We start from the raw sequence: 576,716 nt of genomic DNA, 5'->3' as shown, positions 1-576,716 counted from the left end.
AAACCATGAGAATCAATGTATGACTTGTTTCTGCTGAGCAATCACTGCCAACATTTGAAGTCTGATCAAACATACAAGGCAGTTATTGCTGGCTCTTGGTGCTGTATAGTTTGCTGAATTCCAGCACGGTTTGAGAAATCACGAGACAAACAGCTGGACTGAAGTGAACAGCTAGGAGAAAGCAGACTTTGCCTCTAACTTTAGCCTGCAAAATAGATTTCTTCTGATAGGGGTGGCTCCTGGTGGCTAGCATTAACAAGTATATTTTTCGGGGGGTCAAAGTTGCCAAGGCTGAGAAACAATGTAAAGTAGTCCTTGCTTAGCAACCACAATAGAAATCAGCAACTCACTCAGTTTTACAGTCACTTAACAAAAACAACAACAACAACATGTGACCATGATTGGTTTATGACTTTACCTGGTCTTCAGTCATTAAGTGAATTGCTGTGGTCATTAAGCAAAACATATGACTGCAACTTGCAATTTTATTTCCACCTTCCTTATTAACGCTGTCATAAACCAACTGCAAAACACACACGTGATGATCACGTGGCTATGGGACACAGCAATGAATTTTGCCAGTTGCAAAAGGCCCGAATAACAATCATGGACATTTATAAAATGCAAACATTGGTTGCAAGTCTATTTTTTGTACACCATAACTTTGAATGATCATTGGACAAGGTAACTAAGCTATTTTGTTTAATGAATATGCCTTATCCAGCACCCCCCACACACACAAAATTTCAACACACCAAACTACAAAAAGCTTGCTTTTGTTTCTGTTTTGCCAGACAGAGCACTTCCCTTTTGGACAACTAGAGTGGGGTTGATCTTGAATCATGTTGGAGTGGAAATTAAGTTTCTTCCCTGCTATCTGCTAATGACTAATGGATGTGCAAAGTCCTCATGGCAAACTTTAACTTCAGAGTTCAGCAGAAAAGAATAAGATAGTAGGTCAAGCATAAATCACGCCACTTGGGTCCACTGAAGGAAAGGGAAGAATGCCAGAGTATTTTGGGAACCAGTTTTATTGCAAAGCTGTTAAGGTAATTGCAGAGATCATTAATATTTTGTAAACGCTCTGAAGCACACCTAGGGGGAAAAAAACTTAATCTGCTCTCGATCAGGGTTGTTAACTCCTGGTTTGGGCCCAAAGCAATGCTGCAATGCACTGTTGTCATCAGCCATTCAGTCATGTCTGACCCTTGGTCACTCCATGGATCAGCACTCTCCATGCCCCTCTGTCTCTCACCGCCTCCTTCAGATCTGATGCAATGCATTCAATTATAATCTTGATTCTAGAAGAATAGAGCTACAGATCAGTTCAAATTTTACTTATCATTTGGACTCTAGACAGTGGGCTGAGAATGCCATCTTTTTTGAAGACAATATAAGGAAAAATTCATATTCCTAAAGCTGCATGTGCTCTTTAATTTTTTATAGACAGCCTTCTTACTATTTCTGAAATTCTTTTTTGTTCTCTTTTTTTTGTCCTTTTGCCTGTTTTTAATTAAGCAATGTACTCCACTGGATCTTGAATAAGTGACATATAAATGATAAATTATGATAAAAAAGAATAGATAGATAGGTAGATAGGAAGGTAGATAGGTAGGTAGATGATAGAGATAAAGATAATTTCCCTTAGGATTATAAAGGCTACTTAATAGGCAATTTTTCCTCACAGTATAGGTAGTCCTTGAAAGTTACAATGGTGCTGACAAAAGTGAATTATGACTAGTTTTCATATTTACTACTGTTGCAGCATTCCCATGGTCACATGATCCAAATTTGGGCATTTGGCAACTGGGATGCATTTATGACTGTTCTGTGGTCCTGTGATTATCATTTATATTAACTTTCCCAGCCAGCTTCCAACAAGCAAAGTCAAAAGAGGAAGCCCGATTCACTTAACAACAGCATGTGATTAACTTACCAACTGTGGCAAAAAGGGCTGTAAAATGGGGCAAAACTTACTTAACAACTGTCTTGCTTAACAACATAAATTTTGGGGCTCAATTTTGGTTATAAGTCGAGGACTACCTGAACTCAAGTTTTTAAAAAGCCCCAAGAAAGGAATTCCATTATAAAATTCCAATGGTAAAATTTGGGCAGAGGTGGAGAAGTGTAGAAAGAAAAACAAACCCTACCCAGCTCTCAGATATTGACTTGTTTTCTTTGCTGTACACAAACACACATATTTTACCACTTACATGGGGTTTTTTCCCTTTCAGTTTCACTTGAAAGATCCACTGATAGTCTAGTGTATATTTACTCAAAGCCTGGAAAATGCCCTGCTGTTACTCAGCATACACGCCTCTTCCACTGAATACAGGTAATACCTTGGACATTCTTTTCTTAGATATTTTTTGTGTATGTAAACAATTGTCTCCATATCCATTCACATCAATGATCATAGAAATGATCCCCAAATCCCCCAAGCAGCATCCCCAAATTCTTGAATTTCAAGTCAGGGCTAGCCCAGGTATGTTGCTTTCAGTAACCAAATTATGCTTCCATTTTAGTTCCATGAACTGAAGTTCACCAGATGGGAAATCAAGTATGACTTCAGAGCTGGCAACCAGACAAGGTTCTTTACAGCACCTGTGGATAATGGCTTGTTTAGGGAGGGAACACTGTCTACACTCAGCTGTCTTCCAATACTTCCTTGCTGCCAGGCATATATTTGCTACCAAGTCAAATAAATATTGCAATCTTGTGATGGTGGTGCCAGTGAACGTTACCTGAACCAAACAACACGATGAAAATGCAGCTTCTGTTGGATAGTATGGCTGGCTTGATTGCTTCTCTTCCTATTTACTCTGCCAGTGATGCAGTGGAAGAAAAAATATATATACTCTATAGTCTCTACTCAAAACCCCAAAATCTTCAACCAAAAACTGTCTACTATTGACCTCACCCCATTCCTAAGAGGACTATAAGGGGCGTGCATAAGAGCACAAAAGTGCCTACCGTTCCTGTCCTATTGTTCTCTTCATTATAGTATTATATGCATACTTTTACTTATACTTTTACTTATATATACTTTTTTCTCTCATGATAGGTTATTGTTTGTGTTGATGATTGTATATACTGTTGTGACAAAAAAAAAAAGGGATGAACTGATGCATGTATATCTGGGCTACAAAACATCCAGTCAGCCACAACAGGGCAGCATGTTTTCAGTAACACTTTGCTGTCATCTAGTGGCAGTCCAGAGTTTTGAAACCCAAAGATGGTGCTTAAAGCAGTCAGCAGGTTCAGGCCTAAAATATACCAGTGAACCATAGCTACAGAAGAGACAAGGTTGCTTGGCAGCCATTTTCCCCTTCTTTATAAGTTCAGGCATTAAGATTCCAATTTCTAGCTTGTATAGGACTACGTACCAGAGACGATTCAATGGCTCCGTCAATCATGTCTTTTGAATTTCTCATTAGCTAATAATTATAGAATGAAGAGATTGTTGTATTCCAATATGTGTTATCCATAATGTCTTCAAATGACGCAGATAATTGATGCACTAGCATGGGAACCAAAGCCAGCATCCAAGTTTAGGTCAGTGAGCTTCATGTAGTCACACACCAGATGTGTAACGTTATAGATTAAGTTATTCCCCAGGAGGACTGTTGGAAAGGATGTGAGCACATTGTACAACCTATTCCATTGGGGGTGACATAATACATTGAAATGCAGATAGTACTGATGTTTTGATCCAGTGCTCTGTCCAGCAACGCGGTGCCAAAATAATCAGTTAATTTTCAACAGCAATACTGAGATATGATCTCAGAAAATGAATCTTGTAAACTGAGCCGGTTTGCATTCCCCAAATCTGCTGCTCATTGAACTGAAAAGATGGGAGTGACATCATTAAAAGGGGCTGGGGGGAAAAGCATAGGACTTAGTAGAGGACTTTCTCAAAAATAAGTTTTACAGAGATTCTCCTCATTGCAAAGAAGAAGGGAGAATGCCAGTACATTATCTAACTTGCTCTCTTCCCTCCCACTTTCTGGGTTTCAGAAAGAGGTTGCTTTTCATCTGTGTGGTGCTCTCCTCATCCCTGGTTACATTGGTGGAGAAACTAGAAAAGTCCCAAATTTGCTGGGATTGCATTCTTTACATTCCATTCAGGCCCTACTGCACTGCCAGCAGCTGCCAGACCACAATTATGCTGACATAAGATACGCACTATAGTCTGCAACTCTAAATCCCTCTAAAACAAAGAGCGGTATGAGCCCCAGAGACATTACAGTGTCGCCCACTCTACAAGCATCCCTGTGCAAGAGACATAAGATTAACAAAGGTCCATTTACATGAACTTTTGTTGTTAGCTGTATTTATTTCTTCAAATAGGAATTTCAAATAATTTCTTCTTCTCTGTGAAACTGCTTTTCAGCAGTGTCTCTATCAATATGGCCCCATATTGCACACTTTGACTTGCTAGACTCCTAGTGAGTGCTGAGGAGGTTGTGACTGGCTGGAGAATTAATCCTACTCTGCAATTTTTCCTTCCTTGGTTATTCAATTTAGTGATTTCTCAGCCGTGGCCATTTTAAGACCTGTGGACTTCAACTCCCAGAATTCCCCAGCCAGCTTTTGAAGTCAACAGATCTTAAAGTGACCAAGGTTGAGAAATACTGTTTTAGATGTTTCGATACACATTTCTTCCATTGACTCAATGTGCCTTCAACCTTGCCTTAGAATTACTCCAAAGGCAGTCCTCCTGAACAAACAGAATTACTCCCTGTCTTATCCTTACATTGAACTTGTCGATCAAAAGGTCGGCAGCTCAGCGGTTCAAATCCATAGTGCTGCTGTGTAACGGGGTGAGCTCCCATTACTTGTCCCAGCTTCTGCCAACCTAGCAGTTTCGAAAGCACGTAAAAATGCAAGTAAAAAAATAGGGACCACCTTTGGTGGGAAGGTAACAGAGCTCCGTGCGCCTTTGGCATTGAGTCATGCTGGCCACATGACCACGGAGACATCTTTGGACAGTGCTGATTCTTTGGCTTTGAAACGGAGATGAGCACCGCCCCCCTAGAGTCAGCAACGACTAGCACATATGTGCGAGGGGAACCTTTACCTTTACCTTAATACTAGCAGCGCTTTATATTTATTGATGGTAAAATGGAAGATAATGGGCATCACTACCTCTGTGTATTAAAAGGGGCAAAGGAAATACATTCACATGAGGTTTGAAGCACTTTTTCGAAATCATTTATTCATTCTTTTCAACTTTACAAAATTATTTGTTTGCTTGTTATATTTATTTGCATTTAGCCTTTGTTATTTTTACAAATAATTCAAAGCGGTGAACATATCTAACACAACTTCTTCCTCTTCTTTCCCCACAACAACCCTGTGAAATGGAATGGATTGCGAGAGAGTGATTGGGTCAAGGACTCCAAACTGGCTTTCAAGGCTAAGACAGGTCTAAAACTTACTGTCTCCTTCTTTCTAGCCTGGTGCCTTAACCAATAATGCTGAAAAGACCAACTTTCCTGTATGTGCATTCATTGACTTTCCTTCCTTCCTTCCAACATAGAAGCAGACATGAAATTTGTTCCCAATCTTTTTTTTTTGCCAGATTCTGTTTCTTATGTATGGTTTAATTTAACTTTTTTTCCTCCTCTCCATATGGAGCAAAGTGAAATTAAGAAAAACACATACTTGAAAGAAAAAAGGCTTGGAAAGAGCGCATGTTTTCCAAGGCTCTGGTACAGCTGTTAATTTGTGGCCAACCTCAGTGGAAAGTAAGCAAGATGGCAGCAACATTTGACATGAGAATTCGGAAATAGCCTCATTCCAGAACTTGGCTGGCTTCAGAATTGGGCTGCATTGCCAATGCTTCAAATTGTATCATGTCAAAAATAAATTTTTTTTACAGAAAATGATGGGGAAGATTTTGCTATTCTTTCAGACTGAAGTTTCATGGAATAGTGATAGCTGTCTTTGCTCAATAGATGATAATAAAAGGGTTTGATAAAAACTGAAAATAAGATCTATTGTGGTTTTTTGTGGAAAATAATTCTATCCAAACCATAAGAGTCATGAACTTTAACAGAGTTTTAAGCTGAATTTGAACTTTGTGACTTGGGGTCATTTTTCAGCACCAATCTAGCATATTTTCCTGCACCCAGTATATCGCTCTTCCTGATTTTCAGAGACTAAGGAATTTTTTCAGAGATATTTTCAACGAAATAGAAGTACAAGAATATTTTTTCAAAAGAGCTATGTAACTTGAAAACATCTTTATTTAATTATTTCAATTAATTAATTTTATTTATATGGCTGCCCATTGCATATACTTGACGTTGGGTGGCTCACAGTTAAAATAGAATACAAACAGAAGAATATAAACCAATTTGAACAAGAAAAAAATAACATAAAATAGCAGCTGAGAACATTTCTGACATCACTCCTTCAGTACTATGATGACAAAGAAATGGGCACACCCATATATCAGGCCCAAATGTAATGGTAAAACCTGGATTTTAATCCTTTAAGAAAGTCAAGCAGAATCAAGGCAAATCTGCTTTCTGGGACAATGATATTCTAAAGAGGAGGCTTTTAAATATCTATTTCCTTATAAGGGTGCCGGGAACTTTTGAAAGGCTTTCCAAGGGTGCCTCAAACAAGAAAAGGTTGTGCCTCAAACAAGAAAAGGTTGGGAACCACTGCTTTATAAGGTAGGTAAAATGAGGACCCAGATTGTTGTGGGGGGCAATAAGTTGACTTTGTATATAAATATACAAATAGAATGAGACTATTGCCTTACACAATGTAAGCCGCCCTGAGTCTTCGGAGAAGGGCGGGATATAAATATAATTTTTTTAAAAAAAGGTACTCTTTCTGCCTGCCACCAGATAGTGCTGTCTTGTATGCAGGACCTCTTCTGCCAGATCTCACAGGACAGGCAGGCGCCACTGGAAAAAGATGGTCGTGTAACCCCCAAACTTTTGGGTACCAGGGACCGGTTCCGTGGAAGGAGTTTTTTTCCATAGACCGGAGGAAGGAGTAGTTTTGCATGTTTTCTGCATCCCACGGATGAGGCTTCGTTTGTTTGCCCGGCCCGGTTTCTGGCATGCCATGGATAGACCAGGGATTGGGGCAGGGGTGAAATCCAGCAGGTTCTGACAGGTTCTAGAGAACCAGTAGTGGAAATTTTGAGCAGTTCAGAGAAACGCCAAATACCACCTCTGGCTGGCCCCAGAGTGCGGTGGGAATGGAGATTTTGCAATATCCTTCCCCTGGAGTGGGGTGGGAATGGAGATTTTGCAGTATCCTTCTCCTGCCACGCCCACCAAGCCATACCCACCAAGCCACACCACGCCCACCAAGCCACGCCCACAGAACCAGTAGTAAAAAAAAATTGGATTTCACCACTGGGTTGGGGCCTTCTGCTGTAGCTAATCGGCCTCAAGCCACGAAGGGCTTTAAAGATAAATATCAGCACCCTGAAATGCGCCCAGAAGCACACCCTTAGCCAATGCAGCTCACAGAACAGTGGTGTCACATGTTCCAAGTCAGTGGCATCCATAACTGCTCATGCATTCCAAATACTCTTCAAGTACAGACAGTAATTAACATATTACATTCATCTTTAAAAACTTGCCAGTGGACTACAGTGATTAAGGTGTTGAACTGGCATAGTGGAGACCTGGGTTTAAGTCTTTGTCTTTCATGGAAGCTCATGGAGTAACTTTGAGCCATTTCCTCTCTTGCAGCCGACCTGTCTGCCCAGGAAGAGAGACTGTTATTTCCATCACCTTGGAGCTTCTGACGGAAACTTGGGAAAGAAACTTAAATCAATCAGTAAATGAACATGTATACAGCAAAGGAAGAATTCTTTTTTCCCCCCAGATTGTTTGTACCTAAAGATTAATAGATTTAATTGACCAATTGATTAAACTCAGATGCCCATCTTCTGTAACGTGGGAGTCACACTGGCTGAGGCATTTGTAGTAAGGAATCTTTTGTAATTATCATACTTACTGCAGAAGGCATGAAACCCTGGCTAGGACAATGATCTGCAAGATTTATAATTTGTCAGGGATTGGCAATATGTCATGCTATTGAAGATAAACCTGGAAAATATAGATTATTTTGGTGCTGACTGCGTCTACAATTCTTTTCTTTATAACTTTTTTTTTTAAATTTAATTTGGTCATAGAGTGGAGGAGAACATACAATATAGGTTTCCTTTTATTTTATTTTATTTTAAAAGCACAGAATAAATTCCAGAATTCAAGATGCAGTAAACTAGAAGTTTAATGGTTATACATTATGTACATAATTATGAGGTCATGATCAGAAAGAGGAAAGCAGTTTAATTGCTTTCAGATAACTTCTTACTGAGTCACCCAGGTTACTTTTTAAGCCTCATAGCACTCACCAGGATTTTTTCCTCTTATGTCATTAATCATTTCCTTAAATTTCATTATTTCCTTAATGTAGATTCAGTTATCAGTGATAACTGCATATACATTGGGAGGAATATAGGTGGATATACCTCTGAGTGATTTGGATGAAATATCTGACATGGCTAAAACAAACAAGGACTGTTCTTTTAATTTTTATTTGTTTGTATCCCACCTGTACTATTTTTACAAATAACTCAAGGCAGTGAACATATCCAAAACACTTTTCTCCTATTTGTCCCACAACCACCACCCTGTGAAGTGGGCCCTCAGATATAAATTTTGGAATAAACCGGGGTGAAATACAGCAGGTTCTGAAAGGTTCTGGAGAACCGGTAGCGGAAATTTTGAGTAGTTTGGAGAACCAGCAAATACCACCTCTGGCTGGCCCCAGAGTGGGGTGGGAATGGAGATTTTGCAATATCCTTCCCTCAGGAGTGGGGAGAGACTGGGGATTTTGCAGTATCCTTCCCCTAGAGTGGGGTGGGAATGGAGATTTTGCAATATCCTTCCCCTGCCATGCCCACCAAGCCACACCACACCCACCAAGCCACAGAACCAGTAATAAAAAAATTTGGATTTCACCACTGGAATAAACTGCAATTCAATAGTATAAATATACATTCATAATGGGAATATGACTTTCTGTATTAGAACAGCTAACAAACTCACATGACTATCTAAAGGAATACGATAACAAATGGTTGTGTATTGATTATTACAGACAATTGTTTGTTTCCTTTAAACAGACCTCTCAGAAGTCTACAAAGACCTTGGCAATTCCCAAATTTGAGGACACCCTAGTTAAAATGTCACCTGAAAACAAAACAAGTCACCCCTCCCCCCCAAAAGCGTAAACCACGATTTGAACAGCCTTTAAAAAATCCAAAAGGCAAGGATCAAAGTCAAAGGTTGCTTTGAATATGAGGCTAGGTCAAGAGACTTTTCTGCCCACTCTGATTAGTTCTGACCCTTTGAAGAAAATAACTCATTGGCAACTTCCACAACTTAATATAAACAAGTGCATTAGCCAGTCAGTGCCTCACTGATTTTATCTAATAAAGGAGAATATTTGTAGCTCAGGGTTGAAATGAGGGGTCCTTGGTGCTCTCTTGGGTTTGGTTGTTTTCTTGTAGACATTTCATTACCCAAACTAGATAACATCATCAGCACTGATGATGCTATCTAGTTAGGTAATGATCTCACCCAACTTGGGAGCTAACCAAGGTTGGATTTAGTTGGTACCTGAGTGGGAGTTTATGTGTGAAAACCTGATATATTAAATAGGTGATTGATAGATGAGGGAGAGAGAGAGAGAGAGAGAGAGAGAGAGATTCTGTGAAGAGCAAAGAAGAAATTCTCTCCTGCCCTCTCAACAGATGTACCTTTGAGAAGGGAGGACCAGGAAAATAATTCAGTCAAGAGACATGGGCAAACTCATATGGCAGAATTTAGCTTTCAGACTGCCTGGCCCAACGGCATTTATGGAGCAATATAGAGGCATGGTTTTAACAAGGAAACCCCATGATCTCTGTAATCAACTTTGGCCAATGATCTGGCCTTCAAACTACAGCATCCTAAGGGCCCTTGTCGCAATAGAGGTGTGTAGCTAAATAGTAAACAGTGTGTTCCATTAACACTGTGTAGCTAATGGATAACCAGTGTGTCCCTTTAAAAATGTGTAGCTAGTACTTTCCCAGATGCCCTTCCCTGATAGTGTAAGCTTGCAAAGTCATTCCAGAAATAGGTTCCTCTCCCAACTGATATATGTTAACATATGCAAAGAAAAGCCCGACACACAGCTGATATAGCTGGCAGATGAAGAAAGACAAATCTGTCAACAACAAGCAAATGCAGCGACAAGCTCAGTCAAGAGCCCAAAAGGTCAAGTGACCATCCTCTTATTTTACATGTATCTTCACAGAGCTAGATAAGGTCTTGCAAAATGCCACAACTGCTGCTATCATAAAAGCCAGCTTAAAGCTTAACAGAAATCCACTATTAGCATAAGCAGTCTGGTGGGTTTTTTGTTTTTGTTTTAAAGCATAAATACATTTAATATCTTAAAATAGAAGAAAACTGTGGTTTTCCTCTCCAGGCTTCTTTGGATTAAAGAATTTTGCTTACTGAATGTTTTTTTTTAAATAAATAAATAAATAAAAATCAATCACAATCTTACGTATAAATGCACAAGATTATTTCACCTGTAACTGCTTTTTTAATGCATGCTTCAGAATCCAGTTTCACTAGGAAACATGAAGTGTCAAAACTATTCACAAAATCTAACATGGCTATTTCCGGCATCTGGTTGTCATAAAGTGATACTTATTTTGTCAACCAATCTTGAGCAAAATTGTTGCTCTGCCACTTATGAGGCCTGTCAGCGGGATATGGACAATTTATTTAATGTTTTTGAAAGGCAGTCTCTTGAGTCTGGAGCTGACCCTGTTCTAGCACATTGCACACAAGCAAGTGTCCTTCCTGCCTGTTTGGAAATTTGTGACAAGATGATGAAATTCTCAGACATGAGCAATTTAATGACAGACTGGAGTTATTTTTAGGAAGAACCAAATTTTATATCTTAACTACTATGAGCAGTCAGGTTTTCCCTATCAGATATGTCTTTCTTTCTTTCTTTCTTTCTTTCTTTCTTTCTTTCTTTCTTTCTTTCTTTCTTTCTTTCTTCTTTCTTTCTTTCTTTTCCTTCCTTCCTTTCTTCCTTCCTCAATTTCTATAGCTGTCCTTCTCAAATATATGAATGTTTACGTCAAAACGAGCCTCACTAAGTTCAATAGAGTTTATTCCTACATGGATGTAGAACAATGGAATAAAATGGTAATTAAGAACATTTTACAAAATAAAAACAATTATCCATTCTTAAATGATAAATATATACGATTAACTCAAAGTAAATAACTTTTTTGGTCATTTTCTTTGTTCTGAATTTTGAAAGGTGGTTGTCAAGCACATAGTATTTTTTAATTATTATTATTATTAAATTGCTACTTTACCTTTCTACAATAGAAAACAAACCTGAAAAGGAAAAAAGGCCTGGATGAAGAGCCAGAGTCTTCAGGGATCTTTGAAATACCAGGATGAGGGCCATCTGAATCTCAGGAAAAACCTCATTCCAGAAGGCATTTACTCAACATCAAATTACTTCTAGAGTGGTGTAAAGAGATTGTATGGATTTGAAAACAGCAGGAATAGTGGGAACAAAATAGTACAATGTAGAACCAATCCAGCGGTGAAATCCAGCCGGATCTATCCAACTCGCGCGCCGGTGGTGGGAGGTTTCGCCCACCCGCCTGGATATCATTATGTCCCATTTTTGACCCTCTACACATGTGCAGAGGAGGTGCATGCATGCGCGCATGGCGCGCTTCCATTCCCAAATCAATAGCAAAGTTAAGTGGATTTCATTGCTGAAGCACCTTGGGGTTTATTGGTTTTTTGGGGGTGCTACACAATTCACTACTGTTTCAGATATCTTCTTTTGGGGATAAAATAAAGCTTACTTCAAACTGAAAAAGATTGTTGTTGTTAGTTGCGAAGTCATGTCTGACCCATCGTGACCCCATGGACAACATTCCTCCAGGCCTTCCTGTCCTCTTCCATCCTCTGGAATCCATTTAAGCTCATGCCTACTGCTTAAGTTACTCTATCCAGCCACCTCGTTCTCTGTCGTCCCCTTCTTCTTTTGTCCTCAATCTTTCCCAGCATTAGGCTCTTCTCCAGTGAGTCCTTCCTTCTCATTAGGTGGCCAAAGTATTTCAGTTTCATCTTCAGGTTCTGGTCTTCTAAAGAGCAGTCAGGGTTGATCTCCTCTAGGACTGACCTGTTTATTCGCCTTGGAATCAAAGGGACTTGCAGGAATCTTCTCCAGCACCAGAGTTCAAAGGCCTCAATTCTTTGGCGTTCAGCCTTTCTTATGGTCCAACCTTCACAGCCATACCTCTGCAACTGGGAAAACCATAGCTTTGACTATACGCACCTTTGTTGGCAGGGTGATGTCTCTGCTTTTTAGTACGCTGTCTAGATTTGCCATAGCTTTCCTCCCCAGGAGCAAGCGTCTTTTAATTTCTTGGCTGCATTCACCATCTGTGGTGATCTTGGAGCCCAGGAAAATAAAATCTGTCACTACCTCCATTTCTTCACCATCTATCTGCCAGGAATTGAGAGGGACGGATGCCATGATTTTGGTTTTCTTAATGTTGAGTTTCAAGCCAACTTTTGCACTCTCCTCCTTCACCCGCATCAAGAGACTCTTTAGTTCCTCTTCGCTTTCTGCCATTTCTGAAAAAGATAGCAAGGTTTTAAAAGGTGTTTCCGCTAAACCTTTGATTTGAAATAGCTGTACTCCTCAATTAGGAGGTTACAAACCACAGGCTTTGCAGAACAAAATACTACAAAAATTAACACAGCATAAATTGGGGGAAAATCAGGTTTTTGGATTTGGCAGTCAAGTTAGAATACCTAATCATATCTTCACTGAACAGGATATGATGAGAATCATAATCATACTTAGCTCAGTTGACTGAAGTTTATGTTAAAAACTATCAATTATTAGCATTGACAAACTTCTGGAGCTACCTTAATCTGCATCGTCAAGAAAACTTAATTAGTTAATAAAACAATGCAGGTAGAAAACTTCATTCTTCCTTGAGCACCACCATCTTTCACTTTTGATATTTCTGTCAATCATTCATATTTTCTCCCGTTTCTTCTTTTACTCAGAATACATCTAAATCAGATTCCTTTTCTTAATGTAACTTCCTATTATAAGCTTATTTTCTTTTTTAAAAGGTAAGCACTAATTTACATAAAGGTGATTTACTCCAAGGGTCCCCAACCCCCGGTCTGTGGACTGGCATCGGTTTGCAAAATGCCAGAAAGCGGCCCACACAAACAAGTGAAGTCCCATCCATGGGATGCAGGCAGCACATGAAACCACACCTGCTTCTTGTCCACGGAAAACCGTCCCTCCACAGAACCCGTCCCTGGTGCCCAATAGATTGGAGGTTGCTGTCTTCCTCTATTGTTTTTGTTTCTCAATGCACCCATATATCCCCCTACATAAATCTATTCCTGCAATGATGTGGCCCTGCTTACTTTTCATGGGCAAGTTCTCATGTTGATCTGTCGTTAGGAAAAATCCCAGGAAACTATTTCAAGAGTGAGATGTTAAGAAGCCCAAAGGGTACATAGAATGCTGCATATCTAAAACAATTTGAATTGTTTAATCATCAAACCATCAGGCTAAAGAACTCTGGAAGGCATAATGTAAAAGCTCTAACAACATTTTCTCAGCATACTTGCACTATGTACAGCTACCTTGGAAGTAACCAAATAAGAAGTTGGTTTAACTTTGTATGAGAGATACGTTTCTGAGAAGATAAATTTTCCAGCAAAAATTGGATTGCAGTCAAGGTAAGTGTGAACATTTAACATATTTTCTTCAACCATAATTTGATGTTTACCCATTAAGAGAAATTGCCATCACTATAGTATACTTTCTATTTGCACAAATTACAACTTTCATACATAAAAAAATGAAGACGAGACATGAAAGAGCAGATGGCACTTCGTAGAATCACAAATAAGAAGTCTGTTTCGTCAACATTCCTTCTTTTTTATGCAAATATTTATATTTCTCACTGTTTTCATTTTACGGTATTTCACAAAGGATATTTGCATAGACAAACTTCTAAGATCTGAAATCCAATATATCAACGGGGGATTGCAAAGCAGAAGATAACTATCAGAATCACTTGTGAACCAGAGACAGATAAAACCTATTTATCTATTCTCTTCCATCCTATGGTTATCAGTTGGAGATGGCCTGGACGGGAAGAGAAAAACCACTACAACATAGTTCATGGCATTCTTGATCTCCACAGAATAATACCATAATGAATGGTATAGCTGCCAAAGCTACAAAAAGATCAAGAAGGGTCAGGAAAATTCTGTCCTACTAATAATTATTTTAAAAAATCCTAATCAATCAATATCATTTTATCTTCTGTTTGTTGTTTGGTCTTGTTTCCGTTATTGGAGTAACAGATAAGACAACATTTTTAATACACGTAAACTGTATGTTTTCCAGAAAATGTAAGAGAGGGGACCTAGTTAATAACATTTTATCCTCACCTATGCAGACGTACATATTTGCTATAGCATTATTCAATTAATTCTCTACCATTTGGATTATCCAGTTAAAAAACAACAATTTTTTGCAGAGTATTTCACATCAAAAGGAAAAGAAAAGAGAAGAGTGTGGTACATAACTATATTGCACTTTTAAAAAATTGTCTTTTAAAAATTCTTCTTCCTTCTGTTAACCCACACATTTTTAAATAGCCTACAATGTAATTGGATAAATTCAATTATTTTATTTTCTTGCAGGTGTCTGAAAGATTCGCACAGACTCCTGTAGAAGAGTATCAGAGCTCCTATATTCCACTGAATTAAAAAAAAAAATACAGCTGACAGAAGGTTATGTATAGCAGATGGCCATACATTTTCAGGGGTGTAGCATCAGTATACTGTGTCAGTATAAAATTTGGCACAAAATACATACATTGATTTTAACAGCCCACCTCTGGCTGACTTCTGCCTGCTGAGTTTCCAAGAACTTCTGTTTCATTTATGACATGTTTGGCAGCCATATTTGTTGATATATTTAAAATATTATCAATATCTGCCCAAGTCTTTTCTCAAAGGAAGGCCTCCTGCTAATTTAAAGACACAGTATGCAATTTAATCACAGAAAAAGCAAAAAAAGATGTCCAGCCCAATTTCAACAGATGTAGATCTCTTTAATGTCTATCCTTCTTCCTTTTAGCTTCATTTATTTATTTATATTTCATATCTCTTAACCACCCATCTCCCTCAGAGAAGGACTCTGGGCATCGTACAATATATTGGGTGGGGTTTTATGTAAGTGTTCGTGTATCAGGACACTACACTTACTCCAGCTCAGAACATACTCATTATAGCCTTTCATGAAGGGATAGGTGTCATGGCTCCACTTTTTAAAATGGAATTTTTAGTTATAGCTAAAATACATTGTGACTAGTTCTTATTTTAAATTAAATAAATCAAACATCATCACAGCATAATGTTAATCTATGCCAGTATACAACACCTTCCAGTGCGGAATGGATTCACACAATTCCTCTGTATTGTGTGGGTAGCCAGATTACTGGTTCAGTAGCATTTGGAAGCAGCCAGCTTTTGCCCTGGCATGGGCAAGGTTTTGCACACAAATAATTCTTGGTGCTATAAAGAAACACGCTAGCTAGTTGATTCTTCAAACCACCCTCATCACACAATTCTTCTACCATGGGATTCAGTTGCAGGAGACTGTTCCTATTTTACATGAACCTAACACAAGGTTTATAAATTCTTCTGGAATGCAATCTAAGGCTTTGTCATTCAGAGTATGCACATTTTTCATTTCCTTTGGTCTTGTTCGTTTTTGGCAGTAAAACAACGGTTATTGTTTTCCTTGGATTTTCTTTGCAATCCAAACATCACACTGTACTTCCTCTATAATGAGTATTATTCTGAGTATTACTTTATGGGATATTTTTGATTATCTTGGAGAAGGGTGCTGGGTTTTGGTTTTTGGTTTTCAAAAAACAGTATTACACATATATATTAAAAAGGATTGCGTTGGTTGCTATTTTTTGTTTTCTCTGGATGTTATTTTATATTTGCCTCAAGCTCTGAATTTAAAAAATCTCTTACAAAACTTAGCAAAAAATATGACTTATATACTTGAATGATGAATCTGGGTTACTAGTATGAAAGGTAATCTACATTGTGATTCTGTGATACTTATTTAATCATCTTTGCCTAGTACAAGGAACTAAAGTATTACTCTCATACTCTCATTTCTTTCTTTCCTTTTTCTTCTGTGGAATGAGATAATTAGCAAAGTATGAGCGAAAGAGAGCAACGACAGAGTCATTCCACTGCTTTCGTTGTTGCGTGATTATTTTATTTCCTCTTTTCCTCAAGGAAAACCCACTCAGCGCTTTTGTGGTAAATCCCTCTCCCGCCCAGCTTAAAGGAATGTCTAAACTCCAGGGCTGTAGGAGTATCAATTGTTTGCTTTATAGGGGAAATACAAATCTCCCATTTGCTTTCTATTAAGCACTGTTTGTGCTATTGTTTTAAGTTATAATGTATAAAATGTCAAGGCCCTTTCCCCCCTGGGATCTCAAGGCACTGTTTAAACATAACTGGAGAGAAACTTGTGAAGTCCCTGGGGAAGGAGGTGATTTTGAGCAAAAACTTGCTTTCGGGAAAAGCAACCTTTCTTTCCATCCTCTTTTCACCTAAGATTGCTTTTCATTTAAAATGACAAAAATTTCTCCTACATACTTCATTACATGCATTCATCACAACCCTTCCCCTACCAATTCAAACCTATCTGTCTCCTTTTATCAAACTTTCCCATTCCAGAATCAGTCAAATCTTGCATGGAAATGGATTGCCTTTACATTTTTGCCACCTTGGGGTAAATATTTTCTTTCCAACTATTTTTTCTTTAAAAAAGAGAAATAGTAATAAAGAGCCAACTGAACTCATACTGCAGTTTTCAGTAAACTCCCCTTATTCTCTCTTTTCTGTTCAGATGAGCATTCCACAGCTTCAGATTAGAGTAGTTTTTTCATCCTTGGAAGTCTTAGGGCTAAAGACCCTATGTTTGAAGACTGTGCTTAATGAAGTCATCTGTGAGCATTAAGTTAGTAAAGGCTCCACCAAAGAAGCATTTCTCAACCATGGCAACTTTAAGATAAGTGAACTTTCAATTCCCAGAATTCTATGCTGTCTGGGGAATTCTGGGAGTTGAAGTCCACCTATCTTAAAGTTGTCAAGGTTCAGAAACACGGTAATAGAAAACTCTTGCTTTCAGTTGTTGATTACATTCCGTTTCAGAATCTAATCTTATTTTGCTCAAACATTTCAAAATGGCAAATAGCTTTTGAAAGAAGATGTAAACTATTAGGGGACCTCAGCAAAGCATGCAGCTTCCTGACAGGCTGTGTACTCACATGATTCTACTTTAGTGACTCAATGTGGTAGCTACGGAATTTAGAGGCAGGCTGTTTTCCTATTAGCAAGGGCTTCCTATGTTGCCTCCCCCTGCTACAACTTCACATTCTCATGCCTCTGTGGTTTTCATAAATCACACAAAGAAATAGCACCTTGGTGGTTTACAGGCTCCCTGATTGCAAAGGCCCAGATGTTTTAAATGCCAAGCTAAACAGACCATGTATGGGACAGAGCAAGGCACGGCAAGCTCCTACTGGTCAGCCAAAGGGTGTGCTGATTTGAGGTCACCCTTATTTGGTGCTCTTTGCATTTCAAGGTCAGTCTGAAAATGGTTCTGCAATTTGCAAAGCAAGATAGCCATGGTGTGAAAAGGCCCTTAGAGGAATTGCTATTTTGGCTTAAACACTTACAAAAAATTACTGTGTCGTAGTAATGAGCAATATGTCATTATACTTAAACTGTCACAGCTGCTTTTTCAAGAAAATAACAAATCTTTGAGAGTGATGCGGCCATTAAAGCACAAGTAGGCAATCTATTCTTCCTTGTGGGTTTCAAATTCCCGGAACAACCAAGAGTACCAAAATTGTACATGTTTTCCAGCCTTTTGAATCTGAAAATACATAAGAAATCTAGTGTGAGTCTTAAAATAGGCTTAAGTTGTGTGAGTTCCCCAGTAGGAAAAAAGGATCTCACAAAATGTCAATCTATAAGTGTAATGCTCCCTGCCTATTTTGCATCTGTACCCCACTCACAAAGATTTTCACCCCTCACCCTTTCCAGGAACCAAAAGGTTGTGTATCCCTGTATTAAATGTCATTTACCATCTTTTTTTTTAACTCACGGCCAGAGTAACGTCAGAGCAGGAAAAAATAAACTTTAAGCCACTGCATTTCAAGAGAAGCTCTCTTGGTGGAATTCTATACTTAACTGGAAACCAGCCCAGCCAGAGCTACTTCTGAGCGAATAGGGAAGGTTACACCACAGTTACTACTGATAGGTTGCAATCTTCATTTCATCCCCTCACCCCCAAATATCACCCCTCAATGTTGTAGGAAGTTGGCACCCACCCCTCTCCTAGAAGAACGAAATATTTTATATTTCAGGAAATATTAAGGAAATATTAAAAAGGCAGAATATTATATTTCCCTGGATGAGAAATAGAGAAACATGTTTTAAAGACAAAGCAGCTCCCTGCAGCTTCCTGCCACCTTTGTCAATGCGCCAGAGGCAGAAACTCATTTCCCCCACCTTCATCAATGGGGCATCATCTGCAACACAATGGGACCCATCTAGCAACAGAAACTCACTGCATGTTAAGATTCAAGCAAGCTTGAGAGGCAACCTACAAAGTTAGCTAAGATCCCTAGACCACCTGGGAGTTTGACAACCAATCAGGATACATTTCTTTTACAGGAACAGGAAACACTAAGGTGGGGCCCCACAGTGCATATAAACTCAGGCACTCTCAGCATCTTGGTCTCTTCTTTCTCTGTTTTTGGTTCTTCACCCAACACCTTAAAGCATATGATCGCCTTTTCTGTTCAGGAACTCAAGCCATGTGATTCCTGTCCACCATTAAACCATCTTTCCAAGCAGTCTCCATGTTTCCAGTGTCTTTTTTCCCACTTGGAACTGAACCCAGAAGGATATTTCTTCCAACAATGTAATGCAGCAATTTGCTGTTTTGGTGGTGGTGGGACTTCTCTGATAGTTTTCAGCAAGGCGCTTCCTACCTTTCTTGCAGTTTTTTACAGATCCAGTTTTGCTTCCCTCACTGTGAAGTTCTTTCCATTGGTTTTTTTCCCCTCTCAGCTTCATTTCCTGAAAGTCCTAAGATCCTTCAGTGCAACAGGATGTTAGATCACTTTAATAGCACTAACCTTTTTTTTAAGACAAGAAAAAGAAAACAAAATCCTTTTTTAATTCATAACCATGCATAAATTTCACTACTATTCATACCTCAAGATGTCTGGAGTCTATCCTTTAAATAAGATACACTTATTTTGTAGACACAAGGGGGAAATGGCTGTAGCAAATCTAATTCTGTTTCCCCATTATCCTCTGCTATGGTGCTTAATGGAGACAAGGGAGAGTGTACTCAAAAATCACATCCAGGATCTAAAAATCTCTTCTTTTCCAGCCTCTCATTTCTTGCTTCCCATCACTTTATAACAATATTTTAGTTTTAGGGAGTATTTGGAGAGGGAGAACTGAATCAACCTAAAATCTTGTTCACCTATGGTTCTTACTCTTTGGGAGTGGTTTTATTTTTATATTCAGCATGCTATTTTTCTACAAGTTCTAAATCACTCGCTTTTTTACATTCTTGTTGGTTTTCTATCTGTGTTTTCTTATTTAATTAGGCACCTTGAATGCTAGTTCTAATTGAAAAACAGATTGTTGGTATCTGAAAATGAACAAACTCATAAAAATGTTATTACAAGAGTTTTCTCCCTCTTTCGACAGGAATTCAGATTCAGAGATTTCAGAGTTCAGATGTCAAGAAAATGTGCACACAGCATTCATTCTCTCCTTCTCTCATGCGTACACACACTTGTGCACATTTTTCATAGTAGCTATTTATACGGGGGGAAGAATGTTTTCTTCTCATGGAATGAAATATACTTGTAATACTAAAAATACCTTGAAGACTCTTGCTACGTTGTGACATGTATGAATGCGAAGAGCTATTTCTAAAATGGAATGTGCCCGACCAAGCAAGTTTTACATTCATACGGCAATCTATTTAATCCTCCTGTGTGAGAATGCCCCTTCTGTTTGAGATGTCCATAAATAACACAGCAGCAAAGCTGACAGCATGTACTTCTGCTTTGTCTAGGTTTGTCCTCACCCTGTCATGACCCAGATAGGCAGGCTTAGTTGCTGTCTCTGCAGTGTCTGCCACATCAATGTATTCACAAAAACTGGGTGTTCGGTAAAGTTAGCTGTTTTGACCTGAAGCTGTTTCCAGAGAAGTTATAGAATCAGGACAGAAAAGTGCTCCAAAGAACAAGAAACTTCAGGAGGAAAAAATCATTGCCTTGGAGAATTAAAGCAAGGTCTGCATAATCCACTTTTCTCTATTCAGTGTTCGCAAGCAGGGCTTAAAAGATGAGTAATCTTGTTTTCTTTATCTCCAGCAACAAGTAATCTTAGATAATCACATGTCTACCACTTCTGAACATATCAATGCCATCAAGTTCATCTTGATATTGTTAGGCGTCTCCTCCCTGTATTTGTCTGATCTTCTTTGAAGCCTCCTAATCAAACCCTGCTTCAATTAGTGTCGGTGATATGTAGGGTTGAGTTTGTCCATCTATCCTAATGTTCTTGCCATCTATTACTGATCTTGAATGGGAAGCATGAAGAAGGCTTGACTTCTTGATGAAATAATTAGGATATTTTCCTACAGTCTGGCAGAAATCATGGGGGAACTGTAAAATATTCACTATAATGATCAGCCTCATTGGACCTTCCAGTAATACACAGTAGAATCAAAGGGTGTTAAGAGATTAGGGACATTAGGAGTGACTGTAAGATTCCTTACATGAGGAGCAAGCAGAACAGCTAAGAAGAGCTTTTCATGGTTCATGCATAGGATTTTCATATGTCAGTTATGTGTTGTTCAAAGAATGTGCTTATATCCAGAATCTACTGCACAATAAGGGACATTTCACTTAAGGCAAAATAATATTCTTTAGTACCAAACTCTTTCACAGATAATATCAGAGACCTGTTCTACTGAAAAACAAACAGAAGGCAGTAAGGTCAACTGACAAATTAAAAGGTACAGCTTGTCCTGGTGTAATTAATTCACAGCAGCCGAATATTGTATGGACTGTCTTTCTCTTTGCATTGATCTCTTTTTGCTCACAGAAGATGATAGCCAAGTAACCTTTGTAGGAACTTGTCAATTCACTAGATACTCAAATAACTTGGCATACATTGAAATATGAGGCAGTAACATTCAGATTACTCCCATACAGTGACATTAACTACGCACCCTTGAATATGAGGGTCATTTGTACATCTCAGTTACAACCTGGTCAGACTGACATATACTCCAACCAGACATGAAAGGGCATAGAACTGTTGGAATACTTATCCCAGGACATATTTGTTGTATTAATGTCAAAGGATTCATTTAACTGAGACCTACTTTTGTTGACACTACTATAATGACCTCTAACTTGAATGGAAAAGCCCTGGATTAAATTCCTAATTGCTAGGTCATAATCCAAAGATTGGCTCTGTCTCTTTAAGTCTACCAATTTAAGGAGCGGAAAGTTGATACCTGTATGTTTCCTTCCCTTATCCACCATGTTTGCTAGAGGAAGTAAAGATTCAAATTGCCATTTGATGGCAATTTTAATAAGCCATCCATAACCAATTGTCCTCCAAGTATGCTGAGCTACAGCTCTGACAATTTCTATTGACTTTGTTCACTGGTATTCTGGGAGTAATATCCCTAATATATAAAGAATATTGTCTTAAGAAAACCAACTTTTGTGACAGAGTATTTTTCAGACTGACAATTCTAGGTGAGCATATTAATACATTCAAATGTATGTCAATATTCATTTTTAAATACCTGAGTGATTCCACAGTTATAAGAGCAAGAATTCTTTAGGGATAAATGTTTTGTTCACAGTTATTAAATTTTGGGGGGGGGGAGTTACTTTCATGTACTGCAACCTTACCTTTCCTTCTAATAGATACTGCTAAAATCCTACCCTAGATTTATCTCAGATAAAAATAGGTAACAGCATGAACATGCCAAAGTTAAAATAAACACATTTCAGCTTGTTTTCACCAGTACCACTTGGTGGAAATTATGACCTGTTCAAGCATAAACTGCAGAGATTAATGAAATAGTACTTAGACATTGTATTCCCACTTGCTCTATAAAGCCAGAATAATATTTGAACAGCAGTTAGAAGTAAGATAGTAAAACCCAGGATAGTGAAAAACAACCATACCTGAAGAATAAAAATAAAAAATATAAGGTGCAAAAAAGAAAAAAAAGGAAAATAGAAAAAAGAAAATATTAAACACATCATAAAGAAAAAAATAAATGTATAGAGAAGTGACCTCCACATTCATCACAAATATCAATTTTAGTATCACATTCTTTAAAATATAACAGTCTTTCAGTTCACCATTTCTTTCTTGGTAGTCAAAAATAAACCTATTTGCTGAAATTGTTGTGCTATAACTTTAACTTTCCCTTCTAGTTAATACTGTTAATCAAAGATACTTTTTCCTTTGGATTAATTTGTTCTGGTTTAAATAAAGGGCAGAAATCTGACAGTTTCAATCTCAGGCTCCATCCAGAAGGAGTGGTTGATATTCTTCCCCATATATTTCTGACAGAGATTTCAAAAGCAGTTCTTCCTAGCTCTACAAGCCTCTTATCTGGAGGTAGCTTGGATCAACCCTTCAATCTTCAACAAGTAAAGTCTGTACTCTATTCTGAATAGCATTTCCCATTACTATTCTGTTGGCATGCTTTATGCTGTATCTTCAAAATTGAAGAAACAGTTGACTTATGTGCTTTCCCAAATCCAACGCACTTTAGAGAATAAGAGTTTCATTCATTTATTTATCTGATCCATTTGTATATCTCTTTGCATATGAGAGAGGCAGGCAGAAGCTAGGTCACAGTCTCTCCAGTGGTCCTGCTAAACCATGATGTATGAGGGACAACTGCTACTGAATTACATCTTCTAGCCTTCTTCACCATTGGTCATGTTAATGGGGGTCTATTGTATAGTGACCAGACATCCCGCTTTTGGCGGGACAGTCCCGCTTTTTAATAATTTGTCCCGCGTCCCGCGGCAATTCCAAAAAGTCCCGATTTTTTTTTTGTTTCACTCCCATTCTGAAAATGGGAGGCAGCAACGCAAGAGGAGGAGGCAGAGAAGGGGGAGTGGCAGAGAAGGGGGCACAAGAGGGAGGAGAGACGCCGCTTGACTTCACCCGAGAGGAAGAGAAGAGCCGAGAGGAGAGCCGAGCCTGCCTGGAAGAGCGGAGAAGCAGCAGCCGCTCCTCCTCCTTCAGGCAGATGGCAAGACTCAGCACGCATGCGCAGCCCCCCCTTCCCCCCCCCCGGTCAATGATGTCCCGCTTTGCCATCGCTGAAATCTGGTCACTTTAGTCTATTGGGAATAATGGGTCAACAAACTCTGGAGAACCATAGGCTGTTTGATCTCGGGCTGACTACATACTGGAACATTTCAGTACATTGTTGCTATGCAGCAGAAGTAATCACTGCAAAAGCACTGCTGAGGATATGAACTGTGATCTCTTAGTAACCCACATGTTCCTCTTATCTAGTTGTGAGACCAAGGATAGGCGAAAAACATGGTGAAACAGAGGCCCATCCGTCTGGCAGAGTTGGCATATGTAACTGTAACCCCTGAAGCGTTTGAGATGAAGAACAGTTGTCAATTGTCAAGAGGATGGCCTCTGCATTTGTTTCCTTTACTTACAAGGCAAGTTCTGCTGCTTAGTCAGCTGTTATGATGGCACACAAACGTTTTTGGAAGAGCTGTGGTAGAAAATAACTAAGTCAAAAATGTCAAAGCTGTCTGGGTAGGTGGAGGCACTAACAGGAAAGCAGGAAACCTTGTCTGCAAGTTTAGAGCTTGTGGAAAGAAAATAGTTTCCATCTAACACAGAGTCAGTAGACTAACTTGACAGGAGAGCTCAGACAAAGCCAAAAGGGCTTTTTTTTCCCCCTATTCCACTTTAATCATTTCAGCTTGTTGCAGTTTAGCACTCAAGGGAGGAAATGAGGCTTAGACTACATTTAGTGTTTTGGATTATTCTTACTATCAGCATTGCAGACACAGAGGGAAAAAGCACATGTGAGTATGTGCTTATAATATCCATTAATAGGCACGGATAAAACAAAGATTATTTCCCAGCCATACCAGAATTCGAACTAAAGCGTGATTGCTCCATTTAAAAAAATTTGCTCTTTTATAAACTGCAGAAACACCCTGACTGTATCTAAAACACTACCACCTTGACTGGATTTTAATTGTGCATCTAAGATTGCACATACATACATACATACATACATACATACATACATACATACATGGATTAAAATTCTGTAGCAGTATCAACATGCTTTGCAAAAAAAACCTCGATTTCTGTCCAATCTTCAGAGCAGGAAGAAGTACCATCATTCCAAAGCTATTTTGGCAAAACAGTTTCTCTCCCTTCAGATCTGAGCATTACACTGGAAATGAAGGCTTCCTTCAAAAATATGGGTGTGTTGTTTTTTTTTTTACTCCTTGTACAATGTATTCAGGGGTGAATTTCAAAAATTTTCCCTACCGGTTCTGTGGGCGTGGCTTGGTAGGCATGGCTTGGTGGGTATGTGACTGGGTGGGTGGGCATGGCCAAGTCGACATCACTTCTTTGCCCTAATGACCTACAAAAACCTACACAATTTTCCCCAAAAGACTGCAGATAAAATTAGTTTTTTCTCCAACCCTAACCCCAAGAACAGGAAAGACAAAGCCACTGGAATAATCTCACAAAGCTGCACAACTTGTCTCATACAATGTAAAAGCAGCTGGACTCCATGTAAAATGTCCCTCGTTGCTGCTTGCAGCACCCTCACAAAATCACACAATTTAAAAAGCAATCATCACACAGTGATCAAAAGAATAAAAACACCATGATCAAAACACCAAAAGTATAAAAACAGCTTTTCCCTATATTTTTATATTTGTGCAGCTCTGTGAGATTTTGTGTGTTTATGTAGTGAGTGTGAAACACTACATAAACACACAAAATCTCACAAAGCTGCACAAATATAAAAATATAAAAGCAGCTAAAATATCCTAAACTTTATATGGCTATTTCCTTAAAAAAAAAATTACATTTCCTTAAAAAAAACCCAATTAACTATTTTTTTAAAGCAAAAAAAAAAAAGCCCTTACTTACCCAATTGAAGACACAAGGCAGGCAGGCAAATTCAGTTGCTCACTGATAAGATGGATTCAGGTTGCAGCCATGGGATTGCAGGCAAAGCAAGACAGACAAGTCTGTGATCAGAGGCTCAGGATTTGGTTTGGGAGTGAAGCAAAGTGAGAGTAAGCAAGCTGGAGGCGGGGGGGAAGGTGGGTTAGTTAGCCAGGCGAGCCTGGGGATGGGGGGGGCAGCACACTAGGCCACACCCGGCATTGCTTACCTTTGAGTGGGTGTTGGCGAGGCACTGAGCAGGGGTTGGCGAGCCAACTGTGTGAGGTGCTGAGCTAAGTGGGTGTTGGCGAGGCGAGGCAATTAGCTTGGCCGCATAGCGAAGGGAACATATACAGGGTGAGGTAGGTGGGTGGGTTGAATGGCCAGAAGGGGCGAGCAAGCGGCCAGAAGAGATGAGCGGTGAGCGGGTGAGCATGTGTGGGGCCAACCAGGAGTGGTTTTACCGGTTCAGCGAACCGATTCAAATCGTCCCTACTGGTTCACGTGAACCGGTCCAAACCAGTCGAATTCCACCTCTGAATGTATTGCTTCTTATAAGAAATGCACTATCCAACATAGCACGTTCACATTATGTTCTGGAAGTTGTAGTACCACATATGGGAAGGTCACCACATTTAGGAGGACTATCATAAAACACGTTGGATGTGGAATCTTCAGTGCTCTCTAAGCTTGGTTGTTTAAGAAATTCCATTAGGTAACATCATCAGTGCCAATGCACTGTTACTTAGTTGGATAATGAAACATCTACAAGAAAGCAACCAAACTCAGAGAGGACAAAGGATTCCACAGTTCAACCCTAAGCTACAAATATTCTCTTCGGTTGATGACATGTTGGCTTTTCACCACCCTTATCAAGGCTTTGCGTAAGACTGGCTAATCATACCAGTCTGTTCTCCTAAGTAATCCCCACCCAAGCAGATCCAACTTACAACATATTTAAATTACTTGGCAGTATCTGGTCAACTTTGCCTGGTTGAGAAGGTTAAACAGGTTCAAATCTGGAGAGTACTTGGAGACCCGGAAAGATCTGCAGAAAATATCAGGGCTGAAGAAGACAGTGGTAGACTATCTTCACTTCCTGATAAACAAAGTACATAAAGAAAACCAGTGTGGTGTAGTGTTGGCTCTACCAAGACCCAAGTTCTAGTCTCCCTTCAGCCACAGCAGCTCATCTGCTAACTTCAGGTCAGAGGTGGGTTTTAGCAGGTTCTGGAGAACTGGTAACGGAAATTTTGAGTAGGTCAGAGAACCTGTAGTAAAAATTCTGACTGACCCCACCCACATCTATTCTCTGCCTCCTGAGTCCCAGCTGATCAGGAGGAAATGGGGATTTTGCAGTAACCTTCCCCTGAATTGGGGCGGGAATGACAATTTTACAGTATCCTTCCACTAGAGTGGGGTGGAAATGGAGATTTTATAGTATCCTTCCTATGCCATGTCCACCAAGCTACGCCCACCAAACCACATCACGCCCACCAAGCCACACCCACAGAACCAGTAGTAAAAAATTTTGAAACCCACCACTGCTATAAGTCAGTTGCTCTCTCTCAATTCAACCTACCTCACTGAATTATTGAGAGAAAAAACAGGAGGAATGATACAGTATTTACGCTGCCTTGACCTCATAAAGAAAAGGTGTAATATAAATGCAAGAAAGGAGGGAAGATGATACATTTTGAAAAAAAGAAATCATTTTATATGGCAATATCATGACTTAACTATAAATTCTTCAACTACTTCCCATGCACATGCTCTTTATAGGCCAAATGAAGTGACATGGCTCATATTTTTAGCCCTTGCAAAAGCAATTTATAAAAAGAAGAAAGAGGCCAATAAGCAGATCTCGAAATGAAGGGGAAACACTGCTGTGGTCCCAAAGAATCAAGGCAGCCTCCAACTGCTTTACACAAAAGGAAGGAATCTTTTAATGGTACTAAATAGGAGCTTTCTATCCACCACAAAGAGCAAGCATATGGAAGGAAGGGGGCTATTTCAGTTGCATGTAGCAGGAGCCAAGGTTAATTCCAATTACGCCATGAAAGGCAGGTCGAAGAGTTATTTATTCATGCCGTATTTGCAATCTGGCTACATTCCCCCTATCAAGGCTCAAGATGAGTGTTATATTGTGCCTTGAATATTTTCCTAATAATGAATCCAGATAATTATCAATCACTTTTCATGCTTCTTATAGAGCTGGGATGGGGATCTTCTTGGTCATAGCCTAAATCTAGCCCACAAGGATAGCACATCTTTTCTTGGGGAATGCTCTTCTTTTTCCATGTAACCCACCCACTCCCCAAACACATCTACCAGCTACTGGCTCCACACCTAGAATGAGCATTTTCTAATACTTTATCACAAATGCTTCCTCTGCTTTAGGTCTCACCGTAGAAAAACAAATACTCATAAACAACAGCAGTTGCTAACTGGCTATTGTTGTGGTCCGCCAGCAGCCTGTGGACAGCGATGTGGCTGAGGAAGAGCATGGGCCAGCCCTGGAGGCTGGGGAAGACCCAGATGAGGGCTCTGCATCGGAGGCTGAGGTGGGGCCAGGGCCATCAAGAAGGGAGGTGCGGACTCCAGAGCCTCCAGAGACTTATAGTAGTGAGGCAGAAGAACAGGAGGAGCCTGTTCCTAATGCATGGATGAGAAGAGCTGCCAGAAGGCAAGAGCAGCTCAAGCAAAAGGGACGACTTGGGAGTAGGGCCAAGAGATGATTGGCCCCTCCTATAAGGCTTAAAAAAGATCAGCAATGACTTTTGGGCTTTGCCGAAAAACGAAGTTGGTAGCTTCGTCTTCTTGCATTTATTTTTGTATTTGTGTCTTCTGAACATTTGCCAAGAAAGGACTTTGGCAGTTTGCCTAATTGGACCAAGGTTAGTGATAGGACTGAGGAATTTGTGTTGGGAGGAATTTGCTTTAATTTAGTTGAACTACACTGAGAATGAAGTAATTCTCAGCTGTTCGAATAAAGTTTGTTTCTTTTTTCACTGACTGAGTTTCCTACTACCTACTGGGGCCTGGGTCACAACAGCTATTTGTCAAAAAGGGGACATAGGATAGGTGAGGTGAAGTTCAGGCACTAGTGCAATTGGTAGGATAACTTTAGGTCTCTGATTATTTAGGACTAGATCAGCTCTACGGTAGGTAGTGGGGTAAAAGTATCCCAAATAGCTGAACTTTGAGGGGTAAATAGGATAGATTCTCTCTGCACATAAACATGTCCAAAATCAGCTCAGAACACATTTTGGAAATAAACCTCCGAGTTGTGGAAATGATTCCAGTTGCCCTTTTTGATTAATCCAGATTTCTTGACAAGTTTAGATCTTAAACAAATGCTGAGATAAAGAAGTCCAGGACCATGTAAGATGTGAGAAAACAGCAGCTAGGGTCAGGAAACCATGGATGAGATGTGAAATTGTGAAACAGCACATCTCTTTGCCAATAGAAAGCTCTCCTTTTGCTGTTAATCTTCAAAGAGATGCTGCTCACAAGTCTTTTCCGTTAGGATTAAAAAAAAAAAACTTTTTCTACATAAAAGTGTAATCAACCAAAGATTTTCAAAAGCTGTCTTAAGTTCACTTTCAGAACTTCCAACGCTCGTTCCCCGTGACATAAAAAGGAAGCACCCTAGCAGTTACGAAACAGTTGGACATTTCAAACTTCATTCTCCATTCAGATTAAATAATGTGCTGTGCATTTTTCTCATTGTCATTCCAATTACCCAATCCTGAACAAGTCATTTCCTTATTGGGTCCCTTATGACCACACAAGAGTTATTTCATTTGTCACAGGATACTTATCGACATCTGAAAATGTTTGTAATAACTCGCTGAAGCATTTTTTAAATAAGTAATCAAATCCCATATAAACAATAGCATTTGGGAATGAGTCCCTGATCAACATGTGTCCAAGTGTTTAGAAACCCTACCCCCTCTATTCATAGGCAAGGTATGTAAGCATTTATTAAACATTGTTTGTTGGTAAGCAGGCAACATCTGGTGAGGTGAGCTGACCTTTGCAGTGGGAGGGGGCATTTCAAAAAATGATGATGAAAAGTAAATGGGTTCAGGATTGTCTGGAGTTGGGAGAGAAATTTTAGTGTGTTTATTTTTTAAAAACATAATAAGTTATGCTAAGCAGATTTTAGGGGTTTTAATGCAATCCTTATGCATCCTATCTCAAAATATCAAGATTATTTTTTTTTTGGCCATGGGAGTGACATAAGAATGCAGCTCTGAGCATTAGCTTCCTCATTTCCCATAATTAAAAGGTAGCAGTCCTCCAAAGTATTATTTTCAAGGTTACCCAAACTGTCAAAATAGATATAAGTATGTAGATGAATGAAAACTGAAGTGCTGTTAAGTTTGTTTTAGAAAACACTCTAAAAATATTTTTGGAAGCGATTATTACATAGGGATTCTTCTCTCTTTCTTTGACTGTATTTTGCTTTATTTGAACGTGTGTTTGTTTTTTGAGATAAAGGCACATAAAAGGGGGGGGGAAAGCCCAACTATATGCTGCAGGCAAAAAATAACCTATTACTAATTATCGTTCAGAAAGCTGGTAGAAAGATGGGCTTATTCTGTCTGGATTATTGTCTGAAATGGGATATTAGGTCTGGAATTTTGTGTGTTTGATGTTTCAAAGAACATCACTGAAACATAATGGTGGCTCAGATTATTTTGACCCCTTGACTACTTACAGTGGTGGATCCTGAGTTTCTTTTGCCATATTTTAACCTTATTTTTAGACACACACACCCATCACCAGTGAGGCAGCTTCCATCTCCTCAGTTATACTCTTCAGTCATACTCATCCATTCCTCAGGCATTTTCTTCAATATATATCGATCCACCTTACTCAATCTGGTACCCTTCAGATGTGGAGGATTGTGTAGTTGAAAGATATTTGCTAAAATGCATTTCAGATGACTTTTAGGATAGTTTAGCTTAGGTATCAAACTTAATTTCATTGAGGGACGCATCAGGGTTGTGTTTGACCTCGGGAGGGCTGGGGTGGGTGTGGCCAGCTTGATGTCACTGGTGTCAGGGTGCTTGTGGTGCCCCGAGTGCTCTGCCAATGAAAACAGGCTCCCAAGCTCCGTTTTCAGTGTGACGGCCTCCTGCAGCCCTCTGCCAATGAAAATGGAACTCTGGGGATGCGCACTGCCCGCCCGAGCTCTGTTTTTTTTTGGCAGAGACACCAAGGGGCGATCCTTCACTGTTTCCAGGGTGGCCCCTCAGGACAGATCTAAGCATCCTGCAGGCCAGATCCGGCCTGTGGGCCTTGAATTTGACACCTCTGGTTTAACACATTGCTCAAGTATGCCCTGAAGGCATTCATTGCAGAATTGTATTACAGTTCTTAGTTTTCACTACCTGCAGTCCTCGACATACATCCACAACTGAGCCCATAATTTCCATTGCTAAGCAAGGCAGTTTTCAATCATGTGCCATTTTACCACATTTTTGTCATGGTTGTCAAGTGAATCATGTGGTCGTTAAGCAAATCTGGCTTATGAGAATCTCAGGACTGCCACAACCATCGTAAATACATGCTGGTTGCCAAGAGCCCAAACTTTGATCACGTGACACTTTTTTTCAGTGCCATTGTAACTTTGAACAGTCATTAAGCGAATGGTAGTAAGTCAAGTCAGTCCTAGAGGAGATCAACCCTGACTGCTCCTTAGAAGGCCAGATCCTGAAGATGAAACTCAAATACTTTGGCCACCTAATGAGAAGGAAGGACTCGCAGGAGAAGAACCTAATGCTGGGAAAGATTGAGGGCAAAAGAAGAAGGGGACGGCAGAGAACGAGGTGGCTGGATGGAGTCACTTGTGTCTTGCCCGCCCTCAGAGCAGCCGGGGCCTTCTTACCTGCTCCCGAACACGGAGGAATGTATGCCTCCCGGCCCAAGTCCTGGCTCCATGCCCACACAAACTGCAGAAGAAGGAGCATCTCCCTGCCCCAGCCCTGACTCCATGCCCAGGCAAACGGAGCAGCTAGACCCCTCCCCCTCCTCCACAGCAGGTGAGCCTGAGGAGGGTTTACTCCCAACAACAGCTGATTGGAGTAATCCTCGCATCAGAAGATTGGAGAGGCGGAGGCAACAGAAGGAAGGGAGGGGCAGGCCTTAATGAGTGCTGAGTCATGGAGCCACACCCCATGGCCTATATAAAGGATCTACTTTCTGGCAGTCTCTGAGTCAGGCAAAAGTCGAACTTATCTTGCTGAAGTCACTTACTGGTCTCCTGCCTGCTCTGCGGACTTTGCTAGGACTTTGGGCAGAGCTGCAGAGGCAAGCCTGATTCGGATTTCCCTGACCCAGCCGTCAGCGGAGGAGTGGGACACGACATCACTGAAGCAGTAGGCGTGAGCTTAAATGGACTCCAGAGGATGGAAGAGGACAGGAAGGCCTGGAGGAACGTTGTCCATGGGGTCGCGATAGGTCGGACACAACTTCACAACTAACAACAACAGCAAAGTAAGTCGAGGACTACCTATGTTGAAATTGGTTTCTGTTGTTTTTATCTTAGTTTTGTAACTGCTGCGAATAAAAGAAGACAATATGGTAGTCACAACTTCACATTTTTTTTAAATTTATACACTTTTTTTAATTTACACACATTAAAAAAGGAAGGGCTTCAATCACATGGTCATGGTTGTCCTCTTGACTTTTGTAATCTCCCCTGCATTGACACCTATAGAATGATGTTAATTAAAAAATATTTTCTTATAAATCTATCTAGTAGTTTGAAAATACTGTTAATTATGCCTCTATAAGAGAACAGAAATGTATTGAGGATGAAAAGGAAAGCAATCAAACACTGACAGGTGTTAATTTAACTCAAGTTGTCTGAGAATGTGTTTTTTTTAGTAAGGATGCATAAGCTTTGGTGTTTTTATTTGTGGTTAGTAGTAAGATGTGGTTTATAAACTGTGTTTTTATGAACAGTGTGGTCATGATGATGGCAGATCTGTAATAAACAAAAGCTATATTTGTAAAGCATTTAAAAAAAAAACCAACACGGTTAGATTATAGTAACTTTCACCATCCAAGTGCTCTTTAGATGTAATCAACACTGATGGCATTGGGAAGAATCCCCAGAAGTTGTAGTAAAATTCATTTGGAGAAAGTCAGTAAGGTAGCCTGGGTTATCATTGTCAAAAGTATATGTCAAAATTGTATGTACATTATGTTCAGATGTATTATGTTTTGTTTATCTAGGTCAAGGGTGTCAAATTCGATTTCACTGAGGGACACATCAGGGTTGTGTTTGACCTCGGGAGGCATGATCAGGGTGGCTGTGACCAGCTCAACATCACTCATGTTGAGGATATCTGTGGTGGCCCAAGCGCTCTGCCAGCAAAAACGGGCTCCTGAGCTCCGTTTTCACTGGCAGAACCACCGCAGGCTGGTCCTTCGCTGTTTCCAGGGCAGTCCTGCAGGCCAGATCTAAATACCCCATGGGCCGAATCCAGCCCCAGGGCCTTGAGTTTGGCACCCTTGATTTAGGTGACAACAAATGCATACTTTTTCATCCATGTTCCTTCAAATATTCTTCATGATAAAATAATGTGATTTCAAAATCTATACATGCATTTTAATAACTTTTTAAAATATATATATTTATATTTCTTTTTATGTTATGAGCTATATGATCAGTCTCTGGATAGAAAATTGGGTTGTAAATGTACTAAACAAGTAACAGATTATGAAACTTTTATTTTATTTTCAAGAGATAAACTTTTTTAAGCAGATGTTTTAAACTATTGTAGCGCAAGTCAAGATTTGAACATGTGTCACCACTTTTGTGGCAGTTTCATTGATTATTGATCTGCTTCTGAATTCATTTTAAGGTTTTGGTTATCACCTTTAAAGCAGTGACGAAATGCAGCCGGTTCTATCTGGCTCGGGCGAACCGGTAGCGGCGGCGGGAGGCTCTGCCCACCCACCTGGACATCATCATGTCCATTTTTGATGCTCTGGGCATGCGCAGAAGGCTCTGCACATGTATGGAGGAGGCGCGTGCGCTCACATTTGCAAACCTGTAGCGAAGGTAAGTGGATTTCACCCCTGCCTTAAAGCCCTACATGGCTTGGGGTCAAGTTATTTGAAGGATCGCCTCTCCCCAGTTACATCTACCAGTTCCACCAGAGCAGGGAAGGCAAGGTATGTTGTGTGTCCCATATATTAGGACTGTGATGGCGAACCTATGGCACGCATGCTGGGGGAATGCGAGCTGCTGCCCCAGTTCCGCTCTGCTGGGCAGCTGATCGTTGGATCTCTGCCGTGCATGCGCAGGGGGCGGGTGCATGCAGGGGGAGACCGTGCATGCTCGGGGGTGGGACACATATGGAACTCCATGCATGCATGCACTGGGGCAGGAAACATGCAGGGCAAGAGCATATGCATTGGGACCAAGACCCGTGCAGGGGGCGAACATGCACAGAGGGTCTGGAAAAGGTTAGTGTTAAGTTCGGGAAGTAACGAGGCTGGAGACCAGGGTAGTGACAACAGCTCTTTAATATATGGTGAACCCAGCAACCAGGCTGGGGAAAAACCTCTCCTTATATACAGTTCTACCGGCGGCTTTAACCAATCAGCAACGTGCTTGTCTCCCGCCAAAACCATTTAAAGATACATTACACTCCTTCCCCCCAGAAAACACTTTACCCCTATTTACATGATATTTACATATTAGGTTTCAACGTAATCACGCAAATAGACTGGGCGTCTCCTGACTCTTTCGGACCTGCGCAGTACATTCCCTGGGAGTGGGTCGAGCTGACCGGAGGGGCTGTTTGCTCCTCTCAGCTCTTTCTCTAGGCCATCCGGCCCTGGATTATTAGCAGAGTCGTCTGTTTTCTACTGGAACCTGAGGGCGTCGCTGGACCTCCGGAATTTCAGCTAAGTCCTGCGAGTTCTCCGGGTTTGAGTCAGCTGTGGAATCAAACATTGTGTAGTCAGGGCCCGTTTCTATTGATTCAGATTGTTCAGCTATGCGTTTTCGTATTTGGTCTATGTGGCGCCTCCATACTCGGCCGTCCCTTAATTCTACTAAGTATGATTTGGGACCTGTTCTGTTTAGGATTTGTCCTGCTATCCAGGTTGGTCGCCTATGTCCATTCCTCTTGTTTTTCCTATTTCCCCCTTGTAACCCTCCGGCGTATAGTTGGGATGTAGCCGGTCTAGGGGGCACCTGAGCTTTCGGCCCATTAACAATTCGGCTGGGCTTCTGCCAGTTGTGACACAGGGGGTTCTGTGTTGGACTGCCAGGAACATATCTATTTTTGTTTGCCAGTCGCCTGGCTTAAGTCTGGACAATGCCTCTTTAGCGCTCCGGATGGAACGCTCTGCAAGGCCATTCGTCGCAGGGTGGAAAGGCGCCGAGAGGGCATGTCGGATGCCCTCCTCTGCCAAGTATTCTTCAAATTGGGTTGCCGTGAATTGTGGACCGTTATCGGACACTAGCATGTCGGGCAACCCATGGGTTACAAATAGGTGCCTTAGGACTGAGATCACGGCCTCGGCTGTCATGGATCTCATGAGAATGATTTCCAGCCATTTGGAATAGGCGTCTACTACGACCAGGAAGGTTTGGCCGTGGAAGGGGCCGGCAAAATCAATGTGTATTCTAGACCAGGGGCCCTGGGGTTTCTCCCATTCCCGAACCGGGGCCGTTGGGGTAGCGGTCTGGACTCCTGGCAGGCCTGGCATTTCCTACCCTTTCAGCAATTTCTGAGTCCATTAAGGGCCACCACACATAGCTTCTCGCTAAACCCTTCATCCTAACGATCCCTGGGTGACCCTCGTGGAGGAGGTCCAACACCCTTTTCCTCAATTTTTCTGGGATCACCACTCTATCCCCCCATAGCAGGCACCCCTTGAGCCGACAGTTCCCACGTTTTTACAAATTCCTTAAACGCCGCCCGCAGCGGGCCACCCTCTTTGTACCCAACCCAGTACAGTTCTCAAAGTAATGTCCCGGTATGATGCCCGAGCCACCTCCTTAGATGTGACTGGGCCAGAGTCCAGAGAGTCAATTAACAGTATGGGTGTCCCCGGAGTGGGGTCTTCGATCGCACCTGGTAGTGGGCATCTACTTAATGCGTCCGCATGCCCCACCTCTTTTCCCGGCCGATGCTGCAGTTTGTAGGAATATGCGGCTAAAAAGATAGTCCATCGGGTCAGTCGTGGCGACAGTGCCACAGGCGTTGGGCGGTCGCCAGCCAGTATCCCTAACAGTGGTCTATGGTCTGTCACAATTTCAAAGTCTCTGCCAAAAACGTACTCGTGAAACTTTTTTACCCCTGACACAATAGCTAGCGCTTCCTTATCCAACTGGCTATAGTTCCTCTCTGTCGAGGACATCGTTCTGGAGTAGAAGGCTATTGGGGCTTCTGTGCCATTTGGAAACCTGTGGCTGAGCACAGCCCCCACCCCGTAAGGGGAAGCATCGCAGACTAATACCAATGGCAATGAGCTATGATACTGAACCAGTAAGCTATCGCTCGAGAGTAGGTTTTTTACTGCTTCGAAAGCCCTAGCTTCCGACTTTCCCCACGACCAAACAGTGTTCTTTCCCAGTAACTTATGTAGCGGCTCGGCAACGGTTGCCTTATTTTTTAAAAAGACCGCGTAAAAATTCACTAGACCCAGGAATGCCTGTAGCTCTGTTTTGTTTTTGGGCGCTGGAGCCTTTCGTATTGCCCTGACCTTGCTTTCAGTGGGGTGAATTCCCTCCTTGTCTATTCTGTAGCCCAAGAAATCTACGGATTCTACCCCTATCTGGCATTTGTTCACTTTAACCTTTAGACCGGCTGACCGGAAAATGCCCAGAACTTTTCTCAAACGCTCCCCCAATTCTTCTAAATTTTCGGCTGATACCAATACATCATTGAAATAGGGGACTACCCCCGGGAGCCCTTGCAGAAGTCGCTCCATTAAATTTTGGAATAGACCAGGTGCCACACTCACCCCAAACTGTAACCGGGTACACTTGAAAGCACCTCTGTGAGTCACAATCGTCTGGGCTTCGGCTGTGTTGGCGTCTAGTTGTTGATAGGCTTGAGCCAAATCTAACTTGGCAAAGACGTGTCCTTGCCCCAGCGAGTGCAGCAAATGTTGCACCACGGGGACCGGGTAAGCGCTTTTCTGCAAGGCTTTGTTTAACGTCGCCTTGTAGTCAGCACAGATTCTAACTGACCCATCTGGTTTTACTGGGGTGACGATTGGCGTCTCCCACTTTGCGTGATCGACTGGCACCAGAATCCCCTGACTGATGAGCTTGTCTATCTCCTTGTCAATCTTAGGTTTAAGGGCAAAAGGGACTCTCCTTGCCTTTAACCTAATGGGGGCTACCTGGGGGTCTAAATTGAAGGAAATAGGGGTCCCCTTGTACTTGCCCAGGCAGTCCTTGAAGACATCTTCGAACTCGTTCATGAGTGTGTCTTTTAGGTTAAAGTCACTTCTGTAGATGCCAGTCACTCCCATGCCCAATGCACGGAACCAGTCTAGTCCCAACAGACTTGGCAGTGTCCCTTCGACTATCGTGATGGGCAGGGTCTTCTTGTGTGGTCCGTACTCGACGCGGACGGAGGTGGTCCCTCGAACAGGGATGCGATTCCCTTGGTAGTCGTGCACTCGTAGCCATTGTGTTTGCAGTTTGCGTTTGGCGATTCTCGGCAAAGCTTTTGCAAAAGTGTCCCAGGTCATGATTGTGATCGCTGACCCGGTGTCCACTTCTAGTCGGCACGGCACTCCTTCGATTTTTGGTTTAGTGAAGATTTTCTTCTCGACGCGGGTTGCTGCACGGCCTATGATCACGGTCGTTCGATTTGAGTTCGCGCCCTTTTTGTTTTGACCAATCGCGGGTCGCCTTGCCGATCCCGCGCTCTGATTGGTTGGTTTGAATTTTCGGCGGGAAGGTTGGGGTGCTCGACAGACTTGAGCCAGGTGCCCCTTCTTCTCGCACCGACATGTAGCGCCCTTGAACTTGCATCGTTGACGCTGGTGTTGCCCTCCGCAACTTCCGCATTCATCCCGGTCTTCTTTCCCTTCTCTCGGTGAGGCAAACTCCTTCCTCATCCTCGCCGGCTGACTCGGGCTGGATTTCTTCACTATGGACCGGGTTGATTTCGCTTGTGCGCCGTTGGCAGAGTGGCTTTTGCAGGCTTTCCGCCGCTTGGGTGGACATCTCATGAGCTCTGGCTTCGTCCAGAGCGTTTGCCAGCGTTAGATTGCTTTTTGATAGCAGCCGCCTCCGCAAACGCATGTCTCTGACCCCACGGATGAGTTGCTCTAACAGCTCCTCATCCAAGTCTCGGTACCCACAGTCCTTGGAGGCTTTTCGCAGGGCGGCCATGTAATCGCTGATGGATTCGCCCTCTTGCTGTCTGCGCTCCCCAAATTCAAAACGCCGTACGTATTTGGACGGTGTTGGCGCGAAATGGTTCTTCAATAGATTTTGCAGAGTTTGCCACGGTACCGATTGTACCGGCGTTGGCTCTGCCAGGGCTTCCGCAATGTCGATGACCTCAGGACCGCAGTGGCTCAGGAAATATGCCCTTTTGCGGTTGTCTGGAACTCCTTGTAGTTCGTTTGCTTCTAGGAAGCTTTCGAAATGGGTCATGTACGTTCCCCATTTCTCCCTGGCTGGGTCAAACAGTGCGGGCGGAGTGTAGCTGGCCATCTCCGCGTTTCTGCCCTGAGTTTGCTGGGTTCGGTTCTCCGTGCGTTCAGCTCGTTCCTGGTGCTCTTAGCCTCGAAATCCCACCTTCGTCGCCAGTGTTAAGTTCGGGAAGTAACGAGGCTGGAGACCAGGGTAGTGACAACAGCTCTTTAATATATGGTGAACCCAGCAACCAGGCTGGGGAAAAACCTCTCCTTATATACAGTTCTACCGGCGGCTTTAACCAATCAGCAATGTGCTTGTTTCCCGCCAAAACCATTTAAAGATACATTACAGTTAGCCATCACTGTATCAGGAAGATGCTTCTTGTGGGACCAAGCAAAAAAGCCTCCTTTGTGATGGCTTCCTCCCTTTGCAATATCATTACTCCAGAGATAAGATTGACCCCCAGCTTGCTACATTTCAAGAAAGCCCTGAAGACAAGGTTTTGTCAGAGCAACTGGAGGACACTGGCTGGCCAATTGAGTGGCTGGTGTGAGTGTGTGGTTGCTGCCAATGGGGCAGTCGAAAGGGGGGGTTATGGCAGTGGTGAAATCCTACCGGTTTGCACCGGTTCAGGAGAACTGGTAGTGATAAAAGCTACTGGTTTGGCGAACTGGTAGTAAAAAAAAGCTACCCGGTTGGTCCGAACCAGTGGTGAAATCTGAACTGGTTTACTACCGGTTCACGGGCTGCGCATGCCTGCTATGTGCGCGTGCGCAGTGCACACCACGTACCAAATACAAGGTGTGCGCATGCAATGCACGCCAAAAGGAGGCATGCGGTAAGTAGAACAATGTGTGGGGGGGATGATCAGCTGTGGCACGCAATCTTTTTTTTTTACTTTTAAAAGCATTGCTTTTAAAAGTAAAAAAAAGGCTATGACAATCGTGCGGTTCAGCTGCGATCGTCAGAGCCTTTTTTTACCTTTTAAAAGTATTTTTTACAACCTATTCGGTTGAATAGGTTGCAAAAAAAAATGCTTTTAAAAGTAAAAAAAGGCTCTGATGATCGCGTGGCTGAGCTAGGCATGGGGAGGGGGAGGGTGGGCAGGGATTTTTGCTACTGGTTCTCCCAACCACACACCGCCATTGCTACCGGATCCACCGATCTGGTCCAAACTGGGAGCATTTTACCTCTGGTCCGGTATTTCCGACAATCAGCTGTGCCGTGTGATTTATATTCACTAGAAAGCAGGAAATCCTGCTTTCTAGCGAATCTAAATAGTGCGGCACAGCTATTTCTCCCCCTTTGCTGTTCTACTTACCTTGTTAAATGTCCTTTTTCCATGTGAAGCATGTGTTTCGTGTACATTGTGCATGCACACGCAGTGTGAGTTTGGTGCGCACTGTGCATGCATGGGCAGCGAACCGGGGGCAAACCGCAGAGGATTTCACCACTGGGTTATGGGATTTTACACTGTGACATTTCAATATTGTAAGCCACTCAACGAGTTGGGCGATCATATAAATTTAATAAATAAATCAATAAACGATTATGGCAGAGTTTTTTTTTCCTCAGTGGTTTTCCTTCTACTAATTTTCTTAGATTCTCCAGGTCCATGCAAATGTAACACTGCCAAATATGGCAATACATAAATATTAAAATGCCTGTACAAAAACTCAACACACAGCCATGTTTTCTAAGTAAGAAAAATTCGGCTCCCAGAAAACGCACTCAATTTGTTGATGGAAATCATCCACATGCTTTAATATTTTAATCTCGTGGGAAATTCTACGCGTATCCCATTGCATTCAATGGTGTTTGCTTCTCAGTAATTCTGCATAAGTTTGCACAAATGATGCCAAGAGTTTCCAAGAGTAACCTAACCCAGAAGTCTTTTCTCTGGTCTCCAGGGTCTCATCGGATGGTGCTGCCAAATTTTGATGATGTGGTTATTAAAAAACAGCACTGCTTTTATTGCAGAAACATTTGGATGTAAATTATAGAATAGCCTTAAATCACTGAAAAATCCTGCCCAGAAAACAGAATCATAATCCTACCTATAGCCAGGTCATTACCTAATAGCCCTCATACTCTGGAATACAACTCTAAACTACTAAAACACTGTCTATCCTGCTTATCTTGATTGACAACTAAATCCATAACAATGTGCATAACAAAGCATTTTCATTCATGTAAAATTTCTTATGAAAGCCAGCTGAGAATTGTTCAGTCTTTGAGCTAAGAAAGTACCTATCAGGCTGTCTAAAGCACTAATGAACTGATCATAACCCGTATCAACCATCCACAATCAGAATTACCATCAATCATGGCTAAAAACCAATACTAGCTGGGGAATACTGGGATAAAGAAAGTTAATCTACAAATATAAGATCTAACATTTTGAGAATAAAGCTTTCCCGATATTGATTTTTTTCCCTTCCTCCTGACTGAACATGGTCTTACCATTGTGCAACGTTTCCTGCAAGCCAAGATTTAAATTTTATATATTTCTGTAACCTTCTCCTGCTCACCATTCTCAGAAAAGCCATTTGATTTTCTCTCTCTTGATTTCTTATGTCTACAAATCTATCTTTCTCCATTGCTTACCATACCCCTGCCAGCTAATTCAAAGCTAGCATTTTGTTCATCCAGTTTGATAACAATTTTGATGGCATGTTCCTTTTATAAGTTTTGCTGCCCTGCAAGATTCCCAGAATTTACTTCTGGGGTAGTATACTTGACAAGATTCACTAGGATATGGCTTCCCAGGATTTGCTCTGCAATTCAACATGGAGCCATGTTGAATAGATGGCTTTTGAAGCTTCCCAAAACAATCATTAGTAGTTTCAAAAACTAATGTTTGCTTCCAACCCCCTCTAGAGCAATCTTTTGAAAGAATATTGTGCCACATCATAGAAATTTATTTATTTTTCTTTGGGGGAAGGGCTGTTTGCAATTTAGGGAGAACAGGAATCTGTGAGGTGTGGACTTTTCATTTGGCTAATTTGAAACAGAAAATGAGCACAGATTGACAGGTATTCTTTACTCTCTACTACTGGACACCTTGCTCTGAGCAATGATTTATGATTTCTGCAATCTCCAAACTCACAGGCTAATAAACAGCTCTTCTGAAAACATTTGAGTTCTACAAACAGTAAGATCATTGAGAAATAGCATATTGGTTTTAAAATGTATTAACAAATAAAAAGAGTTATAGATATCTAGAACAGCAACGACCCCCCCCCCACAATCTTTTGGGGATCAGGGACAGTTCTGTAGAGAGAGGTTTTTCTGTGGATTGGAGGGGGCGTGGTTTCGCGTACTGCTTGCATGCCATGGATGGGGCTTTGCACAGCCCGGTCTCTGGTATGCCACGGCCCAACGTTGGTCCAGGGACCAGGGGTTGGGGACCCAAATCTAGAAGTTGTATTCCATGAAGGCAATTGGGCACCATGTTAGAGAAAGATGATTTAGTGCTAACTATGAACTGTAAAAGGTAAAGGGACATGAGGGCTCAGTGGCTAAGATGCTGAGCTTGGCAATCAAAAGGTTGGCTGTTCAGTGGTTCGAACCCCTAGTGCCATGTAATGGGGTGAGCTCCCATTACTTGTCCAAGTTTCTGCCAACCTAACAGTTCGAAAGCATGTAAAAAATGCAAATAGAAAAATAGGGACCACCTTTGGTGGGAAGGTAACAGCATTCCGTGTGCCTTTGGCATTTAGTCATGCTGCCCACATTACCATGGAGACGTCTTCGGACAGTGCTAGCTCTTCAGCTTTGAAACAGAGATGAGCACCACCTCCTAGAGTCAGGAACGACTAGCACATACTGTACTTTTTAGGGTATAAGAGGGTGGAAATGCTGTTCTGTCTTATACACTGAATACAGCCATTTTTGGCCTCCCGAAGCCCTGAAGCCCCATCCTGCGTGTCCCATTTTTGTGAAAAACAAGCCCGCTTTGGGAGGCCTGCAAAGTATTCCTGTTGGCTGGGGAGGGCAAAAATGTCTTCGTTTTTGCAAAAACAGGCGAAAAACGGGTTCGTTTTTCACAAAAACAGGGTGTGCAGAGGCTTTGGGAGGCCTGCAGAGTGCTCCTGGGGCGGGGAGGGCAAAAACTTTTTTTTCTTGCTTACCTATTTGAAATCTTGGTGCATCTTATACACTGGTGCGTCTTATAGTCTGAAAAATACAGTATGTGAGAGGGGAACCTTTATCTATGAACTGTAAGTCCACTTACTTAGAAGAGAAAGGGGTTGGAATTGTTTTTAAAAAGGAACTTTTTTTAAAGGAGTTATTTATTCTCTCCTTACCAAAGGAATACAATACAATAGAGAAACCATAGAGAGTGGAAATCAGCAGGGGTGTATTTTCTGTTGTGATTCAAGAGTCTTGACTTAATTGTTGTTCTAAATAGATAGCAGCAGCCTGATTTTCTGAGGAACAAGATGAAGAAATTTCAGCAGGGAGGAATTAATTTCCTAATCCATACAAAAACTCTGCTCCAAATCAGGCACAGTTCACATAGAAGAGATATTTCCACTTCTTCCCTGACTCATTGATGGATTCTTTGGCAAAAGCTGTTTAGCTCTAGAGGCTATTTGAACTGTTTTCTTTGTCTAGGGATGAGTGGAGGGGGCGGGAAGGCTGGCAGCTTCAGCTGAACCTAGCCTGGTGTTCATTTTCTCTGTCTCAATACATGTTTCCACCCCTTAATTCTATTTCATCATTTCCTGCCCTGGCCTGTGCAGTTAGCGGGAACAATAATGGCCCTTATTTTTTATTGTTATTACCAGAATCCAACATCTGGATTTGGAACGGCACTTTGTGTCAAGACCCCACCTCTCCATGCCTAGGAATGTATTATTTACAATCCATCTTCTTTTATTTCCACCCGCCCTTCCAAATGATTTCTGAAAGTTGGTATAGTACTGCATCATTATAATAATGTACGCTTTAGTTCGAGGAAATGTCTCTCTGGTTAGCATAAGCAGCTCTGATCTGACTGACCTCATTCTTCCTTTGTTACTTTTATTTTATTAAGGGTGATATCATACAGTGAAATGAATAAAAGGTCAATTTCAGTTTGCTGGAAGTAGGAATGTGGGAAATAAAAGCATGAGTTTGTTGAGCATCCCTATCCTTTGCCCTGATACAGCCTTTAGAGCGTTTGCCTAGCAAACCCTTCTTCAACTTGGTGGCCTCCAGGAATTATGAGCTAGTGTAGCCAATAAGGTGGAATTCTGGATCTTACAGTGACAGTACACAATACACTTTTCACAATTGGGGAAAGCGGAGTATACCAGTTCAGCAGTAAAAGGCAGGGATCAAGAAACATTCTCAGCAGTAGACAGATGTACCAGATTGGGCAAGGCTGTTACTAAATTAGGCAATCACAAGGTAGATTTGTGCCTTCTTCATGAAACTCAAATACTTTGGCCACCTAATAAGAAGGAAGGACTCACTGGAGAAGAGCCTAATGCTGGGAAAGACTTAGGGCAAAAGAAGAATTCAACATGACCTGAGTTTAACTCATAGAATCATCTGTTACAATGTCCTTCCTGTCGAAGATTACTTCAGCTTCAATTGCAACAATACCCAAGCACACAATAGATTTAATGTTAACCGCTCCAATCTTGATTGCAGGAAATATGACTTCAGTAACAGAGTTGTTAATACTTGGAATACACTACCTGACTCTGTGGTCTCTTCCCAAAATCTCCAAAGCTTCAACCAAAAACTGTCTACTATAGACCTCACCCCATTCCTAAGAGGGGCATGCATAAGAGGGGCATGCATAAGAGCACAAGCGTGCCTACCGTTCCTGTTCTATTGTTTTCTTTCATTATATCCAATTAATATAGTTATTACATACTTATGCTGTAATGTATTTGAATTTTAGGAGGGAAATTTGGGCAGGAAAATGCACGTTGCTGATTGGCTGATGCCTCAGCCAAATTACTATTTAAAGAGGGGTTTTGCCTGTTGGTTTTTGCTGGGGATCACAATAAACCAAAGAGCTGTTGTCACTTGTATCGTCTCCTGCCTCTTCATTGCCCAAACTTAACATTGGCGACAAGGATGGGATATTGAAGGCAGTGAGACTAGGAAAGAGTTGAAGGAGCAACTTAGTTTCAAACCCAGCCAGTCATCCAGAGCGGATACATAGCGATGTCGAGCTATACGCCGCCAGCGCCATTCGACCCAGCCAAAGAGAAATGGGGGTCGTACATGGCTCGCTTCGAGTGTTTCTTCGAAGCTAACGAACTGCAAGGAGTATCGGATAATTGGAAGCGCGCTTACTTCCTGAGCCACTGTGGGCCAGAAGTCTTCGATACCACCGAATCGCTGTCGGAACCAACAGTCGGTGTCATGGCAAACGCTACAGACAACGCTACAAGCACACTACACGCCGGTGCCGTCGAAGTTTGTACAATGGTTCAAGTTAAGGCAAAGAGTTCAGTGAGAGGGCGAATCGATAAGCGTGTACATGGCCGCATTAAGGAAAGCTGCATCCCACTGTGAGTATAGAGACTTGGAGGACACTTTATTAGAATAACTCATTTGTGGGGTCAGGGACATCCGACTACAGAGGTGGCTGCTGTCGAAAAGCAACCTAACCCTGGCGATAGCCCTGGATGAGGCCGGGGCACACGAGATGTCCACCAAAGTGGCAGAAACCTTACAAAAGCCGAACACGCCAAATGCCGCAGCGAAAGCAACGCCAGTCCACAGCGAAGAAATCCAGGCCGAATCGGACGGTGAAGAAGAGGAAGAGGTTTTCCACACCGGGAGGCTGGAGAGAGGTGACCGGGACGAGTGCGTGAGTTGCGGAGGCCAATACCAACAACAGAATTGCAGGTTCAAAGACACAATTTGTCGGCGGTGTGAAAAGAAAGGACACATAGCTCAGGCCTGCCGAGCCTCTCAACCTTCCCGCCAAAAATTCAAACCGGCCAATCAACAGGGCGCTGGATCCGCGAAGCGGCCAGGGATTGGTCAGTTCAAAAAAGGCACGAAGTTGAATCAGACCACTGTGCGAGTGGGCCACGCATCGACACAGCTAGAAAAGAAAATATTCACCAAGACATACATCGAAGGAGTGCAGTGTAAAATGGAGGTGGATACCGGCTCATCAATCACGATTATGTCTGTGGACACAATCGCAAGGGACCTGCCAGACGTCGCGAAACGCCAGCTGCAACCCCAAAAGCTGAGAGTGCAAGACTACCAGGGGAACCGAATCCCTGTTCTAGGAGTCACGTCCATCAGAGTGAAATATGGACAATTCAAGAAAACCCTGCCAATCACCATCGTAGATGGAAACCTGCCCAGCTTGCTAGGTCTGGACTGATTCAGAGCCTTGGGCATGGGAATAACCGGGGTTCACAAAAGCGGAGTCAACCTGAAGGACAAATTGTTGAGAGAATTCGAGGACGTTTTCCAAGACAGTCTGGGCAAGTACGTGGGGACGCCCATTTCATTCAATTTGGACCCCCAGGTGGCTCCCATCATATTAAAAGCTAGGAGGGTCCCGTTCGCCCTCAAACCCAAGATTGACAGGGAACTAGACAAATTAGTAAGCCAGGGAATACTAGTCCCCATCGACCATGCAAAATGGGAGACACCAATAGTGACCCCAGTCAAACCGGATGGATCAGTCCGTATTTGTGCTGACTATAAGGCAATGCTTAACAAAGCATTGCAAAAGAGTGCTTACCCCGTTCCCGTAGTGCAACATTTGTTGCACTCGTTATGACAGGGACAGGTTTTTGCCAAACTAGACCTGGCTCAAGCCTACCAACAATTACCAGTTGACAATGAAACGGCTGAAGCACAGACGATTGTCACATACCGGGGTGCTTTTAAATGCACTTGACTTCAGTTCGGAGTTAGTGTAGCCCCCGGATTATTCCAAAACCTAATGGAACGGCTCCTACAAGGTCTACCGGGAGTAGTTCCATATTTTGAAGATGTACTGGTATCAGCAGAAAACTTGGAAGAATTAGGGGTCAAATTGCGGAAGTTTTTGGGCATTTTCAGGTCTGCGGGGTTTAAGGTGAAACTCAACAAATGCCAAATAGGAGTTGAATCTGTAGAATTCTTGGGTTACCGGATAGATAAGGAAGGCATCCACCCAACTGAGAGCAAAGTGTGAGCCATTAGAAAGGCTCCAACCCCAAAAAACAAAACAGAATTACAAGCATTTTTGGGGCTTGTAAACTTCTATGCGGTATTTTTAAAAAATAAGGCAACAGTAGCCGAACCGCTACATAAACTGCTAGCGAAAAAATCTGTTTGGACTTGGGGCAGGGTTGAGGCTAAGGCATTTGAAGGCGTTAAGAAGCTTTTGTCCAGCGATAGCCTTTTAATTCAGTACAATGGGACGTTGCCACTAGTACTAGTTGGGATGCATCACCCTACGGGGTAGGGGCTGTCCTCAGCCACAGGTTACCGAACGGTTCAGAAGCCCCTATCGCATATTTTTCCCGCACGATGTCCGCAGCCGAAAGGAACTATAGCCAACTAGACCGGGAAGCCCTGGGGTTAAAAAATTCCACAAGTACCTGTTTGGGTGGCAATTTGAAATAGTCGCAGACCACAGACCCTTATTGGGACTCTTGGCGGGGGACCATCCAACACCGGTTGCCTTATCACCTAGGCTGACCCGTTGGACTATTTTCCTGGCAGCATATTCGTACCAACTGTCTCACCGACCGGGCAAGGATTTGGGACATGCGGACGCTTTAAGTAGATGCCCATTGCCAGAGACTATTGAAGACCCGACCCCAGGGATACCTGTCTTGTTAATTGACTCTTTGGACTCTTGCCCAATCACATCCACAGAAGTGACTAGGGCATCTTACAAAGATGTTATTGTGAGAACTGTGATCGGTTGGGTGCAGAGGGGATGGCCCGCTGCACCAGGGGATCATTTCAAAGAGTTTACAACGAAGCGTTCGGAACTGTCGGTACAAGGGGCTTGTCTGTTATGGGGGGATAGAGTGGTTATTCCAGAGAAATTACAAGGGCATGTGTTGGAGCTATTGCATGTGGGCCACCCAGGGATTGTGAGGATGAAAAGCCTAGCAAGAAGTTATGTGTGGTGGCCACAAATGGATAAAGACATTAGCGACCGGGTAGGGAAATGCCAAGCATGTCAGGAATCAAGGCCACTACCCCCAACAGCCCCCATCAGGGAATGGGAGAAACCCCAGGGTCCTTGGTCCAGGATCCACATAGATTTTGCCGGGCCGTTCCATGGGCAGACCTTCTTAATTGTGGTAGATGCCTACTCGAAGGGTTAGAAATTCTACTCATGAAAACCACAACAGCGGAAGCCATAATCACGGTCTTGAGGCATCTTTTTGTGACACATGGGTTGCCCGACACTCTAGTGTCCGATAACGGCCCACAATTCACGGCTACCCAGTTTGAGGGATACTTGGCAGGAGAGGGCATCCGACATGTCCTCTCGGCACCTTTCCACACGGCGACGAACGGACTTGCAGAACGTTTCGTACGCAGTGCCAAGGAAGCGCTATCTAGAATTAGCCCAGGAGATTGGCAATCCAAAATTGATACCTTCCTGGCAGTCCAACATAGAACTCCCTGTGTGACCACCGGCCGCAGCCCATCGGAGTTATTAATGGGTAGAAGACTCCAGTGCCCCCTAGATCGGTTAAACCCAACATACTCCCCTGATGGGTACCAAAGCACGAAGGGAAAAACCAGAACAATGACAACAGGTGACCCGGTATGGGCACATAACTATAGTGAGGGCCCAGCGTGGCTAAGGGGAACAATTGTAGGAGTGACGGGCCCAAAGTCATACTTAGTGGATATGGGGGATGGCAGAGTGTGGAGACGCCACATAGATCAATTACGAAAAAGAATACAAAACGATTCAGAAACCAAACAACCATACCCTGACTACCAAATACTTGAACCAACAGCTAGCTCAACCTCGAGGTGATCGGAGGACTTAGCTGAGTCTGAAGAAGTCCAGCGACGCCAACCGGTTCCTCCAGAGGACAGCAGGGATGACTCTGCAAATAATCCAGGACCGGAGGGCCCAGAGGAGGAGCTGGGAGGAACAAACAGTCCCTCCGACCAGCTCGACTCACTCCCAGGGAATGAATTGCGCAGGTCAGAAAGAGTTATGAGACGCCCTGTCTACCTGCGTGACTACGTGGAGAAATAATATGCAAATGTTATGCAAATATTATGTAAATATGGTAAAATGTTTTCTGGGAGGGGAGGAGTGTAATGTATTTGAATTTTAGGAGGGAAATTTGGATGGGAAAATGCACGTTGCTGATTGGCTGATGCCTCAGCCAAATTACTATTTAAAGAGGGGTTTTGCCTGTTGGTTTTTGCTGGGGATCACAATAAACCAAAGAGCTGTTGTCACTTGTATCGTCTCCTGCCTCTTCATTGCCCGAACTTAACATATGCTTATATATATATGCTTATATATTGTATAGTTATTTCATGCTTATGCTTATATACACTGTGTGACCAAAAAAAAAAGAAGGGGACGACAGAGAACGAGGTGACTGAATGGAGTCACTGAAGCAGTAGGCGTGAGCTTAAATGGACTCCAGAGGATGGTAGAGGACAGGAAGACCTGGTGGAACATTGTCCATGGGGTTACGATGGGTCGGACACGACTTCACAACTAACAACAAAAACATGATTTGAAGAACAAAAGAAACAAGGCACCTGGAGCCTGTGTAGGCGTAGTCCCCTGTCCTGGGTTGTCCTGCTAGTATATTGAAATATTTCTAAATACAGTAAAGTGGAATCTGTCAATTAAAGATTTCATTTATCTATGTTGTCTTTGTTATTCAAATTGATCTAGGTCAGGGATGTCAAACTCGCGGCCTGTGGGCCAGATGTGTCATGTGTTGGCCACGCCCATGCCCGGTTTAGCAAAGGAAGGGAAAGTCACAATATGTCACATGATGGTGCCATGATGATGTGAGTTTGACACCCCTGATCTAGGTGGGGAAGTGGCTGCTACTTTTCAGCTTTCTTAGTACAGTCTTTCAATTAGTCCAAGATAATGGTGAAATTATCCCATATCCATTGGTGAGGGTTCTTCTAAAAGTAGGTGGATAGAATGGAGTAACAGAGATGGCTTCTCCAGAGGAAGAATAAGTTTCTTCATTATTATGTGACTCTTCTAGGATAACATGGTCTTTTTTTCCTATGTTATCATTTTGTCTATAACCCAGTTACCATCTCAGCCATATAAGGTTGCTAACTTCTGGGAAGAAGAAGTGATTTATGCAAACAATATTTACAAGTGCTTTCCAGCAATCTGCAAAACAGATTTTTTTCCCCTGCTTTCCTACCAAACAGACACAAAGTTGGAAGAAAAACGAAACTATTATAACTGCCTCTGAAAGTTATGTGGGATGCTGATGAAAGAATGTTGGAATGGCTACAAAACATTTGAATGTTCACAAGCCTGGACTGAGTCATGATCTCATCTGGGTCCTTCTGCAGAGCCATGCAGAAGACACACAATTGGCACACAAGATGATGATGTAAACTTCATTTCTCTTCTGGAAATGACTACTTGGTTTTCTAAACTATAATATATGTTAATTTGGGTTTTAACTCTCTTAAGATTGGAAGATGTACAACTATATTCCAATCTTCCCCAACTCTCCAGATGGCTATGTCAGTTGGGAATCTTGGAACTTGTAATCCAACCCATCTAGAGATCACCAGACCATAGAAGGCTGTATTTATTACCATGAACAAGTGAAAGCATATTTTAATCATAGCCTAGTTGGACCTTGTCAATGATATTCAAGAGTTTTGATTCACCAGAAGATTTTTTTTTTTTTTTAGTATTTGGGCAGGAGGTTAGTACTAGAGAACAAAAGTTAGGCTAGTATCCATTCTTGGATGAAATAAGTTCAGTAAGCAATGGCCTAATTCACAGAAAACAGAATTTGCAGTATTATTATTATTTATAGAGGTGTTTAAACCTGGAAATAGCCATTACTACTAAGAGATGAGTCTGGCTTGTGTTATAGCTTTTTATTGTCACGCAATGGATTGCCTAGCTATGTTAAGCATCAGTGCAAGGAAACATTCTTAGCCTAAAAGGAACTTAACTCTGACCAAATAAGATTTTTCAGGTTTAGTTTTAAAAAATTGGTACTGTACATTCCACTTACCGTATATACTCGAGTATAAGCCGAGTTTTTCAGCACGTTTTTTGTGCTGAAAAACGTCCCCTCGGCTTATACTCGGGTCTATACGGCTTATACTCGAGTTTTTTTTTTTTAAAGCCCCTCGGCTTATACTCGAGTATATACGGCTTATACTCGAGTTTTTTTTTTGTTTTTTTTTTTCACATTTTACCGGACGGCGCGGGGAAGCCCTGCCGGTGCAGTGAGAGGGCGGGGCGGGGGAGCCGCCAGCCTTCTCAGCTGAGGGAGGGAGGGTTTCCCCAACCGGTAGGTGCCTCATTTCCCACCCTCGGCTTATACTCGAGTCCCCAGTTTACCCCAGTTTTTGGGGTAAAATTGGGGACCTCGGCTTATACTCGGATCGGCTTATATTCGAGTATATACGGTAATTCACATTTAAGAGTATTATAATAATATACTCTTTAAAAGTGTAATACTCTTATATTAAGAATATAATATAATATAACGTAGATCCAAACAGGAGGTCACAGCACCATTTCAGATCGTATGAAACAGACAGTAGCAGGTCAATATCCAGCAACATTACATTATACTCACTCAAATGTAGTATTTAAGCAAATCATTTGAGAGGACAACTTTCTTTGTTTCAGTGTGTCTATAACTAATAACTATACAGTAAAACAGGGATGCAGTGGCTCAGTGGAATGATCGAAAGATCGGCAGTTCAGTGGTTCGAATCCCGAGTGCCGCATAACGGGGTGAGCTCCCGTTCCTTGTCCCAGCTTCTGCCAAACTAGCAGTTCGAAAGCATGTAAAAATTGCAAGTAGAAAAATAGGGACCACCTTTGGTGGGAAGGTAACAGCATTCTTTGCGCCTTTGGTGTTGAGTCATGCCGGCCACATGACCATGAAGACGTCTTTGGACAGCACTGGCTCTTTGGCTTTGAAACAGAGATGAGCACCGCACCGACCCCTAGAGTCGGGAACGACTAGCACATAAGTGCAAGGGGAACCTTTATCTTTACCTATAACTACAGCAAACTAGCCATCAGCAAAGAAACAATATGAAGCAGAGTGATGTGTACATACCTACCAGATTTCATCTTTTCTCTAGCAATGATGTACCAGATCAGTGTAATGGGTAGCCATAAACATCCCACATAAACTAAGCCCTTTTCCCTCCCTTAAGAGATAACATTAGTTACTTTTTCCATCTTCTTCATTGTCAGGGGAGGAAGAACAGCCTTGGAAATAGAACATAGCCTCATCTCCACCCCAGCCAAGGTGGGATGACTGCTGTAAGACAAATTTCTTTGTTTTAATTTGGGCCAGCAAATTTCTAAAAGGCCACTATTTCCTTGTAATTGGCCAGCCAGGCATCAGGTCAGTAATAATGGCAAATTTGTTTACATACAGAAGACAAGCTCCTTAAAGCTACAGTGCAAAAAAAAAAAACCTTCAAAAAACCTGATCAGGTTTAAAAATAGGGTTTCACTGAGTGCTAAGTTTTAACAAGTCTGTTTCATCACCATCTTTTCTTAGAAATGTGCTTACAGTAATTGTCCTGCACCTCTCAAATAATACATTGTAGAAGAATTATCTATTAATTCTAAAAGCAAAAAGAAAGTACTGGTTTTTTAAAAGCAATTGAGGTCACCCTAAGGATGATCTCTAGAGAAAAGAAATATCAGTCTTTTCGATGGTGTAACCATTCTGAATATCCCAAAATTCTGAAAGCATCTCAGAGCCATATGCCAAATTACAATCCCAATTTGTTTTACAACAGCCCCCCCCCCACACACACACCTCAGTCCCACCTCATTTCCAATTAGCAGCTGGAAAAAAACAGATGATTTAGAGATGATTGAATTGATTGGCCAATTGTTTTTGACAATTTGGTGAGTCCTTATTAAATATATATTGGAAGACAATGAATAAATGTGTCCAGAATTTTCAGCCCATGAACAAATGGCACAATTTTGACATTATTGAAACTATGGCAGCAGTAATAGGGCGTGATAGAGCCTCCATGTCATCTGGATTTCAATTACTTAATAATCACTGAAGTTATTGATAGTGGGAATGTATCACATTGATGTAATCAAATCTATGTCACTTGTGAAAGAGAATTAACATATAAGTTTTATTTCAATGTCTAATTAGGTAATCATAGGTCTGGGTTTAGAAGCTAAGCAAGCTTAGATGTGATTAATTCTTGGGTGTGAAACTACTAGGAAAGCCAAGATATGTGGGGTAGACCAGGAACTAAAACAAAAAATAATTTGAAGAGGTTGGAAAAACACTTCGGTTTTGTTTCCAATAACATTATAAGGACAAGTGCATAAAAGCTGATGATTGAGCTTGATTTGAAAGAGACTTTACTTTTTAAATTCATGACTAAAAGAAAAAAAATCTCTGTTCAATAAACACCCCAAGAAGATGCATGTCAGATCTTTCTCAAGTCATTTAAATATTGTTCATATTTTTGAACTGAATACATATTACTCTCAGTTCCTGTTTATGCAATCAGGAAGTATTGTATGGGCTCTCTGGGAACAGTATAAAATATGCTTTTTCTATCTGCAAAAATTTGTTTCTCAACCCTCTGAACCTAAGCAGGCTGTTATGCCAAGTCAACTTTCTCACTCCTGTGTCAATATCAAGTGGCCTCTAAGGTAGCTACTTCCAATTACCTCTTCCACTTCTTCTTCCTCCTTCTCCTCCTCCTCCTTCCTCTTTGTATTGCTTACAAAGAGCCATTAGACCAGGAATGAAATCCAGCAGGTTTTGACAGGTTCTGGAGAACCAGTAGGGGAAATTTTGAGTAGTTTGGAAATACTACTCTGGCTGGCCCCAGAGTGGGGTTGGAATGGAGATTTTACAGTATCGTTCCCCTGAAGTGGGGTAGGAATGAGGATTTTGTAGTATCCTTCCCCTGCCACGCCCACCAAGCCACACCACGCCCACCAAGCCACGCCCACAGAACCAGTAGTAAAAAAAATTGGATTTCACCACTTCATTAGACCACCACCAAAAGAGAAGCTATGCATTTGCGTTGAAGGCAATCGTGTGAATTTATACCTACATGATTACTATAATTGAAACAGAAATGTCATACCTTAAATGGGGGGGGACTCTGTCAAGCTAACCTAAATTTTAGACATGTTCCGTCTGCAGCATATTGTCCTTAGGCAGCTCCATACCAAAACTCTTATCGCTAAACTATTCCTTCAAATGGGATTGCACTGGACTTTCATAACTTTCTGTATTTTTCACTGGCAGGAGCACCCTCCTTCTCTCCTCCCCTTCTAGTTCCTGAAGCCAAGGGGCCATATTGGCCTGCCACCTTCTCACATTTTATTCTGGACAGGACAGGGCTTTCACTCCAATACAGGTAGTCCTCAACTTACAACTTGCAGTTCATTTAGTGACTGTTCAATGTTACAACGGCACTGAAAAAAATGAGTTATGACCATTTTGCACACTTACGACCGTTGCAACCTCCCCATGGTCATGTGATTCCGATACTTGGCAACTGTCTCATATTTATGACTGTTGAGTGTCCACGGGTCATGTGATCAACATTTGCGACCTTCTGACAAGCAGTCAATGGGGAAGTCACATTCACTTAACAATCATGTTATTAACTTAACAATTGCAGTGATTCACTTAACAACTGTGGTAAAAAAGGTTGTAAAATGGGACAAAGTTCACTTTACAACTGTCTCATTTATCAGCAGAAATTTTGGGCTCAATTTTGATTGTAGATTGAGGACTATTGTGACTGCCAGTTTTATTTTATTTTTTTAAATTACTTCCTGGACAAACACTGTTTTAAAAAAAAGAAACTTTTCAAAAGCCCAAGAAGGGTGCACTGTAGCATAAAAATTCTCTTGTCTTTTGAGAGTCAGCAGTCATGTGGAAGGGCCTCTGTTAAGAGTAGCACATGAAACCCTGAGACTAGTTTTAGCAGCTGTGCATTCCAGAAAAAGAATCCCCAACAAAATAGTCAAGGGAAGTTTTCAAACATTTTTCATCCTAAGGATTGGCTCAAAAATGGATTATCTCCAAGAAAACTTGAAAAACTTCGGCAGCTTGTAGTTACTGACAAAGATTTTAAAAATTCCTGATCAAAACAAGAAAAATCAAACAACACTTAAAAAAAAAAGCTATTAGAGAATAAATAACCAGAAGTTAAAAAAAAAACCAATATTATCTAGATAGCTTCATTTCTCAAGAGGAAAAAAATTATCCTTTAAAGTGCAAGAACTTCTCTTAGCCATTTTATGTAGATCTTAAGGTAACTGCTAGAAGTTTAAGATGTCCTGAAAACTTGGGGGAACAAATGGTTTTTGAAATCTTTTAAAGTTCAAATTTCCAAGAACTGGCCTTCTGCACTGAATCACTAAACTACACACATAAACACACACATCGAAGCCCAGAGGGTGGGGGATTTCTCATCTCTTCCGTGGTTTGTTTCAGAACGTTTTCATCATAACTGTTGAAGTTTGTGGTTATCAACGCAGCTGTCCCATCGTGCTTTGCAACATTTCAATCATTATACAAGCAAGGAAGTAAACTCACTTAACCACAAAGTCAGTTTCTCTTTCCAAGTGCTTACTGTTGCCTCAGAAGTTGGCTTTAAAAAAACAACAACACACACACACACACACACACACACACACACACACACAGAGGGTGAGTGAGGCTCTTTCCTGTTTTTGAAACCAGACCATCTGCACGGTTGACTAGTTACTCAAATCTTATCGCTTAAAATAACAAGGGCATGAATTTCAGAACTGCCTACTTGAGTTGCCTTTTTTCCTTTCCATACGTATCTCTATTTACTCACGAGAACCCATATTTACAGTACTCTCTTGTCAACTGCTGACATAGCCAAAAACATAAGACCTGGTTACACATTAAGTTCTATTGCTAAAGCATGCCACGGCAGCCAGACCCTTTCTAAACACGCTTTTCTGATTAACTTAAGCCAAGAAAAGCTGAAAAGGACAGTATTTCTCCTTGTTAGCCTAAATGGTTGCTTCTGGATGCTTCTTCTCATCTTTCTTAGAGAGCTATAGCTACATTCTTCACAGGAGGCAGAGTTTTATTTTCAGAAGTATACAGCTCCATCTAAGGCAGTGCTTCTCAAATAGTGGGGCGCGCCCCCCCAGGGGGGGCGCGAGGCTCCATAAAGGGGGGCGCGTTTGACCTCGGCAAACACTATTTACATACTATTATGATACTATTTACAGTCGCACGGGGGGCGCGAAAAATGTTTTCTTCTTCCTAGGGGGGCATGACAGAAAATAATTGAGAAGCACTGATCTAAGGTCACCAGGTAAGGCTTGAGTAAGGAGATGGGAGTTAAGATGGCTTCTGGTAAACCCCTCTAAAATACAAAATTCTATAGGGTTCAAATTTTGACCTTACAAACCATATACGGTACTGTCCACTCAGCAAATACTCAGGCCGTATTTTTTAGCACCTCAGGTCGTATTTTCCCTTTAGAAAAGGGAAAAGGGCAGTGGTGGGATTCAAGTAATTTAACAACCGGTTCTCTGCCCTAACGATTTCTTCCAACAACCAGTTCACCAAACTGCTCAGAAAGTTAACAAACGGTTCTCCCGAAGTGGTGCGAACTGGCTGAATCCCACCACTGGAAAAAGGGAGGAAGGAGGGGGGGGGGAATCCCAAGAATAAAAGTATGTGCTTAGTAAAATCCAAAAATTAGTTTCAATGTGTCTGTTTTGCACAGCAGCTTTGGAAAAAGCTGCCAAATATAACAGCTTTGTTTGATAGTCATCTCCTGGCTTAACTCCTGAGCTGGCTACTATCCATTTTACATTGCACAATAAATGCCTGCAAAATTAATCATAAACTCTCTGTTTGGGATTCAGACTGCAGTTTTCCTGGAGGGTTCATCAATCCATAGTTTTCTGCCAGCGCTATTTTTTTTTCTAGAGGCTGTTTTCCTCAGTGACCCTGGCTATAAGGGCAAAGCACATCTAAGTAAATGCAGTTTATTCTTGTTCTCCTGCTTTGCTTTGAAAAAGAAAAGAAAAAGAAAATAACCTTGGCAAGAGTTAACAGCAGATAGCGAAATTTCACACTTTTACAGCCTTTTTTTGGCAAAATTAACACTTAGCTCAGAAAGGAAAGAACATGTGTTCTTTAAAAAGAATTGTTATTAAAAAGTGTTTTTCCTCTTTCTTTGCCCACCAGCCAGACTTAAAGTTGTCATTGCTCTTGTGTTTTAACATTATTTTTATGACGTTTGGGTAACGCCAACTGAAACCAGTCTGTTCTGCTTGATGAACTTGCTATTTTATAAATACACTGAAGTGCAGAATAAAAAGAAAGGGAAAGATCTCTATTTCATTCCAAACAAATATGCTTAAAATGTGTGTGTGTCTATTTCTCTGTCTGTTTCTGTGTTTGTGCATCTCTGTGTTGATCACATTAGCAACTGTACAATAGGGCACAGTAGAGACATAAACAAATTCTTCATATATTGTTCAAACAAAAGCAGCCTCTTGCATTTCAGCTACTACTTCTTGATGCCCTATATGAAGTTGATACTACTTGATGCCCTATATGAAGTTCTGCCAATGGCTTTTAGGAAAACTTTTGACCTAACTTTTTTCTACAGTTCCTAGTAGTGAAGGGGTGAGGGGGAATAGCCTTACAAATTTAATTCTTAAAGTCCCAATTTGTAGATTTTTAAAAAAATGGAGGGAGAGTTGTATAGAGGAAATTACATATAAATGTACAATCAATATCTATTTAACTCAGTCTTCAACCCACATCCATCCTTTACATCTGGAGAGAGTTTGTTCTGCTGTATCCACCTGAAGTTCTAATAAAGTTTTATTTATTTTATTTTATTTATTGGATTTTTATACCGCCCTTCTCCCGAAGGACTCAGGGTGGTTCACAGCCAAGATAAAACAGCAATAATATACAAATAAAACAATAGTTAAAAAACTTATTAGATATAAGGCCAGATTAAAACATTTAAAACCTTAAAAAAACCCATAAAATTTATATCAAAATATTAAAAACTATTTAAAATTCCTATGCCAGTCCTGCGCGAATAAACAGATAAGTCTTCAGCTCGCGGCGGAAGGTCCGAAGGTCAGGTAGTTGACGAAGCCCAGGGGGAAGTTCATTCCAGAGGGTGGGAGCTCCCACAGAGAAGAAGAAGCCCCTTCCCCTGGGGCCCGCCAGCCAACATTGCTTGGCGGACAGCACCCTGAGAAGTCCCTCTCTGTGCGAGCGTACGGGTCGGTGGGAGGCATTCGGTAGCAGTAGGCAGTCCCGTAAGTATCCTGGCCCTAAGCCATGGAGCACCTTAAAGGTAGTAACCAAAACCTTGAAGTGCACCCGAAAGACCACAGGTAGCCAGTACAGCCTGCGCAGGAGTGGTGTTACATGGGAGTCACGTGCGGCTCCCTCTATCACCCGCGCAGCTGCATTCTGAACCAACTGGAGCCTCCGGGTGCTCTTCAAGGGGAGCCCCATGTAGAGAGCATTGCAGTAATCCAAGCGAGAGGTAACAAGAGCATGAGTGACCGTGCATAGGGCATCCCGGTCAAGGAAGGGGCGCAACTGGCGAATCAGGCGGACCTGATAAAAAGCTCTCCTGGAGACGGTCGTCAAGTGATCTTCAAAAGACAACCGCCCATTCAGGAGAATGCCCAAGTTGCGCACCCTCTCCACCAGGGCCAATGATTTGCCCCCAACAGTCAGCCGCAGCTGCAGCTGACTGTACCGGGGTGCCGGCATCCACAGCCACTCCATCTTGGAGGCATTGAGCTTGAGCCTGTTTCTCCCCATCCAGACCCGTATGGCTTCCAGACACCGGGACAGTACTTCGACAGCTTCGTTGGGGTGGCCTGGGGTAGAGAAGTACAGCTGCGTGTCGTCAGAGTACAGTTGGTACCTCACCCCAAAGCCATTGATGATCTCACCCAGTGGCTTCATATAGATGTTGAACAGGAGAGGCAAGAGAATCAACCCCTGCGGCACCCCACACGTGAGGCGTCTCGCAGTCGATCTCTGCCCCCCTGCCAACACCATCTGTGACCGGTCAGAGAGATAGGAGGAGAACCACTGATAAACGGTGCCTCCCACTCCCAAACTCCCCAGCCGGTGCAGTAGGATACCATGGTCGATGGTATCAAAAACCGCTGAGAGGTCTAATAGGACTAGGGCAGAGGAACAACCCCAGTCCCTGGCCCTCCAGAGATCATCAACCAACGCGACCAAAGCCGTCTCCGTACTGTATCCGGGCCAAAAGCCGGACTGGAACGGGTCTAGATAGACAGTTTCATCCAGGTATTGGGGTAATTGACGTGCCACCACACTCTCTACAACCTTCCCCACAAAGCGAAGGTTGGAGACCGGACGATAATTTCCCAAAACAGCTGGGTCCAGGGAAGGCTTCTTGAGGAGGGGTCTCACCACCGCCTCTTTCAAGGCGGCAGGGAAAACCCCTTCCAACAAAGAAGCATTAATAATCCCCCGGAGCCAGCCTCGTGTCACCTGCTGCGTGGCCAGCACCAACCAGGAGGGGCACAGGTCCAGTAAAGATGTGGTGGCATTCAACCTCCCCAACAACCTGTCCATGTCCTCGGGAGTCACAGGGTCAAATCCATCCCAAACAGTCTCAACAAGACGAGTCTCCGACCTCTCACCTGGATCTACCCAATTTTGATCCAATCCATCCCGAAGCTGAACGATTTTATCGTATAGATAACCACTAAACTCCTTGGCACGGCCCTGTAAGGGGTCCTCCCGCACCTCCTGTTGAAGGAGAGAGCGGGTCACCCGAAACAGGGCAGCCGGGCGGTTATCTGCCGACGCAATGAGGGAGGAAACGTAAAAACGCTTCGCTTCCCTCAATGCCACTAGGTAGGTCCTACGATAAGACCTAACTAGTGTCCGGTCAGCTTCGGAACGGCTGGATCTCCAGGTACTCTCTAGGCGTCTTCTCTGGCGTTTCATCTCCCTCAGCTCCTCGGAGAACTAAGGAGCTGGTTGAGATCTACGCTGGGTTAGTCAGATCCAGTGTGCCTCCCCCAATGTGAGTAGGGCCATCAACTATTTGTGTCAGGTCCAAGGCCGTCATGGAGGCCATGAACTCCCGGGCCGCCGTCGATGACAGGCCGGTCGATGGCAAGTTGAAGTCCCCCATCACCATAAGTCTGGGGGTCTCAACCACCACCCCGGCAAGCACCTCCAACAGTTCGGGCAGGGCTGTTGTCACGCAGCAAGGAGCCAGGTACGTGATCAACAAGCCCATCTGAACCCTATGACCCCACTTCACAAAGAGGGATTCACAACCGGCTATCTGAGGTACAGTGGTCTCCCTCCCTTTGATTGTATGTTGTACCTACATACAATCGAATCAAATCAAACCTTTATTGTCAATGCACAAGAATATGTATATAACATTATATTATATTACACCGGTATGAACATGTTGCATGTTGCTCTGGCCCTGCAAGTCTATCATATTAAACCTAATTATGGTGTTATATTGTGTTCAGAAGTCTGATGGCCCAAGGATAAAAGCTATTTTCCAGCCTATTCGTTTGGCTGGCTATACTTCTATGTCTCCTGCCCGATGGTAGGAGTGCTGACCTGGTGACAAAAGTGCTGATTTCCCGCAAGACCCTAAGGAAGTTGAGTCTCTGTTGAGCTTTCCTGACCACCTGGAGCATGTTATTTTTCCATGCTAAGGTTGGCTAAGGTGGATTCCCAGGAATTTGAAAGAGGAGACTCACTCCACATGCCCCCCCCCTTGATGTAAAGTGGGGCAGGTCCCTCTCTCTGCTTTGGAAGTCTAGCACCATCTCCTTTGTCTTGCTGGTGTTTAGGTGCAAGTGGTTTATTGAGCACTATGTGGATAACTTCTGGACTTCCTCCCAGTATGCTAATTTGTCTCCTCTTGTAATAAGACCCAGTACGATGGGTCTATATACCGCCCTATCTCCTTTGGGAGATAGGGCGGTATATAAATTCGAATAATAAATAAATAAATAAATAAAATAAAATCATCTGCAAACTTTATTATCATATTAGATGGATCAGAAGATATGCAGTCATATGTGTACAATGAGTACAGGTAGGGACTGAGCACACAGCCCTGAGGAGAGCAAGTGCTGAGCTTCAGCGAGGAGGATGTGAAAGACCCAGCCCTCACTGTTTCTGGCCGGTCGGTCACAAAGTCACAAAATCTTGGGTAGAGATTACAGGTTTCATGAACATTGAGCAAAACTCCAGACTACCATTAGGTATCAATAGGTTTTTCTGAAGATGTTTGTTGCCATCAGACAGTTCTACTGTTGCCTGAGCTGCATAAATAATGGTAGTCTGGAGTTTTGCTATATGTTCATGAAACCTGTAATCTCTAGCCAGAATTTCCCTGTGATTGTGCGCCGATCAGACCCTGCCTAAATTCTAGAACATTTTTTTTTTATCTCAAGTAGTTGCATTCCAGTTTTCAAAAAGTATTTATGAACTTATAGGACTTATGAAGCATTTTTCTGACTACACAACAAGCCATGTCACATTGCTTTTGACATTTTGATTCCTTCTCTTTCTAATTTCACAGGTATTGCCAGAAGAAAGGTCTGAGTTCGAGTCCAAGCTGGGAGTCGGACACGAAATGAATACATAGAACAACTGCATGAAGAAGGTTTTATTTAACAGCATAACAGACCGTATAGCTCTCAAAGGTGGCCAAAGGTGAACAGGTTAGGGGGCAGTAATATTTATAGTGTGGTTGATTTGATGTTCTTGAGTGTTGTCCTGACTGGTTTGTCTTGGGGAATGTGTGAAGTCTTGGAAGGAGGAAATGTGGTTTCTCCCCTGTGGGTGTGATAGTTTCTATTTTCCTTGCCTGGTTGTTGGGTGAGAGGTGTTAAGGAGGGGAAACTGTGTTATGTGTCTAAGGGATTTTCATATCTCAATGGAATTTGTATTCTTATGATTAAGTTGCCGGTATTTACCCATTTCTTAAGAGAAATGTCATGTGCAAAGAATCAGGACCATTTGTTAAGTTGAGGCACAGAAGATTTTTTTCAAGCCTATACACAAGAATCTAGTCAACTAAAGTTTAATACTAAATTGGCACCAGGTAAGAGTCAAAAGAATTCAAGAGGGGTTGGACTTGAATTCTTTGTGGCAGCTTAAGGACTCTAAGATGGTGGTAGGTTTAATTTCACCTCCCAGCTCTGCCTGCTCTTCTCCTACTGAAGACATGTTTTGTTAGTTTCAGCCAGTGGTGAAATTCAATTTTTCTTTTTACTACCGGTTCTGTGGGTGTGGCTTGGTGGGCGTGGTGTGGCTTGGTGGGCATGGCAGGGTATGGGTACTGCAAAATCCCCATTCCTTCCCCACTCTTGGGGGAAGGGTATTGCAAAATCTCCATTCCCACTCCACTCTGGGGCCAGACAGAAGTGGTATTTGCCGGTTCCCCAAACTACTCAAAATTTCCGCTACCGGTTCTCCAGAACCTGCTGGATTTCACCCCTGGTTTCAGGCTACATGACAATGTCGGATGAAAGGCTTAAGCAGTGGTCTCTTGCATCACTGTTTCTTTGATAATATCCCTGGTGGATTCAGTGGGGGTGGGGTAGAGTCAGGGAAAAACTATGGTCTTGTATGGAGTGGATGTGACACAGGTGACAAATGGGCATTTTCGGACGACAGTATCGAGTGTGGGTTTTTCTCTCCGTTCAATGTGACGTTCATAAAGCAAATAACTACTTTATCTACACCTCAAATTCACAGGGCAAAACATTCAACACGGCACAATTGTTACATTATATTGTTTGGTGCAATGCTTAGTTTGGTTGCTGGTGTGTATTTATTATTTATCTGAAACATTTTAAAGTCTTCAACTGGGAAACACTTCTAGAACATCTTAGAGATGATATATGATGCATGATATAGTACAGATGTTTAGATTGGATGTAGGATTTTTATCTAAGTACCTGGGATACGGGTATATTGTTATTTGATGGTGTTAAAGTTGTTTTGGGTTGTTGTTGTTTTTTGCAAGATATAAGCTGTTCCAAGTAAAGCTTCCTTTTTGCCATTGACTGATGGTGATTTTGTTAATTTCAGTGATGTTCAAATGATGTTTTGAGATTGCACCCAAGGCACCTCTTACTATTGGTACTATCTTTGCTTTCTTTTGCCACAGTCATTCTACACCTATTGGCAGATTTTGTATTTTATGACTTTCACCAGTTCTTTCTCTTCGTTTTTGCTATCTCCAAGTACTGCAATGTCATTATATTATTATTATTAGTAGTAGTAGTAGTAGTAGTACTACTACTACTAGTAGTAGTAGTAGTAGTAGTAGTAGTAAATCATATAAAATGCAACCTCCAAAAATAGGAAGGGAAAGGAAGGACTACTACATTTTGAGAGGTTTCATTATTCTAATCACAACCAACTGGAATGCAAGGAATCAATTCAAGAAAAGCCTGATACAATCAAACTCTGTAATGCTTATAGTAATGGACTTCCTTTTATCTTTGTGTTACAACCAAATTGAAAGATGGATATAAAGGGCAGGGAAAATAGAACCAACGAGGCTAATGATATATCTCCGTACTGAAAATATAAAGGCAGGTTTGCACCAGCAATGAAAAGGCATGAAATAAACAAAATCACATTTTCTAACTTTCTCCTGCTTCTGTGACAACTAGAATTTGGTTTTTAAAAATAACAAGTCCCAGAATGAAAATGTGTAGCTCTAGGATGCAGAATATATCCTAATTTATCAAAAAAAATTTGAAGGTCAGATATGAACTCACATTCATCTTAAAAGAGGAAGGGTTATGAAATGAAAAACATGTCTGTAATAATATGCTTAAATTTTGATATTCAAAGCAACATGGATAATAGGAATATAAATTTGACTAGTAATAGGAACATAATGCAACAAATCCTGCATTACTACCGTTACCCTCATTTTAGCTGGAAAAGCAATTAATTAAGCACATGCAGTTAGGAAGTCACTGGGACTTTGAACTTTGCCATCTGGAGAGGGGATTCAGTGTTTTCATAGCCTTGGGTTACAAGTTAACCTTCTAAATCAGGTTATTTGCGTAGATAGCCTGGGCTCTCTCAGACTTTGTCACTGGGAGCATTTTGGGAAGTCTAATTCAGCTAAGTAGGTTATTGTTGCCAGGATGTTTGGGGAAGGAGCAGAGGTAAAGGGAAGGGGGTTGGGGAGAAACATCAAGACAGTTTCAACTAATCTAAACTTATCCGTTTTATGTTATGAGAAGAGGTTGCAACATTACTGGTAATTTTGCCTCATCCTGCAAGTCAGCACAGGCAGGGAAGCTAAAAGCTCCTAACTGACTGGGGAAGATCAAGCTGGAGCACGCTCAGCTCACCAGGGTGAGCACGTGATGACAACACAATCCTCTTCCATCTGTTGATGTATTCCTGGATCCCCTTGGGCATTTTTCCATTCAGCCTTGCAAGCAGCTGGATCAATTTACTCTTTCCTATAGTGTCCTGCACGGGCAAGGAACTCATGGAAATCCCCCTTCTGTTTCAACTTTTGAAGAAGGAATCTGGTAGCTTTTAAGCTGCTATTGATTTAAAGTTTCTGTGGTGGAAGAGAACTGAAATCTCCTGCAATCGCTCGCAAAATGGAGGAGCTAGAAGGCAGAGCCAGTGCAAAGTAGCTTTTTACTGATATCACCAAGGATGTCTCATTCTTCCAGTCTTTTTAAAGTTTCGTTTAGTTTCAGCCACATACACTGGAAAGAGCCTCTGTTTTAAAAGAGCCTATAGGTTATCATAATGTGATTTACATCTTTCAAGAAATGTTTTTTCCAACAGTCATTCAAGGCAGAGGTGGGTGGGAATCAGCTGGAAACTTTTGGAATTAACAGTACATATATTTTTGCCAGTGAAGTGATTAATGTTATGACTAAGAAAACACTTTTTTCCTGTGGCCAAGATAACCTCATGCAGTACTCAGATGTAGCTCCATTTTTAGTTTATAAGAGACTCCTCCCTTGCACATAACTCTTTTGGCAAAAAGATTTGGAGCAAGTTTGTCTTGGCTTACTGGTTGAGAATGTTGGTTCCCTTTAGGTCTAGCCACCCTTTTAAAGAACCTTAGCTATTGGGCAGCAAACGTTTGGACCAGCTACCAGCTTTGGACTGCAGAAATCTGGATGAACACTAGACAGCTGCAAAGGGTTAAAGTTTTTACAGTCCAGATCTAGTAAACCTATGAAATATAGAATAAGATCCAATGTGTAATGTATCTTTAAATGGTTTCGGCGGGAAACAAGCACGTTGCTGATTGGTTAAGGCCGCCGGTTGAACTGTATATAAGGAGAGGTTTTTCCCCAGCCTGGTTGCTGGGTTCACCCTATATTAAAGAGCTGTTGTCACTACCCTGGTCTCCAGCCTCGTTACTTCCCGAACTTAACACTGGCGACGAGGATGGGATTTCGAGGCTAAGGAGCACCAGAATCGAGCTGAAGCACGGAAGAACCGAACCCAGCAAGCTCAGGGCAGAAACGCGGAGATGGCCAGCTACACTCCGCCCGCACCGTTTGACCCAGCCAGGGAGAAATGGGGAACGTACATGACCCGTTTCGAAAGCTTCCTAGAGGCAAACGAACTGCAAGGAGTTCCAGACAACCGCAAAAGGGCATATTTCCTGAGCCACTGCGGTCCCGAGGTCATCGACATCGCGGAAGCCCTGGCAGAGCCAACGCCGGTACAATCGGTATCGTGGCAAACTCTGCAAAATCTATTGAAGAACCATTTCGCGCCAACACTGTCCAAATACGTATGGCGTTTTGAATTTGGGGAGCACAGACAGCAAGAGGGCGAATCCATCAGCGATTACATGGCCGCCCTGCGAAAAGCCTCCAAGGACTGTGGGTACCGAGACTTGGATGAGGAGCTGTTAGAGCAACTCATCCGTGGGGTCAGAGACATTCGTTTGCGGAGGCGGCTGCTATCAAAGAGCAATCTAACGCTGGCAAACGCTCTGGACAAAGCCAGAGCTCATGAAATGTCGACCCAAGCGGCGGAAACCCTACAAAAGCCACTCACGCCAACAGCGAGCGCGAGCGCGAAAGCAACACCGGTCCACAAGGAACTTAACACAATGGACCATTGAAAAAGTTACAAGGTATCTAAGTGGTTTGCAGGCTCAGTTTTAAATTGAAAGGCATTACATAACCTGCATAGGCCCTTTCAATTCCAGGATTCTATAATATAGCATAGAGATCAGTGGTGGGTTGCTACCAGTTCACTCCGGATTGGGAGAACTGGTAGCACCAGTGGGAGGCTCCACCCACTCACCCAGATGCTTCTGCGCATGCAAACCGGTAGCATACTAAATTGAAACAAACTACTGATAGAGATATGCAATTTCATATGAAACTTTCTTTTAAAATCCACTGGTCTGGAACAAGCCTTTGGTTGTCCATCAGCTCAAGTCTTCCTGGAGGAACAGGGATCCAGCAAACCTATTGCTTCTAAAGTATGGCATCAATAAGAAATGAGAATGTGGCCTTAAGCTTAGAAAATACAAATCTAGACTCTGGATTCAGAGCTCCTGCAAGTGGCTGGACAACATAAAGAGTTGTGTTTTCTACCTAGAAGATTCATTTTGCTTAGTTTTTCTTTTGTCCATCTCATATGCAGTTTTAGCAGCATGAACAGCCTTTAATGGTCACAATGAGGAAGATGGTAGTATAGTAACCACAGTGGTTAACAGAAAAGAAAAAAGAAAAATTGAGTAACAACTACAAGAGATGAGCAAACCTCTTCGAAGAAGCAACATGCTGATCTTTTCTAAGAAAAAGTTGCATTTGTATCAAAGGGCATCACTAAAGAGATGATATGAGAGATTTAAGTTCTTCTGAGTATATCTTTAGAGGTGTGAAGACAACAAAGATTGCATCTTGAACATTCTTGGTTAAATCTTAATGGATTCCATTCCAGAAGTAGGGGGAGCCCTTGATGAGTCTATATTGGGATTAGAGATTATAGCCTGTCTGAGGAATTCTGGGAATTGAAATCTGCACATCTTAAAAGTTGTCAAGAATTGAAAAATACTGGATTACATTTTAGGCACTGCTTTGCTGAAATGACCTTGATTAATCTGGAAGAGCAAAGCATGGTCTGACCTGGTAGGATATCATCAGAGAATACCAAGGTTGTAAGCTAGGAATTCCAGAAAAAAAAATCACAAATTGCTTCAGCCCTGTTGCCAAGAAATTCCGTAGATGTATCCATGCAAACCCTAGGCATCCAGTCACTTGAAAGAAGCATGACTTTATTTTGCTGAAATGATGGCTTCTATCAACAAACATGCTTGCTCTTTTTTCACCAAAGTACAGTTGGGAAGACAGAATGAATTGAGCTGAGTCAATTCAGTGTGAAAAGAAACATTTACCCAGAAGTATACATATTCCCCTCTGCTCAAGAATTAGTATGTATATAAAAGACTATAATATTTTTATGTAATAGTTAAATACAAATATTACTGAATTAAATTTCAATGTCTGTATAACAGGATGAGTGGTTGAATGGTTGCTTTCATGTTGTATATAAATTTCCTATCATTTAAAAAAAATATAAACATGTATAATTTGATGCTCTGTGAGCTCTTCCCACACATTATAAAGTGCCATACATCAACAATGTCAACAATAATGCAAAGAGAGGCTACAATGGTCTGTACCCTCTTTTTGCATTATCATTTTCTTATGCGGATTCTATTCAACATTGAGAAAAGCGTGAAGTCATCTTATACTCAGGCTGCACAACTTGTTCTTAAAAGTCCACATGGAGTTCTTTAAAGCCTTGGAACAGCCTCTAGAACTTTCTGCCAGGAGATACACTAAGTAAAAGCCTTTCCCCGCCTTCAGCACAGTGTTTGTGCCATGGTGGGTGGACAGTCTTCTACTTCCTGTTGACGGATGACATTGAGTGTCTTAGGGATGACTCTTCCATTTTGCATGGGGCTTTGGCTTCTGTAAACTTTCTGTTTTTGAACATGAAAGTATGCTACATGGGTCATGATGATACGCCCCTATTCTTTCCCCAGCCCCCTTTTTTTGATGCTGCATGCTTGGAATCTAAAATGAGATCAGACCATACATAGTTCAGCTGCCTATGTTTCATTTCTGGAAATCTTCTGATGATCTACAACCACCACCATGTCTTCTCTACTTTGTGAATTATTGTCACCATCGCTGTCAGCTTTTTTTTTTTTTTGAAAAAGGTTCCTAAGATGGAATCTTTTGCGACCAAACAAAGGTCAGAGTTTTGCCTGTTATAAATCATACAGAGCCAGTGAGGGGGAAAATTCAGCTGACACTGTCATCTGATCTCTGCAGCTGTGCACCAAATCTAAACTAGTTCCTTCTCTTGTATCTCTTTCAAGTTAAGCATGAAGCCCGGACATCTGTTAGTTCCTGAGTTACAGTGCAGTTCCATCAGTGGACCTTCTCTGCCTTGCAAGCTTAGAGTTTTCCAAAATTTGCCTTAATCTTCAAATAGACAAACTCTCAAATTAATTACCATGGGCAGTTGGAAGGTTTATTGCAGAAACTTCAGTGGGGATTTCAACAACTTTCTCCTGTGTATGTTGTATGTTGAATAAATACTGTAACTAACCCTGTATCAGCATAGTCCACAGTTTGTTCCAAATATTTGAATCAGAAACATTCTGTATATTGGTTATTGTTTATGGTCCTGTGTATATGTCATCCTTTAAATTTAAAGCTCCTTTAAAGGGAGCTTTCTTTTTAGTTTTAAGGTCTGGCAGAGTAGCACTCAGCTGCCTACATTTTTTTGCATATTCCAAAATACTACCAGAAATCAATCAACCAATCAATCAATCAATAGGTATGTTTCCTAACAATCATACTGAGAAAGAACTGGGGTGGGCGAACGTTCTCATCGTTGTCACACTATTTATCCTTCATTATTTTTGTGTAAAAGGGTAAAAGAACTTACACAGTTCCAACATTAAATTAATAATTCCGTCATTAAATATCTTTATGCATCCTGTCAATCAGTTTAAGCAGAGATTCAATCCGGATACTACATTATGCACAATATAACGTATCTAATTTATTAGGTACATATGTGCATGTGTGCAGTGACACAACATCGGGATTTCTATAATATCTCTACTTGTTTCAAGTGAAAGCATTATTGTGGCTCAACTGCTGTGTCTGATTCAATATCGCTTTATCACCTTGCTTCATTTATTCAGGTGTAACCACAGTATGTTCTAAGGGGCTGCATTTACATAGATAAATATAGCATTGCAACTCAAATGTTTATCATCAATAAACACATGCACCCTTGCTTTGTTCTTTTATCCCTGCCCAAATTATTGGGACTTTTCACCATGAATGAGTCACACTTCCTCTTTTTACAGATCTAATTTAATGCACAAAAAGGGAACTTGTGCAACTTCTGCAACCAACATTTGCAAAAGTTGCCATATTGGTAATGCCCAAATTGCATCTTTAAACATTGCAGTAGGATAACAAAAGGAAAGAGATCTAGGAATTATCTTTGGGTAATCATGTAACACAATACAGTCTGTACTGCTTGATAAGGGATTACAATGCAGATATGTGCTCAGCCACTGTAGCAATTGCCCACCTTCCCGTTTTCATCTTCCCTTTCACCTTTGTTTAGTGCCACATTTAGTTATTCCTCAGTATTTAATTTATAAGATTGGGCCAAGCACAAAACTACACAATCCAGTGAGCTCCATTCTTTTGCTTGGGGGATCTATGTGTCAGCAGTGACTCATTTACTGAAAACTACATTACTGAACGCACTAGGACCACTTCCTGCAGTATTTCCTTGGACGCCTTACATTTAACATATAGCTAACCAGCAATTATGTCTAGCTGAATGTTTTTCTACCTCTCAGACATGTAATCTCTTCCGTCTTCCTTTTGTTTCTGCTGGCTTTCTTTGAATTTCTCTGTAAAGGGACTAATGCCATTTTCAAAGCCCGTTGAATCATTTTCTCTGTACCTAAATGACCACCAAATGAATCAAAACATGACAAATATAAAAATGGCTGTAGTCTCAAGACTGTGCAGACAAGGATTCCGTGTGAGAATCTTCAGGGTAGGTTAAGATAGCCGTAGCAAAAGGGACCAAGAATGTATAACTAAATGGTACAAAATCTCAACTAAACACTTTTATCAGCCATAGATAATTATTTTATACTACCAGAAAAATTATATGGAAAACATGAAATCCCCTTTCTTCCCCAAATTCCTCTTTTTCATTCAATTTACTACTAGATATATTTTACAAGAAAAGGCCACAGTCATAAATCATAATCTGGATATCTGTATCTAATTAATATCAGGGTTCCCCAATTGTCAGCATATTCAATCAAAAATATATTTCACCCTGCAAAAAAGGCACCCTGTTTTTGTTTTCCTGTATATAAACACACACACATACACACAGCTTTTTCAAATACCGTATATACATTTTTGTAAGCTGTTTCCATGGTTATATATATTTTTGTATAGCTTTTATGGCAAGAAAAAGTCTTTGAATGATGTGCCCATTTGTGCTTCAGGCAATCATTTTACTTGAAAAAAATGGGAATATTTTTTCCAACTTCCTATCCTGTCTCAAGAATTATTACACTGTGAGGATAACAGAATAAGAGAATAACAGAGTCAGAAGGGACCTTGGAGGTCTTCTAGATCAGCCCCCTGCTCAAGCAGGAAACCTTATGCTGCTTCAGACAAATGGTTTTCCAATCTCTTCTTAAAAACTTCCTGTGTTCACAACTTCTGGAGGCAAGTTGTTCCACTGATTAATTGTTCTAACTGTCAGGAAATTTCTCCTTAGTTTTAAGTTGCTTCTCTCCTTGATTAGTTTCCATCCAGGTGGTTCTTGTCCTGCTTTCAGGTGCTTTGGAGAATAGCTTGGCTCCCTCTTCTTTGTGGCAGCCCCTGAGATATCTGAACATTGCTATTGTGTCACCCCTAGTCCTTCTTTTCATTAAACCAAACACCCAATTCCAGCAACCGCTCTTTATATGTTTTAGCTTCCAGTGCCCTAATCATCTTTATTGCTCTTTGCACTCTTTCTAGAGTCTCAACATCTTTTTTTACATTGTAGCGACCAAAACTGGATGCAGTATTCCAAATGTGGCATTATGAAGTGGTATTAACACTTCACGTGATCTTGATTCTGTCCCTCTGTTAATGCATCCTAGAACTGTGTTGGCTTTTTTGGCAGCTGCAGTACACTGCTGGCTCGTATTTAAAAGGTTGTCCACTAGGACTCCGAGATCCCTCTCACAGTTACTATTGTTGAGCAAGGTACCACATATACTGTACCTGTGCATTTTGTTTTTCTTGCCTAAATGTAGAACTTTACTTTTTTCACCATTGAATTTTATTTTGTTAGATAGCGCCCAATGTTCAAATCTCTCAAGATCCTTCTGTATCTTGAACCTATCTTCTGAAGTGTTGGCTATTCCTGCCAGTTTGTTGTTGTCTGCAAATTTGATGAGTTCCCCATCTACCCCCTCATCCAAATCATTGATGAAGACGTTGAAGAGTGCTGGGCCTAAAACAGAGCCTTGGGAGTACCGCATACTTCCCTCCATGTAGATGCAGTTCCTTTGAGGAATACATGTTGAGTGCGGTTGGTCACTCAGTTACAAACTCCTATATACATGAAAGAATGGGGCCAGAGAGTAAATATCAGGATGGTTTATTCTGCTTTTGCTACTGTTTCTAATTTTCAAACCAGATATTCAGTAGCATAGCATTACAGTTCTTTAAACTCTCCCTTAACCCACTCCCCAAATTCTACTGTCTAATTGCCTTTCCATGTTTCTTTTCCATTTCCTCCTGTTGCAGATAAGCAAAACACAATCTATTTTAAAAGGTTAAAAGGCAGTCAAGATACCAGGAGATACATCCATGCTTGATGATATTGCTGCCAACAGTACAAGATAGGCAGAAATTAAAAGTCTCAACTCTACAGAATGAACCAAAACTCCTTTGAGCAGCCTCGAATATCATTCCAATAATGATATTGGAACAGGTACAAAAGATAGTATATCTAGCATTCTTCTATTCCTGGCAAACTCTCAAAGTCCTTTTGGAACAATAACATCTATGAGTTACAAAGGCAGAAAAATGCAAACTACCAACTAGACACATATTCACACATAATGTACCGTAAGCTAAATTCAAGTGGCTGATAAGAAACCATTGCCCTGCAATTACTGATACATTTTTTTACATCTCCATATAACCCTCAAGATATTCCCTTGCTGGGTGCTAATGGGTACTACTGGGAGGGTTGGTTTTTGATTCTGTTGTTGTTGTTGTTGTTTTTAGTTCAGCCCCATCCCTGTGGCGCAATGGTTAGAATCAGTGGTGGGATTCAGCGAGTTCTCTCCAGCTCCCGCAAACCAATAGCGGCGACTGCGGGAGGCTCTGCCCACCCGCACTGATGTAACGCGCAACTACTGGGCAGGCGCAGAACACGTGCTCACATTTGCAAACCGGTGGGGAAGGTAAGTGAATCCCACCTCTGGTTAGAATACTGTCCGCAGGCTACTTCTGCTGATCACCAGCTGCCAGCAGTTTGGCAGGTCTCACCAGACTTAAGGTTGATTCAGCCTTCCGTCTTTCTGAGGTTGGTAAAATGTGGACCCAGATTATTGGGGGCAATAGGCTGACTCTTAGAGAGGGCTGTAAAGCGCCACTGTGAAGCGGTATATAAATCTAAGTGCTATTGCTACTCTAAAAATCTTACAGCTCCAGTCGGCAGATCTGTTCAAAAGCTTTAGCAACTCATGGGTTAAGCAAAAGCTTTAAATCATACAGCACAGGGAAATGGAAAGCCCAAGGGGAGGCTGGGTAAAATTTCTGCTGTGATCAGGTGAGTGTGAACGCCTTCCATCACTCTGCAGTGCTTACTTCCCTTAAGGCCTTATATCTTAACATAATCAAATCAACTCTTGCAACCCAGCCTATTTTTCTTTCCCAGATGGTTAAGGTGAGACATGTGTTGGCTATCAACCTGTGTACGCGTAAAAGGGGGTTGCTGATGTATGTTTTGCCATACATACGGGAACTCAGCTTAAAAAGAATAACATCCAATTCTATACGGCTGTGATGAAATCCCAAAAGAAGAGGGGATTTTCAGCAGTTGGAAAAAGTCCAGCTTTCGTGGTCCAAGGAGTTCCTTCTTTCAGTTCTTGACTCAGTTGGTTAGAACTGATGACTCAACATGAGTTAAAGCTTCATTTTTTTTGTGGTAATTTGAGGCATTTAGTTTGACCCTCAAATAGTTCTTTTTTTCTTGAATGTGAGATTTGGTGTAAGGTGAAACATGCACGCCCAAACCTAAGGTAATATCACCTTCAAGATGGTGGACCTCACTGACACACTGATGTAATTCTTGTCAGTGATAGATAAGAGGTTTACCACTGTTAATGTCGTGGTCCGCCGGCAGCCTAGGTCAGAACAGTTACTTTCTGGGGTGTTTTGTTTTGTTTTTTCAATTTCTCAGTTCAGCCTACAATCTTAGTACTTCCTGGTGGCCCTCTCCATTTTCAAATCGTAACCAGGCCCAACTTTGCTCAGCTTTTCAAGATCAGATAAACCTGGTCACGTAGCTGAGCACATACAATCTTAACTATAGGCTTATTGAATGTAAATGTGTGATACAGGTTATTTAGCAAGTCCTTTTTTTCTCTCTCCTTATCTATATACGTACACACGTATGTTTTGAACTGTTGATCCAAGAAGGAGCAAACAAACACCGGCATCACACAAAAGCAGCTTGGTGAGAAACAACAGAAGGAAAAGAAAAACAGAAGAATAATCAGGCCAGAAGGGAAGTTTTTACAGTCTCTTGACTTCTTTGTGAATGACATTGGTTTGGGTGGGTATCTCATCTGTGCCAGACCACATTCAAAGACTGCACTTGGGACCTTAGCTCTGCTAATTCTGAGCTGTTTTACAACCTACAACAGAAATAGGTCTGTGTATTTATTGCTATTCCATAGGTAACAGCTCACAGAATGATATACAATACAGTTTGCAAATAACATTCAACGTTGTAATCTAACAATCAATTAAAAGCAGCAGAATCTAACTATAGAGATTTGGCGGGAGAACTCAATATATCACATAAAAAGTCTTCAAAGCACAGGAATTTTGTTTTATCTACTTTGGTGGTTCCCTCCCATTATTTATCTGGCTATGCTTTGAGGATAGGGAAATTTTATTTTTATTTTATTTATCTTATACCTTATCTTTCTTTTTTATTGCAGCTAGACTGATTTATGCTCTGATGGCTGTTTGCTTTGTAATTTCTTTTCCCCTGCTTCTAAAGCTGCAAGGAATGAACTGGGAAGGGCAAAACTTCCACGTCTGCTCTTTAGATTTTGGGGGCATCAGTGGAAATTTAAAAGAATAGAATGGTTGCTTTAAGCCTTGTAGAGGCCACTTTGAAGCTTCAGTTTCACCCAAAGGGACATATCAGCTGAACTGGAAGAATAAATTACGTGCTGCCAATGTTCTGGGTCACATGCAGCCTGCAGTCTGAGAAGAATCCTCGAGTTTATGAATGGATGGGTTCTTCTATTACCTTCTGTCCCTGCTGAATGGAGGCCTCTCCCGGAGTCTCTGGCTCTGCAATTGCCATGCAGAGAGGATGTATTTCTGGGTGTGGTGATTGATTTAACCGAGCATGGGATTGTAGCAATGTTGATGTGCAGCACAGTAAATGATGGGTCATAGCCAAATTGTAATGCGCTCAGTGGAAATGTTGGTACTGAAACGTTATTTCATGTTTCTACTGGCTTTGTGGGGGGGGTTTTTGTGTTTTTTTTTTTTGCTGTTTTATTTCACTGCCAGGAATGCATTAGACAGTTCTCCATTAGGCTGAATTAATGCCAGTATGAGCATTTGAATAGCCAGACCGTAGGAATTTGTATCACTGAAGAGAGAAATGTTTGGACTTTATTTGCTGTTGCAAAACATGTTTGTCGTTGAGATGGAGCTGTTTTATTTTTGGCTAGATTTTATATTATGCCTTTCTTCTAGGAATTCAAGATGGATCATGTGGGTGAGGGAAGGGTTTACGCAGTAACCCTATGAAGTAGGTTGGCTGGAAAGTGAGCGGATGACCTCAAATCACCCAGATAATAAGTTTCGATGGCTGAGGGTGGGCGTCTGTCTCCCATTTTACCATTTTAAAACACTGGCCACTAAACATCATTAAATATCGGTAGGAATAGGATAGAATGGTTCTTCATCTGGAAACCTGCAGATACGTAGTTGTATGTTTGAAGGCTTCCACCAGGCAAACATTTTACATGCCTTGACCTGTCTTTTAAGTCAGGGATCTCCAATCTTGGTCCCTTTAAGACTTGTGGACTTCAACTCCCAGAGTTCCTCAGCCAGCTTTGCTGGCTGAGGGACTCTGGGAGTTGAAGTCCACAAGTCTTAAAGGAACCAAGGTTGGAGACCCCTGTTTTAAGTGACATGCCCAAAGCACCATGCTAAGGGGGAAAGTAGCCCACAGCCACTTGCGCTCACAACTCTTTTTGTTTAAAATTTCAAAATTATATATCAAATTTCTTTTTTTTAAGTAAAAAAGAGATTGCAGTAACAACCTCTCTCTAATTTTGCTTCTTTTTTCATATTCAGTAATGCACATATACATCAATTTCTTTGCTTCCTAAAAACAGGCTCACTCAGAGCAAAAAACGAAGGTACTGGGAAGAAAGCAAATACCTGTTAATTTTAACTTTGTCTTGCAATGTGAAGTGGGGACTACAGAACATTAGCAGCCGAGAAACATCAAGCAAGAGGTTCTTTATCCTTTCCTTGCTTGCTTTTTGTACTCAGCTCTTAGCCCAATAAAGCAGTATTTTTCCCTACTCGGGTGTTGAATCCAATAAAGAAGAATTGAATTTTTCAGGATACAATATGAGGGTTTAGGAGGGATTAGATTCTCTCTTGCCCATTGGTCCTCCCCTGGAAAAACATCACTTCTGGTGGGGGGGGGGGGAAATGGGCTGAAGATCACAAATTTGTCAGTTCAACATAATACATCTCTTCTACCCATCATTCCATGCACCTGTTCAGTCACATTGCTTCAGCACCACCATGTGGACATTTTTTCACTGTCTCAACAGGGTGGGCTCTGTAAAGGTTTTTTGTTGTTGTTGTTGTTTGTTTAATTGAGCAAGAGGTTGGAGTTGAGCAAGAAGAAAAACTTGGACAGCCTTTTCTGGTTAGCCTAAAACAGGCCAATTTGCAAATTGTTTATTGTGTTTGACTCCAGAACTGACTTGAATCATTATATTTGTATTGTTGTTAGTTGCGAAGTCGTGTCCGACCCATCAAGACCCCATGGACAATGTTGGATAACCATCTGACTGAGATGGTGTAGGGTTTCCTGCCTGGGCAGGAGGTTGGACTAGAAGGCCTCCAAGGTCCCTTCCAACTCTGCTGTTATGTTATGTTATGTTCCTCCAGGCCTTCCTATCCTCTACCATCCTCTGGAGTCCATTTAAGCTCATGTCTACTGCTTCAGTGACTCTATCCAGCCACCTCATTCTCTGTCATCCCCTTCTTCTTTTGCCCTCAATCTTTTGCCCTAAATCTTTCCCAGCGTTAGGCTATAACTGTCCTGCAAAAATCCATGTGAAGCCTAGATGGCAGCAAAGAATCAAAATTTATTTATCTTTTAGTAGCTGTGGTTCATGTTTTTGCAGTGTAGATACAGTAGCCCTTCCTTTTAAAAACATATCACCAATTTCCACGGAAATTCTGGAATTTCCTTGAAAACCTTCTGCTCCTGTGCTAAGAATTAACCCAGTTCTTTATCATGGGGAGAAATGGTTTGGCTTGCTTTTAGGTTCCCCAGACCCCTTTTGCTCTTCAGCAGGCATATCCTATTCCGGTTACAAGCACGATCAGTGAGGTAATGGCCTGTAGTGCAGACATGTGCAACTCATTGAGACAATGCTAAAAGAAATTTAAAATAGTCATCTGTAGCTATTATGAGGAGAGAATCAGCTGCATGTAAATGAGCTGTTTGGTTTTTTCCCTGTACTGTGTGATAAAACCACCTACTTCCAAAACAAGCTGAGCTGATTTATAACATCAGCCAGTTGAAATGCTTAACTCAAAAGGCAAGCCTGGTGGTGGTGTGTTTGTGTTTGTATGTATGAATGAATGTGTTTTTCAGTTTTGTTTTGTTTTTTAAGGCTACACCATATATGGTGTAGCAGTGACATTGTGCAGAATAAAAACGTTTAATACCCCCTTTATGGATAGGAACGTTAAAATGCAGGATACGGACACCAATTATTTTGAATGGTACCCTAAGCCTGACAGCAGTGATTACAGAGTCTTGAGAATGAGGCTTGTACCCCAAATATTGTGAGTGGAGCATCCTTCCAAATCACAGTATGTTCTGTGATGTTCTGGTGTTCCTTCTCAACAACGCTGTTACATCCCTTTCTCTCTCTCCTCATATTTCTCAGTAGAGAAGAGTCTCCTTCTTTTTAATAACTTTCTAAATAAAAGAAGTATGGTAGATGGACTTGCGTACATGGACTCATGGACATTACCTTACAAATGACCCCCACCCCGTTAAAGACCTTGGAGTTTTCATGTCAAATGATCTAAGTGCCAAAGCCACTGTAACTACATAGCAAAAAAGGCTCTAAGAGTTGTAAATCTAATCTTGCGTAGCTTCTTTTCCAAAAACACGACACTACTAACCAGAGCATATAAAACATTTGCTAGACCAATTCTAGAATACAGCTCGCCTGTTTGGAACCCTCACCACATCTCTGACATCAATATAATTGAACGTGTCTAGAAATATTTTACAAGAAGAGTTCTCCATTCCTCTGTAAACAACAAAATACCTTATCCCACCAGACTTGAAATCCTAGGCTTAGAAAACTTGGAACTCCGTCGCCTTCGACAAGACCTAAGTTTAACTCATAGAATCATCTATTGTAATGTCCTTCCTGTTAAAGACTACTTCAGCTTTAATTGCAATAATACAAGAGCAACCAATAGATTTAAATTTAATGTTAACTGCTTTAATCTAGATTGCAGAAAATACGACTTCTGTAACAGAATCATCAGTGCTTGGAATACTTAAGCGCACAAACGTGCCTACCGTTCCTGTCCTATTGTTTTTCTTTTCTTCTTCCTATATATATATATGCTTATACCTCCTAATATTTACTCATATATATGTTTATATACTATATAATCTTTTTGTATGATGTTGTGACAAAATAAATAAATAAATAAATAAATAAATAAATAAATAAATAAATAAATAAATAAATAAATATTCTATTCTATTCTATTCTATTCATGGCATCCTTAGAATTGAGAGGTCATCTCTCCAGGTTTTAGCATAACATGTCCATGAATTGTAGGGGGGAAAATGGTCCAGCTAGTGAAAAAAACAGAAAAAAATTGTTTGGAACCTGCTTTAAATTTTATTTATTACCATTTAGGTGTTTGAACATCAAGAATTATGCCATCTATCAACAATAGCAAATAATAGTTATCTTTAGGATATCAGAATTTTTTAGATGGGTTTACTACAGAGAACTGCATGGTGAAGTTACTAGAAACTGCAGAGGAATGTCCTGGGTTCATAACTTACTGAGGGAATGTATTTTTTTAAAAAAAAAACTATATTCAACCCTATAAAACAACCATATCATGTGCGACTTGGATTTTCTGTGTTGTACTGAGGTGACTGAAACACAACATAAATTCTTGAAAAATTGCCAGGGGTCTTAAAGTGAAGCCAGAAGTCAAAGGTGGAAGGAATTTTGTGGCTGAAATCCAAACTCTACCATCAGTCTGGGGGGGTAAGGTTCATATTTCATAATACTTTATACTGCTTTATATTGCCCGGTTTAAAGTATTTTTCTTTCAGGATGTCTTTCAATTCTAATATTACTTATTAAAAAAAGAGTATTACTCTTTTTTAAAAAACAATCCAATGTTTCAGGGATGAAAGCTTTATTAATTTGGTAGTCTGAACTCAGGCCTTGGACAAGTACATGCAAAAATACAATTTTTTTTTGTCAGACTGATGTTGTATTGCAGAAATAGCAAAGCTAGAGAGTTGCCAAAACAGCTGAGCATTAAATATTTGGCTCTAGAGGTATCTAGACAAGGTTATAAGTGCAAAAGAAGGGGTCTTATAAAAAGGCCAGACTAACCTAATCTTGAGTAGTTTCTTCTCCGGTAATATTGAACTGCAAATTAGGACATACAAAACTTTTGCCAGACCAATTCTCGAATACAGCTCATCTTTCTGGAACCCACATTGCATATCGGACATTAATACAATTGAATGAATCCAGAGATATTTCACAAGAAGAGTCCTCCACTCCTCCGCTCGCAGCAAAATACTTTATGCCACCAGGCTTGAAATTTTGGGCTTAGACAACTTAGAACTTCGCCATCTTCGGTCTGACCTAAGCATAGTACATAAAATCATCTGCTACAATGTCCTACCAGCCAATGAATACTTCAGCTTCAACCAAAACAATACAAGAGCACACAATAGATACAAACTTATGGTAAACCGATCCAAACTAGACTGCAGAAAATACAACGTCAGTAATAGAGTTGTCAATGCCTGGAATGCACTATCTGACTCTGTGGCTTTTTTTCCCCAATTCCCCAAAACTTTAACCTTAGACTGTCTTTTTCCCGAAGGCCATCACTCTGCTAAACAAATAATTCCCTCAACACTGTCAGACTATTTACTGAATCTGCACTACTATTAATCGTTTCATAGTTCCCATCGCCAATCTCTTTCCACTTATGACTGTGTGACTATAACTTGTTGCTGGCAATCCTTATGATTTATATTGATATATTGATCATCAATTGTGTTGTAAATGTTGTACCTTGATGAACGTATCTTTCCTTTTATGTACACTGAGAGCATATGCACCAAGACAAATTCCTTGTGTGTCCAATCACACTTGGCCAATAAAATTCTATTCTATTCTATTCTACTGTAGACCTCACCCCATTCCTAAGAGCTCTGTAAGGGGCGTGCATAAGCACGCCAGCATGCCTACCATCCCTTTCCTAATGTTTTCTTTTATTCATACCCTTTACATGTGTTTATAACTATGTTTACACTTGTATCTGTCATAAAATACACGCTTGACAAAAATAAATAAAAATAAAAAATCTGGGTGGGCACTGCAGGGCTCCTGCTTTGATATCCAGCACTTCTGCAGAGGCAATTTTTTTTCCGGAAAACCGCTGGTGGGAAAGACAGATGCTCCATTTAAGATCACTGTGTTATAGAATAACTATTATTATGCTTTAAAAGCCTGGTCTAAATTATGGGCCTGCAATTCCAGCTTTGGCTTTGGACAATGATGTTTTTCAGTTTCTGGTTTTACAATGCCAGCAGTACAATCGTACAGAACAGTAAGGTCTTCAGAGCTGGAACCTGTCCATGATTTAACTACCTCAACCCCAGCTGCAAAGCAAAAGTAATAAAGAAAAATTGAAACTTTAAGCTTCCCTGACAGAGAACTATATTTGCAAAAAGGCAGACTGATGCTACAGGCTAAAAAAAGATAGGTTCACTATTATCTGAGCCGATGTGGAGTGTCCAAACTTCCCTTGTCAGAACTGGAAGTTAAAAGAATTCAGAATCAAAAGAGCAGCAGAGAAATAAGGACAACCAGATTAGTGCAAAAGTTAGTGGGGAATTCCATCATGTGTCGCATGTAGGAAAGAGGAAGTCAGAAATACCACAACCGTGCAGCATCTATAGCAAGATGAACTGATACAAAATCTAGTGAGGTGGAAAGCAATTGCCCTGGAAAAACATTGTGCAAACCATAGAGTTGTCATTAAAAATCCCAGATGAATCCAGATGTGAGTTCTAAAGATAAACCTATATGGCATAGTTATTAAAGTGTTAGTCTGGGATTGTGTTGGCTGCATTGAAACTGAGAGGATATTTACTACCTCATAACAGCTGATACCTCAGAAATGGGGCTCAGATTGGAGCTCATTCTTTTCACTGTCTTGTTAGATACCTGGAGGAAAAGCTGGCAAACACTGGTTCATGATGTTGCCTGTGTGTTGTTTGCATTTTGATGACTGTGAGGAAATTCCAGGTCAATTTTAAACCGTCTTTGTAGGACTGAAGAGGTAGAAACACTATTAGCTTGGAAATTTATTTAGATGACTCATGTATCCGTTTCTGAGACAGGAGTTCATATAGAGTGAATCACATTTTGTGATTTCTCTTCTAGACTACAATATTTAGGTTTTCTAATAATAAAATCAGGAAAGCTCAAACTATATTTAAAAAAAAATAAAATTGTGATAACTGTAGCCTAGTGCTTTTATCATCCGGAGCGATTCCACAATATTCCTCTGAATATGTAATCTTAGAATTTCTACAGCCCTCACTAAAATTCTGTGCCTCAAAAAAGAAGGGCATCTGCCAGTTCCTTGCATAAATAGCATTTATCAAATGATCCAAAGCTGGTTTTGCCAAAATCAATAAATAATTTGAAAAATGTTTGGGCCAAACCGACTAGTGTTTACAGAGTTAGTCAAATGTTTTATGCAAATACATAACTGAACCCTGACATTATTTTTCAAATGAAAGCAGCTTTAAAAGAGGGAAATCAGAATTGTTTTCTCTATCCCAAATGCTTTTCAATGGCTCTCCACCTCCCTGGTTTTCATAGGCATGTTTCTCTTGTACAATACTTCTTCAAACAGTTCTCCTTACCCCCTCAAATGATTTTCATTGGACTGGATCCAAAATAACCTTATCAGAACAAGTACAAGAGAAGGTATTGTTCCACTAGGAGCTATGAAAATGCTAAAGGAACAATTAGTACAAGCCACACTTAGTGTACTGACATAATGAAAGTGCTTGTATCAGCAGAGTCAAAATAATGGAACTGACACTTGCAATAGGGTGAAAAAGGGATTTTTGAAGAATGATGCCATGAATTGCAATCAATTTTCTTTAAAACGGTGTCAAGGTGCAATTATATAAAAAGGTGAAATCTCCTTCAAGTCAAACGTGACTCCTGATGACTTCATGAACACAATATGTAGTTTTCTTGGCAATAGTGCATAAGTGATTTTCCAAGAATTTTTTTTTTTAATTCCCACTCTAGTTTACAGTCCTGGAATTTTTTATGGTGTCCCATCCAAATACTAGCCAAGTTTGTTCCTTTCAAGCTCACTTAACCAAGAGTTAAATATGTATTAACAAGTCATTAGATCATAAACAGTATTTCTCTCTCTCAGAAAAATATCTATTTTATATGTTACAGGTAGTTCTCCTTTAGTGATTGCCTCATTTAGTGACTGCCTCATTTAGCTGCTGTTCACAGTTACAACATGATGGAAAAGTAATTTTGCAACCAGTTCTCACATTATTTTCTTTCATAAAATTTATGTGACTCCCCTATCTCATAAAAAGTGACACTGGATGGCATACAACAACTAATTAAAATAATACATGCATAAAAACTAAAAATTAATATGGATGGAGCTAACTTCATTTGGAAGGAGGAGGGGACAGCATGTTCCATGAGGCAGGCACCACAGCAGAAAAGGCGTGCCAGAAAAGGGAGGCCTGAGAGTTGCCAAGTGTAGATTCGTGGCAGATGGGATCTGCAGCATGCCTTCTACACCAGTTCTGATGGAATGAGTAGCCATAATCAGGAAGAGGATGTCCCTCAGGTAATCTACTCCCATGCCCTGAAGGGCTTTAAAGGTTAAAACCAGCACCTTGAATTGGGCCCAGAAGCAAAACTGGCAGCCAATGTAGCTTGTGGAGTAGAGATACGATATGTGCTGTTCTGGAAGCAACATAGCTGCCCACATCACTGAATTCTGCAACAATTGAAGCTTCTGGATATTCTTCAAGGGCAGCTCCATCTAGAGCACATTAATCCAATCAGACAAAACTGGGCAAAGCCCCTCCTTACTGTTATGTTCGGGAAGTAACGAGGCTGGAGACCAGGGTAGTGACAACAGCTCTTTAATATAGGGTGAACCCAGCAGCAGGCTGGGGGAAAAACCTCTCCTTTTATACAGTTCTGCTGGAGGCTTCGTCCAATCAGCAACGTGCTGATTTCCCGCTCAAATATTTAAAGGCACAACTGTTAATACATAACACTCCTCCCCTCCCAGAAAACACTTGGTCTTATTTACATATTTATTTACATGTTATTTTTCGACGTAGTCACGCAAATAACCTGGGCGTCTCCTAGTTCTTTCTGACCTGCGCGGTTCAGTTCTGGGTGGTGTTTTGAGCTGGTCGGAGGGGCTGTTTTCTCCTCCCAGCTCTTTCTCTGGGCCATCGGGCTCTGGATTATTGGCCGACTCTTTTTCTTGGCCATCCGGCCTTGGATTAATTTTGGAATTTTCCTTGCTGTTTCCCTCGGGGACCTGATGGCGTCGCTGGAACTCTGGGACCTCAGCTAAGTCTTGCGCCTCCCGGGTCATTGTCAGCTGTGGATTCAAAGTGGTATTGGTCATTACCTGTCTCTGTTGGTTGGTTTGGTCAGTTATTCGTTTCCTTAACTGATCTATGTGGCGCCGCCACATTCGGTTGTCTGGTAGCTCTACCACATACGATTTTGGCCCTGTTACTTTTGTTACTTGTCCTGCGACCAACTAGGGCCGTCCCCATAGTTTCGGGCCCACACCCGGTCGCCTATGCTCATTTCCTTGTTTTTCTAGCTCCCCTTGTAACCCTCGGGTGTGTAATGGGGTTCAAGCAGTCAAGTGGGCACGGAGTTTCCGTCCCATTAGCAATTCGGCTGGGCTTTTCCCAGTGGCTGTGCTTGGGGTTCTGTGCTGGACGGCTAGGAAAAGTCTATTTTGTTTGCCAGTCACCTGGCTTGAGCCTGGACAATGCCTCCTTAGCGCTCGGACGGAACGCTCTGCAAAACCATTCGGCGCAGGGTGGAAAGGTGCAGAGAGGGCATGTCGGATGCCTTCCTCTGCCAGGTACTCTTCAAACTGGGCTGCCGTGGAATTGGGGCCCATTGTCGGACACCAGAGTGTCCGGCAACCCGTGAGTTGCGAATAGGTGGCGCAGGGTTGCGATTACTGCTTCGGCTGTGGTGGACTTCATAAGTATGATCTCTAACCATTTGGAAAATGCGTCCACCACCACTAGGAAGCGTTTGGCCGTGAAAGGGCCAGCAAAGTCAATGTGGATTCTTGACCAAGGCCCTTGGGGCTTTTCCCATTCTCTGACTGGGGCTGTTGGGGTAGCGGTCTGGACTCTTGGCAAGCTTGGCATTTCCCTACCCTCTCAGCAATCTCTCGTCCATGAGTGGCCACCATACATAGCTTCTAGCTAACCCCTTCATCCTTACGATGCCTGGGTGACCCTCGTGGAGGTCCAATACCTTGCCCTTAACTTAACAGGAATTATTACACGATCACCCCATAACAGGCACCCCTTGAGCCGAGAGCTCATCACGTTTCTTAACAAATTCTTTGAACCGTTAAGCCCGGCGCAGCGGCCACCTCTCTGTACCCAACCGAGTACAGTCCTTAACACAATGTCGGTATGATGCCGAGCCACTTCCTTTGATGTGACTGGGCCAGAGTCAACGAGTCAATAAGGAGGATGGGTGTCCCGGAGTGGGGTCTTGATCGCCCTGGCAGTGGGCATCGGCTCAAAGCGTCTGCATGCCCACTTCTTTTCCGGTCGATGCTGCAGCTTGTATGAGTAAGCGGCTAAAAATATAGTCCATCGAGTCAAGCGTGGCGAAAGTGCCACAGGCGTTGGCGATCGCCAGCCAGTAGTCCCAATAACGGTCTGTGGTCAGTCACGATTTCAAAATTCCGCCCAAAGACATACTCATGGAATTTTTTGACCCCTGATACAATGGCTAATGCTTCTTTGTCTAATTGGCTGTAGTTCCTCTCTGGGGAGGACATCGTTCTAGAGTAGAACGCTATAGGGGCTTCTGTGCCGTTTGGGAGTCTATGGCTGAGTACCGGCCCCACCCCATAAGGTGACGCATCGCAAACCAGCACTAGGGGTAGTGAGTCGTGATATTGGATGAGCAGGCTATCACTTGAGAGCAGGTTCTTTACTGCTTCAAAAGCCCTATTTTCTGACTTTCCCCAAGACCAAACAGTATTTTTCCCTAAGAGCCTATGCAGCGGTTCCATAGCAGTTGCTTTGTTCTTTAAAAAGACCGCATAAAAATTAACCAATCCCAGGAATGCCTGCAGCTCTGCTTTGTTTTGGGCGCTGGAGCCTTCCTAATTGCCTTAACCTTGCTCTCAGTAGGGTGAATTCCTTTCTTGTCTATCCGGTAGCCCAAGAAATCGACCGATTCGACCCCTATCTGACATTTATTGTCTTGACTTTTAATCCGGCTGTCCGGAAAATGCTCAAGACCTTTCTTAACGCTCCCCAATTCCTCCATGTTTTCCCTGAAATTAGGACATCATCAGTAGGGAACTACCCCTGGGAGCCCTTGCAGTAGTCGTTCCATCAGGTTTTGGAACAGCCCTGGTGCCACACTAACCCCAAATTGCAATCGGGTGCACTTGAATGCCCCCCTGTGCGTCACAATCGTTTGGGCTTCGGCTGTGGTGGACTTCATAAGTATGATCTCTAACCATTTGGAAAATGCGTCCACCACCACTAGGAATGTTTGGCCGTGAAAGGGCCAGCAAAGTCAATGTGGATTCTTGACCAAGGCCCTTGGGGCTTTTCCCATTCTCTGACTGGGGCTGTTGGGGTAGCGGTCTGGACTCTTGGCAAGCTTGGCATTTCCCTACCCTCTCAGCAATCTCTGCGTCCATGAGTGGCCACCATACATAGCTTCTAGCTAACCCCTTCATCCTTACGATGCCCGGGTGACCCTCGTGGAGGTCCAATACCTTTCCCTTAACTTATCAGGAATTATTACGATCACCCCATAACAGGCACCCCTTGAGCCGAGAGCTCATCACGTTTCTTAACAAATTCTTTGAACCGTTAAGCCCGGCGCAGCGGCCACCCTCTCTGTACCCAACCGAGTACAGTCCTTAACACAATGTCGGTATGATGCCGAGCCACTTCCTTTGATGTGACTGGGCCAGAGTCAACGAGTCAATAAGGAGGATGGGTGTCCCGGAGTGGGGTCTTGATCGCCCTGGCAGTGGGCATCGGCTCAAGCGTCTGCATGCCCACTTCTTTTCCGGTCGATGCTGCAGCTTGTATGAGTAAGCGGCTAAAAATATAGTCCATCGAGTCAAGCGTGGCGAAAGTGCCACAGGCGTTGGCGATCGCCAGCCAGTAGTCCCAATAACGGTCTGTGGTCAGTCACGATTTCAAAATTCCGCCCAAAGACATACTCATGGAATTTTTTGACCCCTGATACAATGGCTAATGCTTCTTTGTCTAATTGGCTGTAGTTCCTCTCTGGGGAGGACATCGTTCTAGAGTAGAACGGTATAGGGGCTTCTGTGCCGTTTGGAAGTCTATGGCTGAGTACAGCGCCCACCCCATAAGGGGCATATGAAACCAGCACTAGGGGTAGTGAGTCGTGATATTGGATGAGCAGGCTATCACTTGAGAGCAGGTTCTTTACTGCTTCAAAAGCCCTATTTTCTGACTTTCCCCAAGACCAAACAGTATTTTTCCCTAAGAGCCTATGCAGCGGTTCCATAGCAGTTGCTTTGTTCTTTAAAAGACCGCGTAAAATTAACCAATCCCAGGAATGCCTGCAGCTCTGCTTTGTTTTTGGGCGCTGGAGCCTTCCTAATTGCCTTAACCTTGCTCTCAGTAGGGTGAATTCCTTTCTTGTCTATCCGGTAGCCCAAGAAATCGACCGATTCGACCCCTATCTGACATTTATTTGTCTTGACTTTTAATCCGGCTGTCCGGAAAATGCTCAAGACCTTTCTTAACGCTCCCCAATTCCTCCATGTTTTCCCCTGAAATTAGGACATCATCGAAGTAGGGAACTACCCCTGGGAGCCCTTGCAGTAGTCGTTCCATCAGGTTTTGGAACAGCCCTGGTGCCACACTAACCCCAAATTGCAATCGGGTGCACTTGAATGCCCCCTGTGCGTTACAATCGTTTGGGCTTGGCTGTGCGGGCGTCTACTGGCAGTTGTTGGTAGGCTTGGGCCAAGTCTAACTTTGCAAAGACTTGCCCTTGCCCCAAAGAGTGCAATAAGTGTTGCACCACGGAACCGGTAAGCGCTTGTAAGGCTTTGTTAAGCGTCGCCTTGTAGTCAGCGCAAATTCTAATTGACCCGTCCGGTTTATTGGGGTGACGATTGGCGTCTCCCACTTTGCGTGATCGACTGGCACCAAAATCCCTGATTTATGAGCTTGTCCAGCTCCTTATCAATTTTTGGTTTTAGGGCAAAGGACTCTCCTCGCCTTAAGCCTAATGGGGGCTACCTGGGGTCTAAGTTGAAGGAAATAGGGGTCCCTTGTACTTGCCCAGGCAGTCCTTGAAGACATCTTGAACTCGTTAAAGAGAATGTCTTTCAAATTGCAGTCACTTCTGTAGATGCCAGTCACTCCCATGCCCAGGGCACGAAACCAGTCTAGTCCCAACAGACTGGGCAGAGTTCCTTCGACGATCGTGATGGGCAGGGTCTTTTGTGAGGGCCGACTCGACTCGGACGGAGGTGGTCCCTCGAACAGGGATGCGATTCCCTGGTAGTCGTGGCACTCGAGCCGCTTGTGCTTGCAGATGGCGCCGCGACGGACGGCAGCGACTTTGCCAGAGTGTCCCAGGACATGATGGTGATCGCTGATCCCGTGTCTACTTCAAGCCTGCACCGTACTCCCTCGATCTTGGGCTTTGTGAAAATCTTCTTTTCCACTTTGGTTGAGGCGGCCTATAATGACAGTCGCTTGGTTAGACTTCGCGCCTTTCTTGTTTGAACCAATCGCGGGCCGCCTTTCCGGTTCCGCTTTGATTGGCCGATTTGAATTTTCGGCGGAAGGTTGGGCCGCTCTGCAAACCTGAGCTAAGTGTCCTTTCTTCCCACACCGCCGGCATGTTGCATCTTTAAACCTGCAGCGTTGGCGCTGATGCTGCCCTCCGCAGCTACCGCACTCGTCACGGTCCTCAGTGTCGCGTTTCTCGGTCCGGCAGACCCCTTCCTCATCCTCGCCCTCACCTTCGGATTCGGACTGAATCTCCTCCTGGTGTACTGGCGTTGGCTTTGCGCTCGCCTTGGATTGAAGAGGCTTTTGCAGGGTCTCTGCTGCTTTAGTAGACATTTCGTGTGCTCTGGCTTCGTCCAGAGCGGTGGCTAGAGTCAGGTTGCTCCTGGCTAGCAGTCGCCGTCAGAGGCGGATGTCCTTGACCTCGGATGAGTTGCTCGAGTAGCACCTCGCCTAAGTCTCGGTATCCGCAGTCCTTGGACGCCTTCTTAAAGCGCCATGTAGTCTCCGATGGACTCGCCCATCTGTCTACGTTCTCAATTCAAACCGCTGCACGATTTGGACGGCGCGGTGCGAAATGGTTCTTCAGCAAAGTTTGCAGAGTCGGCCACGATACCGATTGTATCGGCGTTGGCTCTGCCAGGGCTTCCGCAATCTCGATTACCTCCGGCCCGCAATGGCTTAGGAAGTAAGCCCGTTTGCGGTTATCAGGGATCCCCTGTAGCTCGTTGGCTTCTAGAAAGCTTTCGAAACGGGTCATATATGTTCCCCATTTCTCCTTGCCCGGGTTGTACGGTGCGGGCGGCGTGTTTGCCATTTCCGCGTTTCTGCCCTGAGTTTGCTGGGTTCGGAACTAGCGTGCTTCAGCTCGGTTCTGGTTCCCCTTAGCCTCGAGATCCCACCTTCGTCGCCAATGTTATGTTCGGGAAGTAACGAGGCTGGAGACCAGGGTAGTGACAACAGCTCTTTAATATAGGGTGAACCCAGCAGCAGGCTGGGGGAAAAACCTCTCCTTTTATACAGTTCTGCTGGAGGCTTCGTCCAATCAGCAACGTGCTGATTTCCCGCTCAAATATTTAAAGGCACAACTGTTAATACATAACACTTACCATGACTGTCACTTGTTCTTTGAGCAGGAGTCGAGAAAGAGGTCCAGATTGCATACCAAGTGTGTCTGTGATAGTGAAACCCCATCTAGCACCAGAGAAGGCATAGAACTAGAACTGGCAGGCCTCAAAACCAAAAACCACTCAATTTTGTCAGGGTTCAATCCAAGTTGTTACATCTTGCCAGGGTTCAGCGGAAGCATTTATTACCTTCACAGCTGTGTAAAGTAAAGGAAAGCTGAAGTAAAATCATAAGTGTAGTCACAGTTTCACTTAGCAATCACTTCACTTGAAACCTGAGTTTACAGGTCCCAATTTCCCTAAATGAAAACTACCCGTATATCAGGGTTGAAATTCAGCAGGTTCTGACAGGTTCTGGAGAACCAGTAGTGGAAATTTTGAGTAGTTTGGAGAACCTGCAAATACCACCTGATTGGCCCCAGAGTGGGGTGGGAATGGAGATTTTGCAATATCCTTCGCCCAGGAGTGGGGAGGAAATGGGGAGTTGCAGTATCCTCCTCCTGGAGTGGGGTTGGAATGGAGATTTTGCAGTATCCTTCCCCTGCCATGCCCACCAAGCCACGCCCGCCACGCCACGTCCACCAAGCCACGCCTACAGAACCGGTAGTAAAAAAAATTGAGTTTCATCCCTGCCGTATATGATGTTTCCTTTATGTTTCTGAAAAATGATTTTATATGCCTATGGAAAGAAGTATCAATAGGCTAAATCTACAGTAGATTTACTGGCTAAACATCAATGGGCATGGATTTCTCATTCCATGCATCTCTCCATTTCTCCCCCATGTAAAAATGCTTCCTGATGGGAGATGTCTAGATAGATCAGTCCTAAAGGATGTTGAGAGATATAGCTCAGCAATCAGATATTTCTCATGAAGTGTTAATACCACTTTATAATGCCTTGGTAAGGCCACACTTGGAATACTGCATCCAGTTTTGGTGGCCACATTGTAAAAAAGATGTGGAGACTCTAGAAAGAGTGCAGAGAAGAGCCGCAAAAATGATTAGTGGACTGGAGGCTAAACCATATGAAGAACGACTGCAGGAACTGGATATGTCTAGTCTTATGAAAAGAAGGAATAGGGGAGACATAATAGCAGTGTTCCAATATCTCAGCGGCTGCCACAAGAAGGAGTCAAGCTATTCTCCAAAGCTCCTAAGGGCAGGACAAGAAGCAATGGGTGGAAAATAATCAAGGTGAGAAGCAACCTAGAACTAAGGAGAAATTTCCTGACAGAACAATCAGTGCAACAACTTGCCTCCAAGTTGTGAATTCTCCAACACTGAAAGCTTTTAAGAAGATGTTGGATAACCATTTGTCTGAAGTAGTGTAGGGTTTCCTGCCTAAGAAGCGGGTTGGACTAGAAGACCTCCAAGGTCCCTTCCAACTCTGTTATTCTATTCTATTCTCCAGACAGTTTTTTTTTCCTATGCCTCATGCCCTAAGAATGATTTTGTAGAGGATTCAGTTTAGGAAGAGAAGGGTTAACTCTTCCCTTTTAGGACATACAGTGACAGCTCCTCATTAACTTCCTTGCTTAGTAACAGAAATTCTGATCCCAGTTGTTATCGTAAGTCATGAATTACCCATATTGTAACATACAGGTTACAGGCAATCTGATAAATTCATGCATGGAAGAGGAAGTGTAGGTTTAATCATGAATAAAAAGTTAAAGTATACATAAAGAAATATAAATTTGTGTCATCTAAACTGCTGTGGGTGCATGTGAATTAGAATCAATAGTCATTCACTTTATATCTAGTGAATGGTGATAATAGAATAATATAGATATATATTTTGGAAAATATGTAATATTCTCAATAAATATTATCCTAGGTAAATATAAAAATTGTTTTCTTATGTACATGAATGGCCAAGTAGGAACAACAACAACAACAAAAGATAATGTAGAAAAAATTCTACATTAGTAGAATTTTTGTAGTATTTGGCTATTCAGAGGCTCCCAACTTCATAAGAATGATGGCTGAAGAATATATGCTTAAAATATTATCTGTTTTGAATATTTTGTGTAAATATGTATATTCTTATGTAAATATTACAAAATAGCAAATACAAATTTAAAATACGAATGGTTTTGAGTGTTTATGATAGAGGATTGAAAGAATTAGTGAAAAATACAAGGTTGATAGGTGTTCTAAATTTGGGACACACCAGTTTTGTCTGTGGGAAAAGTAATGAACATAGAAGAAAAGGAATGACAGAAAGAAAGGAGAATGAAAGTAGATTGATTATTGAAAGAGAAACAGAGTCCTGTATGAAAATGTATATTAAGATATATTAATCTCTAAGAGAAAGAATGGAAAGTTGATATATTTACCATATGTCAAAGATGTGTAGGAGTTATGCTAATGGGAAATATCAAAAAGGATATTTTGTAGAATGAAGAAGTGAAAGAGGTTGTGGAGGAGAAAAAGGTAATGCAAGAAAAGAGTGGTGAGGAGTTCAAAATAAAAAAGGTAATCTACGAAACAGTGTATACGTGGTAGAAGCAAGGATGGTTTGCAAAGATGAAAGCTAGAGTAACTCTGAATGGTTTTGATATAAACTCAGTTTAACTTTATTTCCTTTATTGTCTTATAACTTTTGTTAAGGGTAATCTGGGTTCACAACTAAGATTGTGGACTGTTGAGCAGAGTACCCTACGCATGAAAATGACTGAGACTGGTTGTATACAATAACAGTCACTTGCAGACAAACTGGGGTTTGATATTCCTTTACTTTTAGGGAAAAGGCAAAGTCATAGTCCAAAAAACAATTCCAGGTCATACACATATAAAGTCAGTCAGTCAGTCTTCTTACCAATGTAGACTTGTACAACACAAGGTCTTCTTTCAGTTTGGCAAAACACAGTTCAATACACAACAGTCAGTATCTTGAGGAATCAGTAACTAGCCATGATCAAGCAACAATCATAAAGTTCACATATACAGTTGCAGCATGTCATTAGGTTACAATCCTGTAGCGTCCCTGTAGATTCAAAGAAGCTATAATTTAATAGTCCTTTTATACATTGGCTACAGAGCTCAACCGATCAGGATGCTTGCTTGATGCAGCACAGTCTTAAAACAATATCATGCCTTTCTATAAACATACATAGTTAGTTTATATATTGCCTGGCCAACTAGTTAGGCAACTAACAATTTCCTGACACCTTTAATTATTTTGCTCTAAAAGACAAGTTGATAGTTCTAGGAACTAACCACCAAGTATGAATTACAATGGCATACTTGTGTGTGCAAATGTATATTCATATGTGATGCAACTGTAAAAGATATTATTGTCCCAATGCAACCTATTGGCCATCTCTTCCTTAATCTGTCAAATTTATTTAAATAATTCTATTAACAGTTTACAAAGAACACAAGAGGCTATTGATATTTTTTTGTTTGTTTGTTTACATTTATACCCCGCCCTTCTCCGAAGACTCAGGGCGGCTTACAATGTTGTCTTAGTTACCTCGTTGCAGTGAACTACTGCAATGTGTCCTACATGGGGCTGGTTTTGAAGACCACTGAAACAACAATACAACAGAAGAAAGGCCTATCTTGGTATATCCATATAACAGCTTCACTAGGCACATTGCATTGGTCACCAATTAGAATCCAGTGCAAATTGAAGTATTGCTTATCACCTACAAAGCTGTTGTGACACAGGGCCTGGTTATCTGAGGAACCACCTTTGTGCCATCATTTCTGCCCTTCCATGGTATCTGAAAGAATAGGCTCCCTTTGTGTGCTATCTGTCAATCAGTGGCATCTGATGAGTCCTACACAGCCTGCCTTTGCTGTGTGGCATCTTTCTTTTGGAATAGTATCTCCCTTACTAATTACCCTAGCCTTTAACTAAGACCTGAAAGCATGTTTTCCCCCTTCAGGCTTGTTTATGGTTTATTGCTGTTCTCCATGTTGCAGTCATCATTCACTCTTTCTGGTTTAAGATATGGTGTTTTGTTTTTTTAATTTGTACAGCCAGAATTACTGTTGCCTTAGAAATTAAAATTATATATAAATACATATTTCTAATAATTGGAGGTTTTTCAATTATCTCAGTATTGGAATGGTGGTTTAAAAATCCACACAATTAGAATGATTTAACTATTACATTATTAAATTCTGTTGGATCGTGTGATTATGTTGTACAAGTTGTACAAAGTTTAATGTGTTTAAGCAACAATAATCTCCATTCAAATTAGAGTTTCGTGCAAGAAGAAAGTAAGGCTGAACAAAATGCAAAATGGGTATTTTAGACCATTTGGACAGCTGAAAAGAAAGCATACCCCAAAAACAATTCCAGGTTATACACATATAAAGTCAGTCAGTCAGTCTTCTTACCAATGTAGACTCGTACAACACAAGGTCTTCTTTCAGTTTGGCAAAACACAGTTCAATAAACAACAGTCAGTATCTTGAGGAATCAGTAACTAGCCATGATCAAGCAACAATCATAAAGTTCACATATACAGTTGCAGCATGTCATCAGGTTACAATGCTGTAGCGTCCCTGTAGATTCCCCAAACAAGCTATAATTTAATAGTCCTTTTATACATTGGCTACAGAGCTCAACTGATCAGGATGCTTGCTTGATGCAGCACAGTCTTAAAACAATATCATGCCTTTCTATAAACATACATAGTTAGTTTATATATTGCCTGGCCAACTAGTTAGGCAAATAACAATTTCCTGACACCTTTAATTATTTTGCTCTAAAAGACAAGTTGATAGTTCTAGGAACTAACCACCAAGTATGAATTACAATGGCATACTTGTGTGTGCAAATGTATATTCATATGTGATGCAACTGTAAAAGATATTATTGTCCCAATGCAACCTATTGGCCATCTCTTCCTTAATCTGTCAAATTTATTTAAATAATTCTATTAACAGTTTACAAAGAACACAAGAGGCTATTGATATTTTTTTGTTTGTTTGTTTACATTTATACCCCGCCCTTCTCCGAAGACTCAGGGCGGCTTACAATGTTGTCTTAGTTACCTCGTTGCAGTGAACTACTGCAATGTGTCCTACATGGGGCTGGTTTTGAAGACCACTGAAACAACAATACAACAGAAGAAAGGCCTATCTTGGTATATCCATATAACAGCTTCACTAGGCACATTGCATTGGTCACCAATTAGAATCCAGTGCAAATTGAAGTATTGCTTATCACCTACAAAGCTGTTGTGACACAGGGCCTGGTTATCTGAGGAACCACCTTTGTGCCATCATTTCTGCCCTTCCATGGTATCTGAAAGAATAGGCTCCCTTTGTGTGCTATCTGTCAATCAGTGGCATCTGATGAGTCCTACACAGCCTGCCTTTGCTGTGTGGCATCTTTCTTTTGGAATAGTATCTCCCTTACTAATTACCCTAGCCTTTAACTAAGACCTGAAAGCATGTTTTCCCCCTACAGGCTTGTTTATGGTTTATTGCTGTTCTCCATGTTGCAGTCATCATTCACTCTTTCTGGTTTAAGATATGGTGTTTTGTTTTTTAATTTGTACAGCCAGAATTATTGTTGCCTTAGAAATTAAAATTATATATAAATACATATTTCTAATAATTGGAGGTTTTTCAATTATCTCAGTATTGGAATGGTGGTTTAAAAATCCACACAATTAGAATGATTTAACTATTACATTATTAAATTCTGTTGGATCGTGTGATTATGTTGTACAAGTTGTACAAAGTTTAATGTGTTTAAGCAACAATAATCTCCATTCAAATTAGAGTTTCGTGCAAGAAGAAAGTAAGGCTGAACAAAATGCAAAATGGGTATTTTAGACCATTTGGACAGCTGAAAAGAAAGCATACCCCAAAAAAAGTATACAAAAGAACAGCTTGTTGATTTGTCCTTTTAGGAAATCCCCCTATGATATCACTCAGGGCAATCGGTTCCTCAGGAGCATGGAACAGTACTAAGTCAGTTAAAATCAAATATACTGTAATGTGAACCAACTTCCGTAAGCAGAAGTGAGCTTTCCTGCTTCCCCATTCTTAGTTTACCCAACTCTGTTAACAAAACATCATGCTTAGAAAGTGGAAGTGGGTTAAAACAAAAGAGTGATGGATCCTTGAATTCCTTCAAATCAGCTACCACCTTTCTTTTAAAAATTCTATGCATTCTAAGCATTCATCCTCCAGTATTTGGGATCCTGCCTGTAATGTGATCCTATACATTTTTACTTGCGTCATTAAACCAATGCCAGGTTAAGTTCAATTTGACAAGGATTGTCACCTTAATCAATGGATTCAGATGATGCAGTTGTGTCAATATTTACAAAGATGTACCTGCATCAAAGATAAATACTTACATGGCAGAAACTACTGCTGATACCTGTTATTTTTTTGTTGATGAAAGAAAGAGTGAATAAAGAGACTGTGTTAAGCTTATTTCAGGGGTACAAGCTTTTGATCAATAATAAATGAAACATAAGAACCTTTCAGCAATGCTGGGTCTGGCACTTAGGCACACAGTGAGTGACTTGAGGGAAATGATAAGTGCTGAATCACAATGCAGTTTGTTTAATTTGCCAAAGTACTTACATAATCCCAAAATAAGACTGGAAGGAACAGCAGTTTGTTGGCAAGGTACACAGGAGCAATTATTGTATATAGAAACACACAGCACAATATTAGCAGAATAGGAAATAGGTTGGGATTGTCAATGAACATGACAAAAAGAAGCCACTGTGAACCATAAAATGCTATGAAGCTGGAAGGTCTCTGCTGCCCAACTATTTATCGAAAGGGTTATTTTGTCTAACTGTCCAGGCAAAAGTTCTTTAGCTGACCAGCCTGACTAGCTTGAGATGACCTGCGACATCAATACATGAATCTAGCAGTAATTTGATAAATACAGTTTAACTTCTGCGTATCTGCCAATGAAACAGATACTCTTAAGCAGGGGTATCAAACTCGCATCATCAAAGCAGTGTCACATGATGTATCGTGGCTTATATAAAAGATAAATTCCTTGTGTGTCCAATCACACTTGGCCAATAAAATTCTATTCTATTCTATTCTATTCTATTCTATTCTATTCTATTCTATTCTATTCTATTCTATTCTTTTTCCCCCTTCACTAAACCAGGCATGGGCATGGCCAGCATGTGATGCATCCAGGTCATGGGCTATAAGTTTGACACAGGGGTGAAATCTAAAAATTTTCCCTACTGGTTCTGTGGGCGTGGCTTAATTGGTGGGCGTGGCTTGGTGGTCAGGTTACTGAATGGGCATGGCCAATAATAATAAATAATAAAAATAATAAAGTATACAAAACTTGGGAGGCCCCGGTCTACCTTCTTTAAAAATAGAGGCCCGGGTCTACCAATTGCCTTTTACTGAGAGGCCCCAGTCTACCAAGTGCCTTTTTTTGGCAGGCACTGGTCTACCTTCTTTTAAAAAAGAGGCACTGGTCTACTAGCTGCCTACAGCGCTGATCAGCTGTAGTGCGGCCCTTTGAAGTGCCGCGGCAGTCATTTAAGGCCGTTTGCAGCTATATCACCACCGAGTGCTTTAGGGACAGAGAAGAGGAACAGCGAGGCGTGGGCAGTGCGGGGGAGCAGGGATTTTTGCTACCGGTTCTCCAAACTACCTGCCCCCATCGCTACCGGATCATGTGATCCGGCCCGAACCGGGAGCATTTCACCCCTGGTTTGACAGTCATGCTGCTAAGAATACTAATTTGGAACCCAGGTCTATCCAGCTCTCTGTTTCCATTCCAAATGACCCTAAATTGTTATTGCTAAATAGCTATTGATAGACAGTTAGGTGTAGTGGTTAAGGCATCAGGAGGTCTTTAGTTCCAATCCCAGATGTGAAGGCAGCTGGGTGATTGTAGGCCAGTCACTCTTTCTCTGCTTTAGGCAATAGTAAACCACTTCCAAAAATCTGGCCAAGAAAACTTCAGGCAGAGTCTTGTGCAGGCATTTGCCTGGAGTCAGCACTGATTCAAAAGCATACACATAAGAGAAGAGCAACAAAGATGATTAAGGGACTGGAGGCTAGAACATATGAAGAACGCTTGCAGGAACTGGGTATGTCTAGTTTAATAAAAAGAAGAACTAGGGGAGACATGATAGCAGTGTTCCAGTATCTCACGGGTTGCCACAAAGAAGAGGAAGTCAGGCTGTTCTCCAAAGCACCTGAGGGTAGAACAAGAAGCAATGGGTGGAAACTAATCAAGGAAAGAAGCAACTTAGAACTAAGGAGAAATTTCCTGACAGTTAGAACAATTAATAAGTGGAACAACTTGCCTGCAGAAGTTGTAAATGCTCCAACACTGGAAAATTTTAAGAAAATGTTGGATAACCATCTGTCTGAGATGGTGTAGGGCTTCCTGCCTGGGTAGGGAGTTGGACTAGAAGGCCTCCAAGGCAGGGATAAAATGCTCCCGGTTCGGACCGGAACACACGATCCGGTAGCGATGGGGGCAGGTAGTTCGGAGAACCGGTAGCAAAAATCCCTGCTCCCCCCCACTGCCCAGGCCTCGCTGTTCCTCTTCTCTGTCCCTGAAGCTGTTGGTGGTGCTATAGCTGCAAACGGCCTTAAATGACTGCCGCGGCACTTCAAAGGGCCGCACTACAGCTGATCAGCGCTGTAGGAAGCTAGTAGACCAGTGCCTCTATTTTTAAAGAAGGTAGACTGGTGCCTGCCAAAAAAAGGCACTTGGTAGACTGGGGTCTCTCAGTAAAACGCAATTGGTAGACCGGGGCCTCTTAGTAAAAAGCACTTGGTAGACTGGGGCCTCTATTTTTAAAGAACGTAGACCAGGGCCTCTCAGTAAAAAGCACTTGGTAGACCAGGGCCTCTATTTTTAAAGAACGTAGACCAGGGCCTCTCAGTAAAAAGCACTTGGTAGACCGGGGCCTCTATTTTTAAAGAACGTAGACCAGGGCCTCTCAGTAAAAAGCACTTGGTAGACCAGGGCCTCTATTTTTAAAGAAGGTAGACCGGTGCCTGCCAAAAAAAGGCACTTGGTAGACCGGGGCTTCTATTTTTAAAGAAGGTAGACCGGGGCCTCTCAGTAAAAGGCAATTGGTAGACCGGGGCCTCTATTTTTAAAGAAGGTAGACCGGGGCCTCCCAAGTTTTGTATACTTTATTATTTTTATTATTTATTATTATTGACCATGCCCATTCAGTCACCTGACCACCAAGCCACGCCCACCAATTAAGCCACGCCCACAGAACCGGTAGGGAAAATTTTTAGATTTCACCCCTGCTCCAAGGTCCCTTCCAACTCTGTTGTTATTATTATACACAAATACAATGACTTCCTTCAGTGTCACCTCAAGAATAAGTGGGATACTCATGAATCCTGCTGTTTCATAGCAATTAGACCATATTTGCCCCACCAGACCAAGTTCAATTGCCAGCCAAGCTAAAGATGAAGGTGGCTGAAATATATTACCTATATGTTTAGCAGTTTTGCATTCCACTGCAATCATTTCCTAGACTCCCAAACAACAGTCATGCGACAAAAGAATAGGAAACAAAATGTATAAAAAGAAATGGAAAAAGAATGAAGAAAACAAGGACTCCAATGTAACACAAAGAAACTGGAAATGATGGGAAGGCTGATGCTCCAGACTAGGACAATAGGGATTACCTTTTACAAGAACTAAAAAGAAATAAGGATGAAGATATTGAAATGGCAATGATCAGCGATCAGATCAAATGAAAGGAATCTGTTTGCACAATAGGAAAGATAGAGTATAGACCTAAATAAGAACTCTGCTTCTGTGTTGCCTAGCAACCAGATAAAACCAAATACATTTTGTTATTGACTTGAGCTTTTTGCTATGTATAGTATAGTATATCTGTGCATGGCTGTCAGCTTGTTTTAATCTGGGAAAGGCAAGTTTCCCATGATCCTTTTTAGTAGGTCATATTATCAATAAAAATATTTTTTTCACGTAGGATGAAATCAGCAGGAGGAACTCTTTCTTCACTCTCTATATCTTCTGTAGGAAAGCTACCATGTGACAGCTTTAATATGAGGCAGTCATTAAGAATGAATCAACACATGATGACAGACAGCAATCGCAACCCATTTGGTTATTAATTATCACACAATTACAAAATGTGTGATCTGAATCAGATTTCTGGTGGTAGAAAATAGCAATTGCAGGGTAGATCACATGTATGATGGTTGTTGTTTTTTAACAAAGTCAACACACTGCAGTATTGCTGTATTGGAAATCATGGAGAATTGTCTGTACAGTTAAGAAATGTACAGTGCAGGAAGCAGTGAATTCAGATTTTTACTGCTGTCCTCACACATTCAGGATGTCTCTTCTGTAAGATATAAACACAGATGTTCTGTTTGTCATTTACCATTCATAATGGGAGGAGAGGTTAAATAAATGTGGAGTTCCCAAACAAAGTTGAGTTTTGACATATTGCAGAAGTTTAATCTTCCACCAAGCATTATACAAGTGGAACTTCCCTTCCTCAAACTTCTGTGCCTCAAAAGTGTAAGGTCAAAACTGAAATCAGTTTGATTTGAAAGTAAATGATTATTTCATTTCTCAAAACCTGACAAAATCATTACCTTTTCATTTATACAAGTGTAGGAAAGGAACTCAAAAGTGTAACAAGTGAAAATAAGAACAGACATGAGAAATCTTTCTATTTATTGTAATATTGAAAAAGGAAAGAAACCCTCATGTAAAATGTGAATGGCACCTGTGATTAAAAAATATATCACAATTTTTAGTTCTTAAAAGTTCTCAGCCACAGCGAAAAACAGGGACCACTCAACCTGTTTTACAACCAGATCTTCAGTTTGGAAAATATTCTCCTTGTGTTGGATTTAAAAGGTAGCTCATGATTTATTATATACAATTATTTAAACGGAAGGAAGCTAATATTAAGCAATGAATGTTTTGTGGGAGAGATAAATGGGTGATAGGAGATTAACAGGAAAAAATGGAAAAATATTTATTTTAAAGAAAATGTTAAAAATGGAATATATAATGAAAGAATTGAGAGGGAAAGGAAATGAATGGAAAATTGAATAAATAAACCAACTAGCTGAATAATATGCAAGTGAGATAAATGGGATAAGGGTAATTTTAAAAATTAATCAATTGATTGATCTGCAAGAAAGAATATAACCATCCAAAATATAACAACACAAAAAGAAACAGCAACAAGTGGTGTGAGTACATAACATTGAAAACTTATATACAAATACAGAGACAAACAGATACATATACCAATCTTGCCACTCATCCAAATGTTTGGGTTGAGATGACCAATTTCAAAAATCATTCTCATTTGATAATAAACTTACCCATCTTCATATCTGGCAGTTCCACTTCCCACCAGGTTATTACTTGAGCAAGACTCCAAAGCACTTTTTAAAGAAATTTTCACCATTTTAATCTTTGCCTATTCCAGTGCCAGGAGTTCAAAATTAGATAGCAGAGATGGAATGTTACCTGAATGTTGTATTTTATAAGACTTGAATAGTTTCTTTTAAATATTTCAAAAATAAAAGAAGCAAAAATTAAGAGTAGATTCTGCTTTAGCTACATTTTATGGAACTGTTTATGGAACTGTTTACATATTCAACACCTTTTGGAGAGTAATTGGGAAGACATTCTGGTCTCTCATACAGAAATTCTGATTCACTAAGACCATGTCAACTCAGAAATGTCAACCTGTTTTTATTCAGAAGATTAGTCTGATTCTTTCATGCTTTGCCCTTCATTAGCTGTATACACACCACAAACACAGAGGAAGCATCACCAGCTGTTAATGCACTAGTAGTCATATGTAAAGATTATAAATATATGCTGACATAAGTGTATGTGACCTTTTCAGGCAGGCAGGAAAATTCTTAAATGGAAAAGCCTTTGATCAACATGGCCCCTAAACATGTAACCATGGGAAAAGGAATAACCAGCCTCTCTCTCTCTCTCTCTCTCTCCCTCCCTCCCTCCGTCTCCCTCTCCCTCCCTCTCCCTCTCTCTCCCCCTCTCACACACAAACACACACACCTATATTCATATATACACATACATACTATGTATATTTATATGTTTTTTCATGTTTTCTGTGTACAAAATGCAGTAGACTAGAGAATTTAGAAAGCAGTAATACAATGGCTTTGGGGTCAGTCCCACCCATTTTGCAAGATGCCTTAAGAAAAGAAGCTTTTTTTCCCCGTTTCCAGTCTTTCCTGCATTTGTTGTGTAGTTCAGCTACATTCTAGTCAGCAAGGAAGTAAGCAGGTTGGTCCTTGTTCGTTCCATATTTCTCAGCTGCTAAGCTACACAGAATGGTTTCCTGCCAGGAATCATTTGCATATTATTCATTATGTGTCCTGGATACACCTCTCATACATTCCAAAGAAAGCACAGGACTTTTCTGCTTCTGTGCAGTGGATGAACATTTCCATATTATTACCCAGAAGAATAAGGTCTTCCTATTTGCATCCAACAAGACAGACACAGACTTCAGAGGATAATTAGAACTGCAGAAAAAACAATTACTATCAACATATAACATACATACAACGCATCCTGGACAACTCCTACCCTCAAAAGGATGCTATAGAGCACTGAACATCAGAACAACTACACACAAGAACAGTTTCTTCCTGAACACCATCACTCTGCTAAACAAATAATTCCCTCAACACTGTCAAACTATTCACTAAGTCTGCATTATTACTATTAATCTTCTCATCTTTCCTATCACCCATCTCCTCCCACTTATGACTGTATGACTGTAACCTTCTTACTGGTATCCTTACGATTTATATTGACTGTTCCCTAATATGATTTGATTGCTTATTTGTACCCTATGACTATCATTAAGTATTGTAAGTGTTGTACCTTGATGAAGGTATCTTTTCTTTTATGTACACTGAGAGCGGTATGCACCAAGACAAATTCCTTCTGTGTCCAATCACATTTGGCCAATAAAAAATTCTATTCTATTCTATTCTATTCTATTCTGTTCTGTTCTGTTCTGTTCTGTTCTGTTCTGTTCTGTTCTGTTCTGTTCTATTTTCATAGGATTATCCTATTTTTCTATCCAGATACAGCATTATTTTGGGCTGGCTTCTTACTGAACGCTACTAGGGCTATTAACACACTAATAATATGATGTACCATTAAAAGTACTATTTAATGTTGGGAATATATTAAATGCAATGTAATAGGCTGTTAATAGTGCAGCACGGTTGGGGCACGTCATGGTTAGAGTTCATAAAAGAGAATCGGTGGCCTTCATTTTAGTCTAACCTACTTAGCTGAACTATTTTCTCTTTGCACTTGCTAATTCATCCTCAACCAGTTGCCATGGCAACACTGCAGTGTGCCACACACAGCTGCAGTTCACCAATGAGAAACACGCTCACGTTCTCATGAACCTGATGAGTCATGAGAGGTGCAGAATAAGGGAAAAACAAAACAGGGCCCAGGCTCATGTAAGCAAAGTCCTTTTCCCAAAGCTGTAAGTTAAGGGGACACCTGTTCTAATTCTCTCAAATAATTAATTTCCTTTTTTTTTTCATTGTCCTTTCCCAAACTACAGAATCATTCTCAGCCGATTACTAAGGCGATATTTATTCATTTATTTATCAGTCATGTTTGCATAGCCATCCCTATCACAAGAAAGTGATTCAGGGTGGGTACAATACTTAATTTTTTTTAAAAAAACAATAAATGCATATAAAACCAACTACAATTTAAAAATAACTATAAAAAGGTCACACAAATACATAGGACACTCAGTTCAATTGGTGTCTTCAGATTAAATCCTTTATGTCAGCAAAGTTGTTGGTAACAGGTAAAGGTAAAGGTTCCCCTCGCACATACATGCTAGTCGTTGCCGACTCTAGGGGACGGTGCTCATCTCTGTTTCAAAGCCGAAGAGCCAGCGCTGTCCGAAGACATCTCCGTGGTCATGTGGCCAGCATGACTAAATGCCAAAGGTGCACGAAACATTGTTACCTTCCCACCAAAGGTGGTCCCTATTTTTTCTACTTGCATTTTTACGTGCTTTCAAAACTGCTAGGTTGGCAGAAGCTGGGACAAGTAACAGGAGCTCACCCCGTTACACGGCAACACTAGGGATTCGAACCGCCGAGCTGCCAACCTTTCAATCGACAAGCTCAGCGTCCTAGCCCCTGAGCCACCGCATCCCTATATGGTATATATGGTAACAGGGGAACAATAATAGACTTCCTCGGCTTTTCCACACATGTGCCTACATATATAGATCCAACCTTTTGTAGCCATCTCTCCATTAGTATTACCTCTGATGCAGGGGTGTTATTCAGCAGGTTCTGACAGGTTCTGGAGAACTGGTAGTGGAAATTTTGAGTAGTTTGGAGAACCGGCAAATACCACCTCTGGCTGGCCCCAGAGTGGGGAGAGAATGGAGATTTTGCAGTATCCTTCCCCCAGGAGTGGGGAGGGGAATGAGGATTTTGCAATATCCTTCCCCCAGGGGTGGGGAGGGAATGAGGATTTTGCAGTATCCTTCCCCCAGGAGTGGGGAGGGAATGGGGATTTTGCAGTATCCTTCCCCCAGGAGTGGGGAGGGAATGGGGATTTTGCAGTATCCTTCCCCCAGGAGTGGGGAGGGAATGAGGATTTTGCAGTATCCTTCCCCCAGGAGTGGGGAGGGGAATGAGGATTTTGCAGTATCCTTCCCCCAGGAGTGGGGAGGGGAATGAGGATTTTGCAGTATCCTTCCCCCAGGAGTGGGGAGGGGAATGAGGATTTTGCAATATCCTTCCCCCAGGGGTGGGGAGGGAATGGGGATTTTGCAGTATCCTTCCCCCAGGGGTGGGGAGGGAATGGGGATTTTGCAATATCCTTCCCCTGGAATGGGGAGGGAATGGGGATTGTGAAGTATCCTTCCCCCAGGAGTGGGGAGGGAATGGGGATTTTGCAGTATCCTTCCCCCAGGAGTGGGGAGGGAATGGGGATTTTGCAGTATCCTTCCCCTGGAGTGGGGAGGGAATGGGGATTTTGCAGTATCCTTCCCCAGGAGTGGGGAGGGAATGGGGATTTTGCAGTATCCTTCCCCCAGGAGTGGGGAGGGAATGGGGATTTTGCAGTATCCTTCCCCCAGGAGTGGGGAGGGAATGGGGATTTTGCAGTATCCTTCCCCCAGGAGTGGGGAGGGAATGGGGATTTTGCAGTATCCTTCCCCCAGGAGTGGGGAGGGAATGGGGATTTTGCAATATCCTTCCCCAGGAGTGGGGAGGGAATGAGGATTTTGCAGTATCCTTCCCCCAGGGGTGGGGAGGGGAATGAGGATTTTGCAGTATCCTTCCCCCAGGAGTGGGGAGGGGAATGAGGATTTTGCAGTATCCTTCCCCCAGGAGTGGGGAGGGGAATGAGGATTTTGCAGTATCCTTCCCCCAGGAGTGGGGAGGGAATGGGGATTTTGCAGTATCCTTCCCCTGGAGTGGGGAGGGAATGGGGATTTTGCAGTATCCTTCCCCCAGGAGTGGGGAGGGAATGGGGATTTTGCAGTATCCTTCCCCTGGAGTGGGGAGGAAATGGGGATTTTGCAGTATCCTTCCCCTGGAGTGGGGAGGGAATGGGGATTTTGCAGTATCCTTCCCCTGGAGTGGGGAGGGAATGGGGATTTTGCAGTATCCTTCCCCTGGAGTGGGGAGGGAATGGGGATTTTGCAGTATCCTTCCCCTGGAGTGGGGAGGGAATGGGGATTTTGCAGTATCCTTCCCTGGAGTGGGGAGGGAATGGGGATTTTGCAGTATCCTTCCCCAGGAGTGGGGAGGGAATGAGGATTTTGCAGTATCCTTCCCCTGGAGTGGGGAGGGAATGGGGATTTTGCAGTATCCTTCCCCTGGAGTGGGGAGGGAATGGGGATTTTGCAGTATCCTTCCCCTGGAGTGGGGAGGGAATGGGGATTTTGCAGTATCCTTCCCCTGGAGTGGGGAGGGAATGGGGATTTTGCAATATCCTTCCCCAGGAGTGGGGAGGGAATGAGGATTTTGCAATATCCTTCCCCCAGGGGTGGGGAGGGATTGGGGATTTTGCAATATCCTTCCCCCAGGAGTGGGGAGGGAATGGGGATTTGCAGTATATGTCCCCTGGAGTGGGATGGGAATGGAGATTTTGCAGTATCCTTCCCTTGCCACGCCCACCAAGCCACACCACGTCCACCAAGCCATGCCCACAGAACCGGTAATAAAAAAATTGAATTCCACCACTACTCTGACGTCAGTCATTGCAGAGGCTGGCAGACATTTCATCTGCCCAAAGTATTTCATCTGGTGTCCTCCAAATGTAAATTGGGTTATGTCTAACTCCATCCCAATAGAACATTATAGATCCTTTGTTTTTCATTGTTTGTTACCTACTATTTCTTGACTTAAAGCTAAAACTAAGCTGGTGAAATTGACAAAATTGCATTATTTCTTCCCCATTTACCTGGTCTTGCCTTCCTTTCCTCTCCTTGAGGTTTCCCCTGTTCAACTTTTAGACTGAACATGGTTACTGTTCTCTGTGGGATTATCCTTTTATCCGTATATGGATGCAAACCTGAACAAAGAACTTAGTTTTAATGAAATGAGAGGTCAAAAATTCACAAGGCAAAACATGATCAATTTCTTTGCTTTCAGGGATATTTTGAATGATTTAGCTGTTCCTTTTTTGCCCACCTGTAGGTTTTGCTCACCAATTGATTACATATACTTATTTCATCAGTCTCCTAATTTTTTCTTCACAAAATGTGTTAAGGTTGAAGTTATCAATCAATGGTTGACAGTTCACTCTGCAAATGCATGCACCTATATTGTAATCACAACGTGGATATTGCACTATTGATTACATCCACAGCAGGCAAAAATCTGTTGGACATGAGATTTTAACAATAGATGAGTATGGAGGAACAAAGTTTTTTCCATATTGATAGGATGTATTACATCTATCTATCTATCTATCTATCTATCTATCTATCTATCTATCTATCCATCCATCCATCCATCCATCCATCCATCCATCCATCCATCCATCCAGTGGTGGGATTCAGCCAGTTCGCACCACTTTGGGAGAACTGGTTGTTAACTTTCTGAGCAGTTTGGCAAACTGGTTGTTGGAAGAAATCATTAGGGCAGAGAACCAGTTGTTAAATCACTTGAATCCCACCACTGTATCTATCGAACATCTATCTACCCACATCTACTGTAATCGGTCAGATCACCACCAATTCCTAAACGGAACACAAAAGCAACACTTCCTAGCACATGAATTTCATTGATTATTTTCCCATTGCAGACAGTAAATTGTCAGAAAGTGGCATCACAAGCAAGCATAAAACTGATGTGAGAATTTTACCAAAATATCTAGCAATTCACTCCTCATAAACTGAACTACTATCATCGGCTTTTAGATCACTTAAGGACAAAACATGTATACTAGTTCAGGGGTGTCAAACTCAGTTTCATTGAGGGCTGCATCAGGGTTGTGTTTGACTTCAGGGGGCTGGGATGGATATGGCGAGGGTGGGCGTGGCCAGCTCAACATCACTCGTGTCGGAGGCGCCTGTGGTGTGGTGGCTGAGCGCTCTGCCAGCGAAAATGTGCTCCTGAGCTCCATTTCCAGCTGCGACAGCCTCCTACAATCCTCTGCCAGCAAAAATGGAGCTCATGAGCGCTGCGTGCAGCCTTCTCAAGCTCCATTTTTAGCTGCAATGGCCTTCTGCAACCCCCTGCCAGTGAAAATGGAGCTTGTGAGGGACACATGCCAGTCCTTCGCTGCTTCCGGGGCAGCCCCGTGGGCTGATCTAAGCAACCTGCAGGCCAGATTTGACCCTCAGGCCTTGAGTTTGATACCCCTGGTATAGTTGTTGGTTAAGCCATAAAATAAAATTATTATTATTATTAAAATAAATTATAATTAAATATAATTAAATATAATTATTATTATGACTTTACTCTTTGGAAGACTTAAGGCTGGAGAACCTGTGGTTCTGCAAATATTCTGAAATTCGACTTCCCACTTCAGTTATAATGTTTAATAGCAAAGGGTAGCAGAGGGCATAATTCAACAACATTTGGAAGAGCACATTCTTCATTCTTGCTTTGAATACTTCTACAAATATCTCTTTTCCTTTGACTTCCAAGTTTTGAAAAGGTCCGAACAGTCACCAAACCAATTAATCATATTTTTTAAAAATCTAAGAAAACAGAACTCACACTGATTGCCCTTTAGGTAGCTAGCATAAGTTTTGATGAAACATATGAAGGTATGTCACTGATTTTTGCTTCCCTACGCAAATACAGATAGCATTTCTAATGCAATGTTGCCTACAGTTTTCTGAGACCTAGCACCATGCAGTTACAATAAGTCTGCAATTTCCACAGTTCTGCTCCACCATATAAATTTTAAGAGTTGCATTTTATGAATATATATCAGGTGGGAGAATAATTAAGAATGTAGATTAAATCTTTAGCTTTCCTTTTAAATTACAGTTATTCAAAATTGTTATGTCTGTTTTGTGGTAAAGCCTGTCAATGTGTAATACATTACACTCACATTTTTATAAACAGTAGATTCCTAACCTGATGGGCAAGCAATTTGAAACGACAGCGTAGAAGCCAAGTTTATGAAAAGTGCAATAGCAGGATAGACACAGGCGGATAAGGAAATGAGGCTTGCCAAAATAATTGTAGGCAAAGAGAAGACAGTTCCTGCAATTGGAAATCTGGCTGTTTAAATGTTGGCAATGTCTTCATGGATTACACTAAGATTTATGAGCTTCAAATAAGGAATAATTTGCAACCCAACTTGTTACACAAGGTAGCTGCAGGGAAACCAAAATTTGAATAATATTCATCATCTATCCAGAAATGGGTGTGTTAAATTTTCCATGCCCCAGATTTTACTATTGCTTCCAGCAAAATTAATTAATTACTCAGGCCTGGCCCCTAGAAACTATATGGATAAATGCTTGCCATATTGATCTATTTGTGATGATGATTCACAGCTATTCCAAGGACATTCCACTTATGTATCATATCCATTCACTTTATCCTTTGTCTTCTATTTTTTTAACTTTGCCAAACACTGCCTTTTTCCCCTCTAATCCATCATCTACTCACATCCAGTGCCCAAATTATATGAGTTTCTGCTAGTTGATCCTTGCTTCAATCAGCCAGTTTGTTTGGTGCAGAACTGATTCACTGATTCTTTTTGCAGTCCTTGATACTCTTAATAATATATCCAGATCTGTATTTCAAAGTCATCGTCTTTTTTTTTCTCTGACTCTTTCTCAGTGTCCTACTCTTCTTTACTACTGGGAGGAAAAGCTCACTGCTTTAAACTGTTCTGACTGTTGTTATATTAGAAATATCCTTTCTTGTCCTGCGTGGTCTTTCTAAATTTATCAGTGTCTTCCTCTCAAAGATTAATGTCCTTTTTCTCAGAGGGCACATTGTTCATCTTTATTCTTAAGCTTGAGAAAACTTTTACTTTCTTACTTCAGCTCTGAGTTACAGATAGAAAAATGATTTAAACTCTACTTTAACTTTCTCTGGGCAAAATAGAAGGCTACATTGAAATAACAACAACAACCACAATAATGGCAGCATGGGCAGGCCAAAAAATAATGGGTCTCAATTGCAACAGAAAGAACCACATTCAAATGTCATCACAAATGCTAACAAAAATGGCTTTGTCTTGTGTGTCAAAGAAGCCCTTTGTCCATATAAAGCTCTTTGTTCAGTAGATTACAAACTAAATGTAAGGCAGTAATCTGATGTTGCAGCTGAAAGGGCTATGCAACTCTACACTGCATCAACATAAGTACAGTGTCCAGATCATACTAATAGTACCATTCTATTTTGCTTTAGAGGGTGAACAGATTCGAATTACAAGGGGATTCTGATTAATTTATTAGGAAGATCTTCCTGATGGTATGAGCTACTTGACAATGGGCTTCTTCATTAGAAGTTTTTAAGCAAAGGTTGGGAGATTACCTGTCAGAGATGCCAAAGCACTTGATTTCCTGTATCAGCAGAAGTTTCAATTGAACCTTTGAGGTCCTTTCCAACTGATTTTGACTGCTTGTCACCCTTCTGAAATGATGACCGGGTGGCTACAGCAGTAAGAAAATAAAGAGTTACAAACCAGTGCTCACCTCCCATTATTGGAACAAAAGTTTCTCTGTTGTTTCTAATCTAATATTTATTATTAAGATTCTTCATGGTTGGAGAGAAGCAGAGGAGAATGCATTATTACACAGTGCTATTAAGCAAAAGCAGAATAGCTGTGCCCTTCTGTTAGCAGCATTTCTGTTCCAAAGTGGCAACAGCCTTCTTTATTAATAGAATAGAATAGAATAGAATTTTTATTGGCCAAGTGTGATTGGACACACAAGAAATTTGTCTTGGTGCATATGCTCTCAGTGTACATAAAAGAAAAGATACGTTCATCAAGGTACAACATTTACAACACAATTGATGGTCAATATATCAATATAAATCTATAAGGATTGCCAGCAACAAGTTATAGTCATACAGTCATAAATGAAAAGAGATTGGTGATGGGAACTATGAGAAGATTAATAGTAGTGCAGATTCAGTAAATAGTTTGACAGTGTTGATGGAATTATTTGTTTGGCAGAGTGATGGCCTTCGGGAAAAAACTGTTCTTGTGTCTAGTTGTTCTGGTGTGCAGTGTTCTATAGCGTCGTTTTGAGGGTAGGAGTTGAAACAGTTTATGTCCAGGATGCGAGGGATCTGCAAATATTTTCACGGCCCTCTTCTTGATTCGTGCAGTATACAGGTCCTCAATGGAAGGCAAGTTGGTAGCAATTATTTTTTCTGCAGTTCTAATTATCCTCTGAAGTCTGTGTTTTTCTTGTTGGGTTGCATGGACTGAGTCACACCTGAGCCCAACATATTGCAAATGAAATGCATTGTTCTGTAAATGTACTACCCCCCCAATGAAATACAATTCAAATATTTGGCCTGAATTTGTGACACATTTTTATAATACAGGACCATAATTGAGCCCAAAATTTTCGTTGCTAAGTGAAACATTTGTAAGGGAGTTTTGCCCCATTTTATGACCTTTCTTGCCAGAGTTGTTAAGTGAATCACCATAGCTGTTTAGTTAGTATCACGGTTGTTGTTAAGTGAATCTGGCTTCCCCATTAACTTTGCTTGTCAGAAAGTCGCAAAAGGTGATCACATGACCCCGGGACACTGAAACAGTCATAAATATGAGTCAGTTGCCACAGGTCTGAATTTTGATTATGTGACCATGGGGATGCTACAACAGGCATAAGTGTGAAAAATGGACATAAGTCATTTTTTTCAGTGCAGTTGTAACTTTGAACAGTCACTAAACAAACTGTTGTAAGTCAAGGACTACCTGTAGTGTCAATTGGGCCATTGTCTAAACTGCCCATGAGAAATTTAACTTCATAAATGACAGTAGCAGATAAGATTTAACCATGTGTCTAAGCTGGCCTTTGACAAATTGGTCCATACATTTATTGCTCCCTAGATACATTAGCTCATCATCTGGTCTTTTATATATATATATCTTTATTTTTCTGAGTATTTTACATTCTGTCGTAACTCCCGTAACAATCTCTCTGCTGGATTCAGCTAGATTTTGCTAGTAAACTTCAGCAAGCAAATGTGCATGATTGTATAATACCATAGGCATGGTTACTAAAAATTACCCCAATCCAAAAACCCTATTAGAAGACATTTCTCTATAACCACACCCAGTTTTTTCATCTAGCGATGAAATAATGAAATCTTCTAAACAACAACAGGGGAAAACATTTGGTTCTATTTCTTTTCCTAATGCTACTTTAGCGTGACTGTGCAATCTTCATTTTATATGAACTGGTTTCCCATTTTTCAAAGGAGTAGCTGTACTTGTAAAGTTCATTCACACTTTAATGAGAAGATTTTCTGCCAAAACAACTCTGGGAGAATTTCACTATTCCCACTAAAAATCCTCCCTCATTACACACATTCAAACTGGATGCTTATCTAGGAAAAAAAATATTTTCCCCTTAATTCAAGGGGAACTCACAGCCTGCAGGTAACCCACAGACAACACCCAAGCAAAACTGGATACACTTGGAATACTGCCTCCAGTTTTGGTCACCATGATCTAAAAAAGATGTTGAGACTCTAGATAGAGTGCAGAGAAAAGCAACAAAGATGTTTAAAGAACTGGAGGGTAGAACATATGAAGAATGGTTGCTAGAATTGGGTATGTCTAGTTTGATGAAAAGAAGGACTGGGGGTGACATGATAGCAGTGTTCCGATATCTCAGGAGTTGCCACAAAGAGGGAGTCAAGCTATTCTCCAAAGCACAGGAGCAAGACAAGAAGCAATGAGTGCAAACTTATCAAGGAGAGAAGCAACCTAGAACTAACGAGAAATTTACAGACAGTTAGAACAATTAATCAGTGGAACAACTTGCTTCTAGAAGTTGTAAATGCTCCAACACTGGAAGTTTTAAAGAAGAAATTGGATAACCATTTGTCTGAAATGGGATAGGGTTTCCTGCTTAAGCAAGGGGTTGAACTAGAACACCTCCAAGGTCACTTCCAACTCTGTTATTCTATTATATTCTAACGTCAATGATAGACTTCTGGAAAATGGAAGGATGGTTTCCCTGCATTTCCAGTGAGAAACAAAGAGGGATAAAAGGCAAACGAAAGGTAAGACTCTATTGGCTTCAGTTCCTAATGATAACTTAGGTGCATTCACCTAGTTTCCTCGGGAAGCACACTCAAGTGTTTTTCTAATCTATTCCACAATTGTACGCTTTTCTGGGGTTCTTCCATTTATTTACAGACCCCTCGCATCCTGGACATAAACTGTTTCAACTCCTACCCTCAAAACGACACTATAGAGCACTGCACACCAGAACAACTAGACACAAGAACAGTTTTTTCCCGAAGGCCATCACTCTGCTAAACAAATAATTCCATCACACTGTCAAACTATTTATTGAATCTGCACTACTATTAATCTTCTCATCGTTCCCATCACCAATCTCTTTCCACTTATGACTGTATGACTATAACTTGTTGCTGGCAATCCTTATGATTTATATTGATATATTGACCATCAATTGTGTTGTAAATGTTGTACCTTGATGAAGGTATCTTTTCTTTTATGTACACTGAGAGCATATGCACCAAGACAAATTCCTTGTGTGTCCAATCACACTTGGCCAATAAAATTCTATTCTATTCTATTCTATTAAGTACTAAGCAGGACTGACCCTCCCTTAGCTTTCTTGAGAGATAAGATTAGCTAAGTGCTGCTTCCTGAGCTGGAAGAAAAGGCTTCATGGGCCCAAGAAAGGAGAGAGGTGGGTAGGGAGGGAGACCGAGAGAGCATAATTCTCATGTGAATACAGTGGCTCTCATTTGCCAACCCTCAGAGGTTTGCCTCCCCCTTTTTTTTGTTTATAATATAAAATACAAAAAAATACAAAAGAAAATGGTGGGAAAGAAAGGAAGGCAAACAAGAAGGGAAAAGTGTAGGACAAAAGGAAAAGAAAAAAGAAAAGGTGTTACCCTTTGGTGCAATAGAATAAGATAATTGCATCAAACCTCAGCTTTTTACTTTTAGATAATATAAACTAGCCATTTCTATAACAATAAACCTATCTAATCGGTAAAATCCAAAATCAAAGTTTCATTTTTTCCCCCATCTCAAGCACAAAACCCAGAAGTGGTTTCCAAGTAGAAACAAAAGTAATTGTGTTTTTTTCTTTAATACTGTAGGTTTGGCTCTCTTCCTTGTGTGAATTACTGTCACTGCTATAGAAGAAATTTCATTTTCCCATTCTTCCCTTATAGAAGTTCCTTTGTTATTGCTGCAACTGCTTTGGGACAAGAGAATTTATAAGTTATAATAATAAGGGATGCATGAACTATATCTCAAGGTTGGAATAGAATAGAATAGAATAGAATAGAATAGAATAGAATAGAATAGAATAGAATAGAATAGAATCTTTATTTTCACTTTAAATGTACATTAATTAGCATACATTAAAATTTCATTGCATTCAGCTCTCAAAAATACCATTATACATATAAATTGGATGCAAAGATAAAAGAAAGGAAGTTTCGTATTTTCAAGATGGGGGAATGGAATAAAGGCTCTGTGCTCAATATATTTCAAGTATTTGATAGTGAAATTTATCAAAATTTGTTATTATGTCTGCTATGAACATTCTGCCATCAATAAGATACTTGACAGTTTCCTTTTATCACCCAGATATGTTGGTCTTCATCTCTCAGAATTCATGAGCATTGCATCAATAACCTGGGATAGAACATGAATTTTAAAAAAGCATCTAGCTCATCAAGAAAAATACTAGAAGGCCAAACATTATATTGTTGGAAGAAATATCCATCTGGGTTCAGTTCCAAGTGGGGACAAAGACACTGGAAACATGGAGGCTGCTTGGAAAGATGGTTTAATGGTGGCCAGGATCACATGGCTTGAGATCTTGAACAGAAAAGGGGCTGAGATCCTGTGTGCTCCCTGGTTTTATGCTTTTTCTGAGCTTTGAACTTTCTGGGGCAAAGGAAGAGTATCCTGATTGGTTGTCAGACTCCCAGGTGGTCTAGGGGTCTTAGTTAACAATGTAGGTTGTCCCTCAAGCTTGCCTGAGCCTTGCTGGCTGATGTAATCTTCCCAGGTGCCATGTGGTAAAATGGGTAGAGGCTAATCCTATCATGTCCTGAGGACCATGTCTTAATCCCATCACCCTGGAGCTGAAGGTCTTCTGTGTTGTAGATAAGATGTCTTTTGTCTTTCTGGGGCTATTAACAAAGGTGGGGGCCGCTTTCCAAGAGCATGTTTCTCCTTTTCTCCTTTTCTCATCCAGGAAGGTATAATATTCTTCTTTTTAAAATATTTCCTAGAATATTTCATTCTTCTAGGAGGGGGGTGGGTGCTAAATTCCTACAATATACCAGACAAAAACAATATAGAATGAAAGCCACCTTTGTTCATTTCAGTGATCAGTGCCTTTGGATAGGACTCATTATATACAATCAAGGATTTCCTTTAAAACACAGGGCATTGGTGAACAACAAATAAGGTTCAATTATTGGCAGATATTATACTTCCCTTGAAATCATACTGAAATCCAGCATTAATCCTACTTAGTGTAGACACCATGATTTTAATAGACTAGCACAGAGGTCAGCAATCCTGGAGCCGCATGTGGCTCTTTCGTCCCTCTGCTACGGTTCCCTGTTGCTGGTCGGCGCCACAATTTTGAAAGGAGCTTTCGGTTGGGGAGGGCAAGCATAGCATGCCAGGAGGAGACTCTATGGCAAGGGGCAGGTTTTCCGGTCAGCTCCACAATTGATAGGGCTTTCGGTTAGGACTGGTAGAGGAAAAAGGACACCGTGCTAGGAGGAGACTCTATGGTGGGGGAACCAGACTTCCAGTCAGCTCCAGAATTGAATGGGGGGCTTCCGGTTAGGACCTTTGTGGCTCTTTGAGGGTTTAAGGTTGCTGACCCCGGGACTAGCATAATAAAAAGCAGCCTAATAATCTATTATAAAGAGCAGAAACTGAAATTTTTGTAAAATATTCTTTTGTCTATCTTGGGATCACATTGACTCAAAAGAAATCACAGGTTCAGGGAGGTGTGATTTTTATCTTAGAAACAAATAAAACTCACCAACCTTTGCTTAAGATGGCTGATAAGTATTTCATTAAAGTGACTCTTGGAGCCTCTCTATATTTGAAGATGTTGGTAGGAAAATAGGGCTTAGCTCTAATGTGCTTGAGAGGGATGGTTAAAGTATGTGGTTTTAGCTGAAGGAAATGGAAAGGGATACAAGTCTGTCTTTTGGTAAGCTAGGCTTTATGCTTCAAGAATTTGCAGTCTTCTCACAGCAGGAAAGCCAGGAGACCTGGGGAGTGAAAATGGAGGGACTAAGGCTGCCGTCCTGGAGGACTGAAGTAATTGATGGTACAATGAGAAATCTGAAATCCATGATAAACTCAAAGTCTGCAGAGAACACATTACAGAGAGAAAGATTATCCCACAATGTACTGTTTGCCTGAACAAAGTACAGTTTCTTCTCTCTACCTACCATCATTTGCCCTTCATGAAAGACCTTTTAAATATTCTAATAAAATGGAAACTCAGGCTTTTCTGGTAAGTTAAAAGATTTATTAAAGTTGCTTTTTTTTTGCATTAGCTGGAAATGTTCTAAGAGTGGAAATGTTAGTTGGGGGGAAAAAATAACTGATCTCTGAAACATGCAACATTTCCTCAAGTTTCCAGGCGAACCTTTCCACTACCAAGAGCAAAGGAATTTTCTATTTTAGTGTGATATCAAAGGAAATACATGTTATTCTGTGGGTTTAATGTACAAAAATGACTAGTTACCTCATCGTGTTCAGAAGTCATTGATGAGAATGAGTTGTGTTGTTTTACCATCATCTTATCTTCCCATAGTTTTAACTCAGGGAGAAATCTTAAGGACTAAGCAATGTTATTATCACTTGAGCTATAGTGGTCATATATCTACTTCATCAGGCAAATGGAATAATTTCCTATGAGAGAAATTTCTACCTATATTTAGTTGTAGGAGAGTTGGGGAAAGAACATAAGAGAAGATGATGAGAAGAGGCAGGATTGATGGGGACCAAGAGACATAGAAACAAAATTGTTTAGATAGTGATTATAAGACAAGTAGGGCTATGAGTCAGTTCTCTGCAGCAAAATTGTCTGATCTCTAAAGACCAGCAACTCGCTTATGCCATGAGATTTATGGTCTTGAGAAAATTTATATGCACAGTTGTTTGTGTTTAGAGGGCAAGGAAATATGATGTGTGGAAATCGTAAAAACAAAGGTGAATTACAGGGTTAGGGTTTTGAAAATAACCAAATGTGAATTAATTATACTTTATTTGACATGGACCATTTAGCATTGATTAACTGTTGTTCAGTCACTAAGTCATGTCCAACTCTTTGGATCCCATGGACTGTAGCATGCCTGGCCTCCACGTCCTCCACTGTCTCTCAGAATTGGCCCAAATTCATGTTCATTGCGTTAATGCCAGTGTTGTGTCTGTGCCCCCTGAGCCAGGCCCCCTGCCAGAAAGTGACTTGGAAAGTGAGGGGGAAGGGCCATTAGGACTTACCTCGGGAGCACCGGCTTCCCTGGCTCAGCTCCAGGAGCCAGAGGCAGGCCAGGTGGAGGAGATAATGAGGCCTCCGTCCCCTGACCCAGGTCATGCCTCCAGACCCAGCTGATGGCAATCAGGCCTGTCTGGACCCTAGGTTTCGTAGGCAGGAGAAGCGGGAACAACAGAAGCAGGGGTGGGGCATGCCTAGGAAGTACTGAATCATGGAGCCACACCCCACAGGATATAAAACCAGTGAAGGCTGCTATGCCTCTTTGTAGCAGGCAAATCAACTGCTTAACTAGAGCTGAAGTACTGTTTGTTCCTGGGTGACTCATCGGCATCAAGGGAGATAACAGAGACTGTAATGTATTACTGTAAGTTTTGGCGGGAGTTTTAGGCGGGAAGTATCTCGCTTCTGATTGGATGCAGCCTCTGGCTGAAGTGTATATAAGGAGAGGTTTTTCTCCAGAGTTTTGCTGGGTCACACTATATTAAAGAGCTGTTGTCACTAACCTGGTCTCCTGCCTCGTCAATACCCAAACTTAACATTGGCGACGAGGATGGGATCTTGAGGCAGAGCACCAGAACAGAGCTGAACTCACTACGAGAATCAAACCCAGCAAGGTGATAGCGAATGCAGCGATGACCGGCTACACGCCACCCACTCCGTTTGACCCTGCCCAGGAGACATGGGGAATATATTTGACCCGTTTCGAAAGTTTCCTGGAGGCAAACGAGCTACAGGGAGTCTCCGACAACCGCAAACGGGCTTACTTCATAAGCCACTGTGGGTCCGCAGTCATCGCCGTCGCAGAAGCCCTAGCGGAGCCAACACCGCTACACTCCGTATCGTGGCAGACCCTTCAGACCCTCCTGAAGAATCACTACGCACCAGCCCCGTCCAAATACGTTCGACGGTACGAGTTTGGGGAGCGCAGGCAACAAGAAGGCGAGTCTATCAGCGACTACATGGCAGCCCTGAGACAAGCCTCCAAGCATTGCGAGTACCGCGATCTGGACGAAGAGCTGCTGGAACAACTTATACGGGGGGTCAGAGACATCCGTTTGAGGAGACGGTTGCTAGCCAAGAGCAACCTGACATTGGCAAACGCTCTGGACGAAGCCAGAGCCCATGAGATGTCCAACCATGCAGCAGACACCTTACAAAAGCGACTCACGCCGATGGCGGGCGCAAAGCCGAGCACAGTCCACCACGAAGAAACCTATCGTGAGTCAACCAGCGAAGAGGAGGAAGAAGTCCACTACACCGGAAAATCGACAAGGAAGACCCGGAGGAATGCGGAAGTTGCGGGCGACATCAGCGCCAAAGATGTAAGTTCAGGGCGCCATTTGCGGCGGTGTGAAAGGAAGGGCACCTGGCTCAAGTCTGCCGAGCACCCCAACCTTCCCGAAAATTCAAATCGGCCAATCAGAGCGGCTCTGAGTCAGAGATGCAAACCCCACATTCCCGAAATTTCAAACCAGCCAATCAGAGCGAGATCGGCGAGGCGACCGCGATTGGCCAGGAAAGAAAGAGCGCCAAGTCAAACCGAATGACTGTTACCATAGACCACGCAGCTACCCGCATCGAAGAAAAGATCTTCACAAACCCGACAATTGAAGGCGTACCGTGCCGACTGGAAGTAGACACAGGATCAGCTATCACAATCATGTCCTGGGACACTTTTGTGAAAGCCTTGCCGCACATCGCAAAGCGCAAGCTACAGAAACAACGGCTCCGGGTGCAGGATTACCAGGGCAACCGCATCCCTGTTCGAGGACAACGACCGTCGAGGTCAAGTACGGGACATACGAAAAGACCCTGCCCATCACGTTAGTCGAGGGAACCTTGCCAAGCTTGCTGGGGCTAGACTGGTTCCGGGCGTTGGGAATGGGGTGACTGGCGCCCACCGAGCGGATGCAACCTGCAAAACGCCTAATGGAGGAATTCGCAGACGATTCGAGGACCGTTTAGGCAAGTACAAGGGACCCCTATCTCCTTCAATTTAGACCCCAAATAGCTCCCATTAGGTTAAAGGCAAGGAGGGTTCCTTTGCACTCAAACCTAAAATCGACAAAGAGTTAGATAAATTAGTCAGCCAGGGATACTAGTGCCAGTTGACCATGCCAAATGGGAGACGCCAATCGTCACCCTATAAAACCAGACGGGTCCATAAGAATTTGCGCTGATTACAAGGCTACCTTGAACAAAGCATTGCAAAAGAGCGCCTACCCAGTTCCAGTAGTGCAACACTTATTGCACTCACTAGGGCACGGACAAGTTTTCGCCAAATTAGACTTGGCACAAGCGTACCAACAGCTACCCGTAGATGCTAGCACAGCTGAAGCCCAGACCATTGTAACGCACCGGGGTGCCTTTAAGTGCACCCGTTACAGTTCGGGTGAGTGTGGCCCCGGGGCTATTCCAAAATTTGATGGAGCGGCTCCTACAAGGGTTACCGGGAGTCGTACCCTATTTCGATGATGTGTTGGTATCAGGGGAAGATTTAAGAGAACTGGGGAAGCGGTTAAGGAAAGTTTTGGCAATTTTTAGGGCGGCAGGATTAAAAGTCAAAGCAAGCAAGTGTCAGATAGGGGTCGAATCTGTTGAATTTTTGGGCTATAGAATAGACAAAAGGATTCACCCCACTGAGAGCAAAGTCAAGGCGATAAAGAGAGCCCCAGCACCCAAAAACAAGACAGAACTCCAGGCTTTCCTGGGTCTGGTAAACTTTTACGCCGTGTTTTTAAAAGACAAGGCAACCGTTGCTGAACCGCTGCATAAGTTGCTTGGAAAAAACACTGCTTGGTCGTGGGGGAAGTCAGAGAATAGGGCATTTGAGGCAGTAAAAAGTTTGCTATCAAGCGATAGCCTGTTAATACAATACAACAACAGACTGCCGTTAGTATTGGTTTGTGATGCGTCCCCCTATGGAGTAGGAGCTGTACTTAGCCACAGACTCCCAAACGGCACTGAAGCCCCTATAGCGTTCTATTCACGAACGATGTCCCCGGCTGAGAGGAATTACAGCCAGCTAGATAGGAGGCTCTCGCAATAGTGTCAGGGTGAAAAATTTCACGAATACGTTTTTGGGAGAGACTTTGAAATTATCACTGACCACAGACCGCTATTGGGATTACTGGCTGGCGATCGCCCAACGCCAGTGGCACTATCACCCGGCTGACCAGATGGACTATTTTCTGGCCGCCTACTCTACAAACTGCAGCATCGACCTGGAAAGAGCTGGGGCATGCGGACGCATTGAGCAGATGCCCATTGCCCGGGGAAATCGAGGACCCTACTCCGGGCACCCCCGTTCTACTAATTGACTCTTGGGACTCTGGCCCAGTCACATCGCAGGAAGTGGCTCGGGCCTCCTACCGGGACATTGTTTTAAGAACTGTAATCGGTTGGGTTCAAAGGGATGGCCGCTGCGCGGGCGACCGTTTTAGAGAGTTTGCAAAGAAAAGGGGGGAATTGTCTGGGCAAGGGGGGTGCCTGCTCTGGGGGGATAGGGTGGTAGTTCCAGAGAAGCTGAGAAAAAAAGTCCTGGAACTACTGCATGAGGGTCACCCAGGAATTGTAAGGATGAAGGGGCTAGCCAGGAGCTATGTTTGGTGGCCCCTAATGGACAGGAAATCGGTGACAGGGTTGGCGATGCCAGGTATGTCAGGAATCAGACCACTACCACCACGGCCCCAGTGTTGGAGTGGGAGAAACCCCAAGGCCCTTGGTCCCGCATACACATTGATTTTGCCGGCCCCTTCCACGGCCAAACATTTCTAATTGTGGTGGATGCATTCTCCAAATGGCTGGAGATCATCTTAATGAAATCCACAACCGCGGGAGCTGTCATTGCAGCACTAAAACACCTTTTCGCCACGCACGGGCTACCGGACACCCTCGTGTCCGATAACGGCCCACAGTTCACCGCAGCATTATTTGAAGGGTACCTGGCTGAAGAGGGCATCCGACATGCCCTCTCAGCGCCGTTCCACCCTGCGTCGAACGGCCTTGCTGAACGTTTTGTTCGGAGTGCGAAAGAAGCGCTATCACGAAGCGGCCCCGGCGATTGGCAGGCACACATCGACGCATTCCTAACCGTCCAACACAGGACCCCCTGTGTGGCCACCGGCCGCAGCCCAGCCGAGCTATTAATGGGGCGGAAGCTACGGTGCCCACTAGACCGGCTACACCCGAACTACGTACAGGACGGGTTCAAAACAAAACCAGATAGAATCCGGGAATTAAACATAGGAGACTCAGTGTGGGCACATAATTACAGCGACGGCCCAAGCTGGAAGAGGGGGATAGTCATAGACAAAACGGGCCCCAAATCTTACCTAGTGGAAATAGACGATGGCAGAGTTTGGGGGCGCCACATAGATCAATTAAGAAACAGATTGAGGGATAAGGCAGAATTAGGCGAGACCAGCCCTGACTATGATTTAATTAACCCCACAGCTGACTGGAGCCGAGAACAAACAGAAAGCGAGAACCAAACAGAGACTTATCTGAGTCAGGCGAAGTCCAGCGACACCCTCCGGTCCCTCTAGAGGACAGCAGGTCCGAGCCGGCAAATAATCCAGGGCCGGATGGCCGGGAGGAGGAGCTCAGAGGAACGAAAGGCCCCTCCGGCAAGCTCGACTCAACTCCAGAAAGTGAATTGCGCAGGTCCGGGAGAGTCAGGAGACGCCCCACGTACCTGCGGGACTACGTAGAGAAGTAACATGTAAATATTGGCAAAGTGCCTTCTGGGAGGGAAGGAGTGTAATGTATTACTGTAAGTTTTGGCGGGAGTTTTAGGCGGGAAGTATCTCGCTTCTGATTGGATGCAGCCTCTGGCTAAAGTGTATATAAGGAGAGGTTTTTCTCCAGAGTTTTGCTGGGTCACACTATATTAAAGAGCTGTTGTCACTAACCTGGTCTCCTGCCTCGTCAATACCCAAACTTAACAGAGACACTTAGCAGACGCTCGCTAGTTTTCTGCCAGAGCTGATAGTGCCGGTTAATTAAGCCATCGCTCAGACGGAAGCGAAGGGGGACAGAACAGCCATTGTCTAACAATCTCATCGTCTTCCATCTCCTTCTCCTTTTGCCTTCAATCTTTCTCAACACCAGGGCCTTTTCCAACAACTCCTCTCTTCTCATTTGGTGGCCAAAGTATTTGAGCTTCAGCTTTTGTATCTGTCCTTACCAAGAACAGTTAGGATTGTTTTCAAAATTAAAGAATAAGTTAGAAGGGACCTTCAAGGTCTCCTAGTCCAATGCCCTGCTCAAGGTAGGGGGTTGGACTAGGTAACCCGGTACCATTTCAGCCAAATGGCTGTCCAATCTCTTCATAAAAACCTCTAGTGTTGAAGCACCCACAATTTTGGAGGCAAGCTGTTTTACTGATTAATTGTTCTGTCTGGAAATTCCTCCTTAGTTCTAAGTTGCTGCTCTCCTTGGTTAGTTTCCATCCATTGCTTCTTGTTCTGCCTTCAGGTGTTTTGGAAAATAAGCTGACCCTCTCTTCTTTGTGGCAGCCCCTCAAATATTGGAAGACTGCTATCCTGTCACCTCCAGTCCTTCTCTTAGAATACATACCCAATCCCTGCAACTATTTATATGTTTTATCCTCCAGTCCCCTAATCATTGCTGATTTGATCTCCTTGCCTTCATTAACTAGTTAGCCAAAAATTATAATGTGTCCATAATTCATGAGAAATTGTGTGGAATCTTATAGTGACTGGGATGGGATCTGCATAAGGAATAAATAGGAATTGATATTACTTGGGGTAGGGTAGTTAATTATTGGTAATTGATACCTGTTTAAAGGTCAGTGGGCTATCATGCAAGCCTGTCTCAACCTGATCTCCTCCGGATGCCACTGATCCCCCCATATTAAGATAAGATACTTTTTCCCATATTAACATAACCATGGTATATATCGGGGTGAAATGCTACAGGTTCAGATCGGTTCGGATGAACCAGTAGTAAAAAAACGAGTTTGGGCAAACCGGTATTTCCGACAATCAGCTGGGTGACGATCAGCTGTAACACATGATTTGTATTAGCTAGAATCATCAGATTTCCTGCTTTCTAGCTAATCTAAATCGCATGGCACAGCGGATTCCCTCCCCTCACTGTTCTAGTTACCTTTGCAGACTAGGAAGGCTTCAAAATGTTCCTTTTTAGCGCTGCTCAGGCGTGCCTCAGGCGCACATGCACGCGCACTCAGTAGCAGACTACATACATACCCTGGCAATTGGTTGTTGTTGTTTTTTATGTGTACAGGGTCACATTAAAATTGTGTGCCAGGAATCGTTTGACATAGCCTGTTGCCAGCCTGTGAGTGAGACAAGCTAAAGTGGTCCTTTCTTGAATCTTGGAAAAATTATACATGGTTCCAATATGGACAATTACAAGCTAGATGGAAACTAGATCAAAAAATAGGTGTTAAGCAAACTGAGGATAATTTGTTAAAACAAATGAGAGATCAAGGCCAACAGCATATTAAGAGGTTGTATAATGTATTAGTAGAAATAGACTCAGAGACTGAATTGGTTAAGGATTGTATGATTAAGTGGGCACAAAATTTTCAGCAACCAATAATGTTGGAAACTTGGGAAAGAATTTGGGTGAGGAATGTTAAATTTACACAAGCGCAAAATATGAGAGAAAATTTTTATAAGATGTTTTATAGATGGCATTTAGACCCCAAAAAGTTGTCATGTATGTATCCTAATGTACAGGCTAAATGTTGGAGATGCGATTGTGAAGATGCCACTTATTACCATATATGGTGGACTTGTAAAAAAGTTAAAGCATTTTGGATTAAAGTATGGTGGATCATGCAGAATATTTTGAAAAAGATTAAGTTTACTCTGCAGTTCTTTCTACTAGGAATAATTATGGATTGTACAGCTATAGAGACTAAATTGATTTTGAACTTAATAACAGCCGCAAGACTTTTGATTGCTCAATATTGGAAGAAAGAAGAATTACCTACAATTGAAGAATGGACACTCAAAGTATCAAATCTGGCAGAAATGGCAAAATCTCTGCTTACTTGAAAGACTATACACAAGAAAAATATATTTTAGAATGGAAAATGTGGATTGATTATATTCAAAATAAGTATCAGATAAAAAAATATCGAATAGCATATGAGTAAATTTAGGAAATATTTTGTATTAGATATATTTCTGAAGGAGAGGGGAATTGAGAGTGTGATTAAGTGTGAAGTGACTAGAGATTATAATTTAGGAATTATTTTGGATTATGATTGTTAGTTTTGATACCCTGCATTTTGTTCTGGGAAGTCGGGGTGGGGGGGTGGGGGGTAAGGGGGAGGGGAACTGGGGGGGGTTGAGGGTAGAGATGGAATGATGGTTAATGTACAGGGATTATTGAAGATGTATAAATATAATTAATGTAGGGTCGGGTCTGCCCAGTTACCATTTTAGAACGGTGGGGAGGGAGAAAAGAGAGAGTAGGAGGTAGGAAAGAGAAGAAGAGGAAGGAAGAGGGGTAGAAGAGGGAGAAGGAAGGTGTAGGGTGGAGGGAGGAGCGGATGTAGATAAGAGAAGGAGAGGAAGGTTTGGAAAGTAAAAGAAGGTAGAAGAGGGAAGAGTGTTAAAAAGGGGGGTGGTGACTGGGCAAGCCCGACTAATTGTATATAACTGTACATTGGATGAATTATTTGATATGATTGTAAAAATAAAACTTAAAAAAAAAAGATTGAAGTGTCATTTCTTCACTTATCACAATGCCATCCAAGGGGAACTTCAAAGAATAGGAACCTTGTTAGGGTTTTCACCCATTAAGGGAAAGAGAGGCCTGCAGTGACTGGGGAAAGAAACAGCGAGGTCAGGATAGAAATGGGCAAAGGAGGAGAACCCATGCTGGTGTCATTTTTTTGCTAGCTCAGCAATGGTGGAGAGTACTCCAACTCAGGAGATGAGAAAGGACAGCAGACATCCTAAAGGCCACTGCTGTCCTTGACCAAGCCAGCCATTTTAATAACAGATGATTGCCTAAGTAATTTGAACCACTGTGTTGTTGTTTTTAATGTGTGAAAATCAGATAATGAGTAGAAAGTAAAGGCTAAAGTAAGCAGTGGGGAGAACAAAACTTGCTGAACCAAATCCTCTTGACAGGACAGCTTCAAGATTAATTATGGTAGTTCTGAGATCCCCTGAGAAAGTGGAGAAGATTCTTTGGGTAGGGGAGAGCAGATCCAATTACTACAGAACGTTGGGAAGTCGAGAGAGAGAGAGAGAGAGAGAGAGAAAATATTGCTCCTGGCATTAAAATATATTGATCTGGTTTTTAAAATGTGTCCAAAGTCTATTCATTTCCCTACTTGGCAACTTCTCTTCTTCTAAAAGTCTTCCTATTTGTCAAAGGGTTTGCAGCTGGATCCTTTCCTTCTCACATATAAATTGGTGGTGTCTGAAATGGCAACAGGCAGCATTTAACCTTACAGTATTGAGTGTGCTGCAAGAGAGAAAAAGAACACACCAGCCTTTTTGCTCCCTGGGAACTGTTTACCTGGAGAGGCGATTGGCACATATGCTCCCTCCCCGGCTGGAGCCCACTCCGCTCTGCAAAGCTGCCAGCACATTGGAGACTTTCCCAAACCGGAGCCTCTAAATAGATGATTACTTGGCTCGAAGGGATCAGATTACTTTGTTCTTCGAGTTACATTTTAACCGGGAAAAGTTTAACAACTTTGACTTATGGACTCCTACAACTGGCAGGAGAAAAATGAGCAGAGGAAGTCATGGAAAATAACCACAAGTGAGGCCAGCCCATGCTCTACATAATTCCTATGCTCTTTGTCCAATTGTTTTTGGGGGCAAGGGGGGAGGGAGAGGGCTGGGGAAAATATTTTCCAGATACACAGGCCTGGCCTCACGAAGTGCTGATTTATGCCAAGTTTATAAAAAGCAGCTGCAGACAGAGCTGAATGAATGGATTACACTGCTGTCTGCTTTCCAGAATGTGCTTTAGTTCACACCCTGTCCCAGAGAGCAAGGCTGATCTCTTAGCACTCCATAAATTTACTTTTACACACGTGTGTGCATCGAGCAAAGGAGGAAAATCTTCCTGGCCAGTATCCTCCCTCTTTGTGTCTGCATCAGAGTAAAAACTCTTCGTGAGTCAGAAAATATTTTTTTAAAAAAAATAAAAATAAAAACTTGTTCCAGTGCCATTAACACTAGCATGATGCAAAAAAGACGAAACCAAAGAAGCATGTCCCCACTGCTGTTCTACCACTCCTAGTAGAAAATAAAAAATACAGCCATTTAATTACCAAAATGATTTGAACTGCTTAATTAATTAGGGCAGCTCTGCTGCCTTATGCATTGAGGACAATCACGAGATCCAGAAACAGGTGTGGTGGCAACAGATCCAAAATTCTGTGTACTATAGCAGTTGCACAAGATATGAACATTTGTACTGAGTCCAGAGGACTGGGCTGACCCATGAAAAGTCTGGGAATATTTAAACCATTGGGAAGCAAATATCGACATTGCTAAGTGCTGAATAAAGTAAAAATAAAAATATCATAAGTGACCATCCAATTGAATGTGCTTCTAATAAAATTTAGATTACTAAAAGGATGCATTTAAAGTCACAGATGGGTGGAATCCATTCATTGTAATTCCCTCAGTTTGCTGCAGGAATTGGAAAATAGCAGGATGATGGTTGGGAGAAAAAGAGATGGGAATAGATCAGTGGTGGGTTTCAAATTTTTTTACTACCGGTTGTGTGGGTGTGGTTTGGTGGGCGTGGCATGGCATGGCATGGTTTGGTGGGCGTGGCAGGGGATCAATACTGTAAAATCTCCATTCCCTCCCCACTCCAGGGAAGGTTACTGCAAAATCCCCATTTCCTCCCGATCAGCTGGGACTTGGGAGGCAGAGAATAGATGGGGGTGGGGCCAGTCAGAATTTTTACTACCAGTTCTCTGAACTACTCAAAATTTCCACTACCGGTTCTCCAGAACTGGTCAGAACCAGCTGAAACCCACCTCTGGAATAGATGATGTTTCCAACATCCTTATTCTAGTTATTATTGCTCAAGGCTTTAATGTATCAGGATTTGTTGGTGTGCCCAAGCTCTTCAGGTCTGGTTTTACTCTTCCCCAACACAATCTCCATCCTGTGTCCAGCACTACATCTTCTGTTGTTCTGTTGTTGCCTGTTCACAGTCAGCAACCAGGCTGCCTGGAACAGAGGGGAAAGTCTGAGGGAGGAGGCTGTCCTGCACGGCTGGAAGGTTCCCAAAGAGGACAGAAACATAAGTACAGCTCTTCATAGTTCTGTGCCAGAGACCGATCAAGCTGACTGACCTTGCAAATACCACAGCCTCAAGCTTTTCCATTAAAGGCCATCGCCAACTTGGAACCAGCCCCAGCGCAAGCATGCCTCAGTGGCATCTTCTTTCTGCTGGTGTCCCAGCAACATTGCTCTCTTCATCTCACTCCCCCATCCACCCATGCTTGAAGTTGTCCTTTACTAGATTACCATCATAGTGTAGCCCTCACTTATTCTGACATCATCCAAGAACAGCTTCAAGGTGTGTAAAATCTATTAGGTTTTGTCACCCATTAAAGGGGGACATAGGCAAATGTAGTGTCTTCAAAAAACAGGTGTGTGTGTGTGTGTGATTCCAGCAGGATTCCAGCAATAAGAACAGTACATTTCATGTTGGTACTGCTTTCTGTTGACAGAATGATGGGTGGGTAGCATTTCAGCTCAGCAATGGAGAGGCTTGAAAGATGGCTAGGCTGAGGGTGGCATACACAATTGCAGTTTGAAGGATTTTGAAAGCCTCCTGCTTTTCAATCGCCTGGAATAACATTGCTGAGAAACTCAGCCCTGCATTACAAATATCGTTCAAAAGAATGTTTCCTGGCAATTGTTTTGAGAACAGTTTTTCTCAGAAGTAATTGCTCCTGAGAGGCTTGCATTTACCTAGCGGTTGTTTTTTTTTTTTTTTTTTTTTTTTGGAGAAAGGAGGAATTTTTGCACCACTGTTTCCTACAATAGGGAGTTTAGGAGTGGATCCAAAATACAGTATTCCTAATGGCTCATCAAGCCATTTCTTTTTTTTTTTCCAGGGTGGACTTCTGGGTGAAATTACCAGTTCATGGAAAATCAAACCGGGGGAGGAGGCAACATTTTTACAGGAAAAGAGGAATTAATTTCCCACACTACAAGAGTGCCACATTGCCCCCTAGTGGCAGCCTTTTAGAAGTCGCCATATTTCTCCTACTAAGATTGTGGCTTCTTTTTACAGTTTTCCATTGAAAAAAAAAACAATATCCAATACCAGACAGTGGCACTATGAAAATTAACTTATTCCTGATGTCACTCCCCTATCTGCCCCCTTTTCTGGGGCTAGATGTCTGTAGAGGTGTGGAGGCAGCAGTCTTGAATGGTTTATGGAAGATCAAGATCTTCCATAAACAAGTAGCTTAATCATAAAGCTTTAAGAAGACATCCAGTTCAATCCTTTGTTCTGGCACTAGCTTTGGGTTGGATTAGAGGACGTCAAAGTTCCCTCATAACTATAAGATTTTAAGTTTCCGGAGAGCGTCTATCACTCTGTATAATGTGGGGTGGTTAATACAAGCTAGTATTTGGAAATACTGAAAAAAATTGAGCCAATACATTGACTCTGTACGTAAAAGGACCTAAACAGTAATGTTCCAGCCTTACCTTACCTGATTTTCAGAAGTTCTGAAGAGTAACAAGCCAGTATTTGCAGCTGTCGTGGCCAATTGCTAGAAATGCACAGCTTCTGGAAAGTTGCATATTAATTCCCCATCCCTTTTAAGAGTAGGTACCATCAGCTCCTATTTCTCAGTAACTCTCCCTCCCCCCATGCCTGCGTCAAACTAGTATTATTTGGGCTAAACTGGGGGCATCTATTTTGGATCTAATTTGAATGCATTCAGATGTAGCCATTTTAACAGCTGGGCAGTTGAATGCTAGGCTTGCCACATATGATGTTTCATTTGCTTTGACAGTACCGCTCCAGGCAATCGTTTGCTCTCACTCCTTCTTCAGCTTTCTAAAGACATGTGGATTAGCCATAGGCAGTGCAGGCTGTTGCAATGGCCACCAGATTCAACTTGCGTATTCTCAGTGTATCATTGCTGGGAATCCTGAAAGGGGCTTAACAGGGTTTCTGTACTGTCATTGAATTCACTATTTTTATATAATGCTACTTTTTAAAAAAAAATCGTTGTCCAAGCTGACTGTGATTACCTCCCATTCACTGGCAAATTAGCAAGGAATGCTTCTGTTCACCCAATAAATCCCTCCAGGAAAAAGGCCTTGGGAACCAGATGGACTAAGAATGAAGACTATCATCTTGTACTTTTCACATTCAGTCACTCTTCTTACACTTTGGCTTTCTATCCACGCTGATCAGTATTAGGTGTTTTGTGTTACTTTCAAATGCTAATTATATCCAGGAGGCTTTGCAAACTGAAACCCACCTAAAATATAAGCATCTCTCAAAGACTTGGTTTGATCAAGAATACCTTGCTGATAGGGCTAGACCAATTTTTGCTGTCATGTGCCAAAAGCGTGGAGAGTGGGGGGGCGGTCTCACATGCGTGTGCCCACACCCATAATTCAATGCGCCCCACCCCCCAGGCATGCAGGTAAGACCTCCCCACGCTCCCCACGCTTTTGGCATGTGATGGCATGGTGGGCCAGGTAGGCCCGTTTTTCGCCCTCCCCATGCTCCAGAGCCTTTCTAGGAGCCTGGGGAGGCCAAAAATGGCCTCCCCACTCCGGAGGCCAGAAACGGCGCGTGCATGCATGCCGGAGCTGAGCTAGGGAAATGCTCAAGTGCCGACAGATATGGCTCCTTGTGCCACCTGTGGCATGTGTGCCATAAGTTTGCCATCACGGGGCTAGACCAATCTTTGATTTTAGAGTATACAAAGACAGCAGACTAAAATATTTGCAAGAATTTGTCTTCAAAATGGGGGGGAAAAAGCTTACAAAACGCTATTGGAAAGAAAAAAGCAAGAGGCTCAAGGTAACTGGTAGACGATTGTTCAGTTTATAAAACAAAATAATTCCACTTTTTTGGCACTTTATTGCTCCCTGCTTTCCAAAAGTCTCTGTTTAAACATGCTTGATTGCTTCTGAGGTGCTGGATTAAATATTTTTACACCTTGTGTACAGATGCAATTAAGAGTCCGCCCTTGTCGGATCTCTGCAGCAGTGACCTCCTTTCGAAATGATGAAACACATTTTGCAATTCAACAACATCGAAGCAACCAGAGGGGATACTAGCGGGCCTCATTGGGAGATTCTTCTCCCATGCAAAGTATTCAGCAAATCTTTCTTGCCTGTCCAATTTTACCCACTCCCGCTATAGGGTTTGGCCATCTTTATTATCAGAAAGGAGATGCAATGGCATCATCACAGCACAAGAGCGACTTAGCCCCACCTGCTGGTTGAAATAGAAACAGATTTCCCCCTGTTCTTTTATGGTCCTTTCTGTTTGGTGTGACAAACTGATCCAATCACTTTCATCTCCCCTCTTTCTGGCATCAGCCGCTCTCTTTCCGTCCACTTCACCTGTGGAAAAATAGGAGTGGGGAGCATTACCTTTTTCCTTGGGAGTTTACAAAATGAAAGGCAGGATATCAATTTAATAAATTCTCACACAAGCCGAGAGGAATACCCTTCCTTCTTCTTAGCTGATAGAAGAGTTGTTTAATTTGCTGCAATCACCCCCTCCCCCCATCAAACCGTTTAGCAAGATTGAATACTTTTATACAAGGTTTTCACTGCAAGCTCTTGGTTATCATCTGTGGGTTTATCTCTTCTTCCCCCACCCTACCCCAGCATGAAAGTTTTAGTCTGTAGTTGCAAAATAGTAAAGTATACATAAAATAAGAATACAAGGGCACATCCATATTGCTTTCTTGGCAAACAGATTGCTATAGTCCATCACTACAATTTTATGGAACATGTTTTTAACTTCCCAAGGAAAGCTCTAGGATTGGGGTTTTCTAATGATATGCTAATACTAAGTCCCATCTTGCTTCACTTTTTCAAGGTCAGCTAAACCCAGCTAGATGCTAGGTGTTGCCATCTACTGCAACATAATGCCTGATACACAAAATATTACTTCTACTTTCTAGGGGAAAGGAGGATTTTGTTTGATGTTGCATGGGGTTAATTACACTTGTATCGTGACCTGTGGAGCTCAGGTTACTACCGGTATATATTCATTCATTATTTGTGTCCTAGGCTACATATTCCGGTAGTTTGCAATTATGGAAGGTGAAAGTTTAGAAGGAAAATATTTAGGAGACTGCAGTCTTGCACAATACTTGAGATGCTTGTACAGTAACTTATGACATTTTGTGATTGTGTAAATTTTTTAAGGGGGGGGCATTAAAACCACAGCACTATCTGAAAAGGCTGCCTAGACCTAAATTAGTGGGGAGGGGTGATTTGTCTGTGAGGTACTTCTTAGTACCTTGCATTCTTGGTAGAAAGGCCTCCTTCAGCTTTTGTGAGGGTCAGAGAAGACAGCCGCAGCAGGCCAAGTGAAGCAAAATGGCCTCTTCGCTTTTCCCTTAGAATAGAGATGGCAACGTTGCTTTGCAAAGTCTCTTTGGGTGGACGCTTAATTGAACCCTCCTTGGATAGCTGCACAATTATGGTAGCCATTGATGCATTTCTAATTTTATTGTAAGCAATTTAAGTTAGTGATAATCTCCACACCTAGAGTTATAAAGAAGTGGTGCCTTTCGTCTGTCCTCAATTTCCCACCACTCAGCTTGACTCAAATGATCTTGATTCTTGTATTGTTGAAAAATCAATCTTCTCCTAGCCATCATTATACACATTAATTTTTTTTTGGTCCTTTTTTTCCCCCCTTGCCCTTGGAAGAAAGGCACAAATGGTGCCCCGGGCCACAAAAGGTCGCTGCTGCTGTTGCTCCTGCTGGATGGGATAAGAAGGAACATTCTTTCCTGTGCATGCCTGAAATGCCTCCCAGGAGACTGGAGACTATGGTCAGGTCCCAGCTGGCCTCTAAGTATGGTACAAGCATGTCTTGGCAACCTTTTTATTAATTCCACAGTTGAGACAGGTTTCAATTGTCCTTAACTATTTCAGCGCTAAAGTATTTCCTCACTGCTGCCAGAAATTCTAAGGCACGTCAAATCTCATGTGCTGTGCTGAATGTGGAAACAGCCCAAGGACTATTTATTACTGGTATTAATTCAATTTATGTAGCCATGCTTTTTACCAAGGTGAAGCTAAATGGCGTAGAGAGATTAAAACTATCATGCAGAGGAAAACCCACAACTCTTACAAGGAACAGCCAATACTCATGCCAGAGCCAAAGCATCAGTGCCTACTTCAAATCTGAATGCTGCCACTGCTACACATGATACAATCAAAAGGTCTAATTTGCGAGTATTGATTTTTGTTGTTGTATGAAATACTTTTTATTTGTAAAGTCCCAATTAAAAATGATGCCAGTTATTTCATTGAAATTCCCATAAATCAAAATATTCACTTTTTACTCTAAAGGTATCTAGCTGCAAGAACAACAATGGTAGTCCCATGGCATCTACCTTAATAGACGATGTTGTGTTGTTGTTATATTGTTATCTGCCTATTTTGCAATCCTCAACTGATACGTATATATGGCAAGTCTAATAAAACCAGTCACTCTTCATTACACTTCAGCAATAACGAACTATTTCAGCAAAGAATCTACTTTTATTCAAGAGTTTACTATCTGACCTACAGTGTATTTGCATTGCTATCTGTAGGTCAATTAAAGGTTCCATTCAGGCAATAGTTAAGAATATTATTTCCATCCTGTGACCTCGAACCTCATTTATATTTAAAATGGTTGCTTCCCAATGATACCCCAATGAAACTCCAAACATTTTGCTCTCCACTACAGCTGCATCACCTGCACTTTTCAAGGGCTCCAATCCTCCAAAAAAAGTCTTGGGGAAGATGGCGCAGAAGGCTACAATGAGAAGGGATGGAAAATTCCCACTGTAAAATGTTTTGGGTGACGTTGGTAGCAATGGATATTATTTATTTTTAATTTTATATAGTTATTTGGCTTATAATAATTAAAACTATAATGCATTTTGAAACTTATGCAACCTACTGTGTCAAACAAAACACATACCATGAACACCGTTCATCTTAGAGCCGTTATTAGGAATTATTGTATTTTTCAGAGTATAAGACGCAGCTTTTTCCCAAGAAGGTGAAAATTTGGGTGCGTCTTATACAACAAATGTAGCCCCGCCCACCCGCTGGCTCCCACCCTTTGGCCTCTGCCTCCCAGCAATTTACCTCCTTGCAGCAAACAGCCAGTTTCAGCTTCAGCACAGCCTGATTAGCACAAGCAGTTGATTGTGGTTGGATCGGCCTCCCGACCCTCAGCTGTTTCAGGCTGCAGGGATTGTCATTGCCTATTGCCGCAGGTGCCTATGCTGTTTGCTGCAAGGAGACAAATTGCTGGGAGGCAGATTTTTTTTCTTGTGCTAATCAGGCTGTGCTGAAATGAAAATGAAACTAAACCAGGCTGTTTGCTGCAACGAAGGGCCTCTGTGGCTCAGACTGGTAAGACAGTCTGTTATTAACACAGCTGCTTGCAATTACTGCAGGTTCTAGTCCCACCAGGCCCAAGGTTGACTCAGCTTTCCATCCTTTATAAGGTAGGTAAAATGAGGACCCAGATTGTTGGGGGCAATAAGTTGACTTTGTATATAAATATACAAATAGGATGAAGACTATTGCTACATAGTGTAAGCCGCCCTGAGTCTTCGGAGAAGGGCGGGATATAAATGCAAAAAAATTTTTTTAAAAAAAGAGGCAATGCAAGGCAGAGGCAACTTTTTTTTTTCTTGTGCTAATCAGGCTGCACTGAAAATAAAATTAAAGCAGCAGGGGTGGGTTTCAAAACCCATCGCTACCGATTCACTCATGGGTGTGCGTTCGAGCATGTCACAATGCTTCTGCACATAAGTGTCTGGGCAGGTGGGTGGAGCCTCCTGCCACTGGTACCGATTCGCCTGACCTGGGGCGAACCGGTAGCAACCCACCAGTGTAAGGCAGGCTGTTTGCTGCAAGAAGGCAAATTGCTGGGAGGCAGAGGCAGATATTTTTTTCTTGTTTTTCTTCCCAAAAAAGGTAGGTGTGTCTTATAGTCTGGAGTGTCTTATAGTCCAAAAAAATATGGTAAATTGAAATTAGGAATTCCATTTCAGGAGCTTCATGACAGACATTCAAGGTGCTGGTTATCACCTTTAAAGCGCTCCATGGCTTAGGACCGGGCTATTTACGAGACTGCCTTCTGCCACCGATAGCCTCCCAACAACCTGTGCGCTCCCAGAGTGGGCCTCCTCAGGGTGCCGTCGACCAAACAATGTCAGTTGGCGGCCCCCAGGGGGAGAGCCTTCTCTGTGGCGGCACCGGCCCTTTGGAATGAGTTGCCTTCAGGGTTGCGCCAACTCTCCGACCTCTGGACCTTCAAACGTGAACTTAAGACCTTATTATTCCATCGTGCGGGACTGGCCTAAGTGAAATTTTAATTGTAATTTTAAATGGGTTTTATGTCAGTCTATGATCGTTTTAGTTGACTTGGCCTACTAGATATTTCGTTTTAATTCTGTTTTTAAATGTGTTGTTTGTATTCTATGTTTTTAATATGGCTGTAAACCGCCCTGAGTCCTTCGGGAGAAGGGCGGTATAGAAATTAAATTATAAATAAATAAAAATAAATAAATGACATTGAAAAAGATAAAAGAAAAAAAGACCCACCTGTCAAGCGAGATTATTAGCCAAAAAAATTAAAGCCCAGGAAAATCAACCTTTAGTAGCTAATTCAGAGAATGGGTTCCCCTTCTCAGGGGGAGGGCAACCTCTGTGGGCCCAGAGGGGCCAAAAGCAGAAACGCTGGAGCTTGGACTTGAACAGTAAGCTATGATTTGCAATATAGAGTGTTACATTTTACAGACTGTGTACATTTGTATTGGGGTGTTTTTTGTATAAGATCTTGGACTGGAGGGAGCAACCATTTGTCTCTTTGGAAAGTGACTGTCCATTGTTTGTCTCTTCAATATTCTTCTAGGCCTGTAACATTATTATTTGTAAATCACAAATACCTTTAAAAAATGTTTGTTCTGGGAAAGGGATCTAGCCTCCAGTATACATCTTACTTCTTGTCAAGAAGCGGAGAGTAAAATGGCTGGTGGCTGCATACTTAGCACAGGAAGGCCTCGTGTGGGAATCAGCACAGGACCAAGCCACCACATAGAATAGAATAGAATAGAATAGAATAGAATAGAATAGAATAGAATAGAATAGAATAGAATAGAATAGAATAGAATAGAATTTTTATTGGCCAAGTACTACATTCTATGTAGTCTGCCTTAAGCGCTGAAATTTAATCTGCTAGAAAATTAATTCAACCAGTATCTGTTATTTTAGCACTTTTTAAAGGAAGAACAACTAAATCGACCCTGCAAGATCTGGGAACAGTGATCCAATGAGAAAAATTAGCAATGACTGAAATGCAAAAGCTTATTGCTTATAGTGGATAATCATTAACACTGATTATAACATAATCAGTTTATAACACAAACATTGCTAGCAACCTGATAACCAAGCTGCACAGATCAAGTTAATAAACTGTGAGATCTTAAACCTCTCTCTGACATTGAGACGCTAAATGAGACTGTAATTCTTATTCAACATCAATATATCACAAGCAATGAACTTATACAGTAGTACATATGGGAATACTTTGATTCAAGAAATCTAATTGAGAGCCAAAGAGCCAACAACAACTTTTCTGTTTTAAGGATTTAAATAGTATAAACTAGGTAGCAGTGATTAAATCTTTATTTAATAAACAAGGAAGTAATAGATGATAAAAATTAAAGGATGCCTAGATTAAAAAATGGCAAAATAGACTGGGCATAAACATAATATCCAGGAAGAATTAGGTACAGACTTAAGAGACCATAAAAGTCAGATTATGTTATGATGCACAGTGTTATGCAAGAAAGAAAATCCGATTTCTAAATTTTGTGGTAAATCTCTGGACAAGTTGCAGCAGTTGCTAAATAATTAAAACTCAAATTCCTGCAAACAGCAAAAAACTAATAGTAAAATAGCAATTTTTAGCAATTTACATTTTTTCTATCATAGAACTCAAAATGATTGTGATAAAAATGGAGTAAATAAATAAGCCTGAAATAGGTTTGCATGCAGAAGGTCAGAAATTTTACTCAGTTCTGCTTCACAAAACGGAGTTCTGGGCTTAGTATTCTTTACTTCTAAGTGCCTGTCTTTTGCACTGCCCTTTGGTAGGTAGTGAGTATCAGTTCTGTTTGTGCTCTTGCAACAGAGTGCAGGCAAAATATTACAGTTGCCACTATGAAAAACTGGTGGTAAATTCAATGTATAATTCAGAAATGGTTTTCATTTAGACGTAAGTCACATATTCCTTCAGCCAGATTTTTGACTCTCAATGAGCCAAATCTCAAATCTACATTTATTACAGGAAAGCATCCAGAATCTAATATGATTATTTTATAGTATATGGCTGGAAGACTCTCAATTAATTTACATCTAAAATCAGAATGTCATCTTATGTGTGTCGATAACATGATAATAGAGATAGACAAGTTCTATCTATCAAATCCAGGAGGCAGCTATCTTAATTCAAGATGATGTTACTTTCAGGTATCTTGATTTAAAAGACGCTAGGCAGCTTTCAGAGAATGAAGGGAAAATGTATGGCATTCTAATAAAAATACCATCAAATGTCAAGTCTATTGATTTCCCTTTCTTAGTAACAAACGTAAGAAATTTCCAGGAGATGCTGAAATCTGCTGATATTGTCCCCCACCCCCACCCCTTTGACTGCTGAAAAAGCAGGCTTACACATGAACATACCAGGTACATCTTTAATGCCTTAGCTTTGTGTTTTTCAAAAATGAGCAAGGGGTGTGCATGTTTTAACTTTGCAGTCTGTGTATATACAACTTTATTTGCATTGACGTTAATGATATTTTTATAACTCAATATGGTGCGTTTATAAAATGAGTTTATCAAAATACACTAGTTTAATAAATAAGTCCAGCCAAACCACCCTACTCAGAGTTAAAATTAACTTTGGCAGGCTTAAATGTGGTACACAGTCCATCATGACTATTATGCTTATTCTTTTATTCTCCCCTACCCCCGGATGCTCATCTTTTGTCTAAGGAAGTGGCATTCCTGACAGATTTCTCATTCCACATCATCTTCAGCCAAGCATTGTGCACTGACAATTCTCTGCAAAATAAAATATAGGAACGTTAAAATAAAACTGTTAATGGTGTATTTCTCCAGTTAAGCACATTACTGAAATCAGTTACAATCTCTAGATTTTGAAAATCAACCTCCCTCTGTCTCAAAAATCAACATCAGTATGTAGCAGTATTTAATAAGCAGTTAAAAGTATTTAGAGAAATAACGAACCAAGGCAAGCAAAAAATTATAGATCGTTATGGTTTACTGTAGCTTATTTGTAGAGGAAGTCAAATTAGTTATACCCAAAATATCTTTCTGATATTAAACTTTAAATAACTCTGCACATTGATGTTTCTTAGCCACATGGCTCACGATATGGATCTCGTGGGCACATTTTAACCAGTAAAATCATGATATGACCACTGGAAACAAAAATTATTCAACTTATTCAGAAGCCTTTCTAACTTATAATAAGCTGTGGTAGCTATTTCATGAATTTTATCTCAACCTTCCTCAAATGCTTTTGGACGTGCCCAATTTTTCTTCATTTTTATTTGAGTTATATTATTATAATAAATATATCTATATAATTTTATTCACAGTTTCTTTAGTAAACTTAGTTCAAAATTAGTGCATGGGACCATCAGGTTTGGACTGCATCAAACCAGATCAAAGAACAAACTGATGTAAAATCTAAATTTAGTTAATTTTTTCTCACAGTCATTTGTAAAATTTCTTATTTAGATGGAAATGATAAAAGTTTCAAATAGAGAAAACTAAATTATGACATGTCAAAATATTTTTAAAAATTGTTTTATCAGTCAAATTACAGACCAATGTGAATTATGACAGAATTCTTACAAACGGTTCCACAATTATATCCTCTTTATAGGAATAATTTATAAACAGCATAGTTAGTTAAATTTCAGTTCCGAGATGTGACTGGACTGTTTGAAAGAAATAAGCTGTGTTTACTACATATATCCTCAGTTGCTTCAGTTCTGGATCTGATCTTAATGTTAATGTTGTTAAGATCTTAATCTTAACAAACAATACTGATGAGATCAGGTGAAATAATATTGATAGTTAGTAATTCTATTTCAAAAACCAAATGATAAAGATTTTCATACCTGACTAATTGTAGGGAGTTTAGTAAGAAGCATTTGGAAAACTGGTGGTGGAAGAGTCTGTTGGAGAACTTGTAGTAATTGCTGAGGTTGTCCACAAACAGCTATGGCATTTGTCAAGTGATCAACACCTTTTTCATATTCTCCTGAATAAAAAACAACCATATTATAGCGACTAAAGATCAGGCATAATGACATTTAATGAAGATTTGAAACTATTCTGTTAGTTAACAATATTTAAAAATTCATCAAATTATTTCAACAAATGAAGTAAAATATTTGCATGCCACATCTATAAATTTGTTAACAAAAAAATACCCAAAGTTCAAATTTCTACCCTAGAATTTTCAGACTTTATTCTGTTAGTGGTCTTCTTGATTTATGAGCTATTTTAGACAAATTTAGATAGAAAAATAATATACAGTATATTAAAATAACAGTGATAACATTTCAAAGTTGCAGTTATAAATTTAGAGTTCGATTATTTTTACTTTTTTTTTTTGGTAACTCTCAAAAAGTAATTTGTCCTGCAATCCCTGTGCCCTGGAATTTAGTGCCCTGAATTTAGCTGAATTTATCTCCAAGTGGGTTAAGATTAAGGGTTAAACTTTGCTAATCAACATTTAGAATAATTTGATACATATAGGAAAAAAAGTCATCAAACTCAATAGAGCTGGATAACATATTTGTAGATATATATAGGCTTGCCCTTTAAAAAACATGCAATTATTTTACCTTTCAAAGCACTGGTTTCAGTAATAAGCATTTTTCTACTGATTTTATATCTCTAATATGTCACATACAAGTTACCAAAAAGAAAGATTAAAAAAAATGCAACAACCTTGTGCTAAAAGTTCCTCTCCCAACTGTATCTCTTCAAGAAAGAATTTTTGAACTGCTTCAGCATCTTTTAGATCAGGCAACTACAAGAACAACGTTTATCAAATCAGCCATTTAAATATCATAGCAAAATCTCCCACCCTTGCCATTATGATTTTAAATATAATAAACTTCAATTTCCAAAAAGTTAATAATACTAACAACTTTTCAAGAATAAAGAGAAGTTTACAGGGAATACTACATTCCATTTTTTTACTCATTGTTATAAAAGTAAAAATAAAACCACACTTGGAAATCCCCTTATCAGTTTCACAATCCTCACAATTGCTATAGAAATTATCATTTGTGAAGTTCATCATCCCACAATATGCCATGCTTATATATGGATCAAGATAAATTTTACTTTTATGGATAAGTAAAGTAGCAGAAGCTTATTTGCCCCTTCCCAGCAGCTCCTGAATGGGCTAAGATTGGTTGGGAGCTCAAAAGAAAGGATGCTTGCTGAAAAACTAGTTGAGGGATCTTCAATGGAAATGGGGAAAAATGAAAGTTCTTGCTTCTCCAAAATTAGGGCTATTGGATGTATGCTACAAAAGGATGATGGTACAATAATTTCAAGCCAGAGACCACTTTGGAAAAAATACTTTATTGTATTCATTCAAATATTTTATATTACCCTACTCCAGAAATGTTTGATGATTATCAGGATATAAAGTGAAGAAATAAACCTCAGCTCCAACAAAACAAAGAAAAGTAATCCAAACAAATCAGTAAGAATAAATAAATATAAGATCAAGCTAGTATATTCACATTAAAGCCCCAAAGCCTGCCAGTAGAGTATATATGCAACATAAAAAACATATTACTACCTTAGAAAATCCTGCTCTTTCTTTGGCAAGCTTCTGTTTCTTTCTTCCTATAGATTAAATAAGGATATATTGATTTTCAAACCATCATGCTATCGTATTTGCACTTCAGAGTAATTTCCAGAAGAGGTCCCTACTTCATAGATTCCATATGTACCACAGCAAAGAACATAAGGGAGATATTCATATGCAACATATTACCTTTCACATGTAGAATAATTATTCTTAAATTATGCAAAGTTATATCCACATGTCACTCAAGAGTCAATGATAGATGTTATTAAAATATTCCCATACAGGTAATCTTTCAATCATGATCATAATGGAGCTGCCCATTACAATCAGAATTTGTGATGACCATTAAGATAAATGCCCATGTGATCACTTCACTTATGGCCCCACTATCCCTGCTCTCCCCGATGCAGTTGTTAAACACATGGGTCATTAAACAGAAATAGATGGAAGGATGCTGCAGCACTCTTGCAATCAGTCATAGGAGTGAGTGATCAGGGGGATGCTGAGCAGTTGTAATTTCAGAACCAGTATTCATAAGTAGCTTTTTTTGGCGGGGTGGGGAGGTCTGCCACAATTTGCTAAACAACTTCTTGTTAGTCAAGGACTATCCTATCATATCTATATTTCTCTTATTTTTTTCTAGCACCAAGAGACTTGTGTGTTGCTTCTTGTGTGTTACAAAACGCCAAGAGTCCTTAGAAATTTGGTGGTAATACATAGAAATATGTCAGGCGCCCAATTTTAATCAAATGCTGTACTTAAGCTCAGCCATAAGGTGAGATATAGGTATAGGGAGACCATCAGCGATAGGAATATCAAATGTGAAGGATGTGTGTTTTTGTTTTATTTTTATAGTTTTCTTAGTATGATGTACAGGGAAGATGGCATTTAATTTCGTTGTATGCGGTGCAATGACAATAAAATAAAATAAACATAATCGGGGAGTTTTCAGCATTGTGATCCTTGCATCAATTGCAAGCTAATTGTTTCTTCTTACTAACATTTATTGCAATTTGCTTTCTTAGGTAAACAGAAGAATACTTTCACAATCTGGAAGGAAAGTTTTTACAAGCACACTTTTTTATTAAGGGAAAACATAACAAAGGTCATTGAGTACTTGTTGAAGAGCTGAAATAATGCAGAATTACAAAATAATGCTGCATTTTGGATAACTCTACATTTTTCTTTTGCATTTCTCCTTATCCTGGAAGTTATATGTGAAACAGTACCAGGAGGGTTTTGAGAATGCATTATGTAGCATGACTCTACAAGCAGGATTTGTAGATGCTGCAACCTGTCAAATATTACAGGGTGAAGGTAACTATAATATTTGTGTAGTACTTTATCGAAAGCAAGCATCTTCCCCCTCAAATTTCTTTTTCCAAGACACACAACTTTCTCCGGAACCTGGATGGCCAAATATGTGGAGGGGAAGTGACCATTGTGTAGTTTAACTATGTTTCATTTGCATGAAGAATGGAGACATAAAATTAGGTTGTTTCCCAGTGACCAGCTTTTGACTTTAATTAGCATTCAGCCGTTAGGGTTAGGAGCAACGATAGGCTATGCCATTCCAATGTTTTTAATTTTTAGTGAATGGTTAAATATTTTAGAGGATTTTCTACCGTGTTTCTCCAAAAAGACAACCCACCTTGAAAAGAAGCCCTATCATGTTTTTGAGCGCATGGAATCAAGCCCCACCCACAAAATTAGCCCTAATTACGACCCCACCCACCCCAGGTGTAGGGGGTGGTGTGAGGCACACAGGTAAAAAATAAGCTAGGGTGGGGATGTGGGTGTGGAGCTCTCCTATTCACCAGGCCTCACACACCCCATATCTGCCTCGTCTTCTGCGGCTGCTTGCTGTCACTTACACGCATCACCCTGGCCTCTATTCCGCCTTCAGATGCTTGAAGGCATCTGCAACCAATAACATCTATTATCGGCTGCAGAGGGCTTTCTGGAAGGCATATGAAGGTGAAATGGAGGCCGGGGCGATGTGTGCAATTGGCAGCAAGTGACTGAAGAAGTGGGCCAGCAGCAGGTTCCTGCTGGACAGGGCTGTTGGTGCCACCGCCAAAAGTGAGTCAATAAATAGAACCCTCCAAAAAGAAGGCCTAGCCATTTTTTCGGAGGTCAAAAGAAAATAAGACCCAGCCTTCTTTTGAGAAACACGGTATGAATACAATTTTTATGAATACAGAAAGTATTTGCAAAGCAAATCTCTAAACATAAAGCAGGCTTCTGAAATTTAATTGGAATATATTACATATTTTACAGTAATAAAAATTTATGTTCATTATTTAATTTTACAACTGGACACACCTCTTTTCCTGGGGCAATATATATGACTAAAACAACTTTGGACACAGAATTCTTGCATATACATTCTGTCTCTATATATTAAGAACATATATATTATGTGTTTACAAATGTCAGGAAATGTGTTCATAGCGGTATTCACTTCTGAATCTCCCAACTCTCAAACTTGTGACTAGCTAAACTAAAGGTGAAGGAAATTTTGATGATGAATGAAACTTCTAATTAAGCAAGCAAGTACACAGAGAAAACAGAATTTTGACAAAGAAGTTTAGATGGGCACAGTCATTATTGGTAGGAACTAACAAAATGTTATCAATCCAACCAGATGAGTGACCAGTTTAGGTGATAATGGGAATATAATAGACATAATGTACTTTAACTTCAGTAAAGCATTTAGCAAAGCTTTCTGTAACATCCTCAAAGAGAAGATGGCAAAACATGGATTAGAATACGCTCCCATTAGAAAGAGAGTTGGCTGAACATCATACCCAGTAAAGGTATGTCAATGGCTGTCAGAGGAGTGGAATGAAGTATTTGAGTTGTATTACAGGGCTCCATTCTGCACCCAATGTTGTTAAATATATTTATAAATACCTTGATGGAAAGGTAAGAAAATAATACATTATTTGTCAACAACATAAATTTGGGGAAGGTAAATAGCAAATCCCTTGGGGGACAATAACAAAATTCCAGAAATTTTATGTCAGGAGAGAAACATGCAAAAACACCTATTTTGCATAGGAAAAATCAAGTGCATGAATATAGGACAGGGAAATCATACTGGGTGACACCACCTACAAAAGGGGTCTGGAACTGTTGATGGATCACAAGCCAAACATGAAGGTAATACAATTGCTAAAAAAAAAAAAGGAAATGCAAAAAATTGCTAAAAAAAAAAAGGAAATGCAATGTCGGGTTGTAGCTAAGTTGTATAAGATCGAGATCAAGTACAGGTAGTCCTTGACTTGTGACCATAATTAGGACAAGAATTTCCCATGCTAGGTGATGTGGTCAAAAAGCCCAATTTCAAATAACCGCATGGCTTGTTAATCAAACACTGGTGTTAATCAAATTCCATCAGCCATTAACCAAGGACTCACCCCAATCCAAGTCATTCTGGGCTTGGTCCCTGGCAGCCCAAGCCTTGATTCTTCCAAGGTGAGAGACTGTCTCCCTTTCAACTCCCTATTTCTCCCAGTCTTGTCTCTTTTGGCCTCACAGACACTGTCTTGCAAATGGCAAGCAACCCTAGAACCTCACAGCTCTGGGGCTGCTTGTTACACTGTGGCACAAGAGTGTCTTGGCAGGCCATGCCACTGGGGCTGGAAGAAGCCCATGAGCACAAAGCTGCAGCCATCTCAGGAAGCCCCAGCCCCAGTTAGAGTTGTCCTCACCACTTTGCACTCCAAAGCCGCTGCTGCTGCCCTGCCCTGTCACTCCAGTTGACCTTCGCCATCTTCTTGCTCCACTGATAATGGGCATATCCAGCCTGGTCCTTCCTGAGACAGCTGGTGGTCACATAAGGCCATCTTTCTCAGGTCTTGTGAGGAAACCACCATGCGTGATCTGGGAAATACAGTCTTGTGTGGCCAGCTAGCTGCCTCACAACTGGCCAAGCAGAGCATGCTTGGTCAGTAGCAGGAGCAAGATGGTGGATGTCAGTTGGGTGGGCTGAGCACAGGGGCCATGGAGGCCAAAAGACCATAGATGGGGAGAAAAAGGAAGGTGGGGTGAGTTGAAATGCCCCTGTGCTTGTAAGAGAAAGTAGGCTGCCAAACACCCAAATTTTTACCATAGGACAGTGGTGGTATTACAAAGACCATAATTTTGGAGACCCGTGTTAAGTTCCTTTGTTCAGCACTGTTGTAACTTTAAATGGTCACTGAATGAATGGTCCTAAGTTGAGGACTATTTGTAACAATTCATTTTTATATGAGTTGGTTAGACCACACCCAGACTAATATATTTCCTTCTGGGCATGCAATTTTAAGAGCAACATTTACAACTGGAGTATGCCAAGAGGAAAGCAACCAAGACTGAATAAAGGGCCCCAAATCAAATCAAATCAAATCAAATCAAATCCGTGGTTATAGGCACTGGGTATGTTTAGAAGAGAAGAGAAGATTGGGAGCGAAGCATAAGGGGATGGGGAAAAGGAGCCATTTGCTGGGATGTGTGACTGTCAATTTGTGAAGTTAGGGCTGGATTAGATGATCTCCAAAGCCCCCTTTAACTTTTACTACCCTATGAGGCTAAACCTCTTCTCCTGCCCAAACACATTAAAGGTGACTAAAGCCAGGCAGTGGAAAACCCTATTTGCAGCGAGTTCGCATTTGTGGGGCTCCGGTTCCTCCTCCATCCAAGGTCCCCTCTCTGGCAGGGGCCTCTTCACTCTGGAAGAGACTAGCGGCCGTTAGCCGAGGACTTCCTGGACCTTGGAAGCCACAAACCAGGGCAAGGGAACCGATTCTTCAAGGCATGACCCTCACCCGCCAAGGGAAAGGGAAAGGGGGGGTCGGGTCGCGAAAAAAGGCGTCTGGCGGGGAAGGAAGCGCGGAGTCCGCTCTCGGCGGCGGCGGCGGCGGGGCGCACGAGGGGAAAAGAGGCCGTAAGACTCACGTTCCCGCAACCGGTTCTTGAAGTTGGGGTCGCTCCTCCTCTTGCGGTCGAAATAGATGCAGTAGCCGATGAAAAGGGCGCCGCAGACGCCAGCGGCGATAGCGCTGCTCTTGCCCCCCATCATTTTCTGCCTTTCGCGGCCGCCTCCTCGCGCTTCTCCAGGCACCTTGGCCAGGCACGCAAGGAAAAGGAAGGCCCGCCTCGCGCAGGCGCCTCCGTCATCAGCCCGCGACGGCAGGAGGCTCGCTTTGCCTAGGCCCTTAGCCCTAGGGCGAGCGCTCGAGAAACGGAGGCGCGGCAAAACGACCTGCCTCTAAACGCGCCTGCGCGCGAGGTTCCTCGGTCACCCGCCTCAGGCTTTTGTGTTGCGCACGCGCGAAAAATTCGCACGGGGTTTCCCTGTTTACTGTAGGAAAATTGGTTGCATCGAGGGGCCGGTTTAGAAGTTAATTGTCTTTATGGAATTGGTCTGGATAGAAAGCGTGCAAATCAACCCATTGCCGCCTATCAGGATTAAGTCGAAATTAATGCTAAATGTTTTTTTTCTCCCAGAATCTATCATCAGTGATAAACTGGAGCCTACTACCTTATGCCACCAGACTTGAAATCCTGGATTTAGAAAACTTAGAACTCCTCCACCTTCGACAGGACCTGTGTTTAACTCATAGAACCATCTATTGCAATGTCCTTCCTGTTGAAGACTACTTCAGCTTCAATCACGACAATACAAGAGCAAACAATAGATTTAAACTTAATGTTAACCGCTTCAATCTTGATTGCAGAAAATATGACTTCTGTAACAGATTTATTAATACTTGGAACACACTACCTGACTCTGTGGTCTCTTCTCAAAATCCCCAGAGCTTTAACCAAAAACTGTCTACTATTGACCTCACCCCATTCCTAAGAGGTCTCTAAGGGGCGTGCGTAAGAGCACAAACGTGCCTACCGTTCCTGTCCTATTGTTTCCTTTCATTATATCCAATTAATATAGTTATTATATATTTATGCTTATATATTATATAGTTATTTTCATGCTTATGCTTATATATACTGTTGTGACAAAATAAATAAATAATAAAAAAATAAATACTAACGTGGGCGAACAGAGAAACCTACTTTTGTCAGAACCGGGCCGTAATTTTACGTTTTCTTAGAAACCCAGAGACATAACGTTTTGTTAAAATACCCTGATCCCGCATAGCAAGTACAATAAAAAACCCTGCTACAAGATGCATGCTTTCTTCATGTTAGGAATAAAAAGCGTCAACTAGATACTAAAATACAGGCTTTGAAAAAGGCAAAAAAAAACCTCTACTGAAACAAAATTAATATAGGTATAATCTGCTTTTTTCCATGCAGAGAAAGTCTCTAGTCTTAGAATTCTGACACCATTAAATAACAAACAGAATAAACTGTAATGAAATAGTGTTAATAGAATTCATGTAAGAGCAATTAAATAATATTGTCTGAAAGAAAAAAATATTGATGGCTGTTGAGCAGTGGTGGGTTTCAATTTTTTTTACTACCAGTTCTGTGGGTGTGGCTTGGTGGGCGTGGCATGGCTTGGTAGGCGTGGCAGGGAAAGATTACTGCAAAATCCCCATTTCCTCTCAATCAGCTGGGACTTGGGAGCAGAGAATAGATGGGGGTGGGGCCAGTCAGAATTTTTACTATCGGTTCTCAGAACTACTCAAAATTTCCACTACCAGTTCTTCAGAACTGGTCAGAATCTGCTGAAACCAACCTCTGCTGATGAGGATTCACAAAAATTTCCATATCTGATGGGAAGTTGAATAAATGGACTCTTAAGAATAAACCTCGAAAGAAATACTTGTTGATATTGTACAACAATGCTTAAAGCTGCAGTATTAGATACTAAATGAAGGCTGAGTTAAATAGCATTTATTCCCTTCACAATCCCTTCAAAAGAATATATAATTATATAACATCACAGCCAGCAATGTGAAAGTTGGGGATGATCAGATTAGATTAACAAATGGCCAGGTTATCATAAAAAAGCTCTATTACTGAATACACAAAGACTTGACCTCTTAATTACCAATAGCAATGAGCACATAAACAGATACTTCAGGTATTTTTGTACTAAAAGGTAAAGGTTCCCCTCGCACATACGTGCTAGTCGTTGCCAACTCTAGGGGGCGGTGCTCATCTCCGTTTCAAAGCCGAAGAGCCAGCGCTGTCTAAAGACGTCTCCGTGGTCATGTGGCCGGCATGACTCAACGCCAAGGCGCACGGAACGCTGTTACCTTCCCACCAGAGGTGGTCCCTATTTTTTCTACTTGCATTTTTTACGTGCTTTCGAAACTGCTAGGTTGGCAGAAGCTGGGACCAGTAACGGGAGCTTACCCCATTACACAGCAGCACTATGGATTCGAACCGCTGAGCTGCCGACCTTTCGATCGACAAGCTCAACGCCCTAGCCCCTGAGCCACCGTGTCCCTTGTATTTTTGTACTACTGTATTCCAAAAAACAGGGCCAATATGAAATAATTTAAAATTTTCCAGTGTAAGCTTTAAACTATTTTCCAACTTATTCATAATGTTAATGTACACATATTTAACAGAAAGGACAAATAAACATTACAAAGAACATGTAAATAATTAATTGCCTGTTATTAGAACCCTTTAAGAAAGGCTTTCTGGTATTTATTTACATTATAAGGATAATAGATGAAAGATATTAAAATAGTCATAAATTTCTAGTGTGACATTTTAAATTTATCTTCCAATGTTACCTTTGCAAATTAATTTAGATGAGCCTTTAAAATGTGAAAGTGGAGATAAAATATGTAAGAATTCCAAAAGATTGTCTGTGCTAAATTTTATTTAAAAGTTTTTTAACATTACAAAAGTATCTTAACACTATATCATTTGGGTTTCCTCATTTTCATGGGTTTTTTTGATTTTGCTTTTTTCATCTTTTTCATTGGGTCTGCCTTTTCACCAACAAAAGAATTAGAAGATCCTTCTGATTTTTTAAGAGAAGTAGTCTTTGTGTATTTCAATCGAACAGAGCTCTTTGCATTTTTGTTTGATTTCTTCTGTTCTTCTTTCTCTCTTTTTACACAACGTTGTATTCTTAGCTTTCTTCCTTGTAATTCAGATTGGTTTAGTTTCAGAGCAAGGTGTACAGCATCTGTGGTCTTTAAGGAGAAAAAAAAAATAAGAAAGCAACTCATAAAATTCCTGTTACATGAACTGGGAAGGAGAGGGCTATTTCCTTATCACAATACAACCCCATGTATTCTTAACAAATGATTTGGAACACGGGTGTCAAACTAGTGGCCCACGGGCTGGGTGCATCACATGGAGGCCACACCCACCCCAGCTCCGTGAATGGGAAAAATCCTGCAAGACATCATGTAACACCGAGTTTGACACCCGTGATTTGGAGGGTAAGGGACACTTCAGAACAGATCTGCACAGTACACAGTAAGAAAACAAAAAGTAATTCCTTCAAGGAAGCAGACTTCCAATCACTTAATGCCACATTCTACTCTAATAACTGCCCTTTAATTTCAAGCATGGCATATCCATTGGGAAATCCAACTATGTACAAGAAGGATTTGTATCATGACCTCATGAATCAGTTTTGCTCTCACAGTCCCACTAGCTACAGTTGTCACAAGAAACAACACAGGAGAACTCTCTTCTAATGCTATTTTTGAGCCGTGGTGGCGCAGTGGTTAGAGTGCAGTACTGCAGGCTACTTCTGCTGATCACCGGCTGCCAGCGGTTTGGCAGATTGAATTTCACCAGGCTCAAGGTTGACTCAGCCTTCCATCCTTCCGAGGTTGGTAAAATGAGGACCCAGATTGTTGGGGGCAATATGCTGACACTGTAAACCACTTAGAGAGGGCTGTAAAGCACGGTGAAGCGGTATATGAGTAAGTGCTATTGCTATTGCTATTTCTATTTTAGATTACTGCAAATGAAAGGATGATTATTTTGTTCCCCTATTTTCCCCAAATGATCGATCAATAACTATGCAAGGTATTCATGCTTTAGGTTACACTGGAGGTTAAGTGTAAATGTGTAAAAAGTGAGAAAGAATGAAATAAGCTGCTAACAGAATGATTTGAAAATTAGTGTTCTATTATAGCATTTCCTGTTGTTTTCAAAACTTTGCTGATTTGTGCCATCCAAGGCATAGTGGCATACCCCTCTCATAATTTTTAATGACCAGATTTTTAATTACTGCTGTTTTTTCAACAGACAGTAAAATAATGGCTAGCTTATTGTGCATTCAACCCCCAGATCATCCTGTATTTCTGAAAGAACATTACTGATGACTGATTTATACCGACAAATGTACCCCTTTTGCTAAATGAGTTTTTCTCCAGTAGAGTTCACCAGTCTAATCCTCTTAATAACTATTACTGAATGATAAAAGATTACCATCTTTTAGAATGGAGTAAGCATGCAAGATTCATGTAAATACTTGATGATTAGCGCTCTCTTTGTGAAGTTACAAGGGAGATGTCTAGATACGGGTATTAGTGGAGTTCTGTGCAGTTTCAATGAATTATTTAGGAGATGCTTAATTATTCCTAATTGTTTACCATGAGCTTTTACTGTATTGCTATCCCCTGAGTGCAATACTGAATGCTAGATTAAATAACCAATATAGTTATGATTTAAAGCCATGCTAAATTTGTTGCTGCAGCCATTGAATAACTGACATACCTCAAACAGAACATAACCAAATCCTTTGCCGATGCCTGTGCTTCGATCTCTCACAATTCGTACACCTGTCACATTTCCACATTCCAAAAAGTGATTTCTTACAGTCTCATCATCAATCTCTGTAAATATAACATCTTTTAGAAATGTGCAGCTATTAAAACACAACCATTTTAGTGACATGACCAAATTTCCATTACTATCTAAAGTTTCTATTCTTTTTTAAACAAATAATACAAATATGATTGCTGTCTCTCAAAGTTATCTGCTTAAAAGAAAGATTAAGACTATTGGGACCGTATTGGCAAGGAAATAGCTCTATATATCCCTTACTTATGTTTTAGTTATCTTATTTTGGCATACTTCATGAACTAGGTTACAATTTTACCAATTCAAAGCAACTTTTTTTTTTGCTTTATCTGCATTTTTAGATACATTATGTTTATACATAACTATAAATCAAGAACTTATAAAAACAAAATTCAGCGCGGGGCTAAAAGAAACAAGTGAGCTGAGACATTCTAGCTTGAAGAGGTGTTGCTTAGTGTTAACTGTAAACCAGTCTTGTAGTTTAAGTTTATTAACATCTTTACAGATATACTCATTCCATTAATCTGCAAAAGTATAATTTTCTACCAAAATAATGTACATTTGTTTGAATTGATTAACATTAAATTATAATACATACCATAAGGCAGATTTCCTACAAATATTGATCTTTTGTTATCATGCTGTAAAACAACAAAAAGAACTGACTCAGGGACTTAAAGAAAAAGCTAGAAAAAGATATATACATTTGAATTATATCTAATGGAGATTCTAAGTCATGTCATGCTTGTCCCAAAGGTGCTTTTCAAAAGGCAACTGGACTTTGATGTTTCGCTCCTCATCCAAGAAGCTTCTTTAGCTCTTGAAGTTGCCTTTTGAAAAAGCACCTTTGGGACAGCATTTGAATTACTTACACAAGTAGATTTTGAAGCAAGGTCAACTCTGATATGGAATCCACTGGTAATTTCTGTTCCATTACTATGAAACCATAAAAAAATGAAGTAACAATATAAATTACAACTAAATTTGATTTGAACACTGTTTATTTTAGAAATAGTATTTTATAATTAAGACTGATATATCATAAACAATGTGGTAATTAAATTTGATCAAACTAAATTTGATTTGAACACTGTTTATTTTAGAAATAGTATTTAATAATTAAGACTGATATATCATAAACAATGTGGTAATTAAAAAAATAGACATACCATTTTAAAGCATTATTTGCTGCAGATTCCTCCTTGAAAACAACATAAGCATTAACGTATTTCATATTAGGATGTAGTTTTTGCCTAAAGAAAAAAAGAAACCATAATATTTGTTATATTTTATACTGCCAGACTCAAAAATAACTCTAGATATTTTACATCATAAAAACATAAAGATGTGTCAGAATAAACAATCCAATAAAAATACAGCAACAATCTCCATTCATTCCAACAATGCCCTCTACAACAGAGGTAGTCAACCTTTTTATACCTATCGCCCACTTTTGTATCTCTGTTAGTAGTAAAATTTTCTAACCGCCCACCGATTCCACAGTAATGCGCCATGTATCGTCATCTGCGCATGCCCCTTGCACATTGTGGATTGGGTTTGGGGGGGCGCTGGCCACCAGCTCTGCTCGTCTGTTACACTGGGTGGTGCGGGGGGAGATGCGCGAGCTATTCTGGGACAAGGCTCTTTTGTTTGCGGTCGCACTATAGCGCCATTTGGTTTCACTTATGTAACATGAACTAAACTTATGCATGGGCGATACAAATAGTATATTTTCAGAAATTTAAATTGTCACGGGGAATTTTATGAAAACCTAATGAAAATGTTTTTAAATAATGCTATGAAAATTTTTTAAAAAGTTAATTAAATTAAAAAAAAGGAAAGTGCTTCAGTATCGGACAAAACCCCTACCGCCCACCATGAAAGCTGGAACGCCTACTAGTGGGCAGTAGGGACCAGGTTGACTACCATTGCTGTACAACAATTTAGTCCAAAATAATTTCCAGAAGGCCAGCATTACAAATGCAGCCTAACTTCCAGAGTATGGATATTCTATATTCTATAATTGAAAATTACATTATCACATAAAGATGGACTTTTATGCATTGGGACACTAGTCATAACAGAACTTGGGTTTTGCTACACAACATTTAAATTTAAATTCTGTTTAAATTCAGAATTAAGAGGAAGATATATTTTCTAAGGGAAACATTATAATTTCTTGAATCGAGATTACAGCTCAACCATGGAGAGCCTACAGATTCTACTGAACTACTACTATGTTTCCCCAGCAAATTGAAAAGCCACAGATCACCTTTTACAACCCACATAGTCAACTTCTTTTACTCTTTTAGTTACAATTTCTCACAATGTTATAAATAAGGCAATTCTGCTATGTTGAAAGAACAGGATCATCTCTTAATTCAATAGTTAGCATTTGAAGAGGCCGTTATTTGCACCAGGTCTGTTCCAGTTTTACTATTAACACTTTACTATAATTTGCAAAAGTAGATTACATGTTGCAAAGCTAATTTCAATTTTTACTTTGGCCTAGAATAACTGAAAGATGCCCTGATATAAGCAAAATGCATTGGTATGTTACATCAATAATTTCAGTTATAAACATTCTGTTTTAAATTAGGGCTAACAGATCCAGGCTGCAAAAAATATTACCAAATGCATAATTAATTGGCAGTAAAGAACTAGATGTTTTAAAAAATATTTCTTTGCAGCTATCTAGTGGTCATCCAGATTTCTAAAGCCGAGATGTGATAGCCCCAATATAAGAATCAACAAAGTATAACATGTAAATCTATTCTCATGCACAAATTATAGCACATACTTTATAGCAGCCATTTTTTTGGATATTGCATCTTCTGCTGGAATCTTCAAGAACAAAAAATAGTATATTGTTAAGTAGGTGTTATTTAGCAATATTATGAACATATACAATTTAAATCATAGACAACCCAATTCTACAGGACAGATCAACTGGATAAGCTTTTATAGCCATGCAAGCATTCAGCTTATAGCACTAAAATAACACTCACTCTCCCTCCCTCCCTCCCTCCCTTCTGTTCTTCCTTATCTGCTTCTCCATTTATCTAATAAATACAGTATGGTCCTACTAGCGGCAGTCATTTAATGTAAGTATTAAGCAGACAGAAAATCAACAAACAGAAGACCTATCAGTAATCTGTTCATAAGGTTCAGTAAAAAGAGAATTAAAATATTAGAATACAAGCAAGGAATCTGCATCTTCCAAACATGTTAGTTTGGAACCAATTCATGAAAAATTAAGCTGAGAAAAATGTTAATGAAAAGAACCGAGTTGCTTAAAACAATGAAGTATTTGTGTTATCCAGTAATCTGTCATTCTACATGTAACTCTATGCATATTTTTCATACCATTAGAAAACTTGAGGCAATTTTTTAGAAACAATTGTCTTACGTACTCCTACATAAAACATTCAGCAGTTGACCAGATTACATTAATTTGCTAGTTTTACACCCAACCAAAATCAATAGACTCATCAGCTTATAACAAATTCAATGAAATGATATTTAAACATCTATGTAACACATCAACAGAAATGCCTATCAATAAAGAAGAATGAAATAAAAAACATGGCACCATAAATTAATAAATTCATGACAATTTTCTCCCCATTAATTTGTATTTTAATAGCTTCCAAAGGCCAGTAGGGAGAGGGCAAGCTTGATTTTCAATGAGAGGCTATTCCTCAGCAGTGGTGCTCCTACAGAGAAAGAAACTCCATCTAGCCTACTTAAATATTCAACATTATTTGGTTTCCAACAAAAACCAACTATTTAAATGATTGGCTTTGCTTAACAACCCATGACATTCACTTAACAACCGCAACATATGCTTAACAATTGTGACATTTGCTTAATGACTGTTGCAAAAAAAAAGCCTGGAAAATTACTCCAGTTGCATGGGTGCCTCAATTTATGACTGTAATGACTTATGATTGGATTTCTGGTCTAATTATAGTCATAAGTCAAGGACTATCCATATATTGTGACGCTTCTGGTGCAAGCCAGAAACTGAGATTGTTTATTAGTAAAGAATTACAAAATGAAGTAAATAACATACCAAAGAACGGAAACGAATTGATTCAATTTGTCCATAGTCTTTGAAAAACGCCTTCAGCATCTAAATTCAAAGAGGTATAATTTTATTAGGTCAAGACATATACCAGTGTTAGAGAAACAGCAGCAAACACTTAATCCATATACAATGAATGGCACACCAGGAACCCTAAATAATAACTATTTGACCAATGATTAAAGGATATAATAAAAAGAAAGTAGTTGGGTTTTTTTTCCTAGCAGAATTATTAAAGATTAAATCAAACCGAAAACATTACCCAAAAGTAATTGGGGTTTTTTTTTAAGTTGAAAGAGTAACACAAAAAATTCTACATAAAATACTTTACCCTTTTACCCTATGCATATTTACTCACAAAAAAATCAGTAGGCCAGCACAATATAATGGTTATAGATTAACGGAGGGGTCCCTAACCTCTGGGCTGTGGACTGCTACCAGGCTGCGGCATGCCAGAAATGCACAAACAAGCAAAGCACACAAAGCCACACACACCGTGGAAAAATCTCTCTCCCCAGAACTGGTCCCCAGTGCCCAAAAGGTGGGGGCCACTGTATTAACAGATTCAGACTGCAAAAAATGTGGAGCTCTTTGTTCAGTATATGCAAGCCACATCTACCGCACTTATGGTCATAGGATTGGAACAGAAACAGAGACCTAAATGCAACTTTCCAAACATTCATAAAATCACATGATCCAGAGCAACATGTTGCAGAGATGAAGAGGAGGGTGAGATAGAATCATACTGAACAAATTCACCCTGTGGCAGAAGACAATCAGAAATGAAATTAATGAATTAAGTATTCAGAGCAAAGGTAGTCCTTGATTTAAAATCATTTGTTTAGCTACTGTTCAAAGTCATGATGGCTCTGAAAAAAGTGACTTATGATCTGCCCTCTCACTCATGACCGTCATGCATTCTCCCCCATGGTCACATGACCAAAATTCAAGAGCTTAGCAACCGGCATGTATTTATGATGATTACAGCATTCCAGGGTCACATGATCACCATTTGCAACTTTCCCTGTCAATGGGCGAAGCCAGATTTGCTTAACGACAGTGTTTTAAATTTTTGGATACACCACATTTTACTTCTTTTTTGTATTTTGCTTAAAGTTGCTTATACTAGAACAGAACAGTGATAGGTACATATTTATTAATGGAACTTTTAAAAAAATGCTTATTATAATCTGTTGCTTTAAAGAAAGTACAAGTAGCCTGCTACCCTGTTTCCCTGAAAATAAGACATCCCCTGATAATAAGCCCAATCGGGCTTTTAAGCGCATGCGCTAAAATAAGCCTCCCCCCGAAAATAAGCCCTCCCTGAAAATATTTAAACGCAGAGCTGGAAATCAGGTAAGACGGCAAGAGAAGCCCCATCTTGCTCCAGGTACCCCAAAATAATAAGACCTCCCCAAAAATGAGGCCAAGCACTTATTTCGGGTTTCAAAAAAATATAAGACAGGATCTTATTTTTGGGGAAACACGGTATCAAAGTTACTTACTTGTGCTGTATAAGAAACAGGTAAATTCCCCACAAAAAGAGTCCTCTTGTTCTTTAACTTTTCTTTAGCCAGGTTAACTTGGATTTTCTTTTTTTTAATTTGAGCAGCTTCCTCTGAGGTTGGAAAAAGTTTGGTAGCCCTATTTTTCCTTTGTATTACTTCTTCTTCTGCTTCAGTTACACCAGCCAAAGCGCACTCCCTTGATGAGAAATTTATAACCAAGTTATTAAACTGAGCGTATGTAAATAATTGTATGTGTTCACATAGTCACAAAAAAACCCAGCATTTTGAAACTAACTTTTCACTGACAAATATCAGTTCTAGAGAGATTGTAATTACCTACATTAAAAGCATATTACTATCATTTAACTACATATAACCAACAAGCTTTGAGGAAAAAGGAAACACAGAAAGACCATTGCTACAATTTTAGCACGACACATACTTACTGGTAAATAAGTCCTTCTTACCAGAATCAGATTTATTTCTAAATAATCATACAAAGTACTGCATCTTAAGAGACAGTCCAGGTTACAAACAGAATTGTCATGAGACTTTATCATTGTAATAGTATATGGGAATGACCTTGAGAAACTGGGTAAAGAGATGCTGCCTAAGGCAGCAGTCGCCAACCTTTGCAGCTTGGCAGCCCGGATGGGTCAGGGAAGAGAGGAATCAGGCTGCTCAAGCAGCAAGCCGGCATGCACACTCATGCACACACAGCTGTAATGCAAGTGTAGCTGCATTCACTGGCCCGCCACTTCGAGTCAAGCTGCATGCATGTGTGCCAGCTCGTCGCTCACACAAGTCGCTCACAACAGCATGTGTGTACCAGCTCATGGCCCAGTTGTGAATAGGCCACGGGCCGGTAGTTGGGGACCCCTGGCTTAGGGAATGGTCATATAAGAGGAAACATAGTCCGCAGTTGCACAGTGGGCAAAGCCAGAGGTTCATGAGAGATCCTCCCTAAGTTATCAATGTGAAAAGGAGATGGTGAGACAATTCTATTTTCAGATTTGTAAGATTCTGTTAATGTAGCTTTACGATGAAGTCAAATTAGTCTGGTATCTGGTAAGGCTGACAATCATTTTCAACTAGAAGAAAGTACACATGCGGGTGCTCAACTTACAACAGTTGATTTAGTGACCGTTCAAAGTTACAACAGCACTGAAAAGTGACTTATGACTGTTTTTCACACTTATGACCATTTTTCAGCATCCCAATGGTCACAGGATCAAAATTCAGACACTTGGCAACTGACTCATATTTATGACAGTTGTAGTGACCTGGGATCATGTGATTCTTTTTGCAAGCAAAGTCAACAGGGAACCCACTTAGCAACTGTTACTAACTTAACAACTGCAGTGATTCACTTAACAACTGTGACAAGAAATGTCATAAATGGGGCAAAACTCACTTAACAAATGTCTCATTTAGCCACAGATTTGGGGCTCAATTATGGTCGTAAGTGGACTACCTGTACTTATTTTAATAGCAATAGGGTCTTTTAACAGGCATGTTATATTTTTAACCTGCTAATCTGCCCTTTCCTTAGGACCCAGAGACAGTAACTAACCAATGTGTGAAATTAAGCATAATGCATTCAAATACTCTGTATAGTTTTTTATTTACCTGTTTGTTACTGTTTCATTTGTTAGAGAGGTATCTTTCTTAGATTTCTTCATTTTTTTAAAAGACTGTCTTTTAGTTGATGAATCTTGAATTTCTGTGACAATTTCCTCTTCTTTATAGTTGCGTTTTTTACTTTCCTTTTAAAATTAATACACAGTCAAACATGAAAAATTAAAGTGTTACACAACCCAGGAAGGTGAGAATACCCACATATAGTTTTGCTAAATTTGGAAATTTGCTGGTTACCAATGCCTCATAGCGTTCCAGATTGTATACCATATAAATAAAAACTGGACAATTGCTCATATTAATTAGTGCACCTACGAATAGTAGCCAAGATCTTCTATCAGATGAAAGTAAAATGGAATCTTGGCCCATCTTTTATTAAAGTCCAATGATCACAATGGTCCAAAAGCCACCAATGGGACAGAGAGAAACACATACGGAAAGCAATTCAAGTCATAAAAACGAGGACTGTATCTGTGGTCCTTCTATTCCAGGTCTCTTTTTAGTACATACATGTTTGTTTCTTGGTTGTTTTTTGTTTGTTTGTTTGTTTTAGAAAAAGGAGGATATGATATTAAGTTGCCTAGCTAAATTTTCCTTTATATGACAGAGCCTAAGAAAATGTTGGAGCACTACTTTTAATTAATTTAAATTTAGTAAGAAGCCTAATAGGCAGAAAGCCAAGTTTAGTCTAGTTTCTTGTCTCATTACTAAAGCTACTAAATGAAGAGGTGAGAGAGCCCAATCATTTAAACAGAGATGTTACAATCTCCAATTCATTTATATTGATCAAATTTGGGATAAGGATTTAGTTACATGACTTTTGAAATCATTATTACAATTTCAATCATAAATCATAATCTTGGAATTAAACTGTGAAGAAGAGCTTCAAGAACATAACTTTCAATTTAGGTTAAAAAGTCTTTTTAAATTGAATTTTAAAGCAGCAATTATAAAAATTATTGAACAAGGTTTAGAGTGAATGAAAAAGACTTAATGGTACTGTAAAGAACCAGTTCAAATTCCTATATTTTATATTTTAACATGTTTCCAAGTGTAATTATGGAATTCTTGCCCTATATTGTAGCAGAGATTGGAACTGGATCAAGGATTTTTTAAAATTTGTTTATACATAATTTGGACTAGGGAGTGAATACTGCAGCAACCAAATTTGCTGATAAAAATTATTTATGAATGGTAAAATGAGAAAGAAAAAAAGAATGTGAACAGCACAAATTTTTCCAAAATGGGCAAATAGGCATCAAAATGGGAAACACAAAATGGGCAAAGTGATGCATATTAGCACACAAAATCCAAACACCATTATATGTCCATGGTATCTCAGCTGACAGTGACTTATCAGGAAAGGGATTTGGGGATCAGGGTGCACAAAAAAGTTAACACAGTGTGCAGCTATTCTAAGACAGTCTCCTTCAAAACAAGCTTGAATCCTGAGGCCTCATGAATACATTTGTAGTTTGCTTAGCAACAATACAGGAGAAACTTGCTATTCTTTTCTTCTGGGATGTTTTTTCAATTTCCCAATGTAGCTTACAGCCTATAGCCATGTGATCTTCCACTCATAACAAGGTCCAATTCTGCTTAATTTTTCAAGCTGAGTCACAGTCATATAGGGCAACTATAGTGCTCTAAAAAGAGTATATGTCATTCTCGGCATCATTAAGGGAAACAAATGTACAACAGCCAATATAATAATGACTTTATATGACCTCTCAAAAGATGAGACCACATTTGGAAGTGCTATGATTAGATGCTACACCTAAAAAAGAGCATTATAAAGTTAGAAGGCAGATAAAGAATACATGGTGAAAGTATATAAATGACAGAAAACATCTGATTGGGGTATTTATACCTCTAAGTGGTTGCTGGACTAAGAGAAAAAGTCCCACCTCCATACTGTACTAATTAAGTAGCATGTGTACTTAATCCCATCATTTCTACTGGTTTTTTTGTTTTTTATATTTTAACATTTTTGCTTTAATTCTTCTGTTAGTTGCCCAGAGTTGCTTGGATAGTGAAACAGGCAACATATAAAATTAATAAATAATATAAAATCATTCATGGCATGGAAAATATGCACAATAAGAAGTTCTTTGTACAATACACAAATTGTGCAATTTACTATCAACAGGTGTCACTAAGCTAATTTTTAAAAGGAATGGAAAATTTAATGCAGTTTGGGCTATTAGCAGCCACTAATTTTGATTCTTTACTAGCTAACTTTCAAATTAGAGCAGGGGTGTCAAACTGGTGGATGTGTCACCCGCAGGGCACCCACACCCCAGCTCCGTAAAGGGAAAACATGTCGCGATACATCATGTGATGGCAACGTGATGCAGCAAGTTTGACACCCGTGAATTAGAGGAAAAAGTCTTTGAATACCAGCTTTTATAGTGGTCAGTGATACAAAAACAAAGGTATATTCCCTTCCTATCTATGATGGTGAGCTTAATGACTGTATCTAGATGGCTATGATGTGATAAACTATGGATTACATAAAATTGGGGCCCTGATGCAACAGGGCTTTATGAAGACTGGAAATCAACTGTGATTATGATATGTTCTTTTGTTCAGATATGTCTGAAACTGGTTCACAGGTCAACAGCATTTTCATAATGCTGTTGTCGCACCCATTTTAGAACATAAATTAGTTAACTTACTTTTGCCACAGCAACATACATTGGCTGTTTTTCAGCCCCAGGAGCACTGAAGAGTTGTAGGAGGACCTCTGAATCACATGCTGCAGATTTGTTTTGAAAGAGGCTGCCGGCCACTTGCCCCACAACATAATCTTCACTTGATTCAGCAACAGCATTCCTGCCACATATTTTCCTATTTAAGAAAGAACAAATCAGTCAGGTTCACTACAGGAAACAACTGCATCCAAAAACATTAACTGTTGATAATTTTCCCTAAGGTTTTTGAAAGGTATAAAAAGAGGGGATAATGTTATCCACTGTGGAATCCTGTATGAGGAGAAACTTGTAAGAAGTTTGCCAGTTTATAAGGCAGTGGTACTTAAGAATGCAGTATTTATTACTGTAAACATAAATTGTCCATGTTTTATTACTAGCATGCCATCCCAGTTTCTGTGTGTATGTCTTTGAGTCAATGCTGACTACTGCCCTGACTACTACTACTACTGTACTACTAGTCCTTGCAGTTTTCTTGGCAATATTTCAGAAGTGGTTTGCCATTGCCTCCTTGCTCCTTTCCCAGGAGTAAAAAGAATGTCTGGCCACAAGGAGTTTTTGTGTCAAATGCAGAACTAAGAATTCCCGGCTTCTAGCCTGGTGCCTTTAACCACTGCATCAAACTGGCCCTGAATCGTTTAAATTGCCCCCAAATCAGCTTTCAAGCTACCGGCGCTTTTTCAGCAGATCAGCAGAATTTACAATTGTGTTGTAAATGTTGTACCTTGATGAACGTATCTTTTCTTTTATGTACACTGAGAGCATATGCACCAAGACAAATTCCTTGTGTGTCCAATCACACTTGGCCAATAAAAAATTCTATTCTATTCTATTCTATTGATTCTATTGAATGGAAAAAAACGGGGAAGCGGGCTTTGAGGGCGAAACACGTGGTAGCCCAGGCGCAGCTGGAGCTCCAGCAACTCTCACTTCTTGGAGGGGCCCTCAAGGCACGATCGTAGGTAAAGCGATCCGGCTCCGGGGCCAAAGGAACAAAACAACTGCTAAAAGCCCTCCAGACCCCTTTAGGAGAAGACGGGCAAACAACGAACATCCCCACAACCGTTGTGTCCTCACCCTGCGGCTGGAGAACCTTTGACCGTCCGGCCGCGCTTCATCTTTGCTCGGAAAGCTCCCGCTGCAGCCACTTCCGCCTTCGCCTTCAAGCATAGATCTAAACTAGGAAAGTAAAGGAGACTTCGTAGCCTTTCAAACTTCTCGGAGGGTGCACGAAGTACTTTCGCTTTAGTGTCGTCCGAATTTTTCCTAGGCTATATTTGAGCGCGCTGGCATCGTTGCCGACTGGCTGGAAAAGAAATTTCGTTAGGGTTTTACGCCTTCTGATTGAAACTCGGAGAAACTATTGAGATCTCCTTACAAAAATTGGTGTGGCTCCCATCCTCACATCGTTCTTCAGGTGATCTGGTTATTTTGCCAGGCGGGGTGTAATCCCGGAGCCCCCTTTTCTTAAAAGTATTTGATTTTGCTTTGACTTGCTTTTTATATTTTGCTTTTGCAGTTTTGGTGGTGGTGTTTTTCTTTAATAAGTTGGGTTTTTACTTGTTAGCTGCTCAGAATGGTTTTGGAGTCAAGCAGTCTCTTAATAAAATTTTAAATGTTTAAGCAAACCAGTAATGAGCTGGAGGGTCGAATCATGTTTATTTAACTATGGTTTATTGAATAAACTGGCTGTAGGCTGGCAGCTATAAGCACCGAAGCACTATCCAATGTAGTTGTAATTGAAGTTCTGTATCTAATATAGGAGGGTCAGTTTGGTGTAAGCATCAGGTTATAGTTTGGGAGGGCATGAGTTCTAGTTCTGCCTTGGGCACAAAGCCAACTGGAAGATCTTGGGCCAGTCACTTCCTCTCAGCCCTAGGAAGAGGCAATGGCAACTATTTCTGAAAAACCTTGCCAAGAAAACTGCAGGGACTTTTCTGGACAGTCTCTGAGAACTGGAAATGGCAGAAGAAAAAACACAGTTTACAAAGTAAAAACAGTTTACTTTCTGATTTACAAGGTTCCTAGACCTAGGTGTACTTAACAGGTGGATTGAGCTGCCTAGGGAACGTAGTGTGCTGAGTTTAATGATGTTCAGAATGACTGCTGTTTTACAAGGAGATTGAAGTGGACTCCAACCCAGCCTATCTCTAGAATAGATCATAGCATTAGGAGTGAATTACTTTATGGTAGTATTTCTCAATCTTGGTAAATTTAAGATGCATGGTTTTTATCTCCCAGAATTCCCCAGCCATCTGTTTGTAGGAGAAGTCTGGAAGCTTAAATCTACATGTCTTAAAATTGCCAAGATCGGGAAACCTTGTGTCAAGGGTTTGCCTTTAGATGACTACTTCTTTCTAATTATAAAATAAAGCCATGCATTTAAACCAGAATATTAAAAAAAACTTTTTTAAAAAAATGTAAATTAGAGTGACATATCATATTTTGCTCCTGGATAAATGCAAGGGTCTGCTATCACTGTCTATTAAGATTTGATTTCTCCATATATTTCAGTCGACTGTTTTCATTTCCTCTTGTAGAGACAGAAATTACAGATTTCTGTCCCGGAAGTCTGAGTTCGAAAAACGAGATAAGAGCACTCTAACGTTTATGTCTTCTATGTAGTATGCAAGCGTTTAATTGCGGTAGTATTTCGACCGCAAGGCTGAAGCATTCCGTTTTTGTCTCCCCGTCGCCGGCGTTGTACGTCATATCGAGCTAATAGACTCGATTGAAAAAGAACTTGCGCGCTCTCTGCTGGGTGTCCTATTCAGAAATGCTAGATGGTAGCAAAGAGACTCTTAAGAACAAAAAGCAGGAAACGAGAGATACATTTACTTAGTCCAGTATTTTAAGTACGTCAGTAAAGCCGTGACCCGCTATCCCTCACTCCCAAATGCTTAACTGGTCTTTTTGTTATACCAATTGTGACCTTGTTACTCATTTAATGATCTATTCCATTTTTTACACTGATTAAGTGTCATCAAATAATTGTCGGTTATTTTTTTCATTTATAATTCAAAAATACATCTGTATCTTTCAAACTTAGGGAGCTTTATAAACCCCATATTAACAAACGTACGGATATTAAAGGGAAAGATAGCATGTTGTATGTTCTCATTATCAATTTTACATTTTACAGCATAAGGTTGACCAAGTCTTTTTAAGTATTTTCTCAAGGACCAATAAACACACAAAAAAATGATAGTTTGAATTAATCTCATACTTAAATCATGCTTTGTGTTCTTTTAAACCCAACCATTTTTATTGACTTGTTTTTGTAAATATTACTCCACTTTTTGTAAATATTAATATCTACTGGAATGGTTTTTTTAAACATTTATAAATATTGTAGATTTAAAAGCATCCATTCCCCATAACAATCGTGAGAGTTTTAGATGATGCATCTTTGCTTACTTACAAATTTAAAATATACTTGATTGAATATATTGCTATATTTCAGGCAATCAAATTATCTCTTACAAAATGCAAATAAGTTTAAATCTTGATTGGTTATAAGATGATTCAAGTGTTAATACCTCTGCTTCCACAGGATTTAAAAATTTCTAATTTTCAAACTAGGATTGTTCCATATAAGAACAATAGTAACAAATATGCTTTCATTTCTACATTTTTACGGTAAGTATGTTTTGCATCACCTAATGCAGTAAAGCTATGTATTGCTAATTACAGATTCAGACTCCAAGATTTGGAGTGCAAGGGGCTACCTGGAATACAACCTTTAGGAATATAGTTTGGACTCTTTCAAGAGAAGGAAGTGCAAGGTCCTGGGCTGGGCATCACCAAGTAGTTATACGCAAGCCTTACTGAAGTACAGCTTCAGTGCTGCTGGGATATGCTGGCTTCTCTGGTGAGGTAAAAAGATTAAATTGCAACCAGTTCTTTTAAATAAATATACCATGTAATTTAATTCTTGTACTTGGAAAGTATTGCAAGTATTGAGTCTGGTGGCTCAACGGACTAAGCAGTCTGTTATTAACACAGCTGCTTGCAATTACTGCAAGTTCAACTCCCACCAGGCCCAAGGTTGACTCAGCCTTCCATCCTTTATAAGGTAGGTAAAATGAGGACCCAGATTGTTGGGGGCAATAAGTTGACTTTGTATATAAATATACAAATGGATGAGATTATTGCTTAACACAATGTAAGCCGCCCTGAGTCTTCGGAGAAGGGTGGGATATAAATTCAAATAAAATAAAATTTTAAAAAAAGCTTACAAATGGGATTTTAATGTGGTGGTTATATGGCAACTTTTAAACTCTTCATAAGTGAGTTTTTTTACATTTGTAAAGCTCCTTTTTTGCATTTGCAACCAGAAAGCTCAACTGACCAGTTTATCAAAATTAGATTTATTGTGAGTCCCAAAGACCAAAACCCCACTTAAAGCACACTAATATTTTATGAGAGGATAGTGCCAAATTGCTTTCCACAATATCTTTATTGTTAAATCTATAAACTATTATGTAGAAACGAATTCTGCTTATTTCCCTGTTGTTTTTTTATTGGAAACAATATTTTAAGAAGCTAACACAGCTTTCCAAAGATTGGTTGTAAGAGCACTTCGTAGCAAGTATCCTTTTCAAGCAGAATACAACATTTCATGTGTAAAACACCCAGATGCTGAATTGTTTGTGAATGCACCAGAATTGAAATTAGTTTTGCTAATAACTGGGACATTGAATACAACCTAATTATTTTTGGTAAACTGCAATCTCAGCTCATGTGAACAAGTTTGAAAAAGTAACAGATCTCTTCCAAATTGTTTGGAAAAGAAGCAGTCAGACAGCCCCATTATGATTTATTTATGAACAACAATGTCCTGGTGCACGCTACTTAAAATATGTTTGCTTCATCTGTAAATAGACAACATTAATAATAAATTATAGATAGCTCTATCAGTGGATTGTTTAGCATATCCAAATCATGTTCTCTGCTTTGTTCCTCTCAGAGGGAAAGCCAAAGAAAAAAAAATGGAAATATACTGCATTTTATTTGAGGCATTTGTTCCACAAGAATTCTAAACCTTTCTTTGGATAAAAGAGCTTACAAAATACCACAAAACACAACCGTCTGCTCTTTTTTCTTATTTTGTATATCATGAGGACCAGTACAATGTCTGCAAAATTTGGAGCAATATTAGTGATACTAATTTCTAATTAGATCAATTATGGATTATTGGGGATTTTTTTCTTTTTATATAGTTGCAACTTCCTCTCTTAGAATGGGAGGGAATATTTAAAGATGCTTACCCAAATCAAGATGACAGAAATCTCTGCAGGTATGAGGGAGTTTGAAAGGTTTACAGCAGGGGTAGTCAACCTTTTTATACCTACCGCCCACTTTTGTATCTGTTAGTAGTAAAATTTTCTAACAGCCCACCGGTTCCACAGTAATATGTCGTGTATCGTCGTCTGCGCATGCCCCTTGTGCATTGTGGATTGGGTTTTTTGGGGGGGCGCTGGCTACCAGCTCTGCTTGTCTGTTACAGCTGGGTGGTGTGGGGGGAGATGCACGAGCTATTCTGGGACGAGGCTCTTTTGTTTACAGTCACACTATAGTGCCATTTAGTTTCGCTTATGTAACGTGAACTAAACTTATGTGTGGGTGATACAAATAGTATATTTTCAGAAAATTAAATTGTCATGGGGAATTTTATGAAAACCTAATGAAAATGTTTTTAAATAATGCTATGAATTTTTTTTAAAAAGTCGATTAAATTAAAAAAAAGGAAAGTGCTTCAGTATTGGACAAAACCCCTACCGTCCACCATGAAAGCTGGAACGCCCACTGGTGGGCGGTAGGGACCAGGTTGACCACCACTGGTTTATAGCCTACCTAAGAGCTTGGCTTTGGTTACCTTGTTCACTGACCAATGTTTACACATTCCCCTTTGGGCCCTTTTGATATTAAGGTAAAGGTAAAGGTTCCCCTCGCACGTACGTGCTAGTCGTTGCCGACTCTTTGATATTAGGAACTCCTAATAATTTATGGAGGTAGGAAAGATAATTTAAGCCTGAAAACTAATTGAATTTTAAGCTTGATCAAAAAGAACATTTATGTTTCCCCAGTAAAAACCGTTATTATTACCAACAAATGAACAACACTGGATTTATAGCTGAAACTGCTGAATATGCTGAAATCTCTTAATTAAACTGTTAGAAACAGAATCCAGTATTCACAAACTATGGCATTTTATTTCAGAGGCCTTTGCTTACATTTGTACAATATATTACATAATTCCATTGTCTGCAGAACCTAATATATATTTTATAGCTTTTCTTTATATGCCTTTCCTTCAATGTTTGTCAACAATTTTTACAGTCCTGTACATATCTGAAGAGTTTGAAACCATTTTCAATAAAATCAGTTACCTTTAAACACACACTACTAAGACTGAAAATGCTTTTCTTAGAAAAGTCAAATGTAAAGATTCGGACACTCTAGCATCTACAAACAGAATGTTTGAAATTCTTACATGTTGTATTGCCAGAAAAAGAAAAAAAAAACATGCCAGCCCTCATAAGCCCAGCCAAAAGAAGTACACAGAACTACAATTAAAACAGTAAAACAATCTGTACAGTAAAGTACTGTGTATTAACAGTGCCAGGTATTAAATAGCTCGAATGAACACTCCCGCAATATACAAATGTCTTACAAAGTTGTGTAATTAAATACAAGTGCCAAACGAGAGGGCATGGGTTCCATACAACATAAAGTCAATAGAAGTGAAAACAGCTGAGTTGATTTTGGATTTTATACAAGGCAATTAAAAAAAAATCATTTCAACCACTCAGTTAGCTATTTATATTATAAACAACTATCCCTTTGTGGCAATGTTCTTCTCAACAATGACTTAATATTAACACCCTTTACTCCTTCTTGAAGACCTCTCAATTGCAGCTCATAATAAAATAAGCATTACTAAAGAAATATTTGTTGCTTTAACTGAAAAGAAACCTTTACAAGAAAACACAAAAATATAAGTGTTATAATTCATTATGAATAAATATACACTTTAAACTGGCTAAATACAATCTTTGTACATTAAGATTTAATACAGTTTGTTAGCCGTTTTCTTCCTTTTTCACAATGTATTTTTATCAAAATTAAAAAAAATACTGATTCATAGAAAAATGGCAAAGTACAGTAGTTTCATTCCAATTCATGGGCTATCAAAAACCCACGATAACCTATTTTGCCTAATTCAAACCTGTAAACATTAGTCAGCCTTTTAAGCAGAATCCTTATATTTGGTTGTCAATCTGATGAAAAACATCCTGTTAACGGCAGGTTTGGAACTGAATTACCTGTGCTTGACTTGTACAGTTATAGTCACCATTAAGGCAACAGTTAAAAAACAATTATCTTGTAAAAATGAAAATAGGTTCATTTTTCCTAAAGAATGGAAAAATATCAAATGTTCCAGCTTTAACAAAATACCAGGGAATATGTGAACAGTAAGCCACTTTAATGTTTTAATTTGGCCTACCCAACAACTGCACGCTTACCACATTGATTCTACTGGCAGTGAACAACTTCCATTTGCCACAGTGGAAGGCCTTCAATTCATTCAACATACAATTCCCAGACAAGTTGGAAACAATTATTGCTTGAGGAAAAGCAGTCTGTTGTACTTTTTCTTCATAAAAGTGCACTTAAGTGCAAAGTTAGCTTGTCAAGATTTTTTTTTAAATACAAAATAGTGCTTGTCTGAATTTTGTGCCACTGTGCAGTATAAAAAGTGGCTCTCGGCAGCCATTAAGTGCAAAGTGCTTCGGCAAGTCTTGCTGTCACCTGCACTCAACTGACATTCCATTCTGTGATGAATTGGACACGGGTGGGTCTGCTAAACTTAACATAACTGCTGCCGTAATGGTACTGGAGGAAGGCGAGGAAGAAGAGGAGGATGTGGTAGCAGCACCTGCAATGATAGTAGTAAACAAATAAATTGTCCCATCTGAATGTTTGCTACTAAAACTGAAATAAAGTATGATTCATATTCATATTGATACTGATTGGTTCCCGACTGTTTATTTGTACCCTATGACTATCATTAAGTGTTGTACCTTAGAATTCTTGATAATCTTTTCTTTTATGTACACTGAGAGCATATGCACCAAGACAAATTCCTTGTGTGTCCAATTATTGGCCAATAAAAAACTCTATTCTATTCTATTCGTATGTATATTTTAGAAAAGTCTAGTAGCTCAACCCTTGTAGTCTACAAAGTAACTGTAAGGACTTTTTGGCCTTGTAATTGTAAACTGTAATTTACGGCCACAATTGAGCCCAAAATTTATGTTGTTAAGGGAGGCATTTATTAAATGGGTTTTGCCTCATTTTATGACATTTCTTGCCACAGTGGTTAAGTAAATCATTGCCGTTGATAAGTTAGTAACATGGTTGTTAAGTGAATCTGGCTTCCCCATTGACTTTGCTGATCAGAAGGTTGCAAAAGGGGATCATGTGACCTTGGGACACAGCAACGATCGTAAGTATGACTCAGTTACCAAGCATCTGAATTTTGATCACATGATCATGGGCATGCTACAAAGGTCATAAGTATGATAAACTGTCATAAGTCACTTTTTTCAGTGCTGTTGTAACTTTGAATGGTCACTAAATGAACTGTTGTAAGTCAAGGACTAGCTGTAGTTATGCACAATTATGGACACTTTTATTCTGAATTAAGTTAAGAAAAGGGAAGACTGCTCCCTTAATAAGGCTAACTATCCCTATTTTTTATAATGGATCTCTGAGAATTCACTAAAATCTTGTAGTGTTATATTCTGTTAAAATAAGAAAAAACGTGGGATGACCAAGTTGCTTATTTTATATTTTTGAAGAAACCCAGATAATTTAGTGCTCCTTTATAAGTGCATTTCCAACTTATAAACAGTAAATCTTTTAACTTCTATAAAAAGCAGTTATCAGAGTACTTTTTCTGAATTTAAAACTGCAGCATCAGGCAGATCCTTTGTTCAAATTATGCCCAAATACATACAAATTATGCCCCCAAGGCCTATGTATGTTTTCACTTGCTTTCAGAATTGAATATTGCTCAAATGCATGTGTTCATTGTCATCAGTCAATATGTAAAATAATGTTAAGGCCCTGCCATATTGAATACAGAGTTGGGATACACAAAAAGAAATTGGCACCGTTCTAAACAAATGGCACTTAAGGTGGTCTGTGTTATTACAATGGAAAGTGTAACTTTTTCTTACACATGCCAAAAGTAATTATCAGAAATATAAGGATAAATACTAGAAGTGACAGTTTGTGGATAGTATGAAAATTAGTTGCTGGCATTTAAATAGTTAAAATATTAGTCTGAACTCTGCCTGTAGTAGCTCTATTTTTAAAAAATCTATGCATGAGGCAAAAAGTTGGCTAGTTTTTCCCACTCACCCCTCCAGAAATGGATGTTGTTGACTAAATAATTGTAATGAAATAACTCTCTCGTTCTTCCAAAGTTGCTTGCATCCCCCCTGCCCACCAATACTAACAAGGTTAAGAATTTTTAAAAATCCATTTGTATTTGCAGATTTTAAGCTTGAAAATAATAGGTGAGATAAAACAGAGGGGTTGATCCTTATTCTAGACTCTAGAAAACGCTAAAATTCTATAGATTCTATAGATCTAAAAACCCATATGGAACAACCAAGCCTGTTATGAATACTTTTCTTACAAAAACATTTTCTTTTTTCAAGCAAGAAATTTCAGTTCAAACTCATTAAATATAACCCTAACAGTTGCAGAGTAAGACCCTAATATTTTAAGACAATTAAGGGTGAAATTCTAAGTTTAGGAACTCTATTTAGTCCCAGAAAAAAAAAGGGGGGGCACTAATCACTTACTTTCCCGCTCTTTTTTCTTCAAACGCTTTCTTCTTCTATCAATGGAAGCCACTTCAGATTTTAAAGACATGTAGTGTTTCCTGATTTCCTGAAGTTTTTCTTGAAGGATTGAAATGCGTTCTGCACTGGTCATATTTTCTAAGTCAGCTGGAAAATAAAGCAACTTTTATTAGCCCAAATCAAAATCCCAGTTCATTTTTATTTAGTGAGAGCAATGCATATAAAGCATTTCATTCACCATCTCTCAACAATGGAATCCAATCCAATGGAAAAAGCAATTCTTGACAAAATGAATAGATAACTGTTGCTCAGGCTTATAATATTATTCTTATTAGTCAGTGGAGACCAATTTTCATAAATTACATTTGTTCAATCCCTCAGAGCTAGTTACTTATGCATTAGAGTAATTATGATATTTATACCAGTATGTCAGTTAATTAACAATTACACATTTTGTTTCTGTGAGCCAAAATTGGAAAAAAACAGTAGGAAAGGCTATGTGATAAAGTTAAAACTTTTTCCCATAAATATGTAGTAGGTAAACATGATGGAAATAAAGCCAGTGTAATAATGGAATATTTAGTAAAAGATTCAATATGGACCGGAGAATAAGATAAGAATATTAAAAATCCTTTTGGTTGTTTAATTACTTATGGATAAAGGTTTAATGAATCCTTGGTGTTAGGATTAGGTTTGGGACTAGGAATGTTATGTGAGAATTCTGTTGTTTGTATGAAACTTAAGAAGGCTATAATGATGTAATGAAGAGTGTATAATGCAATGTACAGGTACTTTTTCCTTAACCTGTCAAGAGTGAAACTTTGGGAGCTACGTGCCTTGTCATTTCAACTTGTCATTAGAGGAAGGGAGTGTTGGTTACAAACAGGTTAACTGGAGCAACCAAACTTCTACAGCTCCATTGAAGTGAAAAGTGAAGTGAAAAGTAACATAGGAAGCCATGTATGGATATGATAGAAATAATAATGGTTTTCAGTAATACAAACTGATGGAGAGGTATAGTGAACAGTGTAGATATAAATTAGGTGTAATTAGATTTCTTTTAATCTCCTCCCCCTTTTAATTGATTTTTACTACTACTTATACTTTTTAGAGCCTTGCATAGTTATGCTTTTTCATATAGTCTACTGATTGTATTTTATTGCATCATATGGAAATGAAAGGTTATGTTCATTCTTGAGAATTCAGCAGATTTGAATTCAAAACACTTGGTATACACTTCCAGAATTCATGAGAGGCAAACTCAGCCATAGGAAATCTTTACTTACATAATTGAAAACTCCATTTGTAAAGTTTTGGCAAACGACTGTTCTGTTCTTTGAGATCGGAATCTTTTTCTCCATTTTTCCCACATTTCCCAGGAGACTGTATTCTAGCTGGAGCTTTTGTATGCTGAGATTTCACCCCTGTAGAAACCGATTTTGCTGGCTGGGATTTGGTAATACTTTCTCCAGCGGAAAGTTCTTCACTATCACTACTGTTCGCTGAAAGACGAGACAACAAATGAACTTTATAGGCTTAGATTGATAAACATTCCAGCACTTCAAATACTTATATACAGTCACAAAAAGCATTATCTTCTTGTCCTCCAATAAAATATATAATGGAATATTTTCATAGACAAATTAAAAACTTGCATTGTTTTTAGAGATAATTAAGAATATGACTCACTTGGGGGGCACTGCACAGTTTCCTAAGGGTGGAAGCAATCTTTAAGCGGGGTTCAATTTAGAATGTTTTGGCAGGCTGAAAGAGGAAGGGGAAGTACTTTTAAAGGATCTTTGGGGGAGATCAGAGAGGGCTGCAGAGAGAAGGAACCACCAAAAATTGCTTCCTCTCTAGTCTGTCAATATAAGTATACGGTATGAAACTTTTCTTTCTTCCTGATTTCAGAAGGATACTTTTGGATTCAGCTCATGATCTATTCATGTTTTAAGACGAAGTTTTACACTCCATCAATTTGCCATACTTACTACTTTTGTTCTTCTTTTTGTTGTTCACCACAGATGTTTTATGACTTCTTTTCTGCTTTTTCGAAGGACCACCACCCTGGTTATCTTTATGTCTTTTCTGGCCTGTACAAGCTTTATTAACATAAAAACAAGATATTTTTACATGAATATATCAGAAACACATTTCAATTTTTATCATTATATCATTTTACCATAATCTACTATTTTACAGTGATAACCTTCTTACAACCTAGTTGAAAACAGTGCAACTGGCTTCAAAATGGCTGTAGCTTAACATAAAAACATTTTAAAATGCATTAATTTAATTTTTTAAAATAATAATCAGACAGCTTCATTAAGCTATCAGGAAACAATGTAGTAACATTTTAAAAAGAAAAGAGAGAACAGAATTTTCAAAAATTCAGTAATCAGTAATTGGTTTCTACCAGTTTGCCCTGGTCTGGGGTGAACCGGTAGTGGCAGCGGCGGAAGGCTCCACCCACGTGCCAGGACACCACCACGGACGCTCTGTGCATGTGCAGAAGGTTCTGCGCACGTGCAGAAGTGCCCCCACGCGGTCCCAGTTCCGAACCGGTAGCGAAGGTAAGTGGAACCCTTACTGGTTAAAATCTTATTCATACTAAATAGGAAAGGATTATGAACCTGACATAACTTCTCTCAACTGAAGATTCTGGACTAGACATAAAGGCAGTCTCGTGTAGAAACCAATACACTAATCAGACTTGAATGTAAACAGCATATGAACTAATTACATGGTCATTTTATTCTGGGAAGATATGTAACTGACATGTCAGCTGAAGTGAATTAAGGCACTCCTGGCCATTGCCTCCTCCAGAGAACGATTGGGACACACACACACACACACACACACACACACACACACACACACACACAGAAACTCTTTATTTTCTCTATCTGGGACAATATGACTTCATACAGTACAGGAAGATCTACCAACTTTTTGGAACTGTGATATCCTCCTCCCCTCCCTCAATGAGCACCTCCACCTTGCCTGGATTCAATTTCAATTTATTATCCTTCACTGAATCTACTATTGACTGCAGTAGACTTTCAGGAGAACCAAACCATTATTTGATAATGTTACAGGGATCATTTGGGGATTATTAGTATATTAACAGTACCCAGCTCCATATTTTACAGGAGAGAGCTATAAGGAGCTCCTTATATTTCCCCTTTCAAACAGCAACTATCCCCAAATTACATAATTTGAAAGCTGTCTTAAGAGAGAGGAACAGAGCCACTTCAAAGCAATTCTTCATACAGTCATGGCCGAAATTGTTGGCACCCCAGAAATTTTTCTAGAAAAACAAGTATTTCTCACAGAAAAGTATTGCAGTAATACGTTTTGCTATACACATGTTTATTCCCTTTGTGTGTATTGTGTGTGTTTTGTGTGTAAAACAAAAAAAGGCAGGAAAAAAAGCAAATTGGACATAATGTCACACAAAACTCCAAAAATGGGCTGGACAAAATTATTGGCACCCTTTCAAAATTGTGGATAAATAAGATTGTTTCAAGCATGTGATGCGCCTTTAAACTCACCTGGGGCAAGTAACAGGTGTGGGCAATATAAAAATCACACCTGAAAACAGATAAAAAGGAGAGAAGTTCACTTAGTCTTTGCATTGTGTGCCACACTAAGCATGGACAACAGAAAGAGGAGAAGAGAACTGTCTGAGGACTTAAGAACCAAAATTGTGGGAAAATATCAACAATCTCAAGGTTACAAGTCCATCTCCAGAGATCTAGATTTGCCTTTGTCCACAGTGCGCAACATTATCAAAAAGTTTGCAACCCATGGCACTGTAGCTAATCTCCCTGGGAGTGGACGGAAGAGAAAAATTGATGAAAGGTTGCAACGCAGGATAGTCCAGATGGTGGTTAAGCAGCCCCAAACAAGTTCCAAAGAAATTCAAGCTGTCCTGCAGGCTTAGGGAACATCAATGTCAGCACAAACTATCTGTCGACATGTAAATGAAATCAAACGCTATGGCAGGAGAAGCCAAAATCCTTCTGGGAAAACATCTTGTGGACAGATGAGACCAAGATAGAGCTTTTTGGTAAAGCACATCATTCTACTGTTTACCAAAAACGGAATGAGGACTACAAAGAAAAGAACACAGTACCTACAGTGAAATATGGTGGAGGTTCAATGATGTTTTGGGGTTGTTTTGCTGCCTCTGGCACTGGGTGTCTTGACTGTGTGCAAGGCATCATGAAATCTCAGGATTACCAAAGGATTTTAACGACCCGTACGCTCCCATAGAGAGGGACTTCTCAGGGTGCCGTCCGCCAAACAATGTCGGCTGGCGGCCCCCAGGGAAAGGGCCTTCTCTGTGGGGGCTCCCACACTCTGGAACGAGCTTCCCCCGGGTTTACGCCAAATACCTGACCTTCGGACATTTCGTCACGAACTCAAGACTCATCTTTTTATCCGCGCGGGGCTGGCTTAAATTGGGATTTTAATGTTAAATTTATTAATTTTAAACGGGGTTTTTTAGTATGGTAAATTTTAATCACTGGGCTAATTTAAATAAGTTTTTTAAATCGTATTTTAAACTTGTATATTGTATTGTCGGTTTTATTATGCCTGTACACCGCCCTGAGTCCTTCGGGAGAAGGGCGGTATAAAAATCAAATAAAATAAATAAATAAATAATTTTGGGTCGCATTGTACAGCCTAGTGTCAGAAAGCTGGGTTTGCGTCCGAGATCTTGGGTCTTCCAGCAGGACAATGATCCCAAACATATGTCAAAAAGCACCCAGAAATGGATGGCAACAAAGCGCTGGAGAGTTCTGAAGTGGCCAGCAATGAGTCCAGATCTAAATCCCATTGAACACCTGTGGAGAGATCTTAAAATTGCTGTTGGGAAAAGGCGCCTTTCCAATAAGAGAGACCTGGAGCAGTTTGCAAAGGAAGAGTGGTCCAAAATTCTGGGTGAGAGGTGTAAGAAGCTTATTGATGGTTATAGGAAGTGACTGATTTCAGTTATTTTTTCCACAGGGTGTGCAACCAAATATTAAGGGTGCCAATAATTTTGTCCAGCCCATTTTTGGAGTTTTGTGTGACATTATGTCAAATTTGCTTTTTTTCCTGCCTTTTTTTGTTTTGTTCCAATACACACAAAGGGAATAAACATGTGTATAGCAAAACATGTGTTACTGCAATACTTTTCTGTGAGAAATACTTGATTTTCTGGAAAAATTTCTGGGGTGCCAACAATTTTGGCCATGACTGTATTTTAGGAAGATAATTCTGGACAACGGATGCAAATTACAGAAGCAGTAGAAGAGTTCTCCGTTTCACTTTCTAGCTCACTCTCATTTCTACTTCTATCTTTTCCATTATCTCACCTTCACCAAAGGGTACTCTATGAACTGCTGTGGAACGTCTGAGAATATCAGACCTTGTTAGGATAGGGGCTTTCACTAGATTTTAAGATTCCCCCAGACACATCTCTGAAATCACCTCCCTCCAGGCAAGCTGAACAATATTTATCTAGCTCACGCTAGATAAATAACCTAGAACATTATAGGCTGGAAAGTCAGAAGAAAATATCCTAGGTTGTATCTCCAATTATGATGTAGTTTTGTCACAAGAAACAAGGCATGTGGGAGCATTGTGCTTGGAGGAATAGAAGTACTGTTGTGGAAGCAGAGTTTGGAGGTGGTGGAGGTGGATGGGGAGCTTTACATTTGTCTTGTTTGTTAGTTTCTACTTCTTTACAGGTCCAAATCACTAGTTTGCAATCCCTACAATGTGTCATAGCAATATGAAAAACTGAAATGCCCTGTAATTTTAAATTCTTCAGGAGTCATTTATTGTTAATATATTCATTCCTCCCTTACTTATTTGAGTTCAAATCAAAACTGTGGGAAGAAAAATAAAATTAGGTTTATTAAGTAGGTTTCCATCAATGTATTTTATACCGGCTAGAAACTTCAGTGCAAAAACTGGGATTGATGAAGAGTTTGTGATCAAATTGCATAGTCAATCCCCAGATCAGATAATAATATTGCCACTCTTATTGCAACAATCAATAATAAGATTGAAAATTTTAGAGGGTTCTGCTTTATAAAATTTACTTTATATAAAAGTGCTTTTTAAACTGAATCTGGCAGTATTAAACAGATCTATTACCAGTGATATTGGCAAATATATTACTAGACTGGTAGTAACCCATCTTTGGTTGGTAATAAAGTAGTGTTGTTGAACGCTACTCATTTAAGTTTACAGTTGCCAACCAATTTGATCATTGTCCAAATATATTTAATAACATTTGATAGAATTCTTTTACCATCCTGCTATTTTTGTAACAAAGCTTGCCCAGGTGTTTTAGATAAGTCTTCTTAGACTGATGGTAAGACTGATATAGTCCTTGACTTACTACCAGTCACATAACAACCATTTAAAATTATGATGACCCATAAAGCGCTTCCTGGCATTGTAAAATATCCCCCGGGCAGATGATCGCATTTTGAGCGCTTGGCAACCTGCTTGCCTTTACAACTAGTTGCAGCATCCCACCATCACATGATTATGATTTGTGACATTTTTTGCCAGCAAAAACTGCCTTTTCGGAAGTATGGATTAGCATTGACGACCATGGTATTTGCTTAACGGCTGCCAAATCAGTAAAATGCAAACTAAGCACCTGCAAATTAAATTCCAAGATAGATTGGATATGAATTGATCATGTAAGACAAACAGGCAAAGATTCAGGGCAGGCAGATTTACATTAGTTTATGCTATAGTGCTAAGCATCTGGGGGGTAAAGTATTTTTTGAAATGTGGTTCATCCCTATTTGTGGCTTTAAGTGACTTAAACTTGTATTCAATTCAATATTCAGGAGCAAACTGTGATGCAAATTTAATGATTCCCTAATTGATAAGTATCTATTCCTATAAATATTTAAAACATTTTAGAATATAAGTAACAGTCAGATGTAATGCACAAGGACATCTAACCAAAGTAATAGCAGTGAAAGAAACAGAGAAGGTAGGGCTGCTTTGTTACCTCCCACTACTTAAAACATTTTAAGCAACCAGGTTTTTTATTCTAAGATGGCCCAATAATATGTCAACTCACTTTTATATGCTGACTATGTTGTAGTTTTGCCTTTGACTTCTGTTAAGACTTGTAAGTTGATGTGCTATAAACTATTCTAAGTCTAAGAGTTGAGCATCCGAGTTACACAATTGGCAAACAGGAGAACACATCATCAAACAAGTCAAAAATTTTAAATATGTCAATAAGACCTTCAGACAGAATTATCCTCAGGTCAATAAATGCAGTCAAAACCGTAAAGCTTGATCTGAAGATGCTTGAAATGAACTAAGCTATTTGGGGGAGAATTAGTTTTACTAAAGCAAAGATTTATCACTGATTGTCAATGGGCATTTGCAGCGCAGGTAATCCTTGACTCACAGCCATTCAAAGTTCCCACAGCACTGAAAAAGGTGACTAACGACTGTCCTTGAACTTACGACCATCATAGCATTCCCATGGGCATGTGATCAACAACAGCTGCAATGTCCTCAAACCATGTGATCATCATTTGTGACTTTCCTCACCAGATTCTGACAAGCAAAATCAATGAGGGAAGATGGATTCCCTTAACAACAATAGGATTCACTTAAGAATTGCAATGATTCACTTAACTACGCTGGCCAAAAAGGCTGAAAACTGGGTGTGGCTCACTTTTAACAACTGCCTTGCTTAGCAATGGAAAGTCTGGTCCTAACTGTGGTCATAAATTGAGGATTACCTATATTTTAGTTTTTTGAGGTGAGACTAGAATGCAAGAATGTGCAGATTAAAAAGAAAAAGAAAACAAACAAAAAAAAAACCCTAGAAAAATATTTTGGTTCTATTGATGTGGTTTAACTAGCAAAATAAATAAAATTAAAATTTCAAAACAGTAGTTTATTAAAGAGTATTGCTAGGAATAAAAATATTTTATTACCAACTTCAGAGTACTCAATTTTTTAAAAAGATTACTGACCTAATACTGAGACCATATTACCCTAGCTTCTAAGCATCTCATTTTCAACTAGGATATAAAAAAACCTATCTTGAATAGGTGGTAATATAAAAAAACTCAAAAGAGCAAACCTGAAAGGGAAAAAAAATAATAATACAGGATCTACCAGAGTTTGTTAGCAATGGCAAATAGATACTGTATGATTAAAATTACCTTCGCAACCAGCTGCATCATCGTTTAGCAAACTCTCCACCCAACCACCTCCATCCGGGCAAATACTATAAATAATGCCACTCTGAAATCTGAAACTATCTTACTCAATTCCATGGTTGGCTATAATGAAGCAGATTAACCTTTCTGAACTCAGCACTGTCTGAATGTATTGGACTATAATTTCCATAATCCCCAGCCAGCCAGACATATACTAAATGGAACTGCATTTATTATACCTTTCTCAGTGTGTTCTGGTTGATTACTGCTGCTGGAGCTGACACTGGCATCAAAGCCTGTAGGAGATACATTTCCTTCAGACTGAAGGTCCTGCAGTTCTCCTACAATACTGTCCACCTCAATTGTGCTATCTGTTTCACTCTTGATGCTTCGTACTTCTTCTTGACTCGGTGCCAGGGTTTCAGAAACAGATATGCCTGACTGATGCCTGCTGGAATCTGCTACTGTTACAGATGGGGGTGACTCAGGTGTGGTGGGTGGGGTGTTTAGAACTGAATTACTGCCACTACTTGGGAACTCAACTTTCTTGTCGTTCGTTTCAGCTGGCTTTTCTTCAACAGGTTTTGCATCTGTGCTTAGTGGCAAAGATCTTTCAACTTTAGAATCAGGCAAAGAGGTATCCTCTTCCTCAAGTGTTTGCAGATGCTCCTCTGGTGGTGCCTGCTCAGGAGAAGTGTGGGGTGGAGAAGCTGCTGCTTCTGTGTCAGAATCTGAAAAAAGTTCTTTGAGAGTCTTTTTAGGCCATTGTCCCTGAATACTTGACCACACATCTTTCCGGTCTTTTGCTCTGGTATTCTGAAGCCTTTCATCAGAGTTACTTAGAAGCTTTATTCTCTTCTCTGACACTTCAGAGAACCCAGGATAAAAAGCATTTGTCCGTAAAGATTTTCTTTTATCATCTAATCCATTATACTTCTTATTAGGTGTTAATTTTAACTTATTTTTTACTTCATCTTCATCTGAAGAACTATTACTGCTGTTTTCCAAGCTAAGTATATCTTTTCCATTTGATTTTTCATCTTTACTATTAGGTGACCCAGTTTTTAAACATTCTTCAGGTACACAGTACCTTCGTTTACCGCGTTTTATTTTATCTGTTGCCTCCTTTTTTATCTCTTTCCTTTTCTTGGCACTTGCATGGTCACCATCATAGTCAGTATCATCAGATAATTCTGTCAATTCTTTCTGGGGTCTTTCTGGGGATTTTGATACTGGCTTGGATGCTGTAGCATCTCCAAGGGTTACAGCCTCTTCTGGCATGGATAAGCTGATTTGCTCTTTCAGACAAACTTCATTATTGTCTTGGGTCAAAGCTTCATCTTGAGGATCCTCCTTCCCATTGCTATAGACATTTGGAGCACTTTGGTCATCATCTTGTTCACTATCGTCTGAGCTTTCAGATGCTATGGGAGGGAAAAAAGGTAAGAAAATCAACTCCTCTAGCATCCAAATTCTATATCTAGATATAGTTCACACAAATCTGAATTAGCCTTTAACTTCCCTGTGAGTAGTATCCCTATTTGGATTTATTTTTTAAGAAATATACATATATATTTAAATCTACTTGAAAGTATGACAATAGATTGAATCCAAAGTTTCTATTCCATAAACAAACTAGCACTTAAGGACAAAGTTTTCTGTAATAATCAGAAGACATGTACATCTTTCAAATGAGCCCACTTTTTGGCATCATTTCTTGGAATCAATAACAAAATGTCATCCCTCCCCAACTTTTGGTATCCTAAACAATATTTGTTATATTCAATATTAATTGGATAAGATAAAGGTAAAGGTTCCCCTTGCACATATGTGCTAGTCGTTCCCGACTCTAGGGGCTGGTGCACATCTCCGGTTCAAAGCTGAAGAGCCAGCGCTATTTGATAACATCTCCGTGGTCATGTGGCCGGCATGACTAAACGCCGAAGCTGCATGGAATGCTGTAACCTTCCCACCAAAGGTGGTTGCTATATTTCTACTTGCATTTTTTACGTGCTTTCGAACTGCTAGGTTGGCAGTAGCTGGGACAAGTAACTGGAGCTCAGCCCATTAGCACGGCACTAGAGATTCAAACTGCTGAACTGCTGACCTTTTGATCGACAAGTTCAGTGTCTTAGCCACTGAGCCACCACATCCCTTATTAATTGGATATGTGAATACAAATAATAAAGCAATTACAAATATGGCAGGAAGAAACATACTTTCATTAAACAAACAAAGTCAAATGATGAAACGTGCTGTTGAAATGACAATCAGGCAATAGAAATGAGAATTATTCTGAAATCACTTTATGCTTTGAAATATAAAGGCAGATATATGCTGCATACAGAAAGAAACAATGAATGAGAAAAGGAGAAAGAGCCCCCTTCCCCACCAAAAGAAAGCATTCTTGACTCCAGTAGTTTTATCTCTGTTTTTTCAGCATTCGAAAATTCTACAAGGCTTAAGGCATCCACTATACCTTCTAGCCATTCCCCCAACTTCAAAAACCAATTAATAATTTAGGGCATGCTCATTTATTAGCCACATTTTCTGCATCCCTCAGAGAAGGCATAAAGACAAGATGTACCATCCAGGCCAAAAAAAAAAAAGGTTGTGTAGCCTTACAAAGAATTAAGTAAAATTATATATGTCCAACAATGACTTATCATCTTACTCAGCAACCTGCTGCTTCAAATAATTTTTCAACTGAAATGGATTTCATGGAGATCACTTCAATCAGCCAAAAGTCTGACAGACAAACACAAACCCCTGACCTCATCTAAAGTTCTGATTAAAAATTGGAAAGAGGTGAACACTAAAAGGATACAAAATTAAACAAAAAAAATTGGGTTAAATAAATTAAAATTGGAATTATAATTTTAATTATAGAACAAATGAATCCAGAATGGTAGGAAGCTAACGAAATAAAAATAAAAAGGGGATAACAACAATACACTGGCATAGAACACTATACATTTATTCTTAAACAAGGAGATAAAAACCCCTAACCAAACTCTATCAACATGATAGAAACCTTCAATCTAATTTAAAAAAAACAAAAAAGGCCTGAGTAAGTAGCTCAGAATGTTCCCATGTCATGGGAAGCCAAATATACTGGAATTTGGGTATGCCAAACCACAAGCTATGGGATGATGCATCCTGCTCAAATTATGGCTGCTCATAGGAGCAGCTTAAAAACCACAAATGGGTCTGCCTTTGGATTGTCATGAAGATCAAGGACTTGGAATTGTTCCTCTCAGAAAGAAATACATTTTTGTGCTCATTACCTTGCAGTCCATTAAGGATAGAAATAATCTCTAAAGATTTATTTGGAATTAGTTCAGAAGTTTTGGCTTCAGCGCTGTCTGGTTTGGATGCCATCTCAGGTGATATACCAACATGAAATGGTGGTTTTGATGAACGACGTAATTTAAATGCTTTTGGGGAATATTTCTCATCTTTATCAGCTTTATTCTAGTTTAAAAGAAAGAAATATTCTATTAATATACCCATATAATTTATCTTATATCAGAGTTAACAGAATGTTGAGAATAAAACAAAATCAAATGGCAAGACTTCATATAAAGTAAATTTAATTGAGATGCTAAACATGTGTTTAGAAGAAACGTATCTAAAATATATACTTGTAAATCTTGTATAGATCTTAATATAGTGCAGAACCATTTCACTTCTTATCTGATATATATCTACATCTTATAGAATTTTAAGTATCCATTTTTCAAACTGGTAATTAAGACATTATTATTATTCACAGGTGAGTTCTATTCAATGACTTGGAAAGTACTGAAAAGATTTGAACAGCTCGAGGGCAATTATTTAGAGGTTGGGAAGAATTCAAGTTTTCAGTGGCAAAACAATTATGCAAATAGGCAGGTAGGATTTTTAAATTTCTTCATTTTGAGGAACAAATTGAAGGGTTTTTAAAAATTGATTCAAGTCTATTCATAATGTTTATTTCTGTAGCTATGATAGATTATGATCACCATGTGGTCTTAAATAAGTTCTAGCTCTTTGTATGGTTATTTAACTGCCTTGTTTTGCATCACTGACTTCTGCTATGTATGGAATAAGCAAACTACAAAGTTTGCTTATTAAGACAAATAATGTAGTTCATCAAATGATTATCAATGTAGTACTTCTTGTTTCTGAATAAACATGGTAACATAATTTGAAATACAATAATCAGATTTGTTAATTATCAGCTTTATCGACAAATCAGCAGAAGACACTAATATGTTACTTCTTAATGAGTGGCATAATGGCAAGCAAATATGAAAATGAAGTCCCTGTGTAACTTTTTCCTCCAGCTAGAACAGCTGCTATCAATAGTGAATCGTTATGACAGTCTTTCTATTTCAATGTAATAGTCAGCATCAGCAGTCTAAAATAATCTACCTTTATTTTCTTTCGATGCTTTATTTTGGGTACATTTTTGTCTGCTGGTCTCACTATCTTGTCCGCTTTTATCCATTCATCATACCTAGAAAGAATTGAAATACATGCACTTACATTTTGGAGATAATAAAATATAAGCTACAGAAAAACATTTTATAAAATATACATTTTATAAAATCATATCTTCTCTAACAACTTGATATATTTTCATGTTCATTATATAACAACAATAATTATTATTCTGGACATATTTCAGGATGACTTATTATTAAGCAGAGACATGAAGCATGTTATTAGCATTAGCAGTATTAAAATTGTACAACTAAATCCAATGTCAAATTAGCAAACATTTGACCAGGCAAAAGGAAGTTCCCTTTCTCAACCCATTATCTGAAATCTGCTTTACAGATTCCAGTCAACCAGCATTCTAGAGCAGACTTGGAGAGAAAACACTGAGGAATGCAAGACAAAGGCAAAATCCAATCTATCTACAATATCTGTTCCAGAATATGAACTCTAGCTATTATTTTGATTATCAAAAAAATTGTTGTGCTTCCATATTCCTATTAAGACTTATAATAGTTCTGATGTAGAAATTAAGGAAATTGTCACTAGATTCTTTCTCCCATCAACAACATATATTTAGAATTTAGTTCAAATTACACAATCCAAATAAGCATTGATATAATAAGAATTAACATATTCTCTTAGCTACCCTCCCCCATTCTCCCAGACTAAAAAAGACTAATGAAGTAAGAATGTTATATTACTGCTAAGTAATCTTTTTAATCAGAATAATTCATACTATTCTATCTAAGTCATCTGGCACATGCAGTCATGTGAGCTATCTATATAGCGATCTTAAAATATTCTGGTAGAACGCAGAATACAGTGAATTACAGTAGCATATTTTTAACACAAAGGAAGAACATAAAGGTAATATCCAAGCAGTTAGAAATACAATCACCAAAGCAATCTCATTCATGTAAACACACATACAAACACACACGCTTACTATATGATTTATGTCAAAATAAAGCACTATTCTATCCTTGTAATCTAAGGTAAGAAGTCCAGGGTATATGTCTAAGGTTTGTGGTACAAATAGAAGTCTTTCTGGGTAGAAACACAACCTCAATAGGAAATCTGAATTACAACCAAATGCTCCAGCAGTAGTCCGAAAGCTTGGAAGACTAAATCTCTGGTCCCTATGAACAAATCAGATTGGATCCTGCTACAAACACATTGCTTTGCCTTTAAAGTATACATCTCCTACTGTATACAACATCTCAGCATCATACTCAAGAGAAGCTAGAATAAGAGCCCTTGTAAACATTAGTATCTAAACAACATCCGTTAAAATTAAAATCATTCTGAAAATATATACTCAAGTGTGAAGGCTTCCATTCACACCTGAATCATGAAAGTACATATTCTATGACATAAAATCCATTCCTTTACTTTTCTGAAATACATATCCCATGAAGTTAAAAAGGAACATAAGTGAGGCACAAGTTAAGAAAGCAAAAGAAAATAAGAATCCTAACATTCAGGATCTTCAATATCAGCTTTTTGATTAGTGGTGATGTCACTGAGCACAATTCAGTTATAAAAATTAAGATGTAAGCATGATAAGGTTTTTCAGTTATGACTCATGTTTGGCCAACACCCAAAGAGTTTAGCATGGCCTTTCTTAAGTCTTCCTAGACAAAATTACTGATAAAAGTAATGCAGATGGTAAGCAAAGATGATAAGATGATTTAGTAATATCCAGAAATAAAAGGCCAGTTACAAAGTCTTTGCAAAGAATATTTCAATAAAGAAAATGTCTGAAAGATATGAAGAATTGAGCAATACAGGAACTACATAGATTGGAATACTAGTTAATGGCATAAAAGATGACAAGAATGTTTTGGCAAAAATATCAAATTTACTGTTTCCCCAAAAGCACTAAAGTTATGGCAATAAGCCAGAATAAAGAGAAGATGCTCAGACATAGAAATACAAGATTATGTGAAGATGGATCTTCTTAAGAAATATATGGCAACAAGAAATTAAGTTTGACCAAATGAAAGTATAGATCAAGATTCTAGGTACTCAGAGAGAATGGTTATTCGATTTAATCCAGATGTTCCAAATGAAATTTCATCTCACTTCTACCACAAGTTAAAATGTTTGACTTTAGGTTTGAAAAATGTAAAGAACTAATTATATTTTGTTCAACATAACATGACAGCAGAATAAGAAATGTATATGCTATTTTATTTCACTGCTCAATATTAAGATAAAACTGAGGCAGGAGATTGACTCAATGAGATTTTTTTTAATTTACAGGTAACTTACTAAGCTATTTTGCTCTTAGAATAAAAATAATTTTAAGTAGTATGATCTTCACAGATCAGTAATATTCTATTTGTTTTAGAACATACAAGTGTATTTTAGAGTATTTTAAAGGAAGTATCACTAGCTAAATCTCAATTACCTCACATTCCATCCGCAGTAGTGCACCAAGTAAAGGACTTCTCCACCTTCAATATCAGAATCTTTAATACTAGCTTCATACATTTTTTGATTTTTCCCTCGTCCATACCGCACTTGGACTTTCATGCCTGGTGGATAACACTCAAACTCTTCCTCTTCATTTTTGTCATCTTCCTCCTCCTCCTCCTCATCTTCCTCCTCCTCCTCCTCTTCTCCTTCTTCATCTTCATCTTCTTCCTTAATGGTGACATCGCTTGAAAGGTTTAAAAAATGTCAGTTAATAAAAATATTGAAAAAATGTTCAGTGCCAAATGGTGCATACTGATTAATATTGGGGATGCATAGAAAGTGAGGAATAGTAGGTTCCATATATATTTATATGTATAGCTAGAAAGATATAGTTATATACACACATTTGTATATGTGTGTGTATATGTATACATACATGTATATATGAAATCCTTTAAAGATGAGTGATTTTTAATTAGAGTTGGCAACTGACAAGAAAACAGCAAACAATCAGAGTAGTGACAAAAAGAGGCATTTTACGGAAGATTTTAAAAGATGACTTGGTTTAATGAAAATGTTTCATTACTATCTCTGGAAGTTAAAGATGTATGTTACAGTGCTACGGGGATAAATTATTCTTAGCTGAAGAGTATTTCCCTCTCTCTTGAAATTGTATCAGTTTAGTGTGTTTACATATGACTAGCATTTAGAGTGTAATATATATATACATATACATATATATACACACACACACATATATATACATACATATACGTATTTGTTTTCCAAGACACTTCCAATTTTACGCGGGAGAAAACCCGAATAACCAAAGACCTACATACATATATATACATACGTGTGTGTGTGTGTGTGTGTGTATACATACATACACACACACACACACACATACATATAAACATATACATACATGTGTGTGTGTGTGATTTCACTTTGTTATGTTTTGTTGTGATTGCTCAACTGGTAATAGATTGTTTAGAAAGCTCATCTGATTATTTTATTCTATTTTATTTATTTGTGGTTATTATTTTAGTTTAAAATCAGAATATTCAGAAATGCTTTGAACTAGTGTTTTTCAAAGTTGGAGCAATAACCTAAGCTTCAAGAGAGTGTTTCAGAGTATTATGAGGCTCAAAGAAAAAATATTTCTAAGCAATAAGAATATTATTGGGAGTTTCAAAATAATATAAACTTTAAAACTCAGTACTGCATTTATTGTGTTTTCAGACTTCATAAGAAATATTTCATTATCCCTATTAAATGCTGGACAGGGGCTTTATTTTCTCTACTGAATTTCAGTTTGGGAAAGGAAAGAACTCAAAATTAAGGTCTGCATTTGATTGGGTAGACCAGAAATGAATACACTAGATGGCAGTGAACTTTGCCTGATTCTGCTGAAGTCAAATTATTTTACTCAGTAGAGATAGTCCTTGCTTACAACCCATTCATTTCATGACCAAAGTGACAACAGTGTGGAAAAAAGTTACTTATAACTGGTCCTCACATTGACCATTACAGCATCCCCAGAGTCACATGATCAGAATTTGGACACTTGACAACTGGCATGTTTTCACAATGGTTGCAATGTCCCAAGGTCATGTGGTCACCATTTGCAACCTTCCCAGCCAGCTTCTGACAACCAAAGCCAAGAGGAGAAGCCGGATTTGCTTAATGTCTGCGTGATTCACTTAATTGCAGTGATCTGCTTAACAACGTGGCAAAAAAGATCATGAAATTGGGTGTGACTCACTTAACACCTTGCTTAGCAGCAGAAATTCTGGTACCAATAGTACATCAAGGACTACCTGTATAAAAAATTAGCCTGATTTTTAATCTGGGTAATAGTTATGACAAATAGAGAACAAAGCTCTAGTTACTTCTGCAGTTCACCCCTGCTTTATATTCTTTCTCTATATTTTTCTCTAGTAATGTATTAACTCATGGCACTAAAAACAATTATTTTTAATAACTGATCATTAAGTTAAAGAGAATCTCAACCCACAATAAGCATGGTTGAACAGATTATAATTACTAATAGAAATATTGCAGTAGAAATGACAAATCTAAACTGTAATTTTTGATTTGTCCAAAAAAACTCCCAACTTTTAATTTAACACAATTTAATAGCTCTCTCCCACCAGTTATGTTATGAAAGTTCATTTTAGTACATATTTCTTTCTTAGTAATATAACCAATCTCCCAAAAGAGATCAAACTGTATCTTAATATTTTTAGTACTATTGACAATTAAAAGTTAACACTTTTAACAAGTGTAACTGAAAGTATTGGGGGATCACTTAAATATCTTTTCTTATTTAAAATACTTTTAAACAGAAAACCCTGTATTGTAGTATTTTCTCATATGACAAAATAAAAAAGTACAGCATTGCAAAATTGGTTTGCTGATGCAGGCAAAGGAGGAAGCATAAAAAGTTCAACTATTTTTAAAAATTAAGCAGAAAATTGCCATTGAGTGAGCAGAACTGTTTAAGTGATTCTCAGTACTGGACACTGGAAATCATAAATACTTTTCTTAAAGAATATGAAAGAGATCTAAAAACAACATGTAGAATTTATTTTCCATTCCCTTCTTCTCCTTTATACTAATTTATATCACCAGTATAATTGATAATTCTATCCTTTTAGCATGACAATAGTTTAGTATTATGGTAGTATGAAATGAGAATGGCCAGTGGAAGCTACTTCCTGTTAGATACCTAGCTGATTTGCAATAAATTGAAAACAATGGATCAGATTTAGGTTACTACTAAATTTTACATTTTTAAACATTGCTTCTTGTTTATCCATCAGCTCTTAGAAAAATTAGGAATATAACATAAACCTTAGCAACTGATGGAGCTATTGTACTTAAAAGGCCACTCCCACATTCTCTCAAAATGCAGCTTGTATTTACGCCACTATTTATCCTCACACCTTCCTTTGTTTTGTTCACCATGTTGCCCTAGTGATGGACTAATAAAAAATACTGACCCAAAAAAGAATTTTATTTTTATTTTATTCTGGCCAACTTGAGTACTTTTCTTTTGCTTGTGTTATGCCCAATTATTTAAAACAACAAATGATTAAAATGTTTCTAACAGTGAAAATAGACAAATGGATGGAAAAGGAAACTAAGAATGAGTTGTTTTGTTATTAAGAGCTCAGTTCTGTTAATGAAAGCAAATTCCCAGGTTGCAGTATATATTCAGTAGTAATCTTTAGCTTATGTGTGCCACATTAAGTTATAATGAAAATTTGGTTCCAAATTCTGGATCCAGAAAAAAAGCCAAACTAGAATCTGCAAGATATGTTTCCAGCCCACTGTAGGTAGATAAAAAATAATAAAAGATTATATTATATTATATACATTACATTAGTCTCATCTTTTTCTTGTTAAAGTTAATTTCTAAGATTCCTTGTTGCAAATAAAAGCTTGCAAAATCATGGATTGTAAAAGTAATCCCAACAGCCCCATCAGGCAATATTATCTCGTGAGAATATATATCAATTTCTAATAAAGTTAAAAGCACAATTTTTTTTTTTTTACTATTGAGTGATAAAGAGTGATTAGCAATTATAGATGGAAGATATATTTAACTAAAATCAAGAATGCTCATTTCAAGGAAAAGCTGAATGGTTAAGAATACATACATATTGCAAGTTTTTAAATAGATTGCTGTAATATGAGGACCAAAGCAACCGATCCCCAAATTGAAAATCTTGAATTATAGATAAGAAGCATTGAACACCTTGAGATAGAAGTCCTTAGAAAAAAAGTCCAGTATGGTTTTGAGGAAATTTACTTTGCCATGTCTGCATCCAAGTAAAAGCTCATGTTCTTGTATTTCAACTTTGATAAACCTAATACAAGAAGGATTTGTATAGCAGCTGATGTCCACAACTCTTAAACATATTTCTTAAAACTGATGTGTAATTTTTTTTAATATAAGTAAACAATGCAAAAGTCGTAGCCTTGGAGAGCAGTAAACCAAAGGCTTAGAGCTTTACAGCAGGAGAATCAGAGTTCAGTGTAGCAATAAGATTGCAAAGAAAGATGAGAATGTAAGCAGGTCCCATATATAAATCATTTGAAGCAAATAAGGTAAATATTAAGGAAAATAAGAGATTTAACCTACAGTATAGGAAAATGAAAGAATCCAGTAAGCAGTAACAAAAGGAATTATATTAGAAAGTCCTTTGGAAATGAAGCCACATATTTCTTGAACATCACTGTATAAGTCTGGTATTAATGAAGTGTGCAAAGAAATTCTCCATCAATTCTAGAAGGATTCCTATAACAATAAGTGTCTATAATTTTTATCTGCCATGCACTGGTACCTTAAAATAGTACAAGACCCACTTTTCTCTGTAATGGTCACCTTTTCTCTTGGTCTGAGAAAGAGTCGCTAGCTACACATAAACTTCAATGGCTGCGAGTGGATAAGAATTTGGGTCTTGCACCTATCATGCCAACATGTTAACACTACAGTATTTGGAAAAGGAAAAATATCAATTGCCACCAAATTCCTCCTAAGCATATGTCTGTCAGCAAAGTTCAACAGAAGCTCAATAAGTCAACATTCCAACATTATAAAAAAATTAACTATTTAGCTTGTCTCTCGTATATGCAAGAATACACAGAAAGAAGCATTTTACTGTTCTGCAAATTAATGAGGTTAAATCCAGTGATATATTTGAATCTTTGATATTCTAATAGATGATTACCCTTCTTGGGCATTTTAAAATGTATCCCATAAAGTTTCATCAGTTCATACAAAGCATAATCAACAATATCTGGTAGAAGTCAATATGATCCTACCGGTATTAGCATAACTCATCAGAAGGTTGACTGTATGTTATGCTGCTCAGATACTTTTGTCACCAAATATAAAAAGTAAATTGAACATTTTTGCAAATAAAAACAAGTTTACATTATAAAAATAAAAATTCTGGTTTTAGTAATCTATTATTCATTATAGATATGCTGACTTCAAATTATACACTTGCAAAGGAAGATGGTATTTTAATACATTTAAATCTCCCACTTAACAAAAGGTACAATAATCTCTAACCCTTTGCTTCCTTTAAAAAAAACTGTCTTTGTCTTTAGTTTAAATTCTGTCATGACACAATTCTCAAACCATAATTTTTTTTAAGAAATTATCAAATAAACCTATCTTCCAAAATGTATTTTAAAAAATACAGCCTTATAATTTTATAAACTAAACAGCTAGCTAGACAGAAAATACTGTTGTTAGCTCTCTTTTCTTCTTCTGACTCCAAATATTATTTTAACTAAAAATCTATCATGAAAACCCTTTATAAAAATTTAAACAAAACAGTGACATACTTCAAGACTTGACTCCATACAAACATGAAGAACGTTTTTCTAAGTGCAAAGAGACTTTGCTTTCTCCAAAGCTACACGCAAACAGAAAATTGTCAGTAAAGCTCACAGCACAATCCTAAATCTCTTACTGCATTTCAGAGACTATATAAAATTACATAGACATTATATAAAAGGCAAAGTGTTATTAATTTCATTATTAAGGCCAAAACCACAACTGTACTACAATGCATTTCAGAAGCATATATGAAATAACAACAACAACAACAACAACAATAATAATAATGAATGCAGACTTTAGGAAAATATGATGCCATGGTAAGGGAAGAATGGAGCGCCCAATATGCCAGTTCGGAAGGCAATGCTATATCCTTACATTAATTAGGATATAAATTTTCCTCCTAGGAGGAGAAGAGAGGGAGAGGGAGAAAGGGAGAAGAAGATATTATAACTTATAAAAGGAGAAGACATTATAATTATAACATTATAAAACACCTTGCACATTGTGTTTTATTGCACTTAAAGCGAAATCCAACAAAGACATCACTCTGGCATCTTGCCACGCATGCTTTAGAATGGGAAGCCACATAACCTCTGCTTACTAAACTCAGATTATGTTCACACAAGTGTAATCAATTAAACAAACTGAACAACTTGGCCATGCTGATTTTGGGAATGTGTTCTCGCGTTTGTTTGTTTGTCTGTCTATCTGTTTGTTTAAAAGATTTATATGGTTGCCCATCTTAAACAACTCTGGGTGGCTCATAATTTATATAGTACTAAATTCTGGTGTCAGTCAAATATATTAGGCACCCCATTTCATTTTTCAGCTGCTTTCTACTCTGAAACTGAATGTAGACCAGATCCTCCTCTGGCCACCGGAAATCAGGTAGACCGGTCCCAGTCTGTTGTAACCCCTTAGGAGATCACATGATCTTATATTTAAATTGTCTCTGACAACTTCCTACAACTCCGTGGAAAAGCCAGCAGGGATTCTACATTGTTCTGAGGTCAGAAAGGCAACATACAACATTTTGGTTAAAACAATTAAATTATTTACAGCATAATTATGCCATGTGGAAAGACATGGGGAACATCATGGTCAAGAAATGAAGAAACAGAAGGGCTGCATGTCTCCAGAATCACAAAGAAAGGTACAGAATGAGGAGACAAGGGAAGATCAAATGAAGAATATGTGGCAAACACTAATTACTGTGAGAGTTACTCAACGCACCAATACCCTTCAGTAGGTATTGAAGGTCCAATAACAGGACCTCAATAAAAAGAGAATGAAGCAAAATGCCTGGCTTGTACAATATAGTATTTCTGCTGATGTTGGTGCACGGCCAAAGTCTGCCATCACTGCCTTCTTATTCTTGGGAGAGAGGAAGAAAGGAAGGATTTTCAGGTGCTCCCTGCCAACTTCTCACAAAGAAACTCAAAGGGAACCTAGCAGGAAATCTGAAGTTGTTCCAGCTCCCTCAGGTTTTTTGCCCACCCTTGCTCATTCTGTTTCTCTGTTCTTAGGTAAGGAAATATCTCTTAAATAATGACCCAACGGGATGTGGGCTGTCTAATAGCAATTACAATTCATTATAAAACTTATAATGAAGTTAACAGCCACAGCAGAAGCAATGCCCTAGCATAGGCCTCCGTGTTTCCTTGGAAAAAAACAGTTCCTCCCCACTTCATTGGAAGGGCAGGAGAAAGAGGCAAAAATGTAACAATTGCCAGTGTATAAGATTCACATTTGAAAACAAGAGTATTTATTGAAATTCGTGTGCACTTACTTAAAATACATATTTTATTTCGTCTAATCAAAAGTCAGAAAAACTTGTTCCTTGGCTGTTCATTTTCCCTCCTGGTTATTGCTGAGAGGTTTGGTACTAATCTCTGTGTGTTGGAGAGGGGAGGAGGTTAATTTATTAATCGTTAAGAATGAATGTAACCTTATTTTGTTGACTTTGAACTATGATAAATCATCATAATTTGTAAGTTCTAGTCTTAACTATACTTAGCATTGGTACAAACATGAGGATTAAAATCTCAGCTAAAATGGGGAGTGTGTGATTATTTTCTAGAAATGAGAGAAGAAATAGGGAGGGATATTCCCAAGCGTATCATTGTAGGAACCTAGTATTATATAACCAATCCTTAAAACAGACTTAAATAAATACTGGTCACACAACATTAAAAGTTCCTGTCCTTTAAAATGCAGCCCATGCAGAGTAAAAAAATAAAATAAGTCAATCTCCATATGCTGGCATCCAAAAACTAGTAGTAAAGAACATTTTGCAATTTCAACTATTTAAATTGTAACAGAGTGACACAAACTTCACTTTAATAAGTCCCTTCAATGCAAACATGCTATTATTAATTTCCAGAATGAAGCAGTTACTAAAAGATTATTGAGATAGCAAATTTTATACTGTTTTTATGAATTTCCAGCAAATTTTCTACAGGTATCTGAAATTAGAGATATATTTCAATGTTAGTTTTAGTACACTATCATATCTTCTAAGAGATGTTAGATTAAATCACTAAACCCCTCTTTCCCATAAGAAAATAATGCACCTTTGTCTAAACTTCCTAATTTATAAGTCTAAAGGTAACCCTTCCAGACAGTGCATTAAAAAATTTGTTGATGAACAGACAAGGGATTAATGAACCAGAGTTGCAGAATGTTAGAAATGAACACAGATTAGTAAACTGATTTAAAAAGTCTAAATCTGCAAATATAAGATAGATAGATGATAGATAGATAGATAGATAGATAGATAGATAGATAGATAGATAGATAGATAGATAGATAGATAGACAGACAGACAGACAGACAGACAGACAGACAGACAGACAGACAGATGTATATATAACCTTGAAACATTCTGTTCTATGATGATCATATAGTAACTTTAAAATAGATCCTTTTATATCCCATCAGATTAAATATAATCACAAAAATTGAACAGCTGTAGTTATATGCTGTAATCTAATATGATATATCAAGCAGAATTCTGCAAAATTCATTAATGAATGCCTATGGAGATTCTTGGTCATCCAGGTCATTGTTGCCCCAAAGGTGCTTTTTAAGGGGTAACTGGACCAGAAAGCCCAGCTGCCTCTTGAAAAAGCACCTTTGGATCGATAATGAATATTCATAGCTGTGTAGTTTCAAAAGCTTGCTTTTATTGTATTATAGCCTAAGCCTAATTTTGAATTCCCCTATATGTTTTCATAAAGCTGCAACAAAGATATAAAAGATCAAACTCCGAAAGCATTGAGTAAAAACATCTGAAAGGCCAGAAACCTAATGGCAATAATTTTACAATTGTATTTTACGTGTAACAGGTTAGCAAGAGGTTCTCAACTTTTTCTTGTTTTTTTAATTACCAAACACTATACCTAAATACATTTTGATGATGAAATACTTTATTGTGATCATTAACCAGCATAAGAATGAAGTTTTGATGAAAAAACATCCACACAGGAAACCGTGACTATGTTCCATGACTATAACCTGTGTTTGCAGTGTTCCATCCACAGATACAAAAATAGTTTGTTAAGTTTAATGGCATCAGTAAATTTTGTTACCTAGCCAAACCAATATATTCAATCTATGGAACTGAAGCAGAACAAAAGAACAGTGAAAACTGCACACGGAAAGCAAATCACTAATGCTTTCTGTGTTAACATGAGGTGTAAACATGATCTATGAGGCAGTATCTTCTCATGTAAAACATCATATAAACACTACATTGACAATGTAAATTACTCTACTGTACCTCTCTCTCACACACACACACACCCCTACACATACGTACACACATGCACACAAACATATAAACATTCTGGAGCAGTTCTATTGCCCAATATCCTAAAACAAAAGAATGACACTGCATATTTCAGTCACATGACTAACATATTTTAGATGCATAGATATATTCTTTGTATGATAATGAAACTCAACCCAGAATCAACATTTCTACATGTAATGCCCAGAATTTTCTAAAATCTTGAGGGCTGTAAAATAACTTTTTTTAAAAGCTGAAATTCAATATATTATTTTTATTAGTAAAAAATATAAGGGAGTCACATCACGTTTTGGGTTAGTAAGAGACATTACCATTTGTATAGTACCAATATACAGTGAAACTTCATTTTAATGGGGGAAGAAATATTCATTATTCAAAAATATCCATTAAATAAATCATATAATTGGATTATGTCATTTTCACACTGACATTACATAGATTATACAAAGTATATCATTTGCATCTATTGTATATTTATTCACATCTATGTGAGAACATTATATGAAATGACACAAATTATTTAATTTGTGTGGTGTTAATGATGCAAATTATGTCATGTACAGTTTGTCATTTAAACAATGTCATTTTGTTAATGACATAAACTGCCTTGTAAAGTCTATCAAACTTCAGTAAGTTGAGGTTTCACTGTATTTAACATTACTGTGGGTTACAGATACATTGTTAAAACATTTACATTTAAAGGTGGCATATGCTAATGAATTCTAAAGTATGCAAGGCAACTTAAGTTTTTCCAAAATGATTCTCAAGTTTATTCCATACCTACAGTCCTTCCCTACATTTTCTAAAAGGCTCCTTTTACTTAACTCCCTACTTTTTTAGCAGGTTTTTGTCACAATCTAATTTCAAAACTCCACCAACAAAATCACTGGAAACATGTAATTATGAAAAGGTAATAGCAATTCTCAATAAACAGCTATTGCAGTTAACTGAGAAATTAACTCACTTGTCTTATTAATAATACAATATAAAATTTGAACAGAAAAACTCCTACACATTAGTTCTGGGAGTCCTTTCCTCCTCAAAATCTAAATGTCTTAAAGATAAGAGTCCCTACTCTAGTAAATGACAGCAAAATCACAGATACTACTATGTTCATTTCCAAGTGATTTTACATGAATCATTCATTCTGTCCAATACTGACCAGCCAAACACAATGAGTGGAGTGGAAGAATGAGCAGAACTACTTCAGCAAATGCTTCAACAGTCTCCTTAATACCTACAGAATTTCTGGTTAATCAAAAACCAGAATAAAAATTCATTTACAACACTGATGCAAATACACTGGATATCCAGACAAATTATATACAACAAAAATTTCTGAGTAAGGCAGAATGGTGATAAGAAATGTGATATCTATCCTTCCACAGTTTTTAAAAATATTGCTAAAGTCTGCTTTAAAAAAAACCTTGCTCCACTCATAAAATTTAAGGAAAATAAAAGAATCTTACTTTGATATCTCTCTCTCTTCAGTTTCTGGAATGGTATTCTGATTTTCCAGATTTTTACATTCTGTGTCTTCTTTACATTCCATGTTGGTTTCATCATTTGTTATGGTTATTGTTAACTCTTTCTCCTGGTCATTTGGAGGCTCCTGAAAACATTTTTTAATCCCCTATATGAAAGAACCACATTGTTATCATTCACAATTAAAGAAACCAAAACCGAACAATTAAGTTACATTACATCCTTACTATTCATCCACAATAGGAGTCCATTTTCATGTTTTGTTGTTAAGAAAGGTGTGGTGTGGATATGCTTATGAATCAGCTTCGTTGTTAGGTATGAAAAACTGCACATGTTTAGAAATAAATTTGCTTGCAAATTAATGCCCTGCCCAGCATCTTTAAAAGAGGATGATGTACATGACTTCAAGCAAGAAATAGGATGGAAGTCTATTATCAAAAGAGTTACGCAATTGGAATAGACTGCTTGGTCATTGAGCTAGCAATCGCTAAGAGAAAATCACATGACTGTGATTGTGCTTCTGATTTTGTGACCCAAATGGCAGAAAGTGCTTCCAGACCTTGATTCACAAGGAAACCAGATAAATGGGCAAATGTTATATAATCCTTTCCTTTCACTCTGTTCCTCTTTGGAATGCTTATCCCAGCACTGGGATAATTAGCAAGAAGAGAATTGATGTTTGTATTTACATTCATTGGGATTACAAGTGACTAAACAGGCACGTATTGGGAAGTACACATTGAAAGGAATGTGCTAGTTCCAGCTGTTTGCCTACTGCACTCATTGCTCTTAGCAGGGAACCCACAGGGCAAAAAAGTCTTCAAGGAGAAACTGATTAGGGTTTTGTCAATGTCAGACAGCAAGGGAGGAGTCTAACTCTAATTAAGGTCAAAGACCTGAGCTTGTTAACTTGCGATTAGCACTTTTCAGGGAATGTGCTGTGCTATGAACAAAAGCAGCTCAGGAAGAGATAGCTTGTTTAAGCAATCCCTAGGCTTGTGGGGGGGGGGGGGAACACAACATAGGTCAAGCGTAGGACAATACTACCAGATTGTAATGGTGAACATGTGACTAAGAGACAGACACAGTAAAGGTTATAAATATGAGAATTGGTTGCAAAGTTATTTTTTCATGGGTGTTGTAACTACACTCGTGTATGTCTGCATATATTTGCCAGTAACCTTTACCCCAAGATAAGCTTGACATAATTAAAATTTTGCCTGAAAAATAAAAAAGTTCTTTTATATGGAATAGAGGAAATTCCGAATCTTCAGTTAATTATAGCAATTCTTTGGAATAGAAAATAATATATATCTCAGTATTAAATACTAACTTCTCCCCTTATTTTTGATTAAAAGATTGTTTTAAAGAAAGCATTCCTATACAGATAGTTTTTGTTTATTGACACTAATTAAGATAGAAAATTCCATTGTTAGCTGAAGTGGCCATAAATAGAAAAAACATTTTCTAAGTGCACCACTTAGCAACAGCAGTTCCAAAAGTAACAGTTGCTGTTGTTAAACAATGAATTTGTAGGTTGTTAAGTAAAGACCTCAAATAACTGCAACTTCATACTGGCTTTATTGATTTTGGTTGTGGAAAACCAGCAGAGTAGGTTGCAAATGACAATCATATGACTGTGGGACACAGCTGTACGGTCTGCTTGTGACTACAATTCATTCAAACACCATTTTAAGTTCAAATGTGTGCTGAATGAGTGATCATTAAACAAGGACCACCTGTAAGATAAATCAGATTAATGTATGTCAACATTCAGTTTTATTATTTACCCTGCCTTTTTAAATATATAACTGAAGATGACAAACATACTTAATATTCCCATTTTTCTCCTGTAACATTGGTTGAACTGAGAAAGAGTGACTGGCCCAAAGTTCCCCAGCTGGCTTTCATGCTAAGGGAGGTCCAGAACTCGTAGTCTGTCTGTCTCTCTCTCTCAGAACTTGTAGGCCCAGAACTCGTAGTTTCTAATCTGGTGCTTTAATACCGTACCAAACTAGATCTCAAAATATCATCTGGGCCTTTGGAAATAATGTTATTTTTATTTTTCCTGCTTTTCCCCCGTCTCCATCACCACACAACTAGGCCTTTATATAGTAATTGAAACTTCACTTTCCACCAATAGAATTACTTGTATGGTAACTCTATTAATAGTAGTTTTAAACTTCTCCCTAAAACTTATATAAGGATTTAATATTTTTTTCTGGAATGATTCCTGCACTTCTCTTCCAGTGTGAGGAATGCAAAAGAGGAACATGTTCTTGTTCTAGAAAATAACTAGCTAATATGGATATATTTATCCTTCACTTGTACTGCAAGTATCATTAGTATGATACATTAGTTGTTGATTACAGAGTTAACACCATGCTGTGATTAATATTTCTCTTGTTAAACATAAATAACAACTGCAAGATTAGATTAATGAAGTAATTCCAAGTCTCAAATCGTTTCTAATTTAAAAGCTGCATGTTTACTTTCCCCTTTTTAAAACTTTGAACAGAAAAAAATGTTACAATCTGTGATACTACACTATCTAAAAAGTACAACATTAATCAATTATAAATCATGCAAATCTATCCATATTTAAATATAGCACATGCATATAATTTGTGCAGGTAATATGGAATCCAAAAGGTTCTAAGTAACATTTTAAAAGAATTGTTAAGCTGATGAAGGCACAAATAACCTGTGATTTGGCCTTATAAAAGTGTTTCTCGTAAAAGCTAATATTTATTCAGAAGTGTAAATATTTTGATTAATAAATCCTCCAAAGATCTATTTTGTCCAAAATAAGTTGAAGCTCTTAACTCTGCGAATGTCATTCATTCCCTGAAATGTTTAATAAAAATAATTTATGCACTAAAACCAAACTGGGGGAGGGGAGAGGCATTCCTTACCAAAGAAGAGGTTTTATCGTTTTCTTTTTTTTCATTCTCATTCTCAGTAAGTATGACTTGTTTGTTCATTGTTGTTATTTCATCATCTTTTTCTTCATTTTTCACCTTTGTTTCTTTTATATTTAGCTCAACTTCTTCCTGTTTTTTCACCTCTTGTTCATGCTCCTTACAAGGTTTGCTTGGTGTTTTCTCTGGCAGTGCCATTTTAAATTCAACATTAGCTGAAGTGCAGTATTCTTCAAAGCCATAGAGATATCTAAAAGATGACAGCAACAAGCAAAATCAGTTTGCAATGGTTTGCTTTACAATTACACTTTGATGATATGAATTCATTAGTTAAATTACAGTAGTTTAGGAATGGGTCACAAAAGGTTAAATGGCTTAAGGATGGAAGATTGAGATTAGTAAAAGCTTAAAAACATGTGAAAATGTCTAGGACAGCTTTAGAACCAAAAATGGGCAGTCCTCAACTTACGATCACAATTAAGCTCAAAATTTTTGTTTGCTAAGCAACAGTTGCTAAGTGAGTTTTGCTCCTTTCTTGCCATAGTTGTCAAGTGAATCACTGCAGTTGTTAATTTAGTATCACAGTTGTTAAGAGAATCTGGCTTCTTCATTGACTTTGCTTGTCAGAAATTTGCAAAAGATGATCCCATGAGCCTGGCATACAGCAACAGTCATAAATACATGTTAGTTGCCAAAACTCTGAATTTTGATCACGTGACCGTGGAGATATTGCAATGGTCATAAGTGTGCAAAATGGGCATGTCACTTTTTTTTTGGCACCATTGTAATTTCAAATAGTCACTATATGAATGACTGTAAGTTGAAGTCTACCTGTACAACTGAATGCACTTTTGGATGAGGTAATTCATTTTGAGTGCCAAACTAAAGCATTCAATGTTATATTAATTACTTACTTTTTGTAAGCACATTTAACATTATATCCAGCAGCAGAATTCAAGACGGGGATACCAAGGTCCTGATATACTTGCTTCCAGACTGCTCCACTTTCAATCTGTAAAATATAATAAGAATAGCCTTTTGTTTAAGCTTAAATAAATAACACCCTGATGATTAAAATAACTCATTCTACAAGGTCTGAAATTTCAAGTAAAAATTTAATGTAAACAGATTTCTTCTTATTGCTTTGATGTAGTTTTTTTTTTCATCCTCCCAAGTCTGTTCACTAGAGATGCACTTGAGAGGTATAATAGATGTACAAGTGTAAGGACATATGATGGAATTGTTCCTTTCCCTTCACTTCTTGAATAGCTACCGTGTTTCCCCAAAAATAAGACATACCCGGATAATAAGACCAATCGGGCTTTTCAGCGCATGCGATAATATAAGCCACCCCCGCAAAATAAGCCCCCACCAACTATCTACTTACATGCATGCGCAGCTGGTCCCGCCATTTCCTCTGGTTGCTTGCCGCGCAACCAAAATGAGTTAAGGAGGTAAGGCTGGGGAGGGAAGGGGGGACACATGCCCTCCCTTCCCTGTTCTTTGCACCAGCCGAGCAGCCCAACACATCCCACCGACCCCAATGGTAACAGCAGCCTAGCTGCTTCCCTTCCCTGCCATCCCTTTATCGAGAGGGGTGGCAGGTCAGGCTGGGAAGAAGTAAGACACATGGAGCGAGATGTGGTTCCCTTTGCCGTCTCTTCACCCCCCCTTGCTTAGCCACCCGGGCCCTTTAGGGATGCAATTTGGGGGTAGCAGGTGGGCGGGCGAGAAGCAGGACACAGGTCTTACCTTTCAAGCTCAGTTGCTTTCCTCGCTGTTGTGTCCGGTGAAACACACTATAAAAGAAAGCCTTCTCGCGAGTTCAATCAAACGTCTCAAACTCACAATAAGGTTTTCTTTTACAGCATGTTTCCCTTGACACAATGGCAAGGAAAGTGATGGAGCTTGAAAGATAAGATAAGATAAAGAGATGGCAGGGAAGGGAAGCAGCTGTTGCCATTGGGGTGGGGAGGGATGTGATGGGCTGCTCGGCCAGCACAAAGAACAGCGAGGGGAGGCGATGGCAGCTATGAGGCATCCAGTCCCACACTTGCTGCCTCCTGCACCCCCAAAATAATAAGACCCCCAATAATAAGGCCAAGCCCTTATTTGGGGGGTCAAAAGAAAATAAGACCCTGTCTTATTTTCGGAGAAAATTGGTATGAACTGCCCTATTCTAGAAATGCTCTAGAATAGAGGGAAAAGGGGATGAAACAAGTTTATAAGTGAAAGGATTTAATTGGACTACCTATGAGTCATGCTGGCCACATGACCACGGAGACATCTTCGGACAGCGCTGGCTCTTCGGCTTTGAAACGGAGATGAGCACTGCCCCCTAGAGTCGGGAACGACTAGCACGTATGTGTGAGGGGAACCTTTACCTTTACTATGTTGTCTACTATATCAAACCAGCAGGCCTCTGTATTTTTGACTTTCTAAAATTCACTTAAATCTTTTCCTCCAAGTGCTGGAATAGAGTGAAACTGGCATGGGACAAATTTGTTGGGCTGCAAGGGAAAGTTTAGCTATAGTGACAGGTCTTTATTGTTGTTCTTTGTTTTGTTGTGTTTTATTTTATTGCTGATACATACTGCTTTTATTTTGGCATTGTGAACCACGCAGAGTTTGGTTTAAGATGGGCAGCAATATAAATGTTTTAAATTAATTAGGAAACTAGGATTATCAATTTTTTGATGCTTCAGCTTTCCTGTGGCAGATGACACATTACCCAAATAAATGTTAAAGTGGCTTGGAATAAAAGAAAGGTAGCCTAAGCTATACAGTTTAGTGAGACAAATCACTAGAATCCATTGATATCTATGTTATACAGGAACAACGTGTCAGTAGATAGCAGAACAGACTTATGAGACTGACCAAAAACAAACTTTATAAAAAAAAAAATTAGCCAGTTAGGTTGATGTGAATTCATTTACATAATCTTGCTTGTTCCTCAAATATTACATGACAGTTAAATAATTTTAGCTTTTTTAGCTTTGTTATTAATGATTCAACAGCTTTAATTATAGTAACATAACAAAGGCCAATTTAAGCAATTATATTAAATGATTAACTACTTCCCTTTTATATATCATTCCTCTGTTGTTTGAAAGCTGGATTTACAAATTATTTGGAGAAGCTATGACTAACCTTTCCTTCTCCAAAACAAACAAAAACCAGAATGAAAGTTTAGACATTTTTGCTTATAGGTGTGCCGAATGCTTCAAAAAGACATATCCAATTCTACTGGCTGTTATCTCCATTCATTACAATTTAAACTAAGACTTTTCTTCCTATCAATGAACAATATTCTTACCTTATCAAAGAATATATGTTATATCTAAGTGATTACTAGATTCCATTTTAAATTGCAAAAAAATTAATCAATGAATTGGTAACCCTGAATTAAGATTTATTTCAAGCATCTACGTTACAGATAATTAAAATAAATTTGTAGGGTGTAAAATAGGTTTTCATTGCTATAGGTAAGAATATGTAACTCTCAATTTCAGATTCTTTTCAAATTAATGAATTCATTAATACTGAATACATTATAGCTGTGAATTACTATTGGAGCTGCCGTTTTAAATCCCACTTAGTAGTCATTTCACTGCTTTAAATTAATCCATGCAAGCCCTATTTCACAAATTGTGATGTTAGCATTATATCCAATAAACCACTTATATGTTATCCATTTTAATCACACTCTTAAGAATCTTAACTTTAATCTACTCTGTATTTGCAGGTTATTATTTTTAGATACATGAGCAAGTCTTAACTCATCAACAGAATCATTAAGCTATCAAAAGTGAAATCTAAACTATAATACAACTTAAATTTTGAAATTTCTTGATCTTCTCACTTTCAATAAAATTTATTAATGGACTGCCATAAGCACAGTAACTATTTTTCCAGTAAATGATATACAAGTAGTCCTTGACTTACAACAATTTGTTTAGTGACCGTTCAAAGTTACAAAGATACTGAAAAAGTTGACTTTTAACTGGTTTTCACACTTATGACTCTTGCATCACCCCTAAAGTCACATAATTAAAATATGGATGCTTGGCAACCAGCATGAATTTATAACGTTTGCCGGGTGGTGAGGTTATGTGATCATCATATGTAAACTTCGCAGACAGCTTTCAATAGGCAAAGCCAGATTTGCTTAATGACTGCAAAATTCACTTAAGAACTGCAGTGATTTTTTAACAATTGTGGCAAAAAAAGGTAAAATGGGGCAAAACTCACTTAACAACTGCCTTGCTCATCCAAGGAAATGTTGGACTCAATTGTGGTCATAAGTCAAGGACTACCTGTATATTAGATTGCAATTCTATCATTTATTTACTTAACATTTTAAGGAAGTATCAATTAACTGCCATTATCATAAATTAATTTATACATAATTCACTACTGTACAGTGTCAATTTTGGATAACGGTAACCAAAATAATGTTTGCTGTTGGGATATTTGTAATAATAACAACAACAATAATAGCAGCCTCTTCAAACAAGCTGAAGAATTGCCTTCAATAGCTGACTACCTTGCATCCAATTATATCTAAACATCTTAATGAAGTATTGCAAAAAGGTGAGATCAGCATTAATAATTGACAAAACCTAGCTGATTCTAAAAAAAAACAGCGAAAGAGACAACATAGGAATCTATAGGCAAACAACATGTTTGCCTACAATATTTATATTACTCGCAGGCATTCAAGATTTAGAAAAAAATAATCTATCCTCACTAGAATAGAAAGGAAATAAAAGGAAAAACAAAAGATCACCCTCTGATTGGTCCTGGAGAATTGCAAAAGTCAAAAAACAATTTACATATGATTTCAATTGATTATAAAAAGGTCTTCAATTCATTACCACATAGTTGGATCATCAAATGTTTAGAAACAACTAATGGCAATAAAAGCATTACTGTAGAATATATGTAGAAAAAGCATGAAGAAGTCCCAGTTATTATCAGCATTTAGCAAATATGCACATTGACAAAATTTCCACATGTCAATTGCAATTCCAATATATTACAACATCCTAGGTTCTTGGGAAGAACTCAATGCATATGAAGGCCAACACCAGTTAAAGAATTGGCTGGAATTTTACATTTTTGTATATGTAATATGAAACAGAAACAGGAAAGATAGTACCAATAGTTCTATCAATGAATAGACACCTTGTAAACAATTCCAAACAAATGGAGCACCACTTGAACGCTATTGGCATTGACAGACTCGCCATCAGTCAATTGCAAAAGGCAGTTTTACTTGAAACAGCTTTCATCCTGCAATGATACCTTTAATACCATTAAACAATATCTGCCTATCCCTGATCTTTGGGAAGGACTTGATAGGTAGATAAAAATGCCAAATCCAGTATAAACATCTGACTGTGCGACAAAACACAAAAGCAACCATATTCTAAGCAATTGCTATGTTTGCAAAAAGCACAAAATACAATCAACCCATATTCCATAAGCCACAACTTTACTATATAAATATATTTTTACTTTAATGCTCTTTTAAATGTTATTCTTCTAGTGCTAGGACTTCTTTCATATATAAAAGGATTGCATCTTGTAGTATTTGTTTAATGACATTTTTGTGGTATATACAGTTATCTCTATAAATGTATCTAGCACAAGTGGGAAAATGTTTTTCAAATACTATGTTATATTCTTTCCATAAGAAAAACAAATATACACAACTACACCTAAAAGTTGTGTTCTCACCTTCTATACAACTCTTTTTATAGCTTTATAAAGTGACACTATTATTGTTATTTTAGATCATTATTTTCTTTTTACCATAGTTTATAGTACTTACATTATCAAATCCTCCAAGTTTATGAACAAGTCTGAATAATTTGAAGAGATTCAAATTTCTATATCCAAGGACAGGTCGTTTATTAATAGGAGTCCCTATGAAAGAAAGTATTTTGAATTAAATGCTTGATCATGGTGAGAATTCTTCATATTAACGTTACTGAAATTAAATCAATTTAGAACTTTTGTTCTATCAATTTTGTCTCACACAAAAATTATGTAACATATATTCTATGCATATTTAGCCAAAAATAATCACAATCATGTTCGGTGCTACTTATTCCAAATAAATGTGTAGAGAATTCAACTCATTTGAATGAAGCAATCTTCTATTATTAATTATCCATAAAATGTGGCTCTCCTACTTTGTCTTCCCAAATAAGCTACATAATAATATTTATAATAAAATAATTATCCAAATAATTACAGAAACTTGTACCTATGAGGTCCAGAGGTAGTCAGAACAAAATAGAATTTAGCAGCACTTAATAGAAACCTTATGATAAAAAAACATTTGCAAAACTAACACAAAGTCATGTTACTGGAAATTTTGGCTAACATCCTGTGTTTGCTAATGTGCTTTTGGCAAATAACTAGAGAATTCATATTTGTCCTACATATTCTTGCAAACATCCCATCTGATCTGGACCACGGGAAAACCTCAGAGAAGGAAGAAATTGGAATTCCATGGATGATTTTCCTTCCTGCCCCCATAATTCTTTATTTGCCAAATATAGGAGCTAGCAAGGATAATCTATTTTAGTTCCCTGCTTAGGTCTGCAACAATTGGGAAAAAGTCACTTGATAGGTGATAGTACTGCTTGGTGGGCCATGCTTGATTTTGATAACCTAGAAGTTGTGCAGACATTATATAAATACATTTGAGAAGATTTTTTAAAAAACGTAGCCTTTTAAATCAATGTTTTAAAATGTAACTTTAAGAGTAAGCTGCCTTGTAACACTACATATTAAAATATTTGTAATTACCTTTGATTCCTATGTATACACTTTATTAACTAAGAATGCAAATCTTAAAAAGGAACACACTCAACTACCAGGAATGAAAAGCAATGTGATTCATAACTATATTAAATTCTCATACAATTAAACAAGCTGTACAGTAAACCTAATGAAATGCTCACCTCTATCTTCCATGAATTTATAGAGTTGCTGCAGAAAGTTCTCTCTTTCTTCAGGAAAGGGTTCTGTTTCTTCCTAATGAAATAAATAAAGAAAACAAATTAATATAGCCTGCTATCTCAAAAACCAACAAGGAAATAAAGTATCATCATCATACTATTATGTTTTATTCTAAAGTTCAATATTGTTTTTTATTGTTTCTTTAAACTAATATTTTTTTCAAATCTATTTTATTTCAAAACATTTAGAGAGTTCCACTGTGGGAAAATATAGAAAATTTAATACATACAAAAATTACAATCTTATGAAGTTCTACTGAGAAATTAGTATTGCTTTCTTGGAATTACTCCTAGGAAAGTTTCTACAGGACTGAAGCTTTAGAGTGCCAAAATAAACACTCTGGTACAATTACATCTGACTAAATGCAATTTAATCTGTTGAATGTTATTTGATTAAAGCTGTGAATTGGGAATAAAATTTTCTCCTTTAAAAAACAAATGGTTTATTGTGGATTTCAATCTGATAAACATTTGCTGATGCTTCAAAACCTCAACCCATAACTATGATTGCAATGATGACTTCATTAGCTCTATATTTACATATTCCTTCTATTATTCAAGCTATTATTCTTGAATAAAGCATCCAGGTATATTCTCCAAATGACAGAGAATTTCCCTGAATTTCCCTTTGATCAAATACTGATTTTCACTACTGCTTGTATGAAGTTTGATTTACAAATAGCAAGATTTACAAATACAAATTTTGACGCATGCAGTGTGATACAAACTTATTACACTATAAGATTATACTTGCCTCTTCTTCACTGCTATTATCTTCTTTGTCCTTTTCATCTTCATCCTCTTCTTCTGCTTCACTACTGGAACTTTCTTCTTTCAACTCAGTCTTCCAATTACTAGGAACAGTTCTATTTTTACAGAACTCTAAGGCCTGATCAAAAGCTGTAAATACATTAATTTTATTAGAATAGAATGACTTCCCTTAAAGATTTAATATTGGTTTTTTTCTTCTATTTAACTGTATGAATGTGTCAAATGCACAAAGTGTGAATGAACAAATTAAAAAATGTTTAACAATAGCTTATATCTGAATTTTAAAAAGTTAAAGGATTTCTAAACAAGGCAGATATAATATCTTGGTTTGACTTGTTTTCCATTTCTTAGTTTGCTTGCAAGTTCTTACCCATAGTTAATTTAAGTCAGAGTTTCCTCTATTCAAAGACAATGTCCTCATTATGCTGAATAAAATTCTAAATGGGTATAGGACTCAAGTACCTGAAGAAATACTTCATTCCATGAAAAGATCCCTTATTACAAAGATCAAAGTTACTAATTAAAACTCTTCAGTTTCCTAAAGTATAATTGACAGCAATAAGGAATATGGCTTTTTCAGTTGTAGTTACTAACCTTGTCATGTCTGATTATCTTTTAAGGTACCAATTAAAGACACTGCTTTTGGCATAAATATAATTGCTAGGCATAGAGTTTCTCAAATTGATTTTAAGCATTAAAATGTTTTAATTCTTTAATTACTATAGCTTCATTTCTACTATTGATTCTCTCTGTTTTTAATTATGCAGTAAACTTAGATATAGTATCAAGGTATGATAGACTACTCCTTTATTTAATGGTGAAAGTAGGCAGCACAACCGCTGAGAACTGCTGGCATAATTTTCTGTCATTTTGGGACAGGAAGCACATAAAAGTTATAGTATAAAATCTAAAATAGGTATGATGCAGTTTTAAAAACAAAGAAAATCCAATCCACTCAATCCAGGAAAAGGTTAATATTTAGATTTTGGCATCTGATTTTTTTCTCCATGTCTCAGATCAATGCTACCTATTTTCTCTCATAAAGCACTCTCTGTAGCCCTTGCCTCCAATGCTAATGTAGAAGGCAGACCAACGTCCACACTTGTAAAAGTAAAGAAATTCTGATTGAAAGTTAGAGAAAATAAAATAAAATATATAAAATAATAAAATAAAATATAAAATAATAAAATAAAATATTGACTTATGGTATTTTTGACATTGCTGGAAACATTTTTCAGAATTCTCAGTTTTGTCTAACCCTAACTCATTTTTTTTCTAGCTAATTATAACTGAAACATAGTCCCTCTTTTCTAATTTTGAAGTTAATTTTTACCTTGTTTTAATGCAGCATCAGGTTTTGGTGAAGACTCACTAATTTCCCGTACATCTTTCCTTGGTACTGAAGAGCTAAACAAATTATGATAACAGTATTTTAAAAAATAAATATTTTAAGTATTTTGACAATAAAGCAATCTTCATTTGAATGAAGCAATCTTCTATTATTAATTATCCATAAAATGTGGCTCTCCTACTAGTACAAAGCAAACAGGAAATTTTTAAAAAGTTGAAAACTTTTTGGAAAAAATCCTTACGTCTTAAACTACTTTAGTAGATCTGGTCAATTATTGCTAGAATTGGAAATTTAAGATTTATGATCTGCAATTTTAAACAGTGCTAAAATGTTTTCTTAAACAAGAAGAATAAAAATATAAGAGCTATAAATCCAAACTCAGAATGAAAAAACAGGAAGGGGAACACCCAGTTTTCCTAATGATGAAACACAGATAACTGCCTAATAGAACAATTATATTTATATTTACTTCAAAATAGGTTTCTTTACAACAAACTACACTAAAGTCAATTCAATTCAATGGACTTTACCGAAAGATTACATGGCTGGACCGTTGTGTCCTAGACTGGGTAACCCACATGCTAATGAGAATGAGAAATAGAATCAGCTGTCTTTTCCTGAAATTATATAGTGACTGCAGAGCTCCATGATTTTAAATCAAAAGGGGGAGCCAGATTTGTTTAAACCATATGATTCACTTAACAACAAAGCGAAACCTGGCAAAAAGGTCATAAAATTGGGCGCAACCTACTTAGCAACCACCTTGCTCAGCAATGGAAATTCTGGCCTCAATTATTATTATAAATAGATAACTACCTGTATGGCAGTTTTCAAACTAATTAAAATAATACCACATTGTTATTATCATAATTATTTACAAGCAAGTGAATAGCAACATTTTGTTTAGAAATCCTACAGCAGAAAAAATATTTAAATTGTAGAAATATTCTATCCATGCACTTCAATATTACCACAAAATGGCACACTGTTTTCTGTATTCGTATATCCACATACTCTGTGAAGTAGAACGCAAGATGCAGAATTATTTTGTTCATTCTATCCCCTTCCTTCATTCTCATGAATAAAACAAATCTGTGTCCATCTGCCATCTCTGCTAGTTACATCATACTATTTAGACAAATAGTAATTAAATCAAACATTTTCACTCACAACTTGCCATCCTTGAAAGAACGAACAAGAACATTATCTTTCTTTACTGCAACTTCATCACTACAATCTGGACAGACCACCTGTAAAGAAATAAAAAGACTTATTTAATTATTACAGAAACTTCATTTAATATTATGTAAGAGATCACAAAAATGTATTTGTATGCATATTGTAAGGTCTACACATCTGGTTGTTATTGACATGGATGTTCAGCATACAAAGAATCCCTTTTCCAACTACTCTACATATTTCAAGTAATTGGGGGCGGGTCTTAAATTGTTTCCTGCATGAAAAACAAAACCCTTGGCCTCCATCATCCTCTGCCATCTGACAGTAACATAGCAGAGGGGAAAAAGTAATTTTATCTGAGAAGTGAAAAAAGAAGAAAATTGAGGCACTGCAGCTTCTATTTTCCTAAAAGCCCTGTGTTGATTGAGAGAAAAGAGGTTGTCTGCCTCTGGATGCAGCATGAGTTTGAGCAGAGGAGTATTTTCTTTTACTTTTGCCTGCTTTTCAGGGAAGAAAACAAACTGCATTCCTTTAACTGGAATTCCCTCTCACCAAACCCTGATATAAAGTGAAGCAGAAAAAAGCCTCTTGCAATCTCTACTTCAAAACTCAGCACAAAATAATAATAATTTAAAAAATTCCCTACTTTTCTGGATGGTGCAGAAGTGGAAGTTAGACACAAATAAAGGTATGTTAGTAAGCTATCTCAACATATGCCAACTCTCAGATGCATATGATATTTCTGCCAGCAACTAATACATTTCTGGGCACTATGGACAATTTGCTGTAATCTCAAGTTTACTGAGCTATATTTTAATTTTACTTACTATTTCATAGCAGCATATATATAACTGTAAGATCCTGGTTAACCTAAATTAAATTTCCAGCCATACAACCCGACTATTACTTGATGGTTATAAAGTCAAGTTACCAAACTTAGAGGTCTGATTCATAAGGGACCTAGTCTATATGATAATGCTTCAAATTTGTGTCCTAAGGCTAAAGTGAAATGACTTGTAAAAATGTACTCCAGGATTTTTCTTTCAGTCTGCAAATCTATGGTCTAAATTAGCAGAAAAGAAATTTTATTTATCTGCCACCTCCCAGTGGATATGGCAATGGCATAATAGCTTTTAAGATCATCTCAAAAAACAGAAAGAAGTTCTACTTATTCCTTACTACTGTTGCTATCTTCTTACCGATCAACTTATCCAACTCTCAGTAGCACAAAATAGACTTATTTGGCCTACTTCTTTATTTCTACTAATGACACCCTCTTATTATTTACATAATAACCTAAAAGGTAAGAAAAGTCCTTTGCCTAATTCAGCACCCATTTTTAACCATGAGAAAATCACAAGCAAGATATAAAGCCGGTAATTAATAAAGCTGTGTAAAATGATTAAAGTATCTCTCTGAATTCATCTCAAGGCTTGGTGCAGCTGTTTCAAGCGCCTCCTCACATCATCTATGTGTATAGTATGTGCATGAAGTCATTTCTGTTGGGACTGCATCTGCAATACAATCCTAAAAGCTCATCCTTCTATTTGCATCCCAGCATCCCAGGTTACACCATCTCTGAATATAAGCATTCCACCAAAATATAAGTTTTGCATCACAATACAGCAGATTTTGCCTTTTCAAATCGCCAATTTGGCTTGATGGACCAACAACAAAAATGTTAGTAGAGTGTATTTAGTATTTTAAAAAGAAAATGAATCAAAATAGGATTTCATTTTTTCATAAACATACACTCTCTATTGAGTACATACAAACATCAATTTACACATTTACAATTTAAGCATCAAAAGGTTAAAATAAGGCCTTTATCAATGTAGTCTCCTGTATATATAATAATTTGTGTGCTATTCTGCATTTTTTGTTTCGTATCAAAGCACTGATTTATTAAAGATTGCAACTAAAATTGCAATCTTATTTTTATGACTATATTATCCTTTCAAAAAAAATTAAACAATACAGAAAGTAAGTACTTACCAAAGCTGGAAACCAAATATTTTTCTTTTTATCCGTACTAACAGTTTCTACACATACAACTTTCCCTAATAATTCATCAGTTTGTTTTCTGTCATCTTCATCCTCATCACTTGAGGATGAGGAAGACTCTTCTTCTGGGCTGTAAGGGAAAAGATGTCACCATTTAAATGTTTATTATACAATTCATAGTATTAGTATGAAAAGTGAACTTTTGTTTAGATATAGGCTTATAGTTTATGACTTTACAGCAAACTGGAGGAGAGAACTATAGAATGAGTGAATGGAATAAATAAATGAATTAATTTGGTGACTGATCCCGGAAGAATAGTTACCATCAAAAACTTTCCATTAACAATCTCACATAGTAATATAGCATCAAAGGGCATGTTGATTCAGCCTTAATTATGATGTAATACTGTAAATTATGTTATCCTGGTTCAATGCCATCATAATGCAAGGATTATCTGTAGAAATTCTTGTAAGTAGGAATTATCTTTTAAGTTATCCTGATGCTGTCATTTCTATTGTACAGGATTTCATAGACTCCTTAGATGCCTTCTATCTTTTTTTGATCTTCTGGGAATTAATTACTGTCTGTTCAGTTGTATCCTTAGCATACCAATTCAAGTTTGGAACCTTCTTCTGAGTTCTAAAATTCTTTGGAAATTCTGAGATCTTTTCTTGTTATTCAATGTCTATTTCAAACTTTAATGTCTTTACAATACTGTTCTTCTAACAGCACCTAGAAATTCTTTGTCAAGTTCTCTTCTGATATCTTTTGTCTTTCTTGGTTTTGGCTTCAATTTTTTTTAGTAATTTCCACCATTTGTTCTGACATCCAGCTTTCTTTCTTTTGCTTATTGGTCTCTGGTAATCTCTTTTCACATTCATCCTTAGGAACTTCTCTGACTTCAGCACCAGTTTCCCTGTTAATTAGATGTAGGACTTCAAAGCGATTCTGGAAATTCTGTTTGAAAATGGATTATATCTAGTCAAGATAAGATCATGGAAGATGATTGGCTTTCTTCTGCTGCTGTTTTAGCTTAAATTGGTATTTGCACATGTGAAGTTTATGATCCACTCCACCATCAATCATTGATTATGTCTTTAGTGTTGTAGCTGACTTTCTCCACCTCTTTGTATCAGTAACATAGTCAACTTGATATCTGTATACTCCATATGGTAATGATACAAGGAGTGGTATGGTAATGTCTTGTAATGTCAGTATTTGTGTGTGCATGTGTGTGGTTTAAAAAAAAAATCATTGATTCACAGAAGCTGGTACATCATTTTTAGAAACTGGTAAGTCATTCTGCTACATTATTTCATTTTTTGGACCACACTTTATTTTCTTCCTTAATATTTCGAACTTTGGCGTTCCAGTCATCAGCCACAAATGGCATATATCTTGCTTGCATATTTTTGTCAATTTATGTTGAACTTATCAGCCTCCTCTTCTTTTGCATCAGTGTTAGAGCATAAGCTTGAATAATCACTATAGTAACATTTAATAAGGAAGGCTGAGCGTCAAAGAATTGAGGCCTTTGAACTATGGTGCTGGAGAAGACTCCTGTGAGTCCCTTGGACTGCAAGGCGGTCAAACTGGTCAGTCCCAGAGGAGATCAACCCTGACTGTTCTTTAGAAGGCCAGATCTTGAAGATAAAACTGAAATACTTTGACCACTTAATGAGAAAGAAGGACTCACTGGAGAAGAGCCTAATGCTGGGAATGATTGAGGGCAAAAGAAGAACAGGACAGCAGAAAATGAGGTGGCTGGGTGGAGTCACTGAAGCAGTTGGTGTGAGCTTAAATGGTCTCCGTGGGATGGTAGAGGACAGGAAGGCCTGGAGCAAAGTTGTCCATGGGGTCGCAATGGGTCAGACACGACTTCGCAACAAACAACAAGTTTAATTGCATTGTTAGGTCATCGACTGCATTGCAGTTAAGTCTTATTCTTGCTATATCTCTCCTGGTTATAAAAGCAATGCTACTCCTTCTTTGTTTGTTTGGGGGTTTTTGTGCTCAGAGTAATAATGTGATTTTCTATGTCCAATTTTACTCCATTTTAATTCTCTGATGCCTCAGATGTCAACGTGTGGCTGGTTTATTTTCTCTTTTACTGTGTTGAGTTTTCCTGTGTTCATGCTGCTTATGTTCCATGTTTCCACATAATTCTTCACTGTAGCTTCTGATATCAGCAGCTATATAATGCTAAAAGATGGGCCCAAGTCAGATGGCATTCAATATCCTACTGAGGTAGATTTGAGGATCTTTTAGAGTGTTCATCATGAGGTTAGATTAAAGCCTTCAGGACGTATTTTTCACCAACATCCTATGCATAATAGTGAAGCTAATAACTTTGTGTACTAAATACAAATAAAAGCCTATGCTTTCATATTTAATGCTCCTCCAACTGCCAGCCTCCAAAAGGAGAGTATTCATTTGGATGAATGAGCAGTATATTCAGGAGCAATCGAAAGCATTTTCAGCAGTTTATGGAACACACCTTCATAACACCATCCAGTTTCTTCCTTTCTGCCTGGTTCTCAGAAATAACGGGTTGCCCTTTGTATAAAGCAACTAAGTGAATTACATAGTTCTTCCACTAAACTTATGCCAATCTAAATTGTAACTAAAAGAGATTAATAACAGCCTTTTTCTTAAACCATTTTAAACCTTGCCTGTATTTAAAACAAACCCTAAGAGTTGTTCATGTTTCCCCAGGTAACTTTCCAGTTTCATTTCTACTTTGAATTATATGTTGCTTTTTTACTCAATTCAAATAATTCTAAAATTAAGATAATCATGAACCAGATAAATGTAAAACTTACATGTGATTAGATCTTCTTCCTCTATTAGTTTTCTTTCCGATGACAGGAGTCCCAAAATGTTCAGGGTTGGTGAGAGGGAGCTGATCTAATGTCTGTTGACAAAAACATTATTTTTTCAATTATTGCAGAGAATTTCACAACACAGATTTATCAGGATATGAACTAACACATTTGTTTGAAAAAAACCAAACAAAGAATCATTCAGACAATGGGCCCTATTATGAACTCAACCTGCAAGGAGCATGAAAATATGGTGTGAGCTTAAATGGTCTCCGGGGGATGGTAGAGGACAGGAAGGCACAATACAGAGTGTCTACAAAGAGACACTGTTTTATAAAGATCATAAATCTATCCCGAATGCCATCTTCTCCTTTCCTACCTTCAGTAAGGTAAATAACATAAAAGGGCAAGATTTTTGGAGAGGAAATCTCTATTCAGAAGATAGAGCCAAAGCCCCACTTTCTTGTAGTCATCTCTCCCAAAGAAAAGGGTCTAGGGCAACTCGCCATGGCCAACCTGCCATAGCCATCTTTCTGCAGCCAACTCGCTTCAGGATAACCCATGTGTGATAACTCTACGTGATAAATGTTAGCTGCCACTGTTTTTTCTGTATTATTTCCACTTTTGTCATTTAACACAAGAAAAAAAGAGGATCATTCTCACTTCATCCCACATAAAATACTTTTTTATATGCAGGAGAGAAGATGTAGTATAGGAGCAATCAAAATTAGGAAACCGTACATTTTAAAAATTAAAACTACAATACCTTATATTTTTTGTATTTGAATTAAGTTAAAGGCTCCTGTTATTGGAAATTATTAAACTGTAGGTAATTATTTGTTCTTAGTATGAGTTATACAACACTGTTCTATATTTTAGCTCCTCTTACCACAATTGAAATCTGATTATATTGTCCATTAAACACACATTTTATTGTACAAATAAATGTCTTTGCCTAATGTTCCAGTCACAGAAAACTAAATTAGAAGAAAAAAGTATGCTACTCAAGCCACTGACACATGAACATGTGACAGTAACAGAGATTCTCTTTAAAATAATTACATTTTTTTTTTAGATTTCACAACTATACCCTACTACTGACAGTGAAGCACAACTTATACATTCTATTCCATTAATCAGTGGGCAAATATTAGCAGAGCATGCTTAATTTCTACAGCACAGCTAAATTAAAAAGAAATGTTTACCTCACTTTCAGCAAAATGTCTTTCTCCTTTCAAGCAAAGTGAAGAGCGTCTAAGGGTTTTCTCATCTCCATCATCAAATACTGTTACCAATTGTAAAATGAAACACAATATAAAATTTTGTACAGGTTTTTTTTAAATTTCCTTAAGTTTAATTAAATTTCAATTAAACATACAGCTGAGCCTACTTGTTCCATAAATTTCATACTTATCAATTTTATCATGACTTCTAGCTAAAAATAAATGTACATTTCTAAGCCAAATTGACAGAGTTTCACTTAATCAGAAACATCAGAAATACTATAAAATACTATAGGCTCTAACCTAACCTAAGCAAACTTGTGCAGTGTAAGAGTCTAGCCTTTAAGGATTCTTTGTAGAAACAACTGTTCTTTTTATAGAGTGTTTTAGACAAAAAATAAAAATAAGTTAAGTACAAACTATACATCAATTCCACATGCTGTAGTTGTGTCAGGAAACAGTATCATAGCCACTGCTTTAATATTGTGATTTCTACAAAAAAAAAATGTATAGCCAGAAAGCCAGAGAAAGGAAGAAGGGAGACAGAGCACAAGAGACAAAAGAATCTTAAAATTTTGATAGATAATACTTTATATTAAGTGTGTGTGAGAGAGAGAGGGAGGGAGGGAGAGAGAGAGAACAAATGAGAGAGAGAGAGAGAGAATGAATGAGAGAGAGGGGGGGAGAATGTATAATAGTACTGAACTATAATGATAGGATACATCACAATTTATTAATGGGACTTCCAAGCTCAATCCAGATCTCATGGCTGTTTTGTCCCCTTTTTAGGTAACTTCAAATGGTTACTAAGTGACCTGTCATAAGTCAAGAACTACCTGTATAGGAGAGCTAGTTTCATTTACTTAAGCATCAGGATAGAAACCAGGAGATAGTCCTAGTGCTGCCTCACACACAAAGCTATTTGGATGACCTTGAGCCAGCCTCAGCTCTAGGAAGGAGGCAATGGCAAACCACTTCTGAAAAACCTTACTAAGGAAACTGCAGGAACTAGGCCAAGCAGTCTCTGAGAATTGGATGGGACTGAAAAAATGCATACACAACAGCAGTTTGTTCTAGAATTTCTAGAAGCAGCTGGAAAGATGAGATGCCCCAATAGCATAGAATTAGGACAATATTCAGAACAGTCAAAACCAATCAGAAAAATTAGGACCAAAAAGGGCCTTTTAAGGCAACATATAACTTGAAATTTTAAAATGTTAAGAGTCAGATTCTAAATTCTATGAATTGGCAAGAAATTATTATTTAAAGCTGTTGCACAATTCTTGTTTCCTATTTCTATTTGTCTTTTTATCATTATCAAGCAGATCTGTCACAAAACATTCATAAGTGATTGCATTTCAATTTCAATGTAGATGCTATATTGAAACTCAAACTACTCACTGAATACAAAGACCAACTCTTGGTGAATATTACAGGAGAAAGTACATTTTTTACAAACTTAATTTTTCAATTGTGTAAAAAGAAGTTTTCCTTACCTACAGTATACCAACTAGCATCTGTTAATTTATTGATGACAGCTTCCTGATAAATTCCATCTGGATTCCTGACTTCCACCACAGTTCCTACCTACAACAAAAGCAACTTTAAAGGTTTTTAAAGAGGCACTTGGTTATGAAGCACTGAACCACTTCACTTCTTATTTTATTGAATTTAATTTTTATACTCATGTACAGTAGCATATGAAAGCCAGTTTGGTTAGCGGTTATACCACCAGACTAGAAATCTGAGGAGACCATGAATTCCATTCCCACCTTAAGTACAAAGTCTCCTGGGTGACCTTGAGCCAGCCACTCTTTCTCAGTCTTAGGTAGAAAGCAAAGGAAAAACTGAAAATCCTGCCAATGAAACTGCAGTGATTTCTCCTTTGAATGCCAGCTTGAACAAGTGTAGTTTTACAATATGGATACTAAATTTATTTTGGACATGAAAATACTTTTATTGTAATTATCTAAATTCTACTGCTAAAATGTTCTGAATAGTTAAGAGTCTTACACTGACAATTCTTCAAACAGAATAGAAGTTATAGCAGTAACATTCTTGTGAAATATACTACTGACGTGTACCAATGCAAAGTATCTTATAAAGTATCTTATTCACACATGACTGAAACATCCAAGATACATATCTGCTTAATTTTGTCATACAAAGAACTGTATGGATGGCATTACAAGGAATACTATAAATAAATCCCAATGTTCAATTAAGTCATAAAGCAAAAGTTAATTTATTAAGATTTGAAAATCATTTTACCCTTGTTTATAGCAGTGTGAATTAAAATTCCAATTAGAATAAGGCCAGAATTTGTAAAACAATCATTGATCAGCCTGTTCAAATTATTTGTAAAAGTGGTATTGTTCTAAAAATCTATTTTCATGTACAGTGATGTGCTTTATATTACTTCTTTACTGCCAGCAGATGGTGAAAAAGAGTTGATGACAAAATGGTTCACCAAAGTAGTATGTAAAACAAAAGGCAGACAAGCTTCTTAGTACTGAAGGTTAAGTCTGAAAGAGTGTGCAATATAGTTTCAATTTCTCTGCATATCAAAAAAGATTGAAGACAATATCTCCAAAGACTTATTTTGGACAAGAAAGAAAGGAAAGCATCAATTATTTTTAAATTATTTTTAAAATGTTCAATTTAATATTCATACTGTATATTCATTTTTATTAATCATCACCTTTCTTTTCTTTCCACTTTTATATTTTCTATGAGTACAAAGGTAAAGATCAATTAATATTATAGCCAGCAAAAGGAAACTATTTTCTCTTCATCACAGGAGACTAGTTATTTCTATTTTAAAGGTAATGCCTAAAATACTACTATAATGTGCAGTTTGAATATTATAATACAAGAACTGAATTTCTCTCACCATTATAAAGGGAAACATACCATTTCAGTTGAATAAAGGACTGTATTTTGATTAGAAACAACTTCTGTGATACTACTTAGCATAGTGCACACAGTCCATACATTCCTTGCAAAAAGAGAGAGGATGAGGAGGCAGAGTACAAACTACATAAAGGTAAAGGTAAAGGTTCCCCTCGCACATATGTGCTAGTCGTTGCCGACTCATAGTATCTAGCAATTACTCTTTATGACAAATCTTTGTCAATTACTTACTATTATATAAAAGAATAGTAAGAGCTTTGCTGGATCAGATCAAAGCCCATCTTAGTACTTATGCCTTTCCTGCCACTGTTACATTTGGAAGCATGTGGTCCCCAAAGCAGAGATGAGACAGAATTTTCAAGACTGATAGGCTTGTCCATGATAAGTTTATCAAAAAACTTTGTTCTAAATTTCTTTCCTATCAGCTTCATTGGATGACTTTTGGTTCCAGAGAGGGGAAAAAATCCTTACTATATCTACTTTTGCTAAACTGGCTGTACAGTAGTTTTACAACCATGATTATATTGTCCCATAGTTATTTGTTCCTAGATTAAAGGCTCCCAAATGTTTGAGATCTAAAGTTTTGGTTGTCTTGTTCTACATGTTTTACAAATGCTGCCTTCTAATTGTGGGTTTTCCATAGATCTGAACAAAAGCATTGCACTATTGGCAGCCTTATTTTCAGTCAATTTCCTAATTAACTCTAGCATGGAATATGCTTATTCATAGCCATTACATTTTGGATTGATAAAGACAAATTCTCTTATTCTATGACCATCAGGTTTACTTAAGAGCTTTTGATGAGTGTCAAAGCTTTGTGAAAATCCTGGTATATTATGGCAATAGTGTTATATGCTATTGACACCAGTCATCTGACTGATGATTCTGTCAAAAAATTCTAGAAAAAAACTTGTGCAGATTTTCTTTTACTAGGAATTTTCCTTTATGTGCTTAGTTGTTTTTTTCTGTGAAACTGATGAGCTCAGTGGTTGGCACCTGTGAAAAAGAGATGAGCATTTCTTTCATACAAAAATAGCACTTCTTCCAGCCATGTTTTATGTCAAGCCTGTAAGAGAAATGTATTCCAGAGATGGGGACCTGTGGCAGATTGAAGCCAAAGACTCTGAGAGCTACATATAGCCTGAAGTTCACAGGCTGCACACTGGTAATCTCTATATATCTTTAACAAATATATACAGGCTGCTAAGTGAATTCCAAGGAGCCTTATATGTAGATAATGACACTTCTACAAATATTTAGTAGATGTTGCCTGATTCCCCCCACAAAAAATGTATTTATTTTATGCTGCCAAATTTATTATTGAATGTATATAACTGCCCAGAGTCACTTATTTGAGATGGGCAACTATATAAATTGAATAAATAAATATACATTACATATTGTTCTGTACTATTCACTATACAGAAAACAATAAAATCTTACCAAAGAATAAGCTCTTAAATTCTACAACACACAGCATTACTCTGCAAATTACAGTTCAGTGTTTTTAAATAAATGTTTCTATCCAGAGGATAATGCCAATGCTATATTGTTGAACTATTCAATTATAATATATTTCAAATATACTCTAAATTTTCCAAAAATTATTCATTTTTTTCACCTACTCAAATATATTACCTTTAAAGGGCCTTTTATGTGATCATCTTGAACTTCTAAAGTTGATGAATCATGCCTAAATGTTACCTAGAAAATGAAATTGCAAACATATTTAAAGCAATGTAAGAATGGCTATCGTATTTCTGAACCCGAGTTTAACCTATTTGCAGTAGATGATGCTATTGAGGTTCAAATGAAACTCAAATTTTGCATTTGTTTTCATTTGTTACTTCTTTTCTCTTGTAGTGGAACAACCAGATTGTAACAGAATTAGAGTTAATACACATTTATAAAGATCAACTGATTTAATATCCTTTTCCTTTATGTGCTTAGTTGTTTTTTTCTGTGAAACTGATGAGCTCAGTGGTTGGCACCTGTGAAAAAGAGATGAGCATTTCTTTCATACAAAAATAGCACTTCTTCCAGCCATGTTTTATGTCAAGCCTGTAAGAGAAATGTATTCCAGAGATGGGGACCTGTGGCAGATTGAAGCCAAAGACTCTGAGAGCTACATATAGCCTGGTGTTCACAGGCTGCACACTGGTAATCTCTATATATCTTTAACAAATATATACAGGCTGGTAAGTGTATTCCAAGGAGCCTGATATGGAGATAATGGCACTTCTACAAAAATTTAGTAGATGTTGCCTGATTCCCCCCACAAAAAATGTATTTATTTTATGCTGCCAAATTTATTATTGAATGTATATAACTGCCCAGAGTCACTTATTTGAGATGGGCAACTATATAAATTGAATAAATAAATATACATTACATTTTGTTCTGTACTATTCACTATACAGAAAACAATAAAATCTTACCAAAGAATAAGCTCTTAAATTCTACAACACACAGCATTACTCTGCAAATTACAGTTCAGTGTTTTTAAATAAATGTTTCTATCCAGAGGATAATGCCAATGCTATATTGTTGAACTATTCAATTATAATATATTTCAAATATACTCTAAATTTTCCAAAAATTATTCATTTTTTTCACCTACTCAAATATATTACCTTTAAAGGGCCTTTTATGTGATCATCTTGAACTTCTAAAGTTGATGAATCATGCCTAAATGTTACCTAGAAAATGAAATTGCAAACATATTTAAAGCAATGTAAGAATGGCTATCGTATTTCTGAACCCGAGTTTAACCTATTTGCAGTAGATGATGCTATTGAGGTTCAAATGAAACTCAAATTTTGCATTTTGTTTTCATTTGTTACTTCTTTTCTCTTGTAGTGGAACAACCAGATTGTAACAGAATTAGAGTTAATACACATTTATAAAGATCAACTGATTTAATATCCTTTTCCCCTTTATAAAAGAACACAAGGCTATAGATGCAGACACAGGAAACATTTTTTTAAATCTCTGCATCTCTTTTCCAACAGTAACAGTTAGGTTAGGTAATTAGATGATTTTGAACAAATAACTCTCAGCGCAATCTAACCATTACTGTTGGAAGACAAATGCTTCTCTGAGACTTTAAAAGAAAACACATAAATCCAATCAATAACAATATCATTAAGTTACAATTGTACAAGTAGTTCATAACATCAACTATTCTTTCATCTTCCTTCTCTACAATTTTCTTTTGCCTTGCCTACAAAATATTTGAAATGTAGATTTCAGCAAAATTTTATGGTTCCAACTTAACTACATAGCCACAGCAAGGTGAAATGAAATCAAACTGTTCACATCAATTTATCATTCTCTAAACCATATGGACAGAACACAATTAGGATGTAGATGCAAAGAGATACAAGTACCAGTATTCTCCTATCAATAAGCATTTCTAATTGTTACTCTAAAAATATAGTGTCTGGAGAATACTCTGCCCTTAAAAACTCCACTTTTTTTAAATAAAAAAACCCTGGAAGCCAATGAACTAAGAAGCGAAGTAGTCTGATTTCACTATCTCTGGTAAAAGGTACCAAAAATTGCTATAAGAGAAAGATTAAATACTATCCCATTGATACATGTAGTGTCAATGGGAGGTCAGTACATGGAGTGAAGTCTAATTTGACCATCAATAAAATGAACTTGTTTTCTCTCCTAAAGCCTTCAGGTTTGCTTGGGGAAACTTCTGGATCAGATTTTGAGATATGTTAAAAGGAGTTTCATGAGGTGGAGCCAAAAATTCCTGAAACAGCAATCTAAATATAGCCCTAAGGATCTAATCTTAAAGATTAAGATCACAAAGGCTAATATTCTTACTAAGAATATGTACAAATTGGCTAGTGACAAGTGTGCACATTTATTTTTTGTGGGTGATAGCTTCAAATTAACTTCCCATAATTTGGAAAAAGCAAGAAGAAAAAAGTTTGCTTTAACACAACTGATAAGAATATTTGAAAACGAGAGAGCTTACTTCAAAGTATGCAAAATCTGAGATTTTTTGAAGGTAAGATTGATTTTTGTTTTGGCCAAAAGGTCTAATTAGATTATAGATATTTAATTAAGAAATTGATCAAGTTAAGCAATTCATGCTTTCAATCTTGCAAACAGGATTAGAATCCATATGTTACTTATTCAAGAGTAAATGGAAATAGGTCCTAGCTAGATAGCAAACACAATATTTGAAACAATAAATATTTGGATTTATGGAAACAATTGACTCAACTTCTCTTGAGCAAGCTTGTGTAAAATAAATGGATTTTCTGCAACTGCATGCAGACTATAGATTAGAAAGCCAGTATCATAATTAGAAGCATTCAGAAAGTTGCTGTTAAATGGGAATATATGCACACACAATCATACATTGTTGTTCTTTTTATCCAGATTCATTATACTAATGCTATAGGCAAATTTAGCAGAAATAATTACTACATTTCTATTCAAACTCTAATGCTCTTTATTTCTTATATGTCTTCAATTGCTATGAGCCTATTTAATCAAATGAAAGAGAAAGTATAGCCTGACAATTACTCAAAAATTATTACTCAAAAATTCATCAGTTATGTATTTTACAGATACCTAAAATGAATTTTAAAATGCATGTATATACATACCTTGACTTTAACCAGTCTTTTTGCTGTTTTTATCTTGGCTTCACAAAAGGCACCTCTATATTTTGCACTCACATCAGTGCCGACTGTCAAATAGGGTGGTTCATCAAGGGCCTAGGAAAGAAGTGGAAGTGGTCTTTTAATCTTTTCTGGAATTTCTGACTTATTCGAACTGGAGTCTTATGTCACTGTCAGTCAGGTTTTGTTTTAACAATTATTCATTAAATCACAGTAACTGAATTCATAAAGCATGCTAAAACCACAGTAGCTTGATTTATGTAACACATTAAGACAAAACAAAATAAACCACAAGTGTTGTGTGAACCCTGTTTAGGTAAGTCCTTTAAACAGCACAAAAATATGTGTAAAAATAACCAATCTAACATAAAATTTAGGCCCAGGCTTCTACCAAAACTTTTATTTGTGGGAACAATTAAATTCTTTGTAATTTCATAAACATTAAAATGTGAATCATTTTTTTTTTAGAAACAAGACCTTACCACTTTATTGTAATAAATACAATCAATGTTTATTCTATTAAATTGAATGATAATACCCTTTTGGAAAAGATTTTTCATTTTCTATCTGTATTTCAAGAACAGATATGGATTACATATATGGAGAGAAGAAAGCAAAAGGGAGAGATGTCCTGCATTTACCAAAGTGAATTGTTCAAAATGAGACACTAGTTTAAGCTAATCTGCAGTGCAAAAGTTATCACAGACTGGGCTGGAAGGTCCAAATGCAGGAGTGAAAAATAACTGTCTTTGATTATTATGTGTTTTCACCCAGGAACAGGAAATCTAGAATAGTTGTAGAACTTCAATCTGGGGACAAACAGTCTGCTGCAATAAATTTCTGAAGTTTCTTTCTCACCTCTGCAAATTCAGTAGGTCCTTGAGAAGCCAGTTTTCAATCTTAATATCATGGATCGATGACAGGGCTGTCAAACTCACGGCCCATGGGCTGGATGCATCACGCACTGGCCACACCCATGCCCAGTTTAGTGAAGTGGGGGGGAGTCCCAATACATTCACGTGACGACGCTGTGATGACGTGAGTTTGACATTCCTAGTCTAGAATATGGTTTTCCTGATATCAATAAATTACAATTCTCAATGTCCCTCACTATTTCTGGAGCAAAGGACCTATAATTGGGATCACACACTAATATCTCAATCCTGTGCCCCTATGCAAACCTCAAACTGTACTTTTCAGCAAGTCATAGCTTCAAGTGTTGTATCAACATAGCCCTTAAATATTGAAAATTATGAAACTTTAAGATGAACGTATTACCGTACTGTATGATTTCACAAAGGCATAGCAAAAATCTTTATTCTCCTCTGAAAGATCCCTGCATTCAGTGACCAATAACAGCAGAACTTGAATTGATTTATTATTGTGAAATCAGTTTTACTTCCGACAAGAATTTGTGTGCGCAAGCGCACACACGCACAGATATCCACACTGCTGAATACAGAAATATCTGTAGGCATGTCATCTTTTTTTTTAATCATTAAAACAGCTGCATCCTTTCCCAGGCTTGTTTCTGCAGGCATGGCTGCTCAGCTGGGGAAAGGATGCTTGCTTTAATGATTTAAAAAGAGATGCTTTGTATGCACAACTGCAGGTTGCAAAGTACTTATTTCAAAGGATATTCATAGCTCTAAAAATCACCATTTACTCATATATGGACAGGTAGCTAACAGAAGATTGACTTTTGAGTTCAGATATAATGCTGGGTAAGTGTTTTTAATTATTTCCACCTTGAATCATTTCCCCCACTATAAATCTATTCATTATTCCCCAGAGGAGGGGTGCATGAAATTTTGCCAAGTACCAGAGCTTGTCTCAGAATCAAAACCTGAACCCCTGCTGATTGATATATTTTAAATAAGTTGAAATCCACTTTTATTTTAGCTCTCAGCCATGTTTTTTTTAACCAAATTTCTTGTTCATATTTAAAACATATTTTTAAAATAACATTCATTGGAGCAGCTTTCATTTTAGACCAACGTTATGTCATAAAAAAAGAAACATCTGAAAATAAAAATACTATTAAACACAAAACCAAACTAGCAGTTTCCAGCTGTTTTGGATTACAGCTCTCCTAATCAACTATATTTCATGTTGGGTGGAGTTTATAGAATGCAAATTAAACACTGGTAGGCACTAGGTTACTCAGTCTTAGGCTCCTGCATTCAGTACACTTTTCCATAATTGTTATTTGGTCTAACAATGTAACTAGATGAGATGGATATGAATGCATTTTTTAGCTCTTAAAATTTTAGTGAAATTGTAATGAGATCTTAACAACAAATATATATGGAAAATGCTAAATACACTATTGAAGTATTATTTCTTCAATAGTTTTGCATGCATTTCAATAACTGAAATATGCAAGATATATCATATATTATCAAAACATAAGAATTAAATGGGTTTTTAAATGTTTCTATCATCATGATTGGACAAAAAGGAATAACAATAGGAAACGTTCATAAATAAACAGGGCAATTAAACTAAAGAATTGTTGAGTAAAAATAATTTTTTCATAGTCTTAACTAAACAACATGATTTATGGGATTTATTATTATCAAGATACTTGGCAACCTCAGCTGGCTGAAAGACAGTTTAAAATATGTGGCTTTCAGAAAGAACCATGTTGCTAGAGACACAATAAATAGAACCTATACAATTGTATTTGAATTCATTTAACCACTCTTCATTTGGTACTCGCTATGTTTATACAATGTCCTTTCTGATACAAACAAACTGAAGACAATAGAATGAAAAAGTACTGTCATTTTTAAATCATTCAAAGAATTCACAGCAGATAATATTGACAGTCACAAAAGGATACCTATTTTTCTGTCATAGCTTAGAAATATGACACACTGATAGAATGTTGCTCACAAGGAAAAGCATGGATAATAACTAACAAATTAACACTCTTTTCTATTTATATTGCATAAAAATAAGAAAGAAATACCAGTATTGATCTACCCTTTTCCCAAATACAGATTTTCATAGCAAATTCCATTATTTTTTGGAAGGACTATGCAGCAGGGAAAAAAAAGAATAGAAAACAAAAAGGCAAGTTAAAAGGATGAAATGTGTTTATTTTGTTCTACACATGTAGGATTTGCTGGTCTATTTTCATGTGTAATACATGCAAATTAAAAGGTTTTTGGTTGCAAAAAACAGATGACTAGGAAATATTTCAAAGACCCTACTTTCAAGTCAAATTTGATAATTCAGAACTAAATACAACAATACTATAAATCTATACAGGGCAGTATAATAAATCCATACATAATTTAAATATGAATCCATATGAAGATAATGTCCATCACATTTACTTACATTTTTTTCTGTAACTAAATATTTATTAATTAAATTGTATGTTGCCCATCTCAGTGTCAAGTGACTACAGGCAGCTTACAAACATCCGAAAACATTAAATATTAAAATTAACAGATTAAATAAATTAAAAACCAGAATACTAAGGGATGGAGGTAGGATCTTCTTCCTAATCCATTAACCACCTCCAACATGGAAACGCTCTACTGAGGTCAGATCAGCAGAGTCAGGTTTTGAGGCTCTTGCAGAAGGTCAAGCAGGGTGGAGGCAAATCTCACCTCAAGGTGCATCATGTTCCAAAGAGCAGGAGTTATGACAGAAAAAGGTCCTTCTTCTGGATCACATCAGCCAGAATTCCTTAACTGATGGAGTCCACGGCATGTCCTTTCTGACAGAACGAGTGGGCCCAATCCCATTCGGGTGAGACTTTCTCTCAGATAGGCTGGCTCCATGCCATAAAGTGCTTTAAAATTCATAACCAATACCTTGAATAGGACTCAGAAACACATCAGCAATCAGTGCAGTTCATTCAATAGTAGTTTCCTGGGCCACTCTAGAGGTCTCAGAATTGTCTACATTGCTGCATTCTGCACCAGTTGTAGCCTTTGAATACTCTTCATGGGTAATCCCAAATAGAGTATATTGCAGTAATCAAAATGTGAGCTGGGGCACAAGTGACTAGGTTGTATCAAAAGTCACTCCCACACCCCCGGCTGATCTTTATTTATTTTATTTTATTTTTCAAAGAAAATGTTACTGTGCTTAGGAATGCTCAAAGATCAGGTGTTAAATGAGCAAAGTTTAAAGGAAACTTTTGAATGTTAATGTAATTTATATACAGTAATTAATTGTCTATGAAGTCTGACTTTTGGTATACCTTGTATATCCAGATTAATTTGCATATGGACTCCTGATTTCCTGTGGAAAACACATTCCTTAACAGTGGAATACATTGAATAGGGAAAATAGTCCAAACAATGCTCTCTAAAACAAAGTACTTGACCATCAGCTTTACACTAAATAAACATGTCTGACATTTATTAGGAAAAACTATCAAAATGATTATAAAACCCCTGCAAAGTAAGGACTCAGGAGACCAAGTTCCACTGAAATGAACCTATTTCCAAATAAGTACACTTCCATATACTTTGCATTAAAAAACATTCATCTGGAGGAAGAATAAAGTATGTGGTAAATACAGCCAAAATTGGAATTTTTCTGCTCCCCCCTCAAACAGAATTACCTCACTTAGATTAGATTAGATTAGATTAGATTAGAATAGAATAGAATAGAATAGAACAGAACAGAACAGAACAGAACAGAACAGAACAGAACAGAACAGAACAGAATAGAATTCTTTATTGGCCAAGTGTGATTGGACACACAAGGAATTTATCTTTGGTGCATATGCTCTCAGTATACCTAAAATGATACTTCTAAATACTATAAACATCATGGGAAGTGTCTATTTAACTGATTTTTAGAAGTAGCAAACTTCCACCAGAGTCACTTGATCTTTAGTAGGGGCATTTTAAGGGAAGAAGTCATCTTCTGCCAAATATTTTATTATAGATTATATCACTTGGGAGGAAAAATGCAAAACATGAGTGTGCGTGCGTGCGTGTGTGTGTGTGTGTGCGTGTGTGTGTGTATTAGTTATAAAATAACCCATCTGGTTCAAAATGAAGATTTATTTATTTATTTATTTATTTAATTTTTATACCGCCCTTCTCCCGAAGGACTCAGGTACAGGCAAAAATAAAACAATACAATATACAGATTAAAATACCATTTAAAAAACTTATTTAAATTAGCCTGAGATTAAAAATTTCCATACTAAAAACCCCATTTAAAATTAATAAAATTTCCCCTTAAAACTAATTTAAGCCAGCCCCGCTGGATAAAAGATGTGTTTTAGTTCGCGACAAAATGTCCGAAGGTCAGGTATTTGACGAAACCCAGGGGAAGCTCATTCCAGAGTGTCGCCGCCCCCCCAGAGAAGGCCCTTCCCCTGAGGGCCGCCAGCCGGCATTGTTTGGCGGACGGCACCCTGAGAAGTCCCTCTCTATGGGAGCGTACGGGTCGGTAGGAGGCGTGTGGTAGCAGCAGGCGGTCCCGTAAGTACCCAGGTCCTAAGCCATGGAGCGCTTTAAAGGTCATAACCAACACCTTAAAGTGCACTCGGAAAGCCACAGGCAGCCAGTGCAGCCTGCGCAGGATCGGTGTTACATGGGAGCTACGTGTAGCTCCCTCTATAACCCGCGCAGCTGCATTCTGGACTAACTGAAGCCTCCGAGCACACTTCAAGGGGAGCCCCATGTAGAGAGCATTACAGTAATCCAAGCGAGAGGTAACGAGCGCATGAGTGACCGTGCATAAGGCATCCCGATCAAGGAAGGGGCGCAACTGCCGGACCAGGCGGACCTGGTGGAAGGCCCCCCTGGAGACAGCCGTCAAATGATCTTCAAACGACAGCCGATCGTCCAGGAGGACACCTAAGTTGCGCACCCTATCCTTTGGGGCCAATAACTCGCCTCCAACAGCCAGCTGCAGCTGCAGCTGACTGAATCGGGGTGCCGGCATCCACAGCCACTCCGTCTTGGAGGGATTAAGCTTGAGCCTGTTTCTCCCCATCCAGACCCATACGGCTTCCAAGCACCAGGACAGCACTTCAACAACTTCATTGGGGTGGTCCGGGGTGGAAAAGTACAGCTGGGTGTCATCAGCGTACTGCTGGTATCTCACCCCGAAACCACTGATGATCTCACCCAACGGCTTCATGTAGATGTTGAACAGAAGGGGCGAGAGAATCGACCCCTGAGGGACCCCACAAGTGAGGCCCCTCGCGGTCGACCTCTGCCCCCCTGTCAACACCGTCTGCGACCGGTCGGAGAGATAGGAGAGATTTGATTTGATATTTCTTTTAAAATGTCATAGCAGAATTTCAGGTGTATGTTAAAACAGTCAATTTACCCCTTTATTGCTTGCATTCTTTCTGGATACTTGTGACTCTGTGAAAAATTAAAAAAAAATATTTAGAATTTTGAAAAAAACCTGAATTTAAGAATGCCTTGTATGTGGGTAATGTATAACTGATAGTGTCAAATAAAGGACCCCCTTTTTATCATAGCTCAGTGTAACTTATTTAAACAACTGATTGCCAAATATAATAGAATGAAAATATGTTGGACAAAAATGCAGCATATGCTTCAATTCACAAACAACACAACACTGTAATCTTTGAAATCTACCAAAACAATTTATCAACAATTAGTATGCAAGCATCATGTTGCATCGCCCGATCCGGTAGTGATGGCGGTGGGTGGTTTGGAGAACCAGTAGCAAAAATCCCTCCCCCCCCCACCCCAGCTGAGCCGCGCAATCATCAGAGGTTTTTTAAAATTATTTTTAAAAGCATTTTTTTTTCTACCAAAAAAAAGCTTTTAAAAGTAAAAAAAGAAAACCTCTGATGATCGCACGGCTCAGCTGGGTGCTAGCCAAAAAACGGGGGGGGAGGGAGTCTGTTTTTCCTCTCAGCAAGCTACCTGAAGCCTGAAGTCTGCTGGGAGGAAAAATGGACTTTTTCCCTCCCCCCCCCCGTTTTTTGGTGTGATAGCAGGCTTCAGGTAGACTAGGAGGAAAAACGGGATGTGTGTGGGGGATCATTTTCGAGAGAGAGAGAGAAAAAAAAAGGAGGGAGGGAGGGAGGGAAGGAAGGAAGGAAGGAAGGAGGAGACGAAGGAAGGAGTACAAACCTGGCACTAGATGCAGTACAGTGGATAATCCAGGGCTGGAAGGGACCTGAAGGTCATCTAGTCGAACCCTGCTCCAGCAGGCCATTGTTAGTGAGTTTCTGTCTTTTGATCCCCCAGTCACATAGCCACGCGCACCCAGTCACATGTCCCCACCACCACTAAACCACGCCCACCAAGCCACGCCCACAGAACCGGTAGCAAAAAAATTTAGATTTCACCTCTGGCTAGTGTGCATATATGAATGACAGTCCTCCAGGTTCAATATGTTCAAACCTGTGATATAAACTAATAATTAAATCTGAATATTTGGAAAAATAATAAATACAAAATATATATTTCTATAATTAAAAATATGAAAGAACATAATTTTTAATAATGAGTTATACTCAGAATAGCATATTGAAAAAAGAAGAGAGTAAATATTTGAACAAATATTTTCCCCGGTATTGATTCCCCGGAATCTTCCCCAGTATTGAGGATCTTTGAAAGATATAGTTCAGACGTGATCTCAGAACCACTGAACTATATCTTTCAAAGATCCTGGAGCACAGGGGAGCTGCCAGAGAACTGGAAAAGAGCTGATGTAGTTCCCATCTTCAAAAAAGGAAAAAAAACAGATCCAGGAAACTACAGACCTATCAGCCTGACCTCAATACCGGGGAAATATTCTGGAAAAGATAATCAAGCAACGAATCACCGAACACCTAGAAGCAAACAAAGTAATAACCAAAAGCCAACATGGGTTTCTCAAAAACAGATCATGCCAGACTAATCTTATTGCATTCTTTGACAAAATGACAAAATTAGTAGACCAGAGGAATGCTGTCAATATAATTTACTTGGACTTCAGTAAAGCATTTGATAAAGTAGATCATAACTTACTACTAGATAAGGTAGAAAAATGTGGGTTAGACAGCACCACCACCAGATGGATTCGTAACTGGCTGACCAACCGCACTCAACGTGTAGTCCTCAACAGAACTACATCCACATGGAGGGAAGTATGCAGTGGAGTACCCCAAGGCTCTGTTTTAGGCCCAGTACTCTTCAACATCTTCATCAATGACTTGGACGAGGGGATAGATGGGGAACTCATCAAATTTGCAGATGACACCAAGCTGGCAGGAATAGCCAACACTCCAGAAGATAGGCTCAAGTTACAGAAAGATCTTGACAGACTTGAACATTGGCCGCTATCTAACAAAATGAATTTCAACAGTGAAAAAAGTAAGGTTCTACATTTAGGCAAAAAAAAACACAAAATGCACAGGTACCGTATATGTGGTACCTTGCTCAATAGTAGTACCTGTGAGAGGGATCTTGGAGTCCTAGTGGATAACCATTTAGATATGAGCTAGAAGTGCAGCAGCTGCTAAAAAAGCCAACACAGTTCTGGGCTGCATAAACAGAGGATAGAATCAAGATCATGTGAAGTGTTAGTGCCACTTTATAATGCCTTGGTAAGGCCACACTTGGAATATTGCATCCAGTTTTGGTCGCCACGATGTAAAAAAGATGTTGAGACTCTAGAAAGAGTGCAGAGAAGAGCAACAAAGATGATTAGGGGACTGGAGGCTAAAACATATGAAGAACGGTTGCAGGAACTGGGTATGTCTAGTTTAATAAAAAGAAGGACTAGGGGAGACATGATAGCAGTGTTCCAATATCTCAGGGGTTGCCACAAAGAAGAGGGAGTCGGGCTGTTCTCCAAAGCACCTGAGGGTAGAACAAGAAGCAATGGGTGGAAACTGATCAAAGAAAGAAGCAACTTAGAACTAAGGAGAAATTTCCTGACAGTTAGAACAATTAATAAGTGGAACGACTTGCCTGCAGAAGTTGTGAATGCTCCAACACTGGAAAATTTTAAGAAAATGTTGGATAACCATCTGACTGAGATGGTGTAGGGTTTCCTGCCTGGGCAGGGGGTTGGACTAGAAGGCCTCCAAGGTCCCTTCCAATTCTGTTGTTATATTATATTATAAATAAGAAAAAACAGACTTGGAACTTTGTTCTAGTTTATCATTTAGCTAAATTCAAAAGAAATGTACTTAAAATAATTTAACGACCAGTGCTACATAAGCTAATCAAAATATCCCAAGAAATCAGGATTATTTTGGAGATACCAACCTTTTATATATTTTATGGTTTTCTTTACAATATTAAATTTCTGAGATGTGCTATATAACATTTAATAGTGAATTCTGATTAGCTACATGCTCTACTGTTCATGATAAATTGTGAAATCTGAAGATTTACCATTATGTTAATTTTACTAATACAGACAACAATAGCCTTTCAATCATATATTTTCCTTTATCCTGAAGTTTTGATTTAATATTATTCTGAATTTGCATGATAATATTTTGTGGTTAGCACAATTATGGCCAAGACATTCATCCAGGGCAGCAAAGAGACCTCACAAATTGTTCTAATAGCAATTTGTGCCAGGTCTTTTTCTTTTACTTGAGGAATATATCTCTATATTTCCTACAAAGATGACTATGGTTACTTAGGATTTGATCATTTTAATTTTTTTCATTGTGGTGTTGGCTAAATCTTTTTCCAGCCCATTAATTTTAAAAGCAATACCCTTCACATGTCTACAGGAGATAAAAGAAATGTCAGGGCAACAGCTACTCATATCGTCCACCTTACGTTTCAAGTAAATTAATAGCTGTCTACTAAAGCCTAGCCCTAGTCACTAATTTAGGTTTTCACAAAACAGAGAACTATGGCTGTATGAGGTAAGCCAAGAATAAACCACTATTTGAGACTGTGGTTAAGATGCAGCAAAAGCTTTTCTTTCAAACAGAATTCTGGAAAGAAATTATGTAAAGGAACTCAAGAATCTGTCTAGATGTTTCCTTCTATAACAGCAAGATAGTTGTCTGAAAACAGAATTGGATGGAACCAAATACAGTATGGGAGACTAACTCAACCAATGAAAATTGGGCAAATCAGGTCTGGGCCCCTATTTAGAATATTACTGACTGAAGCTGGAGGGGATCTATGACTCCCTTAACTACAGATATAACTGCATTATTTCTACCTTTAAATAAATATGCAAGAAAGGTCAGCAGATGGACAAGTTCGACTGTAGATTTTCCAGCTAAATTATTCAAATTGAAAATATTCTTTCCCAACTAGTGTCACTTCAAACCCTAATGAAAATCAAAACAGGAAATTTAGCAGCTAATCGTTATTTGCCATCACTTTATCACATCTCACTAGACTTCCAGCAGACAAAAATTCAATATGAACTAAGTCAAGAATGCATCCTATTGTCAATATCACACAGCCCCACTTTCCATCTGGAATTACTGTTGATAACAGGATCCCTAAAGATAATGTTTTTTTTTTAGCAGGAGTCTCCAAACTTGGCATGGCTGCCTGAGGAATTCTGGGAGTTGAAGTCTACAAGTCTTTAAGTTGCCAAATTTGGAGGCCCTTGTTTAACAGAAGTGTATAGTGAAAGCTTGATTTGGGGACCTTGATACAGTAAATGTACATGCAATGGACAAAATCCCTCTTATATTTATAGCATTTTCAATCATTTGCATTATGACATCAATATGGATGACATATTCTCACTTTAAAGTAGAACGCCCCTCTTTGACACATTAATCATGATCCTATTGTATATAATTTTCTGTCTGAATGTCACTCTGTAGAAAACTTAAGATAAAATGCTAAACTATGAATAATAAATCAGAATGGCTGTGATTGCAAACAATGCTAAGCCAAAACAAATAAGCACACATGATGTTTCAAGATAATAGCCCAGCTCATATAACATGCAAAGACATAATTTGATTCATTTAATCTGGGGTTAGCCAATGTGGTTTGTAAAAATATAGCTCAACAAGTTTTTGTGCTTTCACATATATGCTAATGCAAATCTGTTATATGATTTGGAGTTAATTTCTGTCATTCTACTTTATTCTCTGTACAGCTAGTAGAGCCCTAGGTGAACTGGTAGTATCATTGTTTCTCCAACTCTTCTTAACTCCTTATGGCTCATTAATTTTAAAAGCAATACCCTTCACATGTCTACAGGAGATAAAAGAAATGTCAGGGCAACAGCTACTCATATCGTCCACCTTACGTTTCAAGTAAATTAATAGCTGTCTACTAAAGCCTAGCCCTAGTCACTAATGTAGGTTTTCACAAAACAGAGAACTATGGCTGTATGAGGTAAGCCAAGAATAAACCACTATTTGAGCCTGTGGTTAAGATGCAGCAAAAGCTTTTCTTTCAAACAGAATTCTGGAAAGAAATTATGTAAAGGAACTCAAGAATCTGTCTAGATGTTTCCTTCTATAATAGCAAGATAGTTGTCTGAAAACAGAATTGGATGGAACCAAATACAGTATGGGAGACCAATGAAAATTGGGCAAATCAGGTCTGGGCCCCTATTTAGAATATTACTGACTGAAGCTGGAGGGGATCTATGACTCCCTTAACTACAGATATAACTGCATTATTTCTACCTTTAAATAAATATGCAAGAAAGGTCAGCAGATGGACAAGTTCGACTGTAGATTTTCCAGCTAAATTATTCAAATTGAAAATATTCTTTCCCAACTAGTGTCACTTCAAACCCTAATGAAAATCAAAACAGGAAATTTAGCAGCTAATCGTTATTTGCCATCACTTTATCACATCTCACTAGACTTCCAGTAGGCAAAAATTCAATATGAACTAAGTCAAGAATGCCTCCTATTGTCAATATCACACAGCCCCACTTTCCATCTGGAATTACTGTTGATAACAGGATCCCTAAAGATAATGGTTTTTTTTTAGCAGGAGTCTCCAAACTTGGCATGGCTGCCTGAGGAATTCTGGGAGTTGAAGTCTACAAGTCTTTAAGTTGCCAAATTTGGAGGCCCTTGTTTAACAGAAGTGTATAGTGAAAGCTTGATTTGGGGACCTTGATACAGTAAATGTACATGCAATGGACAAAATCCCTCTTATATTTATAGCATTTTCAATCATTTGCATTATGACATCAATATGGATGACATATTCTCACTTTAAAGTAGAACACCCCTCTTTGACACATTAATCATGATCCCATTGTATATAATTTTCTGTCTGAATGTCACTCTGTAGAAAACTTAAGATAAAATGCTAAACTATGAATAATAAATCAGAATGGCTGTGATTGCAAACAATGCTAAGCCAAAACAAATAAGCACACATGATGTTTCAAGATAATAGCCCAGCTCATATAACATGCAAAGACATAATTTGATTCATTTAATCTGGGGTTAGCCAATGTGGTTTGTAAAAATATAGCTCAACAAGTTTTTGTGCTTTCACATATATGCTAATGCAAATCTGTTATATGATTTGGAGTTAATTTCTGTCATTCTACTTTATTCTCTGTACAGCTAGTAGAGCCCTAGGTGAACTGGTAGTATCATTGTTTCTCCAACTCTTCTTAACTCCTTATGGCTCATTAGTTTACAAGTATGTCTACTGCTCAGAAAAAAAGGGAACTATACTAGAATGGTAAGAGAATTTTAAAAGGAACTGTGCCTCACTAGTTTGCCTTCAGGTGAATGGATATTTTAGGACTAGCCATACTCCTCAAAATGTAACAGATACTTGGTCTACAAATCAGCCTCCCACTGGCAACCTTCCTGTGTGATCACCAACAAAATGTGTTCTCAAAATTCAAAATGTGTCACCAGAAGACATAGTGCCTTATTTTCTGAGGGGGAATAATATGACTCAGGGAATTACAAACTTTATTTACAGTATATGACTTTATTCATATTAAGAAATGGGAGAAAGTTATAACATTAATTCAAAAGAGCAACATCCAGCAGTCATCACATCAAAGACACTATGCTTAAAGTTTCATTTATAATAAATATTTCTTAATGTCCATAAAATGTTTTTGGACCTGCACTTACATTACGGTAAGTCTTGACATACAGTCACAGCTGGGACTGGGATTCATATAAATTGGTGCTGTCATAACCCAAGATATCGCAAGACATGGACTTACAATGGCAATCCTGGATCACTAACTGAAAATCATAGATAGGCATAGAATAGAATTCCTTATTGGCCAGGTGTGATTGGACAAACAAGGAATTTGTCTTGGTGCATATGCTCTCAGTGTACATAAAAGAAAAGATACATTCATCAAGAATCATAAAGTACAACACTTAATGATAGTCATAGGGAACAATCACGGGTCATTACTTGACTATCTACCCCAGTTGAAGCTATTCTGACCTTGATCCTTCCCAGCTCTGAGCCTCAAAAAGGTAAGGGATTGCCTCCAACTCCCCTGCCCAACTCCCCCAAAACTCTGCCCTTTGGCTGTCCTGAACCCTGCCGTGTGGGGTGGTAAGCAGCCTCAGAACCATGCAGCCCCAGGAAGCCTCAACCACTCCAGCCTGCCCAACAAGTGCTTATCAAACACTCAACTGCCTTCTCTCTGCCTTTTCAGACAGTGCCACTATGCTACCCCAGGTGCTTCTGCTTCTCTGGCTTTCTGCACATGGCTCACCAGTTAAACGGCACCAAGCCACAAAGTCTATGAAGCTCCAGCAGGTATTCATTTCCTCAGCTGCCTTCTCTCTAACTTCCGTGCATCAACATTTGGCATCCAACTGCCATGGCCAAACTAGAAATGGCTCGCTGCCCTTGTTGTCTCCTTTTTAGATCTGTCTTCTCTGGTGAAAGTTTCCTATATGTGTTGTGGTCCGTCAGCAGCCTACGGTGCTGGTGGCGGAATCGGACAGTGATGAGGCGGAGGCGAGGCCAGGGCCATCGAGAAATGGGGTGTGGACTCCAGAGCCTCCAGAGGCCGAGAGTAGCGAGGAGGAACAGGAACTGGGAGAGCCCGAATGAGAAGAGCTGCCAAGAGGCAGGAGCAGCTCAAGCAGAGAGGTCACCTCGGGGGGTAGGGCCAAGAGATAATTGGCCCCTCCCATAAGGTTTAAAAGGAGATCGGCATCGGTGTCTCAGTTTGCCGGAAAACGTTGGAGCTGCGCTCGTCCCCTTCTATGCTCTGGATGTTTCTCTGAGAAGATTTTGGCAGCTCTCCATTCTCTGCGCGAGACGCTTATCTGTAAAGGACTTTGGCAATTATCTAAATTGGACCAGGTTGGAAATAATGACAGACTGTTTTGTGTGAGAAGCCTTTGCTTTCTTTTGAGTTTCACGACGCTGGGAATGGGTCAATTCCCAGCTGCTTGAATAAAGTTTATTTTCATTTAAGGACTGCGTTTGTTGCTACCTGCTCGAGTCTTGGTCACAACAATATGTGACTTCCTAAGTACCATTTTTGGAAAGCTGTGCTGCCTTCAAAAAGTTTTCCAGCTTCTGAAGGCAGCACAGCTTTACAAAGAGAGCACTCTCAGAGAACTACATGTAGGAAAATGTTCGTTGGGGAAGATGGGTCAAAAAATGAGGCAGCAAAGAAAGCGAGGCACTTCTGCTGCACCTGCTGGGTGTAAAAGGTGAAAGGTTGGTGCAGAAAAGTAGAAAAGAAGAAAACTGGACAAATGAATGCTTGCTGGTGTTTGGTCGGTCAGCTGAAGCTCAGTGGGGTATAGAAAGGCAGCCCCAAAGGCACATGGTTATGGTGCTGCTGCTTACTACCCTGCAAGGCAGAGTGTAGGCAACCAGAAAGAGTATATATGGGGGAGGAGAGACAGACAGATAGCAAAAGTTGAAGTGCCCCTTCAGTTACAAGCACAGGTGAGCTACCAAGTGCCTGAATTTTGTTCATGTAACCATGGAGGTGAAATTTGAATACTATCTATAACAATGAAACTCCACACAACTTTGTTCAGCAGATGTTTACTATTTTCACATAGTAAAATAGTAGTATGTTTAAGAAGACTACTGTACTGACATATATTCACAATACTTCAGACCCACCATAAAATTCTATGACAGAATTTAAATCAGACAACAACTATTGAAACAAGAGGCAAATGGGGAACTGATGTCCCCTTCTTTCTTTTCCCTTCCAAATTTATTTTCTTTGCCACATATTTTGTGTTTTATGGTCCCGCCAGTTTTAGCTTGCAAGCAAGTGATATTTCTTGCAGATATTCCAGTAAACTACTGTTGCTACTTTGTCATAAATACATCACTGTTGCTACTTGTCACGACTGATCTATTTATATGTAATTTTGAAATTTACTATTATGATTGGCAGAAGTTAGCTAAATGCTTAGACTGGAATTGGTATTTTTATTCACCTATTGAAGCAAATGATATTGTTAAGGTGGAAAAGGGGCAAGGCAGTAATCCTAGAACTTTGTAAGGTCTTTATCTGCTCCTTTTCTTCTACATCATCACATTCAGCTTCATTCCCCATTTTCATTCCTCCAATCTCTACTTCTAGAACAACCATAAGAAGACATTGTAGCTTGATAAAATCCAGCATGACCATTAAAATGAAGGCATTAAACTGCTGGGATTCTGCATAATGAGCCACACAGTAGTGATTTGCAATAAAGTTGTGGCCAAGATACAGGCCATGTTTACCACATGACAAGCTATTATTTGCTTTACTACAGTATATACAATAAGCTACAACTGGCAGGATACAAAATATGTTAAGACATTTAAACCATTACATACACCCAAACACAGACAAAAAAAAAAGTATAACCAACTGTTTAAAACTTGTAAAACTCTTAAATGACCTGGGTAAAGAGATTAAATTGTACTGTCACTCCCAAGCTCTATTAACAATGGGCTTACCTCAGTTATAGTACAGGGTTGTCAAACTCACAGCCCGTGGGCCAGATGCTCACTGGCCATGCTCATGCCCATTTTAGTGAAGGGGAAAAAAGTTGTGATACATCATGTGACGCCCCGTAACGACAAAAGTTTGACATCCCTGTTATAATATATCCAACTTATGTAATTACATGCATCAAAGATGGGGGGAAAGGAAACAAAAAATGATACTGTACTGTCACATGCTCATTCCAGAAAGTACTGTAAAGAGGAAAGGAAAAACCTCATCTGTAAACAACTGTAAGCGTGGGGAGAAATAGACAGGTAGACAGACAGAACAGACTTTCCTAATCAGCCTTAAATTATGCTTGGGGCAGTCATTATAACATTGTGCTGTAAATTGTGTTGCGCTTCTGATGTTATTTCTTTTGTATCATGATTAGTACCCAAAAAGCTACTTGTTTTAATTCAATTTTAATTCTGACTACCATTACTGATCTGCTAGCTGACAGAACTAAACGTATCTATTTTTGTTACGTGTCTTAGATATTTCAGCCAGAGCATTATATTCGTAGGCGGCAAGGTAACAAACAATCTGAAGACTGGGTTCATTTCAGAAAAATGTATTCTCACTTGCCCTTTGTTGAGCAAGCTTTTTAAAAGTATTTTAAGATACTTACATTTTTACCTGGGAGCCGTATTTTTGCAATCTGTTCCATGGATTGTCGACTTTCTATCCAATCAATCCATATTCAGCAGCAACAGAATTCAAATGTGTAAACATTCCTTTTAAACTGGTCCTAAAAATTGTACTAACTGTCTTTACTTTGGCTGTAAACCGCCCTGAGTCCTTTGGGAGAAGGGCGGTATAAAAATTGAAACAATAAATAAATAAATAAAATAAACTTGGATAGATGGTCTTTGGTGCGACCTTATCCCACCCTTTTTTGGAATGGGATGAACTGCATCATCCAACCAACTATATACTCTTCCTTTCTTGAAGGAAGAAGTATTGCAGCTCTGCCGTGGTAAAATGGATATTTGAATTATGACCCATCTTCTTTTCTGTGACTTTTCCTGGCCTTCTGTGAGAGCAGCTGTTGATGTTCTTAGTACAGATGTTGCCATGCCAAGCTTCTCACCAAATAGATGTTGCTGGACTGGCCACATGTTCCATCTTTAACTCTGAGGCAATGGAGACAGGCTTGGGGAAGAGGAGGTAAATCTGGTATGACTAATAAGAGGTATCACTATATCTAAAGCTGAGAAGATTTCTAAAATAGGCAAACTCCTAATAAACAAGCTGAAGAGATGGAAACTCTTCCCATTCCTGCAGTTATTATGAGATAAAAAAAGATGGTGAGAAAGGCTATTCAGTCTCTCCTACTAGAAGGAAATGCAGCTGGTATCTCCAGGTGAACATAAAAAGGGGGAAGGAGAAACTAGAGAAGAGATGGTATAAGGACTGAAGCTGACAAAAGAGGAATCAATTATTTTAAGCTTACCCGTAATGGTTATATAAACATGGAACTGATTACAGCTAGGAAAAGAATGGTCAACGGTTCATTGACAAACAAGGGCACCAGAAAAAGGTCTAGAATTTAAAGCCTGTGGGTGACGTACATATATATATATATATATATATATATATTTGTTTTCTGAGGTTTTCACGGGTGTTTGTATATAGGTCTTTGGTTGTTCGGGTTTTCTCCCGTGTAAAATTGGAAGTGTCTTGGCGACGTTTCGACGAAGTCTCATTCGTCATCTTCAGGCTTCAGCTTCGTGCTTCTGGTAGCAATGTGTGATCGCAGCTGTTTCTTCCTTTTAACTGCTAGTGGGGATTTGAACTGATTGGGTGGGAGCTTGGCTGTGCTCTGATTGGATGGGGGTTTTTCTGTGCTCTGATTGGCTGGGGGTGTGTCCTGTGTTGGTGGGGGCTTGGTTGTGCTCAGTCTAATCTGTGCTGCAGGGGGATTTGAGCTGGTGAGCTGCACTGCTGCTGTTTGGCTTCGTGTTCGTGGTCGTGCTACATCTTCGTAGTGGGTGTCAGTCTGCTGCATGTATGGATTGGAGGGGTTTGAAGTGGCTAATGTTGCAGCTGCGGTCTGGCTTCTGGTCCTTGGTCGTGCTTCCTGATCAGTGTGGGTTTGGGTGTGCTTTCTGGGTGGATGTGTGGTGGTGACATCCTGTGTGGACCTCGTGAGTGTGGGTCTGGTGTCATTCCTCGTGTTAGGGACACGTTTGTCAATAAGGGCAGGTTTCCAAATGGCTGGTAGAAAAAGAAAAACCCCCATCCAATCAGAGCACAGCCAAGCTCCCACCCAATCAGTTCAAATCCCCACTAGCAGTTAAAAGGAAGAAACAGCTGCGATCACACATTGCTACCAGAAGCACGAAGCTGAAGCCTGAAGATGACGAATGAGACTTCGTCGAAACGTCGCCAAGACACTTCCAATTTTACACGGGAGAAAACCCGAACAACCAAAGACCTATATATATATATATATATATATATATATATATATATATATATATATATATATATATATAGGGTCTAATTTATATGCAACATAGGCAGATTTTCTCTCCCCCCCCCTTTCTAAACACACACACACACAAAGTTCTTTCTTCCCTTTAATAAAGAAGATATGTCAAATCTGTGAAAGCTGTACTGGCTACTTAGTGAGGCACATTGAGTTTCTAGAGCAGTGTTTCCCAAGTTTGGTAATTTTCAGGTATATAGACTTCAAATCCCAGAATTCCACAGCTAGTATAGCTATTGTCAAGTATTATACACTGAGAGTTGAAATTCCCGAACCTGGAATTTGCCAATGCTGGAAAACACTGCTCCATAGAATTAATATTCATTTATGTGCCTTTTGTGAAGTCAACTATGCTATTTAGTATCTGGATCTTTCTAACTTTGTATAACCTCACCAGCAGTAGGGTGATGGCACTACTAATATGAGTGATCTTGCTGATAGATGAAATTTAGTTATAACTTGTAAAGATCCTTTTATAAAGAAAGAAATGTGCAATACAAAAGTTAGATATCAACTATACAATGTATATAGGCTATATTAAATTTAAAACTACATAGAATAAAGCATACTACTATATCAATTGAAATACTATTTCGGTATTAATAGCATTTTCCCTACAAATGATAATATTTTTCTTATATTTGGCCAAAGATTGCTTCAAATGTTACTTCTGTCATTACAGGGATTTTTCATTAGAAAAATTCATTCATTTCATTAGAAAAATTCACTTTGAAACAGGTTAAAACCAGCTTACTAATATATTCACTTTTTATAATATTTGCATTTTCCCTTAGAGACTGGAACTATTTGAATTTTGAAAAATTATAAATAGTAATTTTTATAAAGAGTAATTTTAATTTATAAATTAAGACAGCATCTTAATTTATATAAATAATTGAATGGATAGTTGCAATCTCAAAAAATTTTTTACTTTAAAAACACATTCATAGGAAAGGCAGTGTTTCTTATTTATTGGGGAGAAATGTTTATAAATGAGTAGGTAGTGCAGATTCATCTTACACACTGGTGCTGGATCTCAAGAATAGCATCCCTTAGCTTGGGGTTCTTTCTTTCTAATCAGCACAACCAAAGTCAAAAATAGCCATTGACATTAATAAGATTATAAAAATCCTTAATAGTAATTTCTGTAAGCATTCTAATGAGATTAAAGAGATATGTGAAAAGAACTTATTTTTTTAAAAAAAATTACAAAATTATTTACTGCCTAATTTTCTGACTAAAAAAATTATGCAAAGGTATTAACCAACAAGAAATAATTTTTAAAAAGTTTAATAAAAAAGATCAAGATTGAGAGCTATTTCCAGCAAACATGCAAACATTCATATCAGAAAATGGGTAAATATATATATATATATTCAACCAGCAATAATCACCATATTGTTGAAATCAGTATGAAAATACTGATAAACGAGTACTTTCTCTCAAACTGTATGCAGAATGACTACATATGATTCATGTATTATCTTTTTAAGGAACACATTTCTACATAATGAAGATAAGTAAATCCCTACTAACATGTTAAAAAGACAGAGAAAAATATAATATAAAGAGAAAAGTGCTTGGAATGACAAAACTTTGGGTCTGTTAAACAAATTTAGTAAGAACAAAAAAGCAACAAAATAACAACAAAAGCTATGCAATAAAAAAATCATATATAAAATGTAATTAGAATTTGAGGGGAGAAAACATGAACTTTTAAAAGGAGGAGCACTATACAAGGTATGTCAAACATGGGAGAGAATTCCATATCATAGTCACAGAAAGGAAAGATTAAAGATAAGAGATTATATCATTATAACTTCAGTCAATGCCACAGAGAAGACACACAAATATAAAAATTTAAGAATGCTTGATATTATCAGCATATGAAACAGAATCAGTATAATTCACATTCCTGAATTACCCAGATTTCCTGGAATGCCATTATGCCCTGATTTCTCATCTTTCTCAACTTTGACATTTTCTTTTCAGATTTAAGAATATGCCAACATGTGTATACTTGTGTATTTATTTTAAAAGCCAACCCAGATTAATATGAAAATGCAGTTCAAAGAAGTATGAACACAATGTTAGCACATAGCAAAACCTGACTGATTTCTCCTGCTTTTTGATGCAGTTACTTGAGAGAAACAACAGAGGAAAAATAGTTGCTATTTGTTTTTGTTCTTAAAGAAATCAATGGAAAAACCAATTCTTCCTTTTAGTTAAAATAGTTATACACTGAAAACTTTTAGAGTTCAAACATATTCTTACAAGATATATATAATTACATGCATCAAGACCCAGCCTTGTAATACTTTCTGACCCCAGTAAGATTTTGGGTAAGAAATGGAAGATCCAAGATGGCAACACATGTTAGCACATAGCAAAACCTGACTGATTTCTCCTGCTTTTTGATGCAGTTACTTGAGAGAAACAACAGAGGAAAAATAGTTGCTATTTGTTTTTGTTCTTAAAGAAATCAATGGAAAAACCAATTCTTCCTTTTAGTTAAAATAGTTATACACTGAAAACTTTTATAGAGTTCAAACATATTCTTACAAGATATATATAATTACATGCATCAAGACCCAGCCTTGTAATACTTTCTGACCCCAGAAGATGTTGGGTAAGAAATGGAAGATCCAAGATGGCAACACATTAGCTGTTTCTGAAATAAGCTCCTGGCTTGCAATAAACTTACCAACTGTAGCTTAACCCAACTCCCCCAAAATGCCACCCAAGGGCAAGAAGCAACCTAGATAAGCCCCAGCAATGTTATTAGGTAGAAATCGACTTTGAGCCACCACTGAGCATTGGTCAAAGGAGGAAATTGCAGAGTAACATCTCTGATCTACAAAACAACTTTTATACAACCAATACTACAAAGCCATTTGTCACATTCATTAAATCACAAGTTTTCATTCATTCTCAGTTCTCTGACTCAACCCAATCCTTTATCTCTTCTGCTCCAGAAAGTATGCCTGATTTCATACATCTAGATATGACATGCTATGTAACTAAACATAGTGGCTGTTCTATGCAACAGATCCTGAGAATGCATTGGGCAAAATCAGCAGTAACTCCAAAAGGTATTCTCATTTGCATCACTCTTGTTTTCTTAATATACAGTTATGAAACTGCTGGAAGAAGATTTGGAATTGTGGAGTGATGTGCTATCAATATGCTAATGATGATAATTAATCCTATCATGCTTTGTTATTTAAGAAATCAATGCATACTGTGAACTCTGCTAGGATACAATATTGGATTACATAAAGGTGAAAGTGAGGCTGAATCTAATATGGGAAGCCTGCCTCACAATTTGCACAAACTCTTGAAAAGTTCACAACTTGGGAGTGCTCCTTAATCAGTAACAAGAAGGTACCATTGTACAACTTTGTTTTAAAAATGTATTGTTTAGTTTTATATTTTATTGTTTATAGATTTTATAACTGAATTATTCTGGCAATTTTGGCATGGTATAGGATTGTATGTTTAAGTACATCTTTATCATTGTGTGAAATTATAGTATCATTCCAGCACAGACAATTTACCAGTTGTTTTCCAAGTTCAGTTCAAAGCAATGGTCTTAATCTTTAAAACATTAAACAGTGTAGGAGTTGGCAATATGAGACAACTCTCCTGTTTTTATGCACATGGCCAATTACTAATCTCTGCAGAAAAATCCTTGAGCGCAACTTAGATTACAGAACCTCACCCTGAGTCCCTGATGTGGGAAAGGGCATTCTTTTGCTTTGTTCCTAAATAATGAAACACTGCTTCTTCAGCTTGTAATTTGGAGTCATTCTCTTTGTATTTTGGAATGAAATAAAAGTATTTTTCTAACTGACTTCTTTAAATTGTTAGCAGATAGGATTTTATGCTGTTTTAGTATGTCTTTCATTATTTTTGTTTTATGTTCATTACATTGCTATTTATTAAAGCAATTTATAAACATTAATAAGTGAAATTGCATAACATAGTATGGTCCTCATCTACAAAAGCTGGACAGAACTATAACAATTCAAGCACCAATCACAATATAGTATAGCACTTTAGAGAAACTTTTTAAGAGAAACTTAAGCAAAAGAAAATTCCTGCTGTGTTAAAAGTTCAGCTGTTACAGATCTTCTTTGATTTCAGAATAGGACAAGAGAAGAATTTGGTGATAGAGATAAATAACCATATCTAAATAAGGATACTGACACAAATGCACACGCAAAGGCAAATCATTTTTGCACTTAAATTCTGTTCAAAATTCTGGGCAACTCAATAAAAAATTAAAATCAAAACCAAAAAACCTGGTACTCTAGCCATCCTCGTCAAAGCCATCCCCAACAAGACTATCCACAGGATCCCAACTTAATTAACCAAGCTGCCTGAGGAAAAAGCCAGCTCTTTATAGCCTTCTGGAAACTTAAAAGGGTGGAAGCTTGCTAGATCCTGATGTATCATAAGATAGAGGCTGCTACAGAAAAGGGACACTTCCTAGGTCTTATTAGCAGGTAGCGTTTAAGGGGGAGGGAGGCCTGGCATGCCTACTCTTAACTAACCTGATGGAGTAGGCAAATACCCTCCGGGAGGAGTGGTCTTGCAAATAACCTGGCCCATGATGGACGCATGCACTATTCAAGTATTGTATGTCAGAAAATGTCATTAACTTCAATAGACAATATAAGAAATTATACATCTCTATATAATAAAGCATATCTACCACTCTGATTCTCTTCTACTATATTAAGTCACATTTGCTTGACTTACAACATAGGTGAAAGGCAAGCATAGATTAAGAAATTTATAATAGTTCTGATTAGAATATAACTAGCTTAGTTTTTAGAGCTAAAACAAACTAAGTCATCTGCTCTGATTTCTATACTGCTTGCAAAAAATAATTCTTCCTTTTTACATCAACTTAATTTTTTAAGCTTATGTGTATAACTGGATGCATTTTTCTGTACAGTATCCACCAATACATTCATTTTTTTCAGCACTTTTCCATAATATATGCCATTCAGCTTCCCCAATGTATTTTTTCATAATTTTATCATAGATTGATAAACAAAACGTATGAATCATGACTATTTTACTATTTGTAGAAGAGTTTAAAAAAGGAATAAAGCTTTCTGACTTCTTATACCAGCAACATTCGATTTAAAAATGCATTTAAATTGCATTTAATGCAAACTAATTCAGGAAATATGAATTAGTTTTCATTAAATACAATTCAAATATATTTTCTACCTTCCCTATTAAGAACCAACTTGAATCCAACAAAATAAAAAATTAGTTTAACTTATAATACTTTTGAGCAAACATTAAAACACACCTGACATTTTTAAGAAGGGATTTTTTTAGAAAGGATCAAAAAATTACTTCAGTGAGTTCATGATTCATTTGAAAACAGTGTGCAATTACTCTCAGCAATAAAAGCAGAACATTTTAGCATTAAAAACAAGTAATGGGGGAAAAAAATTAAAAGGAGATCCACAAAACCTGTCACATTTCAACATTACTTATAGAAAACTACATGATTTTAATAAATTTGTACATCCTTCTAAAAGGTATTTTCAGCGACATACTGCTATACTTAATCTGAATACTACATACACATAAAACCTAAATATGATTCACTGAAGTAAGAAAAAGAAATCAGAAATCTGAACCAAGGGGATAGGGAGAAGAAAGAAATAACTTCATATGCTGAATTTCTTTCATCTCAATACTTTCTCTTCTGGTACGTGTTTGTTGCTCAACTTAGACTAAGAAAAGCTTCTCATCTCATTCAGCCACATATTTATCACATGTTCTTAGCTTTTATTCTTCTAAGAAGGAATGTAAACATGCACTATTTTCAAAAACAAAGATAATCCATAAAGTTGTACCAACAAAAATAAATGTGCATGAGGCTTCAAACTGGAAAGATGCTTCCACTCTTCACCTTCTTCAGTTTGAAGTAGGAGAAAACATACAGTTTTATTTTAGATGAGTCCCGATTTGTAATTGTTATTTATTGTTATTTAAAATGCAACAGTTATGTGTTGTAAGCCATACAATTACATATTGCATGCCACCAAGAGTCACTTGCTTGCGAATCTTCTTTCAATTTCAAATTTCCTTTTTTGCCCTGCCCACTTTTGTATCTGGTTATCCCTATTTCTAAAAAGTTACAAAGTTCAAAATTTGGCAAAATGTGATTCTTCTTTTATTCCTATAATTCAAATGTAACTCTAAACTTACAATTACACCCCTATATCACTGTACTTTATAAACAGTATTATTCCAGTTAACTAATTGGGAATATATTAGAAACTAACTTCCAACTAGACCCATGGGACATTGTTTTTGTCTCTACATTAATTGAAGACTCTTACTGCCAGAAGTGGCTCAGCAGATGATAGGGCCTAACTGACCTCTCAAAAGATAAGCAGTGTTGGTGTTGATTACCTGAATGGTGGACTATCTGGGAATCCGGAAGCTGTTGATAGAATAAGGAAGTAAAAAAAATATCCCAAAAGAAGGCAAGTCACTGCTATCATTGCCAAGAAAACTGCATGGATGGAGTTATGAAGTGAAGGGTTTTTTACCTTTTACTGCCAGAAGTTACAATCATTTGAATGATTGGATAATTCACTAGTAGCTGGGTTATTCACCATTTTCAAAGTTAGAATGCTAGGATGTGACCAAGATCCTGAGACAACTCTTACATTCGATTGACACATAACAGAAACAAAAAGTGATCATATCCAAGAGGAGCAGCGATTTTTATTTATCTGGCAGCCGCTAACCGAACAGGCTTGGCTAAGCAGAACTTATTTAATGATGAAAACAAAAGAACAAGTTGTTCTTTATATATAAGCTTAAAAGATCATAAGCACAGCAGAACAAATTCCAAGAAGAGTACTAGTTTGTAACTTTAATCTGAAGAAAAGCATTCATTTTTTACTTTATATATTCTGAAAACTATATCCATTCCACTCTCTCCTATTCAATATTATTTTTAAGCTGTATTAATTTAGAATAATAGGTCCAATTCACACACTATATAAAATTAGGGACAAAGAAATTCAGATTAAATCCTCACTCATGCACAAGGTTCACTGAATAATCTCCAGCTAGTCATTATGTAAGCATGCTATCCAACAAGCCTATAATTGCCAGGATAAAATAGTAAAAAAGAAACAAGTACATCAACTTTCTATCACTGAAAGAGAAGTCAGACAGTAAGATAAACAGACTGAGAAATCTCCCCCAGCCCTTTAGTTCAGCTGTGGCCAAGTTTAGAGAAATGAGTTCATGTATGCTTCGAAACATAAGGGATACTAGATTCAAACAGGAGTATCAAAGTGCCAAGATTAGCAATAGTACAAATACTATTCTGAATTCTGCTACAGAAATCCACAGTTGTATAAAAAAGTAAGGGTCTGGGGATAATTCATTTGTAAAAGTGCAGCTCATTCCTTAAACAATTACATTTTGTTCAATATTTATAATCTTTTGCTACCTATTTATAATTATGCAGTTTCTAATTTTAAAAAAATATGTTAATGTTTGTATCAGAAAGCCACTTGTTGAAGCATGGATTAAACATCCATGTCATATACCCCACCATCTGAATTATAAAGTAATTTGTAACATCCGTTATATGCATATTCAATAATCTATTAAAAATATAACTACTGTACTTTAACTGTAATCATAATTTCTAAACAAAATAAATTTCATCCTAAAGCAGTCTTAATTTCATAAACAATGAAAACAAATTCTATAGTTAAATGAACAGACATTGCACTAAAAATATTCATTTGTTCTCCCTGTTATTGTAAACAACTTTAATACTAATTTCAGAAAGAATATCATATGGAAAAAAGAATCATTATGAAGCTTAATAGACGAAAACAGCCATACTTGTATGAAATATTTAATATGTTATTCCTAGAGTTTCCGGCACAGCTGATGTGTGATTGCAGCTACCCATCTCTCTCAAGAAAAGCCTTCCTTAACAGATGAAGTAACTTACAATATTTAATAACAAAGATGGTACTTATCAATTGCAGTATACAATGTTTCATTTTCAGGTTTTCAAAAATGTCTTCAGCAGGCTATATGACACTAAACTTTACCACAGTTTTTTTTTAAACTATATTCATGATCACTATTCTACACCAGATTCTGTACTTGTGGTTATTGCAAGTTTAAAAATAAGGAACACATTTTTTTCATCCCATTTACTTTTAAGATTCTGATCACCAACTGTCAGTGCCTTTCGATTAACAGACACATATACAAATACTGTATCCCATGGTTAAAAACTTGTTTTTTAAAAAAAAGAAACACAAAACACACTCTACAGCTTGCAGCAATATCTTTAAATCTTTTTTAAAGATAGTTCCGGGAACTCAAAATAATTACTTCAACCAGACTCCAGAACAAAGAAAATACATTACACCTATCCTTTAATTTCAAGAAAGAAAATAGAACAAGGTAAAGAAGCCTCCCCAGCACCCTAAAAATAAAGGAAACCCTCCCTTTTCCTCCAGCAAGTTATCAGTTCTGGCCTAAGCAGCCATATCCTCATTTCCCTTTGAAAAGGTTTTGCAGAAGAGAAACTCCAGCAGGTTGGATTTACATTTTGTTTTGGGCACACACCAAGCAAGAGTATATAAAAACAAAAAAAAAATTGAAAAAGTATATATATGTGTATATATATATATTACACATCACTGCCTGAAAGCTAAAAGGAGGGAAATAATCCGCAGTCTGGAACTGAAAACGGCTACAATACGCACACCAGGGAGCGGAGCTCGGAGAAACATAACCCTCCGCGACGCCCCATTTCTCCCCCCCCCCACCTTCCCCTCCTATAAGAGGTTTTACCTTCATGATGAACTCGGGCTGCAGCAGAAAAATCCGAAAGCGAATGTGCTACCAAGGCTGGACCTGAAATTTAAAACAAAGCACTGAGCCACCGCACCATCCCTTTTTTTCAACGGGGCGCACTCGGCAAGTGCTGGGAAGGGGCCGTTTTTGTAGGAACCTCTCTTTCTCTCCCCCCCCCCCACTCCACTTGCGGCCATTCCAGCCTACCTCGCCCGATGCCCTCTCTTACAGTTCCCCCCTTTCTCTTACGCGGCCGCTCCAGCCACAAAAAGCCGCTGCTGCTCTCGGAGCCTCACCCCCGCGGCTGGCTTCCCCCTCGCCCGCTGCCTTTGACGCCATTTCTGTCAGAGCAGAAACTTGCCACAACAACAACCGCTTCTTAACAACCCCCCCCCCCCCTTCCTCCGCTTTCCTCCATGCAAGCGACTCTCCGGGCACAGCCACAGAGGACACAAGCTCTTTATCGTCGGCTGACGGGGAGCGGTCTCTGTGGCCCCGAAGAAACGGGGGCTAAGTAAGGGGGAAAGAGAGCCAGGTCAAGAGGTGGCCAGTCCGGACTGAGGTGCTTTCTCGCCCAGGCGCGCGCGCGCGCGCACGGGAACGAACACACACACACACACACACTCTTCCCTGCGGGAGGGGAGGTTTCTCCATTGTACTAGGGACAAGAAGCGGAGATGGGGGGGGGCTCGATAAAGCTTGCCCTCCTCCTTCTCCGCGTCCCCCTCGCTGCATCCCGCGTCCACAGCCGCAGCTCCCAGCTCTTTCCCGCAAACTGGCCCCTCTTCGCTCTCCCCACAGATTCCCTCCCCTCCCCTCCCCCCCCGGGCTGACTCCGCGGTCGGAGTTTCAGCAACAGCCGCAGCTCCGGGCTCCAGCCGAGCTGGTCGGGAAGCCGGAGAAGCGACGCTGGGATGGGAAGCGCCGGCCGCGGGACTCCCCGCTTCCTCCTCCCCCACCAGACTCGGAGGTCCCGCTTCCCGGGAAGCTGAAGCGACGAGCGCCGCCGCCGCCTCAACCAACAGAAAAACAACACTCCCAAAAGCGAGTCGCTCGCTCGCTTCTTCTCCGATCCCCCCGCCGAAGGGCTTCGGCCTTCCTCGGGGAGCTCGGCGAAACGCCCAGGGCCGGGGCCCCGCAGCCTCTTCCCCGGGGCAACGTTACCTTTTGTTCCACGGCTGTCGCCCGCTCGCTGGTCCCCCCAAACCTGCCGCGGGAGGGGGGAGCGAGGAGGACGGAGCCTCCTCTCGACGCCGGGCCCAATCGCCCGGCCCCCACTCCCGCCTCCGTCCCTCCAGCGATCGCCGGCCCGGCTCTGAGCCACGGAGGGCTCGCCAAGAGGAGGCTTCTCTCTCTCTCCCTCCCGTCCGAACCCCGGTGGCGACGGCGACAGCAGCGGCTCAGCTCCAAGCTGTTCCGTCCCCTCCCCCGATCCGATGCCTGATTGACGCATCGACGCCCGCCCTCTGACCGCCTTGCCTGCTTCGCATTGGCGCGCACCCCGAGCGGCCCGCCCACTCCCCATCGCCATTAGCCGCTGCCTCAGAAACGCTGATGTAATTCCCACTCCAGTTCTATGGAAACAGAGACTCGGCTTCGTAGCGCCTTCTGGGTAGCATGGTTTTGTCCCGCCCATTTGCCGCAGTCTATGAGGGAATTTTTCTTCGCCGCTACTACAGCTCCCGAGATGCCTCGCGAGGACCAAGAGGAGAATGAGAAAATGGAGGGGGAGAGAGAGAGAGAGAGAGAGAGAGAGACGAAGAGGGCTTTCTCGAAACGGGAGGAGGGGAGGAGCTCGCGCCTGCGCCAACAGGCCCCGGTGGCGCATTTTCCCTCCATCGGGCGGAGGAGCGATCTAGGGGGGAGGGGAGGGGTTTGCGCTTCTCGCTACTTGAGTGAGGCGGGCCGTGGAGTGACTGAGGCCGGTGAGGAAGCCGAGGAGGCCGCGGTAGGTTGAAGCCGCCGCGCCAGGTTGAATCTCGCTCTACTTCTTTTCTCCGTTCGCTTCCAGAGCCTCTTCTAGCCGAGCGGCGAGAGAAGCGGCGGGTCCTTCCCCCCCCCCTTCTATTTGCTGTCAGGTCTTTCGTCGCTCCAGTAAAAAAGGCCGGTGGTCCTTTACGAGAGAAGTAAACAGCCGGGGAGGGTGTTGGCGCGCTCACTTTCGGTGTTTTCGCTTGAGCTGGCAAGAAAAGCGGGCGGCTCTTCTGTGCAAATATGACTGCCGGCTTCCCGGGCTCGGTCGACGAGAGGCTGTTGTCAATGTAAATGAAGAGCCTTTTTTTGCCTCTTCTTTGCCAATTTGTTTGTTTCATAGATGTTCTGGGAGGTGTAAGCACTTTTATTGTTCAGTTTGAAGTATTGATTAGTGTAAAGAAAAAAACGAGGGTCTTTTTTTGTGGATTTTCTTTTAAGTACAGTCTCCTTATTTCTTAAAGGCAGGAGCAGTGGCAGTTAAAATATTGATGTCTTTTGCGTTTTCATTCAGTTTCTAAAGAGTATTTTGGGCTATATTAATAAGTTTTTAGTTAAATACATTATCGAATTATGTTTTGCTGGACTCTTTCACATTTTAAATTGTAAGATAAAGTTGCCTAAGAAAACAAGTTCAGACTTCATTGTGAAAGGGTTCATTGTGAAAGGTTAGATAAGTCTGTATCTTGTCCAAAGTTTTTGTTAATTATAAAAACAGCAGACAGGAAGCTACTCTAACTAACCATGTACTGTCAAATTCTTAAAGAAGCTTGGCATTTTATTTCAGCAGTCAATGTCAAATTTATTTAAGATTTCAGTATTTTAATAAATTAAACTGATACTGTTTCATTACACAAGCCAATATGGAGTTTGTGGTATAAGTTTTAAAAGAATATTCACAAACCATGGAGCTTTGAAAGTACAGTACTGGTAGTCTTTGCTTTCCACCACAATTGAGCCAAAAATTTATACTGGTAAGCAAAACAGTTAAGTGATTTTGCCCCATTTTACAACCTTTCTTTCCATAGTTGTTAAGTGAATCACTACAGGTAAGTCAGCAACACAATCATTAAATGAATGTAGCTTCCTCGTTGACTTTGCTTGTCAGAAGGTAGCATATTCCTGGGACACTGAACCATCATAAATATGAGTCAGTTGCCAAGCATCCAATTTTGATCATGAGATCATGGGGATGCTGCAATTGTCTTAAGTGTGAAATTAAGTCACTTTTTTAAATGCCATTGTAACTTTGAATGGTTTCTAAATGAACTGTTCTAAGTAAAGTACTACCTGTACTATAGCTTCCATATGACTCCCAATGACTACAGGGAACAGTGCAATATTGTATTATATAAGTATACCTCTTCCTTTTTCTGTTTGATAGTTTCGTTTTGCGTGCGCAATCAAATTTACTATTCCATGAAGAACTATAGTTCAAATCCTGCTGAAATTTCTCAAGTTGCAAATTTGCAATTACTTTATAAAAAGAACATTGGCAAATGCTCAGCCCCACCCTTGTATTGGGCTCATAATGTGTTAATTTATAGTTCACTTAATTTTGGCTTACAAGATTTTTGTGAATTCCATATTAGGTACCTATTATAAGTCCTACTTAATTTAGTGTGCATTTATATATGTTGAGGCTTTATCAGTTCAGGTTTTTATTTCAGTACATGGATTTTGATGTATTCTTTGTGAATTTAGAGGTGATTGTTAATCTGGTCATTTTATTACAGTCAAAAAGCTGCAGTAGTATATGCTATTCTCTTTATTGTATATAAAACTAAAACTATTGGGAAATAGAAATTATATGCTGGGAAACAATTAGTTAGGTGCTAGACAGTCAACAGTGTGATTGGCATAGGTCATATTATGACTGCAGGTTCTGTATTTAAATTGCCTGAGACAAATTGTTTTAGTGCATATCAGCTGCAGTGCAGTAAACAAACCCTTTAGAGGGAAGGAAAAAAGAGATAAAGCTCAAACAAGAACTCTGTTAAATATTTGAGAAGGTTAAGTGACCCATGTTGTAGTCCATTCTGAAGGATGAGGCATTATTAGTAGACTTATTAATATATAAACAGGTACATGCTCAGAAAAATTTCATTGTAATATTTTCTGAGTAATATAGTGATTGGCTGATCTTGAATAGTGTATTTAATGGTTACTTGAAATGACATCATAAATACTTTAAAGAAGTACCTGCCACTTCTACATTGGCACAGTGTTTCGTGACATTTCCTGTTGTTTCTCCTGCCTACATCATGTTATTACTACAGTCGTATATATAGTAAGGTTTCTTTCTTTCTTTTCTTTTCTTTCTCAGACTATAAGACTCTGTTTGGGAAACACATTTTTAAAATGGAAGAACTAGAAGATTCATCCAAGAGAATTCTTTTAGAGCCATACAACTATCTGCTTCAGCTTCCTGGTAATATATTATTGTTTGAATTATAGTGATGTATGAAATATAGAAATTGGGATAGCCATAGCAATATCTTGGGTCTGTGAGCTATGCATTTTTCATTTATTTCCCCAAATCAGCTTTCACTTTGTTCTCATTGGTACCTAATCATCATTTTGTACTCTTCTGTTTTCAATTTACATAGCCTTGTTCAGCAGTAATATAATATATATATTTAACATATAAACTAGGATTTGTTTTAACAATGATTTGAGCAGATCAATCTATCTTGCAGATGAGCAAATTGATAATGGTTGAATTATTAATTTTTTTCAGTCAAATATAAGCAAGTTTCTGAATTAAGTAATAGTAACAAACATGGGATAAAATAGCAGTTTGAAAAAATCCAGTTTCTTTTTTGCAGATTATTTACATATGGTAAGCAAAAATTAAACTGCTTTGTGCATTTTATGAACCTAGCCTAATACGAAATGTTTTTCATTTAAGATGTATTAACTGTGCAAGTTGTATTTTGTTAATAAATTTTGGCTTAGTGGAATATGTGAATCCACCCATTGTGTTTTGCATAAACCTATACTAAAGTCAAGATTATGAATTAAATACTAATCTCAATTATTTAAAATATTATAGGATATATGCTAATCTTTCACTCAAAATCAGTGACATCACTGTGTGTGTATTTGGAGAAAGAAAGAGACGGGCGATTCAAAAAGTGTTTTTAAGGCTGGAATTTTAACTTTTAATTTATGTTTTGTCTATTACGTAGCAAAATAAGAGAAAATTTCATGTTTAGGATAGAGCTAATGTTATATGAATATAATTTTAAGCTTTAATATGGTTATTAGCTAATAGCTTGGTATATACAGCACCATGCAAAGCCATAATATAGTTGCATTTATCATTCAATATAAATATAGACTTTAACTTCATTTTTTGTGATCTACCAAACAAAAGAAATGGATGAAAGGAGCAGCCAGGGATTAAAATTGCTCTTTCAGTGCTTGCTCTTTTTTACCAGGACAAGTCCCAAGGATATAAAGATATGAAAAAAGAAAGAGAGAGCATTTTTTTTTAACTCAAGTGTTAACCAGATCATAATTTTTTTTAGTCAGCAAGATATAAGAATATTTAACTGTTTAAAATCTGTCTTCTATTTTAATTGTAGTTTTACAGATTTATATGTGAAGTCAGATTTTTCTCTATCTGCTTTTTGTAGCATCCTGAAAAGCTCTAGAATTCTTGAAAGCTTATTTTTTGAGTTTGTCCTAACGAAAATTACTTTTTATGAATGTTGAAGTTAAACCTCGTATAGGGAAAAAAATTCCCCTATCCTTCCTTCTGGAAAGTTCCAGATATTAAAGCTCTGTACCAAGCATATTTCCTTAAAAAGTCTTCCTACTGTAAGATTTTCAGGTAAGCCCAGGTACAGGACTCATTTTCAGCTTTCTGGTAGCAGTGTTTTGAAGTTAATAACAAGAAATAGTGTACCAATATTATGCTGATGAAATATGCTAATTACAATTTTTTGGCTAGTATTAAGAATTGCAGCTGTCTTGTGTAAAGTTCTGCTGAGTGAACAAAGGCCTATGGTGATGATTCACAAATGTAATAAGGTGCGGTCTGTAAATAAACTGGTAGCTCATATGCCTAGGCTTTTATTCAAAAAATGTCAAACTAATTCCGTATGACATTATCAATTCTAATTGTCTAAAATTATGTTAAAATTAACTCTAACAGAATGTTTACAGAGGGTGTCATACAATAGTATAAATTATAAAACAATATAATTGAAGTATGAAATATTTCCAAAATATTCCAGTTTTGGGCTCAAGCTTTGATTGAAAACTATTTCTCCCTATTCAGTTAATACATTTCTTAGAGCTTATTACAAATACTTTATGTAGAATGAAAATGTATAGTATTATCTATGCACTTTTTAAAATCATAGGTAAACAGGTCAGAACTAAGCTTTCCCAAGCCTTTAATCACTGGTTGAATGTTCCAGAAGACAAACTACAGGTGAGTTGTCTAAGTTAAATTGATTTAACAGTTAATAGTTTTAAACAGGCAAAGGGAAATATAATTACTTTTTTCTTGTTCTGTTTGTATCTAAATATTTAAAGTTACTGCAGTACTGTAGCATTTTAACCTCTGGTGGCAAGGTATTGTGCTCTGTGCAACTGCTTCAGATTGTGGTATACTGTAACAAAATGCTGTTAGCAAGGAAAAGAACAGTTTGGATTTGCAAACATTTTTATTTTGTGCTCTTATTGTAATACTTAAATGAGTGAGGACTACCTTGATAAATGTTGGGTATATTTGTTCATCGGGGCCAAATATCTCTTGAAACAAATCCCCTACTTTGCACTCTAATTTGTACTATGCAATGAGGAAGGCAGTTTTCCCACACATATCACAGCCTATTTGTCCCTCAAATATATGGGTATGATATATGGGCATGAGAAAACTGCTTATTTGTGTCACATCAAATATATTTCTGCTGCTTCTATAAGCAATATGATGAAAGAAGGTTGATGAAGAGCAAAAATAACTTGGTTAGCATGCCAAGCCAAAGCATTCATTTCTTAATTGCTGTTTTCAAACATTTTAAATATTTTAATTATAAGACTTAACATTATGTCTGTGTTGTAATATAAAAATTCTATAGGTGTATTACGTTTGATATCTATATGTATATACAGTATATCATCTGTTTTCATTTGTGAGTTATTGTGCATATAGAGATCATCATTAATTGCGTAAATTCATTCATACTAAAAAAGTCTCTCTATACAAACAAATATATAGAAATACAGACAATAGGGTGCATGGTCCCAATGGAATGACAGGGTCCGTAAGATGGAATTAAAAGTCTACCATAATTAGCAGAGAGAATTGACATAGTGCAAGAAATGAAAATAGAAATAATCAGGGAATCTAAATATAGAAGAATAGCAATATAAAAGTTTATTTTGTCTTTTTTATTAGATCATAATTGAAGTTACAGAAATGTTGCACAATGCAAGTTTGCTTATAGATGACATAGAAGACAATTCAAAGTTACGACGTGGCTTTCCAGTGGCCCACAGCATTTATGGAATACCGTATGTGATAAACTGTGCAAACTTTGTATATTTCCTTGGTCTACAAAAGGTTTTAACGCTTGATCATCCAGATGCTGTAAAAGTATTCACCAGTCAACTACTTGAACTCCATAAGGGCCAAGGCCTGGATATTTACTGGAGAGATACATATACCTGTCCTACAGAAGAAGAATATAAAGCCATGGTTCTGCAAAAGACAGGTGGCCTTTTTGGACTAGCCGTGGGCCTTATGCAGTTATTTTCAAATTATAAAAATGATCTGAAACCACTCCTTAACACTCTTGGGCTCTTCTTTCAAATTAGAGATGATTATGCAAATTTACACTCCAAAGAATATAGTGAAAACAAAAGCTTTTGTGAAGACCTAACTGAAGGAAAGTTCTCATTCCCAACTATTCATGCAATATGGTCCAGGCCAGAGAGCACACAGGTTCAAAATATTCTGCGACAGAGAACAGAAAATGTGGATATAAAAAAATACTGTGTACATTACCTTGAGAATGTGGGATCCTTTGAATATACCCGGAAAACACTAGAAGAACTTGAGTCTGAAGCTTATAAACAAATTGGATTGCTTGGGGGCAACCCTGAACTTACAGCATTAATTGAATATTTAAGCAAAATGTTCAGGGACAATGAAAACTAACGGTTAATTGAATGTTTCTGCAAATGATTTTTAAAGGATCAAGAAAAATTAAATTTGTTTAACATTATCTAATTGCTCATATGAATACTGCTGAAACTGACCATAAGGGGTAACTGGAAATTTGTGCATACAGTATATTACTTTGAAATTTCAATTTTCAGTTGCTTATGCAAAATCATGGGACAAACGTCAATTAAAATAGCTTCAAAATCTCTTCAATGATTTTGATTTCCAATCCTGTTTCATTATGACTTAATTCTGATTGTATGACATATCAAAAACTAGTACAATATGACCTAATTTTTAAGATGAGAGAATATCATCAAAAGAGGGGTAAAGGATGGTAATACCCAAAAACCACAATGCTACATTGAAGGCTTTTGACAGAGTTCCAACTGCTAAAGCAAAGTCAAGTAGTCCTCATTTAAAGTTATTATGGTGCTGACAAAGGAGTTTTACACCTGTCCTCAAAGAGTAGCTGTCACAGCATCCCCAGTCGTATGATCATGACTTGGGTGCTTGCCAATGTGCATTTATGATGTTTGCAGAATCCTCAATCATGTCACCATTTGTGACCTTCACAGCCAGCTTCTAACAAGCAAATAAATGGGGGCGGGGGGGAAATCAGGGAGTTGCTGGTCATGGTCACTTGATATTAACTTATTGACTGTGGGTAATTCATTTAATGTCTGCAGCTGGAACTGATGTCATAAGTTGGCACAATCACATGACATTTCATTTTACAACCATGCTTTTTAGTGATGGAGTTGCCAATCTCAATTGTAGGAGGACTATCTGTAATACCATTGGCAAATGAAATAAGTGGATACTAATTTTCCCTCTGCACTCTGAAAAACGATGTATATATTATCTTTTAAGGTAGCTATATTCTGATTTCATATACTGTACATATTAGAAAATGCGGAAAACAAGATCTAGTAAGGACTCAAATTGGTACCATCCTTTTATTACCTACCGAAAAAAGGAGTTTATAAATGAGGTACTGCTTTTCTTCAAGAAGTACATTCTCAAACTGCTGGAAATTATCTTACTCTGAGTGAATACACTAATTCACTCCCCAAACTCTATTTCCTCCAACTATATCAATCTGACCTAGAATCTCACTTCTAGGGCAAAAATAATAACCGCAAAGAAAAAAAATGTAGCTGTAATCAATTACACACACACACACACAAAACAAGATAGTTTCACCTGGTAAGTCTGACTTATAAAGGTTCTGTAGGATAGCTTTATAGTATAAATAATGTAGGCAGACAATATGTATTAAAACACATGATTCCATTAGCTGAATGCCAAATGCCAAAATAATATTTTACTACCATCTTTGATGTTAATTTTTGAGGGGTTATCAATACAACATATTACATTTATGCCACCTCTATTTGTAGTCCCATTTGCCTCACTTCAGATTAACTAGGTTTGGATTTTGCTCAGTCTTGATACTACAAATTGGCTGATACTGCCTCACATATGTAAAAAATATACTTGATATAAATGTTTAAATAAACTACATATTTTAAAAAGAAAAGCTAATATAAAAGCCAGCTATTTATACAAATCAACAAAAAATGGTTAAATAGTAGCTACCGGTACTTTTCAAGAATACAACTTTTTCTAATTAACACAGCCGGTAATATAATTACCGATTCAATTCCAAAATTCAGCAGAAACAGCATCACTCTAATACTTTAAAATAGATGTATCTCCTCCCAATATCATACTTTTATTATATGATCCTGGGAAAAGATGTAGCCACAGACAGATGTATGTTCACACTCAAAGGACCTTTTGGAAATTCAAAGCATTGCAGAGCCTTCATAATTAGCATCTGTTTCAGGCTGAAAACCAAATAATTTTAATACCTCTCCCCCTCTCCTCCTTAGGTAAAAATTTTGGTGTGGGCAACTTAGAGCTTTCTTTCCTCTTCAATAACATTGCAGAATGCAATAGTATTACCAAATAAAATGTTATTTAGCAAAAAGCTTGGGAAAATCTCAAACAAAAACATCCAGTATCACTTTGTTGATACTATAGCATTATCAATCTTCCTACCCAAATATTGACAATAATGAAGTGATTCTTGGCTGGAAAAAATGCCCATTGTCAATATCATTCTGTGACATTCCTAAAACGATACCAAGATCAAATAGCTGAACATGCATTACTGTAATCCTAGAATTCAAATGGTCTCTATCCCTAAAGATAGTTCCTACATTTAATGGAGTGTTGCTCCTTTTCAGCTCATCAATTTTCTTAACTCAATTCCAGAAATATAGCTGGCCAATATTCCTGAGAAAGAGACAAAAGACAAGAAATTCCAACCTATTATACTGTGGAAAGAAGAAACAGTATTTCATGAGCTGAGGAGTAACTTGAACTCGTGTGTTATTTCCATAAATAGATGTCCTCCTTTTTCAATTAACAGAAAAAGAAAAAAAAACATTTCAAGTTCAAAAGTTTTGGTTCCTAATTAAGCCAGCTGAGATCTGCAGTAGGGCAGGTGTCAAGTTTTGTTTGTCCCCGTTATTAATTGCATTGAGTTTGGTGATTTGCCAGTATTTAACTTATTATTATTATTTATTAGATAAATAATAACTTAAAATAATTCCTCACTGAATGCCCCTCCCAAATTTGCTCTGAAGGCTTATGGCTTTATGTATCATTTACTAATTCTAGATTTCTTAAAATATCTTCTCTAAACATTTTATTAAGCAGTAAGCACATATAATAATTGTGCAGCATGTCATTGGAAAGCATCCAGAGTATTTAAATGTAAGCCGTAACATTTGTTGGAAGTGAGCTTGAGAGCATGATGATTTTACAAATTGTACTTTCTCAAAATATTTGGTGGGTGAAATAATGCATACTGTGAAAATCATAGACTGGTAACTATTAACATCTGTGTTTTAATTATAAAAATTACAGCTTGTGTTCAATATTTATCAGCTTTTAAAAGTTTTTATGTTTTAGAATATGTGTCCCAGGATAATAAAAACTATCTAGAAAAGCCCTTTTTATTAAGCTCATGCTGATTTTAATTGTTAGCTAAATGAACACTTTCCTAGACAGAAATGCAAAAGCTTGTTTTATGGACCAAGAATTTCCCCATACAGTACCTTATTATTTAAAACTTCTATTAGTTGTTTTTATTCACTACACTGCGTAACATTCTGGTCTTGATAATTATTTTCTCATCTTGAAATTACTTGAAATTGAAACCATCTTGAAATTAGATCAGTAGTCACCAACCAGTAGTCCACGAGAAAATTTTGGTGGTCTGCAGAAAAATTATTTGCATTTTTATATTGCACTAAATACTATTTATCTTTTTTAAAAAATTCATATTAGTGGTCCTGGGGATTTAAAATTATGAATTTAGTGGTCCCTGAGGTCCGAAAGGTTGGTGACCCCTGAATTAGATCCTAAAATCTTAGTAAAGCTATGGTGCAGTAGTTTAGTTCTTGACTTACAACCTCCATTGAACCCAAAATTTCGGCTGTTAAGTTAGCAACATGGCTGTTAAGTGACTCTGGCTTCCCCATTGACTTTGCTTGTCAGAAGGCAGCAAAAGATGCATTACATAACCCCCAGGACACTGCATAATGTGAACCAGTTGCCAAGCATTTGGATTTTAATCACTTGATCATAGAAAGGCTGCAAAGGTGGTAAGTGTGAAAAAAACAGTCATAAACCACTTTTCCAGTGCTGTTATAAGTTCAAATGGTCACTGAATTAATGGTTATAAATCAAGGACTTCCCAAAGTATATTTCAAAGGAAAAGAGTTTACCAAAATGATTTTGACTAAAGATAAATGAATTCTTGGGCATAATTATTTCTTGCATATTATTATGCAGCCAACTTAGGGATCTGTCAGAAATACTGCATAAATTACGTACGTGAATATTCACGTACAGAATATTCATTTGCGTACAGAAGAAACCTAATAGTACGGTCACATCAACAAAATAAAGTACAAAAGGAATCATATTTAGCCGTAGCAGCAAAGATGGGGTTTTCAGCTCTTTTCATCCCCTCAAACTGGCCCCTCTTCGCTCTCCCCACAGATTCCCTCCCCTCCCCCCCGGGCTGACTCCGCGGTCGGAGTTTCAGCAACAGCCGCAGCTCCGGGCTCCAGCCGAGCTGGTCGGGAAGCCGGAGAAGCGACGCTGGGATGGGAAGCGCCTCCCTCCGAAGCCGGCCGCGGGACTCCCCGCTTCCTCCTCCCCCACCAGACTCGGAGGTCCCGCTTCCCGGGAAGCTGAAGCGACGAGCGCCGCCGCCGCCGCCTCAACCAACAGAAAAACAACACTCCCAAAAGCGAGTCGCTCGCTCGCTTCTTCTCCGATCCCCCCGCCGAAGGGCTTCGGCCTTCCCCGGGGAGCTCGGCGAAACGCCCAGGGCCGGGGCCCCGCAGCCTCTTCCCCGGGGCAACGTTACCTTTTGTTCCACGGCTGTCGCCCGCTCGCTGGTCCCCCCAAACCTGCCGCGGGAGGGGGGAGCGAGGAGGACGGAGCCTCCTCTCGACGCCGGGCCCAATCGCCCGGCCCCCACTCCCGCCTCCGTCCCTCCAGCGATCGCCGGCCCGGCTCTGAGCCACGGAGGGCTCGCCAAGAGGAGGCTTCTCTCTCTCTCCCTCCCGTCCGAACCCCGGTGGCGACGGCGACAGCAGCGGCTCAGCTCCAAGCTGTTCCGTCCCCTCCCCCGATCCGATGCCTGATTGACGCATCGACGCCCGCCCTCTGACCGCCTTGCCTGCTTCGCATTGGCGCGCACCCCGAGCGGCCCGCCCACTCCCCATCGCCATTAGCCGCTGCCTCAGAAACGCTGATGTAATTCCCACTCCAGTTCTATGGAAACAGAGACTCGGCTTCGTAGCGCCTTCTGGGTAGCATGGTTTTGTCCCGCCCATTTGCCGCAGTCTATGAGGGAATTTTTCTTCGCCGCTACTACAGCTCCCGAGGTGCCTCGCGAGGACCAAGAGGAGAATGAGAAAATGGAGAGAGAGAGAGAGAGAGAGAGAGACACGAAGAGGGCTTTCTCGAAACGGGAGGAGGGGAGGAGCTCGCGCCTGCGCCAACAGGCCCCGGTGGCGCATTTTCCCTCCATCGGGCGGAGGAGCGATCTAGGGGGGAGGGGAGGGGTTTGCGCTTCTCGCTACTTGAGTGAGGCGGGCCGTGGAGTGACTGAGGCCGGTGAGGAAGCCGAGGAGGCCGCGGTAGGTTGAAGCCGCCGCGCCAGGTTGAATCTCGCTCTACTTCTTTTCTCCGTTCGCTTCCAGAGCCTCTTCTAGCCGAGCGGCGGGTCTTTTCCGTGCCTTCCTTCAACCTCCGCTTTGTTGCTGTGAGTCCCGTAGTCTCCTGCTCCCCATTCTGTTGCCTTACAGTCCGACGTGCCTACAAGCTCTGGAAGTTTGACGCTGTCAGCGGTGTGTAGCTGAGCTCTTCCTCCCGGTGGCCGTAAACTCGGATGGGATACAAGATCCAATCTGGGTCGGTCACCGGGACCGGAAGTTTTGTCTTGCGATCTTTCGGAGTCGTGCTGGAGCCCATTTCATTTAAGTGTATTTTAAGTACAATACACAGGACAGCACTTGCTCTGCTAGAGAGAAATTCCCTGAAAATGGGCCCCCAGCACGTCCCCGATAAAGCTTGGGAGACAAAACCTCTCTGGTCCCGGTAACCGGCTCAGATTGGATTCTGCAACATTATCCTGGGACACCTATATTCGCCTTCAGTCGGATGGGATGCTTGGTTTTTTTCCTCTTTAAAGATGCTCGGATTTCTAGAAACGGGATGTGTGATTTTTATATGAAAAACTTCAGATAATTTCTTTTTTCCACAGAATGCAAGATTCAGAATTGAATTAGTCGTCTGGAGGGAAAAAATGTAGGATTAGATAAGTTCTTTTCGACATTGCACACCAACAAAATCAGAAGTGCTAATACTGAATTTGACAAATTTCTTGCAGTTCAAGACATTGGGGAGTAAACATTCAGCAAAATCAGTGTCAGTCTTGCTGTGGTGTTATTCATAGTAAAATTGCATTTTAGCTTAATTTTAACAGACTCGTCTTGGTCATTATATGGGACAGTAAACTGGCTGGGTTGAATAAGTATCCTATAAAGATCCAAATATTAATAGAGGCATTACTGCATAGTTTCAAAGAATTACTGCATTGTAAATTACTGTACAATTATTTGATAATTGGATTTATTCATTTTGCTGTTAAATTTTTAATATGCTATTTAGCCACCTTCAGTTTTAATTCCTTAAGGTAAATAGTGTAAAGTACCGGTATATGTACTATTGTCTCAGTAGGTGGCAGTACATGGATGACTTTTCTTGGGTTTAGAAAAGAAGCAGGATCTTTTAAATGGAAAACCATAACATCCCAGAATAATGTAATATCACTCCACTTTCATATCGATGCCCTAAAACAGCATGGCTAGTGACTTACATAATCACTAGGTGTCTTGCTCAGTCTGAACCTAGATGTTATGTAGTGTATGTGATTAATTTCATGAATGGCATAATATATCAAAAGTACTGTTAATTCTTTCCCTAGATCCGTAAAGAAATATCCTGAACTCATCTCTTTTTCTTGATGAGTGATACCATTCCTTCTGATGCAGTTGGTCGAAGAATTCTTTGTAATGGAGAATATGGAACAGTACTTTATGTTGGTAAAGTTCCACCTACAACAGGTAGAAAAAATATTTTCATATCATATGTATTTTGTAAAATAAAAGGGTGACATCATTTACTGTTTATTTGTTTTGTAATATTTATCAGTTGCTTCAAGACTCTGAACATTCGCAAGGAGAAAATGACACTAATAATCAAATTTCACAAGACATAATATAATCAATTTTTAAAAATCACATTGATGTTCATTAACAATCACATTAGTAGCCAAAAGCTTGTTGAAATAATATGATTTAGGCTGTCCCAGAATTCAGGGACGTGTAAAGCCAGGTGAATGTGTAGAGACAGCATGTTCTGTAGTTTGGGGGCTACTAATAAAATGGTTACTTTGAATTCCTTTTAGAATGTATTATTTATTAATCAAATTTATATAACTGCCGATCTCACCAACAGCATCTTTGGGCAGCGCACAACAATCAGACAAAAACAACAAATGTTAAAAACAGATATATAAAAATTCATATTAGTACACATCGCAAAAGCCAAAAATAAATGCTAAGGGAGGATAAAAATAGCCACTTTAACAATGGAGTTATCTAAGCAAGTCCTTCTGCCTGGGAATTATGGGCCTAATAACATACGCAGGTCTTGAGGGTTCTTCAGAATATCAAAAGAGTTGGAGTTGATCTAATTTTGGGGGTGGTGGAATGTTTGATAAGGGAGACGTCATGGGAAAGAAGACATGTCTCTTGGGACCCACCAAATACAGATCTCTAGTCAATGAAGTCCTCGGTATGACTACTGTGCCAGATCTAATGGGGTGGACTTACATAAGTGGGAAGAGGTAGTCCCTCAGATAGTCCAGTCCTATGCATGAAGGTCTTTAAAGGTTAAAACCAGCAGCTTGAATTGAACTCACATGCAAACTGGCAATCAATGCAGCTCATGGAGCAGAGGTGTAGCATGCACTGTTCTAGGAGCACACATAACTGCCCACACTACTGTGTTCTGCACTAGCTGAAGCTTCTGGATACTCTTCAAGGGCATCCTCACGTGGAGCACATTGCAGTTGTCCAATCTGAAGGTGATCAGGGCTTGAGTGACTGTAAGCGGGGCCTGTCCATCCAGGAACAGGTATAACTGGTGCATAAGACAAAGGTGTGCACAGACCTTCGTAGTTTTAATTGCCACCTGTTTATCAAGCAAGAGTTATGACTAGAAAGTCTCTCAGACTGCCCACTGGGTCTGTCTGGAGTAGTGTGACTCCATCCAAAGACGATATAGCCTTGGAATCAGTGGACCCTAAAATACAAATCTATTCATCTTGCCAGGGTTCAGCTTTTTGCCCACCCAGACCCTCACTGTCTCCAGATGCCAGGATAAGATATTCACAGCATTGCATAACTCACCAGGGATGGAGATATATAATCAGGTTATATGGGCGACAGATAAGCTCTCCCAGTAACTTCTTGTAGATGTTAAGAGCAGAGAAAGCACCAAACCCTGTAGCATCCCACATAGTACAGTTTGAAGGCAGAACCCCTTATAACCCCATCCTTCCCAGGCCAGAGGTCATCTAAACATGCGATCAATGCCATTTCTATTCCATGCCAGGTCTGACTCCTGATTGAAAAGGAGCAAGATAATCTGCTTCCTCCAAGGTCCCCTAAATCTGTTGCTTGACCACCTTCCCTATCAACTTCACCAAGAAGGGGAGATGAGATACTGGACAAAAAGTGTCTAGTATAGTAGGATTCTGCAATGTCTTTTGGGGGTGGGGGACAAACCACAACCTCTTTAAAAGATAATGGAACAAAGAAAAATTAACTACTGTCAGAACCCATTCACACAACACTCCCCAGGCCACTGTGACAAGCCAGGAGGAACCTAGATCTAAGGAACAGGTGGTTGAGCTCAGTCCTGAGGATTCTATCCATTCCTCAAGTCCCACAAGTCTGAATCATTCCCAAATAACCAGGCAAGACTCCTCCCTAGGAATCTCTAGACCTATGACAAGGCCAGTATTCTATTGGGTACACATTTAAGCAACTTTATCTGACAGGTACTACGTAAATTCCTGTGCCTGCCCCTGTAAGAGCCCCTCTAAGCTCTTGTCCAGGAGAGTCCATGCCACCCAAAACAGAGCTGCAGGTTTGCAATCTCCAGATGCAATAAGGGCAGAAAAATACTGGTGCTTCATCATTCTTGCCACCACAACATAGACTCTAACCCGTGTTCACTTGAATTCTTCTGTTATTGAACACCCGTAATACTCTAGTCATCTCTCACTCATCTGTAAACCAAAGGGAGTGCTGGGATCCCACACTGGGCAGAGATCACATAGGCAGGATCCAATCCAAGGCCTCAGCCATTCCCTTATTCTAATTGGCAGCTGAGACTTCAGATGGTCCGTGTAGCAGACCAATAGGGATAACCTCCATTTTGTTCTGAAACCATTCTGGATCCAATAATCACTAGGACTGGACTAATCTAATGGATCCAACCTCCCTGTGGTACCTGATTGTGCTGGAGAATCACTTAGAAATCAGGGCATGATCCAGCCATGACAAAGGAGAGGCCTCCCAATTTCAGAGCACATTGCCACTGCTTCAACAGGAACACCAAATCCAGAGTGTGACCGCTATCCACTATCCCGGGTCAGGTTCTGGATGACCTGGGATAGACCATTGCTGTCTTGGAAGCCAAAGCCAGTCTGTTCCTATGGAAGGAAGATTAAAGTCCCCCTGAAGCATAAATCTGGGGGATTCCACTGCCAACCCAGAAACAGAGTCAAGGAACTCAGGCAGGGATTTTGCTATGCAGCAGGAGATTAGTACAACAGCAGCATTCCCAGATGATCCCTAGAGCCCAACTTAATGATCAGGGTTCCACAAGTGGGGACGAGTGGAACAATGACCCTGAAAACTGTTAAGAGGTTCCCTGGTGACAATCGCCCCCGCCCCCCCCACACACACCCCTGCTGTAGAGCTTTGGTTGATGTCACATTTGAAACTCAGACAAATTTCAGGAAGGGAAACTCCCTCTTCTGGACCCAGCTAGGTCTTGGTAATAGTGCCCTCTCATCCACAGTCAAATCATGGACAAGTGGGCTTATTATAAAGTGACACGGCATTTAGCGGTAGGAACCAGAGACTAAGGTCATTGAAGGTCCATTGACGGCATTGGGGCTGAGATCAAGAAGCTGGAACTTGGAACTGTTAACAAAACAATGGATCCATGGTTCCTGAGAGTGACCCCCTCGATGTCTCTCACCATCTCTCTCCATGCCCATCACCACCATAGTACTTTGGCCTGCCCCCATCCCCCAAATAGTAACTCCATCCCCTTATCCGAGTCCTTTAGATCCCAGACCTGAGAACCCACCTACTGTCCTTGCCAAGTATCCTTGGGAAGCAAAGCCAGGCAACCCGAGGTACTTAACTTCACCAGGTCTCAGTTTAGGGTATCCAGAAGTCACTTCCCCACAAGCTCACAGCTCACACATCATGCACACACACACACTTTATGCAAGACACCTTTCCTTGCTGCTTCCACCAGTGGTCAGGGACTCACTTCCTCCTTCATCTTTATCAAATCTTCCTTCGGCTCTCAGCTAGAGGAAGGAATCAACACTCTATACCCACTAGAATCCAAGGACACCCCTCTCCTGCTTCCACTACCTGTGAGAGGTTTTCCTCCCATTCACTACCACCAGATCCACCTCTGATTCTCACCCAGAGGAAAGAGAGAAAGGGAGAGTTACTCAGAGAACAGTGGGAAAGCCCAAGTCCAGCTGTTAAACATTTCTCTATTAACTCTCCCCCAATCCTGGGGTCCCTTCAACACCATATTCCATAGAAGCAGCCAGGCAGCCCAACCCCCCCCCCCCAAATGGCCTGCATGATAGACATTTTCCTCCTCTGGGAAATAGCCTGAGCGGTTGTCCAGCCCAAATATGTCTCTGCAGTAGTGGATGCCTCAGGAATAGTCAGGCCAGGCTGAGAATGTGAGAAATGCCACAGCCTAATTTTGAAAAGTCACCCAGTTTCCAAGCATGGCAAATGTAATTGGCCTGGCAGGCATGGTTAGTGTTTCAAGACAGCAGGTACTTCTGACCTCTCCCAGTTCCCGCACTGAGAAAATCTAGATTGGGCCAGGGAGTCTAATCCAGCAGTCTAACCTCCCAGCTGGTGAATATCAATCCAACATCCCACATGCACACAGCATGAGCTTTGAATCCTCAGTGAATCTGGAAGTGTATTTCAATTTGATAAACACTATAGAAATGCAGCAATACCACAGCAGATAATAAAGTAATCTGAAGCAAAATAAATATTAGAGATATTTTCAGTACAGATTACTCAGACGGAAGGACTTGTTAAAATTTCCAACTGCAATTTAAGACAAGTTGTCTCCCCAACATAAAAAACAGTATACTGCATATTAAAGCTTAAGTCTTCAACCTGAGTTTATTCTAGGTGATTTAAACTTGATGTGTAATTTTTGAAAAACTTCTAGGAAAATGCCTTAAGTATGAAAGCCGGCTGGGTGACTTTGGGCCAGTTTCTCTCCCTCTCTCAACTTTTCTTACCTCACAAGGTTGTTATGGAGAAAATAGGAAGAGGAAGAAGTATTAGGTATCTTCACTATCTCGAGTTACTTATAAAAATAATAAAGGTGGCAATAAATAAGTAAATAAACAAGCAAACAAAAATAAATATTGGAATGCTAAAATCAGAGAGTTGAAAAGGTTCATTTTGGCAACTCAAGGGTCAAAAAGAAATTGGTGTTTCTTTAAAATAAAAAACGTTAAAAATGTTAATTCATCAGCCTTATTGTTAATTCATCAGCCTTATTGTTACAACCTAAACATGCTGAAACTTTGTTGCGCTGTATGTACTATTAGGAAACTCAGTTCTTCTGTTAAGTGTGCAGTTGAATTACTAATTTGGGATGGAAGTCCTTGATACAGAGCTTCAGACAAACCCTGCTGCTATACAAGAACTATCTCTGAAACAGTTGCTCTAGAATATTCTTTTTCCAAATCTGGAATATTCTTTTTCCATTGTGAACGTTACGATATATGTTTTATACATTTGTGATAGTGTAGCTTTTTAAAAATTAGAAGTAGCCCTACTGTCAATATAAAAGTAATTTCATAAGGAAGAGGCAGACTAGGCAATTTTGAGCACAGGGAGAACAGATCAGATCACCTGAGTAGCTATTAAGACCTTAAATAGTTTTATTGCTCAACCATTTTGAAAGTTGCATTATAAATCATTGATTTTTATAATATTAGGAATTTGGCTTGGAGTTGAATGGGACAACCATGAAAGAGGAAAACATAATGGTAGCCATGAAGGAATACAGTATTTCAAATGCGGGTGAGTTAATTCTGAAACGCAGTTTCCCTTTTCAACAAATAAATAGCATGTGCAAGTAAATGAATCAGGCAATAAGATTAATATTTCCTTTGATTCTTAATAATATTACCTGGCAATCAATAACTTGAATTTTTGTACCAGTTAGCCTTAGAATGTAGGTGTGTATTACCTTAACTGAATCTTCCTGGAAATTATCAACCAATTGCCTGATTTATTTGAATTATTGGGATCAAAAATGTATTTAAGTAAAGTATTTGTAATTTGTTTTTGATTGCCCCCCCATGCCAAATATTTCAAGCTTAATTTTGCTTTTTCCTCTTTAGATTATGGGGCTATTAGAGCTCTGAAGATTATTTTATAAAATAATGCAGAATATCACCCAAGCACATGCACAGAATACCCAAACACATACTACTGCTAAGCAGTAGATTAATTATACAAATAAGTACATATTTACAAATTCTCCTATTCACAAAAAAATATTTGTAATCTCAAATCAATATTCATGAAGCATTCCTGGTTATTTGTGTACATATGGAGAACAGCAAAAATTTTGAGTTACCATTCTGTGCATGTCTTCTTTTATATTGGTAATCTTGCTGGTTAAAATGACCCCTGAGCCTAATGTTCTCAAATGCAAGGAGACTGTGGTGAGCCTTAAGAGAAAATATGCATGGTAGAAAGGCTTTCTTCAAGTATGACTTACATTGTTATTGGCTGTGAGTTCCGTATGATTTAGCAATACAGTATATCCAGAAAAAGGAGGAGCAAATTTGTCAATCTGTATAGGAAACTACAACAGAAACTGCCAAATTAACTTCTGTAGTGTGAGGAAAGGATGGAAAGGTAGCTAAATCTGTAGATTCGTGAGATGATGATCAATTTAAAAAAAAACAGGGTAGGCCACAAAGTTGTGAAGCTTAAAGCCAAAGATGTTTACAACCCCATTACACACTTCAAGGACAATGTTCTTACCCTTCTTAGCTAGTGCTAGCTGGTTGGCACATTTCAAAAGGTGATACAGGTAGTTCTCAACTTACAACCACAACTGAGTCCAGAATTTTGGTCATATGTCTTTGCTGTCATTAAGAGGGTAACCATATAATGACTCAATTTTACAGTTGCATCATGGCTTTCCAAGATATTGTTGTTAAGTAGTCACGTGGATCATTATGCAGAGAATGGAGTGTCTCAGAGGTGAGGGAATCCCTGGGAGTCCCAGTGCAGGCCAAGTGCAAGAGAAAAGGGAAAGAAGCTATACCTGCCCCAGACTGATCCAGCAGTGCAGTGAAAAGGTGTCACACCCAGGAAACAAACTCTTGGAAAAACATAAAACAAAGTGGGATAAGAAATCAGCTCCCCCAATCGAGGGCTGAAAACCAGGAAGTCTCCAAACAAAGCACAAAGCAGTTGTCCTGCTAGAAGCTCCAAATGCCTGGGAGGCTCCAAGCCACACACCCCCACGAAGTCCCAAATGGTTGGGAAGTTCCAGCTCATCTGCCCTACCCTGCACCATTTTCTTCCTCACATTAAACTGCCCAGCCTGATCCTTTACAAGGAAGAAGATTATTGGTATGCGCTTACTCAGAATTCATGATTTCATAGAACATTACTACTGTAGATAATATGAATTTATTGTACTAGTGTTTTTCTTTTTAACCACTCTGGCCCAGATTGGAAAATGCAAATATGGCAGCTAAAATAGAACTTTAAAAACGTTTGTATTCCTCCCAACTGTTTCAAGACTATATCGGAAACAAAGCAGCCCTGATTCAGAGGTGGGTTTTAGCAGGTTCTGACCAGTTCTGGAGAACCGGTAGCAGAAATTTTGAGTAGTTCGGAGAACCGGTAGTAAAAATTCTGACTGGCCTCGCCCGTATCTATTCTCTGCCTCCCAAGTCCCAGCTGATCAGGAGGAAATGGTGATTTTGCAGTAACGTTCCCCTGGAGTGGGGTTGGAACGGAGATTTTATAGTATCCTTCCCCTGCCACACCCACCAAGCCATGCCATGCCCACCAAGCCACACCACAGAACCGGTAGTAAAAATTCTGACTGGCCTCGCCCGTATCTATTCTCTGCCTCCCAAGTCCCAGCTGATCAGGAGGAAATGGTGATTTTGCAGTAACGTTCCCCTGGAGTGGGGTTGGAACGGAGATTTTATAGTATCCTTCCCCTGCCACACCCACCAAGCCATGCCATGCCCACCAAGCCACACCACAGAACCGGTAGTAAAAAAATTTGAAACCCACCACTGCCCTGATTGGTCTATATCTGGAACATCAACTAAAACACGTGCGTTTTTTTATTCAGGAACAAGTCATCTGGAACCATCAAACTGCTTTTAAACAACTGTTGTCACTTTCCTTCCAGGCATCCTACAGGTGGATCCTTTATCCGCCCAAACAAGGCAAATTTTGGAGTAGATTTCCTTTCCGCCGTTAAGGAGAAGTATGGATTGAATGAAAATGGGCACGATCCGGAGAGTGAAACAGGACCGTCATTAGTAATTGGAAGGAAAACTATAGAAACAGTTGGATTTGATTCCATTAAGGAAAAACAAAAGCAAGTACAGTTCCTCTGAAAATGAGCAGCATCAGAATGTTGAATGTATTTCTATACTATTGGAATGTTATTGATATATTCATGTTTCTATCACATTCCCTATTACAATTCTTGCCCTTGTGCAACTTTTCTACAATTTTACTGTATTATTTCGTAGATTTATCCTGTAGCTGTTTATTTATTATATGCATTGTAGCATGTTCTCTCTTAGAATATACTTTGTTATAGTGGTTCTGAGTCTTTAGTGCTGCAGAACAGTAGCATAAAAGACTCATCTGAGAAGGGCACTTATTGCTCCTGCTGCTTTGGCAGAAGGCAGGATTTCAGCAGGCTTTTGATTAGAAAAAACTCAGTAATTCATCTTTTAATACTAATATCTTTATCTTAAGTAAAGTAAGGCAACGAAGCTTGGAGAGAAAGCATATAATTTTTTCCTTGGGTTTCATTTTCTTTTTGCCTAAATATTTTCTACTTCAACAGCATTTTGCTGTGCTTTGCATCAACTTGCCTAGCTTTCTTTTCTGTCTGTTAAAAAAAATAACCTGATAGTTCACTCCTATTAAGGACAAAAAAGGACAATGTTCTTCTAATGAGACACTTTTTTGTAGGCAATTGAATATCTTAAGTAACATTTCAGTAGATGAATGTGCCGTGAGTCTTGCAGGTCAAGAAGAAGAAATCAGAAAATCATGCCCTAGTATCCTTTTTATATTATCAAACTGCTTATACAGTATGTGATCTGAAGCAGGGGTTTCCAACCTTGGCAACTTTAAGACCTGTGGACTTCAACTCCCAGAGATCCTCAGCCAGCAAAGCTGGCTGAGGAACTCTGGGAGCTGAAGTCCACAAGTCTTAAAGTTGCCAAGGTTGGAGACCCCTGGTCTGAAGCATAGTTTTGATTTCATTAATTAGATAAGGTTATAACTACAGGAAACGTCCTTAAACATTTATTAGTAGTCTAAAATTATTAGTTGTCTGAAATTAAAGCCTTTTGAGAAACACTGTGAAATATAGTAGCATATTCCATGACCACAGTCTGCTGTGCTCTTTAAAACTAGTGAAGAGAATTGGGGCAAATTTTGAAGATAATACAGAGGCAATACCCTAAACAGCATATGGAAATTATGTTCCATTAGTGAGCAAATAGATGAGGATGTTTTGGAAAAATACATCACAAATAAATTGTAAAAGTCGCAAATTTTAAAACAGCTGATTTTAAATAAAATACATTTCTGGGAATGCGGAATAAAATCAAACTATTCGAAAATAATAAGATGGAAAATATTTAATATAAAAAGATTATACAATGAAACCCTATATAAAAATGAATAAAAAGTAATAATCTTATTTTCAATTGGAATAAACATATTAAAATGATTTTCATGTCTGAAATTACAAACAATGACAAAACCATAATATCAAAAAGTACAAGTTCTCCATGGGAATGTTAGAATGAATGTCTAATCTAAATTTTCTCGAGTTCATGGATATATCCTAGAGTCCTTTATACAGTTCCTCTGACCAAAAATGGTTAGTGCAGTTTCCTTGCCATTTTGTACATAAACTGTGCAATAGGAAATTATCTTTCCTCCCTGATTTAAATCAATCTTTTCTCAGGAAAAAATGGGAAGGATATTAGGCACGTCTGGTATTGCCATGTGCCTGAAATGGCCCAACTTATAGCTCTGCTTGCCATGACACCTGTCCCCATATGGTCCCTGGTCAATAAGGTATTGTCTTCTCCCTACTTAAGCTTCAGTATTTCTTGAGTCATGGAGTCCTTAAACTAGCATAGTGCAAGGTTGTATTTCTTAAACTCAATCTTGCAAAAATTTTCTTAAATATATTTGCTCAGATATTCGACAGATAAACTTATCAAGAAATCTTTTGTCGTCTTGGAAAGAAGTGTTAGCGATTGCCTGCCAACTTGAAAAGTTAGAAACACTTAATCTCAGGTAGTCACAGATAATTTCATAATGTGTAAATGGGCTTAGATTTATGTTTTTGGAAATTTTTTTTCTTGGACCAAATGAGCAAGACAATTTTTGCTGATTCCTCTTTTTTCCACTGTGCCCGAAGAAAAGCTGCTCCAGCTTTTCCCTTGATTAGAGTCTCCTTGAACAGTACAAGGTCCTACAAGGGAATTGTGGAAAAATATCATTTTCCTCTTCCATTCTTCCAATGATAGTCTCTACTGGTTTTCTGCCCTTCTGGAAGATGAAAGAGCCTTTTCATTTGTGAAAGAGAACTCTAAACCCAATCCTTTGTCTGTATCAAAAGCATTTTAAATGTTTATGTTAATGGTACCAATACTCACTTTACACTATGGTCTCTGCTAGCTTTTAGTATCCTTCTCAAATAAGTTTTTTTTAATTCCCTTAAGTGCCTATCCTTATATGACAAAGGATGAACTCCTTTTCTGAATATATGTGCACCACAAGTGTGCGGCTTTTTCTATATTTTAGAAACAAGGCTTCTGCCTATAATTTGATTCTGGATTTAGGACCTTATGACTTAAACTAATACCATAGATTTGATATGACTTGAAAGTTACATTACATCTCTGAAATCTCAGTATCTAACTCTGCAGTTGTTTCTGACATGAAATATGGGAGACCAATGTAAAGCAAAAATGATAAATTAACAGAAATGTAAAAGAAGATCTAATATAACTTTGTCTTAAATTGCAACAAAAAGATTGATGTGCTATATTTGTTCCATTTTCTAATGGCTATTTTTTCCCCTCAATTTTGGAATAGTGAAAACAAAATGAAATTTCCATCTGTTCTACCACCTGCTTCACAAACATTTTGTAAACTCAGGGTTTTGGCACTTAATCAGACTGGAGTGACATGGACTGAGGTAATATAATCTTTTGAAAGTTTTAGTTCCTAATCATATCATTTGTAATTCTAATAAAACACTCAAAGATATATAAGCCAACATCTTTATAAAATACGCAATCTTTGCAAAAGTTTATATATTATTTTTTTCTTAGTAAAAAAACAGGTAAGGAATCTGGATACCATCACAATTTTTTCTTCCTATAGTTTCTGTAGGACATTACTTATGAAAACTGAGAGAAAATATATCCATATTTTGCCTCATCAATTTTGTTATCAATTGTATTGATGCTACGTAAACTTTGCTTAAGTTGCATCCTGGAAAAATCAAAAGAACAGTAGATTTTTCCAATAAAATCATGTAATTCTACTAGCTTTGCATGTAATTCTACTAGATATGCACATGAAAATTTTTTCAGCTGTTGAAATGTTTTCCAGCTTTTTTAAGTCAGACGTAGAGCTTTTTAAAAGTTTAATTATCTATAGGTGCCCATCTCAAGCCAGTGACTGATCAGTGAACACCTGGCTTCAAAGATTTCCCATCTTGCTCATGAAGTGCCCAGTAAAGTTTTCTATTCAATTTCCCTCCCTTCTAACTCTCAAAGCTTCCATTTCAAAATATGGGGAATACCATAAAATGTTGTTTTCCAGATCTTCACTGTTCTCTCACTTTTTCTGTTATGACATGAATGGGTTTGATTCCAAGTTCTTTGCCTTTATCTCTAGTAAGATGGTTCTCCCCATGGTTAAACTCAATATCCCTTCCAAGAATGAAACTCTTGTTTTTTAAAAAAAATGAAAATAGGTTACATTTCAAGGTAGCTCTGAGTATTATTGAAATCAGTTATTAATTATAAAGTTGGTATTACTTGATTTTGCCTACAAATGCAAGTGAAGTTTGCTGTTTGGACTAAATAGTGTTTTCCTATTAGGTTCTTTTATGTGCTACAGGGTGGCCGGCTCTTGAAGAACTGTACCTTGCTTCCAATAGCATTTCACTTTTAAAAAGGTACGAAAGTAACTATTCATACAGCCATTGTTTTGCAGATATGATTCAGGTAGTTCCCACTTACCAGCCAAATTGGGACTGGAAACTCCGTTGTTAAGTGATGCAGTTATAAAGTGAAAGATCACATGAACGGGCCAACTTACAACATCAGTTTGTCAGTTCCAGCTGCAATCATTAAATGACAGCTATCAAGCATGACATCACATGACTGCAATCTGCAAGTTTCTGCCTGCTTCCCCATTGGTGTTGCTTGTCAGAGGCCAGCTGTGATGGTCACAAATGGCAATCATTTGACTGTAGGTCACTGCAACTCATTAATGTGTTTTGATTGGCAAGTGCAATCATGTGACCACAGGGACACTACGATGCCCACTTCCCTAAGGACCCATCATAAATCTCCTTTTTCATCGTCATAATTTCAAAGAATTGCTGAACAAGTAGTTAGTAAGCAAGGACTCTATATTGCATGTTTTCAGCATGGCCTGAAATTTCTAATTATGAACCATACTGATTGGTGTGACTGTAAGCATTAAACTTCTTTTAGGTGTATAGATATAATCCTACGTGTGTGTATCCTGTTTTTATATATAAAAACAACTTGCAGTAAGAGAATATTTGCTCTGTTTAAAACATTACAAACATGTCGACTATCCATTAATTAATATATAAATTAAGGGTTGTTTGCTGACATTCAAGATTCAATATCATTTCATTATGATATCCCCACCTTCTGTCCTGATTTGAGAAAAGTCACAAACCAAGATCAGAAGCAGGAAATTGTCTTTGAGTAGAGTAGGGGAAGTAAATGGTGACAAAAAGGAATGTGTAGTTCAGGGTAGGTACACTGCTTTGTCTGTCCACCTTGATGTTAAACTGGGTTGTGTGATAGCAGCTCTTCCGGGTATAGTAGAGTCTAAAAATTATTGTAAGTATAGAATCAAGTACCTCTAGTCATTTAAGTTCTTGAATTATCTTCAAATACATCAGTGAGGTTTTATTAGTAGAAACAGTAAAAAATATATAACACTTTCGGTTTTGTTCTCCTTTAAGGTTTAATATTTTTCACTTGTAATTACTGTTTGGTTTTATATTTGATTTTCTCCTGGTGCTCTGTTTATATTAGTAAAGAAGAAAAGAATTGTTGAGATAACTGAAATTTATGGATGAAAAAGCATTTATTTAAATGAAAATTATATTCCACTTCTTTAGAGTGAATATATTATTTAGAGTAGTCAACCACAATGCATTTTCAAAATTGCATGAAACAATTACAGAGAAGGGAAGCAAACAGGCACACTATCTAAACCATTATTTCAGATTAAATTTACAATTCCTGAGATACAGCAACCACGAGGCCTTATTTTTTCTCTCAACTAAACTTTCACTATGGGATTCAAAGAAGGTCATCTCATCAGATGTTAGACCGAACAAAGCTGTTATGGCAATTAAAAATTCTTCCAGTAAAAGCTAAATAGGTTATTTAAGCAGGGACTATATATCTTTGGTATGGAACTTTTGTGGTTCAGAAGAATTACCGTGTTTTTTGGTCTATAAGACATACTTTCCCACCCACACCAAAGTGGATGGAAATGTCTATGCATGTTAAAGAGTGAATGTTGCTGAAGCCCCGCCCATCCACTGGCCCCCAACCTTTGGCCTCTGCCTCCCAGCAATTTGCCTCCTTGCAGCAAGCAGCCTGGTCAGCTTCATCACAGCCTTGATTTAGTACGAGCAGCTGATTGGTGGTTGGATCGGCCTCCCAGAATACCACTGATCAACTGTTCTAGGCTGCGGGGATCATTGCTGCCCATCCCACCGCTGCACACCCCATTTTTGGCCTCCGTGCATCTCATTTTCAGCCTCCATGCGCCCCATTTTTGACCTATTCCAGGTGTCGGAGATTGCCACTACCTCCATTTGGTGGTGATAGTCAGTGGCCGTAATCCCCGCCACTTGGAACGGGCCCAAAATGGAGCACTCGGAGGCCAAAAACAGGGCATGTAGAGGCCAAAAACAGGACAGGCGGAGGCTGAAAATGGGGCATGCGGAGGCTGAAAATGGGGTGCACGGAGGTGGCAATAGGTGGTGGCATTAATCCTCACAGCCTGGAACAACTGATCAACGATATTCCAGGAGTCCGGTCCAACCACCAATCAGCTGCTCATGTTAAATCAGGCTGTGCTGAAGCTGACCAGACTGTTTGCTGTTTGCTGCAAGGAGGGAAATTATATATGGTTTAATAGAGATAACCTTGGATGTATTATGATCTGTGATCATTAACTCCAGTGTAGAATAATAAGAAAACAATACAAAGTTTGGAAGATTTGAAATTAGTCACTCTGGACAGCTCTCAACAGTCAGACAAAGAAAATACAATAAAATTAATAAAAGAGAAAGATAAAAGATGGCAAGAGGTCTCAGTCTCCCTCATATAATATCATAAAGTTTTAAATAAAGAGTTTTCCTTGCAGACCTATTGATGTCCTCCAGAATCTGAAATGGCTAGATCTTTCTAACAATCAGATAACTGATGAAAATCAACTTCATCTCATTGCGGATCTTCCCAGGTAACTGTTGTTCACCACTACTGTTAATCTCCATGTCAACGTAACTTTCTTGCTTTTATCCAGCAAAATACATTTTTCTTCAGAATGGAATATGATTCTGCTGTTTTCCTAATCTCTTACTCATGATACGTTACATACTGTACCTCTCTATTGAACCAAGCCCGTATAGTGGTGCAGCTGGTGTTTTAGTTTTCTGCCAAACTATTTTCATCAGAGCTCCAAAAATTGTTACATAGCTATACTTAATTAGGAATCCTCAAATACAGTGCCTGCAGACTATGTTGACATATTTACCTTAAATTTAATTTATACTTTTATTTTTTCAAACAAAAAATGATTTTTTTCTTTTATTCTATTTTATTTGATTTATTTTTCATTTCATTATAAAGGTAAAGGTTCCCCTTGCACATATGTGCTAGTCATTCTCAACTCTAGGGGACGGTGCTCATCTCCGTTTCAAAGCCGAAGAGCCAGCACTGCCCGAAGATGTCTCTTTGGTCATGTGGCCAGCATGACTAATCGCCAAAGGCGCATGGAACACTGTTACCTTCCCACCAAAGGTGGTCCCTATTTTGCTACTTGCATTTTTTTAAGTGCTTTCAAACTGTTAGGTTGGCAGAAGCTGGGACAAGTTGTTGTGTCTTGCCCGCTCTCACAGCAGCCGGGGCCTTCTTATCTGCTCCCGAACACGGAGGAATGTATGCCTCCCGGCCCCAGTCCTGGCTCCATGCCCAGACAAGCTGAAGAGGGGGCATCCCCTGGGCCCAGCCCTGGCTCCATGCCCAAGCAGGCTGCAGAGGAGGGAGCACCCCCCGGCCCCAGCCCTGGCTTCATGCCCAGGCAAACGGAGCAGCTAGACCCCTCCCCCTCCTCCACAGCATGTGAGCCTGAGGAAAGTTTATTTCCAACAGCTGCTGATTGGAGTGACCCTCGCATCAGAAGACTGGATAGGTGGAGGCAACAGAAGGAAGGGAGGGGCAGGCCTTAATGAGTGCTGAGTCATGGAGCCACACCCCATGGCCTATATAAAGGATCTGCTTTCTGGCAGTCTCTGAGTCAGGCAAAGTCGAACTTATCTTGCTGAAGTCACTTTCTGGTCTCCTGCCTGCTCTGAGGACTTTGCTAGGACTTTGGGCAGAGCTGCAGAGGCAAGCCTGATTCGGATTTCCCTGACCCGGCCGTCAGCGGAGGAGTGGGACACGACACAAGTAATGGGAGCTGACCCTGTTACGTGGCACTAGAATTTGAACCACTGAACTGCCGACCTTTCGATCGACTAGCTCAGCATCTTAGCCACTGAGCCACCACGTCCCTTCATTTCATTATACCCTTACATTAGAGGATCTTAATTACAACCTGTGTCTTGCCTTCTGATTTGACTTAATATAACAAAATTTCAGATTTATGACAATTTATTGGATATGAAATCCAGATTATTGGTTTGTATTTTAATGGTTTGTCTTCTAAATTTCAGGTTAGAAAGTTTAATACTTTCAAACAATGGAATTTATTCTATACACTTTCCTGATGCAGCATTCGGTACGTAAATTAAATGCTGTTATATATGCCTGTAATTTAATTTTTCACTATTATTTCACCAATTTATTCTTCTCTTTTACAGGTTACAAGACTAGAATGTTTCCTTCATTAACTCATCTTGTATTAAAAGACAATAGAATAGCAAAAGTAAGATGCCTGTGTCATGATTGGGTTCTAAATTCAATTCTTTTCACTTACTACAGCTTTTAACTTTTTAAATATCAATCATTTGTAAAAATGCACAGTAAGGTAGCATAATTTCATGCCAGTCTATTTGGGTTTTATATTTGTCTGGCAATTAGTATACAAAGATATAACCATTGCTATATCCACCATGTAACCTACTATTATTCCCTAAGTCAACTGAAGTGAATGGGAAATTACTGACCAATACAAACATTGCCAGACTGAAATTGTAATAGTTTGCAGCTTTAAATATAATCAAAATATTTAACACATTTTGTTTTTTTTTATTGTGTCATGAAGTTAATTTTTTAATTTATAATTTTAGCATAATGTCTTAAGTACTATATTATTTTAATAAATGGGTAAGATTGATATGTCTAGATCATTGCACTAAGGAGGTTTGGCTTAACTTTATGTAAGCAGTAGCAAAATGTATTTTGGTTTCAGACTGTGGTTCAAAATTGCTGTGTTTTCCTATTCTCTGTTTTTCAGTGGTCTGTTATCAATGAATTTGACAAGCTACAAAAACTTGAATCATTTGATTGTCGGAATAATCCTTTGATGGATTCAGAGGAAAATGCAGAGACTTTGAAACAACTTATTATTGCCAAAATAGGCCAATTAAAGTTTTTGAACAAATCACAGGTATATTTTTGTGTTCCATTAGCAATATTAAGAAAACATATATAGTAGTGACGACTAGTCGTGGATTCTAAAACTTGGTTGGTGCATTACTCAACAATAATAAATGAATTTGTGACTTTCCCTTCGTGAATTAAAACTATTGGAGGCATTCTGACAGGGTGTTTCCTGTCAGATAGAATAGGGTGCGATCTGACAATGATCATATTGTCTGCACTACTGCACTATATTTGCAGAAGCCAGCCTGGCACACCAAAGATGAATTGTTGCCAGAACTCATATTTCCAAGGCCAGGGCTCTCCTTCAGCTGTGGCCATATGAATGAATGCCGCTCAAGATGATCTTACTGCTTGGATCCTTCAGCCTGTTTGAATCACTGTATGGCCCTTAGGATTAGAATAGGGCTCCTGCAGATACCATTGCTGTGAACACAAGGGCCTTTAGAGGAAAGCCTTGGATCCTGGAGAGGACAGAGAGAGTCTCTCCCATTTGCTCACAACTGTTTAAGAGGTTCTGGCCCACAGTTTAAGAAACCTTCCTTTAGGGAATAAGGATGATAAATATTAAATGATACTATATACATGGATTTGGCTGTTCTGATACAATACACTATTGTTTTGCCCCAGATCTTTCCTGACACTAGGAAGGGAGCAGAGCTTGACTATAGAAAAAAATTTGGAATTCTTTGGTTAAAGTCTGGTGGTAATCAAGATCCAAAGAAAAATAAACCAAGTGAGGAATTCCTTGCTGCTCATCCAAGATTTCAACTACTCTGTGACCGTAAGTAGAGCAGGAAGGGGTTTTTTTTTCTGTCCTCTGGCATCTTCTCTAAGTTTCCAGCTGTCTGCCTGCCTTAATTCAATTTCTTTGACAGATGAATAGGAAGAAAGAAATTCTGCATGCTTGCAACGTTGGTGCATAGCTTGAGTGAATCTCTTCGTTGTGGTTCTCACTGGTCTTATTGTCTTTCTGTAGCTTAAAAATTCTTGGAGTAGCCAACCTGCTCCACCCAAGCTACTTACTATCTTAATTTTCTTAGTTTGAACATCAGCCACTACAGTGTGTTGTGGAATGCTGTAGTGAATATTGACTCTGGTGTAGCTGTCATTCCCATAAGTATTTGCTTCATTTGAGACCCCTGGATTGGAGATATTCTAGATATCTGCCCTAAAAATTCAGTTCCAAAGGCAGTCATAGTTCTGAGTTCACATTCGTATTCTGGAAGGAAGGACAGGCAGAGAGTTCTCTTCAATCTTAACACTCGCTTCTGCCAGTAAAGTATTTTGCCAAAAAGTTAATGTATCCAGAAATGAGTTTTTGTTTCAGTTTAATAATATGAATTGTATCTGATGGGAGAGATCATGGTAATTAAAATTTTTTAGAGAAGAATGAGAGGAACTGAATAGATGATTTGTATTTCCCTTCATAAAGGACTACAGATTTAAAAGATGGTAATAGGCACTCATCAGAATTGATTTTTTGCACTTGTGTCAAAAGCACCAAGATGCTTCCAGGTTGAAAGAATTAACTGGTAACATCACTGTAGACCAGGAGATGCTCAGCTGGGGACTCTTTTCATGTCCCTGGTAGGAGCTGGAGCAAGGGGTAAGAACTCATTTCGCCCCATGGCAGCATTCGGGTCTTGAACGTCGTCTTGCTAACTTCCAATTCTAACTGTGAGAGCCACCCTGCTCCTATCAGAATTGATAACAGAAGATGTTGATACTGGCAGCGTGAACATTTTTTTAAAAAAAGATTATTGATCCAGATGGCATCTATTTTCTACATATTTTTAAACAAACTAAAAAAAACCAATGTCCCTATGAGAAGATTTACATACAGTCAATGTACTATTAAGTTTCAAGAAAGGATTCGGAACTGCTGGTTAGTTTTAATTAAGACTGTACAAAATGTTCCATGCCTGAATCTTTCCATAAACTGAGCAGCTGATCTTGAATAGCTGATGCCCAGTCTGAACATGTAGACAAAAGTGTTTCAGGGGAGTGAAACTGGGCAAAAGCCAAGAATGAGAGTTATCCTTGGTGACAGCATTGCAAACAAGCAATCATGGCAGTGGAGAGAAAGATGAGAAGGTGCTGATAGGACTACGAAGCTGGATTGCCCAGTGGATATACTGTTCTGAAACTTCAGTGCTCGCTGAGAAAAGAAGTTAAGGCTATGCAGAGGAAGAAGGTAGCTGAGCACTAGCCTTGCCCTACTTATGCTGTAAAACTCACCCTGCCATCCCTCCAGATCTAATTTTGGCCAAAAGCTAGAACCCTCAAACCATTTCAGGTTTTGTTTCTAATGAAGGAAAATATTTGTAGCTCAGGGTAGAGCTCGGGGGCTGTTGGTGCTCTCCAAGCTTGGTTGATTTCTTGCAGATGTTTCATTACCAACACTAGATTGGTGGTAATGGTTACAGAAGACCATTGATTTGAAAGAGGAGTAAAAGAATCCATGTATGCTAGGATTGAACACCCCTCGCTCAACAGAGGGGGAGGACTAAGACACCACTTATCTCTAGTTTACAACAGTCTTTGCAACAGTTCCAGAGATTCCACAGCCAATTGCACCCTGATTCAGATATCTGAGACAGATAAACTCCCAAGTGGCCTCAGCAGCTCTCAGAGAGTGCTAAAGACCAGATGACTGCAAATAAATACAGTGAAGGGCCGGTTTAGCTCATGCTGGTAAAGCCTGTTATTAAGAACACAGTAGCCTGCAATTACTGCAGGTTCGAGCCCGGCCCAAGGTTGACTCAGCCTTCCATCCTTTATAAGGTAGGTAAAATGAGGACCCAGATTGTTGGGGGGGCAATAAGTTGACTTTGTAAAAATATACAAATAGAATGAGACTATTGCCTTATACACTGTAAGCCGCCCTGAGTCTTCGGAGAAGGGCGGGGTATAAATGTAAACAAAAAAAACAAAAACAAAATACAGTTCTTTCACCACCACCTATCCTATCATTCCCCCCCCTCCCCATCAGAATTGATGAAGCTTCTTGGATGAGAAGTAAAGCATTTTCTTCTTTCTCAAAGAAAAAACAGTCCAGTTGCCTTTTGAAGAAAAGTGCCTTTAGAACAACTATGACCTGGATAACACTCCAGAAAATCATCAGTGCTAGGTTTTCTTTCTGCCACTCCAAGACCAACCTAAAGTGGTTCAAGAAGGCTTTTAGAAAACTATGTCCATTTCTGGTTTGAAACAAAGACCTTTCCATTTTGCATACTCTATAACTTTAGTCTTAATATCTATTCTGGGTGAATTGGAGGAATTTGTTAAATGACTAACTATCTAGAAGGACATGTCTTCTGATTTAGAATCAGTAGGTCTCTCACAAGCAAACCTAGGTATTATATTGAAAAATGTAAATTACGGTATGTAACATCCTTCATTTTCTGAGACATTTGTGTGGCTGGTTTGATTGAACAAGAAATATGTAGGTGGATTTCCTGAATGTTTCTGACAATTTTCTTTTTTGTGATTCTTAAGCAGACATTTATGGATATTGTACTTGCTCCAATAGGAAAATATTGAAAAATTTGACAACCTATAGGCATTTTGCTCTTTATACTATAACATTCTGGCTCAGTATATATTTTTGTTATTGTTTTACCTCTTAACAGTCTATGGTGCCCCAGAAGATGGAGAGCTGGAAAGAGAACAACCTTTTTCACTAAAGAATCAGCTGTTGAGTAAGATACAAATGTATACTAATTTATCTAAATATATAATACTATGCTAAGAAATCTGCAAACTGTGCTAGTTAAGTTTTCCCACCAATGCAAATTATGACACCAATGTCTTCAATGTATTCCCACAGCTATTATTTGTATCTAGTTTGCATTCTGCATATATACTTGCAATTCCTTCTGAGCAAACATGCCTTAATTAGCAGTGATGTGATTGTAGAGACCAGTGGTTCTTAAACTGTTTGACTTAATTATCCCTTTTCCTGGTCTTGAATGTCATTACTCCCCAAACATACAAAAACATGTTTTACATAAGTGTTTCAGCAGTGGCAGTCCTAAACTAGAGCCTCACCTCAGGAACAAGCAATTAAAAATTGCTTCATTACACCAGGATATGCCCAAATTATCCCTTGAAGGTAATTACCCCCAGTTTCACCCCTGTAATTGACAAAGATTAGTCTTTGAAACTACCCCAATTCTTCTGGAAAATGTAATTGTTTCAGTGCTTGATAAAGAATGCTTTGCCAGCTCCCATGCATGTTGCAAAGTAGCCTTTTTTCAGATGTTTTGTACAGTTGTACCCTTTATAAGCTAGGAATGGCTGGGGGGGATGCATTAATTTTGTAACCTAATCAGTGTTTTGACTCCTGCTTTTGGTATAAAGGTAATTGTGTTGCAACCATCATCTATGAGTAAGTTTCACTGTGAAATGGCCACTTGCATAAGAATTAAGGGTGAGATTCCCTAATACCCTAACATTTGTTGTTTCAATTAAATGTTCTAAATGTTAACAGCCAACTAGTGTATGAATGTTACCTTAACTTACTCCAGTTTTTGTAGTCAGTACAGCAGAATTTGAATGGAAATGGATGTGTGCTTTCTCCGTTAGGTAGAGAGGGGTATGTGTGTTTGTATGTGTGTGGTGATAATTGGAATAAATTCATTAAAACTTGTGGGAAATTTTACTCTTGACTAATTTCTGCAATTGGTTTCACTAGGTGTACTTTGACGTAAGAAATTCTAGATTGAACTCTGTTTATGCAGGTTTTTCTTCTTTCTTAAGCTTTGACTTTTAAATGCCCGGACAAAGCTGACCAGAAGCCCATAGAGAAGAAACTTCCAGGTAATATTTCATATTTCCTGCATGTTACAATTGTTTTGGTCATTGCGTGCATATTGCAGTGAGATACATAGTAACACTTTTAAAGATATTTTCCCTATCTGAAGTCATTGCAAATGTTGGAGCCTTCAAAAACAATATAAACTAATATCTGTTTTGAAGCAGAGCAAGAGAAATCAATATATCAAAAATAGGTTATTGTAATTTAATCCACAGTATTCTAATTAGATTTCTTTTCTACGTCAATAAGGATGGTTTCTTTGTAAGCCACGTAGATTCTTAGTATAATATAATAGAAAATTAACATCTGCCCCTGATTGTTGTTTTTTTTCATGCCAGTGGAAAGGTGCATTTTGTTTAGAAATGTAATGCTCATTTCAGTAAAACGCCTAGTAAAAATGTATGCCCTCTGCTTCACTCATCACCGATAATGGATTATTATAACTAAAAGAGGAGATATTCATAAACCCTTTGATGTTTGTATTTTGAAAAGTATTTATTCAAAATAAAAATCACATTTATCACAAGTTGCATAAAATGATACAGCTTTTTCAAAAAGTTAATAGAAAAATACTTTAAAGTACATTTTTGACAATAGAGGACTATTGCTGTGCCTTCAGATAAAGCTTTAAATGAAATAAGGGGGAAATTACCCGGCATAGCCAATCTCTAGATGGGTCAAATTCTTAAAACTTTTACTCCTTTAAATCTTACTATAAAAATACACTTTCATGTTCATATTGTTAATTTGAAATACAAGTGCATAAGGTTAATGGTAATCTGGACAAATTAGCACATAAAGATTTGGGGGCCTCGTACTGTGAAGTAGAGGAAAAGGCTTCACTCATAGTGTTAAGGTACAAAAGAGCTAATGCCATAAATAGTATTTTGAAGGTCACTTAGGTCAGTCAGTGTGTTGTAGATATAAAGTAGACATATAATTTGGTAAACTTTTGCTTAAGAGTAGTAGTTTTAATGTCAAATTAAATTATTCTAATTGGTTTCCGTGAACTGCAGGAGCTCAACTCCCACAAATCTATTTCAGTATCAGCTTTTGCTAGAATTTCAGTTGCTGTGGCGTCAAGTATTATCTATCTATAGTTAAACAATTCTCTCTTTAATGTAGATTCTATGACTATTCAGAAGGTCAAAGGATTGCTGTATCGTCTACTTAAAATTCCAGGCTCAGAACTGAAACTATCATATGAAAGTTCTAAAGTAAGCTCAAATTCAATAATGCAACAGTACATGAATTGAGATGTTCCAGAATAATACAACTCGTTACCCTGATAAAATCAATACATTGCACTCTATAATGTTGGATGATTGATTTCTTTTTAAGAAAAGCAGTACTATTGTTTTGAAACAGATTAGCTTCCTTTCCTTTATATTCCATCTTAGTCTTTTAAGATATACTAGATTAAAATGTGCAAATCTAATATCTATCTGAATCATTTTCTTTAAATCCTAGATGAAAGGCAAAGAAATTGAATTGGACAATGACCTAAAGCCCTTGCAATTCTACTCTATTGAAAATGAAGATTGCATTCTAGTGCGATGGTAAAATCTGCTTTTGATACATTTTAAGATAACTTGCACACTGCTAACAAAGTTTAGGCTGATTTTTAATTGTATTGTTGGGGAAAGCTTTTATAAAAATGTATCACTGTTTGGTAAACAAGCTTTTCTATTCTTGTTTTTAAAGAAAAAAGAAATATCATGCTTGTAAGAGAAAAATGAAAGCTTTTGCCAGCTTCAAATAAAAAGTAATTCATTTGTGCTACACTAGTAACTTACGAAAATCAGTGGGACTCTCAACAAACCTTCCACTCACTACTATACAAATAACATATTTGAGAGAATTAAAAGCTGAGGTATTTCATTACCAACCCATCCCAATAGCCACAGAATACCAGAAAGCATAAAAATCACTCAACCTGGGGGCGGGGGGGGAAGTACGGGGACCCTAGTATTTAATATGCATGTTGGCTGAAAGTACACAGAGGATAAATAGAATTACTACAGCATCTAACTTCCTTCTTTACAGGAGTTACATGATAATATATCAGTAGTCCCAGCAAGAGGCACTGTTTCCCTCATATTTGAAATACAGACTGAAATTAAAACATCAGTCTGATCCCCAATTCATTAGAAGCCAACACATCTGTGCAGTCTGCCTTGGTTAAGGGTCTTCTCTAGCAAGGCATATGGGCAGAGAAGTGCAAGTTTAATATGCAATATGTACAGTATTGTATCTGCCTTTCTCAGTTTATCCTCAGTTCTTTACTCTTGTATACACTAAATGCATGAAAAGTCAAGTTTATCTACTTCTGTAATATATTAATAAAAGAATTCACATTCATATTTGGCTTCGTAAAAGAGTATGTTCAAAAATGAAATGTGTCCATTTATTAAAAAGGGGATAGGTGTGCAAATATAGCCCTGAGGGCCATTTCACACTAGACAAATTATCTACATGAAAACACTTCTTTAAAGAATGTGTGAAGTTTGTCTGTAGTTTACGCCATACTGAAATAAACATACACTGTATGTAACCAGTGGAGTAGAAGCATAAATTGGCTAGCAACATACTCTTACATTTGTCACCAGTAACAGACTACATAGGAGACTGATGGAACATCTGTTCTGAGGCTTCCCCTTTCTTTTCTCTCTACAGTTTTCCTTAGAGTGTTTGCCACCCTTATTTTTCTTCACATTTGCAAGGGTCTCCACAGCGTTCCTTTATTCTCCAAAGCTCTGCAAGCTCCTGAGCAGAATACTGAGGAGAGGACAGCATACCACTCTCACAAGTCTTCTCACACAACCAGAGATCGTCCTATTTTAAAATAAAGCAATACACTGTTAATGTTGCTACACTATTACAGGCATAGCTTCAAAACCAGTTTTAGGGGACTTGATTTAGATACATGTTCCCTTGGGATATATAATTTATAGAGATTAAGAAAATAACAGGTCGGCAAAAATCCAAATTTATATACATTGCTCTTTCCAAGTTTAGGCAAGTATTGACAAGTTGAGCAAATAATTCAAAGAAAGGAAAGGAAAGAAGGGCAGAGGCAATATTTTATTTAAACTTGATTTTTGTGCTGTCCTTCCATAAACTTAAAAAACATATGAATTCCTTAGGATGTAGGCATTATGTTAAAGAATAAATCTAGTTTTATTAGATTATATGTTGTTGCCTGAATACATATAAACTTCTTAAGGTACAAGTCCTAATTTGGATAGCATACATGAATTTTATGTATGTACTGTATTATCATTCAAGAACTTCAGGCAATGTAGTTTGCTTAGGCTGAAAGAAACTGCCCTAAAGCTGCCTAGGGAGATTCCAAATTGAAATAGCTGAATATCATAGAGTGGACGGTCTGCCTAATCAATATACATCTTTAAATCCCTTTCTGAAACCAAGATATATTACTTTATAGCTTTATTGTCAAATTCAAATTTATTAAATTTATTTAATAAATCAATATGGAACACGCTTTTTCTTGACAAATTAGCAATAATTTCTGCTAAACACTGCACTGTTTTCAATTAACGTCATTATATCTCTGCACTTTTGATGCATAAATTTATACTGTTCTTCAATTAGAGATAACATCTGTAAATTATCCATTCTCCAAGATTTCTCAAAGATAATACTTAAAAGTTTTGCCACACATCAACTAATTTCTTCAATATTCTAGGAATATATATTCTTGTTGGAAAAGACCAGGTCAAATAACGAATACTGATATAAAAACTGAGTAGTTTGAGGTATGCCTTCACTGAGCAGCTGTTACACCAATTCTACTAATAATCAATTAAATGTGGAATTATGGACATTGGAAAACTTTGTTCATTTGGTACAAACTTGGTACAGTTTCCCATATTAAGAACAATACTAGGTATTAAATACTGTTCTCCTCTTTGGTATTTTCATGGAATACCTTTTCTTTTAAGCATGCAGGAAGCTGGATATAGTTCACAGTTAAGATATTGAATTATAACAATTTCTCTCATTTGCATTCTTAATATAAATTTAGCAGACAAAATTTGCCCACATACTCTTAAGGGTATTTCCAACATGAAATATAACTACATGGACTATTATAAAACATAAAAATCTACACTTATTTGCAACAGCAAACTAAAAGAGGTAAGGAAGAAACCAAGTAATTTAATTGTTTAGTGGTCTTTAATCATTTTATAATATTAACTTATTTGTATGTTTCTTCCTGTATTTTTAATTGCCTTAAAAAAGCAAAGGAATTTGGCAGATTACTGTACTACGAATTGTTGAAACCACTCACATTTCAAAGCAATTTGCCATGAGTGGAGGGAAGAACAAGTCTGTAAACTGGTTTGGAAAGAGTTGAATTCTGCCTTAATATAGATTTAATCACTTATATTTGATTAATCACTGGGAGCCACTTCTAGGTAGTAAGACAAAATTATCTGAGGTATTTATCAATGCCTAGTTGATAAAACTTACAAATTTTATAAGCATAGGTCAGTAGCTCTGAAAAATCACTTCTTGGGGCTTTTGATTCCTCCTCATCCTTGAATATATATTTCAGAAGTCCACAAAATTGATTTCAGGATAATTTTTAATAATTTTTAAATGTTGGTGGGCACCTGTAAAAGTTACTGCTATCATTCATACAGAATTATTCAGAAATTTCATCTGACAGTAACACATACCTGGTATCTTTTTGGCCCAATGGCTGCCATCCAAATACCCATGCTCACATCTTCACCCTAAGTGTATAAATTAAGCCAGAACCAAAACAAGGAGTGTAGTAAATAACCAAATCAGAATACTGAAATTTGCTGCAGAAGGCACATGCTTCACGAAATAGTTTGCCTTGTTTTTAAACACTTACATTGGCAATGTTTGTTTAGATTACAGATGCCTCACAATTCTATACCAAAACAAGCATAATGAAGAACTTAAGCACTTTCATAAAGAAAAGGGCTTCCTCAAGTCACAGCAGGTTTCCAATTTAACTCTGTTTTTTTGTTTTGGGAACAAAATGGAACTGGGTTTTTTTTTTAAATTATTATTATTATTTGAATTTATATCCCGCCCTTCTCCGAAGACTCAGGGCGGCTTACATTGTGTTAAGCAATAGTCTCATCCATTTGTATATTATATACAAAGTCAACTTTTATTGCCCCCAACAATCTGGGTCCTCATTTTACCTACCTTATAAAGGATGGAAGGCTGAGTCAACCCTGGGCCTGGTGGGACTTGAACTTGCAGTAATTGCAAACAGCTGTGTTAATAACAGACTGCATTAGTCTGTTGAGCCACCAGAGGCTCATTTGCCATTGTCACCTAGGTTTTTTCAATTCTCCAGTCCTTCCTATGATCTCATATCTATATTAATCAGGCCTGATCTTGCATAGCTTTTTGCGTGTGTGTGTGTGTGTGTGTGTATAGATTGTCTATTGCAATATTTCTCAACCTCAGCAACTTTCAAAAAGGGAAGGCTTCAACTTCCAGAATCTCTCCAGCCATCCTGCTGCCTGGGGCAATTCTGGAAGTTGAAGTCCAAACATCCAAAAGTTAGTGAGGTTGATAAAACACTGGTCTAATGCAGTATGAAAATTCTGTCCAATCAGAATTCTATGTATACCAATCATTCACCTATCTACCAGTGTACAAATGTTTCCATTATTTTGATTTTACGTATAGCTTATAAAAGTACAGGTAATCCTCGAGTTATGACAGTTCACTTAGTGACTGCTCGAAGTGACGTGATAACCCCAAGCATTTATGACATGGTCCCAACATTATAAATGTTGTTCACCCGTACGAATGACTGCAGAGCAGGGGTGAAATGCTCCCAGTTCGGACCCGATCCAGTAGCAACAGGTGGTTCGGAGAACTGGTAGCAAAAATCCCTCCCGCCCATGCCCAGCTGAGCCGCGCGATCATCAGAGGGTTGGTTTTGTTTTTTTTTACTTTTAAAAGCATTTTTTCTTGGGCCAAAAAAATGCTTTTAAAAGTAAAAAAAAGCCTCTGATGATTGTGCAGCTCAGCTGGGATTGTCAGAACCTTTTAAAAGCATTTTTTCTCCAACTTTTTTGGCTGAAGATGTTGTAAAAAAGTGCTTTTAAAAGGTTCTGATGATCAGGCAACTCAGCTGGGATCGTCAGAACCTTTTAAAAGGATTTTTTTTACATCTTTGGCCGAAGAGGTTGTAGAAAAAATGCTTTCAAAAGTTAAAAAAAAAGGTTGGCCACGCCCACCCAGTCACATTACCCCAACAAGCCACACCCATAGAACTGGTAGTAACAAATTTTACATTTTACCACTGCTGCAGAAGCACTGCAACATTCACCCTATTCCCCCTCACTCCCCACAACTGTTTCCCCCTTCCATGCCAGACAAAAGTGAAAGGTTCTGGGGGCTGTGATCTTGCATGCCTTTAGGCACCCTGTTGTGGCTCCAGCCCCCACCCCACCCCCGGGCCTGGCCCCCTGCCAGAAAGTGATTCAGAGAGTGAGGGGGAAGGGCTGTTGGGGCTCCCCTCTGCAGGGCCAGCCTCTGTGGCTTAACTCCAGGAGCCAGAGGCAAGCCAGGTGGAGGAGGTGACGAGGCCTCTGTCTCCTGTATCTCCCCCCACCCAAGCAACGCTTCCAGACCCAGCTGTGGACAATCAGTCCTGGTTAGATCCCAGGTTTCGTAGATAAGAGAGGCAGGAACAACAAAAGAAGGGGTGGGTCAGGCCTAGAGAGTGCTGAGTCACAGAGCCACACCCCACAGGGTATAAAAGCAGGAGGGGCTGCTCTACTACTTCGTGACAGACAAAACAAACTGACTGGAGAAAACTTGAGCTGAACTATTTGACTGAGCATTTGGCCTGGATTGCTGTTTGTTCCTGACTTCCTGGTTGCTCCGGTAACATCAGGGAAGATAAAGAAAACCTTGGCAGACGTTTGCTGGTCTGCTGCCAGAGCTGATAGCTGCCGTGGACTAAATTGCTGGCTAATTGAGTCAGTTCACATGTCTCCCTGACTGAGGTGGGGGGGGGACAGAACACACCCATTCTCTGCAAAAGCTGATGAGTGCCTGAAGTCGCAGGAGATCATGACTCCCAGAACCTTTCACTGTTGGCACAAAAAACATTTGCAAGCCAATCAGATGCTGGAAGGGAAATTGTCCTCCTCTCCCTTAGTGACAAAGAAACCGCTGCAGAAATGAGACAGATCTTTGCAAGGCGAGTCCAGTGCAGCAGGATGGGAAGAGGTATCTCAATGGGTGGGGGTGGCCTTGGATAGCCTGTTCCATCACTAGCCCCGCATGGCCTTCCCCACCTGAGATACCTCATGCACTTAATGATCCGCGCATTTGATTAGCGAATACATGGGCAAAAGCAGGGAGTGATCATGTTCAGGTTACGTGATTCACTCCTACGAATCATCGATTTACAAATGTAATTGGCAGGCTCGATTACATTCAAAACTTGAGGATTACCTGTATGTGAATTTGCACAAAGAATCTTGAAGGACTATTTTTTTTAATACCAGTTTTTTATTAGTGATCCAGTTTCTTCAAAAGGTAGAATCCCACTTTGCTCTAATCATGCCCTCCCCTCCTATCAAAAGACTTACCTGATATACTTTGAGTCTTTCAGAATTGCTTGCTAGCCATTCTACAACATCTTTGGAAATAACATAACCAGACCCACAAGCAAAGGCTGGATATGCAGGACTTGGGTACTCCAATTCTTGCCACTTCCCAGTCCGATCAACTGCCCAATTTAATCTGAAACTTAAGCCAAAATGTTGTAATTTTGATACAAAAATTAATAAATACTTCTCTAACCTATCTAAGCAAATGAGGAAGCTTTCCTAAGCTCTCTTTCTCTAGCACTCTTAACAGACATTTTAATTTTCTTGTCCATTTCCTTAGAAGTAATGTGCTTATTCCCGAGCTTGTCTCTTGGCCTCTTATAGGGTGGATAAATAGATCCCTTTAATAATTTGTCAAGAGACTTAAGTAATAGAAGAACCCAAACTCGTTTCATAGCTTTGAGAGGTTTGTCAAGACATAATTTCAATCAGGGTTTTATAATGTGAAGGACAGCAGTATCTGTGTCACCACATTTTAACCTTGGGATACAACCCATTACTTAAACTCTTCAATTAAAACACATTCCAAAGAGGAAGAAAAATAAATAAAAAATAAAGCTCCATTGGAATATTATTCTTGTAACTTCAGTAGTCAGGTTCAAGATCCTTAAAGGAATAATTCAATTATTTGGATTTCTTTTCCACTTTATTCCAGGGCAATTAAGAATGTAAATAGTAGTTTGTCACTGCCTTCTGCTGAGATTTTTGTCTATTTCACAATGTAGACTACAATCTCCTAACCAACTAATTATGACCTCCCACTCTTGAACAAAATTAAAAAGACTAGGGAATTTTGGGAATTGAAGTTTACACATCTTAAAATTGCCAAGTTTAAAAAACAATATGTAAATTGAGAAATATCAGTGTACAATATTCTGCTTAGCAACACAACAGACAATCCTGAACCCCAAAACATCGCCCCCCCACAAATCTGTCTTTTAAAACAAGATTTCACTTTTCATTCTCATTGTTTAAAGTTCCTTTGTGAGAGATGAATTCAGATTTCCTATGAGTATTTGTCCTTTACCAGCAGTTTACTGCTTGATAAACAGAAACAGGCATTGGAAGAAAAAGAAAAAGAGAGGAAAAATCCTGTTAAAGAAATATTAGTTTTTGGCTTTAATCCCTTCCAACTCCTTGATTAAACACCCATATATCCATGCATACTTCTTGCCACCTTAAGGACTTGACTACAGATGGACAGGCAGAACCAATGAAACTAACTCAACATAGTTTGGTCAATGAAGCAAGACATTTTGAAACAAGGTTCTTAGAGCTGTTTTAATCATTGTTTGATGTCTTCTCAAAAGTGTTTTACAGAAAAGAACATTAACAAAAAAACAGTTTTTAAAATGATTTTTCTATTAAAAAGGTCTTTCCTTCTTTCTTTTAACAGTCAACTCACTTTTAACTGTAGCACATCTGTTTTGATTACTATGAAATTCTTTATACTAACTGTATAAATAGCACAATATATTAGAAAACAATACTCACTTTCCCCACCAGATATTTGGTCTGCCCAAGTTTTTAATTTTTATTCTGTTAAATATTGCCTCTAAATCTATGTAGCAGTCATCATCTGTCTTCAGCAGGACATCAAAACTTGCAGCTTCTACAGTCCTATATCAAAATCATCAGGGTTATCATTATCTGGAAAAATATTTGTCAATATGCATCCTTATCTGTCATGAATGGCAAGTACTCTAATCAAGTTTTAATTAAACCCATAATAGCAAATAAAACAATAATCTTATTCTAAGAATATATTAAACTGTGACCCAGCATATTGTAGAATATCTCATTCTTACCCTTGAAGGCTACACTAAATGAAGGAGCAAAGAAAAGGAATCTTGATTTACAACATTTTTGCCAGAAAATGACATTTACTAGTTTCCAGCAAAAAAAGCACCCCATAGTGAACAATGGGTTCATTTAATAACAGCTGTGTTTGCTGAACAACAACTGCTGTGTTTGTTTTATGACCATCGCATTTGCTTAATGACCACTGCAAAAAAGGTGATAAATCAGTCATGGTCATGTGATGACCCATTTAACCATCACAACCTACAATCAAACTTGCAGGCTCAATTACGCTCCTAAGTCAAGGACTATCTGTATTCAGTGTCCTCCTGTTAATTTTATACCAGAAATCCAACAAAACCCATACGGTATCACCATCCCACACTCCAGCTTACCATCGATAGAAATTCAGTAATTTGGCTGGAACGTTTCTGTAAGTATCAACAACATCAACAAAAACTATATCGTCGTAAATGTTGCTTTCTTCCTTCAGTAAGACATCCTCCTTTTCTAGTTTGTTCATATGGTTTAGGAATCTTTCAGAGCGACTCTGCAGGGTTTGTAAAAGTATCTCACCTTCTGAAATAGAAGCAGGAAAAGGCCTGCTGTCAGAAACAAGGCTGTTTCTTTAAATTCATATCATTTTGCATAATAGTAAGAAAAAAATTGCAAGATGAGAAAACTCAAGTTCACGCATAGTTGACTAAAGACGTATTAAAAACAACTTCCTTCACAAAGTGAGCCACAACCCACAGAATATTCTTCCCCTCCAATGTTGCAAAATGGTTCAAAGACAAACGTCTACACAAGAGTCAGAGTTTGGACACTTCATGTCACAATAGCTCTATATTTTTCACCATCCATATTTTAAGCAGTCAGACAAGTGCCACAATTCTCAGTGAGACAGGATGGTCAAAGACTGAGGCAGCTGATCAGAAAAAGCACATCCACTAAGCCACCTGGACCTGAGGTGCATTTCATCTACCTGCTTAGCATTAACAGAAGGAAGCATCAGCATTTTTTGTTGCTTACCTTGAATAGTATATATAAAGCCACCTGCGATCCCCTCCACACCCTGTGTAAATTCATGTGGTAGTGATCCTTCTCCCGCCTATTGTGGACAATTTAAAAAGATAATTAATTAAAATTTATACCATGATATACTGTACATATTCTATTTAGCCCAATTAATATGATATAAATATAAATTTGATTGCAATGTCAGAATTCGTTTTTAACATAAATGTACTTATATGGCTTTATTATGGTGGTATAAGCCACTTAGATGAGGTACATAGTATAGAAATTTAATAAATCGCTAAGCATTTTTCTTAGTGCTCTGATAATTTATAATTCACGGTTTCTCCCTCTAGTATTCCCAAAATTCCTAAAACTTTTAATGGGAGAGGGACATAGGCCACAAGCCAAGGAAATGTCAGGAAAGTTCCATTCTGCAAACAAAACAAAACTTGTCAGCTCCCGAGATCCAACATTTTCTCTCTAAAAATGTATGTACCTACAAACATGTGCATATGTAGGTATACAATGTCACAAAAGATGCATTCTATGATCCTGAAAGCATCATCAAGTAATATGTCAGACACATAAGGTATCGTTAAATACTTACATAATGTGTTCATTATAGATTAGCATTATGTGCTTTTTCTACTCAAGCATTAAGACATCCAGAAGTTTTGTCTTATTTTCAGTGCTGCTGTATTATTGCAATATTGTACAAAATTTATTGTTTATTTTAAATGTTTTGTAACACCTGATATATTTGTAGGGCTTTTAAGCAAACATATAGTTTTCTGTTTTAACCCTGCCTTGTTCAGAGTCTATGATTCTAACAGCATTTGTAGGGCCCCTGGTTTCCTTATCTCTTTCCCTTAAAATTAGCAGCTGGTGTCCCAATCCCTGAAACTGGTTGTTTTATGTTCCATGAGCTAAACTATTAATGCGGACACAAGGGTAAAAAGTGGAAGAAGAGAAAAGCTAGAATGTAACACCAGTAACATCAGTAGTAGATTGAAAATAGCTACTGTCACCAGACAGAAGAGGTTATATGGGACAAGATGCAGGACTCAAGAGTACTGAAGTACTTGGTACCTTAAGATCATCCTGGAAACTATAAAGTCAATTGTACCTGTACAAACCTAAATGGTTAATATTTGATTAACAGCCCTTAATAATGGAAAAGAATATAAATGAAGACACTTCCTTTGAGGCAACTCCTTGGTGATGTAAATGAGTTTTGCCAGAATACCATTTTGTTTGCAAGGTCATCTTAGTTCATTGCAGTTCATATAAAATAGATGCATAGAGAGAACTGCCACTCCCCAATATGAAATAATACACCATAAACTATATGAGGAAATTAGCAATGTATATGAAATACCCTGTGCACAAAGCACACCCATGCAGGAATAATTATTTTCAAGTGTTCCATCTTTGAATCAAAACATGTATGTTTCAGACGTTTTTTGTCGTATGCTGGATTCTTTTTGTTTTCTTGAGACAGAACAAAACACAATTGTTTCAGACAGCAGTGGTGAAAGATAATAGCAGAAAAATCTCAAGGCTGCAGGGTTTTCTTGATGGTAGCATATATATTGACACTGACAACAGAGGAAGGTGCTGGGAAGCTCAGGAGGCAAGTCGGCCAACGAAATATCTCTCATTGGGACATCAGGGGCAGAAATTTGGAGGAGAGGTAGGTCAGCTGGTGGAATGTACGGAACCTGCCCTTTCCTGCTGTGACCACTGCAGTAAGGGACAAGTGTGCTGTAAATGCACTGATTGGCAGCAGCTGAAAAGGGGCAAGGAAGGAAGGTTCGGGGAAGATGGCAGACTGGCAGTCCGGTGGAATGTATTGAGATGGGGGAGGAAGGAGATATGCATTGGGAAGATGGGGGATGGCCCACAAGCTATGTGGAATGGATGATATATAATAGGCTTGGCTTCTCAACCTCATAAAATCACACTGAACCGGTCTGGTTTTTGTTTCAGCCATAATCTGGGACAACTAATACACTCCAGCTTTTGTTTCAGTTACACTGTGTCCGAGGCCAAATGGTCTGGCACATTTTCTAGATTACATTGGCTTGTGTCAGAGTTAGAACAAAAGATGTTTTCTATTTTGTACATAGCCTTCGTGGAATTCAAACTTGCGAAGTCTAAACAAAGTTAACTCTGGGTAAAAGAATGATTTTGGATACAGAGCCTTCTAGTTTATATCTATGATTTGTAAAGTACAACTCAAGAGGACCACTGCCTTCTGGTATACAGTGAATTAGAACTGCAATCTAACTGAGGATATTTTAGGTGATAATTCATGGGTCAACCCAATTATGTTTGTAATTGAGTAAGCATGAATAAGAGAGTTCCAAATACTCCTGCAAACAAAAAGTTGAGGGGGGTGTAATCCACTTTTTTGGATGGCATCCAATACTCTAGTAAAGGAGAAACAGCACATGCAGCTGCTTCTCACAGAAGTCATATATGGAGTTTTGAATGGTTACTTTGGTCTCAAATTAGCTGTAGTTACGTAGGGCATCTGCATTTGAAAAATAATTTCTTTGTTATTAGTCTCTGCCTTGGGAATGCTTGCAGTCTTTCAAGCATCATGTTCTGGTCTTATGGGAAAAGTCCAATCCCAATAATTGCATTCACTGAATATTTCTATGTACATTTTAGTAATAAAGAATAAAAGAGAATGCATAAAGTGGTGGATAAATGTAGCAAAAACAAGGACACATTGCAAGTTCAAAAGATTGGAGAAGCCAGTAAATAGGGTTGCTGAAATTAGATCCAGCTATGTTCATTTACTGTATCTCATGCCTTTAATTTCTTTGGTTTATTATTTCTTATACCTTTTCTATAGTTGGCATACATTGTTTACCACAAAAGACAACAGCATAATAGTGTATACTATATATTTTAACAACCTAAAACTCCTACATTCCCCTATTCTACTACATACATATTTATAGAAAACATCTATCTATGTGGTTGCTAGGAGTCCAAAACAACTCGATAGCACATTATCAATCAATTAAATACATATTTTATATATCCGTATACTGAAATGCACTCTTGCACTTTTATAATGCACTGAAGATGTTACCTAATTGGGTAATGAAACATTTTCAAGAAAATAACCAAGAATTCAAAAATGTTACTTTTTTAATGAACATTAACATTCAAAGTGAATAGTAACATATAAAGGAATTACGGTATTTTATTACTATTTTACACTTCAGCAAGTTCTAATTTTCTTAAAACTGTTTTAGTCTAATTGTTCAGAAATAGTTCCTAGCTAAATTATGTCTCGTCCTCCTTAAATTAAGAAAATTTACATGATTAGTGGCTTTAAATAAAGTACTTGGATAAAAGCTACAAGAGTTGGCAACATTAGCATTTAATTTCTGGATATATATTTCAACTGTGAATATCTATAGCAATCTAACACTGAAAGAGGAAGATACATAAAACAATATGGAGAGAAGGGGAAATAAAATATTTAAAAATCTGAAACATTTACAAATTTGTTCATTTGAAGAAAAGTTATTTGTTCGTTTAAAAGAAATGGGAATAAAAAGACAGACCGTGATAATTCTGAAGACACCACCGCCATCATTCACCATCACTTTATGAAGATTTCTAGAAACAAGGCCTTGCAGATCCTGGCTTTCCCATACAATGGTGCCTTCAAAACTCTGTCAAAACAACCATCATATACTATTAACAGTATATCAATATGTGAACACACTAGATAAATGTATTTCAAAAATCTTTTTAAATGATTTGAAGACAGAATAAATCTAAAGCATTATAATTTAACTTCGATACAGACACAGATAGACACTAGAGCTGTGCAAAGCATTCAAAAGAAGTACTTTGCAATGGGTGGGCAGAGTGTGCCAAGCACCTGTCTTCAAAGCACTGAAGAACCCACATGTTTTGGAAGGCTTCTGCAGCTGCTTTCCCGACTGTGTTTACATACCGTATGTATGCAGCCCAGCTGCTTCACTAGCAACCCCCAAAGAAAGTCTTCAAAGCAACTGAGCAAAAATTCCAAACAATATGGCTTCTATAGTGCTTTGCCCACATTAAGACTCTTTGCAAAGCACCTGTTCTGAATGCTTTCAACAGCCCAAAATATATGCCTAACTGAGCTGACAGCTGCACATTATATTTTGTAATGAAAAATCAGTGATAAGACAAAGCTTATTATTTGTCCATCATGGGGAATAATTCTTAAGTGGTTAAATAGAATCCTTTTTTAAAAAGTACTACCCACTAGTAAAACACCAGAGTTCTTTTACATGTCTCAAGCATACAGACCACTGATATCTGTGGTTCCTGAAATATTGCAATCTTCAAAAATCAACAAAGAAATCTAGCCACTTTTAGTATGAAAAGGTGACAAAATGTTTTGTAGATACAGTACAAGGCAAAGGATGTAGGCACTTTGATATGTCAGCAGGTGCCTAAGACATTTTAAAATTACAGTTAACTAACCAGGATATGATAGCCTGATTCATTTAATGCTTGAGTGATCCGCCTATTAGCAATTAGAGTAATTCCTACTGAAAATGCTAGAATTTCTTTTTGACAAAGCATACACAGAATTTTATCTACACTGGTAAATTTTCATCTAAAACCAGAATAACCGTAATCTTATTCTGTATAGCTGTTCTTTTATATAGGCACAAGTTTGTAACCTCATCTATTAGTGCAGAAAAGCTACAGTATATTGCTATTTTTCTTTACAATAATTTCAATTTACATTATTCTATATGACACTATTCTATGAATTCTAGGCAGATTACTAGAATACATAGTCACCATAAATCCATAAATATTGATCCACTCATTAACTAAAATGCTGAAAACTGTATATGAGATTTCCTCTAAAAAGATTGTGTAGAAAATCAGAGCTTTTTTCCTAAATGACATAAGGGAATAAACTATTATAACCTCAAGAGCAAGCTAGTCCACAGAGAAGACTATCCTCCAGGCCCTAACTTCTAATCTCCAGCGAGAATGGAAACCAGAGCATTCTCCTCGGCTTGCATGTATTGGGCAAAAAAATTCTACCTGGAGTAGACAGTCACAAAGCTAACAAGGACCTAAGTCATAAAAGGTTTTGTAAGTAAAAACTAAGACTTTGAATTAATCTGGAAGCCAATTAGCAACATAGCTCCTGTAAAATTAGTGACATTCTGATGTATCAGATCAATCAGCTGATGGGAAGGGAGTTGCATTCTATGCCAGCTCTGCCTTCTTAATCATCTTCATTGACAGCCCCATAATAAGTGCAGTTAGTTATCTTGCCAAGAGACAAGTATATGAGCACTTCTGGTCAATAATGAGAACTTATGAACCAGCCAAATTTGACTATGTATTTTCCTTGTCAGAACATCTACCTGCTACTTGGGGCCAAGGTTATATATACAGCCTCAACTCCAGCCATCTATGGAGCAACATCTGGAATCAAATTCTCCTCAAATTATTTGCTTAGACTCACTTGAAGTGTAATAGAGGGAGCATCTATAAAATAAGAATAAAATGGGCATTTAAATGTTTTTGCCAAAACTATTAAGTTTCTGAAAATTATGGCAAATGTAACTTTTGTATTACTGTTCTTAAATACAATAATGTGGCTAACGTCTAATTAATGGATAAGCATTTAATTAGCACTCATTGCGCTCCTAAATTAACAATTTAGAAATGTCTTAATCCAAAAAACATTGCTGTTTGAATCCACAATCCTCTCTTCCATCCCTAATCTCAAAATTTGAATAGCTGCCTGGCAGTAAGTACCATAGCACAAACTGAACAGAAACGCTCTCTTCCAAACAAAGCCCTTTGTGTTTGTAGTTAATGATATTCAGTCGGCAGCATCTTCTCAACATATAAAAACCTAATTTCACTAAAAAACAATGTTGCTATTCTTTGAAACCAGCACAAATGTTTTAAAGTTCATTTTTGCTAAAACTATTAAGTTTCTGAAAATTATGGCAAATGTAACTTTTGTATTACTGTTCTTAAATACAATAATGTGGCTAACGTCTAATTAATGGATAAGCATTTAATTAGCACTCATTGCGCTCCTAAATTAACAATTTAGAAATGTCTTAATCCAAAAAACATTGCTGTTTGAATCCACAATCCTCTCTTCCATCCCTAATCTCAAAATTTGAATAGCTGCCTGGCAGTAAGTACCATAGCACAAACTGAACAGAAACGCTCTCTTCCAAACAAAGCCCTTTGTGTTTGTAGTTAATGATATTCAGTCGGCAGCATCTTCTCAACATATAAAAACCTAATTTCACTAAAAAACAATGTTGCTATTCTTTGAAACCAGCACAAATGTTTTAAAGTTCATTTTTGCTAAAGTAAATACTTCAAATGTTCTGGAGTATAATTCTTACTAAAGTCCAGACAGACACACCTAATCATAGATTATAGGATTTATAACCTATAATGGAAAACCCTTCATTGACTATTCTTATGGCCTGATCTTACTTTTCTCCTCTGGCAAATCCGCAAGGACAGCAGAGTTTTTAATTCCACTTTTAAATTAACAAAAATCTTCCATTAGGTCTAAGCCCAGTGGCATATATTTACCTTAAACTATCATTTATTAAAGTAAGCCAGATAAAACAATGGTTCATAATTCTGTCTTGTTCATTGGTCATAGCTTAAATCAGGAGTGGTCAACTTGTCATTTCCAAGAGCTATCCAGCATCATGCCACTTAAACTGGAGGGAAAAAGTACTGCCAGCAGCATTTTTGTTCTTTTTTATTATTTCAACTTTAAAATAAATGTAATCAGTCTCTGGGAGATCTCAGCACCTAGTCAATCTTGTAAGATCTCAGATCAACATACTTTTTCTACACACATTTTTTTCACTGAATGATTTCTATACCCTTTAGCAGAATGTTTTTTTAAAAAAATCAGCCTCAGAATTAGAGCCATGAACTGTTGAAGAGCAATTATCCCAGTCAGGAAGAGGGCTGAAGCAGGGAATTAGCCTGGACTCACTACATAAATGCAAGAGGGAAAGGTATGACCTCTCCCAAATGCCTTTGAGCTTTATCTGGTTTTTCCCAGGTTAAAGCTGCCTGTTTGAGGAGATTCCTGTTTTATGGGCAGAGAAAAATAAAGCAGCGAGTTTGAACATTTATGGAACTGATTGTTCATGCCTGAATGAATAAAGTTGGCTAGCTTTATAGAAATCAGGCTTTGAAACAGAATTTTACTCCAGAGTTCACAAGTTGTCCTCACTTGATCTCGATTTCGAATCTAAATCCATCTGGTTATTTTTCCTGATCTAGTCACCATCTACTGTATAATGATAAAGGCTTTAAACTATATAATTCCAGAATGCAATATAATACCTTTTGTATTCACCTCTTGAGCAAAACTTACGTAAAATTATGCTTCTATACTACATGTGGAAACAAATTCAGGAATTCAGCAGTTAAAAAGGAAGAAACAGCTGCAATCACACATTGCTCCCAGAAGCACGAAGCTGAAGCCTGAAGATGACGAATGAGACTTCGTCGAAATGTCGCCAAGACACTTCCAATTTTACGCGGGAGAAAACCCGAATAACCAAAGACCTACATACAAACACCCGCGAAAATCTCAGAAAACAAATTCAGGAAAGCTTATATTTGATTTATATGATGTTATTAAGCTCTTAATAAGTTACTCTTCAAGAGAGATGGTTCAGAAATGTGAAAAATAAATGATTAGCATCAAGATCTTTAAATTTCTGATCAAAAAGATGATTAGCAGGTCCTATGTGAGTCCTTAATCCATTTTTTATTAATTACAACAAAATACTGAGCAATTATGAATAAATGAAAAAAGAATTGAGAAAGAATCAATGTACAGTATGCCCCATAAATACACTGCACATACCTCTGGCAGAATGAACTGTTCCACAGGTTTGTACCAAAGTCTACTCACTTGTACTCCACAACTAGGTGGACTAAAACGAGCGCTGAAGAGTGCCTCCTATGGAAATAATAAGTAACCCATTTGTGAGCCAGGAAAATCATTCATGAAAAGTCACATCTTCTTGGCCAGTTCATGAAATAAAAACCATAACTCGATCTTAAAACAAAGCAAAACACATAAACCACTTTTATGTATGATGATGCAATTTTGATAAATTCAAGCCTTTTAGTATCCTACTCTTAACAGATACAAAAACGCTACTATGTTGTTGAAAACAGAGATGTTTGAACAACTTGCCTCCAGAAGTTTTGAATGCTACAACACAGGAAGTTTTTAAAAGATTGGGCAACCATTTGTCAACCATTTCCTGCCTGAGCAGGGGGTTGGACTAGAAGATCTCCAAGGTCCCTTCCAACTCTGTTTTTCTGTTAATACATGCTTTAAGAAGTTTCATATATTTTGGAGACGGTGGCAAAACTTTATTGCTATAGTCAATTTCTCTCACACTGAAATGAATCACAGTCAAAACAAAAATAATGTTGATATTTTAATCTACCTAACAATCATAAATACAACTTTTTAAGAGGTGTATATGTCTATATAAAAATGCATTAATCCACCCCTCCATTAAAATAAATTTTTATTACCAGTAGTAATTCAATGTTACTATTTACCAACCTAAATAGTAACTTTATCATAATCCACCTTTTATCTCTTTAAAACTAGCACATTCTAGTATATGCTGAAGATTCCTCTATTATTTGTCCTTTAGAAAAAACTGCTCACACAGCTCGCACAGCTCGGAAGACTACCGCTTCTTACCATATCCAAGTTACAACATAAACAAAAACTCTCTAGAGCAGAGTTCCCCAACCTTTCCAGGTTGGCAGCCCGGAGCAGGGGCAAGGGGGAAAGTGGGGATGATTTTGTGGGAGGGACAAGCACATGTGCGCATACGTGCACACACAAGCACCTATGACGTTCATGGTGATACTTGTGCAAGTGGAGCCGCAAGCACCGGCAACAACACTCATGAGAGTAGAGCCGCGATGTCGTGTCCCACTCCTCCGCTGACGGCCGGGTCGGGGAAGTCCGTATCAGGCGTGCCTCTGCAGCTCTGCCAAAGTCCTACAAAGTTCTCAAGGCAGGCAGGAAACCAGGAAGTGACTTCAGCAATCCAAGGTAGACTTTGCCTGACTCAGAGAATGCCAGAAAGCAGATCCTTTATATAGGCCATGGGGTGTGGCTCCATGACTCAGCACTTATCCAGGCCTGCCCCTCCCTTCCTTTTGCTGACGTCGCCTATCAATTCTCCTAAAGCGAGGATCTCTCCAGGCTCCAGCTGTTGGTAATTCACATTCCTCAGGCTCACATGCTGTGGGGGAGGGGGAGGGGTCTAGTTGCGCCGTTTGCCTGGGCATGGAGCCAGGGCTGGGGCTGGAGGCACGTCAGGCCCTTCTTCTTGCTCGGCCTGTCTGGGCATGGTGCCAGGGCTGGGGCCTGGAGGCATGCCAGGACATTCCTCAGCGTTCAGCAGGAGATAAGAGGGACCCGGCTGCGGGGAAAGCGAGCGAGACACAACACGCGAGTATCTACGATGAAGCTCGTGTGAGTGGGGCCACAAGCGCCCTCAACAAGGCTCGCGTGAGTGGGGCCATGTACACGGCCGACCCTTCACGCAGCCCAGTGGTGATTGGCCCGCGGCCCAGTAGTGGGCCATGGATCATAGGTTGAGGACGCCTGCTCTAGAGGGTGATAAGCAATACACTTCTCTGCAAATGCCAGGCATTCACCCCAAGAAAGGAAACATGTTAATCTATGGACACCTGGTGATAGTGAATTAACATTTCATAGCCATAGAGAAAAAATGTACCAGTGATGAAACCAATTTTCATGTCACACATATCTCTTGGCTGTGTTACACAGTAAACATTATTTAGCATTCAAATACAATACTTTTCCCTGTATTAAATCAAAGTTGAATTGTATCTGAATGCTAAATAATGTTTACTGTGTAACACAGGCAAGGGATAGGTCTGAAATATTTAAAATCTTATCACGCAGTCAGTCAGATTACTCATGAACCACTAAGTATAAACCTACCTATAATGCCCTCTCAAGCTGCTAATTGCAACACTGGTCTATTTTGAAAGCAATTCCGAGATTAAATTCTATGAGTACCTTCCTTAAAGCTAAAGTTTCAACCTGTTCTTTCAAATAATTGTATTAAAATGTATTATGGTAGCAGAATGCTGACCACAAGATTGAACTTTGATTCACAATGGACTTCTGAAAAGCCGTGTAGCAGAATTCATCTGCTACAGCAATGCATTGACAGAACCAGAGCTGAGAAAAAGGTAAAGAATTTCTGCCTTTAATAAGTACTGCAAGGCAAGGGAGTTTATTTAGTATTCATATTGTGGCTGCAATGCTTTACATATCTACTTAGTGGTAAGCCCCACTGAGCTTTGTTGGATTTATTTCTGAAGAGGCTACAAGATCACATTGCTGCTGTATTTAGATTCCATTTTACAATGTGCAAACTTTTGAGATGTAGTTTACAAAAATCCAATAAACAAAGCCATCCATTCAAAAGGACACTCGGAAAATAACAGCATTCTTTTATACTTAGTGCAGATGTAAAACAAGGTGACTGAGACACAGTCTCCAGTTTCCCCTTCCCATTGTTTTGCTTAGAAATTCTTGACAAACTGTGGCTCAAGACCTGGAAACTACATTTTATTATTTGCTTTAAAGTTTAAATGTTTTTTGTTTTTTCAGGTCTTTCTTTCCTTAAAGTGCCATGAGTAGTCCAGTACAGAATGAAGACTTCAAAAAAATTGGACGTAACTATTGTTCCTACCATATTGCTATATTCAGATTTCTGAATAGCAATAGCACTTATATGCCACTTCACAGTGCTGTATAGCCCTCTCTAAGCAGTTTAGAGTCAGCATATTGCCCCCAACAATCTGGTCCTCAAATGCTCACACACTATATCAGGGGTCTCCAACCTTAATAACTTTAAGGTTTGTGGACTTCAACTCCCAGAGGAACCTTGGGAGTTGAAGTCCACAAGCCTTAAAGTTACTAAGGTTGGAGACCCCTGCACTATATATAACACATATTAGTGATTACTTGTCCTTCACTTACCCACCCATCCCCCATTATTCCCACTTACTCTGTTTTAGAAGCTACTTCTGATTGCCCCAATTAAAACGATTAAGAAACACACTTGTCAAATGAATTGCAGATAACAGTACCACAAGCCATTTTGTCTGTTCATTCTTCATGAATATCTACTATCTCTTTAATAATCCCTGCTTAGTTCCACACCTAAAGAGACTATGGTTTTGGTCTATTCTATTAAGACAATTACTGGAACATGGCATACCTCTTGTTCTGCTTGGTATAGCTTCACTGTAATGTTTCTCTGGAATCCAACACCCTTAGCATCGTAGAATACCCCAAGACTGGTGATGACAATCGGATAAAGGACTTTGAAATGCACAGTGACAACTCTGTCTTCTGAGAGCACCGAAGTATCATCCTCTGGCAAAGTGAAGGCTTCAATTTCTTGATTTAAAACTAATGAAAAAAATTAAGAAAGAGGGCAAACCAAGCTCATCTAAAATAAGAAGAAAGCAGTCAAGACTCAGTAACTCTTTCAGGTATTCTTATTTTACCATAAAAGGAAACTTTCTATATTTCTATACCATCTAGAGCAGGCATAGTGCATAAACAGCATTTACACCTTAATCCTTAACATAGAACACAGTTTAGAACAGGGGTGTCAAACTTGTGGTCCGCGGGCCAGATGCGTCACACGCTGGCCACACCCACCCATTTTAATGAAGGGGGGAAGTTGCAATACCTCACATGACAATAATGTGTTGTTGTGAGTTTGACACCCGTTTAGAACAATATCGCATATACTTCAAACATTATTAAAATTAACATGGATAGTTGAGATTGTAGCTTATTTCTGGCTCATTACAATGAAAAAGTTAACTATCACAACTACATGAAAATATCAGAGCTCCTATTTAACTGCATTTAACAATACTTCTGTGGATAGGAAGTTGTAGCAGCTACAATATTTTCTATGACTGATTATAGGAATGTCATACAGTGTATCTTTTTTCCCCAAAAACCTTCAGTTCTTACCTGGATTAGAGATATTTAGAAGTTTGCATGAATAAGGATCTTCTCTGTCTTCTACTGGCACATCACATCCATGTGTACCAATTATAAACTTCACAAGGACACTAAAACAAGATTAACAACATTTATTTTTTCTGTTAGTCCAGTTCTGCTACCTTTTTTTTCAAATAGTAAAACGTATGTATGTATGTATGAAAAATTCTAATTATACAGGCTAATGTCATTGAAACTATTAAGAAAAACAAGATTTTTCTTGATAAGGCCATGTAAGGAAAGGAAAGGAAAGGTCATGTAAGCATTCTGTTTAATATAAATTTTGGGCTCTTATTCAAATGATGCTAAGACTTTCTTGAAATAATTCATGTAAACCAATGAGAATCTATAAGTGTTAGATTTGCATCTTCTTGAATGAAGGCAGTAAGAACGATGAATTACCGATGGCTTAAAGTTGGATGCTGCTTCAAATGCCTAAACCAAGTATTTCTTATAGCATTCCGCAATCCATCATTGTGTCGTGCAGAGAGTATCCCTACAATAACATCATAATGTTTTGGTTTCCAGTGAGGAAAGAAAGCCAGTAGACCTAAGAAGTATAAATTACAAATATTTTAGCAGAGAAATAAGGAAACAAGAATGCAGATCAATGTTATTAAAAAAGACATATTTCAATTATTTGTAAACATTTTAGCCAAATCCATATAAAATGAGAAAAAAAAATTTTAGAAGAAAATATTTACTTAAATTTAGAACAAGATACTGGAAATAGTTTCACATATCCTGATAACTAAAAAATTAATACAAAGAATTGAATATAAATATATAAGAATAGGGAAAAGAATATATTGTGTGTGTTTCCTATATTACAAAACACTATATTCTCTTCCTTAAAAGATTAATATTTATTTGCTGTATGTTAACACAAACATATCAAAAAATTAAATCAGGGTTGTCAAACTTGCGGCCCGCTGGCCAGATGCGTCACGTGCGGCCATGCCCATGCCCAATTTAGCAAAGGGGGGGGTGGGGAAATTGCAATATGGCACGTGACATTGCCATGACAACGCAAGTTTGACACCCCTGAATTAGATGGTAACACAAATACAGCTTAGAGGTAATGAAATGATTCTAAAAACGAGAAGCTAAGTTGTTAATATAATCAATACAACTGTTAATCAAGGAGCAGAATATGAGCGATATCCATGCATCATAAATATTTCAGGAAGATAGGAAACAAGACTTCCCAGATATTACTGAATTACATTTCCCTGTACAGTAGCTTTATCTGGCAATAACAATGGTGAGGAATGCTAGGAAATATACTTCAGAAGCATCTAATGAGCCACAGGTTCCCAACCTGCAGATACATACTATATTCAGATATACATATCTATACCCGATTATCATTAAATACAGTGATTTAGTTTTAACTGTTATGATTTCATAAGTCCAATAAACAAGACAAGTAATTTACACTCCATCATGGATGACAGCATGTATTCATGGTTTATTTTTAATAAATTATTGTATAATGGGTATATTCAGATTTATATTTAGCCCTGGCAAAAGATCAGTTTCATCTCATTCTGCTTAAATTGTGAATAAAAAGAATTAAGTGTCACGTCAACTAAATGCCAACTCTGTTTAGAAAAATGGCTGCACATAATGTACAAGATATAATTTCAGAGTTTTAATTTTAGTATGAACTCCAAAAAAATCAACAAATTGTGTGTTTCAATTCTAATATGGATCTTGATGATCTTCCAACTATATCTGTCTTTTAATATAGTACATTTATGAAGATTATCAATGCTGCCCTCTTTAATTCAGAAAAATTGGATAAAAACACAATTGGATTCCTTTCAACTAATATTTTATTTTATAACAAAAAGAAATTATTTGCTAATAAGCTGAAAACCAATGAACAATATGAATAAGAAGATATGTAGTCTGAATTAGCGTTATACATATTTATGTGTTTTCCTTGGGAGCAGCTATGTTAATGGAAACTGCCCTCCTTTTATAATTCTTCTTTGTTCATCAGTGAGAATTCCATCATCCCCAGAAAGACTGATCAATTACTTTATCACAGTATTACATTTCCATGGGTGTATTTCATAAAAAGAAAGCATAACAGAGTTCAACAAAATCAGTATGAAGAACATAAGATGCATAAAAATAGCATTTACTTAGGTTTATTTACCTAAGACAAAGGATTATGTTTTTCTATAAATCAGTTATTTAAATCAACGATGTGTGAAATGACAGAAATATCTCAATTTTGCATTCAAAAGCATGTGGGGGGCCAGACAAGCCTTTCTGAACAGAAATTTCATAGACAAAATGAAAACAGCTAAAACGATCGCCCATTCTCTTATAGTCACTCATTTAACTTCAGTCAACAGAGGTATCTAAAGAAGAAATCCCAGAGATGGTCCAAAGATATAAGTATACATGGGAAAATAATTCCACCAGACACTGTACACTGCCCCCTAATTATTTGGGACTTTAATAGCAAGAGTCATGTTTTGAAATGCCCTCAGAAAGAGAATTGAAAGTAGTGTAGTTTATGAAGAGAAAAACTTGGCAGACGAATTTCTCACTAAATGCACATCTAACTTTCTGGACTGAACTTTGGTCTCTGTCCAGTCCATTACTCAGTTGGACACTGATTCAGGACATTCACTGTCTCCATTTGAATGAGGTGAAATTACAAAAATAACTGAACTTCAGCCATATGCTGTGGATGTCTCAGCCTACATCCTCCTATACCGTAATCTCTGCAGCAGTTACATGCAGAAGTAATAAAACATGTGAGATAAAATAGAGATCTAGAAAACCCTCAAATATTACCTTCTAATAATTGGTAATCCTTCAGCATAATTATATCAAATTAGACACCTGAACAGAAGCAGAATCACCAAAAAATTATATCTGTAACTTAGATGCCCATTTCAGAAATACACTGTGATTGATGATAAGAAAGCTACTGAGAGATTCAGGAGAGGCTAAAAGAGTTCTGTCTCTTTATTGGTAAATGCCATCCCTGGGGAAATCATGACTGTTTCTGTCTCAAAACTGCACTTAAATCTGGATTGAAATGGATCCTGAGAATCAACGTCATCCAAAAATGCCTGGAGTTGAATGTTAATTACTTGAGCATCTTGCTTATGCACCTGCTGTTGGAAGAAAGGAGACAGATATTGTTGCTGTAGTTATGAGAACATTAAATGGAAAATCGCTAAATCCCTGAGAAACTCATTACCAAAAGAAAGCTGTTTTCCTCTCCCCATTCCTAGTCTAAATTTGGGGAGGAAATCAGAGATTTTCATGATTCTATGTGTGGTCAAGAGAAAGGAACAGGATCCAGTAACTTGCCAAAATCCACAGATGATTATAGCTATTTTTATGTAAGAATTTGTCTTGGGTTCTTTTTTTTTTAAATCTAAATAATGAAATGGAACTGGATTCAAATATCACAAACTATAGAATAGAATAGAATAGAATATTTTAATTTGTATACCGCCCTTCTCCCGAAGGACTCAGGGCGGTGAACAGGCAGATAAAATACAAACATACACAATAGTAAAAACAACCCTTAAAAAACTGATTCAAATTTGCCCAAATATTAAAATAACATACACCCCCATAAAATTACAAAAGTTTAAGTTTTAAAAACCCATCAAAAGTCAATTAAAATTTAAAGATAAAAAATCAAGCTAGTCCAGCCATACGAAATAAATAGGTTTTAAGTTCGCGGCGAAAGGTCCTAAGGTCTGGTAGTTGTCGAAGTCCGAGGGGAAGTTCGTTCCACAGGGTGAGCCCCACAGAGAAGGCCCTCCCCCTGGGGGCCGCCAGTCGACACTGTTTGGCTGACGGCACCCTGAGGAGTCCCTCTCTGTGGGAGCGCACCGGGCGATGGGAGATCAAGGCCGGCAGTAGACGGTCCCGTAAATAACCCGGTCCTAAGCCATGGAGCGCTTTAAAGGTGGTAACCAATACCTTGAAGCACACCCGGAAAACAACAGGTAGCCAGTGCAGTCTGCGCAGGATAGGTGTTACGTGGGAGCTCCGAACCGCTCCCTCAATAACCCGCGCAGCTGCATTCTGGACTAGCTGAAGTCTCCGGGTGCTCTTCAAGGGGAGCCCCATGTAGAGAGCATTGCAGTAGTCCAGGCTACTACAGTAGTTTATTCACTATGATCAGATGAGTTTGCACAGCTGCCAAGCTATAAACCATGGCTAATTCACACAACTTCTTAAATCAAAATTGAATGAAATGTATTATTGGCACATAATGAGCAAGTCCAGCTGCAAAAGCTATACCTTTAGCACTGAAACACAAGGGATTGTTTTTGATGGACAATATGTTTTTATTTCATCATCTGGGGTATTTGAAAAAAATTCTGAGAAGACTTTAATCAGATGTGGCAAGTAATAGAATAAAAATTTTTATTGGCCAAGTCTGATTGGACATACAAGAAATTTGTCTTGGACACACAATAGCTCAGGGTGCTCAATCACAGAAGCTCTGTAAACCTTTTTGTTCCTTAGATTATCTATTTTTCTAGAGACACTTTAAAAAAGACAGATAACTTAATTATTCATTATATCTGCTTCCTAAGTGGTTTGAGGAATTTGATTTCAATTCACTCATGCTTCTATTTAATAATCTGTAACAGAAAACTTCAACGTGTTTGTGGAGGTCTGTATTTTTTATTAGCTTTCTGCCTTCTACCATTACTCTGGAAGGAGAAATAATAATACTTGACTAAAACTCAAGATCTTGAAAAGAAAAATTGCTTGGCCAAAATAAGAGGAAGGTGATATGAACAGATGGTATTTACCCAACAGGAAAATGAAGTTTTCTCCCATATAATATCTGTGAATTGTGGGAGGGGAGAATATAATCTTAGAACTGATAAAAATAAAACTTCTATTTTCTATTTTCCCTCTTCTTTTACGAATAACTCTTTGTTATTCTCCTTTCTTTGGCTGTTTCTCCCAAAGAAGATAGTACTTTGAGAAACGTATTTATTTTTTGTTCTGGCCTTGCCCTTTTTGGGGAGTGAAGTTTCTTGCTAATACATACCCACACAAAAAAGAGATTTGCAAACTTCAAAGTGATTTGAAAGGACATTTAGGGGACTGCAGACACAACTACTTTTTAAACTGCTATATCTTTTTTTTCAGGCTTGCGTGAGATCCTAAGAGTTGAAATTGTCGAGAAACACTGCTTTGTAGATATTATGCTTTCAAGTTTTAAATTATCTTTGATTATAAAGACAAGGTCATTCATAAATCACTGAAAAAATTGCAAAAAATTAAATTCAGGCAAAGAGAATGCCCTAACCGTCTCAAAACCTGACTAATTATAACTGCTAGGATTGACAGAAGTCACCCATCACAACACTTACTAAATAAGACTTTTATTGTGACATTTACTCACTCTTCTGTACCCCAGATAGCCACAAGTTTCTCATATATGGGAACACCAGAACTATAGGTTACTCTGGGAAGTGGAAATAATATCTCCGAAAGCAGTAAACATCTCCTTCCCTACAGCTGTCAACAAAACCCTGCCTGAACGTTCCCATGAAATGGCCAGAAGCTAAGCTCTGACTTGAAGGAAAGTCTCTATGGAAAGCAATCTAATTTCTTTTATTTTATTTCTCAACTCCTGCTCCATATTTTACTCCACAACAGGAATGAGCAAAAATTATTCATATCTACTGGCAGCTGTATCTAATTTGCAGTAGATTAGCAAGGATTTTTGACCTTAACTGTTTGAAGAATTGCAGTTATGCAAACATATGCCTCCAGCTGGTAGAACTAGTCAAAAAAAGCAACAACAACAAAAATTCAAATATACTTATCAAGCCCACTCTGTTCTTCAGCATCTGCCATTTCCCTCTTACTTTTATCAAGTGCCTCTTCAAACCTTTGGGGGACTGAATATCCCAATCCTGCACCTTTTCTCCTGCCTGGTGAAAGGGTACCTCCCCTGATCCAAACCTTCTGCCCTCCAAGCTCTTTCCTCCATGAAAGACACCAACATACCTAAAGGTGCTGGATTGTTGTTTTTTTCAAGAGGTAACTAGGCTTTCTGGGTTTTCTTTGAAGACGTTTTGCTTCTCCTGCAAGAAGCTTCTCCTGCTCTGAAGAAGCAGCTTCTTGGATGAGAAGCGAAAAGTCTTCAAAGAAAATCAAGAAAGTCCAGTTGCCTCTTGGAAAAAAAAGCACCCTTGGGACAACCATGACCTGGATAACTGAGAATCTCCAACGTCACCCACATACTGGCGCTTATTTCTCGCTTATTCCTCCAAGCAGCCTCGGTTCGCCTTAGAAGGGTTGCTGGCCATTCCCTTCTTCTCGACGCGAGATTGAGAAACTGCCCCACCTCTTCTCGGTTTGCCCTCCAGAGCCCGGGCGACCCTGCCCCACCGCTTGGCTGCAAGGAGGAGGAAACGGCGCTGGCCGCCGCCTCCTCTACCTCCTGCCCCGCTCTCCGAAACCCTGAGCCAGCCGGACGGACGGCACAGCGGCGCCGTGCAAAGGAGGCCCTCGCGCAAGATGCCTCTGACCCCTCGCCTCCCCTGCGGGAGAGCGGCAAACGTGCAGGCTTGGGTGCGATGCCCCCACCACCCCGCCTCCGCCACCTACCTGCCGGGTGTTGCTTCCCGGGGCCGCTGGCCGGGCACCTGAGGAGGAGAAGCCAAAGGTGCAGCACGACCCCGACCGCACACGGGCAGAGAAGTACCAACCAATTTCGCATTGGCCGCCGGCCGCTGCCCAGCCGTCGCGGCCTCTCTCGGAGCAGACGCGGGACGGACCCGCAGAGACAGGTAAGGTCTCCTTCGCCTTCCCTCGCTCCGGCACCAGAGACCCTCGCCGGCCCCTCCCGCGGCCGGCCCAAAGCCAAAGTCCCGCCCCGGACCAGGAAAGCGTGTGCGCAGAGCCGGGCCTCCGCACTACAATCCCCACAATGCCTCGCCGCCGAGCGGAAGCGGTTTGACCTTGGCGCGATCCTAGAGCGCACCCCCCCCCCTCGAGGATTCCCCTCCGCTGCAAACCTCGCAAGAGGCGAAGGCTGGAGGTGAGCAAAGGAAATCGCCCTTCTAGGTGATTTTTTTTAATACTCCTGGTGACTCCGTGGAAAGGAGAGAAGAGAGAGGAGGTAGGAAAAGGCCCGCGCGGTGTTTATAACTGCAGGTTATTTTTGTACCTCTTCCCCCCACTCGCCTTAAATAATAAGAGAGAATAGAATAGAATAGAATAGAATAGAATAGAATAGAATAGAATAGAATAGAATAATAGAATAGAATAGAATAGAATAGAATAGAATAGAATAGAATAGAATAATAGAATAGAATAGAATAGAAATAATGGAATGAAATAGAATAGGAATGGAATGGAATGGAATAGAATAGAATAGAATAGAATAGAATAGAATAGAATAATGGAATAGGAATAGAATAGAATAGAATAGAATAGAATAGAAATAATGGAATGGAATAGAATAGAATAGAATAAAATAGAAATAATGGAATGGAATAGGAATAGAATAGAATAGAATAGAATAGAATAGAATAGAATAGAATAGAATAGAATTTTTTATTGGCCAAGTGTGATTTGTCTTGGTGTATATGCTCTCAATGTACATAAAAATGTACATAAAAGTACATAAAAGAAAAGATACCTTCATCAAGGTACAACACTTACAACACTTAATGATAGTCATAGGGTAAAAATTTAACACTTAGTGATACAACACTTAATGATAGTCATAGGCTACAATTAAGCAATCAGGAATGAGAGTTCTTTGATGTGAAGGTAAAATTAGGCACCTAATAGGACAATTTTTATTTCACACATCTGGCCTTTCCATTTTTACAACCCCCACCACCACTTCAATTACAGAACATATCTTTTTAAAACAAAATTTTGCAAATGATAAACGAGGTAGCATTCACCCAATCTTTTCGGAAATGTGAAGTTTGGAAAGGGAACTGTCATTTTTGAACAGGAACAAATCAAGAACTTATTCTCAAATCCCAGTAATCATGCATTGATCATGCCCTGCTTACCATTTTAAAGGAAATATCCTCAGGGGTATGGCTTTCATCTCATAACCAGTCCACTAAAAAGGAAACCTGAATGTGCCTGTAGTTGTTCCAGTGTTAAAATAGCATCTCCCTTCTTCTGATAAGGAGCCAAGCCATAAGAACAATCTGTTGTCATTGACAGTATAGATGATGACAAAATCAGGGATGGGATCTGCTCAGATCCTATTGGTCACTTGAGGCATCTCTCTCTCCAGTTCATGGCATGGCCCTCCATGGCCATTTTGGTTTCGATTGTTTGGAAAACTGGGCATCTAGCTTCTGGAAGAGCTTTAGTCTAGGTCAGGGGTATCAAACTCAAGTCATGGCAGTGTGACATGATATATTGGGACTTTTTTCCCCCTTCACTAAACCGGGCGTGGGTGTGAGTGTGGCCAGCACATGATGCATCTGGCCCACGGGCTGGGAGTTTGACAGCCCTGGTCTAGGTAATGCCTGACCAACACTTTGCAAAGTGTTGGTCAGGAATTACAGATTCCTTATGTACATAAACATATCCTGTTTCCCCAAAATAAGACATCCCCTGATAATGAGCCCAATTGGGCTTTTGAGCACATGGCAATAAGGCCAAGCGCTTATTTCAGGGTTCAAAAAAATATAAGACAGGGTCTTATTTTCGCTAGGAAAAGTCAAGTTCTGCTCATTGTTAATTTTGGCTCAAATTCGAAGTTTTCTGCTGCTTTAGAAAATACAAGGAATATTTTTATTACTTTTATGGGAAGCAGTACCATCATGTTGTATACTACGTGAGCTACTTCTGAGTACTACTAGCCATGGCATTTCACTGCCAGCACTGCCATTGAAGTGGGAGGAAGCGTACTCGTGGTACTCCTTGCAACCCTCAGGCTGTCACATATCAACTTGAAATATGTAAAAGCTGGGATGTGGTTAATGACAAGTCTGCATTCTCTTTTAGCCCAAAGGGGGACACAAAGTGAAATGGGAGAGAAATCACCAGTGTTCCTCTCAAACTTTCTATCACATGTGACCTGTCACTAAAACTGTTTCTAGACATAGGTCTAGTTCTCTTCTGGGAGACTGTTAAATAGATGTCATAAATAGCTGATATGTTTGTAGAATAGGGGACGGCCATGGGACCCAATGACCCAACAGTCATTTAAACACAGGTTTAGTAGTCTTCCAAGGGAACATTAATTAACCCCATGTCCGGAAATAGCTTTTAGGTCACCCATGCAAAGAACTGAAAGATTGTGACTCAATAAGAAAATGCATCTGCTCAATGCAAAAGAAAGTAATGCAGATGGGCTGATAAGAAATCTTTAGGGGGGGGGGGGGAAAGAATTGAAATTCTCCTCTTATTTGTCAAATACTTAGAAGTAGGTATATGATGATTTTTGGGCTCGAACACCCCTGTTTAGAACTTCTTAATTTTTTTGCATGTAAGTGGCATTTATTTTATTGTGCTAGATTTGCATTTTATTCTTTTAGAATAATTTCTAAAATGTTTCATATATTGTGATACAGTTAAGAACTATAAATCAATCAATCTAACCACTTGAATTAGGGCTGCTATCAGTTGTTTTGATAGCCTGATATTGCCACTCTCTTTCTACTTCTGCTACACTACCAGATGTTATTTCCAAAGTCTTCAGAAAATAAATACTTTTTTCTTGATATCAAATGCATATCCATGGGGATTTATTTACATGAGGAATTCCTGTACAATTTATTATTACAGAACAAAACATAACATGTATGGTCAGCTGCATATTGACTTGGTCAATAATATTCCTCACTATATTCATTCACATTTAACACATCTGTTGTCCTCATGAACAATTTTCTTCAGTTGATGTATATAAAGAGTAAAATATTATAATAAAATAACATTCCACAAGGAGTTAAATATGTTATGTATTCATGTTTGTACCTTTAAATATTTGAGCGGGAAATCAGCACGTTGCTGATTGGTCGAAGCCTCCAGCAGAACTGTATAAAAGGAGAGGTTTTCCCCCAGCCTGTTGCTGGGTTCACCCTATATTAAAGAGCTGTTGTCACTACCCTGGTCTCCAGCCTCGTTACTTCCAGAACTTAACATTGGCGACGAAGGTGGGATATCGAGGCTAAGGAGAACCAGAACCGAGCTGAAGCACGATAGACCTGAACCCAGCAAACTCAGGGCAGAAAAGCGGAGATGGCCAGTTACACTCCGCCCGCACCGTTTGACCCGGCTAAAGAGAAATGGGGAACGTATATGACCCGTTTCGAAAGCTTTCTAGAAGCCAACGAACTGCAAGGAGTTCCAGATAACCGGAAAAGGGCTTATTTCTTAAGCCACTGTGGTCCGGAGGTCATCGATATCGCGGAAGCCCTGGCAGAGCCAACGCCGTTGCAGTCGGTGTCGTGGCCAACTCTACAGACCTTACTAAAAAACCACTCCGCACCAACGCCGTCCAAATACGTGCGCCGGTTTGAATTCGGAGAGCGAAGGCAGATGGAGGGCGAAACCATCGGTGACTACATGGCCGCCCTAAGAAAAGCGTCCAAGGACTGCGGATACCGCGACCTAGACGAGGTGCTCCTCGAGCAACTCATCCGAGGCGTCAAAGACATCCGTTTGCGGCGACGGCTGCTAGCAAAGAGCAACCTAACGCTGGCCACCGCTCTGGACGAAGCCAGAGCACATGAAATGTCCACCCAAGCGGCGGAGACACTGCAGAAGCCTGTCCCACCAAAGGCGAGCGCGAAGGCAACCCCGGTGCACCAGGAGGAGGTTCAGACCGAATCCGACGGTGAAGATGAGGAAGGGGTCTGCCGAACCGAGAAACGCGACAAAGGGGACAGAGACGAATGCGGAAGCTGCGGTGGTCAACACCAGCGGCAACGCTGCAAGTTTAAGGACGCGACATGCCGGCGGTGTGGGAAGAAAGGGCACCTAGCTCAAGTTTGTCGAGCGGCCCAACCTTCCCGCCGAAAATTCAAATCGGCCAATCAGAGCGCGGAATCGGCAAGGCGACCCGCGATTGGCTCAAACAAAAAGGCGGATTCCAACCAAACAACTGTGGTCATAGGCGCGCCTCGCCAGTGGAGAAGAAGATCTTCACCAAACCAAAAATAGAGGGAGTACGGTGCCGGCTCGAAGTAGACACGGGGCCAGCGATCACCATCATGTCCTGGGACACTTTGGCGAAGTCGCTGCCGTCCGTCGCGAAGCGCCACCTGCAAGCACAACGGCTACGAGTCCACGACTACCAAGGGAATCGCATCCCTGTTCGAGGGACCACCTCCGTCCGAGTCGAGTACGGTCCACACAAGAAGACCCTGCCCATCACGATCGTCGAAGGGACCCTTCCCAGTCTGTTGGGACTAGACTGGTTTCGTGCCCTGGGCATGGGAGTGACTGGCATCTACAGAAGTGACTGTAACCTGAAAGACATTCTCTTTAACGAGTTCGAAGATGTCTTCAAGGACTGCCTGGGCAAGTACAAGGGGACCCCTATTTCATTCAACTTAGACCCCCAGGTAGCCCCCATTAGGCTTAAGGCGAGGAGAGTCCCTTTTGCCCTAAAACCAAAAATCGATAAGGAGCTAGATAAGCTCATTAATCAGGGGATTTTGGTGCCAGTCGATCACGCAAAGTGGGAGACGCCAATCGTCACCCCGATAAAGCCGGACGGGTCAATTAGAATTTGCGCTGACTACAAGGCGACGCTTAACAAAGCCTTACAGAAAAGCGCTTACCCGGTTCCCGTGGTGCAACACTTATTGCACTCTTTGGGGCAAGGGCAAGTCTTTGCAAAGTTAGACTTGGCCCAAGCCTACCAACAACTGCCCGTGAGCGCCCGCACAGCCAAGCCCAAACGATTGTAACGCACAGGGGGCCTTCAAGTGCACCCGATTGCAATTTGGGGTTAGTGTGGCACCAGGGCTGTTCCAAAACCTAATGGAACGACTACTGCAGGGGCTCCCAGGGTAGTCCCTACTGATGATGTCCTAATTTCAGGGAAAACATGGAGGAATTGGGGAGCGGTTAAGAAAGGTTTTGGGCATTTTCCGGACAGCGGATTAAAAGTCAAGGCAAACAAATGCCAGATAGGGGTCGAATCCGTCGATTTCTTGGGCTACCGGATAGACAAGAAAGGAATTCACCCTACTGAGAGCAAGGTTAAGGCAATTAGGAAGGCTCCAGCGCCCAAAAACAAAGCAGAGCTGCAGGCATTCCTGGGATTGGTGAATTTTACGCGGTCTTTTAAAGAACAAAGCAACTGCTATGGAACCGCTGCATAGGCTCTTAGGAAAAATACTGTTTGGTCTTGGGAAAGTCGGAAAATAGGGCTTTTGAAGCAGTAAAGAACCTGCTCTCAAGTGATAGCCTGCTCATCCAATATCACAACTCATTACCCCTAGTGCTGGTTTGCGATGCCTCCCTTATGGGGTGGGGGCTGTACTCAGCCATAGACTTCCAAACGGCACAGAAGCCCCTATAGCTTTTTACTCTAGAACGATGTCCTCCCCAGAGAGAAACTACAGCCAGCTAGATAAAGAAGCACTAGCCATTGTGTCAGGGGTTAAAAAATTCCACGAATATGTCTTTGGGCGGGATTTTGAAATCGTGACTGACCACAGACCGCTACTAGGGATACTGGCTGGCGACCGCCCAACGCCTGTAGCACTTTCGCCACGCCTGACCCGATGGACTATATTCTTAGCCGCTTATTCGTACAAGCTGCAGCATCGACCAGGAAAAGAAGTGGGGCATGCAGACGCGTTAAGCCGATGCCCACTACCAGGGGCGATCGAAGACCCCACTCCGGGAACGCCTGTCCTACTTATTGACTCTTTGGACTCTGGCCCAGTCACATCTAAGGAAGTGGCTCGGGCATCATACCGGGACATTGTGTTAAGGACTGTACTCGGTTGGGTACAGAGAGGGTGGCCCGCTGCGCCGGGCGAACGGTTCAAAGAATTTGTTAAAAAACGCGATGAGCTCTCGGCTCAAGGGGGGTGCCTGTTATGGGGTGATCGTGTAATAATTCCTGATAAATTAAGGGGAAAGGTATTGGACCTCCACGAGGTCACCCAGGGATCGTAAGGATGAAGGGTTAGCTAGAAGCTATGTGTGGTGGCCACTCATGGACGCAGAGATTGCTGAGAGGGTAGGGAAATGCCAGGCTTGCCAAGAGTCCAGACCTCTACCCCCAACGGCCCCAGTCAGGGAATGGGAAAAGCCCCAAGGGCCCTGGTCAAGAATCCACATTGATTTTGCTGGCCCTTTCCATGGCCAAACGTTCCTAGTGGTTGTTGATGCATTCTCTAAATGGTTGGAGATCATACTCATGAAATCCACTACGGCCGAAGCAGTAATCGCAGCCCTGCGCCACCTATTCGCAACTCACGGGTTGCCGGACACTCTGGTGTCCGACAATGGGCCGCAATTCACGGCAGCCCAGTTTGAAGAATACCTGGCAGAGGAGGGCATCCGACATGCCCTCTCTGCGCCTTTCCACCCTGCGTCGAATGGCCTTGCAGAGCGTTCCGTCCGGAGCGCTAAGGAGGCATTGTCCAGGCTCAAGCCAGGTGACTGGCAAACAAAGATAGATTTCTTTCTGGCCGTTCAGCACAGAACCCCAAGCACGGCTACAGGCAGAAGCCCAGCCGAATTGTTGATGGGACGGAAACTCCGGTGCCCACTTGACCGTTTGAATCCCCATTACACACCAGAGGGTTACAAGGGGGAACTAGAAAAAACAAGGGAAATGGGCATAGGCGACCGGGTGTGGGCCCGAAACTATGGGGACGGCCCTAGTTGGCTAGCAGGACAAATCATAAAGACAACCGGCCCAAAATCGTATTTGGTAGAACTACAAGACAACCGAGTGTGGAGGCGCCACATAGATCAGATTAGGAAACGAATAACTGATCAAACCGAACCAAAGGAAACAGATCATGACCAATACCCATTTGAATTCACAGCTGACAATGACCCGGGGGAGGCGCAAGACTTAGCTGAGGTCCCAGAGTTCCAGCGACGCCATCAGGTTCCCGAGGGAAACAGCAGGGAAAATTACAAAAGTAATCCAAGGCCGGATGGCCAAGAAAAAGAGTCTGCCAATAATCCGGGGCCCGTTGGCCCAGAGAAAGAGCTGGGAGGAGAAAACAGCCCCTCCGACCAGCTCAAAACACCACCCAGAACTGAACCGCGCAGGTCTGAAAGAACTAGGAGACGCCCAGGTTATTTGCGTGACTACGTCGAATAAGGATATGTAAATAAAATGTAAATAGAGGCAAAGTGTTTTCTGGGAGGGGAGGAGTGTTATGTATTCATGTTTGTACCTTTAAATATTTGAGCGGGAAATCAGCACGTTGCTGATTGGTCGAAGCCTCCAGCAGAACTGTATAAAAGGAGAGGTTTTCCCCCAGCCTGTTGCTGGGTTCACCCTATATTAAAGAGCTGTTGTCACTACCCTGGTCTCCAGCCTCGTTACTTCCAGAACTTAACAAAATATATACATGATTATACTTTTAGTTACTTATTCCTGACTCCTGAGGTCCTAATGGTATTACCTAATGAAATTTGGGGATCGTACACATAATTATCATTTCTTTATCCAGCAGATGGCAGCAATAGTTCAGCTTGCAAATCATCCAAGAAAGATTTTGATAGCTGTAGAATCCTTATTTTGGATAATAGTCCTCACCAAATATTCCTTTACCAATAAATCACCAAATAAGAAGTAAATGCTTATTATACTGTATTATGCAGCGGAAATTTTAGCTTGCATTTTTATGTAGCTACGAGGCTAGACAATTATATTATATCTGGATGGGGAGAAACAGACTCAGGCTCAATCCCGCCAAGACGGAGCGGCTGTGGATGCCGGCACCCCGGTACAGTCAGCTGCGTCCGCAGCTGACTGTTGGGGGCGAGTTAGTGGCCCCAAAGGAGGTGGTTCGCAACTTGGGCGTCCTCCTGGATGGACGGCTGTCCTTTGATGAACATCTGGCTGCCGTCTCCAGGAGGGCCTTTTACCAAGTCCGCTTGGTCCGCCAGTTGCGTCCCTTCCTTGACCGGGATGCCTTATGCACAGTCACTCACGCTCTGGTTACGTCTCGGCTGGATTACTGCAATGCTCTCTACATGGGGCTGCCCTTGAGGTGCACCCGGAGGCTGCAGTTAGTCCAGAATGCAGCTGCGCGAGTAGTAATGGGAGCCGCTCGTGGCTCCCACGTAACACCACTGCTCCGCAGTCTGCACTGGCTTCCTGTGGTCTTTCGGGTGCGCTTCAAGATTCTGGTTACCACCTTTAAAGCGCTCCATGGCTTAGGACCCGGGTACTTACGAGACCGCCTGCTGCTACCCTATGCCTCCCACCGACCCGTACGCTCTCATAGAGAGGGTCTCCTCAGGGTGCCGTCCGCCAAACAATGTCGGCTGGCGGCCCCCAGGAGTAGGGCCTTCTCTGTGGGAGCATCAACGCTCTGGAATGAACTCCCCCCTGGTCTACGTCAAGTGCCTGATCTTCGGACCTTCCGTCGTGAGCTAAAAACATATTTATTCATCCAAGCGGGACTGGCATAAATGGATTGATTTTAAATTGGGTTTTAGTAGTATTTTAAATTTTAAATTCATTTTAATTCTGAGCCATTTAGTAATTTTATATTTTAAATCCGTTTTAATTGTATATATTTTGTATTTTACTCTGGCTGTACACCGCCCTGAGTCCTTCGGGAGAAGGGCGGTATAAAAATTAAATAAATAAATAAATAAATAAATATTATCATCCTCATTGATTCCTTTCATATAAAGCACATAGGGCAGCAAGTTTTTTCCAATTGTATACCTAAGCCTAAATAAATTAGCTTTTAAAATGACGATTCAATATATAACTAGACATACTTGATGTCCTGTCCCAAATTCTTGCTTTTTATCTGCAAATCAACTGTTGTTATTTTAATACTGGAAACTATTTAAAGCCCAGCCCAGCCCAGCTTTTCCAGACAGTACATGGCCTTCTCTATCAGAAATCAGACAGCTAAAGTAGATAGCAAAAAAGTCTTAAAAGCTGTTTGCTAAGCTTTTTGAGAATCAAATTTCAGGTCTGCAGAATTTCTGATGCCAATTTAGATACCCTCATGGGAACTGGATTAAGAACATAGCTGAATTAGATTTAGAGCGGGAAATCAGTTGCAGAAAGACATGGGTGTTAACAAAATGCTTAAAAGTATTACTTGCCAGTTTTCTGCTTTCTGCGCTCTTATACAGCGATCAGAATAAAACTGGTTGGTTGAATGCAGGTACTTTTAAATGAATGAATCCTTAGTACATATGTACTTAATTATCCAGTTGTGTGGCAGGGAGTCAAGTACCTTCCTGTAATCAATCCAAGCTACATTCAAGTTGCTCTTCTTTTATAGTCCTCCAAAATCATCTTGTCAATTACAGTAGGAGCTGATCTTATGGCCTTCGGCTGTCTCCTTTCAGCTCGAATGGAAAGATCTTGTTTTCAACTAGATGCTGTTATATTGCATCAAATACAATGCCAGTTAGTACCGTAATTTACTATTATCAGTGGTTTTTTTATTTATCTTCTAAAATTATCTCATAACTGAGTCAATATATTGGAATGCTATTAAATAAATGCACTTTTAATCTAATAGTTTCTTACTTACATCGGGTAGGAAAGAGAATAAACACTGTGCTTATAATTTCGAAGGATAAACACTCTGCTTATATTTTCAGTGTCCACTGTGCCAGTTAGACTGCTCTCATTTGAAAAAGCAGAAGTAAATATGTTGCCATGGGAACTGATGCAGCCTTGTTAAAATTAAATCAGTTATGATGTTGAAAGGGTTCCCTAGTTCCCGAGTGTCGTAAGCAACTAATATTTGTTTTGCTTTCCAAAGCCATATTTAAATATTGCCTTTTTTCCTTAAATACAAGTATTTATTTTATTTTTATTTTATTTTATTTTATTAGATTTTTATACCGCCCTTCTCCCCAAGGACTCAGGGCGGTGTACAGCCAAATAATAAAACCCCACAATATACACATTAAAACAGAAACTTAAAACCAAGCATATTACATAAATGGCCGAAATTTAAGACAATCAATTTAAAACCCTAAAATTCATAAATAACCCCAATTAAAATTTAATAAAGCTTTTAAGCCAGTCCCGCTTGAATAAATAAATGCGTTTTCAGCTCACGGCGAAAGGTCCGAAGATCAGGCAATTGGCGTAAACCAGGGGGAAGTTCGTTCCAAAGAGTAGGAGCTCCGACAGAGAAGGCCCTACCCCTGGGGGCCGCCAGCCGACATTGTTTGGCGGACGGCACCCTGAGGAGACCCTCTCTATGAGAGCGTACGGGTCGGTGGGAGGCATAGGGTAGCAGCAGGCGGTCTCGTAAGTATCCGGGCCCTAAGCCATGGAGTGCTTTAAAGGTGGTAACCAAAATCTTAAAGCGCACCCGAAAGACCACAGGAAGCCAGTGCAGGCTGCGCAGGAGTGGTGTTACATGGGAGCAACGAGTGGCTCCCACTATTACCCGCGCAGCTGCATTCTGAACTAGCTGAAGCCTTCGGGTGCACTTCAAGGGCAGCCCATGTAGAGCGCATTGCAATAATCCAAACGAGAAGTGACAAGAGCGTGAGTGACCGTGCATAAGGCATCCCGGTCAAGGAAGGGGCGCAACTGGCGGACCAAGCGTACTTGGTGAAAGGCCCTCCTGGAGACGGCCGCCAAATGATCATCAAACGACAGCCGCCCATCCAGGAGGACACCCAAGTTGCGCATCCTTTTCATTGGGGCCAATAACTCGCCCCCAACAGTCAGCTGCGGTTGCAGCTGACTGTACCGGGGTGCCGGCATCCACAGCCACTCCGTCTTGGAGGGATTGAGCTTGAGTCTGTTTCTCCCCATCCAGACCCGTACGGCTTCCAGGCACCGGGACAGCACTTCGACAGCTTCGTTGGGGTGGCCCGGGGTGGAAAAGTACAGCTGCGTGTCATCAGCGTACAGATGGTAACTCACCCCATAGAATACATAGTGGATGTAAAGAGATAGCTCTTCCAAATGCAGACAGTTCTAGAAACTAAAGCTACTACTGTGTTTCCCGGAAAGTAAGACCCTGTCTTATACTTTTTTGAACCCTAAAATAAGCGCTTGGCCTTATTGCCATGCGCTCAAAAGCCCAATTGGGCTTATTATCAGGGGATGTCTTATTTTGGGGTAAACAGGGTAGTAAAATAAGATTTTACTGTGGAGCAGAAACTTACATTAAGAAGTAGTGTAGTTTTATTGTTAGGCTAGGATTGATGATGAAAGAATGAATATGATGAAATACTAATAGTTTATTATAGCCCAGTGATAGCTAACCTTTTCTGGACCGAGTGCCCAAAGTGCGCACTAACCCTAACCTGAACACCCAAAATGCAATGCGCACCTCCCCTGTGTATGTGGCCCCCCACACGTGCCCCATCCCACCCCCGTGCATGCGCACCACAGAGCTGACAACCAGCTGGCTGGCGGGAGGTATGCACACATGTGCAGCAGAGCTGAACTGCAGTAACGGTTCGTGTGCCCACAGAGAGGGCACTGCATGTCACCTGTGGCACACATGTCACAGGTTCGCCATCACGGTTATAGCCATTCTACTTCTTTTTGCAGTTATTTGCATTTTGTGATTTTCTCCAGGTTCTTCCTCTTCTCTTCTGCCATCTCCAGATACTGCACATCTACTAGCCAAACCTTTTTGTCTTAACAATTGCTGTTGTGGTTTGTTGAATAGTCAGCCAGACTGGATTTGGCATTTTTAATCCACCCATTGAGTCCTTTCTAAAGACCTACATTATGCAGGTATTCTTGTTTCATTTTGTTAATAGTATCATCCCAGGATATAAACTGTTCCAAGTAAACCTGCTTTTTACAATTGACTGATGGTGAATTTGTCAGTGCTGAAGATGTTCAAGTGGTGCTCCAATTGTTTGGATATTGCACCCAAGGGACCTATTACTATTGGTACTATTTTTGCTTTCATTTGCCATATTCTCTTTATCTTTGGAGGTCTTTGTATTTTGTTACTTTCTCCAGTTCTCTCTCTCCTATTCTGCTTTCTCCATGTTCTGCCATGTCTACTCTCCAGAATCTTTTGTCTTTCTTATCAATTGTTAAGTCTGGAGTGTTATATGGCAAATGCTTGTTTGAATTCTGAAAGTTCCAGAGCACTTTAACTTCTTCGTTTTCATTTATCAATTTTGTGGTCCCACCAAGTTCTTGCTTGCAGATATTCCAATGCACCATTGTTGCTATATTGTCATGCCGTTCTTTGCAGTCAGTCGGTGCAATTTTCTTGCAGAATGAATCTTCTTAATAGATTTCTCTCTTGACATTAACTGGCCATTGTGGGAACAAAATATCAGATTAAGTAATCCTCTAGCTTTGTTTGCTTATTCATAAGCATCACAATTAAAATAAGGTATAATCTATGACATAACATTTAAAATATAAAATACAAGATTAAAAGATGTACATTTTAAACAGATCTTGCCCAGATCTTAGCCTCTAAGTGACTTTGCATTATGGCTTGTTTATACACACTCCACACCCATAATTTTGGAACAGCTTTCACTTTGTATCACTCAAATTTAGTTGTCTCCCTCCAACTTAATCCAGTTTCTTTTCCCCTAAAGGAGCTATCAGTCAACCCCACTTTTTGCCTCCAACTTTCCTTTTCCTACTGTAAACTTCTGAGGAGGAAGTTCACTCCTGGTTGTCCCCGATCTCTCCATGGCTTTCAGTGCCATTGAACATGCTGTTGTTCTGGTCCTTTTAATTGGGGACAGAATTTTGCTTTGGTTCTCTTCCTTCTTCTGGGATCAGTTCTAATTGATGTTAACAAGGGGGGTGGCTTAAGCTCACATCTCCTTTTTCATCAAGTTCCTCAGGATTCAACAACACTCTCCACACTCTAATTTAACATATGCATGAAGCCATTGGATAAGGTCATCTGTCAGAATAGGTAATTCTGTCTTGGGTTGTGGAGATTCTGCTTCCACGTCTGTGCAGGCTCCAACTCAACCAACCAGGACTGAATGGTTCTGGATTTGAGGGTGTCCAGAGGTCTGGACTGTAGGTCTTCTGTCTATAGTTCTGGATGGAGTTATGTTGCCTCACACAGAACCAATGTACAATTTGCGGGTTCTCCTAGATTCATGGAGTTGGTGGTGGCCATGGCCAGATGGGCTTTTCTACAATTTCATTTTGTGCACTAATTGCCTCCTTTCCTCGATTAAGAGGAACTGTGCATGGTCACTCATGCTTCTTTCATCTCCCATTTGGATTAGAATGCAACATATTCTAAATGGAGCTCTCCTTTCTTCAAAGCTACAACTGGCAGCACAAGCAATTATGGGCACACTTTAGTATGCCCATATTACATTATTTGTATCTGCCTTTTAAGCTCTACTAGTTCCCAACAGGTTTTGAGGTGCAATTCAGGGTGCCGCTTAGTACCTATAAAGCTCTTCATGGCATAGAGTCAAGATATTTCAGTGACCACCTTCCTCCAATTGACTCTACCTGCCCCATCACATCTGGCAAAATAAGCATGCTCTGGGTCTTGTTGATCAGGAAACATGTAATTTCTATCACAGTGTCAGTCTTTTGGAACACCATTCCTCCTGAGATTAGATCCCTAAACTTGCTGCACTTCTGGGTTGACTTTTCTTTTAGACATAGGAGTTCAGAAATGGTGGAGCTTGTGAATTTATGAATTTGTTGTTTGTCCAATTATCTTTGCTGCCCATTTTTTTTCTTTTTGATATGTTTCTATTTTTTTTGTTTTGGTGTTTTATTGTGTTAATTGCTTAGAGGTGGCAGCCATACAAATCCAATAAATAAATGAATAAATCCAATCTAGTGCTCAATTTTGGGCTGAGGTTTTAAGCATAAATTTATATGCAAATTAGTTGCATTTTAAAATGTTTGAAAACTAAAAAAAATGTGTGCTTAATATACAAATAAGATTGCCCATATTTAGAGTATTAAAATACAGCATACTTACTTGGGATCAGAAACAGGCTGAAAAATAACTATTTCACATTGTCATTCAGTGAATGTATGGCATTAGTGGAATTTTAACCCCAGGTTAAAAATTGATGCACAAATAGTTTGTTTTACTCCAATAGACAAATAAATTACTACAAATACAAGTAAAAGTAACTTTTATTAAAATATTCAAGTAAGGAGAATGATCAACAGTACATTTTATCATACAACATATATCAAATGAATTATATAATTGATTTCAGACAAACAAGCTTTTACCAGCATAGACTTGAATTTTTTTTAAAGATAAGAGCCAATATAAAGACCATAGAAATCTATGTTACTTAACACTGAACTGTGCTAGAAATCTGTATTTAGCATATTATAAAGGGTAGAGGTATATAATTTGAAATATTAAGGAACATATCAAGATGACATCCTTTGCTGCAGACTGCATAGTTTATAGTATGAAATGGGACTCTGTACCGAGAAACAATAATTAATGTGTTAAATTTTAAGAAATGATTCTTTATTTGAACTAGACTCCACACTGTGCAAGTTTGACCTATGGAATGAAATCAGCATGGTCTTTATTTGGCCTGCAGGTTTTTCATGTGCTGGTACTATTATTAGAATGATTATTAGTAGTGCTACTGCCTGCAGCAATTAGCATACTGCAATACAAAAAAGAAGAGTAACATATTAATGGTAAAGAACAAGTTTTAGATTTTAAAAGTGCTAAATTAAATCCTTGGCATCTCAGGTTGGGCTTAAGTAGGCTCCTGTTCAAAACCTGAAAGTGCTGCCCATCAGTACAGATCATTCCAAGTAAGTTGACTAGTTATTTGACTTGGTATAAGGCAGGTAATTGGGAAGCTTTGATTTAACTTTAATATTTATAATTCAAACATTCATCAAGCACATTCTCTTCTGAAATCCCACTTTTTACATGGAAATAAAATAGTTAAGAAATTGATGGTGCGTATTGCTCATCATAGTTTTTCAGTCCCTCTGAAAGACAGCCTGGGTTGGCACACAACACATCAGGCTAAAAGACGATTGGCCAATTTGTAACTCAGTGTGTGTTGTACAAATCTAATCTGTATGATTGATTTATGATTCACTGTGTGTTCCGTCAGGCAATTTGGTTAATTCATAAGCCATTATTATATAAGCTATGGCTAGTCTACTGTGCAAACAAGCCAAAGACAGTTCATGAAATTTAACCAACAAAATCTAATTATTACATATTTAACAACAAATAGGATTCTTTTATTACAAAACACAAATAGAGAACAATAGAAATGTTGAATACATACCACTGATAGAAAAATTGACATTAAAAACCCTCACTTAAAATGTATTAACTTAGAATATATTGTGTTCTAGAAAGGATTACTTTTTAGACTAAATTACTATATGGGAGAAAACTTGAGGAAAAGCATGCACCATCAGTAATGTATTTTCACAGATAACATTTTTAATTGCAGGGTGAATCATAGGATAGTACATAAGAGCTTCTTCTCCCGGAAGGGATTTTCAGATGCAGGCACCGGTATAATAAGGGGATCTTCTCCCATATGAGCATCACAATATGCCAATAAATCAGCAGCTGCCTTGGATACCTAGGAGCATTTTAAAAAGAAGAAACAGAACAAAAGAAAAATGGGGAAAGGATTATCTAAGTATTATTACTATTGCAACAGTGTTAATAGATTGAGCCAAGCGGTTAGAATATTTTCTATGTAGTAGTCCTTTATACCAGGAATCTCCAACCTTGGTAACTTTAAGCCTGGCGGACTTCAACTCCCAGAATTCCCCAGCCAGCAAAGCTGGCTGGGGAATTTTGGGAGTTGAAGTCCGCCAGGCTTAAAGTTGCCAAGGTTGGAGACCCTTGCTTTATACCATAGCTGGGGAAACAGATGCCCCAGGCTTGCACGTGAGTCTTGAAAGCTTTCTGTGTATCTCCCAGCCTCTCACCAAAATTCTCTTTATTATAATTTTGAATAAGGCAGAAACACAAAAGTATTAGGTATATAAGCAGTAATCATATAATTAAAAAATTTAATGTTAAATTATTTTAAAGCTTTTGCCTTGCCACATCAGATTTTTTTTTTTTTGAGAATATGATTTGCACACCGTGCTTACATCTCTGATTATAGTTCAGTATGTTATTTATTAATCTCTCTGAAATTATAGTAAATTCCTAAAAATAGTACATATATGTGACAGAGCTGCATCATGCAGAAAAGTTATCACAAGTTGTGATGTCCAAACAGGGCAGATTGTTCTATCACCAACCATAAGTCACTCCAAAGAACAAAGTCAATGCTATAAGGAAGCCAAGTGAAATGTTGCAGCAGAGCTGGCCAGCAAGATGCACCAAAACCAAGCAACTTTTTTTTTATTCATATGTAGCTCCTATACATGTTTTGTTTTTAGTCTATGATAATGTACCAAATGGTACATTCTGGCAGAAGTACAAACATTCAGGAAACAAGAAAAGAAAAGTTCAATTAGATTCGTCAGTTATTTTTGTGCTAAAGGATTGTAAAATAGTAACAGAAAAGAAAACAAAGAAAAATTAGATTAGAAATTTATGCAAGGAAAATAAATTTTGGAATATTTGTCCTTCACCATGCAACGTAACTTGGAATCAACCATTTCTGAAAAATTGGTTTTCAGATCTCACAATCCAAACAATGTAACTACATTAAACCAATAGCTGATTGAAACTCTTTCTGTTTATTATAGATGAATATTACCAAAAATTCTACCTGGGAGAGTTGTTACCAGATATTTATGATTTAAGACAAAGTTAGCAATAGAGAATGTTATTATTACATTTCAGAGTAAAGAAGGTGATTAAAAGCAGCCCAAGTTAGAATATAATCCTGTTAGATACCCTATAATTATAAGATTCAGTGACAAGACAAAATGCTGCAATTACTACAGTCACCTTCCATGAAAAGACAGACATAATTACTGTTCATGCAATGACACCCACTCTGCTTTTGCTTTGTATCTAAAATGTGCACATCCACAAACATCTCACTAATGCCAGTGTTGATTTCACAACACTATTTTAGAAATAATTAACAATTCCATCTTTAAAGGAGAATGGGAAAAGCACAATAGCTGCTGTATGCAATTGTTCACAGTGCTACTTATGTTAAAAATCAGTGTTTCTTGACTGGACGTCAGCAGCATAGTTTCGTTATTTTAAAAGGTATCTGCAAATTTTAGTTATACCATACAAATTCTGTCTACCAATATTGTTTCTAACTTTTTCAATTTCACTGTTTTATTCTAAAAAAGGAATTTTCTTTCAGCAACAATACTTATCTACAGTGAATTAGTTTCATCTCGATCATAGCTACTGTTTTTAACTAAGGTCTAATTTTTTACTATATTTTGTTCGCTATTTTGAATATTTTAAGAGTTTAATTTATCAATTCCTATTTGGATAATTGAGTCTCTGCATATTAACTTCAAATATACACAAATTTCTTATTAATACAAATAGGGATTAAATCAAGAAGCCTCTCACATCATTTTTTTTTTATTTTTGCTGAATTGAAAATATTATCACACGCTGAGAATAAACCAAAATACTAAACTTTACAATATTTTGAAATCATTGTAATAGCTTTTTAAAGTTATTAGCTGTTCAAAACAAAGGATGCAATTACTTATTAGCTTGGTAGACATATTAGCTATGTAAATAAGCTCTATATACTAAGAAACATCTATGTATTTCTCAGCTTAGTAATCAAAATCTTATTATCTGACCATGCCCTGGGCATGCGTATAGCTTCCAGATGGGTGATCATCCAAGTACTATATAAAATTGAACCTGTTTAGTTTTAAGAATAAAACTAGGTTAGATAATGTTCAACTTCTGGAAGAGAAGAAATGGTGGCCAATAAACAATATTAAAACCCCAGTCTCTCTGTTTTCTTTTCCATAGTTGTTAGATCTCTGCTCTTTGCATGCATGTTCTTTATATATTTTGCCTTAATTCACTGAATACAAGGAGCTATGCTTGGCTACTAGCCTAAAATGTACAAATTTAAGTTTTGTGGTTTTTTTATGTCACCAGTAATGGTTTAGAATATTATACAAAGCCAGCCAATGGTGTCTTTTCAGTAAACCATGGTTATATAAACCATAGCTAAGTACATGGACTTAATTAGGAACTCAATTTTATAAGGCAGTAACTGTGTTTACCAATGGCATAAAATATTGTATATAACATCATAAAGCAATATAATTGATTGTCCCGATCCTGAGCATCAGTTTTTTCAAAACGTCAATTTAAATGTATCATTCAGAATGTTTTGTACATGTGGAAATGAGTCATCTCCGCTCATGCATATGCAGAAATATAGTAATGTTTGGGGGGAATGTTATTTGAGAAAATAATAAGTTAATTATTTTACATTGTATGTGTTTCATTTCCAAAGAGAAGTAAATGTGTATAAATTCATTTTACTTATCTCACAAATGTAAAAAAATCATGATCTAAAATATTCAAGCCAAAAATTTGTCATGCGCGGAGTAATTTCAAACCAGAGAAAAATCTGCTTAGGCAGTGTTTTCGGAGAATGAGGTCTTTGAGAAACAATTTTAGTACTGCAGTTGACAGAGGACAACACAGCGGGTTAAGTGTTCTGGGGAGGGTTTAAACTTCAAAGAATTGTGACTGAGCCAACTTGTAACAACATTTAATTAATTTTACAAGCCAAGATATCCTCTGTTCTGTATTGTGGACAGAAAATTTAAGAAATGTAAAAAACTTTAAAACACCTCTAAATACTGTTTTGTTCACTCAAGTACAACAAAATTGCACTCTGTAAGGATGTATCACATCTAACATTCGACAAATCTTCTAACTCCAGTTACAATGGATATAATCTACCTTTTTCCTAAATTAAAATGAAAGATAGTCTTTTCTCAAGAGAGAAAAAATTATCAACAGTCAGTTACAAAGCTGCTCAGGAAATAATTCAAGGTTAATCTGATCCTTCACCTGCAATTAACTTTCAAGCATAAATGCTGCATCCTATAAGTAATAGCAATATGCCCTAATTTCAGCATAACCTAAACATTTATATTTATGCATCTTGAGTAAATTCCAACATTATCCAGATGGATATACATTTGAACAATACAACTTTTCTCTATTTAACTCTGCATTGCCAACCTTAGCGTCATCCTATCCTGGGATTACCCCAAGGTTTCTGCATCAGATTTTGAGAATCCAGTGGGTTCTAGGAGAAAGAGTATCTACCCCTTTTTTCTGCAATAGACACTGATCCATGAACATGAAGGCAATTGTAAACAGTTACGGCTTCCTAATAACAAATATCACAGGAAAATATCTGTAGGAGAACCAGAGAATGCCAAGGAAGGAATAATCATTGTATCCATTGCTACCCAGCTCCCTGCCTGAGACATGCAAAACAGATGTCTCTTAAGCTATGAGAAAATTGGTGATGATGGGAAAGCTAGAGACTTAAACTGCGCTGGACAAAAGGGGAAATTGCACTCTCATATTGATAGATGGCAAACAACTAGCTTCAGCCTAGGACGGATGCCCATGTGCCATGAAAATTTTTATCTAACTACACTGTGTTGAAAATCTGAGTAGCTTTTGCAGATTTCTAACCAGTGGGTGGTTAAAATTTGTAAATATGATTACAAGTTCAAATTTACCTTTATCCTATCCAGATATGCTTCCATTTTTAACTGCTCCACTGCTTTTCTTGCTTGAGATATACTTGTTGTACTGTTATTAGGCATTATCTCCTTCATTCTGATTTTCCTAGATCAATAAAAATGAGAGCATTACAAATTGTTTATTTTCAAAAGATAAACCATTCTAACAATAAATATATTTTTCTAGCTCCTGATTTTTCTTAGCTACTTCTTTCATTTCACTGATCAATCCTCATTCAATTGCCAGTGTGGAATTTTATCTCTAAAATCTTGCCCAAGGCTTTTTAATATATTCAGTATTAGGTTACCTAATAACAACCTGTCATATTTAATACATAATTAAATCATTTATAGCAGGAGAGATCAGTTTTGGGAAACTCTCTAAACTGAGAATGAATAAAGGCTGCATTGGCAGAGCAGAATTGTAAGGGACAGGAAACTCAGGGGTCTTCCCTCCTAATTATTTGGACAGGAGAGGTTGGTTTTTTTACTTTGCTTTGTTTTCTTTAATTGGCCTATTTCTGTGTTTCCTGCTTAAAAATATCAGGAAACTTCATGTCCTCAGTGATAAGTAATAATACCACTGATTTTCATCTATGTTTCAGGTCTTCTAGGATTTCAAAAATGCTTATGGGGGCCACAAGTTACTCATTTCTGTATTATAGCTTTGGAGAGAAAGGAAAAAAAGAGAAAGCCTAATCTTGCATGTTAGTTACTAAAAACCTGAATTGGTTTTACAAATCAGGGAACTGTGCATTTGTCTGTCAAATGAAATTTCAGCCTTGGAAAAACACTGATATTTATTTCTTTATTTTAAAGAATTACAGGCCAGATTTAAGGGTAAAAGAGTGCCCAAGATGGCTTCTGACCTATTAAAATACAAATAAAAATATAAGACATAAATCACACTACACAAAATTTCATTTCTTCTGTTTCATTTTTTTCAATTCCAAATCCAGTAATGTAGTTTTTAGAGCATAAACTAATAATGTGGAGCTAAAACAGTTCAACATCTAGTACATATTTTTCCTGGTTATTTAGCTTTATATTCTCGGTACATTTCTTCTTTCATATTAAAACACAGAATGATTCCTATTCTCCTCTGCTTTATCCGCTACTTTATGTTACCTGTTTTGTAAACCCAACAACTATAATTTAAAAACCATACTTTATGGCTTAATATATGCCAATTCATCCTATGGCAATTTATTCAATCAGTAATAGTTAAGCATATAGCCAGTTTTGTCCAATGGTTAAGGTGGCAGGCTAGAAACTGGGAGACTGTGAATTCTTGTCCTGCTTTAGGCATGAAAGCATGCTGGGTTACTTTGGCCAGTCATTCTTTCTCAGCCCAACCCATCTCACAGAAAACAGAGGACAAAAGGAGTATTAGGTATAAAATAATAAAGGCAAGATTTTTTTAAAAAAAACTTCCTTTACACAACATGTGAAGTCCCACTAAAGTAGTAGGGAAATACTTATGTCTGCATGTGTACAAAATTAATGTATAAAAGGTTGTATCTAGAGTTAATACAGTACCAGAAACAAAATCACTACTGAGAGGGAAATGAAAATGAGAATCAGTTGATTTATTTGTACCTTAAAAGAACCAATTTATTTCTGTCACAAAAGAAATCCTATGACCAGATTTTGAAAGAGGTCATCAGTAAAAACCAGGCAATCAGTGAGAAGCAATGGCAACCTGTAATATGAACTTCCCTATAATTTGCCTATCTCTCTCTCCTGCTGTTATTGATAGTTAGAAAGGTTTAGTTTTGATATTAAGATATTTTATGTATTATTTGTATTGTACTATTCTGATACAGACTTTATTGCAGCATTACAGTTGTGATATGCTAATTTGAGGGAGGTGGAAATATTTCTATTACAATGAATAGCAATGAAATAAACAGCAAATCTAGCTTAGAATCTCAATTTAAATTCCTGGGCGATGTGATCTGAAAATCAAATGGATGGTTAAAGAAAACCTTGATATGAAAGATGTACTGCTCTCCTCCATCTTTCTAGTTCTACAGAATATAAAAAGACTAACAGTTAGGACAACTGGCTATTGTGCAGGCATATAGCCCAAGGGAGAAGAGAAGTGCTACAAGAGAGCTTATTTGTGAGTGACAGGCTTCAAAAAAAAACAACCCAGCAAAATCTCAACATACTCTCCTACTAAATAAGATACCAGAGGGTTATTTCAGAGTCAGATTAAAGCAAATATACCCAAAGGCATACTGCAAAAAAAGGGAAAATTATTCCTGAACCCTCACATCTAATTTACTATTTTTAAAAAAGAGGGGGGGAAAACTAACTCTCTTAATTTACTGTGATCAGTTCTGAGAATCAGTGGTTTCTTAAAAGGTTTGGAAAAAAGTAAAACCAAAAGTACACTTCTGCTTTGCTTGCTTCCACTCAATATGAATATGAAACAAAAACAGTAAGAATGTAGTATTTGTCAGAAATTTAGATTTCTCTCTGTATTTTTCAAGCAAGATTTCCTTTCCATGATCTATTCTATTTGATTCATGTTAAAGTTTTGTGAAGCAGCTACACTGCATATCTATATCTCTTGAGAAAAAATTCCAAAGGCCATAGTGCACATCAGGTTTTTCCCCTTTGAGGGAGGTTTTATTTTATTTTATTTATTTCATTTGTTTGCAACCCATCTAGCTACAAAGTGACTCTGGGCAGCATACAACATTTAGTTTTAGATTTGCCCTTCTAGACTCTGAGACCAACAATTCCTGAAGAGAGAAACAGAGATATGAAAAAGAATGAAAATGGATATGATGTGGCTGAGGCAAAGAGGGACCCTGGATTTGAAAGCTGTTAAATCCTCTCCCAAACCAGTAAAATATTTGGATGAACAAGCCGATTGTGATTAATCAGTTTCTCATAACTACTCTCAAAAAGTTGTTCAAATGCCATTAAAAAACTACTCAAGCACACATAAAAATTATTGTTTTGTGGATTTTTTATTCCTTTTTGGCCTCTACTCTCTTGTCTTAAAAAGTTTTTGCCTGCTACAGACATAAGTAATGAATTACATTACTAGTAATGGATCTTGTGATTACAGCATGGGTACATACATTTGCAGACATAGTTATAAACCATGAATCAATAACCTTAACCTATCTGGTGGGAAGAAAGCAAAGGGTAGCCAAAACAAGCAAACATAATCTCTATACTGAGAAAAGTGCATCAGCAAATAAGTTTGGTGCTCGATTCATTTATTTCATAAACAAAGGTATCTACTATGTGATGCCCCAGTGAATTGCCCTGCCCTCCCCTTAGAGCAGGGGTGAAATCCAGCAGGTTCTGACAAGTTCTGGAGAACTGGTAGCAGAAATTTTGAGTAGTTCTTAGAACCAGTAGCAGAAATTTTAAGTAGTCCAGAGAACCAGCAAATACCAACTCTGGCTGGCCCCAGAGTGAGGTGGGAATGGAGATTTTGCAGTATCCTTACCCTGCCATGCCCACCAAGCCACACCATTCCCACCAAGCCATACCCACAGAACCAACCGGTAGTAAAAAAAAATTGGATTTCACCACTGCCTTAGAGGCAGTAACTACTTGTACCACTTTCATTAATTACAACCACAAGCTTCCTCTCACTGATGGTAAATCTCTCATACAGCTGGGTAGAAATTCTGGCCTATTTCTCCATGGCAATCTGCTTCAGCTCAATAATACTTGAAAGTTTACTAGCATGAATTGCTCATTTCAGACTCTACCCCCTTTCTCTTAAAGTTGATCTTTCCAAAACATCAAATATGTTCTTCTGCAGCCATTCTCTTCCAGGCTTCTTTGTATGTTTGGAATCAGTATCTTTCTGTATGACCTAATGCTTGAGAAGTGGCATGAGTCACTCCTGGTGAAACGGGAAGCTATATAAATTTGACAGACAGACAGTAGATAGATGGGGGGGGGGGAGAGGGAGAGATTCATACTGTTGAATGCAATGTTTGTTTTCTGCCAAATATGAACAATTGCAAAATGTTCATATTTGATTCATCTGTCCATAAAATGTTCCTTCAGAAATATGGAAAGCTGTCCAGGTGCCTTTGGTAAATTTGAGACAAGGATTATTATTATTCTTACCAAACTCCCAATAATGCCTTTTTAACCAGTTTTTTTCAGATGGATAAAAATTGTGTAGACTGTTGGGTCAAGACAAAAAAATCCTTCAGATCCCTACATACTCTCCTGGGTTTTAATTTCTTGTATGCTGTGCTCCTAGAATCATTTTAAGAGGATGGCTGCTGTTTGTAGTGTTCACTGATCTCCAAACCTTCTCCATTTCAAGACAGTCTCTGACCAGGGATTAATGGAGAAATAGTTTTTCACTGTTTTCACACTGAACATGTTTGACCATCTAGAACTGATATGGCAAGACTTTCACATTGATGAGGAGCCAAGGTTTGCAAGATTTACATAGGGTAGGGTTGCTGGCACACATCAGCCCTGATAGTTTAATGAAGCACTTACAAACCCTAGTTACATCTGTAATGCACCTGATTCAACTAAGGGGAAATTTTTCACACTGGCACATCATATGGATGATCTTTGTTTATGGAATGGGTAAGACAAAAATGAAACTTTATTTTTTCACTCAGATTCCATATATACAGTATGTATTGGTCAAACCACGTGAAGCTCTGATTGATAGAAAATTATGCAGAAATTCAGAAAATCTTCACACTTTTTCATAGAACTGAAATTATTCTCTTGCCTATTTCACACAATAACATCCTTCTTTTCTTACAAGGGAGAGGCAGAGCAAGGACACCTCTACTAGATGAAAAGTCCACTGATACATTGCTAGATGAATCTATAGTAAATATAATTAACTGTTCAGAAAGCTGCAATGCCTACTTAAAGGACTTACGTTTATATCTGTTTAAAATGCAACTACTACAAATAGGCTTCTAATGAAGTTCATCCCACGTATAGGCCTCTGCATGGGTTAATTTCTAAGCACAACACAGGATTATAAAATGAAGGGTTAGTTCCATGAATATAGATATATGTCTGTTTTTTGACATCAGTACATAATAATTACTATATCTTCCCCAGGAAAGATTCTTAGAACACATATTTGCTCAGTTTCCAAATTTCTTATACCTTCAAGTTTCCACCCAGCCCAGAAAAATAACCTCTGCTTTTGGTTTAAATCCCATTTTTGCTTCTATCATATTTCTTTAAAAAAAGAAACTTTTATTTTCTATATCCATGTAACACAAGTTAATAGATGTTGCACTATAAATGACAGAATTCAAAGTGTTCCGTATAACTTAAATTTATTTAAATTACAACAAGGCAAAGTGATTTTGTTTGCTTGCTTTGTGCTATTTCCATCCAAATTATACTTGCAATTATAAAACAAAATGGGAAGTATGCCAGTTTTGATTTAGAACAGGGGTACCCAACCCCCTGGGGCGCGGCCTATTTAGAATTGGGCCATGCGAGTGGCTGGCTGGAGTACGTGCATGCGCACGCAGCTCAACATGTGTGAGCAGTGGGCCTGCGGGCAACCCCTTGATCACACAAGTCAAGCTGCGCGCCAGCCTGCTACTCATGCAAGGGCTGCATGTGCACCAGCCCACTAATTGCTCAGCCCAGTTCCCTCTCCCTCCAGCCAGGCTGCCAAGCTGCAAAGGTTGGGGACCACTGATTTAGTGGTCCCCAAATTTCCCTAATTCTTTGTGGCATTTCATGATGATGGTGATATTCATTTGGTTGTGTCTGACACTTGGTGATTATATGGGCCAGGTCTCTCCACATCTTCTGATCTTGCACTACTTTTTTGAGTTGTTCTATGCTCTGCCTAGTGTCATTTTTGATAGAGTCCAGCAACCATGGGGGCAATTCCTATTAATCATTTTCCCAAACATCACTTTTAATGAGTTCTTGTCTAAAAGTGTCTACACAGCCTTTGATTTCTAAGTTGTTTTTCCACTGGATGAAAATTTAAAATTTCAATTTGGTCATGTGTTCAAAACATTTCTCCTTTAGGACCTGCTTACAGAACCATATCTCACTAGTTAAACTAAGGTTATTAAACTAAAGTTGTCCTCGGAGAGAACCTACAAAGAAAAATACTACCCGATAGCATTAACCCTATAAAGACCAATCAGACTTGAAAACTCTGTAATGTTGCTTTGATTTTTTTTCCTTATATCATGATTCTAGGTTTTAATGGGTATAGAAAAAGAAAAAAAGAAACATTATAATCAGATGCAGGCCCTATAACTGTTAATAATTGTAAATCTATTTTTATTTTTTTTAATATTTTAATTATTGACTATCTAGTATTTAATGTAAATCAAATAAATGAACCATTAATATAGACCAACAGCACCATCTAGAGAAAGAACAGCAACATGCAATGGTTTGTGACCCTTTTTAATTGTACTGCTAAATTCTGGCATAATAACCAGAAATTAGATATATGATTTGCCACAGTTCTTCAGTGAAAAGTGAAGAATGCACTGCAAATGGCATTCCAACCTTTGCTTGAAAACCTCCAGTGATATGGAGGCAGACTGTTCCACTTCTTGACCACTCTCATAATCAGGAAATTCCTCATGTTTGACTCTCTGTCTATAAAGCTTCCACCCATTGGTTTTTGTCATCCCAGCATCATTGGATGTTAGGAAGCATATACATATAATACATAATCATGTTATGTTGGTTGTACAGCCAGTTGTTTAGATTGGATTTGGCATTTTTATCCACCTATCCTTCCCAAGGAGCTGGAGTAAGCAGATATTGTTGTTTGATGAAGTAAGCTGTTCCAGGTAAAGCTGCCTTTTGACTGATGGTAATTTTGTCACATGCCAGTGATGTTAGTGCTCCAGTTGTTTGGCAAGTGCATCCAAGGTGCTTGTTATTATTAGTACTACCGGTTATCTGTGTTTTCTTTTGCCACAGTTTTTCTATTTGCAGATCTTTGTATTTTGTAATTTTATCCAGTTTTCTATTCTGTTGTCACCATGTACTGACATGTTACTATTATCTAAGAAAATAACCCATAATATGTCAGTTCTTTTAATTGATTTCCATTGGATTTAGCCTCCAAGTATCTTTTGACCTGCACTTTTCTTCTGTGACCCCCTCCCATGTCCCTCAAAGCAGTGTTTCTAATAGATTGGATCTTTTTCTCACTTTACAAAAATAGAAAATTAAAATAGGGATTAAATAGTTCAACATTCTCCTTTATGTCTATCACCATCTTGCTATCTTCTCTGACTAACAGACTGATCATTTTTCTCTTGTTCTACTACACATAACTCCAAACCACTTTTTGTTTATTTTTGGCATTCACAGCAAGCTTCAGCTTATTCTGAGCCTTAGTCTACCTTTTCTTTCTTTATAAATTCAGGCTATTTCTTGAAATTTTGCTTTTGTTACATGTCCCTCTTTTCATTTTTTAAAATTGTCTTTATTGTTATTATTCTCAGTTTATTACAGAACTGTATTTTTAATTCCAGAATCCTCTATTCCTTCCTCAGGCCTTGATCTTGGAAGTGTGGAAAAAAATACTACTTTTGCTCCAACTATTCCTGCCTAACCTGATAGTCCCTTGATAATTCTTCCAGGTTGTTTCTGGCAGTGTCTTTGTTCCAATGTGAAATAGAAGAAAAGGACTATGATCAATACGGGAGGATTGATTAATCAGTTTAGTGTCTCTCCATCACTCCTTATATTCACACTTGGGAAACAGCATATTTCCCTTGATATCAAGTCTGTAGACTGCCAACTCCAGTTCTCTCAAGATCACGTCACCCATCATCACCACATACCTTTGGGACAGTGGTTGGATTTCTCACCTCCATGGAAATTCAAGCTTCTCTTTTCCCTGGCCCTGGAATGCTGAGAGAAAAGTCTTTTCCAGAAGTTAAAAAGTCTGTTTCTGCACCAATGAATACTTGCATCTTTAATCTCTTTCTAACTCACACCTTCCCATCATCTCCCCTTATCTCAATGCCCCAAGCAGGGATATCCCAATCAGTCATCTGTTTGTCATGCTTACAGTCCCCCTTTCTATTGTCTGGTTTGTTGTTTGTTATTTGTTTTTGTTCCAGCCAAAAATATTTTTCAAAAATCTGTACTGCAGAGCAAGGGTTATTCCCATCCCATCCATTGAGTGGCGGGAGGTGAAAACTGAAAAAAAATTATGCAGTAGGTAGAAAGGATCCATTTTCTGAGCCTTCTAGCACTTCAATTCCAATCACAGAAAAGGAGTCAATTAACCTCCACTGACTCTTCAGATAACGGATAATCCCAAATAACAGTTGATCAGGGCCACTTACTTTAGTCTAGAACAGATCCAGAAGCGTTTGAGGCAAACAGTTACCTCTCAGAATTATTCGACTAAATCAGAGGGCCACAGCATGATCTTGTTGTTGTTGTTTTGCTTTGTTTTGCTTGATAAACTTCATCATCCACCCAACAATAAGATATTGTAAACAATAAGATATATGTTTATTTTGAATTTTTAGTATTAGATTATATGGTGAACAATATCTCTTATTTATATGCTGTGCCCTTATACAAATGGATTTGTGTGTGGATAGGTACATTTATGCATACACATAATATGTGCAGGTTTTTTTCCTATTCGTTTTGATGTCTTTGATTGAAGGATTATATGCCCTCAAGTCATTTTCAATTCCTAGTGACCGCATAGATAAGATTTTCTCCATGACCGATATTTTTAAACAGCTATTTGGTTTTGTATACTTGTCACTAAATTCTGAACATTCTGAAACATGTCCATAATTTTTTAAAAGATATTTAAAGGATGTTCCTCATCTCTTGCCTGAAAACAGTTTAAAATCTCTCTGATCTTTTTTTTCCTATCTAATGCTAGCGCCCTGCTTTCATCACTGTAGTACAACTGGAACGGTCTGTCTGTTTTGCACTAAAATCTGTTCTGGCATTCTTTCATCCGAACAATTGATATCCCTCAATGTTGCCTATCTATCAGCTCCCAAGTAAAGAAAAAGGAGAAGAGAGAAAAAAGCAACATTTCTTAAAATGCTGCTTTGAAGGTTTGAAGCTTGCAACACTTTTCTTTCTTTTTCCTTTCAGGACTACCTTCTGCACGTTACATTCAGTGGCTAATCATACAGTTAAAATATTCATCAGAAACCAGCTTATTCTAATAAACAAGCATCCGCCAACAAGACTCTTCTATCGGCAAAAGGCATAAACAATGGTGCCAGTTTGTAATCTCTCCCACTTCCTAAGAATATTTGCCCTCTGACCACAACCTTCATTCTCTGATGGATGCACTGCTACTACCTCCCTAATGTATGTGTTATGGACACACATACCATCTCTGCCTTCTCAGATTTTCTAAATCAAGTACCACATGGCCTGGAATACTGTACCCAGCAGCTCAAGATACTAAATTCCAACACACATACACACACACAATGCATATATAGAGCTTCTTTTTCATAAGAAAGAATCATCCACGCCAGCTCTTGCCATACTCTTGATTTTATATGGTTGAAGTCAGATGAAAGGCTTAATTGTGTGTGAAGTCTGTCTGTGTAGTGCATAAAGTAGCAAAAATGAAAAGCAGAAAATGGGCCTCTTTAATGAAATACAGCCTTACCGTATCGTTTCTGGCAATCCCAGTGACAACTTCTTTAAACAAATTATTTCGACTAAGACCAAGAATGCAACACGCACGCTTTGAAAACACTTGTGACACACCCCAACTCTACTAGCTGCGAATCTGCCACCGGCCAAAAGTCTTCCCCACCATCCCCCAAACTCCCTCTTCTCAACCAAACCACTGGGTTTGAGACCCATTGCCAGCAACCGGAGCAGGGCTTTCCCTGTAAGTTCCCCATCGGCGCCCGCCTTTGCCCAGTGCGAAGACTTACCTTGCAGCAAGAAATGGAGGCTTTTGGCAGTCAGAGAGATTCGAACAGCGAAGCCACCGCACTCACGCCTCGAGTGCAAGCAGGGACGTCTTGAGGTTGCACATGCCCGGGAGGGGGGGGGAGAGGAAAGAGGGGGGCTCTGACCTGCCTTGAGGCGAAGATATCGGCTTATACGTCTGGCGTGTGGTTTATTTTGTTTTTGTTTTGAAAAAGAACGCTACCTGTCCGTCACGCCCCCTGGCTAGCGGAGCAGGCGATAGCCGACTTCACTCGCCGGCTGTGGCTGTGGCTGTGGCTGGTTGAGTCTCGGGAGGCGCGCGTGCGCGTCTCCGCGTTTGCCGCGAGGAGGAATTCCAGTTAGTGACGTCAATCGGGGCGAGGGAAAGCGCGCGTCCTCGGGGCGGCCCTGGACTTCTTCCCCGACTCTTGGAAAGATGTCGGCATGAGCATCATCTGTTCCATCCTCGGCTGCATGAAGAAGGCACGTATGCTTCGTGGCTGCTAAACGGCGGCAGAGAGGCGCGCGACTACAACCACGGGACGCAAAAAAAAAAAAAAAAAGCCGGGAATTCCGAGCCGCAGAAAGCAACGGCTTTTTTCCTCCCTCCCGGTCTCCGGAGAGACCCTGAAAGGAAGGACTCGTCTCCCAGCGCTGAGGGACGAGTGTTTATCTCTGCTCGCCAGCGGTACGGCGAAGGCCAGCGGCCAAGGACCTTCACCCTCAGATTTCGGGGCCAAATGGCCCGGGAGCTTCCAAAGAGCAGCTGGGAACCTGGCTGTTGATGACGGCCGGGTAAATGGACTGACACAATAAGATTCAGCTTTGTAGCTGGAAGGAGAATTATGCCTCCATTTTTCGTGGCAATAACTGCCGTGTAAAACGAAACGAAGAGTTTGTTTCCAAATAAATGTGTTCGTGTCACTCAGGGGAAAGCAGAAACAAGAGTTTAAAATAGAGTACTTTGCTCGCTATGTTGCCTTCTTAAGGCCGCCTTCAAATGAAGGCAACATAGTGCAGAAACAGGTGTAAAGCTCAGAGGAGGACAGAGAAGAATGGAGGCAGAAGGGAATGAGGGCTTGTAAGAGACAATGCAACAGAGCTATACTAAAAAGAAGTCCGTTGTCTCCCATGCAGTGAGCAACAGAATCAAATTTGTTTAAAAGGGAAAAGGTCACCCAATTCCAGTCTATAATTTAAGAAGACAAGTGAGGGGTGAGTAAGAGTCTGTTTCACACTTTGGGTAGGAATCATATTTGCAAAAGATATACAGATGGTTCCCATATTAAACACAAAAGAAGTGTGAAGGACAAGTGTTCCTCAACACTTCAAAACGCAGGGCATCCTGGTGCATTTTGAAGTGTGTGTGTGAGAGAATATCTACTTTTCACATATCCTACATAAAACACTAAACTGTAGCTTTGCAAGAATCAGCATCCAATTCAAAGCATGCTGAACTGAACATTGTGTGGGTAACCCTTCAGTTATTTCTTGTGAGAAAGACAAATCTAGACAGAATATTAAAATGGAAAGCATTTACACTGACAATGACACTATTATCATGGCAATCATCTTCCCAGTTTTAATATGGTTGTGAAAGCCAGACATCAGAAAAACTGAATGAAGAAAAATTAATGCTTTTGAATTCAGTTCGAGGCTGAAAAAATGGAGAATATCTTGGGCTACAAGAACAAAATTATCTAAACTTAGATTAGGTAAATGCAAAGTGATCACTGAAACATTAATTATAAAGCTAAACTTTTATCTATTTTGAATACGATAGGCAGAAAGTCCTTGATAGTTGGTGAAATGAAAGCCAATTGAAAAATAAGCTGGCAGAAAACAAGATGGCTAGATACTATTACTGATACCATGAGTAGGAGTTTACAAAAATGTTTACAGTCCTGGTGAACTGTTGTCTATCAGGTCATGAAGAGTCAGAAGTAACACTAATAAACCCCCCTCCCCCTTGTGTCCTTTTCTACATAACAGTATTGAATAAAGTTTAGCATGCTACAATTTAAATAAAAAAGCCTTTTAGTTCTAGTTCATTCCAATAGCCAATAATAGTGCACTCTGTTCTATTAGCCCAGCATGATTCCATCTGTGGTCATTGTCCTTTTATTTGGAGTCCCTAAGTACCCATGTGTTCAGGCACCCAGCACTTAGTAAACCAGCCTGCAACAATTGGTAACACTCCCCCAGATTTTCTAGTACCTCATCCAAATTTCACAAGCTCAAGATCCTTGCTGTTTTGCATGCCCAGATAGAGTTTCATTCTCTATCATGCTCCAGAGTGTTCACAGTATTTCTAACACAGGCAGCCCCTGAAGTTGGAAGTCCAAGACAAGGGAAACTCCTCTAGGCATTTTGCTTTATCATAAAGCTACAAACCTGAGCAGCTTCCTCATATTGGAAGGAAATAATAAGATAATTCATCACAGTCCTTAAAATTCTTTTGATGTTCAAACACAGAATTTAAAGTGTTACACAGAATCTTTCATGATTCTGAGACAAGCTTAGTCATTTTTATACACGTATTCCTAAATAAATTTGTAGATACCTACCTCATTAAAACATTCATTCTGATAAAAGAAGACTCCAGTACTATAGGAGCCTTAGAAAGAAACATGATTTTCTAAGAACAAGAGGAATGCCTGCATGATAGTGTTTGCCATGGCAGGCATTTTAATAAATACTTGTTTTCACATTTATTTTTAAAATTTCTGGCATCCATCATGTTTTATTACATTAAAAGTTTCTACAATATAGTACTTATTTTTAGAAAACATTTTTCAGTTATTTGGGTTCTGCTGCTAACCTGCAGGAATCATTTCTTGAATTCAAGTCACGGAGAAAAATGTATAATACAGCCCATGGTGAAACCATAGTGCATACAACTTTTATTTTTATTTGTGTTCATTTTTAAAAGTGTTACTGGAATTCTGAAAGTTATTCTGATATAATAAATAATATTCCATTTATTCTTGGCATATTTTCTCAGTGCTAATTATGCTAAAGGCAAGTCACTTTGGGGTATCAGTTAAGGAATAAAAATGCATCTGTATAATACGATAAAGAAACAATACATCTTTTTCTGTTTTATCTTAAATCCTTGTAAAGATTTATTTTGTCAAATTTCAGCAGCTTCATTTTAAGCCCTTATATGAGTGATTATCTGCAGAACTTTAGGTTTAAAATTGCTACAAAACAAAAGGCAACTTATATGCTATAAAAGGCCAAAAAAAAACAAAAACCAACCCTTACAAAGCATCTTGTAAGTAGGGAAAGGGTGGGGAAACTTCCCAGCAATTGTTTACATGGAGGTTTGCGCAAGCATTAAAGATTTTTTTTTAAAACGGAGGGAGCTAAAGAAACAGCTTCTATGAGAACAAGGTCTTCTGCAAACTTCCAGATACATTTCAAAAACCATGTCTGGAATTCAGGAGTTGAAATCCGGGGTTACTAAGGCTGTCAAAACAAAAAGTCATAATTATTTAAATTATATGCAAGGGCAAAAACTAACAGAATGAAATGCCAGACCTGATTCACAAATAATGTCAGGCAAGACATTTTCAAACAGTTCTTTTTTTTACTGTAGATTGTTGCCTGATCATATAAATTGTTAAATAATAATGGGTTTGTACATCACATTAATGAACAAATCACCTTTTTGACCAACATCATTTATGAACTAGGCTAGTGTACTAGTTACATCATTTCTCAGTTCCTGCATGATAAGTTTAGTAAAAAAGTGAACTAAAAATTTTATTAAAAGGCATACATGTTCATGAAGTACAGTTTGCTTCATCCAAATTTAATCTATAGCTCATGAAAACGTATGTCTTTTTAAAGAATCTATTGGTCTAGAAAGATGGGCAAATATAATGTTTTTAGTTTATGCATTATGCTGTTTTTATTGATGTTTGTTAATTGAGAGCCACCCAGAGTTTGATACAAGATGGGAGGCTATTTAAATTTTTAAATAAATAAAATTAAATGCATACGTTCAAATAATTTTGGTAGAGCACACCTACTAAATTTATCAAATTCTTCATAAAAAATTAAGTATTTAAAACTCTAATTTTAAAATACTTGAGATGGTTATATGTGTGGAAGAACATGTGGATTATAATCTAATAATGAATTAAACACAAACACTGGTTTTTATATAAACCTTTGAAATATTTTAATTATATTTTTACATAACAGATGAGCAAAAGTTACCACTAGTGCTTGAAGATTTAGGATATGTATGTCCAGGAAAGTATCCATAAAAATATGTTTATGTTACATAACATATTGCAGCATATATACTTCTGAATTAGCGCCCTTAGTGTCCTTTTGGTACCCAAAAAGGCAAGCCAGAATTTTCTTATCACTGTGATATGGTTCATAAATTTGGTGCATGAGCATACATAGCAGCCTTTCATTGACGTCATCAACAATCTACTTGCTGATGATAAAGTCATACATGTACTTCAAAATCTAGCAAAACCAAAGAGGCTCCACTGTTCACTCTGTACTGAAAGTGCTTCATAATTTACCAAAGCTGAGAAGTCGACAAAGCTGTCAACCAGCTGCATAGCTGCTAAGGAATGAGTAGAACATAGGAAGCTTCAAGCGTTGTTGGTCCTTGCGACACCAAGAGATCACTGTTCCTTCGTTATTTGCTGTGTACAAATGATGGCCATCACACGAAAAGGTAAGGCTATAAAGTTTTCAAAAAGACACAAATAAAAAGTCTGTCAGATAGCCTATATTGTAGGGTAGATATCAGAAAGAAACGGATATAGCCTGTAAATGGGCTAAAATCTTACCTAGCCCGTCCTACTGGGACCAGCAGGGAGGACCTATTGTGGATCCCTTGCTTTGGTCAAAAAAGTCCGACTGTCAGGGTCCAGTAGAAGAGACTTCTCTGCCACCCTTTGGAACATCCTGCCCTCTAGGATCTGCCTCCAACCTCCTATCATTGTGTAAGAGCCTGAACACCTGGCTCTGCAAGTTGGCCTGGGGACTCAATGGGGAAGTTCAGTTCTGAGGAGGCTGCTAGACTGATAGCAGAGTCCACCTCCCATTTCCCTGCGCTCTACTCCCCACTCATCCATCTTTTTTTAAATTAATCATATTGATGTTTTTTCTTTGTTTTCCTTTCCCTTGGTTTTTTATTGTTCTATTTTACTTTCACTTTGTTTAAACTTCCTTTTTATTTCTTAAGGGTTGTTTTGGTTTGGTTTGGTTTTGGTTTCTGCCTAGAGGAATCCCATGGTGAGATAGGTAGCAAATTAATTTAATAATAAGGACAATACAAATGCTAATCTTACTCATTTTCTGCATTGAAGACATATATTTCTGCTTACATTGAATTTTATTGTTTACAAAAAATATCTCTCTACAGCAAACTGGCATGTAAGCAATCACATATGCACCATCCAGTGTAGCCTGTCAAACCTTACTGATGTGATCTGGGACCCCAAGGAATAGATGTGCAAAAAACTACTTGAAGAAATATAAAGAATACAGATAGTCCTCACTTATTGATTATCTCATTTAACAGCCTTTTATACTGTGGTATAGAAAGATAGTTTTGCAACCATTCCTCACTTTCATAACCATTGCAACATGCCACAGTCATGGGATCCCTATTCGGGCATTTGGCAACTGGTTTGTGATAAGCAGAGTTAATACAGAAGGTGGAAGTAAAATCATAAGTCACGATCATGCGATGTCTTGCTTAATAACTGCAAAAATTCACTTAACAACCAAAGAGGAAATGAGATAAGCCTACTATGGTCATTTGATATTTGGCTTAGCAACCATGACAGTTAGGGATGGAGTTGCTGATCCTAATTACCATTGCCAAGCAAGGAATTATCAGTGCAAGATGTTATATTAACAATTTTCTAACCTTTCCCCCTTTGATTAATTCTGCATTTCAAGAAGGAACACATTATGAGGATAGTTTAATGTCATATTAGGCAGTGGGCACTTTCATTAAAACCAAAAGTTATTAAGTGCTACTTCTGAAAGAGAAACCTTAAGGGAACTCTAAAGATATATAAAGCACTCCAACAATTATATTTTTTGAAAAAGGCATAAAAATGAATTGCTAAATGCTACCAAATGATTTTTTTTACCTGACAATTGGTTTATTTGATTTAGAAAATGTAATTTCTCGGACAGGTTTCAAATCCCATGTGCTCCACAATCTAAAGAAAAAAGACAGAATGAATGCTACTTTGTGCAACCTAAATGACAGAAATTGCTTTTATATCCTGCCATGATTTTTGCTCAAGTTATGTTGCAGATTTGCATAATCTGTTGAATTAAAATTGAAGAAAACCAAATGTAATACTGAAAAACATGATTCTGATGCACTAATGCATACAGTCCATACATTTTGTTATGACTTTTACATTTTATTGTGACAGAAATCAATCTGAGAGAAGGCCTGCTGTGCTGGAAGAGATCAAAACTTCAGAAATGTACAAATGTGATAAAATAAGTTTAGTGCGCATCGTTGCTTTAAAGAAAGTATGATAAAGTGAATAGATTTGAATTACAAAATTTATATGCATATGGAATTGAAGGTTGGTTGCTGAAAGTAGTAAGAGTGATAAATGATGGAGGTAAAATTTTGAAAAGTATAAATGCTATTTTGTGTAAATGATTCAGCCCCAAGCAGGAAGTAAAATAAGAATGTATAATATTCCCCAATGTGTTTACAGTCCTCAGGATGCCCATACATCTGAGGAAATGAGCTACAGTGCATGAAAGTCATGCCATTTAAGGGCCACAATTATTAGCCTTTAAGATTTCCAAAGGTTCTTTGTTCTTTGTACTGAAATAAAGCTATACAAATAGAATCTTTGTAGAACGATGAAGGAAAAAGTTTTCACTACACCATAGAACAAAACCAGAAAGCAACCACACATATCTTAAAATCAAATACTTCGGGGTGAAAACAATGCACACACATTATCCAAAAGTGCATTATAGTTTTATAAGTCACCTATATCTTTAAAAACGAAAATGCTCTATTAAAATCACTCACCTCACAACTCCATTTTCTAGCCCTCCAGCAATCACATTGATAGAGATTCCTTCAGGCTGGTTGGAGAAAGCAACAGAGCATATGATTTCTCTGCAATGCACATGTCCCACCAGGTCACCATTGACTGTCCAGAGTCTGAGATCACTACCACCACCAACTGAAATATAGTCAAATTATTGAGTAAGCGAAGTAAAATCTACAAGACAATTAAACAAAGTAACATAGGATCCAAATAATTCTATTAAAACAAAGGAAAGAAAAGTTTATAGTCATCTAGAAGCAGTGAACGGTATACCACCATCTATAGTAACAATGTCTACAAGATGTAATGAAAATGATTATAATTGGTTGATACAAAAGGTAAAAGTTTCCCCTGTCCACTAGTTTCTGACTCTAGGGACGGTGCTATCTCCATTTTTTAGCCGAGGATGCCCAGGGTTGTCTAAGACATTTCCGTGGTCATTTGACCAGCATGACTATATGCCAAGGCACATAAGAGTTCCCCCCAATTGTGTGGCACTCAGGTCTTGAACATGGGCTGTCAGTTTTCCAGCTCACAATCTCAGTGTCTTTAACTGCTGAGTCATCACACCCTCAATTGAGTAATATAATCATCACTAAAAGACAAAAGATGTCACTGGATTTTGCGAAGACTTTTTTGTCAATGGAAAAATAAAAACTTTCTTTCATTTGAGGATATAAGAAACGCTTGAGAAATTATACTCATGTGAGAAAATAACTATAACCCGTTTATTTTTTTACTTTTTCCACATATTTCAACATACAGAAATCTGAACTTCATTTTAACAATACTAATTGATACATAGGATATAACAAATATCATACACCATTTACATTTTGTATTCTATTATATAATGGTAAGTAAACATAAATGAAAATTTCCCATGTGGAAAAACCTAACTACATTCCTACACTATCATTTCCTCCGATATCTAAAATTAGAATTCATTGCACCACATCAGGTGCAAATAATTAGAACACAGTTAGAGAGGATCTGGGAGGAACCTGTCTTATTTAAAATTCAAGTATTTAGTCTGATTTGTTCTTTGTTCTTTTAGTGCGTGTTATTACCATGCCTAGATCGAAACAGCTCTTTGTGTTCTTCAGAAAAAAAGATTACAAATCTGTATGAAACTGCAAAAGAATTTTAAAAGATCACAAAACAATAGGATATAAAACATTCCACTGCCCAGAAGATCATCTACAAGTGGAGAACTACCAATTTTTCATATCAGGCCAGGCCAAGGGCAGAATGCAAGTCTCTAAGATCACCTGTAACTCTCACACCACTGACTCTACCATTAGAAAGAAACTACACAAATTAAATCTACATAGAGGTATGCCAAGAAGAAACTTCTGTTGTCCAGAAAGAACATCAAAGCAAGGGTAAAGTTTAATCGTGAACATCTAGTCCAGGACTTCTGGTACCAGGACTTCTGGTACAATGTACTCTGAACAAATAAAGCAAACAGATATTTGACAGTACCAAAAGACATGTTTGACAAAGCCCAAAGATATTTCAGGAAAAGAACCTGATATTAGCAGTAAAGCATGGTAGCAGAAATTTTATGATATGTGACTGCTTTGCTACATCAGGGCCTAGATAATTAACCATCATAAAATCCATTATGAATCTTTTATTCTACTACAGAGTCTTTGAGGATAATATGAGACCATCTATCAAAATATTGATGCTCAACTGAAAGTGGACTATGCAATTATGAAAATGACCGTAAACATTTCAGTATATCCACCATGGAATGGCTGAAAGAAAACAAAGAAAAAGAAATGGAAAGTCTGGAATAACCAAGTAAAAGTATGGATCAAAATCCCATGGAGTGCTTTATAGAGATTAGAAAAGGGCCTTGCTTGCAAGGAACCTCTCAAATATCACACAACTGAAAAAAATTCTCCTTTCAGGATGCTGCTATAGAGCACTGCATGCCAAAACAACCAGACATAAAGATATTCCCCCCATCTCGTGCCATCACTCTGCTGAACACTTAATTCCCACAGCACTGTCTCATATCTCATATTTTCTCATCTTCTCATCTTTCCTACTATCTTCTATTGGTTTCTTATGATTTATCAATTGTTGTTTGTAACGTATGATTAATGATTGTAACTGTGATTATGATTTATGACCTATTACTTGCTGTTTATATTTACACTGTGAGCTTATGTACCGGAGACAAATTCTTTGTGTGTTTGATCATCATTGGTCAATAAAGAATTCTATTCTATTCTATTCTATTCTATTCTATTCTAACCTAACCTAACCTAACCTAATCTAATCTAATTCTATTCTGCTCTGCTCTACACCTTTAATGTTGTTTCAATGAGATATTGATATATATCCAGATATGTTAAAAAGATAAAATAATTACATGGGGTGTACTTTCTTTGTCACATTATTATATTTATATGTGGAAAACCATAGAAATGTTCAAAATGAGTTTCCTCACAACACTGAAAGAAATAGTTATGTGAAGTCTATTTCAACATAGTTTACTGGGCTATTATTCTACAGAATTAACACAGCCAATTGAACCTCTTTGTTCAAGCATCACTTGAAGTTCATTTAGCTTCCTGTGTTTTTTAGGAAATAGAGAGATTGGGGATCTCAAGGAATTTACTGCTACTCTAGTGAGTAGCAGTAAATTTCTTGAGATCCCCAATTTCCTAAAAAACACAGGAAGCTAAATGAACTTCAAGTGATGCTTGAACAAAGAGGTTCAATTGGCTGTGTTAATTCTGTAGAATAATAGCCCAGTAAGCTATGTTGAAAGTCTGCACACCCCAAATAGACTTCACATAACTATTTTATTTCTTTCAGAGTGTTTAGTTAAGGCTCAAGGCTAGAAAGCAGGAGGCAGTCAGTTTCAAGTCCTGCCAAAGCCATGAAAGCTGTTTCTCAATCCAACCCCCCTCACAGGGTTGTTGTTGTGAGGATAATAGGAGGAGGAAGGTGTGTTGGATAGGTTTGTCAACTTGAGTTATTTGTAAAAATAATAAAGTCAGGATACAAATAAATAAAAATACTTCTTTTGGACCAGGACTCAAAAATATATTTCCAGTTTTGTGCCACCACATGCACAATATGTCACTATTACCTAAGTTTGGATACTTATTTATTCATCACGTTTTATAATACATTTTTATTCTCTTTTATTATATGTACTGTCATTTTTCTTTAGATCTTATACTCATTTTTCTGTATAAATGTGCATGCGTCTGTGTGTATTCAACTTACAACAGTTCTTAATGACTTTGGTCATTAAACGACACTTACAACCATTGTAGCATCCCCATAGTCAGGTGATCAAAATTCAGATGCTTGGCAACTGACTCATATTTATGACAGTTGAAGTGTCCCAGGATCATGTGATGAATTTTTGCGACCTTCTGACAAGCAAAGTCAATGGGGAACCAGGTTAACTTAACAGCTGTGTTACTACCTTAACAACTGCATTAATTCACTTAACAACTGTGGCAGAAAGGATGTAATATGGGGCAAAAATTCACTTAACTGTCTCACATTAGCAACATTCAGTTTGGGCTCAATTGTGGTCATAAGTCAAGGACTACATATGTGTGTGGTGTGTGTGTGTGTGGAGGGGGACAGAGAGATATTACAGTTCTATTATTGGATATTTTACTTTATCTGTCTTTATGGCTGTAATATATGATTTGATTTGATCTGATTTGATATGATATGATATTGGGACTTAAATCTTTGAAAATAGTGATGCAAAAAAGTTACCATAACAATTTATTATTATGGTGGAGAAAAGACATCCTATACTTGAAAAATCCTCTACCCTGCTCTGGTAAGAAGATTGAAGATTTTAACTTTGACTAAGTAGAAAGCAGCTAATGTCCAATTTCAGATTACAGGTGAAGAGACTGCCAACAAAAATTTAATCGAAAAAGAGAAAGAAAATATACAACATTGATGTAAATTGTCTACGGTAGATATCCCCACCATAGAAATGAGGTCTTCACATTCCAATCCAAGGAAAGCATTTGCGAAAATCAGATATAATGGTATAAATGATGGCTATAAGAAAAATTTCCAAAAAAATTGATTTGGGAAGCTATAGTAACTTCCAAAACACTGCCCACAAGAATGGAAAGAATAAATACTTGCCTCTTAAGCATTATTAAGGTTGAGATCAGAAAGAACATTAATATCTACCTGGAGCTAACTTGAGCTCAGTCAGCACTGGTTGTTAACATTTAGAAAAATTGCCATGACTTGGCTATTTAAAAAGCCTTTGGATATGATAAATGATTTCCTCTCTGAACTATGGGATTGCTATGTTTTCAAGAGTGACATTCCTCAATACGATGGCGGTAAGGCCTGTTATTATTATTGCAGGATTTTTATTGCATTATTATTATATACTGCTTTAATCCTTCTATTGTGTTGGAGTATGTACCTAAAAAACCCAAGTAAATAAATAAACAAACACCTTCAGATATCTCAAAAGTAGAAAATTTCTTCTTCTAAAGCTAGCAACACAAGCCTCCTGAATCAACTTGTAAACACATATTGTAAATCCGCTGCAAGATGGAATAATATAATTAATATTGCGCAAAAGGCCAAAACCTCTACTTTAATAAACTTCTTCCAGCAAAAGTATGTGGAGAAAAGGTAAGCGCTGCAGCTCAGCTAAAAATTCATTTACAGTCCAGTGAGCGTTAAAATCCTGATCCATTTTATCAGAGCACTCAAGTATGAGATTCCCTCCTCTCCACAATTTGAAAAAAAAATCAGAAGGTTGTTTTCAGCTGTAGGAACTAAAATGAATTGGATGAAATTATTTGACAATTTTGGCCCCAATAAACAGTTCGCTGCAGAAGATAAGATTTTAAGAACATAAGCATAAACTTTTTTTAAAAAATAAAAACTTTGAATCAACAGAGGAAACAGGTTAGAAATAATATTTACAAGTCTCATATTTCATTCTGTGGGTCCTTCTCCCTCGACTGATGTTTAATTTAGGATCAAAACTATCTTGCAAGCAGGATAAATGAATAAGTGTCATGGTTCTATTAATATTAATATTCCAGTCAAAGAAAAAGATTAAGAATTTCTGATCTGAGGGTCACATATAGAGTCCTTGGATGAGTCATATTAAGGAGAAGACTAGAGCATGGAAGCTTCTCTTTGGCTTCTATACTGTTTGCAGAGAAAAAAGATTTCTTCCTCTTACCCAACAGATTGCAACCATGTAAATGGGTGAGATAGAAGGCTACTGCTGGAATGTGCATGTATAGCAAAGTATGGGATGACTCTTTTATAATATTAAAAGGTTGTCAATAAATATTTTCAGATGCTAGGGACTTTCAGAGAAGTCTGGATAAATTCACACTATCTGCTGGATCCTTCTATTTTTAGAGACATCTATTCTGCTCATTTTGAGAGAGAGAGAGAACACAACATTTATTTGCTTCATTTTTTCATCCACAGTTAATGAACATTTTAATGTAATCCCTATGCTGCCAATTATTTCGCATCAGGAAGCCCAGAAGAAGATATAATTTCAACAACAGCAATTTGGTTTTTATTTTCCCCAAGCTGTATCCTTGGTTAACAAATGTAATGTCACAGCCAGAGAAATGAAACTTTTAAAACATAATTTTGAAACCACAATATCACCTAAATGTGACTCCGTACATCTACAAAACATATTCTCATTAGCATGCGGTAATCATTTTGCTAAGATTCAGAAACATTACAGGGAGTCTGGTGAAGATTCCAAATGAAGATTCCAAAATCTCAGATCTAGACAGAATGCCAAAAACCGTAGAGCGCCACTAATGGGCCATGCAAACTATGACAAGATGGATGATCAGTCTGAATCAATATAAGATAGTTTCCTATCCTATTCCAGACCTAAAATAGAATTCTTCAAGAGAAGATATTTATTTTATTAATTTATTTACTAGAGACATATTTCTGAATTCAACTGAATTTATTCAATTGAATCACTGAGCAAGTGTTCAGATCATTCTAATTTCAACTACAATAGTGAGATCATTTGCTAGATTTCTATCACTGTGGAAAACTTACTCTGTGGACCAGTGTCAAATTCAATACTCTTGATTCCAGATGTACAAGTTCTTGAAAAATTCCTTTCTCTGCTTAAAATATAGTGGTGGATGAAATAAAATCAAACCAGAGAGCTTGAAAAGCAGCTGTCAATAATGAATTGATATATCTTTATAGAAGGAATTTGCTGTCTTAATATAATAAAAACAATTACATGTTGGTGCAATTACAAAACGGTCTTGGTTTGGGAACATTAACTCAAGAACTAGACATTTTACAGTTTTAAGGTAAAGGAGAGTTCCATAAAACTGAAACCGGAAGTGTTCTTTTTCCTTTCCCATAAAGCATGTTTGCATATTCTTAGAAATGTGGTTATGCTTCTTCAAGTAGCTACGCTGTATAGCATGGATATCAAATTTACGGCATCACATTGCCTTCATGTGACATATTGCTACGCGGATCTGGGTGTTGTGTCTGTGCCCCCCGAGCCGGGCTCCCTGCCAGAAAGTGACTCGGAAAGTGAGGGGGAAGGGCCATCAGGACTTACCTCTGGAGCACCGGCTCCTCTGGCTCAGCTCCAGGAGCCAGAGGCAGGCCAGATGGAAGAGATAACGAGCCCTCCATCCCCTGACTCTTCCCCCCCAGCCCACGCCTCCAGACCCGGCTAATGGCAATCAGGCCTGGCTGGATCCCAGGTTTCGGAGATACGAGAGGCGGCTACAACAAAGGAAGGGGTGGAGCAGGCCTAGAGAGTGCTGAGTCATGGAGCCACACCCCACAGAGTATAAAAGCAGCCCCGGCTGCTCTTCTGCTCCACGACGAGCAAAAATTGAGCTGAACTCTTTGACTCGTGGAGAAGTGAGCTGAACTCTTTGACTCGTGGAGAATTGAGCTGAACATTCAGCCTGGATTGCTGACTTCCTGGTTGCCCAGCAACCCCAAGATAAGGGAGACTTTGGCAAGCAGTTGCAGATTCCCTGCCAGGACTGATAGCAGCCGTGAACTCAATTACTGGCTCATTTAGCCAGCTCGCGTGGCTGAGGCCGGGAGGGGACAGAACACTGGAATGGGCGTGGATTGCACATGATTGCATCCAGCCTGCGGGCAGGCAGTTTGACACCCCTGCATATAACTTTGAAGCAGCACTATATGACACCAAGGTTTGCAAAAATATAACTCCACTACCATCTAGTGGTAAACTAGATTTTTGCAGCCCAGATAGCATATGCTTATCTATAGAAGGGTCCTTCATAGAGAATACAGTAAAAGGCTTCATGAATTCAGACTTGATCCATCGAGAGATTGTCAACCCGGGTCCAAATCAAACAGAGAATTCAAAGCCTTGAGAAGCTCTAGGATCCACATCCAATAAGTCAGTATATAAATAAAGAACAGGCTTTTTCAGAACAGGAAAGAGTATTTCTAAAGGGAATACCAACAGCAGCTTGATCATGGTAGACTTGCTTTGATTAGCTTTACAGTAATTTATGACCAACTACTGTTGGGAAAAGAGATTAGGTTAACACATTGTGCTAAGCTGTTGTTTATTTTAATAACACTGTACTTCACTGAATAAATCATACAGTTCTGGTTCAGACATAATACTATAAGATGTGGTTTACAAATCCTAACCAAACAAATAACACTCTGGCTTAGCTCATTGTTTCCAAAAGTGCAAATTATGACCTTCAATGGAACCACTTAGACAACAGAAGCTCTTGCTCACTAGGCCTACCAGTTTGATGCAAATATATGGTAAATGTGAAGCAAGGAAACTGCTTCAGGCTCTTTATGAAGCCTGAATGTCCTTCATGTTTTTTCAAAGCTTTGCTTTTGCCTTTCGAAGAGACAGCAATCATACCTGGGGGGCATGAGGCTTCAGTAAAAGCTCTAACCATCTGACCTGATCCTTAGTCTGAAGAGGAAATTACAATAGAGAGGATACTGCCCATTATGCTGCAAGGAGGAGGAAATTACAAAAGGGGACCAGCAGTTTACAAGCACAGATCAGCAAGCTAGAAGTGACAGAGGAGAAAATGGACTGCGGCTGTTATCTCTGGGCAGGATCAATTGGGAGAAAAGAGAGCAAAAGCGACTTGAAGCTTGCAAGGGATTCACAAACTGCAACATTTGAAGAGAAGGTAATGCGGAAAAAAACTTTTTGCTCTTCTTTCCCTGGATTTTGGTGAATGAGCTTTGATAGCTGTCTTAATGAAACCCAGATTTCAGGAACTATATTAAACAGTTTGTCCCCAATAAAAATATGTTGGAACTATGTTTGTTTTCAATTAAAGAATGTTATAAGACTCTATCATTGTTTTATTTAATATATACATTAAAATTTAAGTATTAAAAGTACCGTATATTGTATATGTATTTCTTGCACAAACCTAACTCCAGAAAATGTTTATTTGGGGAGAGATAATTGCATAAATTCATGCATCATTGAAGGAAGTCACAGGTCAGTGACTGAATCCAGACAGCATCTGGTTCTAAGCACCTATCTTAACCTTGTTACTGATAACCTAAATTGAACTGACGGATGATGAATCTAAATTTATCTGTTTGTCAAGGAAGCCCTTAGCTTTTAGTATGAAAGGATGCCTCCTAAAAGATCGGGTAAATTGATTACACACTGACATGACTGAATTCAGATTTTGCTTCCCCTCGAAAGTCTGCCCAGACCCATTTATATAGTGGCACAATTGGGGAAAATTATATTGTATTTTACAATTTCACCAAGGATCATTAGGAAAGTCAGTTTAGCTACTGAATCTTTTCTGATTTGCTGGCTAAACCCAGGATATCAAGTATAAAAGTATTTTTATGTTTGGGCACAGCAGCAGACAATCTGCTCAAAGAGACTGGCTTTCTATAATCCCCCTTATTATTTGAAACTGAGGATTGTGCTTGAGAAAAAGAAATTTCTGAGCAGAAAGCTGAGAAACTTCTTCAGTAATCTTTTGTGTAACAAGGGCTGAACATGCACTGAAACCCATCAACTTATTCAAGCAGATAAATTTTAATTTCTTTGGCTAGATTGTAGTGATTTTAGCTGGAATTTCTTTGTATGTTTATTTCCCTATTCTTTTTCCCTAAATTTTTCTTTTCCCAACAAATCCCATTTTAGAGTTGTGGTTTCATCGGTTAATAAGTAATTTTCCTATTAAAACTACATGAGACTTCATGGTTGCACCTTGCATTTAAGGACTCGTGCATGGTTTGTTAAGTTACGTATTTCTGGGCTTTCTGGTCAAAGCATCTTTCTTTCTATTATTTTTAGGACTGTTAGGAAAGTCCTTGATAGCTAAGAACTCCCTTGTTGTACCAACTAAGTGGTGCCAGAAAGCTCAGTCTGATATATATTGGCTTTTCATAAGTATTCATTAGTCACAACCCAAGAATATATTACAGGAAGAAGTCCTCCAGTGATATTTAAATATAATTCCCTTCTCAATTTGTAATAATAGCAACCTGCCTGAACAATGTGCTGGACCTTAAACTATTTTCTGATTCTCTTGTATGCCAATGACTTTCTGATATGTTAACTACTTAGCCAGTCACCCAGGCCCTACAGCAGGAGTGAGAAACTATGACAACTTTATAACCTACGGACTTCAGCTCCCAGAGCATGGTTGACTCAGGAATTCTGCGAGTTGAAGTCTACAGGTTGTAAAGTTGCCTTAGTTATTCACCTCTGCCATAGACTGAATACAAGCACAGCAACCATTTTTCCCACTCCGAACCATTTCCTAGGTTATTTACTCTACACCTTTAAGACAAATGAGGGGCTATTGGGTAAGCTAGTTTCACTTATAGACACTCATCCACCTGAAGTTCATACTGGAAATTAAGTTATTTAGTTAACTTCTCAGTATAGTTGGAAATCAGTTACATTTTATTCTGACCAATGGAGACTTCTGCAAAATTCAAAGGTTTGCATATCTTGACCGAAGTTAAGAGAAAGATTTAACTTCTTACTATTTCCTTTGCAATTCTATGAAAAGCTGTAGAAAATTAACTTCATAGGCTTAACATTGCTAGTTTGCAGTGCTTCCACTTGATAAGACACCTACCTGAATCACAAACAGTTGCAATGTCCCCTGTTGTTTCACTAGCAGACACTGCCGTAACAGGACTTTTGTGCCCAGCAAGACTTTGCACATAGCAGAGCCTGTAACAATGATTTGATTGTTCAAAGAATCACTCTCATCATTAATAGCAGTTGTAACATTTTCAAGTAACGCTTTAAATCCTTATTTCCGATACTAATATTGGAATATAACTGTTATCTAGCATCAGTGTAGATGGGGCAAAATACACAGGTTAAGCAATCTTACTGTTAATTTTATAAAATTGAGCAAATCAACCTTCATTATAATTCAGAAACTGGGGATATTCGATACAGTAAGGAGTGTGATTTAAAAATGCATATACCTGTTCAAATCCCATATGATACAGGTTCCATCTTTGCTCACACTTATCATGATGCTATAGGGTTTGCAGACGAGCAAGCTGGTGATCTCTGCAGTGTGTCCATATAGATGCATCTGAGACTCCATGTCGATTTCAGAAGGCTGCAAAGGAAAACAGACAACCATAAATTTAGCAGAAGGCGGGAACAAAAGTAGTATATTACAAGTCAAACTTGAGTCTAAAATTAAAGATACACCTGCTTCATTCAATATTTTACTGATTAACAACTGCCATTTTTTTATTGTTTTCCCTGAAAGGAAGGTTTCCCCTGTCCAGTTGTGTCCGATTCTAGGGACGGTACTCATTCCTGTTTCTTAACTGAGGGAGCCAGCATTATCTGAAGATGCTACCTTGGTCATGTGGTCAGCATGACTATGCGCCCAGGTGCCCAGAACCCTGATACCGTCCCACCAAAGGGGTATTTATTTATCTACTTGCATTTGCATGTTTTTGAACTGCTAGGTTTGCAGGAGCTGGGACAAGGAACGGGAGTTCACTCCGTCAAGGGGTGCTTGGGTTCCGAACTGTCAACCTTCCAGCTGATAAGCCCAACATCATAACCATTTTTATCCTATGTACCTGTTTTTCTCAATTTCAGTTACAAAAACAGTAAGCCAAGACTACCTATGTCTCAATTCAAGCTTTTCTTTAAAACTGAATGCTTGATTGACAAACAATTGCTACTATGGCATTAACTGTGAAAAGTAGCTCATTTAGATTTTTCACATAGCTATTAGCACAGAGGAAAGCTCTAAATAGCTGCCTATTTTTCAGCACATATTGTTGCTTGAGTAATTCATGAGTGGATATATACAATATACTTCTATAGTTGTAACCAAATGGTGTGCAAAATCAGAAACCTTTATCCCATGCTGTTTTTTTTATTTCTGCTGTTTTCTCTCTTAAATGTGAGAGAGCTAATTAAGATGCAGGAATGTAATAAAATAAGTTGATAATGACTGAAAGCAGAGGTGGTAGACAATAGCTTTGAAATGCCAGGTACAGCATTGTCTTGTTGGAATCCCAGAAGGAAGGCTGCTAGACTTCAACAACCCATTAATATACCAAATCCTAAGATTTATTTACACTGCAAAATAATTTTGGGCGAATAATGCATATTCAAATTGTACACTAGAAACAGTGTTTCAGCATCTGACCTATCTTTTATAGCTAAGAAGGCCACTGAGAGGTAGACCATGTTTACGAGTTAGTGCATGTACCTGACATTCTTTTCCTTATTTATTGCTCAGTGCAAAATCTCATTGTTTCTCTAAATTAATATTCATTTTAGAAGAGAAGCCTAAACAGACCTTAGCGAACGTATTGTCATATCATGCTACGTATTGTCTTCTCATGCTATAACTACACTATGTAACAGAGTTGGAAGGGACCGTATTGGGGTCCCAGCCCCCAGTCCATGGCCCAATACCGGACCACAGCCTGTTGAGAACCAGGCCACACAAGTGGCAGGCGAGCACGCGAGCACACGAAGATGCATTTGTGCAAGTGGCGCACATGCAAAAACCATCCTCTCTCCTCCCCCGCCATCCCCACCACCACCAGTCCACAGAGCCAGAAAGGTTGGGGACCGTTGCCCTATATGGTCCAGCGTGTGAGGCTCCTGAGAAAGGCAATCCAAGGTTCTACAACTGAACAGCAGTGACACAAATGTTCTCATTTATCTCACTGGCCAACTGAACATGTTTACAAGTAAAAGCAAAGTCTTGTTGCAATAATTTACTTTGAAAAAGTACTGCTGTTATGAAAGTACTACTTTCAGATTGCAGAATCACCCAACAAACTGCCTAACCAGTGGAATAAGGAGACTTTTTGGATACAAATTCATATAAGGATCATTCTCTTTTATAAATCAGAGAACAATTACTTAAACTGACAAAATCCCTTTGATATGTGTAACCCAAAATCTGGGTTTTCTCCTAAGATGAAAATCCAAAGTGTGACTTCAGTTCAGTGCAATAATCAGAAGTGAAACCCCATTTATTAAAATGGACTCTAGATCAGGGGTGAAATCTACTTACCTTCCTTATCGGCTTGGGAGTGCACGCACTGTACGCACACACTTGCTTCGCTCACGCACGTGCATCACAGGTGTGCGCAGACCTTCTGCACATGCACAAAACCAGGAAGTAATGACACCTGGGTGGGTGGGCGGAGCTTTAGTCTGCCATCACTACCAGATTGCCGAACTACCAGCCATGATCACGACTGGATCTGGTCCGATCCAATAGCATTTCACCCCTGCTCTAGATGAACCATAGAAGAGATCTATGTAGCTCAGGACTGAACTGCTTGATTTTTAGTATCCTCTGAGCTTGGTTGCTTTCTTATAGATGTTTTCATGTTTCATTACTAGGCTAGATAACATAATTAGTGCAAGAGGAAGTGGGATTTGCTGGCTGTTTATATATAATACCTTGCTCTGCCAGTCTTGGTAGGGGTCACATTTCTTCCTTGATAGTTCCTTGATTAAAATATTGTCTCTTCCCTGATGGCTTATCTAGGAGCCTCTGGTGGCTCAGCAGATTAAGTCTGTCTGTTATTAACACAGCTGCTTGCAATTACTGCAAGTTCAAGTCCCACCAGGCCCAAGGTTGACTCAGCCTTCCATCCCTTTATAAGGTAGGTAAAATGAGGACCCAGATTGTTGGGGGCAATAAAAGTTGACTTTGTATATAATATACAAATGAATGAAGATTATTGCTTAACATAGTGTAAGCTGCCCTGAGTCTTCGGAGAAGGGCGGGATATAAATTCAAATAAAAATAAATAAATAAATAAATAAATCTAGTGTTGTTCCCTGCTTATCAGGTTATCTACTACAAAAGATGCATTGTGGCTTTTTGCTTCCTTCCTGTAAGCTTGCTATTCGAACAGATCAGCTATCAAGAGGCATCAACATAGCAATAAACTCCATTTACTTACCATTTAAAAGATACAATCAAGAACTCAGAAAGGAAACATACATAAAGCTTCTTCTCCACTGCCTGAATGGAGCGGAAGATATCAATCCTGGCAAGACTGAGTTGCTATAGGTATTTAGGACTATCCCCTGCCCACCCTCAGCTGAGAATTTACCACTTTTGCTTTGAATGTGGTAACACTGATGCACAACTCAGGGCTGTTCCTAGATTCCTGGCTCCTGCAGATGGTAGCCATGACTAGGGGATCTTTGCACAAATGCATCTTGTGTGACAATTGGGCCTAGACCTAGACCAGGAGGCCCTTTTCACTGCTTTGATCACACCCTGTTTGGATTACTCCAACATAGTAACAGGGATGTCAAACTCACGTCGTCACAGCAGCATCACATGACGTATCGGGACTTTTTTCCCCCTGTGCATGATGCATCCAGCCAACAGGCCCTGAGTTTGACAGCCCTGTTCTAGATGGTGCTGCTCTTGAAGATCATCTAAAAATTGCAGCTAGTCTAAAATGCAGTGACATTTCACCTAGATACTGTAATACCTCAAATTTCACTAGTTTCCACTAGACCTCCAGGTGCAATTCAAGGTCCTGATTATCACCTATTAAACCCTTCATGTTTTTGTGCACTGCCTGTCTCCAATTACAAAGTCTGGCAGGATAGTATGCTGCTAGTACCCTCTATTAAAAAGTGCCATCTAGTGCAATCCAGAAAGCAGGACTTCTCCGTCATGATACCTGCTCTTTGGAACAACATACCCTTGAGCTTTGGATGGCCTTAATCTTGCCAACCAACCTTTTTGAGGCAGTAAAAATCAGCCTCTTCAACCAAGCACTGGGTGTCAGCATTGGCATAACTCCATTGTGGTGTAATGACTATTTTGCTAAATTTTGCTATGGGAAAACCTTGATTCTAATTGTTTATAATGATTTCTGTGTTTATTTTACTATTGTTAGCCATTCTAGGTTATATACTGATGCTAAAGCATATAAATCTAGATGGTAAATATAGAAAAACAAACAAACATGATCCTGGAAGGTTTTGGGGTCCTGAAAAATGGAACTGAGTGCCATGTAGCTTATAGGTTTGCTTATTTTTAGGGTAATAGACAAAGACCAAAAAATTTGAAAGTTAAGAGATTCCTAATTAGATTACTAATTATACATTTATATTTCAAGCTAATATTTGAAGCTAATATTTATTAGCTTTATATTTCAAGCTAATATTTGAAAGGAGCAACAATATTTGGCAGTTATACATTTGTACGTAGGTATGTATGTAACTATTAGCAAAATAACAGAGGTAAAAGTTAAACATTTCTTTTATAGACGTCCAAACTTTAATCCAGCTTTTCAAATAAAACTGTATGTTTGGCAAAATAAAAAAGTGAAATCAAATTATTTAATAATTTAGCTGAGGGATGGGCAAGAAAGGCACAAGATCTAAGATTAGGAAAGTAGGATTATATTAGGGAAACTAATTCAACTAAACTACAGCCAAATTTTAAGCAGTTATAACCTCAGTTTCATATACTTACAGTGCTACTAGTGAATCTGTTGATATACGCTGTGATAACTCCACATTTACTTCCAGTAAAAAGTTGGCAGCTGTCTGGCACCCAGGCACAACTTGTTACCTTAGATGCAAAAAAAGGTGAGACATTTAAACAATATTTTTGCTTTATCTGCTGTTCATCTCAAAGACTGCCAAAGGGGATTATATTAAAAACAGATACATTTGAAGAAAAACACTTGGTTTTGTCTTCAGCTGTTTTGCTCTTGAATTCATTCCACTGCCTGTATCATGTACAATACATGCAACTGGGCTCTAGAATCAAATAGTTTTGCTCAGTTAATTCAGACGGAGAATCATTTTCTGCTGACTACTGAAGTGAACAGTGATTCCCTAAGTCTGATAGTATAATAACCATAAAGTAGCAACTTTATCTATTTGGATAGGATGAAAAGCAAACACAGATTTAAGAAAACATAAATGTAAGAGCAGTTTATTGTGGTATTAATTTGCCTGGACCAGAGGCCATACACACCTACATTCTACATCTGTGTGGACAGGGTAACAAAAACACTTATGAATAGTGTGATCAATGAGAAGCAGGAAAAACAGCAGCTGGCTCTTTGTTTGCAACTAGGAACATTCATCCTTTAATGTACTTGATTAAACAAGCTCAAAATCATAAAAGCTCACATCCTACTGATAACTAATTGTAACTGTATGGATTGCCTTCTGATTTTTTTATGTGTTATACTATAATAACACTAGCATAGATTTAATCATTTCAATTATTAAGAAATTAAATTATGGATTATGACATTACAAATGTTTAGGAGGGAGCTTGTAGCGAAGTTATAAGGTTCATTCTCAGTTTGATAAGCAGTAATTTATTAAACTAGGATCAATACATCTACAGCAGACTTTCCTCCCCACTCCCTACCCCAAATGCTGTTAGTTGAGCAGAAAGAGAATTAACAAGTCTTACCTGGTGAAACTGTGAACTCTGTATAAAGTTTACTGGAGGTTCACTTTGCTTGCTTTTTAATCTTAAGATATTATCTGCATAGCCCCAACTCAGGATGGCTGACCACTGGATATCTGTACTATGCATGCTTCTAACACCTGCAACAGAACTGGAATTCAGCTGACATTTCAAGGTATTCTATCATTATCTTTTTTTTTTTTTTTAAAAGCAAACACTGGGATCTCTTCTTTTACTGTTAAAATCACTATTATTCTTCTGTTTTACAATAGGTTTTACAAACCTATTAAAGCCTCAAATAATGTGGTCTTCATAAGAAGATAAGCTTTCCATATTCCCTACGTTAAAATCTGAAGCAATGAACTTGTCATAACAAGAAAAATTGTTGGAGTCCTTAAGTTTCCTCATATGTTTTTTGTTGCCTAATGAATCCATAATAAAACAGAATTACATTATTTATACAGTAACTGATTCCTGTGGGACCCAAAACATATTTGAGCCATCTCTACAGGAAGCTACCTAAGGGCAATAATTTCAACATGGAGCAGAGAGAATCTTGTTACATCTGCTGAGCCACTTCATTGTGGATGTTTCTACAGTTGTCGTCAGAATTGCTATAGCTCATGTGGGAGCCATTTCACCAAACTTTCTACCCCATTTAAGATCTCTACAGCAATTACGCCACCCAGTAATATACAGCGTGGGCCTCAATAACTCATTTGTCATCTTTGGATGACTGAACCAATGGATAAAGAGGATAATTTGGCCTTTTTTGAACTCTGGTTCCCAATGTTTCTGCGAGGACTATGCACTAGAGTCCTTACCTTGCTCTTTGCTGTAGATCATCAGAAGGCAGAACTTTCGGGACAAACCACAAATTGCTCTAGTTGGTAAAGCCTGCAAGGAGCCAAATCTTTCTCCATGTGGCTGACTAAAGCAGACAAGTGGATCAGGGGCACTGGGAGAACCTATGTACTCCCCCCATTTTAAGCCTCTGATCCAAGGTAAAGGACTCTAAAACAAAACAAATCAGCAGTCAGTGGCACCGTTTTAAAAACAATTTTTAAACACTAGGTTTAATGTATTTTTATTTCTAATGAAATTGTTAGAGAATATATTTACCCATCCAATTTTTCTCCCAAACACTTACTTGTGAACTAGAGGGGGGGGGCGTTATTAGAATTGCATAGTGCTTCTCATTAGAAAGCACAAAATGTGATCCAGAGCTTGTGAGGGGCTAATGCAGCACCTGTGCCTGACTCTTTACCAAATTCGCCTTTCCCTGGCACAGGGCCCAAATGTCAATGGCAGCCGTGTGATCACAGAGAAAAGGTTAGAGACAGCTGTGTCTAACTCTGTGTCCCCCCCCCCATCCATTCAAGAGTGCCTTTTTACCTTTCATGCTGACTAACTGCACAGACCTAGTAGTCAATTTAAATTGGCCAATTTGCATAAAAGAAGCCATTGACTGACAAAATAATTGGTGCAGATAACTACACCATCATTGTTACAAATGATATCAGCCTTTGAAAATAACCTTAGGAAGAGTTGTTTGATGAATTTAAATCTAGTCTTTTAATAATACTTAAATACAGTTTCTCTTTTCTTTGCTGTCCAATTGTCTTTGCCTCTCATTTCTCTTCAGTTTTATTTCTCCACTTTCTCTTTTCTGCCCTTTCCAGTTCAGTTATCTCTTACTCCATCCTCCCCCCGCCATCCCTGTTGGAAGGAAGGATGTTCATATGTTTGTGCAAGTCAGAGTCAGAATCTAACTCTGTATGTGGGTAAAAATGGCTGTGATGTGCAATTGGGGATCCACTGATTACCTGTATATTTTAATTAATTTAGTTGAATTAGTTTAACTTAATTTATCCAGTTAATATACTGCTTTTATCTTGATGCTTTTGGTCAGGTATTTATGTCATTTGTTGTAGAGTGGACAGGGAATCTTCTTGACTAGTTCAGAATTGACAGTGCCAGTCTATTAAATCATTATTTAGTGATTTGGGAAAGGTCACCCATAATGCACATCCAAATGTGAAGCAGTCATGGTATCAGACTGGGACTATTACGTCTAAGCCAGTTCTCAAGGTTTAATAAAGCTGGATCACAATGCTATCCTTATTTTCTGAGTTTTAAAAATGTGGTTGGGTCTTTTGATTAAACTTATTTCTAAGGAAACTGAATAATAGTATTTGAAGAACAATGCTATATATATGTCTCCATTGGGAGACACAGATAATCGTTTTTGTAGAAATATATATGAGCATAAAATGAACAAGGAATCTAAAGCAGGAAGAATTACTTGATGCTATTCCAATCCAGGAAAAAAAAGGCTTATTGAAAGAAAAGAGGTACTTAGGTAACACATAGCCTTGACAGACACTTTAACAAAAGCTTTAAAAACAGTATCGATTTCTCTACAGATATTCTCCACCCAAGATCCTCCCACCATTAAAATAAGAGATAAATGGGTAGATAGGCAAATAGTGTCACTCTCTCTCTCTCTCTCTCTCCCTCCCTCCCTCTCTCTCTCTCTCTCTCTCTCTGTTACATTACAATATGTTGCATGAAGAAGTTATGTTATATAATGAACACAGTAGCATTATGAAACATACTGGATAGACAATCTCTTTTGTATGCTCCTTCGTTTCTCTGAAAGCAAATTGCACTAATAATCCCATTGCAGCAGGGAGTTCTCCTTCCATAGGTTTCGATCTGCTGACGTGGGCAGTGTGGAACAGCTGGCGAGGAGTCTGCCCATATGTTTTTATCATAGTCTCCAGAGCTCTTCTTTGGACTGGATCTTCAACAGCTGACACGTCCATTCCAAAATATGTCTAAAATGTAAATCAGAAACAAACAAATTGTATCTATGTACTTGTATAATGAGCATGTGTGTTCATTAAAGGACAAGAGAAGAATTCATTCTTAGGGCATGGATATATTCCTGTTATTAGATTTATGTTTTCTCTTATTGTTTTAAAAGCCAAGGTAGTGTAAGTAATGCCTTCTCTTCCTATTTTTCCCACAACAAGCACCCTTTGAAGTGGGTTGGGCTGAGAGAGAATAACTGGAGTAAAAGCACACAGTTGATTTCTCTGCCTAAGGGAGGACTAAAACTCCCTATTTCTAGTCCAAAACTTTAACCATTATATCGAACTGGCACACATAAAACTTTTTAAATAAAAAAAATTAAGCAGCCAAGCAAGTATACTATGCAGCTGAGGCAAAACAGTAGCACCAAAGTTCCAAGCTAACAAAAGTTTTTCTGACTTCCTCTTGGTTCAGTTATCATCAAAATAAAAAGATCCAGAAAGCAGAAGGAAAGAATGGTAAGTTCCACACATAAAGCACTAACACAAGAGACACCCTGTATCTCCCAGCTTCTGAACCTCTGCAAATTTACCTTTGATCCTTCTATAATTTAGTCACTCTAAAATACTTTAATTTTTATCATCATAGAAGCCATCTAAACCTTAATGTGAGCATCTTTCACCTGGTTTTAGAACCAATACTGCTATGGATGCCTTAGGGTAGTATTTCTCAACTTTGACAACTTAAGACATGTGAACTTTTGGGACTTGAAGTCCACACATCTTTAAACTGCTAAGGTTAAAAAACACTGCCTTAGAACTGGACCTAGACATTCTGTTGATTCTGTCTGATTTCTTCACAATCTTCAATTCTACCATCTTTAGTATCCTGTTGGATTCTGAAACAGGAACTGACACAATAATTCCAATTCTATCTAAAACATCCTAAAAAGGGATGCTGGAAGATTGCTATTTGTTATTGCGGGCCAAGAAACAGCTGAAGAGATAATTCAGAAAATTCACCAACATATGGCTAATACCCAGTTTTCTTTTTTCTTTTTAATGCAACGAAAGCAATGATAGTTTTGAATTAACCACTGGATATAGTAAAAAGGTTGGTTGCAAGCCTAATAAAGTACCTTAACACATAGAAGACATATGTGCTGTTCTTTAGTAGGAATGTCCAAACAAGAATGGGAATATGCTACATTTTAGATGAGCCCAGATCCTCCATACATGCTGGGTCTAATACTGTCATTGAATGAAAGGCAAATGTATTATTATTATTTTTTAAAAAGGATACTTACAGCAGGATGAAAGACATTAATAGCTTGAACGGAGGCCTTGCCTTTTTGTTTATACCCAAATACCAAATCAATCCAATGGCAAATAGTTTGGGAAACATGGTCAGACTCTAAAGCTTGACGATGGATCAGGATAAATAATCTTGGATCATTTCGAGCCCAGGGTGGGAGGTTCACGTGGTTTACTCTTTCACCATTCTGACGTACCCCAAAATCAAAACCTATAAATAGAAATAATTCATATTAGTTGGTTTAAATAAAAAAACATTTTCATGTTCACACCGTATTTCTTAAAAAACCAACAGAGCTTATAGTTGCAAAATTCTGTTCTCCAAAATTGTACATTAACAATTGATTAAATCAACTGCATAGTTTGCATATAGCTTTAAATCTGAAAGTGAATTCTGGACTTGTGCACTTCTCCTGTTTCTCTCCTTGTCCAGGAAAGCTTCTTTTTTCACCAATCTGCAGTTTATTATGAATGAACCAAACATTTTGAATCTATTACAGACCCATTTTTTAAACAACGTTTTTCAGTAATAGTAATGGTGCTGTTGACCTATGACTACATATAAATTTTAACATAACCATTGAAATCTATGTTTTGTTTGCCAATAGTTGAAGGTCCATTGTTCTATTATTTTTTAGATTTCTGGATCACTGCAACTATATGACTCCCAGCAGTATATAGAAAACAAAATAAACAATAATGGCATAATAACAATATTATTTTAAAAAATGAAAACCTACTATCTAACTGGAGCAATATAAATACTGGCATTTCACCAAAAGGGTTTAGTCTTAACTTGCTTCCAGAAGGGGAGCAACATTGGAACAATTTTTATTCAGGGGGGAACTAATATGAAGACCCTTTTAGAGAAGCCCCTCCTTCTGGTCTCAACCCCCGATTTCTGGTAGTGGGGAACTATGAGTGAATGTTTCACTTCAGGTAGAACAGTAATAGGTACACTAGTTGGAACTGAGTAAATGCTTTTTGCATCATAAACCTCACTTTTCCTTTCAGCAGTAGTTCTAAGTCCAGAAGTACTCCTGAATCATGGAACTGCTACCCACTTCTTGAGAGATAAAACTAGATCTAGCAGAGAACCTTGTGAATGAACAACACTTCATCTTGCTTCGATTTACCTTCCCAATCATACCCAATAGCCTCTGGGCTCTGAAACAAGATGCTAACTACATTGTGCGGATGGCAATATATAAGCTACTGCACCCTAAACTAATTAATGACCTGTTCCAGTAGCTAAGATTAAAAAGTAGGGTGGAGAGAACCAAGTCCTGTGACAGTCTGTATAGCAGGCCATTGGGCTAATCTCTTGCTACCTACAACCACTGATTTAGAAACACCTACTGAAGGAATAGAAGGAAGGAAGGAAGGAGGGAAGGGAAGGGAAGGGAGGAAGGAAGGAAACCACTGGAGCACACTACCCCGATTTGCAGCCCATGCAGATGATCCAAAAGGACAACATAGTCAACAAAGGGCCTAGTGGTCAAGGCACCAAGCTAGAAAGCAGGAGACCATGAGCTCTAGTCCTGGCTTAGCCATGAAAACCAGCTGGTTGACTTTAGGCTGGTCACTCTCTCTCTCTCTCAGACCAACAGAGTTGTTGTTGTGCAAAAGATAAGGAAAAAAAGACGTGTGCTGGATATGTTTGTCACCTCGAGTTATTTGTAAAAATAACAAGGACAGGAAATAAACAAACTAATGCAACCAGTATAGTTTCCATCCTGTACCCCGACCTGATTCCTGAATGAAACGTGTCAATCTCCACTTTTTCTTTTCACCATCGTCTCGTGAGTTTCTTTCCCATTACATCTGCAATCTACCAAATGAGCCCAAAAGTTCAACAATTCCAGCATTCAGTGTGATTGAATGCTGGATGGATTGTAAAAAATTACGGCAATGTCTTTTTGAAGCATACCTTCCCTGTTAACTAAAAATTCAGGAAGATAAAAAAATTCTGGGATGAGTTCCTTTACATCAGTCATGGATTCATATGATGAAAGGCGCCAGGTTGTGTTAGTAGAATGGAAAGTTCTGTCTGGAATATCAAAACTCTGATCTGAAAATGATGAAACCATATTAAATTAATTAGAAATTAATATAGCACACTTTAATATTTGGTGATCAACAAATAATACATTTAATTCTCTGTATGCTATTTATGTGTATGCACTTTTAGTGGTGCAGATACACATGATAGATTTCAGCGCTTCTATTTCAAAGGATTGTAAAAAAAAAGAATTAAAATAAATATTTGTAATGGTTTGTTGGTTCTGTGTTGCGACTATCCAAATACTGCCTATTCAAAGCAAGTAAATTAAAATTATTTACATCATAGAAAAATGTACCTTGATAAGCTAAAAACATCTTTGTGAAAGGAGGCATTCTAACCAGAAAGTGAAGAACTGTTCCACTATTTGAATAATGAGATCCATAATGATACGGTTGTACAGGAGGCATTGGATCATCTTCTCTAGCTCCTTTACGATATTCTTCTTCTAGGTACTGCAGCAGAAAAAACAGAATAAAAAACATGCATTTTTTTTGGTATTTTTAAAAAAATTATTTCCAAAGTTAAAATACAAAATTAAAAAAAACAACATGCATTTCTGGCGAATAGAATAGAATAGAATAGAATAGAATAGAATAGAATAGAATAGAATAGAATAGAATAGAATAGAATAGAATTTTATTGGCCAAGTGTGATTGGACACACAAGGAATTTGTCTTGGTGCATATGCTCTCAGTGTACAACTGGTGCTTGACTTACAATTGTAATTACAGCTTACAACTGTAATTCAGCCCAAAATTATGGTTGTAAGTCATGCTAGTTGTTAAGTAGATCACCATAGACCATGCCCGATTTTACAAGCTTTTTTGTTGTTGTGGTCATTTAGAGAAAGTTGTGGTTGTTAAGCGAATCCATTCTCTGTAATGCTGGAAACTGAAAGTAGACGGAGGTTTCTGGCAAGAAAAACATTGTAAACTGTGATCATGTGACTATAGGATGCTGCAAAGGGCCGTAAATCAGGGGTCTCCAACCTTGGCAACTTTAAGCCTGTCGGATTTCAACTCCCAGAATTTCCCAGCCAGCTTTGCTGGGAAATTCTGGAAGTTGGGGAATTCTGGGACTTGAAGTCTGACAGGCTTAAAGTTGCCAAGGTTGGAGACCCCTGCCATAAATGGAGGCTGGTTGCCGAGTGCCCTAAATGCAATCAGGTCAGAAGTGGCATTCAGCTGGCTGGGACCGGTTCGAAACCAGTGCTGCTATTTAAAATAGCAATATAGTGAACTGATTACTTAATCTTACCTTTGGACTCATAATTTAAAAGTCAATTTATCAATCACCATGATAAAAATGAAAGTTAAAAAAAGTAATTGCCTTTGTATAAAAAAGATTAAAACTTCAGATATAAAAATTGGATGTCATCAGGACTGAAGAAACCATCAATAGTGTCAGTGAACACATCATGCAATGAACATTTCATTCAAGACAGTCACAAAGAGGAAATCTGAAAAGGTTTTCTTCAGCTGCTTAGTGCGTAAATCATTTATATTTTCATAGATTACTTAGTAATATTACTACCAAAGCAGCAATTAATTGAAACTAACTCATCAGCCTCAAAACTGGCTGGACTCTAAGCTGTAGCAACAAAGAAAAATGGCTCCCACAACAAGCTTGTGATCACTTGAGAAGACAATTATCTCTTATCAAAAACTAGAATTAGGAGGAATATTGAATATTTTATTTCCTTTTCCTCATTTGAATAATCAGGCAGGCAGTTAGCAAAACACAAGACAAACTTCCTGGTTTAATAACTGTTCTCTCTCTTTCTCGTACCTGTTTGAGTCTAAATTTGAATGATATAAACTGAAATATTTCAGTACCTTGTAAGTGTCCACGTAACGATCTTCCTTTTCTTTTGACTGTACAGCTATTGGCTTGATCAAATTTCTGAAATTATACCAATATTACAATTTATCAATTTCAGAACTTAAGGAACACAACAATGCAATCTAATCCATTTTTTTCACTACCATATCTGAATTTGACAGAAAGTGATATAGCTAGTAAATCATTTTAAAAGGCAAGCCTTTATATTTTTACCTATAAACAGATGGGTCATTTAAGTCCAATGTTTCACTAGTATAGTCGGAAAGTATAAAGGGAAATACTGGATACTGCATGAGATCGTTGAAGGAACGTCCAGCATGTTTATTTAAATGAGTGAGGTATTCAAAATTAGTGATCTGTCCAGTATACCACAGATGGGTTAATGCAGTAATGTTGCCATATTCCAAGAGATTAGGAAGATTGTTTGTTAGGATATTGTGGTACACATCATCCCGCACCTAAAAAGAAACAAAAAAAAGATTTTACACAGATTTTCAATATATTTCACCAGTCATGTGTTTATTTTATTTTTATTTATTTATTTATTTATTGGAATTTGTCGAACAAAAATGAGAACAAGAATAAGAGAATAAAAATAAAATGACAGGGATGATGGGCACGTTAGTGGCTGGACTGGCCTGATTTTAAATTTTAAATTTTAATTGTGGGTTTTAAATTGTTGTAATTTGTATGGGGTGTAATGTTATTTTAAATTTCTGGCATACTTGAATCAGTTTTTTAAGAGTTGTTTTAATTATGGTTTATGTTTCTGTTTGTATTTTATTTGCCTGTTCACCACCCTGAGTCCTTCGGGAGAAGGGCGGTATACAAATTAAAACATTATTATTATTATTATTATTATTATTATTATTATTATTATTATTATTATTATTATTATTATTATTATTATTATTAGTGCACTTATGCATGCCCCTTCTACTGACCACTTAAGTATGAAGTAAGGTCCATGGAAGTCAATTTGTGACTGAAATTGTGAAAATTTGTAGCTTAGACAACTGAATCAGGTAGGGCATTCCAGACTTTGACAACTCTATTACAGAAATTGTATTTTTTACAGTCAAGTTTAGAACGATTTACATTGAGTTTAAAGCAGTTGTTTGCACGTATATTATTGCAATTAAAACAGAAAAAGTCATTTACAGGTAAAACATTACTACAATTTTGTATGCAATACTTAGGTTTGACCACAAGCGATGCAGTTCTAAATTATCGAGAATTTTAACCGAGAATTTCGAGCCTAGTTTTAGAACTGTAGCCAGAATAATACATTAATATCTTCATGCCTCATTCACCTCTTGATATGTAGTCTCATGAATAGACTGTCTTCTTTCCAAAATAAGTTGCATACAGGTCCTCTATTTATCTTATCTTATCTATGTATCTTATCTACATAAGTCCTCTATTTATGATGGCAATTGGGATCAGAATTTCTATCACTAAGCAATGCAGCTGTAAAAGGGAAGGAAGGTGTTGCACGACTTGGGGAAGATGCGCAAGACTGCACAATGATATGTGAGTGACCAGTGTGGCACATGCAGGTGTGGGAGACTGATCTCAGCGACTTGCATCCTTCTCTGTCAGCTTCCCTACTGACGTTCTGTGAAGGCTGCAAATGACAATCACGTGATTGTGGAGAACTGCAAACAGTTCTAAGTGTGAGTTGGTTGTCAAGTGCCCAGATCATGATTACGTGATTATGGGGTTGCTAGGGTGGCTGGAAGGTTGAGGACAAATCATAACCACCATCTGCTGAGTCCTGTTGTTACTTCTGAACAGTAGCTGAATGAATAGTTATAGGTTGGGGAATACCTATACATGCACATTTGCCCACAAACCTATTCATGCTATATGTCTATGGAGATTCTCAGTCATCCAGGTCATGGTTGTCCCAAAGGTGCTTTTTCAAAAGGCAACTGAACTTTCTGGTTTTTCTTTGAAGACATTTCGTTTCTCGTCCACGAAGCTTCAGCTCTGACTGGAAGGTGGGAAATGGAAGGATTTATAATCCTTGCAGACAGCTGATCATTTGCATTCTTTTAGCGAGTCACTGAGGCATTTAGTGACTCACTAAAAGAATGCAAATGACCAGTTGTCTGCAAGGATTATAAATCCTTCCACTCCACCACCATCCAGTCGTAGCTGAAGAAGCTTCTTGGACGAGAACAAAACGTCTTCAAAGAAAAAACAGAAAGTCCAGTTGCCTCTTGAAAAAGCACCTTTGGGATTGTTCATGCTATCAAATAAAATGCCATCCCTATGTCATCTATGGAACTTTTTCACCTTAATCTCCCAATATACAGAATCTCTCTCAAGACAGAGAGATTCTGATCAATCATCTGAATTAAACCGTGATTATTTATTTTGTGATCTTTTAAAGTATATAGTAATAGAGTGGTTTTAAATACTTCCTGCTATACATTGGGAGGGGTAACCTTGCGGGCGGAATATAACCTCCTAATCTTCTGGAGGGAGACATGGGAGATCTTCTATGATACACAGTATATCTATGATCAAAAATGAGACTTTCCATCTACTGGATTCTAGTAACTTCTTCAGAATGCCTGGGTTTTAGCAAAGAATTGTTTCTTTCCCAGACATACATGCAAACCAGCAAAGGCTGGAATTCAGAAATGGCTCTACTGCTCATTTTTCTCTGCCTGGATTCCTTTTGATTTCCTTTGTAAATGTTCATGCATATGAAACAAAATTACACACAGTTCCATCCAACATAGCTGTATAGTCATCCAGCATACCTACCTTTGTGTTGTCAAAAGCTAATAGTAATGTTCTGCCATTTGTTAAAAATATTTCTACAGCATTATCTCTTAATTGCCACCAACGCTTGTGCACTTCTTTGATTTCTTCAAATATCCAAGAAAATGATGCTGGCTCCGTTTCTCCCTGAAAACTCTAGAAAAAAATCAGCATGTTAAAGCAATTAGCTTCTTCATAATAATAATAAAACCCAGAATGTACTTCTTTCACATGGAAATATTTTAATGCTTTTGATATTTTTGCTACAGGATGCATACATTAATTGTTATTGTTTTATTTTGATATTTTATGGCAAATGTCAGTGTTAATAAATTCAATGCATTTTAAATAAGTAGCAAACATTTCTAACTAACATAAATACTTTCAGATGCCAGATAAAGTCTACTTATAAAAGTCTAACTAATGTTTTAAATTTTCTTTCAACAAATCACATAAAAAAAGATGTCTGAATTCCTAGGATTCTTATATATTTTACAAAATCAGATTTTGCTTGAATTATAATAACTAAATATACACAAACATATTTAAAAGTATGATTTAAAAACAATTCAAAACATTTACTTACTGAATTTTCAATAATTTCAGAAGCATTGTCTTCCACAAAATACATTCCACATTTGCCTGCGAAATGAAAAATATTTAAGAAATATTTTTAATTTATACATTAAGAGTTACCATGGTTTATATTTGACCTATATATGATATCAAAAGACTGACATAAAAATAAGTTTAATTTAATTTATTAAACTTAAGTATTGCCCATCTCCAAACTGACTCTGGGCAAATAATAAAATAAATAATAAAAGCAAATAATATAGAAAATTAAATAAAATTAAATAAAAACAAATAATATAGAAAATACAATATATAAAAGAGAACAAGAACCATTGGCAAATGGCTAACCACCCAACACATTTTTAATGTTTTAATGTATTTAGTTTTATAGTTTCAATTATTTTATAGTTTAATTTTTGATTAAGAGCTGCCTAGATTTGATTAGTAGATGGGCAACAATATAAATATTTTGAATGAATCAATCAATTAATCAATCCAAATGGTGTTCCAATCACCTTAACCCAAGGCTTGGGAGAAAAGTCAGATTTTTAAGGCTCTCTGGAATGCTAGCAGGGTGGGAGTCACACAGATATTTGGGGGGGGGATCTCATTCCAAAGCGGAATGGGACAACTCACCACAGCCAGCTTGCTGCAGCGCACTCGCCATGGCCAACTTGTCATGGTCAACATGCCACGGGACAATTTAACAATTCAATTTAATTATTTAAAATAAATAAAAAAGTTATTTTAATTTTTGTCATTCACATTTCATTCTGTCCCTCCTTTTGCTTCCTTTCTTTAATGATTCTATTCCACCATTTCTTTGATACTAGTGTAATTCTTGTCCTATAGCGAGTTGTCTCAGGGCGAGCGGGTCACAGCAAGTTGTCCTGCAGTGAGTTGGCCATGCAAGTTGACTGTGGTGAATTGGACATGGTAAGCTGGCTGCGGCAAGTTGGCCACAGCGAATTGTCATAGACCCTTCCTACTTTGTAAGCTGCACTAGTTTACCACTACCCTTTCAGGACCATTTCAGCTCATTCCAGCTGGGCAGATACCATACCAGTATCACACTTGAAAGGATACCGGTAAACTAGTGCAGCTTACAAAGCAGGGATGTCACATTGGCATACTCAAGTATGCCCATCATTGTCCCTATCACTGCATTTTGGACTAATGGATGACAAAACCACTGTTAGCATTTTTTTTATACTGTGTATATTGTCTTTTCTTTTGTAAGCTGCCAAGAGTTGTTAAGGAGTCAGCCAGCCTTGAAGTGTGATAAATAAAAATGAAATATAGTGATAACAAGTTTAAAACGGATATTTGTAAAATATAATTCTGCTATAGCAGAATTCAAAAATGAAAAGAAGGTATTAACTCTACCAGAGATGGAGTTTTACCTTTAGCTTTTGGACAAAGAATCTAGTTCAGTCACTGTTAGCCATAAGCAAAGAAACAGGCAACAAACAAGATGAAAGAGCTTAGGTAGTAAAAGAGTGGAAAACAAAAAGATCACCCAAATCTAATCTAAAAACAAGTCTCACTTAAGCAGTTTGTACTTAGTCCTTTGCCAACTATTCTCAGCCTCAATGACAAGTCTGAAGTTTCAAAGTTGCACGTGTATAAGAAAAAGCATTGGTTAGCATCTAGAAATAAAGTTATTCAGAAAGTGCTAAATATGACCCAACATTAAAAGCATTTTCCCTTCTGATCAACAACAACCGAATCAGAAGTGAGACTATAGCTCACCTTGAAAAGGTCATCATCATCCCACTTCGATCGTATTAACATTCCTTTTTTCTAAAACTGCTTTTAAGACTGAGGTAAAGATGATTTTTGAAAGTATGGAAAAATTCCTTCAGGCTAAATGATATCTTTGGACTAAATCACCTTTCCCATGCACTGCAATATGTATCCCCTGGCTGTTATTCAGAATAAAACAAATAGATTTGCTATTTTTTGCAGGTATCAAAAGTACTCATGTCAAAATTGCTGCCTGTATATTAGAACCAGATTGCTTGGTCAAATACAGAGTTAAGAGAAAAAAAAGATTTACCTAGTAACAATTCACCAGGGGTCTCTCTAGATGGGGCCACATTTATACACCTTCGATTAACTCTGCAAAGAGAAACAATAAAATATGACAAATTCAAAAACGATGGTAACATAAAATCAAGAATGTAGATCCTAGTTATCACATGGGAAATTTACAGGCAGAATATATGTCTTTCTTCCCCCTCCTGTTTCTTCTACCGCCTCCTTTCTTCTGAGATGTAGAGACTGGCTGATGGGAGCCATGCATCCCATAGTTTGGGCTCAAACCTAATGGTAAATGGTCTTTTGCATTATAATCTATTCCCTGGATATTAACAGGATACACACACACACACACACACACAGAGAGAGAGAGAGAGAGAGTGTGTGTGTGTGAGAGAGAGAGAGTACACATATAGTACATACCTACATAAATACAGGTGGAGGGGAGGAAATGTAAAAAGTTAAGTTCAATGAATTGCATTACTAACACAGGCTAAATACATAAAAAATATATGTATGTGGTAATAACTGAGCCCTTCTCTTGTCAATTAAGTTAGCCTGACCTCCCCCCTACTTGCTTCTCCATTTACTGTTCAACATGAAGTCATATTTCTATAACTCAGGCCTAATTTGTGAGAAGCTGTCTAGTTAGACAAATGATTCTTAAGCATCCTGTGCACAAGTAATGACCCTGCATTATGTTACTTTTTCACAACCCCCCTGACCCTTTTACGCTTTTGACCTTTCCAGAGAACTGACCTTATATGCTCGCTGGCAGCTTTGTCTTTCACTGTAGAAGAGTGAGATGAATGTGTTTTGTCTTCAAACAGATAGGCCAAAGGGGGCTTAAGAACCTCTATTAAGAAACAAAAACAAAAATTTACGTTTTAAATTTTTTTAGAGAAAGTAACTGGACTCATAAAGAATACTATAACCTACCTTCCGATTTTTGCCTGTCTTTGAGGAGGTATTTATTTGGAATTGTTAAGTAGCACCTCTGCAAGCGGCGTCTCTCTCTGTTAGGTCCTTCGGTTGGGTCCAGCTGCCAAGATGTTGGGTAGGAGGCAGGGTCATACCAAAGAGCCCTGCAGAAATCAACCCATAAAGTGTGGCTGTAGTATTATTATTTATTAATTATCTTCTTTAGTTCCTGCTTTTATTAGTATTAGTATTATTATTTTCTCTGTTGCCTTGCAAGTACACTTCTGTACCGGAAAGAAATTCCTTCTGTGTCTAATCACACTTGGCCAAATAAAGTATTCAATTCAATCCCACTCAAGTAGAATCACTGGAGTAAGGCTGATACCCTATCCTGTGGCAGGTGCAGTATGCAGATGGTCTGTACCTTCCCAATTTCACTTTATACATCAACTATTCCATTCTGATGAGCTTCAAAATACTACATATATAATGTGCATTTTTGCTAAGCAGGGATAAGAAACAGCCAATCCCTCAGGAGAGAGAAAGCTGGAGATTATAATTTTGAAGGCCAAATATATCAGCATGATCTGCTGCTTCAGCGATACATTAATTTGGAATGTAAATAGATTAATTTCCCCCCCACATTTTACATTACTATAACTTGACCAGATTTTTAGGTTGTAACAGAGAAAAGATTATTTGGTTCACCCTATACTGATTCTGAAGAATTGCAGAGTTTGCTTCTTTTAAAGGAAATAAAGGCAGCGTTCAAGTGAACGTTTGTAACTGCACTTCTAAAATACAAATCTGAATGTGAATCAAATTCTATTTCACAAATGGGAACAGTTATCTCAGATTTTTTTTCTCATTAAGCAATAACAGCAGCCATTAATTTTTTGAAAAATAGAAAGGTAGCTGCTTACCTATCATGTGTAAACTGCTGAATGAGCTCCTGCCAGTGTCTGCTGGCACTTAAGTCTGTTTTATACATCCCCCTGATATGCTGAATCACCTTCTTTCTTTCCATTCCCTGGGACAGAGAGGCAGCTTGAGTGATGTCCCCTGCAATTTTAGAAATCTCCTTTGACTTTGCCTCCAAGCGCTGAAAGAGACTAAATGGAAATCACCAATTTAAAACGACAGCATCATTTACATTAAGGAACGAACAAAGCAAGCACTGTATCAATTTATAGCTGGGATTTTCCATTTATAAGGAAATGCTTTTTTCTGTTCTTCTCTTTTAGTTTAACCAACCCCCTTCCCCGAAAATGTCTCCTCTAAAGTTAAAAGATTTTTTTTTTCAAATTAGGATTCAAAATGAGCCGTAGGATTCAGAAGAAACTTCTCAAATCACCAATTTCTAAGATAATGCCGGGTATAACCATAATTTAATTCCATAGCATGGCATTGAAGCTATCCTACTGTGAAAAGACATGGATAAAAAAGATCTTTGATGCTAGAAAGAGCAATTTTATGCTGTTTGACTCTTCCGTCTCACATTGGACAATAATGAAGCACACGGCATTTTGTATGCTTTTTTTCTATTCCATGCTTTTGCCAAGATGCACAGAGATAATTTTAAAAAAACACAGTACAACAATATCTTCAGAGGGAAGTAAACTAGACTGATGCCTGTCTTGAAGGCTCAATGGTTGAGGCAACATCTATTTTTATTCTTAGTAAAAACAGTAGCAACTTACGTTTGCCAGTTGTTGGCCATTATCTTTTCCCAAGCAGCTTTATTCACCTCTTCTTCACCCATGTATTTCTTATGGTCCTGATAAGCAGTTTAAAAAAAGTGATTCACTCTTTCATCTATTTTCTTAATATTGCTGCAATATCAAGTACAGTGGTTTGGTTCAGCAACCAACTAGGACAGGTATAGATTTCAACAGATAGTTAAAACTGCTGAAAGAAAAATTGCAACCAGCCTTCCTTCCTTGGTAGAGCTGTATATTGTGTGGGTCAGAAGGAAGGCTGACCTCTCACATCCGGGACATAATCTGTTTCAACTCTTTTCCTCCGGACACCGCTATACGGCATTGCATGCCAAAACAACTAAACAGAGATAGTTTTTTCCCTCAAGAAATACATTTGCTGAGACAGAGAAGCTCCAAATTACAGGGAAGGCATTACACACATATACATTCATCATTATTTTTGCATATCTGCCTGCAATTTTCCTACGGCAGTATATGTACTTTTTGCAAACAATTTTCTTCAATTAATTTCCCTCTCTTATTTTTCCAAAACTATAGGGCTTTGTGCAAATCTTTTCCTAGTATGTTCATTTTTACACATATTTCTTTTTGAGACAACTGTACCTGATAACTTGGAGAAAAATGTGTCTTTGAATGAATGACACATTCATTGAAAATGCAGAATTGTTTAACTTTCTATTGAAATGGGAATGTCAATAGATGCCCCATATCTAATTTTGCAAATATGTTAATGATATAAATGTAATCAAGTGATACAGTATATTCTATAGATTTACATACCTCTTCCATTGCTTTTATGAGGTCAGGTTTCGGCGGAGCATTGAGAGGAATGTATTTGTACCCACAAAGCTTTAATGTGCTCATGAATGCTCCAACCGATATCTGTTCTTCTTTGGTTAACTCATCTTTATGATCATGCATTAATTCAAATAAATACAATGACAACTTAGGCCCATGCTGCAATAATAATAATAATAATATATAATAATAGGACAGTTACAAATTAAGGACTATAGAAAAAAATCAGATAAAAATACTCATTTACATATTTTATAATTATTCAAAGCATATTCAACATGTTTATGCACACAAATAGCTTTTAGAGTTTGTGCCATTTGAACAACCTTGTGTAATATTGTTAAAGCCTTTTAAAGTTGAAGGAACATAGATGGCTGATTTATTATATACTGCAGCTTAATACAGGTAGACCTCGACTTATGACCACACTTGAGCCCAAAATTTCTGTTGCTCGGGGAGACAGTTAAGTGAGTTATGCCTCATTTAAATAACATTAACATTTAAATAACAGTATTTAAACAGTATTTTATCTTGTATTTATATTGTTGCTTGTTTTTATCTGGCTGTAAACCGCCCTGAGTCCCTTGGGAGAAGGGCGGTATAAAAATCTAATAAAATAAAATAAAATAAATAAATTTATGACCTTTTTTGCCACAATTGTTAAGTGAATCACTGCAGTTGTTAACAATACAGTGGTTAAGTGAATCTGGTTTCCCCATTGACTTTGCTTGTCAGAAGGTCACAAAAGGTGATCACATCCCTGTCCCATTCATGTCAGGGGCACCATTTAAGGCACTTCTGGGTTGAAAGGATTGGCCAGGGACATCACTGTTGCCTGGGGAACGCCCACGGGGGCTCTTTTCATGTCCCCATCAAGGAATTGAAGTGATGCACCCTGCCCGCTGCAGCACTCAGGTCTTGAACGCAAGCTTGCTAACCTCTGACCCAGCTTCCTAACCACCTGAGTCACTGTGCTCTGGGTGATCACATGATCCCATCATAAATCTGAGTCCCCTGACAAGTATTTGAATTTTGATCATGTGACCATGGAGATGCTGCAATTATTGTGTGAAAAGCAGTCATAAGTCACTTTTTAGAAGTTCTGCTGTAACTTCAGATGGTCACTAAACAAACTGTTGTAAATCAAGGATTACCTGTATCTACTATTCATAAAACCAGTATCAAAATTTTCACTGAGAATGCATAATTACCTGTATCTACTATTCATAAAACCAGTATCAAAATTTTCACTGAGAATGCATAATTCTTTGGCATACCTAAATGTCTTTACAAGCTATTATATAAAGATACTTTCAAGAGGTCCATATCACCATTGATGCAAGATAACAACAAAACATGGGCCTTTTCTTAACATGAATTGGTTCCTTTAGCAGATGTAATTACTAAAACACTAAACAAAAGACCATAGCTCAATGGCACAGCATTGCTTTACAGCTAAAAGAACTTCAGATACTGAAAAAGAGCTTCCACTGCACTTCAGGGTCAACAAAAATGAGCTAAATGGGTCTGCAGTCTAATAGAGAGACGCTCTCAATTGCTATGCTGAAGTGCTCTCAATTCACCTTGATTTTCAATATCATATTCCCATTGATAATCCTGTTAAGAACGATTTAACGGCATGTCATGGAGACTTGGTAGGGGGGAAAATGCCATAATTAGTTGTAAGATGGGAAAAGCCCTCATAGGTGCCTCAGCTATACCACATTTGATCTAAAAAATAAGTAGCTGATATAGAACACTGTTACTTATTTACTGATAACACAGTATTGATCAAAAAGAATACTCTATTAGGTATGAAATACCTACATTGTTTGCCTCCAGGTACAATCCAAGGCAATAATTTCAACCACAAATAAACTTCATATTTTAAGCCCAATTTCCTCAGGCAATAATTTATCCCATGTGACTGCCTACTTCTTCCAAATTTTGACAATGTGGCTTTGGTTCAAAGTCTGTCAGTTCACAGGATCAAACTATCATCTATTAAGACTACATTTTTTTCCATATAAATTCCTCTTACCAAGATTATGTTGAATAAATAAAAACCTAAAAAAAGCCACTGGTAGGACTAGAAATCTAAGATATCATCTCCCATACATACAACAGACTCTCAACACCTCTCTCTATGGAGCTTGGACATATTAGAGCTTAAATATCCAAATTCTTCAAAAAGCATTAGAACAATCTCCCTTCAAGCTTTTAAAAAGACTAGAATTCTTACCTGCAAAGTTGTACTTAAACACTCTCGCAAAATCTCCTGGTGGTTAATTTCATGTAAGAATTCCAAAGTATGCTTTTGTTCTTGCAAAGAGCGTGTTGGAGACAAAGCATGCACAAGCAGTCGCCCAAGCTGCACTCGAAAAGTATCCTTACAAGACAAGAGAATTTTCTTCCATTGTTGTTTAGGGGTGCTTAATCTGGAAGTGCTCTAGGCATGAGAAAAATCAAGTTATCTCCCAATATTCTTCTTTCTCATCTAAGAACAAAACACATGACTAAAGAGTTTTTTTAAAAACAAAGATACATATCACACCTTTGTTGGTAGACATAAACCATAAACTTTACTAAAACATCCGGAAGGACTCCAACCAAAAAAACATTGATTCTAGTTAGATTGAAAACTTAGAAAGTTGTAATTCTGTACAACTGTCTGTATTGAAATAATGTGCAACATGTAAACTGTTATTTACCTGCTTATTCCCATTCAAAGTCTACTGCACCTCAGGCAGATATACTGACACATTCTAATAGGTACTCTATAGCAGGGGTCCCCAACGTCAAGATCATGAACCAGTACCAGTCCATGGCCTGTTGGGAATGGGGTGCACAAGCAGCAGGTGAGCGTGCAAAGCTTTATTTGCACATGTGCGGGATTAGGCTGCACATACGAAACCATCCCCCTCCCTGCTGCCAGTCCATGGAGCTTAAAAGGATGGGTACCATTGTTTGGTTAAAAGCGATGTGGGGAAATAAAAAAGGAAGAAATGTCTGTCTACAAAGGGGGTGGGCAATTAATTTTCCCAAGGGGCCACCTGAGAAACTAGGACTTTTGTGGAGAGGTGCTGTCACCCTCTCCACCGCCACTCCCTGCCACTGAGGACCAGACAAAGATAGTCAAAAGGCTGGTCTGGGCTACAATAAGCACTAAGATTGGATCAGAAAAATTGATGAACTTTAGGAGGTAATATATAGCACAATCACTTACAATAGATAATCTGATTCCTTCAATCATTATTTTAAAAATTTCTCTCAAGAAAGTGTTTCTTGGGGTAAGTTCCTTCTGTTCATCCTCCTTTTCAGTCGTGTCCTGTTGGGAAACTATTCTGGAAGATCTATTCTGGAATGAGATCTCAATCATTTCAGGGCAGTTTTCAGAAAGGTCTGCAAATGTGAAAAAGGATTATATGGTCAATGTTAACCGGGATTGTCTTGATCCAAGGCCATAGTCATCCCACTGTCCAAGCTGCACTTGCATGGCTGATAGATTACAGGAAATAACAGTTCTGAATGCAACTGAATTGAATACAATTGAATTTTATTCAAATCTTTAGTTTGCATTAAAAGGACTTCAGGCAATCATTTTCTTTGCCGTAAAAATGAAAGTAGACTAAGAAGACTTTGTGGTAATTGAAAGACACATAAAAATATGTTAAATCATTGCTAAAATAGTGCCAGCTGGCAAGACAGGAAACATCTAATTTTTTCCACACCAAGTTCTAAACTGTACCAACATCTTGCATTTAAATGTGCAAACGTTTCTAAATAAAGGATTTGGAATATTTTAAAAATACAGGGAGAAGAAAAATGCAGTGAAAATTACTGAAAATAAAAAAAGGAGCTATAGAGTGGAGCAAGAGGCTCAGGCACCTGAAAGCAAATTTAAGAGTTTCTATAACCCACATCAATGATTGCTTCCAAGGACAGGACAGGGGCCGAAGCCTGAAATGAAAAGCCTTGATTTTAGGACCTGGGCTCAGGATCACTAATAAAAAGGGCTGCTAAACTCAGGTCTCACAGTGGGACGCATGCGTAACAAAGGTTAATGACACCAAGAAATCAAAACCATTATGAGTACTGTACATGTATCCCGGCCATAAATGGACACAATTAAGGAAGAACAAAACAATGAACTGTTTTTTAAATGAAAAACAATATTTGCTTCTGCAGTTCTTGTTACGGTACAAAGACCTGAGTTTAAGCAAAAACCTATTTGTGCAGCACTGCTTTCCTGCTCACTGAATCCTTTGTTGCTACAAAAAACTCTCCCTATCCCAGAAATGGTAGAGAACTGAATGGAAATTAACCAGTATTTTAGAAACTCAATATGAAAGCTACTGCATTCCATAACATCCAGAGTCATAAACTAGATTAGAAATGCCAAATTGTACAAATATGGAACTTTAGAAAGTACTGGTTACCATAAGGCGAAGATTTGCCATTCATACAATGCGTGTCATGGATAGCTATAGTACATAAAGATAAAGCTGATGATGGTAAAAGGCAAGTAATTCATCCAAGAATCTAAACACAAGACCAAGGTGTAATCAGGATCCCCAAAATCTTGTGTAATATTTCTATCATTTCTTTCTAGACCTCTCCCATATAATGCACAGTCACCCTCCTCCCTCAAGCAAGACATAGCATAGTCTACCACATTCTGCCATTGATTTTTCCAATTGAGTCTTTCTGTTTCTAGTTTCTTCCTACCCTGAAGCCTGTGTTCCCCACATTATCCAAATAGCTCCTTCATTCATTCTCAGCCTTTCCTTAGTTGCGCCAAGTCTCCTGGTTTACTAAACTATAAAAGTGGAATCTGATCTATCTTTTATTCCCTTAAGAATGAATCCATATGGAATGTGGAGATATGCTGAAGAATTTAATAAGAGGCAATTCAAAATCAATACTTTAAATCACTTTTGCCTCTATTATTATTATTTAATTAAAAACAATAGCCAGAGCATGCAAAATACTCTGTCAGACAACTTCCAACATTATAATGGACCATAATCTGCATAATCCTTCTTTAGGGCTACCTTTAATATATTGTTTAGTAAATAATTATAATATATAATTCTTTCTGCTGTAGTTTAATATATTGCTATGTCTTAATGGATTCTAAAAACTCCTTAAGAAAGCTAATATTAGCACTGTGGATTAATTTTCATAAAAATGTTGGAAAAATATTATTACCTTGATACATGAATCTATTGGTGGTTAGTACAGTGATCCTCTGTAACCTCTGTATAAGCTCTGCTTCAGTGGCACAAAGAGAACTGTCTCGACTCATTCTACGCAGCATCATAAAATCCAGTGCCTCATTTGCAATTGTATGCATTCTCATTAGGAATGTCTCAGACTGAGCAATAGAAAATGTTCTTGGTGCTTCAAAAATGAAAAGGAAATGCCAATAAAACTTCACTGAGAAAATTCCTTGATGAAATTTTAAATTGTAAATATCAAGTGTCCATAGTGTTAGTGGTGATAGCAGGGGGAAAAGTTTCTTTTTCTTTTGACAAGGATCTTTATATAAGGCAGAATGACTTAGCAAAATGAATTAAAGGTTAAAAACAGGTCAAAAGATTGTGCTCGTAAACTTAACTAACATAACAACAAACATTTTGATAATACTTTGTTATAGAGATATATCTTCTTTTAATGTTTACTCATCTTCAATAAGTAAAACTTTAAAAAACACTGTACACTTCACCACAGAACAGTGAATAACCAAATTATAGTTGAAGATTGTTCAGTTAAAAATCTTACCAGCAATGCTTTTATATTTTTGAAATATAGTATGATGATCTTCAAAAGATAAAGGGAGTGGATGGCTTAAATGCTCTGAATCTGGATTTCCTGCAGTTTTTATATACTTTATAGCTGATTGCAAGACTGTGAATTGCAAATTAACTGCCATTTCTGAAAGCAATAGAGATTAAATGAACAAGTAGTCATTTCTTCTGATTATTTCAAAGATTAAATAATTCAAACAGGTTATTCACATAAAGGAATTTGGAGCTTACTCTGTGTTCTGTCATTCTTGCTCATCTGCAGATGTCCAAGTAACACCATAAGATCTTCAATAATCCGAAAATATTGTGTTCCTGAACAGCTGCAAGCATGGATTGTCACTGCTGCAAGTAACTGCTGTATATCATACACAAGTAATCTGGAGTCATTTGAGAGAATGCTGTGGAAAAGATGAAATCAGTTGATTAAATCCCATATTTTAGTCCCACGTCCAAGTTCAACTGATCCAGCTCTACTTCATTCCAATGGCTTACTGGGCAATTTCGAATATTTTGTTTAAAACTACGTATGTTATAAAAGTTGTAAATTTTCTAAAAATAACTCATGCTGCCTAACTTCAAGCTACTTTTAGTGACAACATTTGAAAGTACATAATATATAACATGGTAATTAATCAATGCCCCCATGTTCATACTTGTGATTAAAAGTTGAAAGTCATTTCTTTATATATTTATATAAAATATATAAGAAATATATATATTTCTTTTTTTCCTTTACTATATTTATTTTTTTCCCCTCTTTTTCTTTTCTATTTTTTCTTTATATAGTCTTATTTTTTTAGTTTCATTAGTTTTTACTGTTGTAATTGTAATCTCTAATTTACAATTAGAATTAACTGTAAGTTTCTATTAAAAAAAGATGACATTTAATTTGAAGGGACTTGGAATGCACCTATTCTGCCTGGGCATATCTAAGACAGAAAGCCCCTCAAATAATCAGAATCTATGACATAAATGGTTTTATATCTTCTTCCAATTTACGCCATTCCATGCAAGCCTGTACCTTACATGAATATCTCAAACGTAATCTAAATTATCTCATGTTCTACAACAGAAGAAAAGTAACAATGCCACTTACTTGGCTTCAAGTCCATTAAGTGTTGCTAAAGTATTACAGAGCACATACAACAAGCCATTATCCAACAGCATGTCTGTCATTTTAGGACAAGAATTTATGATTTGCAGCAGGAAACAAAAGGAGTTATGTAACAGGATGCAATCATGGAGGGAATTCTCAATAAGGCCCAGAACAGGAATGACGCACCACTTTTGAAAATGTCCAGCATTTTTCACATCTTCTAGATCAAAGCTATTAAAATAATAATAATGCAATCTTAAACTCAAAGCAGCAAGAAGGATTACATTTAAAAAATAGAACTATTACGTATTGCTATTAGCAGTAAGAAATAGAAATATAATACGAATTCATCAATTTACATGTAATAACTTTAACTCAGTGATAAATTGTATATATAAATGGAACTTTTAGCAGTGCATAACTACACAACATGCCTCACTACATTACCTTTAATTACTTTTTTAGCTACCACAGCAAGTTTTAGGATTTAATTCAGCTTCCATATTATTATACGCAATACAATGACTACTAGCCTGACATGGCTAATGAAAGTGCTATTAGCATAACAATGAAATAAAGCTTTGCTATCAATAAAATGTATTGGCCATGAACAAAGGTTACACTGAACAATACTGGAATAATACAATTATGAATGATAAACTTCCTTCCGTCCTTTCTTTCAGTGCGTTAAAAGCCATGATAGTCTAATGATATTCTGTGAGTTGAATCTGGAATATGCCCTAATTTTCCTGGATTCTTTCCTTTAGGGTACAAAACTAAGAATGTTATATATTTTCACACTGTTTGCAAGATCTCAAAGATTACTTCACTGTCTCTTAATATGAAAGCCACTAAGGAAAAGTATCACACCTCAATCACCTTCAAAGAGGAATCTGAAGAAGAGTAAGGGCGGCACATTGATTCTTTATAATAACTGTACCAATCAGTTTAACTAATCATTAAATTACTCAGAATCTCTAGAAATAGAGTGGCATAAACATATATGCCTACACAATTTACCAAATCTTTATTTTTCCTGAAAATGCATTATTGATAAAAAGAGGGGAAAAGGCTATAGTTACTCTTCATCCAGGCCAACTGATCGACCAAAAAGCATTTCTAGAAAGCATTCCATAAGTTCCTGGGTTCCTTGGTGAAGATACAGCTGATTAGCTAACAAGGAGAAACCTCGGTTCTTCAAAAACTTCTCTTTCTGTTCTCTAGTTGCTCTGCTGAAATAGGTGTTCAAAAGCTAGGGAGAAAAAAATAAATAAGTACATTGTTACTATACATTATTTTTAAAGCTCTCAAGCATTACTTAGCTTTCATAAAATAAATTAATGAAATGAAATGCTCGAAGAAATACATGGGGGGGAGGAAATCCCATCCCAAACAGTTTTATATTTCATTAGTAATAGGAGAGCTTATCATGGACCCTGAATAGGTTTATCTTGTTAGATTAACTTGCAGTCTGATCTTTTAAAATATTGTACGCTGTCTTCCCCAGATAAGAAATGGATACAACACTATGAAAACTGTAACTTTATAAAAGAAAAATTTCTCTCAAGTATTTTTAAACAATAGTTGGTAATTGTGCAGAAGTAATTAGTAGAATAGTTCCAGGAAATTAAGTTTAATTTTTTCTTAGCAAACAAGTACCTAGTGAAGACTGTATAATGGTTTTTCAATTAGAGTAACAAATATAGGTTTTTTCAGTCTATGTCAAATTAAGACTAGTCCGATGTGACAATATCCCATTTCCACATAACAAATAACAACTTTTCTGCTGGTTAACTTTCCCCAATGAAAAATAATACAGTAATTCCAAAGCACAAAATGGTTATTTAAGATTATGAAGAATTAAATCTAAAATCAAAAAACTGAAAAGGTTCACAAAGCAGATCATTGCTGTAAGAGAAACAAATTAACAATAGTATTCATTCCTATTCACTCTCACCAAAAGGACTGTTCTACTAATTAAAAGAATATAAATGCCACAGAAAGTGATGTTTGAAAGATACATAATTCAGTTCATGTCTAATGCTATTTTGATATTTCAAAATACAGGCAGTCCTTGCTTATCAATGGAAATTGCGACTGGAATTTCCATTGCTAAGTAATGTGGTTCTAAAGCACACCGTCATATGACTTAGGGCTGCTTGGGGATGGCAGTTTCAGCAGTCCCCAATTACTGTTAAGCAAGGACTATGCAAGTCATTAAATGAGAACTTCATGATTGCAAATTCTGACATCCTGCTAGCTTCCCCATTCATTTTGCTGGGTGGGAAGCAGCAGTGAAATCCACTTACCTTCGCTACCGGTTCGGGAACAGAAGTGCACGGGAGCGCATGTGCGCTACTCTCATGTGTGCCTCTCCTGCACATGCACAGAGGGTAAAAAATGGGACGTAATAACGTCCCAGCGGGTGGGCAGAGCCGGTTTGTACAAGCCAGATAGATCTGGCCGGATTTCACCACTGGTGGGAAGCTGGCAGGGAAGGTTGCAGATTGTGATCTTGTGACCATGGGATGCTGCAATGATTGGAAAACAGGGCCAGGGGCCAAGCACATGAATCACAATCACATAACCAAGTGGGTGCTACAATGGACACAACTTCAAAGACTGATCTTAACTACCACTTTTTCAAACAGTTGCTGAATAAATAGTCCTTAAAGAAGTGTGACTTGTAATCTAATTCAAATAAAGTTGTTTTATTGAATGAAACATGGAACATATTTCAGGCTCTGCTTATTAGGTAAACAGTTTTGGTGAAGCAGACAGTCCCTGCTGTAAAGGTCCTGTCCTCTCGTTTCAAGGCTGTAAGGATCAGACAAACAGATTCTGGCTCCACCCTATCAAGATTCAGTGGTTGTGGATATTTAGCTACCTGATCCCAGAGAATCTTCACCTTTAGTTCTGGATGAGATAGCCACTTCCCCATTCAGAACTGGTGTGCAATCTGGACATAGCACCTACTTAAGAGAAAGGGGCAGTTGTGGCTCGAAAGGTCATTACACAATACAAAATTTCAACTGATCCAATTTGTGATTCCAGTAACACTTATAAAGACTTTCATGACTTAGGAACTGGATATCTGAGGTAGCTTCTGCTTATCTTGTTCAATCAGACATAGTGTTGTAGTTCACCAGCAGCCTGCGGAGCTGGCAGCGGAGTTGAACAGTGAGGAGGCTGGGGAGAACAATGGGTGAGTCCTGGAGTCAGGGGAAGCCCGGACGAGGGCTCTGAGTCGGAGGCAGAGATTGGGCCAGGGCCATCTGGGAGCAATGGGGATTCCGGAGCCTCCAGAGGCAGACAGCAGAGAGGCAGAGGAACAGGAGGAGCATGTTCCTAGTGCACACATGTGAAGAGCTGCCAGAAGGCAAGAGCAGCTAAAGCAAAAAGGATGTCTCGGGAGTAAGACCAGGGGATGATTGGCCCCTCCCATAAGGCTTAAAAGAGCAGCAATGGCTCTTGGGTTCTTTGTAGGAAAGCAACATTGCTACAATTGTTTCTTGTCGGTGTCTCCTGTTTCTGAACTTTGTGGGGTTCTTGCCAAGAAAAGCCTTTGGCAGGGTGCCAAAGAAGACAAAGGTTTGTGATAAGGCCGAAGGACTTGTTTTGGAATTAATTTGGACTAAGCTGAGAATGAAGTAATTCTCAGCTGTTCTAATAAAATATGTTTGTTTAAGACTGGTTGTGTCTAGTAATAATTACTTGGGTCTAGGTCACGACACATAGTTGGCATTCTGTACGTTCCATCAGACAAACATTGTCATCTGATAGGATTCAAAAAGCAGGCCTTCTCTATCACTATGTCTGCCCTCTGAAAGAGCACTTTACTCAGAGATTCATATGTCTCTTACCCTGTTTTCCTTTAAAAAGTTTCTAGAAATATGGCTTTTCCCCAGATTCTGCTTAATGTGGATAGTGAGGCTCTCATAGGATTTTTTCTGTTGTGTTGGATGACTATCTCTTATGGATCTTTCATATGTTTTCTGCTTCATTTATGGGTTTTGCATTATTTTTATTGTTGTAGGACACCCAGATTCATCATGGTGCTCTTCTCAATCTTAGAAATGGGGGAAGAGGGGAAGGACATATTTTCTGGACCAAAGCATTTTATAAATATTTCTTTTTTATATATAAGATTAACTTCAGCGGATGTTATTAATTTCTATTTCAATGGGATATCCTTGCTTCTGTCGTGTCCCACTCCTCCGCTGACAGCCGGGTCAGGGAAATCCGAATCAGGCTTGCCTCTGCAGCTCTGCCCAAAGTCCTAGCAAAGTCCTCAGAGCAGGCAGGAGACCAGTAAGTGACTTCAGCAAGATAAGTTCGACTTTGCCTGACTCAGAGACTGCCAGAAAGCAGATCCTTTATATAGGCCATGGGGTGTGGCTCCATGACTCAGCACTCATTAAGGCCTGCCCCTCCCTTCCTTCTGTTGCCTCCGCCTATCCAATCTTCTGATGCGAGGGTCACTCCAATCAGCTGTTGGAAGTAAACTTTCCTCAGGCTCACATGCTGTGGAGGAGGGGGAGGGGTCTAGCTGCTCCGTTTGCCTGGGCATGGAGCCAGGGCTGGGGCCGGGGGATGCTCCCTCCTCTGCAGCCTGCTTGGGCATGGAGCCAGGGCTGGGACCGGGAGGTGCCCCCGCCTCTGCAGCTTGTCTGGGCATGGAGCCAGGACTGGGGCCAGGAGGCATACATTCCTCCATGTTCGGGAGCAGATAAGCAGACCTCGGCTGCGGTGAGAGCGGACAAGACACAACAGCTTCTTAATTATTTAAACACATAAATTTTTCTCTCTAGCTATTTCTCTCATTCATACGTTCAGTCATACACACGCACACATAGGTCCTTACTTTAATGACTCCTTGCTGAATGAGAGTAGATGGATGGTTCACAAGAACTATGAGAATGTCTGGCTGAATCAGCTTGTCCAATACCTCTGGGAGCATCACATCTGGCAAAATTAAAAGAATTCTTCGCAGAAGATGATAAAGACCATGGCATATGAGTACGAGACAATCTTCTGTTGATCTGATGAAAATAAAACCCTGTATTTTTAGGATATCCTATACTGGTATATAATGAAAGGAGATTGCATCTACCAGATAAATTTGGGAAAGGGGAGAATACTATAGTCTGAACTAGGCCATTTCCTCCATATTTTTACCATAACACAAGTTTTCAATAACACATGGCATGCCAATGATTACACTATAGTCCATCAATCAGCCTTTATTACCATCAACAATTAGCAAAAATTAAACAACAGATGTACAGTAAAATACTAAAACAGTGATGCTATTTTTAAGAAGAGTTATTGTACTGCTTACTCAAATTAAATAGTTACTGAGCAAAAGTAAGAATTCAATTTGAACTTTATGCTAACACTGTCTCACAATATACAGTAATTGTATGATACATTACAATCCTAATTGTAACTAGGCAAGATACTAGAAGTATTCTTGCTAGGTAGATTTTTTTTTTACTGGCTTATATAGAGAAGAATAATTCAGGCTCCATTTGCTTTAACATAGCATTTGTTATTAACATATAATTTATATTTCTGTACCACTCCCACTAGGAGCCAGTTTGGTGCAGTAGTTATGGCATTAGGCTAGAAACCAGGAGGCAGACTTTTATTCCTGCCTAATGCACAAACACAGCTCAGTGACCCTGGTCCAGTCACTCTCTTTCAACCCTAGGATGCAGGCAATGGCATACCACTTCCAAAATCTTGCCAATAAAACTGCAAGGACTTGTTCAGGCAGTTGCCAAGAGTCAAGATTGACTCCAAGGCACATAACACACACACACACACACACACACACACACACACACACACCACTGTGCTCCCAATGCAATCTTCACCAGGTAGCTAAAATTAAATAGCATGAATAAACAGACTATTCCAAAAGATAGGAGCCACCACTTACCTATTGGACACGCTTTCAAATTTTTGTGGAGCCCATTCGTTAGCTGAAGACAAGGTGAGATGTTCCCAATCTTCTGAAGGCACATTCTTATAGCTTGGCCAGCGATATACAGTAGCTCCAGTGTGAGTGGAGAAGGCTAATCCCAAGCCTGCAAAATTGCCATGGCTTTTCTGTATGGGAGACAACCCCTTCAAATTATCAGGCCTCTTCAGAGATAACTCAGGAATAACATTATATTCACTGGGTTTCACTCCGGGGACTGTTTCGTGACTCTCAGAGGTTTTATCTGACGGTTCTATCTCTTCTTTTGAAATACCCAGTGTTTCCACAGGAGTTGCTTCTCCCAATCCTACAACTGTTTTTGCAGATTCACAACTACTAATAAAATGTTCTTCCTCACTCCTTTTGAAGGCTTCTGTATGCTTTATCAAATTGTTTTTCTGGAGTGGCTCAGTTCTTTTAAGCTGTGCAGCTGCATGAAGATTCTCAGCACTCCAGCCTAAATTCCTAAAAAAACCTCCTGGATACATTCCTGGGGAGGATATAGGAGATGACGGTAAGCTTTTACAGAGCCTTTCAGGTGCTTGATGAACTGTGTTTTGTGAGTTGCTTGCTTCAGAAGAATCATTTCCTGAGAAAACAGATATGCCTAATATCATTCACATGTCTTCCAATGGTCCGTAACAAAAATGATTGTAATGAAACCAGTACATTTATTAATTCTGTTCTTGCATTTAATCTGTAAAGTACTCCTGGGGAAACTTTAAACACACTTTGATAGTCTTCTTCGTGAAGAAATATTTCCACATGGTTCATTCATCACCTTGTTTTCAATTTATTAAAAGCAGGGTGATGAATCCAGCCGTTACAAGGGCAAAATACCACAAGACAATAAAAAACAATGCCCTAATTAAATCATGAGTCTCCAGCCAAGCTTCAAAAGAAATCCAGCTATTTATTAGGAGCTTCATGTTGGCACATTCCCAAGTGAAGTCAGCTCTGACCCTAAGTAATTTACGTTCCAGTTATGACCCTTTTTCCCCCCTCCCCCCAAGGTGTGTCATCAATCACATTCATCTACAGAGCAATTTCATGGGTTGTCGAGGTCACTCCCCACCGGCTTCTGTAGGTAACCCTGGGATACAGCCTTGAGAGATATAAGCGTGGAATGTGCATCTGTCTTTGGCTGTTGTGCCATTTCGCTGGTTTCCCATTCCCCCTGGCCTATGGCAACTCAAGAGCAGGCCAGGGATGCTTTGTGAGTTGACACAATGTACATCTCTGACTTGATGACAAGAGTTCCTATGACTCCTGAAGTCTACTTCCCATTTTTTCTGTTGCCAGTTTCCACAAAGAGCCTAGCTACTATTTTTGACAACAGTAGAGCTATATCCTGTAAGGAGCTAAGATGTACTACAGCCTTGATTGATGCTTTCTGCTCTATACTTGCTTCCTAACATACAGTAAATCAGAAGGGTAAATACAAGTTGGATCAATGTGCATGTCACCTTCCAAATCTGTTTAGTTTTAACAACTCTAATACAAATAATTTTCCATCTGCAGCCTTTTTAGGAATGCCTATTATTATTTTGATTACTTACCTTGCTGGACAGCAGAAAATCTAGCTGGGCTCATCATAACTAAAACTGGACTGTCAATAGATTTTCCACCACTACTGGAATTTCTCATATACATGATGGATTGAACCTTCTCTTGAAAAATATTGCCATCTAGAAAAAGTAAACACAGTGAGTTAACACCTCAAGATGATTTCACTTAAAGATAAAATAAAACCGTAGAAGCTTAGACTATGAACTACACTGATCTATTAAGTCAACATCACTATCCATCAAAGCCCTCCTGAACAAACATACAATATTTCTTTACTTCTGCTGACACTAATTCTAAAAAGGAACAAAACATATGTGTCCTTTGCTCTAAGAGATGTGAAGAAGCCAGAAATATGCAAGGCAATCATATGCATATTTGCTCAGAAGTAGAATTCAGTGATGCTATGGAAAGAATTGCATCACAATATCTGTTTGCATAGTAAAGAGCTTTAATTTTCAAAACTGTATTTTCAAAATTCAAAAGATGAACACTACAAATAAACTACTGGTCTCACTGAACTTTTTAATAAATAAGTTTAGCTATTTAAGGCTGTGAAAAAGAGGAGCTAAGTGTGGCAGTTCATTATTTTTCCAGTTGAAATTAAAGGTAAAACACTGAGGATAGAAAAAGACACCCATGGGCATTTTACTATTTATTTCGAGAGCAAAAACATCTGAAATATATAATATGATTAAACGTACATGGGGGCTATAATGTTTCCATTTAATCAGAAAGCTTTGCAAATTCCTTCTATACACTGAAGACCTAACAAGACTCTTTTGAGTTAATATTAGTTTTTGAGAAGATGAGAATGAGCAACTTTCTAGCAGAATTTCACATGAACATAAGTGCCCTCAAACAATAATCTATGGTCATATTTATGGCTTTATGGTCATATTAAGCTTTATGGTCATATTAAGGCTACAAGAAGGTCATTCTTTATAGAAAATTGCAGCTCGTATCAGCTAGGTGTGACATTAACACAAACTTTTACTGAAAAGGTTTTTGGTGATAAAATGTCATGTCACAGCTACTCTTCACGTTAACACTGCAATGTTGCATTTTCACTAAATCATTCCTTTTAGCTTTTTCAAATTAAGTACCTTTTTTCCTAATACAATGAATTCAATATTGTAAGATAGAGGCTACTAACATTTAACATAACAGAACTAATTGTAGACACAATGAAGTTTGGGAGGAATAAATCAAAGAAGAGGTTATAGAATGACTGAGATGGGGAGTGGAATAAAATATTATTGGCAATAGTTCTACTACTTAGAATGGTAACCTACTAGTGTCTTCCTGAACGGAACAGCACGCTTTTATACAATAGATTCTTGCAGATCTTTCTACCTCAAAAATGCCCTGCAGGGCTAGAAGACTTGACAGATCAGATCTTGTAAAGGAAGGAGTGCAAAAGTTATGTTGGGTGTCTAAATGTCTCTACTGCAAAATTGTCATTTCCTGACTCATATCAAATGTAATATTTCATCTACCTATATGCAAGGAAAAATAGAAATCTCTGGGATTGTGACAAACATATGTGTTAGTAGCAGGGTGAACTGCTACAAGGAAATTGAAGATCAGGGTCAGCAGTTCCAGATCTGGTGGAGATCCAAGCACTTCTTCAATTATTTTCACAAATGAAGTAGAAACTTCTGAAGGAATAGATGTGAAATGTTCTTCTTTGTGCTCCTGAGAAAGAAAGAAATATAGGCAAAAAACTGAAAAAAGTTTCCTACAAAATTAGTATTGCATTGTATAGTGTATCCAAGGGTAAACTCAGAGTAAAATATTTTACTTGATGATAGTGTTTTCCTTAACTTTATGTATTACTCATATTCCTTGAAAATATTTAGGTAGAGAACAAGAGGTTACGTCTGCCCAGCTAATGTTACCTGCACAAGTGTAGCCGTACGGGTCTGGATGGGGAGAAACAGACTCAAGCTCAATCCCTCCAAGACGGAGTGGCTGTGGATGCCGGCACCCCGGTACAGTCAGCTGCACCTGCAGCTGACTGTTGGGGGCGAGTTAGTGGCCCCAAAGGAGGTGGTTCGCAACTTGGGCGTCCTCCTGGATGGTCGGCTGTCCTTTGATGAACATCTGGCGGCCGTCACCAGGAGGGCCTTTTACCAAGTTCGCTTGGTTCGCCAGTTGCGTCCCTTCCTTGACCGGGATGCCTTATGCACAGTCACTCACGCTCTGGTTACGTCTCGGCTGGATTATTGCAATGCTCTCTACATGGGGCTGACCTTGAGGTGCACCCAGAGGCTGCAGTTAGTCCAGAATGCAGCTGCGCGAGTGGTAATGGGAGCCGCTCGTGGCTCCCACGTAACACCACTGCTCCGTAGTCTGCACTGGCTTCCTGTAGTCTTTCGGGTACGCTTCAAGATCCTGGTTACCACCTTTAAAGCGCTCCATGGCTTAGGACCCGGGTACTTACGAGACCGCCTGCTGTTACCTTATGCCTCCCATCGACCCGTACGCTCTCACAGAGAGGGCCTTCTCAGGGTGCCGTCCGCCAAACAATGTCGGCTGGCGGCCCCCAGGAGTAGGGCCTTCTCTGCGGGAGCACCGACGCTCTGGAACGAACTCCCCCCTGGCTTACGTCAAGTGCCTGATCTTCGGACCTTTCGTCGTGAGCTAAAAACATATTTATTCATTCAAACAGGACTGGCATAGATAGTTGATTTTAAATTGGGGTTTTAGTAATATTTTAAATTTTTAAATCTTTTAAATTATCGGCCGTTTAGTAATAGTTTATTTTAAATTCTTTTAATTGTATATATTCTGTATTTTATTCTGGCTGTACACCGCCCTGAGTCCTTTGGGAGAAGGGCGGCATAAAAATCTAATAAAATAAATAAATAAATAAATAATGTTACAATACATTTTTCCTTGAAAAAGATGCAAAACTTTAAAGTGGATATGTTTTTCTCTCTAGTATATTGGATTAGATGCTCTTGTCAATTAAAAATCCAGATATATAAGGTAATTTATACGTAATTTGATAGCAATCCCAATTCTCAACAATTATGGTCAATATTACCTGCACAAGTGTAGCAATAATCTCTATCTAAATCTTTTCTCTTCTTTTTCCCTGTTCCAAATTATTTTATTTATTTATTTATTTTATTTGATTTTTATACCGCCCTTCTCCCGAAGGACTCAGGGCGGTGTACAGGCATAATAAAACCGAACATACAATATACAAATTTAAAATATGATTTAAAAAACTTATTTAAATTAGCCCAATAATTAAAATTTACCACGTTAAAAAACCCCGTTTAAAATTAATAAAATTCAGCATTAAAATCCCAATTTAAGCCAGCCCCGCGCGGATAAAAAGATGAGTCTTGAGTTCGCGACGAAATGTCCGAAGGTCAGGTATTTGGCGTAAACCCGGGGGAAGCTCGTTCCAGAGTGTGGAGCCCCACAGAGAAGGCCCTTCCTGGGGCCGCCAGCCGACATTGTTTGGCGGACGGCACCCTGAGAAGTCCCTCTCTATGGGAGCGTACGGGTCGGTGGGAGGCGTGTGGTAACAGCAGGCGGTCCCGTAAGTACCCAGGTCCTAAGCCATGGAGCGATTTAAAGGTCATAACCAACACCTTAAAGTGCACCCGGAAAGCCACAGGCAGCCAGTGCAGACTGCGCAGGAGCGGTGATACATGGGAGCTACGTGTAGCTCCTCTATAACCCAGCGCAGCTGCATTCTGACTAACTGAAGCCTCCGAGTGCACTTCAAGGGAGCCCCTGGTAGAGGGCATTACAGTAATCCAAGCGAGAGGTAACGAGCGCATGAGTGACTGTGCATAAGGCACCCCGATCAAGGAAGGGGCGCAACTGCCGAACCAGGCGAACCTGGTGGAAGGCCCTCCTGGAGACGGCCGTCAAATGATCTTCAAACGACAGCCGATCATCCAGGAGGACACCCAAGTTGCGCACCCTATCCTTTGGGGCCAGTAACTCGCCTCCAACAGCCAGCCGCGGCTGCAGCTGACTGAATCGGGGTGCCGGCATCCACAGCCACTCCGTCTTGGAGGTATTAAGCTTGAGCCTGTTTCTCCCCATCCAGACCCGTACAGCTTCCAAACACCGGGACAGCACTTCAACAACTTCATTGGGGTGGTCCGGGGTGGAAAAGTACAGCTGGGTGTCATCAGCGTACTGCTGGTATCTCACCCCGAAACCACTGATGATCTCACCCAACGGTTTCATGTAGATGTTGAACAGCAGGCGAGAGAATCGACCCTGTGGGACCCCACAAGTGAGGCCCCTCGCGGTCGACCTCTGCCCCCTGTCAACACCGTCTGCGACGGTCGGAGAGATAGGAGGAGAACCACCGATATACGGTGCCTCCACTCCCAATCCCCCAACCGCGCAGCAGGATACCATGATCGATGGTATCGAATGCCGCTGAGAGGTCAAATAGGACCAGGGCAGAGGAATATCCCCTGTCCCTGGCCCTCCAGAGATCATCCACCAATGCGACCAAAGCTGTCTCCGTGCTGTATCCGGGTCGGAAGCCGGACTGGAACGGGTCTAGATAGACATCTTCATCCAGGTGTTGGGGCAGCTGTCGCCACGGCACTCTCTACAACCTTCGCAACAAAGCGAAGGTTGGAGACTGGACGATAATTACCCAAAATAGCTGGGTCCAAAGAGGGCTTCTTAAGGAGGGTCTCACCACCGCCTCTTTCAAGGCGGCAGGAAAACCCCATCCAACAAAGAAGCGTTGATAATCCTCTGAGCCAGCCTCGTGTCACCGCCTGAGTGGCCAGTACCAGCCAGGAAGGGCACGGGTCCAGTAAACATGTCGTGCCGTGAAGCCTCCCCAACAACCTGTCCACGCCCTCGGAGCCACAGGGTCAAACTCATCCCAAATGTGCTCAACAAGACGTGCCTCCTCTCCCTCGCTTGGATCATCCCAAATTCGGTCCAGACCGTCCCTCAGCTGAGCGATTTTATCGTATAGATAACCACTAAACTCCTCGGCTCGTCCTGCAAAGGTCATCCCGCACCTCCTGATGTAGGAGAGAGCGGGTCACCCGAAACAGGGCGGCCGGGCGGTTATCTGCCGACGCAATGAGGGTGGAGGCGTAGGAGCGCCTCGCTTCCCTCATTGCCACTAGGTAGGTCCTAGAATAGGTCCTAACTAGTGTCCGATCAACCGGGCGACTGGACCTCCAGGTGCTCTCTAGGCGTCTTCTCCGGCGTTTCATCTCCCTCAGCCCCTCGGAGAACCAAGGGGCCGGACGAGATCTACGCCGGGTCAGAGGCCGCAAAGGCGCGACACTGTCCAGGGCCCCGGCCGCGGCCCGTTCCCAGGCCACGACCAGTTCCTCAGCCGTGCCGTGGGCCAGATCCTCAGGGAATGGCCCAAGCTCCGTCTGGAACCTCTCAGGGTCCATCAGGCGCCTGGGACGGAACCACCGTATAGGTTCCGTCTCCCTGCGGTGGTGAATGGCGGTTCGGAAGTCTAGGCGAAGGAGAAAATGATCCGACCATGACATTGGTTCTGTTACTAAATCATCTAATACCAGATCATTTAACCACTGTCCAGAGATAAAAATCAGATCCAGCATGCCTCCCCCCGTGTGCGTAGGGCCATCATTTACTCGAATCAGGTCCAAGGCCGTCATGGAAGCCTGGAACTCCCGAGCTGCCGTCGATGACAAGCCAACTGATGGCAAGTTGAAATCCCCCATGACTATAAGTCTGGGGGTCTCAACCGCCACAGCAGCCAGTACCTCCAACAGCTCGGGCAGGGCTGTGGTCACGCAGCAAGGAGCCAGGTACGCGATCACCAAGCCCAACTGATTCCTATAGCCCCACCGCACACAGAGGGATTCGCAGCCGGCAATCTGAGGAACAGTGGTCTCCCTCGGCTCTAGATCTTCCTTAATAACAACCGCCACCCCCCACCCCTACCTTGGACCCTCGGCTGATGAAATGCTCGGAAACCTGGAGGGCACATCTCAACAAGGGGGACCCCCCCCTCAGGGCCCAACCAGGTCTCCGTAATGCCCATGAGGTCCGGACCCTCCTGAATAAGATCGCAGATCAGGGGAGCCTTATTAACCACGGACCGGGCATTACATAACATCAGCCGAAGATCCAAGCTCTGAGGAACATGGCCACCCGAGGAACGGGTAGGGACTGAGGGGCCGGAGCACGCGATCACTCTCAAACATCGAACACGTGCTCCCACAACTTGGTACGGCCCCTCCCCCCGCCATATCTGCCTCTCCCACTTACCGTACAGATCGAACAACCCTCTAAACCTGGAACGTCCTCCCCCCCTGCCTTCAGACAAGATGGAATAGTGTCACGAACTAGCACAGGGGCTGGATCCCTCCCTGACGGGTCTTCCCCCCCACCCGTCAAATCCCTCCCCCCCCCTTAAAAAACCCTTGTTTAAAAAACGATTTAAAAAACCCCACAAATTCTTCTTGGCCGCATGCCACCTCTCTGGGTCCCAAGACCCTTCGTTAAGGTAAGCCCTCGAAGAATTGGATATAAATGTCAACTAGTATTAGTGGGCTTTTTGAAGCCAATTCCAAGATCTGAGGGACCAGAGGACTTCCAAAACTAACAAGCCTTTCATGATTCTTGCCCTCCACCCTCATGATGATGTGCCAGTGGCAAAGCAACAGCATACAAGGTATTTGCCACATAGACTAGAAGTAATAAAGTGAGTTGGAAAATAAGGTTATATTTCAATAGTCAACAACTTCTTCTTATAATGGCATTCTAGCTACTTGTCATTTGTAATATAGTTATGAAAAGGACAGAAAGACATTTGGGGGTAAAAAATAGAAAAGCATTATCAAAAACTGAGAGAGAGGGGGGAGGGAGAGAAAGAGTGAGCATGAGAGAAATCTCACGGATTATAAATTATTTTCAAATGAAAAATGGCACGGTACCTGCAGAACTTGACATGTCCTCAAGAAATGATGCACAACTTGAGCTTTAAGAAGTTGTTTAATGTTAAATTGCTGTTGCCAGTGATTATCTTGGATAAGTGTTTCTAAAGCTGATAACAGTGTTTTCCACACACCTTGCTAAATAAAGCAAAAGAGCAATAGCATAAGCAGACAGACAAATCTATTAAGTTAAAAGCAAGTTACCATAAAAACTGTATTGAAAATGGAGATTTCACTTTGTTGCAAAAAAGCCTATATACAACTATGTGCAATTTTATGATCATGGAGCTGCTTTTTGCAATTTGATGTGTTAGAATTAGAACAATATTTAGAAATGTCCTTATTGCCATTTGGCAACAAATTTTGGAGAGGCTGCATACAAGGCCTCAAGGGATGCCTGCATTCTACACCCAAACAAGGAACTTTTTCTCTTTGTCATTTGTCTACTATTAATGAAGAAAACAGATAATAAATTTCTCCCATCTCCTGACAAATGCACAATTTACTATTGCAATATTTATAAAAGGATGGAAAACCTCAGCCAATTATGTCTAAAGAGATTCTCAATCATCCATATCATAGTTGTCCCAAATGTGCTTTTCGAAAAGGCAACTGGAGTTTCTTGGGGTTTTTTTCCTTTGAAAACGTTTCGCTTCTCATCCAAGAAGCTTCTTCAATTCTTCATGAGAAATGAAACGTTTTCAAAAGAAAAAAACCAAAAAAGTCCAGTTGCCTTTTGGAAAAGCATCTTTGCTTTTTCAGCCAATTACCTCTGTTTTTTAGATGTTTAAGTTGTGGACTCCCCAATATGCTTATCTGCCCTACAAAGCTGAATTTGGTTCCTAGCAGGTTAAGGGTGTAAACAGGGCCTGATACATGGGCTGTTTCAAGAAGCCAAACCCTTGAACTACTGGGGTATCAAGTGATGGATACCTTTACAAAAAGCCTTTCTATTCCATTACAAAATTGCATCCTGTGACTCTAAAGGCAGATGGCACTAAATTAGCTAACGTAGCCAAGGAGTAGCAGAGGGAAACAAATACACCACAAAAGTATTTTCTCAACTGGAATTTATGTCTATTTCTGTATAAATTAAGTTCCCAAGGGCAATTATAGTTTTTAGAGATTGATTAAATATCGGCGACAAGGGGAATGACCAACAGAAGGTCATCTTTCTTTCTAATAATTATTTTCTGTGGACAGAATAAAGAGATATTTTATCTTGGGCACAGTAATATTTTACCATTAGTTACAAAGCAGTTGTTTTCTGATTAGTGCAACCTACCTGGGCTTTAGACCATATCTTCCAATCAAACAGTAGCTCTTCCAACAATTTTACATCCTGGATTATTGCTCTGGATTCCACATCAAGCATGAATTGTCCATTGTCATCTTGATGAATCATTTTCTCATTACAGCATCCTTCAAGAAGAGTCTTTCAAAGTATAAAAACATTTTAATTGAAAACATTTTTAAAACACCTTCCAGAATTTATGCATACCCTATACTGCATCATTAGCACTCAAGATGTTTCCTTTCAAAGAATGCAAGCTCAAACACAAATTATAGTAATTGTTGGCTATTGAATTTATATTATAGTTTTAGCTCTAAATCTAATACAATGTTTGTCTGGCTGAATAATTTATTTTACTGATAAACATAGATTGATATAATATACTATAAGATTATATCATGTACTAAGTGTCTTTGCTGATACAAATCCCAAGAGTTCAAAGTCAGAAAGCATTGTTTATGAAAACTGTATTATTATTACTAGTTTAACTAGCTGACTCTATCTCCCTCTCCCCCATGCTTCCTGCTCCTCCTCCGCCCAACTGTTTAATTTCATTTAATTGTACTTCCACTCTTTTTTATTGTTTTGTTCCCTTGCTATTGTTATGTTCACATTTTTTACCATTTTATTGTTGTAAGCTGCCCAGAATAACCCCAAAGCGAGATGGCCAGCAAATAAATGTAACAATTAAATGAACTATATTGCTAACTGGAAAAGGGAACGTTTCAGTATCAAATCTTACCTGCAAAATGTGAAATCCAACAATACACTTTGACTTTATCAATACCTGATGAATCATTGAATAACCATTGCAGTTTTCTAACTCGTGTATTCTCTGCTGATTGTGTTTTGTTAAAACAAGGATAATTTTCAGAGCTAAAGCTTGTGTTTCTTCACAACTGCTGATCTCTACAACCTAAAAATAAACCAGTGTGTTACTGAAGAAAAGAAGTGTTTTTGACAAACTGCAATTTGCCGTACAAGTTGCAGCTAATTTTATTGACTAAAAATTTATGGTAGATATTTTACTTGCAAACATTCATTTTGTCAAAAGAAGTGATGCATGAATAACTTCATCAGATGGATTGTTTTGTAATGAAATCTGCACAATGCACTCTTGAAATGGGGCATTTAACATAAGAAATAATACTTAAATAGCCACCATTTACAGAGCTGTTCAGAGAATCCTGAGAGCGCCAAATAAATTATAAAGGCTTTAAAACAGATATTCCTATTATTATATACACTGAGAGCACCAAGACAAATTCCTTGTGTGTCCAATCACACTTGGCCAATTCTATTCTATTCTTAACTTTATTATGGTCACTGACCAACATGTCTAGGAAAGAGAGACCCAATTTCAAGTCCACCCTCAGTGCCGCAAACTCGGTAGGTTATTTTGGGTTGTCTCAGTCTCATAGCCCAAGTCTAATGTCTGTTTCTAAGGGGGGTAAAAAAGGAGGAAGCACTATGTGTACCACGGCAATACTTGCAAGGAAGGTGGGATAGAAATCTAACACATACATAATACTGCTTTATTTTTTTAAAGGATTGCTTGGGGTTTTTGTTTAAATTAACGCTCTGACAAATTGGTCATTCCTCTTCCATACTCACTGCAGTGATGTCACGCCCATTATCATGATAGGTCACAGCAGGATAAATACACAAAAGTAGAACCCACAATGTGAGGATTCAATGTCACTTTTTACCTTACAGCAAAAGAGCAATGTTAAGCGTAATTTTGGGAAGTCACTTATTTTTATGGAATACTCTTTTTATACTGATTCTTATACCCTAGTTACAACAATAATAGCAAAAACCCTGAAGGCCTACCATAAATATACTATGTAATGTTTTTAACATCTTACTCTGGCAAAAAGGAAGACAAATGACCCAATTCCACCAATCTCATGAAGAATGCCTTGGAGACCTTTGTATTTGGCAGGCTGCAGCATTTTCAGATAATGAGGATCTGATAAATTGCTTTGTACTTCTTTTGAACTGAAAGGTCGTTGAGAAGGAATGGTTTTCGCTTGACCTTTAAGTCTGATTACTGGCTCATAGATTGTGTAGTAACCAGGGCAGCAAGTGGTGTATACTGTAGCAAGGCTTTCCTGAAATATAATAGACAACATTTAAGAAGGAGAGAACCTGTGGGAGATTAATAGGATCAAGTTGTCAGAAAAATGCATGCAATATTTCATTCTACCACCCTTTTTCATTTATACAAGTTTTTGGTTCCTCAGATCTGGGACCAGAGTAAGTAATGTCCAAAATGGGAAATCGGGACTTCTTCTGAAATATAGACCTTCTCACACCCAGATTGCTTGATGACAGTTAAGAGACTTAAGGAGTTCTTTTTTCTCTACGCTATCTAAAATTTCATTCTGACACATATTCTAAATTGAGGTGTTTAGGATGTCCGAAATCAAGCAAAAATAAACTAATCCAAAACAGGTAATAAAATTAGGACCCGGGTACTTACGAGACCGCCTGCTGTTACCCTTTGCCTCCCACCGACCCGTACGCTCGCACAGAGAGGGTCTCCTCAGGGTGCCGTCCGCCAAACAGTGTCGGCTGGCGGCCCCCAGGAGTAGGGCCTTCTCTGTGGGGGCAGTGACGCTCTGGAACGAACTTCCCCCTGGCCTGCGTCAAGTGCCTGATCTTCGGACCTTCCGTCGTGAGCTCAAAACATATTTATTCATTAAAGCGGGACTGGCATAATTAGTGATGTATTTTAATTGGGTTTCTTAATATTTTTAACTTTTTAACTTAAATTTTAATAATCAGCCTTTAAAATTTGCTCTTTTTAAATGTTGTTTTAAATTGTATATATCTTTGTTTTTACTCTGGCTGTACACCGCCCTGAGTCCTTCGGGAGAAGGGCGGTATAAAAATTTAATAAATAAATAAAATAAATAAAATAAAATGTATTTGCTGTTTCATAAATACATATTCCATTTCTCATGATGGATCTTTTGTGGTGGTGCCTTAACCTAAATTGCCATACGAAAGATAACAAGCACCAGGATTACAAACTTACAATTAAAGGCCCAGTGTCTACTTCTTTTTTGGTCAACAGAAGTTCCTTGATTTGTTCACACTGTAGAATCTCTTTATCTATATATTTGGAGTAATTAGGTATTGACTTGCCATATTTACATGGCATTACAGACGTGAAATCTGGCCCACAAGCATACAGATAAAATGCCTCTTCGGGACCAACTGTTGCACCTACAGAAAGACAAACACACCACACATTGTGATTTAATACATGTTGCTTCATGTACATAAATTATATTTATATCAATTTGGAATTAATACTACTGAAAATTTAACTGAGTTACTAAGTCAGCATAAAAGATTATATAAACTTCCTACATGGGCAACGTAAGATGTATTTAAGAAAGTAAAGCGGCTTAGCCGCAGCACACTCCAAGGCATGCAGTGTTCAAAATAAGTGTATTCATAAGACATACAGGGGTTGAAATCCATCTGTTACAGGCTAATAATTACGTTGCTTCTTATATTATTCCAGCTGAATAAATATAATGCATAATGTAAATTGAACATGAGCCTGAATTATAATCTAAGTTTTTTATCAACGATGTAAAAGTACAAGTTCAAGCTTCACTGAAGGAAGATAATGAGGAATTAAACACTGAATAGAAGCAGTTCTCAAATGCTTGCAAAACTCCCTATAGTAAAATTATAAGAACAAAAACATTAAGTTTACTCTCTAATGCCATGGTGACCCTGGGAGAAATTCGTGACCTCACCCTGAAGCTTTCCCTGATTATTTTCTTTGGTATCACTGTTTGTCAGCCATTTTCTTAAGAAAACTCATATCCTGCTACTTTTCTATTTCTAGGATGGATAAAAGCTTTTGAGGTGGTTCACTGAAATAGATAAGATTTTTTTAAAAAAAAACCTAAATAAACTGCAGCTAATTCTTTACAGATATATGCAGGAGCATAAATATGTTAAGCACTCACAAGACTAAATGCTGAAAAGTTTTAATAAAGTAATAGAAAATCTTCACAGAACAGGAAGGATGACTTTCCCATTTAAAAAAGTTCATACCCTAAGCAAATCATGTAGTTATCTTGCATGCTGTAATAAATCTTATACCTGACACTGGGACATGGAGGAGAGCTGATCTTAGTACTTTTTCAGGTTGAGAAGCATTCCTTCAAATATTTTCTTACAAGCAGAGTTCTGCTTTGTACTTTTTGGGAAATTTCCAAGTGCTTTTCAAAGGGCTATATTACAATGCTAGATTTCCTTTCTCTAGAAATAAAGTGCAGTTGCTGACATAGCACAGCTGGATAAAACATTTCAGATGACCTGAATATCCAAAAGTGTTTTCCCACACTGAAAACCTGAGTCTTAATACTCAGGGGTGTTATTCTGTCCTACAAAGATACTTTTATATTTTTCTTATAAATATTTCTACCCACTTCGACTTCTTAAACTTTCACTGGTTGATTCCCATTTAACACAACACCTATCTTAAGTATTCATTCCAAACAGCTCCTCTGGAATGTAAGAAAGTGTTACACTGACTGTGTATGGATGATATCATCATTCAGATCCTCAGAAGACTTCTCCCAGCAATATCAGATAGATATTCACAAGTATTGGAACTCCGAAGTTCTTTATTGCTGCTTAAATGCTGCTTAGTACCACTTTCTACAACTATTGCTCCAGGAATATCAGAACATGAAAACACTATATGCCTACAGTTTCTTCCCATCAAGTGGTGCAGAATACTTCCATGGGTGATATATTTAAAGATGTCTAAGGAAAGGGAATAGGATTGAGAAGCTTTAACATTCTTGGACAAGGGACTGAGAAGCCAGAACATTCAAGGAGCCCTGTTTTCTTGCCAAAGAAAACAGAGCTATAAATGAATAGCTATAAATTTATTTCCTTAAAGTTTGCTGCTATAAAGGGCTATTCTACTTTTTTTTAAAAATGGCTAAAATTAACTGCTCTGCATTTATAACTTCTTATATCTTTATTATGACTATTTGATAAAATCAAGTTCTTAAGATTTCTGGAACATCTAATAGTAACAGAATCACAGAACAGAATAACAGTTGGAAGGGACCTTGGAGGTCTTCTAGACTAACCCTCTGCTCAAGCAGGAAACCCTATATCACTGCGGAGAAACTGTTGTCCAATCTCTTCTTAAAAACCTCCAGTGATGGAGCCTTAATCATCTTTGTTGCTCTTCTCTGTATTCTTTCTTTCTTTTAATGGCGTGCCTAATTTTATACAGTCTAATTTCATAATAAAGCAAGATATAAGTACTGTAAATAAGCCTTAAAACCAATTCCAATATAAGGCACAAATTCAAGACAAGATAACAAGCCGTTTATAAAGAACAAAAATTATAACATACCGTTGAAGAGAAGCAAATTCCCAAGGCTCCACCTCCCAGTCAACTGCAAAAAATCATCTTGGGATGATGTACAATGGCCTGTCATACAGAAGGTCTTATTACAGTCGGATGACAAACTCATTTTTCTTGGAAGTGTATAATCTAAACCAATGTCAGGTTTTCTAAAAGCAATAAAGAGATAAATAAATAAATGTAGCTTTTTACGTGTCCTAAACATTTTTACTGAGGAAAAAAGGTAGTAAGAGCTTTATGTTATTTGTTCTCTATCATCCATTAACAGAAGGGGCAAAAGAAGAGATTTAAGAAAATTTGAAGCGCTGTCCAACAGTCTCCATCTATTCCCTTCTTTTCTGCCTTAGAGGGTTGCGACTGCTGTAATCCGCATCAGTAAATTTCGCTTTTCTGCTTCTATTAAAGTGTCCCACATGAACCAGTAGGTATTTGGTAGCAATTCCATATTCTAATTCCAAAGCCACTGAGGATACAGGCAACCAAGGATACCTTTCATCATATGTTAAAATTCCCCTGCATTATGCCGTTAATCACATAGAAATAATTTACTTGAACCTGCAGTTTCAATCGCTTCAGTAACATTTCCTATTAATCCCCAATTCTGACTGATGAACACCCAAATAATGAGCTAATCTATATCAATCCCATTAAAATATGAAAAGGGTTCATGTCTGTTGCTGAAGAACAATGCTCAGTGAAACACATGGGAGAGCTATTGTGAAGGCAAATGGACAGCATTTATCTATCCAAGCACCTCATGGTTTCTTAAATGCACTTCAAAAATTTTCATTTTGCCTGTCACAGATTAGCAATTTGGTCATTAAGCGAAGCAGTTGCTAAATGAAAAACCACTTTGACTTTGTGCTTACAATTTTACTTCAGTTTTTCCTTTAATTTACAGCATTAGGATAGGATCCCAAACAGCCAGTGAACCCAAAACGCAGAGAAGGGTTTTGGGAACTCAATTCAAGAGGAAACTGGGTAAAAGGGCAAATCTTACAACTCTTTTCCTCCACTCCACCAGTCTTTGGAACCAGAAAATTAGCAAGAAAAGGGAATTGATATTTGTGTTAACATTCATTAGAGAGGAAGGGGTTACTTAAGAAAGTAAGCAGGCACACAATGGGGAATACACACTGAAAGGAAGGTACCTGTGCCTGCTGTTTGCCTGGTGTGCTCAAGATCTGGCCAATTTCAGGCAGCAGCTGGAGTTCTGATTAACTAATTACAGTCATAGCGCTGAGCTTGTTAACTTGCAGTCTCCATTTTTTAGGGATGTATTGCAAGAAAAAGCAGCTCAGGAAGAGAGAGCTTCTTTAGGAATTTCTCCATGGAATGGGATAACTTGACACAGCCAACTCGCCATGGCCAACTCACTGTGGGACAACTCGCCACAGCCCACTTGCCATGGGACAATTCAACAATTTAAAATAAATAAAAAAATATTTTAATTTTTGTCATTCACATTTCATTCTGTTACTCCTTTTGCATCCTTCCTTTAATGATTTTATTCTATTTTTTTAAAAATATTAGGGTAACCAGGGGTGAAATCTACTTTATCTTCCTAACCGGTTCAGAAGTGCACACGCCACATTTATTTTTTACTCAGATCTTAAAAGAATAGACAAGGCTTCCCATGACCTCCTTAGTTATTATGTATATAGGTAGTCCTTGACTTACAATAGTTCATTTATTTTATTTATTTATTCTAAGATACAATGGCACTGGACTTATGACCATTTTTCACACTTATTACCATTGAAGCATCCCCATAGTTACATGATTTACATTGCTTGGCAATTGGTTCATACTTATGATGGTTGCAGTGTCCCAGAGTCATGTGATCTCCTTTTGTGCCCTTCTGACAAGCAAAGTCAATGGGGAAGCCAGATTCGCTTAATAACCGTGTTACTAATTTAAGAACTACAGTGATTCACTTAACAAATGTGGCAAAAAGTCATGGGGCAAAACTTGATTTCATAAATTTCTCAACATAAATTCTGGGCTCAATTGTGGTCGTAAATATTATATTATTTATAATCCTCGAAAAGCATACCTCTGACCACAAATCCATAGAGAGAGAGTTCCATGGATATTTTTCTTGTTTTCTGGTTGTTCGATGTAGGTTAGTGCCAAATGCTGCCATTTGCCTACAAGGAAAGTATTCTCTGGTGTTTCAGCTTGTGCTAACAATCCAGCTTTCATTTCATCATTTGGATCCATACACATACTATGAAAATAAAAAGAGAAGAAAATCACTAAAAAGTTATCAAAATATCTTTCAAAATATATATTACCCCTTTCCCAGTACTACTTTGCTTATGTTGTTCTATCATGTGCTTTATTGATCCAAGGCATAATACAGGAATCTGATATACACTTTTAACAATGGACCAACTTATTTTTCTAGAAGCTGCAACTCTATTGTATATACCACTTTATTAATGTTATAAAGCACTATTTTCATCCAACTGGTTTCTAGGGTTAGTAAAACACAAATTCAACCAGTTAAATTGATTAAGGAGAAATATCATTTTACCCATTGTGCCTGACTCACTGTTTGAACTCGGTGCAATATGATAAAATCAGGGTATATAAAAGTACAGAACATGGCAACATATCATTGGATGTTATAGCAAATCCCTGATAATAAAAGGCATAAATAGTTTGAGCAAATGCATGTTTTTCATCTCTAAAACAAGATAATGGTACCGAAATGTAAAAGCTCCTGAGTTCACATTAGCCCAGACTTGTATCATCAATGCTTTGGAGCCCAGTGAAAATATATGAAGGTAGCCATCTTCAAGAAGTTTGTCTCCCAAATTGAGGTAATCAAATCCAGGTTTGCTTTCTTCTGTAACATATAACAATTATAAAACCAAGCATATCATTAATCAGAATATTATTCCACAAAAGAAAAGAATCTGGAACTTTGGTTTATTTTGAAATTTAACTTATAGACATGCACGAGTATTATGCACAGGAGCATTTCATTTCGTATTTCTCATAATTTGGAAAAAATTAAGCCAAGTTTAGAACAGTTGTATACGTAACAAAGTAACAATTGTATAAGTAACAGAGAATGTTTTTTTTACTAAGGATTAAAAACATATATAAATGTAAATATATGAATCAATTAAAAGAAAAATGAGAATACCTCCAAAGCAAGGTGATTATGTTTCTACATCCTCATCCAAACTGATTTAGAAAGAGTACATCAAATTAAAATTGCGAAAAGTACTAAAGAACATGCAGATCAAACGGCAGTGATATATGAGAACATTAAAAGTATTAACTTAAAGCTACAATTAACAGGTTTCTAGCAAAAATGCAATGTTTTGTTTTCTGTACCAATAATTTAAATCTTTATAGCACTAAGTACAAATATATCAAAAAACTGATAAAAAAAGACTAACCCTGCCAAAATTAGCTTTCTCAAAGCTAATAAATATTAAGTAACAAAATTTAATCTCAGCCCTCATGAAAATTAATAAGCAATATATAAAATTAAGCAAATATCTCTGTCATTTTGTGGGACCCAGAAAATGTGCCCTTTTGTATGGTACCTGCCACTTGAAATACCTTACCGCCTGAGAATGGATTGCCACCAAGCTGTTGGCCTTCCAAAAGGTGAGTACAATCTGACTCTTTGCCCAAGGATGAGATTAGGAAGTATGGAAGGTGTAAATACTTGTCCTTGTTTTGAATTTTTTCATATCTAGATGCTATTTCTTTTTCTTTTAGTACATTTGGGTTTTTTGCAGTTTATAGTTGTTTTAATGTTTAATTCTCTTCAACACTCAGAGGAAAGAGTCATGTAGATATTTTTAATAATTTCTGCTTTACATGTGTTGACTTACCTGTTTCATCAAAACTGCTTTCATGTGATATTAGTGACTTGCTCCTTCTTTTCATTTTTTTGCCTTTCTCCAAGGAACTGCCTCCTCTGAGAATACATTCAGCACTAAACCACAGTGAGATACTGAATCCTTCAGACATATGTGGCCAACAGTTTTGTCCCACCAGAGGTAAATGGACTGGAGCCATATGCCATGGAGAGAGAAGATGGTGTTGCAAACTCTCACCCTCTGATTCTTTCTTTGACTGGACTAATTTTGCTCGCCTCAGTAATGCTACAGTTTTGCTGCCGAATGTAGGGGCTGATTTTTGGCTAGGGCTGCTTCCTAAACTTGGAACTTGGTGCAAAGGAAATGCGATATGCTGTAAAGGCCTCATCTGGGTATTTGCCTCCAAAATCTTTAGGATTCCTTTAAGGAGGATACTCTAAAAGAAATGAACAAAATAATTAACAAATGGTCATTATACCACATAACGCTCCCTAACGCAGGGGTCTCCAACCTTGGCAACTTTAAGCCTGGCGGACTTCAACTCCCAGAAAGCCCTAGCCAGCAAAGCTCCTCCAGGCTTAAAGTTGCCAAGGTTGGAGACCCCTGCCCTAACGCAACACTTATGAGTGTCAATGTGTCTGCTGCTAGCTCCTGCTCACTTTCTAAAAAATTTTTTTAAACAAATTACTAGATGCATATTACAAAATTAAGCACAACCCTCAAGCATAATCTATTTCTAACAGAGCTTCTGAACTTCAGACAGAATACAGAGAAAATAAAACAATAAAACTGCGGTTCTCAACCTGTTTTCCGCGAACCCCTGGAGGGCCATGATGTCATCACAGAGGGTCCACTAAGGCTTGAAAAAAATGTTATTATTTAAATATTGAATTAAGTCTTATGGTCCATGGCCAAGGCCTGTGACCAAAAAAGGTACTTAAAGGGAGTCCATAGTGAAGAAAAAATTGGGAACCACTGCAATAGATGAATATTGCCATATAAATCCTATACGAACCTGTCCAGAAGAAAAGCAAGACAGGATATACAGAGGATATCCTGGAAATCTAGAAAGTATAGTAAGAAGTGACTATGCTATACTATACTTCTTACCTTGCTGTCCAGTGAATAGATGTTTGAGATTTAGCCATGTGCTATCTTCCCATCATTGCTATCTACTCATCCAAGCAAACTCTCATCACTACCAAAAACCCCTCCATCAATGCACAACCATAAGATTAGGGCATAATCTTATGTCTGAAATTTATATTTTTGAAACTATTTTTAACCAGAAATGTTATTTCCCCCTATGATGAAAGAAACAAACATAAACTATAATAATAATAATCTTAAAACAGCACTATTTTCAAGCCATTAAATTATCTTCCCTGGCTACTTTTCCCTAAATTTCTAACAAAAAAAATTGCTCCCAAATCTATACAAACTGTTAATATATTTCAGTTACAGCAGCGGTCCCCAACATTTCTCACTTGGGGTGGGGATGGTTTGGTGCGACTGGCAAATGTGTGTGTGCAGCTCCATTTGTACAAGCGGCAGGCGCATGCATGAATGAAGCTGAGCGTGCAAACATGCTGCTTGCACAAGAAGAGCTGCCACTTGCCTGCTTGCCTGCCACTGCGCAGTTTGGTTCCAAACGGGCAGCGGCCTGGCACCAGGCCACATCCCAGGGGTTGGGGACTCCCGAGTTAAAAGATAACATGCTAATTTGACAATCTTAGTAATAAAACACAAATATGAAATCAATAATTAACTTCAATTCAAAGTACTTCCCTTTTACTGTTAAAATCTTACCGTAGCAGGTGTTTTTTCTAAAAAGATCCTTAGAAAAAGTGTGAGCTCTTCTGAAGATGTGCTTGAGCTCATTAGAGAAACCAGCAGATCCACTAATATTTTCTGACATTCTGAAAAGCAGAATCATGCTTTTAAAATTATTCCATATTATACTAAACTCTGTTAAATCTGTTAAAAACAGGATGCAATCCAACAAATTTAATCTAATAAACCACTCAGTGTGGCTTCTAGGCTTCTTTTCTTATTTGTCTCAGAAGCAATCCTTACATTGCTGGATTTTTTTCCCTTACATCAGAGGAAATAATTGAAAATAACTATATAGGCTTGTGATTAGGAAGAAGTATCTTGCTTCATATCCATCTGCTGTTTGTTCACTGCTACAATTTCTGGTGTATAATAATCACGAGCAGAAAAACTTCCTGCTCTAGAAGATTCCCCCCCCCCCACCTAATAGCAATGTAAACAAATATGGCGTCACAGTGATGACAATATGCACAAGAAAGAGCAAGCGTATTTTATACCCTTTGGGTTACATTAGAAATAACAAAGGCAAAGCAACTTCCAATAACTACAAATAATACTATATATTATATTCAGCATCTTTTGCTTGTGGAACTATATAAGTGGTATTAGTTTTCACCTCAAACGTGATATGGATTGAGATACTCCCTCCCCCCCAGGGAGATCCTAGACCAGGTGTTAGCAACCTGCAGCTCTGGAGCCACATGCGGCTCTTTCAGTCCTGCTGCGGCTCCTGACACTGCTACTGCCGCCACCTCCATGGCCTGCCCGCCAAGAGCAGCACAGTGAAAGTCAGCGTGCTTCACAATGGGGGAGACAGGATCCCCTCCTACTGGAGCCCATTATGACGCAGAGCCACAATGTGACCCTCCCCACTTGTCCCTGGCAACAGCCATAGCATTGGCCGCGGCGCAGCATGGGGTGGGCCAGTGTCTCAGGGCGGAGAGCAGACGGCACGACCAGCACCAATCAAGAAGTAGATGCCCACCATTTCCTGCTGCAGTCAGGCAGTGAGAGAGAGGCAGAGAGAGAGGCAGAGAGAGACAGATTCTTCTCTGTCTGCTCCCCTCTGCATTTGCCCAGTTTTGCAAGGATTCAGCGGACGCTGCCTTGGTGATGGGTGGGTGTCGTCCCATACGTTGCCTGCCAAGCATCTTCGGGAGTGCCCCGGGACTATATTTTCCAGCCACTTTGGACCGAGTTGCAGGATGGGTATGCGTGCCTGTGTGAGTGCACTGCTGCTTGGGATGATGCTTCTCTGAACTGTGTGTGGAAATCTAAGGTAGCAACCTCATGGCGCTGTGATGTAACAGCCTGACATCACTCTTTTTGCAACACAAGATTTATTTTTGTATCTTTCCAGAGACAAAAAGAACGTGGCCGAATTTCCTTAGTTATTCCCTGGGTGTGTGGATTGGGAAGTGGGGGTGGGGAAGAGGGAGGGAGGAGGGGAGGGAGAGAGAGAGAGAGAGACAGAGAAAGAGAGAGAGAGAGAGAGAAGGGGGAAGGAAAGAGAGAAAGACAGAGAGAAAGAGACAGAGAGAGAGAAAGAGAGAAAGACAGAGAGAAAGAGACAGAGACAGAGAGAGAAAGAGAAAGAGAGAGAGAGGGAGGAAAAAAGAGAGGGAGGGAAAGCGAAAGAGAGAGACAGAGAGCGAGAAAGAGAGGGAGGGAAAGAGAAACACAGAGAGAGAGAGAGGGAGGGAAATACAGAGAGAGGGAGGGAGGGAAAGAAAGAGAGAAAGAGAGAGAGGGGGAAGAGGGAAAGAGAAGGATAGACAGAGAGAGGGGGAGGGAAAGAGAGAGAGGGAGAGACAAGAGACAGAGAGAGACAATCATATGACTGTGAGTGACATCGAGTTGGCCATGTCCACCCAGGATTTGTGGCTCCCAGTGTTTTCTTTTCTATGGGAAATGGGTCCAAATGGCTCTTTGAGTGTTTAAGGTTGCAGACCCCTGTACTAGACACTCTATCTTAAACAACGTTGTGAGGAAAGCCAGACTACCTTCATACCTATACTCTATCCAAACCTATGGTAAAATAAGTAGAACCGAAGCAAAATCAAAAGTTTCCAGAGAATAAGTAAAATAATATATACAAAATGTAATTTCCCAGTCAAAACAGGCAACTGAAGTCACATGATTATACAGTAAATAATATATTATGAAGACAATATATATAAAAATCAATTTTTCATGACTTAATGTCATTTATTTCATTGTCCTTATATGAGTTTTAAAATATCTACCTATTTATTTGAAGAGATTTATCAAACCAGAAAAAAAATCAATATAGAATGTTATTGATTCTGTATCTAATATAATAGAGGCTAGATGCTTCCACTCTCATGGTTATACATCTTTCCTAAAATTGAAGTTTAAAACTGGTTCTCTTCTGAAACCCATTAGAATATGAAATAGGATGGAGAGTTTGAACAGATAGTTTACAAATTGAGTAATTTCTTTCACACCCAAACTAATCATTATCCTCTGGCAAATATGAAGTTAAATGCTCATTTACAGAGAAAAGCTGTATATAATCCAACAGAACAAAGCACATTTAAATCTCAGTATTTCATCAGGAATTTACCTTATTACTGTAATGCTCTCTCACATAAACCAATAAAATGCTTAGCTTCGCTAGACTGTTGCTCATATTAGAAAAATATACTGAAAATATGTAACTGAGTAGGAATATCTAGCATTTCAAAATGCAGATCTATTCATTTGTATCATAAGAGTAGGTGCCAAGTGTTAAAGCAAATCAAAAGGAAATATCCATTTTTATATACAACTCACCAGGAAAACAGGAATCTGTTTGTGTCAATACATGGAGGAATCCTCCCAGAAGGCTCTTTACAGCTCCCTATAAACCAACCAAGATAAAAATATTATACCATCATGAATTAATAAAATATCCAGTAGTGATGGGGAAGTACTGTCCAGCAATATTTTTACAGTTAAATGAGTAACAACCCCAGCCCCAATATTCCAATGTATTTTTAACTAAACCCTTTGTATTGCCCTCTGTTTTCTCAAGTTCATAATTATGTTTTCACATTATCAAGCCCTGAGGAACTGGCCCACGGCACGGCTGAGGAACTGGTCGTGGCCTGGGAACAGGCCGCGGCCGGGGCCTTGGACCGTGTCGTGCCTTTGCGGCCTCTGACCCGGCGTAGGTCTCGTCCGGCCCCTTGGTTCTCCGAGGGGCTGAGGGAGATGAAACGCCGGAGAAGACGCCTGGAGAGCACCTGGAGGTCCAGTCGCCCGGTTGATCGGACACTAGTTAGATCCTACTCTAGGACCTACCTAGTGGCAATGAGGGAAGCGAGGCGTGCCTATGCCTCCACCCTCATTGCGTCGGCAGATAACCGCCCGGCCGCCCTGTTTGGGTGACCCGCCTCCTACATCAGGAGGTGCGGGATGACCCTTGCAGGGACGAGCCGAGGAGTTTAGTGGTTATCTATACGATAAAATCGCCAGCTGAGGGACGGTCTGGACCGAATTTGGGATGATCCAAGCGAGGGAGAGGAGGCACGCCTTGTTGAGCCCATTTGGGATGAGTTTGACCCTGTGGCTCCCGAGGACGTCGACAGGTTGTTGGGGAAGCTGCACGGCACGACATGTTTACTGGACCCGTGTCCTTCCTGGCTGGTACTGGCCACTCAGGCGGTGACACGAGGCTGGCTCCAGAGGATTATCAACGCTTTGTTGGAAGGGTTTTCCTGCCGCCTTGAAAGAGGCGGTGGTGAGACCCTCCTTAAGAAGCCCTCCTGACCCAGCTATTTTAGGTAATTATCGTCCAGTCTCAACCTTCGCTTTGTTGCGAAGGTTGTAGAGAGTGCCGTGGCGCGACAGCTACCCCAATACCTGGATGAAGACGCTATCTAGACCTGCTCCAGTCCGCTTCCGACCCGGATACAGCACGGAGACAGCTTTGGTCGCATTGGTGGATGATCTCTGGAGGGCTAGGGACAGGGGTTATTCCTCTGCCCTGGTCCTATTAGACCTCTCAGCGGCGTTCGATACCATCGACCATGGTATCCTGCTGCACCGGTTGGGGGATTGGGAGTGGGAGGCACCGATATCGGTGGTTCTCCTCCTATCTCTCCGACCGTCGCAGACGGTGTTGACAGGGGGCAGAGGTCGACCGCGAGGGGCCTCACTTGTGGGGTCCCTCAGGGTCGATTCTCTCGCCTGCTGTTCAACATCTACATGAAGCCGCTGGGTGAGATCATCAGTGGTTTCGGGTGAGATACCAGCAGTACGCTGATGATACCCAGCTGTATTTTCCACCCCGGCCACCCCAATGAAGTTGTTGAAGTGCTGTCCCGGTGTTTGGAAGCCGACGGGTCTGGATGGGGAGAAACAGGCTCAAGCTTAATCCTCCAAGACGGAGTGGCTGTGGATGCCGGCATCCCGATTCAGTCAGCTGCAGCCGCAGCTGGCTGTTGGAGGCGAATTATTGGCCCCAAAGGATAGGGTGCGCAACTTAGGTGTCCTCCTGGATTATCGGCTGTCGCTTGAAGATCATCTGACGGCCGCTCCAGGAGGGCCTTCCACCAGGTTCGCCTGGTTCGCAGTTGCGCCTTCCTTGATCGGGATGCCTTATGCACAGTCACTCATGCGCTCGTTACCTCTCGCTTGGATTACTGTAATGCTCTCTACATGGGGCTCCCTTGAAGTGCACTCGAGGCTCCAGTTAGTCCAGAATGCAGCTGCGCTGGTGATAGAGGAGCTACTCGTAGCTCCCATGTAACACCGCCTCCCGCGCAGACTGCACTGGCTGCCTGTGGCCTTCCGAGTGCACTTTAAGGTGTTGGTTACGACCTTTAAAGCGCTCCATGGCTTAGGACCTGGGTACTTACGGGACCGCCTGCTGTTACCACATGCCTCCCACCGACCCGTACGCTCCCATAGAGAGGGACTTCTCAGGGTGCCGTCCGCCAAACAATGTCGGCTGGCGGCCCCCAGGGGAAGGGCCTTCTCTGTGGGGGCTCCCACACTCTGGAACGAGCTTCCCCCAGGTCTACGTCAAATACCTGACCTTGGACATTCCGTCGCGAACTAAAGACACATCTCTTTATTCGCTGGGCTGGCCTAAATTGGATTTTAATGGAAATTTTATTAATTTTAAACGGGTTTTAGTTTATGGTAATTTAATTTCAGGCTAATTTTAAATAAGTTTTTTAAATGATATTTTAACTTGTATATTTGTATTGCTGGTTTTATCTTGCCTGTACACCGCCCTGAGTCCTTCGGGAGAAGGGCGGTATAAAAATCAAATAAAATAAATAAATAAATAAATTGCCAAGTTATAAGATGCATAGACTGTAGTCTAGATATATAAACATCTAACATGTGAAACAATTTGCTCTTGTTCACACCTCTTCTCTAAATTCCAAATTCTCCATTCTCTACAGTGTCTTCATAGCAAATGGTCTCATTCATTATTCCCACATTTATTCCCAGTCTTTTCTTTCCATGCCTGTTAAGAATGTATGTGTCTTTGTTTAATGTAAGGTTGATGGGTATATGAATAGACATGAGATAAGCCTGGGTAGTGACCTCCCAAAGGTACTTTTTCAAAAGGCAACTGGACTTTCTTTGTTTTTCCTTGAAGATGTTTTGAAAAAGCACCTTTGGAATCCATGACCTGGATGACTGAGAATCTCCATATAGACATGCAGTGACTTTGTTTACCCAACATAATAAAGCCATCCAAATGAACAATAGGACAATGTGCATTGTCATTTGACTCCTTATCCAACAAAATCCTTTAAATGTGCTTTAAGTCCTCCCTAAGGTCAGGTGTGACAGTTAAACTAGGAGTAGCAATCATTTCTTGTTAGCAGGAGGAGGAATTTGAAACCAAATATTAACCTGGTATTTGAACGACATTCTACTGCTTGATGGAATATTTCAGTTCTGGAACAGCCTGATTTCAGAGATGGTTTCTGTATTTTTGGAAATGAACTCTCTTCAAAAAAGAATTATCTGTGATCTGGAACCCAATGGACTAACATTATGAACACATTTAGAACACAATGGATTACTTAGTGTTCCAGAAGACTCACTTCCAGAAACAAACCATTCCTGGAATGCTTTGATTAGCACATTCCTTCCTTGTCATAGCAACATATTCACTAATTATTCTCCTAAAGCAGAAAATGACAATTGCATGAGATATGGGAGCCTTAGGATAAGGATTCCTTGAAGGCTGAAATGTTGAAGGTTTCTCAAATTGTCAATTGATTCACTTTTTTCTAGGCTTTGTAGGAATATCTCTCTTGCCCCTTCTGTCCAAGCAATTCATGAACAAACAGAAATATGAATATAAAAGCATAATATAGGTCATCTTCTATTCTAACCATGTCCACAACTTAACACATAACCCATAACTAAAATCATGTATAAAGTAATAAAAATTATCCACATCATCTGGTAAAACAGGAGATACAGTGGAAAACAGAACCTCGACTCAAATTTATACTCCCTGTGAAGTGAACATCTTTTGCAAATAGAAAGTCAGACAATAAAAATTATTGTCTGATATCCCAAGGTAGAAAATTTTTACAGCTTAATTATGGTTAGTGAAGGGCTATTTTTTTTTTTGTTCCCATCAACACAGAGATTTCTCCATCAACTCTTACAACATGAACCACTTAGTGCCAGTCAAATATAATGCATCAAGCTCTTCATCACTAACATGTTGAATTAATTCATTGGCTGGACTGGCATAACACCACATATGGATTAAAATGGATTGAACAGTTTGTGATCAGAATGTTGTGAGAAGCCAATCATTGTTTTAATAGTGGGCTTCTGAAATTTTGCAGAGATGCCACTCCTTTAATTAATTTAATTAATAAATTTGCGTGACTTCCCAAAATAAAACTCTAGGCTTAGAGTTGGGCAAAAATATACTTTTAATTATTTTATTTTATTTTATTTAATAATTAAATTTTAATTTAGCAAATAAAACAATGGTAGAAACTTCCCACTTCGTAAAATAAAACAGTTCATTGGAACTAAACAATAAAAGAACCAAATTTTAAACCATATTTCTAACAGGAAAAATGTTGAGTTTTGCGTTATTTCTAAAATCTGTTAATGGTTGAGACAGCCACTCATACTTTTAATTCTACTATTTTGTAATGGTGCTCTTCACAGCAGCATGAGGAAGTACTGCCAGTGATCCAGCTTAGCATCTGTAAACCAATGCTCCAGATTCACCCCTTGATTTGCTTGGACAAGCCAAGCAAAATGGGAACAAACGTGACAGTGATTCAGCTTTGGCTGTCCAAATCATAAAGGATAAACATATAAAATCAGAACTCACTTGGCAGCTGGCTTATTCAAACAAAGTAGAGAGAAAAACCAGAGCCCTGCCAGACAACACCAGAAGCTTTCCTTCTCATTTTGCCTGGACAAGCCAACAGACAGCTTGTCTAGGGAAAATAGGTGCAAGTTATGACAGCAATGCTGAATTTCAAACACATATCCCACAAATTTTCATTGTAGCATCCTGTGTGAACTAGGACATCGTATTAAGCCATTCCACTCTTTCTTTGGGCAGCTAGATTTTGTAAAGTTGGTTTTAATGCTTAAGAGACTCTGAACCAGCCGACCATAATGTGGTTTCTTTGATTGGGAAAGATGGATTTTGTTAAGCTGTGTCTGTCCCTAGTAGGTTGTGTGAATCCAGCCACAAGGACATATACCTGTTCCATTAGTAATGTTGCATTTTTTTCTTTCAGCCTGACTACTTTCAAGAAGCTGTGGAAAACATGAGTGAGCACATCTAGGCTCGGACTGCCAACAGAAAGTAAATGTAATTCCAGCATACATAGTTCAGGATATAGCAATTCTCCTTGAATAATATTTTCAGCAAGATCACTAGGAACACTGCAATAGCCAAAACATACTTGCTCTCTTTTAATGTCTGTTCCTGGGGGGGAAAAAGAGACACATCATTATATATGGAAATTCCATTATTCAGAGGCTGTTTGCCCTATCCAACTTTTTTTGTGTGTGAGTCTTATCCTGCTACCCAACAATAAAGTTCATTGCTTGACAATAAAATAGATGACTAGAAATCAAATCAAAGTCCCAAAGCCTCTGTGGCTCAGTCTGCTAATGCAGTCTGTTATTAACAGCAGCTGCCTGCAATTACTGCAGGTTCTAGTCCCACCAGGCCCAAGGTTGACTCAGCCTTCCATCCTTTATAAGGTAGGTAAAATGAGGACCCAGATTGTTGGGGGTAATAAGTTGACTTTGTATATAAATATACAAATAGAATGAAGACTATTGCTAACATAGTGTAAGCCTCCCTGAGTCTTCGGAGAAGGGCGGGATATAAATGCAATAAAAATAAAAATCAACTTGTAGTGTACTCTCAGTGAAATGTAAAAGGTAAACCATATACACTCATATTCAGTGTATGTCTGGCCTTAGAAATGAAGTTGATTAAATACACAGGGATTGCACATTACATGATAATACCCTAACTGTCTATACTGATGGCTTTTTATTTACTTATTTACATCATTAATAATGCTGCTTACAAATGCTGTATGCCTATTTAAAAAAATATTCTAAGAAAGTGAGAGTTTATAAAAGGTTGCATTGTACTAAAAAAATCACATAAGATTTGTAACAGGGGTCCCCAACCCCCAGGCCATGGCCCGCTTCTGGGTCACTGCCCATTTGGAATCAGAATGGCAGAGACTGCGCTGCTCACATAATCAGAGTTTCACGTGCGCATGAGTGGCCGCTGCATGTGTGAGCACATATGCCTGCAAGTCGCACAAAACCATTGACTCTCCCCCCACCCCCCGAACCGGTCCACAAAGCTGGAAAGTTTGGGGACCACTGGTTTATAAGAATAAGCTCCCATAAACAAAAAATAAAAACGCAAGTTGTATTCTTGAATGACAAAATTATGAAGCAAACAAGAACGGAAGAAATAATGTAGCTGCTTCTGTTTTCTCATAATAATGCTATTACAGAATTTTCCAAGACTCTGGTGCAGTTGTCTTTATATTCCTCTCAATTTCTGACTCAAATAGCAAACTAGAATGATGAACTCGGGGGGCGGGGAGCGAAAGTCTAATATGGTCAGTTTTAAAAACTGTTACACAACATTTGAACAGGTCTGTATCCTAAAAGACCTTAGGATTATCAACTATGGAAAAAATACGATTTGCTATTTCGGTGCAAAAGGGATTACTCAGAGCTCAAGTACTTGCCTTCATCCTTGCTTTCATTGTCATCTGAATTACTTTCACTATCAGCATCATAGCCTTTTTCTTCAGCAAAAAATTTAAAACAATAGCATTGTGATTCATCCGCTTCTTCAGATATATCATCAGGCCGAGATTCAGGCTCCTTTTCAGACTGATGGGCCTGACATGATATTACAGAAGTTTAAAATGGGCAATTAGAAATTCGACTATCATCTATTTTCATAGATTCTAGACTTCATAGCACTGAGAACTATGCTGAAATATTGACAGGTAAAATAGGATAGAAAATATCTGTCTAAATATACTAACCCCCACTTCTAGTTAGGTACCTACATTCCTTAATATTTTAAATGCAATGTATGCAAAACGTAGCAGACAAAACAGAAATACAGGGGACTCTGAATTCATGCTAGGCAGAACAAATAAATGAGAAAGCAGCATTTAGACTAGGAAGTTTTTGAAATTCACATTCACATTCTGGCTTAGTCTTTTAGTTCACCATGCATCCTAGCTTGTCCAGTTGTTTTGCACAATTAATAAAAAAAAAAACCATTCTAGATCAGACTAAAAATCCTGTCTAGTCCAGTATTCTGGTCCAGCTACCAATATTTACAAAACTTCTGAAAAATGAGACTGTATTTAAAAAGAACACGAAAGAAGAATCAAATTGTTATAGAAATCTTGGAAGAAATCAAAGTTACAATATTAGCTCTACTGGTATATGTATGCTATCCATTTCAAAAGGATGCCAATATGCCTAAAAGCAACCCCATAACTGCAGGGTCTGGGACAAGTAAGCAAACAATAAGAAACATGCAATTTGAGCCAGTTATACCTTTTCTTTCTGTTCTTCTGAACGATCCAGATCAGTAAAATATGTTCCCAATGCAACTCGAAGCAAAGAATCAAATAAAGGCTTCACCAATTCTGTTTCCATTACTCTAGCTTTAGTAAGCTGTTCCCTCATTTCAAGTAATATATCTTCTACACAAATGTTCTAAATTTAAGCACAAATTCATTTTTAATTCATGGAAATGCTATCAAAATTAACTACAGTTTCTTCTCTTATTTGTATTCTACAGTAAACAGTTGCTGAAAACAAGTATCAACATTCATTTCTCAAAGGGCTTTTTTTTGTGCGCTATGCTCCTATTACAATTATTTCCAACTAAATGTATCTGTTGCATTCTAATATAATATACATGGTTTAATTTTTTTAAAAAAACCTACGAAATTAGTAAAAACACTATTGCATTACTTCCACTAATTTCCACTACATCGGAAATTGAAAAATACACTGTAAATAAGAATTAATGCTGATTATCCCTTGGCAGTTTTTATTTTGCTCTCATAGACTTCTTTATGGAAATACATTTCTATCCATTTTCGATGCAGTTATTTGTATTAGTCCTCTTTTGTATTATTACTTGCTTTCTCCTCAGAATTACCTTATTAAAAGGAATTATACTCCCTTTTAAATGCTGGTTCTCAGCTGTCCATTTCCAATTATATTCTTACAAGGGGCTTATTAATGTGAATTACTTTCACTTATTATTTACATAGGATTTCCCCTTGGTTTTATCTTTGCCACAAATTCTGCACTATATTCAGTCTACCCCCACAAAGCTGTTCAAGAATATGGAGAACTCACAGCACAATAGATGGCATGGGTTAGGGGTTTTTTTTTGAGGGGGGGGGGTTGACAAATGCCACTCTGATACATTTGGTAAACTTCATTAAACTTATAAATTCTTCTTGTCATGAGATACTTGTTTCAACATGCCAAACAACTGGCTTTTTTGATCCACTTTCTAAAGTATCTGTCAATTAGAACCGGGAATATCAATATTTCATGAGGTTTTAATGGCACAATACCTGAAGAGATTCCATTTCGGCCTTCTGCTGGAAATTAGTTGCACTGTGTAAACAAATTGCCAGCAGAGCTTCCAAAAGTCTTATACCTTGCAGCGACCAGCCATTTTCTTGCATTAAGACATGTTTTGATTTTGCAGTGCCATCAGTCGAAGTTTGCTCTCCATCTGAATGCTGATAAGAGATTGATTTTTGTTTATCTATATTGTCAAGATTTCCATCAGTATTATTGTCCGACTGCCCTTTCCCATTGTTCGTTATCAACTGCGATGAGCCATTTTTGAAAAGAAATTCAGTAGGTTTCTCCTGCATACCTTCTTCCTTTTCTTCCTTCACGCCAAGTTTCTCAATAATCATGGCTATTAATCTGTGACATACTTCAAAACCACCAAGTCTATGGAATTGTCTTTGGAATATTGCATTACACAAATAGATCGAACGACACATTGACCAAGTATCTGCTGCCCTGTGTATATGTTCCAAGGACGGTAGAATCAAACTTTCAAATGACAGACATGGAAGCTTATGGCTGAAAGGTTCACTAGCAGTACTATCATAACCTGAAGTATCTTCAGAATCATTTGTTGAATCTCGATCAGCCTCTGCTTCCTTACTTACACATAAAAAAGTAACACAGAGAAATAGATTTATCATATTGAGGTGAACATCTTGACTGACTGATTTCTTCCTTTTCGGATTCACTTCTTTGAGCCCAGCATAAAATTTACTTAGGCTCTGAGGCACATCGGAAACCATTTGCTGTCTGTGAACAGAAACATCCAAGTCTGAGGCAGGCAATTTTTCTTCACGGTCCAAACCATCCACATCTGGCATCAATTGATCTGTCTGCTGATCTCCAAGGGAAAATATTAATGTTTCAAATACTTTCAATGAGTATGCTCTCACACTGTCCAAGTAATTTAATTCAGTTATTTGATTTATTCCATTACAGCTTAAAAATAATTCTTGTATTATTCTGTGGAGAAAAAAAATATGTTAAACTGTTATCAACTAAATGAAAGAGAGAAAGAAAGAGAGAAATAATTTACTATAATGCCATATGTCACTGGGGGTTGGCTTATTAACGCTAAACTTCTAAATTCCTTTACAAACATTTTTTTCATTAATAAATAGTTTCTTGTAGCTAGTACAGGATGATCTAGTGGGAAGAAGAAGAGGATTCAGTCAGCAGCTTGCCCACACTTGGAGATGACAAGAACTGAATTTGGATCTTCTAATCCAAAACATGTGCTATACTGCCAAGTTATGCTATGCTATGCTATGCTATGCTATGCTATGCTATGCTATGCTATTCATATTTCAAAACACAGCTTCAGTAACTAATTGCTACATTTTTAATAACATAAATGAAGAAAGCAACTGAGAAGTGAGATGCAATAAGCACAGTAACATACAAGCTTTTATCAGAATACTAGACTTTGGCCTTGAACATATACTATGAGAATTATGGAATATGGGCTTATATTTCCAAATAATACAAAAGCTGATTTTTCTATGAAGCAATAGTTTCTCAGAGCATTCAGGAGGTCTTTTGGTAGGACTTTAACCGTCTGGAAATATATGTGCTTATTTATTTTTAAAGAAGTAAAATTTGTCAAGAGAAAATAAAATAAATGTGGCCTCATATAGTTTTAGTGTAGAAATAAAGTCCAAAATTGGGCATTTATGTAAATCTAGTATGGAATATAATCTTGTAAATACTACACCAATATAATTTGCTTAGTAGGGCCATAAGAAGTTTAATCGAAGGCCAATTTAAAATGGGAGCTGTCCAGGAGTAGGAATTTATGACTTTATCGATCTTTACTCATCTTCCTTTACTATCACCAGTGACATTCTTAGCTTCCAATTTTATTATGCCAAGAAGATGTGTGGAAGAAGCTGGCCAAATATATTTGTTCCCCCAATGAACATAATGAACAAACCTGGATTTAAACAGTATTGGTAGAGTCTGTAAATAGATCTGAAGGACTTCCTGAGGCAGACATCTTTTTTGATAGACACTTGTTTGACTAAAAGCAGTAGTTGCACCAGTTTGTTGGGAGTAATGAGCCAACTCAACACCTCTCTGGAGCACTGGGCTGAATATATAATTGTACAGTTTCCACTGAATAATCTCATTGCCTTTTTGGATCAAACTGCAAATATGACTAGCAATCTGCATGCAACGCAGTTTGTCATCATCCTCAAAAACAAGGCTCTGATATGCCTCCAAGGCATCCCATTTCAGAAACATATTTTCAGATCCTCTGCTAGGCAAAATTCCTTGAAACCTGTATGGAGCTGATGAACTTGACGCTGATACTTCAGCAGCATTCCCATGTAGGAAGTCATCAAATTCTGCAAGTTGATCAGAGTCAATGCTACAGATGTTGCAAGAGGCATGTGTCACTTTCTGAGAAATTTGTAATCCTCCAAGTTGTTCTAAAATAAACTTATTAAGGATGCTTAATATATGTGGCTGAAAATTCTTGAATGTTTGTGATCTGAAGGAATGAAGCAAGGGGCTAATTACTGATTTAGGATCCATGCAACAACATATGCCTACAGTATGGATTCCAGTTAAGATCTGAAAACACGTACTGTTCAGAGAAAGTTTTTGCAGCAACCTCAGACACTGGTGAGCACAAACAGCAACGCAGCAACACCGGTCAGGATAATGAACTTCCCCATCAGCTATTTCTTCAAAAGGACTCTTAGAAGCTTGATTTTTAAAAGTAGAAACCGGCAATCCTGAGAGATCTCTGTGATGATGCATGAAGTGAGAATACTCACATCGCCTGTGTCGTTTTCTCGTACACACAGACTGATGAAGTTGTTCCGATTTCACCTTTTTGATAGTGCTGATTATTTTCATAATGCTGCTGATGAGGGCTTTGAGATACTCTGACGCCTCTGTGTTGACCTCTGGGCCCCTGGCGCATAATCCTTCCATCTGGAGTGCTGTGGTTTCAAACAGTTTGAAACCCTGCTGCTGTATGAATTCGTGAACCAGATCCATTGCTTGGCTAAAATAAATTGGATTAGAGGCTGCACTCTGAAGGCAGCAGATTAGAATTTGCAGAACTCCTTCTATGAACTCGGGCAAAAGAAGGAATCTGTGGCGATTCTGTGAGAAAAGATTAACCTGCAATACATTTTGTAAAGTTCCTTGTGATCTTGAAGGAAAAGGATTAAATAGTGCATCTAGAATACATTTCACTTTTAAGGCTGCTTTAAGTAAATCAGTAAGATTTTTTCTCAAATTTCCAGGCATTGTATCAGCATTATTAACATCCACTGCCATAAGATGCAGCACCGTCCTAAAGAGCATTCTCTGAACCAGAGCAACTGATTCTTCTGTCCAACTTGATGAAACAGCTTCATTTTCAGCAGCACTATTTATATTGTAACAATCTCCAAGTTTAGACAAGAATTCCGTTAGAGTGCCTATCACACTGGCTGTCAATGCAGACTTGTGGTTCAATGCAATATCAAACTTACATATTTTTTCCAGCAAGGACAGTAAGACATGACACAAATCAAAGGGAGAGTTGTCTAGATAACTGTCAGATGGTGTAACTGACTCATCTGAAGCCTGAACAATATTTTCTTGAACTGGAATGAACTGTTGGGAGTTTTCCCTTCCATAATTACAGCTCTGGACCATTTCAGATTCTATAAAGTTACATCCACTTGTTACAGATTGCTCTTTAGACTGGTTTGCTGGAAAAGGCTGCAGAAGCTGTGGTCTCCTGTGCCTTATCATAGTGCTAGTCTTCTCATCTGAATTGCCTTCTGAATCAGAGGTGGAGATTTGGGATTTCCTTGCATCCCTCACAGAATATCGATGAGTAGTTTTGCGCTGGCGTCTGTTCTTCCAAGAAGAATTTAGTTTTCCAGAAGCCTGAGCAGACAGATGAACATTTTCTCCTATATTTTGTTTTTCCTGAGTAGGTTTCAGAGAACTTGTCTCTTTGGTCAAACATATTTCAACAGAGAAGGGCAGATTAAAATCTGTTGGAAAACAGGAAGTTTATTTCAATCGATACTAGAATCTCACAGCTTGAGATACAAATGTGTGATCATACATATCTAGATGCAAACTTACATGGCCAACCTATTACTTAAAAGATATTTAAAGACTTGCCATGCAGAAGGCAAGACCTAACTGTGTAATATATGCACCTAAATGATTTTAGCATGATCCAAATGTATGTTATTAAGATTCGCCTTGTAATAAATATAATCTATCTAATAAATTCAAATGTATCCTGACCAAATCCATATTATTTTTTTCTCTTTGGTTACATGTAACAAGAACTATAGTTTTTAAATATGAAGTGCTTCAGATCATTTGCTTTGGGAAAAGGATTTAATTAAAGGATAACCATGTACACAGATTGTAGTATACAAATTAGTCCTTGAACACAAAAACTGATACCAAACTTTGAATATGAACTCTTTAAATCAAAGCTAAAAAAACCCTCAGTTTAATTTCACTCACTGAAACAACTCAGTTCAGTACCCTATCTACAATATATGACTCTTCATTTTTTCCAGGTTGTCATGAATATTTATGAAATACTTTAAAAAGTACATTTTATAAGGTAATTGAGAGATGTAGAATACAATTGTAAAAAAGCTCTACGATACCTATTAAACAACCTTGCTTTTATAGAGTTATATGCACAGAAATTTTAGATGATCAATTATCTGGAAAAATGTATTTCAAGTTATAATTATAAAATATGTTTTAAATTTATGCATTAAGATTACAGAGAACATACCTATGGCCTTTTCTTTCTCCACAGGTATTTTCCATACTAGCGGCAGAAGTGATAGAAGGAGAGTAAGAAGGTCTTCTCGACAGGTAAGCTCCTATTAAAGAAATAAAAACTCATGTTTTTATGATAATTCAGAAAAATAATTTACCATACATTCATAATCAAACCTGTATTAAAGGTTTATTGTTTTTATTTTTTTTCAAAGCTTCTAATATCAATTTACAGCATTCTGTATTAACATTTTAACCATTTAACCTGAAGTGAAAAAAGTTACAGGTAATCCTCAAAGTAATGACTATAATGGAGACTCATCAGTCCCCTTTTTCAGGTCAGTCATAACTTGAAACAGTTACTAAGTGACCAATCATAAATTGTGGACTACCTGTAATTCAACTGAGCTCTAACCCTGATAAATTTTCTTTCTTCCATCTCTCAAGATTTTATTTAATTTAACCTAAGGTTTGGTTTTAAGACTGTCTTACATAATCGGTGTTTTCTTCAGACTTCCCCTTAGATTTCAACACAGCTAAATTTACGATAACATTTTAGAACAGCTGGCAGAAGTTTAGAGTACCGTTTCATAACATTTTTAGACTACTGTATTTTACTACAGCAATTGCTTCACAGAATTCAGTTTTATTGCACATTCTTTTTAACCTGTACATTAGTAATTTGGGGGTGCCCTCCTTTTCCTTTCTATTTAATCCAGATGAGACAACAGATACCATGATCATTTTTACCAGTTATTTTTAAATGATACTGAAGCCTACATCAATTTCTATCAGGTTTTTCTTTGATCTCTGGATAGATTGGATCCCGGATAGATTTTTCTTTTTACTAGCTTGATCAATTCCAGAAACTACTAGGAGTATAATGGGTTCTTGCCTTCTCTCCAAATACCATTAAAATGGTAAATGAAATAACCAATTTGGAAAAGAAATACCATTAGTGTGACAACAACCAGGTAAATAGACGTACAGCTGCAAAAAATATTGTATAACCACAAAAATAAAACAATAAAAAATAGAAGTAATATTGACTAAGACAGTAATGGCTTAATCAGGCTATTAAATTTGTACTGGCTGCATTTCCACCCCAGTTAACTTGATAAATTGCAACTCCGGTTTATTTTTAAATAGCAAGATATTTAAACCTACCTATTTACTTAATTTATGATTCAATGTATTACAAATATTTTGGGGAAAAAATTACCAAGTTCAGTTAACCTATGAGTGAACTGGCTGGAAAGAGATCCTGTCCTTCAAGTCATTTGTATCTGATTACTTCATGTGGCAAAAAAACCCCATGTCCTACATTATTAGTACAGTGGCTAAAGGCTACAGCAATGGCTCCCATCTTACAACGTTGGCCTAATGCAGGGGTGTCAAACTCACATTGTCATGGCGGCGTCACCTATCAGGACTTGAATCCCCTTTATTAAACTGGGCGTGGGCATGGCCAGCCTTTGACTCATCTGGCCCATGGGCCGGGAGTTTGCCAGCCCTGGCCTAATGGAAGGTTTTTGTGTGAACCATACAACCAATAAGCGGATTGCCAAATGTATCTGTCATCCTAATCCTGGCTGATGTAAAAATCCAATTTCCAAACAGAATATGAAAGTGATCCCAATTAGTTAGTCTTCTTTATAACTATAAGCGCGATGAAGGATATGCATCATATTTTTTTCATTCAAACAGATATTGTTCCAGCTAGATTCATCATATTTTGACAAATGTGAAAACAACATTTACCTGGTCAATGATGGAATTAAGTTTAGTAAGCAAAATGAATCCACGACCTTGAATAAGATATTGTGCAAGGGCAGCTATGTGTGTTTTCTCTTCCTCTTCCTCCCGGGCTTCCACCTTTTGGTCCACTGCATTGCAAAGGTGGCTGACATCGGACAAAAACTCTCGTGCCAGAGAGTTACTCGCACTGCTCATGTCTGAGCTGTCACAAATAAACAGAAGATTTTCAACATTAATAAAAAACCTGATTTCCAAAGATATAAGGATACTAGAATAGTTTATATAGCTTGTACAGGTATTGTGGTTTTTTTTTTTAAATGTGTGCCTTTGAGTCAGTTTTTGACTCCTGGTAACTGCCTCGGTTTAGTCCTTGCAATTTTCTCGGCAAGGTTTCATTGGAAGTTGTTTGCCACTGTATCCTTTCTACTGTATAGTTTAGCAACCTAAAATAGCGACAACATTTGTCAGCTAACTGGCTTCTACTATAATCTATATTATAGTACTTAATAGTTTTTTCCCCATATATTAGAAAAAGATACATGAGAAATCATTTTACATTGCAAGCCTATCAGTATTTAATCATGATTATAACTAACAATATGCATATTATTGGCATACATAAAGGACAGATACTGATTTTTTTAAAAAATAATGTATACAATAAGCTAACATTTCTTTTTAAAAAATGATAGAAACATTCTCAACTCTTTAAATCTTTGCAAAACCGTTCAGTTTCAAATAAATGGACATTAAAACATTTTGAAAAGCTATTAACCGAATTAGCTTTGAAAAAGCTACAGTATAATACATTCTGTTCTCATCTGAGCTAGACAGAGGAAAAGAGGAGAATAAAAAGATTAAAACCGGAGTACCTTAGAGGAAATATAAAAGCATATATTTAAAATGTATGCACAAATTTAAAATTTTAATAAGCTACATAAAAATTAGGATGGTCTTCATATCCATTCCCTGATAAGAAAACAAAATAAGAACTTATGCAAGGATTGCTACATTTAGCAGTTTATAACAGTTCTCCAAAATCCTTCCTAAGAAATTACTTCTAATGCATTACACGCAACGAAAAATAAGTGGAGAGGGAAGAAGAATGTCTTATATCTACTCAAATTTACAAGATTCTAAGATGGACAGGAGGAAGTATCCATACATGGAAACACTGTAAATATTGAAAGCTACCTTGAAGTTTCATTATCCATTTTATTCACAATTAAATAATGGCACTAATGAAATATGATGTAAGATACACACATTTTTTTTTCTTAAAGGTCAAGTGAGATTCATGTCAGCAGTACTCCAGACTACTTATTAGCTAGTATTAGTCTGTAAAGTATCCCAAGTTTGCTTAAGACACATTTTTATTTATTTTATTTATTTATTTTATTAAATTTTTATACCGCCCTTCTCCCGAAGGACTCAGGGCGGTGTACAGCCAAAATAAAATACAGAATATATACAATTAAAAGAATTTAAAATGAACTATTACTAAACGGCCGATAATTTAAAAAATTTAAAAATTTAAAATATTACTAAAACCCCAATTTAAAATCAAACTATTTATGCCAGTCCTGCTGAAAACCTATACAAGATTTAGGGTCATACAAATCATCCTGCATCACAGGAAGACCTACTAATTAACTTCTAAAATTATAATTTCTTTTGTTATCTCAACCAATAGAATTGTAATGGAATTATCCTGTTGTCTACAATCTTCAACATGATCTTGATTCAGTACACTTTCATGCTTATTTAAATATCTTAAGATACACTCAGTCCCCAAAACTCACCAGATTATATTTCTTCTCTCATTGATAATAATTATCAAGCGTTAAATAGATATGTTCTCAGTACGTCTGTTAGCGACTAACCTGTAAAACAAGACATATATGAAATAAATAAAATGCATACATGCTAATAAAAAATGTACCTAAAAATAATTATTAGAATCCTTCACAAATTAAAGGCTTGCTTAAAAAACACAAATTAATTCCTAATGGCTACATATTGCATGCTATATGTTTAATCTAACTGCTCCCATTTTTCTCCAAATGGGTTCTGTACATCAGAAATCAGCAGAATACAGAACATAATTAATTACTAAAGACAGGCTATGTTCAAAGTGAATAAGTGAAAAGGAAATTAGAAAATGACCCAAAATGAACATTACAGCTATTCAAGACTCATGTGTTTTTAAAAGCAATTTCTATTCATAATTTTAATTACAATAGTTAAAGCAAATACAAACTAAACAATTTAGTTCCCATGAAAATTTGTTAATTTATATAATTATTTCCTGGACTCATGTGTTTTTGAACTTAAGACTTTTACTTAATTTATTAAGAAATAGAAAAGGAAATTAGTAAAAGTTACGTTTAAAAATGTGCTTTAATTTCTTTAAAATTTAAATATTCTTTCAAAGAAAACTGATTTATAACGAAACAGTTTGAACAGACTGGTCGAAAGTAGCTTCCTGCTACAATCTCTCTCCCAAATTATCTCTTCCAAATTCACCTTTGCAAAATATTCAAATGTGTCCAAAGCCTTTAAAGTACTATATAAACTAAATAGTGTAATAAAAATATGTAATAAAAGTCACTTAAATATGAGCCAGCAGTGTGCTGCAGCTGCCAAAAAAATCCAGTATAGTTCTAGGCTGCATCAACAGAGGGATAGAATCAAGATCACATGAAGCATTAATACCACTTTATAATGCCTTAGTAAGGCCACACTTGGAAAACTGCATCCAGTTTTGGTTGCCATGATGTAAAAAAGATGTTGAGTTTCTAGAAAGAGTACAGAGAAGAGCAACAAAAATGATTAAGGGACTGGAGACCAAAACATATAAAGAAAGGTTGCTGAATTGGACACGTCTAGTTTAATGAAAAGAAGGACTAGGGGAGACATGATAGCAGTGTTCCAATATCTCAGGGGTTGCCACAAAGAAGAGGGAGTTGGGCTGTTCTCCAAAGCATCCGAGGGTAGAAGAAGCAGCAATGGGTAGAAACTGATCAAGGAAAGAAGCAACTTAGAACTAAGGAGAAATTTCCCGATAGTTAGAGTAATTAATTAGTGGAACAACTTGCCTCCAGAAGTTGTGAATGCTCCAACTGTGAAAGTTTTTAAGAAGAGATTGGACAACCATTTATCTGAAATTGTATAGGGTTTCCTGCCTGAGAAGGGAGTTGGACTAGAAGACACCAAGGTCCCCTCCAGCTCTGTTATTTTGTTATGTAATAAATGTTTATTATACAAGGATTTTTCTGAACAAAATTTAATTAATAAGCCAAGAACACACATTATGAAGTAGCATGAATGGAAAGTGTACATTAAGTAATTACTGTGTTTTGTTTATATTCTTATCTCACATCTGAAGACTAAAAATAATCCATTTATATCTAACTAAAATGGCATAGGAGCTATTTTTCCCTTCCTTCAATTCAAACATTGAGATGGCACAAAAAAAACAGAAGTAATTGTACAAAACAAATTGTATGAATTATTTTAATTGGGTATTGATCTGGAAAGTCAAGCACTTTGTCCACTGATATGATTGCAACCTTCTTTATAAGAGCAATAATAACATTGGAAGAATCCACAATTGAACTGTTTGCCAGAAATGCTTTTCTCTAATTGATGCATGCATTTCTACGGACACTCAGTTCAAGATGTGTGACTAATAATAAACCTTCTTGGCTGCACTGCTTGTACAACAATGGACCTGGCTACTGCCATAAGGCATCATATGCTAATGAGAGCTGTCCTCCAAAATTCTGGATCTGCACTTGCAATGGATTGTGGTCATTGTTTCTGGGAACTTAGAGCAAAGGGGCAATGAACAAGCAAGGCTTAACCAGCTTTTATGGTGGCATGGCAACCATGGGTTAAATAACAACAACTTAACAAAACTTGTCTTTTTTGCCTCATGGTGAACTTGGAACAATAATAATTCTATATTAGAATGCACAGGATTTCGTGAAATAGCACTGATTTGCAAATAACTGATTTTTTAAAAGAAACCTGTACTTATATCAGAACTACAATGTTCAATCAAAAATATTTAATGAATTAAAAGATGCCTTAATGAACTTGACAGCAGATTCTGAATTTGTAATAGAAATCCTTAGAAAATGCATATAGTAAGCATCATTTTAAAGAGCGGAAAAAAGGAAGACACTTCCTACAATAGTTCTGCATTTCTGGAAAATACAGCCTATTTTTTTTTCTTCAGAACTATTCATATTTTGGAGAAGTTGGAAATCTGGAGACAGGTGAGTTTTGTAACTGTTTAAGAATTCCTTAACCTTATCTAAGTTCTGCTTCGCTTTATAAAACATATAAATAATAAGCCAAGAACACACATTATGAAGTAGCATGAATGGAAAGTGTACATTAAGTAATTACTGTGTTTTGTTTATATTCTTATCTCACATCTGAAGACTAAAAATAATCCATTTATATCTAACTAAAATGGCATAGGAGCTATTTTTCCCTTCCTTCAATTCAAACATTGAGATGGCACAAAAAAAACAGAAGTAATTGTACAAAACAAATTGTATGAATTATTTTAATTGGGTATTGATCTGGAAAGTCAAGCACTTTGTCCACTGATATGATTGCAACCTTCTTTATAAGAGCAATAATAACATTGGAAGAATCTACAACTGAACTGTTTGCCAGAAATGCTTTTCTCTAATTGATGCATGCATTTCTACGGACACTCAGTTCAAGATGTGTGACTAATAATAAACCTTCTTGGCTGCACTGCTTGTACAACAATGGACCTGGCTACTGCCATAAGGCATCATATGCTAATGAGAGCTGTCCTCCAAAATTCTGGATCTGCACTTGCAATGGATTGTGGTCATTGTTTCTGGGAACTTAGAGCAAAGGGGCAATGAACAAGCAAGGCTTAACCAGCTTTGATGGTGGCATGGCAACCATGGGTTAAATAACAACAACTTAACAAAACTTGTCTTTTTTGCCTCATGGTGAACTTGGAACAATAATAATTCTATATTAGAATGCACAGGATTTCGTGAAATAGCACTGATTTGCAAATAACTGATTTTTTTTAAAGAAACCTGTACTTATATCAGAACTACAATGTTCAATCAAAAATATTTAATGAATTAAAAGATGCCTTAATGAACTTGACAGCAGATTCTGAATTTGTAATAGAAATCCTTAGAAAATGCATATAGTAAGCATCATTTTAAAGAGCGGAAAAAAGGAAGACACTTCCTACAATAGTTCTGCATTTCTGGAAAATACAGCCTATTTTTTTTTCTTCAGAACTATTCATATTTTGGAGAAGTTGGAAATCTGGAGACAGGTGAGTTTTGTAACTGTTTAAGAATTCCTTAACCTTATCTAAGTTCTGCTTCGTTTTATAAAACATATAAATAATACAACTTCAAATATATGCTTTTGGAATATGTATACTCCAAAAGCATATATTTGAGGTTGTATTATAGCAGACAGCAATTTACTCAAATCTCTATTAATTAAAAATAAGTCTCCTGCCTTTTATTCCATTTAGCTAATTAAATACTTATTCAACAAAACTGACATTTAGAGACCATTTTAAAAGATATTTAAATTACTGACACATTTAATTATATATATCACAGAAGTATGGGCAAAAATAAGTATCATCTATTTTCGTAATAGCTTCAAAGATCTACTAAATTTAATTTGCACATATCATCTTTTAAATCATTATAAATCCAAGGGGGCAATGTTGGCCAGGGGAAAATAGATGATGGAAAAACTATCCATATTCTCTTCAAATGTTATAGGTTGTTGTTGTTATTGTTGTTAGTTGGAAGTCGTGTCCAACCCATCGCGACCCCATGGACAAGTTTCCTCCAGGCCTTCCTATCCTCTACCATCCTCTGGAGTCCATTTAAGCTCAAGCCTACTGCGTGTTATATATAATCCACCAACCTGATATGCAAATACTGAGAAATGGTTATTTGTTTAAAAGCGTTTCATACATTTTCATGATAACTTTTGCTTATCTTTACCAGAACTCAAGATAAGAAAGCAATGAACTATTTTAAATTTGAATTTGCTGAGAAGATGGTATGTGTCCTACTGAACTATTGAAAGTGCAGGTAAAAGGATTCTAGCCCAACTTTGATAGAAATATAGCGAACATTTACTGACTTTGAATAAGTTCACTTCTTCTGGGCAGGACTGAATGCATCCCAATTAATAAAGAAACCTTGTGATAAGATTCTGAACTATTTTTTCTGAAAAATCTTGAAGAATGTGTGAAGAAAGTTTCAAAATGAAGAATGGTAAATTTGGGGTGTCAGTCTGATAACAAAAAGCAGATTGTAAAATTGCTAATCCATAAGCATTTTGAAAATAATGAAGCAGTATTTCATTGTAAAATTAATTTTATTTTAAAAATTGGATAACCATGTACACAGATTGTAGAAATATTGTCGACAGAACTATTTTGACTTCAACAAATATGACATTCCAATATATATATATATATATATATATATATATATATATATATATATATATATATATATATATATATATATATATATATATATATATAAATCCAATAATTAAGGGCTTAAATTTGGGCAAGGTATAGAGTGGATGGCAGATCTTTTTATGGCAAAGTAATAAATTTAGTAGACCAAGGGAATGCTGTAAATGACATATATCTTGATTTCATTGAATCATGTTCAAAGATTCTCTTATGATATCCTTGGGAACAGATGGATAAATGTGTAGTAGAAGATACAATAGATTTCAAACTAAATGAATAAGCACACTCAGAAGATGTGTTGCATCATCCTGAAAGGAAGTAACTGTGGGGCTTTCCCAGAATTTTCTCTGTCCTTGGTCCAGGATTATTCAACATATTTACAAATGACTTAAAAGAACACTTATCAAATTTGTTAAGATATTTTGTTTTTGTGTTTTTACACTTTTGCTTTTTTATGATGGCTTTAGCTTGCTGTTAGAATATTATGTATGTTACCATGTATGTGTTCATGTACAACATAGGGAACCATACTCTAAATAACTAATATTTATTTATTTATTTATTTATTTATTATTCATATTTGTATACCGCCCTATCTCCCGAAGGACTCAGGGCGGTTCACAGGCAGCTAAAAAACATATATATACAAATTAAGAAAACCATTAAGAAACTTATTCAAAAGCCAAATTAATTAAAAATAGTATAAATATTAAAACCAATTAAAACCCCTATAAAATTTAAAAAACTAGTCCAGTCCCGCGCAGATAAATAGGTGTGTTTTAAGCTCGCGACGGAAGGTTCGGAGGTCTGGAAGTTGACGGAGTCCTGGGGGGAGTTCGTTCCAGAGGGTGGGAGCCCCCACAGAGAAGGCCCTTCCCCTGGGCGTCGCCAGACGACACTGCCTAGCTGACGGCACCCTGAGGAGTCCCTCTCTGTGAGAGCGCACGGGCCGGTGAGAGGTATTCGGTAGCAGTAGACGGTCCCGTAAGTAGCCCGGCCCTATGCCATGGAGCGCTTTAAAGATGGTTACCAAAACCTTGAAGCGCACCCGGAAGGCCACAGGTAGCCAGTGCAGTCTGCACAGGATAGGTGTCATACGGGAGCCACGAGGGGCTCCCTCTATAACCCGCGCAGCCGCATTCTGAACTAACTGCAGTCTCCGGATGCCCTTCAAGGGGAGCCCCATGTAGAGAGCATTGCAATAATCCAGGCGAGACGTCACGAGGGCGTGAGTGACCGTGCATAGGGCATCCCGGTCTAGAAAGGGGCGCAACTGGCGCACCAGGTGAACCTGGTAAAAAGCTCTCCTGGAGACGGCCGTCAAATGATCTTCAAAAGACAGCCGTTCATCCAGGAGGACACCCAAGTTGCGCACCCTCTCCATCGGGGCCAGTGACTCGCCCCCGACAGTCAGTCCCAGGCCGCAACAAGTTCCTCAGCCGTGCCATGAGCCAGACTCTCAGGAAGTGGCCCAAGCTCCGTCCGGAACCTCTCCGGGTCCATCAGGCGCCTGGGACGGAACCAACGTATCGGCTCCGTCTCCCTGCGGTGTTGAATGGCGGTCAGAAAGTCCAGGCGAAGGAGAGAGTGATCTGACCATGACAAAGGTTCAATGACTATTTCCTTCAAGTCCAGATCTCTCAACCACTGACCAGAGACAAAAATCAAATCCAAAGTGCCTCCCCCAGTGTGAGTAGGGCCATCAACTACTTGGGTCAGGTCCAAGGCCGTCATGGAAGCCATGAACTCCCGAGCTGCTGTCGATGACGAGCCGGAAGATGGCAAGTTAAAGTCCCCCATGACTAAAAGTCTGGGGGTCTCAACTGCCACCCCAGCAAGCACCTCCAGGAGCTCGGGCAGGGCAGCTGTCACGCAGCAAGGAGCCAGGTACGTGACCAGCAAGCCCATCTGACACCTATGACCCCATCTCACAAAGAGGGATTCGCACCCGGCAATCTGAGGTACAGTGGTCTCCCTCGGCTCCAGACTCTCTCTAATCACAACCTCCACCCCCCCACCCCTACCCTGAGCCCTCGGCTGATGGAATGCACGGAAACCCGGTGGGCACATCTCAACAAGGGGCACGCCCCCTTCTGCACCCAACCAGGTCTCCGTAACGCCCATAAGGTCCGCGGCACCCCCCTGGATAAGATCATGAATTAGGGGGGCCTTATTGGCCACGGACCGTGCGTTGCACAGCATCAGCCGAAGGCCCAGGCTCTGAGAGTCTTGACCATCCGGGAAACGGGAGAAGTTTGGGGGTTCGGGGCGTGCGGTCGCCTGCAGACATCGAGCGCGCGCCCCCAAAGAACGATATGAGCCCCCACTTCCGTCATATCTGCCCCTCCCACTTACCGTGCAAATAGAACCACCCTCAACCGACGGAACACAAACCCCCCCCGTGGCCTCCGAACCTATTAACTTACCGCCGCGAGCGCTCGCAGGAACTGGACCCCTCCCCAACGGGTTTCCCCCAACACCCGTCCTCGCCCTCCCACCCCTTAAAAATGCCCTGTCTAAAAACCCCCAAAGGCTCCTCCTCTTCGCGTGCCACCTCTGTGGGTCCCAAGACCCGTCATAGAGGCCGGCCTTCGGTAATGTAACTGGCCGTTCCCGCGAGGCGGGGGCACCTTGCAGGTGCAAGAGTTCAGTTCTAGAATAGCGCATGCAAAGTAAAAGTCAGCAAAAGATAGATCGTCAATAAGTACAGTCACCCAGAAATCAGAATACATGAGTTTTGGGATATAAAAATCAAGGAGCATAGTGTAAAAATGGAACTAAAATTAAATATAAAGAAATCAAAATAATGACAATAGGTACAACAACTAGACTTAGAACTGACAACTAGATGTTGAAGTGGTAGATAATGTCTGTCTTTTAGGATCAACAGGTACGGAACAAGCAATCAATAAATAATTGCAGCCTAGTACTTCATAGAATAGTAATCAAGGCCATGGACATGATATTCAGATGCTGTAATATGTCTACTTACAAAGATCAGAATCATGCAGTTTTCCCAATGACAGTCTATGGAAATGAAAGTTGAACTTTTAGGAAGCAAGATAGAAATTGTATTGATGCTTTTGAACTTTGGTGTTGGAAAAGTTTCTTGAGAATACCATGGGCAGCTAAGAAAAGAAATGGATTATTCAACAGATCAACCCAGAATTTGCATACGCAAATGACCAGGCTCAAGTTTCCCAACTTTGCTCACAATACGGAAAGACCTAACTCTCTGTAGAAGGCTCTAATTCTGGGAAAGATGGAAGGAAAGAGAAGAAGAGGATGATCAGCAGCAAGGTGGATGGTCCAAGCTACAGTGGCCATGGATGCATCACTGGAAGATCTGAAATACCAGATTAGAGATAGGTTGGGTTGGAGAAAATCTACCTACCAGTATGTGGCCACTGTCGACACTGACTTGGTGACATATAATCAATAGGAATGAATAATAGAAAGCAAAGCACAGGCCCAGTTCCAGTAAATTGCTTGGTATATATGTCTAGCCCATGGTAATTAATACCATTTGCTAAGACCATTTAAAACATTCTTTCCTTCCATGAACACACCATTGTACTGCTTCAGGGAAAGCTACAAATAGTTTGTGGTTGTTTTATTTGTTAATTATAAAATGATTCTTCAACTGGCTTATCACTTGACTTCTTAAAATTTTAAAATACAATAGATAAATATCTATTTGAAAAGCTAATGTATCCTCAATCTTGTTTTGAAAGTAATAATACAATACGGATACATTAGCTTTTCAAATAGATATTTAAGAGTACATTTCAAATACCCTTTAAAAAATGTATTAGCCCATGAAACTACCACTACTACTGGATTATTAGTCAATTTCTCATAACAGTCTCTGTTCTAAAGATAAGCTTGAAGCTTTCTCAAAGGCAAGCTTTTGTCTTTGTTTTTCTATGTCATCTCTAAACCAAGTCAAAATCAGCATTGCATGATACTCATTATTAAGTTACACAACATGTACCATATTTCACTGCTTTTCACTTTAGACTTTCAGTGAAAATAACAATTTACTTCCACTTTTAGAATGCTTCGTGAGAAGGGATTAGATGAGCTACATTCCACTACACATGTGATCCACGGCATTAAAAGCGAATTTTATTTCTGCAAAAAATGGAAATGTTCTTCCAGAGAGTGAATTCAGAGTAAATTGATTTTGTACACTGTAGTACTAGAACAGCACTCCTGAATCCAAAACAAGGAAGTCCCAATAGGAGCAATTATAACAAAGTACAATTCTCTACATCAAACCAGAGAAGCCAAAATTATCTTGCATTCATCTCGCATTATCATACAAAAAACAATACTGACACATAAATGGAAGGGGGAAAAAACTATTTTAAGTCAGCAGATAGACATATTGCAGAGCCTCTGACTCAGCCTTACAACAAACAGCTCCACCCAAAGCAGAAAGCGAAGGTCAGAAAAGTTCTAGGGCGGATGTTCTTTAATTAAGAGGGCCAATCTAATAATAATCTAATGTTAGCAAAGACTTATAAACTTTCCTGAAGGATGTTACTATCAAATTTTTCCAGTAATACCAAGTTAGTGTTGTACATTCAACTCAAGCAGAATAGCAACCATTGTAATTATGGTAGCTCACACAAAATTAGAATGGTATGTCTTCTGGTGTGCAAATCTGAGTGAAGAGGCAGTGTGTGTAGTAATTAAAATGTTGAACACAGGTTCAAGTCCAGCCTCAACCATGGAAACTCATGAGGTGACTTTGGATCAGCCATCTCTTTAAGGGTGTACTATGTATGCCACCTTGAGCTTCCAAAGGAAAGGAAGGACATGTAGCTAATCAAATGAATAAAAGCAAATGAATAAAAATCCTTGATAACACAAAGAACATAAAAGAAACTAGTTGAAAGCAAAATATTTGCAAAGAATATTTCAATACTGTATTGAGAGTTCAGGAAAAGACTTTCTGAAAAGGAAGTAGGCACATCCTAAAACTGTGGGTTAACTGACCACAATGCCAACAAGAAATGAAACTTAACACCATAAGAACTGCCTTAACAGGCTAAAATATAAACACACTACAAATTCCACAATCATGTTTCAGAAATAGACATTCCAGATATTTAAGATTAGCCACCCTAAAATACAATCTTTTATCTTACGGTGGCTAATCTTAAACATCTAAAATGTCTATTTCTGAAACACGATTGTGCAACTTGTAGTTTGTTTATATTTTAGCCTGATGAGCCAGTTTTATGGTGTTATCTTTTGTCATTTTTGTCAAAAGGTTGAGATTGTTAAAAATGCATATCCACCTGGCTGCATCAAAATCTCTACCCATGTTAAACTGTCTAGACATAAAATATATCCAAAATTATACATAAAGATGTGCAATAAAGAAGGAACTATAATAGAATAGAATAGAATAGAATAGAATTTTATTGGCCAAGTGTGATTGGACACACAAGGAATTTGTCTTGGTGCATATGCTCTCAGTGTACATAAAAGAAAAGATACGTTCATCAAGGTACAACATTTACAACACAATTGATGATCAATATATCAATATAAATCATAAGGATTGCCAGTATGCAACAGGTAGAACATGGCTGTTTTTAATAAATGTCGTTATATTCCTAATTACTGCATTTCACAAAGAAATTTGGCAATTACGCAGTTTTTAGGTAGTCATGTTTTAGCAGCTAATATCTATCCAGCTAAGCTTTTCCAGCATAAAACATCAGGGTGTTAACTGAATTGTTTTGTTTAATACAAAACAAAGCCTGATGAAAGCAAATATATTTCTATATCAAAAAAGCTTTATTTGACATATATAGTATCACTTGATTAGAGTCTGTGTAGCTTTACTGTAAAAGAAGACCAATTGTAACCATATCTTCTGTAACTGCAGGTGATCAAAGTTTAGACCAGTGGTAGTCAACCTGGTCCCTACCACCCACTAGTGGGCGTTCCAACTTTCATGGTGGGCGATAGGGGTTTTGTCTGATACTGAAGCACTTTCCTTTTTTTTAATTTAATTGACTTTTTTAAAAAATTTCATAGCATTATTTAAAAACATTTTCATTAGGTTTTCATAAAATTCCCTGTGACAATTTAAATTTCTGAAAATATACTATTTGTATCACCCGCGCATAAGTTTAGTTTACGTTACGTAAGTGAAACTAAATGGCGCTATAGTGCGATTGCAAATAAAAGAGCCTCGTCCCAGAATAGCTTGCACATCTCCCCCTACACCACCCAGCTGTAACAGACAAAAAGAGGTGGTAGCCGGCGCCCCCCTCCAAACCCAATCCACGATGCGCAAGAGGCATGCGCAGACGATGATACACTTTAGAAATCACCATTACTGTGGAACCCGTGGGCAGTTAGAAAATTTTACTACTAACAGAGATACAAAAGTGGGCAGTAGGTATAAAAAGGTTGACTACCCCTGGTTTAGACAGAACAGCCAGTGGCAATCTGTTATGACAACAGGAGTGCTTTCTTTGCATAATATCTCATTTCAATCCCATACATCTTTATATAAAAGCTCTTGGTAACAGAATGAGAATGGTCTTTGCTTGACATTCTATTTGTTTTATTCTAATAATAAAGTATAGCTGCCAGTTATAATTATATTGACTCAGATAGGCCAAAGATCCAACTCAATAGAAAAATATTCTAAGTGCTAATTTCTTCATTCATAACTACATTACAAGCACAGATATTTAGCCTTAGGCATTTTGCTACATTAAAAAACTGAATTAAATCCACAATATGCAGGCATCAGCTAGCTCTAGAAGACAGAGAAGAGTGTCCCAATATCATGAAAACTTCAGATTAGAGGTTTTACTTCCACATACATAAAAATAGCAATATATTAATGCTATCACTATGATCACAGGAGTACATAATGTAATTTGAGCTGGCAAATGAGCTGGGACTGTATCTGTTTTTCTAGAATTATGTGAGTTTGAATTATTTCATTCCTTCATTTCAATATTAAATTGTGTTCTAAAATAGTTTTGCAAATAAATGTATAGAAAGATAGCCTAAATAGATGATTATACCCTTTCACACACTGATATCATGAGCCAATTATCCTTTTGGAAGACTGAACTTTATAATTCTTTTCTTGCCTTGTTGACATATTGCTCATTTGTCACAGGGAATGAAGCAAATGATTATTTGCTCTTCATATTTGTATGTATTAAATTTACATGCTGCCCATCTCACTGTTAAGCATCTCCGGATGGTTTACACATCATGAAACAATTTAAAGGTTTAAAACATTAAACCTTATAAAATTAAAAGGTAACAAAAAAGTGGATAAAAAGGACCAGTATGCAAACAGGCTGGAGGTAGGATCTTCTCCTAATCTACTAGCTTCCTCCAAAGTAGGAGACACACCCCAATCAGAGCCCCAAGCTGGTTGCAGAGCCAGGTTTTCAGAAGGCCAACAGGTTTATCTAGTGTCCATGTGAACAAAAGTTCTTGCTTACAATAAACAATCTACACGTTTCAGTTGCACATTCGTTTGGCTGGTATATGTATGTGTTTCATTCTTTCAATATCCAGAATTACATGTTACCATCCATTATCCAGCTAGAAAGGCATTTGACTGGACTTCCAGCATTTGTTGAATGATCTAACAACTTTTACACCAAGGAAGAGAGAGAGAAGGAATAATAAAGCATACATTTGTTACATAATTACTATTAGGAATAAGAAATTTACTTTGATGCTCAGAACTGAAGCACCGGAGTATAATTACTCTTTTGTAAATTCATAATGTATTTAATATAATAATAATAATAATAATAATAATAATAATAATAATAATAATAATAATAATAATAATGATGATGATGATGATGATGATGATATTTTAATTTGTATACCGCCCTTCTCCCGAAGGACTCAGGGCGGTGAACAGCCAAATAAAAACAACAATCAAATACACACAATACAGATAAAACAATAGCTAAAAAACTTATTCAAATTTGGCCCAAAGTTAAAATATATTTAAAATCCCAAAAAACTAATTAAAAATTAAAACCCATAAAAACATCTAAAAATTCTATGCCAGTCCCGCGCGGAAAAATAGGTAAGTCTTAAGCTCGCGGCGAAAGGTCCGAAGGTCAGGAAGTTGTTGAAGTCTAGGGGGAAGTTTGTTCCATAGGGTAGGAGCCCCCACAGAGAAGGCCTTTCCCCTGGGGGCCGCCAGCCGACATTGCTTGGCTGACGGCACCCTAAGGAGTCCCTCTCTGTGAGAGCGCACAGGTCGGTGGGAGGCAAACGGTGGCAGCAGGCGGTCCCGTAAGTAACCCGGTCTTAAGCCATGGAGCGCTTTAAAGATGGTAATCAACACCCTGAAGTGCACCCGGAAGACCACAGGCAGCCAGTGCAGCTTGCGCAGGATTGGTGTTATATGGGAGCTCCGAACAGCTCCCTCTATCACCCGCACAGCTGCATTCTGGACTAACTGGAGTCTCCGGTTAACAATATATGTTAATATATTGTTTTGCACTTATAGCCATTAGCTTATATTCCAAATTTGAATCTACTTTCCAGATCTTCCATACATTTTCTAGATGTGAATGTAATGTAAATTCTTGAAGTTAGCTTGCAATCATGTTTGTATGTTACTCAGTTATCTTCCTGCAGAGTTCAACACAAACTTACTAAAGGAGAAAAATGATTTTAAAAGATAACCTTCTAATTAGTATTCACATAGAATCCATAAGGTTTCTGATAGCACACATTAGGGGTTTTATTTTTAAACTCTGCTTTTATATTTATGAATAGGCTCATTTTCATCATGGCACTGAAATGTCATGTGAAATATAACAATAAAATATACACATCCATGTTGGAATTGCTGCAGGGCCCTCAAATGTAATAATTTGTTATAAAGTTAGGGTTTTTCTTTTTAAAAAATCCAGTTAAAACTATCAAATAAGAACTGCCCTGCACACTGTATGAGATTTGGTCTCTATAAAGAGAAAAAGCTTGTGGTGCCTAACATGTTTTTACAAGCAACCCATTCAATGCTGCCTTCAGAAAGGATCACTGGTAACATGCAAAGAATTATATTCTTTTACTGTGTTTGTTTAGTGTAAGAAATGATATGTCATGCAATCTAACAGAGATTAAGTTATCTAAATTAGTGGATAAATTCTTCATAGAACGCATAATGGCTGAAAAGATAACAAATTCAGATTATGCTTAAAATACCATACTGAAAAAGATAAAACTTTGGGCGGATGTATAAAATAACAGGTTCTAGTATCGATCTGGCTAGTAGCTCCTTGAATTCATTACACAATTATTTCTCAATCTAACCTATTTCAAATTTATATTCTACAAATAAAAAGAATCAAGCCCTCCTCAAAATATGATACACAACCATCACAGCTTTTCAAAGATTAAAATACATAATCTTCAATATTTTTAAGTGAGATACCTTTGCTATAACATATAATACAAAGCAAATTTCCTAAATCCCCATTAATCTCAGAATGTATCATCCTTGTGTTATATCATAGTGACTGTTATATTAAAGTAAACCATAGTAACATTATAAACCTTCTTTGTAAAACAGTTTAGGATTGTACTAAAATTCACACAAAAAATAATCAAGTGAAGAAACAATCTATTGCTTGTTTATCCCAATTTAATTATTCTAGGCTCAAATCAAGTCTGGATATAGCATCAACCAGTTATAAGAACTTGGCATTTAATGCTGAGGGGTAACTCCCAAATAATGAAGGTTTTTCTTCTTTTTGGGGGATTCTGATGTGAGTAAAACGTTCTTTAACTCTTCTGTTTCCTTCCCTTTATTCCAAATTTGCCATTGCTCTTAAAGCGGCAGTCATACAACATGTTTAACCAGATCAGATAGATTAATAGATGCATCTGAACAAAACATTAAGCCTGATAAGTGCTAACATTGGTTTGGTTATATAAGTTGATTTTTAAAATTGTCCAACTTGGGAAAGAGTTTCAGTATTTGAAACACATAATTTATGGCTTATGTTTTTTATTAACCCAATCTATTTGACAGTTTATAGGTCAATGGGTCGTGCAAATCCCCCCCCCCAAAAAAGATATCATCAATAACCAAGTTATGTCTTTACATGAATTGGCCCAGGTCTATTTTGTGACCTGCCGACTCTTGGGTTTTCTACAGCACAAACAAAACACTGGGGAATCATAAATTTAACCAAGGCAATTAGAGACAATAGGAGGAAATTATCCAAGGCCGTACAGGAAAGGAAAAGCCCTAAGTGTATTTCATATTCAAGATTTCCAGCAAGGCTTGTGGTTTATCCTCTGCTATAATGAAGTCCTCACCTTCACCTGGCAACAGCATTCTGCTGCTGCTGAGTTAATGAGAACTGGTGCCCAGCATTAACAGTGCATTGTTTTCTTCCTACATCCCACTCCAGGGCTGCTACAGCTAATTAACCATCCCTGCTTCCCTACCATTTTCTTGCAGCCAGTCTGATGATCCCAGACAGACGTTGGGGGGGGGGAGAGTTAAGTGTGTGGGGGGTGTTAAGCCGAGTATCGGCCTCCTGGCAAGAACAAGTCCTGCATTCTCATCAAAGCTGCTAATGTATCAGAGGTGGTGATGATGATGATCATGATGCAGAGGCAGCAGCAGCAGAGAGCCCAAGAGGAAAGGAGAGGCAGAACCTATTCTTACCCCCACAAAACACCAATCTGCACCTGACAGGATGGAGGCAGGACCCTCTTCAGGGACAGCAAACTCCATTTGATTCTTGGTTTAAAAAAACGAACAAACACAAAAGTTACTAACTGTCCCAAAAGGTTGCCAAATCTGAACGCCGCCCCCCCCCCTCCACTCTTCCTCTACGGGGCGATAAAAGACAGAGCCAAAGGGTGGTCGTTGGAATGATGGCAATCATTCGCGAAGAAATGCCCACGGTAGCAGGAAAGGAGGAGAAAAAATGGAAGGGGGAAAGTGGCTGCAAGTTTTAAGCCCCCTTCTTCCCTCTCTTTTGCCCCCACCCCACCCCGCAGACCTGACAGTGTCCTACGAACCCAGAGGAAAGCGGCCCAAGGGGAAGGTTGGCAAAGCCCGGCGGGATGCAACCTTAGCCTGCCGGAGCAAGTGCGGCATCGAGAGCCGCTCTTTTTAAGGGGAGGAGAGAGGCAGCTCCAGAAGCGAGGCGGTGCAAGCCTGTCCGTGCCAACCGAGCAGCCAAGGAGAGATGCCCACTGGCTGGCTCGCTTTCCTTTGCTTTTTAGGCCCCGGCTCCAACTCGAATCTCTCCACTTCCTTCCCGGCCGCTTACCTGCTCCCGTCGCCCGCGCAAAAACCGCCTTGTTCAGCCCGGCCTTCCGCCACCCTCGTCGTCCTCCTCCTCCTCCCTTTGACAGCGGAGCCGGCGGCGCCCAACTACCGCTGCCCATGGCAGAGCAGAATCCGGCCTCCTCAAAGCCCTCCCTTTCCCCACTTCCCGTCGCCAGGGAAACCCGAAAGCCCGCCCACTCCAGCAGTTGCAACAGCGGCAGAGGCAGAGGCAGCGGCAGCAACTCCCTCAACCTAAACCACCCGCCAGGCCACGCAAGGAAGGTCCCGCCCCCTCCCCGTCCGAGACGCACCCCCCCTCCCCTCCGGCCTCACGTGCAGCCGAAGGGCCAATAGGAAAGGAGCTCTAAATCTTGACCTCATTGAATGGAACGCCCGTTTCTTACGCAGCGGCTGGAAAAGCCTGCGTTCTTTCGCGGGAGGGAGGGAGGGGCGGGGAAGCTTGGATTCTCCTTCTCGGTTTCTTGAATTCGTTTTTGGACTTTTCCTTTACTGTTCCGGTATTATTTTGGTCTGGGATCTCTTAGCTTTAATGTGATTTCTCGGTGACTTTTTTCCCTCTTCTCAGAGGTTGCAAACGCAGGTCACGTACTCAGATTCGGTAGCCAAGCACGCTATAGAATAGAATAGAATAAAATAGAATTTATTGGCCAAGTGTGATTGGACACACAAGGAATTTGTCTTGGTGCATATGCTCTCAGTGTACATAAAAGAAAAGATACGTTCATCAAGGTACAACATTTACAACACAATTGATGGTCAATATATCAATATAAATCATAAGTATCAGAATCAGAACCGGAATAGAGCTGGAAGGGACCTCAGAGGTCTTCTAGTCCAACCCCCTGTTCAAGCAGGAGATCCGATACCATTTCAGTCAAGTGACTCTCCAGTCTCTCCTTAAAAACCTCCAGTGATGAAACCCACAATTTCTGAAGGCAAGCTGTTCCACTGGTTAATTGTCCTCACTGTTAGGAAGTTTCTTCTCAGTTCCAGATTGCTCCTCTTGATTAGATTCCCTCCATGGTTTCTTGTCCTGTCCTCAGGTGCTTTGGAGAATAGGTTGACCCCCTTTGCTTTGTGGCAGCCTCTCAAAATACTGGAATAATGCTCTCCTGTTCTCCCTGGTCCTTCTTTTCTTTAGGCTAAAGTAAAGGTAAAGGTTAAGGTTCTCGTTGCACATATGTGCTAGTCGTTCCCAACTGTAGGGGGCAGTGCTTATCTCCGTTTTAAAGCCGAAGAGCCAGTGCTGTCCGAACATGATTCCATGCTCATGTGACCGGCATGACTAAATGCCAAAGGCGCACAGAATGCTGTTACCTTCCCACCAAAGGTGGTCCCTATTTTTCTACTTGCATTTTTTACATGCTTTCGAACTGCTAGGTTGGCAGAAGCTGGGACAAGTAATGGGAGCTCACCCCGTTACGCGGCACTAGGGATTCAAACTGCTGAACTGCCGACCTTTCGATCGACAAGCTCAGCGTCTTAGCCACTGAGCCACCATGTCCCATGACTAGCCTAGCCAAACACAAACCCTGCAACTATTCTTCATATGTTTAGTCTCCAGGCTTTTAATCATCTTATTTGTTCTTCTTTGGACTTTTTCCAAAGTCTCAACATCTTTTTGCAATGTGACTAAAACTGGATGCAGAATTCTATGTGTGGTCTTACTAAGGCTTTATAAAGCGGTACTATAACTTAGGATACTTTCAGAACACTGCTGTGGTTCAAGGTGTTATGCAAACTCGGACAATTGGTTTGAGTAAATCATGGATCAGTTAATAAGAAAACAGTGGGAACCCATTCAGTAATACTTAAGCGATTGGACAACCATTTGTCTGAAATAGTATGAGGTTTCCTGCTTGAGCAGGTGGCTGGACTGGAAGACCTCCAAGGTCCTTTCCCTACTCTGTTATACTTAATTTACAGTGCAGTATATTGTTCAAGAAGTTAGAGTCATTCAGTAAAACAGTCATCCACAGCAGGGGTCTCCAACCATGGCAACTTTAAGACTTGTGGACTTCAACTCCCAGAGTTGAACTCTGGAAGTTGAAGTCCACAAGTCTTAAAGTTGCCAAGGTTGGAGACCCCTGATCCACAGGATCACAAGGTCTGTCAAAATGATGAAAACTTAAAGAGTTTGCTTTGATGCAAACACTGCTCCTTTGGCAGACATAGATTATACTCTTGCAGATATAAACGAAGGAGATCTTGTCTTGCAATACTCTTTCATCAGTAGTAAGCAGTAAGCTCTGCAGTAAGCAAGAGGGGCAAATGACAAATCGTGCATTGTGATATTATGATGCAAACTATGTGCCTTCCCAAGCTGATAAGATACAAATAAGAAAGGCTCAGGTTTGTATTTTGATGCTGCAGTACGGTTCGTCAGTTTTTATCACAATTTGTATCAGATGCCTATGTGTTACCAATTATGAAATATATGCTTATAAAAAAATATTAGCAATTCTATAGTAGTATTGTCAGGTGCAGAGTTGTATCATCACCTTGTAAATCAGTGTAGCTATATAAAGAACAGCATTTATACTATTAAAGTGGTATAACTCTCCGTGGTGGCTCCCTCTCTCTGGAACATAATAATGTTCAACAACAATAATAATAATAATATAATGGGATATAGTAATGCCAAAGCATAAACATCTAATTTGTAATGGCAGATAAAGGGGAAGACGGAATGGAGCCTATTAAATGGCTTGTGTATGGTGGTGTCACCGGGGCAGGGGATGGAAGTGATTTTATTATGTTAATTTTTATATGACTCTTTTTTTAATTTGTTTTATTGTTTTTATGTGAGATTTTATATTCTGTAAGCCGCCTTGAGTTGCCACGTGCGAATAGGCAGCAATATAAATTCTCTAAATAAATAAATAATAAATAAAGTCTAAACACTACAAAAATACTTCACAGGATTTAGTTACTTTTTAAACTGACCAAGACGATCTTATGAAGATTAAACAGTGTGAACTAGTTAAATTCTACTGTACTAAATTCTACTGTACTAAATGATTAACTGACTTCAAGTAAAATACAAACATCTCTATAAACAGAATTGTTGCAGATAAGACATATGTTTTATGAACTCGTAATTAAGAGGGATCGAAGTTCTGAGTTACATTACTGATAGGCTTAACAATTGGAACATGTCAGTGTCAATTTCTTAATAGCCCAATACAAATCTAAGCTTAAACATTGAAAGTCCTCTCTAAATAGTTGAGTAATAATAAGTATACTTATTTGCAGTCTAGAGCTAAAATCCTAAGCACAATTACCAGGAAATACCGTATATACTCGAATATAAGCCGATCCGAGTATAAGCCGAGGTCCCCAATTTTACCCCAAAAACTGGGGTAAACTGGGGACTCGAGTATAAGCCGAGGGTGGGAAATGAGGCACCTACCGGTTGGGGAAAGCCTCCCTCCCTCAGCTGAGAAGGCTGGCGGCTCCCCCGCCCCGCCCTCTCACTGCACCGGCAGGGCTTCCGTCCGGTAAAATGTGAAAAAAAAAAAACTCGAGTATAAGCCGTATAGACCCGAGTATAAGCCGAGGGGACGTTTTTCAGCACAAAAAACGTGCTGAAAAACTCGGCTTATACTCGAGTATATACGGTAAGTTCTTCTGAACTAAGTGGAACTTTTTATTTGTAAATGTGCATATAACTGTGCTATAAATGTAGTCATTTATAGGTATTCATACTTTATAAGTATATGCAAAATGTAAAAATTCACAATTTTCTGAAGTACTTTCATATTATTCCATCTCAAAGATTACATTTGTATCTGTATGCATCTAATAAACATTCTGGCCATCAGCACTCTTCAAATAATGTGCTTCTTGTTTTCTACTTAAGACAGATTTTTTCAGGACAAACTCTAAATTTATCTAAATACAAAATATAATCATTGTGCAGTATAATTGCATACTTTACTAATTTACTGAGAAGGTCGACTTTTTTTAGCTTTCACTAAGTATATGTAGGACTGTATCAATCACTGAAAAATCTTTTCTGCCCCTTTAAATTACTTTTCCCTTCTCATGCACATTAACCATGGACAAAACATAATAGCATAGGGAGGAGGTTCAGCTCAATATATAACAAAAGAGCCATGATATCAGTGGTGAAATCTAAAATTTTTTGCCACCAGTTCTGTAGGCGTGGCTTGGTGGGTGTGGCTTGGTGGTCATGTGACCAGGTGGGTGTGGCCAACATGACATCACTCATGCCACTCTTTATTTCTTCCTTCTCTCTCTCTCTCCCTCTTTCTTTCTTCCTCTTTCTTTCTTTCTTTTCTCCCTCCCTCCCTCTCCCTCCCTCTCTCTTTCTCTCTCTCTCTCTCTCTCTCTCTCTCTCACACACACACACACACACACACACATACACACACACCTGGTCTGAGCAGCAGCTGCTGCGGGAGAAGGGAAAAAGTGCTCTGGGAAGGAGGGCGGCCCGGCCCAGAAACGGCACGTCCATCATGGGCTGAATGCAGGCAGCGGGGAAGGTAAGCAGGTGGCAGTCAGCCAAAGGCCACGCGGAAGCCAAGTGCGCCAGACCCAAAAAGCGAGCGAGCCTCGCCATGTTCCCCCAAGGCGGCTCTTCCTTCCCCACCACCAGCATCAGCCTTATATCTGCCCGCCCTCCCAGGGCTGCCCATGCACACCCCAACGGAGCAGCAGTCTTGGCTCCAGCAGCTGCTGCGGGAGAAGGAAGAACCCTTTGGAAAGCCGTTGTGAGGCTTTCCAATTTGGGCAGGGGCAGAAAGCCCTGCCATGTCTGGCGAGGGAGGGGAATAGAGACGGCAAGACGAGCAAGCTCTGTCTCACTCCACACCTTATGAATGGCCAGTAGGTTTGGAGCCATTCTAATCTCTCAGGGGAGAGTGGCTGCTCTGGGAGAAGGAAGAAAGTGCTCTGGGAGGGCAGGCATCCCCCATCGTGGGCTGGATGCAGGCAGCGGGACCTGAGGCGGAGGGGAAGCAAGTGGCCATCAGTCACCCAAAGGCCCCACGGAAGCCGAGCGTGCCAGGCCCAAAAGGCGAGCAAACCTCGCCATGTCCCTCCAAGGAGCCGAGCACAGCGGATCTCCCTCCCCCCACCCCCCACCATCAGCGTCGGCCTTGCCTTCTGGATCTTCCGCTGGTGTATTCAGTATGCCTATCATCCCAATGGAGCCAGCGCGTTGGTAAGGCTGATGAGGGGCAGCCCTTGGTGGATGATGCAGCCACTGCTCCAAGGGTGAGAGAGGCGGCGCTGCTGCAGCAGTGCTCCAGGAGGACAAGCTGATGTCCCAGACAGGGCTGAGCATGCAGTGCCCTCCCAAAGCACCACCACCACCGTTCACTTTCATTTTGCAGTGGGAGAAGGAAGAAAGTGAATGGCGAGGCCACCCTGGCTGAGCAATCGCTGTGATTCCCCAGCCTTGCCCACTACCTCTGTATGCTGCGCTTGGAAGGGGCCACCCTCCCTTCCTGCCTGGCTGCAGACATCCACCAGCCCTCCCGGAGCACCACTGTCACTGTTCACTTTCCTTTCATGGCAGGAGAAGGAAGATAGTGAATAGCGGTGTAGCGGCGGTGCTCCAGGAGGGCAGGCGGACAACTGCAGCCATGTAGGGAGAGAAGACAGCCCCTTCCAAGTGCAGAGCATGGAGGCAACAGACAAGGCAGCCCCAGCGCACCTGTTACTGGGGAGGTGCAGTAATTGCTCAGCCAAGGCGGCCTTGGCGGGAGCTGCATCAACCTCTCTTCCCACGCCATGTCCAGCTCTGCTCAGCCACGTGACTACAAGTGTGGCCACCTGGTCTTCGCTAAGATGAAGGGCTACCTGCACTGCTCCGCCTGGGTAAGCGCTGCCGAATAGGCAGCGTGGCTGGGCCTGGCCCTCTCTCCAGGTAGGGGGCCTGCTGCCTGCCGCCTGGCCGACAACCAGCAGCTTCCATGCCTCTCGCTTCACTTCTTCACCAGCACGAAGCGCCGCCACTACTGAGCCTCCTTATATAGGCAGGGTGGGTGGGCCGGAAGCGCGAGCAAGCCGGAAGTGCTGAGAGTGAGTCGGAAGCGCTGAACGGGCAACCGAGTGACCAGGCAGTGGCGGCACCTCCAGGGATGATTGCTACAGATTTGGCAAACCAATGGCGATCATCACTACCAGTTCGCCCGATCTGTCCGAACCGATAGCATTTCACCCCTGCATAATACCTGTATAAACACATTTTAAATATTCCTCACCATGTGACAAGTAAGCGACTAGCTACTCAGTGCACAAACTAGTCTGGTCAAATTTATACAACCACACATGTGAGCAAAACTTTATTTTCATTTTTAAAACAATGTTGTTATGTACAACATAGAACAAATGTGCACTGAATTAAGATGCATATAGATGGATGAGACTAAAATGCCCTACCCTTTAAAGCTATCATTCTTTGCAGAGCAGGGGTGTCAAACTCAATTTCATTGAAGGCTGCATCAGGGTTGTGTCAACCTTGGGAGGCTGGGGTGGGGTGGGTGTGGCCAGGATTGGCGTGGCCAGCTGGACATCACTTGTATCGGGGGGGTCCCGAATTCTGTTTCTGGCTGCCACGGCCTCCTGCAACCCTTTGCCCGAAAAAACGGAGCTCAGGAGGGCTGCATGTGGCCCTCGTGACCTCCGTTTGTGGCTGCGACAGCCTCCTGAAAACCTCTGCCAGTGAAAACGGAGCTCGGGAGGGTCACGTGTGGTCCTCCGGAGCTTAATTTTTGCAGGCAAAGGGAGGCACCATGGGCCAGTCCTTCACTGTTTCTAGGGCAGCCCTGCGGGCCAGATGTAGCAACTTGTGGGCCGGATCCAGCCTGCGGGCCTTGAGTTTGACGCTCCTGTTGCAGAGAATTAAAAGATTATCGTATTATACCTGTCTCTTTATTTTGTAAAACTGTGTATATAACTGTAACTTAACCTGATTGTATGAGTTTATATGAAAAATAGAACCATAAGCTGATTATATGGGCTGATTGTCTAGAACAGCGGTCTCCAAACTTTGTGACTTGGCTGCCCGGCTTGAGGGAGGAGGGAGAGGGGAACTGGACCGCATGAGCAGTGGGTCGGCTTGCATATGTTTTTGTGCTGGCCCACCACTTGCATGAGTGGAGCTGCTTGCACACAGGCACGCTGACCCACCTCTCACATGGCCTGGTTCCAAATAGGCCACAGTCTGATAGTGGGCCACAGCCCAGGGGTTGGGGAATCCTGGTCTAGAATATGATAGCCTAAAGTGCATTTAGTGAATTCAAGCTACTTTGCTGCCTTTTCTCCCTTGTATTTTCTCCACTGCAGCTAGTTCTGGAGTTTCCATCATAGGGTAAGGAGAAGAGAAGAAGATAGATTGCCACTAAACTCATCCAACTTTACCACCACAGAATGGCTGTCACAGGAGTGATCAGCCATTACTATTGCTCTTTTCCCCATATTCTTGTGCTGCTTTTCTTAGAACGTGTATTTTCCACATTTGCTAGAACAAACCATTTACCTTGCCTATCTTGTATGACTGAGCAAGGTTACCCATCTTCTTTAGATAATCTGTGACGTTATTCCACTGCAATGATAAGCAATCTTGTTTACCTTTAAGTGGGAATAATCCATGACTTTTACACAAATGTCACCTCTGAAACATGGTCTTTATGACTCAGCAGTTTCAATCAAGATTCAGAAACATTTTAAGGCTTATATTTCTTTCACATCTCATCCAACAAAATCTGAATTATTGGAAGTGAACCAAAAGCATAGATTTTATAAAGAAATAAAGTGGTATATCTTACTATGATTGATTAACTACTATACCAATAGCCTTGGTATTTTGAGAAGATAAATTATATACATGCTTAATTTTTCTAACTCTTGGAATTTCTGTCTAATCTCTCTCCATTTTACGTTTCCTATATATGTGATACTTATTTTTGAGATTAGTTGTCACTGTATCTGAATCTCAGACATTGCCTTCCATAATCAGAGTATCCTCTCATACAATGGCTCAGTAATTCCCCTCTCTTCATTTTCTCTTTCACTTCCTTGAATTAGGAGTTTAATATAGCAAATTTTGCTCCAGGCCATCTTACATAAAAGACACATAGCTGAGATTTTACAACACACTCGTCTAAATTATATTGTGGATGGTGGCTAATTAATGGTTCAGTGAACTAAGGAAACACAACCACTTTGATCAATTTCTGCTTTGATGCATTACAGTTAGTCCTCAACTTACAACAGTTCATTTAGTGACTGTTCAAGGGCACTGAAAAAAGTGAATTATGACCGTCTTTCACACTTACGACCTTTGCAGCATTCCCATGGTCACATGATCAAAATTAGATGCTTGGCAAGTGGTGCATAGTTATGATGGTTGCAGTATCCCAGGACCATGTGATCACCTTTTGTGACCTGACAAGCAGAGTCAATGGGGAATCCAGATTCACTTAACAACCATGTTACTAATTTAACAAATGAAATTATTCACTTAACAATAGTGGCAAAAAAAGTCGTAAAATGGGGCAAACTCACTTAACCAATGTTTCACTTAGCAACATAAATTTTGGGCTCAATTGTGGTTGTAATTCGAGGATTACCTGTATAGAAGTCCAAGAAATGGACTTAGTTGAGATAACCATAAGTAAACCAATAATAATTCATCATGCCAGAAATATCATGCAGCAACTGGATTCATGCATTTTCTTAAGCCATAATTTGCTGAATTAAGTAGAATTGTTAAATTCATACTTTACCAACCGAATCTTGGTTGATACCCCACAAAGGCTGGGTTCACACAACACATTAAGGCATAGTTCAAAAGAAGAAAAGACTGGAAGAGAAATGCCACTTTTGACTCAGTTCTTTCCATCTAAGAAACAAGAAGCATACGCTAGAAAAGCTGCACTACACGTTCTTGGCTTTGTTTGATAAAACTATGATAGGCTGTTGTAGAACAGCTTATTTATGACAAAGGCTTTCAGCAGCAACTGTTTCAAGCAACAACTGTTTCAAGACAGCCCAAATCTGCCAACTTACAGCTTCTTCATTTTGGGAGGTAACCCCAGCTAATTTGTTCCATGCTTAATGGAGCAAATATTTTTTAACCTCAAAAAGTTTTGAGAAGGGGATGCAAAGACAGTAATTCAAGTAAAATGAGAGAAGGTTATTACTGAAATCAGCTCTACTCATGAAAATTTATTTAAGACAATGTTCTTCAAACATGGCAACTTTAAGATGGGGCCTCTGGTGGCTCAGGCTGCTAAGACAGTCTGTTATTAACACATCTGCTTGCAATTACTGCAGGTTCAAGTCCCACCAAGCCCAAGGTTGACTCAGCCTTCCATCCTTTATAAGGTAGGTAAAATGAGGACCCAGATTGTTGGGGGCAATAAGTTGACTTTGTATATAATATACAAATGGATGAAGACTATTGCTAACATAATGTAAGCCGCCCTGAGTCTTCGGAGAAGGGTGGGATATAAATGCAAATTAAAAAAAAAGATGTGGGGACTTCAATTCCCAGAATTCTCCAGCCACCACTGAATTATATCATTCCAGTTAATTACATAGAAAGCTCCATAATCAGAACCACTGTATTGGATCTTTCAAAAATCCTGGGGCACCGAGGAATTACCAGAGGACTGGAAAAGAGCTGATGTTCCCATATTCAGAAAAGGAAAAAAAAACAGACACAGGAAACTACAATTAGACCAATTAGCCTAACATCAATACCCGGGAAAATACTGGAAAAGATAATAAAAAAACTGATATCTAGAAATGAGTAAATCAGGGGTGGGTTCTACTTACCTTTACTACTGGTTTGCATTGTGCCTGCATGCGTGTGCGCAGATCACTTTGATGATGTTCGGGTCAGTGGGCAGAGCCTCCTGCCGGTTTTACTACCAGTTCTATAGAACCGGTCCGAACCGGGGGCAACCCACCACTGGAGTAAAGTAATAACTAGCAGTCAGCGTGGGTTTGTTAAAAACAGATCATGCCAAACCAGGGGTGTCAAACTCAAGGCCCATAGGCCAGATTTGTCCCGTGAGGTGCTTAGATCTGGCCCGTGGAGCCACCCTGAACATAATGAAGGATTGGCCCACAGCGCCTCTGCCAGCAAAAATGGGCTTCCAATCTCCATTTTTGGATGGGACAGCCCCCTGCAACCTTCTGCCAGTGAAAATGGAGCTCAGGAGGGCTGTGTGCTCCATTTTCGCTGGCAGAGGGTTGCAGGAGGCTGTCCCAGCAGAAAACGGAGATAGGGATGAGTGATGTCAAGCTGGCCATGCTCACCACAGCTACACACCCCACCCCCAAAGTCAAACACAACCCTGATGCGGCCCTCAATGAAATTCAGTTTGACAACCCTATGCCAAACCAAACTTATTTCACACAGTGACTAAATTATTTCACACAGTGACTAAATTAGTAGACCAACGAAATATTGTGGACATACTGTAATATACTAGCATCACCACCAGATGAATTCATAACTGGCTGACAAACCATACTCAATGAGTAGTCCTTACGTCTATATGGAGGAAAGCAATAGGATACCACAAGGTTCCACCTTAGACCCAATACTCTTCAATGTCTTTATAAATGACTTAGATGGGGGAATAGAAGGGGAACTTACCAAATTTGCAGATGATACTAAGCTGACAGGAATAGCTAACACCCTAGAAGATAGGCTCAAGATCCAGATCGATCTTGACAGACTTGAACACTGGGTCCTATCTAACAAAATGAAATTCAATATAGAGAAAAGTAAAGTCTTACACTTAGGCAAGAAAAACCAAAAGTACACATACAGACTGGGTGAAACAGGCTTAATAGCAGTAACTGTGAGAGGGATCTTGGAGTCTTAGTGGACAACCAGTTAAATATGAGCCAGCAGCAGCAGCCAAAAAAGCCAACACAATCCTAAACTGCATTAACAGAGGGATACAATCAAGATCAAGTGAGGTACTAATATCACTCTATAAAACCTTAGTAAGACCACACCTAGAATAATGAATCCAGTTTTGGTCATCACACTATTAAAAAAATGTTGAAACTCTAGAAAAAGTGCAGAGAAGAGCAACCAGGATGATTAGGGGACTGGAGACTAAAATATATGAAGAACGGTTACAGGAACTGGGCATGGCTAGTCTTTTTATTTTATTTTATTTTATTTTGTCACAACAATATACACAAGCATCGACATAAAATAACTACATATCATATAAGCATATATATGAGCAAAAGTATGCAATAACTATATTAATTTGATATAATGAAAGGAAACAATAGGACAGAAATGGTAGGTACTTTTGTGCTCTTATGCACGCCCCTTATAGTCCTCTTAGGACTGGGGTGAGGTCAATAGTAGACAGTTTTTGGTTAAAGATTTTGGGATTTTGAGTAGAGACTATGGAGTCAGGTAATGAGTTCCAAGCATTAACAACTCTGTTACAGAAGTCATATTTTCTGCAATCAAGTTTGAAGCGGTTGACATTTAGCTTGAATCTATTTTTTGCTCTTGTAATATTGCGATTGAAGCTGAAGTAGTCTTTTATAGGAAGGATATTGCAATAGATGATTTTGTGTGTTAAACACAGGTCATGTCGAAGTCGATGGAGTTGTAAGTTTTCTAAACCCAGGATTTCAAGCCTGGTGGTATAAGGTATTTTGTTGTTTTCAGAGGAGCGGAGAACTCTTCTTGTAAAATATTTCTGGACACGTTCAATTGTGTTGATGTCAGAAATGTGGTATGGGTTCCAGACAGGTGAGCTGTATTCAAGAATAGGTCTAGCAAATGTTTTGTATGCTCTGGTTAGTAGTGTAGAGTTTTTGGAAAAGAAGCTATGCAAAATTAGGTTTACAACTCTTAGAGCCTTTTTTGCTATGTAGTTGCAGTGGGCTTTGGCACTTAGATCATTTGATATTAAAACTCCAAGGTCTTTAACAGGGTGGGGGTCATCTGTAAGGTAATGTCCATGAAGCTTGTACTTAGTGTTTTGGTTCTTTTTTCCAATATGTAAGACTGAGCATTTGCTGGTTGAGATTTGGAGTTTTAGACCAATCAGATACAAAGTCAAGGTCTTTTTGAAGGGTAGTAGTATAAATAGTTTGATATCGTCAGCAAAGAGAACACAACTTGAGATATGGTCACAGAGATCATTTATGTATAGTATGAAGAGTGTTGGTCCAAGAACGCTGCCTTGAGGAACGCCACTCTTGACAGGAACAGGATTTGATAGAGCATTGCCAATTTTGACCACTTGTTGTCTGTTTGACAGGAAAGCAGTTATCCAATTGTGAAGAGGTCCTGAAATGCCGTAGGATTTTAGTTTTAGGAGAAGTTTATCATGTACTACTGAGTCAAAAGCTTTGCAGAAGTCTATGTAGATTGCATCTATTGCTTTGCCTTGATCAAGATTAGTAGTCCATATGTTTTTGCAGTGGAGAAGTTGTAAGTTACATGATATTTTTTTTCTGAAACCAAATTGTTTATTAGAGAGTAGGTTGTTTGTTTCTAGGTGGAGGGTAATGGATTGGTTGATGATAGATTCCATTACTTTGCAGGTGACGCAGCATAGAGAGATTGGTCTGTAATTTTCAACTAGGCTGGGATCTCCTTTTTTGAAGATAGGGATGACTGTGGCTAGGGACCAACGTTTGGGAAGGGAACTAGTCGTGAAAGCTTTATCAAAGATTATGCTTAGGGATTCTACTATATTAGTGGAAAGTTTTTTTAAGAAATATGCACATAGTCCATCAGGCCCAATAGATAATAGATAATATTATCTATTATTAATATTATTATTAATATTTATTTATTTATTAATATTTATTTATTTATTAATATTATTAATAATAATATTATATTATCTAGATAATAGATAATAGATAATAGGCCCAATAGACAATAGTCTAGTGAAGAGAACCACCAGGGGGGCATAATAGCAGTGTTCCAATATTTGAGGGGCTGCCACAGAGAGGAGGGGGGGTCAACTGTTTTCCAAAGCACCTGAAGGCCAGACAAGGAATAATGGATGGAAACTGAACAAGGAGAGATTCAACCTAGAAATAAGGAGAAATTTTCTGACAGTGAGAACAATCAACCAATGGAACAGCTTGCCTTTGGAAGTTGTGGGAGCTTCATCACTGGAGGCTTTCAAGAAGAGATTGGACTGCCATTTGTCAGAAATGGTGTAGGCAGTGGTGGGATTCAGCCAGTTCGCACCACTTCAGGAGAACCGGTTGTTAACTTTCTGAGCAGTTTGGCAAACTGATTGTTGGAAGAAATTATTAGAGCAGAGAACCAGTTGTTAAATTACTTGAATCCCATCACTGGGTGTAGGGTCACCTGTTTGGGCGGGGGTGTGTGTGACCCACAAGGTCCCTTCCAACTCTGTTAATCTATAATCTTTAATCTGTAATTGTAGAATGCAATCACTCCAAGTTGCTCGGGGTTTTTTTTCTCTTAATGTCTGTCCTAAAAGCATTATAGCTCTTATTCTTTCATTCCCACCCCCTCTTCCCTCTACGTACTACGGCATTAGTACTCTTAAGAGGGATTAATCATGTCATTGATACAACCCTGCAACATCTGATTTATTTGGAACCTTTTATACGAAAAGTTAGGAACTGATGAACCTTAGCAAGCTATGTGACGGTAGCATTATATGGCACCTTTCCTTTTTTCCCCTTTGTTACATGTTGGGTTCCTGTGGTAGCATTTCCTTCCCATTATACAGAACTTGCTTTTCAGGGTCTCCCACCTCTTGTGTAATTTTTTGCAAAACTGTGAAAGCTTCGGGAAATTTGCACATCTGGAGGGTGGAGTAGGGTTTTTGTTTTTGTTTGCTAAAAAGCAACTTATCCTTTTATTCGTATTGACTTTCTAAATTTGGAAGCTGCTCAATGACTATACGAAGGGTGAAAGAAAGCAAAGAAAGTAAATCTGAAGATGTCAAATATATGTTTAAGGAAAGAACTACCGTGTTTCCCCGAAAATAAGACCCTGTTTTATATTTTTTTGAACCCTGAAATAAGTGCTTGGCCTTATTGCCATGCGCTCAAAAGCCCAATTGGGCTTATTATCAGAGGATGTCTTATTTGGGGGGAAACAGGCAGTGGTAGGATTCAAGTAATTTAACAACCAGTTCTCTGCCCTAATTGGCAAACTGCTCAGTAAGTTAACAACCGGTTCTCCCGAAGTGGTGCGAACTGGCTGAATCCCACCACTGGAAACAGGGTAGTATATCTGCTTACCTAGAAGTATGGTGTTACAGAATCCATAATCTATTAGCCATGTGATTTTATTTTCAAGAAGAATATTGACAGACTCTACTTTGGGCAGTAGAAGAATCATAGATTTTTAAAAAAGGACAAGGCAAAGCCATAAAATTATATCAAATACACAGGAACTATTAAGCAGTTCTACAGTACAAACATTGCATATATTTTTATTGATAGGTCCTGTATATATTTGTGGGTGTGAAACCCTTTCTGCAAAACATACACACAAATGTGTACCCATACTGTCTAATGTTTCCCTAGCAACAAGTAAAGTGTTTTGAGCCCTTGTGTTTGGGAAAGGCGGCCCACAAAGTAGATCCCACCTTTGAAGTAATCCATTTGATCATGGGGCTGTTGTGGTTGTGTTAAAGAGCTTTCCTCCAGGCTTTCAGTCAGCAGAAAAATAGGAATTGCACTGCTCCAGCTGCCAAGTAGTTGGGATACCGGATGTGCTCCTGTCATGAATCCAAAGAACAAGGCTGCCCTTACAGCTTTGTCACACTGGTTTTGTCCACACATATTTAAAGAGAGTTTGAGTTTCAGTTGATATTATGCTGTATCCTTTGGACATGGTTTAGTACCATTGAAATCCAGTTTGGTCTAGTGGTTAATGTGCTGGCCTAGGGCCAGAAGATGATGAATTAAAACTGGGTGATTTTGGACGAATCACTCTCTCTCAGTCCAAACCGCCTCACAAGATTGTTGTTGTGATGAAAACAGGAGGAGGAAGGTATATTAGGTATATCTGCTGTCTTGAGTTATGTATAAACTATTATAAAGGTGGGATAAAGTCAACTAAATACATTCCAAAATAGCTATCACTGTTCTGGAAGAGTGCTAAACCCATGCCTAAAAGAAAATCAACTGATGCATGTGGGATGCTGGAGTTATGAGTTGAAATGAAAAGAATTACTGGATATTGGGAACAGATATGAATATGTGTATCAGAGGTGGGTTTCAGCGGGTTCTAACCAGTTCTGGAAAACCGGTAGCAGAAATTTTGAGTAGTTTGGAGTAAACTGGTAGTAAAAATTCTGCCGGGCCCTGCCCCCATCTATTCTCTGCCTCCCAAGTCCTAGCTGATCGGGAGGAAATGGGGATTTTGCAGTAACCTTTCCCTGGATTGGGGAGGGAATGGAGATTTTATAGTATCCTTTCCCTGCCATGCCCACCAAGCCATGCCACACCCACCAAGCCACACCCACCGAACTGGTAGTAAAAAAATTTGAAATCTACTACTGATGTGTATGTATAAATTCGTTTTTCCTATCCATTTAAACATAATTGGTTCTTCCTTTCCCTTTTACAGCTAAAGGTATTCAGTATAGAAGTCAGTAATGGATTTCAACTTTGGAGTGAAAATGAGCCCCAGGGAAAAAAAAGAATAGGCCAGCAATTCTCTCCCATCAGCGTAGACACTGCAGCTCTTGCCAATTTCTCTGCCTTATTATGGCCATTTCAGTATTAGCAATTTGCAGTGCCTTCTAGAGTTATCCAACAGTCATTGTGCCAATATAACGTTAATGCAAACAGGGTTTTTTATTGCTTCCCTGGCTGGGTAATCTTAAAATGTTACATGCATAAATTTACTCGCATCCAAGAGAGCTATAATCCCATTGCTTAAAGATATGTCTGCCACACTTTCAGAACAGCTGTAAACCTGGTTTTATAAGGAGCCCATGTAAATACCCAACACATATTTCAGAAAGCAGCTGGAAAGGCATGACACGGGCAAGTGGCTCTGCAGAAGCCAGGTGTCAGGTCTCTCTTGCAGCCCAAATGGCCTCGTAAACAAGACAGGCTAAACAAGTTCTGGGAAATGCCTGCACCAATTGATGGTGAAGGCATAACTAATGCCTTCCCCCTTGCATTTCTAGCATTGCTGAAGAAGCATCATAGATGCAGAATGGGACTTTTCGCCTTGAACTCTTGGTGCTGCCTGTTTCTCCACCAGGGTTTCGCCTCCGCATTATTATGCCTTGGCACTTTGGGCCACAGCCCCTCTGTCCCAGTTCCTTTACTGCAGCCCATTCCTCGCAGTACAATTCATGTCGGGCTTTTGGGTGCACAAGACAGTTCGAAGCCAGCCAATCGGTGCAGGAGCTCGGGGGCTTTGGGAGTCGAGTGGGGGCTGCAGTTTAGAGGGAGGCATTTCTTTCTTTCTCTTTTTCTTTTTCTTTTTCTTTCTTTCTCTCTCCTCTTTCTTTTTCTTTCTCCTCCCCCCCACTCTTCTCTTCCCGTTTGGTGTCAGGGAGGCAGGATCAGGTATAGGTGTTGGAAATGAATTCAACCAACAAGCATGGATCGATGAAAACAGGCTTTATAATAATAAAAATAATAATAAAAAATAATAAAAACAAGTTTTGCAGAATAGGTTGGTATCCCAGCAGATCTCAACAAGGAGTTTGAGCCAGGAAGCCACACCTAAAGTTTCAAAAGCATTACATTTTATAGTGCCCTATCCCGATGCCCTCCATGCCCCACCTCCTTTGGGTGAAACCCTGGTGGAGAAACAGGCAGCGCCAAGAGTTTGAGGCAAAAAGTCCTAGACCCTCATAGATGACATTGCAGTGGAAATTGTGTGTGGAGAAAAAAGAAACTGGAACAGTTAAAGATAAATGTAAGCCGCCTCTATGGTAGGTCGAAGATGAGATGAATGGCAGCATCATGAGGATCTATCCTTCAAAATTGCTTAAGGAAGCAGTTTTAGGCTGAGTGCTAACTAACATTTAGGTTGTTCTTTCCAAGACAGGTTTACTGCGGGAACCACAGGGAGATCAAAAAAAGATCAGGAGGACGGCAATCCTGCAATTGAAGCTCTGCTCCTTTTTCATGTGTGTCATTGACATGTTCAAAAAGACAGGGCTTCAACAGCATGATGGTTAGCTATTGTCTTGACTTTTTTTTTTTAATTACCCTACCCACACCTCAAGGTAACAAACAGATAGAAGGAAGTAGTTTCTGACCGGCACTATTAACTCCTGAAAAACAAAACAGATTATTTGACAGTCATTTCGACTTGCGTGGTCCTTTTTTTTTTTTTTACCTCATTTAGATGCTAAGAAAGAACAGAATCCCCAAAGCGAAGAACCAGGATAATGAAATGGGAGGCTTAAAGGATTTAGGAATGCAGATATTATGCAATTTTCTTCTCACTTTGTTTATCACTTATGCTTATGGCATTTTATACTAATTAAATTTAGGTGCACATGTCCAGATGGAGTATAATTGGAGACAGAGTTAAATATCCAATAGCCCGTATAAAATCTCTAAAGAAAAACAACCCCGTAACACAGTTATCTAATCTAACCATTTCTCATTTGCATAAGCATTGCTCTGACTTTTTTTTCCTGTGATCCATGAAGGCACAAGAAAACAGAGGAATAGGCCCTTCAGCACTTTCTCCTTTGCATCCTGGCTGAGCATCTGCAGCACATTGACATCTGCTTACGCTCTATTGAACCTGCAGAATTCACGGCTACAATAAAAGTAGTGCAAAAATACTTTTAGAAATGCCCATTAGGCTTGTCACTGCCAGCAATCAAAGTTATACTGTAATACATGCCTAAGACAGTACATATGGATAAATAATTAAAGCGCTCCCCAAAGTTTGCGAGGCTCTGGCGATCCCAGGTAATAAACCCAAACTATAACAATCCTTTCAGGGGTCTCTTTTGGTTTTAAACATTAGGTAAAAGATGCTTAATCTTGTTTGTTTTCATAATATACAGGACTGGTCTCGCAACTGTGCAGCTCTTGTGCAAAATTAAAAAGCAGAAAACTTTGTGATTTGTAATTGGGTCAAATTGAAAAGGGCAGAAAAACCGTACCAGCCCAGCTGACTGCAGTTCTGTGGTTGGAGAGAACTGGACGCAGTTCCTGCAGGAAATTAGAAGGAGACAAAATTAATCACTTGATGAAGAGGCATGAGACTGGATATCATGTGGTAGCTAAACCTCTAAGCTCCAATCTCAGGCATTCATTGGTACAGAAGAATGTGAATAGACAGATGGTAGAAATGAGCAAGCTTTCTATGATCATTTACAAAAACAGTTTGTGTCAATTATCCATGAAGTGCACAACATTCACGCATTTATATAAACATGTTTCTGAAAATCAAAATAAAACACTCTACAGTATCTATACGGTCTATGTCCAAAGTTGCAGCATTTAGAGAAGTTCCCAAAGAGTTTCATTTGAGCAGAATAAAATAGTTTGTTGGTTTGAACTAGTTGTTCAAAAACAGCTACTGAGATTTGTCTTTTGTCATATATTATTTTTACTCTCAGAGCAGCCTATGAAAACTAAAAAGTCTGTTTGTGAATGGAATGTCAGTGGCATTTCTCTTCCAGTCTTCTCTTCTTTTGCATGGCATCATATGACATGGAGTTTGATTCTCAGATGTAATCCCTGCTCCAGTGATGGCAAACCTTTTTGGCACTGAGTGCCCAAACTGGAACGCATGCGTGTGTGTGCATACTGTTGTGACCCTGGCCCAAGTAGGTGGTAGTCAGTTCAAAAACAAATAGATTTTATTAGAACAGCTGAGAATTAACTCATTCTCAGTGTTGTTGTTGTTAGTTGCGAAGTTGTGTCTGACCCATCGCGACCCCACGGACAACGTTCCTCCAGGCCTTCCTGTCCTCTACCATCCTCTGGAGTCCATTTAAACTCATGCCTACTGCTTCATTGACTCCATCCAGCCACCTCGTTCTCTGTCGTCTCCTTCTTCTTTTGCCCTCAATCTTTCCCAGCATTAGGCTCTTCTCCAGTGAGTCCTTCCTTCTCATTAGGTGGCCAAAGTATTTCAGTTTCATCTTCAGGATCTAGCCTTCTAAAGAGCAGTCAGGGTTAGTCCAAACTAAATCAAAGCAAATTCTTCATAACACAATTCTTCAGTGTTATCACCAATCTTGGTCTAATTAGACAAACTGTCAAAGGCTTTTTTTGACAAAACTTCAAAAGCAGAAGACGCCAACAAGAAATAAATGCAGCAAGACAAAGAGCAAGTCTACCAATGTTGTTTTCCGACAAAAAGCCCGAACGCCATTGCTGGTCTTTTAAGCCTTATGGGAGGAGCCAATCATCTCTTGGCCCTACTCCCGAGTCATCCTCTTTGCTTTAGCTGCTCTTGCCTTCTGGCAGCTCTTCTCATGCATGCATTAGGAACAGGCTCCTCCTGTTCCTCTGCCTCACTACTTTCAGCCTCTGGAGGCTCCAGAGTCCGCACATCATTCCCAGATGGCCCTGGCCCCACCTCTGCCTCTGATACAGAGCCCTCATCCGGGCCTTCTCCAGCCTCCAGGACTGGCCCATGTTCTTCCTCAGCCTCATCACTATCCGATTACATTGCCAGCTCCACAGGCTGCTGGCGGACCACAACACATGCATGTACACGCACCGGAGCACCAGAAACCCAAAGACCAGCTAGCTATGGCATGCCTGCCTGCCATAGGTTCGCCATCACAGCCCTACTCTATCCCTCCACTGCTGTTATCTGGTTCTTTTTAAAGAAGACATGTCAAAAACAAAACATGATCTTTATCAAAGAACAATGGTCTCTTCCTCCAAATGAAACAGGACTTGATGTGACTGGGATCCCATTAATGTCCATTCACCTTTTCAATCAATGGTAATAAGCAGCAAGATGAATCAGATCTCACAATCAAAGTAAAACCAGAGACTGAAAGATCAATATTCACAATAGAGGGGGATTCAGGCCGTATACCGTAGTTCTTTCTATGGAGTTGGTTTCCTGAACAGCTCCACCTTAAAGGAAACCAACTCCATAGAAAGAACTACGGTATACGGTATACGGTATACGGTATACCGAGAGTCTGTAAGAACAAAATTTTGCATGTCTGATTGTGCTTCTGCTTCCTTTCCTCCTATGCCCCAGTGAGTCAGAGAAGAGTCATCTTGAATCTCTTCATAATACTATCTTCCATTCCTGGACTTCTGTTTGCCTAATAGTTTCTGAATATTTGCTTCAGATCCATCTCTCTGGCTCTCTACATCTTAACAGAGAAATCAATGATTCAAAAGGCAAACAGCACCAGTTGCTTCTGGACAAATGGTGAGAGGCAGCATTGAAACTGTTCATATTTTGCAAATGTTTTGGAGCATGTGCTTTGAACCACAAGTAAGCACAATGCTTCTTTGCTGTGCATTGACAATGCAGCATTTTTTCTGCCTTGTGCAGAAGGTAGGGGGGAAAAAACAGGACTTGCTTTACTAAAAAGCTGCTTTGCTCTAACAAGGTCTAATGCAGGGGTCTCCAACCTTGGCAACTTTAAGACTTGTGGACTTCAACTCCCAGAATTCCTCAGCCAGCTTTGCTTTGCTGGCTGAGGGATTCTGGGAGTTGAAGTCCACGAGTCTTAAAATTGCCAAGGTTGGAGACCCCTGGTCTAATGGACTTCTTCTTTCACCCAAATCACTTCAAAGCAGGGACTGCCCTAATTAAAAATCTTCTTCCTAGGCTTGAGCAGCAAATGCCATTTGAAAAGGATAACTTATTTAATGGCAAGTTTAAATGTTTCCTCCTGCTGATTTCATTGCAGTTTTCTTAGAAATGGTATGGAAGTGACTTGTTTTGCCTTCTTACAGGATATCTTTTGATTTCCCAGCTCCAGGATTTCCTGTAGGCCTCTCATCTGAGTATTAATCCAGCTTGATTCTGCTTAGTTACCTTGCCCAATAAGGTCAGCCAGAGGCAGTCTGAGTATGGAAATTTTTTTAAAATTACAGATATTAAAAAAAATTCAGCAGCATTGAGCTATATATCTGTTCTGACATGAGTCTCATTGGCAAGGCAGAGATCAAGCAGAGTCCATTTATTGCACAATTAATACAGCACCAAATGACCCACCAATGTTGCTGGTGAAGTGCCCCCCCCCAACACAGTTTTCCCTCAGTCTGAATTCCCTGGTTCCACAAACTATGTCCTAGCCAACCCACAAGGCAAAGAGGGAAGTCCCAATACCCACACAAGTACCAAGTCCACAGCATAAAGTCCAGGGTTCCAAAAATCAAAGCACAGTCCAAGAACCGGAAGTCAAAAAGCCATGTCCAAAATCCACAAATAATGTCCAAAGTTCAGGGCCAAGAAACACAATCCAATATTCACAATGCAGCGTCCACGTAAGCCTGGAAGATACACATCAAAGCAAACAAATATTCCCAGCAAATGCTCCTTCCCCAATTTCCAGTTAAATTACCCCATCCCAGGTGTCCCTGTGAGGAAAGGTGGGGCTAGTTCCTCACGAGCAACCTCACTAATCTCTGTGCATCCGCCCGGTCTGCTCTCCATGCCCACAGATCAGGTGAGGAGCAGCAGGTGTTCCTCAACAGAGACAATCTGTGTAGCCTGTTGACCCTCCATAGCTGATCCTCTCCAGGTGGCTCCCCATCCAGTCAGCCACCCCTCCCAATGCTGAATGGCCCCGGACTATATCATCCTCAACCCCTTTGGGCACTTCAGGAGGGACGGTTCCAACTTCTCCTCCTCCTCCTCCAAATCAGGACCCAACAGGGCCATTACACTATCAATGTGGAATAGAATAGAACATAATATTTATTGTAGTTAATGACCAGTCAATTTGGTCAACTTAAAGAGATGAAATCATTTGAATCTAAAAAGTTTAAATAGATTTAAACAGAGTGACCAGGATACCAGGGTACCAGATCTGGAATTAGCAGTTCATAGAGCATGTTGGCATAAAATGAACCATATGTTTTAGATAGTTCTTGATTTACAGCCAGTTACAACCAGTTGCACAGTGACCAAAGTTCCAATGGACCTACCTTATCACCAGATTTGAAGTTGTGGTTGTTCCTCCCCGCCCCGATCATATGACACTCAGCGAATGGGTCGTGTTCACATGACCACATTTTACAAAACAATCATTTTGCAGTAAACTGGCATTTTCCCCCCAGTTTTTGGCAAAACCCCTCACCTACAGCAATCCATTGGTTCATTTAAAACTGGCATTTGCTTAACAACCAGCAAATATGTTCTATATGCTTAATGGCTGCAGTGATTCGCTTCACAGCCACTGCAAAAAAGGTTGTAAAATAAAGGTCTACCCTCTAAGACTGTGATGGTGAACCTATGGCACGCTTGCCAGAGGTGGCACGCAGAACCCTCTCTGTGGGCACACGTGCCGTCGCCAGGTTCTTCCGGTTTCTGGCGTGCACATGCTGGTCTTCACGGACACCAGAGCACCAAAACCAGCCTGAAAACAGCCCGAAAAACAGCCAAAAAACAGGCCATTTTGGGGCCACTTTCCAGGCTATTTTCAGGCCATTTTGGGGCTGTTTTCCGGGCTGTTTTCAGGCCATTTTCTGGGCTGCTTGCAGGCCAAAAAAACAGCCTGAAAATGGCCTGAAAAATGGCCTGAAAACAGCCCAGAAAACAGCCAAAAAACCACCCACTGGCCAGCTGGTCTTCAGGTTTCCGGCGCTCCAGCATACGCACATGCACGTGTGTTCCAGTTTGGGCACTCGGTGCCAAAAAGGTTTGCCATCACTGAACTATACTATTTAGATTTATAATTATGAATTGAAAAGAGGTGAAGAAGCAAAAGAGTTGCTAAAAAACCTCTCCAGGATTAAAGGTGTAAACCTCTGAATTACATAATGCAGCTATGATGGAGCTTTATGTGGAAAAGATAAACAATAATATATCTCCTGCTCTGTTTGCTCTAATTCTGTAAGCATATCAAGAAACAAATGGTATGCTAAGCTAAATCTTCTGCTTGAGACGGACATATATACCTTTAACTTGTATTGAGTGATGCCTGATGGTTTCTTGACGTTTTTGTTACCCTTTGATATCTCTGAGTTGTAATTTGAACTACAGTGCGGAAATAGTGACAGAATAGCCCTTCCACTAATTAGCCCTTCACTTAGCTTGGTTATCTAGATTCAGTTTCTGAAGTTTCCAATGCAACCTCTGCATTGGATGTCGCAAGAATTGCATCTATTTTCAAAAGGCATTAAATAGTGAAAGTGAGAAAGAAACTTAATTGACCAAGTGAGCAGACGTTAGTAATCTGATATCAGCCACACTTGAATACTGTTGATATCTACTACATTGTAAATGCTATGTGCAATAGATTCTGACAATCATTCTAACATTACTCCAGAGGATGGTTTTAATGGCTGTGGGTTTGTTTGTTTTTTTAGGAAATTGCCTTAATTTGTTTTCAGATTGTATGTAGATGAGTGTCCACTATTTTTAATGAGCAGGATGTAACAGCAGCCAATTATGAATTGCAATTAATGATTCACCTTTTAGAAAAGCAACTAAGTTATGTATATAGCAGAAAAGGTCACACGTGAGGTACAAAAACCTATTTGTAATTGCAAATACCCCTACATTGACATATCTAATGTGCTAAAAATCCTGCACATTCCAGGATTTTGCTATGAAACAACTTCCAATTTTGGAAGTTGTTTCAAAGCAAAAGAAAATGTCAAGCCATCACTGCCATCTCTTCGATTTATTTATTTATTTGTTTGTTTGTTTGTTTGTTCGCACTTTTATACCGCCCTATCTCCCTAGGGACTCAGGGCGGTTTACAGCCAAGTAAAACATATATATATACAGAATAAAACAACAATTTAAAAAACTTATTAAATAGGCCGAATATTTAAAATAGAAATATAAATAATAAAACCCCATTAAAACCAGATTTAAAATTTAAAAAAATTCTAGTCCAGTCCTGCGCAAATAAATAGATGTGTCTTAAGCTCGCGGCGGAAGGTTCGAAGGTCAGGAAGTTGACGAAGTCCTGGGGGAAGCTCATTCCAGAGGGTGGGGGCCCCCACAGAAAAGGCCCTTCCCCTGGGTGTCGCCAGTCGGCACTGCCTAGCCGACGGCACCCTGAGGAGTCCCTCTCTGTGAGAGCGCATGGGTCGGTGAGAGGCAATCGGTGGCAGCAGACGGTCCTGTAAGTAGCCCAGCCCTATGCCATTCTCCTCATCTATTATTGATCAGTTCTTATTTTATGATTTTTAAAAAAAAAATTGGATTATTTATTGCTTAACAAGTTTACAGAAGAGATAGAAAAATTAGAAAATAGTAACAGCAGTAGCACTTAGAGTTACATCCTGCTTCACAGTGCTTTAGTTTACAGCCCTCTCTAAATAAAATAAAGAAAGAAAGAAATGCATTCATAAGTGCAAAAAGAAAGAACAGAGAAGGAGGAAACTATTGATATGTCATATACTAATCAAATGTCAAATAGATTGCTAAATTTACCTTTGGAAATAAATAATTATTGGTTTTCTAGTATTACAAAATATTGAAATATCTATACTTATCTAAAACAAGCTAAGTTGTTTTTTGATTAGTAGCTCAAAATGTCTTTCATCACAAGAAAGGGAGATGATCTGCACTCACAAAGAATTAAAGATAGTCCTCAACTTACAACAGTTCATTTAATGACCATTTGAAGTTACGGCACTGAAAAAAGTGACTTATGACCATTTTTCATACTTGTACCTGTTGCAGCATCCCACAGTCACGTGATCGAAATTCAGATGCTTGCCAAATGGTTACTATTTATGATGGTTGTAGGGTCCCAGGGTCACGTGATCAGCATTTGCAACCTTCTGACAAGCAAAGTCAATGAAGAGCCAGATTCGCTTAATAACTGTGTTACTAACTTAGCAGCTACAGTGATTCACTTAACATCTGTGGTTCCTAGACCCCTTCTTAGACCGGGATGCCTTATGCACGGTCACTCATGCGCTCGTGACATCTCGCTTGGATTACTGCAACGCTCTCTACATGGGGCTCCCCTTGAAGGGCATCCGGAGGCTGCAGTTGGTTCAGAATGCAGCTGCGCGGGTGATAGAGGAAGCCCCTCGTGGCTCCCATGTTACACCTATCCTGCGCAGACTGCACTGGCTACCTGTGGCCTTTCGGGTGCGCTTCAAGGTTTCGGTCACTATCTTTAAAGTGCTCCATTGCATAGGGACGGGTTACTTACGGGACCGCCTACTGCCACCGATTGCCTCCCACCGACCCGTACGCTCTCACAGAGAGGGACTCCTTAGGGTGCCGTCCGCCAGGCAGTGCCAACTGGCGACACCCAGAGGAAGGGCTTTCTCTGTGGGGGTTCCCACTCTCTGGAACGAGCTTCCCCCAGGGCTGTACCAACTTCCCGACCTCCGAACCTTCCGCCGCGAGCTTAAGACACATCTATTTATTTGCGCAGGGCTAGCCTAGGGTTTTTAGTTTTAAATTTAGTTTTAATGGGGTTTTATACTATTTTAGTGATAATTTTAATTTCGGCCTAATTAATACGTTTTTTAATTGTTGTTTTTATTTGTATTATTCTTATGTTTTTATATGGCTGTACACCGCCCTGAGTCCTTCGGGAGATAGGGCGGTATAAAAATTCGAATAAATAAATAAAAGAAAATAAATAAAAGAAAAGTCATAAAATGAGGCAAAATTCTCTCAATGAATGTCTCACTTAGCGACATAAAGTTAGGGCTCAGTTGTGGTTGACGTGTATTGAAAGTTTTCGAAATGCTACAGAAATATTCTGATCATTCTGAACTGCTCTGATTGTTATGAAATGAAGCATCCTTTAACACTTCAGAACAATCTAAGATCTTAATAAATGCCAGTTCATTGAAGTTAAAAGCAAATATCTTAGGCAGTAGTGGGTTCCACTTACTTTTGCTACCGGTTCGGAACTGTGAGCGTGTGTGTGTGGCGCTTTGCGCACGCACGGTGCTTCTGCGCATGCACAGAGTGTCCATGGTGATGTCCGGGCGGATGGGCCCAAACCGAGGCGAACCAGTAGAAACCGACCACTGATTTCTTATGGATGTATTATTCAATTGGATTATATATATATATATATATATATATATATATATATATATATATATATATATATATATATATATATATATATATGTAGGTCTTTGGTTGTTCGGGTTTTCTCCCGTAAAATTGGAAGTGTCTTGGCGGCGTTTGACGAAGTCTCATTCGTAATCTTCAGGCTTCAGCTTCGTGCTTCTGGGAGCAATGTGTGATTGCAGCTGTTTCTTCCTTTTAACTGCTAGTGGGGTTTGAACTGATTGGGTGGGAGCTTGGCTGTGCTCTGATTGGATGGGGTTTTTTGTGCTCTGATTGGCTGGGGTGTGTCCTGTGTTGGTGGGGGCTTGGTTGTGCTCAGTTTAGTCTGTGTTGCAGGGGATTTGAGCTGGTGAGCTGCACTGCTGTTGTTTGGCTTTGTGGTCGTGCTACATCTTCATAGTGGGTGTCAGTCTGCTGCACGTATGGATTGGAGGGGTTTGAAATGGCTAATGTTGCAGCTGCGGTCTGGCTTCTGGTCCTTGGTCGTGCTTCCTGATCAGTGTGGGTTTGGGTCTGCTTTCTGGGTGGATGTGTGGTGGTGACATCCTGTGTGGACCTCGTGAGTGTGGGTCTGGTGTCATTCCTCGTGTTAGGGACTCGTTTGTCAATAAGGCGGGTTTCCAAATGGCTGGTAGGCGGGAGGTATCATCTCGTTTGTTCATGCTGTGTGGGCGTTTTCTATCTCGATGGCTTCTCTGATTATTCTGTTGTTAAAGTGTTCAGTTTTGGCGATAGTTCTGGTCTTTTAAAGTCAATATCATGTCCTGTGGCTTTAAGGTGTTGGACCAGGGAAGAAGTTGGTTCCTCTTTTTGAATGAGTTCTTGTGTTCTTCAATCGTGCACTTATTCTTCTGTTGGTTTGTCCAATGTATGTGGTGGGGCAGGTGGTGCATGGGATTTCATATACTCCTTGATTTTCTAACTCAATTTTGTCTTTGGGGTTTCTTAGGATGGTGGATATTTTTTGGTTTGTGCAGAATGCTGTCTTGATGTTATGTTTGTGGAGGATCTTGCTGACTCTGTCTGTGGTACCTTTTATATATGGGAGGAGGGCTGTGCCGTTTTCTTGTTCTCTGTCTTGGGTTTTAGTGGGGGGTTCTTTTTGGATTAGTTTGGTAATCTTATTTCTCTGGAATCCATTGGATGTTAGTACGTTTGTGAGAGTGTGTAGTTCGGTTTTTAGGTGTTGTTCATCAGCTAAGCGTTTTGTTCTAGAGATGAGTGTCTTGGCTACAGAGTTGATCTGTGCTGGGTGGTGGTGTGAGAGTGCGTGCAGATAGCGGTTTGTGTGTGTTTTCTTCTGGTAGATGGTGTGTCCTAGGGAGCCATTGGGTTTCTTGTAGACTAAGACATCTAGGAAGGGAAGTTGGTTGTTAACTTCTGTTTCCATGGTGAACTGTATTTTGGGGTGTAGGCTATTGAGGTGTGTCAGGAAGTTGTCAAGTTTTTTTTTAGATTATGAAGGTGTCGTCTACGTATCTGAGCCAGAGTTTGGGTTTGTGATCAGATTTTTCTAGTGCTTGAGTTTCAAAGTGTTCCATGTAGAGGTTGGCAATGACAGGTGAGACGGGTGATCCCATGGGTGCGCCTTCTATTTGTTTGTATTTTTGTCCGTTATAGATGAAGTATGTGTTGGATAGGCAGTGGTTGGTCAGGTCTAGGATGTTCTTGGGGGGTTATATTTGTTTTGGATAGCTGTCAAGGCTTCTTTGATTGGCACTTGGGTGAAGAGGGATATGACATCAAAGCTCATGAGTAGGTCGCTGGGCTGTAAGTTTTGTTTCTTTATGATCTCTATGAACTGGAATGAGTTTTTTACGTGTGAGGCGATGGATTCTGCATAGGGCTGTAGTTGTTTGGCGAGAAATTTGGCTAGGTTTTGTAGAGGTGAGCCTATGGAGCTGACTATGGGTCTGAGTGGGGTTCCTTCTTTGTGTATCTTGGGGAGGCCGTAGAGCTTAGGGCATCTGGATGATTTCTCTCTGGGAATGATTCTTTGTTGGATTTCTTCGCTGATGGGGGAGGCTTTTATTTTGGCTTCTTCTGCGCATGCGTGTAATGGCGGCGGCGGCGTTCTGAGGCTCGTGAGGGCAGCGGCCGGTGCTCCCGGCCGTGATGCTGCTGTGCCGCTTGCCGAGCTGCATGGACTTCGGCCCCAGGTCGATCAACATGCCGGCAGCCGAGAGCGAGGTCTTTGGACCTCGGTGGTCTCGGCTGCCGAGGCGGGTCGAGTCCTGGGTGAGCAGCGGATGATGGCGGCGGCCATTTTGGGGTTGGGGCAGCCGTCCCGGACTGGCTTGGAGATCCCCGGCCGTGAGCAGAATGCTGGCGGCAGTGTGGTGGGCCGTCCGGGCCGGAGTTTTGGAGGGCCCGAAGATCGGCGTTCTCCCCAGCTGACTTTCGGGCATGTTTAGCCCCTGCCGCAGTTTCCAGCAGCGGCAAGATCTTGGGCCGCATTTCCACCGACCGGTGAGTCAGCGGATGGCGGCGGCCATCTCGGGGTGGGATAGCCGCCCGGACAGGCCCTGGCTTGATCCCTGGCCGCGCATAATGTTGGCGGCAGTGTGGTGGGCCGTGCGGGCTTGGGTTCTGGAGGGCCCGAAGATCGGCCATTTCCCCCCCCCCAGCTGACTCTTGGCTAGGCCTAGCCTGCGCCGTAACATCTATCAACAGCCTAGGCTTTTTTTTCATCACTGGCGGCATGCTCAGGATTTCCACCTGCGGCAGGCTGGATCATGAACTTAACATAGATCCAGCGTGAATAATGGCGGCCATAGGAACGGCGGCGGCAGTGACAACATTAGCGGCAACGGTATTACGTGTGGCTTTCCATCTGACCACCGAACTGTACGAGCCCCTTCCTCAGGACGGAGTGAGTCCGGGTCTCGAGGACTTTATGTCATCTTAGCGGTCAGCAACCGAGGAGGATATTATTGTACCAACTATTAGGAGGAGGCCATTGGATTTGGCGGACCTCTGGTCCCCTTGGCTGTTTCCTGGATCATCTGGACTTGGGCGGTTATGTTCCCCGGTTTCAACGGATTGTGGGTTTGGCATTTCAGCCCCTTTCTCCGTCTGTGATGAGGACAGGGATGAAGTGGCTAAGTCTGCGGGCCTAGAACTTGCTTAACATCTATGCCGGCTTGGGATGTACACTTTCTGCTGTCTTGAACTTGACATTCTCATGAGATATTCGTCCACCGACCTATTACAACTGCGGGGTTCCCCGCCTGCAGGAATGGCCCTCCTTTAACACTTCAGAACAATCTAAGATCTTAATAAATGCCAGTTCATTGAAGTTAAAAGCAAATATCTTAGGCAGTAGTGGGTTCCACTTACTTTTGCTACCGGTTCGGAACTGTGAGCGTGTGTGTGTGGCGCTTTGCGCACGCACGGTGCTTCTGCGCATGCACAGAGTGTCCATGGTGATGTCCGGGCGGATGGGCCCAAACCGAGGCGAACCAGTAGAAACCGACCACTGATTTCTTATGGATGTATTATTCAATTGGATTTTATATATATATATATATATATATGTTTTCTGAGGTATATATATATAGATAGATCTATCTATTTGTTTTCTGAGGTTTTCGCGGGTGTTTGTATGTAGATCTTTGGTTATTCGGGTTTTCTCCCGCGTAAAATTGGAAGTGTCTTGGCGACGTTTCGACGAAGTCTCATTCGTAATCTTCAGGCTTCAGCTTCGTGCTTCTGGGAGCAATGTGTGATCGCAGCTGTTTCTTCCTTTTAACTGCTAGTGGGGGTTTGAATTGATTGGGTGGGAGCTTGGCTGTGCTCTGATTGGATGGGGGTTTTTTTGTGCTCTGATTGGCTGGGGGTGTGTCCTGTGTTGGTGGGGGCTTGGTTGTGCTCAGTTTAGTCTGTGTTGCAGGGGGATTTGAGCTGGTGAGCTGCATAGCTGTTGTTTGGCTTTGTGGTCGTGCTACATCTTCATAGTGGGTGTCAGTCTGCTGCATGTATGGATTGGAGGGGTTTGAAATGGCTAATGTTGCAGCTGCGGTCTGGCTTCTGGTCCTTGGTCGTGCTTCCTGATCAGTGTGGGTTTGGGTCTGCTTTCTGGGTGGATGTGTGGTGGTGACATCCTGTGTGGACCTCGTGAGTGTGGGTCTGGTGTCATTCCTCGTGTTAGGGACTCGTTTGTCAATAAGGGCGGGTTTCCAAATGGCTGGTAGGCGGGAGGTATCATCTCGTTTGTTCATGCTGTGTGGGCGTTTTTCTATCTCAATGGCTTCTCTGATTATTCTGTTGTTAAAGTGTTCAGTTTTGGCGATAGTTCTGGTCTTTTTAAAGTCAATATCATGTCCTGTGGCTTTAAGGTGTTGGACCAGGGAAGAAGTTGGTTCCTCTTTTTTGACTGAGTTCTTGTGTTCTTCAATGCGTGCACTTATTCTTCTGTTGGTTTGTCCGATATATGTGGTGGGGCAGGTGGTGCATGGGATTTCATATACTCCTTGATTTTCTAACTCAATTTTGTCTTTGGGGTTTCTTAGGATGGTGGATATTTTTTGGTTTGTGCAGAATGCTGTCTTGATGTTATGTTTGTGGAGGATCTTGCTGATTCTGTCTGTGGTGCCTTTTATATATGGGAGGAGGGCTGTGCCGTTTTCTTGTTCTCTGTCTTGGGTTTTAGTGGGGGGTTCTTTTTGGATTAGTTTGGTAATCTTATTTCTCTGGAATCCATTGGATGTTAGTACGTTTGTGAGAGTGTGTAGTTCGGTTTTTAGGTGTTGTTCATCAGCTAAGCGTTTTGTTCTAGAGATGAGTGTCTTGGCTACAGAGTTGATCTGTGCTGGGTGGTGGTGTGAGAGTGCGTGCAGATAGCGGTTTGTGTGTGTTTTCTTCTGGTAGATGGTGTGTCCTAGGGAGCCATTGGGTTTCTTGTAGACTAAGACATCTAGGAAGGGAAGTTGGTTGTTAACTTCTGTTTCCATGGTGAACTGTATTTTGGGGTGTAGGCTATTGAGGTGTGTGAGGAAGTTGTCAAGTTTTTGTTTAGATTATGAAGGTGTCGTCTACGTATCTGAGCCAGAGTTTGGGTTTGTGATCAGATTTTTCTAGTGCTTGAGTTTCAAAGTGTTCCATGTAGAGGTTGGCAATGACAGGTGAGACGGGTGATCCCATGGGTGCGCCTTATTTGTTTGTATTTTTGTCCGTTATAGATGAAGTATGTGTTGGATAGGCAGTGGTTGGTCAGGTCTAGGATGTTCTTGGGGGGGTTATATTTGTTTTGGATAGCTGTCAAGGCTTCTTTGATTGGCACTTGGGTGAAGAGGGATATGACATCAAAGCTCATGAGTAGGTCGCTGGGCTGTAAGTTTTGTTTCTTTATGATATCTGTTATGTCCTGCACCGGCAGTGGCGGCCCCTAGTGGTGGAGATGGTTTCTTAACCTCTTTAAGGCGATGGACAGCGTCTTCCTCCTCCTCCTCCTCATATAGTGGATCAGCTTTGTTGAAATGAATTGTTGCTCCTTTTGCTATCTGTGGGCTCTGCCCTCGAGGCATATCAGCTAATGAGAGGGTGGCCAGCTCTGAGGCACATGCCTCATCTAATGCCATCTGAAATGTGAGGTCCTGCTTAGCGATGAGACGCCGCTTGAGGCGTTCATCCCGGACACCGCTGACGAGCCGGTCCAAAAGGTAATCATCCAGATCAACAAATTCGCAATGGCGCGCCACTTTACGTAAAGCGGCTACATACTGGTTTATCGATTCCCCCTCAGCCTGATCCCTATGGTAAAACAGCTGCCGCCGGGCGATTCTGGAGGGTGTCGGGGCATAATGTCTTTTTAATTTAGCCATGAAGTCATCCCAAGTCCCTGCATGAATTGACTGAGGGGCCATCAATGTCATGGCTGTCTCGAACATTTCTGCCCCACAGAAACCCAGGAAATAAGCACGCTTCCTTTCACTAGATAGGTTTGTATATTCATTGGCAATAAGAAAGCATTCAAAACGGGCTACAAATGCCTCCCACGAGGCATATCAGCTAATGAGAGGGTGGCCAGCTCTGAGGCACATGCCTCATCTAATGCCATCTGAAATGTGAGGTCCTGCTTAGCGATGAGACGCCGCTTGAGGCGTTCATCCCGGACACCACTTCAGAAGCCGTCATTAAAACTTTGCGACGGTTGTTTGTAACCCATGGGTTACCCGACCTTGTGGTCTCGGACAACGGGCCACAGCTAACGTCCGCCCACTTTGAGTCATTCTTAGCGGGCCTAGGAATACGCCATGCTCTCATTTCCCCGTTTCATCCGGCCAGTAATGGCCGGGCAGAACGAGCAGTCCGGTCAGTGAAAGAGGCATTGGCCAGGTCGGGCCCAGGGGGCTGGCAGGAGAGGTTGGATGAGTACCTCCTGGGGCAGCATTCCACACCGTGCCCACTTACGAATAAGAGCCCAGCAGAGTTACTCATGGGCAGGCGTTTGAGGACCACACTTGATAGATTGCACCCCCAATACTCACCTAGTCAGCCATTGGACTCCATGGGGCAAACAGGAGATTTGATTTGGGGAGGCGGTGTATGCCGGAATTACAGCGGCCACCCCTATGGTGCCCAGGAAAGATCGTGGGAATCAGCGGCCCGTGCTCATACAGGGTCGAGTTAGATGAGGGTAGAGTGTGGCGCAGACATTGTGACCAGCTCAGGGCCCGGCGTCAGGTTGGGGATGGGCAGTGGGGCACTCAGGAAGAGCCAGGAGGTAGCCCAACCCAATCATCCCGGGCAGAGGAGCTAAGCTACAAGGAATAAGGCGCCCAGCCCTGTACCTGATAACCGAGAGGAAGCCTTGTCTGCTCTGCGGTGGAGGGCTAGGGGTCCCTGGGCGGAGGCGTCCCCACAGAAGAGGCTGAGGAGTTGGGTCAGCCAGTGACCATGGCTACAACGGAGCCACGAAGGTCCAGCCGAATCAAGCGGCGCCCAGCGTATCTCCAGGATTACGATTGTGCAAGCTAGGGGGAAAGAAGTGTTATGTCCTGCACCGGCAGTGGCGGTCCCTAGTGGTGGAGATGGTTTCTTGTTCTGTTCTGATTGGCTCCCGCTTTTGGAGCTGAATAGAAAGAGGGCTGTCAAAGCAGGCCTGGTCTGCTGGTTGTTGCTGGTCTCTGTGAGTTAAAATAAACGTTATGTGTGAACATCTGTGGAGCCTCAATTATTACGGAACCCACAGAATATAATAATATCTATGAACTGGAATGAGTTTTTTACGTGTGAGGCGATGGATTCTGCATAGGGCTGTAGTTGTTTGGCGAGAAATTTGGCTAGGTTTTGTAGAGGTGAGCCTATGGAGCTGACTATGGGTCTGAGTGGGGTTCCTTCTTTGTGTATCTAGGGGAGGCTGTAGAGCTTAGGGCATCTGGATGATTTCTCTCTGGGAATGATTCTTTGTTGGATTTCTTCGCTGATGGGGGAGGCTTTTATTTTGGATCTAGTGGTTTTTTCTAGGTAGGTGGTGGGGTCTGTTTTTAGGGGCTTGTATGCAGGGTCTTAGAGTAGGTTGGTTAATTTGGTTTGGTAGTCAGATGTGTTCATAACCACCGTGGCGTTCCCCTTGTCTGCTGGTAGGATTATTATGCTGGTGTCTTTTTTCAGGTTAAGTAGTGCTGTCTGTTCCTCTTTGGGTAAGTTGCTTTTGGGTGGCTTGCTGCTGCAGAGGATGTTGGTGATTTTGAGTCTGATTTTGTTAGCGTCATCGGGGTTGATTTTGGTCAGGCTGGTTTCAACTCCACATATAATGGTTTCAGTGGGGATGTATTTGGGAGTGACTGCAAAGTTGAATCCTTTGGAAAGGACATCGGTTTCAGCTTTGGTGAGGATCCTATCTGAGATGTTATGCACTGTTTGTTTCATGTGTGGCTGTGAGGATGGAGGGGTTTGTTTCTGGCGTTCTTCTACATACAAACACCCGCGAAAACCTCAGAAAACATATATATATATATACATACATATATATATATATATATATATATATATATATATATATATATATATATATATATATAAGCGATCCAAGTATAAGCCGAGGTCCCCAATTTTACCCCAAAACTGGGGTAAACTGGGGACTCAGTATAAGCCGGTGGGAAATGAGGCACCTACCGGTTGGGGAAACCCTCCCTCCCTCAGCTGAGAAGGCTGGCGGCTCCCCCGCCCCGCCCTCTCACTGCACCGGCAGGGCTTCCCTGCGCCGTCCGGTAAAATGTGAAAAAAAGAAAAAAAAAAAACTCGAGTATAAGCCGTATATACTCGAGTATAAGCCGAGGGGCTTAAAAAAAAACAAAACTTGAGTATAAGCCGTATAGACCCGAGTATAAGCCGAGGGGACGTTTTTCAGCACAAAAAACGTGCTGAAAAACTCGGCTTATACTCGAGTATATACGGTACATACATACATACATACATACATACATACATACATACATACATATATATATATATATATATATAAATCTCTGCACTAGTTTCTGTGAAATTGAACAAATTTCATCTCTTTATAATCCCCCAGCATTCCTGGAAATTTTGTCCTATTTTATTTTTTCAAAAAAAATATATAAACAAGTTTAGGCAGTTCCCTCTACCTCCATATTATCCAGTAAGAGAACAGAGCTCATGACTCATGCTTCAGAATCAGGAATGAGTAGGCCTATTGCAAACCCAGTGGGAAGGGCTGTTTCCTAAATATTGGAGCCAGCCTTGAAGCAAATTAGAGGTATCTACGCAGCCATTTTAACCAGTGTCAAAGCCCAGATAGTCCAGATAGTAAAGGCGTTTTTGACAATGCTAGGCTCCAGGAAGGACGCAGTTCCCAAAAGCATGTGATGAGTCTCAGATCTCCAAATAGTTAGTACACACATCATAAGACTGCGTAAAACACAATCTAAAACAATTATGACTGATGAAATCCTGGCTGAGTCATCCTGCTATCAACACAATGGCATACTAGTCAGAGGAATTGCAAACAATTTTGTCTGCAAAATGCAATCCAAATTGACTGGAGAATGAGAAACCCCAATGAGCCTTAAATTTCCATCTCTAGGTAACAAATACATTAATAATAAAATAGTAAATGAAGAGTATATAAGTTTTATTTTGAATTATATTCTAGCTTAATAACAGGTAAAATAGATGATGTGTACAAAATGGGGTTTAGGAGGGGAGGTGTCTCTTAGTCCAGGGGTCTCCAACCTTGGCAACTTTAAGCCTGGAGAACTTCAACTCCCAGAATTCCCCAGCCAGCAAAGCTGGCTGGGGAATTCTGGGAGTTGAAGTCCTCCAGGCTTAAAGTTGCCAAGGTTGGAGACCCCTGTCTTAGTCTACAACAAGAGTATCATCAACAGTGGCCCTAATAAACACACCTTTAGGGGGAAAATTGAGGTATTTGTTGTGGACCACCAAACGATTTAGGAAACTGACATTGGAAGAATAAGCAATAAAGGAAGCAGTCATCATTTTTTAACATTAATGTCAGACCACTTTGTTGTACCGTATCCAAAAATCTATTTTTTTTAACATGATATCATTTGTGGAAATACAACTCTCATTATACTCAGCCAGCATAACCATCTGAAAAATTAAAAGTTAAGTTCTAAATACAGTTCAGCAGGTAGAATAGTTGATCCAATGAGAATTCACTGCATATCTATTTTCTGTTCAAGGTATTTATAGGATTTAAGAACATGGATAAATCATAGCAATTCTAATACAGGCTCTTTCTTTGTGTGAAAAATAGTCTTGTTAAGCCTTGTAAATTAATGAGTGCTGTGCAATTCATATTAGTCCAGTGGAAGCAGATATTCATCTGATTTGGATTAATGCATATATATATATTTAGCTGAGTGAAGTTCATTCTCCCTGTTTCAACTAAGCTCAGTTTGTCATGGTCCAAACAGACTGTCCTGATGAAGCCAAGAGAATATAGCAGACTTATGTTTGAGGTTTTACATTATTCAGTGTGCCAGCTTCTATGCTGATCATAATGAAAAGAATGCCTTTGTCAATTATTTATGGAAGACAGCTTAGTTACGATCATTCACATGGATCATAAAATTAATTCATTCAAACAGCAAGCTTCATTATCCAAAGCTGCCTGTGGCTACTCAAGGCATTCAAAATATGTTTCATTTTTGTGCAATTGGTACAAAAAGGAAATCACAGGGGAACTTTTAAAAGAATTATCTCATCTCCTGCATTCATTCACATTTATAGCAATTACTGATTCCCACAGATGCCCATTGTATTTCTAACCAGCTTTTATTTGTTGCAACTGCCATTAATAAATGGATGCTTACTATTAACTGTACAAAAGAGATAAGGCAAGGAACTCTTCTTATTCATAGAAACAATTCAAAACAAATTAACTTTCCCTCAGGAAGGATTCTTTATTATTAATTCCAAAGTATTATTTCAAACTTATCTGATCTGCATCTAATCTGTTTATAACTTTCTAGAACTAAAATCTTAATTAGCATTTTGCTGTTTATTAAAAAAAATATTAAGTTCTTAAGCTTGTAATTAAGGCAGAATGACCCAGTCTTTTCAGATATATAGATCCAAGGGTTTCTAACAGCTGAAAAGTAATTAATAAGCATTTTGTGAATGTTTTATTTATTTTTTATTTTATTTATTTATTTTGTCATAACAGTATATATAAGCATTAACATGAAATAACTATATAATATAGAAGCATATATATGAGCATAAGTATGTAATAACTATATTAATTGGATATAATGAAAGGAAACAATAGGACAGGAACGGTAGGCACGTTTGTGCTCTTATGCCCGCCCCTTATAGTCCTCTTAGGAATGGGGTGAGGTCAATAGTAGATAGTTTTTGGTTAAAGATTTTGGGATTTTGAGAAGAGACCACAGAGTCAGGTAATGTGTTCCAAGCATTAACAACTCTGTTACAGAAGTCATATTTCCTGCAATCAAGATTGAAGCGGTTAACATTAAGTTTAAATCTATTGTTTGCTCTTGTATTGTTGTGATTGAAGCTGAAGAAGTTTTCAACAGGAAGAACATTGCAATAGATAATTCTATGGGTTAAACACAGGTCCTGTCGAAGGTGGCAGAGTTCTAAATTTTCTAAACCCAGGATTTCAAGTCTGGTGGCATAAGGTATTTTGTTGTATTCGGAGGAGTGGAGAATTCTTCTTGTAAAATATTTCTGGATATCAATTGTGCTGATATCAGAAATGTGGTATGGGTTCCAAACAGGTGAGCTGTATTCAAGAATTGGTCTAGCAAATGTTTTATATGCTCTGGTTAGTAGTGTAGTGTTTTTGGAAAAGAAGCTACGTAAGATAGGTTTACAACTCTTAGAGCCTTTTTTGTGATGTAGTTGCAGTGGGCTTTGGCACTTAGATCATTTGATATTAAAACTCCAAGGTCTTTAACAGGGTGGGGGTCATCTGTAAGGTAATGTCCATGAAGCTTGTACTTAGTGTTTTGGTTCTTTTTTCCAATATGTAAGACTGAGCATTTGCTGGTTGAGATTTGGAGTTGCCAAGTTTTAGACCAATCGGATAAAAAGTCAAGGTCTTTTTGAAGGGTAGTTGTGTTGTTGGTGTTAAATAGTTTGACATCGTCAGCAAAGAGAACACAATTACTTGTGATATGGTCGCAGAGATCGTTGATGTATAATATGAAGAGCGTTGGTCCAAGAACACTGCCTTGGGGAATACCACTTTTGACAGGAACAGGATTTGCAGAAGTCTATGTAGATTGCATCAATTGCTTTGCCTTGATCAAGATTTGTAGTCCATATGTTTTTGCAGTGAAGAAGTTGTAAGTTACATATGGAGAAGAAGAGGAAAAAAAACAAGACACCATCCCTTTAAATTGAGAAGCCAAGAAGCGTCCCAACTGATCGGCTCACTTCTCAGCCAGGAGATTGCTCGGCAAAGAAAAAGGGGGGGGGGAACACTGTCATTTTAAATTGACAGAGTGGCTAGAAGCTCTTTTCTGGGTCAGCTGAACAGCAAATTGGATAAGAGGAGGAATTCTTATATGGTTCAATGTTTTTGAAGTTTTGGAGTTTGTGCAACATGGGCTTTGTGTTTCTAAAAAGGTTTGGGCGATTTCCATTGTGAAGTATCCTGTCTTGAATGAGTTTTCTGCCTGCTTATAAACGGAGCTGAACTTCCGGCTTTCACTTTATATTATCTGTAAGAACTGGTAGCTGTTTTCTGCTTACAAAGTTTCCTTTAGGCAGCTAGCAGGAATGTGGAATTCCAGGCAGGATCCTTGCTAGCAGCTTGATTATTCCTTAATTATCTGAGATATTTTATTTGGGAAATGAAGAGTGGGGAGTTTGATTCCTTCCCAGAACAAATTAGTGGGGTGGGGAGGAAATGGGGATTTTGAAGTAACCTTCCCCTGGAGTGGGGAGGGAATGAGGATTTTAGGCTTGCTGTCAAACATCAGCCATAATACTAATGATTGTTTTGAATAATATGCAGGTTGTATTACATGAATGGCTATTTTATATGTGAAATTATGACTGAAACTTATATAGGTTCACACTGTCAGGAAGTTTGTCCTTAGTTTTAGGTTGCTTCTTTCTTTGTTGAGTTTCCGTCCATTGCTTCTTATTTTGCCTTCTGGTGCTTTGGAAAATACTCCCCCCCACCTTCTTTCTAGCAGCCCCTTAGAAGACTGTTGCCTATCACACTCTTGGGCAAAGCATGTGAACCATTTCCTCCTTTCGGTGGTCCATGAACGTGCATTTATAGCAGAGGTCTCTAACCTTGGCCACTTTAAGACTTTAAGACAGCAAAGGTGGCTGAGGAATTCTGGGAGTTGAAGTCCATAAGTCTTAAAGTAGCCAAGTTTGGAGACCCCTGGTCTATAGTATGTAGATAATAAAGTTGAAAAAAGATGAACAACATTTTTGCAGAACTATAGATACATTGAGGCTGGGTGTGACAAAGAATGGCTGGGAGGGGAGGGGCCAGGCGAGGTACCCCTTGACATGAGAGACACTGAGTTGGCCATGCCTACCCAGTCACATGACCATCAAGCCACACCCACTGCTACATGACCATCAAGCCACGGCCAAAAAATAAGCCACAACCACAGAACCAGTAGTAAAAAAAATTAGAACCCACCCCTGGTTTGGTCCCAGTTGTGATCAAAAGTCAAGAACTACCTGCAGTCGTTCTGGCTGGAATTGATAGAGGTTGGAGTCCATCAGTAACTAGAAGATCATAGATTTTCCACCCAAGTAATTGGAATTTTCTTCTCTTCAACATATCATTTCACACAGAACAGTTACAGGTATAGGGAAGATTTTTAGTGTATAATAATTTATTTATGTTATACTAGTTTTGTGCACATAAGATGTGTTATTTTCCTTGTATTGTTTTTCAACATTCATGCCCACGAATGATTTGAACCATGTGCATTCTGTTGTACATGAGACGTCTTCAAAGAAACATGGCTGACCTGGAGCCAATGAAATACATATTAGTTTAGTCATGTGGAAACAACTGAAAATTTGTCCCTGTTTGGACTTTGAGTACTGGCCATCAGTCAGCTTAGCACAGAGAAATGCAATTGTTGCATTTCCAAGTCCCAAGGGGTAATATTGCAGAATTTCTCACTTCAAGGAAGCAAGATGGTATGAAGGCATTGATTAAGGCTTTCTCTGGAAAATCTCTGGAAATGTCTAGTTCAGGGGTGAAATCCAGCAGGTTCTGACAGGTTCTGGAGAACCGGTAGCAGAAATTTTGAGTTGTTAGGAGAACCGGCAAATACCAGAGTGGAGTGGGAATGGAGATTTTGCAGTATCCTTCCCCTGCCACGCCCACAGAACGGTAGGGAAAAATTTTGAATTTCACCCCTGATCTAGTTCCAAGTTCTAGTATACTTGGAAAGATGGTATTCCATGGAGAAATACCCCTAGATCTTGAAACATCATGTACATCTGATATGGCTAGCTCCTTTCTCCCAGTTTCCCCAAGAATTTGTTTTCAGACAAATATGAGATGTGAATTGGATTGATATGAGGATTAGTGAAATATCAGGCAATGGTTAAAAACTTCTCTAATACTTCTCAGTTGAACATGATGCTTCTAAGGCAGCCTTGTCCAGTGGTCATACTGTACTGCAACTTTCAGAAGGTTCAAGAGTGCAAAGGTTGTGCTGAAAATGCCATTATATTATTTAGAAAAGTTATGACATTCAAGACAGATAGATCAGCAACATTAATAACAACAGTATTGATAATAAAAATTGTTGACAAGTCCAAATCTGTTATTCTAAGTATTTGGGAATCAACAAAACATAGAAAAAATTATTCAAAAACAACTATTTACTAATTTTGAAAAAAGTACAATTTCAGATTATAAAATGAAAAAGTCAAACTTGTCCTGGTTATAGAGAACATAAACAGTGAAAATAAATATTCTACCAGGGATCAGGCTTCTATTTCAAATGATTCCAATGACAACTGAAGAAAAGTTATTGAATGAATGGTAGAGATTAATAACTAACTTATTTGGTTTATTTTTAGATGGGGATTAAGAATAAAATTGCCATATTTGGACTGCAAAAATCTGTGTTAAAGTTTTCTGCATCTCTGTATATCATGGTCCCCCAGATTTTTGCACCCTGACTATAGAAATTCTAATCAGGTATAACACAAAATGGATGTCTTAGGCCTAGCAGAAATTTAAGGCAGCAATTTCCCCATTAAAACTTATGAAATCCCACTCTAAAATGGATCCTATCTCTGCATTCAGCTCTCCACAAGTCATGTATGGCATGCCAGAACATGCCAAGCCAAGCCCTTTGACTTTAGACTCTTATTTGATTACAGAAAAATGAATTTAGCTCTGTCATCTCTTGACAATGGTTTGCTTTATTGTGATGGAATATTCTTTATTTCTTCATGTCAGACTTTTCCAAAGAACACCATATTCAAAAGGAAGTACTTTATTTTGTTTTTTTTAGAAGCAGGAATTTCTACAAGTGATTGAAAGAAAATAAATAGGTTAAGCTGAAGAGTATAAGCAATGATCTTTGTTTTTACAATATTTCCTGAAAAACTGGAAATTTCATATGAAGTTTGATGTTACACCAGAGTGATGGAGCTGTTTTGTGTCCTCACCCTTTCTTTCACACACCAAAAGTGTAGAAAGAGCAGAAGATTTTTCTTGTGGAAATCTGTATGTTAAAAGTGAAAAGGGTCAACTTACAAGAACAATTGCATATAAATTCAATCAATCAATCAATCAATCAATATTTGGTGAACCAGCTCTTCAGTCATAAGGATCTTCATAACGTAAGAAATACCTCAGAATCCTGGATATTCCACAGGTATGATGATATTTCATCATACCTCCATCTCCTTCCACTTATGACTGTATGACTGTAACTTTGTGGCTTGTATCCTTATGATTTATATTGATATTGTTTCCTGATTGCTTATTTGTACCCTATGACTATCATTAAGTGTTGTACCTTATGATTCTTGATGAACGTATCTTTTCTTTTATGTACACTGAGAGCATATGCACCAAGACAAATTCCTTGCGTGTCCAATCACACTTGGCCAATAAAAAATTCTATTCTATTCTATTCTATTCTATTCTATTCTATTCTATTCTATTCTATTCTATTCTATTCTATTCTATTCTATGATTTCATACAGATGTAAAATAATTACAGCTGTAGCCACTGAGTGAACATATCTAGCTCATAACATATGCACCCTTATGAAACAATATCATCTTATGACACCTCAGGTGTGTCTACAAAGGGTTACAATTAACAATGTGTTACATCTTGAGATTGTATGGATAATGCTGTTTATGGAAAAAAACCACTAGAATGTGTTCAGTGCTTCAGAATCAGCCTCCAAACATTACATTAATTTATTTTTATTTTTATTTATTTATTTGTCAAGCAAATATAAGATAACAGGTAGAAGTATAAACATAATTTGGATATATGAAAAGAGTAAGTAAAAAGGAATATTAGAACAGGGACGGTAGGCATGCAGGTGCACTTATGCATGTCCCTTACAGACCTCTTAGGAATGGGGTGAGGTTAACAGTAGACAGTTTAAAGTTAAAAGTTTTGGGGGTTTGGGAAAGAAACTACAGTCAGGTAGTGCATACCAGGCATTGGTATGCACTACCTGTTACTGAAGTCATATTTTCTGCAATTGAGTTTGGAGCAGTTTACCTTGAGTTTGTATCTATTATTTCTCATGTATTGTTGTGGTTGAAGCTGAAGTACGTATTGACAGGTAGGACATTGTGGCAGATAATTTTATGTACTACGCTTAGGTCAGACTGAAGTTGGTATAGTTCTAAGTTGTCTAAGCTCAAAATTTCAAGTCTGGTGGAGTAAGGTATTTTATTGCAGGTAGAGGAATGGAGGACTCTTCGTAAAATATCTCTGGACTCTCTCAATTGTATTAATGTCTGATATGCAGTGCGGGTTCCAGATAGATGAGCTGTATTCGAGAATTGGTTTAGCAAATGTTTTGTATGCTCTAGTTAGTAGTACAATATTACCAGAGAAGAAGCTACGCAAGATTAGGTTTTAAACTCTTAATGCCTTTTTGACAATGTTGTTACAGTGGGCTCTGGCACTTAGATTTTTAGAAATGAGTACTCCAAGGTCCTTGACAGAGTGAGGGTCATCTACAAGATTATGTCCATCTAATTTGTATTTTATGTTTTGATTTTTTTTGATATTTTTTTTTGCCAATGTGCAAGACAGCATTTGTTGGTTGAGATTTGAAGTTGCCACTTGTTAGACCAATCTGACACATAGTCAAGGTCTTTTTGAAGGGTAGTTGCATTGTCGGTGGTGTTGAATAGTTTAATATCATCAGCGAAGAGAACACTGTTGCTTTTAATATGATAGCAAAGATCATTTATGTAAAGTATGAAGAGTGTTGGATCTAAAACACTGCCTTGGGGAGCACCACTGTTAACAAGTAAAAGCTTCAGCTGTTCCTAGGATTATTTGGGCACCTTTACACCTACTGGGAAAGCACACAGTTGCTTTGTGGTTTTGCTGACAACTGTCACATTTGTGTTACTGAAAGAGGCAAATACCTAATGAAATTATAGCTACCAGTCTTCTGTGAGAGAAGGAGGCAAGAATCGAAACCTGGGATTTAATTCTGCGTCACACACCTCTAGTCAAGTATGACTAGACATCAGTGGTTCTCCATCTCATTTAGGTTGCTGTGACTACAATTAAAGAATTTTACTTTGCAATCCTAAATCTCTGAAATACTGAGTTCCAGAGAGAATAATTGCAGTATTTGGCAGCAACAATAACAATATATTATTTCTATATTTTGCTTCTTTCCTGTATAGTATGCAGATTGGCAAAGGAAATTGAAAACAGCAAACAGTTTTGTGTTGCTTTTTCAATTGGTTTTATATCGCACTATATGCTATTTTATTTGTGTGTGTGCTTTATACTCTACATATAATAACTCTACTTTGCAAAATATCTTCTTGGCTTTCCTTTGCAATGACGCATACAGGTATGTGATCTCTCAGCAAAGCAAGGCAATATAACAGATGGCCTGGCACAATATTTATAATCTTTTTTTTTTCTAAGGGTGGCCTATTTAGTTGAGTTTCATCATGTGGAGGAGTTCGTCTTTTTTCATTCATTTAATACTTCACTTTTTTTTACTTGCCCACATAATCATTACATAAGAAAAATGTTAGAATTGGCTCCATTGGCAGTTTAAAGAAATATAGAGAATAACAGAGTTGGAAGGGACCTTGGAGGTCATCTAGTCCAACTCCCTGCTCAGGCAGGAAACCCTATATCCGTGTTGGTGAACCTATCGCATGCATGCCAGAAGTGGCACGCAGAGCCATGTCGCCCGGCACGCATGGCGTCAGCCATTCCTCTTCCAGGTTTCCAGGGCATGCATGCGCACCAGCCAACTACTCTGCTGGTTATTGGTGCGCATGTGTGCGTGACAGTCAGCTGGCCTTTAGCGCAGGTGTGCACCTGCCATGCCATCATTGCTTGCATACAGCTCCGGGATATCCATCCCTTGCCAGCCAGGATCGCTGCCAGCAGTTGCTCCCCTATGCCCAGCTGTCTGCTTGCCTCGTCACTGCCATCACCACTGCAAAGAAAGGCCCTGAAGCTGCGCTGCCTGGAATCCACATGGGCTGCTGCAAGGGGAGGCCTGTCTCCCCCACCCGAGTGGGCTTCTGGTGTAGCCCCAGGCCTCCCAGGGGAGGGAGGGAAGTCAGCCATGCTGGATGCTGCCCGGAGCGTGAGACGGGGAAGCAGCAACATGAGAACCGCTGTTGCCATGGGCAAGGGTGTAGCAGTGGCAGGAGCAGCAGGGGGATACCCTCCCTCCCCCCAGAGGCCTGGGGCTATGCCAGAAGCCTGCTTGGGTGGAGAAGACAGGGAAGCTACGGCCCACCCATCCTTGCTGCCGGCGCCCCCCTCATCCCTGATCAATCTGCTCCTTTTGGAAATTTGCTTTTCTTCCAATGCCAAGACTTGGATCCAGAGGACTACAGACTGCCTCTGAGCTACCCTTCAGAGCTGAATGCAGAAAAAGTCACCCCAAGGAAAAACTGAGTGACAGGAAGAAGCTGCTGCCAGCTCAGGACCTGATGGCCCACAGGTTCAGCCCGAGCTTTACAAGCCACTGTGGTAACCACACAGTCTCGCCAGCTCACCAGAAAGCCCACCGTGTACAGACAAAGCAAGAATTAGTTGGGCCAAACAGCCCTGCTTCGGAATAATGATGACAATGCCACCCCCCCCCTTTCCACCTCCTCAAGAAAAGAGCTAAGTGGGTCACTCTCACACACACCCCATTCTCCATGTGTCATGGTGCAAAGGGGGAAAAAAACCAACAAGAAGTCCTGCTCCTGGTGCTGCCGGGGAAGAGGCACCACAAGAACTGCTGTTGCCGGGGGTGAGAGGGTGCCGGCACCAGAAGCAGCGGGCTGGGCCTTCAATCCCTTCCCCCAGACAGCCCACTCAGGCGGGGAGACAGGGAAGCCCCAGACCGCATATCCTTCCCACTACCTCCTTGCACCCAGCGGTGGTGGTTCTTGCGCTGCCCTTTCCTGATGATGCCAGAAACAGCGGGCCAGGGCTTCAATCCCTTCCCACAAAAGCTCAGACTTTCCAGGCCCAAAACAGGCCACGGGGGGGGGGGGAGTGCATGCGCAATGCGGGGCACATGCGTAGAGGATCGTGGGCAATGTGGGGCACATGCTGGGGGAGCTGCGGGGGTCATGTGCGCTTGCGCATGGGGGGGTTCGCATTGCATTATGGGTGCTGGCACACATGCGCATGCAAACACATACTTTCGGCAACGAGAAAAAGGTTTACCATCACTGCCCTATACCATTTCAGACAAATGGTTGCCCTATCTCTTCTGAAAAACCTCCAGTGTTATTAGGAAACAAAAACAGAGATTGCCTTTGCATTACAGCCATTTTACAACCTTGTTTCTACTGTGAATGATTAAGGTTAGAGGTAGCCCTTGTTTAGCCACTGTCTCATACAGTGACTATTGGCAGTTAAGATGATGATAAAAAAGTAACACTGTGATCAGTGGTGAGATTACTGGTTCTGTGGGCGTAGCTTGATGGGCATGGCATGGGGGCGGGGCCAGGCAGAGGTTTGAATAGTTCGGATCTCCAAACTACTCAAAATTTCCGCTACCGGTTCTCCAGAACTGGTCAGAACCTGCTGAATACCACCTCTGATTGTGATGAATGCCACATTCACAATCTTCGCAATCTCCTGCGAAGATTGTGAATGTGGCATTCATCACAATCAGAGGTGCAAAACAAAGGAAAGCTATACTAAGATCATAAGCACAATTTCATTTAGTGAAATTTAGTTAGCGGTTTCATTTAGTGTCCATTTCATTTAATGACTAAATTGCCAGTCCCAGTTACGGTCAGTAAATGACGATTACTTGTAAAGTTTATCTGGGAATAAGTCTCATCACACTCAATAGATATTTCTTTGGCATAGGGATCAGGGGTGAAATCCTGCAGGTTCTGACAGGTTCTGGAGAACCGTTAACAGAAATTTTGAGTAGTTCGGAGAACCAGCAAATACCACCTCTGGCTGGCCACAGAGTGGTGTGGGAATGGACATTTTGCAGTATCCTTCCCCTGACATGCCCATCAAGCTATGCCCACCAAGCCACGCCCACAGAACCGGTATTTTAAAAAATTGAATTTCACCACTAATAGGGATGTATTGAATTGCACTGAAAATGAGTCATTTTAATTACACTGTAAATGTCTTATTATTGAAATATTGAGGGAGAATACAGATTCAAGGAATGTCATTGTCTTGGGGAAGATGTCAAGACTTGGCATAACTGTATGTGTTGTGTCTGCGCCCCCCGAGCCGGGCCTCCTGCCAGAAAATGACTTGGAAAGTGAGGGGGAAGGGCCATCAGGACTTACCTCGGGAGCACCGGCTTCCCTGGCTCAGCTCCAGGAGCCAGAAACAGGCCAGGTGGAAGAGATAACGAGGCCTCCGTCCCCTGACTCTTTCCCCCCCAGGCCATGCCTCTAGACCCAGCTGATGGCAATCAGGCCTGGCTGGACCCTAGGTTTCGTAGGCAGGAGAGGCGGGAACAACAGAAGCAGGGGTGGGGCAGGCCTAGGAAGTGCTGAGTCATGGAGCCACACCCCACAGGATATAAAGGCAAGAAGAGCTGCTGTGCCTCTTCGTAGCAGGCAAGTTAACTGCTTAACTGAGAGCTGAAATACTGTTTGTTTCTGGGTGACTCATCGGCGTCGAGGGAGATAACAGAGACACTTGCCAGACGCTCGCTATTTTGCTGCCAGAGCTGATAGTGCCAGCTAATTAAGCCATCGCTTGAGCGGAGGCGAGGGGTAACAGAATAGTATGTTTCCAGAATAAGCGCCTAGGAAAAGGACCTCTGGTTGGCAACTCTTCCAGAAATTGTACCTCCTTCTTTTTGGATATTCTCTTTCTGTTCTTTGTTTCTTATGGTACCCATGGATGTCCACTGTTGTTCTAGTCCAAGCCTGTTTTAAAGAGAAAGAGTTATGAACCTGGAAAAACAGAGCCTTGAAGGTGTCCATCCACAGTGGGGGACCTGGACAGCAGACAGTGCAGGCCTAAAAATCGCCTAGAGTCGCTGCCATGGTGCAATGGATTGCCATTCTTTGTATATTGCAGCTACTTATTTGCCCCTGCGGGAGCTGGGATATCAAAAAATGGCAGCCATCTCAGCTGAATCAGGGGCGGTATACAAGATAAGTTATTGGTTACTAACAATGTACAATGAGATCATGTACATCATGTAAATATAACATATATATGTTGTTACATATAAAAATTAGCCGATCTCTTTTGTCCTCTTGACTATTTTTCTTCTCTTTTCTAGCCAAAGCAGTCATTTGTCATTTTCATATAACCCTCTAGAAATCCACAAACAGCAACAGAAAACATAAAAATGAGAGAAGCCAGTGAGAGGCAAATTAAGACATTATTTATATAAGAAGAGCAATTGTAGAAAAAATGGATAGAAAACAGAGGACGTTTTAATTTCTAGAACTACAGTGCCCTCTAATGGTAGATGTGATGAAGCCTCAGCATATAAAAGGCAACTCTACCATTAGCTTTTGGAAATACTAGTGTCAGTGAAGAACAATAGACAGCAGCAAAATAAAAACGAGAGAAAGAACAAAAGTAAAATGGAAAATTAAGTGAAGAAAAGATGAAGACAATGCAACAGCAGCAATCCTTTCATCTAAGTTAATAGCTAGAAAAGCAAGCAGGAAGGCTTTACATCAGGGATGGGCTGCTGGGGGTTCGCAGGGGTTCAGGAGAACCTCTAGCTAAGATTCTGTGCAGTTTGGAGAACTCCCAAATCCCACTCCTGGCTGGCCCCACCCAACCCTCCCCTCCCAGGAATCCTCATGCATCCCATTTTGGATACAGGTAAGTGCAGCGCGTGCGCGGAGGCTCTGGGACGACAAAGAACGGGCCTACCGGAAGGCTAGAAACAAGCCTGTTTCCGGCCTCCAGAGGGACCCTGGAGCCTGTGGAGGCTGTTTTTGCCCTCCTGGAGGCTTGAGGAAAGCCTCCGGAGCCCGGGGAGGGCAAAAAACGCCCCCTGACCCCCATGGTGCAGGAGGTCAGCTAGGTCACATCCACCATGACCACGCCCACCCAGCAACTGGGCAAAGAACCCCTTGCTAAAAATTTTGAAGCCCACTCTGCTTTACATGGACTACTGCAATGTGTCTTACATGGGGCTGGCTTTGAAGAAAACACAGAAGCTACAAGTGCTATAGAATGTAGCAGTTATGTGCACTCCTGGGTGTGCACGTAACACCTCTGGTCCTTGAAGTGCTTTGGTTGCCAGTTTGCTTCTGCATGTAGGTCAAGATCTTGCCTGTAAATTTAAAAGTCCTTCATCGCATGAGACCAGGTTATTTGATTCGTCACCTCTCCCCAACTGTACTTACCCATCCCATCAAGTCTAGCAGAGTGCAGAGAAGAGCAAAAAGATGATTAGGGGACTGGAGGCTAAAACATATGAAGAACGGTTGCAGGAACTGGGTTTGTCTAGATTAATGAAAAAAAGGACTAGGGGAGACATGATAGCAGTGTTCCAATATCTCAGGGGTTGCCACAAAGAAGAGGGAGTCAAACTGTTCTCCAAAGCACCTGAGGGCAGGACAAGAAGCAATGGATGGACACTAATCAAGGAGAGAAACAACCTAGAACTAAGAAGAAATTTCCTGACAAAACAATTAACCAGTGGAACAACTTGCTTCCAGAATTTGTGAATTCTCCAACACAGGAAGTCTTTAAGAAGTAATTGAACAACCATTTGTCTGAAATGGTATAGGGTTTCCTGCCTGAGCCGGAGGTTAGACTAGAAGACCTCCAAGATCCCTTCCAACTCTGTTATTCTGTTCTGTTCTGTTCTGTTCTATTGAACGCTACAGTTTCCATCTATCTGGCAAAACCCAAGGTAGAGAGCTTTTTCTGTCATTGTGCCTGCCTTTGGAACATCATCTACCACTCTATTGGAATATATTTGGACAACGCTGGCTCCCTTGGCTAAGAAATGAAGACAAGCACCGCTGCCTAGAGCCAGACACGACAGTACAGGGGGGCCCTTTACCTTTAACTTTATCCTCTTATTGGGAGACAATTTTATCTTTTTATTATTTAATAATCTCTTGTCATTCTATGAAGTTGATGTCAAACATATTGGGGCAAAATTGTACAATCAGAAAAATCCCAAGCAAGCAGATTTCCTATGTTATGTCCGAACTGGCAGCAGCCCACCTCTGCCTATAAGTAAGATACTCTGCAATAGCATTCGGCTGCACCTACCAGCAACTGGTAGTAAGAACTCACCTTTTCAGCTTTTTGTTATTTTATTTCCTCAGGGGATCCCATTTCAAAATGTGAGGAAGACATGAATTCTCACAGAGCTCAAGGAAACAGCTTTATTTTTACTCTCTCTCTGAAGAAGCAGACTTGGAACTTCTTTTCACTAATGCTCTCTGTCAGAGGAGGTGCTCACAAACCCTTTGTAAGGTTTTAATGTGATCAATAAACCTTGATGAACCTCCACTGTTAGGTGATTTAAGATCTTCCTTTCTCTGTGTAGAATTGCTTGGAAATCTACTTTTTGTACCACAACCATAATCTATAATAGCAAAGTTGTGAGAGTTTCTGAGAAATTGCCCTCCAGTAGCCTAGCTTAAAAGGCATTGGGAAGGCCATATGGGATAGATAGCGCTTTAATTCAATCCCACAGCATCTTCTGCCTGAATTATCTGCTTTATTAGGCCTACCAGTAAGGCCAGATCTGCTCATAGATCATTGCAGAGCCCATAAAAACCTTACACATGATTTAAAAGAACAATTAAAGACAGGAGGAATATATTTATTGCTTTTTCTCTACAGCAGGGGTGTCAAACTGGCGGCCAACGGGCCAGATGCGTCACACAGAGGCCACGCTCACCCCAGCTCCGTGAAGGGAAAAAACATCACGAAACGTCATGTGATGGCAATGTGACGCCATCAATTTGACACCCGTGCCCTACAGCTTAACTGTTTGCACATCTTGTCAACTATATCTTAAAACCCATATTTTAATGGGCAATTGTTTTTTTGCTTCCATCTATCTACTGTATATATCTGTTATACTTGATGGCAAGGTAAAACTACACCAGTAAGTAGCTGCCAGAAGCACAGGCAACAAATATTTTATATACCAGGTGACATTTTCGAACAGCATACAGATAGTCTTCAATTTACGACCACAATTGAGACTAAAATTCCTGTTGCTAAGTGAGATTTTAAAAGTTAACTGAAACAGTTGTTAAGTGAATTACTGCAGTTCTTAAACTAGTGACACAGTTGTTAAATGAATTTGGCTTCCCCATTGACTTGCATGTCTGAAGGTCACAAAATGTGATCATATGACCCTGGGACACTGCAACGTCATAAATATGAGTCAGTTGCCAAATATCTGAATTTTGATCCCGTGACTATGGGGATGCTGCAACGGTCTTAAGTGTGAAAAATGGTCATAAGTCACTTTTTTCAGTGCTGTTGTAACTTTGAACAGTCACTAAGAAGAACTGCTGTAAACCGAGGACTACCTGTAATGTATAAATCTTTTGTTGAAGAAACTTTCTGTTTGTAAACACGATTGGTAGAAATTAAAAAACAGAATCTCAACTATATGGAAATAAAAGTGGTAGGTGATTTGAAAAAATAAATCTACCGTATATACTCGAGTATAAGCCGATCCGAATATAAGCCGAGGCACCTAATTTTACCACAAAAACTGGGAAAAACTATTGACTCGAGTATAAGCCGAGGGTGGGAAATGAGGCAGCTACTGGTCAATGTAAAAAATAAAGATAGAGCCAAGTAAAATAACATGAATATTTATTTGAACGAAAAACAATAAAAGTGCAAAAGGGGGAAGGAGGATTCCCAGCTTTAGAAAATTTAGAACTACGCCGCCTTTGGTATGACCTGAGCATAGCTCATAAAATTATCTGCTACAATGTACTTCCTATCAATGACTACTTCAGCTTCAACCACAACAATACACGAGAACACAATAGATTCAAACTTAAAAGTGAACCTCTCCAATCTAGATTGCAGAAAATGTGACTTCAGTAACAGAGTTGTTAATGCCTGGAATGTGCTACCTGACTCTGTGGTCTCTTCCCAAAATCCCCAAAGCCTTAACCAAAGACTATCTAGTATTGACCTCACCCCATTCCTAAGAGGTCTGTAAGGGGCGTGCATAAGAGCACCAGCGTGCCTACCGTCCCTGTCCTAATGTTCCCTTTAGTTGTATTCCTTTTATGTATTCAATTCATGCTTATATTTATATAATTATTTAATATGTATTTGACAAAATAAAATGAATGAATGAATGAATGAATAGAATAGAATAGAATAGAATTTTTATTGGCTAAGTGTGATTGGACACACAAGGAATGAATGAATGAATGAATGAGTGAGTGAGTTACTTCAACAACATTGTCTCACAGAAATTGACAATACAACTGCAAGCATGAAAATGAGTCCTCCTTTAGCTTCCAAGGGACCAGGGTGCCTCTGAAGGTCAGTGCTCTAAGCACTAAGAACCCAGCACAAATCTAAGCCTGTATGCACACCAATAGTGAAAATACCCTGCACAGTGTCTCTTGGCAGAGAAGGTTAATTTTCATAGGCGTTGGGGTGGCTCTTTTTTTTTTTGGCAGGGCAATAAGGGTCTCTAATATCATTAAACCCAAGTGTGAGGAAAAGACAGCAGCTAAAATGTTAAGGCCAGTTGTGTGACCTTCTCCAATACAGTTGGCCTGGCTGTTTGCCAAAACTTAAAACACCCTCCATCCCCCTCCTGCTAAAGCTTCTTTCTTAAAACAATTGTGGTCTTTGCCTTTCATTGTGCCAATCGACTTTAGAAGTCTGTGTGTGTGTGTGTGTGTGTGTGTGAGAGAGAGAGAGAGAGAGAGAGAGAGAGGAGGGAGGAGGGAGTGCAAAGGGAAGGAGGATTCCCAGCTCTAAACAAAGGAAATCCCGGAATGCCAGCGAAGGCGGTGCTCACGTTCCTCCTCCCTTGCTCAAAAGCCCCAACATGATATTGGAATTGGATGCCATTATATACCTGCTGAGGGATAATTTGAATAACTTGAAAGATATAAAAGCTCTAAACATATTTGTTTAAAAATCTAAAATCTATACTTAAAATAAATGAATATAAAGTAATAAAGTTCTTTAAAGTTGTAATTCACTTTGCTGCTGAAAAGAAAAGAAGCTTAACACCTTAAATGGTATTTATTAACTGAAATATCATCAAATCAAATATATAATGAGGTATATTATAATGACCTTTGTTTTCAGAAAGAAGCATGATGGAAGTTTTTCAATAAAGGGAAATATAGAAAAACTTAGTGTCATGCTCATATATCATCTTTACAGATGTTGTTAACACTATACTATGGCAGCATATGATGGTACAATGTTTCAATCAATTTCAGGATGAAAAACTCATCAATGAGGAGGAGGTATAATTTATTAACCTTGTATGATATCAGTTTCTCAAGGACTCTAGAAGGACCCGAGGAAGAAATCTCTGCCCCTCCCACTTTCCCTTTCCAACCCAGCCTTCCAAGGGGACCTTTGAGGAGAAATCTCTGCCCCTCCCACTTTCCCTTTCCAAGGCAGCCTTCCAAGAGGACCTCTCGAAAAAGCTTTCTCCTGGCCGTTTACCACCACCACACCCTCCACGCCGGCCATCCTAGGAGGAAGTTCAAGGAATTGCCGGCTGGGGATGATGGGCGCTGCAGTGCGATCTCGGGAGAGACTAGGGGAAGAAAGAATGACTGTTTCCCACACCCTAGGATTGGGAAAACATTGACCCCCTTAGTTGCGGGAGAAGGGTTGCGCTTCAAAGCGGTCGCCTCCATCCATCAATCCATCCTTCCTTCCTTACTTCCATCCATCCATCCATCCTTTTTTTCCCAGCGGCGGTGCGTGTGTGTGACATGCAAGCAAGGCGTCTCACAGGCGTGTGTGTGTGTGTTTGTGGTGGGGTCTCGTCCCAGCCACCCACCACTCGCTCCCTTTCCCTCTTGGGCGTGGGCTGTTCCCGTTCGCCTGGCCTCCGTCCTCCGATCTCCTGCGCTGGGAGGCGGCGGCGAGCCAGCGAGCAACCGGGCACCGCGGACTTTGGCAAGGAGGAAGGTGGGAGGAAGCGGAGCTGCCGGCTGTGGGGGTTGAGGCGTGCAAGAGGAGTGGCGTGGAAAGGCCTTTTGTGTGTGTGTGCGTGTGTGTGCGCGCCTGTGTGCCCTAGGGAGGGAAGCGGAGCTGCCGGCTGTGTGGGGGGGGTGAGGGGCGTGCAAGAGGCGCGCCTCCTCCTCTTCCTCCACGCTCGCTCCTCTTGCACGCCCCTCAACCCCACCATCCCCCACCCTCTCCGCGTGTGAAGGTCACCTCCTCCCTCTTCCAGGCGGCGGGGGCGGCGGCTCCGGCTCCGGGCGGGGGGCCACAGCGGCAGCTCCGCTTCCTCCACGGTCCCAGTCCAGCGAGCGGTGGCGACATGCGGCGCGCTCCGCTTTCACCGTTCGGCTGGATTGGGACCGGCAACAGGTCAGCGGCGGGCGGGGAGCCGCCAGCCTTCTCGGCTGAGGAGGAGGTTTCACCGAGCGAGCTCCCTCCCTCAGCCGAGAAGGCTGGCGGCTCCCGCCCGCCCGCGGACCCAAGCCAAGCGGTCCCAATCAGCGAGCGGTGGCGGGCGGCGCTCGGCATGTCGCTTTCACCGTTCGGCTGGACTGGGACCAGTGGGAGGAAGCGGAGCTGCCGGCTGTGGCGCTCGCTGGGGCGGCGCCGCCGCCGCCGCCGCCGCCGCCTGGAAGAGGAGGTGACCTTCAGCGCGGAGGGTGGGGATGGTGGGGTTGAGGCGTGCAAGAGGCGGCGTGGAGGAAGAGGCGCGCCTCCTCCTCTTCCTCACGCTCGCTCCTCTTGCACGCCTCAACCCCCACAGCCGGCAGCTCCGCTTCCTCCCTAGGGCACACAGGCGCGCACACACGCACACACACACACAAAGGCCTTTCCACGCTCACTCCTCTTGCGCCTCAACCAGCCCGCCAAGTTTGCGCCGTCCGCCCACCAGACACGGGAATGGGGGCGGCCTGGGGCGACAAATCGCGAGACCTCGGCGGGCCCGCTCCCGTCCCTCCATGGGAGTCCGTTCGGTACCCCTCCTGTGCGGGGTTCCGAGCGTGAACTCGAGTATAAGCCGAGGGGACGTTTTTCAGCACAAAAAACGTGCTGAAAAACTCGGCTTATACTCGAGTATATACGGTAAATCTTTCTTATAAAAAAGAATACCCAGACATAGTGTTGTACTTCAAAGGCAATGTTTTTTTACAAAAATTATTTTATTGGCAGTGTAAAAATTATTTAAGTACAGTGTAAACTTTTTTGTCACCTGAACTTGAAATAACACTGGTTACTGGTTTTTAAGAAGCACCTTTTGTTTGTTTCAGCAGTTGTTGTTTTTTGATTTACAGTTTCAGATATTTCTAACAGAATGAAAAAAAATTAAATGTATTAAAGTTATACAAGTTATATCAAATTTAAACATTTTATATAGTATTTTATATTTCAATGATAAATATAACATGAAAATGTAATCAGAGACTTAATATTGGCTCTGCTTTTCTTACATGGAAGTCTGGTGAGCTATGATTTCTGATGCATATTTTATTTTCTTAAAAAAATAAATTGCTGCCTTTTAGAACAGCTATCTTGACAAATTTGATTTGCTTGTTGGACTGTAGATATACTTTACCACAGCAGTATACCTTCCTAAGCCATTTGGTAATATTTTTATTAACCCACAGATTTTGGGTTATAAGGCTCTACTGTGTTAATTTAAATGCTAGCAAGTGGCACAGAAAATCTACTCCTTTTTTTCTTAATATCAAGGAAATCATAGAATAAACACAATGACTAAAGAACATAAGTAATCTACCTAGTGGGTTGTTTCACAATAGCAATTGCTCTTGCCGTATGTAATTAAAAAGCACATTTAAATTGGACACAAACTACAAGTAGTCCTCATTTAGTGACTGCAATTGGTTCTAACGACTCAGTTGTTAAGTGAAATAAACAACAAATGGACATATGACAGAAAGAAGAGAGAGACACTGTAAAGATCACAGCCTTCTCCTTCAGAAAGGCTGCCTCATACAGTGTCCTGTGTCTGACTCTCTTCTTCTTTTTTCCTCTTGCAGAGAGATTGCTTAAATGAGCTATTACTGAGTAGCTTTTATCCACAGCCCAGCACTTCCCTAAAAAGTGCTAACCCCAAGTTAACAGCTCATTCCATCCAATGCTGGCAGTTGCTGCCTGAAACTGACCAGACTTTAATCAGTTTCTACACTAAAGGGCTTTTTTTTTGTCACAAATGCATGCATTGGTTGGAAAATGATTTTTAATTACCATTACCATCATATTTATGAACAATCCCATCCAAGACAGTTGCTAAACGAGGACTACCTCTAATAGAAAAAATGGATATAAAATTTGACAAATTTTCATCTGAAACCATTTTTCCCACTGTTTACACTTTTTGCTGTTCAATGCAGACATCCACAAGGCCATACCAAAGAGCAAAGGAATTCTGCAATCATTTGCTAAAGGCTGTTTATTCTTCTACTGAAATTAGACAAATAACTCATATATATTCTTTTACTTCCCCAATTGCATTCTGGAAAATTAAGTTGGGGAAAAGATAGCATTAAGAGAATTGTACAGAGAAGTCGTCAATTTTTAATATCCCCCTGCTTTAATCCTTCTTAATAGAGCATCTAATATTATTTTTATTCTCAAGGGTTCTGTGGAAAAGTGATTGTACTTAAGACATTTGGCATAAAAACATAAGGTTCTCTTTGGCTTAGGTAGCTGATTATCATTACAAATAAACGCCTACATTTTGAGCTTCAAGTCATTTCATTAAATTCCTTCTTGGTGTTTTACTGCCCAGCATTCAGTTGTACTAGTTATAAGTTATACATCAATTGCCAAAATATGATTCCATACTAAATAAACATGGATGTTTAATATTTGATTCTCTTGCCTTTTGTAACAGCCTGTTACCATAATTCATACAATAACTGGTTTAGATGGGTTTATTTAACTGGCACAGTTACAGGTAGTTATTATATTCTGTGTTCTTTTGTTTCTTTTAAAAAAGGAATGTATAACAAGTGGCTGCAGAGAAGTGCCAATATTCGATTGCAATGTGCTTTCAGCTCCAAGAAAGAGCAGTGATTATCTTAGGAATCTTTCCATTATCTTAAGGAAACTTGCTGCTTACTTAGTGACAGTGTAGTTCCCCAGGGTGGGAGCTACAGTTTTCAGTTCCTTTCTATGCAATCCACTCCAATGATGTTATCTGGGCATCGGCAAGAACGGCCTCCTGGGGTAGCCAGACATAGATGAGTACAGCCTCCATTGTTCACGGAACAGTAGTTATGTCCTGCAAAATATATATGCCAGCTTAATGAATCCAAGTGCTTTATTTATTAAATAAAACCTTTTTACAATGGTGGCAAATACCTATAGCTCAGGTGGAGGATGAGGGTGGAGGTTCATTCTCCAAGCTTGTGGGTTTGTTTCTAAATGTTTCATTACCAGGCTAGGTAACAACTTTAGTAGAGTTTAGGCCCTTATAAACAGAGGAACACTGACACTGACATCCCCTAAACTTAGGGGTGCTATTCAGCAGGTTCTGACAAGTTCTGGAGAACCGGTAACGGAAATTTTGAGTACTTCGGAGAACTGGCGAACACCAAACTGGCTGGCCCCAGAGTGGGGTGGGAATGGAGATTTTGCAGTATCCTTCCCCTGCCACGCCCACCAAGCCACGCCCACAGAACCAATAGTAAAAAAAATTGAATTCCACCCCTGCCTAAACTCTGCTGAAGTTGTTACCTAGCCTGGTAACAAAAGGTTCAGAAACCAACCCACAATCTTGGAGAACAAACGTCCACCCTTTAAACGGTTTTTGGCAAAACAAATATTAAACCAGTTTGGATATGTAAGCCATGATGTACCTTAGGATGAATCATGCATTCCTTCCTTTACTGTCCACCTTTTGCATACAAAAGTAAGGACCTTGGTTCTTTCAGAGAATCCAGTCTAAATATCTCGTAAACTGTGTGACAAACTATAATAATAATGGATTGGAAAATCTGTGTATTTGGTTAGTGAGTCACATATCACAGGGAAGGATAACTAACTTGGGTAGTTCCTTCCTAAAATTCTTCTCAATGGTCTTGAATAATACTTGCCAAAACTCTATTTTTCAGCTCTGAAATGGCCTTTTTGTGACACAAGCTGTAACCAATACTCAAATTTCCCAAATATTATCCAAGAGCTTTGTATTTGCTTCTATAAAATTTACTTCATTCAATCCTCCTTCTATTTTAGCTCTTTTGCCTCTTTAACAATTGCACAAACAAGGTAAGAAATACAGTGTTTCCCCGAAAAATAAAACCTAGCTGGAAAATAAGCTCTAGCATGATTTTTCAGGATGCTTGTAATATAAGCCCTACCCCAAAAATAAGCCCCAGTTAAGATTGTCAGTTAGACAGATACATTTTACTACCGTATTTCCCCCAAAATAAGACCTAACTGGAAAATAAGCATTAATGTGTCTTTTGCAGCGGAAATTAATATAAGACCCAGTCTTATTTTTGGAGAAAGGATAAGCAAGGAATAATTTAAGATCTTTCTTTATTTCTAATTTCAGCAGAAAGCATGCCAAACACTTTTTATTCTTGATAGCATTAAATTCTTGATGGTACTGATCAATCATGAAAACTGACTGAATTTACAAAGGATACTCTTACCAAGAGTATCCTTTGTAAATTATATATTACCAAGCAGGAAAAGCTAATATTTTCTATTTGTTTTAGCTCATCTAAAGCAATCAAAAGAAAGAAATGCAATAAGTTAATTAAATTTGTACTATTAGGAATTAGACTATTTTTTATTGGTAGTGGAATTTCTCCAGAGAATTTTCTGAAATCCATGGTATATCTTCTTTCATATTTCAGCCTCTAGTTCATTATAAGTTCGCACCATTACCTGCTGGACATTGAGCCAAGGCTGTCGTTATTCCATAAAGACGAGTGCGCTTATAGGGTTGGAAGTTGTCATTCTCTTTAGAGATTATGCGATCCACTGCTACCACAGCATCTCTATGGCACACAAAATAGTGACATAAATAAAATATGAGATAATGGAGAAAGAAGGAGAGAGAAAATTAGACCTAAATAAACCAAAACTTGTTGGCGTGCACACAAACACCCACACATACACCTCAGGAAATTTATTTCAGTTATCTGCCTGCAGTGGATGCAGGATTTTTTTTTAAATATACAGATTTTCCCTAACAATATTTGAAGCCTTTACCACTTATATGAGGCTTGGGGGTAGGGGAGTAGAGACTATGAGTAAAGTACAAGCTTTTTTTGTAAATAATATAAAACAAACAAAAAATAGGTAAATCATACCTTCTCCAGTCAGTGTAAAATAAATTCTTCCCATAGCTTGTAATGCTAAAAGGATATTGAATTCCTTCAAGGATTTTTCGACGGCTATGTTGGTTGAGATCCATACATTCTACTCTTTTGGTCCCTGCATGTGAAAAAAATAAGCTGGACTTTGCAAGAAACTGATGACCCTTTTCTTAGTAAGAAAATTTAGTATTTACTAAATTAGTATTATTTTTATATTAATATATTTTTGGTTAAAGAAATGAACTTCTCCACATATAATTTGGACATGATTATTTGAGGATTTTTTCCCCTTTTGGATAAATACAGTGTATATACTATTGTTTCCTTTAAAAATTTTCCATATTATCCCATGTCAAAACCTGTCCACATCTTTTCCAGACATTCATTTTGAAAATATTAATTACAAAGTTTGCTTGCTGCCAGCAAACAGTTTTGTGTTGGACACCCAAAGATCAATGTAAATGAAACAACAATTCTTAACATTAGCTTTCCTTGCCCCTTTCTGTATGCTTGAGTCTTTCTAGGGCTAACCGTTACCCACTACCAGTGGTGGGTTGCTCCTGGTTCAGACCAGTTCTTGTGAACCGGTAGTAAAACTGGAGGGAGGCTCCGCCCACCGACCCCAACATCATCAGGAAGCTTCTGCGCATTTTACTCGCGTGATCCCGCTGCGGAACAGTAATAAAGGTAAGTAGAACCCACCCCTGCCCATTATCCATCATGGGTAATTTAACATAATACTTTTTGTAATGAGTGACAGTCCTGAGAATTTCAGACAGCAGACTTCCACAGCTGTGCCTTCAGAACTGAGAAATTAAAACTGGACTGTAATGAGAAGTTAGGAGTCACTTCTAAACCACTGCTATTTTGAAACAGAAAAGAAAAGACAAATGGCGTAATTGTTGAGTACTGAGCACCATCATGACTACACCTTAATATTTTTAGCATCCAGCTGCTCATTTATTTCTTCAGTTTCATTCATTCTACAGTGTAAGGTTTTACCTGCATCTACCCAGCACAGTAATGAAGAATAGGTGTCCAATGTCAGCCCATTTGGCAGTCCCAAATCATCCTTAACAAGAATTCTTCTATTGGTGCCATCCATATAGGAGGTTTCAATTTTAGGAGCTTCTCTGTTCCAGTCTGTCCAGTAAAGGTTTCTGAGTGTATTGATAAAGACACATATACAAATAAATAAATATAATTGTGTCTAAGGAGGGTATTGATATTATGTAGTATTATTTCTAATAAAATACATGGATATTTCCATTAAGGCACCAGGAGTCAAGCATTACTTGGGGGAGATTGTACCTTTGCACAGTATTCTCCTCTTCATTTTATTTTGATAATAATTTGATCACTGATATTATAAAATTCATGATTTACCTGCTATTTACATAACACAGTGAACCTCCAATCGCTCAATCACTTTTTAATCTAAGGCACTGTGCAAATTCAAGTCAGGTAGTTAGTTTATACATTAAATCTGAATGAAGTTGGGTAATTTATAGTTCAGCATCGCCTAAGGCAGTGGTCTGCAAACTTGGCTCTTTTAAGACTTGTGGACTTCAACTCCCAGAGTTCCTCAGCCAGCTTTGCTAGCTGAAGATCTCTGGGAGTTGAAGCCCAAAAGTCTTAAAAGAGCCAAGTCTGCAGATCCCTGGCCTAAGGAAACAGCTATTATGTCAGCATACTGAGTAAACAACTTAAGCCATCACATGTTTTTTTTAAAAAGAAAAACAGGACATAGCATATTATATTTAGTCAGTTGTGTGATATTAATTCATGTTTATATTTTAGTATGTTGCATGATCTCAGCCAATATGTTGTCGGAAACTAAAATTGGGGGTAAACCCATGGCTCAGAGAATGGTCAGTGTGAATATAGCTTTTCTTCCCAAGGAAAAAAGATCAGACCTTTATAAAAATCACTTGTCTACCAAAACACATGGAAAGTTTTTGCAGTAGCTAGAAAATTCTAGGCAGTAAAGCAGTAAAGCAGTAAAAGCAGTGAAAATATTGTACTACTTATTATTTGTTAATTTAGCATACTGCTTCCATTCTACATTTTTCTTTAGTTTAATCCTCTTTTTTGCACCAGAATTACAGTTAGGTTTGTACATACTATGGGACTAAGACTGTTGCCCCTGTTTTCAATTTAGGTTTTCATTTGAATTCATGAATTCAGAATATTTTACTGGTGTGCTGTATATGGTAGGTTGTGATTAGTGTGAGTTCAAGTACTGTTGTGTGATATTCAATTTAGTTCAACTTATAAATTGATATTAGGTATGTTTAACAAGAGCCAAAATTCAGTTAGTGTAAGGCTGGCACATGCACAGTTAATACTAGTGCATGCACAGCCTCCCTTAATATATATTTAGCATATAGTTTGAATTAATAAAGATAAGTCTCATCCCTTCGCTGATCTGGAACCAGTCTGTTTTCTCATAACATAGCATAATAACAGAGTTGGAAGGGACCTTGGAGATCTTCTAGCCCAACGCCCTGCTCAGGTTTCATACTTTTTTTAAAATTTATTTACATTTATATCCCGCCCTTCTCCGAAGACTCAGGGCGGCTTACAGTGTGTAAGGCAATAGTCTCATTCTATTTGTATATTTACAAAGTCAACTTATTGCTCCCCCAACAATCTGGGTCCTCATTTTACCTACCTTATAAAGGATGGAAGGCTGAGTCAACCTCAGGCCGGGCTTGAACCTGCAGTAATTGCAGGCTGCTGTGTTCTAATAACAGGCTTCTAACAGCCTGAGCTATTACGGCCCTATATACTATCCTGTATATAGGTTTTACCTGGCATTCCTATCTTCCTAAGGACATTCCACTGTTTGGCATAGTCCACACAACTGAACGCCTTTTTGTAACCAATGTTCCTTTAAATATCTCTTGGAGGGTTTTTGTTGTTGTTGTTGTTATTGTTAAATTCCTTCTTGAAATCATTCTTTCTCAGTGTTAGCTTCTCTTCTCCTGGCAATCTCCATCATCTGTTCTGACATTCCATTTAGATTCTTGTTTTTCTTAGTCTTTGGCAGTTATTTTTCACAATCATCCTTAATGACTTATTCAATTTCATTATCCAGTTCATCTGGTTCTCTCTCAATGAGGTTTGGAACTTCGAAGCAATTCCCGATCTTCTTGAAAATGCTGCAAATGGGGTCAAGATTGTGGAAACTACTTGGCTTTGTTCTTCCACTTTAGCTTGACTTGGAGCTTTATTTTAATTTATTTATTTATTTGTCACAACATCATATAAAAAGGATTATATAGTATATAAACATATATATGAGTAAATATTAGGAGGTATAAGCATCAATATATATATAGGAAAAAGAAAAACAATAGGACAGGAACGGTAGGCACATTTGTGCACTTATGCACGCCCCTTATGGTCCTCTTAGGAATGGGGTGAGATCAATAGTAGAAAGTTTTTGGTTAAAGCTTTTAGGATTATGGGAAGAGACCACAGAGTCAGGTAAAGTATTCCAAGCACTGATGATTCTGTTACAGAAGTCATATTTTCTGCAATCTAGATTAAAGCGGTTAACATTAAGTTTAAATCTGTTGGTTGCTCTTGTATTGTTGCAATTAAAGCTGAAGTAGTCTTTAACAGGAAGGACATTACAATAGATGATTCTATGAGTTAAACTTAGGTCTTGTCGAAGGTGACGGAGTTCCAAGTTTTCTAACCCTAGGATTTCAAGTCTGGTGGGATAAGGTATTTTGTTGTTTTCAGAGGAGCGAAGAACTCTTCTTGTAAAATATTTCTGGACTCGTTCAATTGTATTGATGTCAGAGATGTGGTGAGGGTTCCAAACAGGTGAGCTGTATTCTAGAATTGGTCTAGCAAATGTTTTATATGCTCTGGTTAGTAGTGTAGTGTTTTTGGAAAAGAAGCTACGCAGGATTAGGTTTACAACTCTTAGAGCCTTTTTTGTTATGTAGTTACAGTGGGCTTTGACACTTAGATCATTTGACATGAAAACTCCAAGGTCTTTAACGGTCTGGGGGTCATCTGTAAGGTAATGTCCATCAAGTATGTACTTAGTGTTTGGGTTCTTTTTTCCAATGTGTAAGACTGAGCATTTGCTGGTTGAGATCTGGAGTTGCCAAGTTTTAGACCAAGTGGTTAGATGATCAAGGTCTTTTTGAATGATAGATGCATTGTTTGTGGTGTTAAATAGTTTGACATCGTCAGCAAAGAGTACACAATTACTTGCGATATGGTCACAAAGATCATTAATGTATAGTATGAAGAGTGTTGGTCCAAGGACGCTGCCTTGAGGAACGCCACTCTTGACAGGAACAGGATTTGATAGAGCATTGCCAATTTTGACCACTTGTTGTCTGTTAGACAGAAAAGCAGATATCCATTTGTGAAGGGGTCCTGAAATGCCATAGGATTTTAGTTTTAGGAGAAGTTTATCGTGTACTACTGAGTCAAAAGCTTTGCAGAAGTCTATGTAGATTGCATCTATTGTTTTGCCTTGATCAAGATTTGTAGTCCATATGTTTTTACAGTGAAGAAGTTGTAAGTTGCATGATAATTTTTTCCTGAAACCAAATTGTTTATTGGAGAGTAGGTTGTTAGTTTCTAAGTGTGAGGTAATGGATTGGTTGATGATTGATTCCATGACTTTGCAGGTGACGCAGCACAGAGAGATTGGTCTGTAATTTTCAACTAAGCTGGGGTCTCCTTTTTTGAAGATAGGGATGACTGTGGCTAGTGACCAAAGTTTGGGAAGGGAACTGGTAGTGAAAGCTTGCACATGAGCAGTTTGTGATCTGTTCCCCAATCAGCCCCTGGCCATGCCTTTGCTATTATAACTGAGCTCTTCCACTTCTTGTACCATTAATATAGCCAGTTTGATTTCTATACTGTTCCATGCAACACTAGTTCAGTTTCACCAGGTTGTACCTGATGTGAGATACCCTTCCCACCTTTTCTAGTCTTGAGTTACTGCTGGATTCCAAATTAAGATTATTTGCAGAGAACACATGATCTCATACTAGCAACTTCAGCCTGTATACAATATTAATTTTGTCAGCTGTCCAGGGTCACCTCTAGATGAGGTGCGTGGCTCATAATTCAAATACATAAATATAACAGGAAATCCCCAAGCTGCTCTATGAACCGAAAGAAATTCAACATTCAGAGGCTGGGTTCACACAACATATTAGGCAAAGCTATAATGGATTGGATAATTTGTAGTCAGGTTGTTATCAGATCGTACCCTTGGCTTACTAGGTTGTATGATTCATGCATCATATTAAGCTGCAATATAGTTTATTTATTTGGCTATAACATGTTATGGACTGATGGTTTTAGCATGGGAAAAGAACCTGATTTAGATCTATTTAGGCTATAGCAGTAATAGCTAATCTTTTTGCCGTCGCGTGCCAAAAGCGTGGGGAGCGGGGGGGTCATGTGTGGGCGTGCCCACACCATAATTCAATGTCCCCCATCCCCCACCCCTCCACATGTACATGTGATCCCCATGAGCTCTCCCCCCCCGCTTTTGGCATGTGACGGCAAAAAGGTTACCGGTCGGCCCAGTAGACCCGTTTTTCGCCCTCCCCAGGTTCCAGAGGCTTTCTTGGTGAAAACTGCCTCTCCCACTCCCCAATGCCTTCTGGAGCCTGGAAACAGCCTGTTTCCCGACTTCCAGTGGGCCCAGAAGACCCGAAAATCAGCTGGCCGATGCGTGCATGTGCACTGGAGCTAAGCTAAGACAACGGTTGCGTACCCACAGATATGGCTCCACGTGTCACCAGGCGTGCCATAGGTTTCCCATCAGGGGGTTATAGATATAGGAAATAGATGAGAAATAAAATAACAGGATATTTATACATCCCTACCCCCTCACAGGATCTGCAACAATGGCTCGAGGATTCACCAGCTCAGTATCAAACAATACACGCCGATGGGTGCCATCTACTTTGGCTACCTCTATTCTGTCAAGCTGAGAATCAGTCCAGAAGATGGTACGACCAAGGTGATCCAGTGCTATTCCTTCAGGACTTTCCAAATCTTGAAGAAAGAGATATAAAGAGAAAACATCAAAGAGCATGACTAACATTCAAAGCCATGCCTGAGTTTTGAGGAAGTTTATTTTGTTCAGGAGATCTCCCTTCCACATTTGATCTCAAACTTCTAAAAAGGGCTTGAGGCATCTAATGTTACGATGGTAATACAGTACCTCAAACACCAAAAATGCAGGAGTCCCTAATAAGCAAAATGCTAAGACCTAGTGTCATATTTTTATGTATATCCAGTGTGGGTATTGAGGATTTCCTCTGGAGTGGAATATCTCATCTTGCTCCAGGCAAATTCAGGGAGAGTATATCTTGGTTGTGAATAGGATTTGCTAAAAATCACAGTAATAACACTTTGGTAGTAAGGCAAAGGCAGACAATATGCTTAAAGATATCGAGAAACTACATGGGAGAAATTATGAAACAAAAATATCCATTCTAATCTTCAAGTTAATTACTATAAGTACCATGTTTTCCCAAAAATAAGACCCTGTCTTATATTTTTTTGAACCCCCAAATAAGTGCTTGGCCTTTTTTTCGGGGAGGTCTTATTATTTTGCGGTGTGTGGAGCAAGATGGGGCTCTTCTTGCCATCTTACCTGATTTCCAGCTCTGTCTCCTAAACCTAACCAGAGGAAATGGCGGCGACCGGCTGCGCATGCAGTTAAATATTTTTGGGGAGGGCATATTATCAGGGGATGCCTTATTTTCGGGGAAGCAGGGTAGTATAAATACAATGTCAGGAAGAATATGTTTCTTTTGTTAATTGATTGATACAGTTTTGTTCCACATTTCCTCAGGAGCTCACAGTAGTGAATAACACAATTGCTCTCTCACAACTTCCCTGTTGAATAGGTTGAACTGAACAGTGTCACTGGCCCAAAGTTACATAGTAAACTCCAAGGTTCAGTGAGGCTTTAAATGTACGTTTCCCCTAACCCTAAATTATAGAGGTATAATATATTGTAGTACAGTATAAGTCACTATACACTTTGGTACTTATCATATTGTGACTTTTAACATTCTAATTAAAACAAATACTGAAGGTTCATTCCATATAGACATCGACAAGAAAATATCTACACTGGGTCCCTCTATAATTTCACAAATATGACAAAGTCTGTATTGTTTTTTAGTAAAAGAAACAAAATCGAGGCAAACTTATAAATACTTAAGTATTGTCAATAAAAGATACACACTTTTTTGATAGAGGTACAATACTATGATTTTAAACTATTGACTGAAAAACAAACAGAGAAGCACCTATTTTGAGAACTTTTTAAAATCAGTTGGTTTTTAATCATAAGGAGAAAATTTAGACCTCTAAGTAGCTAATTGTTTTGGGAAAGAGATTTCAGCTTTAGAAGAACTCCTAAAAATGTATGCAACTAGTTTTTCTTGGACAGTGACCAGGCCCAAGGCAACAGGAAATAGCAGATGATAACCTCTACACTGGCTCCAAGGACTGATCACATACACAGATTGAGTATAGACATCTTTTTAAAAGTTCAACATTCATTCAACTGTGCTGGATTTTTTTCTGCTCAAAAAGGGTTTTGTTCTACTCACGAGAGACTGACCATAATTTAGGCCAAGACTGTAAGCACATTCTGTTTTTAAATTAATGTTATACAACTTTTTTTTTAAATAGACTGCATTCTGCCTGTTAAAAATGTTAGTACTATCCTTTATGTATAAATCCCAGGATACTCCCACTCCCTTCTCCATTTCTCATTTTAAATAAGATAAAAAGAGTACTGAACTTTTTCTTTTCTTTTCCTTTTTCAGGTTTTCAAACCTATGTTTTGTGATGAAAAGTTTCTAGTTGATTAAACAAGCCAGTAAAAGCCACTAAGTTATCTGACTCTGGCCACATAGGTAGTAAAATGGATGTAACCATTTTAAAACACTTATTACAGTACGCAACTCTTCAAATATGGTTACAAAATTGGATTGCTCTTTGATTACCAGACTACCTCACAATCAGTCAGGCATAACCTCCGCCCCCCCCCATTTTAATGCAATGACATTTATAACATTATATCTGTTCCCCCATCTGATTATAATGTTGGGCTTATGCAAGAATGGAAAGGAGTTGAAGGTTCAGAGCACCATGCTGCATGTGGTAGCTTCTGCAGCTGTTAACTTGAGTAGATGATTATAAAGGTCATAGGCTACTCAGCTGACATGGAATATAGGTTTTAATGGGGTTTCACATATGCAAAGCCACTTCTACTCATTAGGAAGGGGTTAATGCAAACTTCCCTGTGAAAACTCTTTCACAGAGGCAGCTGTGCTATTGCTCTGTGGCCTTGTGAGATATGAGCAATCAGAAGAACTTCATCCAATTGGCACACGTCCCTTCCATACATTTTAAAGAATTCTTTTAAACAGTCAGTAAGTTATTTGTTCTCATTGAGATGGAAACCTCCATTCTAGGCAATAGCTCTCACTGAACTCGGGGATATTTACTTCTGAGTTATATAAAAAGGGACTGCACTGTACATACAAATTAGGGATACTAAAATAAGCCCTTGTAGCAATAGATGCAATCAAAATGACATGCAAAATATTATAACAAAATTAGCTTAATACACATCACTTTAAAGAAATAAATTACATATAATTATACAGCATGTCTTTATTTGCCTGTTATACTAACATAACATTGAAAACTATCAAAAATTGAAAAATGCAATACATAATAGTGTTTTATTCCAAAATATTTTTAAAAATAGCAAATCAAATCAGTATTTACTGATTTGGGAACAAAGTTATCGCAACATTAATTGGTACCATCAGTCTGGTTTATCAATATTATCACCATGTCAATACAAATCTACACAATTTTTCAAAGTTCTTGGCTGTACCCAATAAATATAACAATCAATGGATTCTTTGAACAGAGTAGAATTAGTACCATTCTGCACTAAAGTATCTTCGTTAAGTTTCCTGGACCTAGTTGCTTGTATGAGAATTGGATAATAGTAGTAATAGACCAAGTGAATCTAGAGTTTCAAAATAATTGATTAGGTATTTTTCTGCAACTAAAAAGCTTTTTGATGCAGCAGGAATGTTGAGCAATTTTTCAGCAAAAAAAGACAAGTACTGCAATTCTCTATCTGTGCATTAATTTCAAACTTACCCCATAGGGCTAAATGTTTTATCAAGATATTGTGAGAGGTTATGCTGAGGACTTCAGTGTTAACTGCAGAAAATCATCTTCCATCTTTGGAAATATACATTGGGTTCATTGCGACATGGTGAGGAAGGAAATCTATAATTCCTACCTGTCTTTATGATGGATACTGGTTCTCCTCCACCAAGGCTTGCTCTACTGATAGATGGGCTGCTGATATCTGTCCAATAAACCATCTTCTCCAAGCAGTCATAAGCAACTCCAATAACAACTTTATCCTGCATTTTAGACAAACCATTACAAACCATTATATCACATTTGTAATGCTAAAGAAATGGCTAAGAATTTAGAGGCTTGAAAATTCTACAATGAATAGTAAGAGACTAGTGAGGAAATTCAAAGGTTAAAGCCTTATATCCTAGTTCTAATCAAATTTAGGAATCAGTCCAGGTGAGTTAAGTGCTGTCTTCTGGCTTAAGGCAATACCCTAGATCAGAAACAAATTGCATTACAGCAATAGAAAAGGAGTAGGTTGTTACCTAAATCTTGGGACCCCTGTAAGCCCAGCTAAAAAACTGAAGTGACAGAACAGTGGGTCTATTCTACTTAATAATTATTTCAGTCTTTCCCAATTTGATATTTGCAAATGAAAAATCCCATGATGAGACCTTAGGATGTTGCCATCTGCCAGAATGTGTGAAGTCAATTGCCTGATCTTCTATAATGCAGGTTCCTATATTTAAGTGCCAAATACCAATTATAGATAGATTAGGCTTCTGGAATAATCAGAATATATTACACAGAGTTATGAAAGAATAACTATTCTAATTAATATTAATTTGAGCATAAAAATCGATTCCCCTCAATCTTTGCGTTTGATAAAATTCTAGTTTCACTCTGTCCTTTATCTGACCAGAAGTTACTATCTTTATATTGCTTGTCTTCTCTTCTCCATATCCAAATTTATCATTCTAACACCTGTTGTCATTGAAACAATACTACAATCAACTAAATTTCCTGGCACTATTCAATTAGCCTCTCAACTTTGGGAATAAAAGATACAAAGTACAAATGTGGTATAATTAGAGTACTGGGAATGAAGGAAAAAAATACAACTTTGGTTGAACACGTAGGATCAATGATTTCTATTACCTTTTCAAAAAAAATATGCTGCTAAGCAACCTATTCAGAGGATCTGAACTATTTTAAAAGATTAAGACCCTACTGCATAGCAAGAAACTCAGAGTAATTACAGAAAAGAATGAGGGATTAGGGAAATACTTACTCAGGTCAGACACAGAGTAGAGACAAAAAAGAAAGAAACCTATGACAGAATATAGACACTGACCACTTTACAGGAAATTATCAAGCAATTATAACATTTACACAGGGGTGGGCTTCAAAAATTTTAGCAAAGGATTCTCTGCCCGGTTGCTGGGTGGGCGTGGCCATGGTGGGTGGGTAGCCTAGTTGGCCTCTTGCACCGCGGTGAGGGGAGAGGCGTTTTTGCCCTCCCTGGGTTCCGTAGGCTTTCCTCGAGCCTCCAGGATGGTGAAAATGGCCTCCCCAGGCTCCGGGGGCCCTCTGGAGGCTGGAAAAGGGCCCGTTTCCAGCCTTCCCAAACTTCTGGTAGGCCCATTTTTCACCCTCCCCAAGCCTCCGCGCACGACCTGCACTTACTTGCATCCAAAAGGGGCCACATGGGAATTCCTGGGAGGGGAGGGGCAGGGTGGGTAGGACCAGACAGGAGTGGGATTTGGGGGTTCTCCAAACTGCACAGAATCTTAGCTAGAGGTTCTCCTGAACCCCTGCAAACTCCCAGCAGCCCACCCCTGCATTTACAGTAGAAACATAAGTGCATCAAGAAAGGAAGTACTCAGGAAGAATCTTATATGTCCCATAAATTTTTATACTATCTACAATGGCAGTTAAAATCCAAGAGTCCCAAACAATGGAAACTTTATAAGAGCCCCTGATTTGCTTAGAAAGCCAATAAAAATTAGCTCCACATAGAGTAAATTTGTTTGTAAAACTTTGACTTGATTATCTCAGAAGAAAAAAAACTTATAAAATACAACGCTTCAGGAACATTTTATTTCTTTATTTCCTTAGAGATCTCTGCCTTTAACCATCTCTGCCTTTAAGGGCCTCTGTGGCTCAGGCTGCTAAGACAGTCTGTTATTAACACAGCTGCTTGCAATTACTGCAGGTTCTAGTCCCACCAGGCCCAAGGTTGACTCAGCCTTCCATCCTTTATTAGGTAGGTAAAATGAGAACCCAGATTGTTGGGAGCAATAAGTTGACTTTGTATATAAATATACAAATAGGATGAAGACTATTGCTAACATAGTGTAAGCCGCCCTGAGTCTTCAGAGAAGAGCGGGATATAAATGCAAATAAAAAAAACAACCACAAAATATAAATAAAAATACATGCCACATATTTATTTTAAGGTCAGGGTTCAAAAAAAGTACTAGACACAAGGTTAAGTCTAGCCATTCAATACACAATTGCTCCAATAACACTGGACCGGAGAGGCATTTTTCAAGGTGTAGGAATAGAGCAAGAATACTTGCTGAGATGACTGCTTTAATTAGAGATAGGACATTGTCTAAATTTAAGGATGATGGGAAACTCCTTATTGATTTTTTTTGTGGAAAACAAGGGGAAAAGGATACATGGTTTTGAAGACAATAGATTATAGAGAAAAAATTAAAAAAGAAAAGAAATGTATCATGTTCATGGTATACTTACTGGCACGTACAGCAAAGCTTTTGCATCAGATTTCTTCATAACATTCCCTTCCAGAGGGACATGGTCAATCTTCCCACTCTGAGCAATGAGTAAGTGGCTTCCTGGAGGCAGGGGAATTGCATCTGGTTTTACTGAGGGTCCAATTGTAACAGGGGGAGCAACTGTGCCCAGACCTTATTGACCAATAATATAAAACACATATTACTCAAAGACAAGACTTGCCATATCTACAAGGCCAGGTAATCTAAGTGATACTGCACAAGTCTGCCAATTTAGCACATTTAAGCTATTCCTACAATACATGCATAGGAGATTGAAATTTGGTGCATTGTTATTTGAGATTTAGGTCCAATGAGCTTAGCTGCCCTAGTCTCAGATTGCAGTGCATGTCTCTACCACAAAAAGTGATCAAATTCTAAATGCAAAACTTAATCATGATTACACCACTGTATGCATGCATCATCAAACATGCACACGTACAAACCTATAGCATATAAATGTTCATTGCATGCTACGCTTCTTGCTTAAGAGATGCAGCCATTAAAAAACAAAGGTAGCCAATCCACACATTCATGTACAATACTGAAAATTTATTTTATTTATCTTACAGTTGATGATTTATTTATACATACATACATACATACATATTGACATACATACATGCATGCATACATACATACACACAGAAATAAACTTTAGGTCTGAAGTTACATTCCTGTGATCCCAATCATGCATTGCTAACAATATTAAAAACATTGAACAACCAAGAAAAACCAAGGACGCTCTTCCCCAGTCAATGTCCACCCCTCAGACATCCATGGGAGAAACTTAGGAATCAACTGATGAAATGTGCATTATGATATCTCAATACAAACCACATGAGTTACATTTTTGTGTCTGACATCAGGAAGCAAGTCCAAAGAATCAAAGTTTGATATGTGATGTGTCAATACATGTTTCATCATTGTGGTTTGTACCAGGGACCTATGCTTTAATTTTCTGTTACCTACTACGGCAGTGTTTTTCAACCTTGGCAACGTTCTGATGTGTGGACTTCGACTCCGAGAGGAATTCTGATAGTTGGAAGTCCACACATCTTAAAGTTGCTAAGGTTGAGAAACACTGAATTAGTAATTCAGTGATTCATTACTAATTACTAATGATTTGTTTTTCAGAGTGAAGAAGACAAAAATTTGTTCTAGAACCTTGTCTGATCATAGCCCGGTATGGATTGAGTTAGATCGGGAAAAAGAGGCCAGGAGGTCGTGGAGGATGAATGAGAACTTGTTTAAATATGAACAAAATGTAAATGAATGTAAAACTCTAATGAAGGAATTTTTTTCTTTGAACATGGATAAAGGGACACCTATAGAGATAGTTTGGGACACCAGTAAAGCTTATATGAGGGGAATTTTATTAGAGATGAATAATAAATATAGAAATAGACTGCACAAAAGGCGAAAAGAACTAGAAGAGGAAATTAAAAGGAAGGAGCAGTTATTGGTAGGCAATCCAGGAGATAGTAAAACAAAAGAGTCAATAAATATATTAAGAGGTCAATTTAATATGTTAATGGCAGATCAGGTGGCAACTAATTTACAATATGTAAGACATAATTTGTTTAATAATTCTAATAAACCTGGAAGGTGGTTAGCATATTTATTAAGAAAGAAACAGAAACGACGATAATTGATAAAATAGAATATAGAGGTAAGGAAGTATATCAGCAAAATTTGATTAAAAAAGCTTTTTTAGAATATTATACTAAGTTATATTCTAGAGATGTGATTAGTGATAAAGATATAGATAGATATTTACAGGACCACGGTATTTTAGAAATTACAGTAGATCAAAGGAAGAGTTGAATCAATTAATTTCTTCAGAGGAAATAGTGTTTGCAATTAAGCAGCTTAAAGCGAATAAAGCACCAGGTACAGATGGCTTGACAACTACTTATTATAAAAATTTACAAAATGAGATGATTGTACCACTTAAGGAGTTATTTAACAGAATACAAAGGGGAGGAGAAGCTCCTCCTTCATGGAGGACAGCTTTTATTTCATTAATACCTAAAGAAGATCGAGATGGTGTTAAACCAGAGAATTATAGGCCAATATCGCTTTTAAATACTGATTATAAGATATTTGCTAAGATACTAGCGAATAGATTGATGCCACTGATGAATCAATTAATTCATAATGACCAATCAGGATTTATTAAGGGGAGACAGATGAGATATAATATGAGACAAATTGTAAATTTACTTGAATATTTGGAAGGAAACAGCCAGGTTTCAGCAGCATTCCTCTTTTTGGATGCCGAAAAAGCTTTTGATAGATTGGATTGGCAGTTTTTGTTTAAAGTAATAGAAAAAATGCAATTTGGGGATTATTTTATTCAAGCAATTAAGGCTATATATCAAAAGCAAACAGCTCAAATAATAGTAAATGGTGGATTAACAGAATCTTTCAAGATTGAGAAAGGGACTAGACAAGGATGTCCCTTGTCACCATTATTATTCATTCTAACTTTGGAAATATTATTGAGTAAGATACGTGGTTTAGATCGAATAAAAGGAATTAGAATTAAAATCAAGATTATAAATTAAGAGCGTTTGCAGATGATTTGGTTGTTTCTTTATCTCAACCAATACATTCAGCTGTATATTTGATGGAGACAATTGATCAGTATAGTAAGGTATCTGGGTTTAAAGTGAATCAACAGAAGACAAAATGATAATTAAAAATATGAATACACATCAGAGGAAGAATTAGAAAGAATAACTGGATATGAAGTAGTTAAAAGGTTAAATACTTAGGAGTATACATTACAGCATCGAATGTAAAATTATATAAAAACAATTATGAGGTATTGTGGGAAAAGTAATTAAAGAAATGGAGAAATGGAAGAAGTTACAATTATCATTGTTGGGAAGAGTGGCAGCTATAAAATGAATGTTTTGCCTAGATTTTTATTTTGTTTCAAATGATTCCAATTTTGAAGAAAGATGCAAATTTACAAGAATGGCAAAAGGATTAATAAATTTGTATGGAAGGGTAAAAACCGAGATAAAGTTAAAAATAATGCAAGACGTTAGGGAAAGAGGGGGTTTAAAAATGCCTAATTTGAAATTGTACTATGATGCAGTTGTTTTAACTTTAATTTCTGATTGGATTAATTTAACAGAGGAAAGGATTTTGAATATAGAAGGTTATGGTTTGTTATATGGATGGCACGCATATGTAATATATGACAAGAAAATTGATAAGACATTTAAGAATAATATGGTCAGAAGTGCGTTGTTGAGGATTTGGAAAAAATATCAATATAAGTTAGATGGAAAGATACCAATATGGACCATCCCCAGACATATGATAGAGAATATAAATATATTACAAAAAATGGAAGTTATCACTTACAAAGAGCTTTTGACTATGGAAAAAGGGGAATTACAGTTGAAATCTAGGGAGAAATTGAGGATGAAGGAAGAAATTATACATGGTTCCAGTATGGACAATTGCAATCTAGATGGAAAATAGATCAGAAAATTGGTATAAGGCAAAGTGATGATAATCTGGTAAAACAAATAAAAGATCAAGGTCAACAGCATATAAAGAGATTATATAATGTATTGGTTGAAATTGATTCAGAAATGGAGTTGGTTAAAGATTGTATGGTAAAATGGGCACAAAATTTTCAACAACCTATAATGTTAGAAACATGGGGAAAAATTTGGGTGAGGAATGTTAAATTCATGCAAGCACAAAATTTAAGAGAAATTTTTTATAAAATGTTTTATAGATGGCATTTAGATCCTAAAAAACTGTCATGTATGTATCCAAATGTGAAAGCAAAATGTTGGAGATGTGATTGTGAGGATGCTACCTATTATCATATATGGTGGACTTGCAAAAAGTTAAAGCCTTTTGGATTAAAAATATGGTGGATTATGCAGAACATTTTGAAAAAGAAGATCAAGTTTGTTCCACAGTTCTTTTATTAGGAATAATCTCAGATTGCACTGTTATAGAGACAAAACTGTTTCTGAAGTTAATAACTGCTGCAAGATTATTGATTGCACAATATTGGAAGAAAGAAGACTTACCTACAATTGGAGAATGGATTAGTAAAGTATCAAATTTAGCAGAAATGGCAAAAATTTCTGCCTACTTGAAAGACTGTACACAAGAAAATATATATTGGAATGGAGGAAGTGGATTGATTATATTCAAAATAAGTATCAGATTAAAAATATCAATTAGTTTTTGAGTGAAGTTAGGAATTATTATGTATTAGTTTAAGAAAGAAGGAATTGATAGTGTGATGGTGTGAAATGGAATATGTTTTATGTTATATTTTAGATTATGTTTGTTAGTTACAATACCCTGTATTCTGTTCTGGGAAGTCTCGGGGAAGGAGGCGGGAAGGGAAGACTATAAATTGATTGGTTGCCATTGTACAGGAATAATGGTAGAATTAAACAAGTTGGAATGGTGTAATGTCGGGACTGCTCGGCAAACACTCCCGAAGGAAAGGGTAAGGAAAGAGGAGTAAAGAAGGAAGAAAGTAGGTAGGTAGGTGGGTATGGAGGAAAGAAGGGAGGGAGAAGAAAGGATAGGAGGAGGAGAAGAAGGAGAAGATAGAGGGTTAGAAAGGATGGTAGTGAGAAGTGGGAAAGAGGAGGGGAAGTAGGAAAGCGAGGAGAAGGTGGTGGGGGAGGTTTAAGAAGGATGAGAAGGGAAGAAAGGATTAAAGGGGGGAGTGGCAGTCGAGCAGCCCTGACTGAGTATAATTTGAGTATAGGACTGATTGTTGGATAAGTGATTGTATTGTACACTGGTCAAATTGTGGGAATTATTATGGAAAAATAAAAAATTTTTGCAAAAAAAAAAAAGAGAAACACTGAATTAAGGTAAAATGCAGTATTGACTGGAAAACATATCTAAAACATTTCATTTTAACAATGTTTTACATTTTCTACTGCAGTTTCTATTATTGGAAATACAAATCTAATTATAAAATACAACCAAATAATTCAAATCACATATATACTATAAATGTACCTTTCACTTAATCACAGAACTTTGATATATAAATTACTGCAAATATCTCAAATTCATAGATATCAATCTTCTTAGTTAAGTTGAAAGTAAGAATAGGCAAAATCTAAATAAAGAAAATTATTGCACTAACTTATTAATTTAGAAGCAACTTACATGGAGGTTGGATACCTGGGCCACTTCTAGTACCATCCATCTCATTACCATCTCTGTCCACACACCAGCAGTAACCAGTGCTAGGATGGCACTGGGTTGGCAAGTAATTCCCATAGATATCACACTGGGGAATAAATTGGCCAATTGGCCTAGGTCCTCTTGGGCCCAAAGCCAGAATTTGTTCTTGTTCTCTTTGACATTTGGTCTTCTCTACTTCTGTAATAATAAGAAGAAAATGTAAAAATTCTTTAATTTTATTTCTATTAGGTGGGTTACTTAAGCCCATATTCTACCTACGTGAGTTCTTCAAAGTCAGCTGGAATCCATATCGATCACATCAGAAATGGCTGATGATCTGTCGTTTAGACTATTCACTATTTAGAATTGCAGTGAAAAGATACAAACTTATTTTTTTTCTTTAACAATATGCATTTAAACTTTGGATTCACTACACAAAGAAGTCATGGGAGTCAATGGTTATTAGCTTTCGTCGTAGTGTGACAGTTTCTGAAGGCCATCTGCTAGCTTACTTATGGAGTTATTTGGCCACTGTAAGAATAGACTGGTGGACAAGATCGGTCAGAGAGCCAATCCAGCAGTACCTTGCTTATGCAGTTAAATATTTTTGGGAGGGTGTATTATCAGGGATGCCTTATTTTCGGGAAGCAGGGTAGTATAAATACAATGTCAGGAAGAATATGTTTCTTTGTTAATTGATTGATACAGTTTTGTTCCACATTTCCTCAGGAGCTCACAGTAGTGAATAACACAATTGCTCTCTCACAACTTCCCTGTTGAATAGGTTGAACTGAACAGTGTCACTGGCCCAAAGTTACATAGTAAACTCCAAGGTTCAGTGAGGCTTTAAATGTACGTTTCTAACCCTAAATTATAGAGGTATAATATATTGTAGTACAGTATAAGTCACTATACACTTTGGTACTTATCATATTGTGACTTTTAACATTCTAATTAAAATAAATACTGAAGGTTCATTCCATATAGACATCAACAAGAAAAATATCTACACTGGGTCCTCTATAATTTCACAAATATGACAAAGTCTGTATTGTTTTTAGTAAAAGAAACAAAATCGAGGCAAACTTATAAAATACTTAAGTATTGTCAATAAAAGATACACACTTTTTGATAGAGGTACAATACTATGATTTTAAACTATTGACTGAAAACAAACAGAGAAGCACCTATTTTGAGAACTTTTAAAATCAGTTGGTTTTTAATCATAAGGATTGCCAGCAACAAGTTATAGTCATACAGTCATAAGTGGAAAGAGATTTCAGCTTTAGAAGAACTCCTAAAATGTATGCAACTAGTTTTTCTTGTACAGTGACCAGGCCCAAGGCAACAGGAAATAGCAGATGATAACCTCTACACTGGCTCCAAGGACTGATCACATACACAAATTGAGTATAGACATCTTTTTAAAAGTTCAACATTCATTCAACTGTGCTGGATTTTTTTCTGCTCAAAAAGGGTTTTGTTTACTCACGAGAGACTGACCACAATTTAGGCCAAGACTGTAAGCACATTCTGTTTTTAAATTAATGTTATACAACTTTTGTTTTTTTTAAATAGACTGCATTCTGCCTGTTAAAAATGTTAGCACTATCCTTTATGTATAAATCCCAGGACACTCCCACTCCCTTCTCCATTTCTCATTTTAAATAAGATAAAATGAGTACTGAATTTTTTCTTTTCTTTTCCTTTTTCAGGTTTTCAAACCTATGTTTTGTGATGAAAAGTTTCTAGTTGATTAAACAAGCCAGTAAAAGCCACTAAGTTATCTGACTCTGGCCACATAGGTAGTAAAATGGATGTAACCATTTTAAAACACTTATTACAGTACGTAACTCTTCAAATATGGTTACAAAATTGGATTGCTCTTTGATTACCAGACTACCTCACAATCAGTCAGGCATAACCTCGCCCCCCCCCCCCATTTTAATGCAATGACATTTATAACATTTTATCTGTTCCCTATCTGATTATAATGTTGGGCTTATGCAAGAATGGAAAGGAGTTGAAGGTTCAGGGCACCATGCTGCATGTGGTAGCTTCTGCAGCTGTTAACTTGAGCAGATGATTATAAAGGTCATAGGCTACTCAGCTGACATGGAATATAGGTTTTAATGGGGTTTCACATACGCAAAGCCACTTCTACTCATTAGGAAGGGGTTAATGCAAACTTCCCTGTGAAAACTCTTTCACAGAGGCAGCTGTGCTATTGCTCTGTGGCCTTGTGAGATATGAGCAACCAGAAGAACTTCATCCAATTGGCACATGTCCCTTCCATACATTTTAAAGAATTCTTCTAAACAGTCAGTAGGTTATTTGTTCTCATTGAGATGGAAACCTCCATTCTAGGCAATAGCTCTCACTGAACTCGGGGATATTTACTTCTGAGTTATATAAAAAGGGACTGCACTGTACATACAAATTAGGGATACTAAAATAAGCCCTTGTAGCAATAGATGCAATCAAAATGACATGCAAAATATTATAACAAAATTAGCTTAATACACATCACTTTAAAGAAATAAATTACATATAATTATACAGCATGTCTTTATTTGCCTGTTATACTAAAATAACATTGAAAACTATCAAAAGTTGAAAAATGCAATACATAATAGTGTTTTATTCCAAAATATTTTTAAAAATAGCAAATCAAATCAGTGTTTACTGATTTGGGAACAAAGTTATCGCAACATTAATTGGTACCATCAGTCTGGTTTATCAATATTATCATCATGTCAATACGAATCTACACAATTTTTCAAAGTTCTTGGCTGTACCCAATAAATAAAACAATCAATGGATTCTTTGAACAGAGTAGAATTAGTACCATTCTGCACTAAAGTATCTTCGTTAAGTTTCCTGGACCTCGTTGCTTGTATGAGAATTGGATAATAGTAGTAATAGACCAAGTGAATCTAGAGTTTCAAAATAATTGATTAGGTATTTTTCTGCAACTAAAAAGCTTTTTGATGCAGCAGGAATGTTGAGCAATTTTTCAGCAAAAAAAGACAAGTACTACAATTCTCTATCTGTGCATTAATTTCAAACTTACCCCATAGGGCTAAATGTTTTATCAAGATATTGTGAGAGGTTATGCTGAGGACTTCAGTGTTAACTGCAGAAAATCATCTTCCATCTTTGGAAATATACATTGGGTTCATTGCGACATGGTGAGGAAGGAAATCTATAATTCCTACCTGTCTTTATGATGGATACTGGTTCTCCTCCACCAAGGCTTGCTCTACTGATAGATGGGCTGCTGATATCTGTCCAATAAACCATCTTCTCCAAGCAGTCATAAGCAACTCCAATAACAACTTTATCCTGCATTTTAGACAAACCATGACAAACCATTATATCACATTTGTAATGCTAAAGAAATGGCTAAGAATTTAGAGGCTTGAAAATTCTACAATGAATAGTAAGAGACTAGTGAGGAAATTCAAAGGTTAAAGCCTTATATCCTAGTTCTAATCAAATTTAGGAATCAGTCCAGGTGAGTTAAGTGCTGTCTTCTGGCTTAAGGCAATACCCTAGATCAGAAACAAATTGCATTACAGCAATAGAAAAGGAGTAGGTTGTGTTACCTAAATCTTGGGACCCCTGTAAGCCCAGCTAAAAAACTGAAGTGACAGAACAGTGGGACTATTCTACTTAATAATTATTTCAGTCTTTCCCAATTTGATATTTGCAAATGAAAAATCCATGATGAACTAGGATGGACCTGGGCAAACAAATTGCCCTTTCCACAACTAATGCAAGACTGCACAAATTTTCATAACCAAAATTGGACTAGATTTTTAAGTACATAGTAGGAAAGTTATTTTAAAAGTAGGAAACAGGATGAAAATGCATTTCATGTTATATACATTTCTTTAAAATTATTATTATTATTATTATTATAAAACTTCATATTGTATGCCAGTTTCTAGATTGTGGGGTTCTACTCATGATCACTCACCCTGACAATCTCTGGACAATTGTAATGGCATCTCTCAACTCTAGAAAAATCAGCTGAGCAAAAACAGTTACCGTATACTTGAGAAAGAGGAGTGTTTTCAGCACGCCTGAAAACCCCTGCTATAACAAAAACCATTTGCAGAGCGCGGAGTGTTTTTAGTCTTTATTTGTTTGTCACTCTCGCCTCCTCTCGCCTCCTCTCGCCCTCGGAGGGGCGGAGGCGTTGTCCTGAATACATCCCAATAAAATGCAAAGGTTTCAAAGCATGTTTTGGAAAAGCAGCGAGGATGGGGGAGAATGCTGCCTTGAATGTGAAAAGCGTGGAAAACTCCAACTACAGTATAAAAAAAAAACATTTGCACTCAGTACTTTTTATTTTATTTTATTTTTTGCCAAGTTTTCCCCAGGGTTTTTTTCCCCCCCTATGGAAATTGGGAGGTGGGGAGAAAGAGGTGAAAAGAAAAGCCTCTTGGAAAGCGGAGAAATACGGCAAGAACAAACAATTTCTCCCCGAGAGGAGGAGAGATGGGGGCATTGCAAGCTAGGGTGGGAAGAAGGAGGAGGAAGAAGAAGGAGGCAAAAGAAACCGACCCTCGCAGATCAGCAAATTAGCTTTCCTTCTCCAAACCAATTTTTTAAAAAAACCCGTTCTACCCAGAGCAAATGGCAAATAAGCAGCCCGTTTTGAGTCTGATTATTGTTTCGGTGGTTGCCCTCTCTGATCTCCTTGTACATGACAAGGCACCTCTAACCCAGCGCTTTGTGTTTGTTATTGGTAATTCTCCTCTCCTTCTTCCATTGGAGTCCTCTCCCTTCCTTTCCGAGCAGGCGGGCGATTTACCTTCTCTGCCTCTTTTATTTTCCTGGAGGTGGAGGTGTATTCCTAAGGATGCCTTCAGTGCTGGGGAAGGAGCCGATCCATGGAGGGAGGCGGCGCTGCCGAGCCGCTGCTTACAGAGGCGAAAGAGCCAGGAGACCTTGGCATAGGTGGGCGGCTGGTGTAAGGCAGGGCAGAACCTTCGACCCGCAAGGATCCCGGGAGGTGGGGGCGAAGAGAGGCAGAGAAGGAGGGAGGAGGAAGGAAAAGAAAGAAAAGGGAGTGAAAATAAGAGCAGTCCGAGCAATAAATAAATATTGCTGCGCTGCTTTCCAAAAATCCTCAGCACGGAACTAAAAGTTGCAAGTGTTTTGTGAGTTCAAACAGTCCCTTCCAGACTAACACGTTTCATTAAAAGATACAAAGTTTGGTAAACTGAAGCTCGCTCTGTCCAATGCAAAAAAATCATCATCATCATATAATAATAATAATAATAATGATAATGATAATAATAATAATAATAATAATAATGATGATGATAATGATAATAATAATGATAATAATAATAATAATAATAATAATAATAATAATGATGATAATGATAATAATGATAATGATAATAATAATAATAATAATTATAATGATAATGATAATGATAATAATAATAATAATAATAATAATAATGATGATAATAATGATAATGATAATGATAATAATAATAATAATGATGATGATGATGATGATGATGATGATAATGATAATAATAATAATAATAATAATAATAATAATAATAATAATAATAATAATAATAATAATAATATTCAGCCGTGCTTACTTTGATGGCAGCCTGACGTAAAATGCGGGGCAGGGGGATACATACACGGTTTGGGAAAAATATGAAAACAATATTTTGGGTTCAATTGCAGTGTAAAAATGAAGACATTCGGTAATAGGGATTTGAACCTTATTGGACACTTCATTCCTGGAGGGTTTTTAAAGAACAGACTGGACAATCCTTTGTCTGAAACAGTATAGGATCTCTTGCTTGAGGAGTGGGGACTGGACTAGAAGATCACTGTTAGTTTGGGATATGTTCAGAGCCCACACATCTGATGACATAAAAAAATTGGCAAAGTCATCTCAAGTCACTTTGGCCGTTATTCCAGGTGGGCTTACATCTGTATTGCAGCCCCTAGATGTCAGTTTAAATAAACCTTTCAAGGACCATGTGCGAAGGATGTGGCATGAATGGATGACATCTGGTCAAGCTCGTCTGACAAAAGTTGGAAATCTGAGAAAGCCAGACATAGAACTAATAGCACAGTGGGTTCGTGATGCATGGGAAGATATTCCAGAGGACATGGTGCAACGTGCCTTCAAGAAATGTGGCATTAGTAATGCTATGGATGGCAGTGAAGACAGCGCATTGTATGAGAGTGACAGCAGTGATGATGGCGACTGTGAACTCAGTGATGACGACAACGATATGCGGATAACATCACAGAAGCTGAAGTAGCTGAAGCTCTGTTTGGACAAACAGATGATGAGGAGGAGAACTCCAGTTTTGAGGGATTTTAGCTCTCGTTAGCTTGGTTGCTGTTACTTTTAAAGATACTGTATTTTTGATACCATATTCTTTTTGGGGACCCCCTTTTGCACTTTTATTGTTTTTCGTTCAAATAAATATTCATGTTATTTTACTTGGCTCTATCTTTATTTTTTACATTGACCAGTAGCTGCCTCATTTCCCACCCTCGGCTTATACTCGAGTCAATAGTTTTTCCCAGTTTTTGTGGTAAAATTAGGTACCTCGGCTTATATTCGGATCGGCTTATACTCGAGTATATACGGTAAGTTTTTTAGTTATTGTTTTTATTTGTATTGTATATGTTTTGATTGTTGTTTTTATATGGCTGTTAACCGCCCTGAGTCCTTCGGGCGGTATACAAATTAAAATATTATTATTATTATTATTATTATTATTATTATTATTATTATTATTATTATTATTATTATTATTATTATTATTATTATTATTCTACAAATGTAGTCCAACCCTTCTGGAGGACATCAAGTTGAGGTAAATTGGTGTAAGATGAGTCATTCTTCTCATGATAGCTCTGGGAAGCAACATGTCATTTTAAAGTGATATTCTTAAGAGAAGTTCAAAGAAAAATTAACACTTCAATATTAGGAGGTTATACTTGAAATCCATTCAGTTTTACCTCTGTTACAAAGAATTACCAATTTGATGGAAATTTTTATCAGCAATTCATTTCCTTTGTGAAGGATAACACACTTTATGAATGGTACTTAGTGATAATAGCCTCTAGCCAGTATCTGGGTTTATTTCTGTACAGTAAATAAAATCTACTAAGAGAAAGAGGTGACAGAATTCAGACAGCTATTTCTTTTTGAAATCAAACAATGGAATGTGAGGGGTATAATGAATTATAGACACTCTTAGTACTTAGTACCTTTTAGAGCGCTACTCTTACATCAGTACCGCTTTTACTGGCAAGCTGGATATGTCCTGAAGAGATGCAAAATTTTGCAACTTCTTTAAAGAATGAATTTCTTAAATGAAAACAATTTCTGCATTGTAGAATAAATATTTCTGCTTAAGTTTAAAGAAGCAGAAAGCTATGTTAAAATTTTCAGCTGTAATACTTTTGAAAAACTGTAAAATAAATTGGTAATAGAAGTATTGAATATGACCTTGTAGTTCTATCTTACAGCTATGTATATCAGAACTGGATGGCTGTTTTTTCACTTCCTTAACTACAAGGAACAGTTATCAAGCAACAACAGATGGAACAGACAACAAATCTGAAGAAAGAGCAAAAAGTAGTATCAAATAATTATACCTTACTCAAAGCTTGATTAATCAAATATGCAAAACATAATTGCTGCCCATCTACTATGCCATGGAACTACTCTTTAGCATTTGCACTTTAAGAAAGTTTTACATATTATTCCAAAGGTTTACCTTGTGGTGTACAGTGGAAGCCATCTCCATGATAACCTGCTTTGCATTGGCAGCTAAAGGACCCTGGGCTGTTGTAGCAGACAGCATCTGGATGACAACGGTTTGATTGACATTCATCTACGTCTATTTTTTTAATAAGAGAAGAATAATACAGGGCTTTTAACTTCTTCCATGCAATATCTTATTGTAAATCCTCTGCAAAATATTTGAGTCTGCAACCCCATGGACTTTTCTGTGTGGTGAATCAAGGCACATTGCCTACTGAGTCAAATAATATCAAACTATTTGTTTGATACTCACAAACAACATTTATGCACATAGGTTGTGGGCATGCTAAACGGTTCCAAGATAGTTGTAATTATCTTAATCAACAATTAAGGTACTTTAAAGAGGAAAAAAGTACAAAATTGAATATACCTGTGCATTTCCTATATAAATAAATAAATTGTTAATGGCACAGTAAATTCAATGGGAATCAAACATTGGAGAAACATTTAATTTCTCCCAACAACATAAAAATATGCATTTGTAGTAATATCACAATATTCACAATCAGATTATTTTATAACTGTTAATATTGAGGAAAAAAATTGCTATTTGCCTGCAAATCCTGAGTATTCTAAATGGAATCTGTGAACTTTTGATAAGTGCATACTGTTAATAATTGGTTATTTCTGCCTTTTTAAAATTTCTGAAATTTGTAATTAATAACGTTTTCATATAAACTGTCATTGCATAGCACCGCTCACATTTGTTTTCAAAAAATTAATATAAAAAATAACTTTTAAAAAAATATGGATAGTAGAATACTTGACCCCAGCGATAAAAAAAAAGCTTCTTTTGGTTCATTTCACTTTTTTTAAAAGTTATTTTCTTCAGCACGTGAAAATTATTATGGATTGAACACAATCACCATATAACAGAATTGCATAAAGACCAAAAAAAGACAAAGAGGAAAGGGAAAAATGCTATCCCTCACCTGTGCAGGAACGTCCATCTCCAGAAAACCCCGGAATACATGCACAGATATAAGAAGATCCACCGGAGTAAATGCAGCGGGCACGTTGGGGGATATCACATGTATGTGAACCCCTCAAACAATGATTCACTACACGGTCAACAGCTGTAAATCAGATATGCATATGCAAAAAAGATTAAAGTTGAAGCTTTTTCTTTAAAAAAAAAATTCAGAAGGTGCTGAAAACTGAGTACTGTAGAATTTTTTTAAATAATCTTTCCAAACTGGGATTTCAAGGTATTGTTAACTTTATACCTTAGATGTTGCAAAATTTGGGAGAAATCATAAAAACACTCGGTAGCCAAATTGTTACTTAGAAAAGTAAAGTGTGTTATGGCATCTAGCTAACATCCATGTCACCAGTAGTCTGTATTTATTTATTTTCTAGTGTTTATCAGATATATTTCGGTTTCCTTCCTGTCAGTCTTGCAGTTTATATATAGATGCTAAGGTCATCTTTTGGTTTAGCTACTTCTTTTTACCAAACCCTTGCCACATTTCCTGCATTCTGCTTTTTCTCAAGCACAGATTCTCACATTCCTGGTAGCTTTTTCCATCATTTAGTTCATCATGTTATACAAATTTACTTGATGTTTCCTTTCTCTACAGTTCAACACAATTCCATACATTTTGCTGTTTGAGACAGTAGTCAAGATGGCAGTCTTGTCTGTCCCATACTTCTAGCCTACTGATTTGTCATTAACAGGGCTAGGGGATCTCAGAGAATCCAACATTTGCCAATCATAATGTGTTAGGAAGAATTTTTCACCTTACTTTCCAAATTATCTCTCCCACCTTCCTTTTCCCATGGATCTAGACATGAATTTTCAGACAGTTTTCTATTTCTGCTTGAAAATGAATGGGAAAATGGAGAATGTCGGCTGTACCTTATATAATAATCTGTATCTTGAACAAGAGAAAAAACACAAAAGATGATAGCTCTCTCTCTCTCTCTCTCTCTCTCTCTCTGTGTGTGTGTGTGTGTGTGTGTGTGTGTGTGTACCAGTACTAGCATTTATTCAAAACCATTCCAGTAGAGTTTACCACCAGTTATTGTTTTGCATCTGGGGAAGACAGACAGATAGATATATACACACAATATATAGCGCAATTTTATAACCTATTTTTGCTCAAATATATTTTGTGACAGCAGCTACAGAATGGAATGTGTTTTTGAAATTCTGCAGTATTGCGTGCAACATAAGATCTTGGAAATTAATCAACTATGTATAATTCAATACATAATCAAAACCTCAAATGCAGCATTTTCTTTACATAATTGCTGGGTAGCAATGGCTTCATGTGGAGAAACAATAAAATCATGAAAGGGTTCTTTGCAAACTCTGGTTGCTTATACAAAGAATGATCTTACGAAAATTTAAGCCACCGATGACCCAGAATTACAATTTGGCAACAGACTATAGCTGCAACTCAGTGAGATATAAGAATGTTGGCAGATTAATGAGTTTTAAACAAATACAGAACATTTCCAAACTGAATAGTCATCAGTCATTTGGGAATTAAATTGTCTCTAAAACATGAGAGAAACTATACTATTCATAAAATGGTACATTTAAGGAGCATGTCATTAACATTCTTTTTAAACTCTGAAAATCTTCATCAGTACTATAAAATATCCAAAGGCTTATTGAATCTTACATAATTTTTTCTACTATGAAAACAATTTTCCTTTTAGAATAATTAAGTAATGAAATAAATATATTCTGTAATTCATTAATTAAATCACTTATTATTTCCAAAATATTTTGTATGACACTGGCAATAAATAAGGCTATGTCCAATGTTTGCTATTCATAAGGAAAATATATAGTACATAGATTTCTCTCTTCTTGCAATTCTCCATGATTTCTGGTAAAACCTGACATATTCTCCAAATAAGACAAAATTGTCTGAGTTTCCTACACAATACTGCAAAGCATATCTAACTGTTTTCCTTTCCTTCAGAGCTAGGTATCTATTGGGCCTTATTCCTGGTGACTAAATGGACCAATGATACAATCTCCACTTGTATTGAGTTATAGCCCATAGTATTTCCAAGGTCATCTGGGGATCTTGATTCCTCATCCTTTAATCCAGTGTGATTCTTTTCCTCTACGTCCCTCAGCTTGGGCAAGCATAATAGTTTGTTATGTCAATCAGCTCAAGTTTAAATTTGCTATATTGTCATTGCACCTCGTACAACGAAACTAAATGCCATTTCAGTGTACATCATACATAAGAAAACTATAAAAAAAAACCACACGCATCCTTCACATTCTACACAATTGAATTGAAAACCTGATATTGCATTAGTATTGCACTATACAGTAGAATTCAACATAGTTACTGCTCTGGGATAGAAGCTATTTTTCAGCCTGTTTGTCCTTGTTTTTATTGTCCTGTACAGTCTGCTAGATGGCAATAGTTAAAAAAAAGGGTGCCCAGGATGAGATGGATCTTTAAGAATGTTTTGAACTTTCTTAACGCAATGAGAGCTATAAAGCTCTTCCAAGGAGGGGAGAGGGCAACCAATGATCCTCTGGGCAATGATGTTAATCCTCTGGAGCGCTATCCTACCTGCCACTGTGCAAATAGTTCTACACATGCTTCTATTTCCCTTTTTAAGATCTTAAGCAAAATGTTGCTTATATGTACACTGAGAGCTTATGCACTGGAGACAAATTCCTTGTGTGTCCAATTACACTTGGCCAATAAAGAATTCTAAATTGTAAAAAATTCTAATCTGCAAATTCTCTTGAAGGTTCTTACTTTCAATCTCAGAGCCATCCAGTTTTTTCTGAAATATTTTGACACAGTTAGCTCTTAACTGTGCTTAGCTGTTAACTGCCTTTTCTCTTGCAGCTTTAAACAGTTCAATGGGCATTTTCACTTGCACCATGGGGTTTCCTACATGATAGTAGGTACTGCCTCTGATTAAGTCACTTTATAGTGGAATAGGTTCTAAACTCTTGCACACAGTCTCTTGAAATGTTTTTGTCATTCTATAAAGCTATTTCTAAATGGCTTCAGTATTATCCGTCTACTTTTTTTGCATTCATTTGCCTCTTTTTCATTTCTTCTGTGCTTTCTCTTTAATAAACCTACCTTAGTTGTAAAAAAATTTCTGATTTTTTTATAAGACAGTTCTCTATCTCTTTAGATATTTTCTTTTATTCCTTTGAGTTCTTAACTGAGACGTATTTCCTTGTGCTTTCTTGTTTATACTTTAAAATGCTACATTCAGTCATTGTACAACTTTCGTCCTCTTTCTGTTCCCTGACTTTAGCATCTTTTGATGGGTACTTGGATCCTTTCCTCTTCAAATATTTTTCCCTCTTTGGTTTTATCATTATTTGACGCAGCTGCTCAGATTCACTTTTGCATAAGCTAAGGATAGCAGATCTGTTCCTTATACTGATCTTATCTTTTGACTCTAGAGCAGGGGTGTCAATTTCGATTTCATTGAGGGCTACACCAGGGTTGTGCTTGACCTTGAGGGGGGGGAGGAGTAGGTGTGGCCATAGTGGGCATGGCCAGCTTGGGGTCACTCATGTCAGGGGCACCTATGGTGGTCCGACTGCTCTGTCAGAGAAAACAGGCTCTGAGCTCCATTTTTGCCTGCGATGACCTTCTGCAACCCTCTGCCAGTGAAAACAGAGCTTGGGAGGGCCTTCATTTTCACAGGCAGATGCACCACAGGCCAGTCCTTCCCTGTTTCCAGTGTGGCCCTGTGGGCCAAATCTAAACTGCCCCCCAGGCTGGAACTGACCCCCGGGCCTTGAGTTTGACACCCCTGCTGTAGAGTCTTAAGGTCATACTTTTCTGGTATAATTGCTGGGAAAACTGAAAACATTTTTTCTCTTAGAGAGTAGATGGCTATAACTCTGGGAACAAAGCCAATCAACTTTAAAAGAAAAGGGAAAAATTATGTGTGAAGAGAGTGAGGAGGCTGAGTAAGAAGTAAAAGAACTTCTGGACATCAGTAACTAATAGATAATGCATTGTAATAGAAGTTTATCTAATTAATGACACTTCAGTCCAGGATACAGGAAGAAAAGATTCAAAGCATTCAAAAGAGAGGATTTACCTTAACAAGTAGTGTTACCTTCTACCTTAGTGGTAGAAGAGAGCTAGAAGTTCCTGTTGCATTTCTAGGAGTGTATATCAAATTCCTAATTCCTATACTAAAATTCCTGATTGAAGTCTGTGTAATTCTTGATCATGTCCTGCTGAATGGGGTTTGACGGTATAAAACACTTGAATTTACAAGAAGTGTTTTGTAAACTATTGCAGTTATTTGTTGCTCCTCAAATAACGATAATAACAAAAGTTGAGGTACTTTAAGACCCAAATTATTTGGGGTCATGTGAGGCAAAAATGGGGCTGATTTTCTAGGGTGTTATATCTCTACCTCCTTAGACATAACCAATTTATGACTAGCCACTTAGCAATTGTTCAAAGTTAAAATGGATTCTTATAACCCAATTTTGAAGTGCTGACATCTGCAAACACAGATCACATTATTGCATTTTGGGCGCTGGGCAACCAGTTCATCTTTATGGCTCTTTGGATCATCCCGTCATCACAGGACAATATATTCCTACATTACTTGCTAGTTCCCAGCATTTACTCCCAGTTTTTGACAAAAAAATGTCATTGAATAAGATGGATTCACTTAACAGCCATTCCAAAAAAGGTTGTAAAATCAGGCAAGGCCAGTTGTTGCTTAATAACTGCAATGACTTATGACTGTAATTCCAGGCTCAATTAAGGTCTTTAAGCCAAGGACTATGTATATGCAAAATACAAGTTGTCATATACTGCATCTAGCTCAGTATAGTCTGCACTAAATCCCAAAACTATCTCCAGATTTCAGAGGATTTTATTTTACTACCTTCCCCTTTACTAAAGATACAGTTAACTAAACAATTGCATTTGACAGGGAGAAAGAAAAAAAATAATTAAAGACATTCCTAGCTGCAGCCAAGCACTAAACTTTCTTCCAAACAGATGTTGAAGCTACTAAAATATAAGAAAGGAAATGTTTAATACAGCTGCTTGGCAGACAATAAAATATTTATCAGACTAAAGCTTTAGAAACCTTATAGCATTACATGCCTTCACTATAAACTATCCAGTCTCCCTTTAGTCAAAGTTTAATCTTAACTCAGCCACAGTTTTATGCCTCTCCTCTTTCCTCAATATGCTTCTTTAGGACATTTTTAATATAGCAAATGATTTATTCAGTAAAGGTTAAAAAGACACTTCACCACAAATTCTGCTGGGATCGCATTGTATGTTTCTCTACTAGGGGATCCGTGATAGAATAGATGTTATTAGTTATGAAATCCAAGACTGTATTAATTTTCCCTACTTAAAAAAGTAAAAAAAGGAGCACAGGTATTGGCTCTACTTTTTTACATGCATTTGTTGATTAAGCACCTTCCATTTTCTATTATTTAGCTGTAAAAATCTCCCAGGTGCTCTTTGGCAAGTGTCCTCATCCTATCTAGCAATACCGGAATGACCCAGAACCACATAGCAGAATGAGATATTTTTATACATAAATGACAGCAGAACAAAGACCATAGTCATCCATAAGAGGAACAAGGGGAATGTAACTGTAATAAAATGTTTTGCAATACAATTTCTGCCCCTTATCTACCTGCATAAATGGAAGTGAGGCGGGATGGAAACTGTATCATGAAAGGTACAAGGTACACCAGATTAAGAAACCAATGACATAGAGGTGAGGGCTACTTTCATTATTCAGATAGTCCTCACTTAATTAAAATTTTCATTGCTAAACAAAGCGGACATTAGGCAAAATGTCACGTGACTGCATTGCCTAGCAACAGCTATTCCACTAGTCCCTGTTGTGGCCAAATAGGCCGAGATTGCACACTGTTGTTAGTCCCAAAGGTGCTTTTTCAAGAGGCAACTGGACTTTCTGTTTTTTCTTTGAAGACGTTTTGCTTCACATAAGAAGTGAAAAACCTTCAAAGAAAAATCAGAAAGTCCAGTTGTCTCTTGAAAAAGCATCTTTGGGATAACCTGGATGAATGAGAATAGACATACACCATTGTTAGGTGAGAATCTCATGCTTCTCCTACTCTGCAGTACTCCCCTCCACTTCAGTTCTCCCATCTCTATCCTCTTCTGTCCTTTTGGTCACTCCACTCCACCACCTATCCCTGCCATCACCTACCACTTCCGGCTGACCTTCGGTATCTTCTCCCTCTCATTGGGGGAGCCTTTGGCTGAAGCAGCTGCTGGCCCTGCCTGAAACCTTGCAAGCACACTTTGTCAGCAGCGGAAGAAGATGGTGAAGGTCAGTTCCTGTCCTATTGTTTTTCTTTTCTTCTTCCTATATATGTTTATATGTGTATATACTATATAATCTTTTTGTATGATGTTGTGAGAAAAATAAATAAATAAATAAAATGGAGGGTGCTGGGAAGAGCTGAAGTGCATGCTACTGTTGTAAATGCCAAATGACTACAATTGGGACCAGAGTTTCTGTTGTATGTCAAGCTGAACCCAATTTTACTTCAATTTTTACAGCAGTTGTTTTGCCTGAATCAGGTAGTCATTAAGTGAATCCAGTTTTCCCAGTGGGTGATTTTTTGCTGAAAATTGGCAAAAAGTTTGCAAATCAGAATCATGTGATCACCGGATGCTGCAAGCAGTTGCCAAATGTTTGAATTGCAATTATGTGACCATGAGCGCCATAAATGCAACTTCAAGTCGTAAGTCCCTTTTTCTGCGGCATCATAACTTCAAACAGTCATTAAACTAATGGTTGTAAGTCATGGACTACCTGTAGTACGTTCTTAAGCTAATCTGTATTTCCCAAAACAACAAAGGACGCTTTGAAATAAACTTACCTATGCATGTTCTCCCGTCATCTGAAAACTGATAACCCTCTATACATTCACATCGGAAAGTTCCCGGCTGATTACTACACACAGCATTACTGCCACACACGGTTGGCTGCTCCTGGCATTCATCTACATCTGTGTAGAAAAGTAACATTATTATACAACTGCCACTCACAATTCTTTAAAGCAGGGGTCTCCAACCTTGGTCCCTTTAAGACTTGTGGACTTCAACTCCCAGAGTTCCTCAGCCAGCTTTGGGACTCTGAGAATTGAAGTCCACAAGTCTTAAAGGGACCTGTTGTGTCTCGCCCAATCTCACCACAGCCGGGGCCTGCTTATCTGCTTCCGAACACGGAGGAATGTTCTAGTATGCCTCCCGGCCCCAGCCCTGGCTCCATGCCCAGACAGGCTGAAGAGGAGGAAATATCTCCAGCCCCCAGCTCTGGCTCCATGCCCAGGCAAACGGAGCAACTAGACCCCTCCCCCTCCTCCACAGCATGTGAGCCTGAGGGAAGTCTATTGCCAACAGCTGCTGACTGGAGTGACCCTCGCGTCAGAAGACTTGATAGGCGGAGGCAACAGAAGAAAGGGAGGGGAAGGCCTGGATAAGTGCTGAGTCATGGAGCCACACCCCATGGCCTATATAAAGGATCTGCTTTCTGGCATTCTCTGAGGCAGGCAAAGTCTAAACATATCTTGCTGAAGTCACTTTCTGATCTCCTGCCTGCCCTGAGGACTTTGCTAGGACTTTGGCAGAGCTGCAGAGGCACGCCTGATTCGGATTTCCCTGACCCGGCCGTCAGCAGAGGAGTGGGACACGACAGGACCAAGGTTGGAGACCCCTGCTTTAAAGGAAGAGCACGATGTATCTGTGTTTTTAGCTTTAGTTCTGCTGAAAGGCCATCTCTGTTTTCCAAGCAAACCTGTTACAACAGAGATTAGAAGCACCAGCCAAATAACTTGTCAAGACATAAGTGATGAAGAATGTAGTATCTGATTTTGTCAGATTAGGATATTGGTGTGTTTTTATTCCATCTGATTCTTACAGCACAGTAATTTAATATGACAACATCAAGGTGTGCACAAGAGGGTATGGGTATTTATTTTTAAACCCAAAGTACCTGAGAAGATTGCAGCCTTGCAGAAGATTAATGAATTGTGGAGGAACATGGCTAATTCATCCTTTTTCTCCTATTCACCATGCTGTTCAAAATACCCTTCAGATTGCTGTGTAGCCGTTGTGAAAAATTCTAAACATAACTCAAGCAGGACAGCAGCAATCCTGTACTGCCACCCCTTAGCTCTGATATACAACCTTCCAAGAAAGCATTTTCGTTTTCTTAAAACAACAATTGGCGCAATAGCTATTATTGCAAATCACCTTTAGTTTGGCCCTGAGAAACTACGAGCAAAAGTCAAGGTAGCCTTAATTGTATGGATTGACTCAGGTTTCCCCCTCCCCCACCCCTCATTTTTGCAGATGGAATTGAGTTTTATCTTCAGCATTTTTTACCGTGGTTCCCATTTGGATTGCATTCCTTATGGCTATGGGCAAAAGACCATTTCCAATCGAAACAAAGAATTAAACATTCTTCCTTGTTTCTACATTCCCAATCTGGGTCTAGCTTAAAAAAAAAAAAGCTCCCAGCAGGAACAGGTCAGATTATACAAATAACCTCTATGTGTATACTTCACATATAGTTCTGCCCTAATTTGCAGGGCTTCAGGATAAGCAGAAATGCTGTAAAAAGATATTGCATAGAGTACAATTTGATCATATTGCAATTTCTGTTGAGGAAATCAGGTGTCTTTCTGTTGGCACACATATACAAGGGGAAAATATACCTGAATTTGTCATGTATAGCAAATTTATAACAAATAGCAAACAACAAAACATAGATTCTGAAAGTGAATACAGGGATGAAAAATTACATTGATTTTACGTAAGTCCTATTAAAAATAAAATTCCTACCATAACATGTCCGTCCATCTCCCCGGAACCCCACTGAGCATTCACAGGTAAACTGATTGCCTGTTCCTGGACGACAAACTGCATTGATGTCACAGCCATGGGTGCCCGTGTAACAAGGATTGCGGCTTACATCACCCGAACCATCTGCCAAGAGACCGTAGAAGATACATTTAAAGATGATGATCTGAAAAAATAATCTTTCTACATTTGTGCTCTTGAAAAAGCAGTTTAAGTTAACATTGAATGGTTTACAGGTCAACAAGATGCCAATGGGTATAAAATCTGGATAGGGTAGCTTTTAAATGCTCAGCAAAAAAGTTTATACTCCTCATGTTTGTAAAGGTTAAGACAAACTATGGAAAAGTATCTTAAAGGTAATGAACAGAAGCTTTAAATTCTTCTAGGCCCATGATGGCGAACCTATGGCATGCATGTCAGAATTGGCATGCAGAGCCCTCTCTGTGGGCATGTGTGCTGTTGCCCCAGCTCTGCCAGCTGGTTGTTGGGTTTCCAACGTGCGCATGTGCACCCGCCAGCTGGTCATTGGGTTTCCGCCATCACTGTTCTAGGCCCATATATTATTTCTACATATAGAAACCCTAAGCATTTCTCTCAGTGCAGAATAACTATAAATATAAGTTTAATAAATAAAAACTATGACATAATAGAGTGAATTAAAGCTGTATTCACAAACAGCATGCTGCATTTCTAGTCAGTTTTTCTGCAGTCCAATTTTGTTACCTATCCTGTATGGATGGTTTATCAAATCCAGCTTTTAGAATGTGATCTATCTATCTATTATCTATCTATCTATCTGTCTGTCTGTCTGTCTGTCTGTCTGTCTGTCTGTCTGTCTGTCTGTCTGTCTACTGTATCTATCTATCTTTCCAGTCATAACTCAGCCTGGCTTCTGAACAATTTTAATCATTTTAAAATGCAATCATTTTAATAATAATATATCATTGTAGTCAAATTGCATTATACAATGACTTCATAAGCGATCTTAAGCACAGACATCTAATAAATGAGTTATCTTACTGATGAAATTTCATGGTAGAATGTTAACAAATCAGGTAGTGAATATTCAGAAAGAAAATATTCTTTATTTGGTATTTCTCATTTAAGGAAGTAATCCATATGCACTTACATGGAAATAAGTCTTACTGAAATCACTGAAGCTTACTTTAGAATAGCCATATATAGATTTGTATTATTGTCAGTGTAATAGGTCCTTTAAAAAACAAATTGCTTTTATGTCTGTTTTTAGAAGATCAGAAAATCAATAGCGCTGTTCATGAATCAACCCATTCTGAAGTGAATATCAGAGAGCGGAAGAAAAAACATTCTCCTTTTGAAGAAAGGTTGAATGTTTGGGTTTTCTAACTAGCAGAAATATCACTAAAGGAGCAAATAACAACAATTTATGAATTTATATATGGGGAGTGGATAGTGAATTCTTTTTTTTCTCATATTACTAGCACTCAGGGTCTTTCATTGATACTGGATGGCACAGGTAATTCAAGGCAGGCACAAGAAAGTAATTCTTCACTAAAATATGTATGGAATTCATTGGCACACTATACAGTGATGGTCACTAGCTTAAGCTACTTTAAGCAAAGATTTGTGAAACTCATAAAGAATAGAACTGTTAATGGAACTTCTAAGATCAAAGGCAATATGTCAGAAACTAATTTTAGAAATGAACAGCAGGAGGCTGACTGCTGCCTTCAGTTATTACATCCTGGAGTTGTTTGATTTGACTCTGTGGGAAGCAGGATGATGGATTAGCAAAGAGAAGGGCTCTTTCATATGGACTGTTGCATCTGAAAACCCACAAGTATAAAATCAAAGACAGGCTTCTATGCAAAGGCAGTGGAAGTGAACCAAGCTCACTGTCACTGAACGTACCAATTGGGCCAATTGAATTGCTCATTGCATATCGCAAAATCTGTTCCTCTTTGTTATATAAGACAAAGACACTGTCCACTGATAGCTGCTGAGTGGCTGAACCAGAATGATGGGAATCATCATGGATGCATTCATCAAATGAAATAGTTTGTCGCCATTGATAAGAAACTGTGTATGTTGGCGATACTCCATTTCTTTCTGGCTCCGTCACGGTATACTCTCTGGTAGAAGAGGAGGTGGTAACTGAAATATATGAAATGCATTCATATTAATAAAACTTAGCCACACTTGAATATATTTCATGTAACATAAGAATATTAGAATAGAATAGAATAGAATAGAATAGAATAGAATAGAATAGAATAGAATAGAATAGAATTTTTTACTGGCCAAGTGTGATTGGACACACAAGGAATTTGCCTTAGTGCATATGTTCTCAGTGTACATAAAAGAAATGATAGGTTCATCAAGAATACTAAGGTACAACCCTTAATGATAGTCATAGGGTACAAATAAGCAGTCAAGAAACAATCAGCATCAATATAAATTGTAAGGATGCAAGCAACAAAATTACAGTCATACAGTCATTAGTGGTCATAAGTGGAAGGAGACGGATGATTGGAACGATGAGAAGATTAATAGTAGTTCAGACTTAGTAAATAGTTTGACAATGTTGAGGGAATTATTTGTTTAGTAGAGTGATGGCGTTCGGGAAAAAAATGTTCTTGTGTCTGGTTGTTCTGGTGTCAGCGTCGTTTTGAGGGTGGAGTTGAAACAGTTTATGTCCAGGATGTGAGGGATCTGTAAATATTTTCACAATCCTTTTTTAACTTGTACAGTATACAGGTCCTCAATGGAAGGAAGGTTGGTAGCCATTGTTTTTTCTATGATCTGTGTTTTAAACTATGACAAACAATCTAGTTCTACTATGATGGGGGCTGACTCTTGATAATTCATTCACAGAAGACTCCAAAAGATATCTTCTTCCTACCAACAGAGGAAATGGGGTGGGGGACTTATTTATTTTCTCGTGCCTCTGCACTCTTTCGTCACATTTAATGCTGCTTTATTGCTATTTTGCTTCTTCAGAACAGCTTTTCAGACTCATGGGGGAGGAATGTGAAAAACAGAAATTTGTTTCACTGTTTCTTTCTCCACTATGAATTGTGTGTATGGGGGTCCCAATTCATTCCTTCATAAAAAGGCTAGTGTTTATTTTATCTTTTTTATATATTTATGCAATAGTTTAAGCCAAGTCTCTACAATATCAATCAGCTTGTGTTTAATTTATATTCAGTTCAATTTTATTCAACTAAAGGCGTTAACTTTGCAGTGTTGCAAAATGCAACTTTTTATATTGCGCAACTAAAGACTACAGCTGACTTGTTCAAAATGTTGAACTGGGCTAAAGAAAAGCAGCAGATCTCCTGAGACAAGCGTTTCCCAATCTCAGCATCTTTGTCTGGATTTCAGTCGAAACTTCTTAAAAATGATCCATTTTTCCCATCAGCATCACACAATTCAATTTTTGTACCACATCTTGTTTTGCAATCTTCCATCCATCACACAAATGGATGTTTTTGAGAGCAAGCATTTAAAATCTGTGAAATGGTAAACAACACTGAATAGTTAATCAATTGATCATAGGTTTTACAGATCTAGACTACAAAAATCTGGACAATTACTAGCTGTCAGCTACTAGATTTCAGCTAAGAGGCACAGAGAACTCAACATTGCTGTCAGCTAGTGGTCATCTGCATTTTTGTAGCCCACATCTGGTCAGCCTAGCACAGGGGTCTGTAAATTTGGCTCCTTTAAGACTTGTGGACTTCAACTCCCAGAGTTGCTCAGCCAGCAAAGCTGGCTGAGGAACTCTGGGAGTTGAAGTCCACAAGTCTTCAAGGAGCCAAGTTTGCAGAGTCCTGGCCTAGCAGGTCACATCCTCAGTTACCTGAGTGCAAATTGATAAGACTTGAGTAGTGAACAATTTCATTACAGAATGGTTTGTCTGGCAAAGTCTTTTCAGTAAAGCATGTTCCACGCAACGGATGTTTACATTTAAATACAGTAAGAACAATGTGAAGTATCTTTTTTATTGGTAATTATAAATGATCGCATAAGGTTTCCTGGAATATAAATTGGGGAATTAAAAAAACGGTGGCTTTGATTGAAGTTTTTATAAACTCTAGAAAGATTGCCAACCAAATTGAAAGAATTCATGAGAGAGCAGAGGGAACTTATTAAATCCAAACTGTATCAGAATAAACTGTATTTGTGGAGTGTAGTCCTTAACACGTCCCACAAAATTCTCAATCAAGATAATCCTTTATTTTGCACATATGGCTGGAAACTAATTACTTTGATCAGAATTTTTGTTACCAAATATAAAGGTAATTTGTTGGCTAAAACACTGCAATAAATTAGACAACTTCAATGTCTTGCTACAAATCAAAGATACCTGATACCAATGATATAATTATACATGATGCATTGTGCTAGCCTGCAGATACAATGCATATATTGGGGAGGGGGGGAGAACAATGGAACAACATACATGTTTAACAGAATTAGCAGAAACTGACTTACCCCCTTTTCTCTCAGCAAACCCCAATCCAACAACTCTGCCAAGAATTCTGAAACTAGTAAATGCCTGACTAGTTAGGAAAATCTTTCAATTAAAAATAGTTGTCATTAATCAATATCAGTTATCTCCTTTCTTCAATAGTCCTTAAGATGTTTCCTGGGGGACAAGTTGAAGGAGCTGCTTTGAAGGGGGAAGGGATGAGAATTTAGCTTTGAACACCCGTATTTTGCATATGTTGATTTGGGTTCCAGCCACTTAGTGTCAATTAGTTTCATAAATAGTGTGATATACCTCCTGTGGTTAAAAAGAGTTCCAGTCTGGAGAGACTAGAGACTGAATAGGTCTCCAAGCAACAAACCTGCACATTATTTAACTTACCAGAACTAGAAGAGTGATATAGCTCAGTGTAAGGTTCTATATGGACGGATGAGCCGAATGGGATCTCAGGTACTTTGCCTTCAAGTTCCGTGCTGATTGTAAGATGCCCATGTTCATCAATCCCACTGAACTTCTGCTTAATGATCAGCTTTTCATTGTTGCTGAGGAATGTAACTTCTGCTTGCCTTGTAAACTCGCCACCTAGAAGATAAATTACATTATGTTTTATTTATCTGTTGGAAGAGACACTCTCTATGTTGAAATATTCACCTTTAGTCTTGGTTCACCTAACCAGATAAACCTTAAGTGGATTGTTTGCTTTTGGTTTAGTATCAGGGGTGGGATTCAACCGGTTCTCATTGTTTCGGGTGTACTGATAGTTCCAACGACCAGCAGAGAGCGAACCAGTTCATTCTGATGATCAGATGGGCCCGCCTGCCTGCCCCTGCGCTATAACCTACCTATATTTCTTTTGTTTTAAGCCCAGCTGATAGGCGCGGCAGAGCGGATTGCCACACCTCAGCTGTTTTACTGACTCTGGATTCAGTAGAAGGTAACTTTCGGTCATAATGTGCATGCGCGGAAGCACGAGTTTGATGCGTGAGTGAAGCGCGCACACAGCGAACCGGTTGTCACAACCGGTGAATCCCACCACTGTTTAGTATTATGTATATACACTGCTAACTGTGACTTTGTTAACAAGCTATAGTTAATATGACTGAATTCTAAGAAAATTGTTTAATCAAATCATATTTTAATATGATTATGGAATCAGATTTTGCCTACACAACCCATGGTCTATTTTTCTTGCCCATCTTTGGAGCCTGCATTCTCACTTTCTGCTTTTGGTGTCTCCTTGCTTTTATTATTATAATGGTTTGTTGCACAGTCAGCCAGATGTTTAGACTGGATTTGGCATTTTATCCACCTATTGAATCCTTCCCAAGACCCTGGGATAAGCAGATATTGTTATTAAAGGTACCCTGTTTTCCCCAAAGTAAGACATCCCCCGATAATAAGCTCAATCAGGCTTTTAAGCGCATGGCAATAAGGCCAAGCACTTATTTCAGGGTTAAAAAAATATAAGACAGGGTCTTATTTTGGGGAAAACACAGTATTCATCACTTGCTGTAAGCTGTTCCAAAGTAAAGCTGTCTTTTGCAATTGACTGATGGTGATTTTGTCAGTCTAATGGGGTTTACGTAGTGCTCCTGATGTTTTTGGGCTGCACCCAAGAGGCCTGTGACTATTGACAGTATTTTTTTTCTTTCTTTTGCTAAAGTTGTTTTACTTTTATTTGAAAGTTTTTATATTTTATGGTTTTTTTGCTAGTATATTATGATGATGATTATATTTTTATTAATAGGATGAGGGAAATGATGAAAAAAATAGTTCATCAAAGAAAAAACTGTATATTGTGGTGTGGTTTTTGCTGCTTGTCTTCTTCTGAAAATAGTTATAGCGACCTTACAAAGTGTCCTCTATGGAAATGGAGAAATCATCACAAATATTAAAACATAAATAAAATACATAATTTTGAGAACAAATGTTAGAAATTACCAGTAACGCTGAATCCATTTTGATAACCTTCCTGTTCCACGGCAAACATCCATCCAATGATACCCCCAATGGAAGCGAGAGGAAGCAAGGAGAAACCCAAAGTTTCTGGAATTGTGCTAATGGCCGTGTATGCACGCCCATGGTTCATCACAACGTATGAGTGGAGGTCAGTGTTCTCAAATACAACTGGTACTGGGTTGTTTCCAACAAAGATCCGTCCTTTAACTTTCCCATTGACTCGCTGAGGAGAACCTGGTAAAATAAAACAGGAAACTGTAAGTATTGTATTCCTGTAGTAGTGTAGATCTTGGTTAATGTAATGGGGCTCAAGGTTGACTGAGCCTACCATCCTTCTGAAATCAATAAAATGAGAATACAGATTGTTGGGGTTACAATGCTGACATTGTAAATATTGTAAACACTGTAAAGCACTGTAAAGCATGCTGTAAAGTACTATGAAGTGATATATCAGAAGTCTTCAAACTTGCCAGCTTTAAGACTTGTGGACTTCAACTCCCAGAATTCTCCAGCCAACACTACCAAGTTTGAAGACCTCTGTGTATATACCACAGAGGTTTTCAAACTTAGCAGCTTTAAGACTTGTGGACTTCTTATATACCACTTATATACCACTAATTGCTATTGCTATTAACCAACTAGCAAGTTGTGTTCTTTTAATAATAACTTTAAGAACACCAGGAAAATGTGGAGTTAATCCCTTTTTCAGATTAACAATCTTAAAAATAATTATGCATTAATTTGAAATCCTGTAGTAGCTAGTAACATTTTCTTTAATCATTTCAGAAAATTAAGTATTTCAGAGTTCTCCACTAAATCCTGGACTGGATATTGTACAAGATCTTGCACAGTGCCTAGTCTGCTCTAAGAGAATAACATTTACATTCGCCAAAGAAAAGACACTTCAGAAAAATGCTTTGCTATATTTTAGATATTTAACTTGGAAACCAACATTTACCTTCAGCTACACATTGCCTGCCATTTCCTTTGTAGCCAACAATGCAACTGCAACAAAAGCCACTTGGGTAGTCTTTGCAAACAGCATGAACTGAACACTGATGGCGGTTGTTTGCACAGCTTTGCTGGACATCTGTATTGTAACGGAACACTGTAGATAGGAGGGAAAAATTCAGTGCTTTCTGTGGAAGACTGGTTAAGCTCACAGAATTTTAAGACAGTTATGGTCCAATTATCTCCCCATTTGTTAGCTATAAAATGTACAGAATGCAGAACCACATAATATAGGAATATCTTTCTTATTGTAGAAGTAAAGTCTCCTGAATTACTATTGCCCACGTTTAGTTCTCCAGCACCCAAACGTCTGTTGGTTGTGAAACAGAATAGAAATTCAACCTTGTAGAGCCAGAAGGAGCAGATCGAGGGCAAGGTCCAATTTTACAATTTTTCACTTACTGATAGCAAGATGCATTTTTTCATCCCTGGCACCAGACTTTCTCTTGCATTGTTCCCAGACTGTCCTCCCTCAGCAGCTGTCTCTAGCCTCCGTTCTCCAAGCTTTTAAAAATGTTTTGCAATACTTTTGAGTTGTTAGGTGGTGTTGGTATTTTTTACTATGAATTTTAATCTTCATTATTGCCTCCATTGAGCAATGAGAAATAATCCAAAATAAGAAGGCATATGTTTGACAAGAGTACATATGTATGATGTGCCTTAATTCATGTCAGAATTGTTTCAATGGACTTGGATAGCAAAGAAGTATACAAGTTATTCACAGTGCACTACTAAACATTCCAGCTCTTTCCCTTCAGTTAGTTAACAATGCTATTTTCTCTATCTAATACCAGGATTGCAAAGCTTTTATAAGCTCTACAAGGTAGACTAGACTAAAAAATCAAAACCATATAGGTCAGGAGTACTTTTACTATAACAGCCTCAGTAACAGACTCTAGCAAGTCTGAATGTGCTTCCCCCTCCTCTACTTTATATTCTTGTGAACTAGAGAGGGGCCTCTCTGAAACATTTACTCAGACTGGTTTCTTGGAATGGATTCAAGCAGGTCTGATCATTGCCTTAGTAGCCGTTTTTTCATCCTGTCCTTCAAAGCCATTCCCTATATCCTGAACAACTTTTGAATTTGCAATGTTGGGAGAAGGGTTATTTTCTTAGGCAGGTAAGGGCCACAAGAGGCAAGTCAATGGCAACATAGCATTGCATAAATTCCTAATGTTTAGAAGGAAAAATTCAACTTTTGAACTGCAGGTTGCCTCTCCTAGCCAAATTAGTAAATGTATATTAAAGGCAGTTCACATTGGAGACATGTTTTGTTCATCAACAACACCCAAATGAGGACTTTTTTATATGATGCAAACTTAGCAAGTGAAAGACATTTGTGAGACTTTTAACACTTCCTATTCCATGCATACTTAGAAACTGTTGGGGCAGGGGGGGGGGATTTCCTTCCGATCCGTTGTTCATCATACAATGGACACTCTGTAAATAAATACTTTTGTATCTCATGAAACGGCCTATAGTACTGTATTTATGAAAGATAGTCAATAGAGATTTTTCTAGGTGATCTTACCAATTCCAGTTTCATCATCTTCTTCTACTTCAATAATCTGAGCATGCTGGTTGGGGAATTGGTGGATTGGAAACTGTAGAGGTGGATTTTTCCCTGTTGGGAGTGGAAGTTTAACTGGAGGCTGATCAGTTAAAGTTTGGTATGGAAGCTGAAAATCATCTTCTATTGCTGGCTGAGGTAAGCTGTATCCAGTCTGAAAATTATCTCCTCTATCAGAAACATCATAGGAGACTTCTGGATGACTAATGTCAATGGGACCTTGTTGAAGAATGGAAGGGTCTACGGTCACTTCCTGGAATTGCTCATAGTCGCTGTATTCTACACTGGCAGGAGACTGAGTACCTTGGGCCGATAGGATATCATTTGAGCCACCAATCTCAAATGCCCAAACTCCAGGTTGTCCCAAATTGCTGGCCCTAAAAACCAAAATAAAAATAAAAAAATCTAACTATACATTAATCAAAGCATGCTCAAGCATTGTAATTTTTTTTTATTTTTAAAAATTAAGTTCCTCACCACAAATTATAATTATAGCTGGGGTAAGACAATCCTCATGAACTGTTCAACCCTAAATGGGGAGGCCTGAGTGTAAAAATTATTGGACAAGACTAAATAATATTTAAGGGAAACTTATGACCTTAGAGAAATATATACAGTAAATACAGTATACACAAATATACAGAGCACACCACAGACCTGAATTTTAGAGAGATAGGAAATTCTTTCTGTTTAATATATATTTTTATTTCAGAACCATGCCTTCCAAGCTGCAGAATAAAAGCTGGAAACTTACAATTGCTATCTATTTCTTGGAACTGATATTGTCTGAGGAAGATCAACTGAAGTTCCCAGAAAGATAATGAGCATTTGGACTGGGAAATGTTATAAGCCTTTCTGTCTTTGAATAAAGAAAAACTATGCATTGCTTTATTATTTAAAAAAATCTTAGTAGTATATATAGTTTATAACTAAATATATTTTGTTCTCTTGTAACTTTTATCCCAATTTTTATTTATTTTTATTTATTTATTGAATTTTTATACCGCCCTTCTCCCGAAGGACTCAGGGCGGTGTACAGCCGGAGATAAAATACAAAATATGTACAATTAAAACAAATTAAAAACATAGCAAAATTACAAAAACGGCTAATAATTAAAATTAAATTTAAATTATTTAAGAATATTAATAAATAAAACCCCAATTTAAAATCAAACTATTATGCCAGTCCCGCTTGAATAAATAAGTATGTTTTTAGCTCACGACGGAAGGTCCGAAGATCAGGCACTTGACGTAGGCCAGGGGATGTTCATTCCAGAGCGTCGATGCTCCCACAGAGAAGACCCTACCCCTGGGGGCCGCCAGCCGACACTGTTTGGCGGACGGCACCCTGAGGAGACCCTCTCTATGAGAGCGTACGGGTCGGTGGGAGGCATATGGTAACAGCAGGCGGTCTCGTAAGTACCCGGGTCCTAAGCCATGGAGCGCTTTAAAGGTGGTAACCAAAATCTTGAAGCGCACCCGAAAGACCACAGGAAGCCAGTGCAGACTACGGAGCAGTGGTGTTACATGGGAGCCACGAGTGGCTCCCATTACTACTCGCGCAACCGCATTCTGGACTAACTGCAGCCTCCGGGTGCACCTCAAGGGCAGCCCCATTGCAGTAATCCAACCGAGACGGAACCAGAGTGTGAGTGACTGTGCATAAGGCATCCCGGTCAAGGAAGGGACACAACTGGCGGACCAAGCGGACTTGGTAAAAGGCCCTCCTGGAGACGGCCGCCAGATGTTCATCAAAGGACAGCCGTCCATCCAGGAGGACGCCCAAGTTGCGAACCACCTCCTTTGGGGCCACTAACTGCTTCAACAGTCAGCTGCGGATGCAGCTGACTGTACCGGGGTGCCGGCATCCACAGCCACTCCGTCTTGGAGGGATTGAGCTTGAGTCTGTTTCTCCCCATCCAGACCCGTACAGCTTCCAGGCACCGGGACAGCACTTCGACCGCTTCGTTGGGGTGGTCCGGGGTGGAAAAGTACAGCTGAGTATCATCAGCGTACAGATGATAACTCACCCCGAAACCACTGATGACCTCACCCAGCGGCTTCATATAGATGTTGAACAGGGTAGGCGAGAGAATCGACCCCTGAGGCACCCCACAAGTGAGGCGCCTCGCGGACGACCTCTGCCCCCCTGTCAACACCGTCTGCGACCGGTCGGAGAGATAGGAGGAGAACCACCGATAAACGGTGCCTCCCACTCCCAATCTCTCCAACCGGCGCAGCAAGATACCATGGTCGATGGTATCAAAAGCCGCTGAGAGATCTAATAGGACCAAGGCAGAGGAACAACCCCTGTCCCTGGCCCTCCAGAGGTCATCCACCAACGCGACCAAAGCCGTCTCCGTGCTGTAACTGGGTCGGAAGCCGGACTGGAACGGGTCTAGATAGACAGCTTCTTCCATGTGCCGGGGGAGCTGCCATGCAACCACACTCTCTACAACCTTCGCCACAAAGCGAAGGTTGGAGACTGGACGGTAGTTTCCCAAAATAGCTGGGTCCAGGGAAGGCTTCTTCAGGAGAGGTCTCACCACCGCCTCTTTCAAGGCGGCGGGGAAAACCCCTTCAACCAAAGAAGCGTTTATAATCCCCTGGAGCCAGCCTCGTGTCACTTCCTGAGCAGCCAGCACTAGCCAGGAAGGACACGGGTCCAGTAAACATGTAGTTGCATGCAACCTCCCCAGCAACCTGTCCACGTCCTCGAGAGCCACAGAATCAAACTCATCCCAAATAACCTCAACAAGACGTGTCTCCGCCATCTCGGTTGGATCATCCCAATAACGTGCATAAGGTCCACACTGGCACTTATTATAGCAACACATTGCTTCAGTTAGCTCTGAATACACCCTTGTAGTTTCCAATATGAAATGCTACTCACATATTATTAACTTTGAACAGGTTCTGTAACTTCTAAGTCATGTATGTAAGGACATCTAATATGTTCACACACACTGATACCACCATACCTCTTCCTCCTCTATCCTCTTCTTGTCTTAGTTGTCCATCAGGCTATTCTTTTAAAAAACCTTTCTCTTACAATAGGAAAAGGATTGGGCATGTTATCAATTTGTAGCTACCCGTATCTCTCCACCTACAATTTCAGAGTCTTTCATGTGATGCAACTTAAAGAGTTACATTTTATTCATAGAAGAACACTGTCAAGATTTATAGAATTACTAGGAAACAGAAAATTATTTTGGAAAAAATAATGAAAACCACATACTTGCACAGGTTCCTAAGGATCTCTTCATCATTAGCAACTACATTGTATGATCCAGCTTTTACCCATAAGAAGTAATATGTAGAAGGTTGGCTGAAGCCAACAGTTGCTGGGACATCAACATTATCATTTTTGGAATGTGTACTATAGAACTGCAAACCATCTTCTGGATAAAGGAAAACCGCATAGGAACTAGAATCAGAAGACGCTAAAACAGCCTGGAATGTGTTTCTCTGTGGGGAAGATTCAAATTTCATTTGCAAAAAAATTAAAAAATAATAAACATCTGAATGATATACATTTCATAAAACAAGCCATCTTAGCTTAGTTTACCCATCTTAGCATGCGCCAGTTCCACTGAATTTCAAGTTCCCAGAATTCTTAGCTAGCATGGAATTCCATATTCCCATGCATGGAATTCCATATTCCATGGAATTCCCATAGCAAAGAATTCCATATTCCTATGCAGGCTAGAAATTCTGGGAATTTTTGAAAGTTCCAAATTAAGAAAAGCTGGAATACAGAATCAAGACTTTAAAGAAAGCAAGCAAGAAAATTTAGAATTTTTATAAGAAACATTAAATTGTTCATGCCAAAGCAAGTTTTTCTCTAAGCACTGAACATCACACAGTTGTATCATTCAGAAATGAGCAAACTCCCTTTCATAAGTCATTATTTATTAAATTGTTTTATTCTATTTCCAAAATATCTCAAAGCAATAAAGAAATAATAAACAGTATTCAGGTGTAAAAACAAAATGCAATTAAAATTAAATTAATTAAAACACATTTAGATGAAGAGAGTCTTGTTTTCCTGAGAGATATATAAAATTCCACTTTAAGGTTGTACTCCTAAATCTATTTGCTAGGAGATAAAACCAGGTGGTTTTAGTGGGAATTAATTCTCAGTAAACATGCACAGAATCATCTACACTTTCAGCATTAAAAAATAGTCAGTGAATGAATTTTTTTCATTTCACCTGCTTACCTTTACTTCTAAAGTAGCATCTTGTCCAGATCCTACATAAGGAGCCACAGAATCCCAGGTAACAATGACAACGCTCTCTGGATCAAAGGTAGTATTTGGAAAGCCCCTCTTGATGTACCTGGCAGCAAGTTGGAGGATCTCAGGGGAAGAATCTTCCCTGTAATACACATTTCCACGTCCACCTGTAGTATCCAAATCAGCATAAAAGGGAGCAAGACCTCCAAAACTAAGAGGAAATTGACCAAGATATTCATCTTCTCTTGATGGCTTACTCACTGCTATGATGCCATTAGTAAGCACCTAGTTAAAAGAAAAAGTATGTGTTGCAAATGCTCAGATATAATACAATCAAACAATGCTTACCTCCAGTGGTAGGTTGCTACCAGTTCACCCCGATTCGGGTAAACTGATAGTAGCAGTGGCGGGAGGCTCTGCCCGCCTGCCCAAACGTCATCAGATACGCTCTGCGCATGCTCAGAAGCTTCTGCCTATGTGCAGAAGTGGTGCGCGCACAAGCGAAGTGATACAAGCACATGAGTGTGTGCGTGCATGTGAGCGAACTGGTAGCAAAAGCAAGTGAAACCCACCACTGCTTACCTCCCTTCAGAAAATATAAAATATCTACGAAAATTTTTCACTTGCCTATCTGAATAATAGACAGATTGTGTATTTTCCCAAATGAAGGAATCAGCCGTTGGTGCTAGAGTGCTCAAGGCAGTCCAAGATACAACCTGAAACCATCACAGCACTGGCAGAACCAAACTTGAATATTTGCAATCCTTATTGAAACTTAAGGGCATAACAGATGTTGCTCAAGCAACGTTCTTTTTATCATCTAATAGCTTGATGGAGTCAAAAGTATACATCTTAATGTATTCTCCAGGTTGGCCTAAAGATATAAGGTTATCTTAATATGGATTTCTTAATTTAGTTCATTCGACACTTAACACTTTTATTTTTATTTTTTGTATGATACTATCTTGGGTAGCACCTTCACTTACAGCATTAGATGTATAGAACAGTCAGGAAATATATAACTAGACTCAAATAATAGAAACCAGTATTCCAATACTCCAAGTCAAATTAAATAATCTCCCCTTAATACAATAGAATAGAATAGAATTTAATAATTGTATTCCGCAAAGTTCAGCATTGATCTGATCAGAGTGGAGCTATAGCTCTTTTCAGACATTATAAAATTCTGAGTCTTTGTAGGGTATGAAATATGTTTGCGGGAAATTTTAAGTTCAGAGGATTTTGGATCATGTACTAGAGACTATGGTATAATAGTTGATTAATAATAAATAGTTGATTTAAAGTGTCTTAGTTAAAAGACACTTTTATGGTTTCTCTTTAGGCTTCTCAGGTTCAGCTATGAAGGAAGGAAGGAAGGATATAGTCTATGTGTTAAGAAATTCTATCTTGATTTTTTTTAGGCATTCATGATATGGACAGTAAGTTTCTGTTAAAAGGTAAAGGTTGCCCTCGCACATACGTGCTAGTCATTCCTGACTCTAGGGGGGCGGTGCTCATCTCCGTTTCAAAGCCGAAGAGCCAGCGCTGTCCGAAGACGTCTCCGTGGTCATGTGGCCGGCATGACTCAACGCCAAAGGCGCACGGAACGCTCTTCCTTTCCCATCTAAGGTGGTCTCTATTTTTTCTACTTGCATTTTTTATGTGCTTTCGAACTGCTAGGTTGGCAGAAGCTGGGACAAGTAACGGGAGCTCACCCCGTTACACGGCAGCACTAGGGATTCGAACCGTTGAACTGCTGACCTTTCAATCAACAAGTTCAGCATCCTAGCCCCTGAGCCACCGCGTCCCTGAAGGTTTCTGTTAACAAAGCCTAAAAATATTTATAATTTCTTTTTAAGCAACTGCATGGCACAACTGGCACTTTATTTGACCTGCCATTGAGAACCTTTTGACATCCTGCTAATGCAAATCATTTGCTTTTGTCAGAGTTTAGGCAGCGTAACTAGCATTATGAGATAAACCCAGGAGCAAAACACAGCACACAGCACACAGCGCCTTTAGATAAATAACAGTGGTTTATAGACAACTAAATATTTACAGACTTATACATGGTAAATACCTTATAATATAGCTACTGACACAAAGGAGAGCAATGGACGAGAGAGAACATGAGGAGAAGGAAACGCCCTCTAATGGCTTCCCTTATATAGGCAGTTTCTTACCCAGCTTTTTAAAGTGGCAGTAGCCTTGATGCCTCATTCCCATTGCATCAGCTTACAGTTGCCTCCGCTTACGACCCTCTCTCAGCTTACAGCTATTAAATCTACATACCCTGACAGCTTTAATGTGATGTGATTGTTCCCTTCTCTTCCCAGAAAGCCCTGGTTTTACATTTTTATTTTATATGCTTCCCCGTTGGTTAGAGTGGAATCCTGGTCCCTGATGTGCTATTTTTCTATTTACAAAGAATTTTTTATTATTATTTTTTTGTCACAACAGTATACACAAACAAACGTCATAGATAAAACAGCATATCTTGGAGACGTGAACTGAAGACTCTATTATTTCAGCGCGCGGGACTAGCCTAAGAACAAAAATGTTTTAAACAAATTTTAATGGGGGTTTTATTGGTTCTTATTGTTTTAGTGATCAGGCCTTGATAATATTTAGTTTTAATCTGGGTTTTAAAAGTCTATTTATTATATTGTTTTATATTGTTTTAATATGCCTGTGAACCGCCCTGAGTCCTATGGGAGATGGTGCGGTATATAAGTTTAATAAATAAAATAAAATAAATAAATATATATATAATTAAAATTATGCATCAACTATATTAATTGGATATAATGAAGGGAACAATAGGACAGGAACGGTAGGCACATTTGTGCTCTTATGCACGCCCCTTATTGCTTTCACTTTAAAAAAATAATGTAGTTATACATTTAATAAGATTATGTATCATTTTTTTCTTGAAATGTCACTATCTGCTCCACCACTTCAATGTTCTAATACAACTTCAGTCGTCATTTTGTTAATCTGCAATTCCACACACTTAGGAGAATTGCGTGCTGCATTGACTGACAGCTGACAACGAGACTCATTTTTATTTAACAGCATGACTGGTGGAAGAGAAATCTCTATCAGGTTATTATTCCCATATTTATTGTAGTTAATATTGTAAATGCCATTCCCTCCCATTCATTCATTTTTTTTTCATATCTTCAGTAATTAGAGTGGTATATATAATTCACCAATTTTAATCCCCAGCACAGAGAAAAGATTTAGCTACATACATTTGACAAGTCCCAATTTAGGATGAAATTTGTCATGTACTACATCCTGGTGGTCCAAATAAGTAAAATGTCAACTCTCAAAATGACTTCAGTTGAAGCCATATTCTTTGTTACTTTGTTTTTAGGTTGCCATATATGTGGGGGGGGAGGGGTAACTACCGGGTGTGGGATATTTTCCTCCCATGTGCCAGACATAACAGTGATAAGGCCCATGGGAATCAAGGTCATCTCAATTAGAGTTCACAATGGCCGGAGGGAATAGCTGAGCAGACTGCCATCTACCTGGTTGGCTAACATGACCTGTGACACTAGGGGGATGGAGGGATATCTATTTCTTTTATTATGAGAAAACGTGGGAAAATTTAGAGTTAGCTTCACATTTGAACATGCCAATATGATGTACCCAATAAAATGGATCTTTGAGAAAAGCCACACTCAGAGTCCTAAATTGATTGGGAACCATGACATTAAACTAATTAACTTAAATTAACGATATCAACAACTAAAGATGCTTGTTTGTAGTACTCCTTTTAGAATATGGCCTGATATGACATCATTGTACTGGTTGAGTTTCACACCCTATGCTAAACCATAAGTTATGTATGGTTTATTAATAAACTGGTAGATGGATTTACACTTCGTGCTAAACTACCAAAACAATGATTTGTAGACAATAATGGCTGAATTCATTGCATATGCTAAGCCAAGCACGGTCAAATCAAATTTTGGCCTAGCATAATAGATCACTATGTCTACCTCCCCCAGCACAATCCATCCTACTATTTTCCTTAGCCTCATATGTATATCGCACTATAGATGCTAATTTAGCAGGCTTGTGTTTTCAATATTCTGCTATCTGACTATGAGGCACAAACCTTATAAGGATGTCAAAAGAAAACAGAACAGATTCCATCTTTGCTATTTACTTTACAACTCTGGCATTTCCTTACCAAGATAAGATAATTGCTATAGTCATACTTTCCCAGAAGGACTGAGAAGAACCTTCTCAAACAGATGCAGCTGTAACGCTTCTGGATAAATATATACAGGATGCCAAATAGATAAAAACCAGTTAGTTTGTCTGGTAAGAAAACCAATGCTACATCTTTCAGAGGCCAGAAGTTTTGATTCAAGGATATTTAATAAAAAATTCTGATACCAGTGATATCACACTAATATCACTGAGTAGGAATATTTAGTAAGTACCGTATATACTCGAGTATAAGCCGAGTTTTTCAGCACGTTTTTTGTGCTGAAAAACGTCCCCTCGGCTTATACTCGGGTCTATACGGCTTATACTCGAGTTTTGTTTTTTTTTAAGCCCCTCGGCTTATACTCGAGTATATACGGCTTATACTCGAGTTTTTTTTTCTTTTTCACATTTTACGGACGGAAGCCCTGCGGTGCAGTGAGAGGGCGGGCGGGGAGCCGCCAGCCTTCTCAGCTGAGGGAGGAGGTTTTATCTGAAATTGTGAGGAGTTACTGCTTAACAGAACAAATAAAAGTGACTATATGGGTCAAATATCTCATTCAGTGCAAAGCAGTTTCCTGTTTACTTTCACAATGAATGGATTTGTATAAAAATGTTATTGTAGCTGAAAATGCAGGTAACATTTTAAAATATACAATGCTTTCCAAACCTGTTTAGTTGAATATGATGTTCTCCCTCTAACATAGAAATTAACTCCTGCTCCTTCCTCTGCATTTTCCATGAACAATGAATAAGTGCATTTCCAGAGCAGAGGCTTTACATAAAGATGAGTAGGTGTGGGGTGAAGAACTGTCTGGTTTGGTTATGCAACCCAACAAGACAGACACAGACTTCAGAGGATAATTAGAACTGCATAAAAAACAATTGCTACCAACCTGCCTTCCATTGAGGACCTGTATACTGCAGGAGTCAAAAGAGGGCTGCGCGAAAATAGCAAAACCACCCGTTAGTTCCTCCCAGGTGAGCCAGGCTGGGCGAGAACAGCCACCTCCTCCACAAGGCGGAGACCCGAGGAACAATGATTTCTTAACTTCAAACTGAATATAGGAATAAATAGATCCCTCAACTCCAGAATTAGGTTTGCCCATTATTCATACCACCTCAGAATATTGTATCTTCCCTGAAATATAACTTCCTCAATTTAATCCAAAATCACAAAATTTATTCAATTAAATACTAAAAACTTCAAAAATAACAGTATTTGATAAGTTGTAAAACAGATAATTTTATGTCACTGAATACACATTTAAGAATTTGCTCTAATTGTGTAAACTACTATAGATTTAAAAAATTGCTATCCATCCATCTCTTCATCAGATATCTTTGATGATATGACTTGAGAGTAACAAAAAATACTAATATAACAACAGAGTTGGAAGGGACCTTGGAGGCCTTCTAGTCCAACCCCTTGCCCAGGCAGGAAACCCTACACCATCTCAGTCAGATGGTTATCCAACATTTTCTTAAAAATTCCCAGTGTTGGATTTCTTAATAAGTGATAGCCTTCTTTTGAAGCAATAAAGCAGCTGCATCTTTTTCTGACCTGAATGAACAGATGTGATGAGTAATAAATTGGATTTGATCCTAACAGATTTAGATTCATCTCAATGAACAGCCAATCAATTTACAGATGTTCACATTTCTCTCATTCCATCCTGTGTCCTGTTCATAGATGTGAAGCATATCTCATTTGTTGATGTCTCTGCTTTATGGTACAACATTACCTCTAATGTCCATATGGCGCCAACCCTGTTATTCTTCAAGTTGTTTTCCTTTTTCCTTCATTTTCCTCAGTTAATAAATGGACAAGTATGATGGATTTTTTATTTGTTTTGTGTATAGGTTTTGTAGTTTTATCTTTTTAACATTGTAAACTGGCCAAAGTTGCCTTGTAGTAAGATGGGTGTCCAATAAATTTAATAAATAAAAATAAATAAACATGTTGAAGCCATGGAGGTTCAAAACCAGGGCTCTTCAAAATTTTTGAAAGGGATATTTAATAAATAAATAAAAATAAATAAACATGTTGAAACCATGGAGGTTCAAAACCAGGGTTCTTCAAAATTTTTGAAAGGGATATTTAATATAACAACAGAGTTGGAAGGGACCTTGGAGGCCTTCTAGTCCAACCCCCTGCCCAGGCAGGAAACCTACACCATCTCAGTCAGATGGTTATCCAACATTTTCTTAAAAATTTCCAGTGTTGGATTTCTTAATAAGTGATAGCCTTCTTTTGAAGCAATAAAGCAGCTGCATCTTTTTCTGACCTGAATGAACAGATGTGATGAGTAATAAACTGGATTTGATCCTAACAGATTTAGATTCATCTCAATGAACAGCCAATCAATTTACAGATGTTCACATTTCTCTCATTCCATCCTGTGTCCTGTTCATAGATGTGAAGCATATCTCATTTGTTGATGTCTCTGCTTTATGGAACAACATTACCTCTAATGTCCATATGGCGCCAACCCTGTTATTCTTCAAGTTGTTTTCCTTTTTCCTTCATTTTCCTCAGTTAATAAATGGACAAGTATGATGGGTTTTTTATTTGTTTATTTGGATGCTAGTTTTAGGAGTTGTGTAGAAAACAGGTCACATTTTAGGTCGAATTTATGCAAAAATATTGAACATCCAAAAAAGTTCATAAACTTTTAAGAACTACTGTAAGTTACATTTGTAAGTAAAGATGTCTCATGCATACACTATACATAGTTCTGCCTCAGTTAGCTAGAGGAATTTATAAAAAGCAGCAAGAGGATAAAGAGAGATTTGAGGAAAATGTCCAGTGTTTCAAATGATGACATTCTTAGTATGAATGTCAATCACATCACACAGTAGAAGGACATTACTATATACATGAGCTTATTATAATATCAAGAGGCTATATTTTGGTTGTGACAGAAGGGACAAAGCAGAACTTGCAATTAAAACTTGGCAATTAATCAGCTTGCAAAAACCAGGGCAGGCAGAGTGAGGAGAGGTTTTTATCTGAAATTGTGAGGAGTTACTGCTTAACAGAACAAATAAAAGTGACTATATGGGTCAAATATCTCATTCAGTGCAAAGCAGTTTCCTGTTTACTTTCACAATGAATGGATTTGTATAAAAATGGTATTGTAGCTGAAAATGCAGGTAACATTTTAAAATATACAATGCTTTCCAAACCTGTTTAGTTGAATATGATGTTCTCCCTCTAACATAGAAATTAACTCCTGCTCCTTCCTCTGCATTTTCCATGAACAATGAATAAGTGCATTTCCAGAGCAGAGGCTTTACATAAAGATGAGTAGGTGTGGGGTGAAGAACTGTCTGGTTTGGTTCTGCAACCCAACAAGACAGACACAGACTTCAGAGGATAATTAGAACTGCAGAAAAAACAATTGCTACCAACCTGCCTTCCATTGAGGACCTGTATACTGCAGGAGTCAAAAAGAGGGCTGTGAAAATATTTACAGACCCCTCACATCCTGGACATGAACTGTTTCAACTCCTACCCTCAAAACGACGGTATAGAGCAGAGGTCTCCAACCTTGGTCCCTTTAAGACTTGTGGACTTCAACTCCCAGAGGTCCTCAGCCATCTTTGCTGGCTGAGGGACTTTGGGAGTTGAAGTCCACAAGTCTTAAAGGGACCAAGGCTGGAGACCCCAGCTATAGAGCACTGCACACCAGAACAACTAGACACAAGGAGAGTTTTTTCCCAAATGCCATCACTCTGCTAAACAAATAATTCCCTCAACACTGTCAAACTATTACTAATTCTGCACTACTATTAATCTCATCGTTCCCATCACCCATCTCCTTTCACTTATAACTGTATGACTGTAACTTTGTTGCTTGTATCCTTACAATTTATATTGATATTGATTGTTTCCTGTAGCCTATGACTATCATTAAGTGTTGTATCATTAAGTATTAAATCTGTACCCCATTAAGGGTACAAATGTGTACCTCATTAAGTGTTATAAGTGTGTACCTTGATGAATGTATCTTTTCTTTTATGTACACCGAGAGCATATGCACCAAGACAAATTCCTTGTGTGTCCAATCACACTTGGCCAATAAAAAATTCTATCCTATCCTATTCTATTCTATTCTATTCTATTCTATTCTATTCTATTCTATTCTATTCTTATTCCGAAGAGACTTTGCTCAGATTTGTACATTGTGCAAACTAACCCAGTGGAGGTATTCAGCCGATTCTATCCAGCTCAGGTGAACCAGTAGCAGCGGCTATAGAAGGCTCTGCCCACCCACCCGAACATCATCACATCCCATTTTCGATGATCTGCATATGCACGGAAGGCCCTGCGCATGTGCGAAGGTGAGCACGCAAAGGTATGTGCACAAATGTGTGCACACTCACTCACATTTGCGATCCAGTAGCGAAGGTAAGTGAATACCACCCCTGAACTAACCCATGTTATAACGATCTAAGTGTAAGGTTATCGTTATTTTCAAAAATGCAATTGATGACACCCACTTACAAATCTATTAACAAGCAAATGAAATATTTCCATATACTAACAACTCATTCTGCAATGCATGTTTGTTCTGATATCCATTGTCCCACTTAATTCCAATGACAATGAGAAACAATTACTCTGAATAGATTTTCCAAAATCTGTTGTCCCAAAGACCAGTTCTAATGCACTGTATTACTTTTGTAGAAAATATAAGGGATCCCAAATCTCCAAAGTGATTTCCAAGTAAGGCTTCTAGAAAATTGTACTTTATATTAGTGATGCATAGGAATAAAGAAGAAGATTTACTCAGGGCAAATATATTCCGTATCTGTTATTTTCCTATATCCCTGTGTAATTTATGATTCCCAACCATGGTCCACAGAAATGAGCTTCTTCAATACATCTTAGTGTAGAAGGGAGCAGGACAAGCATGTGCAGAGAGAGAATTGCACTCTCTCAAGAATCCAGAACATAATTCATGCAGTGCTTTACATGCCATCTGTGAAATCCTGAACTCGCTGCAGTCCAGCCAAGTCCTTTAGAATTTATGTTTTATGAGTTAATCCTGAGAGTACACAACTGCTGTATTCTGCTCTAGCTACTCCTGATGCAATCCTCAAGTGCAGTTTCACATAAAGCACATTCCAATAATCTAGAAGAGAAATTATTGTTAATTTTATTATCACTACTGTTAAAATGGAAGGTCTTAATTAGGAAAAATTAGTATAGCCAGATTATTCCTGTCTAGGAACCTCCAGTAAAAAGACGAATCAATAAAATTCCCTTGTACTTGTCCTAAATAAGAATGCAATATCATTCAGAACAGGATATTTACCCAATATCAATACCTGGGAAGAACTAATTCACAGAAACCCTCTTTGCAGGGGCAGCTACACATTATTGGTTCAGAGCTAATTCATAACACAAAACTGTGTATCCTGGATTTCTTGGATAGGGAGGGAATTCAGTACTGATGACACCTAATGAACTAAGTGCCATATAGCATTATGGAAGCAGCAACTTAGCAGCCATGGAGCCAAATAAACATTCTCTGAAGATCAGAGCAAAACAACCACAGAATCACAGTTGCTGGTGGTGAGGTGGTGAACAGACTCTGGCTAGTTGACTGCTAAGTGGGGATAGGCAGGTGGTGGTTGTGGCTCTGGCTAGCGAACACAAGGAGAATTAAATGCTGGGCTTCCACAGGTCACCAATGACCTGCAAAGGAGAGCTTTCTTTCTTTCTTATATTATCTCCTGCATTATATTCTTGAAGGATCATTCACCAGTGTAGTGAATGATCCTTCTTGACATTGGTTTTCAAGAGATGTAGAACATCTCAACATTGATTGGCTACTGTGATTACAGTAATTAGTTCAGCGCTGTTCCTCTATACATGCAACTTGCAGTTGTAGCACAGTGATTCTTAAAATGTGGTTTTCAGGCTACAGAGTACTCTAATATGGACAACTAGGTGCTCATTAAATCTAGTTTATAGCACAGATTATCATCCAATGAATTTTGAGCAATACTGCACAGACTCTTGCAACATTGTATCTGAAAGCAACAAAAGGTAAAGGTAATAGTTTCCCTGATAATCATGTCTGACTCAAGGGCACGATGCTCATCTCTGTTTCTTGGCCGAGGGAGTCAGCGTTGCCCGAAGACAATTTCTATGGTCATGTGGCCAGTATGGCTATACCCCAAATATACATGAAACTCTGTTAGTTTACCACCAAGGTAAACCTACCTATTAACCAACTTGTATTTGCAAGCTTTCAAACTGCTAGGTAGGCAGGCGCTGAAAGCAACAGGGTGGTATAAAATTGCCCCATACACCGTAGGTCAGGGGTCTGCAAACTTGGCTCTTTTAAGACTTGTGGACTTCAACTCCCAGAGTTCCTCAGCCAGCTTTGCTTTGCTAGCTGAGGAACTCTGGGAGTTGAGGTCCACAAGTCTTACAAGAGCCAAGTTTGCAGACCCCTGACCTAGGTATTCATGCAGTGGTGAAATGAAGCTAATATGAATGTCTTTGCAATACAGGCACTGGAGGAGCACATGCTCTGTTGTTCCAGAGTCTCAGGAGCATTGTCTCTATGGGTAAGGAATCTTTCTGTATTGGTCTTTGTCAACATCTTGAGGGGAGGGCATCACATTGTGCCAGAGTAAAGGCCCTTTGGTGTTTAGCTATTTTGAGTTTAATAAAGTATGCCATAAGGGAGACATAGTACTTGACACTGGCAACAAAATTTGGGATCCTAACTAGGTCCACTTGGTATACTGGGTCTGCTATACTCTGCTTAATAAATGCTTTGGCCTGATAGTATCACATGCTAAGTAGAACACCCAGAGAGAAACCCAAAGCTGAGATTTTAGTTGTGGCTGTCTGCTTACATGCGGATTGAAAATCATTACTCACAAACATCAGAAGTATATTCAATCAGGTGAAAGGTCTCTCTAGCCCAAAGTTATCAATCACATGCTATAGAAACTCCCAAGTAGGTCTTACAAGTTCAACATCATTATCCTGCTTGTGTTTCCCAGTAAACACCAGGAGAACATTTTGTGAGACTCCCCAACTAATATCAACAGTAAATCACACCCCTGATGCTTTCAAGATTTAGCTTGTCCACACTCAGTAGAAGACTCTAAGACACAGCTTAGCTAGATTAGAATCTTTGTTGAAACAAGAATGAAGCTGCACACAACAGCTGGTAGTTTACTATCAGTAAAAATATGTAAATGATTTGTATACCCCTAAACTTGTTATTCCTTCCTTCTGTCTTTTTGGAATTATTGGATCTTGGCAAAGTGCTCCATGGTCTTAAAGCCAAACAGCTGTTGCATGTGCACATAAGGTTGTTTCTGTCCCAGGAACCATTAATTGCAATTTCCAGCAACTTCATTGTATGTTAATACAGTATTTACATTGTCTAGTAGTTACTGAGAGCTTTACAGCAATGCTGTGACCTGCAATAATTTTATATGCTTTTTCTAATTTTTCTAGATTAAAAAAAAACAGATTTATAAATGTTCAGCATATTTCATAAAATTGGTGACTCAAATAACCAAGAATAATGTAGGAATATGAGGCAGCATGAAAATATGGAACAACATAAAAACTCAACAGCTGAAATGTACGGCAAAGAAGAATTCTTCATCTGATGGTGTATAAAAGACAGGACTGAAGATGCCCGATGAGCAAATTCTGGAAGATAATTCTTCAAGTGCAATGCAACCACTATCATAAACATTAACATAAAAAACCCAAAAACTTTTCCCCAGTCTTGGTATACTGTGTCTGCTATACTCTGCTTAATAAATGCTTTGGACTGATTGTTTACATTTATACCCCGCCCTTCTCCGAAGACTCAGGGCGGCTTACAGTGTATAAGGCAATAGTCTCATTCTATTTGTATATTTTTACAAAGTCAACTTATTGCCCCCCCCAACAATCTGGGTCCTCATTTTACCTACCTTATAAAGGATGGAAGGCTGAGTCAACCTTGGGCCGGGCTCGAACCTGCAGTAATTGCAGGCTTTGTGTTCTTAATAACAGGCTGTTCTTAATAACAGGCCTTACCAGCCTGCGCCATTCACCGGCCCTTATTGATATTGATATATTGATCATCAATTGTGTTGTAAATGTTGTACCTTGATGAACGTATCTTTTCTTTTATGTACACTGAGAGCATATGCACCAAGACAAATTCCTTGTGTGTCCAATCACACTTGGCCAATAAAAAATTCTATTCTATTCTATTCTAGTATCACATGCTAAGTAGAACACCCAGAGAGATATATAAGGTATCAGCCCCTCCTCTACTGTGAAGATTTTCATGAGCTGATACACTGAACTTATATACAGGCATTTTGAATGGAAGACAATCACCTCTTAAATACCTGGGTCTACCAAACCACTTTGAAGAATAGTGTAACCAAGGGTGTCTAACCTTGGCAACTTTATGACTTGTGGACTTCAACTCCCAGAATTCCCCAACCAGAATGGAGCTGCTCACAAAAGACATGGCACTGTCTTTTATATGCCATCAGATGAAAGATTCTTCTTTGCCGTACATTTCAACTCTTGAGTTTTTATGTTATTCCATATTTTCATGCTGCTTCATATTCCTACATTATTCTTGGTTATTTGAGTCACTAATTTTATGAGATATGCTGAACATTTATAAATATTCCATTTATAAATATACAAATCTTAAAGTTGCCAGCGTTGGACACCTCCTCTGGTGTAAACCTTGGATTTCTTGATGATTTAGTCCAAAAATGAATGAATGAATGAATGACACAGCTTTATTAAAATGACATACACAACCTCTAAATAAATGCCTTTCATTACTTGCTACTGTAAGATTTCCTTATCATCAAGCTGAATTTCTGGTGACTTCAGCAATACATCCATATGGCAGCAATAGGGGGAAAGAGCTTAACTACCTCTGCAATTTTTTTTCAACTCCAGCCTACAAACCTAGAATTTTCCAATGGCTTCCCATCCAAATACAAGTAATCCTCAACTTACAACATTTCATTTAGGGACCGTTCAAAGTTACAACGCCACTGAAAAAAGGTGATTTATTGCCATTTTTCACACTTCTGGCCTTTGTAGCATCTCCATGATTGTGTGATCAAGATGCTTGGCAACTGGTTCATACTTATGACAATTGCTGTGTCCCAAGGTCATGTGATCTCCTTTTGCAACCTTTTGACCAGTAAAATCAAGGGGGAAGACGGATTCACTTAACAACCATGTTACTAACTTTTCAACTGCAGTGATTCATTTAACAACTATGGCAAGAAAGGTCATAAAATGGGGCAAAACTCAGTTAACAAATGTCTCGCTTAATAAAAGAAATTTTGGGCTCAATTGTGGTCGTAAGTCAAGGACTATCAGTATTAACAAGGTGCATCTCTGCTTAACTTTTTTCAAGAACAATCACAGCCAACTAGGTTCTACCACATATTTGAAAGCATTTTATGGGATTTGGCTGTTTGAACAAGATCAGAATGTGCTGAATGCAACAAACCCACATAATCTGAAAACTTTCAATTTTAAGTACAAGAAAAAAAGCAACATGACCTAACCCTATCATTGTTCCAACCCTCACCATGCTGAGAAAAACCAAGATCAGATCAAATCAAAGCAGTAATCAGCATGAAAGAATAATCATGGATTAGATCTGTGGCTTGAACTGTACTAAGAAAGGAATGTAAATATTTAGAACAGAACAGGGTCTGCTTTTTTGTACTGACATGCATGAGCATTATTTTATTTGCATGACCTGCAACTTCAGTGGATTCAACTGCTGAAATGATAGTAATAATGCCTTTACTAGTTAGGATTGTTGGAAAAACAAAACAAAGGACATCTGTTTTCTATTTTGTTTGGAATTAGCAAAAGTCTATCCTAATTGCCAAAACAACTCTGAACAAATCCTTCCCACCGCACCCAAAACATCTCCTTGCTTTCCTTGTCCCTATTGTCCCTGCATAATTTCTTCTTCTTATATCCCGCGCAATTCCTCAAGCATTGACATTTTATTGAAAAGATTCTACTTATATCAGATCACCCCAAGTTCGCAGAAATTCAAGGGACACCATTCAGTTTAGAATAGCCTGGTGTAGGATAGCTACAAAGAACATAGGAGTTTCTTTTTGATTAGGAATGCTTATTTACAAATCCATATTCCAGTTTTGACCCCGGGGGAATCAGTTTTTAATTCTGAGACTTAACTGCAAGCTACATGGACTCATGTAGAATTACAATCAATTCAATGGAAGGATAGCATTGCCCTGAACATAGGCAAGAGCAGCGCCTTGCCCAAGACACAACCCAACTGCAGTCATGCTTCTGCAACAGGGACAAGAGATTCTAGACTCAAAGAACAAGCAAAGGAAAAGTCTCTCTTGAGTTGAGATACAGACATCTACCTAGCTTCATGGACCATGGAACATGGAAGACTTCAGTTTCCCAGACTTTCCATTTCAAGTCATTTCAAGCCTGGCTAGGTGGCTCAGTGGCCAAGAGGCTGAGCTTGTCGATCAGAAAGGTCGGTGGTTCAGCTCCCTAGTATAGGTCTCCTGGGTGAGCAGGGGGTTGGACTAGATGACCTCTAAGGTCCCTTCCGACTCTGTTACTGTTACAAGTCAGGGTTTTTGTTTTTTTTTTACTCTTGGACTTGTCCTTGCCGTTTTCTGGGGAAGGTTTGTTTCCCACTCCCCTCCAGAAGTAGACATTGTCTGCTTGGTAGAGTTGAGAGAATGTGACTGGTCCAGGGTCACCAGAGTTGGCTTCGGGCTTAAAGCCGGGACAAGAACTCACGATCCCTAGTTTCTCCCCCTGATGAAAGTCAGCCATCCTCTCTCTCCCTTTTAGGGATGAAGCAGCCGCTTATCAGAGCAGACTTCCTCCTCCTTGGCTGGCGGCCCGAGCAGCAGCAGCAGCAGCCCCTTCCACCCGCAGTGACAGCAACTCCGCTTCCCCCCTTTCTCTCTCCCCCCACCCCACTTCTCCATCCTCACGCGCTCCTTCTTTGGAAATCACATTCCGGGACCCTGCCTTCCTCCCCCTCGCCCCCTCACCGTTCAGGACCTCGTCCTTGGCCCGAATCCACTCGCCGCCGCCGCGGCCCCTCCTTCCCTTCCTCTTCCCAGCTCACTCGCTCTTGCTCTCCCTCCAGCGCGATCCCCTTCCTTTCCTTTCCCTTCCCTTTCGCCTCCCGGGCACTTACATAGAGGGAGTGGACGCTTGAGCCGTAGAAGTGAAGCGGCGTGTCGAGCGCGAGAGGCGCGGAGCTGACATCGTCCCCCGCTTCCAACGCCTCGTCGCCCCGAGCCAAGCCGTAAGGGAAGAGAAACCCCTCGCCAGGGGAGCAGCTCCCCGGCGCCAGCAGCAGCGCCAGCAGCAGCGTCCGCAGACTCAGCCCCTTCATGATCCCGCGCTTTTTTTTTTTCCTCCTTCCAGTCGCCTCAAAGGGCGAGACGGCGGGACGCGCTAGAAGTTTTAAAGCCCGCCGGGGCTGCGAAGGAAAAAAGAGAGGAGGGGGACGCGTTCGCTAGAATGGGGAACCGACCAATCAATAGATGATTGAGAAAAAAGCTATCCTATCGCAAGGCGAGGACTTGCCTGGGCTTCCCTCCCCCCAACCTCCCCCCCCCAACCCCCTGCAAGCCATTAAAAGGAAGACTCAAAGCGTGGGATCGTTTAGCTTCCTCCCCTTTCCCGCCTTCTTTCACGAGCTCCTACGGTCACTTTCTGTAAGATGAGCTCTTCGGCTTCTTACTCCCCTACTCGCGTGAATGGTTGCATATTTTTAAAAAAAACCAAAAAACGGAACGAGAAATGTGTCATTTTTTATTTTTATTGCAGGAGGAACTGCTCAACTGGATTTACGCTCGAGTCGATGTAACCAGAAAAACTCCGTTTCGTTTTCGCCGGGTGTTTAGGATTGTTTTGAGCGTTCTGAATTTTTGCAGGGACTGTCTCTGTCCCTATTATGAACCGTCTCGGTTTGTCATCATTTAATGGCTCGGGGTTAGGATGATCGCTTATCCTTTGTGGATTTGCTTCATCCTTTTTTTTCTTTCTTTCTTTTTGTTTTTTTTTTGGAAAAGCATCTCATAGTAGAAAAAGTGCTCGGGGCCAAATGCTCCTCATAGACTTGAGACACTTTGACAACAATACAGTGTTGCAGTTGAAAAGTATTTGACAGCATTGTTTGTTTAATTAAGTGCTGTGTACACGGTACCCAGAATTATTGTCATCTGACATGGGTTTCATAATAATGCCTGATCGGTGGTTTGAAGCCAAGATACAGTCAGTCACCTTTGCCACCAATCTAAAGACAAATGAAAAACAGGACAAGCAAACCGTTTCTTCCTTCCAGCTGACAGACATTCGCTTTCTGTTCTCCCCTCAATCTTCAATTCATGCAGGCTGCATTTCCG

At 39.0% G+C, this 576,716-nt stretch overlaps 9 protein-coding genes, 1 long non-coding RNA gene and 1 other non-coding gene across 22 annotated transcripts; 2 read left to right on the top strand and 9 right to left on the bottom strand.

Annotated features, from left to right (window-relative positions):
- Positions 1-11,454: 11,454 nt before the first annotated feature.
- Positions 11,455-25,579, bottom strand: LOC131189797 (uncharacterized). The gene is made up of 4 exons (XR_009153130.1): positions 25,446-25,579; positions 19,217-19,363; positions 11,936-12,713; positions 11,455-11,579 (listed from the first exon to the last, which is right to left on the bottom strand). It is a non-coding gene; the product is annotated as an uncharacterized LOC131189797 (long non-coding RNA).
- A 110,002-nt stretch (positions 25,580-135,581) lies between these two features.
- Positions 135,582-143,924, bottom strand: TOMM20 (translocase of outer mitochondrial membrane 20). Its single transcript, XM_058166228.1, has 5 exons — positions 143,713-143,924; positions 138,760-138,806; positions 137,892-137,973; positions 137,054-137,196; positions 135,582-135,965 (listed from the first exon to the last, which is right to left on the bottom strand). The coding sequence occupies exons 1-5, from the start codon at positions 143,834-143,836 to the stop codon at positions 135,921-135,923; spliced, it is 441 nt and encodes a 146-aa protein (XP_058022211.1). The 5' UTR covers positions 143,837-143,924; the 3' UTR covers positions 135,582-135,920.
- On the bottom strand, positions 139,887-140,022 carry LOC131189388 (small nucleolar RNA SNORA14). The gene has a single exon (XR_009153002.1). It is a non-coding gene; the product is annotated as a small nucleolar RNA SNORA14 (small nucleolar RNA).
- A 2,618-nt stretch (positions 143,925-146,542) lies between the features above and the next one.
- RBM34 (RNA binding motif protein 34) lies at positions 146,543-159,726 on the bottom strand. Its single transcript, XM_058166213.1, has 11 exons — positions 159,531-159,726; positions 158,421-158,592; positions 155,734-155,870; positions 154,102-154,300; positions 152,585-152,644; positions 151,310-151,353; positions 149,679-149,762; positions 149,382-149,445; positions 149,108-149,150; positions 148,423-148,541; positions 146,543-146,879 (listed from the first exon to the last, which is right to left on the bottom strand). Exons 1-11 carry the CDS (start codon positions 159,569-159,571, stop codon positions 146,604-146,606), a joined length of 1,239 nt encoding a protein of 412 aa, XP_058022196.1. The 5' UTR covers positions 159,572-159,726; the 3' UTR covers positions 146,543-146,603.
- Positions 159,727-164,648: 4,922 nt separating this feature from the next.
- Positions 164,649-249,651, bottom strand: ARID4B (AT-rich interaction domain 4B). 4 transcript variants are annotated; one of them, XM_058166185.1, is made up of 24 exons: positions 249,379-249,651; positions 248,212-248,274; positions 220,959-221,069; positions 218,961-219,026; positions 214,911-215,001; positions 213,397-213,476; positions 212,192-212,283; positions 209,360-209,498; positions 207,356-207,435; positions 206,168-206,241; positions 204,814-204,963; positions 204,007-204,075; positions 202,866-202,960; positions 197,944-198,041; positions 197,024-197,279; positions 194,093-194,256; positions 183,440-183,691; positions 180,958-181,042; positions 179,829-180,015; positions 176,781-177,965; positions 170,326-170,436; positions 169,621-169,836; positions 168,335-168,481; positions 164,649-166,395 (listed from the first exon to the last, which is right to left on the bottom strand). In XM_058166185.1, exons 2-24 carry the CDS (start codon positions 248,215-248,217, stop codon positions 166,265-166,267), a joined length of 3,885 nt encoding a protein of 1,294 aa, XP_058022168.1. In that variant the 5' UTR covers positions 248,218-248,274; positions 249,379-249,651; the 3' UTR covers positions 164,649-166,264. The 4 variants fall into 4 exon arrangements, with proteins under 4 accessions (XP_058022168.1, XP_058022157.1, XP_058022176.1 ...); XM_058166174.1 differs by lacking the exon at positions 218,961-219,026 and adding an exon at positions 217,966-218,031; XM_058166193.1 differs by lacking the exons at positions 218,961-219,026; positions 249,379-249,651 and adding exons at positions 217,966-218,031; positions 248,422-248,500.
- Positions 249,652-250,006: 355 nt separating this feature from the next.
- GGPS1 (geranylgeranyl diphosphate synthase 1) lies at positions 250,007-256,427 on the top strand. Of its 3 annotated transcripts, none has more exons than XM_058166142.1 (4): positions 250,007-250,162; positions 252,512-252,616; positions 254,559-254,629; positions 255,599-256,427. In XM_058166142.1, the coding sequence occupies exons 2-4, from the start codon at positions 252,547-252,549 to the stop codon at positions 256,358-256,360; spliced, it is 903 nt and encodes a 300-aa protein (XP_058022125.1). In that variant the 5' UTR covers positions 250,007-250,162; positions 252,512-252,546; the 3' UTR covers positions 256,361-256,427. The 3 variants fall into 3 exon arrangements, with proteins under 3 accessions (XP_058022125.1, XP_058022144.1, XP_058022134.1); XM_058166151.1 differs by lacking the exon at positions 250,007-250,162 and adding an exon at positions 250,196-250,475; XM_058166161.1 differs by lacking the exon at positions 254,559-254,629 and having other exon boundaries at positions 250,119-250,162.
- A 5,082-nt stretch (positions 256,428-261,509) lies between these two features.
- Positions 261,510-287,443, top strand: TBCE (tubulin folding cofactor E). 2 transcript variants are annotated; one of them, XM_058166078.1, is made up of 18 exons: positions 261,510-261,722; positions 262,947-263,085; positions 268,326-268,410; positions 270,782-270,973; positions 271,582-271,670; positions 272,829-272,928; positions 273,733-273,835; positions 274,749-274,825; positions 277,297-277,392; positions 278,867-278,931; positions 279,014-279,078; positions 279,610-279,762; positions 280,386-280,539; positions 283,391-283,459; positions 284,520-284,579; positions 285,703-285,794; positions 286,048-286,136; positions 287,254-287,443. In XM_058166078.1, the coding sequence occupies exons 2-18, from the start codon at positions 262,986-262,988 to the stop codon at positions 287,261-287,263; spliced, it is 1,599 nt and encodes a 532-aa protein (XP_058022061.1). In that variant the 5' UTR covers positions 261,510-261,722; positions 262,947-262,985; the 3' UTR covers positions 287,264-287,443. The 2 variants fall into 2 exon arrangements, with proteins under 2 accessions (XP_058022061.1, XP_058022069.1); XM_058166086.1 differs by lacking the exon at positions 287,254-287,443 and having other exon boundaries at positions 261,511-261,722; positions 286,048-286,291.
- Positions 285,054-314,123, bottom strand: B3GALNT2 (beta-1,3-N-acetylgalactosaminyltransferase 2). 3 transcript variants are annotated; one of them, XM_058166118.1, is made up of 12 exons: positions 313,825-314,123; positions 307,600-307,747; positions 307,168-307,268; positions 306,395-306,588; positions 302,962-303,057; positions 298,631-298,741; positions 295,056-295,134; positions 294,419-294,602; positions 293,718-293,843; positions 292,203-292,362; positions 289,284-289,340; positions 285,054-287,412 (listed from the first exon to the last, which is right to left on the bottom strand). In XM_058166118.1, the coding sequence occupies exons 1-12, from the start codon at positions 313,934-313,936 to the stop codon at positions 287,278-287,280; spliced, it is 1,503 nt and encodes a 500-aa protein (XP_058022101.1). In that variant the 5' UTR covers positions 313,937-314,123; the 3' UTR covers positions 285,054-287,277. The 3 variants fall into 3 exon arrangements, with proteins under 3 accessions (XP_058022101.1, XP_058022083.1, XP_058022092.1); XM_058166100.1 differs by having other exon boundaries at positions 292,203-292,356; positions 313,825-314,072; XM_058166109.1 differs by having other exon boundaries at positions 303,010-303,057; positions 313,825-314,072.
- Positions 314,124-328,447: 14,324 nt separating this feature from the next.
- Positions 328,448-347,893, bottom strand: GNG4 (G protein subunit gamma 4). The gene is made up of 3 exons (XM_058166128.1): positions 343,921-347,893; positions 334,007-334,115; positions 328,448-329,913 (listed from the first exon to the last, which is right to left on the bottom strand). The coding sequence occupies exons 2-3, from the start codon at positions 334,103-334,105 to the stop codon at positions 329,785-329,787; spliced, it is 228 nt and encodes a 75-aa protein (XP_058022111.1). The 5' UTR covers positions 334,106-334,115; positions 343,921-347,893; the 3' UTR covers positions 328,448-329,784.
- Positions 347,894-348,106: 213 nt separating this feature from the next.
- On the bottom strand, positions 348,107-453,255 carry LYST (lysosomal trafficking regulator). 3 transcript variants are annotated; one of them, XM_058166056.1, is made up of 54 exons: positions 453,114-453,246; positions 452,501-452,575; positions 437,069-437,149; positions 435,270-435,468; positions 433,522-433,612; positions 430,678-432,748; positions 428,735-429,707; positions 427,695-427,856; positions 426,863-427,019; positions 425,336-425,562; positions 420,411-420,477; positions 417,591-417,700; positions 415,794-416,217; positions 414,646-414,787; positions 413,990-414,163; positions 411,922-412,082; positions 409,558-409,748; positions 408,383-408,628; positions 407,257-407,430; positions 406,506-406,655; positions 405,221-405,358; positions 399,791-399,989; positions 398,285-398,413; positions 396,684-397,314; positions 395,604-395,781; positions 391,822-391,991; positions 390,740-390,970; positions 389,875-390,041; positions 389,618-389,770; positions 389,045-389,236; positions 387,060-387,235; positions 386,076-386,282; positions 383,816-383,992; positions 383,015-383,091; positions 382,238-382,426; positions 381,333-381,478; positions 381,153-381,249; positions 380,413-380,474; positions 378,364-378,419; positions 377,781-377,933; positions 375,216-375,460; positions 374,996-375,062; positions 373,456-373,612; positions 373,026-373,166; positions 371,089-371,306; positions 369,584-369,805; positions 367,790-367,979; positions 366,969-367,105; positions 366,009-366,107; positions 361,489-361,628; positions 361,128-361,225; positions 350,973-351,129; positions 350,056-350,127; positions 348,107-348,629 (listed from the first exon to the last, which is right to left on the bottom strand). In XM_058166056.1, exons 4-54 carry the CDS (start codon positions 435,459-435,461, stop codon positions 348,491-348,493), a joined length of 11,322 nt encoding a protein of 3,773 aa, XP_058022039.1. In that variant the 5' UTR covers positions 435,462-435,468; positions 437,069-437,149; positions 452,501-452,575; positions 453,114-453,246; the 3' UTR covers positions 348,107-348,490. The 3 variants fall into 3 exon arrangements, with proteins under 3 accessions (XP_058022039.1, XP_058022031.1, XP_058022047.1); XM_058166048.1 differs by lacking the exon at positions 452,501-452,575 and having other exon boundaries at positions 453,114-453,255; XM_058166064.1 differs by lacking the exons at positions 383,816-383,992; positions 452,501-452,575 and having other exon boundaries at positions 453,114-453,255.
- Positions 453,256-507,748: 54,493 nt separating this feature from the next.
- Positions 507,749-575,864, bottom strand: NID1 (nidogen 1). 2 transcript variants are annotated; one of them, XM_058165962.1, is made up of 21 exons: positions 575,501-575,864; positions 560,028-560,327; positions 559,044-559,273; positions 555,767-556,182; positions 554,183-554,332; positions 553,207-553,458; positions 551,647-551,847; positions 548,685-548,927; positions 546,777-546,920; positions 544,811-544,939; positions 537,885-538,028; positions 536,906-537,028; positions 529,101-529,316; positions 523,885-524,057; positions 521,282-521,408; positions 517,815-517,986; positions 512,941-513,098; positions 511,933-512,056; positions 511,505-511,617; positions 509,730-509,891; positions 507,749-507,930 (listed from the first exon to the last, which is right to left on the bottom strand). In XM_058165962.1, the coding sequence occupies exons 1-20, from the start codon at positions 575,699-575,701 to the stop codon at positions 509,770-509,772; spliced, it is 3,738 nt and encodes a 1,245-aa protein (XP_058021945.1). In that variant the 5' UTR covers positions 575,702-575,864; the 3' UTR covers positions 507,749-507,930; positions 509,730-509,769. The 2 variants fall into 2 exon arrangements, with proteins under 2 accessions (XP_058021945.1, XP_058021938.1); XM_058165955.1 differs by having other exon boundaries at positions 507,749-509,891; positions 575,501-575,863.
- Between the last annotated feature and the right edge of the window lie 852 nt (positions 575,865-576,716).

The sequence above is a fragment of the Ahaetulla prasina genome, chromosome 1 (assembly GCF_028640845.1).
Source record: "Ahaetulla prasina isolate Xishuangbanna chromosome 1, ASM2864084v1, whole genome shotgun sequence".
Classification (NCBI taxonomy): domain Eukaryota; kingdom Metazoa; phylum Chordata; class Lepidosauria; order Squamata; family Colubridae; genus Ahaetulla; species Ahaetulla prasina.
This window is presented reverse-complemented; position numbering and strand designations above follow the sequence as displayed.

Bases quoted from the DNA above. Each gene is read 5' to 3' on its own strand.
- TOMM20 (XM_058166228.1), bottom strand. From the start codon at position 143,836: ATGATGGGGGGCAAGAGCAGCGCTATCGCCGCTGGCGTCTGCGGCGCC. The intron at 137,974-138,759 runs GTAGTAATATGT...TTGTTCTTGTAG, and splicing joins AAAGAGCAGGATTTTCTAAG to TTGCCTGATCTAAAAGATGC. The intron at 137,197-137,891 runs GTTGTTGCATTT...TTTTTTATTCAG, and splicing joins AGAGGAACTTTTAGCACAAG to GAGAATATGAAAAAGGTGTT.
- GGPS1 (XM_058166142.1), top strand. From the start codon at position 252,547: ATGGAAGAACTAGAAGATTCATCCAAGAGAATTCTTTTAGAGCCATAC. The intron at 252,617-254,558 runs GTAATATATTAT...TTAAAATCATAG, and splicing joins CTATCTGCTTCAGCTTCCTG to GTAAACAGGTCAGAACTAAG. The intron at 254,630-255,598 runs GTGAGTTGTCTA...CTTTTTTATTAG, and splicing joins TTCCAGAAGACAAACTACAG to ATCATAATTGAAGTTACAGA.
- TBCE (XM_058166078.1), top strand. From the start codon at position 262,986: ATGAGTGATACCATTCCTTCTGATGCAGTTGGTCGAAGAATTCTTTGT. The intron at 271,671-272,828 runs GTATCCTTTTTA...ATATTTGCTCAG, and splicing joins AATCAGAAAATCATGCCCTA to ATATTCGACAGATAAACTTA. The intron at 274,826-277,296 runs GTACGAAAGTAA...TTTTCCTTGCAG, and splicing joins AGCATTTCACTTTTAAAAAG to ACCTATTGATGTCCTCCAGA.
- LYST (XM_058166048.1), bottom strand. From the start codon at position 435,461: ATGAGCAGTGCGAGTAACTCTCTGGCACGAGAGTTTTTGTCCGATGTC. The intron at 408,629-409,557 runs GTAAGTTTGTAA...ATTATATTTCAG, and splicing joins TAGACACTGGGCCTTTAATT to GAAAGCCTTGCTACAGTATA. The intron at 378,420-380,412 runs GTAAATCTTTTT...TTCATTTCGCAG, and splicing joins CCCTGGTGAATTGTTACTAG to GCAAATGTGGAATGTATTTT.
- GNG4 (XM_058166128.1), bottom strand. From the start codon at position 334,105: ATGAAGGAGATAATGCCTAATAACAGTACAACAAGTATATCTCAAGCA. The intron at 329,914-334,006 runs GTAAATTTGAAC...AAATGCTCCTAG, and splicing joins CATATCTGGATAGGATAAAG to GTATCCAAGGCAGCTGCTGA.
- B3GALNT2 (XM_058166118.1), bottom strand. From the start codon at position 313,936: ATGCGAAATTGGTTGGTACTTCTCTGCCCGTGTGCGGTCGGGGTCGTG. The intron at 307,269-307,599 runs GTAATTCATCGT...ATCTTGTTTTAG, and splicing joins CATCCAACTTTAAGCCATCG to TGTCCTTGTGAAGTTTATAA. The intron at 295,135-298,630 runs GTCTGTCTTTTT...TGTCCACAATAG, and splicing joins GTGTCTTCAGAATTATCACG to GCGGGAGAAGGATCACTACC.
- ARID4B (XM_058166185.1), bottom strand. The intron at 209,499-212,191 runs GTAAGTTTTACA...TTTCCCTTACAG, and splicing joins GGAAGAAGATCTAATCACAT to CCCAGAAGAAGAGTCTTCCT. The intron at 204,964-206,167 runs GTAAAAATTAAC...ATGTATTTACAG, and splicing joins TGATGCTGCATTAAAACAAG to CTTTTGATCAGGCCTTAGAG.
- NID1 (XM_058165962.1), bottom strand. From the start codon at position 575,701: ATGAAGGGGCTGAGTCTGCGGACGCTGCTGCTGGCGCTGCTGCTGGCG. The intron at 559,274-560,027 runs GTAAGCAGGTGA...TCTTCCCCACAG, and splicing joins ATGCTACTTTAGAAGTAAAG to AGAAACACATTCCAGGCTGT. The intron at 546,921-548,684 runs GTACGTTCAGTG...GTCTCTTGGCAG, and splicing joins CAATTCAATTGGCCCAATTG to ATGGTTCGGGTGATGTAAGC.
- RBM34 (XM_058166213.1), bottom strand. From the start codon at position 159,571: ATGAAGCGCGGCCGGACGGTCAAAGGTTCTCCAGCCGCAGG. The intron at 151,354-152,584 runs GTATGTTATTTA...TTGTTCTTGAAG, and splicing joins CAATTCGTTTCCGTTCTTTG to ATTCCAGCAGAAGATGCAAT. The intron at 148,542-149,107 runs GTATGTATTATA...TTATATTTACAG, and splicing joins TGTAGGAAATCTGCCTTATG to AGATTGATGATGAGACTGTA.